Genomic DNA, 576,716 nt, shown 5'->3' on the forward strand with positions numbered 1-576,716 from the left:
GATGCCTGAGCACCTATCATCCCAGGAGCATTACGATCTCATGGGCACCACAATCCCATGCCCCAGGCATCCATCATGCCATGATCCCAGGGGCACCATGCCCACGGACTGCAGGGGCATCATCACCCCATGCCCAGGAGTGTGGTGCTCCCCACATGCCTTGTGCCCCACAGCCACCCTGGCCACGGGCTGGATGTGGCTGGGAGGAGGACTTTTAGGAAAAACCTCCCTGACATGCCAAGGTGAGAGGGCCATGGTGGGACACAGGGTGCAGAGCAGTTCCCCAGCATGGCAGGCACTGGGGCACAGCTCCAGGGTGGCCACAGCAGCACCGCTGTGCAGGTGCCCTCGTGGCACAGCAATGGTGGGTGCCCTCGTGGCACAGCAATGGTGGGTGCCCCCTCATCAGTGCCTCCCATGAGGTGGGTGCCCCGGGAGTGGGTGGGAAGACACCTCACCCATGCAGGAGCACAGGGGTGCTGCCAACCTGGGGCATGGCCCCCTCAAAGACACAGCCCCAGCCAGGGAAAAAATACAATTAGGTTTTAATGAGTGATTTGAGCAGCCAAGAGGCTGGAAACTCCGTGGGAGCCCTGGGAAGGCCAGGCCACCCCACAGCACCCACTGGGGCTGAGCCTGGGGCCCCACAGCACTCATCCACGGTGGGACTGAACCCCAGACCCCAGACTCATCACTGTGGGGCTGAGCCCCACACCACCCAGCCAGCGCAGGACTGAGCCCCCAGCATCCTGTGGCGTGGGACCAATCCTGGGGAGCAGCCAGCAGGGTCTGGGTGCGAGCCATGGGAGAGCACTCCACGGCACCCAGCTGCCTCCCAGCACCCATCCCATAGGGAGGGTGCCCCATAGCATCCAGCTGCATGCTGTATCCCTCCTCGGGGGAGTGTTCTATGGTGTATGGGGGTCTGGGAGCCCCCGTGGTGCAGAGAATCCCATCAGCACACAGAGGTGTCTTCATCCTCCTCTTCCTTCTCTTCTTTCTCATTATCTTTATCCTCATCCTCACTATCAGGCAGCTGCCCCGGGGGAGCAGGGGGAAAGGGGGGACCCCAGTCCAGGTTGATGTAGGTGACAGCCAGGTTGACATAGTGCTCACTGTCCAGCGTGGCCAGGACACGCTCCAGCTCACTCACCAGCCCGGTGAAGGACGGTCTGTCCTCGGGCGCTGGCGCCCAGCAGCTCAGCATCACCCATACCTGCACCGACACCCCAGTCAGCGCTGGCAGCCCCCCGGGACAACCCCCTGCCACCCTGCCCACCCCCAGCTCCACTCACAGGGTGTCGGGGCAGTGGGAGGGCTGTGGCAGGCGTCTCCCCCGCAGCAGGTAGTGGGCCATGTCGTAGGGGTCCACCCCGGCGTATGGCGATGCCCCACGCGTCAGCAGCTCCCACATGAGCACCCCGAAGGACCACTGCCGAGCAGAGAGCTGCCGTGGGCACACAGGTAGGATGGGGATGGGGGACGGGGAGGGGGGTCATGCCTACCACATCAGACTTTGTGGTGAATTTTTGCGTCTGGAGGCTCTCCAGTGCCATCCACTTGACGGGCAGCTTGGCGTGGCGGTGCTGCTGGATGCTGTAGTAGTCCTTGCCAAACACGTCCCGTGCCAGCCCAAAGTCAGCCACCTTCACCGTGAGTGTCTCATCCAGCCTATGGGACACCAGGTTGAGGTGGGGACTCCTGGGCACCCCCAGACCCACGCAGTGACCCTGTGGCAGAGGTCTGGAGGGCACAGCCACACTTACATGCAGTTCCTAGCTGCCAGGTCCCGATGCACAAACTTTTTCTGGGCCAGGTACTCCATACCCAGAGCCACCTGCAGCCCGAAGCCGACAAGCTCCTTCACTGTGGGGCTCTGTGAGATGGGAGCAGTGAGCAAGGAGACCTTGGGACCCATCACCCCCCACCCTCCGGAGTACCCCCTACCCGCTCCTGGGTGCGGATGAACTGGCGCAGGTCCCCATGGCGCATGTAGGGCAGGACGACAAGGGGCAGCCCATGGCGGGGCAGGCACACCCCCAGCAGCGAGAGCACCTGGGGGTGGTGGAAGCTCTTCATGAGGATGCCCTCGCGCAGGAACTCCTCCACCTCCTCCAGGTCTGTGATGCCTGCGGAGAGCTGAGCTGTGGGCATTCTGCTGCCGTGCCGTGGGAGCACCCATGGGAGGGGGAGCTACTCACGGTGCAGGGACTTGACAGCGCAGTGGAGGTCCCCCAGCAGTGGATCCGTGTAGGTGCCGTGGTAGACGCTACCAAAGTGCCCTGCAGGGACAGGCGGCGCAAAGCTGGCACCACACACATTGGGCAGGTGATGCCATGGCCAAATCGGGGTGCAGAGTCACCTTTGCCGATGACCTGGTGGCGGTGAGTGACAAGCCGCTCTTCAGGGATGAGGATGTCCTTCACTTCCTCCAGCAGCTCCGGCCGCAGATCCTCCAGGCAGCAGGATGTGGCCCTGAGCAGGGGCATGGGGGATCCGCCGCCCGCGGCACTGCCATTGGCACCGGCACTGATGACTCGTGTGCGGGGCCCCACGGGGCCAGGAGTGCCTGCTGTGTTCAGCACTGCCGGGACAGGCAAAGGCGGGGTGAGGGCTGGCAGCACCCAGCACCCTGCCACCCACCAGTGACACCCACTTACCCAGCACCTCTCTGTAGTCGACGCCGGGACGCTGGGTGGTGACAGGGGGGTCTCTGCGGCCGGGCTGTGCCAGCAGCTCCAGGTTCTCCGTACCTGCAGGCAGCAGTGGGGGTAGGGGTAGCGTGGCAGGGGTCTGGGGGTTATCACAGTGCCTGGTGAGCACGGCACTCACCCCGCCTCTTCCTCCAGCGCCAGTGGAACAGCACAGCAGCCAGGATGCAGCAGACCAGGAAGGTGATGCCAGTGCCCAGGGCCAGGCTGGCGGCAAGGTCCAGCGAGGTGGGGGGGGACAGCACCCAGCCCAGCGCCTCACAGGCTCCGTTCACACAGATCTGGAGGAGCAGGGGCTCAGCAGGGATGGGATGGGGGGACTGGGGTGGGTGGTTGCCCACCTGGGGGGTTCCTACCTCCACGGGGGCCCCAGTGGGGGGCAGGTGCAGCTCGCGGGGCAGGCGGCACGTCACCTCGTTCTTCAGGACATTGGGGTGGCAGTCCCGGCCCCCCACCGTCATGGTGATGTTCATGCAGGTGGCCACGGCATCCAGCCCCAATTGCTGCCCGGACAGAGCACCGTGAACTCGGGGGTTGTAGCAGTGGGACCCCCTACTCTGGCTCACCCCACTGCCCCACGTACGTGCACCTTGATCTCATCATCGCCGGGCTTGAGGCGGAGGCGCCCGCCCTCCTGCTCTTTCAAGGGGAAGACCTTGGGCCGGGAGTAGTAGCGGACACGGAACAGCCAGCGGCCATCGGCGCCATCCAGCAGCACGCTCAGGTTCCCCAGCACCACCTCCACCTTGCTCTCGAAGGGGAAGGCTGGGCTGTGGCACAGCAGTCGCTCTGGTGCCAGCGGGTCCTCACACTCCTGTGGGCAAGGAGATGCTGAGCACCGACACGGAAGAGTGCCCAGGAGATTGGGGTGGGGTGGGCAGGGCCGGGGGGTGATGGCCTCACACCCCGGTGCTTACTGTGGCTTGGGTAACCACACCACCGGCTTCAAAGCGGATCTTGGCGCGATACACAGAGTCCAGGTGGGCGCCGATAATGGTGAGCAGCGAGCCCCTACGGTGGGCAGGGATCAGGTTCCCTGGGGTGCACGTGGTCCCCAGGGTGCCTGCAATTCCCAGCACATCATCCAGCCCAGCCAGGGCAGTGGGAGGCCAGGGCTGTCCCCTCACCCAGGGGAGCGAAGCCCACTCACTCACTCATAGCTGCAGCTGGGGACGATGGCGGATACAGTGGGGTCAGGGCGGTACTGGAAGGGCACGGGGGCCGGGAACTCCTCCCCGTCGATCCACAGGGCTACCCAGGCTGCGCCCAGGCCACTAGCAGCGGGAGCCGTGCATTGGATTGTCCCATTGCCCTGCCTGGAGACACAGCAGCCGTGGCTGGGGGGACAGCAGGACAGCAGGGGTTCCCCGTGGCCGTCCCGTGCTGGGGACCCTGCTGTGCCATGCTGAGGGCAAGGCAGGGGCGTACCTGGGCTGCCCAGTCAGGGCACAGTTGGAGCCATTGACCATCACCTGCCAGCTGCTCCCCGCCGAGAGGTGGCTGCCATGGAGTGAGAGGTGGGTGCCACCCCTCTGGGGGCCAAATGGGGGGTGCAGGGCACTGACGCGGGGCTCCTGAGCAGAGATGGGGTCAGAGGGGTGGGTGAGTGAGCCAAACCCCCCCGACCCTGCCAGGGGCCCTGCCAGTGTGGAACCATACCACGAAGACGAAGCCGCCGAGGGTGGAGGAGCCGTAGACCCGGAAGCCAAAGTGTCTTGTAGGTTCCTTCACAGTGAGCACCACGTTGGCCGGGCCCCCCACTGCTGCTGTCCCTGTCGGCTCCAGCTCGCACACCAGCACATCCACGAACTCCTTGCGGCGCGAGGTGGGCAGGGGTCTGCAGGACAGTGAAGGGGGATCAGCCCCAGGCTGGGGGGCAGCCCCAGACCCCTCTCTGCTGCTGGTCCCTCCCGGCACCGCTGCACACCTGTAGCTCTCGCTCTCCTCCGGCAGCACGGTGCAGCCTCTCTGTCCCACTGCCACCTGGTAGGCACGGGGGGGCTGTGGCTGGGATCAGGGTCCGAGCGGGAGCGGAACGTCATTCCACAGAGTGTCACCCGTGTCCGACCCCACAGCGAGGCACTCCGGGGATGGAACTGTGGGAGAGGCACCTGTGTCACCCCAAGCCCCCAAAGTCCAGTGATGGTTGCCAAGTCCAGAAATCCCCTTCTCTGAGGGACACAACACCCATCCCAAGAACGGGGTCCCACCACATGCCACCCCATTTGCTATGTCCCTCCCTATCCAAGAGCTTGGGAGGTGTGAGGAGCGGGGGACGGCAGCGCAGACCTACGTCGGTGAGGACGGGTGGGCAGCTGTCCTGGACCCAGGGGCCGGCGCACTCGTGGCGGCGCCTGCACCCATCCCCACACCAGCCACAGCCCATGAAGCGCTCGGCCCGCAGGCAGCGCTGGCACGTGGAGAAGTGGCGGCAGCCAGGGCCAGTGACGTTCAGGAGCCACACCTGGGGATGGAGAGCGGAGATGAGGGAGGCACATGGAGCTCCATGCTCGCCCTATGCCCCTCAGACCCCCCACTCACCTTGGTGCCAGCAGTGAAGAACAGCGAGTGGCTTTCCAGCTCCATGGCACCTCGCACTGGCCCTGGCTCTCCCAGGGAGAAGTTGGACAAGGTCAGGAGGTAGGAGCTGGAGCGCTGGAGCACCATCTGCAGCAGGGCAGAGCAGGGGGCTGAGCAAACCCCCCAGCCTGCCAGGACCTGCCACCCCACCTGACCCCCCATCCCACCTGGAAAACACGTCCTTCTGCTGTGCCCAGGTGGGCCACAGTGACATTTCCCATGGCGGTGACGAAGATGGAGGTGAGGAGGACATCTGTCAGCTGCCCGTTGAACAGGTCCACTTTGTGGGAGGCAGCGGGGATGAGGGTGGGCTGATCCCAGCAGCTGGTGTTGACCACCGGTGCTGAGAGGTTTACCTGTGGCCAAACATGGGGTGGGTGACTTGAAGCTGGCCCTGGCACCCTGACTCCCACACCCTCACAGGTAGGCACCCACTTGAGCTGTGAGATATTTTGGGGCAGCACCGGATTGCTTAAGTTCCCCTCCAGGCTGAGAAAATTCTGGGGAAAAAACCACATGGGCAGGCCCTCCCGCAGTCCCCACGTGGCGTCAGATCCTGCCCTCCCCTCCCACCCCATCTGGATATAGTTATTCGTGCTGGCACCACAGGATGCACATTCCAACCCCAGTCCTCCCTGACCCCTGGAGCTAGGCGAGGGGCTGGGGTTGAAGAGGGACACCAGGAGCCATGGAGTCCCCACTGGACGCCCCCAGTGCACAGGGCTGGGGTCCCCTCTGGGTTTCCCCTGCTGCAGTGTGAGTCAGCAGCAGTGAGCTGTCTGCTCCGTGCAGGAAAAGGAGGGGATTTGGCTGCACCTTGCCCTGCGCCTGGCTGAGAACACCAAAATTCGTGTCATTTGCTGCAACGAGGGGGCCCTGCCGGGGTGCCCACCCATCTGCATCCTGGCCGTGCCGGGGCTTGTACCTGGGACGCGGTGTTCCTGCCCCGCGGCTGCGGCAGACGAGGAACCCCAGTGACTAATTGCACTTCCGCCTGCGGTTTATTTGCCCGGAGAAGGCGGTGGCCGGGCCTGGGGGACACGGCAGGAGCAGCCAGCACCTCACACATGCAGTCTGCAAAGCACCCAGGCCCTGTGGCTTTCCCACCCCCCACACGTAAACAAGCTGGAGAGGGTGGCTGGGGTCCAGGGACAGTCACCACGGGGGGCCGGAGTCGAGGCTCCCGGGGAAGCCATAGCAGGAGAAGAATTGGCCCAATGTAGGACATGCGGCAGTGTGCCCGTGTGCCGGCACATGTGCCAGTGAGGTGGGGGGCTCAACAGGATCCCCGCCCGCACCCGGCATCCTCGGGTGCATCAGCAGCCCCTGCAGTAGGTGGTGGGTGGCTGCTGGGCTGACTCACACCTGGGTGGTGATGCTGCTCTCCCCCTGCCCTACCCCACCCCACCATCCATCCCGCTCTACCAGTGTTTCCCAGCATCCTGAACCCACTTTCCCACATCCCAGCCAGCCCCCAGGGTCGCCGGGCCGGTTCGGCACAGGGTGGAGCACTCACATTGTGTGGGCAATACTCCAGCGGCTGGAAGAAACTGAGCCCCCGCAGCAGTGGCTGGTGCCCGGTGCCGCAGCACTTCTCCATTCCCTCCTCCATGGCCTGATTGAGGAGACGGAGGGGGAAGGCGCAGACGGCTGAGTTCTCCCGTGGCACTCGGCTCTCTGGCCAGCTCTCAGCAAAGGCACCGAAGAGCACCGTGTCGGTGTTGTTGATGCCGAGGTCGCGGGCCAGGCGTGCACCAGGGCGGGCAGCATGGGCTGCCTGCAGCACATTGTAGGCGATGTCCCTCTCAGCATCCTCCTCGCTGCTGCGTCGGCGTCGGCGCTTGGACTCAAAGCGGCAGTCGAGGACGAGCTCGCGGTAGCGGCGGAGGTCGCGCTCGTGGGTGCTGAGCCGTGCCAGGCGCGTGTGGTACACTGTCGATCCCGGCCGTTCCGGCTGCACCATCAGGAAGTAGACGTGGTCCCCGTCGGCAAAGGAGTGCACGTAGTGGATGGTGTAGTTGTTGCGGTATTGTGGCAGCACCGTCAGCCACTGGAAGTCATTTGAAAAGCCATCCAAGGTGCCCTTCAGCCGTCGGATGGACACTGACTGTGGGCTGTACCGTGCCGCCACACTGCTGTTGATGGTGGAGCCGAGGTAGAAGAAGGAGGCGTAGGAGGTGGCCACCACAGTGGCACTGGTCCCCAGTGGGCTGACCACACAGTCAGGACAGAACGCAGGGCTGTTGCCCATGGCTGAGTACAGGCAGCGCGTGGCTGTGATGGCCACCTTACCGTCCTGCACCTCCAGCTGGTGCTGATAGCACAGCCCATGCTGTGCCGTGCCACAGCTGTACAGCCACGGCTCCAGCGGGTCCAGCAGCAACAGGACATTGTCTGTGTCCTCAGGGCCATCTGTGGTGGCTGGGCACAGGTGACAGATCTCACACTTGGCACTGCCCACTGGGCCGGTGATAAGGACAGAGAGCAGGTGCAGCTCGGGGCTGACCAACAGGATGCGGTTGCGGACGGCCACAAAGACAGTGACCGGGCTGTTTGAGTCGGTGAAGACAGCAACATTCTGGATGGGGCTGCCAGCATCGAGGCTGGGCAGTGTGTAGGGGATGGAGAAGTTCCTGGTGGAGCTGTAAGGGATGCGGGGGCACTGCCAGGTGCTGGCACCCAGCGGGGCCAGGGCGAGCAGCAGCCAGAGGCACACACAGCACAACAGGCCCATGCTGTGCAGTGCCACTGGTGTAAGGTTATCGATGATGCTCAGCACCCAGCAGGCTCAGAACATATGGAGGATGGGCCACCATTACATCTGCCAAAAATAAAAAAGGAAGGGTTTTACCCATTTCTTTTAGGTGAGGACCCTGGGGACAGTCACAGCCGGGTGTCAGCTGGGGGTGCCAGGGTTCCCGGGGGCCAGGTGATGATGGGTACTGCCGAGGGAGGATCAGTCACACCAAACCTCTTCCGAAATACCATGAGTAGGAGGTGATGCCAAGTTGCCTGTGGCAGAAGGACAAATCCTGCCTTCTGCCACCTACAGACGCTGCCTGTCACCCTGGGGCATCTCTGCCCTGCAATGACCTCTTCCGGGGACTGGGATAGGGACCCTGCCAGCCCCCGGGACAGCAACGGGGACTGGGAATCCCTGCGGGACTAGGACAAGGCCCCGGCCAGCCTCCCCGGACTTGGACCCCGAACTACCCCCGGCCTTCATCCCCGACCCCGCCGCAGCTCACCGGGTCCGGGGTCTCCACTGGGTCCGGCTGCCCGCCCCCATCAGTCCAGTCCGGTCCGGTCTGGTCCGATCCGAGCGGTGTCGGGCGGCGGGGCGCTCACCTGGGCGCTGCCGTGCCGTGCCGTGCCGTGCCCGGACAGGGCGGAGCGGAGCGGGGCCGGGACAGAGCGGGCGAGGCGGGACGGGACAGGGCGGAACGGGGTGGGCGGGTCCTCCCCGCGCCTCCCGGGGCTCCCGAGGGCCGGCACCGGCACACGCAGCCCGGGGGGACGGGGGTGCTTGGGGAACACGGAGATCGGGGTACCCGGAGGGTCGCTGGGCACCCTCGGGGACAGGCACGGCTGGGCACGGTGCCCAAGAGGCGCACGGGTGGGAGTCGGGGCCGCTGATCGGGACACGGATGCAGGGCTGGCACAGTGCCTCGGGTGCCCGCTGCAGGTCCGGATGGCCGTCGGGGGATCCCCGTGGCTGGGAGGTGGCTGCCAACAGCATCCCTGGGTGCGAGTGGGGTCCTGCATGTTGGTACCCCTTGGCCCCTCTGCCGCAGCCCACAGCCCCGCTGCCGTAGGGGCGGCTGACACCCCGACACATGGAATCGGAATTGCCGCTTCCCAAAGTTCCCGCGCCGGCACCGCGTTTGCTGCTCGCTTCCAGGCCTACAGGGGTGCGGCAGGCTCAGCACAGGCTCAGCACGGGAGTTCCCAGCTGGGAGAAAGGAGCAGAGCTGGGGCAGCCACAGCTTTGCGAGGGCAGCTGTGAGGGTTATTTCTGTTGTGCCCGTTGTGTGTCTCATGTCCCTTTCCTCCCTGGCTGCCCGCAGTGGCAGGAGGTGCCAGCACCTCTGGGAGGGACTGCTGTTCGTAGGGATGCGGGAAGATCCTTTACATCCCGATCCACACATGGATTTGCCCTCCCAGTGCCCTGCTGCCCTCGGACGCTGGGGCCGTGGATCCCAGCTTTGCACATGGACTTTTCCTCCAGGTGAGCAGGGCGCTGGGGACTTTGGTCCCAGGAGAGGCTGAGCCTGGCGAAAATGCCCTGCGCCTGCCGCCTGGCCAGCCCCGGCCCTCCCAAGCTCCCGCCCCGTGTTGTGCAAGGCCCGGCAGTTCCGCTGGCCCCGGGCCTTACCCAACAGCCCCTTCCTCTGGCTGCGCCTCTGCTCGGTTTCGACATGAGCTGGCCGTGGCCAGCTCAGCCCGGGGATTTTGCCGCTCCCAGTCTTCAGCCAGCGCCTCCTCCTGCCAGCACAACCCCGGCGGCCTCGCATCACTCCCTGGCAGCTTTCCTGGCTCCCAGCAGATTCCCGGGGCTGGACTGCACCGTACAGAGACTTGGAACAAACTTCCCCTCCAGCCTGGTCATCCCCCCACTCCAGTGGACATACAGGAACGCGACAAGACTGAACTTAGGGTCCAGATAATGTTTATGAGCAAAGACAAGCGATTACACTCTGGCAGGAGCATAAATACAGGAGCAGATCTCTGTGCTAGCCCTGCCGGATCCTTCCCAGCTCCCTCTGTGCCGGGGTGCCACCCTGATGGCTCTGCCCCTCCTCCAACACCTATTCCAGCACTACTCAGCCAGCCCCAAAACATGAAGTTGGGCTGTTCACGGGTGTTTAGCCCCACACCAGTGCCTGGGGCGGTCAGGGAGGTGCAGAAAACTCAGTGTAGCTGGTTTGAGGGGCTGGGTTTGGGGGACAGGTGCTCCCGTGCCAAAGGGAAAATCCTCCATGGGCTGGGGAGCACCACGGCCTTATACCAGGGGCATCTCCAAGGAGATGTGCTCGAGCTGCCCCTTTAGGGTCCCCTACCCACAGCCAGAACCATGAGCCCACAAGCATCCTGGTGAAGACCTTGGCACCTTGGCTCTCTGGGGCTGCTCTGTGTCCCTGTGGTGAGGTGAGCAGGACCCTGCTGTCCCAGCTGGGGCAGGCTGACCCATCCTGCCTGCCAGCGTCCCCAGGGACAGACATCCTTTTCACAGCCACAGTGGGAAGGGTCCAAGCTCATACAGATGCCAAGGGGGCAAACCTGCTCTGGGACTGCAGAGGCTCCCCGGCACTTGGGGGGTCCAGCTTCCCCAGGGCAGGGACAGGAGCAGTGTGTGCCCCAGGCCAGCCCTGTCCCCTGCCTGGGCGGTGTCACCCGCCATCTGTGGGCACAGCAACATAGGGGTCCCCTCAGTGCTGCCACATCTCCCCTGGGGACCCCCACCCTTGGCACAGCCACAGGATGTCAGAGAGGGGAGGTGCCAGGCACAGGGAGCAGGACCCAAGGGCTCTGCTCCCCTCCAGTAACCTGGGCTACTGGCACCCCCACTCCAGGACCCCCACAACAAGGGATGGAGCTGGGGACTGCAGAGGAAGAGAAGCCCCCCAGCTGGGGCACTGCCTGCAGCTGAGACAAAGTCCTGCTCATCCCCTTCCTTTTCCCTGTGCACCCCATCTCTAACACCCAGGTTGGACAGTCCCACGGGTGGGGTTTCCCTGTGCTCTGGGGTCCCTCCATGCCCTCTCCCCTGGACACATGGCCCGGGAATCCCTGGGAATGGGCTCCCCAGCACAGTGGGGGCTCTCCCAGCTGGCTCCATGCCCTGGGTGATGCCCATCAGTATGTCTGGGGTGTGAGGATGAAGAGTCGGTCTTCCTCCTTGCGGATCCACTTCATGAGCTTGTTGACAGCATTGATGGCGCCAGCCTTGGTCCCCAGGGGACTGTAGCATACGTAGAGCTCAAAGGCATTGGTTACCTGTGAGAAGGAACAGGACACATGCTGGCAACAGGACTGTGCCCTACTTGGGGCTGGCACTCCATCTTCCCCCCATGGGCTACCAGGAATGGGCACAGGGGTTCCAGTGCAGGGACATGAAGTGGCAGTGGGGTACCCTAAATGGGTGGCATCTAGTTTGCTCAGAAGTGGGAGAACCAAACCCTGGGGTTTGCCCCCAGAGTGGGTTTTCTCCACAGCACTAAGTTCATGACAGCACAAGGCACAGCTCTTGGTGCTGGAATTCACCAGCTCCCACTGCTACCCCTGCCTGTCCCTCCCTCACACAGGGGGAGGCTCACCCCCCAAAGGATCATGCACAGGCTGGGGTCCTCCCCTGGGGACCACGGAGCTGGTGCTGTGTAGCGTCACCACCCTCTTTCCCCACCACACAGGACCAGAGAAGACAGGCTCACCAAACCCCCAACGGCCTTACCCATGCCAGGAGGTTCTCGCGGGGGCCTGTGAAGTAGATGTTCTTCAGGGGCCGTGAAGAGTTGTGGGCCCGACTGTGCAGGTACTGGTAAAGCCCCAAAAGCCTCTCCTTCTCCTCCTCCTGCACGTAGGGAGCCTCAATCTCGGGGCTGCAGGAACACAGCACCCCGTTAAACCCCTGGAGAAGGGGCTTGGCCCATACCACATGCCACGGCCTTGGCCCAGTGGTTCCCTGGGGCCTCACCTGGTGAAGAGCCCGGAGCTCTTGGACTTGTAGATGAAGTGCCGGAGGTCGGGGATGCCCACCTGGGCGACGCTGTAGAAGGGCGTGCGCAGGGCCTCCTGCAGAGCGTGGTGCACCCCCCGCCGCCGCAGGCGCTCCTGGAAGCGCCGTTTGCAGTCAGACACGGTGAAGAAGTCCTCACGGTCAGTGGAGACCAGCAGCAGGCACAGGTCCATCTCCTGCTCCAGGTAGGAGATGTGGGCGTGGAAGAAACCGCTGGAGTTGAACTTAGGGAGGCAAATGGGAGTCCAGGCTTCACCCTCCCGGAAGGAGGAAGAAGAACTGATGAGGTTGAAGAGCAGATGGAGGTCAATGGGGTGAAGGAACTGATCCTTCTTCCTCACGAGAGACACCAGCTGGTTCCCAGAGAGCAGAATGGAGAAGACCAGGCTCTTGGCCTTGGCCTGCTGCAGGCTGCTGCTGACAGCGTCCCGGACACTGGCGGCCAGGGGCAGGCAGCGCACGGCGCCCATCAGGAAGCTGGGGTCGTGGGCCATGAGGTCCAGCAGGTTGTCGGTGATGCGCTCGGAGCCAGCCAGCAGCCGGCGCAGGTCATAGTTCTGCTTCTGCTGGAAGATGTGGTTGAGCTGGGTCCAGGTGAGCAGGCTCAGGATCTGGTAGTAGATGTAAAGCAGCTCGTGGGCAATCTCCTGCTCTGACTGCCGGGTGCGTGCCACTGCCACCAGCACCAGCGGGCTCCTCCGCACGAAGACCACCTTGTAGCCATCTGCTTGGGGGGGAGTCCCCGGGGGGCCGGGGACAGACCTGTGAGCCTGGCTCCCCGGGGCTACAGCCAGGCTGCAGCCTCTCCCCCCAGCGACCCATCTGCCCCTGGGGACAGCTAACATCGCCCATGGTGGCAGGTGCATGGATGGGCAGGCTGTGACCCCCCCATCCCACTCCCCCCCCAGGGCAGTACCTGCATGGATGGACCGGATGGCGTTTTTCTCAGCCTCTAGGAAGGACACCAGGGCCATCATGACGCCCATGGTGCTGGACAGGGCCTCCTCAGAGCCGTAGCGGGAGTACACGGGCTTGCCCGCCTCGCTCAGCACGAAGACGTGCTTCCGGTGCATGCGCCAGGCATCCATGGTCATGTCCTCCTCCTCCTTCCCCGACAGCACCGAGTCACGGCGGGTGGTCTGCGGGGACGGCTCCAGCTTCCCCTCCTTGCCTGGCCTCATCTCCTCCTCCAGGTCGAGGGCCATGCCCGTGAGCTGTGTGCTCAGCTCGCTGAAGTCCTTGCTGATCTGCTCCATGCTGCTCTGCTCAGCTGGCTCCCCCCGCCTCCTCTCCGGGCTCCGCGCTGCGGCCACCCCGTCCTCGGGACTGGTCAGGTCCTCGTAGGAGCGGGTGTGCACGAACATGGGCTCCCTCCTGGCCCGCCCCTGGGAACAACGAGCCATGCAGCATCTGTCCACGTGTCCCCCACGCTGGCAGAAGGATGTAAAGGGGACCTGCCTCCTCTCCCCATCCCACAGCACCCCACGGGTGCAAGTCCTGCTGGTGGGGAGTCATCAGTGGGCCCGTCTCCCCCTGCCCACAGGGTTGTGGAGGTCCCACCCCACATGAGGAGCTGCTCTTCTCCCCCTTGGTGAGCTGTGCTCCATACCTGGCTCTGTGCCCTGTGCCAGCCCTGGTGTGGGGCTCTCGGACCGCTCCGCGTGCTGCCCATCTCCTGGTGCCAGGGACCCATTGGGCACTTCCCAGCTTTTCTTCTTGTGGACATCTGCAGCCATTCCTCGGGGCAGGACCTGTGTGTGACCCACAGTGTCACCCCTGCGTCCCCTCACTTTCGAAGTGGGCCCTGAAATGCTCTGTTCTCCAGCGGGGCCAGGCCAGCACCCGCAGCCCAATCCCGCTGGCTCAGCAGGCAGCACAGAGCCCTGGTGAGACGTCAGGAAAGCCGCTCTAATCCAGCAGGATTTCCTCTCTCACGCAGCCCCAGCTCTTTCCAGTCCCCTGGCCCCAGCACTTTTCATCCAGGCTTGGCCCCGATTTCCCCCGTGAAAGCTGCTCAGACTCCCTGTGCCACATCCCAGCAGCAAAAGGGGGAAGGGACACGGCCCTGGATGGAGCTTGTCCCACACACCTGAGATCCCAGAGGCCTCGTGTTTGCAAAGGGAGGGGTTTATTGCCCTCCTTTGCCTGGGTTAGGTGGCTGCCATGGGACGAGGCTGCTGACACTCCTCCTGAGCTGGCACAGATGGCGTCACCCCGGGAGCTGGCTGCCCTCTCCAGCAGAGGCCATGCCTCCAGCCTGCTCCTTCCTCCCTTCCCTGGGGGAAAACCAGCCCAAAAGAGAGCACAAACAAAAACAACAGGAGGCAGGCTGGCTGGCTAGGAGCTTGTGCCTCTGAACCCAGTTGCTAGGGAAGCTCATGGAGCCCGGGCTCTGCCCCATGCCCTGGGACACCTTCTGCTCCCAAACCCAATCCCAACTAACACCGCATCTGGGGGAGCCAGACCCGCCCCCTCAAAGTCCTGTGACAGCCCTGAAGAGTACCAGGCAGTGGATCAGGGCCCTGTCCTTACCTGGGGGAGCTCACGGAGCCCCCCCCCCAAACCTGTGACAACTCTGGAGGGTGTTGGGGAACTGCTCAAAGCTCCGTCCTCCCCTGGGGGAGCCAGATCCTCCCCCTGCAAAATCCTGTGACAGCTCTGGAGAGTACTGGGGAACAGGTAAGGGCTCTGTCCTTATCTGGGGGAGCCTGTGACAGCCCTAGACAATGCCGGGGAGCTGACTGGGATCCAGTCCTCAGCTGGGTGAACCAGACACCCACCAAAATCCTGTGACAGCCCTGGAGGGTGCCGGGGAGTGGATCAGGGCCCCGTCCTCACCTTTCCTCCCCACCCTGCTGACCATCCCGTAGGCGAGGTTCACCCCAGGACCCCCACCCCGGTCCAGCACGGACCCCCCCGGACCCTTCCCCCTTCAGCGCTGAGTGTCACCGCTCCTGCAGCCCCGACACGACCCAGGCCCGAGACCCCCACTAAGGACAACGCGCAGGGACCCACCTCCGCGGCTTCTCCCGGGGCCGCCCTGCAGCCCCCTGGGGACGGCCTAGGCGGGTCGGAGGAGGGCTCGGAGCCGGCGGCGGGCGGTCACCTCCCGCCCTACCCCCGGTCCCGGCCCCGACCGCAGGGACACCCCCGCCATCGCGGCGACCCGCCGCGGGGCATCATGGGAGTTGTAGGCGGTACGCTCCGGGAGGAAATCATGGAGTTGTAGTCTGTGAGCCTCGATGCCACGGCCGAGGGGGGCGGCAGGGACGGGGCGATAGAGACTACAATTCCCACCACCCCCTGCGTGCCCGCGAGGAGGAGGGAGCCGGAAGTTCCGGGTTCTCGCCGTGGCGGCTCTGGGGCCTGTGCGAGGCGGGAGCGGCGGAGCAGGAGGAGGAAGAGGAGGAGGAGGTGATGGGGGTCTCCCGGGAGATAAAGGGGATCATTTGGGATAAAGGGCATCTCGCTCAGTGGAGTGGGAGGGGCGAGGAGTGTTCTGAGGGGCTCCGGGGATGGGCTTGTCCGGGGTGAGGCGGGGAGGCTGCGGAGTCCATGAGGATGGGGGGGAGGTGTCTGTTTTGGGGTCACCCGTGGTGCGGGAGTAGAGTGAGGCTGCGGTCGGCCCCGCTGCGGGACGTGAGACAGCAGGTCCTGGTGCTGTGGGCCCTCAGCTGTGGGCTCGGTGTCTTCATCAGGACCCCACGCCCCAGTGGGATGTGGGTTGTGGGGTTGGGAAGCTCGGCCCTTGGATCAGGATACGATATCCCACATGGGATATGCCACGTGTATCATTGTCAGCAGTTGTGGTGTTTACTGGGTGTCTCGATGTTGTTCTGAGGCCCTGATCAAGATTAGGGCCTTTTTTGCACCAGGTCATATGTGTGTCCATCTCGAAATGCTTGTGGTTGTAAAACGGATGGACCAAAGTGAGCTGGATTCCTGCTGGGATGCAGAGGGATCTGATGGGAGCTGTGTGTTAGCGGATGTAATCCCAAGTGAGGGGCTAAATGGGATTTTGGGCTGTAAGTAAAGGCTTAGGTGGAGGCAGGATGTGGTCTGGCTCTGGTGGAGCCAGGTAAGGCAGTGCTCAGGAACGGCTGGGAGTGATGACAGTGACCTCCCGTGCTCTGCTTTTTAAAACAATTGGCTCCGCAAGAGGCTGGTGTTGCTGCTGCTGTGTGGTGTGACTTTCAGAAATGCTGCTGAAGGTGGAATCCACTTTCCTATCCCAGCAGGGTGTTGATGGTGTGAGTCTTTCCCAACACTCCCTGGTTGGGAATGCACCTGTGAAGTCCTTTGAGACAAGCAAGGTCAGGACAGTAATGGGGCGGGGTGTGTGTTAGAAATTCACCTAATTGTCTCTAATACATGTGTTTAGAAGCATCATACAGATGAAAAGCACACACATCCCCTTTTTTTTAATTAAAATCTTCCAGCCTGATACCCATGAGAGCCAAAATGGTTCCCTCTCCCTTCACTTTCACATGCCAGTGACATGCTTTTGATATTTCTTCTGAATTAGGCATCTCCAACTTTAACATTGGATATAATTGGCTTTCTTGGCTACTTGCAGTTACTGTAGCTTGGGGAAGTGTTTTCTCTTGTATATCCTGCAGTACTTGAGTTTCACAGAGGCCTTTTCCTTCTTCAGCCTTACAAAACCTTTACTGGGTACAGAAAGTTGTTCCACAGCAAACTGCTTCCTCTGTTCTCATGTGTAGTTCTGTGTTTGATTTCCTTGTGCTCTATAAATACCATGTCTTGGCAAAATCTGTTTGGAGAGAAGCTGTGAATATCAGAGTATTTTTCTGAAAATAGCACCCAGTCTGTCACCAATTACCCTTCTCTCCCCCATATTTGGAAAAAAGGTGTGAAGTTGGGTGTAAATTGGTGAGGAGATGCTCAAGGGCTGTGCTGGCATTTCCCGCTCTGCCCCTTGACAGATGTCTTTATTTAGTCCTGAAGAAGACCAGTTGCTTAGTCTGGCTCAGCTGCACAATTCCCATGATTAAAGCCATTATTTTACCATAGCAGGATATAAATTGGAATAAGAGATCCAAGAATTTGCTGTCAGGCTTGGCACGTGCAGTTTGGGAAGTTGAGTCAGGAGCCTCCCCAGAGTTGTCTGGGGAAGCACTGGGGAGGGCAGAGGCATGGTCCTGAGGAAGTCCTTGGGTGTAATTGCCAGGGAGCATTTGGAGCTCCACCAGTCTCTCCTGGGAGGACTGTGTGACCAGCAGTTGTTGGAGGAACTGAAACCACAACAGAGCTTCCCCTAGTTGTGCCTTCTGTATCCTCAGTGGAGCTGAGGTTTTGCCACCAGGAAGCAGAGCCAGCTGGGATAGGAGTAGGGAAAGATGATGCATATCTGCCCTCCCGAATGTGCAGGGTAATTGTAACAGCTCATTATTGTCCTAAAGAGCTGTCAGTCCGGGCTCTGCGAGTGACTGGACTGTTTCCATCTCCTCAAACACTTGGTTGTGACCAGAGTATGACAAAACTAATGGATGCACAGTTCCAAGCATGCAGGAGGATTTTTGCCATGATTTGCTGTTGGCCTGGGGTGTCTTTGGCAAACTGCCTCACTCCCACTGACCTGTCTCCCAGCATTTACCTGTGAGGTGGGAGCTGAGCTGGCAGCTACCTGCCCGTGGCAGAAGGGTGAATCCTCACGGTGTCTCATCACGGTGTGCTTTTTTTGGAGCAGTTGTAGCAGGGTGTACCTTCAGGAGATCTTGGCGTCAGTGGAAGCCAGGCTAAGATCCTTCTGTCCCTGTCCTGCAGTTTGCTGTCACCTTGGTTTGTGGGGCTGTGTGGTAAAGAGTATCACTGAAGTGACCTCGTTTAAATATAACTCCCTTCTGAGGGTCATCCGTGGTGCAGACCCAGTAAAGCACAAGCTGGCACAACTTACACCTGGTGCTTTGCCAGAGGCAGAGGCAGGAAGCAAATCAGGCTGAGTGGGGGCTGTCGGAGCCAGTGTTGCTTCCTGTGTCATTGAACCATGACCTCACGCTCTTGGAGGTTGCGCATGGCTCAGCGGATCTGCGCCGGGCCTGGTAGCTGTCCAGTGGTATTTTTTTCCCAGTTTGATAATTTGAATATTATGTCTAAACAGTTCCCAGCTGGCAAGGGATTTTATTTTGGTGTTGGTAAGGTTGTTGATTTTAGGAGAGCTGGAGTGGGGGAGGGAAATCAAGAAGGGAAGAGCAAGAAATGCCAGGTCTGCGGGCTGAAAAAGATCACGGATGAAAGGATTGGCTGACAACAGGAACCATCTCCCTTTGCCTGCCCTCGCTGTGAAGGGGGTGTGATCTTGGTTCTCTTAGATTCGCCTTCCAGAAAGATGGAGGAAATCCTTGGGACCAGGGCGGTTATTTATCAAGAGCCATGTAAAATGTGAGCAGACTGGTACTCTCGGGCTTGAGTGGCCAAGTGAATGAACCTGTTTGGTTTGGAAGTGACATTGGAGTGGATGGATTAGCAGTGGTTGCACAGGTTGCCTTCCTCAGCTTCTACATACTTGGTTTCTGAGTGTGCCAGAACCTGCTGTCCCTGGCTCCCACCTGAGCCTTCCCTGGCGGGTGGTGGACCCTGGCAAGAGCATGGACTCTCTCTTGGCACGGCAGCTCCCTCAGCTCCTTGGCACAGACAGCTGCCAGCAGCAGCATCTAGAATTGCTCCCTGGTGTGAGGTCTGTCATAACCTGCTCTGCTGACCTGCCTCCGGTATGGCAGTGCTGACCTTTGGAAGGGAGAACAAACAGGACTTTGTGTGCCTTTCCTTGACGAGAGCTGCTCCAATCAGGCCTGGCAGTGACTGTACTGTCCTCTGTCCCCTGAACCACTGGAGTTAAATAATCCCTCTTCGGAACAGCATGTGAGCCCCAGGTCTCCCAGCCTTGGTCTGGTGACATGGCAGCCCTCCTGCACCACTGCAGCTGGATTGGCCAGGGGAGGTTTGAGGCCATCAGGTTGTCATCTCCCTCAAGTTTTCTCCATGCTCTGCTGCAGCCTTTTTTTCTCTTTTTCTTTTTTTCTCTTTTTTTTTTTTTTGGCAAGACGGAAGTACTTCCTATTTCAAGTCCTGGCTTTGGTTATCGCCAGGAAATCCTCACCTTCTCCGCTGGTGGGAGGAAGTGGATGAAATTTTAGATTTCTGTTGAGGCAAGTGTTACTTGCGTCACTTCGCTTGATGAGGGCAGCGTTGGAGAACAGTGCCTGTCATGATTTATTGGCAAAACCTCCTCTGTTATCTACATACTTCTGAGGGCAGGGTATCCATGGTAGACCAAGAGTGGTGATCGTTTCCTTGAACGGCAAAGAGCTTTTGGCAAAAATAGTTTGGATTAAGCATTAATTGCAAACTGTTGTTCAGCAGCGGTCCTTGTTGTTTATAGATGGCGGCGTTCTCACATTTCTGGCTGCACCCTGAATAGTGTCAGACAGCACAGTATGTTGGAAAGCTCTATGTTAATCAAAGCAGATATCAAATTGTTTGCCCACCACATTGACAGTTTGATTTCAGGAGTCATTTGACGCTTAAAAATTTGAACGTGGAGAAATTCAACACTTGAGTTCATTCATGCCTGAGTGTGGTCTTGTTTATCTGTGGATCCTAATCAGATGTTACACATACCCCTTCTAACCAGCAATGTTCTTCCCCTGTCATATGTGTTCTTTGTGGCTTATCATCATGTTACTTATTCAACAGGTTGTGGTATCTGGGTGTTGTTAGAGTGAATTAACCATTTCTGGAAGCCTACCAGACAAGATCAAAATGTGGGGAGACCATCGACAAGGCAACAGAATGGGGTCTTTTCGGTAAGCACTTAAATGTACAGTTTGTTTCAGGAACTATTAAGTACAATAAGCCATGGGAACTCTCTGTTCGCTGTTTTGGTAGAAGTTGTGAGGTCTCTATGGACCTAGTTGTGATTGCCAAAGGACAGGCAAGTTCATTGATGGTTTTTGCATTTCTTTGAAGTTTTTTATCTAATTTTTAAGCAACAGCTGCTTTTAATATTTCTAGTCATTCTCCACACCACCTTTTCTAGTGATACTTAGTTTAGCTGTTGTGAGCTAAGGTGAGTGCCATATGGCTTTTGGTGTTATTTGCTGTTAACACCTGTAAGAGAAAAAAATGAGTTCAGAAATACTGGCACATTCATTGCACACATGATTTTATGAAAATTTTGAGAGTTTAATTCTTTCCATGAGGTTAATAAGTCCATATATCATAAAATCACAGAATGGTTTGATTGGAAGGGACCTTAAAGACTGTCTTTAAGACCATCCCAACCCCCTGCTATGGGCAGGGACACCTTCCACTATCCCAGGTTGCTCCAAGCCCCATCCAACCTGGCCTTGAACCCTTCCAGAGACGGGGCATCCACACCTTCTCTAGGCAACCTGTACCAGGGCCTCACCATCCTCACAGGGAAGAATTTATTCCTGATATCTAATCTAAACCCACTCTCTTTCAGTCTAAACCAATTTCCCATTGTCCTACCACTACTTGCACTTCCAAAAAGTCTATATCCCCATACACTCCTTCATAAGACATTTTTGAATGTCACTGCAACTGTTGTAAAGATTAATGTGCAGCTGACCTGCACAGCACAATATTTTTATTAATTTGTGTTCCTCTGGTTGTTACTGGGACCTGTGTTTTCAAGAGAGCTCTGGGTATAAAAATGAAGCCACCAAAATCTAGAATTTTCCTTTGTTGTGCATAGTTCTTTCGTCCTTTGCTCATGTGTGCACCTCAGTTCCTTGAAAATCAGCGTGATAAAGGTACTGTTCATGGCATACCTTAGGTTTCTGCCATAAGAATACTTCAAATAATTGTCTACTGTAGTGTGTTGAGAAAGCTGATGAAAATCAGTATCCTCCAGAACATGTAGTAACAGTGTTGATGAGAGTGATTGTGTTTTGTGATGATATCAGTAGTGCTGTTGTTATGATTTTTAAGTGGGTTTTATTGGCATCATTCTTTAGTGTATTGGGTGGGGAATGCTGACCTTGATCCAAATTTTAATTGGTATTTTACGTGGTGGTGAAATGGACCGTGTACCTTAGGAAATCTGTGTATGCTTTGATTAATCTTGGTGAGTGATTCTTTAGTGAAACTCAGAGTACAACATGACTTGCTAAGGAAATGTCCACTGCTTTGGGTAGCATTTGGTGTTATTTTAAAATGTGCTGATACTGTATTATTCTGTTTTTTAAAAAATGTATTGGAGCCTTGCTTAGATGAAAAATCAGATTGTTCCATCTCAAAAAAAAAAAAAAAAAGCCCCATTGGATTTTGAAAAACTGCCTTAAGAGGAAACTTCTTCCTGCGTGTTTTTATGGAGATATTGGGAGAGCTCACAGCCTTAGTCTTGTGAACTTGGTGTAAGACAGTCTGGAGGCACGAGCACAGGGATATCTTGGATGTTGATTGTTGGCATAGTCCTGTGAGGCACCCTCAGTGTCTGAACTGATGAACTGATGGCTTTCAGAATTTGCCAGTTTGGACTCCAGCACAAGGAAGCATAAATGAGTCTTTGTAGCATGTTAATAAAGAATAAAGCCTGTTTGGTACCCTCTGCTTTCACGTGCCTCAGGATGATGTGTTAAGTTAGCTGTTTCCGTACTGCCCGGAGAGGTTAAGCTCCTGGGTTCCTCACAGGCATGTGCTGGTGATGCTAATGAACCAACACACCAGCTGCTGGCACCTCAGACAGCTGCAGAGCTGTGTGCAGTGCAGGACTATGTGGATTGCTACCATCATTAACCCATTAATATTGCAGGTATTCCCTGTTGAGTGCTTCTGGAAATTGTGCTGAAATGGGAGCACCCAAGTTTACTTTCTCACATCTGTCGTATGCTGCCTCATCTTAAACTGCCAAACATCAATATCTTCTGCGGATCTTAGACTGTTACACAGCTCTATAAAAGTTTAGAGAAGAATGTGCTGCTGTGTAGATTTCAGACTCTTAAGCACGTTATGAATAATACTGTCTTTATTTCTACAGTGGGAGCCAAGAAGACAGGTTTGCTCCCGGGTGGAACAGGGAATATCCTCCTTCCCTTGATAGTCTTGGTCAAGAAAGACACTCTGGCAACTTCTCTGGCAGAAAATCACTTCCTTTTGATATCCAGGCACTCTCAGGCCTCCTCAATCCTCAGTTTGCCAACAGAGAGGAACCTTCTTTCAGCTATGGAGCTAGAGATGGACCACGTAGTGACTTCAGAGGTGGGGAGGGGCACCATGATTTCAGGGGCAGGGATTTCCCACCATCTGACTTCCAGGGCAGAGATGAGTCTCAGATGGATTTCAGAGGCAGGGAGCCACCCCCTTCTGAGTACAGGGGCAGGGATATGTACTCTGGAGACTTCCGGGAGAGAGAAGGGCCCCCTATGGACTTCAGGGGTGGGGATGTTCCTTCAGGGGACTTCAGGAACAGGGACACGTTCCGCATGAGCTACAGGGATAGGGAAGCACATAATATGGATTACAGGGCCAGGGACGAACCTCCATCAGACTTCAGGGGAAGGGGGTCTTATGATTTAGACTTCCGAGGTCGAGATGGGCCTCATTCAGACTTTAGGGCAAGAGACATGTCTGAGTTAGACTACAGGGGCAGAGAACATTCCTATTCAGACTTCAGAAATAGGGATGTACCTGATATGGACTTCAGGGGTGTGGGCACCTCTGATCTGGACTTCAGAAACAGGAATGCACCATCATCAGACTTCAGAAATAGGCACAGGTCCCGATCTGATCAGGATTTTAGGAGCAGAGACGTGGCTCCTCCCATGGACTTTTCAGATAGGGAAATGCCTCCCGTGGATCAAAGCCTTGTAGATTTTAGGCACAATCAATCTACTGTACCTTTAGCAGAAAGAGAGGGCTCTGGCTTAAGCACCAGCAAAAGAGATGAGTCTGCACTTAGTCTAGACAGAACTCCCTTTGGTAGCCAAAAAGGAGAATTTCAACACTCGGAAGCACCAGCCGGAGAAGAGCAATCCCTGGGACTGGGTCTTGAAGATGACACTTCGCACAATTTCCAAAATAGCCGCGGACCTCTTCCTACTCTTCAGGACCAAGAGGAGCAACCTCAGACCTTTGCTAACAAGCAGCAACAGCAGCAGCTTTCTGGGGGGGAGCAGCAAAGATCCGATTCTGATCTTGGGTTAAAGGGTGAAGGTGACCTGGATTTCCTTGGGAGGCAAGATACAGACTACCGGAACATGGAATATTGTGATGTGGATCACCGGCTGCCAGGGCATCAGATGTTTGATTATGAACATGGCAAGTCCTTTTCAGAAGGAAAACCCAGCAAAGATTCTAGGCCCTATAAGAGCCTTCAGGTAGGTGGTTTTGTCAATTGATGTTTCTGTTAAATGTGTGTTGGCCAAAGAATGGAAGGAGTTGGGAAGGAGTCTTCATCCATATCCCATCACTTCAGTTCTATTCTAATTCACCATCTTTCTCTGAGATTGTTCTCTGCTCCAGGTTATTTAATGGGCACCCTTTCTATCTCAGAAACACTTCTCAGGAGAAGTGCAGTTCAGAAAGTGAGAGTTGCTAAATATGTAGAATCAGATTTGGTTCAGAAAGTCCCCAAGCTGAAAATGGCCAGACAGAGGGTGTTGGGGAGAGTGGTTACAGATAAACTTATTTTGTTATTTTCCCTTGGATATTGCTTATGAGCAGTATCAGAGAGAAGCTGCTGGCTTGGGTGGGCCTGTGTACAACTGTTCTCGTACATACTTTGTTTTCCTTCAGGGTTATCTTGGAAATCTGAAGGTAGTGGTAACTACTGAGTTAATAACTGCTATTGAATTTGAGTAACTACTATTGAATTGGAATCAATTGTGCTGGAAAACAGAGAGATATGATTTGCCCATTTTATTTTCCTGGAGCTAGATCTTACTGTACAGGTCAGTGAGCATGTGAAGAGCTACTCCAGAGCTCCCTGAATCTCAAACAGGGGTTAAAGCTTTGAGTCAGGCATCTTATGGGCCTTTGCCTTTGAATTTTCTCCTGGTTTATTTTGCTACTGCTTGTGTATCTTGTGAGCCAGCATCTCTCATTTGTAAAACCATCTTGATTGTGTGAACTCAAGGACCAAGATTACCGGACCTGCCCCAAGTATGTGAAGCCAAGCAAGCTCATTCGACTAGGAGGAGTGCCTGAAACTGCCACAAAGGATGATGTAAGTGGGATGTTTCTCATCCAGAAACTTCTGTTGAGGGTTTCTAAAGTACCACTTTTAGGTCTGGTTAATGTATATCAGATGGTCTGTCATTTCCCCAGGGGAAAATCCAGATTTAGAAGTCACTGCAATGTTACCTGTTATCTGATTATTCTGGGATTTTGGGGGTTCTAGAAGTGATGAGTTTTTCTGCAGTTGCATGTGGGGTGTTGATAGCTAGAAGCCTTGACTCCAGGCTCTGTGACATGCCTTACTTCATCACCGCTTTATATATACCAAATATTGTTACTACTATTTTGGGCTCAGAAGACATGTAGTGTCTAAGTGAACTTGTTTGTTCTTAGTTACTTGAAATTGCTTAAATGAGGTCTTACAAAGATGGAAAAGATGTCTGCTGTTCCTGCTGGTTTTAGTAAAAAAACATAAAATGATCTAGGCTACAAGGTAAAAGTAGCTCTGTTTCCTAAAGCTTCTACTACGAATTAGGACTTTAGTTTGGGGTTTTTTTGTTTGTTTGGTGACAGTTCCAGGCATGAGAATCCCTACATGCAGCAGTTTTTGCTAGGGTTAGCTGCAGTGATCAGCTTCTGAGGCTTGATATAGGAGAACACACAGCAGGAACTTTGTCCTTCAGAGGATGGTAAGACTCAGAACAGTTGCCCTTGTACTTTGATTTTCTTAAAGGCAGTAGGACATCTTTGACCTTAAGTAAGGATCTGAGTTGAACTGTCTGGCTGAAACCAGTGTAATAAACCTTTGAACAGTTGAATTGTGGTGTAAATGGTGCTCAGTTCTTCAAACAAAACCCAAAAATACTTCTCAAAACCTGGTAACAATTCTCAGGTACTGCTGGAACTTAATTAGGAAAGTGTGTCAGTTTGTAACGGGCTTAACCTAGAAAGAATAGAACTCTTGGAGAGATGGAAATGTACATTGGCAAGTACCTTGGGTTTGGAGATTTGATTTTGGAGATGAAGTGGATCTCATTTTTCCTGTAGATCCTCAATGCTTTCCGAGGGCCTGATGGGACACCTGTGAAGGACCTGCGACTGAAAGATTACAGCTCAGGTGAGAATGCTTCTCCAGTGCTTCTAGTTTCAAGGTGACAACAGGGTATTTTTTACACCAATATCCTCTTGAGCAATTTGCTTAAAGTCTTACATGCACTAATTGCAGTTATTTTTTAATGAAAATGCCCTCTGAGTTTTGTAGTTTGTCCTCTTGTCCTCAAAACTGATGGCTATACTCACTGCTGCTTCAGAGGTAAAGCATGTGTCCAGCTGCCTCAGGAGAGGTGTAGGAGCAGCAGGAAGAGCACTAAGGCTGTTCTAATAGCTATCAGGAGTAAAGCCATGGGACAGCAGGTTAATTCCTCCATAGTTTTTTTTTAACTATTACTAAATCTTGTTTCTGAGGTGGTCTTACTGTGGAACAAATGCTGCACAAATAGTGTCCTCAGGAAACCTGTTCCATCCTAACATTTCTCCTTCAGTAACCTGAAACTGGTACCCTGCTTAGGTATGAAGACAGGTTAAAAAAAAAAGACAAAGTAAGTTTTATAAGCAAATATCCAAATACTGGTCTGGATTCTCTTCCTCATTCAAAGAATAAAGTTCTGCTGTACTTCTGATCAGTGTGTATAGGATTCTGAAGAAAGAAATATTTTACAAGGCTGCTTTGTGAGAAAGTTGTACTGGAACAAAGATGTGCGATGGTAGGAAGGGTGAGTCCTGGGGATTGGTTTGGATAATACTGGTAGGAAATACCTGGAAACTGGTATTCTATTTTAATTTTTTTTTTAAACCTAGGAGAGCAGAGGCTTCTACATTCATCAGTGCTTTTTCTTAATTTCCAGTATGGGTTGTATGTGAAGCAGCTGGACTTCTTGGTGTCAATACATTATATAAAGGCTTCCAATGTGTTTAGTAACTGGGGAGAGAAACTGGGGCAGTGGGGTATTTCTCAAGTATATTTTTGTTTCTGGAAGCCGTCAAAGGAGATTTCACAACCTTCTCAGGAACCTTTGAACTAAAGAACATCCCTGTGTCACATTATCTGGCCCAACAAACAGGGCTTAAGGGGCACAGTTAGTCTTTCTTGCTTCCTTTCCTCTTTTCTAAGTGTAGTTCAGCATGGCTGTCGTCACTCCCACAGCGCTGACTGCAACACAGTAATTGCAACATGCTGCTTTCTTGCCTGTGCTGGTGAGATTTGTCAGTTGTTGTGAGTTTTTTTCCTTCTGAAACACGTCACTTCAGTAATAAATCAACTTGAACTGGAAATTTCTTCGTAAGTCTCTTCCCATGTGTGTTATTAGGACTTACTGTCCTCATTAGAGAACTGCTGTTTCTTCCTTCCCATTCCCTTTTTCAAAGGCTGCTCAGGATGAGACTCAGGATGAGTGTCTGAAGTTATGTGCAGAAGCTCCGGTATCTGCAGGTGGTCACATGTGATGTGAGGGTTGCAGTTTTCTGCTGTCTCTCCAAAAGCTGCATTCTGTTTCAGGCTGTCTCTTCAGCTGCAAAGTTGGATTTTTAAAAAGTTTTTCTGGCAATTGTGGGGAGGCAAAGAATGAAGTTAAAATTAGCTCATGTTTTATGAGCTGTGTAAAGCTGTTGTTTAACCCTGTCCAGTCAACATCAGTCATTTAAGCGGTGTAGCTTTGTTCTAGGTTATGTGGAGGCTCCAAAGTCTTTGTTTTGCATTATGTCCTAAGGCTGCATTTAAACAGCTCTCTGATCCTTCTTGCACAAGATGGATATGTCTAGGACAATAAAAGCTTCCTGAATTGTGAATACTTCTTTTAGAAATTGGGTAACTAGGAGCTGTAGTAAAATTAATCCAGCTTTTCACATTAGCTCCTCCTAGAGAAGTGTATAGAATTGAATTAATATTAACTTCTGAAAAGCTAAACCTCTTTGAAACTAGAGGCCAGTCAAGGGCTAAATGATGCTTTTGTGGTGGGGTTTGTATGTAAATATCCACAAGAATTAAAAGCAAACCTTTTGGGTTACTGATGTCTCTGGGATACACCTGCACTGCTGTACTGGCTTGGTGGGACGATGGCAGCCTGGCTCAGAGGAGCATGTGCTAAGCTAGTCTGAGTGGGTTGTATATTTTTGAGTGCTGTCCAGAAATGTTAAAAATAACATTAATCATGAGTATGCATGTTGAGTGTGTTTGAGAGAAGAATGCCTGCAGCTGTGGGGGGAACAATAACAGCCGTAACAAATAACACACAATTAACTCAAAATAAGTGAGGTTTCTCAAAAAGATAACGCTTATCATAAAGCTTATCTCAGCAGCTTCAATGTAATGATTCCACTGTATGATCTTTCACAAGACTCTTTCTAGTTTGGGGAAAAATATGTGGTTGATTTTTCTTGGAAAAAGCAGCTCAATTTCTTTATAAAGCCCCTTTTTTTTACATACTGTGTATGTGCGAAGGAAAGTCTATTTTCACTGAAGGCTGTGCTGAGAATGGAACACTGTTCTTAATATACCTGGTGTGATTTTGGTATGCATTCAAGCTGTTGATTCTTTAGATTATTTTGTCTCTGAAGCCCACAAACTGAAATGGTGGCTAGATTTTAAACAAGGCAGTGAAAGGAGAGACCTTAAGAAGTGGCATAGTAATTCTATTTAAATCAAAGAGGCAGATATTTACAATGATAAAATGTCAAAGTCAGACTTTATAGTATTACCCTAAAAGACATTAACTTATAATTTCCGTCAGTTAGATTTTTGAGCCGATGCCTGTATGTTCAGACTGAAAGTGCCAAATCCATTTTTGGGGGGAAGAGGGCTTCTTCCAGTGTGATGCGTAAGCCTTGGCAGAAATAACTGTATTAAATCTTTCAGCTTGCCTTCTCAAGCGTGTTTGGTCATGTCTGTCCAATTAACCTTTGCAAAGAACAAACCTTGAGGTGACCGTGGAGCCTTCTCAAAGACCATCAGCTGCTTTGGTGTGCAGTATGTCCTGGAGCCTTGTGTGGAGAGGCAGCGCATGGATGTCCTGCTGATCCCGTAGATGCTTGCGGTGATGACTTGTCAGCAGCTCTCTGGGAAGGGGTTGTGAGCTCCCCTATCTCATCTGAAGGTGCTTATGTCTTCTTATTGGGCTCAGGGCTTTCATGTGGCTTTATACTGTGGTGTCCCCTCTGTGGAGGTGTTAGTGCAGTGTGTGACAGCACCAGCTGCTCATGGCGTGGGGTCTGTCCTCCTGTTACTGTCTGTGCTCCTGCCTCGGTGCTGACTGCCAGGGACTTGAAGCTGATGCCTTTTGACCTTTGAGGAGTCTAACATGAACACACCTTGCCCTCGTTTTGATTTTGATCATATTTTAAACTTACCTCCTGCCTGATTCTCATCAGGCTTTATTGCTACTTCCCTGACTAATGTCAGACATAAGCCTGAGATCTCATCTTGAGGGTCTGATATGCACAGAACATTGGCTGAGCCACACGTGTGCCCTGGAGAAGGAAGCACGTGGAGACAGCCTTATGTTAAAGGGCTGCTTATCTTAAAAGACACTGCAGTGGTGTCCAAAGTAATGAGTGAAAGCACGGAGCACACTCTGAGCCTTCTGTTCAGATTGTTCTTCTGGATGCGGCGTGCAGCGGAACAAGCTTGGAACATGTGTTTTCCAACCAGGATTCCTGTTAGTGTTGGTACCAGCAGCTGTGAAAGCTGTTCAGGGAAAGTAAGCCTGAGAAATGGCTGGCAGCCCATGAGACTTATCTAGTTCATTCCATAAGCCCATCTGGGGAACTGAGAGGAATTTTTGCTGGGCTGGGAGAGCCTGATGGAGAATGGACACTCTCACTGGGGTGGAAAGCAGCATGGCAGGGAGGAGCTCTGGAGGGACCAGGTGAGCTGGATTCCAGTCAGCAGGAGCAGTGAGATCTACCCCAGCCCCTTTATGTGCTCTCTAAATTAGTGCAGCACTTCAGAAACTGTGAGATTTGGGTTTTTTAACCCTATTCTGACCCTTCCAAATACTCACTTTTGAACCCTGGGTGGGGATGTGGGAACACAATATGGCACCCCTGAGGAGCAAAGCACCCATGGAACTGGAATGCCTGGGGCAGGTAGAAGCTTCCTGAACAGCAGTAATGCTTGGGCCAGAGCAGTGTCCACATGGATACAGGGGACTGATGCTAAAGGACAGGCTTCTTCCTGTGGTGGAGGAACACCCAAGAAATGTAGTGCCACCTAAAAACATGAGCTGCTTTATGGCAGCTGCCTGCTCCATTTTAAAAAGCTTTTGTTTTAGCAAGTGTTATTGCCACGAAGTGTTTTTTATTGCTTGCTCAGCCACCTTCTTGCCCTAGCATTCATGTTCTGTTTAATTTCTCCAGACCAGCCCATTATGTGGTGCTTGGAGCTGCTCCCCTTATGCCTCCCTGTGTTAAACTTAAAATTGCCTTGGCCGAGTCATACAAGAAACTGGATTATCTTGCTTGTTCTCTCTAAGCTCTGCCGCATTGGTGCCCTGTTAAATATTAATAAGCCCCTTAGATAAATCTTTAAAAGGTGCTGCTTTTTTTTCCCCCTCCAAGCGCAGTCTATCTTGTATATCACAACAGTGAATCATTGGTTTCAGGAATATATCAGGAAGCCTCTGGAATTCTAAATCGTATTTTTCAGTGTTATATGTTGCTAAAACTCATAATCTAAGGGTCCAGAAGTTTCCAGCTCATGATGGAAAAATTGGTGCTGGTTTTTTTTGGTTGGTTTTTTTTTTTTTTAATTGGTGCACCTCTCCACAGTAGGGGTAAGTTCTCCATTTTCCATGGCTGGAGTGCATTCCAAGGCAGTGAGATCTCCTTTCCCTTGAGGCGGATGTGGCTGTGCATTTGTCAGGCCCACATATAACAGGGTTTTATCTTCCTTCCTGTGGGTGGTGTTTGGGTAGGGCTGCTCTTGGAGGCCAGAAAAGCTGGCAAGATGCTGCTCCTGCCACAGGTGCCATCATGCTGCAGCTCCCAGCCTTAGGTAGGACTGGAGGGGTGAGCTGCTCCTCTGCAGGGGTAGAGAGTGTTTCTGGAACTGTGCCAAACAGAAACCATTTTGTTTCCTTTCTGGAGTGATGCAGTCCCCTTGGGGAAACCTCTCTGAAGGGTGGATTTGTGGCCAGCTAGTGGTTTCCCCATACAGAGGGCTTGGCACCAACCCGCTGGAGTAAGATGAGGACTAGGTCCCACAAGAACTTAGATTCTTGGGTTTGGTACAAAGAGCACACTGTGGGTTGCTGTGGGATGTCTCTAGCACATGCTGTGGTGCAGAGGGCATCTGGCCTGTTGTGCTAATTATACGGAGGACAGCTTGGCTCACCATCAAGGCTGGTGCTGATGCACAATAGGACGAATAATCTCCTGTTGCTGTGCTTAGTGCTCTGCACAGTGAAGGTTGTGTGGCCCACTCTGCTGCATCAGCCATGACTCAGGCATGCACACCTCAGACACTTGCTAAGAGCTGAGGTGACTGTCCCTGAGCTCATGAGATGCTGTAGCACACGAGGAGTTTCCCCTTGAGGTGTGGTCAGATCCTCCTGTCATCAGCAGAGTTCTGCAGACTGCTGGGCTCACCTGCCAGGACTTGTGGAAATATCTTCAGCACTGATCTGCCTGAACCAATTGATTCTAGTTTGTAGCCAGAATACCCTGCCAAGAACCAAAAAATACACTTAGCTGGAATTAGTCCATGGCATCAACAGCAGTCCTTGCCACTTTTCCCAGCTGTGTGGGCAGTAGGCTTTTAGCTTGCCTTGCTTGGTTTCAGGGCACTGGTGCATTGTTTCTTGGAAGCAAAAGGTGTTCTTGCTCCTCTTTCCTCATTTGTGATGTGGTGGCTTAGGAAATAGGAAGTACAAATCTGGCCTAAGTCAGTGTTTGTGGTAGTGATCAACCTTGGTTCAGGGTTATAAGCCTATTCCGAAAAGGCAATGAACACATCTATCCATAAAACATGCTCACAGCCTTTTTGACATGCAGAATCCATTTTTACAAAGATGCTCATTCCTTTTGCATCTCTGGAGCAAAACTTCATGGCTCTGCACAGTGTACTGACACTACCTTGATTGCCTTGTGCTAAGATGACAAGTCATATATCCTGGAGACCAGGTTCACGTTATCAGCATTTTAAAACCAACTTCCTGGATGGAACACCTTCCCAGGTATGCAGCTTACAGTCCTCTCTCATGGAGTTCAGTGAAATCTCCAGCCTTCCTCAGATTCCAGGTTTCTGTACAAACATAATGCTGCGATACTTTGTCTTTAATAAAACTACAGTGTGTACAATCTTAGCATTGGGGTTTTTTCTCTCCTCTCCTTTGTGCTGGTGTATAAACTATCCTCCTTTATGAATGTTGGACAGCCGTTTGGGGCTCTGACTGTAGTAGTTCCTGTAGTTTATGGAGCTGCCAGTGTCTGCCTTTGAGGGTGTCTCAGGCAGGTCCTTTCTGTGTCTTGTTCTCCAGGATGGAGGGAGGAGGATGGACTGTAGTGCTGTATCTTTCAGAGTACAGCTCTGTTTCATTTCCTGTGGTTTCAGTGCTGTTCTCTGTCATGAATGAGTGTGTAAGAGTGTACTTCTTTACACAGAGGGACAGCAGGAAGTGACAGGCCTTTTCCCAGCAGCAGGTGGGGCTTGTAAATGCTCAGCCTTTGAAAGGAATTGGGGATATGGCTTGTTGCAGATTGTCCTGTTTATTCTAGTACAGCTCTTCAGCTTTAGTAGCTCTGAAGACCAATTTATCTGTGCAGTAAAGAGATCTGACAAATTTATGGATGCTCAGAATCTACCAGCTGGTATTGAGAGAGCTCATGATTTTGGCTTCTGTGGTAGCATAGATAGATTGCCGCCGTCTCTGCCATACTGTGGGGGTGCCCTCCAGCTTTTCAGACTGGTTGGACTTTCCTCTGCCCACCATAGAAGGCACTACTCTGGTGCCCATCCTCACTGCAAAGGCAGTGCCTGCTGGGTAAGCACAGGTACAGCCACTCCTGAGCATGTCCAGGAGCTCCTGTTTTCTTGGAAGCTTTGAGCCTCCTAATAGTAGTCCAGTGTAATAGCACAGAGATCCAGAGAAAGCCCTGTGTTCTCCAGCATTTTCTTGTGATGAGGTATTCACTGTGGCATGGATGACCTACATCCACATCTTTCCTTGGAGGAAACAGGCAAATCTTGTGCATGGAGTCATGGGCACATTGCCAAAATCTCCCACTCATGAGGTAGATCTTCCTTTCAACCACGGAATGGCAGATTCTCTGAGAACAGGGTGCACAATCCCTGTCTCCATTACCTGAGCTCCACAAAGGTCAGTGTGTGAGACTGCAGATTCCTTCAGGGATATAGAAATTCTTCATAATCCATACTACATGCTGTAGTTGCCCTTGGAGCAACAGAACTTTCTTCTCTAGCATGGGTGAAGCTCTGTGGAGGATTTCCTCAGCTGCACCCTGCTCTGCCAAGTGTAGTGTCCTTTGGTGAGCTGTTACATGGAGTTACTTTAATGGGAGACCATCTTCTTCCCATCGCAGAGGAGAGGGAATATCTTTGTATTGCACCAGAGCAGCCAGGGGTTTGTCACAGTTGTTTTTGCAGAGGCAGGTGATGGTTCTCCATGGACATGAGGTGACCTAATGCCTTAAGCTTGCTGGGGTTGTGCAGGAGCACGACTGACTGCACGCTCATTCCTAGAATCAAGAAGCTGAATCGCCTCTTGGATTGGATGCCTTTGTCATGTTGCCATCCTTTCTTCTTTCCAAAACTATCTTTGCTTTGGCACAGACAGGGCTGCTGTCACTACAGGATTTTTTCGTTTGGTCTTCTAAAACTCTAGAGATATTTTTTTGTCTTCACACTGCTTACAGCCCCTCTGAGAACAACATTATGGTTTTCCTTTATTTAGATCTTTGATATAACAAACTATGGTGCAGTAACACATTACTATGTGTCAGTTGTTCAGAAGAAACTGTGTCTGTATAGAGACAGGACTTATTTTAAATCCCAAGTCTTTGATCTCTATATCTGAAGCCAAAGAACAGTAATTTTAAGGCAGGCTTTCAGGATTTTTAGCCAAACTATTGCATGCTAGCAGGGACCCTCCATTTGCTGTCAAAACTCGCTTTGCTAAAACATGTCTTTTTCAGAGGCAGAATGTTCCTTATTCCAATGCTTGCAGAGCAGCTTCCTGGAGCTCTAAATGTGTCCTTACTCCTAAGTATTAAGAGTTTGTGCCATTTTCAATGCAGAAGACAGCCGAGCATGCTTTGGGAGCATCCGTAAAGGATTGTGTATACATAGAAGCACTTAAGGGAAAGCAGAAGTCCTCTGAAATCTATGTGCATGCTGTCCTTGCGTTCTGATTTCATCCGTCGTACACAGCCTGTGGTACTGTAGGCTTGCACAGCTGAAAGGAAGTAGCTAAATAAGGTACAAGAGTCCTTTTGCACAGTTGACCTAAAACATGGGGGGAGATGAGGACATGCATGTTTTATGGCTGTGCTAGGGCCAAAATCTGGGCGAGTTCAAGTGTTCCTGTTGGAAAGATCATTTGGACAGTGTAGCTGTGCTGCAGCATGCTCAGAGGTTGTGTGGGGAAAATACCACACAAAGATTTCTTTCCTTTTTGACAGAGTCTATGTTGATCATATATACTTCTGCAAATCATTACTCCATTCTAATTTCTTGTGGATCCTGGAAGTGTAGTATTGTACTAATCAGTAGGTGAAGATACCAGGATTTATATCTTCATGTGAAACCTTGCATGTGAAGTTAGGCCTCTTTGAGTCAAAAAACACCATGCTGTTCTTCAGCAGTGGTTTTGCTTTGCTGGTTTGATTGCTTTGGTTTTACTGCTATGACCTGAAGAATACCAGAGAGTGTCCTGAGAGCTTTCACTTACAGGGGAGCACTGCCTATGGAACCAGTTCTTGCCATTAGGTGCCTGGCCCTATCCCTCCATCAAAATCCCAATTCCTGCCTCTGGTAACAGCACCTAAATTGTTGGCGTTGTGACAGGCAGACTGTGTGAAGGTTTCGGAAACAAAAATATCCAAGTCAGCAGCTGCCACACAGAGCTGGACCAGCCCTATGGAGGAGGCAGGGAAGAGGCACAATGGTTGGTGGCAGGAGCCTCTGTAGTTGCTCCCCCTTAAGAACCAGCCTTGAGCCACTTGGTTTTGTTTCAAGTGGTGTTCTCTGGGTAATGTGATTATTGCAGATGGTGAAAAAATCAGCTGCTGTTGTGTTTTGAAGGTGTGGTGCCACTGTTCCACAGGCTTCCATTTCAGTCACCTCCCTGCCATGGTGTAAAATGGAAGGATGCTGTGGAGGAGCTGGGGGCAGGGGGGCAGAGCAGGGGTGGTGTGCCGCCCAAGGCTGATGTTACTCCGTAGTTCTCACATCCTGAGCGTGCTTGTCAGATCCATGCAAAGCTCTGGATCTGGGGGAGGGGAAAAGTGTCAAGCCCCCACACATCTTAAGCAGTGGTTTTCAGCAAGTGGCTCCAGGCTGCTCTCTTCCTGCATCACTACTTTGGTGCTGTCTGTTCAAGGACAGCTTGTAGTGAATTCCAGAACGCTGCGTCCCTCTGTGAGCCGACCACAAGAGCTGAATGTCTGGCCTGGAGCTGCATTTTGGCAGGATATGGGGCCATGGTTATTGTTTTTGTACATGTTATTGCTGCTATGTTTATGAGTTCGGTGGGGGAGAGCAGAGGTGGGGAAAGTGCAGAAGGAGAAATGTGCTGGGCTTCCCCTTAACTGTCTCCATGTAATGCTTGGAATGGTCTTCTGGCGTATATTCCTCCGAGCGTCTGAGTTTTCGTATCTCCATATAACATTCAGCCTTGTGCTCTCAGTTGTGTCATGCTGGATTAAATCCATGTCTAAACTACTCATTCCCTTCATGAGGACTGGGATGTAAACGTCCTCTTATTGCAGAGCAAATAGAATGAAAACTTCTGCAATCTTGCTTTGTGTCTCTCACGAGATCTCTTACACATGAAAGTAAGATAGGGCTCTGATCTTGCCTTGCTGATTACAGCAGCTTTCAAAAATCCTCTCTGAAGGGGAATCAGGAGCCTTATGGGCTGACAAATATCATTCATGCAGCCCTTTTCTAAACAGAAGGGAAAGAAGTGACTCGAGAGTTCTGGATTTGAGTAAGGCTTTAAAATGTACCACGTGAGGCTGCACACTGTGCATGGAGTAGCAGAGGTGTCTGCCCGGAATGCAGAGCAGTCTCCCAGCAAGGGGCAGCACTGCTTCTGGAGAGCAGCTGCCTTCTGCAGAGAGGAGTTCTCCTTCATTTTCAAAATGTGATCCGGTGTGGCTGTGCTGCAGAGCAGAATGGATGCTATGGGAACAGCTGGATCAGTTTGGTTCTGTCAATCCCGCCAGCTGAAACCACACCTCTCATTCCGGGTGCCCACTTGATGTAAGAGTGTCAAGTGGCTTTAGCTGCCTTCCACCACAGATGTTGTGCTGCTGGACTGCATCTTCCACTGAGCTGAAAAGCACACAGATTGATAAATTTCCCTTTAGCATAATTATGTTGACTAAAATAATATGGGAAAGGGGAATAAATTCCTCTGTGAGGTGGAAGAGGGCTAGATTCAAATTGGAGTCTTGTTATTAAAGGCAAAGGTGCAAAGTCAGGATTGTGTTGTTAGAACAGCGTGCAAAGAGCTTCCAGAATAATTAAAAAAAAAAAGATAAAGAAAATCAGTAGGGTTTGATGGTGAAATAGTTTTGTGTGGTCCTGTCTTTGATGTGGTAAACTACCAAAATGGTAAAGTGACAGAGAAGGAAAAACTAGAGAGTGCAGCAAATGTTCTTAGGCATTGGCTTGAGGGAGATGGGAGCTGTTTTCCAGAAGGCTGGAATGACTTGCCTGAGGGAAGCATGCATGCAGTTACCTTCCTGTGGAAGGTGAGGGGCTGAAGCAGTAGGAGCCAGATGCATGTACCTGGTTTGAAGATACCAGAGCTGAGATGTGCATCTTTAGTAGGAGGGAAGACGAGCTCTTCACCAGGACAGCTAGGTGCCTAAAATGGCACAAATCACGTGCAGACCAGCTTTCCTCTCACTCCAAACCAGCCTAAAGGGCAGCAGGAGGAGGGAGCCAAGCCCTCTCACTTCTTGTGCCCATGTAGGAGCACCTCAGCCCATGATCATCTGGAAAGTACTGTTTTGGAGTGTGGTGGCCTTGATGTGTGAAGAGTGAGGCTGTGACTTTAGGTTGTTCCTCAGCGCTCCAGTTCTTGGATATAGTTTCACCATCAGGGATGGATCTTGAGTTGGTCTTAGATTCTGTAGTGTTCACTCTGCACTTTGGGACATAATATTTCAGTGCAGGTGACTGGAGTACAGTTAAATCAGTGGGTCCATTCTGCCGTGACTGAGATGACAGCTTTCCGAGGAGAGAGAGGAGTAAAGGCTCTCTAGTTTCTTGGATCTAAACTTAAAAGCTTCCACACCCTCTTGTTATGTGTGCAATGACATCTATACCAAAATGAGAAAGTTGGAGTTCTCATTCCTGCTCAGCTGTACTTTTTCATAATGCAAGGGATTGGACTTCAAAAAGTAAGCAGGTGTTGAAAGAAAAATAGCAAAGGCAAAGGAATTGCGTTAGTTCTTTCTGAAATATTGCCCAATTAAAATGCTGGCTATTCGTGTAAAATACATCTGCAGCAAGGTACTTGGAAATGATTTATCAACACTTACTTTAGAGAGTGCTGCCTCCAAGGTAGCACAAAATGTGAAACTGGCAATGGAAAGTCACCATGACTTAAAAAAAAGCAAACAGCAAACCAATTATTTCTTGCCCTAAGAAAGAGTGTGACTGTCACTGGGTTGTGTAAGGGAAAGTGGGAACACTGTACTATTAACATTCATGGTAAACTGCACAGTTAATCATCATCCAGCTAGTCCCTGGTTTCTTTCTTTTTCATTCTGAAGTAGAGGGGTGGTGGTTAGAGGGCTTGTCATTGGAGGGAAAGGGAAATTGAATATTTAATGTGGCTTTCTTTATGACAAGGCACTAACATGACTCCCGTCTGTATTTAAATGCTGTCCCCAGGTTACGACTATGGCTATGTCTGCGTGGAGTTTTCACTCTTGGAAGAGGCCATCGGATGCATGGAAGCCAACCAGGTTGCTTTACAATTCGGTCAATGCTGCTAGAAGATTTTTAATTTTTTTTTTTGGTGGGGTGGTGGAAAGCCAATGAGGTTTTTGTGAAGGAAGAGCTGTTCTTGCATAATACACAACACTACGGTTTAAATGTTGCTGTTACCAGAGTCTTGTATCAGGCTTAGAAATGCCAGTGGGAAAGAGCTGCTGGACACCAAGTGGTCTGCCCTCCTCCCTGGTGTGTGTCAGCACACTGGCTGGAGTCAGAGGCTGGTGGCTGACAGACTCCTAATGCAGGTTTTGACCCTGCTGTTTTTGTACTCACTGAAATGCAGTCGGGAAGAGCTGTGCTGGCAGTAAATGCTTCCCCCGGCTGTTCGTGCACACACATGCACATGTGACTGTAGGTGCGTACCCTCGTGTGCAGCTCTGAGTCAACTGTGACTGGAGTGCTCCACTTTGCCATATGCCTTACGTGTGGGAGAGATGCTTAATTATGCATCTCCCCCATATCTATCCTGTCCTTTGGCAACCCGGAGCTGCAGACACAAGGACTACCCTATGTACAGTTGAGCCTGGTAAACCTGAACATTTCCAGCCCTTAAAGGACAAAATGACTGAAATCCTCAGTAACTATTCAAGAGGGGCCTTTTTTCTGAGCTGGTATTTGAAGCTAGAGCTGTTGTCCACGATACAAGAGCAAGATGCATAAAATTTGTTACATAAAACATAGATTCCCATCTCACACTGCCCTCCTTGTGCCTCGGAACCACAAGTGATGGATCCCTCAACAGAGCCAACTAAACGACTGATCCCTCTTCCTTCACCATATCCCTTAAGTCTCCTCTTTGCTGCTTTCTGCCTCCTAATTTGCCTGAGTAAGAATCCATATCAATTATCATAAGCCTTTTTACCTGAATCCTGGGTCTTGCTGTCATGGGAGGAGAGTTATGAGTCAGATTCAGAGCTGTGCATCTGCAAAAATGTACTTACAGTTAATGAGTCTTCACAGCTGGGGTTTCAAAGGTCCCACTAAGCGCTCGCATTTGCCTCTATTTTCAGTTACAGAGGTATTGCAACTTACAAAAATGTTTTACAGAAATAATTCTGTTGCTGGGAAAGAGCCTGGCACATTCCCACCGAGGTGGTGTAGAGGAGCAGAGAGAGAGAAGGCTCCAGAATTAATTATTACTTTTACCATCAGTGACAACTTTTATTTCCCCTTCAGTGTTTCTACAATTCCCAATTTATTTTGTTGTCATTGGGGAATCTATAATTATAGATGACACTCCTTTTAACCAAATGCCTCTCCATATTCTCTCACATGAAATAACGTCTTCCTACGCAAGAGCAATTTCCAAGTATCTGGGAATTTTGGAATCCCTCTGGTTCTGATTGTTGATGCCTGCTCTGCCCTTTCTCCCATTTGGAGTATATAGAATTGGGCAGGTGTTTTGACTTGATCAGGTTTGGTCCAGTGCTACAGCAGAGAGCCTGTAGGCACCAATCCTTAAACTGAATTGAGTGCCTGCAGGTGCCCAGTAAATCACTGCACACACATGCATGGGAAGAAGCTCTGGCTGGTGTTCCACTGCTGCTTACACTGACCTCCCCAGCAGCCCTTACAGCAGCCATTCAGGCTGGGGAATGTTTTCCTGTGGCTCCCTTCCAAAACTCAGGCAGGGTGCTGCCAGAGCCCTCCTAGCGACAGGAGTTGACGTCCCAGCCATGCACACCTGGCATGTGCTAAAAACAGACAGGGTATGAAAGTCTTGCAGTTTTCTTCCTGCTATACCTGGCTCTGTGTGTGTGCAGAGGAAAGCTGGAAGATGGAGTACTTGGAAGGGATCATCTCCCAAGCCTCCATATGCCTATCTTCATCATACTTTAGTAGACCTACAGTAGTTAGTAACTAATGAAGTTAGAAATGTGGGGTTTGGGATGACCCAAGCTATATGCATTTGGTCAGGAGAGCTGTAACTTCTGGATTGCCCCATATAGATTAATTTGTCTAATCTGCTTTTGATTGAACATGAAAAAGACCCCTTCTAATTACCTAAATAAAAAAACCTAACAAGATTTGTACCTGACATACTGCAAGGGAAATAGGTGACTTTTAAATTCTCAGTAAGAGACAAATAGAGATCTTCAGAAAGGGAGTTACGAATTGTCCCTAGAGAACAGATATTTCACTTCAATGAATTCCAGGGCAGAGTTGCAAGATCATCTCCTTAGACTGAGAGTCTGCATTTTTGCAAGCTGCAAAACCAAAAACCTGTGTTAGCTAAGACACAGATTCTTTGATAGTTCAGTTATTTTCAGAAGGTTATCAACTGTCCCTGTCAAATTCAGTCACTTGTGAGAACATAAATAGCAAGTGACATGCTGGTCCCTCACTAGTCAACCTGCCTCTTTCTCAGGCATCTGCAGGCTGGGAATAAATAGCTTGTGCAAAACCAGCATTTTTGATGCTGCTTAATGCCTGTTGAACTGCCCCTGCCTGAAGAACAATTTGCTACATCCCTATATTGTATAATTCTGATATTGTGAAATCCCTTTCTTTTACTTGACACACACCAGCACCCACTTAAGATCATTGCCAGATTTGCAAACTACAGATTTACCAGGTTCAACTCCCTCCATTCAGGAAATCTTAGCATGTGTATGTGACTGCTGAGATTTGAGGGGGCTTTTCTGTTACATATATTGTGATAAGGGAACACCCATCTTCTGTGTTGCCCTAATTTTGCAGGAGCATTTTATTCCATATGTATTAACTGCCACAGCTAAAGTAATGACAACAAGCCCCTTAATAATTGCTTTGACTTGTTAATTGTTGCATTGGCAACTTACTCTAGTGCCAAGGTCCCACCTAATATGCATGAAAGGTGCTGGGTCTCTTTTATTCCCAGTGTGGAGGTGCTGGGCACAGGGCTGGGTGAGTGAGGTGCCAGGTGCTGGCTCTCCCACTGGCTTTGGGGGGCTCTGCCCCGGCAGGGCAGATGAGCTGTGGATTTGTTGTGCAGAGCCTGGGTCCAGCCCTTGTAGCAGCCTCATGGTTGGTGATGCTCCTGGTGGCCTTTTGTTTCACAGTGGCTGTCACTTAAGTTGTGTGAGACCTCTTTTCTGTCTGTGAGGAGCTGCTTTTCTGTTGGGGAGAAAGTTATTTTGAATGGAAAGCGGGGGTTCTGTCTGCTAAGTCACATGATTTCTCCTAAATAATTTTTCCCTTCTTTATTCTCATTTTTGAAAGGGTGTGGTGTGGCATTCGGTGTTTCTTTGGCGTAGCCCCTGGTGTAGTAGTGTTCCTGTCTGAGGGCACCAGGTTGGCTTCTTGGAAGAAACTTTGGGAATACATCCCATGGCTGCTCTTCTCTGTAGGCATGGGATCTTTTTGCATTCCTCCTTCATGTGTAGAAGAGAACAGACATAACAAGCATGTTACTTGGTGTGAGAAAATCAGGTGGGAAATGAAGTACCCTTTGTGTACTGTTGTGTGTCATAAAGGCAGGAGGAGGAGAAATGGAGGGAGCCTGTCTCTGCTGCTTGCATATTTTACTGTTTTCACTGAGATGGAGCTGGTTGTTATACATATGGAAGCAAGAGGGGTTTTTTAAGCTCAGGAGCAAATGGTTTGTCTCAACTGACTCTGTAGTATTGTCGGCAAATCCTCTTAGGCCTCAAACTTAGCAACAGTGGCTGCATGAATATTTCCTAGCTTTTGTTGCTAGTAACTAACAACTTTGTAATCCTTTCCTCCTGTTTCTTAAGAAAGAGGACAAGAGGAGAGCTATAACATGAACTTGTAGGAATTCATACACTGTAAATTAGTGTGCAGGTCTCCAGGCGTGTGCTGGAGTGGTTGTTCAAGACCTGCTCTTATGCCTTCCTGCACTGAGACCAGCACATGTCAGAGCAGTTTCCCTGCAGTGCTGTCCCTGTTCAGCTTGCTGAGCACAGCAATATCTCCATTCCCTGCTTGTTTTTTACTGGAGAGGGTAAGAGGGATTCCTACTGGATTTTGTGGGTGCTCACTTGAGCATGTCCCACTCCTGTACAACTAGAAACATCAACTGTGTGTTTCTCCAGCTCTGAGCCCATTCCCCTGTATCCATTCACTGCAGTGCCTTTCTGTATTCTGTGTGAACAGAGCTTCTGGTGCAGATCAGATTTCACAGGCTTTTCACTGTAGCTGTTGGTGTTAAAATCCACAAGATGCTGTGACAAGCAAGCAAAGCTTAGGACTTTCTGTCCTGAAAACATTTGCAGTAACAAGCCACAACTCTGTGTAGCTTCCTAATTAAATAGAGAAGGAACATGTGGTTATCCTGAGAATGGAACTTCTCCTGTGACCTGTAGCCTTGGAGTATTTATTGAAGCCTCTGATGCAAGGAGTGTGTTACAATTTTTAAGAGAAAATGTGTGTCCAAGCATCAAAAATAATTGCTTTCCTTTTGGTAGAATGTGCCTAATTGTGGAGTCTGGCATTTTTTTTTCTAGAATCTGGCAGATTCCCCCTATAATGGAAGATGACACCTGCCTCAAATGCATTTTCATGGGCTGTCTGGTATCCATCATTTATTCACTTGACAATGTTACTCCATCTCTTTAGCTTTAACCTGCAGTTGAGGGTGGTGGCAGCATGTCCACAAATACACTGAAATCCATTTGTGTGTTAGGCTAAGGGTGCTGGAGATGGCCAGCTTTTTTTGATCTGTCCTTCTTGGATTCATAGCTGACATTACCTTTGCTTCTCTTGTTGCATATTGGATTTTGCTCAGGTTGTATCATTAGCACACCTCTTTTTTCCCCTGCTCTCCCTCACCCCCATGAGGCCTGTCCTGCTTTTGACTGTGTGGATTTCTAGAATCAGCTTTTGGAGTCTTCCACTTGGAGTGAGGGAAAGGCTTGTATACCTAGGCAGTTTCTTCTGTAAACATCCTAATGGTTTGGGAAACATGCACATTGTGGAGGAATTTTTATGAGCCACCTGACATATGGAAAGTTCTCTCCGCAGGCTAGTGGATGAGTGGATTTCCAGGCAGCAGAGCTGATTTGGGTTTTTTTTGTGTCTGATTCAGTGTGTGACCTTGTCACGAGCTCACCCTGTTCTTACATCACAGAGGCTTGACATGTTGAGTCAATAATTTTTTCATTCCCTTGTGTGTCTCACTAATCACTGCATCATACCGGCATTTAACTGGAGTTGTAAGCTTTTGAGATTAGTATGGAAGCCTGCAGTGGGAAGCTCCTAGAGCTGGGCAGACATTTGCCTGTGAAGAAGCAGTTACATCTGCCTGCAGTGACCTGTGACAGGGCTGGGTGCGTGGGTGTACATGTGTGTATCCTGCAGTGAAGCTGTAATAAATGCACTGCCTGTTTGGCTTAATCTCTGCATGCTGCAGAGACCTTCCATGTGCAGAGAAAGGTGGCTTTTGTTGTAAAACGTAACTGCCAAAAAGTACTGAAAATATTTCTCTGGACCTTTTTCTCTTCTGTCTTCTCAACATCTTGTGTCATCTCAGCTCTCCAAGCCGTGTGAATCCTCTTAGTCCCTCTTCCTTTGGCACAGAAGGTTGTAAGAGATCTTCTGCCAGAGACTTCACACACTCTTTCTTTCAGCCAATAGTAGCTTCCCATCAATGTGTTTTCTCCAGCCCTACCCAGATAAAAAAACTACAACCTCCTTCTTGGCAGCTCTGTCCTGCCTTGCCTCAAGAAGCAAATCATGCTACCCAATGTGTTTTAAAATAAGTTCACTTTTCACTAGAAGAGTTGTGAAGCTGCATCTTCTTGCTCTACTTGTGTGATTCCCAGCTTGCCATGTCCTTCCACTTCCCTGCTCGTATTCCAAAATCCTGTCCTCCTTTTTCCTTCAGCCTCACCTTACCCATGTGGTGGGGACTGTATGTGTTTGCTGCTGCTGAGCTGCTGCTCTGGAATGGGATTGTCCCAGCGGACAGCTTCTGGGTGAGCTGCCTGGAGCATGCAGCACATGCTTAAGTGGAACTTCTGCAATATCTCTGGTTGCTGCTGGGGATGTGTGGCCCAGCAGGGTTATCTCAGGACTCAAATATTGCTGTATATTACAGAATTATCTATTCTGTGTGCTGAGGTTGGCTTGGGCTGCTGTATAAATAGGTTGTTTCACATAAAGCATCACTCCCTACCCTCCTCTAAAATGAAACTGCTCTCCCTCTGGCCCCTGCATTTCTGTTCTGGTGATGAGTTTGTTGGAATTTTTTGCCCATTGACATTTACAAATCTGTGTGATGATGTAACTCTGAAATAACCATTTTTTCCTATAGATTATAAACGCCTTGTTAACCAAATTGTTCTGTGTTGGGTTAGATGTTCTGTTTACAATGCCAGGAGCTGGAGGGAATAATTGTGATTTCCTGAAATTTGTTTAAATAACTTAATTTGTGAGTGAGTGACAAGTTAGGTGTCCAGTCCTCTCTGATTGGCCATGTGATGTGATCTATCAGTACTGGTGGTGCTGCATCACTCACAGCTGCTGGGCAGGAAAAGGTTGGATACTCCCTGCACTGGTGGCTCAAAGTGAGGAACCACCATGGGACAGCTGGACCTTTGGTCATACCCGGCACTGATGTTGTAAAAATGGGGGTACTTGAAAACTTCCTGCTTGTGCATGCAAAGTGCAGTGTGTACCATGGATAAGTCTGCTTCTACCCCTTCCATACGGCTAAAGTTGTGTTCTAGAGGACTCATTGGCAGAGCATTCCCTAAGAAATAGCTTTGGTTTGGTCATTTTCAATACGCAAAGCATTTTCCTGAGTGAGAGGCATCTGGAACACTCATCCTTTGAATTCATTTCTAGGTGAGATCTTGCCTTGAGCTAGGAAAGATTTGAAGTAATCTTTGGATGCATGGGCAGGATACAGATGGCACCCTGTCTCTGTAGCTGTCAGGTCCTCTCCTCCTAATGTGTTAATGGAATAATTGTGTGCCAGTGGGGAAATCTTACTCATAGATGCTACACATAGGTGCAGTTTCACCTTAAAGAACAATGGTTTACTGCTGGCTGCTCTTTCTCACAGACTGTATGTTTTTTATAGGGTTTGCATTCATCATTAGTTGATTTTCTGTGAAGATCTGTAGAAACTCTAAATATATCCCTGTGTAACCATTTGGAAGGTATGTATCTTGTAGCCTCAAAGTGCTTCAAAGGAACATGGTAAATCAGGTGCAGGATAGATTGTGTGGTGCTGCAGTTGATAGATTGTGTATATGGTCTGAAGGAGATTTTTGGATTAGGATGTAAAATCCCTTGATCAAGCTCCTATATGAAAGTAGTAGGACTGATGCCACTAATTTGCTTTGATGCTTTTGAAGTCATCCTCTAAGTAAGCTGGTGACTAACCAAACTGTGGCTGCACTCTCCGAAATTCCCTCTGGACTCTTAGAAGTGGACGGTGCTGATGATACGACTGGAGTGTCTTAAGGGAGATGGGCAGGCAGTGAGGGGGAAATGTCTGGACCGGTTCACTTTACATGAATCAGGACATCTCAGTGAATGAACCACAACTTTTCATTTCCAGAGTGAGACCATTTTCTGTCATGGTTTTGCCATAATAGTTTGCACAAGACCCGCCACTGAGAACGAGATGACATAAATTGTTGGGCTGAGTCCAAGGAGTCCTCAGCCCGATTCAGCAATGTCGAGGGGAACACCAGATATGTTTTACAAGCATATGAGCCAAATTATAATGCTAGGACTCCATCTGGACTGTTTTGATAAGTGGGAGCACACCAAAATGTTGCAATTTTCACTTGATGAGTCGTCGTTGTGAGCTTCAGCCTCAGAACTGTTCGTTCATGCTTTTGTGCTATCCTAGCAGTGATTGCTTTTCCGTTACTTGATGCACTGTTGGTGTTGGATTGCTGGAACAGGAACGTAAAAGGTTGACTCTAAAGGTGGAAAAAAATGTCAAACTGCACACTCCCTGGTGTTAAGGAGGAAGGCAGAAGCACTGTTTCCTTCTCTTCAAAGAGATGGTCTGCCTACCCTTCTGTAGAAATTATGTATGTTTTTTGTGTATCTGTGGTTTTGACAGTGAGAGAGAGCTGGAATTCCCTTCAGATGTGGATTTTAGTCTGTTTTCTTCCCAGCTGAGTTTGTATTGAACCTTTTCAATTTAAATAACGGAAGTTTGGCTACCTGGAATTGGGGTTCATTCAAAAGGAGTACATTGAATTTTGCTGTTTTCTGCTCGGGTTGTGAGACTCGCACGAGTGAAATATCAAATTCAGATTCAAGTTTGAAGATGCAAGATCAAAGCTCTGGCAGTCAGCAACTTTTATTTGTGAATTTCTGTTTCCATTTGACTGTAACTGGGTTGTTAATGTTCTTGTCTAGAAATGAAATTATTACAGTGGAAAATGGGGGCGGCACGCCTAAGTGGGCTATTGTGTCATTATCCATCAATCACAGGCAACAAGGAAACAGGTATTTAACACAGGAGGACACAGAGTTATTATCCACCCCGTTCCCCTGCAAGCCACAGGGCACTTTCTAGGCTCTTATTAAAGCTTTAATACCTATGGAGAGCACGAGAAACACTGTGTGCTACGGGATCAGGAGCTTTGCTGTCATTCTGCATCTGTGCAGGACCAGGAAACACATGAGGTGGAAGAGCACTGAGAGTGCTGGCAGGCAAATCCCTCTGCACTGCTGAGGAAAGGCACCAGCTTCCCCAGTCCTCTCCCATTAGGGGGGGAATTTCTTCTTCCATCGTATTGGGGAACATGTGAAATGGACAGCCACTCGCATGTCCTCGATACCACTGTGTGACCAACTTCCTGAATCCTGGCTACAGTTGCTCCCAGAAGAGGGCTGTGTGGGAAAATCTTGAAGCTGTTTTGTGCAAGGAGACACAGGAGGGAGGTGGAAAGTTCTTCCTGGCTTCTGCAGAACAAAAGCTGTCAGATGTAAAGGAGCATTCTGCCTGAAGGTTTATTTTGTGGTGCTGTTGCACCATGTGTATGTGTTGACAGCTACCAGATGTTGCATCCAAGTGTCTTCCTGCATCTCCATGGCTTCAGGCCGCCTATAAGTTCAGTTACTTATGCCTTCCACAGAATGAACAAACAGCTTCTGAAGGACAGGGGTCTAAAATAAAGTCTGTCATGTAAGGAATTACATTTTTAATGAGGGTCAAAGCTGTAAAGCTGTAAACATGAGATTTAAGTATTTAAAACTCTGAAACTGACTTTAGAACAAGAGAATGAAAGTAATTTTCTCCTGTTTTCATAGACAACAGGGGAAATCTTAGTTTTTTTGTGATGTACAGTCCATGTCTAACCAGGAAATTAGCAATATTCAGATGGGCTTCATGAACCAGATTTGAGCCAGGATGGCATTTAAAGCCCAAGCAAACATTTGATGTACTTTTCCATCAAGGATCTCAGGAGCAGAGTTAACAGAGAACGTAATTTTAAGTCTTAAGAATTCCAAGCTGTATTTTCATACACTTAATACCAGGTTGAGAAGTCTCACTAAGAAGCTTTCTCATGGTCCAAAGCTGTACATTAATGATATGATGACTAAGGTATTTTACTGTTTATAGCCTTAAATTTTTGAAAGCCTGATTGATTCTTCCCAAGCTGTGATATCACTGGAGAGGAGTGCTGAGGTGGTGTGGATTTTTTTTTTCCCCTGACAAGCTGTTGTTCTGTGCCTGGTTCGTGTGGGACCAGTGCGTGTCTGCTGTCACTGCTGCCTTCTCTGTCCATTCCATTAACTCAGCTCATCTCTTTTTCTTCCTTCCAGTGTGTACTGGGCCCATCACTAAAAGTAAGAAGTGAATTCCAGAAAGTTTCACACACACCTTCTAATGACAGGCAAATGATTGATCCATCTGGTTCTAAGAGGAGCAGCTGAAAGCATCACCTCTCTGGTGCTCCAGTGCTTGCTGCAGAGAGGTGAGCAGCACACAGGGAGCTGCAGGCAGTACCTGTGCCTGGCTGCCCTCAGTCTGCACAGGCCAGTCTCTGTCCTGAGCCACCAGGTATTAAATCCCGAGGTATTAAAGTCCCACAGGGGGTTCCAGTGACAATATCTGAGCCACCCCCTACTGTGCAGCTTATCTGACAGTTTAAAGAGATACCTGTGCATGCTGTTTCCCCTTCCCAATCCCTTAGGAATTTAGCCATGCTGAGGCACTTCTGACACAACAGGGATCTGTGTTCTTTTCCTTCCTTGGTATCAGGGTTATCAGAGGAACTGCTGTCCTGCACACTCACCTCTCTGGCTCTACTCTCCCAAAGAGCTGAGATCAGCCACCAGAGCCTCGGCGCCTGGAGAGTCTACTTCTGCATCCTGACAAGGCACTGAATTCCTTTCTTCAGCAGTTCTGGGAACTGACCAGGAAGGAAAGATCTGAATTTACCTCTGTTGTGCAGTGCAGTTGCCTGAATGAACCTTTTAAACCTCAGTGCCTTGTCAAAGAGGAGGTTCTGGGTCCCACAGGGAGCTGTGACACCCACTAGTGTTACATTGCACCCAAGCCAGGCTGGCAGGGAAAAATCATTTCCCTCCAAAGGAAAGAAACCCTCCAAAGGAAGGAAACCCTCCAAAGGGCTTGGGTAACTGTTCTCATGCTGTGCCAGGTTTCTTGGCAAATACTGACCCAAGAGCTTGAAGCAGCTGTTTTCCAAATCAGCTCCTAAGAAGACCTCTCAGGAGGCAGCACCTGCTCAGACACAGAAATCCGTACAGGTGACAGCCTGAAGGTGGGCCAGGTGCCTTCTGGTTCTGTCCAGGTGGGACCATTAAGGATCTGGATATAGCTTTTGGACAGGCCACCTCAAGGTCACAGTGATGTGCTGGGAATCATCATTGGGATGACACAGGTTAAGTGTTGCACTGCTGGTGGCAAAGGGCAGGGCTTTTATCCTGTGGGAGTGAGTATCAGACACCCACTTTTGTCATTTACTGGGAATTTAGGGATCTTGAGAAATGATGTCTCTAAGGGCAAAACCCTCTTCTCGTCAGAGGTGCTTCCTCTTCCCAGGGTTTTTGGGTCTTTTGCTTTCAGCAGAGAGACTGTCCTGCAGGGAGCTTGCCTGAGCATTGGCTACAGAGAAGGTGCTGCCAGGGCAGGCTCCGAGTGCCGGAGAAGGGAGTTTGGAGGCGTGTCTGGAGGAGCCTCTGGACCATACCCTTCTCTATTACAGTTGGTGTGTTTTTAGCAAACAGTTGCTGCTGCACAGAACACCCTGAGTCCTGTTCACTATGCAGGTGTTGGAATTGGTGTGTAATCCCATAGGGACATGCTCCAGTGAAAGAACATGTGCTTGTTCGTGGGCATGGGTCTTTAAATGCATAATTAAATTGCTTGAATTTTCCAGCAATAAATTTATCCCTTTGAGGCAGAGCTTTGCAGCCTAACTTTTTTTCCAACGTGATTTTGCACTGGGATTTAGGGTTTTGATATTTGTGCTTCAAACCCATGATTAAGGTGCTGGGTGTTTCCTCATTGTTTCCCAGCTTCCTTATGGCCATTACTAATGGTAAAGTATCCCTGAGGGAGGTGCACAGGAAGGTCCTGGACTGGATTAGTGCATTGTGCTAATGTGCTTAAGTTTTATATTGTTTAACAGTGAGGTGGGATGAGATGACCTTTGAGGAAAAAGGTGGCCATGTTAAAAAAAAAAAAAAGTGAAAAATATTTCCAGGCAGTAGAGCAGCATTTTGGAGAGAGAAAGGGAAGCCCCTGTGTTGGGAGAGAGGGGAGTCTGTGAAGCAGCTGTTACTCAAACGTTGTCCGTGCAGTAGCCCGTGATAAGACAAGGAATATTGATGAGGCAGAGCCATGCGGACCCTTCCCTAGAGCCATCTATGAATCATGATACTCAATATGCTAAATATTTAAATATTCTTAAGTTTTGATAGTTTAAATATATTTTTCCAATAGAGGATTCAACCTGATTGATACTTTTCTGAGCATGAAAGCAAGTGTTTGACTTAGAATCATTTAGGTTGGAAAAGGCCTTTAAGATCAAGTCCAACTGTTAAAGAAACTCAAAGGCATGGCTTCCTCCACTTAGCCTGTTATATGGTCTTAACCATCCACGCTTCTCTTTAGCTGTGGAGTGGAAGCCAGTAACACCAGAGCACAGAACTTGTCCCTACTTGAGCTGTTGTCCCCAGATCCTCACTGTCTGGACTCTAGAAATCTTCTTCTGACTCCTTCATGCTGTAAAGGAAGGGCTTTCATTTTAAAATTTCCACCTTTTTCCCAGTGATCCTATAAGCTGATCTGCAGAGGTGCCCTCTTCAGAGGAGTGAGGGAAGCTAGAGGTCAGCATTAGCCAGGCAGGGATGCATTAGGGCCTTGAGTGGCAGGTGAAAGTCCACTTGGCTTCACTGGATCAAAGAAAACTTTCAGATGTGTTGCAATCTCCTTAAAGGGTGAAATGCAAAAGCTATTAATATCACCTACTGCCCAAAGCTGGCCCCTGAGCATGTGAGGTCCTGAGCACATTGTGTGTTTTCCCAAGCTGTGGCACATCACTGTTACTCTTCCTTGAGCTGTAATAGGGAGCTTGCCTGTGCCCACCGTTTTGGTGCTCTCAGAGCAAATGCTGTGTTTAAAAGATAAACACTTTGAGAGTCCTAACTTGGAACTGAATTGGAGTTCAAAATTCAGGCATTAAAATGTAGAGAGCTGGCATAGTCTGAAAAGCAATTTCTGTGTGTATTTGCGAAAAGGATATCAGTGGGGGGAGGTGAGCTGTAGAAAGATACTGGGACTTGCTTAAAAGGAGTATGGCTGGTATCCAGGGAATTTAGAAATCGTAGGAAGAAAACTGGAGGTGTCTGTGGAAATAAGGTACTTAAAGGATGCAGACTGGCACCTTCTGCTAAAGGACAAATGGCCTGGATAACCAGGCAGGAAGAGAGGCCTGAGGAGGGAGCAAATAGATAAGGAAGCTTGTGGCACGGTGGATGGTCCCAGTGCTAGTGGGTAATGGGTTTTGAAAAAAAAAAAAAAGAGTTTGAAAAAGAGGTACTGGGAGTTATCTGGGATAAAGTAATCCTTATATAGCATCCTAATCTGTTACATTTAGCTACTGAATCTTTAGGACTCTCTCAGTTATCCTCCTAATGCCTCAATTCTGTGTTAGTGCCAGTTTTGTTTAACATGCCCATCAGTGGTGTGCCTGAAGCAGTGTTCTGTCAGCTCAGGATGGATGGTGACAGCTTTGGGCTCTCAGTCTCAGGCCTCCGCTGACCTTGAAGACCAGGAACCCTGAGCATGCCATGCTGGTTAGCCTTGGATCGCTGTTGAAACAAATGCCTTGCTGCTAAATGCTTCAAGGTGATGCCACATGCTCTTCAGCTCCAGAGTGTCTCTAATGCCCAAGAGCCAAATATCCTGCTCTTTGGGTGACCACTAACACAATGTTTATGTTGTCAGTTGTTATCTCAGTGTTAGTATTGATGGAAATCTGCAATAATAGTACACAGCAACGTTGTTTGGATCCATTTGGTGATATAACAGTTCCACCACTTTTCAAACCATCCTTTTCCCCTGTATATCTTGAGTCTTTTGCCTTGGCTGTCAGCCACTCAGCAGCAGAGTGCTGGATGCACTTGCTAGATCAGGCCAATAAAAAGAAATCCCTGAGCTGTAACTGGTTTGAGAACTCGAGAAAGAGGCTGAGAGCCTTGGGGGAAATCCCACCTCATGAGGAATTTGCTTGTAGTTACTCTTGCTGTAGGAAATGCCAGATTGCTGCAGTACCCTGCAGCAGCCTGGATTGCTCTTGTTTCTTCAGCTCCATGTCACGCTCCATTTTCTAACTGTTTAATTACAGATGGATTGTGGTTTGTGGGTTCACAGCTTTTCTCATCTGCTTTTTGTCAGAGGTAAGCAGATGTACTGCCTGTTGCTCTGTACAGTTGAGTCCCTTGTACAGCAGCTGCTGATGAGTTCGGAGATAAAATCTTCAGCATATGGAAAACAGGGGATGAGAAGCCAGTTTCTGTGGCTGAGATGATCTTGTTCTGAAATATATCCAGCTGGTCTCTTATCCTCCCAGGTGTTGGCTCTCTGCTTTGTCTCAGGAAGGTGCTGCCTCCTCAATTTCACGGGCAGCTGGAGATAGTTAGGGAGACCTTTGGTGTTTGACCCCACCTGTCTGCCTAATTTGGAGGTGAGTCCTGTAAGAGAGAGACCCCTGTGCTCTCCCTGCCAGCTCCCACCCAGCCTCTGCATGGTGCATGCCAGTGGAATAGGATGCTATTACATAACTTGCATTGTGTGGCAGTTGGGGGTTGTTAAATCTGCATTTCTAATCCATACTCAAATAGGAGCAGAACTTGAAAACATTCTGATTTGTAGTTCCAATTAGATAACCCGGCTTGTGCTGTCAGTCTCTTGTCTCCTGTGCTGTGCCACCCAGTGCATTTGGAGGCCAGGGCTGGAATATACCCTGAGGGTGGTAAGAGCTTTTTATTCTGGGAAGTGCTGCTGGGACCAGGGGCACCCACTGCATTCCCAGACTGCCTGCTGGGGTAGTGTCTGAGCATTCCCAAGGCAATAAACACTTGTCATTAATCATTTTAAATGACTTTTAAATGATGGATGTATACTGATTTTTGGATAGCCATCCTAATTATAGTAAATATGCATAAGAAGGCTGAATTAACATCATGTAAACGAGGTTAATGCTGGTATTTTAATGTGACTGCTTTGCTGTGCTGCCCAAAAGTGTTATTTTGTCATAATCTTCATATGCAGTTTTTTATCTGTTTATAAATGGTATTTTCAGTTAATTTTTTATCATGTTGAACCATATCAGTCTTCCAACTTGGTTGTTACTCAGTAAGAAGGATACCTGAACCTTTCAGTTCATGGCACAGATATTTTCCATTTAATCAGACCATGAACAATATAAGGAAATAATTAGCTGAAGTGGTGTTTGATCTGTGCATGAGCCAGCTGTTAAAGGAGGTCTGAAGATGGTTCACTTGTGGTGGAGGCACCTCCTGCACTGCCTCAGGGTTGTAGCCAAGAAGAAAAGTTTGACTTATTATTTCTTGTGGGTTTGGATGCTTGGTAGCTGAGCCTTGGTTCTGTTCCAAAACTGATGTGCGCCGCCCCAGGTGTGTCATCTCTAAAGGTGACACTGACAATTGCAGTTCCACTAAGTCAGGCACTCATGGTGTTCCTTGTGACTAGGGATGGTGGCATCCTGGATGGATGGCTGCTGCCATCACCCTGGAAGAGCTGGAGCACATTCCTCCACAGCAATCCATGGTGATGTTGGTTGCTGCATCCACATCTCCGTGCGGTTTCAGAGTCCCTGCGGTAGCTGCCAAAGCATGACCTGTGGGGTGAAATACCTGGAGAGCTGTCAGCTCATTGTTTGGAGGCTCCAAAGTGAGATTTTACTGAAGGTTTTAGTGTTTGGACAGATTCAGTTAAAGCAGAAGTCTGGTTTGATTTGAGGGAGTGGCCGTGTTCCGAGAGCTCTCCCTCCACATTTCCAGTTTTCTAGGTCACTCTTGGATGCTCTAATTTTTTTTCAGGGAAACAGTTAGCAAAAGCTTTGACACTGATGATTTGTATTCTGTCATCTCAGTCTTGAGAGCAAAGAGATACTTTTTTGGCAAGTTCTCCCCCTCCTCAACCCCCAGTCATCATCATTAAAAGGCTGTCAACAAGCATGAAAAATCCTAGCGTGCCAACTGTAAATGCTAATTGACAGACAAGCAGCTGAAGCGGTGGCTTGTGCAGTGCCTGACCTGCAGCAGGCTGTCTCCTGGCCCTGGCAGTAGCTCCATAGGTTCCCTAGGAAGTGGGATCAGAGTGCTCAGTGCTCACATACCTGCAGAGCCAGGCTGGGCTCTGTGCAGAGCAGTGCTATTCCAAACACGGTAAACTAGAGGTGAGCTAAGCCCAGCCTCATGAGTGAGTGTGACGTGTCCTAGGAGTGTGGTCTGGCTTTTTTCTTGCAGGTAGGCCTACCTTCCTGGTATTCTTTAATACTTCTCTGGGGACAAAAAGCTTGGAAAATGCTTTAGTAAAACTAGCTTTGTTGCTGAAGCCATATGCCCTGCTGACACAGTCTCCAAAGTGCTGTCGGAAGGATTGCATCACCTGTGGATATCATGGCTAAGGGATTTTCTTCTTTTTCTTTCCCTCTGTAAAAACAACGTGTTCCTGTGGGGTTCTTCCCTGCTCAGTGGAGAGCTTTGAGATGGGGCTGCGCTGTGTGTGCTCTCTGCAAACAGGCTTTATGGGTTCCTGGCACAGCTCTCTAGGACCATCACATGGTAGGGTTGCTCCATGGATCATTCTGCTGACAGGAGTATTTACATACTTGGCCATAGGGCAGATTTTTCAGTAGCTGAAATGGCTGGGACTGAATTGTATCACTTAGATTAGAATCCAATGTTGCATCTCCAACGACCTCTAAGCAAAAAATCCATGTATGATTGTGCTTGAAAGGTATCAAACAGTAGCACAAATTACTCCTAACAGTAAAGTCCTGATGCTCTGTTTTGATGCATTTGGCAGTTCAGAAAACAGTAGAATCTGCTCATGCCCTTGGAAATCTGGGCATTTCCATGGCTGAGAGCTTGGTGTCCTAGTACTGCAAAGCTGTGCTGCCTTTTAAACCCTTCACTGGTGAGTCAACTCCTGTGTTTACTGCTAGTTATGAGGGGGAGGTTCCTGACTTGGAAGACCAGAGAGACATTTTTGTTTCACTCTGACTTAGAAAAAGCCAAGCTGCTCCAAAGTACAGGGTATTAAAAATACAGAGGAATTAACAGACATAGTGCAGGTTGGTGAAAAAGTCCAGGATAAAATGCCTGAATGTGGAAGAGATATGGTGCCAGACACTATATGTGGCATGCTTTAAGCTTACCCTTTTTCCCCCCCTAGCACTGTTCCCTGAAATTCTCAGAAAATCTTTGTGATTTCACCAAGATCTGCTCAACTGAAATCTGCTCAATTGGACTGAAATTTAGGGTATTACCCAAAAATTTTGCACAGTAAAGGAAGATCTAGGTGAAGAAGAGTAAGCAGAGACAGGCACTATAAGAAATAAAGGTTCTGAAAATATTTGCAATGGAATCTAGTAATAAAGTAGGAGAATGAGGAATTCAAAACTACTGAATCCTGACAATGTGTGTCCTGAGTGAAAGACTCATTTTTGGAGAGTTAAATGATGATTGCAACCTTGAAAATTACTTTATCGAGAAGAAATCAGTAAGAGAGAGCTTGCTGAAAAAGTGAGCAGGCAATCAGCAGGGTGTTAGGGAAATCAGGGAGTAATTATGCAAGTGACACTTTCTGCAGCCTCCGAAAATGGAATTTGCGGAAGGGACCAGCACCGCCAGCACAACATGCACTTAAATACCATTTTCCATAAAACCAAAAATAATCTTCAGGCTTTCTGGCAAGGTTTGTCCTCAATGGCTGGTAGAAGGCTGAAGCTCTGTGACGGATTGCCCTGCCAGAGGAGGTGTTCTCTAATCGAGTTTTTTTGTTTCCTGAGCTCGTAGGCAGAGCTGCAGCTGCCTGCTGAGGGGCTGCTGTTCCTGAGGACTTCCCTGGGCTCATGAGGATGTGCACCCTGCCTTCTCCTCCTGCCTCTGATCAGTGTGTCCTGAGGCACACGTGGGCATTTCTACCCTGCTCCTGGCACTGCCCATCTCTTGAGTGTGTGCTGAGATGTGATGGGTGCCCTGCTTGGGAGAGGGAGCACATCTGTCTTAGAGGGACCAATATTCGCAGTGGGACAGCCTTGACTTCCACTTCCCTTTCTCACTTGTGTTTCCCCACGTGCCTTAAAGAAGGTGCAAACCCGCTTGTAGACATGTGAAGTGGGCAATAATCCCTGCTGTGAATAGACCCTGAGCAGATTCTCTGAAGGTGCAGCAGGGTGCTCTGTGTGCACACACCAGCCTTCGGCAAGGTCCAGGAATGGCTTGGCTTTCTGTCAGGCAAAGGCAAATCCAAGTTGGAAAGCAGTGCTTGAGCAGCTGGGTGGCAGAAAGGAACCCCTCAAAGTGTTCAGCATAGGCCTGTTAGGAAAGGATGGCTTTGGTCCATAAAAGGGAGGATGTGAAGAGGGGAGGTGGTGGAACCCTGCTGTGTTCTTTCGTAGGAGTTAAAGGCTTGTTGTACTGCCACTCAGTGATTCCCTCCTATGAACTCTTCACTCCCACTTTACATATTCCCTAGCATCTCCCTCACGTTCTGCACAGCAGTTTATGCATGGATATATCATGACTTCTGAATAATAACTCTGGGAACTTGTTTTCTCATGTTCATGGTTTGCACTGGGGGTTTTTGGGTGATGAGGCTACTGGGTCAGAGTACCTGGGAAGCTTCTGACTCAGCAGAGGCCCCCAAAATAGGCTGGGACCATTTACAGGTCCCTGACATCTGTCTGTGCTATCAGGCAGCTGCTCTCCTGGGACTTGGGAGACCTGGGTCTGGGTCTCTTTATTGATACAGCATCTCAAATTGTGGTATTGGGCAATCCAGGCTGCCTGGTCTGGCAGTGCCTCCAGTGACAGGAGATGTTTCATGGCTATGTACATCTGTGACTCGGCCTGCCTGCGTCCTGCATGCCCAGGCATGGCCTGTTGTCCATGGCAGATGGGAGCCACCAGGAATCATCACTGCTCTGGGCAGGAGCTGGGGAACTTGTACCTACGACCCATTTTATCTGCATTTCAGCAGAGCTTGTGGGTGTGTTGGCACCTCTCCAAAGCATCACGTGTGGATCTGGAAGCAGTGTGTCTGTGGGCAGTGGAGCCCCTCAGGTGCTGCTGCTCAGGTGCTCAAGGCCAGCCTCAGCAAGGAAGGGCTGGCTGCAGAGCAGTGGCTCTGCTGGCTGCAGGGCCAGTGGCAGATTTCTGGTGTATTTCTCTGAAGAAAAGCCATGGTTCCATGACTGGCATGAAGACTAACCCAAGTATGAAAATTCTCTCACCGGAGAGGATTTTTCCACGCATTCCTCCTCAAGTAGCTGCCTTGAGGCCAGCCTGGTGGTGGCTGGTGTGAGGGAGTCTGTCCAGCTGCCCCTTGCCAGCACCTGGACTAAAGCAAGTTAAAGCAGTTTCCCACTCTAATTATTTGTCTCTGCTCTTCCTGGGATGTGGCAAGGCCTCTCCTGCCTGTCCCTCTGGAGCTGCCTAACACAGCCCTGCAGCCCCATGCTAGAGCAGGGCACAGGCTGTTTCCCTCCCACTTCCATGGCAAAGCTCCAGCTAACTGAACTGGGAGGCTTTCTCCCCCTTTCACCCTGTTTCACTTGCAAAAGCTTTAGGAACCAGAGCTTTCACCCCTTTCTTTGCCTCTGAGTAACCTGCGTGTGCTGGGCACGTTCGTCATTTCCCTCCTTGTCTCAACAGGGAACTCTTACGATCGGTGGCAAAGAAGTGACCCTTGAATACACTCCGTGCCCAGAGTTTTGGCGCTGCAAACGTGTAAGTATGTGCTCAGAGCTGTGTTGTGCTTCCCCTGCTGGCACTTGTGGCAGTGGCAGCTCAGAGGAGTCTTAGATATTTGCTCGGTGGCCAAAATCCCTCAGAGTAATACCTGCCCTGAAGCTCTTGCCTCTTCTAAACTGTGCTTTTGCCTACCTTGTTTTTGGTCCCACCTCTGAGTGCATGTTGCTCAGGTACAGGTAGCCAGATTTTTATGCACAGAGCAGCCTTGTCCCTGTGCAGTGATTCCTTTTTAACATGTGGGAAAAATAGTGTGTGGATCCTTTCTCCTTAAAAACCACAATGAGACAGTGATTCCGCCGACCGGAATGGAGCAGGCTTCACTCTGGTTCATGTGTGTAACCACCCCTCTGCCTCACACAGGAACCTGTGGTCTAGCTGTGGCTGTAGAAAGTGTAGCAGGAAAGGAAGCATGGAAATGGATCCAAGTCTACTGCATGCTGGAACTGGCTCATTTCTGGGAAGGCACAGTTGCCCAAGGGTCAGTTTGTTCCTGTGCCCTCCCCAAGGTTCTCCCAGAATGGGAATTTGCAGCTGCAGCAGGCTGGAGGTGATTGCTGGAGAAAGGACAGGATTGTTGCCTGCATTCCCACTGACTGCAGGCTGAGCGGTTGCAGCAGGACATGAAGGGATTGGTTCTAAGAGTCCCGCCTTGACCACTGGATCACCCTGGGCTACAGAGACCCTCATCCAGCTGACTGGATGCACTCAGCTGCAAGCAGAGCTGTTGCTCAGTGTCTCATCTCTGCTTGCAGCGCTCCAGAGATGGAGACGCAAGTTTCAGGCAGTGGTTTCAAACAGCTCTCAGTGCACTGAGGTGGCTGCACTGTATCTCCCCACTGTTGCTGTGTGTAGCCATGGCCTGAAGGAGCTTCCTTGTGCCCCAGAGCATTCACAAGGCTTCAGTTAATAGGAAAGAATTGTTATGAAACAAAAGCAATGCATTTACAGAGAGCTTAAGGAGGAGGTCAGGAATGCTGTGTTTGGAGAGAGCTGTGAAGACTGGGCACTTGGCTCTCCCCACGGTGGCTCTAGGTGGTACCATCCAAGGTACCACCCAAGCCTGTACAGCTCTGCCTCTTGGTTAGCAGACACCTCATCATTAACTCTGCAAATTACATCAGTTTCTACAGTTCAGCTCAGATAAGGACTTCATCACTGCTTGAGGGGTGAGTTCAGGTTAGAGATTGCCAAGGTAACTTTGGACCCTTTGAATCAACACTGTGCCTAGCAGGGAGCTTTTGATGCAGCATCTCTTGAGAGGGGGAAGAGTTACGTCTCAAGGACTAGAGAATAAATCTGTGCTCAGAAGTTGTGTGAAAGCCCTGTTCCCAAGGCAAACCCAGCTGAGAGTCATATGAGCATTTATCTGCAATTCCAGCCAAGGTCCCTGCTGCCATTACCCATCACTGTAACTTTTTCTTAGCTGCTACTTTCTGAAAGCACACTGCAGAGTCTGGAATTCTGTAGTAGGTTGTACCCACTGCCTTCAAAACACAACTTCCTCATGCTGTCCATCTTCCATTGCAGTGTAAGGTGTGTACTGTGGGCTACAGATCTTCCTGTTCCTATTGCAAGCTCCCAAGAGATGGTGAGTATATCTGGTCCACTGAGCTTGGTCGGTTAACAGTTTCATCTATCCTGACAAGTAAGTTTCTCTTCTGGCTTCCTGTGGCATCCCTTTTGCTGGACTAGCTGAGCACTGTGTAGGAGGATTGTTAGTTTTGCTTCACTTAAACCCTTTTTGCCTGTCCACACTAAAGCTATTACGTGCAATGCTGTCAGGCTCTCTGCTCTTGGGAGGCTTGCTGGAGAGGTGTCTTACTGCCCACAGCCTTCCCCTCCTATTCTCTGGCGTTGTCCTTCATCCACGGAGTTATGGTTGTGTGTCCTCTGGGACTGTGAGCTGGTACTGCTGGCCATAGGTGAGATGGTTTCACCTCAACCCACCTTCCTTGGGAGATGCAGCTGCATGTTTTTAGTGTCACTCAGAAACACTGATTTGCCTCACTTTTGATACTCTCAGAGTAGGATCACAGAATCATGGAATCATTAAAGTTGGGAAAGACCTCTGAGACTGAGTCCAGCCATTAACCTGTCATTGCCAAGCCCACCACTAAGCCATGTCTCTTAAGCACCACACCTACATGTTTTTTGAACATTTCCAGAAATGGTGATTCCACCACTTCCCAGGGCAGCCTGTTCCAATGCTTGATTGCCCTTTTGGTGAAGAAATTTTCCCTCGTATCTAACCTAAACCTCCCCTGGGGCAACTTGAGATCATTTCCATTCATCCTGTCTCTTGTTGCTTGGGAGAGGAGATTAGAGGTGAATCCAGGATTGGAATTGCTGAACTCACCTTGCTGGCTGTAAAAAATGCATGAGAGGAGTTCTCCAGGAGCTTCTCCTCACCCCACCAGCACCTCTGCTTTTTGAGGTGGGAGGGCACAAAAGCCAAAGCACACTTTCCTTGAGGAACTGATTTCTTTGGGATGATGGCTGTGCCAACCTTCACCATCCCTGGGTGCAGCACCCGGGGCCACAGTGCCACGAGTGAGTTCTCCACACTCCTCTGCCACTGCCTGTGCATTCCAGCCACTGTGTAAGCCTTGACTCAGTATTTTTGAGCAGACTTCTATGTACTGCCCTCCTGGCCTGGGCAGAAGAGCAATACATCAACTGTTGATGCACAGATCTCTATTTACTGAAGCACGGTCCCTGTTGTTGTGCTTTCTGTGCTCTGTGGCTCCTCCATCAGTGCTGTGAAGGCAAAATTCACACAGCTGGCCCAACACAGCTGTGGGTTGTAATGAAACTGCCCAGGAGCAAATTAAACAGAGCCTTTAAGCTGCTGTGAAGACAGATTGTGGTGAATGCTTCTTGCTGACATGCTTTTCTTGGGAAAAGGTGCAATAAGGTAACCTCTCTATGACTGGGTGAAGCAAAACAACTCTCTAGGCATTTACAGTGGTTCCTGCAGCTTTGTGACTGATGGGTGTGAAATGGACTTTAATGTGCCTCTCTTACAGGGAGCAGAGCAGGCCCAGAGTCCAGAGGTGGTGCTGAGGGAGAGGACACATCGGCTGAGCAGGAATTCAGTAAGAGAGTTGCCCTCCCCATCTCTGGGGTTGTGCTCGTGTCTTTGTGATTTGCACAGGCAGTTTTCACAGCTGCAGGTGCAAAGTGGTTTCATGTGCAAATTTTACATGAGGTTCTGTAGCCAAAACTCTGCATGCTACAAACTGCAGACAAATGAGTAAAAGCCTGTCCAAGGTGAGCTGTGCTGGCAGCCAAGCAAGGCACTGTGCAGCTTTCCCAACAGTTGTGTGCAAAAGCATCGTGTGTTCTGCCATGCCGCCCACTGCCCAAACAGAATGAGAGCAGGGACTTGCTCTCAGGGACATTAAAGAAGGAAGCTTCACTGTATCACGTCTTGCACCCTCATTTCCTTCTCTTTGTGGGAAGAGGCTTCAGCAGCAGGTGCAAGGCTGGTGGTATCTGCCTTTGCAGCCTCACAGATTTGGCTTCCCTTTGCAGCAGTGTTAGAAGCTCAGGTAGGGACCTCTTTTGCAGTGAAACCAGGCCGTTCAGAGGCCTTCAAGCACAGCAACTTGTTGGGGTTTATCTTCTCTGAATGGCATAGGTAGACTGGGGGGGGGAGGGGAAGGGTGTTCCCACATTGTTTCTGTGTCATCTGTGGTCAGTAGGCACCTGATAAAATCTGTGACTGTATTATGGATGTGTTTCACTCAGTGGTCAAGAGGGTCTGAACCCAGTTTTCCTCTAGCATAGAGACAGGGTGACAGTTACTAGTTGATATTGCTCAGTTGTGGATGATCAGGAGTGCATCATAGATAGTAAGGATATCACTGCCATATAGGTTATCCTGAGCATGGAAGGAGTGTTTCTAAATCCATCCCTGATTCTTGTTTGTTCAGGGAAGAGCCAATCCTATAAAGTGGCCAGAAAGCCTCTTGTCTTTGATGGGAAGTCTTGTAAAGGAGCCCAACACAAAACAAGGCAGTGGAAGGATAACAGTACCTGAACAAACCTTGTGTCTGCCAAGTGTTAAGACAGTGGATATGCAACAGGCAGTACAGGTTGGCCTTTTATAAGGAGCACTGCTGCAAGGGTCAGAAGATAGGAGAAGAAAAATACCTGCTGAAACATTCTTATGTGAAACCAGTCCATTTCTCCTCTAATAGCAGAGACAAAGCTTGAAACACCCGAGCAAGAATTGTCAGGTCAACCAGGATCTCCAAAGCAGCCTCTCCAGCCCTCAGTTCCTGCTCCACAGCAGGAATGTCAGCCTCAGGAGCAGGAGCCAAGGAAGAGAGATGAAGGGAGAGAGCGTCGGCCCTCACAGGAGAAGAGAAGGGACGTGGACCGGCACCAGGAGCCGCCCTCTCAGAGGGAAGCAGAGGAAGCCACGCCACCAGATGGTGGAGGCAGCAGAAGTGAGTGACACAAAGACCAGTTTTGGATTCCTCTCGCTTGCACTCCATGAGGCCATCTGCAGAAAGGGCAGCATTTCACTAAAACCTCTGGAGGCTATTTTCTGTGTTGTGCAAATCCATGGCATCAAGAAATGAAGGCCTGTCCAGCTCCAAGGGTGCTGACAAATTGTCTTTAGGAAAATTAATTCAGGCTTCTGGGTGGTGCAGTAAACTTAGCACAGCTTCAAAAGCCTCTTGGGCCAGCAGTTACCCTAGGCTGAGCTCTGAGAAGGGGCTATTTTCTACTATGTTTTCTGGGCAGGAAAGGTTAGCAACTGGAGGCAATACTCTGAGCATCTTGCAAAGTGGAAAGCAAAAAGCAATGGCTTTGAGACTCAACTGTGAGAAACTGTGCTCTTACTTTGAGCGGGTTTGGTAAAACTTGGTTATAAATTCTTTCTTTCGCTACTTTTTCTTCCCGGGCCACCTCCCTGATGGTGTTTCTCAGCAATTATGCTGAAGCGAATCACTCGGTTCACCCCACCTGAGGTGATTGTGAGGCTCCTGGCCCCGTACGTGCGTCTGTCCACGTCCAGCGTGCGCATCATGAAGAACAAGGCTGGGCGGATGGGGCAGACCTATGGCTTCATCGAGCTGGAATCCCATGCTGTAAGTAGTTTCCTGCTTTCACCTGCTCCCTCTGTTGGCATCTGAAATCTGTAGAAGTAGAGAAACCACAGGAATACAAGAAATCTCTGTACTTGTGAGGCTCCTGTGCTGGAGCAAGTCCTCTCCTCTGCTTATCTGACCAGGTACAGGAATTAGCTGGTACAGCTGTTGTTCTCTGGCTTTAGGAGTCCAAGATTGATTGTTGTTACAAGCTGTGACACTGATTTTCTCACCTCGGTGCATTTCTTTGTGGACACTCCTAAACTTGAACACTTCTTGCATAGATACTTTGTTTGCAGAGAACTTGAATTCAATGGTTTTTGTTTGTAGAATGCAAGAATCTCAATTAACAGACCATCCCACGTTGGAGGGTTCACATTTTCTGTGTCTGGGTGTCTCCCAGACTCCATAGCTGTGCTTTGAGGTTGGTCCAGAGGGTGTTCACCAAAACACTCTGGGGCAGCAGCAGCCATGGTGCTGCACTGTCTGGCAGCCCTAAGAGAATGCAGTCCCCAGCTGGCTGCTGAAATTGGTCATAGGACAAGCAAAGAACCTCACGTTGCATTTATCCCTTTTGTTGCATCCTAAATACCCTTCACTGACACTTAGACTAATATTAGGGTTGTGTTTCTTGTCCTGCTGAGCACAAGACATTCCTTCCAGGCAGACTGGATTTGGAAAATGTGCTGTTTCCTTCTCATGGAAAGTGACGTTCTTTTTCCTTTTACAGGAGGCGCTGAGGTTGCTAAAGATACTGCAGAACCTGGATCCCCCGATCTGCATTGATGGGCGTATATTGGAAGTGAATCTTGCTACAGGGAGGAGAAGGTACAAACAGATGAGGCAGGGGGGTTGTCCTTTATGTGATGTACGGTTGTTGTGTGCTCTGTGTTGTCAGAGCAGGTGCTTTAAAGTTTGGCATGGGAATTAGCACAGATGTTCCTACAACCAAAAAATGTGTTGGAGAAGTGAAGGCATTGAAGCTTGAAGAAGCTTCAGGGATTGAGCAGAATGGGATTAGTGATCATATTGCATCTTGTTGTCCGGCCATCAAATCCCATTCTGAGGGAATTAGTGGGTTCAGCTTTTTAAAAAACATGTGGAGAGATTCATCTTTGTAGACACAGCAGAGTGGACTCATATTTCTCACGGAGACAGTGGTTTGCCAAGTCTGTCTCCTGGGATGGACACAGTCCAGCATGTGGCCAGAAAAGATGGCCTTTCTGCCTGCTGATCATTTTGAATATACTGAGGTTAATATAAAACCGAATTAACATTATCTTGCAACCTTTTTCTCAATAGGAATGACTATGGGGAGCACGGTGACAATTCCTACTATGGCCCGGTAGGTCTGCACAGCTTCCCTGCCGGTTGCTGAAAGGGAGGTCACTGGGGGATCATGGGCCTGGCTGTGTTAGGCTTTTTCTCTTTGGGCTGCTGAAATACTGCAGAACTTGTTTCACCACGTTTGAAGATGGAGTGATAATGCTCAAATGTGCCCACTGCTGCTCTGCCCCTCACAATTTATCATGTGCATAGAAGTGCAAGTCAGTGCTGCTGGAGGGAGTTCTGGGCTGGGTTACTCGATACCACACTTTACAGAGTGATTTCACTGGTGACTGATCTCAGTTCCCAGAGTGAATGTCTGTAGTGCTTGTTACTAGACTACAGGACTCTCCCCATATACTGGGTGGGGTGAAGGCTTCCATATGGATTGCTATGAGCACCTCTCGTGGAAGCTGCAGAGATCTCGTGCTTCGTGACAGCATCCATTGCTCTCTGTAGATGAAAAGCTGTGTCTGCCTGTGCTCTATTTAGGGGGTGGCTAAATGAGCCCTTCTCCTAAACTTCAGGCCTGTGAGAGGGAGGAGAAGCAATATGATGTTTGTTGAAGAGTCTCTGATCTGTTTGTGTTGTTCACTTACTCCAGGGCAGAAGGGGCATGAGAGACAGGAGGGGTGGCGAATCACAGCAACGCACCAGAGCACAGTGTAAGTTAAACTCTGCTTCACTCCTACTGTGGAGACTTTTCTTCCTTAAAAGGGCACTGACATGTAGAAATCAGCCCAAAAATATTTTTAAAGGCTAAGAGTAGGTTTGTTTGCTACACCCACTTGTGAGTTCCTTTGCCAACTTTGTTTAGTCACATTTTCCTATCTGATGATGTGTTTCTCTCTATTCTCACTGTGTGAAACTACATGCAGATAAAGGAAACTTGGTGCCTATTTTTCCTTGTTGTGGAAAACTGATGGGATAAAATCAGCCTGGCAGTTACTAGAGGAGACAGAGGAAAATACACTTGATGCAGCAATGCCAGTAGCTGGAAGACCACTCCTGATTGTTTCACTAACTTATTCCTTACTGAGGTCTGTCAAAGGACACTTTGGAAATGAGGAATATTCCTGACATTATGGGCCTGCTACCCTTAAGGCCTTTGGCTTTTCCTGTAGAAATAGTTCACTCCCTTTTCTTCTCTGGAGCTTTCATGAGCCCATGGGGTGGAAGGGATGTGGGGAGTGTCATCACTTTAAACAGGATATTGTTTGAGAGAGAACAGCTTTTCCTTGTTCACAGGGGTGGGTGGATGTAGATACTCATTACCCCATCCTTGGGGAAATTACTGAGTTTCATGACCAAGTTTTGTGGTCTTGTGATCTCAGCACAGCCCCTGTAAATCTGTTTTGATGTGGACGTTTTGCCAGAGTTGTGAAAACTTACCACCCCTCTTACTCCTTAAAGAAAAGATGATGTAGGTCAAGTCAAGTCATACCTTTCTTGCCAGGAGAAAAAATTATTCTTTCCCACTCTTGGTCCTTTCACCAGTGTAATGTTTGTTCGTGCTTTTGTCTTGGTAAAAGGCAAGTTCTGCCTTTGGAAGCCTCTGGAGCTAACTCCTGTCTCTCTCTTCAGCACCATCAGATGTGTCCACATACATTTATGATCCTGACACTGGGAATTACTACGATCCCATAGCTGGGACATACTATGACCCCAGAACTCAGGTGAGTGTGTGGGAAGGAAGCTTTACATGCAATATGTTCTTACAAACTGCTCTTCTCTGGAGGGATTTTGCAGCCAGATCCTGAAGACAAGCCAGCATAGGGCAGCACAGAGGCAGCTTTGTGTCTCACACTCTGTTCTCTGACCTGTGTGAAAGGGATGCACGTTGCAAAATATCAACTTAATGAGAAGCTAGGAATCCATTAGCTGTGTGTTGAACCAGCCATAGCTGGCTCTGGCCTCTGAAGCACTGCCTTTGGAGGGTTTTTGGTCTGCTCTTCCTCGAGTGGATTTACAGGCAGAGCATTATTGCTAAATTTTGCTGTAGACATGTGATATGTGACTGTCTGTAATAAAAAATGAATAGCAGACCTCTGTTTTCATCTGTGGTCTCTTTGCTTCTCAATCCTAGCCAGCAATACTGTAAGGAAGCCAAAAAAGAGCCATCAGCAGAGAGTTTCTGGAACTATAATCTTGTTTACATGATGCTGGGGATGTCCATGCTGTGGGAGAGCAGGGCAGTGCACTGGTGACCTGGCTGTGGTCAGCTGTCTTCTGACTTTGCCCCAGCAAAGTTCTGAAGCCTTTGCTGTCTGCAGTCCCTTCTTACTGTGCTGGTCTCCCCAGCTCAGGAAGGACAAGAAGCCCAGTAAGAAGACTGCAGGGGTTGGGCTAAGCCTGCTCCAAATGCCTCTTTCAGAGAGAAGTCACAATAGACCGGGAAGCCTCCGAGCCCCCGACAGAGAGCAGAAGGCGGCGGCACGGGAGCCAAGAACGGACAAGTGACAGGAAGGAGCCACACAGCAGGGACAACAGGGACAGAAAGGACAAAGGGAAAAGTACTTCTGCTAAGGTAACACTCTCCAGGCATCAGAATGACCTGAGGCCAGGAGGCTGAGGGAAGAGAGGTTAGAAAATAGAGAGTAATTAGAGGATTCAAAAATGGAGGGATAGTGGGAGAAGACAAAGGGTCAGCAGCTAGGTAGGAACATGGTGGTTGTCCAGCCAGGTGGGAGTAAGTTCCTGAAATTTTTCTCTCCTGACATTAAATCCAGGGCTTTTCATCCCTTCCTTATAATGAAGGATTCAGTCACATCCAGGTAACTGAGACATGTTTCACTTGCACTGCTATTGTAATAGACAACAAAAAACTGGCAGAGGCATTTAAACACACTGAGTCAGATGATGATAGAGACTCAGCTCTCCCCTAACTGTGGTTTCTGCCCCCCCCAGTCCCAGGGCAGTGCCCTTCACTGCTGCTCCCAGTGAGCAAATCCTGTCTCCCCAGTGTGGGAGCTGCTGGTTGGGAGTAACTGCCCAGAGCGATGTTTGAGCACAGCCCAGGGCTGTGATACTGACAGGGCCTGAGGAATGCCAGGAGAGTTGGTAGAAGTGATTTAGCCACCAATGCAGAAACTTTATGTTCTTCTTTGCCTCTTGGTCTGAATATGCTCAGTGGCATGACCAGTCCTGGGCAACTGGGACTTGAGGGCTGTTAATTGTCCCTGAGGCTGGTAACAAGCCAGCCAAGGGGTCCCATCTGGTATGGAGGCTTTCAGGGACACTGACCTTGGAGAAACATGGTCCTGTCTGAATGGAGGGTAGAAGCATCTCCAGTAGAAATCATTCCATAATTTTTCCCACTTGCCTGTTTTCCATGGATGCTCAGAAGTGGCTTCCTGGCTGCTCTGTGTGCTCTCTGACCCCTGTGTTGCTGCTGGCCTAATGCACAGTCTTGGATTTTTCAGAATGAGCCTGGGGAGGAGAGATTCTTTACAGAAGATGTCTTCAAAAAGCCATTGCCTCCCTCTGTGAAGAAGGATGAGAGCACAGGCCTGGTAAGGTGTTACACTTGTCTTCCCTGGTCAAGTATGAGTAACTCATGAGCCACTAAATTGGAGCCTGTCCAAGGCTCCAGCCCAGTTCTCTGTAAAATGTGTGAAAGTGAAGCTTCACCCCAGCCTACTGTTTGTGCTGCTGAGCACACAGCTGAGTATCACAGGCTCATCCTGTCGCAGTGCTGACTGCAGTCTCTGGTGCCCTCTGTCCAGGATAAAGAAGATCCTGGGAACCCTGCCATGCTGGCTGAGCCTGGCCATATGTTGTGCCACAGTCACAGCAGAGAAAATTGGTGTTGTCTGGCAGTGAGGGTGGCTTTGTACCTGGTCTTCATGTCCTTTGTGCACACAGAGAGGTGCCTGGCCCTGCCCCAGCTCCCTCACTGACTGGGACCACTGTCAGCATCACAGTGCAGCAAAGAGTGAGAGTGGGGCGGGCTGAGACAGCATGTTGAGCTGCTGCAGCTGTCTCTAAAATCACAAGTATGGCTCCAGGAGAGCTCTGGATTCCACAGAATGGGAATGTCTCCCACCAAAACCACCGCCTCATTTCTGCCAACCACCTGGTTTCCTTGGAGACTTGTTGGAGTGCTTAGCTATTGTGTGCTCTGAGTCCATGCTAGGGCAGTCTCAACACTTGATCTCAACTGTTTCAGACTGAGACTGGAGAGGAGAAGTTCTCTGCAGAAGATGTCTTTAAAAAACCTTTACCTCCTTCTGTGAAAAAGGAAGAGAGTGCAGCCCCGGTAAGTATCTCCAAAGGATGGCATTTTGCCCTGTTTGAGCCTGGATACAGGACTAGGGAGGCTCAGCACAGCCTGGCTGCAATCGCGAGTGCCAGAGGTGCCAGAGATGTTTCTCATGCCAGAGGAGGGAGTGCTGGGGATGGAAGGCAGTTTGTTTTTTAAATCTGACCTTGTTTGTGGGCTTCTAGCATGGGGAAATTTGATACCTGCGTTTTAGCAGGATCTCACTCAACCAGTCCTAAGGCAGAAAACTCTTCCAGTCTGAGGAAAGCCAAATCTCACTGATCTCCATTTCTAGAGGAGGTGAGTGACAGCAGCTCGCTGCCAAACAGCCATGGCCTCTGGTGGCTTCTTGTGCTCAGGTGTGTGGCAGGTTGGAAAAGCCTGGCACCAAAGCATGGCCTGTCTAGAGAGCAGAAGGGCTTCCACCCTCTGACGTGAAGGGAAAGAAGCCAGCCAGCTCCTCTCTGTTCCCTGCCTGTGCTGCTGGGAAGCAACTCTCTGCCTCTTGGACTGGAACAGAGACAGGAGTCACAGGGAGATAGGTTGGGGAAGCAAAGCTGTGCTGGCCAGGCAGGCTTAATGCTACAAATTGTCACACTTTTCTCCACTTCCCTCAGCCCAAGGTGGTGAACCCTCTGATAGGACTTCTGGGAGAGTATGGAGGAGACAGCGACAATGAAGAGGAGGAGGAAGAGGAGGAGCAGTCCCAGGCTCAGTGGCTGCCGCCTCCCCCGCACCCACCGGCGCCGCGCGAGGAGCAGCCGCGGAAGGCCAAGGCCAGCGACGACAAACTGACTGACTGGAACAAGCTGGCCTGCCTTCTGTGCAGGAGGCAGTTCCCCAACAAGGAAGTGCTCATCAAGCACCAGCAGCTTTCCAACCTGCACAAGGTATGGGGAAGCTGGGGGCTGCCGTTGGCTCAACAGCTTTGTGAGCTGCAGGGAAAACGCAGTGGTTGGGTGGGAAGAGCTGTGCTGAGTTTGACACAGTAGCAGGCAAAGTTGCCTCAAAGCTCTGTTCAAAGCATTGTGTGAACTGCTTGTTCCTGCCATGGGAGTGCTGTAACATCAAGGTGTGACTTTGTAAGCTGTAGTGAGATAGCTAAGGCTTGGGCAGAGTGGGGTGCTGGCACACAGGAGCATGAGAGTGGTAAGAACTTGGCACGTGCTCTCCCATGTTCTGCGCTGCCTTTGAGCTCTTGCTTTTAGGAGAGCCAAGCTGCACGTGGGTTAAAATAGGACTGGTTGCCTTCCTTACTGCAGGGAGGAAGGGCTCCAGGCCTCTGTGGGGGAGCAGGTAGTCTGGGCTGCAGGAGAGGCTGCTGTGCCTGGTATAGTGCAGCCACAAGAGCATGCTGCTTTACCTGTGCTCCTTGTGGGTGGAGCAGATGACCCTGACAGCTTGTGTTCTCTGCTTGACACTGCCTTCTGTCTTCCTCCTTCCAGCAAAACCTAGAGATTCATATGAAGATTAAACGATCTGAGCAGGAACTGGCATATTTGGAGAAGAGAGAGCGTGAGGTGCGTCTGTGGTGGTGGGCAGGCAGCTGCTTGTGCTTCTGCACTGGGCGGGTGGTGGTCCCGGGCAGACCTCTACTTATGCACCAGGTATCACCAGGCATCCACTTAGGCACCAGGCATCAGATGCCTCCCAAAAGTGAACTGTGGGCTCACTCTGCACCAGGACCTGTAAGTAGTTCTGTGACTTCTAAGAGCAGATCTCATTCCTCACAGAAGGGTCTGAGTGTGGTTCTGTTGTCCTGCAAGCCAGCACTGGGCTCTGGGCTAAGTGGGACACAAATTTCCATCTAAAACTGCTGGGGTGTATGGGCTGCTGCTGCCTGGGCAGGGACAGGAGAACTGTCCATTGTTCGGAAGGTCACAGAGCTGCTCCTGGTGCTGTAGCTGGAAAGCTGCAACAACAGGTCTGGGTCAGCCCAACAGATGACATCTGAACAGAGCAAGTGGATTGTGGGATGTGAGTGTTCAGTATTTGTGAGTCCCCAGGACAGCCTTCCAGCTAGCTGAGGATCAGATGAGACCTGCATGCAGAGCAGTCTCCTGCAGTGTTGAATCCTTCATAGCTCCTGTACTTACTTTGTTCTTTCTGTTGTGAAGGGGAGGCATAAAGACAAAGGAAATGACCGGAGAGAGAAATTCCAGCAGATGGATTCACCAGAGAGGAAACGGCTCAGATATGACCGGGACTCAGAGAGGTAATGGCTGTTCTGGGTTAGGTCTCTTTGGGGATGCTGATGCTGGGATGGGATGTGTGCTGCTGGCAGACCAAGGCTGGGAATTGGCCAGGGGGGTAGATCTGCAAAGTAACAACCAGACAGACTGAGACAGAGTTCCTCAAAGTGTGAGCCTGTTGTACTGCAGGACATCTTGTAGAGGTCAGGAGAGGGCCGGGGTGGAAACAAGGGTCTGGGAAGAGCAGAGCAAAGCTGCCTGGTGCTGGAGGGGTGAGATGGGGGTCTGAGTGTGCCTGGCCAGACACAGAGAGTGGAATGCAGCCTGTTCCTATCCACCTCGTCCTTAAGGCACTTGCTGCCCTCCTGTCCTGGCATCTAGCCATTGAAAGAAAGAGCAAAGCTGTGTTTCATCTGTTCCCTGACTCAGAGGAACGCTGGGAGCTGTTTCCATCTCGTTCAGAGTAGGTGGAGGAAGAAAGTGCGTGCTGTGTGGAGTTCTCGACAGGCCTGCCTGCTGTGAGCTCGCGTGTTCAGTGGGCTGAGGAACGGCCAGGCGTGTGTTGAAGATAGAACTGGTTATGTGCCTGTTTTCTTCTGGCACAGCACCTCAGAAGGAGACCTTTCCTCTGTGTCTTGCAGTTTAAACATCCACATCTTCTCTTCCCTCTGTTTTCCTGGAATAGCTGTAGATAAACTAAAACTGTTTGTGTGCAGTGTCACCAGCAGCCAGAAAGTAGAAATTGTCTGAAGGAAGAGTCTTTTATGCTGAGATGTTTTCAAAACTGGGGCTTTTGGTTAGGTTAATGGTCTTGGATGAGTAATGAGGTGGGAGAAAGTGTGTCCCAATCAACACTGCATCTGTTGAGCTCCATGACCACAGCACTGGGAGAAAGGAAAGATCTAACAGAGCAGCCGGGATTAAACTTTGCTTTCTTGCTATTGCTAAGATTCTAATTAAGAAATACAAGCACAGAAGGCTCCTGGCTTGCTTATACTGTAAATATTTGGGAGTCTGAGCTCATTTCCTGTGCCCTGGTGTATTTCCCCCTGAGGTGGGACAAGAAATTTTGCAGTCAAAGGTGTGTGAGCCCTGCACACAGAATCTGACGTGGTGGTTTCCTTAGGCGGTGTGCTTCTGGCAAGAAACTTGGATATCCCTCATGAGAGGCTGAAATGTCAGTGAAGGTTCTATTAGCAGAACTAAAAATCCCTGGCATGTGTTTGAAGCATTGCAAGACTGGACAATTGATTCTGGCTCTTTTGCAGTGACTATGACCCAAGGCTTGACAGTAACAACAAAGGGAACCGAATGGTGCAGTCTCCGGGGTGGAAGAAAGGCTTTGGCCACAACCAGCAGGGCACAGCATCACCAGTGGAGGTGAGTCTTCCTGCCTTTCAAAGCACACCACTGTCCTGCAGCCCATAATGTTTCCCAGGAGAGCTGGAGGGAGTTCAGGTCAGGCTGCAAATCTCAGCACCCGCTTGATGGAATAATATGTGTGCACTGATGAACTTTGCAGGCTGGGAGGGGCTGCAAGTATGTTGGCTATAGAACAAGGTTAGAATTTATACGGATCTGGAGGTGTTGAAAATAGAGTAACAGTGAGCAGGAAGGGTGTGAGCATCTTGTTAGTACCTGCTCAAAGTCAGGCTGGGGTTTGAGCAGGTTTCCAGCTAGGTTCTCTGCAGCCATGTGAGCTGGGGAAAAAGGTGAACTTCCCCTGGAGAAGTGTGAGCGTAGCCAAAGCCGCAGGGCCCAAGATGCTCTTTATCTGCTCTGCTTAGCACTTGTGAGGCTCTGGCTGCCATTGCAGACTCTGGACATCAGAAGATAATACCAAGATACAGTACCTGACAAGGAGCAGAGGCCCATCGGCAAGGGATGTTGGGGTAGGCAGGGTCAGGTAGATCCTGCCTTCTGTGACAGGCTGGTCTCTCAGTGGACCTTAATTTACTGCAGAGGGTTTGTCAGAGAAGCAGCCTGGGCCAGGGGCTGCTCTGCCTTGCCCAGGGCCACGTGAGCAGGGCCATGCTCTGGTGGCAGGTTCGGGGCTGGCCAGGTGCTGTGGTGTCCATGCTCTGCTGAGGGACAGGCAGCTTGGAGCAGGGCTCACAGGGTGACATTCAGCCTGCAGTCAAGTAGATCATTAAAGCAAATATTTGAGGCTTCGTGACGCATGTTTGCTTGAGCCCACATACACGAGGCAAGAGTCCCTCTTCAGTGCAGACAGCAGGAACAGCCCCCAGCTGCTGCTCAGTCCTTGTGGTGAGGTCCCTCTGCCCATAAAACAGGCTTTGTCCGAGGGCCAGCTCCAGCACCACACCCTGGGAGGTCTGAGCTCCCGTGAGGGCTCCCCCTCTGCAGGGGGAGCTGATGGCAAAGCACAGCCCTCATACAGTTCATAGGCCAGAAGAGATGTGCTTGCCTTTCACTTCCAAGTCATGCTGGGCAAAGCCATGTGACCATGTCAACCCCACGCAGCTCTGATCTCTTGGCCCAACTGGTGAGATCTCTGGTATTCAGGTGGATTGGACTGAAGAGCCAGAGAAACTTCTAGCCTCAGGCCTGCCCTCCTGGGCTGGCTCCAGGCAGGTATTGCTGAATAATGCAGGTGCTGACTGAGAAAACCAGTCCTTGTAAACTGCTTGAAATTCCGAGCGAGGTACCAGTGCCCATGGGAGCTCTGTTGAGAGAACAGCTGAGCTTGTGCCAATGCAGACTAACAGCAAACAGCTCCCCTGGAGCCCAGCTCTCGTCAGAGCTTTCCCTTGCTCCGTTTCCATCCTGGCTCGCCTGCGGCTGCTGGTGCTGCCTCTTGGCTGCCCACTCCTCCACAGCTGATCCCTGGGGTTTGATTCCCACCGGGCATTTGCTGGCTGCTTTTGTTGCCCTCAAAGGGTCTGTAGTTTTTCCCAACCAGCTTTTGGAAGAACACAGAGCACTTGCTCTTCCTCTGCTCGTGGATCCACGTGGGAGCAGTCAGCAGTCCTGAAGCAGCCCAGGGAAGCTTTTTATTTATGGGAGGAGAAATCACTAATGTGAGCTGTGTCTGTTTGCAGGCAGAAAACAGGAGGAAGGGCCCTGGGCTGGGGGCCCCAGGGAAGCCCCCCAAGAGGCAGTCCAACGAGACCTACCGCGACGCCGTCCGGAGGGTCATGTTTGCCCGCTATAAGGAGCTTGAGTGAACAGTGGAGGAACCCCAGATCTGTTTCTCTCCATCTCTTTCTCTCTGTGTCATGTTCTTTTGAAGGTTTGGTCTTTTTTGTTTTGTTCTGTTTTTTGAATTGTTACAGGTTTTGCTGCTAGAATTTTTTTAATAAAACTGAAAATTTGACAGTGCTTGTCTTGTGGCTAAATTGGTGTGTTTTGAAAGCACGTAATGCTTTGAAAGATTTCCATTGTGTTTTGCTTTTTGCTGATGAGGTCCCTGGGACTTGCAGCTGTGTCAGTGGGACTGGAACAGGTTTGGTAGCTTGGAGACCCTGCCAGCAGTGCCACTGTCCTGCAGTGGTGTTCCGTGTCATCTCAGGGACAGATCCTCCTGGTGCCATGTACTCCTGGGTCAAGATGGGAGCTGGGAGCCAGGCATGCCCCCAAGGCCTGGGAGGCATTCAGAAGCAGGAGTGATCTGTGTGGGATTCATCCTGGCAGCTGATGAGGTCAATGGGGTTCAATTAATAGCAAGAGCTTAATGGCTAAAGGTGACCTTATTAGCACTGCGTGTTGTCTGGGCATTCCAGCCAGGGCAGAACATTCCACGTGGGGCAGGCTGGATCTGGCGGCAGTGTTGTGTGGGGACATAACCATGCTGGCCCAGGGTGTCAGGGGAACAGAGGAAAAGCCAAGTAGGTGCTGCTGGCCTGTTCTGGGGAGGTGTGGAGGCAGCTCCTGGTCAGGAATGTGTAGCAGGGGCAGTTTGACCAGAGCACAGGGAAGTTTGTGTGTGTGAGCACAGCAGGGCCCACGGGTGACAAGGCTGAGTGTGGCCTGCAGGGATAAGGATGATGCCAATGGCAGTGGCCAGTGGGAGCAGATCTCATGCCCAGTGAGGAGCTGGTACCTACCACCACCTTCCTGTTCACCTGGCAGAGAGCAGGGCCTGACACTGCTTTCAGATACCCCAAAGAAGGGAAAGCAGGAGATGTGGAAGCTGAAGACAGCAGAATTAGGAGGTGAAGAGCCACCTGCAAGAGCTGACAACTTCCAAAGGCAGCAGAACACCTGTCCACGCTGCATTTCCTTGTCTTCTGGCACAGGCAGTGCCAGAGGAGAGTGGAGGTACTCACAGCACTGTGGCCCCTGCTGCTGGGGGTGGTGGAGGTGGGCATGGTGCTGGTGAGTACATGGGGCTGAGTGCCTTCAGTCTTCCTGGGAGCCCCAGGCATGTAAGGGATGGATGGGGAAGGTGATGGGCTGCTGGGGATGAACTCCCACACACAGAGCAGTGGGGGTAGCACCAGGGCTGGCAGAACAAGCTGGTGCTGTCAAGTCTGGAAATTATCCATGCACAAAGGGGGAAGAAGTATGACTGTGATGGGGCATCCTTTTCAGGGAGGGAAGAGGGGAATCTGGGTGCAGATTTGTAGCTGCTGCCCAGGCTGTCCTGCACCTGGGTGTGCCAAAAATGAGCACCCACAGAGCATCATTCCCAAGACAACCAGAGGGAGCCTTTACAGCTGCCAAACGTAGGAACCCATTAGCTGATTTTATTAATTTGCTAAGTGGGTATGTGCATCTTAGTGAAAGCCTGTTAACGACTGGTAATACGTGATTAATTGGAAGATAATAAACCAGATAAATGTAAGAGCAGCTTCCCTTGGACAGATGGACCACATTAAATAATGTATGTTCCTTGGCTTAGTCGTGTGCTTGCTTGCCTCTAGCCGGTGATGTGCGTGTGTGAAAGGAGAGGCAACACAACACTTTCCTTGCAGGCCCATTGCCAGGGCTTAAGTCAGGAACAGAAGAGGAGCAGGAACAGACTGCTGTGGAAACAGGGGAAAAAATTAATTAAAAGTATCTACTTGCAGGATGTATCCACCTCCAATCAAGAGAAGTCCTTTTTCTGTCTGTGGTGGTAGATCTACCTCCCATTAGTTGTATTAATCATAGAAATACTTGGTGTGTTTGCTTCTACAATTTTGAGGATCGTAGTAAATGATTATGGGAAATCAGGAATACTGTTTGTGTTGTAAGAGGTCAGAGCAACACAGTGTTACTCCCAGGAGTGTGGGATTTCGGGGAACACCTGAACTGTAAGGGAGTATCCCAGTGCCAGCCCATGGAAAATAAAGGTATCCCCTGGATAGATACTGACTTAATTCCTTGAAATTCCACTTCCCCAAGGTAACCCAGTGTGAGCTCCTTGTATTCCCTTGAAGATGTGTGTGTATAGACTATACATACAAATCTCCATAGGCGTGGCATCTACCCACTCTGTGCATCTACAGGGGGATATCCAGGATTAGGGAACATGGAGCCCTCCTCTGGGGCTGGGTTGAGGTGACTGGAGCGAGGTTATTAACAGACTGGAACAGATAAGTAGAGTGAGAAGCTAAAAGCATTACAAAGAAGCACCAAGCTAGAAAACATCATATTCTCTTGGGAAAACAGCAGCGTAGTTGGTGATGCAGAAACCCCAGCTATTTGTCCTTGGTACAGTGGTTTTGATGTCTTTAATATTTTTTGAAGGATGGTGACCCAAAGCCATAGCTGAATTGCAGCTACCTTTATATCTTACAAGTATTTTGCTTTTATTTCAGAGATTACTCACCACTGTGCTACTGCTGTGGCTGTGTTCAGCACATTGCCTTGTGTGCCATCCTGTGGTGACGGGTATGGCTCAAGTTGCAATTTATTTTTATTTTTGGGAAGTCCTAATCAGAGAATCAGAACAACTCCCAGGGTGAATCCTGTGCTGGAGAAGTTGCTTGGTGTGCAGATGTTACACACAGGAGGAGGACTGGGGTGACCCATAAGCAGCACTAAGGTTGGGATGAATGGAACGGTGTGTACAAAAAGCCTGGGGAGAAAAAGCAGAACAAGGGCGTTAAAGGGATTATTTTATTTAAAAGGAGCAGGCAACAGGAGCCTTGGACTGAGTGGAACCAAAGAGGAGGTTAAATCCACCATTTAGAAGGTTGGAGGCACTGCTGCTTGGACCCCTGTCCAAGGGAGTGTCAATCTCTGAGCTCTATCAGTCACACAGGTTGGTATGCAGGAGGCTGCTTCAGACATCTGAGAGGTTCTGGAGCAAGAGCTGCTTTTTCCCCCCCTTTCCCAATGTAAAGCAAGTAGATAGCCTTAGATTTCCAATATTTACTCATATGAATATTGATATAGCAGTGACTCAGGCCGTTTTAAGTGAAATATATTTATGTAAAGAGCGGGAGCTGTGCTTTGTAAATAGAAAAAATGGTAAGTTGGGCTGAGAGAAGTGTTTGTAAAAGGGAAGAAGAGAGAGAACCCAGGGAATGTACTTCCCTCTGCAGCAGTGACCTGCCTCAGGGAGAGAAGGGCTGCTGGAAGGAGGATGAGGCTGGGGGTCGCCCCTCAGATGCCAGATGAATATGATGAACAATTTTGCTCATTTCATGTTTTTAGACTTGAGAAACAGGAGTTCAGTGTTCAGAGGAGGTTGTTGCTCAAATCACGCTCCCGATTTAATGTAGGTTCTCCATTTCCTTATTTATCCATATCCATACAAAGACCATTCTGTTCTTTGTTCCTGTACTGGGGACGTTACGCTTTCAAATGTCACCAAGTATAATCTTTGTGAAGCTGCACTTTAATGGACTTCCTTTTGGTAGCACAAAGGTTCAAAGGAAGATAAATGACACCATAGTCAGTGACACAGTGCCCGGAACAGCCAGGATAAGCACAGGCACAAGCCCTTGTCCAAGCTCCATGTGGATTTTTCTTGCCAGCACATTTTGAAGGGGTTGTGGTCTGGTCAAGCTGCTGCTGGTGGGTGTGTGGGTCTGTGTATGTGCTGCTCTGGCCTTTTGCAGCCTGGGGGAGGCCAGTCCTGTTAAAGTGCACCTCCTTCCCCGCGGAGCACTTGGGAGTGCTGCAAGGAAGCTGGGAATGCAAGCATTGCCCCCAGGGACAGAGTCCCCCATCCCACACAATGGAAGGATGGGCTGGTCCAGAAAAGGCAGAGGGCTGGGTAACAGCTTGGAGCTCACCCCTGGAGCTGCCCCAGCCATCACCCCACAGGCACTGCTGCTGCTGCAGACACCCGGTGAGCATCTCCCGCCCCCAGACATCCCTCTGCCCACCTACAGCAGGATTTCACACTGCCCCATGCTGGGCTCCATCCCCAGGGAAGGAGAGGATCAGCCTGAGGAGCTGGAGCACCTGTGTTGGGGTGGTTTGAACTCCCATTAAGGAGCGGCAGCAGGAGCAGGGTCACCCCAGCTTGTCACAGCAAGCTGGCAGCAAAGCTGCCTGTAACTCCTGTCCAAGGTCCATCCATGAGATGGGGCTGCCCACCTCAGCTTGAGGTCTGGCCAGGAGAGCAGGCTGGGCCTTCAGCACAGCTTGAGAGTGCTCACAGCACCGGCTTAGCCTTAAAAGGAGTCCCCAGTCCAGCGGGCAACAGATGGGTGGATGGGGGCTCACCTGAGGCCACTTAGTGTCCCCAGGGCCTTAGTAGGGTCTTAGGTAGCTCCCTTGGGTCCTTTTCTGGGGCATAGCCGAGGGGCTGGGAACCTCTCTTGCATGGACAGCAAAGTTCCCCCAAAGTCCTGTTGGGCCGTGCCTGATGCATTAATTTGGCTCTGGGGTGCACTTCTGAAATCAATCTCACGACTTCCCCCACTTTTGGATTGTGTCCTGGAGCAGCTCAGGAGAGGTCTGGCTTGGGCCAGTATTAACCAGATTCCTTTCAGATGAAACCAAACCCAATATGCTCCAGGAATGCACCTCATGCTCCCCAGCCACTGATGGGCGTTCAGGCTGCAGGATCAGCCCAGAGCCTGTCTGGAGCTAAAAAGCACCTTGTAAATCACAGAATCCTTTAGATTGGAAAAGACCTCTAAGATCACCGAGTCCAGCTGTTAACACTGCCAAGCCCACCACTAAACCATGTCCCCAAGTTCCACTTCTACATGATTTTTAAATCCCTTCAGGGATGGTGACGCCACTTCTGAGCAGCCTGTTCCAATGCCTGACAATCCTTTCAGTGAAGAAATTCTTCCTAATATCCCATCTAAACCTTCTCTGGCAAAACTTGAGGCCATTTCCTCTTGCTCTGTCCTTGTGTCCTGATTAAACCACAAAACACTTGTTTTGGGGGGGAAGAGCCTGAACCGCCCCCCCACCCGGCTCCACCCTCCTGTCAGGGAGTTGTAGAGAGCAATAAGGACTCCTTTTCTCCAGGCTGACCCCCCTCAGTTCCCCCAGCCCCTTCTCATCAGACTGTGCTCCCAACTCCATTGCCCTTCTCTGGACATTCTCCAGCACCTCAATGTCCTTCTTGTAATGAGGGGCCCAAAAGTGAACACAAGATTCGAGGGCAAATGTATAGTTAGTACATCAGGTCCTTGGATACCTGTGTCTGCCCCTGCTGCACCGACTTGTGCATTGGAGCCCAAATCCTCCCAGATTCCCCTTTCCATCACGTTTCACTCTGGAGTTGCCCGTGGACCAGAGCTTTCCTTCCTAACCCTGATGCCGTGAGCCTGTCCCATCCACGCCGCTGCTCTTTGCCTTCCCAATCCACAGCAGGAGCGCTGCATCCCGTGCGTTCCTACCGCCCTCCATGAGGTGGGCCTCGAGCCGCAGGGATGGAACTTCCCGGGAGAAGTCGAGTATTTCCCTGTGACTCCATGGAAGCCCGGCAGCTCCGGCCACACCGATCCCGCACCGCTAGATGGCAATTGCGGTGTGTGCATGGAGGGGACGGACCTGACGGAGGATTCCCGCAGCCGGGGCTGGGTATGAATGAGGGGCTGCCCACGGCTGTCCTCCCCACCTCCGGCTCCTCCTGCCGCCTCCAGCCTCCAGGTGCTCTGGGTTCACTGGGAGAAGAGGCTGGAGCCGCTGGACTGGCGGCAGGGTGGGCATCGCCGCTGGGATCGCTCTGGCCGGTGAGTAATGAGCAACGGGGTTAATTGTTCATGAGCTTGGGCAGCGCAGGCTGCTCCGGGCTGCCTTGGTTCTCTCCCCCTGAGAGCTGGCGGGAGTAGCATTCCCAGTGGGAGCAGCTCAGCCCGGGAAGCTGAGCCGGGGTTAATCAGTCGTGAGCTCGTCTGCTTTCACTGTCAGCTTCGTTCTGTTTTACAGCTTCGTGCAAAGTAGCTCCTGAGTGACTGGTCTTATCCCAGCCCCTGCAGAGAGAGCAGAGCTCACTCTCTTTGCCCTAGCATGCCATGAAAAGCTCTACTAATCTTTATAGAATGCTTTGGGTTGGAAGGCACCCTAAAGAACAACCCCCTGCCACCATCTTTTACGTTTGTGTTGTATCCATTAATGCTGTAACTTGGGTCCCAGAAGGTTTTGTCCTGTTTTTACTGTGGTAGAGCTGTTTCCAGAGCTGGCTTTTCTAGGGTTTCTCGGCTTCAATGCTCTGCCTTGCTGCTGAGGTTTAACAGCCCAAAACCCTACACTGGGCTAATTGTCACTAGCCCATGCTGGAGGCTTTGCCAGTGCTCAGAGATAACTTTGTCAGATTTCTCCCTCCTCACCAGATAAAAATCAATCATTTGTCTCCTAAACAATTGTGACATCCTTGATCTAAGGAGAAAAAAACCAGCCTCTCTGATCAGTGTCCTCTGCTTGGGCTTTATGAAATCTGTTGGGACAGGGAAATTGTGTTTCTTCAACCTCCCTCTGCAACGCCTCAGCTCTCGGAAACTCGGGTCAAATGATACAGCAGGCAGAAAAGAAACAGAGCCTGAGAAATGCTGGGTGCTCTCCAAAGGAGTCCCTTAACTAATGATCCTTCTGCTTGGAAGCATTACAGATCTTGGGTATGGATGGCTGGGAGTTGGGAGCCTTGCACCCCTGAGTGTCCTGAGAGGGATGGGGGGGTGTGTTTCAGTGTGAGGGGCTGATACTCAGGGTGAGGGAGGAAGGAGAAGGCTGAATGGCTGTTTATGTCCAGAAACAAGTAACAAAACATTTGAAGAACTTAAATTAAGACAGAGATGGTTATTTCTTTCTTTCTGTCCTTGAAATAAGACCACCCTTGGCATGAATCACGGCTCCTGAGTGTGTGGCAGCCCTAGAAGGCAGCCGGGCCATGGGATGCACTGCCTACAGGAAAGCAGCTCTGGTGAGCCTGCCTTTAGTTAAAGTTTATTGCCCTTAAAGAATCACTGCATTGATCCAGCTGCTGAGTACTCTCAGGAAAATTCTGCTAAACTGGAAACCAGCATTTTTATCTGCAGCTGTGTGCCCGAGGGAAGGGGGGAAAGTGCTGCAGGAGATCTGGTCCCAGCACCGCGGCCGCCCCGCACACATGCCGGCCACGCGCCCCATGCACGAGCCATGGGGAGCTTTCTCTTTGCCAAGTGGAGCGTGTCCCAGCTTTCTGCTGGCCACTCCTCGCTCAGCCTTCAAAGGGAGGGGGTCAGGCAGCCCTGATGGGTCACTGGCTTGACACGATGGGCTGCTGGAACAGATAGATTTCTCCTGCCGAGTTAACGGGATTGAAAACGACAGAGACACAAACACCCCGGTGATTAATGAGCCGGGGATGGGGAAGTCAATCTGAAAGCCAGGGCAGAGATATCAGCCCTATAAGAAATATGGGAAGAATTCATCCCTAATCTAATCTTGCTGAATTCCACAAGCGTGTAAGACAGGGATCATTTGGTGCAGTTCCTTAGGTTGAGAATTAAACAGGAAACCCCCAAGGATGTGAGATGTTCTTCCAAATACCATCGTGCCTGTGCATGGAGGCTGGAGACCAGCTGCCATGGTCTGAGCCATCTCATCTGGCTGGACAAGAGCTGATGCCCAGGCAGTGGTGCTGCCAGCAGCAGCATCCAGCAGCACCCAGCTCCAGGACAGGGAGCTGGAGCCAAGTCTGGGGTCCTTGGCACCTCTTGCTGCTGCCAATGATGTTCTTTGCCAAACCAAGCTTGAGCCGACAGGGCTGGCAGAGGTTCCAGATGGGGGTTCTGCTGCCTCACTCTCTGCCATGCTCCTGTGACACCCTCTCAGGGGCTGTTTACAGCAAGCATGGAGATTTATTGTAAATTTTGGCTCCCAGACTCTTGGAGATGCCTCCTCCTCCAAGTTTGGTCTATCCCCACTCTGGCTGGGATTACAGCGAGAGGTGGCTCAGAGAGCACAGGGCAGTTAGATCCTTACAGGCACTCGCTCACATGGTTACAAACCTGCAGAGACACAGAGATCAGTCAGCTGAGTCACCTCCTGGCCCGAGCAGGGCAGGCAGGAAAGGCTTTTGGATGGGGAATAGGGGGTCACACCCAGCCTCACCTGCCCATTTTGAGGAACCCCCCATTTGGAGGAGGTCAGATCAGGGGATCCTGCTCCCCTCTGCTTGGAGCAGGGAGCAAAGAGGGGAGTGGGAGCAGGGAGAGAGGATGAAAGCAGCCTTACCTGCCCTGGACAGGGTCTCCATCTTTGATCCTCTCTGGTCCTTGCAAGGCAGCTGACACCTCCCTGCTCCTGCCCTGCTCCCAGGAGCTGGCTGTACCTTCTCCAGTGCTTTTTGCCTGCGGAAATTGAAGCACAGGATGGTGAAATGACCCGTGTAAGTGACAGAGCTGGACTCACAGCACGGGGGACCTAATCATTTTGCCTCCCTAAAGATTAGATTATCCCAAATCACAGCCATAAACCCCCGGCATCTCCTTGCAGGTAGATGCCATGAATGACAGTGGTTCTGTGATACCCAGAAGGGAGCACTCTATACTCCTGGCAGAGATAAGCCTTCATTATTCCCAAGGTGGTCACTGTAGGATATTTGGGCTCTGCCACCTCCATGCTCAGCGATTCCATGTACCCCCTGATCTCCCCCTGGCTCTACCGTACCTGCAGGCATGCCATGCGTGTGCCCCAGACCAGCACAACCCCTCTCCACCATCAGCATGACACAGCATGGAGCACAATTTTTGCCAGCATCAGCCCCAGTTGACTTGGGAGTCTGCCCAGGATCTGGTTTCCCTGGAATGACACCGTTCACAAGCACTCAGCCATGTGGGGTTATTGTTCTGCTCTCATGTGCTGGCGAGCTGCCATTTATTGTGTGCAGGAACTCCTCTTCTGCTCCCACCATTGCGTCCAGGTTTATTTCCCCCTTTTCTAGGAGACCACTGATGTCAGCTAACTTGGCCTGAGATCTCTGTAGTGTGAAAAGGAAAACAAGGGCTTTCGGTTTCAATCTGTCCCTTGTCCTCTGAGAGGAGAAGTGGCCTTCCCACGGCGTGTGCTCCCACGCAGGCGGGCGGTGACACGGTGACAGCTCTGCCACCATGTGCCAGAGCCACATGCACGGAGCCAGGCTCAGTGCTGAGCTGCTCTGTGCTCTAGGAGGATGAGCTGCTCTTTGGGGGAAGATGAGACATAATCCCTGCCCTGCTATGCTTCCCATTTGGCCATGAACAGGTCACTTAATCCACCTGTGCCTCAGCTCCATGCTGGAGTAATGACAGCCACGGTGGCCTTCCACGGTGGAACCTTGTGCAGACGGGTACATGGGGGGCCAAGAGGGCTTCACATGAGGTAGGGCTTGGGCAGAAGGGCATGGGGCGTGGTGCTGTCTGCTTCTGACCCTCTGGAGATCCTGGCACAGGAGCCGTGCTGGGAGGGCGTACCCCCGCTTGTGTCCACGCTCTGGGCTGGCTTCTCCCTGCGATGGCCGGGCGGGGAGATGACTGAAAGCAGGGGGGCTGTGTGCTTTGGAGCATCCTGCTGCGGCTGCCCTGCTTCCCCCACACCATTGCTGTGACAGCTGCCCAGCGGCTGACCTGTCCCAGCCCCTCCCAGCCGCGCTGCACCTTCAGCCCCGTCTGGAGCCGACCTGGCGTCTCCTGGGAAGAGTGGCTGAGCAGCTGATGGGGTGAACGGCCCGGCGTCCCTCCCAGTGTCCCTGCTGGCCGCTGATCCTGGGAAATAGCCGGCACAGAAGCTGCAGCCGTGGTGCAGGCATGTCCCCTGGCCGCTGCCGAGCTGCCGGGGGGGATGGCAGGGGTCAGTCCCTTGGAGCCGGGCAGAGCCGTGTCCCTGGCTCCCGGAGCGTGGTGCTGTGCAGGGCTCCAAGGCTGGCGAGCCAGAGAGTTCACCCGGCAATCCAGGCTGTAATTCCCGAGGAGCACAGCCAAGAGGCTCTGAGAAGAAGCAGATAACAGCGCAGGCACCCTCCATCCTCATTAAAATACTTTCTCCGACGGAGCCCCCCACGCCTGCCCAGCCTGTTCCAATTAGCGCAGCGGCCAGCAGCGCCGGGAGCAGGGCTCCCGCTGATGAAAAGAAAACACTGCAGAGCTTTCAAGTGTCGGGGGAGGCGGGTGGCCCCAGCTGGGACAGCCAGTGGCCCCGGGAGTGCGACCAGCAGCCGTGTCGCTGGCTGGCAGTGGTGAAGCGGCTCATGAGCAGGGTTACTGAGCAGCAGAGCAGGTGCTTCATGGCCAGCTCCTACCTGGAGAAGTGGCAAAGCATAAAGCTCTCTGAGAGGTGCTGAGCATCCCTGTCCAATAGGTTTGGAGGTGGGAAGCGATAATCCCAACATGAATGAAGAAAATGAATGCTGCACATCGTGTGGGTTTGCTGTGGAAAGCCTTGGCAGCTTCAGGAAGCAATCAGTGCTGTCTTGGGAGTGCTGGGAAAGGCTGCAGCCTGCCCAGGGAACAGCAATGTTTTTCCCAGGGCTAGCTCTCCCTGGAGACACCCCTGGAGATGGAGCTGTCCCCCCCCAGGCCTTGGGTCTCTGCTGGGATTCTTCGCAGGGGTGTCACCAGGACCCCAATCAAACCCAATACCTCTTTTCCAGAGGCCACCAAAGGAGCAGCACTGGGTTCCAGCTGGTGAGCCAGGGCTGGCAAGCTCCGTGTTGGGAACCCTGGGTGCCACCCAGTCCTTCTCCCAGCAGAGGCTTTACAGCCAGTCCATGGCAAGGAGCACGGGCAAACCTGCCCCTTGCTGGAGTCCGTTCTGATTCCTGACCTTGGAGCCCCTGCCAGGTGTGTGATTCACCCAGGCTGAGCCTGGAAAATCTGAAGCCCAGAGAACAACTCCTGAGTAGGGCAGGGCTCCTGAGCCTCCCCAGGGCTGTGCTGAGTGTCAGGCCATGTGGCAGACAGGTGACAAGGCTGGGTTTCAGCACTGGAGTATAAATGGCTCTGAGGAATTCAGTGCTGCCTCTGGGGACCCCGAGGCTTTGGGGACCTGGCCTGGCAGCTCAGCCTCTTCTCTGCCTTATTTGGGTACTTTAACACAGCATTGAAACATGGCAAACTCCTTCCAAACGTGAAATGTCTCTTCTGAGGAGAGACTGCAGGAGTTGGGCCTGTTTAGTCTGGGGAAGAGAAGGCTGACAGGGAATCTCATTAATGCATATAAATATCTCAAAGCTGGGTGCCAAGAGGATGGTGCCAGACGCTCCTCAGTGGTGCTCAGCAACAGGATGAGGAGTAATGGCCATAAAGCAAAACACAAGAAGTTTCACCTCAACATGAGGAAGAACTTCTTTACATTGAGGGTAGCAGAGCACTGGAGCAGCAGCCCAGGGGGGTTGTGGAGTTTCCCTCTCTGGAGAAATTCCAAACCCACCTGGATGCATTCCTGTGTAACCTGGTCCAGATGACCCTGCCTTGGCAGGGGGGTGGACTGGATGATCTCCAGAAGTCTCTTCCAACCCCAACAATTCTGTCATTCTGTGAAAGAAATTTAAGCTTCTCAATTGCACTGGAAGGCAAATTGGGAATTCAGTATGCCAAGTCAGCCCAGAGTTTAATACACCAACTTAACCCACACTTGTCCCACCTCCACCTGGTCCATGGAGGAACCCAATTCTCTATGAATTTGCCACTTCTCGCTGATGTCCCAGAGTGGTTTGCTCACGACAGGAGCCCTGGGGTGGACAGCAGGACTGTGGCACTGCTCTGTTCTGGAATCTGCCTGTGCTCTGGCAGCATTTTAGGTGAGAGGAGACCTGCAAGGTGCAATTAATGCTGTGTCTCCATTCAGCTTTCTCTGCACATTGGACTTGCTGCCTCCCTGGTGCTGGATGCCCTTGGGGTAAATTAGGAGGAGGAACAGTGGATGTCCCGTTCAAGCAGCGCATTCAGGAACATCTGAAAGTCCTGCAAGGGCTGAAAGCAGGGGCTGATTCAGCCCTTCACTGTGCCTATCACTGTGCCCTGACACAAGCCCACTGCTGAGCCACCTTCCCTGCCAGATGCCCAAGAGCCAGGCCAGGTCAGGCATCACCTCTCAGTAGCAAGAGAAAGGGGCTGAGCCAACAGCCTCCCAAGAAAGGGATTAGCAGGATGTTAAGGGAAGCCAGCTCCTTATCCCTTCATAAACAGTTATTAATACCCTGGCCAGCCTCAGGCTTGGCAATTCCCCATTTGCTTCCAGAGGATGTGGTCCCCGCTGGAGCGTGCCTGAAGCTACTGTAACCTCAGGGGGACAAACACGGTTAGAGGAGATGCGGTGTTTGTGCTCTGAGGTGTCACCACAGGCAGCGAGGTCCCCCTGATAGTACCCAGACCCCAGGGCTGTCCCTGCCCCATTGCCGTTGTCACCCAGTACCCGTGAGCGAGGAGCCCCCCTGCCTGGTGGGGGTGACATCCCGAGGGTCTGCAGGGTGCCAGCAGCAGCTGGGCGCCTTCGTCCCCACCCGTGGTGCTTGGCACACTCCAGCAGTGCTGTCTGGCAAGGAAGGTTGGTCTGGGGCTAACTGCAGCCAGGGGACTTGAACCTCAGGAGGTGGCAGTGGGGAGGCTGCTGGGAGATGTCCTGGCCAGGCGGGATCCTGCTGGCCCCATGCTGTGTGACGGCAGAGACGCGGCTGAACCTGGAGCAGCCCAACAATCCCTTCATCCAACCCCACCGAAAGTCTGCTCCCCTCGATCTCTGCAGATCTGTGTGGGCACGTGTGACCTTGTGACTGAAGGGTTCACTGGGACCCTGATGCCTCACAGGGCACACCGTGGTGCCCCAATGCCACCCAAGCTCTGGCACCTGGTTTTGTGGTCCCAGCTCTGATGTCACGGAGCAGGACCGTCACGTCCTCCCACAAATCGCTCAGCACCACAGGCTCCCCCAAGGATTGGCCCTGCCCCAGCCTGGCAGCTCAGGGGGAAGGCAGGGAGGGCTCACCCTTGTGCCTTTGTCCTTCCACTGGAGAAAGTGGACAGCTGCCTCTCCCTGCAGCTGCCAGGGTATCCATCATCCCGCACGGGATGGAGAGGCACAACCACAGCCCTGGGCTGAGCAGGGAGGGTTCTGTTCCTGCGCGGGCAGGGAGGGGCCCGGCGGTGATTTAGGAAGAGGGACAGCTGCGGGCAGGGGCGCTGGCAGAGGCACAGGGCCAGCAGCTCCGGCTGTGCGCGCTCCCCTCACACGTGGCTCCACATTCCCACGGCACAGAGCATGTGGCAGCCGCCCAGCTGACCCGCAGATGTGTGCGCAGGATGGGCACCCGGGCTGAGTCCGCTGCACCTCCTGCCCTGGCTTTGCCACTCAGTTTCCTTGCCAGGGTGCGGCTCCTTTCTCGCAGCTCCCAAAGCGGCAGAGAGGGAACCACCCACACCAGGGCTTCTGCTGGGAGAGGCAGGACAGTCTCGGGAGCGGGGGGGCTCAGGTCTGGGAGCCAGGGCTTGGGTGCTTGGGAGCCTTGGGAAGCACCAGCCCCGTGGGGGGAGTCTCTCTGAGGCTCCCCCCTCTCACCGCGAGTTCTAGGCCAGCGCTTCTGTCCCCCAGTGGGGATGATTGCTATGGATGGATGCTGACAAGGGGTGCAGCGCCTCTCCTCCCCCCGCTCCTTTCCCTTGAGGTCCCCCAGCTGCTGGGGACCAGCCTCCTGCCCCTGGCCCTGCCAGCCCTGCCGTGTAACTGGAGAAGGCAGCAGGCTGTGAACGGCGCGTGGGGATTATCGGGGATACAATCGGGGCTGTGAAATGAGCGCAGCACATGGAAACACGGCCGCCGCTGTTCGTGCCGCGGGATCGCTGGGGAGCGGAGTTCAGCATGCTCTTCCCTCTCAGAGATAATCTACAGCTTGATAAACCCACTGCCAGGGCCCTTCCCCCTCTGAAATTTGGGCCGGTTTACGCTATTCATGGCATTGCAGCACAAAGGAGTTGTCAGGAGGAAATTGGTGCTTTCACGGATAAACGATTCCCTCCTGTACCCACGTCTCAAACAGAAGGGATTTGTCTTTTCTCTGGGCTGTTCACTTCCTGGGAAGGCTTTCTGGAGGGATTTTGTGTGACAGCCCAGAACCTCAGACCTGTTGGACTTCTGTTCTGTGGAGAACTCAATGCAACCTTACAGTAATTAAAGGGAGCTTATAAAAATGAGGGAGAGTGACTTTCTTCACAGCCAGATAGTGATAGGACAAGAGGAAAATGGTTTGAAGCCAAAATAGGAGAGATTTAGATTAGATATTAGGAAAAAATTCTTTACTGCGAGGGTGGTGAGGCCCTGGCACAGGTTGCCCAGAGGAGTGGTGGATGCCCCATCCCTGGAAGTGTTCACAGCCAGCTTGGATGGGCTCTGAGCAACCTGACCCAGTGGGTGGCATCCCTGCCCATGTCAGGGGAGGTTGGACCAAGATGATCTTTAAGGTCCCTTCCAACCCAAACCATTCTGTGATTCTGTCACTTCTGCAGGTCTCCAGTAGAACAGGAGGGAGGGAGGAAGGGCACAGGAAAACCTCTGGGACCAGGGCACCTGGTGGACTGCTGGCAGACTCAGCCCAACACCGTGGGGTCACCACCTGTGCCACTTATGCCTGGCGCTCCTGGTCACTGCCAGCCCTCCAAACAAAGGTTGCCATCCCCCAAGTCCTCTCCTGTGGGTCCTGTGGTGCCTGCAGTATGAAACGTTAACCCCTGCCTTCCCTTCTCTCGGCAGCCCGCCCTCATCAGCACTTCCCTCTCCAGACTGAGATGGAAATAGTTGCAGCTCTGGACAGTTGATTATTTAAAGCTGTCGGGAGTGTTTAATTTAACCCTGGATTCATCACTCCCAGCTTGTTTCCATCCACCAGGCACCCGAGCTCCCCCTCTCCGTGTAAACTCTGCCGAGCTCCTCACCTCCAGCAGATCTGTTTCCCTGCGTCCCCGCGCTGACTGGCACAGCAAGGGATGTCCCTGTGCCAGGGGCTGTGGGCACAGGTGGCTCAGGGGGCTGTGCTGGGATTTTACCTGGGTGCCAGGAGGTGGATCTGCCTCACCACTGCCTGGGCACGATGGGAGGGAGCCCCTCTATGCTCATGAAAGAACGGCACCCACGGGAAGTGTTTCTTTCTGGAGGTTATCCTGTGGCAGTTTTGTTCTTTCCTTGTCTGGTGCAAGACCTTTCAGCAAAACCCTCACTTTCCTGCTCCTGTGCCCAGCTCTGCCAGGGCTCTGGGATCCTCCTGGGCATGGCTGTGGCTCTTGCTGCAATCAGCTCTGCTTTTGGCATTCCCAGGGCAGGAGATGGAACGCTGGTATAGCCGAGCTGTACCCGGGAGCGCAGCCCCAGCCCCTGCACCAGGCATGTGAAGAATCCCTCAAGCTCACCATGTGTGAGCGTGTCCTGAGGCAGGAGCAGTGCCCTGCCTGCCATCCACAGAATCCCAGCCTGCCCTGGCATCCCCTGGGTCATGAAAGATCCCTCCAAGTCTGCCTCAGCCCAAAGTTAAGCCTCGCACAGACCCAGCTCCATTTATAGAAACCTTCAATTAGAGAACAGCATTTTCCCAAGTCCTCCAGCAACACAACACACTTTGGCAAAGGAAAAAAAAAATATCCCCGTCAAATCCCAGCCCCGTCCTTGTGATGACCCTTGGGACAGCAGTGCTCGCTCGGGGCACGGCTGTGAGCCCACAGGACAGCTCGGGGACAGCACTGCAGCTGCTGAGCAAGGGAAGAGCTGAGACGACTGGAGCAGCTCATCATTGCTGCCTGCTGGGGAGGTGTTTGTGGGAGCAAGGGCAGCACTGCCTGTGAATCCCCCTGTGGCTGATGGGTTCCTAACAGAGAACCTCCCCTCTCCACAATACAGAGCAATTTGAACCTGACTAAACCCATCATGGTTATGGGGTGGGTTTTTTCCCTTCCCTAGGCAATGGCTGACATGTTGAAAAGTGCCCAGGAAGGGCTGGCTGGGTTGAGAGAGCAGCCCCAAATTAAAGAGAGACAGAGAACTGCACAGCCACCACCCTGAGGTCACATCCATGTCCCAGCATGGGGCCAGGTCTCCTGGTACAGGGGAAGGACCTGGAGCAACAGCAGGTTGTGCTGACCAGAGCGAGACCCAGGCAGTAGAGAAGGCAGGGAAGGGGCAAGAAAGGAGCTGCACCCCAGCCCAAACACACTTTGCTGCTGGAAGGGAGAGAAAGCCCAACTCCACCAGCCTGAAACCTCCTCCCTAGGCAGAGCTGAGCATTCCTTCTTGTGCAAGGCAGTTTGAAAGACTTGCCTCCACCATCCCTCCCACATCCCTTCACTGGGATGGCAGGAATCCCCTGCTCCTTGTGCCAAGAGCCTCTGGCCAGGGATGAGCCAAAAAGCTCATTTAAAATCTTTCAGTCTTTGGACTGGAAGAACTTAATATGCAGGAAGAGGGGGAGTTAGAGCTGCCATGTAGGGACCAGGTTTTTTATGAAGTGGAGAAAAAGCATCTAAATAGCCTGGATTAACTGGTTAGAGCTGGCAGGGCAGCCCTGCTCCTGGCAGGAGCCATGGGAGCTGCTGGGCAAGGCTGTGAACCCCTGCACACCTCCAAAAGGGGCTATGTGTTAAAGAGCCCTTCCAATCCACAGCACATTGGAGCCAGCAGATGCTGGTGGCCTCAGAGAGCTCTGTGGTGACCAGGAATTTGCAGACATCCTGGCCAGGGATGTGTCATGCACACACAGAGCCACAGATGATATTGGGGGGATGACAGAAATGGCATTTATGGATGGTGCTCAAAACATGAATTCCCCTTTCAGTGAAAGGCATGAGATTTAACCCAAGCTGAGATCAGATGAATATTAGGGATCCTCCACCTGGCTCTGCCAAACATTGGGGTCTGAGCAGACACTGAGCAGAGGATGCCCAAGCTCTGACAGCCTGTTGGAGAGGGTACTACTGCCCTCATGTCAATCACCTTCAGGATGCCCAGATCCCAGTGCTCCCAGGTACCAGGTGCTGTGGGCATGCTGGCATCACCCCACACACCTCCCCTAGGCAGGCTGGAATAGCTGGCCTGTGAATTCCCTGGACAGGGAATGTGCTGGAGCTCCCGGGGGGTGGAAGGCAAGTGGGTGTCCCAGCCACAGCTGCCTTCCCAGTGCCCACACTGGTGCAGTGAGCACAGCTGCAGCCTTCCTCCTTCTCTGTTTGCAGCCGGCGTTGGAGGCAGCATCTTGGCGCTGGACCATGGTGCTATGAGGGCAAGGAGACCCTGCCCACTGCCCCGTGCCACCATGTGGGCTGCCCCTGGCCACTGGCTGCCCCCCACCACACTCCTGCTCTGCCTCCTCCTGCAGCAGCTGGGCAGCAGCACCGCATGGAAGCAGCACACCCCGCGCCTTCGCCTCGCCTACAAAGGTAAGGGGTTCCTCGGGATCTGCACCTTGCCTTGGAGGGCTGGGAGAGCACCCTGCAGGGAGCAAAGGGGTGGCCAGGGCTTGGGGAGACAGGCAGCTCCGTGGTTGTGGCCGTAACCTCTCCGCCCTCTGGGGCCTCAGGATGTTTCAGGGGTGCAGCTCCAAGCACAGTCCCTGAGGACGCTGCACCACTACTGCTGGCATCAGAAAAGGAGGTTGAACAGGGAATGCCCTGCCCTGATCCAGCAGAACACTGGGACTAGAGGGGATGTGTCCTTCAGCTCAGATGCACTCTGGACCTCTCTTGGTGTGTCCTGGACTGGGGCTGAACTGGGTACCCCTGGGGAATGTCCCCCACCTTCAGCTCACAGGGACACTGAGCCCCAGGACAGTCTCACCAGCCTCTTCCTCTGCCTCCCACCAGCACAGTCCCACCCCAGCTCAGCCCTTCCGCTTTTGCCCCTCCTCTTCTGCCAGGAGAGACTGATTCCCTGTGCAGATAATCTCCCTGCTGCACTTCTCCCTCCCTGCATCTGTCTGCTCTGTTTACATGATGAGTTCTTTAGGGGAGGCACAGTTTGCTCCTCTCAAGCCTGATGCAGAGGGGGAGAGCTTTGGTGACCTGAAGATGCAGCAAGAGCAGACTGACAGGTAGCACAACACACAACCCAGAGAAGTGTGGAAAGGGAGTACCTAGAGAAAGTCTACGTGGGAGTGACCTGAGCAGCTAGAGCAGAACCCTGCCAGCCTGGCAGCTTCTCACCCTGCCGTGAACCCGCAGCACGGATGTGGCCAATTGAGCTGCTTTCAGCTTCTCCTATGTGAAAACCAGCAAGCTGCTTTGGAGGATGGCAGCTCAGCACATCTCCAGTGCTGCCCTGGATGTGACCATCGGGAGGGCTGGACCCACTCCACACCTGAGAGAGGGCGGAGCAGCTTTCCCATGAGCGTGGCACTCCAGGCTCCAGGGCCATGCTCTAAGCCCACTCTGTCACCCTGAGAAGCTGCTCTCCAGGCAGGGACAACCAGCACAGTGAAAGATTTGTGTCTGGAGAGGGCTGGACTTCCCAGGGGTGCAGGATATCTGTGTGAGGAGATGGCCCTGCTGATAGCCCAGCTCAGAAACAGTGCAGGGTCGGCCTTTCCTTGGAGACAGAGGAGGCAGACGAGACTGCTGGGGCAGCTGGAGAGAAGAGGCTGCTGACTTCAAAGCCCCACAGTGTCCCGGGGCCAGGCACGCCAAAAGCCCTCAAGCCTTGGGCAGAGGCAGAAGAGGAAGCTCCCAGCATCAGGAGGGCTCAAGGACGGAGCGAACAATGGCAAAGGGATGTGACTCATGGACAGCACGGGGCAGGTTCAAGGACACAATGCCTTGAGAAGTTTAGGTTTAAAAACCCCTAGGAAAAAAAAAATAAATAAAAGGAGGCCTTTGAGAGTCCGTCCAGGGGATCCTCAGATCCCAGCATGGGGGTGGCAGGCAGAGCCCTCGGTGGGGCCGGGGGAGAAGACGTAAGCAGGGTCGAGAGAAGGAAATGACAGCAGCGAGGGCCGGGAGAGCACAGGAAGGATGGGGCACAGGGCACGGGGCCAGGAACAACAGCAGCGGCTCCCACCCTGCCGAGGAGTGAGGAGGAGGTTTATTATAGCACACGGGGGCAGCCTGGGCTCAGCTGGGTCAGGCTGGGTCAGCCCCAGCGCTGCTCGAGCTCAGCATCTCCTTCCCCAGGCTCTGCAGCAGTGAAACCACAGCACGCCTGCCAGCTCCTCCTGCGGGAATATCCCAGGAATTGGCGAACGGGTGCTCTGCCAGCCTTTGATCTGCAGCCAGCCCAGCCAGGCAGGACTCAGAGGCCACCACCGCACAGCAAGTGCTCCGGAGCACGGGGAGGTCATGGGGCTCTGGTTATCGTACCAAGGGCTGCCCTGGCACGTCCCTTATCAGCCAGCAGCAGTGAGGGGCCAGAGCCCGATTTAGCACCGAGCTTCCCCTGGGCTTCAGGGATCTCCTCTGTGGGCTGCTGTGCCTGGTGAGGGGGAAGGGAAGAGGGCAGCCCTCCGGCACAGCCGGGCTGTGACCCCAGGAAGCTTGGGGTCGCCCCGCATGGAGGATGCCGTGGCTGAGGGGCAGGCGGAGATGATGGATGGGACAAGGTGGTTACAGTGGTCCCGGCAATAAAGACAAACACCATGGCCTTGGGAGATAGTGAACACAAAGGAGAGGATGTTTCTCTGGGCTCAGCCTTAGGTTTGGCCATGGCACGGCTGCTGCAGAGTGCCCCTGGTTCCCTGCCTCCAGGGCCAGGTTTGGATCTAATGACCAGAAGGTGAGAAGAGGCTGGGTTTTGTGCAGCAAGTTCCTGGGTCTGGATCCCAGCACTCGACGTCCCCTTGGTGACGGAGCAGAGCCATGGGGTCAGGCTCAGCCCCTCCTCGTCATTAACCTGCCAGAGGGTGCCAGTGCAGGGCAGTGAGTCCTTCCAGGGTTCTCCTGAGGCAGGAGAATATACCTACTACCATACTACAATATACATACTACCAGAGACAGCAGAGAGGGCTCTTCCATCACCCTGCCTGACCTTGTCCTCTGACAGGCCTGGTGCAGGTCAGAGGGTGACCAGCAAGTGACATTCTCTAGGACAAGTCTTGTCCCCATTCCTCTTAATTACACCCGTGTACTGGATGGGCTTTGCCCTCCCACCCCAACCTCCCTCCCCAGCACCCTGCCTGACATTTCCCCTGGATCAGGCAGGTCCTGGGAGCATTGGCAGACACAAGGAGGGGGAATGATGCACCGCGCCCCGTTGGAGATCCAGCAGGGACAATGGCCAGCAGGCAGGGACAGGAATTCAGCTGTTAATCCCGTTCAGCCGGTGGGAAAAGGCTTGGAAGCCTTCTGCCCTGTATCTCTTGTACCCAGAGGAGAGCCCTTGGGCAGCCGAGGGAAGGCGGGGAGTGCAGTGGGGCTGTGCAATTTTCGTGGCAGCAGGACGAGAGCCGGGATCTCCCTCCTGCAGCTTGGAGCTGCTGCTGGCAGAGGAGGATTTGTGTCCGTGCCGTAACAGGAGCTCTGGCCCCGGAGCACGGGGAGATGGAAGCGCTAGCTGGGAGCCAGCCTGGCTGCTGGATCCAGTCAGGGCCCCGTGTGCTGCCTGTCCCAGCAGGGACCAGCGCACGTCAGTGGCGTCTCCAGCCCACAGGCACTGGCCTGGCTTCCCCTCTGCCCTGGAAAAGGGGTGGAAGGAAGTGAGACAACCTCCCGGGTCAGCCGGATCCCTTTGGATGGAGCTGTGTCTGTGCCCACGTCCACCCCACCTGCACTCGGGGCCGCACATCCGCCCACGCTCCCGTCCACTCTGCATCCACCTGGCCAGCACTGGCTTCCCTTGACCACCTCCTTCCCTGTGTTCCTGACACACTGCTTCACTCCATGTGATTTTGGACAGACTTTCAGCCTGGGTCTTACAGGTTTCCCTGGGTTTCCAGCCACATTCTACCTCCGTTCAGTCCCCATCCAGTGCAGCCCATCTCCATCTCCCCCTCCCAAGGCGCCACTTTTGCCCGTTACCCTGCACAACACCAAAGGCAGGAGCAGCCTTGCCAGAGTAGCCAGCCCTTCATCCCCAGCCACGTCCTGTCACTTTTGGACAGAGAAGGGATGTGTTACGATTTCGGGAAGCTCCAAGGACTGCCTCAATGCCGGTTTGCCCTGCCTTGATCCCTGGGAGCAGGGGCTGGGGGGTGGCAGCTGCTGCGGTCCCGTGTTGGTGCAGCCGCCGCTCTGGCAGCACTGGGGGATGCTTGCCCCACAGACAGCCCCCAAACCTGGCACTGCACATCACGGACCCATGCTGGCCCCAGGGATGTTGTTTCCGGAGTTTTAACCAAAAGACAACAGCTTATTGTCCTCCTCACACACCCACACGGCCACAAGTGTGCCAGAAGGGCCAGGCGAGCCGCCCCGGCTGCTGCATGGGAGGAGCCGCAGCCAGAACGGCAGCGCCTTTCCCACTGTGCTGCCTTGGCTCCCAAAGGAGTGCACTGGATCGATGGCACCCTTGCATCTTTCCCTGAGCCAGCCTAATGCTGGGTTTAGGCTGTGTCTCAGGACACAGAATGGGAAATGTGGAGTGCTGGGTTGGGGTGGCACAGCCAGGGACACAGCTGGGGACTTCCCTTACAAGGGTCTGTCCCAGTGCATTTGTCCACCTGCCTGACCCTGTGCGTGGGGTAAAGCCCAGCAGCTGCTTTGTGGACTCAGAGGCTTAGGAGTGAGGGCAGAGGGTGTCCAGAGCTGGTTGTGCTGGTTCTGTTTCCACATAGCCTTTCCTTGGAGGGATGCTTTGCCCCAGCAAACAACAAAAACCTTTTTTATGTAAACTCTCTTGATCTGGAGCCCAAGGGAAACATTACAGGAGCCTCAGCAAGCCAGTCACCTCTCTGCTCCATCCTCTGCCCACGGTTTCAGGGTGCAGAGGCTTTGGGGCTCCAGGAGTTCCTCTGGAAGGTGGGCTGGAAGCTGAGCACCCCAGGATACTGGGGCTGGACCCCTGTCCTGCCCTGTGTCCTGCAACCAGCCCAGGCAGGGCAAGGCCAGCACAGTTCTGCTCTCTGTAGGAGTGACTCTTTCCCTCAAGTAGGCATGTGGAGGAGGCTCCGTGATGAGCTCAGGGGCACCAAGGGAGGTGGGTTTTCCTTAGGCAGTGGCAGGAATGTTATGTACCCTTGGAGCAATGATAGGTGACCAGAGCTGTCCCAGAGAGGGAGGTGTGGGGCCTCTGGCTGCTGGCTGTGTCACTCACTCATGGATGGGTTTCTCTTTCTCCCACCTTTTTTTGTGCTCCTCAGACTTGCTGAAATCCAACAGCTCTCGCCTGCTGCTGGCCTCAGGGGATGGGATGGATTTCCAAGCCCTCTTGGTGGATGAAGACAGGGCCTGGCTGATGGTGGGAGCAAAAAACCATATATTCCTGCTCCACCTGGACCATCCCAGCAGTGAGCCTGAGAAGGTCAGTGCTGGGAGGAGGGTGGCCTTGGCCAGGCTGGCCTCTTCCTCCCTGGGAACCACTCCTTGTCCCAGCGCCAGGGCGTGGAGGTAGATGTGCCCTGGACTGGGCTGTTCTAACCTCACCAGGGACACATTTACACCAGGATGTCTTAATCAGTGGGGTCAGGCCATTGCTGGTGGAGCTGAGCCCTGCTGGGAAGGGCTGGCGCCAGAGGGACAGGGTGGCTTGGCCAGGAGAGGTGACCTGGGTGGACTGTGGGCAGTGCCCAGAGCCCTGCTGTCACACCTAGTCCCTGCTGCTGCCTCAAGAGCTCCAGCAGCGAGTCCACTAATGTCATCCCAAGACATCCTGCTGGCTGGGTGTACAGCCAGAGCCCAACAAAAGAAAATCCCATTAAGGCGCTGCAGCCTGGTGTTCCCACGGGCTGGGATCCAGGAGAGCCTGCCCACTGCCTGGGTGGGCCACGGCACGCCCAGGCTCTGTCCCCACACCAGGTTCACTCTGAGTTGATTTGGCAGGCTGCCACCCAGCCCTGGGACTCAGGGGGGTGTCAGAGCTGTGCCAGAGCAACCCCATATCCTCACAGTGCACCTGAGCCTGGCAGCGCCTGTTGGCTGAGTCTGTTCCCACTGGTGCCACAGGAGGCTGAGGGAAGCAGGGGCTGCATCCGTGGGATCTTTGTGTTTCAGATTTTCTGGCCAGCCCCCAGGGAGCAGGTCGAGCACTGCCAGCTGGCAGGGAAGAACGTGGAGGTAAGCAGGGCTGGCAGCCCCCACCAATCTCCTCTGGCAGCTCACCACAGATATTAAACAACCCCATCACCCTGAAAAGGAGCCTGGGGGTCTGCCTGGAATGGGGTTGTGGAGCCAGCCAGAGTCAGCCCAGCTGGCCAGCTGCCAGCACAGGGTCTGGCCAGGCTCCGCAGCCCCAGCAGTGACCACAGCTCGGCCCTGATGAACATCTCCCCTGCGCAGACAGAGTGTGCCAACTTCATCCGCCTCCTCCAGCCCTTCAACCAGAGCCACGTGTTTGCCTGCGGCACCGGCTCCTACCAGCCCGTCTGTGCCTTCATCCAGCTGGGAGCCAGGGGGAAGGTGAGGGACACCCTGGACAGATATACCCCTATGGCAGAGGGTGTCAAGAGACTCCTCTCCCTGGGAGCAGGCGGAGAGGGAGCCCCAGAGCCTGGGGAGTCAGCCTGGTGCAGTCCCTGGCATTCACATGGCAAGAGCAACTCTGACTTGGGAATGTCAGGGGATGGGACCAGGTTCTGGCACCCCCTCGAGGAACCCACTCATCACAGACACACCAGCCACCTTCCCACTCTTCCCCCAAATTCCAGCTTGCTCCCAGACTCCCCCTGGGCTGACATCTCCCCCTTGGCTCTGGCAGGGTGCAGGGGCTCCCCGCATGCAGTTGGTGACGCACTCCTTGGAATCAGGGCGAGGACGGTGCCCGTACAGTCCCCACGAACCCTTCACGGGACTCCTCGTCGGTAAGAGCGAGTGAGGAGCAGAGGGGATGCTTGGAGGGGGAGTGCTGAGAATAATCTGTGCTGGGAGGTGCTGCTTCTCACCCACTCACCCCTGACCCTGCAGATGGGGAGCTGTATTCAGGCACCTCCAGCGACTTCATGGGCAGCAGCGCTGCCTTCTTCCGGACCTGGGTGCATGGGGCCGAGCAGAGCTACATCCGCACGGAGCAGAACCAGGACCACTGGCTGCACGGTAGGAGCAGGGTGACCTGTAGGGCGTGGGGGCCTATTCGTCCTACTGGGGAGAGGCTGGGCACAGCACTGGGGACAGAGCTCTGCTCTGGGCCCTCTCTCTTCTGCGGGGGGAAGCACTGATGAAACCCCTTGTGGGACCCATGCTCCACAGCCTGAGCACTGGAATGGTGTTCTGCCTCCTGGGTAGCCAGGTCTCCATGGGCCCTGTGTCCCCTCAGCGCCTCACACTGCTCCCAAGAGCAGTTCAGGGCAGTACCACAGGGTGGGATCAGGACACAGGACCACTTTGTGCTGCTCCTTCCCCCTGCAGAGCCTGCATTTGTTGGTGCCTACGCCATCCCCGATACCTACAACCCCCACGATGACAAAGTCTACATTTTCTTCCGTGAGACGGCCATGGAAGCTGGCCAGTGGGAGCGGCGGCACATCCATGCCAGGGTGGCCAGGGTCTGCAAGGTCAGTCGCCAAGGCCAGCACTGTGTGGCCAGTTGTCCTACGAGATGGGCTTTTACTGCTCTGGACCAAGGAGCATCCCAAGCAGAGGAATGTGAGGGTGTCACTGCACACCTACCACAGGGCAGAAGGCTCAGGGCTGGGGGTGTCCCTCTGTGGGAATGAGGAGGGCACAGCAGTGGGGGAGACTCAGAGAGGCTGGATTGATCCTGGCTCTTGGTGCCTGGCAGAACGATGTTGGAGGGAAGCACAGCCTCATCAACCGCTGGAGCACGTTCCTGAAGGCCCGCCTGGTGTGCTCCATCCCCGGGCCTCAGGGCACTGAGACCCACTTCGACCAGCTGGGTGAGTGCACAGCCCTGGCAATGCACAACCCGTGAGCAATGCAGCTCCACCACGGCTGCTCCCTCCAGCACACCCCCAGGATGCCCACCTGCATCCTCTGGACTGGTGTTCCAGCTCTGGGGTGCCTCACCTCCGCCCCTCTCTTTGCAGAGGATGTTTTCCTCCTGCACACCCGGGACCCCCAGAACCCCCTTGTCTTTGGGCTCTTCACGGTCTCCAGGTGAGCAGGACCCTCAGCAGCCCCTCTGTGGGACACTCCAGACCCCCGGCCCCTACCAGTGCTGCTCCACAGGGAGCTCTGCAAGGAGAAGGGCAGGACCAGCACCCAGCTGGCTGAGGAAGGGCCACCAGTATTTTCCTGCATTCCCTGCTGCTGGTTCACCTCCCCATTGTCAAACCACAGTTTTGGCATCGGCACAGCCAGTGATCCCCCCCGGCCGGACTGGCTGTGCCACAGGGATTCCTGTCACCCCGGCGTGCTGTGCATGACTCCGGGGCTGACAGGGGACAGCGTTGGCTCAGGGGGGTGTGGGTGTGCATACACCTGATCCCCGTGGAGCAGCAGGGACACTGAGAGCCCTGTGCTTCCCGGCAGTGGTGTCTTCAGTGGCTCTGCCGTCTGCATCTACTCCATGGCTGCCGTGAGAGCTGCCTTCAGCGGCCCCTTTGCACACAAGGAGGGATTCGACTACCGCTGGGTAGAATACAAGGGTCGTGTCCCCTACCCCCGCCCCGGCACGGTAAGGGAATGGGGAGCAGCTGGAGGGGTAGTGGGACGGACTGGCCTGGCCCTAATGCAGCCCCTGTGTCGCACAGTGCCCCAGCGAGACGTACGACCCCCTCCTGCAGTCCACCAAGGACTTCCCCGACGAGGTGATCAGCTTCATGCGCGGCCATCAGCTGATGTGGGAGCCCGTGTACCCGCAGGGCCGGCAGCCCGTGCTGGTCCGGGCCAATGTGCCGTACCGGCTGCGGCGGCTGCTGGTGCACCGGCTGGACGCGGAGAGCCGCCACTACGACGTGCTCTTCCTCGGCACAGGTGGGAGCTCACCCCGGCTCTGGGGACGCTGCCACCACGGCGCAGCTTGTGCGGCACTCTGGTGCTGGAGCCCGGGGGGCTCCCAACCCTGACAGCTCCTCCTCCCGCTGCCTTCACAGATGAGGGCAAAGTCCTGAAGGTGGCACTGGCCGGCGGGGTGAGCCGTAGCCCCGAAGTGATCAGCCTGGAGGAGGTCAGCGTCACTAAGGTACAGGCAGCCAGGGTGGCACCACGGGGGCTGAGGCGCCATGGTTGGATCACACGGGTTGCCTCCCGTGGCCGTGGCACCCTCCCCGCAGGCTCTGCAGGAAATCACTGACCGCTCTCAGGGAGGTTCTCACCTCACTGCTGGGGGCTCCCATCTGCTCTGGGCAGCAGGAAATGCTACGAGCACCGAGGGAAGCCAGTGGGACTGAAGCCAAGTCATCTTCCAGCTCCCCATCCAGTCCATGAGGGGGCATGTGGTGGCCTATTGGAGCCCTCACTAAAATGGGAGGGCTGAGTCCATGTTTGAAAACGGAACTGCTGGGCAGAGCTGTCCTGGGCTGCCCACGCCAAGCACAGTCAGCCCAGGCTCCTTGCATGGAGCAGATGGAGCTGTGACCAGGGATCTGGCCCAGGGTCCTGGCATCCTGCCACCGCTGGGGACACAATCCCACTGGCAGGCTGGGGCACCCAGGAGGGACTGACATGACTGCAGCACCCTCTTGTTTCCCCTCCAGGTGCCTTCTCCCATCCTAGACATGAAGTTATCACCAAAGCGGGTGAGTGTCCCCTCTGCTTCTCCCTAAAGCAGCCAAGGGAGAGAGGGCAACTGGTCCTAGCTACTCTGCCGGGTCCCTTGGCCCCAGGGGGTGCACATTTAGGGAATGGGATCCTGCCAGGGCATTAAGGGGTTGGCAGGCTCAGTCTCGCACTCCTGCTGTCCCCCAGTGCCCCTACCCCAACGGGGGGCAGGGGCTCTGTTCCCTGCCAGGCCTGGTCTCCAGCCGTGGGTGCTGACTGCCATTGTCCCGCTTACCCGAGCAGCAGGAGCTGTTCGTGAGCAGCACCCACGGGCTGCTCCAGCTCTCCCTGTACCGCTGCGAGCTCTACGGCAAAACCTGCACCGACTGCTGCCTGGCCAGGGATCCCTACTGCACCTGGGACAGCAAGACCTGCGCCCCACACCTGCTCACCGAGAAGAGGTGAGTGTGTGCCCTCGCCAGCCCTGAATCCCCCTGCAAAGTGATGCTGTTCGGAGCAGGGAAGGGCAAGCGCCAGCCCTGGAGCTTTATGCATCAGCCAGACCCCTACTGCCACTCTGCCTGCCTGTTCCCCACCCTTTCCTGGTCTCCCTTCCAGGCTGCATTGCCGCGGAGGAGTCCCACAGCCTGAGGTGGGACAGCCACAGCTCTCTCTGCTCTCCCACAGGCGTGCCCGCTGCCAGGACGTGCTGAAGGCTGACCCGCTCAGCCAGTGCCAGGACACGGCAGAGGGTGAGCTCCAGCCCCGGCGGGGGCAGCCAGCTGTGCCCAGGGAGCGCCATGCCCCGGCGGGCAGGCGGCACCGCGCTGGGAAACCGGTGCCCCCACCGCGGGCTGGCTGCTCCGTGCTGCCCTCCCTCCCTCCTGCCACACAGCCCCACACGGGGTACTCACCCCTTGCTCTGCACAGGGACTGCTGCGGTGGAGAAGGTGGTTTTTGGGGTGGAGAAGAACTCGACCTTCCTCGAGTGCCTGGCGCACTCCCCGCAGACCACGATCCGGTGGCTGGTGCGGCGCGGCGAGGAGACAGCCCCGAGCGAGGTACGGGGACAGGGCAGCGGGGACGGGGAGCAGGGGTGGCTCCATCCCCAAGGACTGACCCACGGGCTCTGCCTTTGCCCCAGGTCAGGAACAACGCACATTTCTTGGTGCTGGAGCAAGGGCTGCTGATCCGCCAGCTGGCGAGGGAGGACATGGGCACCTACGAGTGCCAGGCGGTGGAGCGCTCCTTGTCGCGGCCCCTCACCCGATACAGCCTCCGCGTCATCAGGCACGAGGCCATGGAGCTGCCACCGTATAAACGGAGCAAGGGAGCTGAGCTGGGAGGGGCCCACCAGAGCCCTCGGCCCCGGATCGACCTGCACCCAGGCTCCAAGGGCTTCCCGCGGGCCCTGGGGGCACCGGGCACCAGCCTGGACGCCTACTGCAATGCCCTGCGGCTGCAGGAGCGGGAGCGGCAGCGGCAGCGAGCCTGGCACAAGTGGCAGCACCAGTCCCCGGACAGCAAGAACGGCCGGGTGCGGAGGCACCCGCAGCGCCTGTGAGGGGCAGAGGGAGCCCACAGCTCCCTTCCCGGTCTCTCCAGGGCCCTTCTCGCACGTCGGCACCAGCCCCGGGACACCTCTCGCCTTCCCGTGCAGAACCGCCTCGCTGTTACTACCTCAACCCCCGCCAGCCCCGCGGCCTCTCCGCGCCCCACGGGGCACAGGGGACAGGGCACGCAGCCCGCGCCGGCTCTCCGAGACTCAAAGCTATTTACCTGCAGAATATTTATTTCCCTTGTTTTCCCCCGGCCCTTACTGACGATCAGCAGCAGCAATAATAAGCACAGAGGACAGGGAGGAGCAAGAGCCAGCTGTCCCAATGGTTCCCTGACTCCTGCAGCACCCAGCCCGGGCAGGGCCAGCCGTGTGATGCCTCCCTCCGCTCTGGAGGCGGCAGGATGCTCACCTGGGTGGCTGCCGAGGTCTGGATGGAGCCCAGGTGCTGCTGGAAGCAGCAGGACGCAGCTGCTGGCTGAGCCTGGGCTCCAGGTGTGCAGAGAAGCTCATGCCCAGCCCAGCTCCAACCCAAACCAGCTTCAAACCACACCACTTTCTTTTTTAATTTTGACATTTATTTTACTGAGGAGAAAAAAAAAAAAAAAAAAAAAGGAGGAGCAACAGGCAGTTATACCAACTTACAATTTATTATTTTTTTAAAAAATGACATGAAACACAAGTAAAAATAAATACATCATATAAACAACAAATTGTTCAAAGTCTCTGTTCTGGGAGATCAGGCGAGCACATCCCATTCGACAGAGAGAAGAGGGAAGCACATGATCATGCGTGGGGCCAACCGACCGAGCCGCCCTGCTAGCAATACTCCTCTTTCCAACCACAACAAGACAGGCCACAAACTAAGGCGGTAGTAAAAAAAGAAAAGAAAAAGGAAAAAAAAAAAAGAAAAAGAAACCCAAACCAACAGAAAACCCCAAATGAGACTCAGTGATGGATTCCTTCAGGCTCCCATGGATCTGCCAGACTCCAGCTCCGAGCTGGGTACCACGAAGCAGCTGAGGCAGCGGTGGTGGTCCGGGAGGTGGCAGAGGTTGTTCTCCCTCACTCGCCCCATCCTCCCTTCACAGAGAGTGCTTGCTCTGAGGTGCAAGGAGCCATCCCCTCACTGTAATCTAGCTGGACTATGATCCCTGTTCAACCTCTGCCCCCCCACCCCAGCCCTCCCCCACCCCTGGTCCTTCCAAGACTGGATCAACAAAATTTATTGCAGAGTGGCGAGAAATACCAGCTGGGAAGGTATTTGCTGTACTCGTCCCTGTTGGCCTGGAAGCCACTCCCAAGCAAGCAGCAATTCTCGCACATTCAGCCTCTTGAATTTGTTGCCCAGAGAAGTTGTGGATGCCCCATCCCTGGAAGTGTCCAAGATCAGGCTGGACAGGGCTTGGAGCAACTTAGTCTAGTGGAAGGTGTCCCTCCCCATGGCAGGGGGGCTGGAACAAGACAGTCTTTAAGGTCCCTTCCAACCCAAATCGTTCTATGATTCACTGACATCATAAAGTCAAAATACACATCATTTCTAGTGAAGACCCCATGGAAATCCCACCCTTTGCTTGTCAGAATATTTGCTTTCTCCAAGTAGCTGCATTCAACCCCCCCCACCCTCCCAGATACTCCAGCAGGACAACATCCAGCAGATCCTGCCCAGCTTGGGTCAGGCTGGGCTGTGTTGCCCCCACCCTGCAGCTCCCCAGGAAGCCCAAAGAGCTGCATCAGCAGTGGGGCCAACAAGCCCACCAAGCCCAGGGCACAGAGCAGCCGCAGCCCCCCATGCCCATGGCACTGTCCCACAGTGGTACCCAGACTTCACTTGACTGTACCCAGGAGTGGAAACCTCCCACCAAAGGCAAGGGCCGAGGGCTGGGTGCCAGCATGGAGGGCAGCTGACCATTCCCGAGGCCCCCACAGATCTGCCCTGGCCTTGGGCTGTGCTCGGAAATCTTCCTTACTGTCCAAAACCCTCTGCAGAGAGTCCTGCACTGCTGTCCTCAGTGTCACCCACAGCCCCTCTGAGAACCAGCAGCTGCTTCCCATCAGGTCATTTGGAGACAGAAATTCAGCAGCAAAAAAAAAATTTAACTCGTGCAGGGAAAGCCCCTGTTCCAGGCTCAGGAAAACCAAGAGAGGACCCTCTGCAGCAGAATCACATGCTGGAGACGAGAAACCTCTAGGGAGAGCAGATGTGGGAGAAGAGCAGGCCCCATGGGACGAGAGTTTTAGGGCTTGGAGAGTTCCCCCCCCCCTGGGGATGACCCACACCCCCTCGTGGCTTCTGTGGGGCAGAGGAAATCCTTCCCATGGCACCATGGGAGAGCAGGTGCCTCCGGCTGCCTTGGAGCAGCCCCAGCCACTGCCAGCTCCCATGGGAGCCCTGTGGTCAGGGCATCGCGGCCATCTCCGTGACCACCTCTCAGCCAAGGCTCTGCCAGGGCCCATCCCCTCACTAAGGGGGTGCCCAGGGCTGGTGGATGGGGCAGAGCTGGGGCTGGGGCTGTACTTGGGCACTTGCTGGGCAGGGCCCCTGTGCTGCAGCTGCCCAGGGCCGATGTTTGCCAGCAGCGGGTCATGCACAGAGCAGCCGCACCACAGGAGGCTGCCAAGGGGTCTCCAAATCATGGCCACACAGGAGCCAGAAGAGCCCTCACACCCCACCCTGGTGCTGGGTTAACAGCCAGCCCAGGGCACATTCTGCACTCTGTGGCAGCAGAATGCCAGTCACCCTCAGCTCCTACAGCCACAGGGAACCACTGGAGAACATCAGGTGGCAGTGCAGGGATGTGCCAGGGCCTGCTCTGGAAGCCCTGGGCGCTCTCCTGGAGAGGCAAGGAGCAGAGAGGTGTGCAGTCACCAGTACCACATCCAGACCACGGTGCTGACTGCCCCCAGCCACATCTTCACACCTTGTCCCAGCACAGGCCCCTTTCAGAGATGACGTGGGAGGGTCCCTTGGATGAACCCACTACCCTGACCCCCACAGGAAGGGCTGGGGCAGCCACAGGGCTCTGGGGGCTCTGCTCATGTTCCCACCTCCCACATGCGCCCGCAGGTCTCAACATTTGCTACTCTCGACAAGGAAAGCCCTTGCCCAGGTCCATTCCCCAAATCCACGGGAAAACTGACAGCCTCACAGGGATGCAACGGACATCTGGGCAAGCTGGTCATACAATCAGTGTCACAGGGTAGTGCATGAGGTGGACACACAGAGCACAGGAGGGCATGACTCACAGATGCAGCACTGTCAAGTCTTTGGAGAAACTTGCATGAACACCATCAGTTAATTTGCTTTGTTACTTTTGTGGGGGGGTTTGATTTTTATTTCCATGGTGCATCCAAAGACAAGTTGTCCAGCAGTTTGCTCAGAACCCCTCGGTTTTCAACTCCTAGGATATGTTAAAGAAGAAAGCACTATTTTAATGTTTGTTTTTTTTAAAAAAATAATTAAAATAATTTGCATAGCTAAACTGTTGATCTAAGGCTTCTATGAATGGTGTGGTTATGTTTGACAGACAATGTCCATTAAACAGAGAAAGACACTAGGAAAGCCCCGTAACATTTTTTATTATGTTTCCGTAACACACGCGTGCACACACACCCCTCTCTCTCTCAGGAAGGGAGGTCCCCATCTTCCAGCACCCCTTTGGTGGAGGATGTCAGGACATCCTACCCTTTCCTACATCTAGTTGGTCCCAGCAAACACCAGTGACTGCAGCTTCCATGGCCTAGGGGTCCCCTACAGCCTACCACCAGCTTCAGGGACATCCAACGCAGGCAAGCACAGCTCCTGCATGGTGACACCCAAATGTGACACGGAGGTTCCTGGGTTTCAAGTGTCCATCCTAGCGCGTTCACACACGCAGTCACATGCTCCAAGTCCAGCTGCACCTGGGTATCCCAGCCTCTCCCTAGGAGCCCTGGCCCTGAGGAGCTGCCAGGGTGCTCACTGGCAGGGCCAGGACCAGGCTCTGCACGTGTGGGGCCGAGCAGGGGGGGGCCACTCCCTGTGTGGGGAAAGGCACTTCCCCAGCAAGAGCTCTGCTTTCCCAGCTCCACACACCTCACAGCTCTCCTTCTCACTGGGAATGAGCACAGGAGGCTTCCACATGTGCTCCTCCACCTGCCCCATGACAAAAGGATTCCATCCTCCCTCCAGCTGCTCAGCACTCAGAGCAGCTCCTGCTCTGGCAGAATGCCCTGATAGGGCACATCCAGTCGGTGCCACCCAGGTCAGCCACAGGCCACCTCCACAGTTGGCCCTGCTCCTAGGCTAGGCTTTGGTCAACCGTCTGCTTCTCCCCACACAGACAACCCAACAAGCGACCACTGCATGATGGAGGCCAGCTTTTTATTTTTTTTAATATGGAAATTAATTTAAAAGTAGAAAGAAAGACTCCCCCAGACAATAAATATTATGCCTTCATGAAATAAATTAATGTAGAGATTCTGTGCAGGGGGAAGTCCCTCCAGTCACAGATTCAACAGCAACTGGCACTGGTCCAGTGTCCCCTCCCAACCTTCTCCACTGCCTGGTGCTGTTCAGAAGCAGCAGCGAGCCCACCCACCCCTGGATCTGGTGGGCCACAGCAGGGTGAGACGTGGCCTTCACACAGCCTGGCAGGAGACAGGGAAGTCACCAGAATTCCCCTCTGATGGCCACCAAGACACTGCTCCACGCATCTGGCCTGGCACACAGAGGTGGCATCAGACCCACAGGGCCAACCTACCTTGGACGGGACCCTCCAGAAGGGCCTGGGGGAGCCCCCCACCAGAGCCCTGGCACAGGAGCCTGCCTAGAGCCCTCACACTAGTCTCATGTGAATTTGAAGAGGGTGACAAATTGTGGGGTATTTTCTTTTTTTTATCTTTTTTTTTTTTTTGTTTCTTTCATGTCAAGGTATATTAACTTTTAGTTTTGTCTTTTTTTGACATCAATCCCCTCCCTCCCTGCCCCAACATACACAATGTAGAAGCCTCCCCATTCCCTCCCCATTAAAAACACTTTGTCCCCAAGCTCTGGTGGAGTCACCCCTGGCCCACCCTTCTCGCAGTGGGAGAAGTTCACAGATAAGGCAGTTCATGTGAGAGGAGCTTGGCCCTGCCAGCGGTCAAGCCCGCGCCTCCAGGCCTGAGAAGGGCAGTGACTCACAACACCAAGCCTCCACGGCCAGACAAGACAGAGAACAGAGACAGACAAGACAGAGCATGGGGGGAGGCACTCCTACAGTTTGCATTGCTGCTTCCCTCCTCCCCTGGCTCTTGCTCCCCCGGCTCTCACAGGTCCACTCTATCCCTCTCCCATCTCCCAGCCCCTAATACAATTCTTATCCTTGACAGCTAAAAAACAACAAAACAAAACGAAAAGAACAAAACCACCCCCACGCCACACCCTTTGCATCCTCTCCACCCACTGCCGTGGCCCAGAGGGAAAATCCTGACTCCCAAAAAGGTCCTGCAACTTTTGCCTCCTGGCAGAGCTGAGACCGAGCAGGAGCTGGGCCTTTTTATTTCCCTGTGATCTCTATGACATCGTCGTCTTTGTCCTCATCATTAGAGCTGCATCCCACCTCTGGGACCTCCTGGGGTTCAAACTGAGGCACCTGGGACCGAAGGAGACCCCCAGCCGGGTAGCCCGAGTGAGGGGACATGTAGCCAGGGTAGGCAGATGCCATGCTCCTGGGAAGGCTGCTAGGCAAGACGGGGGCTGGGAAAGGAGCGAACATCCTGGGCTCGGGCAGGAGTGACTGCGTGAAGGGAAGCGAGTAATTGGGCAGCACCCCTGTCAGAGAAGGGTTTAGCATGAATGAGGGGACGCTGGCGGTGGCTGAGGTAGCAGCAGAAGAGCTGGCGGTGCCGGCTGTCAGCAGAGGGTCAGTAGTCACAGGGAACACCAGATGAGGGTCTGGGAGTAAATTGGGCAGCTGGTAATAAGAGGAGCCAGTGCCCATGTACAAGGAGTTTCCTGGCTGGGAGGCAAATGGATGGGTTAGGTTGTGGTTTAAAGAGACAGGAGGCATGGTGAACCCACCAGAGACGGGGTACCCGTGTTCGTACGGCTGCACGGACGATGGCAACTGGCGCTTCTTCTGCTGCCTCCGGGATTGCTCCTCCGGAGCCGACGGCGACGTTGACTTGCGCTTGTTGCCCCGTAAGTCCAACACCGGGTGGGCATCGCCGTGCTGGCTGGTGGCTGGCAGGGCCGAGGACACGGAGGGAGCCATGCAGTGAACCCCCACGCGCTGCTCGGCTCCTCGGGCGGTGGCTCCGGGCGCGTTGTCCGTGCGGGCGGCGTGGCCCTGCGCCGCGTTGGTGCTGGGAGAGCTGTGGCGGGACTCGCGCGCGGCCGCCGCCTCCGCGTACTGCTGCAGCTCACTGATGATCTCGGGGCTGTCGGGGGAGATGGGCCGAGTGAGCTCCTCGGCGCTGGGGAGCTGTGGGGATGAGGCACTGTGTCTGCCATTGCTTGTGGACTCCAGGGAAGAGCTCTGGGAGCCTGCAAACAAGGAGATGGGGCAGGTGAGAAAGATGACCTCAGAGAAAAACCTGTGGGCCAAGAGGCAACAGTGGAAAGGAAGGTGGGAATATCTCGGGGAGATGGCGGGGTCAGCTCTAAACACAGACATGATGGAATACACCAGGGAATACTGCCGCATACCCTCCAGTAGGAAAGCACATGTGCAAGCCCCACACAGCACCCACAGGCCCCTACCTGAGGCAGCTGTCCGACGGTCTTCATTGCCCTTTGGCTTCCCAGTGGTCCGTATGGCAAAAATCCGACCGTCACTGGTCCGGATATACGTCCCTGGAACACAAGCAGGACAACTTTATTCAACAACTTCATTACTATTCCAGTCTCAGCTCAGGACCTGAATCTGTGAGCCTGCAAGGCTCCTTGGGCAAGAACAATACAGCAGCACTACACAGGCCCAGCCCAGATCCTGTAGGGAGATTAGTGTGGAGCTTCTACCCCCTTCTTCACCCTTCATTTTCACCCTTTCAGCTTTCCTGGACCGGAGATCACCCCCTCCCAGTGTGCTGCCAGTGGGAAATGTGGAACTTCACATTTGGAACAGTTTGCTCTGGGAGAACCAGGGAATGTTTGGCTGCCTCAGGACTTGCAGTGAGTATTGTGAGAAGGAAGAACTGAGCCACGAAGTTCAACAGCTCCTCTCAGGGACAGGAGCAGCCACAGCTGCAACAGCCCTGCAGCATCAGCACACCCAGAGCATGGGCAGCAACAGAGTCACTGCAAACTTTAGACCTCGTCCCCTTCTTGTTTCTTTTTTCTCAAAGGACTGATTCATGGCTTTACATAATTTTCTTTCCTAATTAGCACTGGCTAGGACCCTATCCACAAATCTTAGCAGGACAGAATTACCTTTTGTCCCTCGGATGATGTGGATGCTCTCACCAGCACTGATTCTTGCCTGTACATCAGTGGATGTGTTTGTACCCGGAATCACAATATCTGGCAGTGGGGAAAGAAACAGAATAGTGCCTGTTAATCTACCCACCAGCCACAGCCAGGAGAGAGCAGGTGCACCACCAACCCCTTTTTTTGCAGTGCAGTTGTCTCTCCTATGTGCTGTGCTATAAGCAAGCCCTGGATTTATTTCTACACAGCACAGGAAGGCAGCAGAGGCTGCCAAGGAAGGCTACCAAGGAAGCAAAAGCCAAGCTGTCCTGGCACAGCATCTCCAGGATCACCAGTGACAGTACTGCAGGTCCTATCAGGGAAAGTTCACTCCCAGCAATCTGCCAGGTCCATGACTCTTGCATACCTGCAGGGAAAGTCCTCCAGGCACAGGGGAACCACTCAAATGCAGAGAGATAGTATCTTTGGCTCTGATGCCCATCTGCCCACAGCCCATGTGGGCATCAACAACTCACCCTGATCCTCAGTTCACCATGGGCATCCTCAATTTACCATGGGCATCACAACCCAACCCACTGTGAGCAGCACCAACTCACCCGTGGTGGTAACAATCTTCTGCACAAAGACACCAGCTCGCTGTAGATAGTTGATGGGAAAGTTGACAGCAGGGTTGGAAGTTGAGGTTGATCCTGCACTGCCCATGGGGACATGCCGGGGCATCATTGGAATGGGGGTGGACTGAACTGGGCGGACGCTTGCCACCGGTTTGTCCTCACCCTTGAGGGCTGGTCGCCTAGTGAGAGAGGAGGGAGGAGAGTGCAGCACCCGCCCCACAGGGATAAGCATCCTCTGCCTGCTCATTTCATGTCTACAGCCTGGGGAGAAGGGAAGGGGCAGGTGCTCACCAGTTCCTCTGGCTAAAGGCAGGGATGCTTGTCAGACTCTGGTCACTGGCTGGGTAATACTGTGCGTAGGACGGCCGGGTGTAGGGGACGGATGCTCGCTTTTCCTCCTCATAGCTCTTCTTGGCTGCTTTTTTCTCTGCCTTGGTCAGCTTGTGCTCCTTCCGGTCGATCAGCAGTGACTCGTGCTGAAAAGGCTCCTGCAACCCCACAGCACCGCGGTTCTGGCACCCACAGACCGCAAGAGGGAACCAGCACACCCCGAACGGCAGCCACCCGCTCCCTGCGGCAGCCTTTCTCCTTCCCAGGCTGGCAGAGCTGGCCACGGCAAAGCACGTGTGGGGGACAACACTGTGGATGTGACCAAGGCTCATCTTGAAGGGTGACAGTCAGCTAATGCCATCACCTGCCCAGCCAAGGCCATCACTGAGCATGAGCACACAGCAAAACCGAGGAGCTTTGGCCAGGCCAAGAGCACAAGCACTGAGCCTGCCACGATGTCACACAGCCCCCAGAACCCCACAGCACCTAGCACAGGCCCACTCTGCAGCATCACCCCACAAGTGATACTCCTGACAGCACAGGCCAGTGCTGCCTGTCCCAGCTTTAGTTTAAAGTCACCCCAGGAAAAGAGCTGGTAGCAAGCTGGGATATTCCACTGCCACCTTTGCACCCAGCACCAAGTTGAAGAAAGGGATGCCTGACAACCTTCCCCCAAACCTGTACAGGACAGAGGTGTTTCTAAATGAGTGGAAGATATCACAGGGAAGGGCAAGGATCTTTGGGTCATCTCTAGAGAATTTTCTGCCTATTCCCACCAGCACCCAGGTGCATCCTTCTTGCCACCATGGCCCCATCTCACTGCCAGACTCCTCCAGGCCCATTCCTGCCTGTGCAGTGCCAGCAAGGAAGCAGGCTGGTCTTACCTTGGTGATGAGGTGAGGATACTTGAGACAGGCTAATTGTAGAACAGACTCCTTCATCTTGCTCGGATTGAGGGAGAGCTGAGCAGGGTCAGATTCTTCTTCCACAAAATGCAGCAGGTTCTCCACCTCCCGTCGAGTGAAGTTCAGCACTGGGTTCAGATCATCCACCACCCGATCTGGAAAAGAGATGAATGGAGTGAGCAGAGAAGGGAAGAGATCAGTGCTGCCTGCCTGCTGCCCTTCCTACACTTCTGTCCTAACACAGCTCCCTCCTTGCAATCTACACAATCCTCAGAAGTATTCGGTAAATGTCAGGGCAAGGAGAAAAATCATCATGTTCAGAGCCGAGCCTGTTTGACCAAGTCACGCTGACAAGTGCCTGTGCTCCAGACTGCTCAGCAAAGCTGTGTAGGTCACCAAGCTCCTGGCAAACAGGAACACAAAACTAATTGTGGCTAGTGTCCCACCTCATGTAACAAGGCTGTAAACATACATGTCCTGGGACAGAACTGCAGCCACATCAGCATGTGTTCTCCCACAAATCCCACCAAAAAGGCTCAAATTAATAACTATGTATTAAAGTGGAAAGCTCAGAAAAGCAGCCACATTCCCTCCCTCTCAAGAGCCTGAATGTTTTCCTTGAATATTCCCTCTGGCACACAGGTCAAATGGGAGCACATGGAGAAAACATCTCTATCCAGGACTCTCCTGGGAGCCAAGCCAGCTGCCAGGGGACTCCACCTCGAGTGCACAACAGCAAACTGAGCTGATCACGCTGGACTGCTGCCTCTGGAGTTGGGTTTTGAGCAAAGAAGGACACAGAGCTCTCTTTGGGTCACCACAACCCTCAGCTGCACATTCTATGAGAGCAGCTTGACAACTGGCACAAACCACCATGAAAGATACTTTCGGTACAAAGGCAGGTCAGAACCACAGTGAATTGATTATTCTTGGCATCTAAGCAAGCCCTATAAGTCAAAGGTATCAATATACGTTTTAATTTAGCTATTTTCCCTCTCTCACTGCAGGAAAAACGGAGACACAGAGCTATTTATGGAGTAACACCCAGTTTAAATGAGCAATACCCAGGCAGAGGGGAACAAAGGATGAGCACCCCCCAAGTCTCCAGTCTGTTGCAGCAGCCAGAAGAGGAGCAGAGAAAGTAAATGGCACAGCAATGGATTGGGACCACAACCTTGTTGCAGGATGCTGGCTCTACCACCATGAAATTCTTACAGAATCCCACGTCAATGCTAACTCAAACATCAAACATAGCCCTGAGACAGTGCCTATCACCTCTCTGTCTGGTTTTCAACCTTAAAAAAAGCAGTTACAAATCCCACAGAAACAGGACTTACAGGAGCTAAGAGGAGTGAAAGCTGAGAGTGGAACATTGTGTTCATCCACACTTACCTGACATGCCCTGCTTGGAGATCTGACGGTCATAGATCTTCTTCTCCAGGGTATAATCAGAAACCAGTCTGTAGATGTGGCATGGCTTCTTCTGCCCGTAGCGGTACACGCGGCACACGGCCTGGGCGTCGTGGCACGGGTTCCAGGAAGCATCAAACACCACCACTCTGTTTGCTCCAATGAGGTTGACACCCAAACACCCAGCACTGGAAAATTAAGGCAAATTTCAAACTGCTGCCATGGCCAATTTCCAAAACTTCTACGTAGGGGACAATCATCACAGCCAAGAGTCCATAAAGGGTCTATGGAAAATTTCCTCCAGTCAAACTTTAAACCCAAGTTTGGTTTTCAAGACTGTCAGGCTTGAGGTCTAAGGTTGCAGAGGCCTAAGGCTGAAATCCTACATCCCTAGGGAACTCAGAAGCAGATGGCATTATCATACCATGGAGAGTATATTACAAAGGAAGTTAAGAACTGAAAACTGACATGCATCCAGAACACAGTACGAGTCCTCCCACGTGCCCTTCTGCTCCAGCCAACTCACCGTGTGGATAAAAGGAAGAGCCAAACAGAGGTGTTGCTGGGATCATTAAACTGGTTAATCAGCCGTTCTCTTTCCGAGGCAGAGGTGCTGCCATCCAGTCCTGAGAAGGAAATTAAAGATACATTTAAAAGCTCTGTATGTTTGGGGGATTTCTATCAGAACAAACCCACTTTCCAAACACTGATCTTTGAAACTGGTTCCAAACCAGTTCTGGATCTTTTCAAGTCATGTTCTGCAGGATCTCAACTGGACCACTCTGTACCTGTAATATGCCCAGCCAGGCAGGTGCAATGCAGCCAGCCAGGTTGGGACTTGTTCAATTGAAAGATCAAGTAAAACATTACTCAAGCTTGTCAGTGCCAGGCCTGGGAGCACTACAACACATTTAGCCCATTAAGGCTCAGCTTTAGGCAAGATGGATAGCAAGCAGGAACAACAGGAACAAAGGCCTCGTGTATGCAGGAAGCTCCAGGAACCAAGAGAAAGCAAAATTGTAAAGCCTTTGGCAAACCCCCAGAAACTGAGCACAGAGAGCACTGGTGTAGAGGAGTGCAGGGAGTGTCATGTCTCTGTTCCTGGGCAGCAGCTTGCTTCTGGCAGCTCTGCAAAAATCAGGAACACCATATCCACCACTCTTCTCAGTCCTGGCCTGTAAAGTAGCCACATATACTTTACAACCCATACCAGAAAAAGATTTAAAGCTGGGGAAGAAGGGAGAGGAATTCACAGCCTTGAGCAAGTGAAAGCATTCCACAGTGATTCTGATTTTGGAAGCAAGATCTAGCAAATAGCCAACAGGAAGCAAAAAGTATTTTTTGCAACTTTAAAAAAGCAGTAGTGTGTAAGTGAGGTGTCAAAGATGTCTAACATCTTCTAAGTAAGATGTCAAAAGAGGATTTGGAAATTACTGGCTAGCTGCCATCCAACTGACATTGTCTTCCAAAACAACTGAAGTAAGAACAGTCTGAAAGAGGTTCATCAGAAGAATGCTTCAGCAGAGCATTTTCACACCCAAAGACAACTAAAAGGAGATGGTGGGCGACTTTCAGGAATTAGTCCTTCACAGGATCAAACAGTGTCACAACAAAAGAGAGGAGGCTGCACTCACTGTAGTAGTTGATGTTTCGGACCCAGTTATGAACTCCTCCATCTGAGCCTGGAGGACTCGGCATCGGTCTCTTTGCCAAAAACTCTTCAATGACAGATAAGGTGGACAAGCTCTGGCTGCAAAACCAAGATCTCTGTTCAGGAAAAAGCCCCCCAGCAGCAAAAGTGGAATATCAGAACCTTTCCCCAACCATGACAGAGCTGATGGTTACAAACCCTGTTTGTGCAGCACACTCCTCACTAGTAAATGTGACAGTGGCAGAAGTATAAAATCCATGGATGAAAATCAACATTAATACAAGAAAGGAGAGAAGGGGAACTGCCACACCATTCACCCTGTGTAACAACCTGCTAGTACCAGGGGGGATCCAACTGCTCCAGTATTTAATGACTGTAGGATCAGCTGTTGATACTCTGCTTACCTGAAGACCAAGATCTTGTCTCCAAGCTTCACACTTTCCTCAATTAGGTGGAAAAGTAGCACCATCTTGGGTGAGTTCTCCAGGACTCCCGTCTGGTAGTCACACAAGATGTCTTTGGCCTACCGAGAAACGGGAGACTATTACAGGTGGAGTTGCTCATTCCCTGTTTAGTTCAACAACCCTGTCTCAAGGTGAGAGAAATAAATCATGGCAATGAGGTTATTTACATCCAGTTGTTTGAGGTGACAATGTTATTCTCAACTACTGCTGCTACCTCCCATTCCGAAAGCTCCAAATGACAAACTTCTTTGATGAGTATCCTCTTAACCTGTCATGACTCTTATCTCAAGAGCTTTGCTCCATCCTTCTAGATTTACCACCATCTTATTTAGATCGAACTTCATCCTAACACCTTTATTTAGAATAGCAAAGTCCACGGCCTTTTTGGTCAGATGAGAGCAATGGCATAAGAGTGCTGCCTGCACTTCTACCTCATGAGAGTCACAAACCCCTCCTAGCACCATGCTTTTCAAGATGCTCTGTGGTAAAGAGAACATAAGAGAAACCCACAACTCAAACAGAAGAGTCTTCTCTTTGCTCTGCTTCAGAAAACTGTCCAGCCTTTCAGACTCTCCAAATCAAGAGTTCTCCAGCAGTGACACTCACCCACTCATAAGTAACGACCTGATTTGCTCTCTCCTGAAAAGGGTTGAAGCCAACACTCTGGAGGAACTTGCTATTAGTCGCTTCTCCAACTGGTGATGCCAAAGTATTACTCTCTGTTTTGACTTTAATTCCCTGAGGCTGGCAGCGGGAATTAGTACTTGCTGTGCTAAGGTCATCCACATCCAAATCCTGCTCATTTGCCAGATTCTCCTTTTGCAGAGCTTCATACAACACATCTGGATGGTTCCAGATCTGAAGGGATAAAGAAAGAAAGTGGTTAGACCTGCACTAGTCTGCTGCTTGCCAATGATTGTGACCTGAAAGCCCCCATAGCTATTCAAAAGAAGGAACTAATATTTCTTCTGGCTCTCATATCTTTTGAAGTGCCCAATTCTTTCCTTGAGAACAAACCAGGAGGTCACTGTGCACCCCACACAGCACAAAAGCAGAGGAAGCTGCCTGTTTGCACTACAGCAGGTAAAGTTATGCAGTTTAAGATACCAGCCCAGACTGTTTCAGCTGACGGCAGCAGGTTTCTTGCACAGTTTGAAAGAGACATTTAACATCCCTGCAGTCCAGTTCTGGCAGCAAAGATAACAATACTGTTGAACCACTGCAGAGCACTCTGGGGAGAGATGATGTCCCCGGCCTTCTTTCACCTCCTCTTCTGACTTACATTCCCCTTTCCCCAACATATTAGAACACTTCTTTGCATCTTCTGCTAAAACCTACCTTACAACAGACACAGAAAGCTTTGAGTGGGTTCAGTCCCAGCCAGCCACTGTTGCCTGCATCTCGGAACCGGTTCATGAACTCCGTGTAAAGGGCCCGCTGGATCTTGGACAGACGTACCAGAATGACATGTTCTTCCTTAGATGGGAGCTGAACCTTCAGCACGTTGTGGCCTCGCCTGTGGAGGAAATAAAAACAGTGAGATAAATACAGGGAAGGGAATTTCCCAATATGAACTCCCTGTGGCTGCCTGTAGGGTAAGATTTGAGTTCTTGCCCACCCGGCTGCAGGGAGAAGGACTTCTAAATTGCATGTTTCTCTAATGCATGTCACTTCTGAGATACTCTTCCTGCAGCCAAATACCAATTGTAAACACAATTACAAAGACCTCAAACATTACAATCTTCTAGCACAGGTCACAGAGTTAAGAGGGTGATGAAAGTCCTGTTTTCCATGGTAGCTGAAAAATAGAAAAAAGGCGTAAAGTCTATTTTCAGCTCTGCCAATGATTAAGACACTTCAGACCATCATCTTAGAATCCTCATCTGAGAAAAAAATGCTGGTTTGTTTCCAGAGTGGTGGAGTCACTGTCATTTTTCTTAACATTTTCATGAAACAGTTTCAGATCCTTGGATAAGAATGTCACAAAGCGCACAACCAAATTGGCTATTAAGCCATCAAAATAAACCTGAGGTCACTCTGGGGCAGTTAGACGTATAGTTCTCTAATATCAGAGTCTGTGGTACCAAAGCAAACCAACTTTAGTGTGGTCAGCAGGGCCAGGGCAGTGACCCTCCCCCTGTACTCAGCACTGGTGAGGCCCTGCCTTGAATCCTGGGTTCAGTTTTGGGCCCCTCACTACAAGACAGTGAGGTGCTGGAGCATGTCCAGATTCAGGCAATGGAGCTGGGGAAGGGTCTGGAGCACAAGTCTGATGAGAAACAGCTGAGGGGGCTCAGCCTGGAGGAAAGGAGGCTTTGGGGGGACTTCTCTCTCTCCACAACTACCTAAAAGTAGGTTATACCCACGTAGGGGACAATCTCTTCTCCCCCAGGTAACAGTAGTAAGACAAGAGGAAATGGCCTCATATTATGCCGGGGCAGTCTAGATTGGATATTAGAAAAAATTTCTTCATGGAATGGGTAGTCAGACATTGGAACAGATAGTTCAGGAAAGTGGTGGAGTCACGAACCCTGGAGGGATTTAAAAGACTCGTAGATGTGGCACTTGGGGACAAGGTTTAGTGGTGGCTCTGCTGGGTTAACGGTTGGAATTGATGATCTTACAGGGCTTTTCCAACCTAAATGACTCCACGATTCAATAAGGCAGCCAGATTTAGTTGTAGTACATAAACACAGCCAACAAGCCAAGTAACTTGGGATGAAGGAGCTGTTTGCATGGCCTACACCCCTGAGAACTCCCTGTGGACTCACCGCTGCACGAAGCCCTCCAGCAGGCTGTGCAGGACGTGGCTGCGGTACCGCATCAGCCGCACGTCCTGGGGGGTGCTGTCAATGCACTGCCCGTTCAGGATGGGCCGCTCAAACATGTTACTGAACTCCTGCCGCGAGCCCAGGAAGTCAGGCCGCACAAAGTCCACCATGCACCAGTACTCGATGAGGTTGTTCTGCAGCGGGTACCCAGTCAGCACCACCCGCCGGCGCGAGCGGATGTTCTTGAGCGCCTGGGAAGTGCTGGCATGGCAGTTCTTTATCCGGTGTCCTTCGTCACAAATAACCACATCTGGGCCGGGGCGAGACAAAGCCTTCTCAATCCCTGAGGACAAAGGAACATTACGTTTTAGTTAGAGATGGATAAGACAAAGTTCTGATTTTATAAGGTCACCAGCTTCATAAAAGAGGGGTAGTTCTGAAAGACAAAAAAGCAGTATCTATGGGTGCAGAGAGCAAGGCTGATGCAGGAGATAACATATGACTAGACACTAGTTCTGATTTAGCAAAATGTGGTAATGAGCAAACATGACTGCTCCTTGATTTCTGCTCAATGACCTGCATTGCATCAAGTTGGGTGTCTTGCATCAAATCAGAGGGGCAAATCTCACACTGACAAATCCCACAGTTCAGTGTACTGAATTCCACACTTGCAGCTCTTTCAAGAAACTAAAGACTCAGACAAAGCACAACAACCTTCTCCTTCCAAAGACACAATCCTGCCCAGCAAAGTTTGATCATGTTAAAAGCAAGTTACAGGTTGTTTCCTTGTGCTGCCACAGCTGACAGCCAGCTGACAGCAGAGTCACACTCTCCCTCGAGGGCTGACTTCCCACCTTTCAGAAGCTCCTGCTGCCGGTCTTCCTCATCCAAGTCAATAATGACAGGGCCAGTTTGTTTCTTTGTTCTCTTCTTCCTGCCAGTGGCAAAGGACTTCTTCAGTGAGAGGAGACGGTACATCTCGTATCCCATCAGCAGCACACCACCTTCTGTCACCCAGTCATTCACCACCTTTGCACGTGCAGCTGTCGTCCTACAAAACAACCAAATAAACTGTAAGCTTTACTCCAGTTTCAGGTTGAATCACTGGATTGGAGTCTGTTGAGAAAAAAGACCAATGCATTAATTAAAGCACTTTTCTCACATCAAACCAGATGGAGGGATACAATTAAATTTCTTTGGGAAACAAACTGATACAGAGGGGAAGAAAAGCCTTTTATGGGCCATGGATAGCAGTGTTGAGACTGACAAATCCTTACAGGAACTGAGGTGTAGAAGTCTGTCATGCACACAAGCATATCAAACTCAAAGAGCTCCCTTTTTATAGAGCTGTTGAGTCTGCCTCTGCAAAAACCATTTTCAGAATGAGCTGCCAGTGCACATGGTTTTAATCTTCGGTTGTTTATCCCCTGTTGTCTCCTCCAATGCTCCTGTCCCTCAGGCTTCCTTCCCTTCCAGCCTGCTCAGAACTGGTTCAGATGAAGACACTGTCTTTGCTCAGTCCACCACAGTACATCAGATCCTGGCCACATGGCTGGAGTGACATCAGCAGATTCACATATATCCCACCCTGAAGGTGAAGACCTCAACAGGTAGGTGTATGAATAGAGCCAATGAACTGAGAATTCCCCAGGACCACTGCACTGCCCTCATCCATGCAAGGAAAATGATCCAGAGAGAAGCAGAGGTCCCTGAGCCAAGAGCTCAGAAAAGCTTTTACTGTCACCTACTTGTGTTCATCATTCAGGATGTGGACTTTGAAGGTGCGGGGCTGGACCTCTTTGGAGTTATAATCAGCAGGAAGGCTTTCAGGTGCTGGGAGCCACATGTTGAACTCTGCTAGCCAGTTTTGGAGCGTATTCACCTGAAAAAATTAGCCACAGAAGGATTTAAACTTGATTGAGTTACTTAGGATTTTTAAGAGCAAAAATGAGATTAGGGAGTGACATCCAGTGTGCTCAGACGGAAGCAGCAGCTCACAACATGTAAATTCAGGAACAAAGGGAATGATAGAGAGGGAAGAGCAGCAAGGATGTGATAAAACTTGATGTATGATGGGACACTAATCAACCTTCTCTATGCAAAGAAAGAAGCAGTGCAAGGAAGCCCCTCAGCCAGCCCTTCACATGGCTACTTACAGGTACAATGGCAAGAACAGTCTTTGCCTCCGTGTGCCGAAAAAGTACATCCAAGAAAGAGATGACCTGTATGGTCTTTCCCAGGCCCATGCTATGTGCTAAAATACACCCAAACCCACTGCTGGTTTTAAATCTCTCCAAGGACTCGACCAAGTTGTCATATAGGAATCGGATCCCACCAATCTAGGCAGAAAAGTGAAAAAGGTATTAGAACGGTGGGAGGAAAGAAAAGCCCAAGATGGGTATGTATTTACAGAGTGGCAAGTACATGAGGACCATGAAAATATAAAGAGGATGTTTCAAGTTCACTAAAGTACTCTAATCTTGGGAAGGCTCAGAAACTCAGTATTTTCAGATGCTCACAGAATTTCTTGAGAACATATCATCAAAATTAATTTGTAGCCAGAGAATATGAATTGGGGTTGATTAGTTTGTTTATAGATATAATCTTATTTTTTAAAAGTTCATCTAAATATACCAAAGGTTTGATTATAACAATAGCCCAAGTTATACAGAGCCTTGGCCTTCCTCTAATTCAGCCTTATCATTTGACTGTCCACAACAGCCAGCACCACAACCAGACTGGTCACATGGCTCACCAAAGAAGTTCTGCTGAGATTCCCATGCAGGCTTGCCTGAATTAAGTGCATTTTTGAGGCTAACAAAGCCTACCTGATGAGGTTTTACTGCATGTGCAAGCTGGGGAGCCAGGAAAATGTCCTCCTCATTTGGTGGATGATTGATGTTGACGATGACTTGCCCCAGAGCATCTGACTGATTTAAGGCATCATTCACATGAGAGCCACTGCTCTCTTCACTGCCATCGTCCTCCCCTTCATTGCCAGAGTCACTGCTGTCCACAATTTGGAAGGCATCATCCTCTCCTGAGCTCAGCTCAATCACTTCTGTAAAGTAACCAAAACAGGAGAGAATAAGGACAAAGTTAACTTGACGTCAGGGTTTATCACGAATGGAAAAAAACTATCAGGAAATAAGGCTACCCCCAGCTTTTGCAATTCCAACTGGCCTAATCACGTATCCTGAACAAGCAGGCACACATCAGGCCTCTCAGACCAGCATATGAAAGCATCGGCTTCCCTGGCTTCCAAATGTTTCAGGGAACATTAGTCTGGGCTGATCCAAAGAGAACATGAGACAGTTTCTGAGTGTTTTACATTCTCCTCCATATGGTCTCTTAATTCCCAAACCCAGACATGAATTTTATCTACTGATGCAATGCCTAAGGATCACCAAGGAGTCAGGTTAGATCCATTTGGGACAAGGAACACAAAACCCACTTTCAGCTGCATATCTGAATACTTAGATGCTCCTTTTACACACAGCAAATGATGCCACATCTCCTGTAAGCATTCTTCAGCAACGCACTGAGCAAAGTTCAGTGCATTTATAAAGCAGAAATAAACACGAGTTCACAAGAAGGCCTGACAGACCATTTTATAGGTGTCATTTTAGGACTCACAGGTCAGAACTGCCCATATAACTGGAAACCAATAGGCCTACAAAAATCTGAAGTGATTCACCACTGGAGCATCTGACCAGATGAAAACAGACTTGTGGCTGAATAAACAGCATATTGTGAGAAGAGCAGGCTGAGGCAATTGGTCCCTTACCATCTTTAATGCTGTTTTTTCCTTTAGTATCATCTTCACTGCCACTGCTGGTACTATCAAGGCAGATCACTTCCTCAGCCAGGACCTGAGGGGGGAGCTGGGTCGCCTCTGCTGTTCTGAAAACGATGTCCTCTACAAACATAAATTACAAACAGTAAGTAATTCATAATAATGGAGCAGGAGACAAAACTGTTCAAAACCCAGACAGTATTTCCTTCCACTTAGCTCCAATAACTTAGTCCTGGAATTTTCCATAACAGACTCTCACTGTCTACAATACTGCTATGACTCAGCTTCCTGGGTCACACTCTCCTCCTTTCTCAGTATGCTGAAACAAAAGCCCATTGCTGATGGCACCCTCTGTTTCATGCCCTGACTGGGGCACACTGACCATACAACATGCTAAAGCCCTTTGTTTCTCTCTTTTTTGGCCTCAGTAAAAGCTGTGTTTCACCCAGCAGAGAAAGTACCAACTGCTGAAGGGATGATAACTGCCCTTTGTTAATAGGGACACTGTAATCATTACATCCCACACATCATAAACAACTTTTGGTGATCAAGAGCGTTTGTTTGTATGTTTCTAGTGCTGCCATGTGGGGAGAGAGGCTAATGGGGCCAAACAGCACCACTGCACTGACACAGCAAGCAATGATGTTCTTCTGGGGCTGAACCCACTCTGCAACAGTTAAAGTGTTTTAAACAGCTCTGATTCCTTCTCCCACATGTAGAAGTGTTTTTAACTCTTGCATATAAGGGAGAATATATATTTCCTTAAGAGGCAAGGCCAACTCAAGAACTCCTTACCCCTAACACAACATCCAGCTGCACTTCTCTCCCTTTGCACCTTTTGAAGCTGTGCTATAAACTAAATCACCAAAATGATCCAGGTTAGGAAACAATGTAAGATGATATATTCACCCAAAGACATGAGTGATGCTTAACCATTTATACTGCCTGCAACTCACTGCTTGCTGAAACATGCAAGGAAGGCCAAGGTTATATCACCAACATATGTGCACCCAGTCTATTGTTCCAGTATCCCCTGTACCAGACCATTCCCAGGACAAACAGGATCTGGCATTTCTGCCAAGCCTGTTGGTTTAAGCTCCCATACCAGCTGGAAAGATGAGACCTCTGTTTCAGCATCCCCCTACACACACTTAATGTGTCAAAATATCTTCAACAAACATTACCTGGCACCTTTCACCAAGCAACTTGTATCTTGACACAAAACAAGTTCCAAAGTGGAACTGCCCACACTGAACCTACAAGTGGTTTGGAACTGCTGTTCCAAGAGTTTACACTTGAAAGTCCAAGGACAGCATAGAATCACAGAATTTTTGGGGTTGGAAAGACCCTTCAATGGTCATCTAGTCCAACCGTTCTGCACTGAGCAGACACATCTTCAACTACATCTGGTTGCTCAAAGCCCAGTCCATCCTGACCTTGAATGTTTCCAGGGGTGGGGCACTTACGACATCTCTGCACCAACTGTGCCAGTGTTTCACCACCCTCATTGTAAAGCATTTCTTCCTTGTATCTAGCCTGAATCTACCTTCCTTTAGGTCAAAACCATTACCCCTTGTCCTGTCATGGACAAGCACGGCACTACCTTCCTCATTCAGCTTCTATCCTTAAAACTCTTGCTTTGACTGGCATCTCCCAGTGCTTACCAGGAAGAAACTCCAAGGGTACAGTTGGTATAGAGGCTGGATAATCCTTCCGCTGCTGCTCAAGCCGTTTCCTTCTCTCCAACTCTTCCTGCTGGGCTGCCTTTGTCACGGCTTCCAGTTGGTCCTCACGCAACAGCTTTCTGAACACAGGAGCAAATATGGCTTGGTTACAACTCAATTTCTTCCGGAAATGTGAATGGCTGCAAAGATGACTGACAAGCTCCAGGTATTCTGTCAGCCACACAAAGTAGGAACACCATCCTCCAAAATATATGGGCAAATTCTACAGCTATTTCAACACTGCGCTTCCCAACTACAGGTAACACTACTATCAGTCAAGGAAAAGACAAAAGTTTGACAGAAGCAAAGTAATGAAAGGAGGATAAATATAAGTGGGTAAGGACATACTTAAACTAGGTTACCAGAGACTAGTTCTTCTACCTAAAAGGATGTTTTTTATTGATATGCAGTTTATAAACACAAAATGCACAAAATCATGCAAATAAGATACATGGGAAGAAAATGCATCAATTCCTCCACAAAAAGTCATCACCCTGATTCTCTTCTGACAGCATTTTCAGGAGCTAGGATCTCTAATGGTTTTAACAATTGTTTCAAGGCATTCTGTCAAAGCACCTCCCCTTTACAGGTAATTTTATTTACTTCCAGAAGTTGCTTTTCCCCTGCTTCAGTGTCACATGTCCAGTCCTGGAAATGAAGGTGCTTTTGCCAGAGGAGTGGTGCAGTACAAGCAGTGGTAAAATCCAGCTTCTTCAAACTAGCCTTTAAAACCACCCAAGCCCACACTTCAGGGACATCTCACTCATCCTAATGAAGTCTCATTTTCCAAGGTCTATTCAATGCTTCTTCCTTCAGGCTTTAAGAAAATCAATCTGCACAAGCTTAAATACGAACCAAAGACCACCAGCACAGGGCATGAGAGCCACTTGCTGCCACACGAGTTCCTGCTCCATTAGTTCTCCTCTGAGCTTAGAAAACTCTCTTGAGCAAAATTTCCTAGTGATTTACCACCTCACAACCTGTCCCAGAATATGCAGTGAATTACACAATCAAACAACTACTGCTCTATAAAATCCAGGTGAAACTGACTTCCAACATTTCAGTCACCAGTCATAGCATCAGCACTCCTGCCAACAAGTACCCAGGACAGTATAGGAAAGGACTGCATTTTAGGCTGTTTGCAATAGGATTCACCTCGGCAAATATCTGATATTTACTTAATGGTAGTACTGTTTTTCATTTACATCTCTCAAAAAACAGCACCAATTACACAATTTTTGCAATACATTCCATAACCAAATATTCACTCTTCTGAAATACCAAACAAGTCTGCACCCACATGCAGCACTTCAGTCTGAGATCACTCTACTCCCACTGGTGAAATCCTAAGGTTTTGGAAAAGAAAAACCATCTGGTTTGCCAGCAGTGGCACAACGTAGCTCAGAAGTAAAGTGCAGAGATTCTGTTTTCATCACCATATGTGACCCAAGCTCTTTCTGTCCTGCTGCTGCTGCTCACCTTATGTTCCTCCGCATGTGAGACGGTTTCTGAGCCCTCTTCTTTTTGGTGTCCTCAGAGGCCAGGCTCTTGTGCTGGTTCTGCAAGAGTTGCTCTGCCCGCTCGCTCTGAGATGAGGTAGTTGAAGTCGAGCGCTGCCATTCTCCATCCTCCGCGTGCTCCGCATGGTCACCGCTGAACACGGCTTCCTGGGGTTGGTCTGCAAGGGGAAGAACATGACATGGCAACAGCTGTGCCAGGCTGGCAGCTGGCTTTTCCATGAGCATTCAGCAGGATTTGAGCCAAATGGGAACCGACAAGCCCTACTCTCACTCATTTGCAAGCATGTCACTCTGAGGGTCAAAACTGGGGTCCTTATTGACAGTCAAAGAGAGTTAAAAAGTTCTACAGTGAAGGGTCTGTCCCCAGTGAAAGCCAAGACTAACACCCCTCAACACAGCCCAGAAGTGTCCTGACAAGAAAACAAGATAAAATTATTTAGGTCCATGTGGAGCACTTGCTATCCCAAGAGTCTGTTTTCCTATGGGGGCCTGAGGAGCTCTGATTAAAACAAGGAACTTGAATCTCTTTGCTTCACATCATTCAAGCAGGGCAGAAATTTCCCTGTATATGACACCTGTAACCATCTCCCAAGTCAACAGAACACAGCATGTAAAAGGTTATCTGGTTCAAACACTGGGTCATGGCTCAGCAGGCAGCTCAGTGGTTTTAGTACCAGGCTTCACTCTCATGGTTTAAATGGTAACCTCCAACAAGTTTTTTTTCGAACAAAACATAAGTGCAATACCCTTTCTACATTATAAATCACACACACTCCTTTTTCTCTTAATTCTCCTACTTTCAGACTTCCAAGTTGTGCCTGATTCCACTCTTAAAGCACAATGTGAAATGACACCTTGTTCTGTGTGACACTTCGCTCTTCAACAGGCTGCCAGTGACCAAGATAATACTTCCAGAGCAAAGAAAGGAAACGTTTCTGTTCAAAAGCTTCCCTTGAAACAATCTGCTTCTGACAAGCATTGTAATAGCTTCTTTGAAGCATCTTGTCCCCTTGTGTCAGGCAAAGAGATACCCTGAACCTCATCCTGTAATCAGCTTTCTTGCTTACATTGTGTATCCGAGCTAATGACTGAACTGAAATGACACTTAAACTTTGAAAGAAAGAAGACATCAGCACAGAAGAATGTGGCAGATGAAGTAATACAGAACCAACAAGCATCACATTGTGACTCTGAGGGATCTGGAGACAGAGACCATTCCTTCTCAAAATGCTGGGAGCTTAAATGAAGGATGCTTCAGTACAGCACATTGCACCTGCAGCTGTCACATTCATATGCCCATTAAATTAACCTTATCTCCAGTATCACATCTTAAAATTGAGATGACAAGAAGTAGATTCACACCTTGTTCAAAAGCACCAACTTTGCAAACTTCCTCTCCAGACATCCCACCAGACCCACCCCAGCATTTGCTCCAAGTCTATGTCAGAACACATTTAGTACTTCAGAGCTCAGCCCACCATGGACCAGTACCAGCAGAGCAGCTCAAACATTTCTCTGAGTATCTGTCTCTGCAAGCCCTACACATACTGGAAAACCAGGTATCCACAGCTTATGGGATGAAATAGATCTCGTGATGAATGCAAGGAGACTTATGCATATGAAGATAAACGCAAAGGGGTTCACTGCTACAAGCACAGCAGTTCTCCTACCACAGCCAAGGTCTTGGAGCCCTGTCCTCCCACCATGCCTCTTTAGACTTACAAGCTCAGATATCAAGCATCAGATCACTTGCAGACAGAGAGCTGTGCTGGGAATAAACCCGGTTTCTCAGGCTTCCCAGACAACAACTCTGCTATTTGAGCTACAGACACATTTTAGTCACATTTTAGTCACCTGCAATTCAGCACTGTTTCCTTCCCCCCGCCCCTCTCGACTCCTGGTTATATAACTAGATCAAAAGATTGGATGAAATAGGGCAAAGGGAAGCAGGGAGGCTGCACACGTGATCACATGCTCCGGGATGAGTCATTAAACCGGAGACAAACACTGCCATGGTTACACTGCTGCCATCTCACCCTGGGCCCGGAGGACCTTGACAAGGCACCAGAGAGCACAAAGTCATGCCTGTTGGGAAGAGGAAGCGCTTCCTTCCCCACACTCCAGCAGTTGCCCAGGTCACCTCCTCCAGCAGCCACCCTGCCACCTACCTTGTGCCAGGCAAGGGTGTCTTCAGGACAAAGGCGATAATAACAAAACCTAAAGGCTCAGGAGCCCAAATTATTATGCCTCCTCTGTGTTTTCATATACGTTGTGCAATCCCTATGCAGACTCATTCCATTTCTGCATTTTACCTTTTCTTTCCTCTTAATGATATGTAACAGAAGCTCTGGTGAAACCTACACACAGCTGGATCAGATAGGGTTTTTAAAATATAATTCTCATCTGAGCAGGAGCCTGAAGCCCAAAATTTGATGATAAATTTGGTCCTGCATTGAGTACAAGCCCTCATCCACCACAGCCATGTCTGCTCAGGCTGGTGTTTGTCCTGCCAATACAAGTTCTGAGGTGAGGAACACAATCTGTGCCTCAGCCCACATTCCTGACACATATGCATCAAGAGAGCTCTTCCATGCTAGTGACAGCTCCAAACATCTCACTGATTCAGCTGCAGTGGGATTCAGGGGACAGCCGGCTTCCCGAGGCTGCTCCCATCCTTGCCACCACCACAAATAAAGCTTTTCACAAAGTTTAACTAACATGATAAAATCACAAGCCTAACCCTGCAACAGCTCCCACCACACCTGTGGCATGAGCTGGCAGTTACAAGCAGGAATTATTTTTGTTGCTGCTTTGTATTAAACTCCTGATTATGTGCACAGCCTAAATCTAACCCAGATGAAAAGCAAGGCTCTCCACTGCAGTTGTGTGGCTGCTCTCCAGCACAGTGAGCTCCAAGCTGTGTACCTGGGACCCACACTGGGACAGAAACATATTAAGAAACAATAACTAAACACACAAACACCTATTTTGTATAAGAACAAAGGTCAGATCTTTGGGTTGGAGGGAGTGTGGGAACAGCCTCGTTGAATAGGTCCCATAAGGTAATCAATGGAATAATCCTGCCCCAATTTTGCCAAACCTACACCTACAACAGAAATGTAATTACAGTTTTGTAACAGGAGCTCAACACGCTACTCTGACATGGTTATACAAGTAGCTTTTTACACAACACAAAAATTCATCAGCCACCTTTGCACGTTCACAACCGTCTGATCACGCTGGAGCTGCTGTACGCTCTAGGAAGACCTGGGCTACCTCCTTGAGGAGAGCATTGCCACAGCCTGGGGGTGACAAATCAGCACACCCCTGCACAGCAAGATGAGCCACATCAGAAAAAGCAGGCCCAAGTCTGCCCAGCAGAAGACAGCCATGGGTCAGACGTGGTTGTTGGCAAGGATGTAAATCTACCCCAAGGTTACCCACTGTGGGCACCAAGAATCACCCGGTTCACACCAGCTTCATTCCATGTTTTGCACTGTCCTCACCACATCCACAAATAGGATCTCCCAAGGGAAGTGGTGGTAGCATCAATGCAGCTGCTCCTTCAGGTGGGTTATAGCTCTCTGTCTGAGAAATTCCCAAACAGTTCCCAGTAGCTCTTGGTTATGGACACCTGCACGCACCCAGGCAGTCTGCCCTGCAAGGTACCCTGAATGCCAAGAGGGGCATGACTATCCTTTCTCGAGAATTCAGAGGTGTGAAATGCACCTGCATTCTCAAAACCCAACAGACCTGGTTATAGCATGGCTCTGATTTGTGCTGCAGGCCAGAGATTGCCAGTTTTCTTTGCTCAATAAGCAGCAGCAACCACCACCCCCAGAAAAACATACAAATAGAGGGAGGTGTTTGGTTTCTTGACCAACACTAGCACGCCACAGTATTACAGTTTAGAAATCTCTGTAAGAGAGTTGTGACTGCTGTGTGTAACTCTGCTTCAGATGCTCCCTATGTGGTGTGACTGCCAGAGCTGTCCCTAAACACTGCACACAGCTGTGACTCATGATGTGTAATACAGCAAAAGATTTGTCCCACAGTCAGGCACTTCCCATTGCAGCCAAGCTTATAAAACTCACCTCATCACCTCCTTCTCAAACTTCCCTTAAAACAGCACAGGATTCAGCCTGAAGAATATTCTCTAGCATCATCAATTCAGCAGTGAATTGCTCTCGACACAGCCTGCTCTGCAAAATGGCTCAGGTTGCTGCAAAGTGTCACGAAGCTGCAGGGTGTTTTGAGGTGTGACACAGTCTTCTGACACCAAGGTAAGTGAAAAACAGTGTTATAGCCAATCTCCATGCTCCAAGGAAGACCTCAGTAAGTCCAAGTGTCTGTGCATCCACAGTTTGGCTCTAGCAACAGTCAGCATTCCTAGGAGTACGGAAATTCCTATTCAGAAGAAGATCTGAGGGTCTCCGACCTGAGGTTGCTGCATAAGAAGATCCAAGAGACCCCTCAGTGGACAAACTACCGTGTAAGTTGGTAACTTCCTTGCCCACTCAGTTACTAGCCAGCTAACAGGGCTAGCTAGAGGTATACCTCCTCCTGGGAGAGCAGTTTCACTGCCAGGGTAACTCCAGTGACTCCAGGAAAGACATAGAACTGAAAACCAGACACTTGTTTATTTCTAAAATCATTTCACTACAGAAACTCGGGATACCAAATAGGACAATTTTGCTGAGTCTTTAGGCATTATTTCCTACCCTAAGGACAGGGATGTGCATGCATGGTGAGGAAGGTAGCTGCATGCAGAGCAGCGAGCAGTTAATTCTTACTTTGGGGAGCTTTCTTTTGTCTTGCACAAAGAACAAAGAGCAGTTAAATACTACTGCAGGCCTTCTGGGAACTTCTATGCAGTTTGTGGGCAAAAGCCTGTCAGAGACTAGCTAATACTAGCTAGCGCTACTACAGCCAGTACCGAGCTGTCAAAGCAGGAATGGGAGGAGCACTGAGGGATGGCACAAGGAAGTCTAATTGCACAGCTCCAGCTGCAAACTCAGTCCCTGACACACTGAACTACAACTGTGCCAAAGGCTGGAGGAGTGACTCTGCAGAGCAAGCCTGACTGCAAAGGCTCTGACAGCCTGGAAGATGCTCTCTGGGGTTATGTGATGTTTCCCCAGTGCACTGGGTGTAGGTGATGCCAGAGTGCAACTGTACCTGGCTCCCGAAGAACAGCAGCTCTCTAACTGCAGCACAGCAATCAACCTGGAGGCTGGCAACAGCCAGAGTGTTCTGGCTCATCCTGTACTCAGCTGTGTAATATAAATGAAATATTTTCAAAATGTTCTTTGTATGCAACTGGTGCAGCTGTTGCATGGATGCCATGCAAGAAGGGAAAAGTGGTTGTCTGCACAGAGCACCTCTCACAGAGGTGGCATTGTGTGTAAACACTTGAGCACCACAAGGCTGGGCTGGAGGCAGGAAATTCCTTATGAAACCCCTCAAGTACAGTGTAGGTGAAAGTAAGGGGGAAGCTCAGACTCCCTTCCTCCAGGCTTTACCTGTTGCAACACCCAGGAGAGGCACAAAGCCGGCACACATCGACACCCGGTTGCTTCCATCCGAAGCACTGGGAAAGTCACCTCAGAGGGGGTCGGAGCGGGACAGAGCAGGACGCAGCCCCTCCGGGAACTCGGGGCTCTCCGCCGCACCCACTGGCAGGGCAGTTAATTAGCAACAAGACTTTGTTCTCCTCGGAAAATAATCGGGTTCAGTCTTCGACGGCAGGACGCCCCTCCCAGCCACCAGAGCTTAACAAAGCCCTAATTATGTAAGTATTATATAACCCGGCACACCTGCCCCCCCGCGCCGGCCGCGCCACCCGCGCCCGGCCGCGCCGCCCCCGGCACGGCGGACCCCGCGCCCGGCCGCCCCTCGGGCCTCTCCGGTCACCAGCAGCTGCCACCGCTGCCAGCACGACAGCCGGGACCAGCCTTTTGTCCGCTTGTCCACATAGGAGCACGGCTGCGGGAGCTCCCGGGCCAGGCGCTGCGCCCTGGCCAAGCGGGCAGCCACGCCGTGAGCCGCGGGCCCTGCAGCCCCCGGCCCGGCTGTCCCCGCCTGGCTCCAGCGGAACGCAGCCCGCTGACCACAGCAGTGACCGACTCCCGGCGCTGCTCTCGCCCCAGCTCTGCTGCCAGCCGCGATGCCTGGTGTCCTGCTGAGTCACAGCCACGGTACTGCCAGGCACAAAGGCGTCTTTCGGGCTGAGCCTGCTCAGTCCCGGAGCTCGCCTGCTCCCAGGGGAAGCTTCCCTCACCTGTCAAAAAGCACGTACATCATCACTCCCGTTGCTGATTTATCTAGGAGTTAACCACCCCAGGTCTGTCGTTCATACCTGTCACTGTAACCAGACAAAGAGTCTGTCATGTTGGTATAACAAAGAGCGCTGCTTGAAGTCTGAGTAACATGTTTTTCATTTCTCTAAGTATCAGTAAAGCAATCACTCGCTGTGGGTTCAAGACACCTCTGTGAAATCTGCAGACTGCTGGTGAGGGATGGCAGGCTGCCTCTGTCTCTGGTGCAGGACCAGAGGACGGAGGGAAGAGATGAGCTCTGAAGAAAAAGCCACCAGCACTGACTCTATGGGCCCGAGCATGAGGAGGGAGCCAGAGCAGGAGCACACACAAGTCAAACCCGTCTCCAGACTCCTTTGGCAAGAAGAAAGCCCAAGTCAATGGAAAACTTTAAAAGATAAATTACAAGGCAACACCGCCCTTCTTTTATCCTTCAGACATCTTTCAGCATATCAGTTGCTGATGAGGTTATGCTGCAGAATAAAACTCCTTTCCTGGCCTGAAGGGATCCTTCAGGAACAAAAGGCAGCAGAATTGAAGGGCAGGAGCAAGGAATATACCACCCAGAAACCAAAGGGAAAGGAAGCAGCCCAGAAGTGCCTGGAGGCAAACTGGAATATCAAACAGCCAACTTTGGTGACAGGCGATATATCTGCTAACCCTGGGATTATGCAAGCAGAACCAGGCCCCAAATACCCAAGAGATCTTGTTCTGGCTGGGCCTCAATGCTGTGGACGCTGAGACCCGGGTTACATAAACACCAAAGAGCACTTATATAACTATTGTATGGCACAGGCTCGCAGCCACTGGCACCCCATTGCCACCGGAGTGTGGCAGGTACCTGCTCCAGCACCCAGCCCCTCCAGGACCTCCTCCCACCCCTGCACAAGCCGCTGAATGCTGCCCAGGTGAGGTGCCCGTCAGGTCATCCTTCCTCTCGCAGGCACCACACGCTCATGGTTACTCTGGAGCACGGGGCAATCTTGTATCCATTTCCAGCTCCACTATGCTCAAAAGAGGTTTGTGAAATTTCAAAGCAAACATTTGCATAGTGCTTTGAGACGGCAACACCTGGAGAGATACAGAACGCTGCTACCTGCCATCCCTCTTCTAGATATGTAATCAAAACTCGTTTCCCCGACTAAAGTCCTCAAATCTAAACTGTTCCCTCCTGCCATGCCCCCTCTCTTGCACAGACACTGTGGGTATTAGTGAAGACAGGAAAACAAAGCCAGGAAAGGCATCCGCTAAGGTAGCAAGGGAAGCAGGGATCGGTCACATTTGTCCTTTAGCCAGGGGTGTGCAAGAGCAATGAGTTACATAAAGCTCCTGCTCTGGAGTCAGGAAGTGTTTCAGGCTGAGTGCTGGGAAGTTTTCAACAAGCTGTGCGCAGGAGGGAACTGAAACCTCCCCTTTCTGGTTATCCCAGTTAACTAGTAACCCAGAATAGAGTTTTGTCAACCAGATTACGAAAATTACCATGGGGATCTAAACCACAAGTAACCGGATTTAACCTTATTTACTTTCATAACAGTTCAAAGCTTTTTTTAAAAAGAGAAATATGATCTAGTTTATTGAGGTGGCTAAATATTGATTTAGGTAACAAAGATAAATTTCCCCTTTCCAACTTCAGAAAATAGATGCATACGGGGCCTTGACATGTCCCCAGCACAGTGGGGTAGCTGGCTGCTACCATGACTCTTCTAGAGATAAATTTCAGGGACTAAGAAAAGAGCGAGTAGGGGAGCAAGCATTCTGCATTATGCAATGATTACATAAGCATTAATTTACACTAGGTAGCTGGGAGTTGTAGCTTTATACCAGCATACCCTCAGAGCAATGAGAAACAATAAAGAAGGGATTATTGCTGCCACACACATCCAAGGCCACCAAAATGGCAAACAAACAACAAGCACCAGCCGAACTTTAATCTCTGCCTCAAGCTCTCACCACAGTTTTGCTCAGGACCTGTTAACAAGGACAGGGAGAAGACAGGTGACACTCACTCCTAACTTAAAAGAGCAGCATGGGAAATAATCCCAGCATAAAGCATCCTTCAGCATCTGAGTCCTCCTTTGTTGTTGCTCCTGATGGCAGTGGTATAAGAGAAGAGTGATTACAAATTATAATAGTGTCATTTGTACTCTAGTTAGTGTCAAAGGAGTTCATGGGCACAACGAGCTCCTCACAGTAACCTGTGAAACACCCTCCTGTCCATCTTGCAGAGGAGGAAACTAAAGCAAAGCAATCAGGTAGGCATCAGTGCTGAGTAACTCAAGTTGTTGGCTCCCTGTCCTACACTTTAACCAACAATTCTCTTTCTTCTCCTTAAATGTAATTTCTTACTTGAAAAAAACAAAACACAGTTGTGGATTTTTTTTAGAATTGTAACAAAGCATAGAACTTCAGCTGCATCCCCTTTTTCTGCCTCAGTCTCTAAAGTAATTTCAGAGGAATTTTTAAGGACTCTGTTTAATGAGGGAGGCATCACTTGGGAGAAAAATTCAAATTGTTGAGTTTGAGCCTGTGTGCCACCGCATTCCACTGGCACTTCTCCCATCAACTGCAGCCAGAAAAGTGACCGAGAGCACTGGAGAAAGTTACTAAGACCAGGATGAAACACCGTCACTAAAAGAACAATCTGTTTCTAGTTTTCCTTTCCAAAATATTGGTGCTGCTAAAGGAGTTTGACAAAAGGCTGCAAAGCTGTTTGTGGCAATCAGACTCACACAAATTGAAGCCACAATGTCACAAGGACCACCCCCCCCCCCCAATCCAAAATATACAACACCTCAAAAGATAAGCACATTATAGCCTGGAAAAGAAACAGGCACCTGTTCCTTCATAAGGTTGCTAAAATGACAATTACCTCTATGGTAAAAAAAGAAATATATGTGTGTATCAGGAGGAAACAGGGATCTTTACATAAAAGACATTTTTCTCGCAGGACAACAGGGCAATAGGTAGTGTGATGCAACAAACCTTGATTTACTAGCTGGTGGGTGCTACCATAAAAATAATTAAAATCTGCTCTAACTTTCCAGAAACACTTTTAAAGTAACAAAAAGGTATCACAGCACTGCATATACAGGTGCTTGCTACTTTCAAGACCCTAAAGAAGTGTTCAGGCACCTGGAGTGAGGAAAAGCCATATAAACCAGAGAGAAAAAGAAACATTTCTCAGTGGTTAAACACAAAAGAAGGGAAGAACATGATGTGTAAGTTCTGCCCAGATTCACTCAGTGACCTTGTGCAGTTTATCACCTCTCTGGGGACAGGAAGGTTGTGCAGAAGCGTGATGGAGACGCTCCTGGATCCACTAGCCAGAGCACAACCTCATTAGATCAGTTCAAAAAGCTTCCTGAAAGAGAGATAATTATCTGCTGGTAGAGACTTTGGTAGAGACTGTGACAAACCTTGCCCCAGACTTTACAACTTGACGAGTACAAGGAGGAGTTAATTTGCACTTCTGCTCTCTTACTTTCGTACAAATACCTTTCCGCCCAAAATTTTTGAAAGGCCTCTAACCTTGCATTCTCCCTCCATTTATGACCTACAGTCTCATTTCCAAAAGCATCTTTCCCTCCCTGTCTTCTCTTTTTATACCTATTATCTAGACTAAGTTACATAAGCCCCTTGTATCATCACCCAGATTCCTCATTTATCCAAACTAATTTTCTATTGTAATTCCTTTTTTTTCCTCAGTTCACACTCTCCCAGAATTAGCTTCTTTGTCCTGCCACCACAACCCGAGAAATAAGATGGATTTTTTTTTCTAGAACCTCCCCCCCCTTCCCACTAATGGGTAACAAATATTGCATGGCTTATTTCTGTAAAAACTCCTCATGACAACCACACTGCACTGCACTTCAGTAATAAACCAGGAATCCAGAGCTGCAACTCCTGGGGATGATTTTTGATCAGTCTATTAGGTTCATAGCATGACTTTGGAGGTATTTGCCATGAACAAGGTTCAAGAACTTTGGCATCCCAAAGTACCTCACCTCAAAGTAAGAAGTTAAATTATAAATTTAGAAAGTTCTTCAAATCTGAACAAGGTTTTTTCTCCAATACACAACATTCTCCCACCAGCAAACAAACTAAGTGGCAGCTATCCCCAAGCTGTAAACTCCTGTTAGGATTTCACAAGCATCTTCCATTTGATAGGGGGGGAAAAGGGCCAAGTAGCTTTTAGTCTCTTAGACACTAATTAGGGCATCTGGAGCAAGCACCAACAGCTCTGCCTGGTGCCCAGATTGTTGCCCAGTCAGCAAGTCACCAAATATTTCACTGACAGAAGAAACTCTTGAAACTGTTATCAAGTAGGATGTTGCAGGGAAAGTATACACACAAAGGTGAAGGGGGTGGGGGAGAGGACAGTGCACATAAAACAATACTGCTATTAACAACTGCCTCCTCTCTTGCAAAAATAACTTCTGCAGCATTAGAACACAACAGCAGCAGAAACAATAACATCCAGACCCAGAATGTCACATCACCAAAGACTTCAGAATTATAGCCACAAAGAAAGAGTGAGCTTCCTTCTCATGTCCCCTCCATCGGGCCAACAGACACTGCAAGACTCTGAAATCTCAATCTCTTCCATCCCTGCCTGGTAGGGAGCACATTAAAACCTGAGACCCACAGAAGAGCCTTGGTTCCTGATGTCTTTTATTAGCCACTGAGTGGGGTGCTCCAGCACGGGAGGCGGGGGGGAAATTAATGTCCTGTAGCAGGAAAGCAAGAAGAAAAAGAAAACAAAGGGGAAAAAAAAGAAGAAAAATCAATCCACAAAAACCCCCACCTGTGTCCTACCTGGAAACTGCTGAGACTCATCCAAGAGTAGCATGCTGCTCAGTGCACCGAGGCGAGCCCTCTGCCCGCACACTTGTTCAACGTGGCCGCACGCTCTCAACTCTTCTGCTATTCTTGTCTCAGGGTCTTCAGGACAAAAGTTTCCAGTCACTCCCAACAACTCCTTATCTCTGCCCACAGCCCAGCGAGCACTAAATCCACTCGCACTGGCTGTTCAGTTCGCAGGCGGGAAAAGACTCCTGATAAAACAGTCCAGGGTACAGGCAGGAAAACCTGCACTTAAAGTTTCTGAAAATAACTTTGGTAAATAGCTCCTAGTGCTCAAATCCACCCAGCTGGTGTGACGGGAGTCAGTACGTATATATCCTCCCTGCACCCAGCTGAGACGGACCAGGGTCACTGTTATATAACTACTTAAATATGCCTCGTGTTCAGCCTAAATAAAAATTGTCACTATCTCCTCCCCTGTTTGGAGAGTCAAACAACACAGCCCTGCCCGAGGTAGCTGCTGCTCCACTGGGGACCGATGCCTGGAGCTGTGCTGCCGGGATGGTTTGGCTTCCATACACGCTCCTGATCAGCGGGAGCAACCTCAGTTATGCCTGGGAAAAGAGTTTTAGAAGAGAGAAGAGGAGCAGGGAGGCTGAGTGGGTGTGTAGGGGGGAGGTCTCTCTCCTCTGGAGCAGCAGAGCTGCACGCCGTACGGATCAGATCCCATTCACTCAGCCTGTGATCCAGTTCAACTAGTGGCAGAGACCAAGACTGAGAATAAAATAAAAATCCTTACATAACCGTTCAGGCTCTGCTGGGGCCCCGCGCAAGGGGAATCCCAACAGACAACAGGACGTTCAGAGCAGGGGACACACAGGACCGTAACTCTGCTTCCAAGTTTCAGAGCACATAAGGAAGAGTGGGTGGGAATGAGATGCAAAAAGGAGTACAGCCTTTCTGGCTTTGGAAACAATTGTGATTTTATGAGCTATTTGCATGATGCCTGCTAATTTGCAAGAAACCTGGACAACTGAGACTGAAACTTGAGCAACTGCATGGAGCTGGTAACCTGTTTGCACAGTAACAGGTAAAAGAGCATCCTGTTTGCCTGGTTAAAGCGGTAGCTTGTAGACCACTGTAAGTTTCCCAGTTTTTAGGAAAGAGCTTGTCAGAATTTGTGGAGTGGGAGATTACTTTAAGTGAACCTTTGTTCCGATCATGCGTCTGCACCAGGACAGGCACAGGAGAGAATAAATAAGTACAGAACAAGTCCTTTAAAGCTGTGGTTGAACCCCTAAAGGCTATCCATCCTGCCTAACCTTCTTCAGTGTAACAGAGATTTTATCCATGCCCAATTCCCTTCACAGGAATATCTAATGCCAGTAATAAACAGCAAACCTGGACTGAGAGACACGTAATGAAATTAGCTTGCTGGTAGTGAGCATTTGTCCATGTAACAAAGTCAGCTGTTTATTGAAACAACTGGTGAGGGAGTGCTGGGAAAGCCAGGACGTGCACAAGAAACCCAAAGCAGGCTGTGTCCCAACAGCCTGGCACAGACCTGCAGGACTCCAGGACAGTGAGCTGCACTCACAGCACCAAAGGCTGATCTAAAGATCTGCAAGCACAACCAGGGCAGAGCCCAGCTCCCCTTTGTGTGACTCCAGTCATTTTTATTAGACCTTTCATTTGAGAGGGTAGCAGGGCACTGCAAATGCTTAGTGCCATCAAAACATCCTCAGTACTTCAGGGTACATCACAACTTTGAAATAAACCCAAGATGCTTTTTCATAATTAAAGCTATATAAATTTTACCAGAGAAAATATGAACTGTATTACAATTAAGACACTCAGTAACAAGACAGCCTTTCACCCATGTCACAGATTCAAACAGCCTGGCTAGTACACAATGTTTATCAAGGGGGGAAAAGAGGGACAAATATATTAAAGAAGTGCATAGCCAAGGATCTTGCAACAGGCCTTATAAGGGCTTTGTAGGGTTGGAATAAATAAGCAAACATGACCTCAGCATCTGACCTAACAGCTTTATGAAACTGGAAAGCAAGACTTAAAAACAAGTACTGGGTAAATGCAACTGTGTGTTTACAAAGCTTGCAGTGCTGGTTTTGGCTGGGAGAGAGTTAATTTTCTTCACAGCAGCTAGTATGGGGCTATGCTTTGGATTTGTGTTGGAAATAGTGTTGATAATAGAGGTGGTTTTGTTATTGGTGAACAAGGCTACTAACACAGTCAAGGCCTTTTCTGCTTCTGACACTGCTCCACCAGTGAGGAGGCTGGGGGTGCACAAGGAGTTAGGAGGGGACATAGCTGGGACAGCTGACCCCACCTGATTCAGGAGATATCCCAGACCACATGGTGTCATGCCCAGTGCACAGAGCTGGGGAAAGGAGGAGAAGGAAAGGGGGGGATGTCCAGAGTGATGGTGTTTGTCTTCCAAAGTCACTGTTACTGTGATGGAGCCCTGCTTTCCTGGGCATGGCTGACACCTGCCTGCCCATGGGAAGGAGTTGATGGATTCCTTGTTCTGCTTTGCTGTTAAACTATCTTTATCTCAACCCATGAGTTTTGTCACTTTTACCCTTCCAAATCTCTCCTCCATTCCACTGGGGGATAGTGAGTGGCTGTGTGGGGCTGAGCTGCCAGCTGGGATTAAACCACAACACATCCATATTACAGCTTTCAAGCATGAGAAAAATGGAAGTTCAATACACTGGGGGAAACAGGCAACCTACACCTGTCCTTCCGCACACAGCAATAAAAAGGGAATTTCCTTCTTCACCTTAATGTGCAAAATGGAAAAGAAATTTTTCTAGCTCTTCTACTCACTGCTGGTGAGGCCACCACTGCTAGCCAGGATAAATACATATTCACACAGCCAAGAATTAGATCTGCCTGAAACAGTCAGTTTATAAAATGATCACCTCATGGAAGGTAATCTTGTTACAGATAAATCCATCTACTGAAAAGCTTTTCCATGAGGCCAGTCTTACCAGTAAGGAACAATGTTCTCCCTCCCCTACAAGGTCTGAAATCTTACCCAGCTGTCACACCTCACCTTCCTCATCTCAAACCACAAGCTCTTTGCAATTGCACAAACTGTGCTATACATCACAAGAGGCTTCCCAAAAAGCTTTTGTCACCTGAGAGGTTCCCTTGCTAACAGCTTAGGAGATTACCTGTTAAAAAACCAAACAACACTATAGAACTTGTATTTTCATAGAATATGAAGATAAAGGTCCTTCAGAACTTGATTTTGACTGACAAGTCTTTTCAGTAGCAATGTCAGCATCCCTGAACATTGCAAATTCACAAGCATTAAAACTCATACCTAAACTTGTCTATACAGACAAGAAATTTGACTGTAAAATGTTTCAGGACACTAGTTCCTGTGTATAGCAAATAATATTATCAAACTGAAGTCAGTTAAACGAAATAAATTTCAACAAAACATCCCAAAAACATGCATTCACTTCATGGTAGAGTAACTCCTTCCCCACACCCATGCCTGTTGTCCACCTTGAACCTGGTTCTCTCAACCCCCTGCTCCGCAGGCTGAGCAGCTCCATGACTCCACAACCCTGACCTGATCCAAGCCCACTGAGGACAGCATCAGAGAGAAGCACTGGCTCTGTGATGTGTCACCCAGCTCTTGGTCCCTGCAAGCTGGGGTGGTTCCCTGCTCTCCAGGTTGTTCATCCTCACCAGCACCCCATAAAGCAGAGGAGACCTTCCTTGCCTATCCTCAACTGCTCCCCGCTGGCTGCGCAGTCCCTTCCCCACCCCACAGCTTTCTCCCAGCCATGCTCCACATCCACCAGCTCCTTCTGCACACCCCACTGACCTCCACTGTACAGGGAAGCTGCCTACTAACCCAAATTGTTTGTAAGTAATTGAATGTGAACTAGCCTTGACAGCCACATTTCACTCTTGATTAGCACCTGCTAGTAGCACACACACATATCATTAAGGCCCCTTTCCCTGTCCTAGTTTCCATGTTGTTTTAGCAACACGGAAAACACACAAGAATACCAGGTTTGAGTTGGACATGGTCTAAGGTGTTGTTTATCCACCTAAAATAGTTCAGACAGAATCATACTTGGACTCCACAACACTCTGTGTTGGCAACTGAGTATTGCTGGGCTTTGAGAATCATTTGCTTTTTAAACAAACATTGCACGGCAAATAAAAATTCTTTTTGATACGATCTAAACCAACCATGGAAAACCAGAGGAGTTTTTCCATTTACTTTAGTGAGTTTTAGACTGAACCATAAGGCATAAAATTTGGTAAATCTGTTTCTTCTCATTTTATTTTTATTCATATAAATCTTGGTGTGTTTTCTTTCCCAAACTCATCTAAATCATAAGTGGAGGGAGTTGGGAAGTTGTACATAATGTAACAAATATCTAATTGCATAAAATACAGGAAGTGACACAATGCAGTGCCTCTTGCAAATGCTTTTCAGACTGGCACTGTGGCAAAACATATTGGTTGAGATTCCAAGGCTTTCAGAGGTTGTTTAAATGTACCAAAGAAAACAAGCTGTTGCTAGACAAGATGTAATGATTTAAAGTTGAAGAATTTATACCATAGATATTTATCATCATTTTAATAAAAATTAAATCCATTGAGTTACAATCCCAGTTATATTCAAGAAACTGATTCCTCATCTCTATAACTTGCTACATTTCTGCTGCTGTAGATGACACAACGTATTTGTGCACCACTGAAGAGTTTTTGGTACAACTTTAATTTCATTCCATTCATTTTCAGCTATGTGCAAATTTGACATAAATCACAAGCTGAGTACACAAAAGTACCATTTAAAAATTGCTTCTAACAGTTCAATTATTTAAATACTTTACATAGATGAAGATTACCTGCAGATGTTTTAATTGCAAAATTTGTTTTGTCAGAGATTTAAACTAGAAGTTTCTGTTCACCTAGCCCAAAAAGATTTTATCTTGTAGCTTTCTCCTGTCTCATTCCTATTTGCATATTTGCAAGTGAAAATAAAGTCTTCTGACTCCTACTTAGAATTTTTTTGAGACTGAGTCAGTGAACTGATTTTGAAGAAAATGTGAACAAGACATTTTAAACATCTGCAGTACAAAATACTCTTAATAAAAAAAATACTTTGATCCAAACAATGAACCAGACACCTCTGAAAATTCAGTGTTGCAGTTTCTTTAAAGCCTAAGCAAGAAGTTAAAAAGATCAATAAAGGAAATAACTGTGATGTGATAGTGTGTTTTAAAATCTGAAGAATACTAATTTAAACAGTTCCTCACCTCCTTCCACACTTTTATTATTTACTATTATACTTGTACAACATATAGCTACATGTACATTTTATGTAACCAGTCATTAAAACCAGCACAATACCACATAAATTAGGGGAAAATGAAATTAAGGACCCCTTGCATGTTTTAAACTCAGATTAAAATCAAAGAAGTGTTTCACCTAGTACATTTGAACATAAAAAAGGTGCTGCCTAAAATGCAAACCAGAGGATTTTCACTTCGGCATCTTCACACTCATCAGGTGAACTTGGCAAAGTGACTTTGCCACTCCTTACCTGTTCAAGAGGGAAAATAGCACATTACAAATCTGCTAATTAGTTTCCATGTGATTTCATCACCGTTTCAGAAGATGCAGATGAGGCAATATAGTATCTATTAGCAATGACCAGGCATGGTACAAAGCTGACAATTGGAAACGTACGTGGAGAAAAAGGCACCAAACAGGACAGAGGAGCAAGTGGGACTGTCCTTTGTTAGAGATTCTCTGGCTGCTTTATGAAAAGAAAAAAGCAAGTTCTTGGCCAATAAAGCACAACCTCTATATCCTGCAAAGCTTATCAGAAAAGCAGGAAGACAACTTGGAGCAATTCTTTGTTCAGTTAATAACTGCTCACTCACTGACCCTGCTCCCCACACCTTCATGCTACTCTCACATCTGTGACAGCTTTAAGAGAAGAGATAAAAGAGGCAAAAAAACATTTGAAAAACTCCATATACATATATATAGAAAATGCAGAGTTATGGACGTGGGCTGCTCTTGAACTGCATAGAAAGATTTCTATTTTGTATTCCATCATACGCAATAGATCAAAGGGAAGGAGGGAGAAAAGAGGGGGGAAAAGCGTAGCTGGTTATAACACCACATCATTTCACGAGATCTGCCAGTCCCTGCGCCCAATTGGCGGCTCTGAAGGAAGCAGAGCTCTGGCGTCATCACCTCCTTTTAAAGAAGTAAAGCAAGTCATTACTCCAGGTTATATAACAGTCAGACTATGCCAGACTTTGTGCCACCCTCTCAAAAAGGAAGCCGCTGACAGAGAGCCTGGGAGGCGGGCAGGGGAATCACCGACGCTTTCTTTCGGAGCTTCCCCCTGCTCGGGATAAGCCAAGGAGATCGGGAAGAGTCCTCGCGTTCGGACAGAGCAGGCAGCCGGAGAAAGGCTCAGCGGCTGACCTGCAGCGTCGGCAGTCCGTAATCCCCTGCGCAGGGGGCTGGGGGACAGCGCTCCTCAGGATCTCATCCTTCCTTCCCACAGCAGCCCTCAGGCCACACCTCACCCTGCTGAGAATAACCCAGTTCACAGGGTTAGTTAGAATGCTGGAATCAGTCAATAAAGCCCCCGAACCTCATGCACCACTCCTCCCACGCTCCTCCCTATTCCTCACAGATTTATGGGCACACAGCCTGTAGGCAAGGGACCTCTACTATCCTCCCACCACCGAAACTGCCCCAGCACAACAAAATGCCCAGCTAGGCAATCTGCAGCTTTGGAATCGGTAGAAGGGGAGACAACAAAGCATCCAGCACTGGCTGTTCCCAGCAAAGCACCCAAGAGGATTTTTCTTTAACATCACAACTCAGTGAGTCCAGTAAATCCAGTTCAAGGAAGTTGGGTGCCACAGGGTCTGCACAATGTGCTGGGGACACGGACCCTTGCTGGCTGGGCAGGGCCAAGCCCCTCAGACTGCACACACAAACACCATTTTGCTCTGACACACACACACACACTGTGCTCCTAGGAAACTGCCAGGATAAATACAACAGGTAAAATCTGCAGCCTTCTGTAATGAAGCAAAGTTCCCAGAGAAATCAGTGGGGCTCTTGCCTAAATGAGAGGCAAACCTCCTTTGCAATTTCAATGTAACCCTTCTGTATTACTCAGTAACCAGGTCTGCTAAAACTGCAAATGCTACCAATCCCGTCTCTTTCCACCTTTGATACTAACTGCATCTTTGGTATTTTATTCAGCTGGATTGTGGAAACACAGATGCCAGACAGCTCCTAATTTTCTGGGTCCCAACCCAAGTCTCGAACATAAGGTTTGTGGACGCAGGGAGCGCATGCTGAACAGACATAAAGCTCTTATCACTTCCAGGAACTGAGAAAACAACAAAACCCCCTCAACTTCTTATAGTACATCACCTGAGAAATGCATCCACTATCTGCAACTGGATGCACATTTTACCGAGTTACCCACAACCATCTGAGGCTGAGCCCCACACTCTGCACCTATATGATAAAGTACATTTAAACACTCTGATCCATCAGAATCATTTTCTAATGTAATGAAGTTTCCTATGACAATTTGATTAAGTTTAAACACATGTCAATAGGCAGGATATTAGTTTACAAGTAAATTCTTTTACAGGTAGTGATTGTTTTAGTACTTCTATGACACTACATAGGCCATCCTCTTTGCAGGAAATTATTGGCTTGGAAAACAGTCTACATAAAGTTACCACAAGCACGAAAACCTACCTGGCTTTTAAAGAGCATCAAAGTGCACAGTGGTACATGGAAGTTCAGGTTTGGCTCTTAACTAAGACCAGAATTTTTGCATAGGCAACAAACCTAGACTTGAGCAGAGGTTTGCTTCCCTCAGGACACGCCCTTCCAGCTTCCTTGGAAATAGTACCGGTGGGCTCTAGAGGGAGCTGCATCCAGCCACAAGTAACCAAAATAAAAGGATCGACATAAGGAAGTTCATCGAGAAGGAAAAAGTGAGATGATGTCAATCATCACTCTTCCCTTTTCCCAAGAAATCCACCTTGTGCACTGCAAACATCCACTTGTAGATTAAACTGCAGGATTATCACTTATGGGGACTCACCACTCCGGCCTTTCAACCAACAAAAAGAGCCTGCTCTCCAAGCCAAGCTTACTCAGATGGGCTTGTGCCTCTCCTCAGCCCCAGCACCTGCCCCTAGCTAAACAAGGACAGGACATGAAAGCACGTGTCACTAGCCTGAGGGAGGAAGCACGCAGCAACCAAGTCCACTGTGCCACATACTGCAGCAGATGGAAGCAGGGTTCCTCAAAGAGCAGTTATGTTCTCTGAGGCTGCCTCGACCTTGGGATGCCCATCTGCCCTTGGTGCCACCTGGAGACACAGCTGTGAAAGGCTGCTTTTTAAAAGGAGTGAAGAGATTAAAGCAGTAAGTACATAATTGCTCCTCCTCTTCTTAAGGAATAAATTTAATTTTCTAGTAGATAGGAAGGACAACTTAAAACCAGTGTTCCCTAAAAGAAAATGCTGTGCAGTCTGGTCAAAAGTAGAAGGCAATAGGTCTCAGGTTGTTGGGACAAATCTCCATTTACCAACACAAGCAGGATCATTCATTTCAAGTAAAAAGTGGAGGGAAATTACTTTCTAACAGCAGTTCCTTTTTTTCTTCTCCTTTTTATCTCCAGCAGGACGGGCTTTTCTAAATCTGGATATAAAATTATATAGAATAGGCTACCATTTAGCAAGATAGGAGACTGTCTCCATACTCTGCCTCTCTCTCAGTTTCATACAGGTGAGTATAACATGACCTAATTTATAAGAAAAACTACAGACAAAAAGGAAAAACTCATGTATTTGAGCAGGAGGAGCCTGCAAAATGAACAGATTTATACCAAGGACTTTCCTCTCTTCCCCTGTAAGGACAGAAAGTTGCTTTGTTCCCAACCACACGCATCCAGCTGGGGACTCCCACACACCCCAGTTTTGTTTTGTTCGAACACTTTGTTGGAGAGAAGAAAAGATAGAATGATTTGGGGTGGGAAGCACATGAACAACGCCATCTCCAAAATGAGCAGCATATCTCTGTACCTCAAGGATGCATTCCTGTATCATTCAAAGAAACATTAACCCACACTTCTACATGACTTTAAAAACAGACTTCCAAATAATTTCAGCTTTAATAACTCCAGGTGCTAATGAACTTTCTAGTAAGTATGGTGTTAACTACTCATTTTTTCCATCAGATTAGACAAAGAAATTGTCCAGGCAGCGACAAATCGATTTTGCTTTCAATGTAATTGCCCCCCACAATGACCCACAAAGGAGCATTATATTAAACAAAATCCACTCCTGCTATAATTTCATGCCAACATTTTTTTCCCCTCAACAACCAAGTGAAAACTGTAGGAAAAGCTGATCACGCTGGACCCCTTTAAATGAGCAGGCTTTCCTCTACTGAGGGTTCAAGGGAAGCAAAGATTTTTTCAAGCTTGGATCAGCACTGGCTGCCATCTAAAGTCAAAAACTCCTGCCTTGGTATAATGAGAAACTCAAAACTGTGAGTACCAAGTGGCAGCTCAAGTTCAAGAGGAAAGCAGCTACTGAATTGCACTTTATAAAAGTGTTTCACGCATATACTCAAAGGCAAGAAAACAAGCAACTTGCCATCACTATTAATAGCAGAATTACAGCAGTATGTATGAATAAGAGAGAATTAATTCCAGAGACATCAATCAGAATAATCCAGAGACATTCTGAAAGTGGTAAAACATAACTGTACAGTGGGATTCATTCAAACACTCAACAGCTTTCCTCGGGAAAGCTCTGAGGTATGAATGGTCCGTGTATTTGAAATGATCTGTAAAATCCATATTGGAGGTTTGTTTCCTCTTTGCTCAAATTAGCTTTTATTCCTATGGAGTCCTACACAGCCCTGAGCAACAACCAGGATCAGAGAGTAAGTGCAGGACTTGAAACAGTCCTTTATCTCTACAGTCATCAGTACATCACATTTCTAGTGAAAAAGATTTAGGGAGCTAACGAAAAAAGTTCTTAGCAGTCACGCATTGCTATCACAAAATCAAACATGATAAAACAGGTGCTGCAACCCACAAGTGATGAGAAAACAGATGAAGTGGGCAGGGATGACAAGGCTGGAAAAGCAGTGGCAGCCTCTGGCTAGGATTGAAGTGTGCTGCTGGGAGGGGTGTGCAAGGCTGGCAGCCCAGGAAGGGGCTGTGTCACGGTAGGTATGTTCTGGAAGGAGCATTCTAGAAAAAAAAAAAAAACCAAACTAAAGCTGTAAGAGCTCCTACACATGATGCTAAGGTTCATTAACTGACCACCACTGAAGAAATGGATAGAGGATGTAAGCCATGAGGTTATTACCTTTCACTCACTCAGAAATATTCAGAAAACTAGCTTTTCATGCTCTGTTGTTTCCTTGAGGGCAGGGGGCAAAGGTTGAAGAGCTGCTTTCAGCAAGACTGAAAGTCTATACCTTTCAGTCCTTACCTACAGTTTGAACTGTATTCAAGTTCAAACTAAACTCCAGACCACCTATACTAAATGCAAACAAAACTGAGCAGAAATGAGAAAAATGTACCAAAACTGAAGATAGCACTCAAGCACCAGAACGTAAAAAGAACTCCTAGAAAATTATGGAACTGAAACTACGCATGAGGATTAACTCAACACACAATGTGTATCAGAAAGACAAAAACAGGTTAAACATGCAAAACACAAGTCACTGCTAAGTCTGAGATGATACTATCCACCACCACCAAGTGTGGATAACATTACATTAACACTGGAAAGTTCTTGAGTCACCATCAGGACATGGAAATCCTAAACAAAGCCACTATTTTGCAAGCAAACTGTAAAAATGTTAGTTTTGTAATTGATATAATCACTATTATTTAAAAACATAATCAGTTTCGGTTTGGAGAAAATGTTTATGCGGCCTGTCATCCTTCCAAGGAAATAGCTGTGAAAGATTAATAATCATCTAAAGCTTGTAGTTCTAGAAATATGCAAGAGCCCATCCACAAGGGAAAGATCCCCCCAGGATCTCCAGTGGGATCAGAACAACCACAATACCAGGAGGGGAGGAGAACAGCACAGCTGGGAATAGGGAGAACAAAGTTTTAACAGAAATTATTAAAATTAAGCTTTTTAAAAGCTTCATAATATAAACATTAGAGCACTGCATCCCTTCTTATGAATAAAACTGTCTGTTCCCAATATGGTATTTATGAATGAGGTTAATCTACAAAGAGACAGGACTACAAACATCAGATGGGCAAAATAAAACAAACCTCTTAATTCTGAATTTCATAGGCTGAAGAGCCAGAGACTGGTTTATATTAGATCTAAGGTGATACAGATGCCAAATGACATTTTGGAGCTAGTGTGTAGCTGTAAGAAGATATCAGGAAAAGCAGACTGGACACCTCCACAGAAGATAATAATTATACATCTAAGCACCCAGAAAGCATTCTGATATTGTGGCAGACAGAATTAAAGCTAAACAATTTGAAACCTCAGAGGCAATCTAGCTTTGCTCAGCTCGTGGAAGGGAGTTTTCCCTTGCACCTAATGAACAACCATAAAAATACTTCATGTTAGTTTTATGTAAATTGTCTTTTTACTGTTCCTCATTATTTTCTACATTTGTTAAAATTTATTTTTAATTAGTCACTACAAAAATATAAAACATAAACACGTTTCTAGTGTTTTAACATGAAAATAAACAGCTGTCGTTAGCAGTTCACAATGTTCTGTATACCTACACTGATCTTGTTTGCTTTGGAAAGAATAATCCTGACAAACAACTCTGAGTATTCACTCACAATAATACAGATGTTGATGATAAAGTACATAGGTCTCTGATAAAATAACCATGAGGCATGACCCACTTGGACATGACATACAGACACTCCCTTCTGTTAATAGAAGTCTGGCAACCACGTCACACTTCCTACTGCTCCACTGGCCGCAGGGTCCTGTGAACAAAGCGACATCCTCATCACCAGTCTCTGAGACAGAGTAATCTGTGACCTTGTAACTCTTTTCTGTACTGGGATTGGGAATTCCTTTGTTTCTTACCTGAACTAACACTTCCATTTCTGCTACTTTCTCATTAGAAACATTTTCTCATTATCATGTGAATAATAAAAAAAAAAGAGGAATACAATTTGTTTGTGTAAACATTTTTATGAAAGCATTTAAAATCAAAACAGTATCTTCAAGTAGCACATGGCTGAAAGAATATAAGAACAAAACAAACAACACTTAAGGACAACAATTTACTTTGAAGCCAAAAATTCTTTAGTAACTAGAAGAGGGAAGTATCTGTTTTTAACACACATTCTATGCTAAGAAAAGGAAGATTATTCTCTGTAGGTTTAGGTAGGTGTATTCAGATACCTGCATAGCCTTCGAAGTTATTAAAAATTGCAATTTTAAAGGAAGCAGATAGAGCACCCCTTTAGGCTCTGGCTACAGTTTTGTGATACAAAGAGTTTGATGGCAAATTCAGCATGGGCAATTCCCACCTGAGCTCTGCATTCCTGTCTATGTGCCCTAGAACATCAGCCCATCTGCTGGACCAACAAACATTTCTACGATTATGCCATGACCCAGAACAGTTACCTAATAACACTCAAACGTAACCTGCACAGCACAGGCCCACAAACACCTGTATTGGCCCTGACCTGAATTGTTCCTCTCCTGAAGAGGAGAGCTGGGCAGGTGGAACTAAGTGAGGATAGAAGGTGACAACTTTGTCAGCACTTCCATCTTTCATCTTGTCAAACAAACAAAGGAGAACCCAACCTGTATGTTGGCAGAAAAGAACATTTTCCAGCTGTTAAAGATTATTGTGAATGAGCAATAATTGTCCATAGCATCCATCAAATTGTTCATGTATGGGGCAAGTCAATGATGTAAATATATTTATTTTCACCACATCCTTTAAATAATACAAGTAATTGTAAATTGACTTATTTACTTCTTTATATAATTGCTTCCCCAAAATTTGAAGCTATTTTAAAAATTCTATCCTCCTTACCATTTATGCTTGTGGCTTGTTTTCATGATGGAAATTTTTTCTGTCCAGGAGACCATATTTAACATATATTAAATCCCTGTTTAGGCTAAGCAGCCACATAAGCACTTCTCCCTACCCAGAGCTGGATAAATCCTAACCCTTACACAATCTCCCAAGGGGTTACAGCCAGTTCTGTATATTCCCAACCCCATTCACTCACCACTTTCATCAAGTAAGTCCTCCTCGTCATCCCCATCATTGTCCTCCTCCATCGCCTCCTCCTCATCTTCCTCCTCCTCCTCTTCCATATCCTCCTGCTCCAAGTCCGGGTCCAGGTCCGGATCACTCCCTGAGATTGACTCGTCTGACATGATTCCCAGTGGTGCTCCTTGTGCATTACCTGCTCATGTTCTACCGTGAGGCAGCCCTGAAAGGACACAAAAGAGCTATGTGAGCCCAGCAAATCCCAACCTTTGAGCCTCAAGGCTCAACATCATAGCAGGACTGCTGCACATAACAAACCAAATCAGCCTTTTAAATAACAGACTTAGATATCAGACAAAGCACAAAATCCTGTGTAGAAAACAAATGCCATAAGAAATGGATCATAATGATACAGGCCCAACATTGAAGAATCTCCATCTCTTCATTGGTATCCTTGACATGCACACAGCAGGAAGATTCCTGGAATCAATGCCTGATTATTCAGAGATGCAAAAATTAATAAATTATGTGAACAATTTCAGAACACTATCATCCAAACATGAAGCATACAAAAAAGGATCAGTGTCAGCATCCCCTCTGGATATGTGTTAGCCTGATCCCTGCAAACACCATCACAGTGTGCAGACATGGATCAGAGACAGAAACCCCCTCCCGCTTCAGTTGTACCACTGCAAATTCACCCAGCTCCTCATCACAGCCTGGCTGAACTCTCTGATCCAGCCACACACCAAAAACCAGTGTTACCTTCATAATTCAGGCAGAAGACCACAAAGATCCAGTTTCTAGAAGTTGAACTCCCTTTGTAAAACAGGGCAAGAAGAAAAGTAAATACAAAGGAAGAATGGAGCAGACAAAATTTGCATTTCCTTTCTCTCAAGGACAAGAACTGGGGCTGGCTGTGCATAACTTCTCTGCTACACCACTCCAGTGCAACACAGCAGAAATTGTGGTAGAACACAAAAATAAAGCCTGAAGAGAGGACCAGGGCAATCTCAAAGACACAAGTTTATCTGTTCAGATCATGCACTGGCACTCCTGGACAGTGATGGGTGAGCACTCCTCTTCCATACACACAGAATGATCCTAAAGGAGCTGTGTATGATGGATGAAAAGAAACACAACCAAGAAAGGAAAATAAAGAAGGCATTTTGATCTTAAGGAACATAAGCAAAGGATGTATTCAAAGATCAAGCTGCAGAAGAATTACTACCCACACATTCTTCAGAAAGCTTTAAAGAAAGATGAAGGAAACATTTTCTCATCACTCACTTCCCACTGCCCCCTACTTATACCACATTTCCACTGTAAACTATAAAATATCTGAGAACTAATCAGACACTTTAAAACAACAACAACAAAAAGACTAAACCCCAAACTTCTAAGCAAATAAGGCAGTTCAAATATCTATAAACACTTTAAATTTCATTTCATTTAACACTTAAATTTCATTTTCAGCTGTGTTTCAGAAGTTACCAGATTAACTCAGAAACCTGAAGGTTGAAGACAACTCAACACCCCTGTAGCAGGGCTGAAAAATCTAACTGTTGAGTATGCTGAATTATTCCAGCTGAAGTCATCAGCTTCTGCTCTGCCCCTCTCAGCTCCTCAGTAACATTGAAGAGTGTCAGAAAGAAAGTAAACACAGGGAAGATAATCTCTTTGCAGAGATTGGCTTTGGAACAGGAAGCCTTTCAGCACTCGGTCCCAGGAGCACTTTACCACCAGGAAGAGACAACTGAAGTCCTTACACTACTACACACGTCACACAAAATTACTTGGCTTAGTCAAGCAGATGGTAGAAAAGGCCAAAATCCGAATTAGCTCAAGTGGAACTGTGCCAATTTACACAAGCCAAAGATATTAATTCAGCTTCTGTGGTCGGCTGGTAGGCAGGTACAAGCCCAGTTGCTGTCAGGCTGCTGCAATACAGTGACCTCCAGCATCCCTTGTTTTCTGATGGCTGGTGACTTCAGTCAAGGGCTGCAGACACAAAGCCATCTATTATCAGAAGTTTTTCCTAACAAATGTTGTGCTAAAGTCTATGTGTATTTCAAAACAGTGACTTATTTTTTCTTTTACATAGAAAGAATGTTCCCTTCCAGCTGATATTCAGCCCTAATGAAAACAAACACATTCAAACTTGTAACTTGCAAAGCTGCACATTGCCTTACATTTCAGGAGGAGATGGTTAATAGGGTCACCTTCGTGGGTCACCTGGGATTTCAAGGGGATTTATTTATTCCCATGTTGTCCATACTGTGCTATAAACCACCTTGAAACCATATCCACAGAAGCATATTTTAAAATTTCTAAGTTTTACTATCCCAGCAAACTGACCATGACCAAAACAAAACCAAACCAACCAACCAAAGAAACACAAACACGGCTAATACGGCAGGAATGAACTCATCTACAAACAGAAAAAGCAGAAGTGCTGTAATGTCACTAAATGCTCCGGGTCAAAGAATGACACGTTACAGCTTCTCCCATCAGTATCCTCCTGTGTGTCATCCTCTCATGTTCCATCATTTGTCCCAGAACCTTAAAGAACAAAAAAACCAAATCAAAACACTCTCTGAAAATTGTTTAAAGGAAAGGATATGAGTCTCTGTATTTCCATAGATAAAATCAAACCTAGTGGAGAGCAGCTCTCCCTCAGACTGGAGCACAAAAGGGCTCGAATCGAAGCTTTATTTTTGTTTAGCAGTGAGTACACGTTCTGTATAAGCCAACTCCTGACACCTGCTCGGCAGCCCCGGCCATATGCAGGAGAGTTGAACAGCAGCTTTTGAAAAGACTTAATTAAATCTTGCAGAGCTGGGTGAAACAAAGATGGTTAACTCCTCTGTGCCTATTGTCGTGCTGCCGTTTATCTCGGTGCCTTCCCTCCCTCGAGCTGCGCTCGCTGCCGCTGCCCGAGCCGGGTCTCGGGAGGGTTCCCACCCTGCCTGGTGGCAGCGGGAGCAGGCAGCAGGTACACGGTGCCCAGAGCCTGCCCTCGTTTTCTCACACCGATCTGACCCAGTTCAGAGCCTCCCACCAAGGGGAATTACACAACAGGGCCAGATTGTGGCTGCCGCTACTGTTTTATGGCTGAGTTATTCCAACCTGCCCCGTCTCCTGCCTTTGCACACGCAGGCACACTGTGCTCAGTGTTTAATCGCTGGAGGAAGGGCACTTTGCGAGTGATAAACTGATTACCTGCCACCGGACTCTTCCCAGTTCTGCACTGGATCGGCCATGAGCTGCCCCCGAGTGGGATGTGTGCCTGAGGAGGGTTTCAGCTCCAAGAAATGCAAATCAAACCCTCTGCACCACCCGTACAGCAGATAGCCAGACAGCCTTCCAGCACTGTGCCTCAACAGAGGTGAGGCTGCTGAGAAACCGGGGTGGGATATTAGGGAGAAACACTCGGAAAAATTCCTCTTGCTTACTCAGGGAGGAGAAAAGAGCTGTCATGTTTATCCTACCCAGAAGTTAAACCCTGCAATCAACTGCACATCAAATTAACATCCAAGACAGCCTCTCTCATGTATTATGTCCCGTCTTTCAACAAAGATAAAAATAGTTCTCAAGTTTTTTGGGCTTTGCTTTTTTAAGGTAGAACACTTCAGATAGTAAGTAAATGCCATGTGCTGATGACTGCCTCCTCCTCAGCCTGCACAGAAATGAGGCCCACTTCTAGATGAGGAAACCTTGAGAATTTGGACACATTTCTGTCATCCTCTTTTTTTTTTTCACTCTGCAAAGCTTTAAAATCACTTCTTACATATAAAGTTGAGAGAGAAATGTGAAAGCAGTTTTTCTCCTTCTACATAATAGTTGTTCACTACAGGGTCATGTATGCCACGAGCCAAACTCTTAGGTGAAACAGCAATCATCAGGGGATGTGGGGACTTAGGGCATTTCTGTACATCACTTTCATCAGAGGATCCACTAGCACTGTAAATACTAAACCATTATTTAATTAACTATTACAAATACCATCGAGTAAAAAGCAAGGGTGCAAGACAAGGCAGAATGGAGCCCTTCCTCACTTGAGGAGGAGGAGCAGGGTTCCCCCCTGTACCTATAAAAAGCCACAAAAGCCAAAGTTACTTTACAGAAGCTCTTGGCCCACTACAACACAAGGGATTTAGGCACAGGACATGCTCATTCCCGAGTACACAACCATCCCATACAAATCCCTTCAGAAAGGGCAGGTTTAACACTAATGCTGCTCCAGTGCTGAACAGTAAAGAGGATTCCATCACCTCCCCAACCTCCAGCCAAGGCCAATATCTGGGACTCATCAAGATTTGTCCCTTAAAGCCTGTTTTGTAACCAAGACTTCACACTGGCCATTGTGGTGCCTGGCCATAGAAACAGGATCAAGCACACCAGCAAATCACAAGAGGATTTGCACAGACAGTTTAATAAAACCAGGTATTTCTAAGACTGTACTGCATAACGCTCTTCAGTCTCTGTTAGACAGTCATGTTATATGGTAATAATAATTTCCTTTTATGTTTTTATTTTTTGTTTGGCAGCAAAATAATAAAATGGTTGGTTGGGGCCATAAGATTCCTCTTAATACGCTCAGCTCACACACAAACACTCCAAACTGGATGTGTATGAAGGTAACTGCTGGTTCCTCAGGGTAAATCTCATCTGCTTGTTAGATCACTACTAGCACCATTTTTGTACCTCATAGGCAGCCTTCAGTAACAGAACATTACTATAAAGCACACAGCTACATCAGTAAAGGAGTCATGAGCTTAAGCTTCTCTATGACAAAAAGTCTTGTAACAGTTTGCAAGTGATAACTTGCAATGTTATTGCAAAATAACCATACTACTTCTCTGTTCAATTTAACAATCTAGTAAGAAATAAACCTGAGATCAGTGGTTTTGAATAGTTTGATTCTAACAAACACTAGAATTTCTCTAATTTACATTATGCAACATATTAACACCTCTATTAAATTATCATGTAAAAAATGGTGGCGGGGGGAATCACCTAAAAGGATAAATATTTTTTCAAAAAGGAGCCACCAGTTTTACTACACTAGTCCAGCAGACTCCTATATGCTTTAAACAAAGCAAAGAAGTGTTTACTGAAAACCCAACAGGAACTTATTCCCCCCACAAAATTGCATTTAAAGCCATCCTTAATTGATAACTTCGTGATTTAAATCCCTTCTTCTTTTGCAGCCCGAGACTATCGAGACTCCAGCTATGCAGTTTCTCTGCTGTGACTCACAGCTAACTGGTGGCCACATGCTGCTGGCTGGGAAGGAAGAAACCAATTCTCCTCCTTTATTTCATCTTGCTCAAATCACAGATTAAGTGGCATTGATCCCCTCTAAGTGATGTGTTCTCCACAGGAATATTAAACTGAAGGAAAAAGAAGCAGCCTGTAAAATCATAAATTGGGGAGCATCTGCTTGTCCTGGATCACTCTTCTGAGGAAGGCAAGCGTGCTTCTCCCCATTCCACATAAATACTGGACAATGGATCTAGCCTTCACCCACACTGGATGTATTAAGGAGCCCACTGTGATTTCTGGGGAACAGGAACTGAGACAAAAAAATAACAGACAGCTTTTAAAAACACATCCATATATCAGTTTTGAGAGAGTTGCAGGACCTGCTCTTTTATTCTCTCCAGGCTAACAATCTCCCTCCTAAAAGGCACCACAGAACTAAAACCAGCCTGAAACTGGTTGTTCCCTGACAAAATAAACAACAAAAGCTGCTGCAAGAAAGAGTGGGAGAAATGAAAAAAACCCAAAAAACCCCCAAAACCCCCTAAAATCTACCCATAAAGAAAGAAAAGGGAGAGCTAATCCTTCCCCTCTGCTGACATGACAGTGCTGGCACTGAGAATGTGACAGTGAACATTACATAAGGCCTGGCTCCCACTGCGATCCGAACAAAAAGAGCCAGCGTGAGTCAATGGCAGCATCTGCAGCTCCTTACACAACCTGAGCATCCATCACCTGCTGCGGGAGCCGACCGCCAGCCACGGGGACCTGTCCTGCAGCTCGGGAGGGATGTGGGAACACCCTACTGCCGGCAGGGGCAACGTTTTGTAACCCTCAGAGAAAACCTGAACTCTCCATAAGATGCCAGTGCTCCCTTCCCTACAGACTTTGTGAGGTTTTTCACCTCTGGACACAGCCAGCAGAAATGGGCAAATGTTTTTGCGTTTGTATTTATGTACATATATATAGATATGTATATAATTATTTGCCTAATGACTGATGCATTGCTTTTAAAAGCAATTTTGTTTAATTGTATTAAAGCAGAAACTGACTTCCTGTAAGTCAACTCTTTCCTTTCAAATACTCAAAATGTCCTCACCAGTGAACCACCACAGAAGAGCAGTTTGTTTTGTACTGCATAAAAGTTCAGGCTACCTGAGGTAAGAAGCATGTGATCAGCACGGCTTCCAGTAATTACTGACGTTCATCTGGATTAACACCATCACAAAATAACAAAATTTTTCTCTTACTTCACAGAATCTCCATCTGGTTTTAGCTGTCTGTCAGCTTCTATCTAAATGGCACTTGCATTACCTGCTAAAGGAAACTCTCCTTCCCTGATCACTGTTTCTTTCAAAGCAAACAGCATTTCAATATAAAAGCCACTTTTGAGTGTTTTTACATGTTTTGCCCATGCGGCTGCAGCTATAGAGAAAACAACCAAGACCTGTGTGGGGAGTAAAACCCTGAGAAAATATTTCAAATGATGGGGAAAACTCAGTAGTAGGGCACAGAGTGTCAGGATTCCAAATTATATCCAATACATTTTATATAGCAGATTAATTTGGGAAAGACTTGCCTACCTTGCATTAATGATTACCATTCTCAAATTCCAAAAGATAGGTTTGAAAAGTCAGCTCATGGGAGAGGTGTGCCAAGCTTTCTCTTTGTGAACACCCAAACTATGTCAAGATGTGAGTCAATTCCCAAGCAGGGAGGATACAGATAACTGGAAGATCCCTCTAGAGTTTAAGCTCTTGTCATACATAGGTGCCAGAGAAGAAGTTATGTAATAAATCAAGACTAAATTACATAAACAGAAGCAGTGGAACAGAGAGAAGCGAAAAGGCACGGAGCTATTCCCCTCTCAAGGAAAGATCAGTCACTGTCACTCTTTGAAGACAAGCTGTGCCTTTGGTCATTGAGATATGCTAACATTATGGCTTACCTCCTTGAAGGGTATCCCTCAGACACAGACTGGCACAGCTCATAAACAATGTTTTTAGCTTTCAGGATGAGGAAAACTGCAAGTTTTCCAAATGTTAAAAGGCCTAATTCTATCCCATTTTCTCAGTATCACGACATCTGCACGCTCTTCTCTCTTTGCCTCCCAGAGAAGTACATTTCCTTACAGGGGAATGATTCACTGCCTTCAGCTGTGTCCCTGCTCAGGAAATGAGCTTTCCCATCAGCAGCAGTCCAGGGCAGCCCACCATGCCCTGTGAGACAGATGCCAGTCACATTGCACACTGGCATCACCAGACCACAAAGTAAACACAACTCTGCTTTGGGTCATGGGTCTGCATTTCAGTACTAAGAATCACAGAGGTCTGGGAGCTTGGTTTTGATGCCTCATCCTTCTCCCTCTTCAAAACTGGACTTAAAATCTGAGGTTCAGGTTTATGTAGTTTGCAGAAAAAGGAAGAATTCCACAAGGGTTTGTTCCTCTTTATTACCTACCCCACCTCCAGGGGACGATTACACCAGGGATGAGGAAGTATTACTTATGCCACCTACAGTTTACCAAAGAAACTTGAACAAGAGCAAAAACAAGAAAGAGGAAAACCAAAAAATCTTGAAGTAGGAGGAAATGGAAATAAATAGTTTTGAACTCATGTGATATGAGGATGACAATTAGCATATGTTAGACCCAATTTTCTGCCATGCAATCAGACATTAAGCTAATTTTTATTGGATTCCAGAGTAGATTAAAAATCCATTAAAGGATTAAAAACTGTCATAAACTTCTTTCAGAGTCATTCCCTCCAAAAGTCATTCCTTCCCTGCAACACTGCAGAGTGCTGGAAAAACTTAAACATTAAGCGCCACTTTTCTGCTAGTTTTGAGAACAAAGTCAGCAAAACCTGTTGATCTTTGCCTTTCCCACTAAACAGGTCAAAATGAAACACTCACACTGATCCTTATCTATCCTGCACAAATACATCTGTTTTGATAACACTTAACATTGACACTACAGGCAGCTCACAAGGAAAGCAACTGAATGAAAGAGCCTCCTGTGGTTCTGTCCTTAATAATGGAAGCGCCACTTTCGTTGTGTTTTGCCAGTTGAAAACTTCCCAATGGTTTGGACAGACCTGAAAGGGAAAATAATGCAGCTTACTGCCTCTCCCCATAGAGCACAAATAACCCAACACACTGTTGAGGGATTCGTTTGCATATACACAAAATATCACCCCAGTGGAGATAATAAATATTATTTCACGAAAGAAACAGAGCTATGAGTCTCATGATGTGCATATTACATGTTTAGCTTATAAAATTGTGAGTATACGACTCTACATACTGGAGTTTACTTCCAAAAGAGCTTTAAAAGCAGCACAATGCAAGTTGGGCTAAGGAGATACACAAATATTAGCAGGAAGATAATATATCCTGAGGGACACCATGCCCTTTCGGTAAACGTATCCAACTGTCCTGTCCCAACTTATGCCAAACATACCAGCCAACACAAGCATATCCAGTGTTAAGCCAGGAAGGAGCAATTGAAAAGGGACATATTAACAAATTACTGTAAAATACCGTACGACAAATAAGCACCACAACAGTCATCTAGAGAAGTAGCTGCTGGCTACCAAACACAGCTCTTTTAGAGTAAAAATGTCACTACTTCCCAAGTGTATAAATTCACTTAACTTTTGTTAATGCTAGCAATGTCTTTTGCAGTACTTGTTCTTACCAAACACACAATACTGTACATTCATACCCACACAGAATCCAAAATGTTACATTTCCCAGATTCAGAAGCAGAATGACAAAGAGCACTCGGCCATGATCTTCAAACAACCCACAACCTTTTGGGTATTCTTTCTCTCAAAGTTAAGAGCAAGTCTCAGTCAAGTGCTTTCCCCAAATGACCACTTTTTCTATCAAAGCTCATTTAGTGTTTGCAAATACTGCCTGACTGGCAGCCGTGCCCAGTGAGCAAGAACAGAGGGAACAGCAGGAAAGTCAGGTCTTCTTGTGTCGTCTTGACTTGTTACAATCCCAAGTGAAGGCAACCATATGTTGTAACAAGTCAACATCCCTACACTCAGATGCTGTTATCTCCCCAAATAAAACAAGAATGGAATTTCCTGCCTCACCACTATTTTTTCTCCCCTCCTTTTCAATTATTAGTTAGATTATTGAATTATTAGTCTTGAATCATAGAACTGTTTGGGTTGGAAAAGAGCTCTAAGATCATAGAGTCCAACCATTAACCCAGCACTAACCCGTGTCTCCAGGTGCCACATTGATGCATCTTCTAAATCCCTCTAGGCTCATGAACTTCACCACTTCCCTGAACAGCCTGTTCCGATGCTTGACAACCCTTTCAACGAAGAAATCTTGCCTAACATCCAATCTAAACCTCCCTAGCACAACTTGAGACCATTTTCTCTTGTCCTGTTGCTTGTTCCTTAAGAGACCAACCCCCACCTGGCTACAACCTCCTTTCAGGGAGTTGCACAGGGCAATAAGGTCCCCCCTGAGCCTCCTTTTCTCCACGCTGAGCCCACCCTGCTCCCTCAGCTCCTCCTCATCTGACTTGTGCTCCAGACCCCTTCCCAGCTCCGTTCCCTTCTCTGGAGAAGCTCCAGCATCTCAATGTTTTTCTTGTCGTGAGGAGTCCAAAACTCAACCCAGGATTTGAGGTGCCTCGCCAGTGCCCAGCACAGGGGACAGTCACTGCCCTGGTCCTGCTGGTCACACCAGTGCTGGTACAAGCCAGGTGCCATTGACCTCCTTGGCCACCTGGGCACACCTGGGCTCACATTCAGCCACTGTTGAACAGCACCCCAGGTCCTTTCCTGCCAGGCAGCTTTTCAGACACCACTACAGCCCCAACCTGTAGTGCTGCAGGGGGTTGTTGTGCCCTTCCTGCCCTCCAGGAGATCAACACTCCTGCCCAAACTGGTGTTACCTGCAAACTTGCTGAGAGTGTTCTTGATCCTCTCATCCAGGTCATTGACAAAGATACTAAATAGGAGTGGACCCAATACCAAACTCTGGGGAACCCCACTAGTGCCCAGCTGGATGTGGCACCATTCTCCACCACTCTGGGCTTGGCCATTTTTTTTGCCCAGTCACTTAACTGAAACTGCTCATTTATTTAATTACAGGAATTCTTGATTATCATTGATTTGGGCTGAAATAAGAAATTTATGTAGTAACTACAACTCTTATTTTGATGGGAGATTTTGGGTACAGTTAATAGCATTCTTTAACAGAGAAAACTAATTACATTGCACTTCCAAAGGAGATTTACTGGCAATGCTGTAAAATCTCAATCAACTTCATTCATAGTTATCCCCTTGTTAGGAATGAAGGAGGCAAATGATAAAAGTTAAAGACTTTCTCATCACAATAAAAGGATAGATATTCACAAAGAGGTTCTACACTAGCAGAGAGGCCAAGTATCTCATTCTGTTAAAATAAGCATTTCCCTGACCAGAAGTATTGATTTAATTGAAATATAAGATCTCCTCTCTTGCTTTTTGTGAGTGCTATGGTAAGTACAGGAGGAAGGAAAAGGCACCTTTAAGCTATTTTTTTTAAGGAAGAAATTGAAAAAAAAAACAAACCCCAAACAACCCAACCAAAAACATTTTCCTACAGAGTCTGCATGACTAAGCAGATCACCCACTTCTCCAGTGTTCTCTACTCATTATCTGGGTCTTACTTCCCTCAGGCAGTTAACTATTGCCATTCTAAAATAAACAAATTCAGATCACACACCTGAACTACTCCCACATTCATTGGAGAACAGGATGTGAAGTTACAGTTGACAAAGTTAAAAATGCTGGCTAGGGTAAATCTTACTATGCATTGTCCAGAATTAAGAGCTCCCCCCCACCAAAAAAAAAAAAAACAGCTTCCCCAGGAAATTCTTCTCCAGAGATAACAGGACCACATCCCAAGACTGAGGGAAAAATCAGAAAAAAAAAATCTCTTCTGGGATAACAGCTTTTCTCCAAATACCTGATCTCAAAAGCACTTTTTCAATTCCAAATCTTCTCTATTCCATGCAACAGGTCACCTCGACACCCAGTTTTCAAGGCAACTGTTGCTCCCTATTTAGAGCCTGTGTTACGCTTTGTATACTAAGAACAAAAAGGCACTGGTCTTGTGAGGTTTATTTCTTGGTCCCATTTCCTCAATTCCTTGACACCTACGGACAAGGAACTTAAAATCCAACTGATGTCACCCCTCCTACAACAACTCCTCGATTTAAGAAAATATTCTTTTTTCCTGCTATCTCCTCCACCCCAACGTCCCCTATAAAAACAAGCTGGTTTTTCTTACTTCCTATGCCCGGAAGTTTGTGTTTGGCTGCTGAGGTGCATTCCATAACCCTGGCTTTTTTTTTAAGGAATATACAGCTCTTGCACTACTTTGGGAAAGGAGAAGCCACAGCCAGATGCCTTTTCACACAAGTGTTAAGTGGCAATGCTGCAAGAGTAATCGAGCCTCTGGACAGTTACATTACACTGGGAATGTTGTTCCTTTTGCTTCCGTCGGTGAGTGATGCAAATAATAAATGCAAAGACTGAATAAAAGAGTGCACTAAACAGAAGATGGCAACCAAACCCTGATGCTAAACCCACCAATTAGAGAGACAGAGACGTGCCTTGACACTGACAGACAGTTTTCAGATTTCAGAGGCACCACAACGGTAATCACCATTCGGCCTTGATTAAGTTACCCATTTTCCCTCTTGCTGACTGCAGCCTCCCAGGCCTCGGACACATTTTCTGCAGCAGCTGCTCTTTTCCCAACTCACACACTGCTCCCACACCGTGCCAGCACAACCCTCTGCATGGCTGGACAGCAAACTGATTCAGCTGAAAACCTACCTGGAAGCAAAATTCAGTTCCTAAATGTGATTTACCACAAAGCTGCATGAACAGCTGTGTGGGCACAAAGGGAAAAACCAGTGAGAGGGTGAAAACATGCAGCCCTGGGTATGGGCTCACCAAGCTGGAGTCACTGTCACCAAGGCCATGCTCTAAGCAGCCAGATACTTACTGCTCCAGTGCAGGGGCCAGACAGCATTTCTATTTGAGAAAATGAGATGGTCCTCGTAACAAAGCTTCCTTGCCTTCAACGCTCCAGCCCAAAGGATGATGCATGTAGCCAAGGCGAGATAATTTTCTCAACTGTTTCTTTCTTTGAATAGTCATGGCATCACTGTGTGGTTTATGTAAACTGTTTCTGAACTTCATTTTGCTGGACTTTTTCAACTGAAAAAAACAATGCAACTGCCACTCAAAGGGCAGAAGTATCGTAATTTATATCATGCAATCAGACACCCTTGCTGTGCATCTCTCTCTCCCCACAGCAAATACTTTTAAACTGCCCAGAGCTCAAAGCAAAATACACCTCCTCATGTAAGTCCTTAGCATGTAACATCTTTAGCGAGAGCCTCTGTGAACAGGTCCTTGCAATTACACACAGGCACTAGAAAAGGCAGGATAAGGCTCTGTTTTAGGGAACAGGAAGATAAGCTGTCCCGACCCTGAGAAACTGCTAACCAGCACTGACAGAATCTTCTCTGGGTCAGGGCATGTTGCCTTCTAAACGCACTCAGAGGGACTTGTTAAAAGAACACCTTTATGGGGTGACAAAGGGAAGTGATGCAATCTGTACCATGAGAACAAATGGGTAATTTCTTTAACCTCATGAGGAGGAATTTACTTTGGCCATGATGACCTTGCCTGAGATCAAGGGCTGATTTTTAGTACTTGAATAAGAGAATCACTTTCTTTAGTTCTCTGCCTTTCTTTGTTTTCGTGTTGTATCTTATTATGTCTGGGATAAGTAGATATTCCTGGGCTGTATTCCTGAACACAGACCTTTCCCCAAGAGCCACTGTGGGGCTTTGGCTATAAATACATACCGGTGTATGTAGCCTCTCATGCACATCCCGTGTTTGCCTTGTGTTCGTTTCACTCAACACTTGAACTTCACCCAAACTGCTCAAGGAGGCATAAACACCCTTGGCACAAGGTCCTAAAAGTCCTCTCTCATCCTTTCTTCTCACAAGAATGAAACTGCCACTCCACAGACCACTGCTCTTGGTCTCGATTTTCTGACCCAGGCCACAGGTAAATTTTTCACATTTTATAACTCATACTAAATAATGTCACAGCCAAGCAAAGATATAAGTGAGAAGAGACAGGTCCCCTCAGCAACCATGACAAAGATACCTGTCTGGTATAGGATATAGGAGGAGCTCCAGCACATTAAGATTAAACAAAATAGAAAAAACTGAAATCCTTATCTCCCAAGTTCTACCATCTCCTCCAATCCCCAGAATCTTATACAGACTCCCAGACAATTAACTCTCTTCACCTTCAATCTTCCCTGCCATAAAGCAACTGCAAAGAGAAGCCAGCAGATCACTGGGGAGGAGGGGGGGAAGGCAAAGAAACTGTTCACTTATAACCACTTCTGTCTCTCGTCACTGCCTTCTCTTTGTCAGCAAAATGGGTCAGACCAGATAACAGAAAGGAGAGCAAGAGATGCAGAGGAGACACACCCCCTCCAAGCTGCAAGAAAATTCAAAGATAAACAACTTCCCTCAACAGAAGTATTTACCTCTAAGTCTTCCTGTACAGGTCAGCGCAGGAGTGCAAAAAAAGAAAACAAGACTTTGCTGAAATAACAAAGTAAGTATTAGAGGAGAAAAGGTAACACTTGGCTGGAAAACGCTCCAAGGAGGTAACTTCTTTCAGCAAGACAACCTCTTTCAGTGATAAAAGAAGTCACTTGTTATAGTGCTGACCCTTCCCCAAAACCAGAGATCCTGAACAGACAGCTTACATGTGATGCTTGCTGGAAACACCCTTTCTGCACAAGGGCTGTCAGTGTAGGTGCTCATTCCCTGCCAAAGTCGAGGGGTGCGTGGGGAAAGGCCATCCAGGACAATCTGCCAGGAGCAGATCATCCAGCTCCTGCATTTCCCACAGCCCTTCCTCCAACACATGACTGGGCACGTACCCATCCTGTGATGGGGAAAAGATCAGGATGTCTGGAAAGGTGCCTACCACGCACAAGCTGCTGTCACAGCCAGACTAGTTCCCATTGTACTTCCAGAAGGGCTTAGGAAAACATCCCGAACCAATTGTGCACTGAGAACCTACAGACAACCAATAATCTCCCTAATGGCCAAGGCAGGAGAGGACCCACAGGTTTTTCCTCTCTACATCCTTCACTGCTTTGGCAGACAGAACACAACAGAAACCATTCCTCTGGTGGACAAGGGACACACTGATTTCATACTGGCAGAGGCACACAAGACACAACATCTTTTTGCATTCACACTCAGAGCTACCTCTGCCAGCAAGAGCACATGCAATTTCTTCCCCCAATGAAAAAGCAATTTCTACAGAATGTAAAAACTACTCACTACTGGAGTAAACTTCTTAAGAGCACATTATCAGATTTTTTTGAGAAAAAACACTGCGGAAGATATTTCAACCTGTTCAGGAAATGAAATAGCCATCCCTGTCCTTCCCCATACAGACCCTTCCTCTCCCCATCAACAGAAGTCACAGTGCTTCCCAAATAAAGAGATCACAAATATTTGATTTCATTTAAGTACATGGTCCATACAAGCACATTTATTCCCTCGAGAGAAAATGTACACTTAATAGATTTAAAGGAGTGCTATAAGAGGACAACTACCACCACCAGACCCTTTGACTGACTCTAGCACGGGCAGGAAAAGTCTGAACATGACTGGGTGAGACCTCTTTGGCAAGTGCCAATGCCTCTGCACTTGTATGGTAGTAGGTACACTTGTACATTTACAGTGCATTTCCTCACCCATATCTTTCAAATTAAACTTCTCCTGACTTGATGACTTCGAGAGATGGAGACATCCTAATTTTCCTTAATACTTACAAGCATCTTCCTAATGTCTTCAGTGGTTGATCACATTCACTGTTAACAATCTGTGCCTTTTTCCTAATTTGAAATAATCTTTTTAACTTCCAGGCACTGGCTGCTATTGTATCTTTTCCCACTAAATTAAAGAGCCCTTTGGTACACAGCCCATTCTGCCCAAAGAAAATTGAGAAACTTTTAAATACCTTGCAATAAGCTAACCCGATTGAGCAGTTCAAGAAAAAGTTTTATAATGAGCACTTTAATCACTTAAATAACATTGAACACTACATCTTTCTTGCCTTTGAACATCTCTTTAAAAACACCAACATTAAACCTTGTCAAAATACTCTGCAACTGATTTCACCTCTCTGCCTTTATTCAGTATTTCCTGTTATTATGAATGTACATTAGTATTTTAAAAATTAATTCGCTTATTTTAAGCTCTGAGGACTCACATACTGCCATATATCTGCTCTGCTCCTGCCATCCTTTCCAAGGTCACTGGTTTCTGGAAGCACAATTCTGTATTCTAAACCTACAGCCTCCAGTCTTTCCCATAACATGCATAACGTGCTCCAGCTCTATAAAAACATTTGGCCATATTAAACCCAGTTACCCAAACAATTCAGAGGACACTGTACAGCTGCTGCTCCTTCTTCATGCATCACCACTCAGGCACAACCTTTACATAATCCACAAATTTGAACAGCTCTAATTTCATGTTTTCTTCCAGGCCACTGACAAAAATACTACAAAGCTCTGGACCTACTATAAATCCCTGAAAAAATCCTCCATTCATATTCTATTTTCCACATCTACTGTTTTTAATCCAGGTGTTGACTCACAGATCATACATGAAACTGTATCTGCTGAACAAGAGTCGCTTTTCAACAACACCCTCATTGACTGAAGCAGTCATGGGAATACAATTACCACACAAATCCCATTTGTAAGTATGTGTTTGATACAAGAGATTTAATTAGAATTTTTTGATCTTCCAGAGCACTGCTACTCCCCAGCCACGTAACAGAGTCTCTTTTGCTTCACTAATTTTGAGTAAATCCCACCAGCAGCCCTCCTCAATCAATTCCTTTTTGAGCAACATTCCATTTCCCACATTGACTCAGCAGGCAGTGTGAGCACCTGTGCTCCACTATCCACTTCCAGGCTTTGACAGGTCCACAGATTTTGTTTGGTTGGGGGTTTGGTTGGTTGTTGTAGCAACAAACAGCTAGAGCAATTCACATAAGATTGATACACTTTAACAACCTATTTATTCTGGATTCAACTACTCCAAATATAATAAAGCACACTTCATTGACGCTGATGTTCTGGGTGAGACTTGAGAAACTAGAGAAAATCTTTGGTGAATTATCATGTCTCTAAAATGTCGTTTCCACAGTTCTGTTGGGCTAGAAAAGTTTTCTTCACAAGAATTTTAGATTAAAAACTTTCATTGTGAAGAGAAGAAAGTACAAGTCAAAATAATGTTACTTCCACTGTGTTTCAATTACTTCCCATCCTATGCTTGCCCTACAAACGCTTTATACCTGACCAGCCACGTTCTGCACTTTCCGTTGGTCAATTTTGCCTTTGTATAGCTCCACTTCTTTGTTAATTAGATCAAGCTGGCTTGCCACAGAGAACACCAGAGTAAAGTTTTCTGCCAAATCACTAGAAAACCTCTTTAATTATTTTTATAAGTTTAGTGCCTCTCTTATATAAAGGCATGTTGTTTTGCACTTGACTCGACCAAAGTCCTCCTGGTTCAGTGTCAGTTTCAATGTATTTGTAACCCAAGAAAGCATGTGCACACGTTGAGTTTTTCCACCTCTGGTTTTCTACTTATATGCCATCAGAGGTCCACGAGCATAGAAACTGTTACAGTAGCAGAAATTTTGTTAATACACTTAATTCTTACCTAGCTCCTACCAGTACCACTGTGTGTGCATGTGTGGAGGAGGAGGAGGAGGAAAGAGTAACTCAAGTCATATCAGCAAGAAACTGGTTCATCTCAACTCTCCTCTTTCAAATAGGTGTCCAAGAAGCAAATGGTAACTGCACTTTGCAGCTCAGAAATTCCTCTCAGGATTTAGGGCAGTAGTAGAGGGCACTGTTTGCATGGTTTGAATGCTGTACTCTGTGTTTATACTACAAGCCACACTGATTGCATCTAACAGATTTCTTCAGCCTGGTTTTGAAGCAACTGACTAACAATCTTCCCCTAAAGATTTCTGCATCTTTGAATGAGATCTTCAGTCACAAAGTTATTCAGCACTTTTCCCCAGCACAGGATCAATACTTCCTCCAGACAAGAGCATAGCAGCCTTTACATCTTTTCCGATGCTTGAATAACTGACTGTCACTAATACCAAACTTGGATCATTCTTCCTTTCTTTGTTTGTGCATTTCAACTTGTGGATACACTCTCAGAACAGCAGCTTTGGGACAAGCTGAGGGGCCACCCCAGAGGGCTTCAAATCACTGCTCCTACTTGCAGGTTTTAGAGCATGCTGAAAATGCTGCTATTAGGTCTGAGTGGTGTAACATTTCAAGTGAGTCACAGATACCTTTGAAATGCCACAAGATTTTTGGAGGTGTCAGACTGACCCCAAATCCAGCATTACCACTGAGTAAGAACAAGATTTCAATTACAGCTGCTCTGAGATTGCAATAGCCCTGAATCAGCCTTGCTCACAGGACTGCACAGAAATTCTGCTATTCCACATCAGGCATAAATTGAGTCAATGGTACATCTGACCTTTAAGAATTTCTGAAAGCTTATTTTCTATACCTTGAGATATTTTTCAAAGTAACAAATCTTATTGATATTTTTATGCAGTTTTATACCTACATGAATGAAAGCAATATATACTTTTTCACCTTTTTTTTTTCCCCTCAAAACTTGTTTCAACTTCAGATATACCAATTTTGTCTGCAAACGTGCAGTTGGCATTTGCTGGTTATCACATACAAAATACTGATCAATAACTTAGTATTGTTTAGAATTACATGCCACTAGCAAGCTGGTTTAAAAAAGGATGACTTAAAATAAACCAAATAACACCATCATATTCTCAGAAACTCAACCAGCTTCTAAAGGCGCCTGTTCAACAAATTTTACCTTCTCATGGCTACCTGTAATTCCGCCTTCTTTCTTCTCCCAGTCTATAATGACACTTGATTTCATCAGCTAATTCTGTCCCCTTCTCAAACAACAAATGGTTATTATTTTACCATTCCCCTTCAATACTGTTTCTTAGTAAGCATAAAGCCCTAAAAATTAAATGTGAGGTTTCTAAAAGTTAACAAGAAATGAAATTTTCATTCATTGTTTCAAATTACCTAAATATCAGATTCTACACAAGTCTTCTTTTGTGCAGGTGAAAGTACTTAATAAGCACTGATTTGGGGAGCAAGGGAAATGCCAGCTCTCTATAAATTCTTTTATTTTTACATAGCTAAAATGTTGCTTAAACACAACAAATTTCTGTCTTGAGATGAGCATTCTCTGAAACAAGTTCAGCTGTAATCAACTCAACAATCAGGTAAATATAATGCAGAAATTATTTTGGGTAAGCAGAAAACATGTCTCAAAACGATATCTGTACCAAGGATCTAGGAACAGCAAGCAGTACTTAACCTCTGCAGGACTAAGTTCTCAATAATTAGGTTTAAAATAAGAGACTTTGTTAGCAGAGAATATTTATCCCACAGGGTATTGTCTCCCAAAAACTTCTAAACCCCTGATGGAAACAAGTTCAAAGAAATTGCAGGAACATTGTTGCATGGCAACTAACAGCATTCTCAAAAACATTGTACCCTACTGTTTCATTCAACTCACACCCATAAACAACCACATTTGAAAGCACACTTTCTACATTGTTACATTCTGGGTTTGATCAAAGCAGATTCAACTCAATCTCCAGGGAAAAGTCTGCCACTCCCTTCCTAGCACAGTAACTTAATACATCTCAAAGAAGCGTTTGAAACAACAAAATTTTGAGAAACAAAGTGAAGGCAATCCAACAGGCAGACCTGTCTGCTGGGAAACACAACCAGTGAGGGTGTGACAGCAGAAGAGTTTGGAAAGGCCAGGGAGCCCAGAGTCACACTAGTGACAACTGGAATATGTGGGAAATGATGGAAAAACTACTGTTCAGTGCTGCAGGTGATGTGATCTGACACGTGTGTGTACCTACACATGTATATGTGTGCATATGAATGAGGCTCTTTGCAGAGCTGTGTGGCAGGAGGGTGAAAGACATTGGTGGTGAGCATGTGTGTACAAATACACCCCTGCACTCAGAAACACAGCACATGGCGACAGCACTGGGCTGTACCAGCAGCAGCACAGCCACCCTGGTCCAGGGAAACCGTGGCTCCCTGGCACTCGGCACTTTTCAGAGCCACTGGAAACACCACGGGCAGTTTTGGGCATCCCCAGTACTTGACAGGCACTGATAAAGCAGAGTGGGTTCAGTGGAGGGCTACCGAGGTGCTCAGAGGGGCACAGCTGTGTGAAGAGAGGCTGTGGGAGATGGGGAGGTCCAGATTGGAGAAGAAAAGGCTTTGGGGAGGTGACAGCAGATCTCCTGGACCTACACAGAGGTCTGTGCACAGAGGCACAAAGCAGGACATCAGACACAAACTGCAATGGTGCAGGTGTGACCCGACCTAGAGAAAAGGTCCTTTCTGGTGAGGACAACCAAGCACTGGAACAAGGACACAGCGACTGACAAACCTTTGTCTTTGGAGGGCTTAAGACCTGAATGAACAAAGTCCTTGTCTGACCTTGGTGTAGATCCCACTTTGAGCAGCAGGTTGGACTAGATACCTCCTGAGGCCCTTTCCATTCTGAATTATTCCACAATGTCAACTTGGATCCCAGAGAAAACCACAATGTCCTGTTACAATTTTCTATGCCAGGTTATACCTTTCAAATCTTCACTAAAATGCAACCACTATTGAGAGGAGACAAAACCCATGCTGTTTGGTTCATCTCCTCACAAGAGCACAGGATGTTCCCACCCAGGATCTGCAATAGTCTTGAGTATCAAATCAGAAATTCCAAGAGATTTGAGAGGTGCAGAAGTTCCCAATTACCTGAGCGCAGTACGAGTGGAACACAGTGCCTAAACATTCAGAGCTTTTTTGGGAGAAGGTGGTGTTTACTCTGAGGCAGTGTCAACCCAGAAAACGTCACACATCCACAACAGCTCTTCCTTAAAGTAGCAACTGTATATTTCTTGAAAAGCTCATGTTCAGCACCTACCCTCAAGGAACAACCCCTATATTCTGATGCTGTAAGGTCACACAGTAAGAAGCTGCGTTGTTCTCTCTGTATATTCAGGGTGTACAGCTCCACACCTGGGAAAAGAAGCCTCGCTTAGCAAACCAAGGCCATGCCAGCTCCCACCAGGAGCACCTGCAGTGGTCTAAGCAGACTGTTTTGTTTTTCTTCTTCTGCTGGGTGCTGCTGCCCCTAGAGCAGAGCTACTTAAACAAAGGCTGTTTATTCTAAATTAATTGATTCTGCATTGAAGCACACAGAGACCACTCACAAGGCCCATTATTCCAAGTCAGGGAGGGGAGCTACCACCTTCAACCAGGCAGCAGAACATCTTGAACCAACACAGAAGTTTCTGCAGTGATTTCCTATAGGCTCAGTGATTACTCACCAAGCATGATGTTTGCATAACCATACAAAGGACAACCAACGTTAACAAAGTTATAAAGACAAGCAAACGTAACCATCTTATTAACATTAAAAAAAAAAAAAAGGAAAAAAGAACATTTATCTCCTTTTACTGTTTGGGTTTGTTGGTTTGGGTTTTTTTTAACCAAAATTCCCCCACCTGCACATAGACTGGAGGGTTGTAGTAATAACTTTTTAAAGCACCAGTTCTGCAGCAATCGACAAAGAGACAGGAGGGGATTTCAATGGAGTTTAAGAGGCTCTACGAAACGTGAGCACCAAACCATCCAGTCACCCACTAACTATTCCTCATAGAAAGCAACTTAAAAAGCCGCGAGACAGGATCAGGAGAGGAGAGGTAACAGGATCAACAGCACCAGCTCAGCACACCGAGCCTTCCCCATCCAAAGCTCACCAACAAGTCTCACACAGACATTAAATTATGACTTTGCATGTCTGTTTACCAGTCCCATAGACCATGTTTACCAGTACCACAGATCATTGCTGCTCGGCCACAGCGGAGTGTGACAGCCGCTGGGCCCGGGCACGGCCGGGCTCCGCCAGGCCCTTCCGTCTCAGCACCGCGCTGCCAGCACGGGCGGACCCCCGGGAGCCACGGCACCCCACTGGGGACACGCGCACCCCCCGGCGCCCCCACAAGCAGAACCTCGCTCCGGCCCCGAAGCTCGGCCAGGCCAGCCCCGGGCCGGCCGCCCCGCTCCCGGTGGCGGGTGCAGTCCCAGCCCCGGGCCCAGCCCCGCAGCCCCCGGCTCCTCGCCCCGCACCGGGACCCGCCCCCCGGGCGGCCCGGCAGCACCGCCCCTCCGCCCTCCCACCCCCGCAACGCTCCCGGCCCCTCGGACCGCGGGGGCCGCTCCCCCGCCGCCCCCACTCGGCGCCCACCGCGGGCCGGGCGAGCGCCCCGCGCCGCTCCGCGCACACCCCCGGCGGGGCGGGCGGGCCTCCACCGGCGCGCCCCTGCCCGGCCCGCTCCCATTGTGGCGGCGGCCCCGCAGCGCTGCGCTCTCACCTGGGCGGCGGGCGGGGGCTGCGGCCCGGCGGCCCCGGGAGCTACGGCCGCCCCGGGAGCTCCGGGAGCTGCGGCCGCCCCGCCGCCTCCTCCCGCCTCCGCCGCTCCTCGGGCTCCGCCGCCGCTCGGGGCCGCCCCCCGTCGCAGCGCCCGCCTCGTCCCCCGGGCAGCAACAGGCGCCTCCGCCGCGAAGGTTCCGCAGGGCGCAGAAAGGTTCCCCCCGGCCCCGCGGGGCGCCGCGGCCCGAGGGGTCCCGGGGCTGGAGCGGGATGAGGCGGGATGCGGGGCCCGGCCTGCTTCTGCCCGTGCCATCGGCTGTGAGGAGAGCGACTGCGAGGGGCAACCTCCCACTGCCCGCGGAAAGCTGCTAATTAGCCACAGGGACCCGTGGTCATTAAGGCTGAGTAGCCTCGGGGGCCTCTCTTCCAGCCGCCCTCAAGGCAGGGACAATAAGAAGCTTAGCTCTGGGCCTTGTCCCATCAGGTTAAATCCCTCCACATGCATAAAAATCCATCAGGCTCTGAGCCCCTGCTCTAGCGCTGGGCTCTTCACACTTTTTTCTCGTACCCAGTGACACAGGACCTGTTTATGTTCACGACTGCTGTTCCCTGTTCTCCTGCCACGAACCTGGCTCTGCTGCCTCCGTACCCTGCCCACAGGGACCGGGCAACCATCACTGAGTCCACCGAAACTCTTCTCCAGCTCGACATTTCAACTTCCCTCAGGCTGTTAAACTCCAACCTTTCTGCAGCCTCCCCAGGGTTCTTTAAAATTCAAGATCTCACAAACCAGGGGTATCCAGAAGTGCAGGCATCATTTCAGATGAGAGTGCTGAGAAAAAAGTGAGCTCATTGCTCACCTCCACGAGCTGGCCGTAGTCCCACAGGCACAGAGTCCACCATGTCCATCGCCTCTGTCACTACCAGGACACTCTGCTGACACCACACCGAGATGTGCAGCCTCACAGCAGCCCAAGTTCCATGTTTTCATCTGTAACTGGGAAGAAAAAGAGCAAGGCCAGCAAAGAAAGTGCCTACCTGGTTCCCCAGGCTGGTACTCAAATATCCAGAGCAAGAAAAATACAAGTGGGAGACTGGTGTCAGGTCTGGATATGTACTAGAAGCCTGAGCATCATCAGTGCAACTCAACTGTGAGTATTTCAGCGGCCTCCTGGGTTTCAGGGAAGCCAGAGTTGATCCAAAATTAAAAGGCCATAGTACCACAGAGCCACCTCACAAACAGTGTGCCCCAGGGGTCTTGGCAAAGGCATGAGGGACCATAGTAAGCTTTTACCCTCCTCCCCTAGACACATCCAAATCCTCTAGAGGACCTTCTACTGTTAAACCTGATGTGAAAGTCCAGATTTTCCTTCCCTGCCTCATCCTGTCACACAGGGGAGACCTTCAGAGAGAGGGATGGTGGGAGAGGCCTCAAAAGCAATGGAACAAATCTGAGTTAAAGCAGGCAGAACACCCCCAGCAGAGCAGCGAGGAGTCCTTATGGGCTCTTATACTGTATGACAACATTATAACATACTATGCTTCAGGCATTTGCCCCACAGCAACATGGACAAGCACAGCCCAGCTACGGGTGGCTGCTTCACAGGCCACTCCTCTGAGCACTCCAGCAGCTAAGCACCTCCTCCTTATTTCTATAACGTTAGCTAAAACAGAAAGCCTAGAAGATTATTCTTGGTTTCTATAAATGTATAGCCACTATCTTTCACAGCCAATGAACCTTTGCAGTCAGACACCCACGTTGTCTGGCAGACATGTTGGGCTGGGTCTGCACAGGGGAGCTGCCTGCACAGTCCCACTGCAGCGCTCGTCCCTTCACAGAGCTCCACATCTCCCACGCTTCCCCAGCAGGCAGCTCATGGTGCAGCCTCAGGGCACCCACAGATGCCACAACCAAAAACATTCAGTCCAAGCAGCAAGCGTGGGTTATGACTGCTGGTTTGCAACACTGAGGCTGGAGTTACACCATCCAGAGAGAGCTGAGGTAGCAAACTCAGCTGTTATTTCTCAAGGAAGTACCCTCAAATCCCACCACACACATGAGTTCTGGCTCCTTTTAAGCAGGTACCAGCTGTCCTTTACCATCTCTGGTGGAGGATTAGTTTGTAGCAGTGACTCCTCCCAGAATAAGCAAATAAAGAAATGGTCTGAAATCTTCCAGGTGGGATCAGTGGTTGCCCCACAACCTGAGTGGAGCAGCCACCTACACAACCCCCCAAACGCTTTCACAGCCTTTCACACATCAGCCATCAACAGAAGCGCTTTACAACCAGCTAACACAGTTCCTCAGCTCAGTGGCTGGTTGCTCACCACAGCATGTGACCTCTGCCCTTCCCTCACGTCCTTTGCCTCAGCTGAATCTGACTGAGCACCTGCAGTCGGTTTTGCTCTGAGCTGGGCAGGCACCCAGCATTGGGAAATTCCTGTAGCTGGATGTTGGGAGGCACCAAAGCAAAGGGACGTGGAGCACTCCTCCTGCTTTGCCAGGCTCCTGCTCTAGCCTGCAGCAGTTATTTCAGTCTCAGAGTTGACACTTAACTTTTTCAAACCCAATCAGGGCATGGACCCACGGGGAGACCCATAAGATCTGAAGAGAAGTTGATTTTGACCTGCAGATCAGTATGTGGGGATGGAATATGTGGGCAGCAACAGAACATTCCTCACCAGGGTCCCAGGCTTTCTCCAACACCCCACTGCACCAGGTCTCCTTTGGAGACCCCTACACCTCCAAGGAACAGCAGAACCACACCTCTAGGGATAAATAAAGCTGACTGATAGATGCCCTACAACTGGATCCTAAAAGAGCAAGGCAGACATTATTTTAATACAGGAAAGGCCATCAGATTTCGAAGCAACAGCTTCAACTTCTAACTCTTTAAATGCTCATATCATTTGCAGTCTGAATGGGGTTCTTGGGCAGTATCAGTTACATGGATTAGGAGCTGTAGAGGACATAAGTACAATTCTTCTTCCTGAGGTTTTTACAGCTTAATGGACAGGAAGCATTGTTGATGAGCCTCCAGCTTCTTACACTATGACCAGAATCTCCCCATCTTCCCTTTGTGCTTTTTTTCTGTCCTAGAATCACTCTCAATTAACAGTACAAAAATAAAACCGATGTCATCCATCTCTCCTAAGCTGCACATGCATTATTCATCAACATGCCCTAATTGATTCTCTCATAACCATGAGTACTTCTGCACTTGGCTGTGTTCTTCTTGTCCAGCAGAGCACAATTTATGAAGTTTTATTCTGCTTGGAAAAGGCACTTTCAAAGTAGTCCCTTCCATGGTGTTTCTGATCAGAGTATCAAGTTTGATCTCAATGCATAGAGACTTCAGTCCTGAGTTTTGTGCCCAGATAAAAGTGTAAATCAAGTAACTCTGGTGCACTGATGCTCAGTTTCCTGACTGGGAGGTCAGTACTGTTCTGGATACTCTGGGCCTTCTTCCCTATAGCAGGATCTATAAAAGAGGTGGAAGGAAAGATGTGAAAAGGACTCCACACCCCTGATTAAATGCTTTGAAATGTGTAATCTACAAAACACGTAGGGAGCCAAAATGTCCTTGCAACCGCTTTCCATGGAAGTTATAGGAGCATCTCCTAAACTACTCCACCACAGGACAAGGCTCTATGAAGGCTCCCTCTAGAGCAAGAGAAAAATACATATCCCATTTACATGAGGATAACTCAGCTTTGCCTTCAGTGCCCTGACACTAAAATACCTCCAGATTCTTTCATCCTAAGGTTTGACCAAGATTTCTGGGAATTGAAAGCCTGTGACAGAATGCTTGGAAACAGCACATACCATCAAGGTACAGTCCAGAGGCTCAGTCAGATGAACTGGTCTGAATTTCACTCTGCAACCCAAACTGTCCCTGTTCAGATGGAGAACTCAGGGCTGTAGTGTCCCTAATGCCCTAACCAGCCTCACCTGGGACTGCTACTCACAAAACCAAGCCCCGCCCATTAGCACAGGGGCTCAATTTAAACCCAACTCTGGCAACTTACTCTTGGTCTATGTCTGCTTTGTTTTGCTGGGCTTGGTTTGTAGACTTTTTTTTCCCTGCCTTAACTTTCACTCTGCCCTATTACCCTAAGCTTGTCCGATGACCTGGAGTCTTGGTGATGCTGGTTGCTGTCCCTCAGCCTGCCTGGCTTTTCTGATTCTGGTCTTGTGGTGCAAGCACTGTTGGGGGAGACCCCTGCCCTGCTGGTGCTGGGATCCCCTTGGCTCCTGGTTTCTTGTTCCTTTAAAGAACAGCAGGTATTTGCTATTGATGGAGAAGTGAGGGATTATTCAGCCTCTGCTCTTCTCCCCATGGTTAAACCTGTTAACTTCCACCCTCAGACTGTGTGTTGATGAAGACCCAGGGGCTTTATCAGGGACAGGGAGAAAGGCTATGGATTGCTTCAAACAGTGTGATTTTTCTGTTTTGCTCATTTCACAACTGTGTTCTAATTGATTACCCTAAAACTTCTCCTTACACATGAGGGTAGTACAAAAAGGAGGGGGTTTTAGGAGATGAGAGGGATATGTGCAATTAAATGACTAATAATAAAAGGCTTTTTGGTTTTGGGTAGATATGCCACAGACATAAGGACTATGAGTGGATTATCAAGGTTTGGGAATAGAATTTAGTGCACTTTTCATGTGAATGCTGATAAGACCTACATTTGTTCCGTCAATCTGTAGACTCATCCAGGATTTATTATTAATCTGCAGCCATAAAACAAGGTAGAGAACTTTTTTCTTTGCTTTTCAATATGCTTTCTACTTTTTCATTCTTCGTGTGGGAGCTAATCTTTTGTTTATTAGAACAGTTGTAATCACTGCAAATTCTTTAAGCAGCCCATATGTAGGGGTTGGTGTTGATTTCACTTTTCACTTATTAGCAGTAATGCTTCTTTTTAGTATCATAATCCTGAAACAATGTACCACGTGAGACTCCCTGGTCATGCACATGATTGTTCAGGCAATGAGTGTTACCAGGAGCTGCTCCTTTCCCTACACTCCACTGGTCTCCAGGGTTGGCTCCCACCTGGAGCCCTGCAGGCATTGCCCACTATCCACCACGCAGAGCCAGTTGTTCTAGAGGGGTGTAATCATACTAATGGCAAAAACTGGTGTGCTTGAAAGCCACAATTCATTATGCCATTCATCCCAGCATCTCTTGTCTTTGGGAGGGGTTCTTCACAGCAGCTATTCCTGCTTCTTCACTCAGTGGGAATACACTGGTGTAATTCAGGGCTCTCTGCAGCCTGCCCTCCTGCAGTGGGTGGTATCTGAGTCTTGAAATAGGCAAACATCATTGTAGTTTGCTTTCCTCCATGATAGGTGAATTCACTCATTTGAAAAGCAGTCCCTGAACAACAACTGTTTAAACTACATTAAACAACTTCTCTTTCATTGACTCTTCTGGCTTTACAATTGTTTCTGAGGTTTAGGAGCTCGAGGATGTGTTTCAAAAGCACATTTTCATTCCTGCAAGGCTCAATCTCTGGGGCATGACTTAACTAGGTAATTTTGATGGTGGATGTATTTAAGTAGGGAAATTATGGAACTGTATGTATGAAGGAGGTAATTTGGGGCTGCCTGTATGAATAAAATGTCCTGATACATAAAATGGGAAGCACCATTAACATGTGATTTCTTCACCTGGATGGCTGGAGCCATGGTGAATGACCTTCCTTGCTAAAATGCAGCAAGATCTGCTAGGTAGGCCAATGCAGGAGGGAGGGGAGGACAATGCAATCAATAGGCTGGGCAATTATTTTTGGAAACTTACTGTTTACAGATCAGAATAGCAGTTAAGGTGACAACATACCTGTTGTAAGAGTTTGGAAACTGTACTGGGTTCCCTTTCAGGCACTACCAAAGGGTTATGAAACACCAAATGGTTCTTTTTATAGTGCAGGGACATGTGTTCAGCATGTGGGGAAACAAGACTCAGATCCTTCCCTTCTTCCAGTTTCTGGAGGAGGAAGCAGCCCCTGGGATTCCCCTCATCACCCTGTGTGGTGACCCAGCACAGGACCCCAAATATACCCTTTCTGACTTGCAGCTGCACTGTGCTTCCTCCTTGCCCCTCTCCACCCACATTATGGCCCTGGTGAGAATAAATGTGGGAAGTAAATTAAGCCATACAATTTATGTTCCTGTCTGCACCCTGGCCTAGACCACATAAAGGATGGTCTGAAAAAGATTAATTTGCTGAAGTTAATTGGCATTAGGAGAGGCAAGGTATCAGTAACAACTTTATTTTATTTCCAAGCATCTAAAATAACTATACAAAAAAAGCGCAAATTAATCAGCAAAGTGTCCTCACTGCAGCCAAGCTGCTCACACCCATGGAGAGGGGTTGTTACAGGCGGCTGAGCCTGCAAACCCTGCATAGCAACCAGAATAATGTGAAGTATTAGGGCAAAATTAAAGAAAAAACACAAAAGAAGAGACAGAAGAAGGCAGAGAATGATGGGACTGTAGAGGCAGAGGGTCAGAAATCAGCCAAGCAATAGGAATGAAGTTTACCCAGACAAGTTTGCCTGTATAAGTGTCCCTGCCACCAACTTCCACAGCCCTGGTGTGCTTTCCATGGAGTCACAAATGGACAGGACATGGACACAGGGCTGCAGCAGATGACAGCCGTGCTTGCTCCTTTGCACAGCCTCGTGCTCCACAGGAGTGAAGAGCAGTGGGCAGAGCAGGTTTTTCCACTGATAGAGACTCCTGCAAGACCAGCAGCCAGAGGAGGTGTTTTGGCACATCTGCTGGTAGATGAGCTGGAGACAGGGACTCCGGCTCTTGGGATGCCTCGATGTTATCAGATCTGTGCACCTTTCAGGGCTTCGCAGGAGAATTGCAGAGCTCTTCAGCTGTTTCAGGCTGGAGATAATTCCACAGCACACAAGCTTGTTTTTCTTAGTCATCTTTCATTTTCTTAGTCATTTTCAGCTAGTCCACACCCTGGATTTAAAATTGCTTGTGTACAGACTGGGTGCAGAGCTGAGCAGGAATGGATTGCTCCCAGCTGGTGTCTGCGTGGGAAGGAGACTGCTGAATTCCCAGGAGATGTTTAGGACACAAGTACTCCCAGCAATTTCCCAGCATCAAGTGATTGGAGATGGGACGAGAGGCATGGAGCAGAACTAGCAGACCTGGATGCTGTGACCGTGGCTGAAGCACAGGGTGAAGTCAAAGAGTCCTTCCAGAATAAAACAGCTCAGGGATGTGGATGCTGCATCTGACACTTACATGGGGAAGACGGGAGCTACGGCCCTCCCTCCAGCAAACCCTCCTCAGCCAGTGCTGAATCCCTCCTGGGGATTATTCCTAACTGAGCAAACTGCCCTGCCCCAGACACCGTTTCCTTAGGAAGGAAGATACAAGCTCTGGAATTTGATAGTGTCTGCAGGGTGACACATTCTCCTATGTGCACAGGATAAGGGGTACAACTCCACCAACTACAAAATGTATGTGTCACCAAAGTCTTGGCAAAGGTTCATCCAGAGAGGACCGAGAGAGAAAAGCAGCATCAGGAATTGGAGCAAAAACTTTTCCTTGTAAGTGTGGGGAGTCTCTGCAACCAGTCCAGCAAAACAAAAGGTTTTGTGAACCTGCCTAGCTCTCCTTTCCCATTTTCCAAGGCTCTTGGGAGAGTAATGCTGATCAAGTCCAGGCAAAGAGGGAACTAGTTCAGAAGAGCGGGAGCCGTGAGACCTCAGCACTCCCTTTTCCCTTTGTGAAAGGGAGAGATGGGGAGTTGCATGGTTGGACCTGGAAATGCTGCTCTAAAGCAAACACTGAGTATTCACCATCTGGATGGTGGGTAACCGCAGCTCGCTTGGAAAACTTTCCACAGTAGACAATGTTGTTTCCTGCAGCTCTCCCTTGGGGATCCATCTTCCAGGAGATTCTCTCCTCACTCATGGTAGTTTTCTGTAGCCCAGGAGAAGGCAACAGTGGTTAACAGTAAGTAGCGGGAGGAGGCTGTGTCTCAATGAGCTCATCTGGCCTGATGCACCTGTCTGGTACAAAACAGGCTGGGAATAATCTCAGCCAGCCTGCTGGGAGAGGCTGGGATGAAGAGAATTCAAAATGTCTATGGTGAAATCTTGCCTTTATTATCCTAGTCACTAACATCCCACATATTTCAAGGAGACCAGCATTTTACTCCCACGATCCAAAGACAAAGCAAAATAAATCTTGGTACTCTCAGCCACAGTGCAAAACTCTGATTTCTAGAAAATAGCATCCTAGCCTTGAGGAGTGGCTAAACATGCCTCCTTCTTCCTTCCAGGCTTAAAGCTTTGTATCCCTATTGCTAAAATCTCCTGTGAGTTCTGCTGTTGAAACAGCCTGTAAAAGCCATAAATATCTCTCATTATGTCCTCCCATCTTTTTAACTTCTCTTTGGGCTAAAGCATTGTTTTCCTCCCAGACTACACTGAAGAGTGCTGCCCAGGTACTGCATTAAATGTAATGAAATTATGATAAGCACACAAATGTTACATTAAACACAAACATAGACTGTGAAATAAGGTAATACAGGGAAAAATCCTGTTGATCCTATCCAGTTGTAGTGGTGATTTGGTATGCCCAAAAACTGAAAATGATCCTTTTTCTCTGGAGAAGACTTGATGAAAAAAGATGCAAGATACAGAAATCTCAGAAAAAAAAAAAATTCTTCAGTGGTGCATGCCAAAATGATCCCTCCAGAATGTCCCTATTTCATAAGTAGTTGCTTTTTCTTGCAATTTAGCCATCCTATTGCAGCAGGTAGAGACACGTTGTTGCAAATGCACCATGAAATATGGTGAAACAAGTGCACTGCCAGGCTGGGAATGGTATCCACTTTTTTGTAACTGCTCACTGAGAAAAATTGGTATTTTGATAGTTTGTTGTTCCTTTGTGTCCAGAAGTGGTAAAAATGTGTCTTTCTCAGAAACCTCGTCCACTATAGGTCGGGTGTGTGTTACACATATGCCTGGTGTTCAACCTGAATGGAAATGCAGAGCTTTGCATCACCCATTTATTGTCATTTGCAGCCATTACTGTGCATCTGAGCTGCCCTTAACCCCAGCCCTGGAAGCGAAGAGGACATTCAGATAATTCTGTAGTTATCATTTATCAATGCTGGTTTTAGAATAAGGATAAGGATCCAGCACTTATCTACATCCCAAAAGGAATAGACTACTATATGAAATACCCTGCACTCCTATAAATGCAACTAAATGTTCACAAACAAGGTTCCCTGGAGAATAAAGCCCATGAGTATGCCCCTGCAGTTGCTAACACTGCCTGCTGTTCCCTGGGAGGCAGTGGGATTTTTCTCCTTTGTGGGTTGGCACCCAATTTGATTCCTAAAAATTCAGTGCTTTTCCCTTTCCCTTCTGCCATATTGTCAGGTGCTTCTGATTTATTTGTGCAAAGAAAATTTATGAAGCTTCATTCTTGCTATATTCCCTCTCCACTAAGGATATGAAGCTCCTGGAAGGAAGAAAAGACACTGTTATCTACATGAGGGAACAAGTGGAAGAGGGAAGGGAAGAGCCCTGAGCTGGTGCTGCTGTCTTAATGTGGCACTTTGAGTTCAGCAGCAGAACCAGAACTTTATTAAGTCACCACGATGTCAGGGATCTGGGTCTGCACCAGTAACATCATGCCCCAAGGCCCACCTGCATTCCTAGGTACCTGGGCTTGGAGGTGCTCAGTGTTTCAGGAAGCTGCCCTCAAATACCCCTGTCCCAGAATGTTTCTGGGGCTGCACAGGCTGTTCAGGGTCAGGGCAGCACAGACAGTGTTGCCAGAGGAAGTAATTTCTTCTGGGTGAAAAGACATAAACTATTTCATGGCAGAGGAAAACTTAGGGCAGACTCCCCCAGCTTTACAGCACCTCATTTCAGCTGGGGATTTCCCCATGTCAAATGCTTTTGGATGCTTTATGCTGCTAAGGGAGCTTCAGAGCTTCTTCCTAGGCGTGGCTGAATGTGAGAGCCAAGTGTTCAGACTTTACAGTGCTCCACGTCCCAGTGTTTGGGCAGTACCTGCAGTGGGGCCACACACGTGTGGCTGCTGGGAGTCAATATCTGTGGAGCTCCCAGAGCCATAAGCACCACCATGGACAAGCCAAAGATCAGGATTGCCTAATACAGGAGAAGCTACATATGACAAACACCACATAGCTGCTACTAAGACTCTTGGTGGAATCCCTCTGTGATGAAACAACTCATAACACAGAATTAACATGTTTGTACATGTGCCTGTCACCATTATAGCCCACTTTCATCATTTTGCTTGTTGCTTCCATGTGCATCAAAAATTGATACATAAATGCACTCGACCTAATTAACTCCTATAGGAGAAGTCATGAGGAGAGCAGATATATAACCTGCACTTAAGGCCTGATAAAAAGGAAAAAAAAACCAACAGAAACAAAACAAAACAAAACCTCCTCTTAAAAAGGCTAGTAGTCTTAAAATGTACTTTTCCCTGGTTCTGTTTGGTCTTCGTTTTTTAAAGCTGCTGTTGTTACAAATAATCCCTGAGATCCTTGTTGCTGGAAAACATAAGGAACAATTGTTTGTATTCCCAGTGTGTGTCTTGCAGGCATTTCACAGCATGCTGTGCATAGTCTTTTCTTGCTTCCTTCTGTATGAAGAGCTTTCTTTGCTGGTTGTTTCCTATAGTAACAAATCAGATAAAAAAAAGGAAAACCCTTGTTAAACCACAAAAGCTAGCAAGGGATTTTGTTTAGTGCCTGAAATGAGCTTTTAACACTCCCAGTTAGAGAAATGAGTTTAGTCAGGAAATGATGTCTTGTTGCCATGATGCCACTTTCTGTGTACTAACTGTCCCCTGCATTTCCCATGTTCTCCCTTGTATACTCTCCGTGCATGGTTTATCAGTGCACTCCACTCTCTCCAAAGCTCTTTCCTTTCACAGCTTCATACCCCTGGATAGCTCATATATCACAGGACACATCAACAACCCCACTTTTCAGTAATTTGGGAGAAAGGAGAGGTATGAAAATCTGCTTGAAGTTGCTGGGTGTGTGTGAGAAGCTGAACACAAAGACCGCCGTAGCAGCAGTGCAGCAGCATGGTCAGAATTTGGGGCCATGCTGCTGGAAAGCAAGAGGTGTCTGTCAGTGTATACTTCATGCAACATTGATCACTTTGTACTATTTAACTTTTTTGTTGACTTTCAGCCTGCAAACGCAGATGTGCTGTCACTCAGATGCTCAGCTAGGCAGAGTTATGTGCTCTTGGCATCACACCGAGTGTCTGAATGGAGCGTTTTGGCACCAGCCTGTTTGGAAGAGAGCTGTTTGCCTGCTCATGTTCTCATTAGTATCTGAGCTGATGAACGACATTCTTCTGCATTTCCATGTTCCTAGATATAGATCTGGCTTCTCTCTTCAGTCTGGGCTAAATGCTCAGGGGGAGCTGGCTGAGGAGCCTGTGTCTGCACTGCTGAATCCAGGCAAACACTGGGAGACTGGGGAGCAGCCTGCCTGATGGCAAGTCCTGCAGATCCTGTGAGTGTCGGGAAGAGTTAGTGTAGCTTGCCATGGTACAGTCCTTGATACTTTCAAGAGTGAACTGCTTCTACTGATCTATCCCAGTAAGACAATACACAATGGCAGCTCAGCTGCTGCCAGGATGTTTGTCTCTCCCCGGCCCCTCATAAATACCTTAGCTGGTTTTAGTTTGTGTTGCTGTTTTAGCTCCAGCCCAGAGAAAAGCCTGCCCCAGAAGTGTTGCTATCACTCTCCTGTCACTCTTCCCTCTCCCCACAAACAACCACCATTGAACTCCTTATGCAGTAGGTGCCATCAACCTGCAGTCACTGTTCCCCACTCTGTCTTTTTATCTTAGTGAGAAACTTCTCTTTGAGCTTTGCTTGGCCTTTTCTGCTGGAAAGAATCCCCAAATGCTCTCTCCACACACAAGAGCAGGCACAACTCTCAGAAAAGGCCGCAACTGCATTCCCTGGATCAGCACCCACCTCTGCTGCCCTCCACGCATTTCCTCTTTGCACTCCATCCATGAGCAGGCCTCCCCTGCCTCTTCCACTGTCACTCAGAAACAGCAAAGCAGCACAGGCAGAATTTGATTGAATGAACACATTTTGCCGTCCCTGTTACATTTGATATCTCTCTCCAGTTGTTGGGTGTTTTTGCTCTCTGTGTGTGAGCACACAGATGGCTCCTCTAAGCACCTCGGTCCCGGATGATTGCTTGTTAATTTTTGCTTTGGGCTATTTTGAGCTTTTTCCTCTCCTCCCAGGAGGACGCTGGTGTGGTGTGATGATGCCGGTGTGCCACCTAGTGATTGAACTACTCCCTTGTCGCGCATCATTTATCGGGGCACTCAGTGCGCGTATTTCGGCCCCATTTGCCCATGGTCACCTGGATCGCAGGTAACCTGTGGCAATGCCTGCAGCCCCTTTGCTCTGCTCAGTCTGTCCATGCGGAGGGGATCCCACTGAACTGCTTTTCCCTGCTTACTTCACTTTGTACTTTTTTTCTTCCTTTGTACTTCTTTCTACTGTATTATCTGCAGTCTCTCTGACGTGGGCAGGAAATGGGAAATCATTTGAGGCGTGCTGGCTGCCAGCTTGGAGGTCACCCACGGCCATCATCTAACCCATCAGGCAATATTTTTGCGCAACGTGAAAATTTAGCGGTAGATACATGTCAATCTAGACTCTGGAGGAGTCTAGACAGTGTTTAAAGCCCTTTAGGCATGAGGGGTATCATTGCAGATATTTAACCACTTCTGAACTATTCGGGCAAATCCAGGCTGGGAGAGCAATACATGGTCCTAAGGCTGGAGCTGAGGTCTTTTTGTAGGGCTTTGTGCCTGCTGCCCACTCCCCAGATTCCCAGAGGCACGCAGGAGAGTGGAAGGGAGGAAGGCACTTGGCAGAGAAGTGCAGCACAGCCGGCTGACCTCCTCTGCTTCCCTGGCAAACGCGCTCTGTTCCCAGGTGCAACTCCCCAGACGTCTGACCTCCCGCCCGGTTCCTGCAGTCCCCCGGGGCATGGGCGTTGCAAAGAAACACTCATCAGTTTACAAGCAGCTGAGCAGCGCAGGTTCAGACCCTCCCAAAGGTTCAGGTGCCGGCATTGTACCTGTCCCTGGATGCTGCTGGGAACTCCTGCTGGGTGCATTTGCAGCTGCAGTGTGACACAGAGTGCTGGGAAGGGACTGAACTCTATTCACTCACTACTCACCTGCTATGAGTCATGCAGCAAAATTATGCTGCAGAGGCTGGTACTGCTCGGTCAGTAACCTCTGTCACAGCTGCCCTTCAATAGGAGCTCAACTGCAGGGAGAAACAGGGTGACAAGCAAACTGAGTCCCACAAGAGGATGGGGCAATTAATGAAAGGTTGAGTGTAGGAAGTCCACAAACTTTATCACTGTAGATCTGTGTTGCAGATCAAGGTGAGCAATTAACACTTCTCAAAGCCCCAAGAATCCTTCCTCTCCTCGTAGGGCAGCTGTGGTGAGGAGGCTCTGAATGTTGTGAGCTTTCTGATAATGACCTTTTTCTCATTCTCAGAGCAAAGGTCTATTCAGGCAGAAGGTGAAGCTGCTGCCTGGAGCCCGGGTCTGTGGCTCTCTGCCTTTGTCAGCAGCTGTGAAAGATGAAGCATCGCAGACACATGCTTCCACCCCTAGCTGTACTCAAGGCATCCTTTAGAAACACAGTTTATGTGTTCCTGGCTTCTCCTACCAGTGCTGTTCCTCCTCTGATCCCACAACTAACTGTCCTCCAGTCTAGAAGTTTATGAGGGCCCCATGAAATGGCTTTATCTTCTCCTGGTAAACCACAGTATTGAGAGGTGATCTGGGATGTGACAGCAATAGAGAAGTGGTTACTTGTTTCAAGGAACCTCCAACCGTGATTCAGCCATAAACCCTTATTACTATCAGCTGACCATCCTGTGGAATATGTTGTTCTTCTGGCTGGGGAGCCCATGGAGGTGAACATGCAGAGATAACCTTCCCTTCCTTGCACACTACAGGCCTCTCTCTCAGCTACAAGATCCCACAGGGCGAGTGGTGCCAGCTCACTGCTGGCCTCTTGTTTTTATTGCACTGCAATCCACGGCCATATTTTGCATTTGTTTTGTGGGTTTTTTTCTTCGATTGCATCATTCAGGTGAAGTGTTGTTGTGAGGGTGGGGGCTTACTCACTAAATCCAGTGCTGCAGGATTCTCACTGTTGCACTCATTATGCTGGAGTTAATCAAGATTGACAGTCAAACGTTGTAAGTGTGGTAGCAGAATCTCTACCTGTGCAAACACTGCCTGGGGCAGGGATTTATGCAGTTGCAGTACAAGAAAGTGGATTAATGTGGACACTGTGGGGCATCTTAGATAGAAATGGTGCTTGTGAAGCTTTTCCTTGAGAGGGAGGACTCTCTTTCCCTTTATTTACTTATTTTTTATTCATATTTATTCTTCTACGAGAAAAGCTTCTGCCAGTACCTGGGCAATTACTAGAGCACAGCAGCACGAACTGGGATTTCATTGCTTCCATGCTGTCTTGTTCCCAACAGGTGAGCCAGTAGGACTCTCACCTGCCCTGTGGGAAACAAGAATGTTAGAGTGAATCCTTCCCAAATATCTCCAGGGTCTGGAAATGCAGGAGCTGGAGGCCTGAGAATTTTGGACTGAGCTTGTAGAGGAGGCTGTGGCAGAGCCAGAGAGAGGCTGTAGCTGTGCCCTGTGCCAGCAGCGTGCCAGGCTCTGGCAATGAGCAGCAGGCTCCAAGCCTCCTCACCTGTTCAAGTGAACTGGGAACTGAACACCACTTTCCCTGAGAAGAGACCCTGTCTCCAGTGCACCATAGATATGGCAGGAACTGGAAACCTTAATTTTTCTCTCAGCCCTTTGAACTTGGGGATGAGGGGTGGGAATGCTCACCTCTGCAACTCCTCCTGAACAGCCCATGGCTGCCTCGAGGCTCCCAGATGCCTTGCAGGGGGAGAAGAAGGTGCAGCTGTGGACGTGATGATCTTCCCTGGGTAATAATGCTGCAGGCAGGTCTGTTTCTTTTGATGCTCCAACCAGCCATGAGGGCCTGGCTGAGGAGTGTACTTTTCCAGATCTTCCTTGTCCTCAGAAATGGTAACTTTGCTGAGACCACGTGGATCTTCTCCATGTGTAACTTGATACACCAGGGACCGTACAGAATAACAGTTCATTACCACTGTAAAAGCACACAGGAGTAGGAATATTCCCACTGTGGAACCAACAGACAAAGAAAAACAATCCCAGAGGAACAGAAGACTTTGCATGTGGAAGGCACACAGGGATGGGGCTATGCAGTGCTGAAGGGTTTCTTTCCACACAGACTCTCATCGCATGCAGGTGCATAACTTCTCCTAGAAGGACAGCGGGAAGGACTGGCGAGTGGATGAGCTCTCCAGAGCTCATCATGAGCACCTGTAGGAAGGGTGGGAACGTGGGAAGAGGAGTTTTCCTGAGACACCCAGCGGAGCCTGAGTCTCCTCTTCCTCCTTTGTCGTGGCTCGGAGCAGAGGTGGAGGTGGGTGTTCAGTTCTGCTGCGGGGTTTAGCTACAGCTGCCAAAATCAGCCCTCATTTAAGTGTGAAGGAGCAGGACGTTGTTCCTGTGTTGGAGATAAGGAGAGGAATAACTCAGGAGTAGGAGCCGGCGTGCTCGGCATCCGAGCTCTCCTGCAAGCTGCCCTCCTTCTGAAACACCTCGCTGTCCAGCTGTTGTTCACCTAACAGGTGAACAACACAGTGAACAACCTTCAGCCTTGAGAAAGGAAGGGCAGCCGCAGCTGGTGATGGTCCCGCCGTGGGACTGGAGGGCGGATGGCGGCGTGCCCAGAAACATGCTGCTATCGGGGCGGACTCGCGGGTATCGGGGCCAGCAGCTGCTGCTCGGCGGCTCCTCCGTGCAACACCGTGCCGCGGACCAACAGCCTCGCCCCTCTCCCTGGAGAACGCCACGTAGAGCGCCGACCCCTCCGCCCAGACCCGCCGCGCTGGGCAATGGCGGCGCGACCCAGGAACTACAGTTCCCAGCACTCCCCGCGGCAGCAGCGTCCGGGAGAGCGCATGCGCCCCGCGCGAACTCCCTTTCCCGGCAGGCCGACCGAGCGCGTGGCCCCCGCCCCGCTCCCTCACGGCCGTGAGGCGCGTGCCGTGACGCAGCGCGGTGACGCAAAAAAGTGTGCGCCCTCCACAGCGATCGCGGCCGCCGCGGGGTGCGCGGGGCCGGCAGCAGGGGCCGGGGGCGGCGGCGGCACCGCGGGGCAGCGTGCAGGTAACGGGGGCTGGGGCGGGCGGGACGCGCCGCCGCCGCTTCCCCGGAGCCTCGCCGGGCCGGGCCGGTTGGCGGCCGCGGCCTCCGCGCCGGGCAGGGGTAGCGGCGCGGGGTGGGGGGGCGCCTCAGGGGCGCGGGGTCGGCGGCGGGTCCGCCCCCGCGCTAGGGGGCGCCTTCAGGGCGGGGGGCCCGGCGGCCCGGGCCCGGCCTGTCCTGTCCCCCCCGGCCCGTCCCGTCCCCCCCGGCGGCACCGGGCCTGCGCCGCCGCGCCCGGCCCGCCCCCTCCGCCGGGCTCTTCCTCCTGCGCTGGGCCCGCTCGGTCGGGAGGCTCTCTGGTTCTTCGCGTTCCCTACTCTGGTCTCTGCCGACCTTTAAACGTTGGGGCCACCCGTGCGTCCCGCCGAGCCGGGCGGTGCGGGACCCCGGGGGAGCTGTCATCGGCCGCCCCCGCCCCCGGGAGGTGCGGCCCGCGTGTTTCCCCTTCCAGCCGCGCGAAGGAGGAATTGGTGTTGAAACGGAGCGGTTTTTTTTTTTTTTTTTACCCCTTATTTTGTAGACAGCAGAAGTTTGTTCCTGTTTTTTGGGCTTCTCCTGCCAGATCAGAACGTAGTTACAAGTTTGTTTTGTAAAAGGAGAAATTCCTGGAGACTGAATAACCTTGTGGTTTTCTCTGTCCTTAAAATGCCTTAATTAAAAAGAACAAAAACAAAACAAAAAGCTACCCAAAAAAACCACCGAGTTTTTAAATAAATACTTAAAAGCAACATTAGGGATGTGTTCAATATAACAGCCTATTTGGAGCTCTGTTAAACCGGGAAGTTGAACAAATGAAGGCTTCCCTCAGTGTAGGACACCATACCACGTTTTTGTGCTCCAGAGATTGTGAGGCTTTTGTTCCTTGGTCGTATATTATTTCCACAAGTGAACTTCGGTGTTGACAGTTTGTGGTACTTTAACTTCCACGTGGTTATTTCAGGCTCAACAGGTTTAGACAAATAGCTGTCAGGTGCCTCATCTCTTTAAAGGATATTTGTGAGGAGAGGGAGAATTTTATTTTTTTCCTAAAGTAAGGAATTTTTTTGTATTTAAGCATAAGTATGAAAGAACCTACAGATGTACTGCTCAGCTTTGCTGGGCATTTAACTAGATTCCAACTTGCTAGTGGTGTTACATTAGTCTTCTCCTCTACTTTGTGTCCTCAGGCATACTTAGAATCATGTTTGGGAGCAGTGTAAAACTTGACTATTTAAGTTGGCCCAAAGTGCAGTTATTAGAATTTGAGTTGCCCCTGTGAATGTGGAATTACAAATCCTCTTGTAATTTTTGTCTGTTAATCTAATGTGTACATTAATTTAAATGTGCAATCCTCCTACAAAGTTGATTAAAATTGTGGTTTTCAGGAGATTTTTTTTTTTTTTTTGCTTGAGGTATGATTTTTGGTTTTATTATGTGGATCTTTCATTTTCCATTTAAATTGCTAAGTTAGGCCTTTTGCCTTCATTTCCCAAATAACCAAACTGTTGGTCTTCAGATTTTACAAGTATATTTATATTCACTAGGAGGTTTCATGCTTTAAAATGTTTATCTGTGGAAAGTCAGTGTGTCCAGAACCTCCTAATCTTTTCCCTGAGCACAGCATCAGTAAGGGAATGACCTGTAGTGGTGTTGCAGTTAATGTGAGGCTCCAATGCGTTGATGGACAGAAGGGTGGAGCTGAACTGCTCCAACTGTTCCAGGCACTGAATCAAGGTTTGTGGTCAGAGGTCACTAGAATTTTATTTCCTCGATGTTCAGAGGTGTCTCACTAAGGTGACTCAAGCACTAAAGTGTCCGAGGTTTCAAAAACATGTGAGTACCTTGAGGAATCTGTGTCCCAATACTCTTTGGGTTTCCCTTTGCTGTCAAATTCTTACATCTAAGCTCAGAAGAGTAAAATGCCCATGAAATCTTTGCTGTGATACAAGAATACCCAGGTAGTGTTTAATATTAAAGCAATATCATGTGCACCAACCACGGTGTGCTGAAACAGGCACATGTGGGTTTTCAGTGGCAGTGGCCACCATGGTAGTTAACTCTGCAAATATTTGTCTTTCAAAGTCAAATCCTTTGAGTAAGTGCTTTATGTTTTGTTGATACGAGTTCTATTGGTTGTAAATATATTTTGGTAATAGTGCTGTTTGGGAAAAAAAATCCCATTCCATATCTTATTAGATGTTCAAACTGAAATCTGTAGTGTGCCATGATTTTTGAAACTTATTAAGAGAAAAAAAGTTACACCCCCCTGCCCCCCTGGGAATTTAAATCTGATTGTTTCTGCTGGTTCTTGGAGAGCAGTTTAGGATGGAATTTGTTTGGCAACTTGTCCAAGGGAGGTAGTGAAAGAGCTGTTCTCCCAGGTTTCCTCTCCATTAGGCCAGGTGTGTTGCTGACAGTTGCAGGTTAGTTTGTATCATTTATGTTCTTGTCTTCTCTGCAGAGCTCTTCACTTTGGTTTAAGATGGAATTCTTGAAAAAGTGAGCACAGTAGGAGTTTCTGTGGTGCCATCTAAAATAGCTGTATTTGTTTGAATAGACTGGGAGGGATAAGCCTGTAGAAGAGATGAGATGCCTTGGCGAGACATTCACTGTCGTTGCAGTGTCCCGATAGAAAGGGTGGCATTTCTATGTTACAACTTCATTTCAGGGAAACAGCTCTCTCTCAGCACCAGTTATTTAGATCAATAATGTACTTTTTTGAGGCAATACTCCAGGTTTTCCGGATAGCTGGGATTTTTCCGTTTTTGCTTGGTTTTGGTATAGCACAGGGTGTCCCAGAGGGATTGTGAGCAGTTCCTGTGGCCTTCCTGACTGGAACTTTGTTGACCTGTTGCAGGTATTGCTGGACCTTTCCTATTTTCCAGCAGGAACAGTGTAAGGGTTGTTAGAGGAAGTAAATGGTTCTCCAGATTGCAGGAGAGCCTGCACAGGCCTTGTACAAGCTCTGAGGTCACAGGGCCCTTTTTTCTGTATCCCTTGAGTACAGAATGAAGGTGGGGATGTCTGAAATGGTTGAACGTGGATTCTGTTACAGCACTTGTGTTCTGAAATCCAGAGTGGATTTGTCTGAATGTTTTTCTGTGATATTTAAAAGCTCTGAAGTGCTGCTGGCAAGTGGTGTTCAGTTAATGAAAAAGGAAATGGAGCTTTATGAGCTTGGAGTAGTTTTTCTTTTTGAAGGTGTTTTGGGAGTGTGTGTGTGTGTACAATCTCATTATGTTTTTGCCTGCATCTAGGTAGTGTTTCTTCCTAAGCAATTTATGCATTTGCATTGAATTTCCTGATGTAGTTCTGAGATGAATGAATGAATAATGAATGCCCTAGATAAAATCATAATTACTTGTGATTTAGAAAACTTCATTTTTCTTCATGCTTAGGTAGTTTTTTGTTAGCATATGCCCACTTCATACAGTACTTGCCAAAATGGTGTTCTTGGAGTCACAGGTTTTTTATCTTTTTGTAGTCTTTGGGGGATGACTTTTGTGCAGTTTCTGCCAGTTTAATCTTCAGCCAGTGATCTTAACTTCATCCTTCCCATTTAACTAACCAGTCACAGTACATTAAATTCAGAAGCACCTATGAGACCAGAGGTAGAACTGTAGGATTGTTCATCCATTCCCTGAGTGAGGAAAAGTTTTAAACCAGTTGGAGGTGTCCACCACACAGTTAAATTATGATGATGTTTTTCAGAGACAACTTGGGTTATAAATGCATATGTAATCTATGCTATGGCTGCCTTTAGAGTCTGTCATTTGACTGACTCCTGAGCATGTATTTCAGGAGTTGATGTATATGTCACTGTCTTAAATGCTTCTGTATTTAACCATGGTTTGAAAACTTCTTTCTCTGGGTCAGTTATGACAAATGGGTATTTAATCTCCTGGTAGATGGATATTGGCTGTGTTATGGCTAATGAAATGCTGAAAATCTTTGTTTTTGGATGTGAAGAAATCTGTTTTGCTTTGTGTACCTCCCTCACCTCCAATACAAAGTCAATTTATAAATTAGGTTTGGGTATTCCTTTCTCCAGAAGTTACAACTCTTCACAGCAATCACAGTCTGTCAGATTGGAAACTAGGGGCACAGCAGTATTTTGAGATAGATTTTGTTCTGGTTTAGGCTGTTAATATTTCTCGTAGGTTTTTATCAGATTGACAAAAGCTGACACCTGGAAATTTAAAGGCTTAAACAGAACCTACAGTGATAGTTCTCTTCATTAAATGGTACTTCAACAAGTCACTCAGTACTGTAGGAGTTCCTCACTTTTGAGGATGGGAAGATAAATCTTCTGTCAGCTGCTGTCATGCAAGTAAAGGCTGATAGATCTGAAGTAATTGCTCCAGTGCTCCCTCCTGTGATCATCCTTCCTTCCTACTGGAGCTACTGGCTGTTCTTGGAAACCCTGAACCAAGTGGTGCCTGTCTCTTTCCCAGCCACGGCTGTCCTGGGGCTGCTCCCACTGCCTGCAGTGCTGGGGCTGCTGCCTCTGCTCCTCGGCACTCTGTACCCGAGGAGTTTGTTGGCACTGCCACTGCTGGCTGCAGGGCATTAAACTGGGATAACAACACTGATCAGAGTCTTGCTGCCCTGGCTGGGTTGGTTCTTGAGTAAATCACCACAAAGGGTAACTCAGGTCTGTTAATGGAGTTGAGGTAGAGCTTTTAAAAGGCTCAGCAGTGAACACAGCTGTGGTGAGCTGTACATTCCAACCAGCCTGGTCAGGGCTAGGGAGCACCAGTCAGGACGTGTGTTCAGAGGTGCACGTGTTCTTTAGTCTGCAGGCAAAGGACCAGAAAGAAACTTTCACCTTTGAAAGCACTGTTCTGTCACTTTATCTTCTCACTCCTTGTTGCTGAGTATTATTTGCCTCTTTCAAATGACTTGTAATATTTGATTTAGAGTATTTCAATGAATATAGTGAAAGAGTGGGATTTCTTGCTCATTTTTATGCCCTTTTTTTCCTGGTTGTTACCTCATCCTTAGGCTAAGCCATGACTTCAGGATCTGGGCATGTGGACTCCAAGGCTGAGCTCACTACTTTGCTTGAGCAATGGGAGAAAGAACATGGCAGTGGGCAAGACATGGTCCCTATTCTCACCAGGTAAGATTTATTAAGCAAATTCATAAAGCTGAATATCTGAAGTTACATGACCACAGCTTTTACCATGTTTTTTCTTGAGGTATTTACATTCCTGATAACCTGTAATTAATTTTCTTGGTCTGGAAATCGAACTGTTAGTGTGGTATTTAAATACAAACTTTTAGTAAGAAATTTATATCACAAAGACATCTTACACAAACTGTCTCTAAAGCATGAATTTAATTCTCTGAAGTAATAGAAGTCAGGAGCATTAAATGCTTGACATCACTTTGGTATCTTCACCTGAAGCTTGTAAAACATTCATCAAGATGGGAAGCAAGGTGTGAGGGGTTTGAGATTGCAGTGACATTGATCAGATTAAATGAAAGGATGAGGGTAGGATGAGTAGGAGGAACTATATTGAGAAGATATTATTGAAGCTCATAGGGCATGTTTAAAGTGAAGTTTTAAAACCTGACTGATTTCTTTTTTAAGCTGTGTGATGATTGACTGGCATTGTATTGTGAGAAAGATATTCCCTGGACCAATAAGTTCTTTGGAGTGGTGTAGGTAACACCATTAATTATAAGACAATATCTAATACAAGAGAAAGATATGAATTATCAGTTGCATTTGTGGTTTCCCAAGCCAGGCTTCATTTGGGTAGACTGACATTGCTCCTGCTTTAAGAGATTTGCAGAAATTCCCCCAATTCCTCACAGCTCTGCTGGCAGACCCATGGCCTGCCTCGTGCGTGCAGGACTCAACTGCTCTGCAGTTCAGGAGCAATCCAGGTGTCTCTTCTGCCTTGTTGGGTCAGACAAGTCAGTGCACGGAGCTGGAGCTGGCACTGGGTGGAAGTAACAGGAATCTGGTGGAGCTTCTTTGCTTAGGTCTGTGCTGTGCCTCACCCACTGGGCGCAACTTTTTGCTGTTCTTACTGCATTTTAAAAATAGCAGCACAGAAGAGGGAGATAAGCAACAGAAAGCCAACCCTAAACACTTGAAAATTAGTGGGTCTCTTGAAAATCATGAGACGGGTGTTGGGATATCTTTGTGTATTGTCTGAAGGAAACATATGAGCTATTTCAACTCTTTTTCTTGTAGGCATAACCAGAAATTTACTGTATTCTAAGAAATTTAAAGACATTTGAATGGAACATGTATTTTCTTGTGCTTATAGCAGTCTGGCACTTCTTGGTCCCGCTCAGTTCCTGGAGCTGCTTACATTATTTATGCCCAGACAGGTCTGATAACTGTTGATTCTCAAGGTTTCTGTGCAGCAGGCAGAGTGGTTATGAATGGTGAAGGCTTGGGTATTTTTGCTTTAGTGGAGATAGTATAGATTTATTTAAGGTAGGTAGCAAGGGGATCTACTGGCTTTGGCAGAAATTGGATTTATAGTGCTTTAGTTATCAAAGAAAGATGTGCTTCTGTTTGCAGGAGAGAGTTTTAGCTATTTAGATATTTGGAATTTGCTGGTAGAGATGCTCCCCAGGAATCCTCACCAACTGGAGCTTGCATTGGCCAATGACCTGAGGCAGAGCAATGCCCTTGCATATTGCTCTAGTCTTAGGGCAGAGGGAGCTGTGGCCATACTTGTTGGTGAGGGATATTTCTCTGCTTCCTTCTGCCTTATGAGCTAAATGGAAGAAAACTTCCCTGTGTGGATGAGGATCTGTTAAATGTCATGCTGAGGCAGCACAGGTGAGAGTGCAGTAACAGGACAAGGACAGCAACAGTAACAGCACCAGTTACAGACCACAGCTGAATTGTCACTTCCAAAAAGCTGGTTTTCCGGATTTATAAACACTTGAGTGTTAGAAGGTATGAACTGAAGAAATTGCTTGGAAAGCCTGTTAGTAAACAACAAATATTTACTATACATGGTTTTAAAAATACTGTAAATTGAAATGATCCTGCAATAAGTGTTACTTCATAGCCTGGATGGAAGTCATGTTCAACCAATCAGGCAAATCCTGGGAGTCAGATCCTTCATTGCATTCCAGGAGCCCCTTTCATCAAGGGAATAAATCAGCAGTTTGCCATCATAACTTCATCTCCACAAACCAACCGTATTGTGGTGTGGGATCCTAGAGCATGTTACGCTGTTGCAATCTGCTGTAAAGGCTCAAGTTAGTCATTAATGCCAAGTGATGACACACAGCAGGATTAGGATGGCTTTGTTATGCCATCTAGATTGCTGGGAGCCTTGCAAAGCTGACATACTTTTCTGTACACCCCTGTCCCTTCCTTCCCCACTCCCTGAGTGAGCTCAGTTTGTGGCAAGTGAAAATGAGGATCTGACTAACTTTGCAAAGACAATTGTAAAGAGAAAAAAAATTAGTAAAAGTAAATGGCTCCGTGTAAATCCTACATCTTGTCTGCAAACTTGGAAGTGGCTGCAGAACCAGTATAATGCCAAGTGAACGAAGGAAATCTTGAAACCTGAATAAAAGTTCTGTGGTTTTGTGAATTGTGTTTTGTTACAGCACTGTGTACCAAGTGCCTATGTTAGAAGGCAGGAATGAGCTTTGGTAGTTATTTGACTCTCCTGTTTCTTCAACTGAGAATAGACAAAGCTGCTGATCTAGATAGATTCATCCAAGCTAAGTCACAAACCACCTTTGTATGTGTTAGTTAAAAGAAGGGTATTGTAAGCAAGCTTGATTTTTCTTTTTTTTTTCCTTTTTGAAAATCAATTTCAAAGAGGCAGTGCTTTGTTTTTTTTTTTTTTGTATTTTAATCAAACAATTGTGAATAATTGTCTCAAAACCCTCCATAATTAGTGATTCACGTTCGTCTTTCATTGAGCTTGTGATAATGTTGTTGTCCCTGAAAGCACTGGGAGCTGGCTCGCTGTTTGGCTGCCTACCCAGACAGGATGCACTGGCCAGAGTGTTGTGCTCACTTTCCATGCTGCTTGTCTGTCCTTTCTGGCACGTCACCAAAATGCTAATTATCACCTCAAAAGACCTGACAAGGCGAGGGTGCTGCTTCCCAGCTCTCCATTTGTCTGAGTTTTCTGTCAGCAGACACCCCTCAAGCTATTAGTTCTCATGGAAGAAAATGAGGAGCTGGCAGTGGAGTATTTAAGTAACTTGCTTTTGCCAGAATTTCTTGAGAGCTCAAGCTGTGCCACCTATTATTAACAAGGGACACAATTTGCATCCCTTCACAATCAGGCTTATAAAAGTAAATATTGGAACCCCACAGGATCAACAGTTTGTTGAAAGATAATTGTCAGATCAAAGGCAAGCAGGAAAGTTCTCTGCTCATTCCCAATGAGCTAATTTGCTCTTCTTAGAATCTGGCAGGCATCGTCCTCTGTCACACTGGCAAGTCCGGGTAGTTCACAGAGGCAGGACTAAGTGCATTTTTGCCTCTAATCATGCCTGGGAACACTGGGATATTTTCTGGAAAGTAACAGGAACAGAGTAGAAGTCAGCAGTGTTCTGTAAGGGAAATCCTCTGTGAAAGACAAATATTTTTCCAGGGATTTCTGCAGCCTTCCAGCAGTTTTCCCTCCCCTATGATAAACTCTGCCTAGATAACTACTCTAAGGTATTAAGATGTTGTTTTAAAATGCTGTGCTGCACATAAGTGCTGCCTTCCACTCTGGACCTCCATAGAGGGGAAGGAACCCTGCTTTGTACCAAGGAAATGAGATTTAATTTGTTAATGTTTTTTCAATTTAATTGAGTGCTCTTTATTTCACCTCAAACTGCATATATTTCTCCTGTAACACTACATGGAGAAGGACAGTGGATGACTATAGAATTGTTTATTGCTTGACCATGGGATAGTTTTTCCTCTTCTTGATTTTGGATAAATAAAAATAATAATTAATTCTCTTACTGCTCATTCTAAACAAATTAGAGCATAGGATTTCTTGTGTCTACTGAGGCTGCTTCTCAGCTTAAGGGAAGGCATAGCTCCAAAACAGCTCAATTTTGTTTTTCTGATAGAGAGGAGCATTTAATGTATTTTGGAGGTCTATGTACAGGGAGCTGGCTGAGTTTCTCCTTGTCTTATCTGTGGTGGTAGTTGACACGTGGTAGAAAGTTGGTGATAATTGAGTAGAGGTTACACAGCACTTAATAGAAGTATTTAATATTTATTAAATGCTTATATTTAATTATACAACATGGTTGAAATTTAATGTGCAAAATAACAAAAGACTGTGAGGCAGTTTGAACAGCTGCCCCTGCACAGACTGAACAGGGAGAAGAATTAAGTCACCTGTTCAGGACTTGCTCTGCTGCAAAAGAAAGATACTGTGGTGGTGAGAGGTACTACTCAAGCCCTTTAATTACTCTAGTTGTCTACACTGTGTGTTGTAGAACACCACAAGGAGTCTAACATGAGTAAATAAAAGGTGTTGGCCCTTCAGAGTGTCATGTTTGTGCATCTCTGGGGTGTTGCTATGGGTTCAGTGAATTTTGGAGCTAAAAATGAGATGATAGTAGAGGCCAGTCTTTTCTCTCCCTCCTGTTGTGGACAGGCAGAAATCCTCTGGTGGCACTGAACACTGGGTGAAAGCTGATGGGCTGGTTTGGAGTGCTCTGACAGATCTGTGAGTGTGAGGAGCTGTGCTCCATGAGTGTGGATTCCGCTCACTTTGTGTTGTCCCTCTGCAGAATGTCCGAGCTGATTGAGAAGGAGACTGAAGAGTACCGCAAAGGGGACCCGGACCCGTTTGATGACCGACACCCAGGTAAGGTGTCCTGAGTGGTTTTGGCAGCACCAGCTGTGTCCCAGTGCCTAACCTGGTAGCTCATATTCAAAAATAAAGAGCTTTTAGCCTGAATGTGCTGGCTGCTCATCAAGGTCTGACACTGCTTTTGCACTGGGAAGCTGTGCTCTGTAGTGCTGACTCTAGAGCATCCCAGAGTCAATTTGAAGGTACCACTTCAACAGTAATGTTGGCATCTTGAGGTAGGAAGATAAGTGTTTTCCTGTTTGTCCCACAGGTCGGGCAGACCCAGAGTGCATGCTTGGTCACTTACTGAGGATACTCTTCAAGAATGATGATTTCATGAATGCGGTAGGTTTGCTCTGAGAACTTTCTCTGTCAATTCCTCACACCACCTTATTGCTTTTATTTCCTCTGTGCTGGTTGACCCTGGTACTTGTTTAATTTTAATTTTAGTGGTGTCAGAATTCTCTTTTCCATAACAGTGGTTTTTAAGATGGGTTAAGAGCAACTCATTTGCCACTGTAAAAGTGACTCAAGTAAGGGGCTATTGGAATGTGTGTAGCAACAATTGAATTAGTTGTTGTCAAGGTTTATTGGTCTCTTTAAAGAAAATGTAGCTCCTCTACTACAAGTCCAAAAGCATAATTTCTTTCTGTAATGGAAATGAATACCACTAATTCCAGTGCCTTGTTTTTGAATGCTTGGAACTTCTGGGCTGCCTGTAGGAGCAGAAGAGTGTGTCAGCTCTAGAAGACTCAGGCAGAGAATCAGGAGGCAAGAGTCTGCCTTTCCACTTGCATTGCTAACCTCTAACATGACTTAATAGCTAGAATTTTGTTACCTTTGTATCCCTGCAAACACCTGTATCAGTACAGTATTGCTGGAAGGATTCTGACAGATTGCTTGCATGTCTCTCTCTGTCTTAAACTGCAAGTGATAAGTAAATACAGGTACAATTAAAAATGTCCAATTTCTTATGGTCATTTTTTTAGTTATCTTTTCATGTTTGCACTGTTACTGTTACAGTTTTTTGAGACATTTGTCTTTACCAGTCAGTTAAAGATAGATATTTAGTCAGCAAACAGCAAGTCAGAGACTCTCTGCTTTTCTGAGAAGTAATTTCAACTTCTGAGGCACTGAGGGAGCAGGCTAAAGTCTGGCCATGTTGAGACCCAGGGCTTAGACTGGCATTCCTTACTTTATTGTTTTGCTGCTGTGGGAGCTGTAAGGTTTTCACTGCTCTGGGTTTGGTCAGAGTTGAATTTCAAACCAGTGCTGTTCCTGATCTTCTCCAGCTAGTGAATGCTTATGTGATGACAAGCAGAGAACCTCCACTAAACACTGCTGCCTGCAGACTTCTTCTGGACATCATGCCGGGACTGGAAACAGCTGTTGTCTTTCAGGAAAAGGTATCACCTGTACTAAAGCTTGGGTTTTAAACTTGCTTTGTTTTGTACTCCAACAAGACTTCCCAAAGGAGAAACCAGTAAAAAGCCATATTGAAATCTTGTCTCTGAGAGCCCATCTGTTCAGTCTTACTAATGGTTTGGGGCTTTTGCTCTTGGCTTGTTCAGTTAATCAAATCTTGGGTATTTCATAGCTTTTTAAAGTGTGAAGACTGATTCAAACAGAGGAGCTGGAACTTAATGTAATGTTTTGGGAAATGTTATAATTTGAATTGTTACTTTATAGGCCTGTGAATGGAGCAGGCTGTATAGAACATGGAGGACTTGCCCAGTAATCCTCAGCTCCAGCAGAGCGATAGCTTTACCTAGAGCTAAGTGATAAGCAAGTCGTACTTTAACTAAGCAGTCTAAAATCCACATGCTTTGTGGGGCTTATCTGGAACTGTGATGGACAGCTGAATCAGGCTTCTGTATGTTTACAAGTGAGTTGTTCTGAAGGAGTGCACACAGAGTGGAAAGTGAGGACAAAGTGAATTTCACTCAAGGCACAGTTTCCTCATCTGTAAGACTTGATGTTTTTCTCAAGTTTGGAAATGAGGTAGTCCTTTATATAAAAGTTCTAAATTAATTTCTCTACTATTGGAAATATGCATATGAATTCTAAAGCATGATTAAAAAAAAGAATAATGTGCTCCCTTTGTAGAAGATTTAATTTAATTTGAGCTCTTTGTGGTCTGTCCCAAAGCTGCGGCTGGGAAGCATTGATCAAAAAAAAATGTAAAACGAAAACAATAGTTCCCCATTTGAGCAGAATATGACTATTTCCAGAGGCCAAAGTTCTCTGTAAATTGAAATGAAGTTGAGTTTTGCACATAAGGACTTTTTTCCTCTTGACTGGAGAATATCTAGAGCTCTGTTCGAGCACTTAGGGCTCCTGTACATAGGAGGCTTTTGGAAGGTGCTGTTCCTGTCACAAAGAGGCCCTCTAGCGACCAAGGGATTTCTCATCTCATCAGTTAGAATTTTTTTTCATTGCATAAGAGCATTGAAATAGTAATGCAATTGTCTTTAAATATATAACAGGCAACTCTAAAGATCTGTAAGCTGGGAGTTCCCATTTAAATGTGTCTATTCATTATTACTTTTCATTGATCTCTTATTGTATTGTAGAATTCAAATTATGTGCAAGATTTGTCATGATAATGATGGGTGGTTGCTGATTTTTCCAAATCCAGTGGCAGTTTAGGGAAAACAAATTGATCTTTCATTCTAAACCATTGTCTTTGCAATTGACTGTTTTAAATTTAGCCACATTCCGTTCTACTTGATGTAAGTTCAACACAGCTTCTTTGAAGTTTGCTAAATTGCTGGAGACTTTTATTAGTGAAACTGACTGGAGCTTTGGGGTAGTTTGTTTGGACTAATTCATACCTGTAGTGTTTTGCTGCTTCCTAGGAAGTACCTTAACTGCCCCCTTTTTGCAGGTGTACAAATCCAAATATCTAATGCTTGGGCATAGTTTCATGCAGCTTAAAGTTTTGGATTTTTTTTTTTTTAAATTTTTTTTTTTTTTTTTTTTTTTTTTTTTTTTTTTTTTTTTTTGTTCTGGGTATTTTTATTCATTACATGCTTGGTAGGAAATACAGCCTGGTCATTACTAGAGATAAGAGAGAATTCGTCCCAACAGGTGCTTTCACTGGGACTGAGAAGTTACAGATAAAATGTAACTGTTGGAACTGGGTTCTTGCTTTCTCCCTTCTAGGAAGGCATAGTTGAAAATCTCTTTAAGTGGGCACGCGAGGCTGATCAGCCACTAAGGACATACGCAACGGGACTGTTGGGAGGAGCTATGGAAAACCAGGACATTGCTGCAAATTACAGGGATGAGAACTCACAATTGGTAATGATCTCTCAATCACTTTCCCTTTGTGGAGTAGTTACCTCTTTTTAGTTTTTATTTATGGGGAGCTCACATTCATGGGTTAATGAGTCTTACAGTGGTTGTAATACTGTCTGTAAGAGTCATGGTTTCCATCCTTTCCTGACTGAGTTGGAGCATGCAGCCTGCTTATTCTGTTAACAGCAGTTGTATTCTAAATGCCAATGGAAACCTAAGAAGTCAAATACTTTACTTTTTAATGAGACTCATATTCATACCTTCCTTAAAGAAGAATTTTCAGAAGCTTTACATCTGTAACTATTGCACGTTGTGATTTGCCCACCAGACAGAGGTTTTAAAATGAAAGGTAAGTCAACATGGAGACAACTATGATGAAATTGTGATGACTTGTCTTCTAAACATTAAAAGTAAAAGCATGACCTTTGGTTTTGTGGAACTGCAATTTACCAAAACTGCTGCTTCCAAAGGGAATGTTGCCTTTATTTCAGGCTGGGCAGAGATGGTGGAAGGATGCTGCAAGCTGGTATGTGGTTCTGTTAGCACCAATATAGCTCATCTGTTCCTAAAGGCTTTCCAGCCACTTCCTTCTCACAGGAGACATGGTGCTGATATTTTAGAATGAAAGTAGCTGTAGCAAAATGGATTTGAGTTCTCTCACTCACTTTGAAATTATTTCTCTGGGCAAATGTACACCACAGCATACTCATGTAATACTTTATGCTGTTGAGTGGGTTATATGATGATAACAAAAAATATGGCTGAGGTGAGTTGCATGATCAAAGCAAGGAATGTGTTCTCATGAGTGCTGCTTTTCTGAAACAGGTGGCTCTGGTGCTTCGTCGGCTACGAGAGTTGCAGGTCACTGAAATGACCACAAAACAGGAAAACAAGCGCCCCAGTCCTCGGAAAGTGCCATCAGATCCTCTGTTGCCCCTTGATGAAGAGGCTGTGGATATGGATTATGGGGAGATGACAGTAGATGGAGAGCAAGAGGAAGTTTCTGGTGATATGGAGATCTCCTTTCATCTTGATTCAAGTCATAAGACCAGTAGCAGAGTAAACTCTGCTACAAAGCTAGATGATGGGGGACTGAGAAAACACAAATCAGGGAAACAGCACGAAAGAGACGGCTTCCGGAAGGCCAAGCAGAAGCTGGGCTTCTCCACCTCGGAACCAGAGCGGATGTTTGTTGAACTGTCCAACAGCAGCTGGTCAGAAATGTCCCCGTGGGTGATTGGCACTAATTACACTCTTTACCCCTTGACTCCTGCCATAGAGCAGAGGCTGATTCTTCAGTACCTGACTCCCTTGGGGGAGTACCAAGAGGTGAGCATATGAAGGTGGGAGGAAGCACTCTGTGCTCTAATTCTCCATACAAAGCTGAGTGGCATTGTGGGGGAAAATTGGCAGAACTGTTATATCACACTCTGATATCTCCTGTCATGATTAAGATTGGTAACTTTTCCTGAGTTGTTGATGACTTTTAAATTGATGAAGTCATTAGTTTGAATATTACTTGGTGGGTAATACTCAAACCTGAACCTAGCAGATGTGTGGTCTGGTAGTTGGAGCATGGCCTTGGGGATTTTGTCCCATGTTCCTGTTGAATTTGGTGCTTGCTTACATGACACTTTGTTTGAAATGCAGACATTTTTCCTGTTTCCTATGGGGGATATGATAGATTCCTGCAAGTTAAAGTCTGAGGAAATAACTTGAAATTGTAAATGAAGTGGTTTGTGTAACCTCTGTGGTAGTTTTGAGAAGTGGTAGGGCCCATGTTATGCAGATGCTTTTGAAAACTGATATTACTTAAATGGACAAAATAACGTGGCTGTGTCAGATTTACCAAAGTGTGTTTCCATTTTTCTTTTTTTTTCTTTTTTTTCTTTTTTTTCTTTTTTTCCTTTTTTTTTTTTTTTTTGTGGTTTACTTTTATTTGTAACAGAACAAAGCAACACAGTTTTGCTTTGTGATCGATGTTGTGTGTGCACATGTGTGCCTTGCTTCTGTGAGAGCCAGAGAAACCATTACCCCCTAACACCCTGCATGCTGACTGGATTGCTTCATATGCCAGCAATGATAGGCTATAAAAATAGGAATTACTAGCATGAAGGTGTTACAAAGAACAATGCAAAGGGTTTTGGTTTGTTGCCCTGCTCTCCTGTTTTTTCTGTTCAGTTGTTGGGTAGTTGTCTTTGCACAGATGGAAGGTGGAGCCTCTCTCCGGGGTGGTATCTGTGTGGACTTCCATAGCCGCACTTGAAGGACAGTCTTAAGATTTCCGTGTGGCAGCTGCCATGCACCTTGCTGCAGTCAGCAGATGTATTACAAGAGGTCTGTTAACCTTTATTGCTTCCTATGGATGGAGCTGGTTACCACTGACCTCTCATAACAGGTATCTGCTAATAGGGGAAAACTGGGGGTTTGAGAGAGTATAAACCGAAAGAGACCTTGTAATTCTCATGAAACATTCAGCTAGTGTCCCGTTTTTGTTTTTCTCAGCTGCTACCCATCTTTATGCAACTGGGATCAAGGGAGTTGATGATGTACTACATTGATTTGAAGCGAACCAACGATGTGCTGCTCACTTTTGAAGCCCTTAAGGTAAATTACTTTCATAATACATAAAATATACCATAAACATTGTAGAAACATTGAATATATGCTTGCTGTGTGTCAAAGGCAAGTGCTTATCTTCTTTAGGCCTGTGTCTGGGATTGGAGTTGGCTTTCACTCAACTTGAATGCATTGCAATTTTGTTTTTTTTAAGTGTCAGGCACTTAAAATGAAAAAACAGTAAAGGAAGGAGGGAATAAAAAGATGTTAATTGTTCAGGAAGAGCCATTAAGTTCACCTTTCATCTGCCTATTTGAAGATGATAAAAATTCCTTTTTCTGTTAAATGGTTGTATTCCTGCTGCCCTTAGATAGCATCCCCGAGTTATTCCACTGCCTGCCATCTCAAAGGACAATTGAGAGGGGTAAGGAGCATAAACATCTTACTCCCAGAAGCCTCAGCATGACATTGCTGAGCTCAGTGGTTGAAATACTAATTTTGTGTGGGTCATCTTTAAGGTTACCTCCCCAAGGTAAAAAGCCACACAAAATAACCTTATTCAAGCCAAACCTGCAGTGCAGCAGCACAAGCTAAACTTTTCTGTGCGTTCTTTCCGTCCTTCACTTCATTTTGAAGGAGCAATGTTCCTATCGAAGCTGTAGGTTACTTCACTTGGGGGTAGAGTGGGGTTTACAGTGGTTCTTACTGTTTCCTCTTAAAGTGTAGGTGATACAGACAAGCAGTGTGCAGTACACTTCAGTGCAGCTGCAGGCTTCCCTTTAATTGCCTTTACACTTCATTTTGTAAAATTCCTTGTGTCAGCAATATGTCATAATCGAAATATGAATGGAAATTTAAATAATCATCAGTGATAATAGAAAGTGAGTGAATTTGATGACAATAGAAAGACCTTAAGGTGGCCTGTTGGATAATTTCTGAGTTGCTCTGCTTTTCTTGTATTTCTTTCACAAGATGTGTAAAAAAGTGGTAGTGCCTCTTTTGCTTTTGTCATTGGGATAAATGCTACATTCTGGATTAAATGTGATGGGAGGAGGAAATGAGGTGGACAAAGCACAGAGCACTTGCTTTTTCTGCTCTCTGTTTTTCTGTGGGATGGGGATGGAATTGATGACAGTTTGAAGAATCCCAGTCTAATCTGCTTTTATCCTTCCTTAGCATTTGGCATCATTGCTGCTGCACAACAAGTTTGCAACAGAGTTTGTTGCTCATGGAGGAGTGCAAAAGTTGCTGGAGATTCCTCGTCCTTCCATGGCAGCAACAGGAGTGTCCATGTGTTTGTATTACTTGTCGTACAATCAAGATGCAATGGAGAGGGTAAGAGTCCTTCTTGTACTGTAACTGCAGTGATTCCCATCATTTCTTAGTGTTCCTACCTGTGTTCAAACAGTGAATAAACATCTAAGCTTAAAAGCAAATTTATATGGATGACTGATATATGCAGAGGCATTAGGAGGTATATGAATAATAGTGTATTGTTCTAAGGTGTGTATGTGAATAACAGTGTATTGTTTCAAGGGTGTGGATTTCAGTTCCTAGGGAATTAACTGAAGACCTTGTCAGCATTGTCTCAATACTTTAATCACCCTTTTCATTCTATTCTTCCCTCTTTCTCTCAAAAAATCCAAACAAAAACCTCCTTCATTCTCATTTGCCTTTCTTTTCCTGTCTGTTCCAATGGACTCCTCCACCTGAGGTTTTTCTCCATGCATGGTTCCAGATATTCTGCCAGATGTTATCCCAGTATGTACAGATACCAGGTAGAGCAGGTGTCTGTGGTACATTTTGGATTTCAGAGGAAGCCAGCTTCAAGGTAGTCCATGCCAAGCCTCCGGTCTGAAGCTGGTAGCACTGTATTCTGTGAGTACATCCAACACCAGCAGAGAAAAGATGGATAGCTCTGCTAACTTGGCACACAGCAGCTGGTGCCAGCACTTCAGCTCTGTGCTGTTGCTCTTGGCGCTGACCCTGGCAGAGGGTTCCCAGTTCCTGCTCAGTAGAAGTTAACAGGCATATGCAAAGGTGCAGTTCTAAGCTCATGGTCTGCACGTCTCAGAGGCATGGTCTGAGAACAGGAAAAGACCAGCTCAGTTGTCTGTTTCCAAAGAAGAGTCAGGCTTTACACTTGCATTTGATGATCCTTGCAATTCCCCTAGGTTTCAGTGCTGCCAGAGTTTGCTAGAACCTCAACATAGCATGTGGTACTGTTACACTGAGCAGAATTTTTATTTCTTCAGTGAAAACCTGTCTGCCTCTAGCATAGCATTCTTTGGATTTGTGGAAGTGGTACAGAGAAGGACTCTCTGGAATTGTGCTACACTAAGACTGCTGTGTTCATTGTGCTTTGCTCTGGGAATGGACCAATTTCTAGTCCTACATTACCAAATCATACCCTTTATTAGTCTTAACAGCAGCTTTTTTTTACTGGTTTGGAAATGGGACTTTTTGTTTCATGTCTCAGATATCCCAAGTCAAGCTGGGAATAACTGATACTTGTCCTCTGCTTCTCAAAGAGTCTTCATTCTCCTTGGAATTCTTTTCAGCAATCTCTTTGAAGTCCTCCTCAAGAACGTTCTTTTGCTTTCTAGGTGTGCATGCACCCCCATAATGTGCTTTCAGATGTAGTGAACTATACCTTGTGGCTGATGGAGTGCTCCCACGCCTCGGGCTGCTGCCATGCCACCATGTTCTTCTCCATTTGCTTCTCCTTCCGTGCTGTCCTGGAGCTCTTTGACAGGCACGATGGGCTGCGACGTCTGGTTAACCTGGTAAGGGCTGTGGCTTTAAGCAGGGAACAGGGGTTTAGTGTCAGGTTTTGCACCCTGTAAGTGCAACTGTGGAGTTTTGTTCTTTTGTTTAGTTTTGCTCGGGGTTTTTCCTCCTCAATTCCCAAGAGATGGAGAGGTGGGTTGAGTTTTCTAAGCAACACTTGCATGCATCCTTTTATCTTTATTATTTTTATTTTTATTATTACGATTATTGTCTAGAGACTTGCTACCCTTTGGGAGCTTTTTGGTGCAAGTCCTGCGTTAAGCAATACTCATTCAGACAGTTGTGGCTTAGTGGTAGTCAAAATGTTTCTTACCACTCCACATACACTTGCACCCTTTTGGATGTGGATAAATGCAGCCTTGTTCCAGGAGGGGAATAGCTGTGTGCGTGCTGCAGTAACCACGGTAGCTTCTGGGCACAAGTGACACTGCTCATGTACAAAAGCTGCAATGTCTGCAGGGTGTTGCTGTGCACTCCTGCAGCTTGGCTGTGTCTGACTCAGGGACATCAATGCTGCAGGGTGCTAGCACAATGTATGATGCTGTATTATGCCTAATAGTACTCGGCACAACACTGCCTCCAGACCTACACTGATGTGACTTCTGCATTTGTGTCTTTATAGATAGTGGAGGAGAGGGCATGGTTCCATTTAGGCTATTTACCCATGCAGAGACCCTTTTCTGTTCTGCTCTGACCCTTTTGTCAGCTCTCAGTGTGCTTCTATGTTGTGTACAGCAAAGGCAGTGTCTTTGGGTTTGGTACGAGAGCAGCTGAGAGGTGTAGGTGCTTTTTTCCTGGAGACTGGGCTGATGAAACTTCTTTTTCCACACCCAACCTCTTTCTGAAGATAAGCACTCTGGAGATCTTAAACCTGGAAGACCAAGGAGCCCTCCTGAGTGATGATGAGATCTTTGCCAGTCGCCAGACAGGGAAGCACACCTGCATGGCACTGCGTCGGTACTTTGAGGCTCACCTTGCCATCAAACTGGAGCAGGTGAAGCAGTCGCTGCAGCGCACTGAGGGCGGCATCCTGGTCCATCCACAGCCCCCCTACAAGGTGAGGAGCACATTGCAAGCTTTTCACATGGTGGTTCCATTTCTCAGTTGAATCCAAGCTGCAGACATATGTAGATACCCTTCGAAGCCAGTGCAATAACTAGGCAGGCTGCAATTATTTTTTTTGTACTTTTTTCCTGTTGTGTGGAATGGAACTGCAGTAGGAAAATACAGAGGAGCCCTTGAGGTTTGTCTGAATTACATTTGATTAAGGCTCCTGCTCATGTGCTGTGGTTCCCTTTCCATCTCTCAAAAACTCAAAGGCAAGTTGTTTTTGATACTTGCGGGGTTTTCTATGCTGTGAATCTCTGAAAGGACAAAATCTGTATGTGTATAGAGGTGCATAGTGTTGAAAAACTTGGAAATAAGTTTGATTTGATAATAACTGAAATGTCTTTTGGACACCACTGGTTTTAGAAATTACCTGTGATATCCAGATAGATAATAATCCATAGTCTTGGCCATGATTTTTTTTCCTGATTTCTCCCTGCAAAGCTGGTTTGTTGGTTGTTTTGGTTTTGTTTGTTTGTTGGAGTTTTTTTAAACTGGAATTTATGGCTGCTTGTTTTGAAAGAGCACATTCACCTGTGGTTTCTGATTTAATTTATGATGTTTTTCTAGAGGAACTGAAATAAGAAAATATAAGGGTGCAGAAATCACTTGTTTTCCATAAATAAAGAAATGTATATAAGCTGTTGTTTTCTCATGTAATTAAAAAATATTGAAAGGCAAACTTGCTAGGATTTTCTTTTTTTTATTCAGTATGTTTTGTAGTCAAAACTTAGAAACTGTAATTGAATATTTTTAGCAACCTTTTTAATATTTTAGCACAAGTGTATATTGAATGATGGTGTAGTAACTACTAGATTAGTAGCTTAAAAGCAGAGTAGAATTTTAATTTAATGTAACTTTTCCTCTTAAATTGGCTTAAGCTTTCTAAGACTGTAAAGAAACTTAAAGGATATTTTCCTTAAGCTTATTATTGTATATTGTAGTGACAGTTGCTGTATTCTTTTATAACTGGGGAATAAACCAGAAAGTAAGTACTTAATCTGCAAGACAGTGGTAGTCTAATCTTGCAGATGCAGTTTTCAGTTAAATCCCAGCAGTGGGGGATTTGATGTGTAAGTTTGTAACCCTTTTGATCTAATGGTGTCCCTTTTCTTGCAGGCCTGCTCCTATACTCATGAGCAGATTGTAGAGATGATGGAGTTTCTGATTGAGTACGGTCCAGCACAGCTCTACTGGGAGCCAGCAGAGGTTTTTCTCAAATTGTCTTGTGTCCAGCTCATGCTTCAACTCATTTCCATTGCCTGCAACTGGAAGACGTACTATGCAAGGTGAGCTGTTTGCTGTAGTGCTCTATTTGAGTGCAGCACTTGTGGCTCTTGGGCAGAACATTACATTTCCAGATTTTCTGCCCTGATAGTGTTTAAAACAGGCACATGCTGGTTAGTGCTGTTAGGGCCTGTGCTGGGGCCACACAGTGCTTATGGAAGTTAACTCTGGGGAAAGCAGTACTAAAATGTTGAGGTAGAGAGAGGGATATCAAGAAATTTCTGAGGAGCCAGAATGCCTCAGGCCTTTGATTACTATGACACTGATTTCTCAGAAAAGCTTCATCACAGGTCTGTGCCTCTTTCTATCTGTCTCAAAATTTGTTTACTTTTTTGTTAAGAGAGAGGCTAGAAAATGTTCCATGGAGAGGGGAAATCAAGACCTATCTTAATGCTGGAATGAGGTGGACCAGGGCTCCCTCCTCCTTATTTCTGCTGCCTACAGGAGCTCCTTGCTTAACTTAACTTGAAAGCCTTTGAAATCTGTTTTGCAGTTCCCTGCCTCCCTCCCTCTCAGGTTGCACTCTCCTGGGTAGTTTGTGTTCTCCTGTTTCTTTCCTTCTGCAGCTGTTTCCTAATTGCTACCTGGGTTAACTCCTACCTTTCCACACAGGTGACAGATCTCCTCTTCTTTGCATTGTTCTGCTCTCTCACCTCCTGTTGAACATCCCTTTTCACCTTCCACACACCTGTGTCTCTCTTAAACTGGAGCCTAAATTGGTATCTTTTGACTATCAGAGTTGTCTGGTTTGCTGCTAAATAGTTGCCCTTGACTTCAGAAGAACTTCCTAGTTAACTGGTGACAGAGTATTTGAGACAGCAGTGTTTCTAGATGTAGATTTAGATTAGATTTAGAAGCTTAATTTAGAATGCTTTCGATAGTAAGTCTTAACATTCTTATTTTTATAAATACAAAATTACAGTGCTTTTAGGAGCCTGTGGGATAAATGTTGGCAGACTGCAGGCAGTGGTGTGCATGTGAGCACTGCCTTCTGTGGAGACCAGCCCATTTCATTCTAAAATCAAAAGGCCCCATGCAGCAGGTGTGACTGATTTACTTCAATTTGTTGGAGTAGAGTAAATTGAATGCTATTTCATGTTATTGAAACAACTCTGTACATGCAATTCTAAGAAGTTCTTCTGTTGCTGTCTTCCAGGAATGACACAGTACGGTATGCTTTGGATGTACTGGCCATCCTGACTGTAGTTCCTAAAATCCAGTTGCAACTGGCAGAACCTGTGGATGTGTTAGATGAAGCTGGATCTACTGTTTCCACTGTGGGTAAGCTGAATACAGTCCTGATGACTTACACATTTATCAGGTGTCTTCTGCTACATGGGTTTTGGCTGGCTATTCCTCGCCTACAGTGAGACAAGGGTTAAAAGAATTCATGTACTCAGAGTTACTGTCAAGGATGCAAATAAATGGGAGAGTGCACTGTGGTTAAAATGGTGTCATGATTAGCATGATTAGGTTGGGTTACATGTTTAGAGGCAGGTCTTTCTCTTGCACTTGTTTTCAAGAGCTCATTAAATACAGGTAGAGGCAAATCTACTTTTATAATGGGATTATTAGGTTTCCTCAGTTTCCCAGAAATTTAGGTCTCCTGAGGATATGGCATTCGAGAGTATGGGAGAGGAACAATTATTGCTGTGTGAGATGCTGCAACTGGTTGCCTCCAGGTTCAGCATGTAAATGAGTGAGATGTGCCTGGATCAGATCCAAGGCTTCTGCTTTAACTGGAGCCTCACTTTTCTTTTTAAGAAAATGAAAATAAAGGGCAGGCAGGGTACTAGATATAGGCAAAAGACAATTTCTTTTGCACAAAGACTGTAGGCAAATACCAATTCTGTGAGGGTTTTGATCTTCTGAAGCAGAAACTAACAGGAATTCTGTGGGGGAAAAAAAGTAACCCTAAAATTTCTTTTTTGCTTGATTCCTTTTGGAAGTTGTTATATGATTACTTTGTTTTCAATGACTTGGTGTCTTGTATAGGAGAGTTGCTCTCTGCAGTAAGAATCAGAGCATATCTGTGCATCTTGCTCTGGTCTGGATACCTTAGATTTTTTTACTCCTGGGGTGTGCTTGATCTGAGAGATTGTATGACACTACCTACTGATGATGAAGTGGAGGAACAGCAGTGCAGGAAAACATTTTGCTAGGGAGGTAGAAGAATATGTCTTAGATTAGTTAGCAGAACTTCAGGAACTTCCAGAATTAAGGGAAATTTTCTTCAGATTTGTTGGACAACTCCCCTACTTGTCTGATCAACTTGTGTAAGATACATTTTGGAGTATTGAAGAAACTATTTATTTCCCTCACTAGGTATTAGTATCATCCTTGGAGTTGCTGAGGGTGAGTTTTTCATCCATGATGCTGAGATTCAGAAATCAGCCCTTCAGATCATCATCAATTGTGTGTGTGGCCCAGATAATCGGATCTCCAGCATCGGGAAATTCATCTCTGGAACTCCTCGTCGAAAGCTTCCTCAGGCCCCCAAGAGCAGTGAGCACACGTTAGCCAAGATGTGGAATGTGGTGCAGTCCAACAATGGCATCAAGGTGCTGCTGTCGTTGCTGTCTGTGAAGATGCCGATCACTGATGCAGATCAGATCCGGGCACTGGCTTGCAAAGCCCTGGTGGGGCTGTCGCGCAGTAGCACCGTCCGGCAGATTATCAGCAAGCTGCCCCTGTTCAGCAGCTGTCAGATCCAGCAGCTGATGAAGGAGCCGGTGCTGCAGGACAAGCGCAGCGAGCACGTGAAGTTCTGCAAATACGCTGCCGAGCTCATCGAGCGCGTCTCAGGGAAGCCCCTGCTCATCGGCACGGACGTCTCGCTGGCTCGGCTGCAGAAGGCGGATGTGGTGGCCCAGTCGAGGATCACATTTCCTGAGAAGGAGCTGCTGCTGCTGATCCGGAACCATCTCATCTCTAAGGGCCTCGGGGAAACTGCGTCTGTCCTTACAAAAGAGGCTGACCTGCCCATGACTGCAGCATCTCACTCCTCTGCCTTCACCCCTGTTGCGGCCGCTGCCTCTCCGGTGACTCTGCCTCGCACTCCTCGCATAGCTAATGGCATCTCAGCCCGTTTGAGTAGCCACACTGCTGTAGGTTCCACTGCCACCTCTGTCCATGCTCAGGCAAGGCCGTCTGCATCCCAAGGTCCACCTGCCCTTCCAGGCCCTTCTTATGCCAGCAACTCTCCTCTGATTGGCAGGATTAGCTTTGTCAGGGAGAGGCCGTCTCCCTGCAACGGCAGGAAAATCAGAGTGTTGCGACAAAAATCGGACCATGGCGCCTACAGCCAGAGCCCAGCTATCAAAAAGCAGCTGGACAGACACCTTCCTTCCCCACCCACGCTGGACAGTATAATCACAGAGTACCTTAGGGAGCAGCATGCCCGCTGCAAGAACCCTGTTGCCACCTGTCCCCCTTTCTCTCTCTTTACTCCCCACCAGTGTCCTGAGCCAAAACAGAGGCGCCAGGCGCCCACTAACTTTACCTCACGGCTGACCCGCAGGGCAGCCTTTCCGAAGTATGGAGGGGTGGATGGTGGCTGCTTTGATAGACACCTTATATTTAGCAGGTAAGGAAGAAACAATGTTGTGATCCCTCTCAGGATGTACCCTGTGCCAAAAAGCATTACCTGGATTCAGGCAGTGCAGTCCCACAGTGAAGTATCCTTGGAGACAAGAGAGTTTTCATTCACAGTGACAGTGAGAGATCCTTGAAAGGCTTTTTTGGTAGTTCTGTTTGTCTTGTCCTTAGTGCTGACCCTTAGTACCCAAAGCACACTTTATTTTCAGTAGCAACACTGACTAATGAAGCTGGTAGCTCTTTGTTCTCCTTTGGAAGGTGAGTATGTAGCACCAATTTTACATGAGAGTGTAGTATAGCCTTGAGGATGGTTGGCTGACAGATGCAGGACAGTGAAAACTGTATTTTGTTCTTGCAACTGAATCATCAGCACCACCAGTTGCCTCTTTATATGGCCTTTCCTGAGGTTAAACTGGAAGGTGATGTAAAGTTTATGAAAATAAAGATGACACATTCATGAAAGCATCTTCACAGTGAAAGCAGTGTCACCATGGGAAGCTGTGATGTCAGGAGGTTGTTTGGCTGATGTGACATCCTGTGCTAAGTGTTTCAGAACTGTTAGGAATTTTTTTGCTAGCTCTCTGTACTTACCCAGGTGTTGACATTACAGGTTTTCCATCAATCCAACTTTGAAGATGGAGTCCAAGTGCTTCAGCTTAATGATGTGCTTTAACAGAAGTACCACATAGTGGAAAACAGACCCTAAAGATTGCAAACACTGTTGTAATACTCGAGCACTAGTCTTCAGGTTGACACTTACCTTGCTCTAGAAGAAAGCTATAACTTGTACCTATGTAATATTTAAGGGCTGGATTTAATATCATCACACAGCATTTCAGTTTTGCTTCTCTCTTTTGGGTTACCCATGTATTTTTGCTTTCTCTAGGTTCCGTCCAATTTCTGTGTTCAGGGAAGCAAATGAAGATGAGAGTGGCTTTACCTGTTGCGCATTTTCTGCAAGAGAACGATTCTTAATGCTGGGTACTTGCACGGGGCAGTTGAAACTCTACAACGTGTTCAGTGGACAGGAGGAGGCCAGTTACAACTGCCATAACTCTGCCATCACGCACCTTGAGCCATCCAGGGTAAAGAATCACAGACATGTTCTGATTTTTAGGCCCTGGTATGTTTTGGGCCCATCTGGATATGTATATCTAAAATGTACCTACTGGCTGGCCTGCAGTGCCTGTCATTGAAGTACTTGTAATAGTTGCATAGTCTCACTCTTGTGAGTTCTACATTTAGGGGTTTTTTCTTCCAAGATAATATAGAAGATACACAGTGGCTATGTGTCTTCTTAAGAAATCAATATATATATCTGGAAGTAGAAGAATGCTTAAACTGGCTATTACACATTTATTTATGTGTGGGATCAGATATCAGAGTTCCTGTATCTTCCCTTTGCTGGAAAAAGAAACTTTTCAGGGGATGATTCTAGGAAGAAAGAAAAGATTTACAAGCAAAATGGACTCCATTCACAGGACATCAGAATTCAGCCATGAATGATCCTGATTTTATCTGCTGTTAACATCATAGATTAGGAATAACAATGGGAACAAAGCTTGTCTACCAAGGGCTCTTTGTTGTACAGAGTATTAGATACCTGGATTTTATCCCTATAGGAGTAGTATTAGGCACAAACGTGTGCTCTTTAGTTTCTAAATTGATCTTGTAAGTTAAAAGTGTACAGGTAAAATATTAACCTCTGTTTTCCCTGGTATTCTTTTCCCTTCCTCCACTCCAATCTGGAAATCCAGGATGGATCTTTATTGCTGACATCTGCTACGTGGAGCCAACCTCTGTCTGCATTGTGGGGAATGAAGTCTGTCTTTGATATGAAGTAGGTACACTCTGATTCAGCTGTGGGGTGTGCTGCAGCTGGAAGAACCATTTGATACAGGAGTAAACTCTGTAAAACAGAATAGCACAGATCTCACAATGTCTCTTGTGAAAAATAAAACGTGCTCCCTTTCTTATGTTGGTATATTCCCTATTTTATTTGGTACAGAGCAAATTCTAAATTCTACTTAAAGTCCTGTTTAGTGCAAGATAGATCAGTAAAGTCACTGTTACTCCTGAAGGCAAAGAAACATGTTTGTGTTTTTATTCTCATGTTTGTAAATTGTCTTGGCAATCTTTATGTAGCCAGTTCAGAATTCAACTAGCAAGGTGGTTTGCAGGATGAAATTGTTAGACCTGGACTGCAAACTCTTTAAAACCTATTTCAGTACTTACAATTGTTCCTTCCCATAAAAAAATGGGTGAAAAACTCCTCATTTTTAAAAGGTTTGTTGTTGTCTACTTCAGTTGTAAACAACTGTTTTGGTGTGATCTGCATGGGGTCAGCTAGAGGCCTTTTTTCAGAGGAAAGGTTTAACTTCCTCAGGCTGCACGTGTTTGAATTGTTCATGGTGCCATCAATTGCTGACTTCTCCAAAGAGTGTCATGTTTATGGCAGGCCCTGTTGGTGGCAGGTCTGAATTTGCTACTGCAGTATGTTATGGTCAGTGGCAAAGGAAAGCGTTTTCTACATCTTCTCTGTTGTTGAGACCTGTGCTGGAGTTGTTGGTGTTGTTTGGGTCACATAGAATCTGCAATTCCTTGACTTTTTTACTGTCTGTATCTGCAGGCATTCCTTCCCTGATGACCACTATGTGGAGTTCAGCAAGCACTCTCAGGACAGGGTCATTGGCACAAAGGGAGACATTGCACATGTAAGTACCAGGAAAGCTCCTGGCTGTGAAGCTCTGGCAGGAATATAATTCTCCATAGGATGTTTGTTAACTGATGTGAGTACTTTGATGCTCTGTGTAACTAATGAGCTTCAGAGGAAAGCTTTGAGAGTGTCAAATAACCTCTCCCTGTTCCTGAGGGTATAAACTTGACTATCTCAACCAGCTGTAGCACAAGTGTGGATATGTTGCCTCTGGGCGAGTATCCTGAGCAATTGTAGATTCTGCTTTGTTTTATTCATTTGAGGGAGATCATGCAGGGTGGTTTTTTTTCTTTTGAACTTGCTTTCTTAGTCTTACTTTTCAGTAATAGTAATAATAAGAAAGTTCCACTGTAAACAGTAGCTCAGTCAACAGCTGTGGGAAATGACCTATTACAAGTGTCCTTCTTTTGCCCTCCCCCCTGCATTTGCAGCTTACTTTTGGGTAATTTAACTTTAGCACTGTATCTTCAGAGAGTACTGTTGTAGTGCTTTGCATGAATACCTGCAAATTGGACAGACAAGGCTCAAGAGAGCTTCTGCTGCTTTGCAGGGCTAATTTGCGTTTGTTATAGGCCATGTCTCTCTTGAAAGAGAATTTGCATAAAAAATTTTCATGTAATACAAATTATTCAAATTATTTATAATTTCACATGTAACTCTGATTTGTTTAAGTAAACTCTCCATTCCTGCCCAGTTTTTAACTTGGATCTAGCCGAAAGTCAGATCACTTTGTGTCTTGTGTTTATCTGGTAAACAGATTTGTTTTCCAGTTCTTGAGAATATTTTCCTTTGTAAGTTTGAACAAGAGCTAGACTCTGAAAGATGTTACAGATCAGATTTATCTGAGGAGATGATCGTAAACCCTTTGTGATAGTTTGAAGCCGTTTTTATATTCCCAAAGTTTCATGTGCCAAAGCTCAAAGTTGCCTTTCTGTGTAAATGCCAGGAATTTTAACTCCTTTTCTATAGTTTCTGGCTTTATTCCCCTCACTTGTGTGCTTTGGAGTTTTAATGTTTGTAAATACCATCTGCTCTGAAAGCAGTTCCATTTCTGAAATAGTTTCTGGCTAAGTGGTACCTTGTGATTGCAGCTTTCCAGTCCATTCCTCATAGTGGGGTTATTTTATTTGGAACTCATCCTGATTGTAGTGAATTATGTCAGTGAACCTGCAGTAAGCCAAGCACTGGCCAAAACTTATTGTGAGGCTTGGTTCCAGCTGTGAAAAAACTATTAAAGGACTGCTAGGAAGGGTTATTTATGGAATGCTGTCACATGAAATGGAGAAGTGAAATGGGGAGTGGGGTGATTCTGTAAGCAGTCTAGAAAGGGGAACAGGGGGTGATTTTAGGCACAGGTATATTACAAATTGTGACTAATCTTTCTTTTTCTTTTTAATCTGAAAGATCTATGATATTCAGACTGGCAACAAGCTATTGACTCTGTTTAACCCAGATCTTGCCAACAACTACAAGAAGAACTGTGCCACTTTTAACCCCACTGATGACCTTGTCCTAAATGATGGTGTCCTCTGGGATGTCAGATCAGCACAAGCCATCCACAAGTTTGACAAATTCAACATGACTATCAGTGGTGTTTTCCATCCCAATGGGCTGGAGGTCATAGTCAACACTGAAATTGTATCCTTTGGCCACTGTGGTAACTGGTGCTGGGAGCTCAAGAATTGGTATGGATGAACAAGTAGCTGTTTGCAGAGTTGTATGAATGGTCTGCTGTGTTACATGTTACATGTGGTAGCAGGAGTTTCTCTCTGTGAATCAAGGAAGAGTAGGGACTGTTAGGTAGCTAATTTAAATCTAGATATTCTGCCTCTGATGTAGCCTAGAGAAAACACTTAATACAAAGAGAGAGCAAGAGAGACTTTCTTTTCTGATACACGCTCCATGGCTGAGCTCTCAGCTCTCTTCCCATGTCCTAACAAGATCAGCCTTGAAGGTGTACTGCAGTAACCTCTCATGACGGGGAATGCCATTTTGAGTAGGAGCTTTTTCATTTTGAACACATGAAATGGAATTGTAGTGGTAGAATCCAACCCTGCTTCCACCATATTTGCAAGAGAGTGGCAGTGAGGTTTCTTGAATGCAGGCAGTCAGTTCTTTGCCACTTCACTGAAAAGGAAATAGAAACTTTTAATTGTTTGTTGCTCCTTAGCCTGTGTTTTTTTCAGTGGGACCTCCGAACTTTCCATTTGTTACACACAGTACCTGCTCTGGATCAGTGTCGTGTGGTCTTCAACTATACTGGCACAGTGATGTATGGAGGTAGGACTTCTCCCCTTACATCCCTCTCGTGGGTCACCTCTTGTGAGATAAGTAGATGCTTGTTCAGTGAAATGGGAAGCTTCAGAGACTGTAACTCCAGGCCTTAGTGGCATGTGTGAACTGGATTTTTTCCAGGATGTTCATGCTACGTGTATTGCTGACAAAGACAGTTTTCTGTAACATCAGCAATATCACAACTAATTAGTGAGATTAAAAAGCAACCTGTTGTATAATGGCAGATCCAGTGATGCTTGAGAAAATAATTTTGTCCTCTGTATTAAGTTTTGATGATCTGTAGTATCAATAAAGGCATCTCTGGAAGAGTAGATATTAAATGGGTCTTGCCAAGCTATTAAATATAAAGAAAATTCATATCAGAGTCTAATTTGATCTGAAGCCGATTAATGGTAGTGACTAATGGAAGGCAGATTTGTGGAATAATCTTTTGTTGTTTCAGCTATGTTGCAGGCAGATGATGAGGATGACCTTCTGGAGGAGAGAATGAGAAGTCCCTTTGGCTCTTCTTTCAGGACATTTAATGCAACTGATTATAAACCTATAGGTAAGAGTAAGAGAGCAGCCAGTAGCTTTGTCTGGAGGTTTGAAGGTCTATTGAAAGTTTGTTTAGTAACATTCACTTCTCTTTGCATGTGTGAGAAAACAAACTGCTATATCAAAGCACAGGAGTTGGGTTTAACTCTGACATAATTTCAAGTATCATATCCCATTCAGTGTGTGACTGCCTTACTTGCTACTGTTCTGGCTTTATTTCCTTTCTTCTTCTCAAGTAAGGCATAATCTGAGACAGTAGGTCACTTGGCCAGGATGGCATTGCTCTCATTTCACATGGGGCTCTTTTTTTAGCTCATGGAGCTAAGCTAATTGCTGCTGTGGACGTAAACAAATGTGGCTTTTGCTGTTGAAGGGAGACATAGGTCACAGCTCAGTCCCTTTTTGTTGCCACCTATTCTGAAGGATGATCTGTTGTGTACTGTGCTTAGGGAAACCAATAAATGTATTAACAAGGGAGGAGGCACCATGCAGAGCAGGTTAAGAGCTTACATGGCTGTTTTTTACAATGATCTCCAATGTTTCTATTCTTTATTACAGGTTGAATTACCTACATTCATTTCACTTCTGTTTCAGCTGTTTTTTTTCTTGTCCCAAGATGGTATTATTTGCTTTTAGACACTTCTTTTTGAGTGAGCATTAAGTAACCTGCAGTTAACCACTGAGTTTGTTCTGTGATGTTTTCCAGCTACCATAGATGTAAAGAGGAATATCTTTGACTTGTGCACAGACAGCAAGGACTGCTATCTGGCTGTCATTGAGGTAAAGCAGCTAAAATAGACTCTGGTCTCTGTAGCTGTGGTTTGAATGCACTGCTTTTGTTGTTTCTTTTTTGGAGTTCCTGCTGTTAAATTTATGTCCTAAGTAGTGGTGGTGTTTTGATGGTGCTAAAGATGCTGTTAGCTTTTTATTCTGCACCCCCTGCAGTCTTGTTTTGCTGCCTCTCATTCCTTAAATTTCCAAACACATTTGCTTCTCTTCTTCAAACTCTCCCCACTTTAATATGTACAGAGGTTTTCCTTCTCATGAGCATAAGAGAAATGTGTTTTTTTCTTATTTATAGCAATGATTTCCTATTACTGCAAATTAAAATGTGCCCTGTACCAAATAACTGGGAAATGCAATCTTGTGGGGGCTTCCTGTAGAGCTTTACTGTGAATCACTCATATTGCTCCTTTTACACTTGTGTTCCTAGCAAAATCCCAGAAGCTAAGGATTTGAAGCAAAAATTACTGAGCAAAACTTCTAGTTTGTTAGGGATGCAGTTGTTTGCTCAATAATATGTTGTCAGAACCCAATTTCTTGAAGCCTGATTATGCACATGTAGTGACTAATCCTGTCAGCTTTATACTCTCTGAACCACTGATCCCTACAGACCACAAAAGCAAGTCAAGAATTTGTAGCAGGGCTAACTTCATGTTTAACTACTGAAGTTGCAGATGACAAGGGTTGTGAGACCAAGAAAATTTTCTTTTATAGGAGTCACTGGAAATGTTACTTCAGGGAACATGGCAGGTCTTGAAACCAAAGAGACTCATTTTTAGTGCTAATTGTACTGCTGCTGGTAAATGGGAGGGAAGGATTTTGCAAATGTTTATGTGATTGAGATCAGATGTAGCATTGAATATGACAGCTGAGCTCAATTCCTGGGGCTAACTTCTGTGTGGGCATCTCCCCTGCAGAACCAAGGCAGCATGGATGCCATGAACATGGACACGGTGTGCAGGCTCTATGAAGTGGGCCGGCAGCGGCTGGCAGAAGATGAGGAGGATGAAGAAGAAGATCAGGTGAGAAGCATAGCATTAACCTGGCTGTTCAAGAGTAGCTGTTAGCCCTCTACATGTGTTCATTTATTACCCAGAAAGTACAGAGGCCTCATTTGGCCTCACCTGATGTGAAATAGATCACTTTACTGTCAGTGTAAACTAAGACCGTGTGTGCAGAACCAGTGTGAACAGTAACTTTGTGTGCTGTAAACTAACACAGTCATTTATAGTTTATTTATTGATTTCCTTAAGTATTCAGTCTTGATCAGAAGCTTTGCTTTTTGTTCGGCTTTTTTTTTTTTTTTTAAAGTATTTCAACCCCCAGTATAGACAGTAGTGCTTGAGGCTTTCCTCTTTTCAATTCCAAGTCTCATATTTGGACATAATTTATCACCAACTTCTGAAAGAGGCACAGCTTGTGACTAATTCAGTGAAACTGCACAGTACTTCCACACAGCAAAAGGTTTAAAGAATTTTAAAGAGGGCTGTAGGTTTGCACTGGGATATGTTGGTTTTCCTTCTCAGCTGTTTGGCAACTTGACAAAAGAGCTCAGAGCTGCAGTAAGTGCCCCTCAGGGTGCAGCTGGTAGAATACACAGTAGCACAGAATGCTTACTACAGTAAAGTGAGAATTAAAATTCCGCAGAATCAGTTTGTAACTTTGTGGGTGTCAGGTGTTTTGGGGTTTTTTTTGGACAGGCAAAGACCTTATGCTTCAATTTCCTAAAGATTTTAAACACATTATTCTTTGCTCTTTGGTGTCTGCATTCTAGTAAATCATACATTTGTTTTTCCTGTGAGAAAAGCTGACTTCACCTTTTTCCAAAGAATGCTAGAAGGTCATAATTTGGTGGAGTTTTTTTCCCAGACTGTATGGAGAGAGCTGGATTTGTGCTACCCTTTCTATCTCTGAATCTTCCTGTTGCTAGGTTAAAACTTGTACTTTCTAGTTCAGAAGACTGGAGAGCAGATCTCAGGAAAGAGTAATTTTCTTTGCAATGAGTTGTTGTTGTTATTACCCTTTCCCTGTAATTCTGAAGGTAAAACAGTAGTACTCCTTTGGGTGGGAAGTGTGCTGTCCTGGCCACTGAGTGTGCTACAAGGTTGCAGCTGAAGTCTTGGTATTCTTTTGAAATCATTGGTCACTGTTTTTATCCCTGTGTTGGATGGATTAAAAGAATAGAATTTCTTGGGAAGCAATGGAAAGGGAGGAGAGATTATTGCTCCTTCCTTCCTTTCTACATCCCAACCATACAGTGCTTGCCTTGGGCAACATTTACTATTTCTGTCTCCACTTCCACTGGTTTTGTTCACTTTCAGTATATTTTAGTAAACTATTTCATATTTTCTTTATAGAATCTCCAAAAATAGTTTGTAGCAGAAATGAGTTTTGCATTGTACAATGATTAACTAGCAGCTGTCAGGGCACTGCTTTGCAAAATCACTGGTAAGTGTTGACTTAAGGGAGATCTGTGTTTGTGCAAGGCAGTCAATGGTTCCAGGCTGTAACACCAGGTACTCAGTAGAGATAAGGGATCTGCCATCCATCAGATGTGACTGGGGACACTTCCTGTCTTACAAATAGAGGTGGCCCCAGGCAGAATCTACGTGTGCTAAAAGCATTTCTGTGAAGCTGATGGAGTGTTCAAACAAAGCTGCTCCTGGATTGATTTGCAAGCTCAGAGTGACTAGTTGGTATTGCATAACTGCTGCTTTTTATGGTCTCCACTGCTGGGGTCTGTACCTGTTTCCTAAACAACAACTTCTAGGGATGGTTACAATCAAATTTCTTTAGTAAGAGAGATTTGGTTTTAATAGAAGCAGCACTTATGAACCCAAATTCAATTCAATGTACATATATCTAGCCAAACATAAATAACCCCCTTGCTTTCTGTCCCTACAGCTGTTCTATGCTTTTTCTTCAGGTTTGGTTTTGTCTTAGGTTTGCAAAAGACAGCTTTTGTCTCTAGAGACATCCAACATTGAGCTAGAATGAATAGAGGTTTTCCGAATAAAGACAAAATCCCTCTGGTACACTTGTCTGTTGAGACCAAGAAGAGGTTCCTTGATTGAAGGATTTTTGTTTGTATGCATATCCTCACACATGTGTAGGTGTTTAGTATTTGCCTCGTTAGTTTCTGTGATTTAGCTTTTGAAAAATTGGGTATAACATTTCAAACTTGTTGGAACTTCTCACAGATACTCTAAAACCTTTTCTAGCTGAAAGAGAGGGTGCTTTCTGATCTTCATGATTCATATGAATTAACATGAATTTGGCATCTTTTTCATCAAGGTTTTTAAGGCAGAAAGGAATCTCTTTGACCCCTGCCTCTCACACCTTGACTTGATGCATATGTGGATTTTTGTATCTGACCTACAAGGGCCCATGGGCACATTTTTTTGCCTGTACAGAAAGTAATGAGTACTCAAACAGAAGGGTGGCTGATGGGCAAGCCTTGCTCAGAAGTAATGTGATGCACAATAAAATTGCTTTTAAAGTTGTGTTAAGAGACAAGAACTGTGGAGAAAAATATCTGCCTGACTTTTTTTTTTTAACCTTGAATTTTGACACCTCATGATGTCAGTTCTGACAAATGTCAGCTGAAGGCTCCATGGCAGCTTTTTCAAAAAGCAAAGACTGACAGTCTTTAAAATGAACCTAGTAGGAATGTTTGGCCTATAGCTATCTTTCAGTTCCTTCTGTAATTTAAGAAACAAAACAACTATATTATTCCTCCTATCTCAATCCAAACCTTGCAAGATCAACTGATCTGCTACATAAATTGCCCTCAAATTAAATGATGGGCTGACTCAGTGGCTTGAGCATAGGATTTCTGCAGTGAATGTTTGTGGGTTTGTTTGAAATGCTCGAGGACATCACCAGTGAGGCTGGGTTCTTCCTTGCTGCTGTACCAGCCTTTCCAGTGAGATTCCTGGGAGGCTGCCTTTCCCTAGGTATGGCCACTAATCCAGAGTTGTCAAGCCTTGTTAAGCAGAACAAATGCTAATGAATGTTGATGGTCTGTACTTACTATGTACTGAGGGAAACTGAAGATGTAACATGCTTAGCAAGAGTCTGTTTGCAAGCTCTTTTTGTTGGGTGTTTTACTCCAAAAATAGCAGTGTTCTTGCCTTGAACTTTCATGAGTTTTGTGAATTATTTCACCACTGGGTGAGTATCCAAATGTGTCCATCAATAACCAGCAGTCTTACAAGTATTTGCAAAACACTGTTCAGCATAAAGGGAAATATGTAAGGGTTTTCTACTTTTCAGTCTGGCTGCAAGATCTTCCTGTTTTTCCTCCTGTGTTTGCCACTGTTCTGATACACTCCTTCAGTTAGATTTAGCAAAAAATAAGTTGGGTGTCTGAGCTACTGGTGCAGATCTTGGACCATCTTTTGGTTGTTAGCTTGCTTTATTCTTACTTATTTCTCTTTCTTGGCTGATTAGTATCCCCTGTTTCACTTGTTAATCTACTGTCTTCTGTAGTGAGGCAGACGAGGAATTTCAAAGGAAATGGCACATGGCAGCTGCTACGGGCTAGAAAAGGAGACTTCAGAAATATTATGTGCTCAGAAAAGCTGAAACCAAGGGAACACAGAGTAGACTCAAAACTGGGAAACTGAAGTCTGGATGAGGTGATCTTCTGAGTGGGTTTTAGGATTTTCAGTCTGTGCATTTTTACTTCCCTGTTTTAGCTTTTCTTTCCATATTAGTTGTTTAAGGGCTGTTTTTCTCTCTGTGGTACGTGTGGGTGATGTTGCATCTGTGAGGCTCAAGCAGTGTCCTCAGTTATTGTCATGTTCAGAGATTTATGGCTTCAGCAGCACATTGCTTCACCTAGCTGTCCCTGTCCTATAAAGTGTGTTCTACTTCTTTTGCCAGACCTGAAGAACTGTTAATTATCCTGCAGTGCTTCTGGGCTATCGAAATGGTTGATGGTAGGTGTGTAATTTGTCTTTTTGCATTGGTTTAGAAAATTCTAGGTGATGGGAAATAAACTTTGTTGATAAGGCATTAAAGACTTGAAAGACAACCACTATTCTAACGTATGGTTTAGCCAGGGTGGAGAATGTTTTCCTCAGCTTTCTATGTGGTCTTTGTGATCCCAGTTTCTACTTTTATTTTAGGATTGTCCCCCTGTCTGCCTGCAACAGTAATTCCAACAGTAATTCCACTGTACTTTATTGCTGTTGTTTGATATAGTTGGTTTGTTTTTTTCATGCAAATACTTACTTGCTGGGGAAAGACCCCACAAACCTTAATCCATATTGGCACAAATACTTGGGAATCATCAGACCATGGTGGTGCTTTGCCACTATAAGCTGACTAGAATGATTTATGTCATCAGGGACCCTTAAGGAAGGGTTTGTTTTGGGAGCTGTTCCTGTAATATTTGAAGATTCAAATCTTACTCAAGGATAAAATGGTTTACAGAATAATAGCTGTGAATGGGTATTTTCAGACAAATGTGTCAAATGATAATATGTGTTTATTGCACACCTTTGTAGGAATCTTTGAGCTTAGTTGCTGCTGGGGAGGCTGAGTAATGAGTGGTTTCTATCAGAGACCCTTTTATATAACAGACACATCTTTTGAACAGGCATCCTCCAAAACAGATATTTAAAAGAACAGTGCCTGTACTTCTTACCACATTTTTAGATAGTAGCAAATAACTGTGACTGCTTTAGCCTATTCTACTGTTTCAGAATCTATTTTCAGTAGCTTTCAGACAGTGCAAACAGAGGAAATTCTTGGAAAGAGATAAGTATTTGGAGTTTCCAGAAGGGCAGACTTAGTATTATGGAGTAAAACAGCTTCAGCAGAGATAAAAACATATTCTGCCTGTTCAGTGACATAAATCAAAGATGTCCTTCCTCTTGCCTAACACTTCTTTCTAGAATTGCCACAGTAGTTGGGATCCAAGAAAATAAAAGCTGCCTGAGCTGTGATGAGAAATGCCAGTCAGAGGCTTGAGAAAATAAAGGAACAAATTCTTGTCCATGGAGAGGGAGTTCATTTACCTGCCAAACCTTGAAATTCCTTTATGCGGTATTTTTCTTTGTCATGGAATTAAAGGAATGAATTTGTTTTTTTAAGTGAGAGTGTGAGATCAGTAAGAGAAAGGAAGAGAAGCATATTGAGAAATTGTACCTAATTCTGTACTCCTTACTTTACCTCTGAGCCCTGCAGCACAGGGAATATAATAACAGTCATCTTAAAACCCCTTTATCCCAAGCATTAAGGAAGGTACCAGCTGTGAAATGGTGGCTGGCACATGCCTCAGAGGACAGCGACTGGAGCTAGGCTGATTATCATCAGGTGCATACAGTTAGGTTGAAATGGAAACATTTCATAGGCAAAACCAGAATTTGCTCAAAAGAGCCCCACCTGAACCTCCTGATCCATGTGAGGCCCATTCCCTTAAAGCTTTTGTTTGTCTGTATCACGGGTGGTTTGTAATTCATCACAGGTAAGTAGTCATTGTTAGACAAGCTAAACCTACTTACACAGACTAAGAGATTAACTGCTTTTTATTTCTTCACTCCATGTTTTGCCTCTGTGACATTCTGTACGCTGTGTGCTGTTTCCTGTTTTAAATCTGCACATACCTACACCTGCATAGAAGCCTATGGTAAGATTCCTTGCTTGTTACATATAGTAACTTCTGCAGCTTCCCAGGCTTCTACATTTTTAGCTCTGTGACTAATGGCGATGAAGAAGTAGAAATTCTAACCCTGAAGTAGCCAAGAAGATAAAAGTAGGTGCAGCCCTGTAGTGTGAAGGAGATGAATACTTAGAATTAATTTAATGGTACATAACAGGAAGTGGGTTTGCCAGCTGAGGGGAAGGATGGACAGTAGGTAATCTAGGATGTGCAATTCCTTACATGCTTGACCAGGGAGTCTGTTGGCTGTATTTAAGCTTTTTCCACTACCCATTGTCCAGGAGTGTTAAGAAGTGGTTGGGGGGGGGGGTGGGGAGGAATTGGATAGAAACTCTTAAGTGACTGAAAACCAGACATTGTCACTCTTGGGGACTGCATAGCAAAGGCCCAGAAATGGTACACAGCAAGGAGTACCATTGTCAGAAGATGTGACAAGGGGACTGTCTGTGGAGAAAGATAAATTACTGGAACAAGGAGAGACTTACTCCTCTGGGTAAAACGTTCTTCAGTACACTTGTATTTGAACAATGATCATATGTCCTTTTTTATGAAAGCAAAGCCCCTTCCCAAGCTGGAAATAGGGAGTAATTAAAATAATACTGATAATCTGGAAGAGACCAGACAAATTCGCTGTAAGAGAAACTTGGGGAAGGAGGGTGAAGTAAACCGGTAGGCTGTTTCTTGCAAAAGCAAATAAATTAACCAAAATAATGAGGCTATGGGAAACATGAATTTCTTTAAAAAGAAAACAAGCCTAGATGAAATAAATAACTGCTAGAAGCAGATGTTACCAGCAGATAATTTGACTTAGGTAAAAGTAGCCAGAAGTGAATTAAATAGGAGCTGAAACATTTGAAATAGTGGGAAAAGCTTTTCTAACGTGGGATTAATTGTTCTGCAGATAGAGAAAAGATAGATGAAAATGAGAATAGTTAGAGTAATACCATCTAGCATGATTCAGACTGAGAGGTGCAACAGAGATTGTGTTTTCAGAGGGAGGAAGTGTTGCTGGAAAGCAGCTGGAGGTGAGAGGTGCTGATGGGAGGTGAGCAGGGCCTGGGAAAGGAGTTCATGGAGCAGTCCCAAGAAACTGGGCTGAACTGTTGATGTGCTGCCTGGTTTTGCACTGTGAATCAGCTCCTAGTAGAGGAAGGAAAAGTCAGTGAGGTGTGAGACAAACAGATAAAGCTTTTTGTAATAGCTGAAACCATGTCAAGCAAAAAAGCAGTGACCTGTAGATGTCAAAACTGAATCAGAATTTCCAACCCAAATATCAACAATTGGAAAAGACCTGTGGGGTCTTCCTTTGGCACCTAAATGCCAGCCTAGTGTAGATTTGAGAGATTGCGTAATCTGCAGTGGAGAAGTCTCAAATTCTGGTCACGTGGTTATAAAAAATTTTGGAATCAAGAAATGTAAGAAAGCTCTATAAAAGTGTCTTGAGAGTACTTAAAAGCAGGCTGGTCTATTTTTATATACTGCAGATCTGCAGTGCTGTAAGTCATACTTCCTGGAAGCACTTTGTACATACACTAATTTAATGTTAGAATACATTACAGAGATATGTTAAAATCAAAAAGTTAAAGTTCTGCTTAGCTAACGTGTATTTTGCATCAGTTTGAATAAGTGAAATACTGGGGTTTTCCTGAGCCTTTGAATGATTTTTGAGAGATGAACACCAGTATGTTAAATATCAATAAACTGTGCTACCCACAAAAGACAAATTTGTGAATTTTGTATGTGCAAGATGATTGGTAAAGGAGAATGGTAAGAAATTCTATGATGATGATGAAAGCTTATGTAGTGTGTGCCAACAAGCATGAAAGAACAATGTGACAGAAAACACATAATGCTTGAACAAGTGCAAAGGGTATGTATTAAGCTCTGAAAGGGCTGTAAAAACTGGCAAATGAAGAATTAGGTCAAGCAGTTTTTTTTGTTCCAGTGCAGCAACCCCAGTATCTGCCATTCCTTTAGGGGATGTTGTTTAGTTTTTTCCTTTGGGGGTAATAAATGATAAATTAATTGAACCGAATCTACTCTGCTTTCTGGAAGCAAACTGGTAGTGGAGTTAAGTTACCAGTAATTTGCTTTGAGATGATCTCAAGATAATCCTTTGCTATGTAATCAACTTTTCATATTCTGTAAGTTTATGTTCAGGTTTTCTTGTACTATTACATCTCTGTAAATCTTCCTGTATGCAGGTGTGTTAGAAAGCTGATGGGAATCACTTTTGCCCTCTTAAACATCCTTAAAGCATTTCCAGGGCCATGGACTGTGTATTGATGCTGTTTATATGTTACTGTGTAAGTGAATTAGTGAATTTGGGTGAGTTAATGAGTGTTGAGAAATAATGCACATTTAAATAAAATGTCCCATTTTGGAGTCTGATGTTAGAAGAACAGATAGTTCCTCTAAAATATGTAACTGATGATTCCATATGTTACTGACTTACATGCTTAAGACTTCTTGAGTTAAACTAATACAATCCTTTGTATAGATGGTCTTTTTCAGCCTAAACTAGCCTTTATTAGTTGAATCAAATTAGCTAGAGTCAAACAATTTGCAAGTTATACTGGGGCCTGTCCTTGTGTGGATGTCCTATCCTGTAGATAGCTGTTCCACATGAAAGTTGGAGCCTCCCTCTTTGCTGTCCCCTAATAATTTTAACTGGGTTTTGTTTGTTTGCTTGAAATTGTCACCTTTGTTCATTGCCTTATTTTTGCAGCCTTTTTGCTTTAACTAGACTGAAATACTCTGTCAGTATTTTTGCAGAGAGTGAGACCAGGAAACCATTTTGTGTATGAAACAGAGTGGATGTTTCCTAGATGAAAATTCCTTTACTGTAATCATGACCCTGTGTTTTTGATGAGCAGAAAGACTTGGCCATCCAGACATGTCAATACCTCAATGTCAGCTGTTACGTAGTGACATTGTGTGTGCTGGGGATGAAGAGGGGTGACACTGGTGCAGTATTGGGAGCATAACACAGAAACCCCTTAGTATTCATACTCATTAATTAATAAAATTAATATGTATCTCTGTAATATCTAATTACAGATTTGAGTCTCACTAAGGGTCAGTGAGTACTCAAAACTGTTCTGCTCTTGGCATCTATCAAGGTAGAACTCCCTTAAATTAATCGAAAGTTTAGGTATCTACAACTAATTAATATACCTGAATCACAGTGTAGCTAAAGTGGAGAGCAGTGTGACATCCTTAGTTCAAGAGCTGGACTCCACCATGGCCCTCTGAGAACTACCTGCTCTATTTAAAAAGGAGCAGGCAATAGATTTCCCACCCCCTGCCCTCCTTCACAGCCTCAGATTGAGGTTGTTTGTAATTTTCCATGAATTCCATGAGAATATGGGGGTTCAGTGTGGCTGCATTGCAATCATCGTGCACCTTGCTGCAGTACAGGGCACACACAAATACCAGACCAGGAGTCAGAGTGATGATAGGGAGGTAGAACCTTTTACAGAGAGAAGGTTATGAGATGGTCAGTTTGGGATTCTGTAGTCCTACCCTTGTGCCTTCTGCAGAGGGAACTGGTAGCTGTGAAGTGACTTCTCTTGGAGAGGGAAGAGAATATTCTCTAAGGAAGCAGAGGAGGAATATGAATACTCTATGAACAGTTCAAGTTCTGATCCAAGCTTTTACAGAGAACATTCCAGTTAGAAGAATATCTTTAGGCATCTAAAGGAGTTAGTCACAGCTGAAACAATTCCTTGATATTAAGTCCTATGGTGTGTGCTGGTCCATGGGTTCTATGGATGAGTTTACTCCAATGAGGAAGATGAGCACAGGTGCCTCCTTGTTTTGCATGGATATGCATGCTGGTTCTTTTTTCCAGCAGCACCTTTGTCACTGCCCAAAGTGAGCCATTGATGAGTAGGCAGGGGCTTGGTTTCCCGGGTTTTTCCTACACAAACTTGGATATGGTTTGGAATAGCTGTCTTGTCTTCCCTTGTGACATGGCACAAGGATTTTTTTCCCCCCACTCTTACTCAGTGTGCTTGTTTGAGTCCCTGGGGAAGGTGCCATTTTCTACCTACGTAGGCATCCCTTACATGAGACAGTTGTGGTGTCTCATGAGGATTTATCCTGGGGCCTCATGAACAGCCTGGATATCACTTACATGTGGTGGTGTTAGACTGCAGCTGGCACTCCCTCACCCCTTCCTTAGCTGTGTGTCCCAGGGGTTGGGAGCAGAAGCTCCGGGTGCTTTGTTTGGAGAGCTGTTCCCAGGCTCTGTGTGAAGCCGTCTGCTCCAGCCGGGAATGCTGCGCTGGGCCTGCAGAGCTTGTGCTTGGCTTGGCTCACAAGCTGAGGCAGAATTTATTTGCCTGTAGCTTAGCAGAAACTTCACAGTGGCCAAGTTATGTTTGGGTTCTTTAAAACATGACATGGTACAGGTTTCCTCCTCACTGATGAAGATGCTCCTCTTGAGCCCTGCCACGTGTCACCCCTCCAGCTCTGTAAGGGTGTCACTGTGTGTGTCACACTCACATGCACACGTGACTTCTTGTAGCATAAGTTACACACTATTTTCTGTTTTACCAAGGACAGGTATAATTTTGATCTCATCTTACTGTTCTTAGGTGGTTTTTAAATGAATGTGGCCTGATTCGAATCACCAACTTCAGATTAAGTAATTTAAACTGTGAAAGTGGAAGCATTTCAGCTCTTGTTTGTATTTTCACAAATTATTTTTCCTTCACTGGTTGGTATAACTCTTCAAAGCTAATTTGCAGCTAAGTATACAATCTTTCTGTATAATTTGGCTCTTAGCCTTGTCAGCCAGAAGGGATTTTTAGCTCTATGCAACTACATTTCATTTCATCCTGTATTTGAAGGGTGATATTGGTATAAATGCCTTGCCTTGAGCTTGAATTAGAATGTTGATGAAACAGTAAATCAATTTCCAATAAATACATTACATATGAAACATTATCAAATTCAGTAGTTTTGACATTTTGAGTCCTTGTGGACTAGATATTTAGGAAAAGAATACTTTCAGAAATTCCACAGATGTAGAAACAAAGAAGAGACCTAACTAATTTCAGAATCCTTCAATTTTTACCGACATGGACTCTAAATGAATCTTGCAGACAACATACTTTTTTGCCAATGTCTACAGGTGTGTCTCTATCTCCACACTGAGAAACTTCGCTTAATTTTTCTAAGATTTTTGAATAAATTGATATCTCTTTTCTGCTTCAAAATTGTTTAGACAATGAAAAATGAAAATAAACTCTCCTGCCTTTTTGGTTTTTAATCAGCTTTTCAATTCTGACTAGAGTAATAAAATTTGAGACATTGGTCTCTCTGCAGATACTGCATTTAACAAAAATAAATACAAATTATTAAGGTAAAGCTTTTATACTCAATTGAGTATATTTTATAGAAAATTATACCGAGTATGGCACTGCAGTTTAAAACTGTGAACTGCAAGTAAGATACTTCCTCTCCCAGTATGTATACAATTATGTCTGTTTATCTGAGGACTCACTGACTCAAAGTAAAGTTGCAATTGCTTGAAATAAGCACAGGCTTTAATACAGGTTGGCTTTAATATTGTATTTCATATAAGCTCTTTCATAAAGGAAACTATGTAGCAAACCATTGCTTTTATACTGTAATCTGCATTTAATAACACGGCACTTCTGGTCAGCAGTGAAGACTTGGCTGCCTTTTGCAAGTGAAGAAACAATACCATTTACTCAGGCATTTCGTCTTTATTTCTCTTGCCTGTGACAGATGTTGGATTTGTGTGGGTGTGGTGGTTTTTTATAGCACTGACTGAAGAAAAAGTAGGTTGGGGAGATGACAGTAAAGGACTTTCCTCTGTCCCTTTAGATCTGAAAATGCAGCAGTCTAAACAGCTCAGTGGGAGTGTGGTGAGCTTGAGGACCAAAGGAACCCTTGAAGTGGGTTGTTAGATATCTATCTTAATTGCTTCCTAATTTTGCAGAATGTGTCTCCTCCCAAAACAAAGGGGCAATTAGGACTGAAAGAGTTGAGAGCATTCTGTTAGAGAAGCAGGCAGTGACTGAGATGTGCAGGGGATTGAAGCCTTTCTTTCAGTCCTGGAACACCCTGGAGCTTGGCTTGTGATGGCAGTTTGTCTGGAAGAAGGGTAGAACTGTTATAGCTCCTTCCCACTCAGTCTTATCCACTACACACAGATTGCTGGATTTTGTCTGTACAATGAGGAATTCAGTTGCTTTACTGAATGCAAATTCTTATGGTTTAATAGAGAAGGATCTTGATCCACAGGTAAATATCAAAGATGAGACTTCTGAGCTGCCTTGAACAGTCCTGTCATCTGAAGCTGAGTGATTCAGGGATTGGCCTTGGCTGAAAGTATCCTTCCCTACATTTTACACCTCATCCAAATGGGAATGACAGAGACTGAAGGTGCATGTGGCTTGATGTCAAGTGGAGGTTTTGGTCCTGCTGAAACTAAAGCAGTTTGCACAAGACTAGCAACAAAGCCATGGATTAACAGGTCTTACTGCATGTCCTTCTCAAGGGTGCTTTGTGTTGGTGGCCAGTCCCGGAGAGGAGCTTGAGCCAATGGTACCTGTTTGCAGCAGCATTTTGCAGTTAAGACTTTGCAGACCTGCAGGTGATCTGGCATGTGTGATGCTCTGAAGCTGTGGAGAGAGTGCTTAGATGGGTGATGGGAGAGTGTTTATGTTTGGTGGCTGGATATGGGGAGAAGTGAAAACTATAGGTTTTCTTTAATTACTCTTGTTCCATTTTACATGTATCTTAATGTCTGCAATGGACTGTTTTTGCTGTCCTTATAGGAGGAAGAGGAGCAAGAGGAAGAAGATGATGATGAAGATGATGATGACACAGATGACCTTGATGAACTAGACACGGACCAGCTGCTGGAGGCTGAGCTGGAGGAGGATGAGAACAACGAGAATGCTGGTGAGGATGGAGAAAATGACTTTTCTCCCTCCGATGATGAGGAGATTGCCAACCTCCTGGAAGAGGGAGATGAGGGTGAAGATGAAGATTCTGATGCTGATGAGGAAGTTGAGCTGATTCTTGGAGATAGTAAGTGTGTGCCCACCTCGGTGACCTTATCCGCTGCTTAAGGTCCTGACAAAGAGGCAGCATCTAAATTTCCCCTGAAATGACTTAACTGACTTGTCCCTTGTTAGTATGAGTCACAGACCATCATCATGCTTGTTCACCTGTGGCTTCTCTCAGTAATCTGCTGGTAAAAGCAGCTCTTACGTGAGAGAACAACTGTGCATTCTGGAAAAGGAGGTATCTCCTTTCTTCAAGTGCTCCCAGGTGTGTGTGTGTGTGTGTGAGAACTCCATGTGAAGAAGCTTTGTCTGATGGCTTGCCTGTCCTGCCTTTCAAGGGGACACAGGTTTAACTGTTACCTCACCTGTCCTCTCTGCCTCATGTGAGCCTGTAAGGACAGAGAAGCATTTTTGATCCTTGGTGCTGTTCTTTCTCTTTTGCAATTGCTTAAAGTGCAAAGCTAACATGGCATTTCTGACTTCACTTCCTTTATTAGACTATTCTGAAGCTAACATAACTTTTGGAATATAATTTAAATTGTTCTCTTTTGCTGGCATTCCACAAATACAGTGATTTGAAAATATAAAGTGTGTGTATGAGTGTATAAGAAAGAAAGGTCTGAACTTTTTATGTAGCAATAAAATTTGGAAAAATGCTTCACAAGAAAGAAGGTGAGTAGGATAGCATCAGACTTGGGATTTGTGACACCAGATTCTGTTCCCTTTTTTGCAGCACAATTTTTGAGTATGTGTAGCCAAACCATTTAGTTATTTTTAATTTTCAAGCTGTAAAAATGGACGTAATATAGTTACCTTAAGTTAAGGGGTTGGTAAGGATGAGTAATTACGGTGTGCAAGGTGTTTGAAGTCCTGCAGTGATGGGAGATTGGTTCCCATCTCAGCTCTCATATCAGGCTTCCCTGCCAGTGTGCTGGAGGATGAAGCATGGCAGGCCCCACGTTGGCAGTGATGTGGCTGGCAGACTCATCCATGTCTTCTGTGGAAATGTAGCTCAGTCATTTTTAAGGACGTGGCCACATTAGGTTGCCAGAGTTATTCTCTGAGGTCACTCTGCTGTTGTCTAGAGGGAAATAGGTTTATACTGTAGAGCCATAAAGGGTATTTGCACAGCTCAGTCATTAATAGCATATTGCAGTGTGACATTTTGGGATTACAGGGAACCTCTGTGTCCTAGTAGTGGGCAGGATCTTCGTGACACAACTCCACTTGTTTTTCCTTGGGGAATGCAGGGCCAGAAGCTCTTCAGAGAGCACCTGGGGTGCTGTACCTTGAATTGTCCAAGGGGCAGAATGGCCAGGATGTTCAGGCCATTTCAATAACTCTTCCTGGAACAAACGAGGTGCTACTTGACAGGCGTTTCAGGCGTGCTCTGCAGAACACTGTGTTATGAAGCAGCCACATCTGTACATCATTTATGGATAGAGCCACTTGAGCAGAACTTAGATCTGGTATGGCTGTGGAGCTGCAGGCAGCCCATCCCATGGCTGTTAGGTTGCTTAGCAGCAATTTCAGGAACTCAGAGCAGGGAGTGCAGCTCTGCTGGGCTGATGCATGCATGGTCCTTGATGGTTTTGATGAGTGGGGTTCTATGGCAGCTGCTCTGTGATTTCATCTGACTTCTTTCTGTTTCCCCACCCCCCAGCAAAGGACAATTAAAATTTTCCTCTGCTTATGCTTGTTCCAGAATTAAAAGTTGTAGGGGCACTGCCAGCATAGCAAGGACCGATCTGAGGCATGGGGTGCATTTAGAGTGTTCCCTACTGCAGATTCTTGCTGTATTGTGGGTGAACCTCCATAACATACAGTGAGTGTTTTCAAAGCAAAATAATTCAGAGAACAGTTGAAACAGGAGTGAGTGGCATTGGTTGCTATGTGTTCCTTTTTAAAAATAATCCATGGAGAACCTTTAAAGTATGAATTTGTCTTCCTCCTCCTTTGTTACCACCTTGGGGGCATTAGATCTGTTTGTCAAAGCAGTTAATGCATTGTGCAGGTCTTTCAAGAGCTTTTTCCTGGGCGGGCTGAGTGTAATTTTTGAAATGCACATATGGCATAGGATGGAAGAAATACATGGGATTCTCACCAGCAGCATGGCTGACTCTGGATTCTGATTCCTCTTCTGTAATCCAAAATGGCAACTTCCAGGCAGGTCTGTGCAAACTAACTATGCCAAACAGTTAACTGCAGTCAGGTTTACTTGCAGACATAGAGCTCAGAACTGGAAGGTTATGTGGTGAACTGGGGAATAGTGAGGAGATCCTTTCTCAGAGCTTTTCTCTGGGGTTAAAAAAAACCCACCCAACAAAAACCCCCCAAAACTCCAACTTTCTCAGCTTCTCTTCTCCAGAGTTTCTGGATTGGTATCTTGCTTGTGCTTCTTTCCCTCTTACTGTGTAAGTGTAGCTGCTGCAGCAGTGGCTGGTGTTCCAGCAACCCAATGTGGCTGTGGCTGTTCTGGGAGCACTGATGACCCCTCAGCTTAGGCTCAGTCCGATGGATGGTGAGATGGAGCATCCCTTGCTGATCACAGTGGAAAGGCAGCTGGCTGATCTTCAGGGAGGAGGGTTGGGGGAAAGGGTTTGTGCCCTGTTTGCTTGCCTGTGATTTTTTTTCCCCCTAAGGATAGCATCTGAGAAGGGGTGAACCCTCCAGAAGGTCTTTCTTACCTTAACAGGCATTTTAGAGATCCACATTACTGAGATGGCTAAGTGGAAGTCTTGGTGTCTTTTTTTTTTTTTTTCTTTTTAACTATTTTTAACACCCAGTTATCTGCTGCATCCAATGAATTCGCATAAGAAAAAGAACCAACACCACCTCTAAGGTAAGGCAGGAGCCCTCTTGCTGCCAGAGCTGCTACTGCTTCCTTCTTGCACAACTGAGGGAGGAGAGATCTTATGTTTTAAGATAAAAAGCGTGTGTGTATGCGTGTGTGACTGCTTCTGGTAAATCCCCTCATGTCTTTATTCTGCACCACAATGAAGAAAACCAGGAAAAGCACAAATTACAGGTCACCTTTAGTAAGTGACCTGTAGTTAAATTCATTACAGAAACCTTTGAGTTACTAGAGGAAGGTTCTGGTTGTGAATGCGTGGATTGCTTCCACCTTAGTGGGGTGCAACTCACTGCATGAGGAATTACCCTGTGCACATCATGCAGGGGCCAGGCTGGTGGCACTGTCCAGCTGTGAGGAACGACTGCCACATCTGTCCAGCCCCTGGCATGAAGAGTTGTTGCCCTTTGTGTGCAGGAAGTTGTGCAGGCAGCTCTCTGCTGGTGTCCTCCCCACCTTGTCAGGGGAAAAACCTGCCAGCTCATAGAAACTGCACTTGCTAAGCTGCTCTCCTTGAGCCGCTGTTTTAAGCAGGGAAAGAAAGCTCTGGTGCAGATTTCCTGGCTGCTTTTGAGTGGTTTGGAGCACTGATGGTGCTGCCAGGGGTGACCATCTCCTGTGCCTGGGCAAGTGCCTCTGCTGCAAACCAAACATAACCCTCGTGTCTCCTTTGCAGCCGATAGCTCCGATAACTCCGACCTGGAGGACGACATCATCCTGTCCCTGAATGAGTGAGGAGCGGCTGCGGGCGGGGTGTGGGCAGGAGACGACGCTCCCTTCCCAGCAGAAGACCAGAGACCAAATTGGAAACCGACTCTGAGCACCCCAGCCCTACTTATCCTGGGAAAGCCTGAGGATCTCCTGCCGATCCGCTGTGTTGGTTTGAGTCAGTTTGAGGCTCGGGGCTAAGTCTCAATAAAGAGACCTGGGGTTAGGCCTCATTTCTCTCTGCCTTTTTTTTTTTTTTTTATTTTTTATTTTAGGCTGAGATGACTCTTCAAGGAAACTTCTGAAGATATTTCACAATATATTTTCTTTGTATAAAGTTCTTTCCTAAAGAACAGAAATAGTTTTATAAAAAAAAAAAAAAAGAAAAAAAAAAAGGCAAGTGTTCTAGTAAAGAGGGGAGACCTTTGTATTCCTGTAGTACCTTGTTACCATGGGGTAGGTTTGGGGAGAAAAATTGTTTAAAATTAAAAGAAATTAAAATTTATGCAACTACTAAGTGAAATAAGAGGATCATGGTTTCTAATATTGTTGAGGAGTGAGAATATTTTTATTTTAAATATGATTTTATTTTTAAAAAAGAAGAACTACAGGTGTTATACCTGCTAATGCACCAGTGTGTTCCAGATGCTTTTGTCCTCCAGGGAAGAGCCCCTGGGGTGTTTGCTAATGTAGATTTGCGCTGTGATACCAGCTGTAGTGGGAGGCTGAAATCCTGGGTGGGCCTAGTCAGAGCCTGGTGTTCCTGAAGACATGGGAATCTGGGATTGAAGTTTGAGCCCTTTTTCTCCCTCCTGCCCTTTGTGGTTCAAGTTTTTTAATCTTTCTTTCTCTTTTTTTTTTTTCTTTTCCCTCTTGCCCTCTGTGTGGAAACTGCAAATTGAAGGCCTTTTTCTTTAATGTAAAGTGTATTTATTAAAAAATTAAATACAAGTCCTGTCTGTGTGTATGGCTGTGAATTGTAGCCATGCAAAAGCAGTGCTCCATGTGCCTGCAGGGCTTGGCTGAGAGCAGCCAGGTGTAGCTGGAACCTGGCTGCAGTAAGGAAGGGCAAAGGAAACAGGGGTTTGGGAGCTCAGCCTGGCCATGGCACAGCAGCTGTGAGTTCCAGTTCTGATCCCTTGGGTTGCCTGACAGCCTGGAATTCTCAGTGGCAGCCTCACCACTGTGTGGGAGCTGGATGATGCCACTGGGCTGTGGTTGTGTGGGGAGGTGCTCTGGAGCGTCCACTGCAGTTCAGGCAGGGAATTCCCCATCTCCCAGGGTGTGCCAGGAGCTGGGAGCAGCACTGGCTTCCTCTTGTGGTTTGGCATTGCCCAAGCTGCCCTGTGGCTGTTGGGGCAGAGGGCAAATCCTGCTGAGGCATGAGAGGAGGCCCTGCCCCTCAGAACAGGAGGAAGAGATGGCAGTGGAGTGTTTTACTTCACGGTGCAGCACCCAGCTGTGCAGCTTGGGCCTGTGCTCAGAGCTGGCACGTGAGGGTGCTCTCTGCTTGCCTGGACAAGGCCACGACTGTGCTGTTTATTCCCAGGTGTTCAGATAACATCCACTCACCCTTTAAACCTTTCTCTGTTTTGGCCCTTTTCAGAATAGGGTGTGAGGCAGAACAGGGAACTGGAGACTTCTCACTCCTTGACACTCCAACCAGTTTTCCACCAAGAACTGCTCGTTTCCACTAAGGCTCAAGGTCTTACTGCTTGAAGAGGAAGGATTTCCTTTTTAACTGAAAGAAGGGATAGCTTTTTTCCCCTCCAGCATTGCATGTACTTAATGCACTTACCCAGGGCTGCTTGTTAATAATTAAAAAGAAAGGTTCTGCTGCAACTTAAAATGGATAATTGTACCCTACAGAGTCGATAAAGATGAGCAAGTTGTGATTATTACAGCATTTAAGACCAGCAATTGGAGAGCAGCATTCTGATTAAATGAGGGGATTGAAAATCGGATATGCCACCCAACAGCTGTGGAAGTAGCCCCTGCCTTACCAGAAACCATCCTACCCAACTTCACCATAGAAAAATGTGCAGCTCAGGAGGAGGAAAAAAAGAAAAGCATGTACTCAGCTACTGCTTCCAGGGAGAGGCAGTGCCAGCCGTCCATATATTGTTCTGGCATTATATCCCAGCTGTAACTGGCTGCATCTGCTGCTGATTTGGGCCTGGCTGTTTTGGAGAAATTTACCACCTAGTTTTGTGAGACAGAACCAAAACACCTGGGATGGCACTCCTGTGTATGCATTTGACTTGAACCTGAAGTGCTGTAAGTATATGAGCCATCCCTCCACTCCCACACCTGCCCTAACTCCACTGAACAGAGCCAAAGGGAGTGGGTTTGGGCCTTACCCTGTGGGGAAGGAGGCAGGGCCTGCAGGTTACACCCCCCCCCCCCCCAAAAAACTGCTGAAGCAGCCCCCCAGCCCCTATCCCGAGCAGACCTGGCCTCTGAAGGTAAATACACGCCTGGGGAAGCTGCCTGCAGCCCATGCTACTGCCTTAGTTCTGGGGGTCTCACTGAAGAGTGCTGGGGAACAGGTGACTGCACCAACTTGGGTGCAAAGTGGGGTTCAGAACTGGGGACTAGCAGGGATCATTTTGTTTTTGTCAGGCCATAATTCTGCAGCTGCTTGGGAGGGGGAGAATTCTCAGCATTTGGAAAATCACCTGCCACCCTGGCATCATGATTTAATCTATTTAAAAGCATGTTGCTTGGAAAGAATCCTATAATCTTCTGGAATACTCCCAGCACGTGGCTGATGTGGTGCCATACAGTATTTCTTCTATGCAGCAGTTACAGACCCTGGCTTAGGGGGGAAGGAGATTTAAATGTCCTGCCAGCTGGCTAAGACCTACTCCTCCCTCTGCATCAGAGGGGAGCAGGGAGGATGTTGTTTCCTCCCACAATGTGAGCAGATGAGCCCAGCACAGCCTGTGCCCTCTTGTCAGCGTGGTCCTCACTGCTCTGGGACCTGAGTAACTGCTTGGCCCATTTGGTGCACTGCAGCACCCTTCCATGGAACACAGCCTGTGGAATGCCCTGCCAGCACCCTGGGAGGGAGCAGCACATCCCTGCAGGGCTGGGGTTAAAAAATCTCCCACAGGCCAGGGCTGGGAGAGCAAGGTACAAAGCCAAGTGTAGCTAAGGGCAGTGACTGAGGCTCCTCAGCACGGGTTAGAGCGCATCCAGGGCTAGTCCTCATCCGTTTCAGTAGGAAAGACAGCCAGCAACTGCTGTTAAAGAGGCTTTGTAAGACAGAATGTTTGCTGAATGGGTGCTTAGAATAAAAGATGGGGTAGCTCAGTCTAAGCACTAACACTCTCAGACCAGCCCATCCACCATGACACACTCTGTTCCCCCTCTGAGTTTCAGATCACCCCAAGGAGCCAGACACCATTACCCTGCCATGATCACCTTACTGCCCCATTGTACTGGGCTGAAAGGCACCATCCTCCAAAAAACAACCCCCCAGCACTGCCTTACCCAGCACCTTCCAGCATGACCGAGGGGCTCAAGCCTCCCACCCCCCCCTTCTACTCCCCAGAACTGCTGTCCGTCCCAGTTTAAGGCCCAAGGCTTTGATGCTGTAAGATCCAGATGCAGATTTATTTTGCTATAACTGCCAACCCTTTTTCAGGCCTGTTTCTCTTGGAATCAGCCTGGATACATGTGTGAAGGGATGGGATGGTGGACACGAGTCCAGGATGGGGCCTTTGGCCTTGGCACAGTCTGTTAAAGCCATGGTGTGGCTCCCTTGCCTGCTGGGGATCAGGGAAAGCTCAGGTCATTGTGGCAGAGGGATGCTGCTCCTTCTCTCCCAGGTGTCTTTCCCGTAACTCTCCAACTTCTCCTTTACACCTGTTAATTTTGGTAGGAGGGAGATTTGTTGGTCTCACATGCTCACAACCATCAGCCACCTCTCTGGGAACAGAAATCCCATCATTCAACTCTTTGTCTTCTAAACAACCCTCACTATTATTTACTTATTTCACCAGGAAACTGGGAGATGGGGGATTTTGGGCCGTTCCTTGGCTTCGCCAGCAAACAGTCACGGCTTTTATAATTTACTCATTTTTTTTCCTTCCCCTTTCTAGCACTCACACACCATAACACACACAAGGCCATGCCCCAGCACCACGAGCTGCAGCTCCATGCCGTGCCAGCTAAGCAGGCACTTGTACTGGCACCACCTCACCGCCTCAGTGTGCCCGGACACCTCCTAGGCAGGATAACTCCCACAGAAGGCTCTAATTGCTCTAGGACCGGCCACGAGGGGTATTTAATAGCACTTGGTTCGGGTAACACTGAACCGTTACAATTATTGACATTTGGCACTGTCGGGGACTCGGTCTCGAGGGTGGAGTCGGTGTCCCTATAACCGTGTGAAACCGCGGCAGCCCAGTGCCACCAGTACAGCCTGGCTGCTTCGGGCGCTGGAGTTTGCCCCTCTGCTCCCACAGCACACTCCCAGAGCCCTGCTGTTCCCAGTGGAGCAGCCAGCTCCCCTCTCTGACCCCTGCCTGCCCTGCATGGACAACACCCTCCACAGCCTCGGAGCTGCACTCGGGTGCTTAAGGACAGAATAATTTTCTGGGATACGGAAGATGCATCAAGTGAAATGCAACCCCCCAACCCCATAAAACCAACCCACACTTGTTGATATTAATAATGTCCCTACAGCTGCAGGTTAAAAAGTGAAAAATAAAAGCAGCATTAGACTGAGTTATGCTCCCTGCTAAGTGGGTTGTGACACCAATCATACCTGAGAGCTGTTTTAGAAGGGCGTTTGGCAGCCCTCAGCAAGTTGCTGGGTCACAGAGATTGGTGCAAGATAAGTCTGGTTCTCCCACTCTGGTTCTCCCAATTTGTTCACTTGCTTACCATAAGAACAACAAAAAACCACCTGCAAATCTAAAGAAACTTTAAAATGTAACATTTTTAATCCCACACAATTTTCTGTAAGTCTCCTAAAATCTACAGGCATAATTTTAAAAAATAAAAATATCCCCAAACAGAACAGTGTGGATTTTAACTCCACCTTGGACTCATTACCACATCCTTATGGTGCTGAGCACTCAGGGGGTCTGGCCTCCCAACCAACCCCCTCATACCACAGACAGCAAGGGTGATGGATCCAGCCCATTTTAGAGCTCAGATTTGGATCTCCAGTGGTTCCTCTGTTACAGGTTACCTATGGTAACATAACACATTCTCAGCCAGCCAGGTGCATTTCTCTCTTTTTTTTAAGCCTGCAAACAAATCTTAACTTTAGGGGAAAAAAAATTTGCCATTTATCTTTCAATAAAGGATTCCAGGTAGTACAACATGATTGACTGCAAATGGGCACCTTCAGCTCACCAAACACCTTCATGCCCCTGGCTTGTCCACATCTAATATGGGCCCAAAAGGGTTCCCCCTTAAATCACATTTTTTTCTTCTGCTTGTTTTTCCTTTCATAAAAATTGGGAATGTCAACTTTTATGACTGAGACATGTGCCAGGTGCTCTCAAACCTCACAAACTGGAATACAGGGTCCACTCCTTAGCAGCAAACCTTTTGCCAAGTATCAACTAATTTTTTGGTGTGTATGAAAAACACTTTTATTCTTGATCAGGATTTGCTTCCTTGGCAGGCTGGCTTCCTGCAAAGCTTCTATCCTCAAATAGAGACTCAACAGCAAAGCATCCAGACTCAAATTTACGAAATAAAAAGCAAACAGGACAAAAAAAAAAAAATACAGACCCAACCTTTCAGTCTCTGATACAGCATAAAGAACCCCCCTTCCCCTCCACCTTGAAGACACATATAAAGATGAAGGAGGTGCTCAAGGCTGGGATCTGAGAAACTGAACTGGGCTGGGGCCTCACTTGGCCTGGCTGCTCCTGCAGCACAGGGAACTCACCCTTCCTGGCCATAAGAACTCGGATACCGCACAAGTTTAGAAATCCATCAGTGAACAAGGCTTTACTGACAACTTTCATACAGTTAAAAAATAAAAATACAGAACAACAGCGGACAGTGTCACATATTAAAAACGAATAAAATGGGCTCTATTTAAAATTTTAATAGATATTATAGGTATTAAAATTAATTAGAAACTAAAAATCTTACCACTTTGGTCAAGGTGTTTTGAGCCTCGACCAAAATGATCAGCCTTAAAAACAACTGGGCTGTGTGACACACAAAGAAAACATGGAATTTGAAAAGACAGTGTGGGCTAGGCAGTGTCTTTGACTATAACTATCACCATATGTTCTTCTTCTAACTTCCCCAATGTCCTTAGTGCTGACTGGAGGTACTGCTGAGAGAACTCGCAAGGAGGGAACGCGTAAAGCATGCCTGTGCTGTCCCTGCCCTTTGCCCCTCCCACGGGCAGGCTGATAACCCCAGCAGCCTGCTTCTGTTTCAAGTAGGAGACCAGATTCCTGAGAAGCCGTCGCTGCAAGCCAGGCTCTACCACAGGGAAGGTCCCCTCGGCCCCTGCCCCTGCCGGGGCGGACTGGGTGGCCAGGAGCACGGCGTAGCCGTTGGGGCTGCCTTGTTTGATGCGCCGGGTGACTTCATCCAGCTTGGGCTGGTCCAGCCGAAGTCTCTGAGCGATTTTGAGCTGTGTCAACTTCCCGCCAGATGAATGGTCTTTGAGGAGTCCGTTGATGACACCGAGGTCTCCCTCCAGGATGTGCATAGAGGTGGGGAAGCAGCTGTTTTTTAGCACAAGAAGCCCATTCCAAGCAAGTTGCAGTGTCTGAGCATATTCTGATAAATTCTTTAGCTTTTTGGTCTCAGATTTTGGCTCCTCGTGAGTTTTTGATTCCGATTCACCAGTTCGATGATTGCGTTCGCTGTCCCTTTTTTTGGGCTGGGGAGTGTCGGCTGGCTCACGATGGGGTTTCTCCTCGGCCGCGTGACGATTGTTCTGGAGGGAGTTACTCTGCTCTTTCTCGGCTCCGGGGTCTGTAGTGTGATTCTCCTTGCGAGCCCTGTCAGGGCTGCGGTCTAGAGCTGGCCCACTGGCCTTTGTCCTGCTTCTGTCCTCGTAAGGCGAGTGAGTAGTCCTTCCGCGGTCGCTGGAAAGACTCCGGCGTTTCCGCCTCTCTTCCCACGGTTTGGGCACACTGCGGTCACCGTCGCTGCCCCAGCGCTCCCCGCTCCGGCTGCGCACGGACCGGCTGTAGCTCTCCAGGTTGTTCCTGCGTTCAGCATTTTTGGCAGGGCTGGCCCAGTCTGCCTCCACAAAGCTCCTGTCTCTGTCCGAGTACAGGAGGTGCGGAGGAGTCCTATCCCGCACCCTCAAGTCTTGCTCCAGGCTCCGGTGCCGGCTGTACCCGTCAGCCAGCAGCTCGTAGTGCACGGGGAGCGGTGCGGGCTGGTACTGCTGCGGGTATCTCGTCTCTTCTGCTTTGGCAAAATCCACTCGGAGCCTCCTCTCCGGTCCGCCCAAGGGAAAGCCCCTCATCTGCGCGCAGGCGGCCTGGGCAGCGTCCAGGCTCTCGTACTGGATGTAAGCGAAGCTGTCGCCCTTCACGTAGTCAATAGTCCTGATGCTGCCAAAGCGGTCGAACTCCCTGGCCAGGGCAGCCAGGGAAGTGCTGGGGCCAAGGCCCCCCACCCACAGCCGGGTGGTGGGGTTGGCTTTCCCGTAGCCGATTTTGATGGGGTTCCTGCCCACAACGCGGCCTGACATGGCCACCTTGGCCCGGTGTGCCATGTCCAAGTTCTGGAACTTGAGGAAGGCGTAGGCACCGCCCTGGCCGCGTGCGGGGCGCTTGATCACCACCTCCTCGATGATACCGTACTTCTCGAAGGCACGCCTCAGCTCCACCTCCGACACGTTGTGGTCCAGGTTGCCGATGAAGAGGTTGCGGGTGGCTCTCTGGTCATCCTCCGGCATCAGGTCTTCTTCGGCCACGATGGGGTAACTGTACGGGCGGCCGCGCTCGTCGTACAGCCCGTAGTAATCCAGGGCCCGCTCCCGCTCCCGGGAGAGCCCGATAGCGGCCGCTTCCAGAGCGAAGGCGGCGGCGGCAGCGTGGCGGGGCCGTGGCTCCCGCAGCAAGGGGCTGGTGACCGGCGACAGCGAGCGCTGCTTGTATTGGTAGGCGCTGTGCAGGGGCGGCAGGTACCCCAGCGGCTCCGGGGAGGGCGCGGGGGGCGGCGTACGGCTGCGCCGGCCCCCGCGCAAGTACACGGGCTCCACCTTGAGCGGCCGGTCGTAGAGGAGCAGCTGCCGGGCCCGGGCGTGCCGGCGGGCGTCGCGGGCATCCCCGGGGTGTCGGAAGTTCACGTATGCGACGCGGCCGAGCTCGGGCGTGTGGGAGAGCTTGACACTGATGTCCCCGGCGCCCCCGCCCGCGAAGCGCTGGAAGAGGCGGAACAGTCCGTCCTCCAGCAGCTGGTCGGGCAGGGCCGCGCTCAGCCCGCTCACCAGCAGCGTCTTGTACTCGCAGGAGCCGGGCGGCTCCCCGGCCAGCCCGGCCGAGCCCCCGAGCGGCGCCAGCAGCAGCGAGGGCGCGGCGCCCGGCGGCGGCCCGGCCAGCAGCAGCGACGGGGCCACCACGGCGCCCGGCAGCGCCTTGGCCTTGGGCACGCCGAGCGCCCGGGACGAGGAAGAGGAGGAGGACGAGGGGGCGGCCTGGCTGCCGCCGCGGGCGCCCGAGGCCGAGCCGCTCCCCGCCGGGCGGTGGTTGGAGTCGCCGCCGCCGCCGGCGCGCTCATCGCCGCGGTGGCTGCGGGAGCTGGAGCCGCCTCCGCCGCCGCTGCTGCTGGTGGTGGTGCCGCCGCCGCCTCCGCCGCCGCCGCCGGGCGTGGACTTGTCCCGGCTGCTGCGGGAGGCGCCCGAGCTGCGGTGCGGGCCGCGCCGGCTGCTGCTCTCGCGGTCGCGGTCGCGGGGCCGCTTGGCGGCGGCGGCCGCGCGTCCGCCCGCGGCCCCCGGCGGGCTCGAGTCGCGGTCGCTGCCGCGCTTCATCGCGCCGGGCCCGCGGCTCAGGAGGCGCCTCCGGCGGCCGCCGCCATCTTGGACAAAAGGGAGCGAAGGCGGCTCCGGCCGCCGCGCCGCGCGGGCCCTACGTCATCGCCCCGCGCGCGCCGCGCCGCAAGCCGGCGTCACGGGGCCGTGACGTCACGCAACACTTCCCGCCGCCCGCGCGCGACAGCGGAGCGGCCAATCAGGGCGGGCGGCGAAGCCCCGCCCCCCCGGCGGGCTGAGGGAGCGCGCACGGTGCCGGTCCGCGGATGGAGCGAGGGCGGGAAGGACGGGGGAATGTCGGGCCCCGGCAGGTGCGGGGTGTGGCGGGGGGGTGTGGGTCCCGTAATCACGTCACACGGCACGGCTCCGCCCGGTACACACCGGCGAACTTTAATGAAAGTCCCGTACAAAGCGCGGGGCCGGGATCGCCCCACAGAGCCTCGAGGTCGCCCCTCACAGTCCCCTTGCAGCCCCGGTCTCGCCCCTCAGAGCCCCGGCATCGCCCCAGGGTCGCCCCGGTCTCGGCCCTCAGAGGTCTGCCCGGGCGCCGGCCGCCCTCGGCGCGTACTTGGGCATCAGTTCGTGGATCCTGCGGATGAAGTCGGACTTCTCGGCACAGCCCTTGCACACCTCGCCCCAATCATCCAGGATCCGCCGCAGCTCCTTGACACGCAGCTTGCGCAGGTCGGCGGTGCTTAGGTCGATCTGCTTGTCTGCGGGGAGAGCAGAGCTGCGCTCAGACACACCAGGTGGGCGAGGAAGCCAAAACCCAAGAGGGAGAGAGGTGCCGGGGGTGGAAGGAACGTCTAAGTAAGGTTTTGGACAGCGATAAGGCTCTTAATGCTAAAAACTACTGGAAGACAGAAAGCTTGGTTGCAGTTTAGATGCAGGAGTTCCACAATAGCCCTGAAAGACCCTTATTGTACGACCAGCAACACTTCTCTTCCACTGGATAAAAGAAATGTAGCAGAGTGATTTCAAGGGAAAGATAAGAAAGTGACAACAACAAAAAGCTTTTCAGGAAGCAACATGGCCTTAGTAGGAGAAATGAGAAGTATAAAGACCCGCAATCCAAGGGGTGTCTCCAGGGGATGTAAGGGCAGTGACAAGGGAAAGCAGAAGGAGGCATTTCTATGCCTGTTTTTTGTATTAAGTCTTTTCAGGTAGAGGAGTCATCTAGGAACATGAGAGTTCAAGGAAGGTGATGAGAAACAGAGTGTGGAATGCTCTGAGGAGAGACTAGAGGAGGTGAGAAAGCATCATTTATCACCCTGCTGCTGGGAACAGGAGAGCAGCTGGGACTGCAGAGCTCAGCCAAGGGCCTGAGCCCCAGGCTGTACCACACACCCTCCCAAACACGACATTCCAAACAGCAATGTGAGCGCAGCAGTGCTGCTACACCTGGGAGTTAGTTATTCCAGGGCTGATCAGAGTCCCTGCAGAAGCCAAGAAGGGTTAGCAGCCAACAGTCTTACCTAAGCATCTCCATAAAACTCTCTAGGATGTTCATGGAGAGCAACCCAAGTTGTGCAACCTAACTACGCTACAGAACTCAGGATTGAGTAGTTGTAGGATGTTGCTTCACCCCCAGTCATCCACACCCCAGCAAATCATGGGCATTTCCTCTTGTGCAGGCAACTCACCGTATTTTAGTTCACAGATCTGACTGTCTTTCTTCTTTAGCTTCTCACAGATCTTTTCCACAGGGATGTGGTGACTCATGGGCTTTGATACCTCGTTAATGATTTTGGTGGCTGCATCACTTGTGGCCCCAATGTAATAGCACTAGAGAGAAGAAAAGAGTGAAGTGGGGATGCATGGAAAAAAAGCTTCTAAAAGCAGAGTTTTCCATCCCTGTCCTCATCTGGTTTTGCAGCTGGATGTTTACTGTTACAGAACCTCCCCAAGGGACTGCTAGAGCCAGGCAAAAGGAGCCTAACTGAGCCCAGGATAGTGAGCAGGTGTTTTCCATTGCATTGATTTTACAGCTGCTGAGGCTGGTGGTCTCATTTCTTAACTTCATAAAAACTGAACAGGATTAGGACTAAAGTCTTCTTCATTCAAAGAAACTCTCTGGAGTGTTCCCCCTCTGCATGTCAGATGGTATTTCTGTAGCTCTCTTCCTTGGGGCTCTTCATTCACAAATTGCCTCTGGTTTTATTTAGGGCAAATTGGTTTTCCTTTAGTTTTCATCTAAACAGCCAAAGAGTATAAATATTTTAACAGCTTATACAGCACCCCAAATACCACTTAAGGGACAGGGAAGCCCTACAGCAAACAGAAGCTCTGTAATCTCCAGTGCTTCAGTAACAGTGAGACACAGGGCCAGCCAGTCCAATCACTGTTGACAGGATGGTGTTTTTTTACCTTTTTTTTTTTAAGGTGAAGAGGTTGAACTCCTCAAGTCCTCTCTTATAAAAAATACAGGACGAACTGTGGCCACAGAGCCAGGAGAAACAGCCCCTGCTGGGAAGCCATATCATACAAACTCAGAAGCCACAGTTTCCCCTCATTTGCAGGAGGCAAATATTACTGAATCCCCCTACTTACCAAGCGGTTCTCTTTGCCCTTTGCTTCTTTGCAGGATTTCAAGAGCTCCTTTTCAATACTGGAAGGTGTGAATTCAATGTCGTTGTCCTTTAGACTCTGGTAGAACCTTCCCAGGAATGTGACACACACTGGAAGGGAAGATGGACGGAGTCATCAGCCAGAGCAGTAATCTCATGGCAGCTCTTAAAGGACACTTGTAGGGAAATGGAATAGGGGGTTTGGATAACAGAACTTTCCTGAATCTGCATTAGCAGCCAATGACTTCACCCATGTTTCAAAAAGTCATTCAGAGCATAATACATGAATCAACAACACACCCTGGTACTTTCGGTGGGTTTGTGACAATCTGAGAAATGAGATCCATGAAGTGTCCAGGGGCCTCTGTGCACTGTCCTGAGTGAGCACAGGATTGTACGATGGATTCAAACCCAGGCCCATGCAAAAATGTAAATTTAAATTTGTCTTGCTGCTTTGGGAAGCAATTTATAAGAACATGGGTGTTCAAACCCAGTGCTGATAGAAAACCAACTCTGTACATAATCCTCTGAGGCTCCCTGTGTGCTGACTTCAGTAACAGGGTATCACTGATTACCAGGCTGCTCCAGCTGAAATTACTTCCAAGAGAAAGAAATGTGATCCCATGCTATGTCCACATGGCACCTTTCTCTTTTCATTTCCACAAGCTTCTGATGCCGTTTCGGATGGAAAGAGGGAAGAGTCTTAGACATAAAACCACTCCCACAAGTGCAGCTGCAGTTGAGAGGACAGATCCAAGTTCCTGCCTGTGGGAAGGGCTGCACAACTTGGTCACCACTCCTTCCCTTGGCAGCAGTCGCTCTGCACGTGCTCCAAAGCGCAGCAGCCCCGTGTATGGCTGGGAAGGAGGGCAGACAGCCTGCGGGATGACTGAGGAACACCCCGAGTGTCAGATTTTGGTCGTCCTGCTGCTCACAACTCATCTGTGGACATCAGCATCACCTGGACCGAGCACTCTGCAGCCCCACCAATTCCTGCTCAGCAGCTGGGGATTCTCATACCTTCCTGTGCAAGACAAGTGCCAGGAACCATTCTGCCTCTAGGGAACAGGTGAGTTATGCCTTTTATGGGATTTGTTTACCCCAGCAGGAAGGGACTGGCAAATATTATTGTCATTAGCAACTTGTGTTCAACTCAGAACACAATGCATGGCACAGTGATTGGGCAGGACAGGAAATGGAGTATGGCCATCACAGAACTGAGCAGAAACTTTATATTAAAACTAGAACTAATTATAAGATGGGCCATTTTGGAAAACATTTTTTGTATGCATACAGCACCCTTATTTACCTCCCACCAAGCTGTCCCCAGTCACAGACACACTGATGTCCACTGTAAGCTGTCATGGAAGTGAAAACCTTGGGAAGAAAAATCTTGCTGCAGGCAGTGACACTGATGGCCGTAGTAGGATAGAAACAAGTTCCAGTCTCGTGCTGGGACAGCAGCTGGAAGTTTTGATTTATTCAGTTCCCTCCCCTCATTCTGTCTTACTGTAGAGAAAGGATATTAGTATCCCAAACTCCCAACCAGCTACTAGAGCCCCACCTCAAGTTCCTCTTGCTTCACTTGGGGAATCTGTTCAGTTCGCTGCACAAGAGCAGCTTAATTTGCTGTACAGCTCAACAGGTTCCACCCCCGAGGCGTTTGTATTTCCGTGGTACACAAAGGGCCCGACTTGATTTGGATCAGCTGCTCACGGCTCCCGGCTGTGCGCACTGAGAGGACTCCGAGCACTCCGTGAACGTAAATACTGTGATGACTAACGGGGAAGTCCCGGCGAGGTCCGGATGAGTAACCTCACTCGCGTTCTCCTGCTCCCTTTGCCCTGGTCACCGTCACCCGGCCGGGACAGCCGGCGGGAAGCCCTGCCCCGCCAGTGCCGAGATGCGACAGTGCTGATCTCCCGGCCTGGAGACGGTCCGGTGTCCCGGAGTCGTCGCTCCTCTTTCCCGTTGGTACTCTACCGCTGACCCCGTGGAGAGGGACCGGCAACTTCCCGACAGAGTGCAAGACCCTCGGAAGGGAGATCCCGTCCCGGGAGCGGGGCACGGCTGGAAGCCCCGCCCCACCTGCCCCACGGGCTGCCCGGCGCACCGCCCCGGCACCGGACACCCCCGAGCACCGCCCCGGCACCGGCCGTCTGCGATCGGTGCCCGGCCCGGCCCGCCCGCACTTGGCCAGACTTGGGAGACTTTTCCTGCCGCTGGAGGCAGCGCTCCCGCCGGCCCGGCCCAGCCCCGGCGGCCGGGCTGTCACTCGGGGCTGTCACAGCCCCAAGGCTGCTCCGCGTCCCGGCCCCACAGACCGGCGGACGGGCCAGACAGCGGGAGACGGCGGCGAGGAGCGGCCTCCCCCCGCCGTGCCCGCGGGCCGGGCCCGTCCGCACTCACCCTCGCAGTCCCCGTCGCGCAGCGCTCGGCCACCGGCCGGCAGCAGGAGCAGGGCCAGCGCCGCGCAAAGCCCGTGGGCCGCCCGCATCCCGCCTCGCCCGGCAGCGCCCGCCGCACCGGCACCAGCGGCACCACCGCCCCGCGCCGGCTGCCCCCGCCGCCGCCGCCGCCCCATTGGCCCGCTCCCCGCCCGGCCGCCACGCTCTCCGCTCCCATTGGCCGCGCCGCCACCGCCACGGGAGAGTTGGCGGCCGCTGATTGGCGGGAGGCGGCGGAACGCCGGCGCGCGCCGCGGGTCCCCGCCCCCCTTCGCTGCCATCTTTGTTAAGGGAAGGGCGCTCGCGCGCGCTCCCTGACGTCGTCGCGGGCGCCATCTTGGAAAGGGGCAGATCCTCACACCTCTGGGCGGGCGGGGCCGCCCTGGGCCCGGGCTCCGCCCCCCACCCCTCTCCCGGCTGTGGCGGGGCGGTGTGCGGCAGCGCGAGGTGAGGCTGAGGGGTCGCTCCAGACCTCCGGGTATCGTGGAGTCGGTGGGGTTGTGTTTGGGTGCCCCGGAGGTCGGCGGGGCAGAGGAGCCGCCTGGGCCTGTGGGATGTGTGTCCCGTGAGGGGTGGGAGTGGCAGGGACGGGCTCAGTGCCAGCACGGGCGCCGCCCGTCACCGGTGGCTCTGGGTACAGCGTGTGAGGTACAAGGACTGGATACTTTGAGGTGGGACAGCTGAGAGGTCAAAATAGCAACTTGTGTACACTTATTTCTGGCTTCTTGGGTGGGTGTTTTTGCAGAAAGAATTTGTTTGTTTGTTTGTTTAATTCCAACTTAATATTCTAGTTGCTCGGCCTATCACGTTTTGTTCAGGGACATGGGGGGATTCTTGGGGTTCTGTGCCAGGGCCAGGAGTTGGACTTTGGTGATCCTTGTGGGGCTTTTCCAACTCAGAATATTTTATGATTCTGTTCCAAAAGCCCTCACAGTTTGTGCTGTTAACTGCCTTCAACAATCCCCAACACTGTGAGTTTATAACTGAAATCCCCTTGAAGTTGGGAGAGGAGCACACATCTGCCCGTAGCTCCTTGTGCAGCTTTACATATAACTTTAGCATATCCTGGGATATCATTCCAGCGAAAGAAGGGAGAGGCAAAGTCACACAGCCCTGTACTGCAGCAGGGGAGCCTCCATGTAGCTCGGTGGGCTCTCTTGCACAGGCAGGCTCTTGAGGCAGCCTGGTGGGGCAGTGCCTAATCAGAATTTTCTTGCAGGTCATCAGGTGCAAGTGATAAGCCTGACGAGGTGACACAGTCAGTGTGGGTAGGAGGAGCACCTGATTCAGTAAAGGTCGCAGCAGGTGAGCAGTAATTAGGACACTAATTGCCAGAGTACATTATGTGTTTATTAGGAGAGGTGGTTTTGCACATTTCTAGAGCTTGTTATCTCTATGTGTTTATTAAGATCGGTACTAATATTATTAAGTCAGTCCGTCATGATTCCCAGAATTACTCAGTATCAGAGTATTTTATGAAGATTATTGACTTTTCTAAGCTTACGTTGATTGCCCACTAAAGTCACTTAGCTGTGCAGAGAAGTGGTGGCTTAAAGTGGCCTTGTTTCTTATCAGGATAGTGGTCAAAGGAACTGTGACATGAAGTGCCTTCTTAATTAGTTGGAAATAGGGCTTAAACTTAGAATTGGGAGAATTTAGGAGGGTCACGATAAGGACAGAGTTTACCTACCAAAATAGTGCAGTTATGAAACATGTTCAAACAGAGCAGGAATTTTATACATTTTTATGGAACTGGAGAGGAGTGATTTTATTTGGTTTTGGATTGGGAAGTGAGCCCCTGTATTTCAATATGGGATCCTCAAATGGGTCTGAGGAAGAACTCCTATTGATTTTTTTTCCTTCTTTTTATTTATAGCTTATGTTTTAGCAGCTAGAATGGATTCCTCACATTTTAGTTTGTGCTTCTTTCTGATCCATGGTGAGGTTTTGGGGGCTCTGTTCGTTCCACCCTCTAGGCTCTGTCTCTCTGGAGCATTAGGGATTTGTCCTGTCTGAGACCTGGGTGATGGACAGCTTGTGCTGGTCCTTACTGTTGTTTCTTCCTAATATCCAGTCTAACCCTGGTCTTTGTCAGTGTGAAGCCACTCCCTCATGTTCTGTCACTCCAGGGCCTTGTCCAAAGTCCCTCTCCCGATCTCTTGGACCCCCTTTAGGCACTGGAGGTGCTCTAAGGTCTGCCTGGAGCCTTCTCTGCTCTGGGCTAGTCAGCCAATTGAGTGGGCAGGAGAGTTAATTTGGCTTGGTGGATCTGTGGGGATTGGAGTTGTTGGGAAGTGAAGGTCAATAGAGGACGTTCCTGGCTGCTGTGGGGGCTGGAGCTGTGCTGGCTCTGCCGTCTGAGAACACAAATCTCTTACAGCAGTGGGGGGGATGAGGGGGCTCAGCCTCAGGTGTTGGGCTGCGAGGACAAAGAAGTGGGTTCTGTCAGGGGGGAGGGGAAACAGTTTGGGAAAATGTAATGCAGTACTGCTATGAATGAATGCTGAATAGAAGATGAAGTGTAATAGATCTACTACTCCAAATTTGGGTTTAATTTATGTGGGATTGACAGTAAAGCCCATCAAAATGGAAAAGTGGTGTGTGAACCTTCTTTTAAGATGCCTGAGCTCGGAGCTCTGCCTTGTGAACTGTCTGGGTCTCTGTATCCATGGCTTGTTAAGAATCATCTACAAATGGAGGCATATTTATGCATAGGCTGTAGAAGGCTGAATCTTTTATCAGCCAGGTTAGAGTCATTTCTAGAGGTTTAATTTCTCCTCTTATCAGCTTTGCAATGAAATTCATACTGAGTCGGACAGGTCGTATATTGAAACTGTGCTGAACTTTTCTTATTTAGATAAGGAGAGGTATTTGGACATGGGATTTAGATTTCAATCTGACTAGTGTCAGCTTAAATAAAGTATTGGACTTGCACTGAAAAAAATTGTTCTGTTGCCTTTAACAGAAACTAGAGTATTTTTTTAACTCTTGTTTAAAGCTGAGGGCTTCACACATCTTTAGTTGCGCCAAAATACAGTTTTTATTTCTTGTGCTTGGTTAATAAATAGTTTTTATCTGAATAAAAAATATTTACTTAACTAAGATTTAATAAGCTGGCTTAGGAACAGTCTCAAAGGGTCTGACTGACGATAGGGTAGAGGGTCTGGAACATAAGTCCTAGGAGGAGTGGCTGAGAGTACCAGGATGTTTAGGCTGGAGGTCTTAACAGAGTCTACAGCTACCTGAAAGCCAGGTAGCCACGTGTGGGTTGGCCTCTTCTCCCAGGGAACAAGCTACAGGAGAAGAGCAAATGGCCTCAAGTTGTGCCAGGGGAGGTTCAGGTTGGATATTAGGAAAAAATTCTTTACTGAAAGGATGGTTAAGCACTGGAAGAGGTTTGCCCAGGGAAATGGTGGAGTCACCATCCCTGGAAATGTTCAAAAACCAAGTGGACATAGCACTTCAAAATATGGTTTAGAGGGCATAGTGGTATTTAGTTGAAGGTTGGACTTGGTGATCTTGGAGGTCTTTTCCAACCTGAATGATTCCATGATTCTGTTCTATGACTGACACAGTCTTCTTCAGGCATCAGGTGAACATTTTAGCTAAGTCACACTTGGATATTTTAGAGGCACTGAACTACCAAGTTACATTTTCTCTTCTCAGTATTTTTATGTGGTGTGTGCAAAGGTTGCCTTGGCAGTCCATGTACATCCTGGAGATGAAGAGTCAGACTTGCTGCTAAATGTCTGTTAAGACAGGTTTCAGAAAGTTTTCTTGTTGGTTTGTCAAGACATGAAATGAGTTATTTTGCCTCCTGTACAATGACTGGGTTTATTAGTGGTAATGGAAGAAAATTTGAGATTAGGAGCATGTAGAAGTCACCATCTGAATTCCCAAATCCTGTGTTCCTACACATCTTAACTACTATTCTTTCACATGTATTCTGTTAAAACGATTGGTATTTAAGTACTATTGCAATAAAAGAGCAGCAATCTTTTAGGCAGTGAGATAGTGGTGGTTTAACCTCAGCTGATAACTAAGTGGCACACAGCCACTCCACAGATGTCCTAGAGGAGAGCTAATCCCATTCCCTTTGTCTCTGAAAGTATTGCCCCAAAAATGTGCCTGGCCTGGGGCTGTTGCAGGTGCCATGTCCATCTACCTGACCAGACCAGGAGGGGGATGTGCCTGCTGCTTGCTTCAAGAAGTTATTAAATAACACACTGTCAGCTAAAAGAGTAACATGGAAGCTGTTCCCTCACACACGAAGTCCTTTTGGTTGCCCCCCCATTTTTCTCATCCACACAAAGGTGGGAAGTGAGGGCTGTTCCTTGTCTCTTGTGAAGGTTTGGAGAGCCTGAGGACAGCCCTGCCTCGAGGACAGCAATGACCATACAGCTGTACTGTTTTAATATCAGGTATTAATCTTTAATTCCACATCACAGCAGTCGAGTGAATGGGTAAGGGAAAGGAACCCAAAACAAACGGCAGATATTTACATCTAAAATTCACACCACTTATTTGTTGGTTCTGGAAACATGCTATCACAATATATACAATGAAGTACCTTCAGGACACTTGTACAAATTAATTTTTTCCTTTTGAATTTGATTTCCATTATAGATAAGATAGCTGTTTTCATTTTATTTTAAACATGAATACACAAAAGAGAAGTGGTTAGAGGTTTTTGCCTTTTTTTTTTTTTTAAATAAGCACAGAATGCCAGAGGTTAAAAACACATTTACAGGGCAGAATACCAGTCAGACATCACAATCTATACATTTTTTGCTCAATTTCCTGTACAAATACACAGCATTCAAATGAGGGTATTTACAAAGAAGCATGATCAGAGGAAATTTTAAATATCACATAATTTGTTTCCCAAAGGCTCTTGCTCTCTCCAGCCTCCCCAGTTTTGGCTGATACTCCCACAGAAGGGATATGCAATATCCCTTACCTAAGAAAGGGTAAGTAAGCTAAAAACCAAACAGAGGAAAAGACAAAAAAGGATCTGAGTCTTGCATACAGCAATAAAACCAACCCAACTATTGGAAAAAAAAAAAAGTAGGATTCAGAGAACTTGTGTTAATTGCTTTTCTTCTACCACTGTAGCTCCTTCTCAATTTTGTTTCAGATGGGGCAGCAGGTACACTGACGATGGAGAGATTTATAGCAGAATTCCACCAATTTTTCTCAAGAATGCACATGCTATTTTGTTATGCAAAGAAAACCCAATGAAGGCAAGTACACTGAAGTTTGAATTAGAGTTAGGTATAGAATGTCAAGGTCCTGTTCAAAACATCCTGTTGCTGTGGTTTATACAAGGAATCTTCAAATCCTGTTGGGCAAGTGCAACAACTGCTGTTGCTTCCACCTACTCCAGGACTGAGCTTGACGTTGGAGTTGTACTATGCTAAAAGACACCTCACACCCTACAGAGAAATAGTAGTTCCAGGCAATATTAGTTCCAAGATTCACAAAATCTTAATAACAGTCTTTCTATCTTCTGCCCCCTTTAAGGCAAACACTGAAAAGGGAGACAGAATACTTGGTAGATATCAGAACAATAACAGAAATTTAACTCCAGAGAGGCTTTAATTTGGTAAATTCAGCAATTTATTCCACCCTTCTTTATGTGGACCTGCCATAAATTAGGTATTTGTATACATCACCTGATTGATCTTCAAACCCTTCCAAATACATAGGAATGCCAGACTCCCCAGCTGGACTCACCACTGTTGTGCCAGGTCTCTAATCAGAGCAGGATGATGCATTTTCAGAGACTGATTAGAGCTCTGGTGGGCAGGTTTTCCAGCTGCCTGGGACTCAGTCCCATGGTAATTGCATTCTTAGTTCTGCAAAGTTTTATTTGCAAGACCTGCTGGTTTTTCACATTAAGAAAGCTCGGTAAGTCACTACATTTACTACTTTAGTCTTGCTGCCAGGAAAAAAAAGGAAACCAGGGCAAGGGAGATGGAATTAAAACTTAGTTCTTCTAAGAACTTCACTGGAAGAGTCTCAGTGGGATTGGAGGATAGCATATGTGAAAACATTTCACCCTTTTCTAAGGAATTACCTTGACTTACCTTTACTGAAAACATCAGTTGTTTTCATACATTTGTTCTATACCAGAGATCCACCTTTGGTTTGTTAACATTTATGACTGTCCTAGCATTGGAAAACTCTCCTTCCTGCTAAAGATGAAACATCCACTATGGGCCAGATTTTAGTATCATTGTTTAAATTGTGAAGGATATAATGATTACAAGCAGCCTGTGTTAGTAACAAAATAGAGGAAGCAAGAGAGACTTTGTTCCAGCCAAATAGGCCATTTAAGAAACAAATCCTTAACTGAGTAGTTTTGCATGGGCTAGAGCTTGAGAAAGAAAACAAATCCTCTTGACGTCCCCTTCATACAACTGCTGAGTCCAGACTTTTTACAGGCAGACCATCTTTAGCCAGTTCAGAAGCCATGTACTCTGCCCAGTCACTGCATTTAGAGGTAGTGCTAAAGGTGACCTGTAAAATATTTAAAATAATCCTTTTTTGCTTCTTTATGCTGTTTTTTAGCAGGAGAAACTGAGCAGTTTAGCAAGAATTCAAGATGCCAGTTCACTGCTGTTCTTGTTTCTGGCACTAATTTATATGGTGGAGGTCCTATTTGAATGTGCTTCAGATTTTTCAGTGGTAGGAAAAGAGGGAGGGCTGTTTCCATCCTATGGAGTGTGCTTTGCAGTCTGCAGGTAGAGGGTTATAAGGAAGGCTAAAATGTGTGTGGATGTGGTAAGGGAAAGGAAGGTGGCTTGTTCATCTAAAAACATTAAATACTTGATACTATCTTGATTGAAAGTTTCTTGAAAAGTATGAAAACAGGAATAAAAGGTTTCTTAGAGCCAAGATCTTTTCTTTGTAAAGAACAATACTATCCCTGAATTTTTTTTTTTCCTGAACTGTGCAAGTACTGATTAAAAGGCATGTTTTGTTTCATAGACTTTTACTGTCTTCAGCTCTGCACAGTTCTGGTTTGTGTGGTGTGGCTTGGTGTTCCCCCAATGTTCTTCAGCCCTTTCTGGAGCTTATCAATAAAAAAAAACATGTGATGGGGAAAGGCTGTATTGCTGCCTGAGGAGAAAAGGAAAAAGAAACGAACCTTACAGAAGAGAGAAACAGCAGCTCTTACTATACATTCTAAAGAAGCAAAAGAGGAAACAAACACTTGCTCTTTACAGGTTGCCTTTAAGGTCCCTGACTCTGGGGTGTACACTTGATACCGGGCATTGCTCGAGCCCTGGTGTTTTCTGTCTGCTCTGAGAGACGGGAGATTCTTTCTGCACACCAGCTGCAGTGAGTTGTTGGGAGGGACTGAGGATATTGAGTTAACAGGGAATGAATCTCAGCTCCTGGGTGATGGAAGTTGGTGAGAATTATGATGTTCAGCCCTGAGGCAAGGATTGTTGGATATGATGCATTTAAGCCACCTTTTCTTTACTGGCTGGGTCATCAACCAGCCTGTGGCATGAGAAACTCAATTTGGTTGGTTTTGTTTTAATCTGGAATAGAAATGCTGGTGTCAACAGCCTGCCCAAAGCTGGGCATGGGAAAGGCCTACAATGAGGTGATAGCTCCAGTAGCTACCAACCTCCTCTCATTCTGTAGCACAGATGAATAACACGATTCCCATGAGAAAGCAGGTTGGCTTAGCCAGTGAAAGCAAAATTTAAGAAATGAAACAGTACATAAAAAACAAAGGAGGCAGAGTTTGTTGGAAATGATATCTTGGAGATCAGTGCATCAGCACTGGTTAGATTGCCTCAGCACCTATGAACCAATGCAGGGAGATCACTGCACAGATATGTACAATCCTGCTCTCAAAAGAGCCAATTTCTTCTTAGAATTGCCATCTTTCCACTGCCTGCAGCTCATGCACCTTCCAGCCTGACAGTTCATAGAATCCCTGATTTCAGCAATGAGCTTTCAATTCTGTACAGCAAAGAAATATGTCCCTAGTGCAACTGCTTCTACTCATGTGCGTCTCAGAACTGGGAGGAAAGCAGGTCCAAAATCAACTTGCCACATTCCCCCCCTTTTCCCCCTCCACTTAAAATTGTATTTTTCAGCTTCTGCAAGTCTCTATGGCTCGTATGCCGTATGATGTGGTTAAGAAACTGCAGAAGGAATAAACTGTCCACTGCACAGAAAGTTAAAAAACATAACGGAAAGGTGTAAAAAGAAATTAAAAAGGAAAGCAGCAACCTGCCATGCTGGCCCAATTGCTTTTGTGGGCTTCAGACATAACCTTGCGGCAGTAGAAAATCGGTTTGCTGTTCTCCGAGTCCTGCTCTCTCTCTCTGTCATATCCAGACCTGGAATGCCAATGCCAGCTGTGTACCAGGAGCTGTCCCTACTGCTCACTGATGCCGTGCTCCCATGCCACCCTGGCCTGCTCTTCCTTTCCACCACTCACTGGTTGGGACACTTTACGATGCAACGGGCGGTGTTTGTCATCATCTTCAATTATCATCCCCTCCTCGTTCTCCATGTTTGGCAGCCGGGAGTGGTAAGGTTTGGGGGGTAAAGCAGGAGGGTCCATGGTGTCCTGAGGAATGACTCCAGATGGAGCAGAGTGGCTTCGGCATGGCTGGGATTTGAGCGACTCCAGGACATCAGGCTCAGAGAGACTGTACCTGACAGGGAGGTAGGGTGTCTCTAGATCTTCATCAGTGTTCCAAGCCTGGCTGGGCACAGAATCCATGGTGTCTGTGCGAGGAGGTGGTTCAGAAGAATGTCCAAAATTGCTCTCGCTCAAGGAAGAGACACCACTGCTGGCACTGCCGGATAAAGTGGAGTTACTGCCATCTAGACCAGACTGTGGACTGGTGGGCGATGCAGGGATAGGATGAAGAGGAGACTGTTTGGAGAGAAACAAAACCAGGTTAAAATTGACAAAGGAGGCAATGCTGCGTCTTGTGTGTTGATCCCCATTTCAGCTTTTGACAGTGTTGTTAACAACGGTGCTGTTCCATTTGTGTTCAAAATGTCAAGGATTATTGGTTTACATGTATGGAAGTACCACTTGTGGGCAGACAAGTGCACTCAACAACACCAGAGCTGTTAGAGAAACAGTAGCTGGGGTGATGATCAGGGTGCTGAAATCACAGCATATGGTACAAAACAGGAAAAGGGAAGGACCTACAACCCATAAGTTATTTCTATAGCGTTCAGCTGTGGAATAGGTTAAGAGCTTTCAGTGGGTTTTCTCATGTGGAAGTTACTACTAGCATGTTAAAAATAGCGTTTCTGTATTCAGAAGCTGCTTGATGGGAGCAGAGAAGGAGGGATTCCTTTCAGGAGCCCATTGTTGTCCTACATCCCTCTCTGCTCTCCTGCCATTACCTTGCGCAACGTTCGTGCGGGCAGTGCCGGAGGAGCATCACTGAGCTGGTGGTGGAAGGCATCAAAGTGCAGTGAGTAGTGTCCTGGAATGAGACAAGGGTCAGAAATGCAGACTTGTGCTGCTTCATTGCAGCCCCAGAGCTGAGTTTAGATCTGTAATGCCAGATAACAGCTCCAAATGCTCCAGCCTAGGCTGCCTGTGTGATGAATACTGCGGAGTGCATCTGTCACACACAGGCTGCTAAGGAGAAATTAAGTGCAGAGAGAGATTTTTCACTGCTCCAGTATCAAGGATCTCATGGCAAGGCAACAGGCTCTTAAACAATGAACATTTGAAGTTTCATTTAATGGCTTTGTAAGCTTAAATTACTGCTGAAGTTGGTCATTGGTAAGAAGCCAGGTCAAGCTTCAGCACTCTCACACTAAATTCTAGTCCCAGAGTACACACAAGTCGACACTGCTTAAGGACTGCATGAGTTTGAAGATTTGGGGAAAAAAAAAATTGAAGACCTCGCAGACCAGGAAAGACTATGGGGTTTTTGTTTATGGTTGTTTTTACAGGATGGGGGGAAAGGTAAAGTCAGCTTTTAGGTGGTCTGGATTTGTGTGTGTATGTGACTGCAGGCATTTGCAGCAGGCCTGCTGGGCATGTCCTTACCATGGGGCAGGCTTCGGGGAGGCACTGGTGGGGCCAGGATGTTCCCAGCATGGGCAGACAGGAATGGCAGGGCCTCTCGGCTTCCGCTGTCCAGGCTCCAGCTACTGGGTGCTGCTGGCACAGCTGAAGGATTGAAACAGATGTAACTCGGGTAACAGGACAGGGAGTCTGTGGGGCCAGCACCAGCTTTCCAGCGGGCTCTTCAGCAGCAGAGAGACAGATTCCCGGGACTCAGTGAATGGCAGGATTGAAAGCACAGAAAGGAACCGACTAGGCTACAGTGTGTTTAGAGATGCTTTGTTAAGGAAGTGTTAGGTGATCACAGGGTTAGTCTGCCCAGCTCCCCTCCATCCCTGGGCTCATTTCTAGCAAAGCTGAAGAGGAGTAGGACTCCGGCAGGTTTTTTTGCAAATCAGTGTGGAGGTAAAAATGAAATCCCACCAGTGGAATGGTGGCTGGATCTCAGGTGTGAGCTGTCCTGCTTGGTGGGGAGTGGTGACAACGGAACATGGCAAAACCCTCTGGAAACTGGACGGCCTGTGGCTGCACTACAGGCTCAGTGAGGACTGAATAAAGGACATGACGGAAATTATACCTCAGTCTGTTGCAAAAGAAATTACTTCAGAGCTCCAATTTACTAAGCTACAGAGTTGATCAAGAACTTTGATCTCATTTAAAGGCAACAGTTTGGCCTCCTTGTATTACAAAGTCTCCTGAAGAGATCAAGTCTTTGTGAATCAGGAAGTATAGAGAGAGCAATACTTGCTGCATTTAACAGAGAGTGAATATGATCTTTGTGGACTTGGTTTTTCATAGAAATAAAAGCTGCTTCTTGACATGAACATGAACCTTTTTAAAGATCTTGAGAATTCTGTCACCCTTGAACATTATTAAAATGCACCTTTCTTTCCAAACATGACTTGATTTATTCTGAGAAGAGATATACAATAATTGGATTTACTTAAAAACAAATAAGCAACTGCAATTTCTTCAGAAAAGAAAGGAAAAAAAAAGTAATTAATTGAGCCTGTCAAAGAAAACCGAGATAAAAATAGCTTTTTCCATCTTCAGTTTGTAAAATGGAAGCCTGGAGAAATAAACATGGAGTTTGACATCTGAAGAGGATTTCTCCTTAATTAAAATGCCTGCAGCCATTTTTGGTGCATTTCTTTCTAAAATGACTTTGAAAAGTTTCTCTATTTTTTTTTTTTGTCTCCCTAGTTCATGAGTTGGCTTGAGCACAGGCTCCCCAAGGCCTAAAATTCCCTATAGTAAAAAAGATCACAAAGTAACAGCTTCGTAAGACAGAACAAACCCCATAAAATATAAAAGTAAATGGTTTTTTTAGAGACTCTCAGCCTGAGAATCTGAGAAAGGCATGTGAAGAAGACACTAAGAATCTTGACAGAGAACAGGTTCAAACCAAATATAATGTGGCTCCAGATTAATTTTCCCTGTACACAGGCCAGACTGCTCTAATTTGCACTACTGCAGTTGATGTCAAAGGGCTAAAACAGAGGGACAAGATGCACAGCAGTGCCAGCCTTGCTTATGTCTCCTGCCATATTCCAGCATCAAGTGAAAAGGACAGAAAACCTGATTTGCTTGGGCTGTAAAACTATTGTGCTTGTTGTTTGTTTTTAACACCGAGATGTAGAATGAGAATGTGAAGAAGAACACATGGTACCCCAGTGAAAAATCCATTTATGCTTTCTCAGTATTCCCTCATTCACAGCCTTTTGAGTATTTAGGAGTGCTGGAAGAAGGTCAGATGATTTTGAAGAGTGGCTGCTGCCTGTTAAAACCAGTGTTTTAGACAAAATGCTTCAGGGAAGAACCTAAGCAGGGAGCTCCCAGTGCTCTGACTTAGCCCATGTCTCTCTCTGTGACTATTCAGTGGCTCGGTGGCCAAGTTTAATTAGCGGGGAAGCAGCATTTGTACCATTCTGCTCCAGGCAACTGATGTCACCACTGTCACTGGGAATTACCGAGCGGAACTTCTGACACAGCGAGGAGGGGGTGGGGGAGGTCAGGGCCCTGAGTGCTAAAATCCAAGGCAGATGGCATCCTGACTTCAAAGAATGGTGAGGGTTCCGGGCCTGCCAAGAGTACCTGTAACTGCATTTTTGCCACCAGCCAGGCACAAGAGCTGGATTCCTGCCTCACTATCCCAACCGAACATCACCTGTGTCTTTTGTGGGTTCTCTGGGATTGTGTCTTTGATCTCTTGGCACTGAATACCACACTCCTGCATAATATCACCCACAAATACAAATTAAAATATTTTTCCTAGATGGACAGCAAATATTTATCTACCTTCCTTTTCCAGATCTTCCTCCTATCCAGTACAAAGATCTCACCATCTCTGTCGTATGTTTGGTTCAAACTAACGTGGCTAGGCTGGAGCTCTTAATCCCTCACCCCCTAGTCTTAACTCTCTTGTCATCACTCATTATTATCATCAAGTCATCATTCTGCCATTTATTCAGAACTGGATGTTGGCGTTTGGTTTCAATCTGGACCGCTCATGCTGAAGTAGGGGATTCTGATTTATTAGAAATTCTAAAATAAAATTTGGATTTTTTTTTTAAAGGTACAGTTTAGTTCTCGCACAGTTTCTGAAACAAAAAGATAGATAAACATCTGAGTGTATGATGTAGGTCAGACTAGAGAGTTGCAGTGGTCTTTCCTGGCCTTAAAAATCTTTTAAGATACCTTTTTTTCCCAGACATACATGACTGTTGCTTGCTTAGGCAGCCTCCTTGTCTCAGATTTTTGATTCAGGAATTTTGCACTCTTCCGCTTTTTTAGAATGCTGCCTTTCAGATAATTTTTGAGCCCATCGCTTTGTCCATGGCACCTCTTTCACAAGATGCTCTTTTTCTCTTACACCAAATAAGTTCTTTCTCCTCTTTCAGGCTTTTTTTTTCCCCTGCGGGGACTCAGCCTGTTTTTTTCCAAAGCAGTGAGTTAAAAAAGCATATATTCCTAATGATAAACAAATACAAAACTACCTCAGAGAGGGATTACAAGGAATGTTTGTATTTTGATCAATAAATGTGTATTAAAACCCAGTATATCTCATTAATAAAAAATATGGTCCAAGTCTTGGGCTCTTCTTAGATAACTTCTCATTTGCTGCTTTGCAAGTTTGCTTGACAAAGGCTGCAGGAACTGTTTCAATAACAAAATGCTAAACTTAGAAAGCATTCTGAAATAGAGTGGTTTGTGCAAGCCCACCCTTCTGTGAAGGCTCTACAATGACGGTATGTTGGCAGAAGGCCCAGTTAATTAAATTGTTAATTAGAAAAGTGTGAGAGAAATGCACTCGCCCAGGAAATGTAGAAGCCCATTCATTACTTGCTGTAGCATGACCAGAGGAATAATATTTTAGCAAGCATGCATGCTGAACAGGAAAAGGAGTACCTTTCTCAGCCACAGACAGGTTGGGATCACTGCAAGGTTTACATGGTCCAATCATTTGCTGGATCAAGGCGCGCTGGAAATTTGGAGGCTAAGGCAGAAGAAAGTCAGCAAAGAGGAGTTAAAAAAAAAAGTTACAGACCAGCTGGGGCAACATGGGGACTTTCTGTTCCTTTTTATAAGCAAAGAAGTTTCTAAACTAAAGATGCCCTGGGAATCTTAGCCTGTGCCTACATTGGCAGGTACTGCAGTGCAATGTGAGTGGATCTCTAGGGTGTAACAGTGCTGAGGGCCCACAATTCCTGCTTTCTGGAGGAGTTATTTCAGACTAGCTCTAGCCTGGCCTTGTGCCCATTATCAGCTGGAATGCATCGTTTGCCCTCTGAAGCTTATCTATGGTTTTGTTGAATCGTTGACTTTGCATGCTTTGAGACAGCTCTCCCATGCAAACTGAAGTGTGGTAAGTGGGCATGATCAGGAGATTTCCTTCAAAAGTGCAGGCCAGGGCAAGATTTAAATGCTTACATGTAGGCACACTTTTCAATTTGTCCAGAGAAACTAGGGCACAGAATTTTTGGAGACCCTGTATATTATTTCAGCCTCTCACCATTTTTGATACCTCTGGAAATCACCATGAAGTTATTTAGAATCAACTTGGAGGCTAGACTGCAGGGTGGATGGCCATGGGTCTAAATAAATTAAGAAAATGGTGTGACTACTTGCAATGGACCAGGGCTCACAGGATAGAGTTGGGAAGTGAGTCCATTTTCACAGGACATATCTATCTGCCTTTTTAATAGTCACTACAATTTGTATCACTCAGCTGCCACAGTGGGTGCCTCCAGGGGTGGATTAATAGGAAAAGTTCTGTGTCACCTCTGAAAACACAATCCTAAGTTGCTGTGCTTTCCAAAAATAAAAAAGAAAGCTTTAAGGTGGTCAAAACCAGCAAAAATACAGCCACAGTTTCAGGTAGCTGAACTGACACAGAAGAAATTAGAGCTGCTACCTGTCCATTTTCCATGATAGCTGCGGGATACATGGCACTGCTTGGTCGGTCCCGGTGGGCTGGCAGCAACATCATCATCTCCCGAGAGTGGCGGTACTTATCTGGTAGAGAGGGAGAGCCTGTAAACAAGTGAGAAAAATCACGTACACGGGACAAACAACAGCCATGTCTCTGCATGCCCAGGGATCTCAGTCCTCCTGTGCACTTGGCTCGGACACATGAGCTCACAGGACCCAAGGAAACATGGTGCCGAGCCCACTAAGCAGCTGACTGTTGGGGGGATGCATAGCACGAGGATGGAGTCAGAACTGGCTTGTTGTATACAACTAAGGATGTACCACGTAGGGTGTGTAACATGTATGTGTCCCTAGTTGTATGTTGCAAAGTGCTTCCTTTTAAACAAAAAAAAGTGGCCGTGTGGAATCAGTTGTGGCAGTGCCTAATGCTCCATTGCCCCATAAAGTATTGCAGAGTTACAAAAATGCCATAAAATTGTGCATTTTAGGACTGAATGTGGGATAAAGGCATAAAAGTTTGAGATACACCATTCAGTTAAAGCAGAAATCTGTGGGAAAATACTTCATTCCTTGGTTCTGGATAGAGATAAGTGTTGCCATTTAATTGGTGCTATCTTGGTCAGCTTCCTCTGTTAAACCAAACCCAATAAGAGACAGCATTTTCTATAAATGTGAGAGGCACTTTGCTTACAATGCTTCTGTAATGATGATTATTACTGTGTTGCTATACTGAGCCCTTTGATGACACCAGACGTTTAGCAATGCTTAGAGTTTTATAGTAGGAATAATAAGCTTGATTTATCTATTAGTTATCTGTATAGTTGTCATTTGAGATACTGGGGTATTTCATGTAACAGCTTCCTGGCAGGTGGAATTACTTGGGACTCATGTCCTTCAGGATGAGTGCCACATAACAATACGCCTTCTGATATGCAACAGCTGACAATGGATTTGCCAGAGGAATGATCCCCATTAGCGACTTCCTAAAGTCTGACACTACTGATACACGCAACCCTTGGGATGCACAATATTAGGCAGGAATTGATGTTGTGAAGCTGCTGAAGTGAGCTGTAATTTGCACTGATTGTTTGATTGCGTCACAAACACGCACTGAACAGATGGCAGCACACAGCGCATTACAGAGCCATGCTGGCTTTTGGGGAATACATGCCCCCTTTGGCAAACTTCCACAACCACACACATTACCTGGACAGCACTCCAACATATGAGCAAAGGCATTGGTGCTGGCTGATGCAGCTTTTACCCCAGCAAAAGCAAACATGCAGTTTTGGGGACTAATATTCAGCACACAGTGGAAGGAACAATGTGTCCAGCAGAATGCAGGATAAAGTCCTACAATTGCAACAATTCCATTAAGGGGGGCAGATGCCAGATTAATCTACACCCCCACTCTGACATGAACAGTGGCAGAGTATCTGCATTCTAGTCCCGAACTCATTTTCTCCCCAGACACAGAACAGAAACATAATTAGACGACATTATTTGCTCTTATGTACAACATCAGCTTGGCGAACACAGTATTAACGCTTTGTGCTGAGTCTTATCCTCACAGGTCACAGATAGTCCCGTTCTGCAGGACAAATGGAAAGATGCTGAACTTTTAGGTGTGCCCAGAACTACAGCACAGCACAACCTACACTGTAAACTTTTCCCTTTTTATTTATCTTGTCATCCTTGCCTTGTTCTTTTATGTCAAAGATGCAAACCACCTCTACGTGCTGTCAGTTTATATGGGATTACAGCTTCAAAAGACCTTGCACTGCAGGACCTGAAAAATCCCACATATGCTGGCAGAGTGTAGTTTAAAAAACAGCTCTGCTGTTTGGCGCCCTAAATTTGTCATTAACTATAGCTATAAAAATGGTAACAGATTATGCCAAGTGTCCAATCTGCAAACAAAATTATGTATGGCTGCTTTGGACAGATAGAGAGCACAGTAACCACGGCTCCTTTTCGGGACTGGCAAAACTTTAAAAACAAAGTCAAAAAAAGCTTTTAAAGCTTCCAGAGCAGCCAGTGGCCATAATAAAATGCTGCAGCATGTACCAGGACTTACTCCTTTTAGCATGTAGCTTGGTGCACTTGGTGTGTGCAGCACTGTAGGTATTTGCTATTGAGAAAGGAAAACCTGTGCTAAAGCCAGAGGTAGTTTTGCTTTTTTAATTATAAATATGTTAATCCACTTGTGACAAGTATTAATTTTAAGGAATGTAACTGAACACTAATGTAAACTTCAAACTCATTGAATCTCTTCTCCTGATTCATAATTTTTATTACCGTTATGAAAACTTTGCTCCTGCGCAAAATGGTAACTTTTTTGATTTAAAAAGGAAGTTTTAAAGTAAGTATATGGATTCTTGCAAAGTGCTGAGTAAGACACCAGGACTTATTTTCTACACCTTAATGAGGGGCAGTGTTGAGGATGCTTTTAGAGGCCAGTCAAATGTCAAGTGGGAATTGCTTTTTGACTGCTTTGGAGGAGTCCCAACTGTATTTTAAATTAAATTACTCACAAACCCTAACTCACTCCTAGCTCTTTCCAGGCCTTTTTGAGTTGCAGTTTCTTGCTTTCTGAACCCTGGTATAATCTTTTAACTCCAGTAAAGTTCAGCAGTGCCTCATGAGCCACCTCAAATGAAGCCAAACTGAACAGAATGTCTTACTGACCTTTTACACAACAACAGTGGTGCTTCCCTGATAGGGAAGAACCTACACAAGGGTCAAGCCAGGTGAAAAACTGAGAGATGTATACTTGTAATAATGAGTAACTACTAATGTCTTTGTTGTTAGCACAGATTTAGCAAATTCTTGCAGTATTCTGATTTCAGTTCTATTTAAGACTTCTGCTGTAACTTGTATATATTATAACTAGTGTAAATTTTGATGCCTTAATCTGCAGTTCAGTGATAAAATCAAATCATTGATCAACTTTCCTGATGACTATCCTTTAAAAATTCTTTTTAGATCAATAGCTTTGTTATTTTCTTTGGACAAGCCAAATAATCACCTGTGTTGCTATTTTAAAGGTCCATAAAAGGGTAACTTTTTGGAAGTGGAGAACAATTTAAACTCCTGCTGGATTCTTAATACAAAAGGCCATGGCTTCCTTTGGTCGCTGATGGAACTAATTTGTGTTATAAAGATACCCATCTCCTCAGGACAGGACTCTGCAGTAAAACAGAGAAGATGATCTAAGTACCTGCATTACATTTGAATAAATGAGAGAAGCATTTAAAAATCAGGCTAAACCCTAGAAATCCTACCCAATCATGCTCACGTTAAAGCCACAGGTGACAAAGATGTTAAGTTGATAAATTTAGGTGGCCTTTATGAAATTAATTGTTGGCCTTTGTCCACTTCCCATCTGACAAGTGTTCAGCTGCAGCATCGTGACTCTTGTAGCTTTGTTGGCAGTCTCAGCAGAAAGGCCAAGGGTTGGATGGGTCATGGAGACTGAACTATCCTCTCACCTCTAGAGGTGGTCCCTCCAGGACAGAGATGAGGCACATGGGTGGGGGCAGCGTGGGGGAACTTGCACGGCTGCCGCCCATGCTGTATCTGCTCTGTGGGTAAATAGAGGGCTTCAGCCTCCAGTGGTGTCAATCCAGCACCTTTCACCAGCGCTAAATTAAAAAGAATATAAATAAATACCAAAAAAAGGAGAAAAAAAAAAAAAGGATAGAGGTGCATTGGCAGAGCTGCACATGTCATGTCTGTGAAGTACCTTGCTCCAGCCAGTGATAACTGGTCTCATTTTCACAAGCATCAAATTCACCCAGTTAAAAAACAAAACAAAAGGAAAAACCACCAAGGTGAAGAACACAGCTGCATTAGCACAGTGGAATTTAAGTGTAAGGGCTTTTTCTCATTAGGAACAGCTCCATTCCCAACAGCAGTGTTGTAATAACCAGAACAGTGACTGGCACACTGGGAAACACAGATTGCATCTGGGACCTTACTAGAAGTGAAATCCCATGAGTGGGTAATGTCTGAATGCTGTGCTCACCTAATTTAAAAGTGAACAGAACAGCAGAGAAGAAATGTTGTATCACAGGGTATAGAAATATTTTTCAAACTCATTATTTCTCTTACTGTTTCCCATTTGAAATCTGTCTGGGTCCCATCCCTGGGAGGTGCTGTTGGCTCACCCAGCAGCCCAGACCCTTTGGAGCATTCATCACGTTGGTTTCTAAGCAACAGTGAATAATACCGTAAAGAGGGAAGCTGGTGATGCTGTGCAGTCACCAGGCTCAGAAAGACTGTCACAGCCTGTCACAGCCTGTCACTGTGAGCCTGTCACTGGACTTCTAAAGTGGAAAACAGCGTGAAACGGTACAAGCACCAAACCTTTCAGATCCCCCAGAAGACTCCCATGCCAGCTGAGGCACATCCACTTAGGGACATCTTCCTGACATGATAACCCTCTCCTCAGTTCCATCTTCCCTTGCCTGTTATGCCAGTTTCACCTGATTACTGTTTGTCATTATTTTCCTTCCAGCCCATGGTAATTAGTGCAGCTATTTGCCTTTATTTGAAGATGTTCACGTCTCACCTTCCTACTCCATCTGATCCCTCAATTAAATCACTTTGCTGCAGCTGTGTCATAACAACAGTCAGTCAATTAGGATTTTACTGGCAGATTGAGCAAAAAAGCCCCAAGACGGCTTGAGGAAAGGGCTCTTCTCCATATTCCCTGTCCATCAGGAGACACAGAATTCCCCTATATGGAAAAAGGGGTAAGATTTAAATATCAGCCTCTATCTCTGACTATATCCTGGACACCTTCTTCAGATGCCTGTGAAAAGAGGTGTAGAACCTGCAACTGAGAATCCAAAATGAGAGGAAAAAACCTAAAACCTTGAAGAGAAGTTGTGAAAGTCAGGAGATCACATGGAGTGGTTTTGCTTCAGCTGGGGAAGAAAATGATTAGCAATACCAAGATCAGCTACTGTAACACAAAGGCAATATGAGTACCCCCAGAGTCTGCTTTTATATTTTTCCTTTCTTCAAGAATTTCCCAGCAGGGGAGACCTTCTTTATCTCCAGTATTTAAAATTTGTATCTTTCAGTATTCATCCTGTACATCTACTTTTGTATACATATGTTTCTGCTAAACTGCCTCAAGTTCTTTTTTGTCATAATTTCTTTAAACTTGTAAAATGATTTCTTTGCCTTTGTCTTCATGATCTCTCTTTTAAGTACTATACCGAGGACTATTCTTGTTTTCCTCTAGACTGCCTGCCACAATTTTGTGGCAGAACAATGGAAATCATTATGAAATTCAACTGCCTGAAACCAGCACGTATTAGAGATACATTCCAAATACTGATGAAAAAATGCTTAAATGGAGAATTAAACCATTTGTAAAGAAGAAGTATTGAAGAGGCATTTACATCTCCAAAGGAGAAAGTGTTACATGTCAGTGTAGGTGGTGTTTCACCCATAAGTCAGCAAGGTTGCCAGGTTTAGGGAACACCTGCAGGTGCCCCCCCATCAGGGCCTGTCCATGCTTACCTCTAGCGCTGGAAGGGGCAGAGTTAATCATCTGGGATGGTGCCGAGTGAGTGGAGCTCAGGCTGGAGGTGGAAGGACTAGCCTGGGACGAGGATAAAACAGAGACATTGGTGACTGAGCCTTGGTACCTGGGCTTTGGGTAAAAAAGCTGCAGGAGGCAGAGAAACCATCCAGAGAGACCCAAGCAGATCAGTGCCTTAGGGATTTACCTGTCTTGGATGAGCCAGGGCAGCCTCCGCCCAGCTTCAGTGCAGGCCACTGTTAACCTGCACTCAGGACTGTGGGACTTGTTTCACTTCCCCAAACCAAGAGCAACACTAACTGCATGTGTTCCACGGGGCAGGTAAACAACATGGGACAAAAATCTCACTTTCTGAAAGCAGCAGGGTGACCTTGGACTGCACTATCACAGTCACTGTACAAACACAGGAGATTTCTTCCCAAAGTTAAATCTAGTGAGTTACTGTCATCTTTCTTGAACAATGTTAGATTCTACCTATTCAGTTCTTTGAAAAGAATTTCACAGACGGATGTGGCAGCTGAAGTGTACTGCTCCTAAGCATAACCCTCTGGAACACGCTCCGTGCTGTTCCCAACAACCACTCCTGGCTGTGCTGGAGCTGTACCTGCATGTGGTACATATCCTCAGCAGTCTCCCCCACAGAACTGTCTGTCAGGATAACCAGGTTTCCTGTTTCACTGGAGGTGTGGGACGACAGAGAGGATGAGGAGTGTCGGACTGAACCAAGCAAATTCAGTGGGCTGGAAAAAAACAGACAGAGCAAGGGTATAATTGAACCTGTTTGTGAAGCCTGATTTTTTTCCAAACTAGTAAGTACCTGCAGTTACCTGCTGCTTTAGGTCACCTCTAGATGTCAAATGCTTTTGAAAAATCAGGCCAAATAGGCTCAAACAAATACATAAATGTGAGTAAAAATGGAAGAAGTGACAAGAAGATTTCAGGTAAAACAGAATAGTGCATAGGATGTCGAGTTTCAGAACCCCAGCCCAGGGTAGCGTCACATCATGACCTTGGGTGCATATTTGTTTTGTTTATAACAGAACACATTGAAACCACTCTCATTTTTAATGCTAAGATGAGTGGGAGCAGCTTAAAAAAAAACATTCCAAAGGAATCCAAGCACAAGACACACAGGTCAAAATCCAGTTTTCCTTATGGCATGCATTGGCCCTCAGCATTACAGCTGAAGGCAATTTTGAGGCTGACAATAAAATAATACAGCCCAGCTGGTGTGCAGGCTGCACCCTGATCTCCCTCAGGGAATGAACTTTTCTTTGTCACTCTGAACCATACACACAAATACATTGTACACTATAAAATTTCCCCAGTTTGTCCTAAAAACTACAAAAGCCTTTACAAAGGGAGGAATTTTGAGGAAAAAAAATGTTATCACCCAGACACTGTTTGTCAACTGCTAAGCCATGGGAGCAGTATAAGCTACTCAGTTTTAATAGCATAAAGAATGTCACCATCCTGGATTCATGGACCAACTTTCTACAGCTTTTCATGCCAGGCTTTAAAACCAGCTAAACTATAGCGACCCAATAAGAAAAATAAACACAGAAGAGCAATTAGCATTTTCAAATTAGCAGTGTTGGCTGGATACCAAAAACACTCTTTTGTCCTTATAATCAAAATTTTTATCCTCTGCCATTATCTCAGATTTAATACATGGGCATTCAATTTGAAAAAGCACCCACAGGGTCATTTTTTGATGTTCTGATCAAAACACCTTGGCAGCCTTTCTTGTATTTGGCTTCTGATTTGGTTAGAATTATAAAAATAACGATGTTAACAATTTTGATCCTTCAAAATGGGTACATATTGAGTTGGGTTCTAAAACAAGCCATACAACTTTCCGTTTATGGTAGATAAGAACCCAGTTATTTGCTGTTGGAGTAACAGAAGTAGGAGAGGTTGGGACCTCCAAAGTCAGATTGAGTGTGGAGAACTGAGTGGCAGGTTTGTGTTTCTGCCTCTACAGTAAGTAAAGTGATGGAGTCACACCTGGAGGTGTTCAGTTATTTGCTGCGAGTTGGATTTCTCAACTTTCTTATTCCAGTTCTCCAACTTCAATAATTAGCACTGAATGAAGACAAAAGGCATTTCTACCTAAACTCATGCTGCCCTCCTGCAGTACTGTTAAGCTCTCCCTTAGATCCTTGAACCTTGGTGGAACATTGTGCAGAGACCCTGGATCTTTGGGAAGAAGAGGGGGTACCTGTGTCGATGCACCAGCTTTATGCTCTCTGGGCTCATGGGGCCGTGTGACACCAGCACATTGCTGCGGGGGGTGCTGGAGCCAGAACAGGCTGGGCTCAGCTTATCCAAACCAGGTAACTCCTGCAGAGCAAACACACTTCAGCTAAGTCAGTCATGGAAAACTGCAAGTTTTCTTCATATCATGCTACTTCCAATTACGGCAGTTCTTTTGAAAAGCTCAACATCCAATACCTCCTGTTAATCTTCCGCTGTCTTACGTAATTTTCTGCTATGTGAGACAGCAACTGAAAATTAAGCTTCACAATTGCCCTGTGATACAACAAAGAACGTACAAATACTAACAATTCTTGTTGAAAGGCCAAGTTAACATATTTTATACGACTGCCTTCTTGCACAAAAATCAAGAATTCCTTTGGTAATTTGGCAGTCCAGTAGGTTCAATCAATGCTGTATCAGCTCAGTTCTTTTGTGAACCTTACTGCAATTGACAGATGTTTAATCATATAATTCAAAAATGGGAAGAGTGAGTATTGGCTTACGTGATACAGGCTGGATCGCATCATCTGGAACTGATCTATCAGTTTCTTATGCAGGGGACGCATTTCAGGGTGTACAAATTTCTCATGGACTGCCAGACCCACTCCTAGGACATGTACCTGTGGAAAAAAAAAATGCAACATCAGAAACCCAAATAAATTGTGTCTAAGAGAGAATAGAAGCCTGTCCTGCAGTTCTGGCAATGTGCAAGGAATATGCCACTGTCCATTACAAGCCTGCTGGTAATTAAGCAAGCCTTGGAGTCCTGGCAAGTTCATACTACTCCAGCAAGTACTTAAGTGTGAGACAAGTACATTTGTGTCATGTTGCATTGCTTTTCTTATGAGATAACTGTAAAAAATACCAGCTAGATTGTCTCTGCAGAATGAACAGCATTATGCCCTCACACAGATAATGCCCTGTGACAAAGAAACACCTCTTCCTAGTGCCAGGGACAGGGTCTGAGCTGCCAACAGAGACTTCTAAGAGGAGTTTCTGATAATTGAGCTGAACAGCAGCAGTGTGGCACATGCAGTCACTCCTCCTGTTCCTCATTAGTTACTTCTAAAGGTCACTTTTTCAAAGGTCAAACATATAATATTAATGATTGAATGAAATTATGTAAGATCTCAGATAAAAGAAAATAGCAATGATAGGAGGCTTAAGATATATGTAATTCCCTACATGATCCAAAGTCCGTACAAACAATAAGTATTTAATCTTCAAACATCTGAGGATTGAAGGGAGATAAGCATTATTTTACAGATGGGGAATCTGAAATGCAGTTCAGTGATTTGTTGAAGAAAGAGACCTAGTAGCTCTAGTCAGATTTGGGCACATTGTTTAATGGGGTGTATCTTGCCAAACTTTCAGTTAAGAGGGATGTGATTATCTGATTTTATTCCCATCAAAACATCCCACAGCTTTATCTACCAAGATATTTCATGGAGACACTATGGAAAAATGAAACTGCAGATAATATAAATAGGCATTAAGTTTTCATATGTGGCTCTGCCACTTTAATCTCAAGCCTGACCTGTCCTGCCTCTGATTATCTTTGAAATTTGCTGGGAAGACATAATTCAAAATGCCAAAAATGAATGGCAGGCTTGAAACGCAGCAAGATGTCTGTTGGATAATAAATGGAGAAAACAAAATTAATGTACTTTCAGCTGAGCTTCACCTCACATCCCATAAGGTGAATGACTTGTCATAATCTCCTTGCCTGCCTCCCTCTTTTTTGTTTGAATGTATTTAGGTCTCCTGTACCAAAAATCTTTGCTTCTTAATGAATCAGATGGATCCGATGTTTATATTGACTGCTGATGAATCCAGACAATGTAGCAATGTTCTTCTGCACCTGAAAAATAGTACCTGTTCCTGCATGAGTTCCTTGAGCTGGGTGATCTTCTCTGCGTCTCCGGGGTGCTTTGTTATATAATCCTTGTCAAAAAAGGCCTGCAGGAAAAGGGAAAAAAAAAAAGTGCCTTTTGCTTACTGGAAGGTATTTAATCATAACTTGGAGTCAAGAGATGAGAGGAGAAGGTCCAAAAATCTTAGAAAAACTAAGTATGTTAAGATAAAAGCAGAGAATTTAATTTTACTGTTTTTTAGCACTCTGGGATGCAGAGAAAATGATCTTGGCAGCTGAAACGATTCTGTTGAATCATGACTCTGACCAAGTTTCCCCCTGTGACAGTGATAAGCAATACCTCTAAGCCTTGTATCTTCCAGTTATTTGAATTTTATAGTTTCCTTCACATAACTGCCTAAAGCTAAAGGAATTTAGTGAGTAAATTGGCAACTAATGTAAAGCCTGGAGAGCGTTCTCTCCATGGCTCCATTGGGAAGACACGTCCCACACCCCTGAACCACTGCTGCCATTTTTCAGTATTTTACCCTAAACCTACCTTTTGCCATGCTCAGTTTAAGTAACAGCTTGCCAGAGATTATGCTAGATAACATATTGTATTTAAGATCATTTTAGTTCTACAGCGAGTCTGAAATTAGCCCATCAGCAAAGATAATGGTTCAATAGCATGAATTAGTGTCTTTTCCTGATTCCAGACCCAATCAGTCAGTTACCACCAGTCCCACAGCCTCTATTGCAAAATGAATTTATAATATAAGCAGTACAAAAAAAGCTGCTTCACCGTTTTACCTGCCAGATGAGGATTTCCAGGTAGGCCAAGTGTCATCTTTGAGAAACCCCACTGTCACCTGCACCTACTTCCATGTGAGATGACAGCTCCACCCCTGGAGCCTCCTTGTGTGTGGCTATGGAAGCACTGATGCAGAATAACCAAGTAGGGGATGTAACCCCATCTTTAGATAATGTACATGAGAATTTCTTATCTTATTAAGCCATACTGTCATTGAAACAGAAATGCAAATAAAACTGAGGAAGGGTGATACTCAATGGGAAGCAGAGCCCAGCTCACCTCCTGGTACCGTGCAATTCCCCCGTTAACAGCCGCATCAATCACTCCGTTCAGACACATGCTGAGAAGATTAATGTTGCCATGCATTTGTTTATGCTGGTACTGGCTTATCAGTGTCCTCAGCTCCTGGTTTTTGTTCTCAACCACTTGAATGGCATTTTCCAAAGGACTTACTTCAACCTCAAAGGCAATAAAATATACTTTAATTCCATGGACACTTCACTGAGATTTATTATCTTCCTTGTAATAAAATGATACTCCAGGATTGTTCAGTGAGCTCCCTTCACTTTTACTGCTTTGTAGAAAATTAGCTACATTAAACTCCACTGTTGGCAGTACTGGGTTTCAGGTCACTCAGTTGCAATAATAGATGTCTTTCTATACACTGAAGACATGGCAGCAATTCAAGTATTCCATCCTTTTGGCACTGTCTCCATTATATTATTACCTCATATAATTCCCCTGATTACATTCAGCAATTATTTAGATGAAGTGGTAGAAAAAGGATGTATTTAATCCTTGGTAAACACCATTTTAAACGGCAAGATTTCAGCCCAACAAGTTTTAAGCTGCATATCCTATGTCCTCAGTAACTCGTCATTTCAACCCCCAATTACAGGAACTATGAATGTTACCAGTTCTCTTCTCTCCACTTCAAACCAACGAGAGATCCCAGGCAGACTGTGAGTCAGGGTCAGAGTGGTACGTTCAATCCACAAGCTCTGCAAGGAGTAATTGAGGCTGTGAGGAACACAGTGAATCACAACCACATCATCTCTACTCTTACTACAGGTACGAAGAGAGTGAAGTTCAGAAAAGAATCCATTAACCTCCTGAGCATTAATTCCGTAGAAGGTCTTTCTGAAAGTCACTTAAACAACAAACCAGGAATTCAGTGTGCTTGAAACACATTGAACACATTGAATTTCTATTAATTTTTAAAACTTGACCACCAATTGTGTCATGGGACCCAAAAAGACATTGTAGACCTATGTGTCAGTACTAAAAACAAAAAAAAAGTCCAGCCAAACAAGAAAACCCTGTCCTTGCTTCCAAATGCATTTCTCCTGGCATTAAAGTAACTCACCTTTAAACTGGACAATGCTTTAATCAGGTCAGGACTCAACAGTATTCAATCAGCCTATGGACTTAACCTGTTAGTTGAGTTACTGTGGTATCTTTGGCTATCAAACCAGGATTACCTGAAAGGCTCTATCAGCATAAAATAACAAGACAGTATTCCCCTTGAAGAGATTAACACTCAAACACTGCTTATTTGCTACTTCTACCTTAAATTCGTTCTCCTTGTCCTTGGGGCCCTTGTGGAAGGGTCTGTCGTAGCGGAACTTCCGGATGTTGTTGACGCGGTAAAAGCTCTTGATGCGATCAGGGACACGGTCCATTTGCAGCACGTCTATATTGTCTGGGATGGGAGTCACTGCATAGATCTGTAAATCTGGTAATTCTGCAGTCAAAGAAAGCTTTACCCATGTGTTAGGAAAGACAGGTAGGAAACAGCAACCCATGGCAGGAGGCTCCACTTACTGACACTGTCCTTATGGTTCAAGTCCCACACAGTATCCTTGCTGTGCTCCCAGAAGCCAGGGAGTGCGGGTTCCATGACTAAGCTCTCCAAAGTCCCTGCAGTCCCCTCAAATGTGATGTGGTTCAGTCCTTAAATGCACTGAGCATTGTACTGGTTGTACCAAATCCCAGTACAGGTGACTAATGAGAAGAATGAGATTCAAAGCCTTGGGTATAAAAGGGTTCAGCAGTTTTAAAGAAAGGGAAACTGCAAAAAAGTAACATACTGATGTAAAAAAAAATAAGCAGAATGGAAAATAGTGCTTTGGAACTAGTATCTGTTCCCAACAAAATACTGGCCAAGAGAAGGTATCAGGAATACTCTTAAGGACACAAACTGTGCGTGATGCCAGTGCTGTTGGTAAAGCATTAAAACATGAATGCGACAGAGCACAGCCCTTTCCCTTCTACATGGAACGTGACCTGCATTACTCCCTGACTAAAAAGTGACTGCTCTCTCTAACACCACATCCCACAATGAACCAACCACTGTCTGCTGCAGCGTCTGGTTTTGTCCATATCCAGCTCTACCTCTGTGCTCTGCCCCAGCTCCAGGGAGAGTTTGCCCTTTCACAAAAGGATACACTGGGCATCACACTGCAATATGGAGTCATCGGGGTGGTTTGGGTGCTGCATTGCGATGGCTTGGGGGAACTCGCTCAGCATCCTCTGCTGGAAGGCTTCCAGCCTCTCATAGTCGTGGCCCCGACACACATACTCTTTGTTCTGCAAGAAGGACAAGCATAAATTAGGGTCCTTAAAAATAAGTTAAATTCTATTGACTTTTATCTCACTTTAAATGTTACTTCAAAACCAAAGATAAATGACAGTGGCAATATGCTAATGTGAGAGTAAAATGTGCATTTAACACAGTAGATTTATTTTATTGCTTCCTTTTTCTTCACAATGTATTTCATGAAGAACTGATGAATGAGGAGACTATTCCACTGATCTCTGAACAGCAAAATGCCTCTGATTCAGGCACACCCAACACTCAGTCTTTGTGGTACTTTCTTACCTGCTTTTCAGAAAAGGCACTATTTTTAATTGGACTATACTGAAACATATCAACTAAAACTTAAGTCACCAGCTTGGCTGTTCTATGCTGGGAAAGCTGCCGTCAAATGTAATTTACACCAGATGGATAAAAGTCCTGAGCATCTCATAGAGCAGAGGGAGATACATGTTTATCATTTTATCAGTTCTCCTTAGAAGTTGCAACAAACTGTTCACAAAAATCACTGCTTAATCACTGCTGTATTATCACAGCCATACAACCCAGCCCTGATCATGCTGAACAATACATGCTCAGGAACTCCCCTGTCTATAGTACAGTAATACAGAAAAGCTTTACCAAGAATTCTCAGTGGCCACTTAACAAATTCCCCTTCGGCCCTAAAAGCACTTTCCTCTTGATGAAGGAAATTTCATTTCTGCTAATAATGGAAAGCTGCATTTAGATATGACTCTTGAGGCATTAAACCATGTGTGCAGAGTTGTTGGATGCTTTTTGAGCAATTTCTAACTCTGAACAGCATGATACAAGATTTCTAAAGTCCTCAGTGTCATGATGATTGTATTCCAGTGTCTTAACCCTCACAAACCACGATTTTTATCAGTGTTAGTATCTCCTGGTGCAAGATCAATCAAGGCAGGCAAATTCTCTAATTCTGGTAGTTTAAACTCTCATACACACAATAACTAGAACAACAGGGAGGTTTTTCACCCCTATAAAACAATTAAAAAATCTAACAAACAAGAACAGCCCTTTATTTCTTGCATTTAGAAGCTGCAGTGTATTCAAGAATGTGCTTTTAATTGCTCTAGAAAAGGGATGTGGCCAAGCAGTTCTCGATCTTGTAGCAAAATCAAAGGGAAAGTAGCAAAACCAGATCATAAAACACAGCTAAGGAGTTCAGTTATCTTTGGCTTTGCATTTCAACTTTCTGGAAAGGATCTCATGTTCTCGCTGTGGCATGTGTCACTTTGTATGCATCAGTCACAGCAACCAATGGACTGGGAGAAGAATCACATGATGAATCTTGACAGTTCAGTCTGTAATGCTCAAACTTTGCAGCTACTATTAAATTTGGAGTGAGCCCATGTTTGAAGGTGAATCTCTTCATGACACTGACTGCTTTCTCTGTTTTAGCTTTTGATTGCAGCAATCTAGAAAACTGTAAGCCTATAAATAAAGTTATTGTGATTTTAAAAATAATGCCCTGAAAACACCTCAAAGCTAAATTTAATAAGACTTTCCAGACAGATGCCAACACAAGATCTCAAAATATGCCTTGTCACGCCTTACTTGAACTTCTGGTAGATGGAAGATATGGACAGTTTTAATTTAAATTTATTTATGTAGGAAGGCTAGAAATAGATGCAGAATTCACAGAAACATGAACAATGACTCTTCTAGACAAAGGGTCTTTAAAAATCAAAGATGTAGAAAGAAGTGATTATTTTCTGTCTTAAGCTATACAGCAATAGAAAAATACATGAGAAAAGGGCTTGGAGTTACTTGATCACTTTAAATCACTCCCGTATCCATTTGAAGATTTTAAATCCATGTAAATCTTTTTCTTCTTTAGAATAGCTGCTTCCAATCTCTTTACAGTGTGATCCATGCTGATGTGACTGCTAATGGGCTTAGTCCGTGCTCCACAATGTGTGTGCTGTATGGATCATTAGGCAGAGAAAGGAGGAGGATGACTTTTAATGAGATTGCTACATTAGTAATCTGCTATCAGAAGTACTGCTACCAAATATAATTGCAGAATTAACAAGGATTATAATTATGTACACTCGTGTTCGCTGGTAATGTCTCCAGCCAAGGATCCATGTTGTTACAGCACTTTGCAAAGACTCAGGGCTGAGCATGGGAAGCTCAAGCAGTGTTGAACACATTGGCCATGGAGGATCCCAGGTAAAGTGAGCATCCACAAGACAAAAACATGTCACTGACAGTAGTTCAGATGTTAGGAACGCTCATGTGCCATAATGACTTTGTTGTCACTCGCTGAAACATTTGTTGTTAGATATAAAAAAAGGAACTGTCAGTTTTCTCTGAAGATCTTCATGAAAGGGCAGCTCCTGGCTCACACTGTAGCACCTGTCCTTTCCTTGGATTCCTCTGCAGGGGTGTTCTACACACCCCTTCAGACTGCTGCATTCTAAATTCTATGAGGAGCAGCTGAGGGAGGAGGGGCTCAGACTGGAGAAAAGGAGACTCAGGGGGACCTTCTGACCCTCTACGACGCCCTGACAGGAAGTGGTAGCCAGGTGGGGACTGGGCTCTGCTCCCAGGGAACAAGGGACAGGAGGAGAGGAAACAGCCTCAAGCTGCACCAGGGGAACCCGTTCAGGCTGGACATCAAAAGAATTTCTTCATGGAAGAGGCTGTCAGGCATTGGAAGGGGCTGCCCAGGGGAGTGATGTAGTCACCATCCCTGGAGGTGTTCAAGATGTGGCACTTGGTGCCATGGTCTGGTTGACAAGGTGGTGATTGGTGAAAGGTTGGACTCTATGATCTTGGAGATCTTCTCCAGCCTAAATGATTCTGTGATTCTCTGATTCTGGCACTATTCACCTCCAAATAACATGAAGCCACCACTCTTTATCCACTGGTATTTCTTCTCCTTGGCTAATTTCAACTTACCTTTATTACCCCTGCCTGTGTTTCCATTAAAAGCCTGTAATTAAACCCCAATGTTGAAATCCTTGTTAAAAAAAACAACAAACAACTTCATAATCAGAGGGAAGCTTTCAAAATGGTGTGGCTTTGTGTGGCTTCATCCTGTGTACCTCGATTGGTGCCACCTCTTGTCAAACCATTCCTTCAAAGAGAACACAAACCGTGCACCTCCAGTCCTTGAAAGCTTCCAGTTACCTTGTCCTGTCACATTCGATGGCATCTGCCATCAATTTGCAGGCAGCTCTTGGAGCAGTTGTCAGATTATATTCCTTCCCTGCTCTAAACTAGCAACAAGACATTGTATAAACAAATACCCATTTAAAGTCTGATTCCTCATTAGGAAAAGAAGAAAATTTCACTTTTTAAATGGATTGGTACACCAGCAGACAATGAGCTCCAAGTGAGGACATGGCCAAAGAAGCTGTTTGGCTTTTTGTTGAAGAGAGGAAATTTTCACTTGCACTTAGCATAAGAGTCATCAGGCTGGGATTAGAATTCTGTCAAGTGAGACTTTTTTGAAGTGTGATAATTTGAGATGATGAAAATTAGTTGTAATGACCCAACATTGCTGCAATACAGCATTTTGCTTAATATAGAGGCAATTTGTGCTGCATCTGCAGATCACCAAAAATTCACAGCAGCGTGAGTCAAATTTCTGATCTCTGTTCCCAAGAACATTCCCAGTGGACTGCATCCTTCAGTTCAGCCAGAAAACTGTTTTTATTTGTGTAGGCGTAAAAAAATATGCTGAATGCTAGACATCGAATCTCCAAAACAAAAATACAAAGCCTTAACAGCTTCTCTGAGCCTGGTCACTTTGTCACATTCTGTATAAGTTTGGCTTACCCGCAGGAAAAATGGGAATTTTCGACCATAAAAACCAACTCTGAAAAACTCCGGTTCTAAGCGCTGCTGTTCCATGATATTGTCATAATAGGTAGCTTCCATTTTCTGTGGAGGAAAGAGATAGCTGCTATCAGACCCTTAAAGCTGCACTTAAAACATTAACATCTCAAGACTCATTAAAATATCACCTTACTCTTTTACCCCCACAATTTTTTATGAAAAGACCAAAATTATGTTAAAGATAAAAATTATTAATTAAACCAGTTGACGTGGTGGAACAGACTAGAATATCACCATACTCATTTTACATTTTGGGAGATGACATATGAATTTTTCCTGGTTTAGCTTATTTTAAATTAAACAGGTCTTGCATGTAATTTTCTTTGCATTGCAGAATTAATAGCAAAGCTGAGATTAAGATCCATATTGCCTGGCTCACAGTGTCCTATTCTCTCCTACAGATCAAAATCCATACCACTGCCTGGAAAATTACATCTAATTGGGTTTGCCTTAATTGAGTTGAGGGGCATGAAAAAGGATAAAACGAAATTAAATCTTGTACAGCTCTCTGCACCAGAAGATTTAACATGGAAGAAAAAGGCAGTGGAAAAGAGGAAAAGGACTTTTCTCTAGTTCCAATAACTAGTTTTGTGGCTCAGTTGAAAGGCTCACACGAATTTCACCGTAGCAAGAAGACAGCTCTTGAAGGAGAAAAACCAGTTTGACACCACTGCTTCCATGCAGAGAACCCTAACTTGCAATATTGCATCCTGGTTTGTGCTCAGTTCCCACACACATTAACTCCTTTTCTAGAAAGGAGAAGGGCCCAAAGTCATTGCAAGAAGCATCAAGGAATGTGGTGGTGATGTGAATGGCAGAGAGTGCACAGCCAAGCTGGTCATGTGCTCTCTTTGGAGCCACTTTGGAGAAAACAGGTTCTTCAGAAGTGCAGTTTATCAGACCTTGTCAGACAGGTGTCTTCAGATAAAAATAAACTGGACTTTTTAAAAAGATAATTTAAACCACTGTGTTTATCCATGCAGTATAAATCTCAAATTTGGATACATGTATGCTACCCCAGGGGACAGGTGGAGATGAACTATTTTCATATTCAGAAAGTTTTTAAATAACAACAGGATCTTCAGCTTTTTCTGATTAACACATGATGCTGCAAATGTGCCCTGATTTCATCATGTTTGGTTGTACCAGAGGACCAGATCCTTGTAAACTGATAAGAATGCCATAAACATTTGCCTTCTTCATTCTTTCTCTCTTGTTCATCTTATCTCACTGAGGCACAAGCTGTCCTTGATTCTTTTAGAATTAAAATGAAATATGTATTAAAAAAGATAGTATTTTATGCAAGAATATATGTAAATATGCAATAGCAAGCCCAGCTCCTGTGTGTGCGTGCTGTCTCCATATACTCACGGGATTTTACTGCTACCAGACTTTGGAATTATTTCAGTGGACCTACAAAGTCATCAATATGAATCAATGGCAAGGAGTCACTGTGACTGCATGGAGCTCTAAAAGGAATGTGGTTGTTTTCTAAATTCAGAATGCACTGACAGGAGAGCAAAGTGCTCTGGGGAATGATATAAGAGACTGCAAGAAGCGAAGGTGCTGCCACTTACCCGGATCCAGCTGAGGCTCTGGTAATCATAGAGACTCTCGTACTGGATGGCCAGTTCTCGGCACAGCGGGATGCCGAACTCCCAGCTCTGCGGGGCCAAAGCAAATCACACTCACAGCAAACACAATGCTACTACTGCCAGTTCAGCTGAGAGGAATATGGAAACTCAGTTCGGGGAATTCATTTGGTATGAAATGGCAGAGATTAGATGTGAAAATGCAATGCGATGAAACCATTTCCATTAAATAGCAGATCAGTTCCTTCTAAAAGATGGGAACAGAAGCATATGTTCCGTGGAAATTACACACACATACTGCTTGTTCTGACAGTTCATTTATGAGACTGCGAACTTATCTGGAGAAAGATAATAAAACTAACAATTTTTCTTCTTGCTAGACACCCCTTCAACCCACCCCCAACAGCTCCTTTGCTTCCTGCACTAGAACTCCTTGGAGTACAGAGTTAGGGCTTGGCTCCCCAGCAAAGCACTCCCCTTCCCAGGCTGTTCCTTCCCACTGAAAGCACAAACTCTCAGGCAGTGGGAACACTGCAACACACAGACAAAACATCCTCAGAACTGACCTGCATTACTGCAGTAAGTCAATATCCATATTCAAAAAGCCACACTCATTTCTTAAGCTCCCAATCCCACACAATAAATCTCTCCTAGCACACCATACACATCATCCGTGAGATCAGGAGGGAGAGACCCACTTTGGGCACACCCACACAGAGAAAGACTCTCCTGTTACCTCAAGGGGCTTTTTAGAGAGCTTGTTTTACACTGAAATCTCCTCTTCCATCACCTTTTACCTGCACAGAGTGGAAGCCTTTTTGGGGAGTGGCTGTTTCTTACCATGCTTATGGTAAAGGATTTAGAACACCAAGGTCTCAGTTGAACCTTTACTGAGGATTAATTTTTATTACGCATTACTGGGCTAATTTGCCAGTTGTTTTACTTGGGACCCTGCTGTAGTGAAAACAAAATTAACGTGTGAGTTAGACTATCACCTTAAGTTTTAAGAATATTAATAGCAATATTGTAAATTACTGGTAAGTCATTAACAGCAATTATGTAAAATACTAGCTCTTAATATGGAAACAGTTTTTCTGGCTACATGTACCTTCACATAAAAAAGTGAATCTCTGGATTGATTTAATGTATGAGGTACTTTACAGTGTTTCCCTTTAGTACTTTACAGTGTTTCCCTTTAGGCCCACATTTGTAGTGTCTGTTCTATCATCCTTACTGCAACTCTTTAGCTTCAGTTAATTACAAAAACTTCAGTAAAAACTTGCTAAATAAAAAATTGTATCAGAATCAATTTGGATATTCTAATAGTATTTGTAGTTTGGGAGAACGGGAGGCCTGAGATTTATTTAGATCAAAACAATAGATACAAAAGAAAGGAACTGAAAGACCAGTTTCTTGACTGCTCTGAATATTACTGAGGTATCTGTGATCTCGAATTAACAGGATTTTTGCCATGGGTTGTCAAAGCCCATGACACACAAATGGATGCACTGAACTGGGATCAACAATAGTCAGTTAAGTGTTTGTATTTGCAAACTCAAACACCACTGCATTTTTTATAGGTTGCAGCATTCTTCACAGAGATACTAGATACAGATTTTCAGTCCTCAGCTGATCTATGTTCACTTGAAAGGATGGAAAAGAAAAGTCTCTTCTAAAAAATCTGGCCAGGAATAAATGGCTTTTTTTCCACAGAGGGTTTGAGCAGTCTTACTTCCAAATGGGATGCTGTGACTAAAGCCTACCTAACTCTCTAATCTGTGTTCTGGACAGAAGCAGAAAGCTCGCTGGCTGTTTTCCCTCCAGGTGATCTGAGGGATGTAACCTTTTCATGCTCCTTTTCTGATGTCAATTAAATTAACAACATGTAACCACATCTGATTTCTCTTTATACCACCTCTTCTACATGTACCTTGATACCATTCCTGTCATCCTAACTCAGGCTCTTTCTTTGTTTCAGTTTCCACACCAAGAAATTCCACTGTGCTACCTGAGTATTCTGCGGATACAAGTCGAGCTAGAGAAGTGAAGAAAAACAATACACAGGTAACTCCCTAAAGAGAAAGGGGTTTGTAGATACTTGAAAGGAAAAGGAATGAATGGATATCCAAGCCACTGGAGCTTCAGTTTTAAAATCTGTGATGTTAATGAGCAACATCTTCACAGTGTAGATATTTAATATGCAATTCCATGGAACATGCAAGCGTCACTTCCCTCTTCAAATAACTTCCTTATGTCTCCAGTGGTAATTTCCCTCATTAGTGCTTTCTGTTCTGCTGACCTCTGATGTGTTTGCATGTTGTGTATTACTTGAAAGCCACATTCATAGGACATTTATTGCAGCGTTCTCCTATGGCACCAGCAACTCCCAGCTGACTGCACAGAAGGGGGCACAGGTAGAGACAATCAACCCTTCTGAATGCCAGCCGTTATTTACTTACATCTCGATGTGCAGATTTCTTTTGGAAATGATTCCCATGAGGGTACACAAGAGAAATGATTTCGAGTGTTGGGTATGGAGCACATGATCAAAAATGAAGTGCTTTGGAAACACTGCTCTGGGTCTCTGTGCCCCCTTGGCTGGCACTAAGGACAACAGACCCTGCAGTGCCATGGTGGGAGCTGGTCAGAATTGTCAGTTAATAAATTAAGCAGTGAACTGGACAGAAAAGGGTTGTGTAGTTTTTGAGCTATTGCTGTGCAGAAACATGATCAGTCAGGTTCAAACCGTTCCATTCACAGATGTCTTTTACTAGAGAACTTTTGAGTTTTAACAGACAAAATCGTAACTGCGGATTAAAAATATCTTCATTTTAAGTTATGTACTTGCACACGCTGCCAGCTGAGCCATAAACCAATTCACAGCCTGGCAGAAATCAGCTGGAAGGGGCACATGACCAGTGAAGGCTAAAAAGGCTTTGGAACACCACGTTCTTTCCCAGCACAGGGCTGCTGCTGACGCTGCTGAGGGTGGGAGTCACTCAGTTCTGCACCCACTGCAGCACCCCAGGCCTGCCATGGGCTGTGCCACTGGCGTATCACAAGACACTCTTGTGGCCAGTTTTCCTCCCACTCCTGTGCTGAGAAAATTTTCCTATTAACAAATGCAGAATTTTTCCACCCTTTACACTCTGCCTTGACACCCTCACTTGGTGGAAGGGCCAGGAGCAGCCTGAGAAATGGAACTGGAAGGACAACAACAAACCCCACTCTGCAGGACCTGAGGAGGGGCCATCTCAGGATAGTGCAGAAAGCAGCTGTCAGACACAAGTAGAGGGAAGCAGGTTTCTTCCATTCCCTGAGCTGCTCCCTGTCGCACAGCAAGAGTGCCGAAAAGGAGGATTTGGCTTCTCAGTATCTTTCACTTCCACAGTCTGAGTGGCACACACACTGCTTAAGTGGATTATTTAATCATTCAGCTACCATTTGTAATAAAGGAGGATTAAAACACAAATCAAGTAACTCCAAAAACATCCAGTGGGGAGAAAACCTCAAGAGGTTAACACTTTATATAATCTTTTAGGAGTTTTATAGCCTAATTACATCAGTCAATTTTTACTCTCCTTCACTGTGTATATGGATTCCCTGTTTTTGTCAAAAATAAATGCTCACTTGTTTTCCATAGGGTCTCTGTCATCTTTGTCTACTCAGACAGTACAGTACTGCAGTATTTGCACAAGCCAGTAATTTATTTTTAAGTGCAGTCTGAAAACCCCTGAAAATTTCTGAAATGAGAGAACCATATGCAGTGTTGTCACAAAAGAGCAACTCTGGCAGACACACAAAAAAAAAATCTTAATCACTTCCTCATAAATGGACTGTTTCTTCCTTCACACAGGAATCTGACTTTTCCAGGTTCTGTAGAGAATGTTTCTGCCATATGCAACTCCCTATTACCAGGACTAGGAAAGAATTATCTGCAGTGGCAGTCCCATATGAACCAACTCACATCACAGGCAAAATGAACCCCGAGGCACGCATACAGATGTTATCTCCCAAGAACATGAGCTGTAGGAATTTTCCTACAAAAGGGAAAAATTCGAAAATACTCTTAACAGGTGACGTCACTTTTAAGTTTCACCTCTGAAATGTTCCCAAAACACCATGACACAAGGGACTAAAACATCTAGCTCTGCAGTAATTGAAAAAAAAAATATAATTAACTGTAGGAAACCCATACTCAATATATGAAATTGAAATGGATTGATTTTCTTCTTGTGCAGTGGATGGAACTGCACTTTAATTGAAAATCGCTTTAAAATAAGTGACACTGAAAGGACTTAAATCTTTTTCAATAAAGAGACTTTGCCTGCTATTTCATTGTGTAGGTTAAGCACAAAACAAGTCCTCAAGTGAGTCATAGCACAGCAGTTTACATAGATGGCTACCAAATGCAATCCCACCCCCCAAAAGCTGAGGAACCGGCATTCTACCATCAGCTGATCCAGTGCTTGGTTTAAAGGTTTAAAAATGTTTTGGTGTTTGTCCTGTTGGCCTCCCTAACCCGTTCCAAATGCCATACATAATGAAATACCTTTTCTCATCTGTTTTTTTGTCCAGAGAGCCAATTTGTCATGTTATAAACCCTTTTGATACAAATTTACTTCCAGACTACTACACTGAGATAATGGCTTGCAAGCCCTAAGTCAGTCAGGAAAAGGGAAGGAAGCTGCTGGAAGAGAGAAGAAGTTGGCATACCTTCCCTTTGTTGAAGTAATGGATAATCTTACGGCACAGACCTTCCTTACGTTGCCACTCTGACTGAGATGGGTAATGCAGGAACTCTCTCAGAGGTCTGTCCTCCCACTGGAGCAACTCACAGTACAAAAGCAAAGTGAATGCAGCCTCTGTAGGAAAGGCAGTTATGGAACACTGAATCAATGACAGCAAATCAACACAGCCAATACTGAAAGGTCACAGACCTGCTTCTGAAACAGTCTGTGATTTCTGATTTATGGTTTGAGAAAAAAACCTCGAGTCTTAGAAGACCATTAAATTATTCAATTACTTAAAATAGCAGCACATGATTTTTAGGTACAAATCTGTCAAGTTTCTTTTTACCAGCTACTTGATTTAAATTCACAGTCCCATGTTCAGATCTGTAACTAGATTTGGGGCACGGCTGTAAACAGAGCTTGGACAACACAGCATTAGAGTCCATACACGTTCCAGTGTTCCCTCAGGACTGCAATGCAAGGAAATATGACAAGTGATAATATAATGGTGGTTTTGCTAATCTTCCTCTAAATTTCATTCTGCTGTTGTGATATTTTTTTTTTGATCCATCTTCTTCAAAGAACACTTTAATGTAAAATTTGGAGTGTAATGCAATAATCATATGGTCCTGCAGGCAAAACCAGACAGTATTTAACTTGAGGGAAGAAGCTGGGCCTCAGCTTCTTGCCTTCCCAACTGCCATAACTGATTCATGCAAATTTTTTCCAAAAGAATGAACCAGATATTATATAACATTGGGAGAGTTAAAAAATGTCACAAGGATTTCAAGCAGACTGTGGGGAATGTCTCCCTCACCTGTGTAGTTCTCAGCCTGCAGGTGCATGTCACACAGCTTGTGGATATAGCGGATGTACATCTCCTCCTTGTTAATCTCAGATTTGTAGAAATTCTGTGAAAGAAAAACCAGAGTTGTTACTCTTGGGACTCTCCCTTCAAGCACTCAGTAGCATCTGTGCATGTGCAAAGTTATTGAAAAGAGAACACATTCTTATTGGGGAAGAAAAGTAATAATTCTTTTCATATTCACACTGATCTAACCCACTCATTTTATCATGGCATGATTTTTTTTCAAAATGAAGGTAGTCAAAAGCTGAAAGAAGAGGTGGGAGAGGTTGTAGAACCTCTGTCACAGGGATACACAGAACTCAGCTGGACACAGCCCTGAGGAGCCTGACCTACCTGGCCCTGATTTCAGCAGCAAGTCGGACCAGAGCCTCCAGAGGATCCCCACAATCCTCATCCTTCTCTTCCAGTGCTTGGATTCTGAAGCTACAGTTGCCTGACACAGATTCCTATCCCAGCCTTTCCCATCCCAGTTTCTACAACATTGCACAGTATCACAAAGAGATAAAGGAAACATCTTTACCATAAGGTTAACAGTGCAGCCGATTTTCTTGTTTTCTGTTTCATCTCCTTTCATACAGTCCCTAAGAAAGCAGAGCAATGTTGAAACAAACATCTGCAAAAACAGTCCTTTTAAAATAAATCTGAAGTTATCGTATCTTCCAGAGTTTCCCTGGATGACAAACAACAGATAATCATATACTTCATTTAATAAAGTTCCTCTAAGAAAACTTTCCATATTACAGCTTAAATGATGTGAGAACTGAGTGTCCCCTTACACATTTGCATCTGAGAACAAACACCTGAAATGACTGTTCCTTCATTTATTACAAGAACCTGAATAAAAATCAGACAACAGTGGTCAAAAATAATCTGAATGCAAGATCTACTATAAAAGTAAAAAACTCCTATTTATCCAGATGTAAACATTTAGTCCTAGTCAAAGGGTTGGCTTCCATAAATGCAGCTCTGCAGTGTGGTGTGGCACACTGAAAGGTACAACCTGAGGGATTTAGACTAGATTTCTAACTTTTGTATAGGTAAGTTAAATCACAAAATTTATCTTTAGTTTCTGGAATATTTTAGACATCATTTCTATTCAAACAGTACAAAGGATTAAATTTTTAAAGCAGTGACACAGCAAACTTATCTTGAGAACTACTACAGCTTCCAACTGGCAGTTGGTCTCTAAAAGAGATGCCTGTGTATTTCCAAATTCCAGTGCCACATTCCAGTTCCCTGTTCTGTTCTGGGAATGACAAATCTGCTGCAGATTGAAAATCAATTAAAAAACTGGTATGTGTTTCTCAATTAAGCATGGAAATGTGTATCTGTGTGTCAAAGCTGCCTTGCTGGCAGCTGTTTATCATTAAAAAACAAAAACCCAAAACCACATGACACCCCCCACCTTGCCCCCCCACCAAAAGACCCCCAAGCAGCTCCCCTGCATTCCCTTTAAATGTGTCTCCAGTACCTGGTTGTGCACAGTAGTTGTAGAGCAGTTGTTGCCAGGAAAAAACCAAGAGATTGGATCAAGGTGGTAGGGATAACAAAAAGAACAAACTAAAAAGCACAGAAAAGGATTTGGGACTGCAGAACACCCAGGCTAGTCAGAGGGTTTCACCTCTAATGAGCAGAAGCAGAAGAAAAACCTATTTGAACTCTTGTCAGTACGCTAAAGATAGAAATATCTGGGGCAGTTCTATATAGGTTCAAATTGTCTATTATTAAAAAAAACCCCTCTGAGTGTGTGTGTATATATAAATCTAAAGTTAAAATATTTCCTTCTAACTAAGTCAAAGCTCAGCTGCATTGACACAACAGTCCTGCAAACTTCAGTTCAAAACTATACCAAGGCTGCCTAATTTATAGTGAAATCTTGCCCATGGGCCACCAGCTGATGTGTCAGAGTTCCCAGATGGAAGTTCTCCAGCTCTGCATGAGGCATTCAGCATGCCTTGGTTCAGTGTGGCTTTGGGGATCACTCTTGCATTGAGCATCTATTTTGCTAAATTAGGTGAGATCATTTCAGTGATAGAAGGAATTAATGTTTTAGCAACCCAAATAAACCTTAGTACAAAACTATCAGGAATGAGCACACAAGAATGAGAATAAGGGCTCTGGAGATGAGGATTTGGGATGTTTGGCTCAGAACCCAGCAGTGATGAATTAGTCTTTCATGTATGCAGCTTGATAGTCAATAAAAATATTCCCTGTAGGAATTTGGTACCATGTCTTTCCAGACTTCTTATGCTTAGAACATGTTATTGCTGGTGCCAGATACCTGTAGTCGAGCAGACGCTCCATGAGACGAGTGACCGATGTGACAAAGGAGATTCCAGTCTCCCGCCAAGTTTCCTGCTCAATCTTCTCCAGCAAACTGGAGATGGAAAGACAGCAGGTGAGGCTTCCAGGGAAATGGTACAGTGCATGCAGACTGATACAGACAGCTTGGTTTCTCCCTCATAAAACAAATTCCAGAAGAATTACTATCTTACCTGGGATAAGGCCCAAAGAGTTGGGTTCTACTCCAGGCAGCATGAAGCAAAGACAAGGAAATTACAGAACTGACAGGAGAAGGGAAAATATCCTCACATTGCCATTTAACAGATATGAAAAAAACCAACACTCATGGCAGTACTTGATTCCCACATTACTACCTGTAGCTTAAATACTGCTAGCAGCAGTCAGAAACTGAAAAGGAGTCCAAACCTACTGCAAGTATTTCTTCTTTGCTCATCCCTCCAAAAACTTTCATCTCTAACCAGCAACCAAGGAACCCTGAATCACAATGTAGTTAAACTGGAAATAAAAGCAGTCTGCTCCTGCCTAGCATAGACAATACAGTGAGCACCCATCTCACACAGTGAAGGAAGAGAGAAGGCTGGAATGAGAACAATAAACATTGTGTTTAAAAAGTGAAGAAAGAAAGCAAATTTACATGCCAGTTTCCTGAAACTGGATTTCCAGTCAAAGAACTTGCCACTTCTGGGAAAGAAATTCTTTTGGGCGTCACATCCTCTGAAGAAGCAAACTCTTCAGTACTGGGATGATTCACAGCTGAGGGAGCCAATTCCCTTTTCAGCAGTAGAGTTGAGACAGTAGAATTCAGGGTCAACTGTTTTTTTCACACAGCATTTACTAATTTATGGAATTTTTTCCTCAAGTTGTTTCCTCATATTGTTCTCAGACAAGTCAGTGGCACATATAAACTAAATGGTTGCTGGCATTCCAGGCTGTGTTTCTTGGTAATACATCCAATCACTATCATCTAAAAATGAGTAAAAAGCTACAACCCTTGAATTCTTAACATTTCAGGTAACAAATGTCTTCAACTGGGGCAAAGGCACACTATTCCTCCTGCCAGGCGAATTATAAAAAGAATAGATATTTCCTTTCCTTTATCCCTGAAACAGACTTACATATCTGTACACATAAGATCCAAGACTTCCCAAGGCTGAATATACACAAATCCAAAGTGAATACATTTCCATACTTCCTGAGGATAAGCACATGGGATGGGCAGGCTTATCTAGCTTGAAATGAATGAATGTGCAATTGCAAATTCAGAAATAGAATTATTGGCCCCAGCAAAACAAAGGTTTATGGCTCAAACAGCCGGTGTGCTATTAGGGGCCATGTAAAATTGTCTGGAATATATGGCTAAAATTCTGGTAATGATCCCTCTGGCTCACTGGACTATTAAAAAATTTGGGTTAAGGGCTCTGGACTGTCAGGAGTTCAAAATAATTCCTTTTGAAATAAACTAGAAACACTCGAAATGAAATTTGGGGACAGATCAGTAATCAAAGGTAGTGAAGTGTAAAGTCAGACATGAAATCCTCAAGTTTATCCTTCTGAGTATGATTGTTGGTGTGAAGGGAAGTGGAAATACAGTGTCCCAATGGACTCTGGAGGAAGCAACTGGCAACTGTTGAGCCAACCAAAACATGGCCTTCAAAAATAGGAGGAAACAAAGGAAAATGCTGAGGAAAATCTCCTTTGCTCTAACATAGCCTGACTCTGTAGACAGTGCACTGTGTCTCTCAACAATCTCACTCACTGTTATCAAAAGAGAGGGGCCCTGGCTCCTCCAGCAAATGAATTTTTGATAGGAGGATGATAACCTGTGCAGCCCTTTATGAGGTGTCACAGAGAGAAGACAAAGAAGAATTTAGGTCTCTCTATTATTTTCAGCATTACTTCGCTGAGCCATTCCATGGAAACCTGCCAGGAAGCCCTTTCCTGCCCTCCCCAAAGATCTGTGGCTGTACAGATCAGTGCCCAGACTCTTGCAATGGCCCTGCACAACACAAGGAGCATGAACTGGCAAAGCTTACAGCAGGCTGAAGAGTTCCCTGTAGTTCTCATCACCTTTTCCTTCGGACACCAGGCTGTCCAGCTTGTCAATCAACTCAGCTTCCACCTGCAGGAAGAAGCAACCAAATCCATCACTCAGAAACACTTCCAATGAACCAGTACATCAGGTAAACTGGATCCCGAACTACAACAGAATATCCAGCACCACTGCTGTGCTGTGGTGATTCTGCTGGTGGGTAATTGGTTTGCAATCACCCAGACATCATTATATTGGAAGATTATTTGTTCATTAAACCCCCCTTTTTAAGCTTCTCTGTGATTATATGACACTTCTGCTTTTTCTTTCACTTATGTAAAACGCCACACCAGCATCATTATGTTCCTCTTACAAAGATTTTTAATACTTATTAATTCCCACCCTAAATATCAAATGTGATATCAGATATTCTGATAAAATTGATTCAAGTGCAGAAATCAACATATGTAACATTAAACAAAACAATTTCGTGTAGTCTGAAATCTTGCAGAAAACACGGTTTCACTACTAGTGAAGACAGAGGCTTCTAAAGGCTGAAACTATTTGCAGAAATATGGCTTACTTTTATTTAAATACAAGCATAGTTTGAGCTTCTCTATGTTTTTCAGCTGCCAAATTGCAAAGGAGGAAAGGATGGGAAGGAAAAGCAAATCAGCCAGTAGCACACAAATGGACTTGGTGCTCTTGCTGCTGAAATCATTAAAGGGAGACCTGATTTCATTCCTGAATCAGACTGTATTGTTATCCAGCCTTGCTGAAAAAACAACCTTGTTAAAACATGAACTACTGAAGAGAATTAAAAAGCGCTTGAATGAATTTTCAGGGGTTTTATATTTTCTGACAAACAACTGAATATTCAAAAGGTGAAGAGAAGCTCACAGTTAAGGAAACCCTCCCCCTTTGTTTGTGATCTACAGTGACAACAGAAATCCGTAATGCCTGTGTCCAGCTACCCAGCATTATACTGGAAAGCAAATAACTCCCTGGTCCCAGCAGAAAATGTTAATGAGGTTTATTATCTCTTGTGGTATTTAACTGTATATTTCATTCTCACTAATACAGATGATTATTTTGTCTTTGACCTCAGAAAGTTACAATATATGCTTCATAAAACAGTGTGGAGATTTGCTCGTAATTTAAGAAATATTCTTGGAGCTGTAGTTTAGAATACATTAGTGAGTATAAAAATTAAATGAAGATTATGAAGAGTGCATCTTGATACAGAAAATATAAATAGGCCCAGAAACTCAAAGGTGACTGTAAGTGCTTATTACTGTAAATTCCAGAGAAAGACTGTTCTATTGTTACGCTAAAACAGGTGGAAAGAGGACTATGATCAAAATGCTATTGCAATAATAATAATAGTAAATAATAACAATCATAGTGATCACGGGAGCTGAAGAGGAAGAAAAACAAGCTCCTGATAATACTTTTCCACACAGCCTTTAATAGATCAGGTTATGGGAAAGGTCTGCTATTCTCCTGGAATGATAGATTAGATCTGGCATTTTAATGACTCTGCAAATAATTAATCACATGAATTATGATAATTTAATGGTGATTTACTCCTTCAGAGCACTTCTCTGCAGACACTTGCCCTCAGTATTGCTCCAGCACAATGACAATGAAACACTCATCCGAGGACCCAGTCTAAACCCATCCTTCATTAGCAATGCTCTGCACTTCAGGGATCTGGTTTGCAGTGGAAAATCTAAGCAATTCTCTGACCACGACTGGGAAACAGATTGATGAAGATTTCTCTCCCTGATTTGCAATCACAGCTCACAGCAGGTGGAAACTGCAGAGCTCTTGTTGGACTTAACCCTTCCAGGAGAGCTGTTGCAATTTCTGAAAATAAAAACAGCTACAAAGTCTGCTTCAAGGCATGGTAGAATGATTTAATGATACAGTACCACTTCCTAGCTGCAAATTGAAGACAGAGAAGCAGAGAGCAAATCACAAATACCGGCTAAATCTTTACATCCCCAGTTTTGGTTCTCAGTCTGACCCATTTAATAGCTGACTAATAATCTAAGTGAAACCAGTGGGAGCAGTGACAGCCCAGCACTTACAAAATTCTCTTCCCTGTCTGTGATGTGCTGAGCACATCCCTCCTCTTCCCCGTTTCTGGGAAATGCAGCTTGCACTGGTTAAACAATCTTGGGGGTCTTGTGATAGTTCTGTGAAGTAGGTCTCAAATTTTCTATTTTATGTATATTTACATGACATCTTCACAGTCAGAAACAGATCAACATCAGCTTCCAGCTGGACACTGCAGACAGCCAGAGCAGGAAAAGGAAAGCTTGGGAAGTGCCCTCACCTGTTTGAAGTTGCCATTCTTTCTCTGCTCCCAGTCCATCATGTCATGGAAGATTGGGATCATGATATTCCGGACTTCTGGTTGTGGAACAAGTGTAACACCCAGAAAGGGGCCAATCATTCCCGGAATAAAGTGAATCTTGTGCTCACCTGTACAACACAAACCAACTGTAATTAAATAAAAGCCTCTGCTATCTGTCACTGAGAAAATAGGGAACCCTTGCAATAATGGCATGTACAGAGTAGTAGGCATGAGCATTATCAAAGCAAACATTCTTTTCCTGGAAGGAATGAAAAATCAGTATTTGCTTTACACCATGTCTTGCAAAGTCTCTAAGAGCATTTTTAAGTTCACTGTGAAAGCCTTCAGCAAAAATTGTCAGTGCATTTTACTTGCAAAGGAATTCAAACTGTCAAAAGTAACTGAACTAAAACATACTAACTGGGGGAAAAGAGGCCAGGGTACGTACTTCTAATTTCTGAGGATTTTGAAAGGGCTGGTGAGAACAGTGGTAGTTAGTAGAACACATTTAGATTTTAAAGAACTAAAGAGCTCCTGGTCCTCAGTGCTGCCTCAATTTCCTAACTGCCCTTGACTGGGATTAAATGGATCTGCTCCAGGAGGGACTGGAGGCACTGTGCTGACAATCTCTCCTGAGCCACGTTACTGCACTGTTGCAGAGAGAAACTCAACAAAGCCTGATTTGGAACAGCATCCAGGGATAAATATCTGCATCTACACATCTAAAACTGGCTTCTCACTTCTCAGTTGAGTTTGTCCAGCATCATTTTCTGGGTATTGGATCTCTTCTATCTTGGAGTGCCTTCTGTTCTCCACACAGATCATTTGAACTGTGACCAGTTCTGGCTGTATCATTTTAGTTGTGCAAGACAGACCAGGCTTATTCAGTTTTCTTGCTTTTGTAGTGCTCCTGACTGTTGTCTGAACTTTGTCCAACTTGTCTTGGGTTTATGTTTTTTTGTGTTTTGTTGTTTCTTTTAGCTGTAGAAAGCAGGACTGGGCAAACTAATCTAGAATCAAGTGAACTTATGAAAAACACTGTGACAGTAATATGGTCCCTCTCTCTTACTCCAGATTCTCACGTATTTTCTCAAAGATTACAAAATCTCCTTTACTCATGGCATTTTACAGGTAGCTCCCCTTCAGCTGATTATCAGCATGGTACATTTGTAGTCTTTGGTTTCTTGAACAGCCCTCCTACCTATATTCCTACACATAAAATGTTTGTATTTGGCTTTGTGAATATTTTGCAGCCACATTATCAAGTTATCTAATCTGACTTGTGCCACTCCTTTGCTCTCTTCGTGATTCACCCCTTCTCATATCCTTGTATTTGTGATCTCTATCAGCAAACATTTTGTTATTTTCCTCTAGAATACAGTGCAAAAGAGTTTTGGTGGGAGAAGAGAACTCTTCAGAGAAACAAAGGATTCTGTGATGCCACAAAACATTAAAAAAAATTTAAAAATCTGACAGAAACGGGGGGTTCCTTTGGCTTTGGTTGTCAGGTGAGAGAGGGAGAGACTTACCCAGGTTCTGCCACATGCTGAAGAGCTCATAGGCCATCATCACTCTCATATCGCCGTACCTGAGAGAGAACAGAGACACAGCTGCCCAGGGAACAAAAACTGGGAAGGCAGTGAAAAAATAATCAAATTGTTTAAAAAAAAAATCAATTCACATTTATGTTAATGTAAGAATGTCGAACAACTTGACCAATCCCTGAATGTGGAATTGGGAGATCTACTTATTAATTTCCCAGGAATTTCCACATCCCAGGTTTCATGATAAATCACAGAGACTTATGGTAGGAAAAAAAGTCTCTTTTTTGGGGCGGGAACCCAACGAAACATGTCCTTACTTATCTAGAATCTTCTTCCTCTTAGGTGGTGTGGCATTTTCTAGCTGGAGACTCGGCTGGTTTATGAACAAAACTGCCAGGCTGAAATAAGAGTTCCACACCTGTGACAAGGGAAGGAATTTTACAGCATTACACTCCAAGAGTAAGTTTTAAAGAGTGGAGAAAGACACAGACTCCTTTTCGTAATCAAGGCATAAATTCATCAGTGTCTCTTACTATGGAGATACAAATTAACTCTTAAGGATAACAAGTGGGTTATTTAAACCTTGACAGCAACTGAAACCCCACAAAAGCAGTGCCACTGGGTTTTCCTGTTTGCACCAGAGCACAAGACTGAATAAACCTGGTGACTTCAGCAAACTTTTAAATTGTTTTTCTATAGGCTAAACAGATTTTATCTGTCAAGAATCCCCAGAGATCACCTTATACATGAATGAGAACCCTATAATTTGATCTGTTTTCCCAAAGAGATGAGTTTTTTCCCAACTTGGTGTGTGCACATGTCCCTAGATGCATGTCTGGCAGCTTTTCCTTATTAACACTGAACTTGCTGCCCATCTCCAACTACATGAGACACAGGGACAACGCTCCATAATCCTCCAGGATTTATGTCAGCAGCCAGAGGGACCTCTGGGAGAGGGAGATTGTGAATTCCCCAACTTCAGGAAAAGCATTGCCTGAGTTTACATTGCATTATCCATCATTCTGCAAGACAGCATGCTCCATTAGCCCCATGCTTATGGAATTACTTGTTTCCTTTATGAGAGACTCAATTTTCCTGATTTGATCTCACACTGTATCTGTTCTACTTCCCATCAATTCCTCAGCAGATTCCATTCCTGTCCTTTATCAGTTAGGTCATCTTCCTGACAGACACTCTAATAAATGCTGCAAATATCATCAGCTAAAGCAGAGGGCAGCTCCTGTTCCTTTGTTACTGCTGGTTTGAAAAGATGTCAGAACATTTTCTGAATCAATTCTTACTTTAAAATCGAAGTCTGTTTCCGTGAAATTCTTATGCAGGGCAGAAGACAAGTACTGAACTGTTGTAACTATGATACTGCAGCCAAAAACAAAGAGAAGAAAACAAAGAGAACATTTGAATCTGGAATAAAACATATTACAGTGGTTGGTGGTACTGGTTTTACTGTGGGTACAGAGATGAGCATTCTTTGTGTAATCACTGTGATATTTACACAGAAACCACCGTTCTAAGTTTTAATGTACAGTTTGTACTAATTGATACAAGATTATGAACCTTCACTATTATTGTAACTTTTAGCATTTAAAATCACGTCTGTTTTGCATGGCTGGGCCATATGACCTCCAGTGAAATGGAACAATATACTCCTTTTCCTCCTGTTTTAAACAGAAAGATTTTTTCCCCCAGAGAAGAGTAACTCAAAAAGTTGGGGCTGTTCTTGTTCTTGACTATACAATGGTCCTTAATCTCACCTCATTCAACTCAAGATTTTTGCGAGTTATTTTGCCAATTTTTGATTTTCGTGTTAGTTTTTGTTGGTGGCTGAATACACCTTAGTGAAAGGCAATCAAGGCATGTGATAAATTGAGAATTAATAATTGGCATGTAGATAAAGCAACAATAGTACGAAAAGAAGAGCACATCTCTGATTCACATGCAAGCAGTACTCCAGCAGCACTGCTAAATGTAACTGTCAGTCTAAAGGTTTGTGGCAAAATGATGCCCAAGGGAACAGGTAACCTGCAGCATCTGAGGGAGCTACTGTTTCAGGTGGATTTCTTTTTCTTACAGAACTTCATTGAATCTTTACGCTTGAATTACTGAAATCCACTTCTTTCACTTCTCATTAGCAGGGTGGACTCGCAGAGCATTCAGCTCAGCTGAGCAGGCAGCCTTTAGGAGCATTTCCATGGAGTTTCCTCAGAGTGGGAACTCTCCAGCTGTCAGTCAGTCAGTGGGAATTCCACAGCTAGTTTAGCTAAGGAAGCTAGTGAATAATTCCAGCCACCCTGTGTTCAACACTGCTGCCAATCCAAAGAGCACAGTACTTAACCCAGCAGAAGCAAGAAACTGAGATAAAATGGAGCATTAAAATGGTAGATGGCAACTGAACTGAGAAAGAACTCTTAATGTAATGCTTTGGTGTCATGGCTGGGGTCTGCTCCCACTGTTCCCAGATACCTGAGTGCCTCTCCCTAAGGAGGGATGTTTATGGGAAAAGACGGATGTTCAATGCAGGGATTCCCTGGCAAGGGTGGGAGAGGCCCGTTAACACCCCTGGGAGTGGGGAGCTGGGCCTTGCCCTGTGTGCTGGAGCTGCTGGGCCACTTGGCCCCTCACCCTCAGGGCAGCTCCTTCAGCTCTGCTTTTAACTCCTGACTCAGAGTACTGGTGGGGTTTAACAGACCCACGAACACACAGGTTTGGTCTGGAGTGTTACAGCAACATCAGAATGAGGATGAGCACTCCAGGATTCCTGTCTTGATCCTCACATCTCAGTCTGAGGAAAAACCCGAGGAAAAACCCAAGCCCCAGGCTTTAACTGCCGCAGAATGACAACACTTTACACCTGCTTCTCTACTTACTTGCTGGTGAGCAACCTCATCACCATCCAGTCTCGAGGAAAGACACTCATCTTCATCAGGTTCCGAAACACACAGAAAATCTTCAGGAGGAACTCCTGTCACACAGGGAAAAGAAATGAAAAATCAGCAGCAGTTGCAGGTGAATCTATTTTCTTGATCGTAAGAAAGACAATTAAGCTAAGTGTGCTCTACTTGAGCTTTGTGTTGCAAGGCCATTCACCTGGAAACATGGAAGCAACATACACTGGAATATGGCTCTGTTCCTTTTGTTTGCCTCTAATATAGAACTTGAAGCTTCTTTAAAATCTTCACTTCTACAGGGAGATGAAAATCTTCCCTATGTGCATAATTGTATATGACTTCTCATATTATCACCCAGAGTTCCAGTGTCAATTTGCAGCTATTTTCAAATATACTGGACTCATAATCACCTTCTTATGTACTCATTTTATTCATTTATCTGTCTAAATTTCTTTGGACTTACGTCACAATTTGAGAACTAACCACACCCCCAAGCCCAATGAAACTCCTACATACACTTTCTAAAATAGTAACAGAAAACCCCATTTCTGGCAACTAGAGCAGCAAAGAGCTCTTAGACACATTCAGCTGAATCTTTGCTCTCCAAAAAAAAATCCCCAAACCTGAAGACATTTCTGGCTTTTGACTACCTGCACCTCCATGTCTACAGAACAACAGGAAGGATCAAACATAACAAGTTGTTGGCCTTGCAAACTATGATTTTATTGTTTTGTTTTCCTTCCACACAAAACCAAAATAGCAGAGAAAGTGGCAGAGCAGGGTTTCTTCAAAACCATCCTACCATTATGCCTTAATGGGGGGGTGGGGGGGAGGAGGGGTGTGTGTGATTAATATCTTGGTGTAACTGAGCTCAGAGTAAAGCATTAGAAGCTCCTTGACTTTTGGCCTCATTTTGCCCTAAGTGTAACAGTGATAAGTGAATAAAATGCCTTTCCATGCCAGAAAAAGTATTGGAAATATTATTATGGCCATATTTGATGGGGAAAAAAAAAGTAATATATAAAATCTTCAGCCTTTGTGATACTCTTGGAACATATACTGAGATTATAGAGATACAACAGTTCTTATGGGCATAAAGACAAATTTCAGTTCAATGACCTTTCCACAAGTCTGACACAAGAACTGTAGTTTAGATGGCTTTTAAAATATCTATTAAAATTTATTATGAATTAATTTACCAAATCATTTTCCTGTGAGCAATTTGAAAGTTACCAGAAAGGCAGCAATTTCAGATAACTATCAACCTGAGATACACTGAACCCTGCAACCTAAAGATAAGAATTTTATCATTGCAAATTCATCTCCCTGATTTATTCAGCTTCTCTGTATGCACACAAAATATTTAAAAGCTGAAAGTCTATCCAGAAAGGACTTCTCACTGCTTCTCCATTTCATTTGTGAAGGTAACAGAAGTTCCTGCCACATTACATTGTTCTTATTGTGCTTATTTTATTGAGTGCCATGCTAAACAAAATCATTTTATATAAAAACTTGTCTTTATTTATAGGATTATTCTGCCTTTCAAACAGGCTGTTGTCAGATACTCCTCTTCCCTATGGAAGTTGAGGTAAGAAGTTCTGCTGGTGTGAGATGTGTGATGTGCCATTTCAAAATGTCAGAGGTCTGCGCCCCTCACCAACCCCTGCTGTTCACGGAGAGTCATAATTTAAGCTGATGTTCACGAAGAAGCAGGCAGCAACTGGAGTGGTAAGGTTACAGCTTTCCAAAAAAAGATTTCATCTGCTAGAGACATTTGTATCCCCCAAAAGGCTTGAAATTCTCTTCTGGCATAAAATCAATACCCTTTGTAAGAAAGCTCCAGTGCATACTGAACATCTAGCAAAATGCTGTACAACAACTGACTTCACATTCACGGGATTAAAAAATGCCCTGTTCCTCTGCTTGTGTTTAATAAGTAACAATTATGATATCCTTTATGTCCAACAACATCTATCCTGGGACTTTATTTGCTGTTATAATTTGGTGCCCTGTAGCCTTAAATGGTTTTTTGCAACACTACACCAACGATTATAAAAGTGAAAGGAAGGTCCCTAAAGAGAGTGCCAGTGGATGGGAATGATTAACAGGGCAAGTGATGCTCGAGGGATTCCCCTCTGCTCTCCCATTCTGAGGGAATCACCCTACAAACACCACACCCTTTGGTACCTTCAGCTCATCCTTGCTTTGGAAGTTGTCCAGTAAGTGCTGGAAGTGAGTGTCTGACATCTGACGAAGCAAAGATAAAAGGCAGGAGACATATTCTCCCTGTTGACCAAATGAGAAACTCTTTCATTGAGACAATCTGAAATTTCATAGATACAAAGCTTAACCTGGGGGAAGGTATAAAGGGAGGGGTCTGAAATGGCCCCAATGCCTGTGAGGGGACAGCTGACATGCACAGAGATTGAAAGTACTGCAGGTTAACAGTTCCTGAGTTACTGTTAATACAGGGATACACCTCCAGGAGGCTCCTCCACAGATGCCAGTTTTAAAGGTCTTTTTGATAATCAAAGTTGTAGTCTAATCAAAAATCATTTAAAATTATTAATACAGACATTAACAAATCACCCTCCAAGCATGCAGGTTTTGACAATAACTTTTCAGGTACTTAATATACAGTGTCTGTCAGAGGTGTGACTGCAGCTCATGCCAACAGACCAGCAATTATTTGAACTGATTGACTCAGACCAGTAAAGCAGTGACAGTTTGGGATCAGGCTGGGCTACAGAAGGTGTCTGGAAGCTTGTAAATATATGGCTTATTAGTGTTCACCAAGTTCTGTGCTGTCAAAGCTCCAGTACTGACAGGACTGCAGTCAGATTTCCTGAGCACAGTCTGAGTAAGCCTACATGAGCTACAATTACATTTCTGTAATTCTGCAAAGCAGATGCACCCTAACCAGTTACCACAGCATCCCAAAGTGTTTTCCAAAGAGGAACTCCCCCATTTTACAAATCTGAAAGCAAAGCACAGAGAAGTTAAGCAATCTGTCCAAGAGAACAAGGTGGTGCCAAGAACAAACATCAGGACTGGGTCTGTTGATTGCCAGTCCCTTGCACAACACTATTTTTTTCTACAACAAAGAGCAACTAATTTGGAAAATACACAAATCTAAGCCATATCTAATAAGAATCCATATATCACTGTGCTGTGAAATGTAAACTGAGGAGCAAATATAAGGGACCGTGCCTTCCATTTTACTGTTTTTGTAATTGGCTCAAGCATCTACCCAGGAGCTTTGACACAGGTTGTTCCAATAAAGTTTCCAGGGCTGAACTTCACTAGGAAGAAAGATGTGCTCTTTTGTGTGGGCTGGCATGTGGTAAACAGCAGTAAGTCAAATGGCAGCAGTAAAAGGAAACTGAGATATTACTGGACATTTGCAAGCCAGTGCCTTTCTTGTCCTGTATCAAAGAACATCTTGTTATCTGAGCTAACAAGGAAAGGTCCAACCTTCTCTCCTGTGTGAGAAGTGCACCTTAGTGCACATCTGCCCCCAGCAGCACTGCTGAGGTTTCAGCCATTTGCTAAAAAAACAAGTCTAAAAAAAGGACATTCTGAACAGCAGCTTAACATTCTACATTGTGCAAAAGCTGCATTAGAGACTCTGACAAACAAAAATAGACTAAAATAGGCTAGAATAGAAAAGGGCACAAATCCAGGAAAGAAGAAGGCTGAACAGCAACATTCTATTCTTTTTCTTCTCTTCCACTGCATGTCAAAAATTTTTTCCCTGTGGCTAATGCTGGCAGCCTGGGTAAAGTGGTGGCTTCTCCCACCAAGCTCAACAGCTCACTTGACTTATGATCTGTTAATTTCTTTTGAAAAAGTATGCTGTGTTTCATTTGCATGAAATAATCAATGACCTGGGACAGAAGCTCTCCAGGGTGTTTAGCAAAGGGATTTAACCACAGAGCACTGTGATATCCTCAGTTTTGGGGATCACAGCCTAGTACTCATATAGCCCTTGGTGACACCACCTTAGGGGTGAAGCTCCAGGCAGCTGCCCAGTACCTCAAGTTTTAAGCAGTAACTCTCAATCACAGCTGCAAAGACAAACAAGAAAATAATCCAGCAATCCACTAAAGGCTCCTGAGCTCCACTGCTTCCTGCCGCCCTCACTAGTGCAGGGAGGAGGGAATGGGTTCGTGGCTTATTAAGGGAAAGAGACAAAGCCCTGGGCATTCATGCAGCAGAGATGATGATGAGGTGCCAGTGGTGGTGAGGGACTGAACCAGAGGTTAGAGAAGCAGGAAATAGAAACTGATTGTTAGTTACTAACAGTGATTTCTGCTGTGCACTGCGGGCAGCGCTGCCCTCTTACCGCCTCCTGAGACTGCGATTTACTCATGATTGTGAGCAGAGTTTGTAACAGCACGTCCAGGAGGCTCTCCACCATCATCTCAACCTCCTCCACGACATCTCCCTCCTACAGCAAGTGGTGAGCAAACAAACAGTTAGAAACTGGAGAAATGGAACTGGTAAAGACAGTTCTGCTGAGTCAGCCATACCACAGGCTTGCTGGGATAGAGAGCTCCATAACAGGTTCAAAGAAGTACAGTCAAATTCCTCATTGGTACCAGATCCTGTTGTTCTGTCAGAGTGTGTGTGTGTTACCTTGACAGTCTCTGATGGAAACATTCAGGGTCACAGCCGTAAAGGTTAGTCTATAATCAAAGCTCTAGAACACAACAGGAGCAGATTATGTTCAGGAACCTTTACTCCATGGCAGTATGATTTTAGCTTATTTCCATGATACCTTTCATCTCATTCCTTTCACACAGAACCGTGACTTGTAATTGGAAATACACATTGGTATGAATTATATTTAGCACTGCAAGCTTCCTACTTTAGTCAGGTGGGGAAACTTCACCACCCCCTCTTTGCAAGCATTGCTTTAAATGATGTAGTTACCATTTGAGATCAGGGTATTATGACCATCAAAGCTGGGTGTTGAAACTCAGCAGCAATTTCCAGAAGTAAGTGGGATTCCATTGATTGGATAATTTTAGAGTATTCTTTTAATGTGAACCACAAAGTGCTAGTTACTGTCTTTTGCAGAACTATGAGTCCTTGAGCTGTGTAGAACTTTTAAACTCCTGTGACATCTAAGTTCCGGGCTTGCATGAAGAAAATGAAACAGTGTCAAAGCTGGCGAAGGCATATGCATTTCCCCCCTCCTAACAGCAATAACACTGTAATCAGGATGCTCTGAGTCACACACACAGAGCCAGACCCTCATTTCAGATGTTCTCCTGCTGACAGCACAATTTTGTTTTTAAAAGGTTCTTTGAAAAACCTATAATAACCTATAAAAATCTCTCACTCTTCATTTTACTACATCAGTGGTGCAAATAAAAAAATTAAAATCAAGCAGCAAATTTACCAAAGAACTGGTCTTGATTATGGAGAAGATACTACTGAGGATCCCAGAGCAGATAAGCAGCTCCTTCTGCTGTCGTAGGTGAAGGTGAATGTGGTGAAGGACTACAGGCAGCAGGATGCGCCGGGACTCTGAATCAAGGAAAATAATTTCAAATTTAAGGAAAGAAAATATTTACAAACAATTGCAATGGATGGTTTCAAAAAAACTCTGTGGTGTTATCATTCTCACCTTGTACTGAGTACAGTAATTTAAGTGCACTAAGTTGAGGTCCTCACTACAGGAAAGAGAAACCCAGTGGTGCTTTCTATCTTCCACTGTTACCTTCATAACTTCTTTCATTCAGACCTTTATGTAGGAAATACACTCACAATCTTCACCCATTTTCCACTGAATTCTTAAAGGTATTTTTAATTCTGATTTTTAAAGTATATTTAAGCAATAATAGAAGTATATTTAAGTAAAATTTTAAGAATTAAAGAATTACTAAAGTGTTGAGCTAAAGAAATACTGAAGTTATAATGTAAAGATTAAAGACACTTCAAAGGAATGTGGTGGGTTTCTCACATGACTAACCGCTCTGTTTCTCAGGCATAAGCTGGCTGGAAAGGAGGTTTTCTTTCTGTGCATGGTAAGACAATGCAAAGTGTGACATGAGATTTGGCAGTTTTAATAACTGACTTGATTTTTTAATGTATGTTTATCAACCTTTAGTAACTACAATTTATCTAAGATGGATTAATAAACATTTCCTACCATAGGGACACTTGTATTTGTGTCAAACAGAGTTAGCTGAGTTACAGAAAATTCTGAGTTGGGACACACAAGGATCATGGAGTCCAACTCTGAAGTGAAAGCCCTTGTGAAAACAGGGATCAAACCCACAATGTTGGCGTTATTAGCACCCTGCTCCAACCAACTGAGCTAATGAATACATTTATTAACAGTGCTGCCAAGAGAAATAATTATCAACATTATTAGCATTCAGCAGGGAATTATTTGCAAAAAAGCCATTGCAAAAGAACCCAAGATGTTGCTACCCTCAGTGAGCAGCAGGCCTGAGCCCTGGGGCCCAGCTCACCCGAGAAGGAGAAGAGGCGGCTGTCGACCGTGCGGGCGATGGACTGGAGCTTCACCACATCCATGGACTGGCCGATGTGCACCGTGCTGGGCATGCTGCCCAGCGTGCCCCGCACGAACTCTGCCACCTCCTGCACCGTGAACATCTGCAGCAGCTCGTCGAAGATGGCGGGGAACGAGTTCAGCAGGGCGGCCTGCGGACACAGGACGGGGCTCAGCACCTGCAATTCCTGACCTGCAGCTCAGTGCAGTGAGGTGGGAACAGCAGGAATACTGAATGAAGGGCCTGCACAAAGCTACTATGGACTGTGCTATGGCTGGTGCTCATGGTTTGTGGTACCTGGAGCTCAGAGGGAACAAGCCACACGCAGGATAGGGAAATCAAGTGCTGCTGCAATAGTAAATCTTAGGATAAGTTGCACACATAGATACAGCTTCAAAAAACTGCTTATAAAACAGAAAAAAAATGGAGATATCAGAGAACAGAAAACAGTCCCTTTTTGTTGATTTACTTTTTTCAGTTAATACACTACTGATTAGAGAGTTCTATGCCAATTGTTTGTACTAAGCAACTACCTAAGACAGTTAAAACTCTTCAGAAAATATTCTGAAGTGAGGAACCTGCTGACAGACCCTTAACCAGCTCTGCCATGTGACATTCCAGGATTTCTGCAGCAGGGGTGGGGTGTGAGTCCATGTGAAAGAGGCATCACATCATGCGAGTGTGCATGTGATCCTTGCAGTAACAGATATTTCCAGTAAGCTGGAGCTAGCCTTGAAAGTGCTTCTTAAAGTGCAGCAACAAAAAACTCTGCATGTCTTATTTCCTATTTTTCAATTAATTTCTTCACAAGACTAGAAAATTCCATGCATTACCCTATGCTCAAGTTCTGCACACTTGGTGTGCTATCAAACAACTGCCACCACCTCTAATGTTTTAAAATTTTCTCTCCCTCTACATCCTAGTCAAGCTCCATGCCTGCTTCCTCATTATAACTACTTAAATTCCTAGATGGTTGCTTTCTTGAACCAGCCTCACCTTCACTCTTCCCTTCCTGCCATTTCCACCTCCCTTCCCTGAACCTCTCCACACAAACCCCAGTGATTTCCTGCACAAGTTCAGATCTACCACTTCACTGCAGATCTCTGTTCAGCTTTGCTGTTCCAGAGTCTCACCACTATCAGTATTTCCTTTTCCTGAGATTTTTTTGTTTTCTCATTGCATAACCATTTCTGTATCTCTTCCATACTGACATGACTCTCCTAATCCATATAATCCCAGCCTCCTTTTTTGCCAAGTCTTTTTTCCTTCAAGAGTGAAGTCTATTTAATAGTATTTGAGCAAAATCTAAGTTATTTTTACAACTAACATCGTAGAGCTCATTAAATTACTCTGAATATAAATTTACCTCCTTCTTCTTCCACTCGTTCGCTCACAAAATCTAATTTTGTTACAATCAACTCAGATTACACAAACCCCCACACGGCCTCCTGGGTGTTGTCACCTATTTGTTCCTCCATACCTACAATGTACTAACAAAATAAATATGTATAAATCATTTCAATATCTCCTGGTACTCTTGGAAGGCAGAAACAGCCACAAATCCAGCCACTGTCTTTATCTTTGGGATAATGCAAGTGAAATTACAATATTGGCCCGACAAATCCTTACAGGAGTTTAGGAAAACTTTCTGTTACTTATAAAGCAGAAGGATTTCCTTGTAGCCCATAGCAATCCAAGGGAAGGCATGGGATCTCTTCAGGAAGATTTGGAGCTGTCCTGAGGCGACATCATTTCAACAGTTCCTTGAAGGGTCCATTATTGCACAACACTCTAAAATATGCTGGAACATTACTCATGTCAAACTAATTGCCTGGGAGGAAGGAAATCAGCTTTACTCATTGCTGGAAAGAGCTGAGATACTGAGACCTCTCAAATATCCTGGAGAAGAGGACAAATGTGAGGGAAGTTAGGTTTGCCAGGGCCTCAAGCATTTCTGTGCATATTTAACAATTGTCCAGATTTCCAGAACTAATAATCAAATAAGAAACAAATGCTTGGCTCCCCTGAACTATTTGACTTACATAATCTTGTGTACACCCTCAGTACTGTCTTTTTGGTGTGTGGATGCCATAAACTGCTCCATTAATAACCAAAATATTCCACATCTCCAAGTTTTAAAGTACCAGCCACTTAAACTCTAGTTTATATGCAGGAAAAGAGTGTTTGGGGTAGGGAAAAGAGATTAACTGGGAACATCCACAGTGAAACACTTGAGCAGTCCTGGGGATCATTACTTACAGAATTAAATGTCGGCCTTGTTGTGCCCCCACATTTTTGTGGGGCACCTGTCCCGGCTCCGCTCGCCTGCCCTCCAGGCTGGGAGGCCTATGGGGCAATGGGATCAGGGGGCAACATAGTGGCAAGGGGGAAACAAAAAGTAAACTTTTCAAAGATTCAACAAGGACAGGCTTTACAAATTACAAAAGTCCAAAGTAAGAAATACCATAGTGAGAGAAAGGAGAAAAAAATTAAAAAGAGAAACAAAGAGAAAAAAAAAAAATCCCCCCCTCCTCAAAGTGATTCTCCCTCTGTATTTGGGACCAACACAACTGGAAAACATTCATAAGATGCTGTTTCCATTCACCATCACTTTGTCTGCAAAATTCTGTGCGCTGATTTCACTTGTTCCTGGCTCATCTTATTATACCCACTAATGGGTGATTAAATAAAACATTAGAGCAGCTGTTCTCAAAATCTTCCAGAGCAGCTCCTTAAGAAAGAGATCATTCCACTGGCAGCTTCCTGAACCAGCAGAGTCACTGCTTGGCTGCAACGTTCACAGCAGCTGCCTCTTGGTAAAATACAGCAGGTGTTCCAAACATCTGTAATTCTGCATTAGTGATTACAAACCACCTTCACGTTACCAGGGAGCTCTGGGTGCTGCATTCTGACATTCCCTGAGCAGAGGCACAACACAGCATGTTTGACATTTAAAACTTAAATGCAGGAGTATGTACTGGAGTACAGTGGTCTTTAAAACTGAACCCAAAATTCAGCAGCATCCTTACTCACTTCGAGCATTGTCTTCAGCCCACATGGAATCTTCATGAAGTCCCCTGGGCTACATTCAAAATGATGCATTAAATATGAGTATGGGCATCACAACATGTTTGTGGTCAGGCTGCACGTGATTCTGACTGGAATTTTAGCACATGCTGGAGTTAAGTTTATATGAGTGCAAATACATCAGCTGAACTTCTCACTGTGATGCTGCTGTGACTGTGAGTATTGATTTGAAGTACTATAATGAAGGATTTTGAAATTCTTGAGGCCAACCATAAGACATAGGAGTGAGAGAGACTTGAAAACGCAGTTCACTTCTGCAAAAATTGTATTCTCATGTGAGAGGTCACTTCCCCCTAGCGAGCCCCCAGTCCAGCTCACCTGTGCAAAGCTACTGTCTACCATTAATGGATGTCTCATTTTCCAGCAGTTTGTTAGGGGGCAGAACTCCACTGACCTGCATTTAACCCCCATGTGCCCACACCTCCTACCCCTGCAGAACAGCTGCCTCGTGGTTTGCCAGTGGGAGTGTAGGAAATAGCAAACCTGTGTGAAGATGAGAGTCTCAGAGCTCCTGCTGTCCAAGCTGAGCACAAATCTGATGGACTGGAAAAGCTCCTGGATGCTGGAGCGGAACTGCTCCTCCTCCATTCCACAAGTAGCTCTGGAGTAAAGGATCCGAGATTGGACAATGAACTTGAAAAGATATTCCAAGGCCTTAAGGAGCAGGAGAAGAAGGAGATCAAGACAGAGAAAAAGAGAGAAAGAAAAATAAAGGAGCTGTAAAGAGAACCAGGAAAGACTCTACATGCATAATAACTAAATTCTTGAGCTTTAGAAAGGAGAATGAAAAACAGGTTTTATAAGTTACATAATTCAGTTGGGGAAGAGCTACTCTTAGGCAAATACCCATTCTCAACCAATAGTCTTTGTTACTTGCATGTCCCACTAACAGAAAAAGTAAGCATTTACATCAGAGAGACAAATCGGAGTTACATAATTTGAGGAAAATTTTGGTCAAGGTAAGAAACTTCTGGTTTTCTCATGACTTGGCACAATGACTGAAGTGTCTGAAGCAGCTGTTCTGTTTTCTTTCAAAATTTTGTAAATGGCATTATTTAGAACTGCATTTATTTGGCAGCAGTGACCATGAAGAAAACACATTGTTCTGAGCAGCTGTAACAAGTCACCACCCTATCAACAGTGACACTTCACACACCTCCTTGATACTGGCTGTGCACAACTGTCAGCACCAGAATGCACCAAATATCAGGGACATCACACTTCACTCCTTCCCTTAGTGCTTAACAGGATTCACCAGCGAAGCAGGATTAAGGGAAGACATAATGCACAGTTTGATGATATCCTCAAAACCCAGCACAGGAAAACAACAGGCTGGAGATACAGCAATCATAGGCTGTACAGAAACCTAAGAGATATTTCACTCCATCCCATGGAAAGTATTCTTGTCTCACTTCAATGCTGGGAAACTGGAAGTTAATTCAAATACAAATTTTGTTATCAAGAGATATTTTTGCACCCATAAGAGCCCCTCACTGAACCACCACACAGTATGCACAAGTATGCAATGCTATGTTGTAAGTTTTAGAATGCCACAGCTTTATGGATATAGAATGTGAAATTCCTCATAAAGCTATCATGGATTTCAACATGCCATTGACTCTTACAGCCTCTTTTCCCCCCAGAAATTATGGCAACTTTGGTAATTCACCAGTTATTATTTATACTTCTGTACTAAACCATTTGGTGAAGCTTCCTTACACCAAAGAACTTCATCAGGAAATAACAGCTGCGTTCCTGCCTCATTTCCAGACGAAGGCCAGTTGGTTCCCAGTCAGCTCTCCAAGGCTGGCATCCCTGTGCTAACACCAAACCCAGCACATGCAGTGCTGGTATGAGCTGTTTTAGGGGTTCAGTACATACAACCATAATTCTCATCTGAAAGCTCATAGCTTCAATGTGAGGATTACGTTTTGCAGTGAATCAGAGCATTTATGTGTGAGCCTCCATAATTCCCTGTGGAAGGTGAGATAGCAGAGCTCAAAACACTACACTTCCTTAGCACAGACAATGAGCCCACACATGCAGTGAACCAGAGAGTTCCCTGTGTTTGCACACATGGCTGGGATGATAAAAACACAAACCAAGTCTTGGTAGCACACGTCAGAAGCTGGACTAACTTTGGCTCTTGCTACCTATGGCATCACAAAAATGATGTGCATTTGTGCCTAAGGACATAGAAGTGCTCTGAGATAAAATCCCAGCCTTCGATGATGTTCGGCAGGACATAAAAAATCAGTGCCCAGTTAAAGGACATCCCTTACAAACATGGTCTGTGTGCATGTTCACGTAACAGGTGAACACCTCTGCCCTGTGACCAGCAGCACAAAGACTCAGGGAAAACCTCCTGAGGGAGAAAAGCCCTTGCTGTTGGTTCCCTGATCTAGGCAAAACCCACCTATGGTTCTACTACTGGAAGATAACTGAAGCTGGAAGGGCATTTCCTAGACACACTTCCTATGGTTTTTATTTCCTCAGGGACAACAAAAGTGGCTGTGGAGGCATTCATGGACACTTGGTTACAGAGGTCCCCTGGGAGGCACAGGCAGCTGTTCCTGGATGCAGCTTTTGTGGAGCTTGGTATAGGGCACAATAAAGGAGCACGATGCTGTGTTCTAGGTAGAGATGTCCTTTCAGCTACAGCTCCTCCAAGTTGCATAGGAGATTTTGAGAATTAAAAGCAGTCTTGAGGGAGATAAGAAATTTTAGAAATCCTCTAGGACTCTGTTTGCTAATTCCAGGGTTGGAAATCAGAATCCTGTGAGACAGCTGCATGTCCATCATGAATGTACATGAGCAGCCAGGAGCCATAAGAGTGCAGAGTATTCCAGCAGCAGCTTTAGGGCACTACACTGAACAGCTAATTCAGGGAAAAAGAGATACAGAGCTATCCTGTTTTCTCAGTCAGAGAACTTCTAATGCAAGGAGTGTGGTGAACACATCAAAGACCACAGAAATCCCCAACAGTAGAATCTTGTACTACTAATGACACATTAGCATTGATAATGGCTTTGGTACAAACTTGCTCCAAATGCCTGAAATAAAATCTGGAAACAAAGAAGGAAATCAATCACTGCTGTAATGGGAGAAGATAAAGACCTGAATTTGGGCCTGCAAGAGATACCTGCAAAGGCAACTTGTCTGAATAAGATGTGACAGCAGTGTGGGTGGCAGAGGATGCGCTGTCAGGTCTGCACAAACTCTGGTGGCAATTTTAATTCCTGTGCTTGGAAAGGCTTGGGCTGTCAGGTCTGCAAACTGACCTCCCTCCCAGAGGGAACAGCCATGTTCCAGGCCAGCACTTGAGAGCCCCAGTAAGCAAAGAGCTGCCTTGGAGCCAGAGACAGAACGTACCATATTCACAAATTGCCTTCACTAACCCCAGCTGCTGAAAGACATTCCAGCATTCCTGTTGTTGCTATTCCCAAACAGGACTGCTATGAGGTTCAGCAAATGCAGATCACATAGGGACAATATCCTACATCTCTATTTGCTGCACTGCATAAAGCACTAATGAGCAGTTTGAGAGGCAAGAAAACCTCCTCGAAGTCATTCCACCTAGAGATCTTCCTCTCATCTCATAACTTTAATAGCTTTCTTTGCAATTAAAAAAAAAAAAAAAAGGAAGGATAAGGATAGAAAAAAAAAATGAGTAAGTTGCTAATTTCTTGAAAAGGCATCTTTGCCCTATTTTTACCATTCCACATGAATCTGTCATTGAAAATTACAAAAAAGATGTTTCTAAGCATGTAAATATCTACAAAGACAAAGCAAGCACTGGTGTAATACCCTTGTATGATCTGAATCCTAGCAGGAGCTCTGGAAAGTGAGAGGATGGCATTGGCAGTGTCCTTCACCTGGGAGAGGCTTCACCTCTTTGTACTGACAAGTGACAAAACCCAAGTGCTGATCACTGCCAGTGCTTCCAGTTCTCCAAGTGCCCAGACTCAGGTGTTGGGACAGCAGCCCCCTTGGAGGCAGAAGGTGCAGGTGGGCATTCACTCAAAGAAAAACATCTTCCTGCAAATGCTGGCATCTTGTATTCATGCACTTGACACACTGACTTCCTGGTGTACCATTACAATGGTGAATTTATTTTCTGATTTCTTTGTAATAGCACCAAAACATTCCTGGTGTTTCTCACAGCTGTGCCTCCCTGGGACCTCGTGCTCCCATTACAGAACCGTAGGTCAGCTCCTGTGATACTTCAGAGGATTTCCATCCAGTTAAACACTCATTTATCTGCTGCTTAAAATACTCCAGAACTTCAACCCATGGCACAATGGAGCTGTGTCACAGCCAGAAATGAAGAGCAAAACTTTGATCCACAGCACCTGTGCCTGATACATTCAAAACTACTGCTGCTTGGAGGGCAAGGTGTAGCCTACATCAATGGAGTATTTATGCACTGGCCATAGATGTAAGTCCCACTTAAGTTCTCCACAGGGTTGCAAATGGGCTTAAGGGGACATAATTCTTTCAATTTTTTCTGCACAAGAGTGAACCTCCCCCTAAAAATAAAATTGTAGCTATATGTATATATATAAAAAATCTGGTTAAACAATTACAAGAAGGTAGTGCCACACTACCCTTGATTCCATTTACAGCTTCCCCAGCCCTTCTGTGGTCCCAGAGGAACAGACACCAGTGCTTCCACTGGATACCTACTCTCATTGCCTCCTGGATGTGGTCCTGGCGCACGAGCTCGGCCGAGCGGTCCATGTACCACTTCAGACACCGGATCAGCTCCCTGAGGGAACAGACAGTGAAAAGGAATCTTCAGCACCAGTTCTGACAGTCATCAAACATTTTGATTTTAGGGAGAGATCTCTAAACCAGTCTCATTTCACTTTATTTCAGTGGTCAGTTACAGCTGTCCTTAATACTGAATTTACATAGTATTTACATTCATTTAAGTTTCAAAACCAGCAAATAATTTCTTCTCTGTAATTGACTTGGACCATGAGGAACACTAAGAGAACATAAAAAAGATGTTATTAGAGAGATAGCTTTGATAAAGGCATGGTTCTAAGACCAAAATATACTTTTGTTTTAATAAGAAATCCCAGCTCTCATCTCAGTAAGCAGCTTTTAGAAACTGAGATCACAAAGAAAATACTTGCATCTGTTTTTGCTAAGTACATGATACCATCTGGACTAACTTACAAAGGTGTATTAAACCCGTGTTTTGTTTCAGACAGCAGACTACCAAAAAACATTTGTTTTGTCTGAAAGAGGTGCTAATTAACAAAAAGCAGAACACTTTTTTACCCTCTGAACACAACTATGCCTTCTAGTGTTGGATATTATCTATGGGTTTTTACCTGCCATTGGTAGAGTATTTTTTGTATTTTAATTACACAAAAATGTGAATTGCTTAAAAGAATAAAAAGAAATTATTAGCTATTTTTAATAGTTTACTGTGGCCAAAGATAGAAAATATACTCAAAGATAGAATATGCTCAAATATACAAAAGCAATGGTCTAAAAGAAAGAAAAAATGACACCCCCTGAAGGGTAACTGCTACTGCTTTCAAAAAGTCTGTTGCATTCTTTAATGCAAGACTCTTTTGAGGAGTAGAAAATAAAGCAGAATCTTCAAAGTGACAGCAAAATTTAAATTTCTGATCTACTGAAATTAAATTGTAACCAAATAGAACATCTTATATGAATACCTGTCTGCTTTGGAAAAGGCAATTACAACTAGTTCTCTAAGCTTTCACACAAGTCATGTATCCCAACATCCTTAAGACAAGGAATGCATATGCTCTTGGTAGCTCATTAGTACAGATTGATAATAAGCTGTTGCTGAGTGTCTCTTCAGCTAAAAAAAAAAAAAAGATTTTCCAGTCCAGAAGTGCAAGAGAAATGCCCAATGTGGCCACGCTCAGCCACTGGTGACATTCGGCAGCTTTTCCCTACAGCTGTGCTGGAAAACTCCCGTGTGAGTAGCTCTACTTTTGGGGACTCTTGCTACCAGGAAGGTTGTGATCCTGATGGTGCCACCATTCCCAAGCTTGGTGATGCCACCTCTCAAGGGGAGGGACACAAGACCTACTTGTAAGCCAGAGCTCCTGCAAAGTGCTTCTGGATGTAGGTGTCCATCACGGGGCGGAAGTGGAAGTACTTGCTGTCACGGAGCAGGTTGATGATGAACACCTGGGGACATGGGAAAGGGAACCCAATCTCAAGGAATTGCACATTGCTGCCAAGTGTGTACAAACAAGTTACCCAAGGTAAGAAGCATTCAAATACATGAGCTGCTTTAAACAGTCACAGTTGTGTTACCAGGTATTACTGTTTGCTTCTCCAGCATGAGAGCAAATGCTGCTGCCCTGGATGTGCTGAGGTCAGCCTGCCCTCCTCACCCAAGATCATTACAGAAAACATGGCTGGATCCAGCTGAGTATTTCATATTTGATGGAAGCACAATACTAGCAACACGATCATAAGAAACTTAAAACTCACTGAGTGTGAGATAAATAACAATCCAGCAGCTTACCAGAGACTGAAAGACCAACAGACCATACTTCTCTGTGTTGTCATCCAAAACTACAAACAACGTGTCCAGAATATCTTGTAGGAACTAAAATGACATGAACAAAGAATTTCAACTTAAATTGTATTCAAATGGTTATTTCTCCCCTGCTTTAATTAGTTCATACATGTTAATATCTTTGTGAAACACTTGCCAAGGACAAATCACTTCAGGTTCACCCATATGATGTGACAGATTTTAATTTGTTTTTACTAAGAAAAATGTTTCTCTTCGCAAGGAATATTTTCAAACAAAAATGACAGAAAAACAAAAAAAAAGAAATATATACTATATGCCTGATTTGTAATTTTGACTGAGTGTTCCTCTCACTTTAAGCTGACTGGAAGTGCTGCTGGACACCAGTGGCAGAACAACTCGCTCTCACTCTCAAATCACTGGAGTCTCAGGTACTATGCCACATCAAATCTGAGGCTGGGCAGTACATTAAATTATGTTTAATATTGAAACTTTTGTTATATGACAGAAAGTAAAGCTTTTCTAACAAGCATTAATTGGGGCAAGTTACATGTTGCCAATTGCTTCTTTCACCCTTAACTCCACAGCTTGTAGAGCACTGACAGTTCAGTGATTTTCCTTCTGAAAGCACAGTCTCCAAAGGGATGAGTGTGAGGGAGAATGCTGGAGATCGTTAACTGCACATTCTCTCATGATTTTTTAATCTCTTCTACTTAAATTTCTGATGTGGACAATAAGAAATAAATTACAACAATTTATGAAGTCCCTGAAATGATAAAACATCTTTCTTTTCTGAATTATTACATTCTGTTCTTCGTATACCAGTGCCAAACAACAGCTGATTTATGGGGAGAATCAGTTACTTCCCCCCGTGAAATAATTCAATCCATAGCTTTTTTTTTCTCTCTATAAAAAACAGATACTTGTACTGGCCTACAAACAAAGTGTACAAAACATGACATTCTTGAAGAATTCCTATATAAGTATTTTTGTGCTCCCCTGTTACTGAGTTATCACAAAGAGTAACGTTCCAGGTATGGCAACACTCAAATGATTTACAGTGAAGTGGCTTTAGTGATAAACTACTTATTAAGTGATGGGATTTGTCTTCAGTTTCTTCTCCTTGGTTGATTGTGTTAGAAATCAGCTTTTGCTTCCAGATTTATAGAAATAAATCCTAGGGAGAGTTCCCAGCACACCTAAGGTTATCAGAGGCATATCTGGAATGCACTTTTTTTTGCTGAGACCACAAGTATTCAAATGCAGTTGGAAGTTCCTGGGATCTAAGGAAGGTCAGGCCACACAGAGATTGTCATGTAGAGCAACAGTGGTTACAAAACCTGGTGAAATGATGAGCTGGCAGATAGAAAACTGGTGCACTGCTGGCTGGATGCACCAGAGAGCCCCTGCCAGTGGCTGTGTCTGCACCAGCAGCTGTGTGGGACTGCAGACTGGAACTACTGGTGCTGAGGACCCAGCACATGTGGCTGAGGGAATTTGACTAAGGATTAGCTCTGCTTTGATCCCACAGACTGACTGTGCACTAATTTCTCAAGTGTATCTTCCCATCCAGTTTCACATCATAATAAAATCCCAATGCACACAGGGTGGAAGTTCACAGTGTGAATCAAAAGGGACAGTAAGAGGGAGCATTCAGAAATGCCCTGCAGGCCTGAACTCACTGTCTGTCACAGATACATGAATACCTACTGTTATTTCATGTAGTACCTTAACAATCTCCTCGCCACTGACATGTCTCAGTCTTCCCAGAATATCCATCACTCGATCTGGGTAAGCCTTCCATTTGAGCAGGGCAAGCAGATCCACTGCAGAGAGAGGGAGGAAGAGCTAGAACCACACACAGAGGGAAGAATGGCAACCCCAGACCCACCAGAGATTCATCATGTTGCACTCCACCTCTTGTTGCAGTCCACGCTTCTTGGGAAATTATATATATATATATATATATATATGTATATATATATATATATATACACACACACACATATTTATATATAAATATCATGGAAAACAAGAAGGACAATATGGAGTGAGTCAATCCTGCTAATGGAGAAAGGAATGGAGGAATGGTAAAGTGCTTTAAAAAGCACTGTGTGACTTGACACTGCACTGTGGACAATCCACTCCTGTCTGCTTGTGCTTTAGGGACGTTGCTGGTAAAAAATCTTATTTACTTAGCAACTCTGTAAAAGCCAAACAAAACAAACTTTAGATTGTGCAGAAGTGCTAACAGTGAATTTTTTTCCTCTCTTTCCTAATTCCTGCTTCCTTGGGCAGTTCTGAGGGATCAGCAACTCACCATTCTGGGTCAGTTTGGTAGAAGAGAGCTGTGTGGAGACTGAGAAGGTCTCTTTGGTGCTGCGCTGGAAGATGAGGCTGGAGGGGATGTTGGGGCAGCCGTTGTAATCCTCCTTGCAGCAGGGCAGCCCCAGGTACAGCGCGTGGTTGTTGAATGTGCTGTTCTCATCACACTGCAGGGACAGCACAAGGGACACAGTTGTACCTTGCCCATCTCATCACATGCCCACAGCCTGTCAGCAGTTGCCCAGCAGTGCTTGTGTTGGGATTTTTGTGGGTGCACACCAACGCTTCTAAGGAAAAGCTGTGCTTTGGGGCCTGGACATGCCCAGAGCAGACCCAGCTCTACAGAGTGGTCTCCAGCCACTGCCTCCTTAGAACTCACTAGTTCTCCCAGCTGTAAACTAAGTGCTGCTGCCTGAAAATTGTACTGAACAAATAAACCCAGGTGAATCAGCAGGAAGGAAAAACCCCAAAGCCCAAATCTCTTGCTGCAGGGCTGCCAAGCTGTGGCCCTGCAGCATGAGGCATTTGAGTCCAGCACAATGTCATCTTACAAAGGCACAGAGCAGTGCCTTAGGCTGGCAGAAGTGCTGAATGCTCAGGAACACCAGCATGTTTGAAGTCAAAATGGATGGTATTAACAGCAGATAAATCATCGTCAGCTGGATGGAAAAGGTGAACTGCACCTAGAATAGAAGGGCTCTATCCAAACCATGTGATTTTGAATGTATAAAATTTTGAAACTACTATTAATCTGTTCTCACACACTTCTAATAAGGGGGGAAAAGGATAATGTAATGACCATTACTCATTTAAGTAATTGCGTAGAGATGAGCAGTGAAAAGTCTGCAGAGAACTGGTACCTTATAAACATAAAGCTCATGGATATCATCCGACAAGGTCGTGCCATCATCTCTCATCAGTGGGGTGAATGCAAAACCAAAGAGCTTCTTTTCTCCCTTGTCTTTTGCTGCAGCAAGAGATAGAAAGAAGGAATTGTCTTTGTATGTACCCTGTCTGTCAATATATACAAGATTACTCACCAACTTCTCCACATGCCTAAAAGAAAACAAGCAGCTTACAGAACAAACAACTTTTCTAATTCTAATTTCTTTTTTCTAATTCTGTGTAAAGGACTGACAAGCTTCAAATCAAACAGAGACATGCCAAACAGCAAAATCTAAACTGTTTATCCTCCAAAGAAAACATTCTACAGAAAAACTCAACAAAAGAACAGCAGGGACAAACATCTACAAAGTGCTTTGCCCTGCACTGATCGTTCACCATGTTTTTAGTGCCCTGTGTGATAAATTCAGCAAAAGGCTGCTTAGCAATGCCCCTTCACTGTATTTCAGGCTGGTCTCTCATTCCTGCTTTCCACCCAGTGACAGCCTCATCCAGATTTAAACTGGCAGTAGAAGGAGCTGGGGCCTTTTGGAATTGCCCTGGGCAGGGGGGGCACTCACTGGAGCAGTGGCGGAACTCGAAGCGCAGGTGGGAGCCCCGGAACCTGTCGATGGGGATGGGCAGCTTGATGATCTCCCCCCAGCGAGGGCTGTTGTTGTGGTACAGCACAAAGGAGTGGTAGGCGCTCCTGCTCGGCTCCCCGGAGCCCAGGCTGATGCAGTCCTGCCACAAAAGAAAACAATCCAGCATTAAAGGCATCACATCACCACCCATGAGTCATTTTATTACCCAGTGATAACCTTTATATAATTCGTGGCTTTCTGTAGACATAAAAGAAGAGTCAGAAGCAGGAATTCAGACACAATGAAATGTGGAATTCTTTAGGAGATCTTCAGACTGTGTTTTGGGTCAAAGGGTGAACTAGGAGACCTGTGATACCAGGTGAATCCCAGTATCTTAAGTTATTATTTAAGCTAAGTTTTCCATCAAGCACTGAGTCGACACAATAAGCACCTAAGTCCAAATATATAAAATTGAGTCCAAAAAACAGGACACAGTAGAACCATCACTTGTAATATTAGCCTTCTCTGAAAAGATCCTTTAACCAGATTTCTGCTCCAGTATCTCAGTTGAGAAATGGTAACTGATCTTTCCAAGCTCTTTACAAATGTTCATCTTTCAAAACTACAACCACCCAGCCTCACCAAGTATCCCAAAAAATTCTGATCAAGTTACTTCCTCAGTGGTAAGCAAAGAATTTGTATATAATACTCATCACCTAAAAACATAATTGGATCTAAGTTTCTGCCTTCAGATATAACAAACTCAGATCTTGTCCAATATATGTATTCACAAAAGACAGATGAAGAAAAATATGAACTGGTATTGTTTACAAAATAAAAAAATCCTTAGAATACAAGTGAAGGAAAATAGGATAAATATTGAAGTCCTGAAATAAGGACAGTAAAAGCTCCTTTGTGATGAAGACATGCAGCAGGAAGCACGTTTTTTATATATCAGCACTAACCCAGCCTCTAGACCCAGCACTTAGAAAGAGATCCAGAAGATACAACATCTCATAAAACCAAGCAGAAAAAAAGACAGCTTGGAGATTCTTCACTTTTAGCATCTCCAAGGATAATGAATCCAGGAAGAACCAGAAGCTAAGCAGACCCAGACCACAATGTATAATATAAATTCTGATGTAGAAACCCTCCAGGGAACAGTATGATGAGAAGCACTGGTCATTTCCCCGAGGCATCTCTAAATTCTAGCCCTAGAAAATACTAGAATATTGATTTTTTAAATCTGTAATCATCTGATTACCCAGTCAAGAATATCCCATTAACCAGTCACAGTTAGTTCAACCTCTGTCAATAATTTGCTGCCTTTGAGAAAGTAAAGAATTTGTGAAGGAGCCCAAAAGGGAAGAAAAGCTCTCTGGAATTCTAGGATTCAGTGCAAGGACAGCCTACCAGGACAGAGACTCACTGCAAAGGCTCTGATCCAAACTGAGTGACTGAAGGCTGAACTCATACAACTCAGTCCTCTCAAATAATCCTCAGCAACCACATGGGATGAGCCACAACCCCACATTTTTTAATACAGCAACAAGAATTAAGTGTTGCAGATAACAACAGGTTCGTAGAGAGCAGTGCCAGTATTGCAACCCAGAACACCTCTAAGAGCCCAGTTCTATTTTGTTGCAAGGGTAACTGGTTGGGCTTCAACACAGCAATTCCAAAACCTCATTCTGCACTAGGCTCTTAGGAAAAAACAAAACAGTATTTCTATTTCCTCTGCAAGGTACAGTAAAAATTCAAATTTTAATGTGAGCTTTTTTTGTCCCCTCAAGAAGCCACCTGGCAAATGGCCAATCTTTGAATGCAGTTTCACAGTATGAACTTCAAATAAATGAATAGTCTCTCTTTCTGGTTGTTAACTTAGTTCCCATGCAGTTATACTACCCTCTATAGTCTGAGGAGGGCAGACTGGTAAATCTTTAATTCTGAATTGTGATCTGCAAAATACAAACATCAAACTAATCTCCAGACACCTGGTGACCCTGAGACCCAAATATGCAGGGGAATTAGAGGGCAGAGGCAGGGAAGGGAAGCTAAACTAGAAAAACTACCAGGAAATATCCATTGTTAAAGGTGTGCCTTGCAATTCATGGGTTATTGCTGCTACTGGAACAGAAAGAAGAAAGAAGTGAGAAATGTGTCAAGGGATTTTTTTTTTTTAATTGTTCAGACTATATTGAAAGATACTAACAATTGAGTAAGACCATTTTGAAAATGAAATTCTCATTTTCATTTTGAACAGCACTACATTCTGGAGGTAATTTCACTTCTTTCAATAGGACTATTTCTGGATCAAGATCCACTCAGCAGCAATGAGGAGCTGAGAAAATTCTCATTAATGCTGTGCATGGTTCTGCTAAAGGCTTCACAAAGGCACAATTTAGATTTGGATTGTGCTGCTGGTTGGGAAAAGTTTAGGGATTTTACTCTAATACCAGATGAAAACTCTGGCCATTTCCCCTTGTCTTGTGTAACTCTGCACCCACTGTCTCTGTTGGCAGCTCTGCTGCAGAAAGGCCATGGGGCAGGAATAGTGGAGGGGTATTCCACCCAGGAACAGCAGTGCTCCAGGGTCTATAGCTGAACTCTCAGTGTTCTGCCCACATTCACAGGCATCATGAAACACCAGGAACCAAAGATCTCCTTGACACAAACCAAGTGTCTTTGCTGCTTTGGCTGCAACCATACAGAGGAGCAATACCATAAAAGCTGGGATAGAGTGTTTCTTTTAAGTATGTGGCTTAAATTTAAAAACACCACAAAGATCCTTTATGAATAAAGTCTCTCCTTTATGGCAAATCCTAGAATGGTTTGGGTTGGAAAGGACTTTAAAGTTCATCTTATTCCAACCCCCTGCCAGGGGCAGGGGCACCTTCCACCAGACCAGGTCACTCAGAGTTCCATCCAACCTGACCTTGAGCACTTCCACGGATGGGGCAGACACAACTTCTCAGGACAATCTGTTCACCTGATTTTTCTTTCTAATTGGACTGACCCTTTACAGTGTTTGTGCCATGCCCATCCCACTCTTCGTGTAAAGCCCTAGTGTACTTTACAATAGTAGTAACAGGCAAAGACAAGAAAAACCAACCTCATCTCTGTGAATGACCATTCCAACCAAGATCACTGAACTTAAGACTGATAATGTCTAGAAATTATCTGGCTTTTGTATGTAATCATTGGGCCCCGTTATGGTATAACTGGCCACCATTATGTACGTTAGCATTTGAAGATGCTGATACTGCAGTTTGAGGGACCTCTCTTGGTTCTCAGCAGACTCTGTGAAACCAGCTGATGATTAAAAATTTGCCACTCCGTTTGAAAAGCTTAGGCAGTTGAACAGAAAAAGACTCTGATCTTCCTGCAGCAGCTCTGAGCATAAATGAGTTCCTTACAAGAAATACACTTTACTTTTAATGAAACCACAAGCAGTTGTACTAATAAAAGTTCTCCTTTCAATTAAAACCAGAAGATTGTGGCAATGTGTTTGATACACAAACACTTTTAGGTGTTTAGACTCTCCCCAGTAATGGTTACAAAGCCCATTTTATTGCAGTGGAGGTAAAAGAAAAGGTAGGGGGGAGCTATTTCTGATAAGTGCTCATGCTGAAATACTTCCTGTTTACTTCTCTATATTCACAACCTCCCACCCACCTCCTTCTCTTCAATAAAACTGAAAGAACAAAGGAGGTAAAACAGGAAACATAAACAATCCCCATCCCCAGCTGGAATGGAGCCAACCCAGGGTGAAATTTTATTCAAAGTTATTTTCCAGAACTACATTCAGTACTGTAACGCAACAACTCAGATTCAGAAGTCCCCCTTGGAATTGCATTTCATCATGTTGTATGACACACATTATTTAATTTTTGATATGCCATATACTCCTCAGTTCTGATTACAGTTACTCTAAATTCTTTTACTTTAGCCACTGACATCACATTTGGAAATCACACAGGCTCTTCAGTTTATGAGTATTTCTCCAAGTCTTCTATCCACATATAAGGGAAGTGCTCCAAATCCTTACAAATTTATAACTGACCATAATACAGAGCTTACAGACTTCACAATAAAAAAAAAAAAAAAGAGAGAGAGAGAGCCAGTTTGATTTTAGCTCTTCCCTTGCATCAGACTCTGGAACAAGAGGATGTGTCCCTGGAGGCAGCACCTGGGGCTCTCAGGGAAAGGAGCACTTACCTTCAGGATTTCTCCATCGGCATAGAGCACATACATGGTCACCTCGATGTTCTTCTGCACACTTTTGCCACCCCTTTCGAAGTCCCCCTTCTCCAGGGTCAGGTACAGGTCATTCCGGATGTCACCTGCGGGGACAGAGCGGAGCCACAGCCTTAAACTCCACAGGGACACCGGGGCCGTCCCAGTTCCATTCTGCAAATCATTTTCTGTGTTCTGCAAGACGATGGCTGATGCCCAAATCATTCCAAGCAGCAAGTTAATTGTTAATAAGGATGAACAGTTTAATATCAGTGCATCAAATCAGACCATTGTTAGTAATGCCTTTAATAATGTGAACTCAGGATCAATACTGGCTTTAATTGTGTAAGTGGGGAAGGGAAAAACCCTCTTACTCCTATACTTTGCCTTGCTAGCTGAGCTGGAAGTGTCAGGCTAAGCCTGACAAAACATCCTTAGCTTCAGACTTCCTATTTCCAATATATTTTAAGAAAAATAAGTATTTTTGTGACGATCAGTATAACATTATGTTCAGTTAGCCCTTCAAGGATTTTCTGTATTTTCATAATTTCCTTTTATCATAACAATAAAATATAAGCAGCCTTTTTGGGAAACTGGTCACAATTCAGTTCAGCTGGATTAAGAAGGAATTATAAATGTAGTTTTTGCTAGATTTCTGGCTGGCCTCTGGTAACCATATGCATGGCTATATGAAAGCAGGCAGTGTGGACACTTGCCAGCTTCTCACTACGTCATTTTCAGGAGCTTTCAGACCAAATGACTATATTCAGAAACAGAAATGCTTGTGTCTCAGCATCTTGTTATCCTGAATTTCACAGACTGTAGCTCACTTGGTTTGGTTTTATTTTAGAATCTGATTTGGGAAACTGCTTTCAAAACTAAAGTGGTCAATTCTAATGCCTACACCAAAAGGACAGCAGGTAACACCTATTTTTCTGTAAGATTTAGTTACTATCACCATTTTATGATGGTTCACACTTAACACTTTTTTTAATCTACTTGCCAGAAAGGCAAACGTACTAAAGGGCAATATATAAAAATACCCCAAAAATTAAAATAAAAATTTAAACCCTTTCAAGGCAAGTATTTTGTTAATCAGCCTCAAGACACTAAATAACGAAGTAATGGAATGGTTATCCAGCAAAGCAGAGACTCCTTCAATGTCTGACTTCTTCCACTTGGAGAAGCTGATGCAGTTAAATCTGTGTATTAATCAGAAGCACAATGAAATAAGGCAGCATTTGCTTTCAGGCATTGAGGGACATCCTTTTGTGCCCCTCAAAGCAGCACTTCACATTCTTCCTCAAGTCTATAACCCCACAGAACTTGTTCCTTAATCAACTGTAGGGACAAACAATAGAAGCTTTCAGTCCTGCCTTTACTTTCAGTTTTATTTCTGGAGATAAGTACAACGCTTTCAGCATGGAAAATCCAGCTCTGTGGCTGCCAGTCATGTGAATGGGAATCTGTGTGCAGAATGTGCTGCTTTTGCCATGAGCCTCCCTCTCCTGCAGGTTCAGTGCTGGGAACGCCTCCCAGCCAGAGGCTGAGCTGCCAGGGGTCATTAAAGAGAAAAGATGACAGCAAGAGCCTGGTGAAAGACCCCGGATATTCGATCTGGTTTTGCTCATCAAAGCACAGCCATCAAATGCAACAATCCACGGGCCACAATAAGAGAAAATTATCTTGGGGTTCCAAACCAAGCTGAGTTACCTCTATCCTGATTATAGGGACAGCAAGGAAATAAAAAACTCATCGCAAAATATGGTTTAAGTTAGGCCTTTTGTTTTGAAAATCCTCCTGCTTAACAGACTCCATCCCTTTTTCTCAGTGGTTTGCACCATTAGGAAAAAAGTTTCAATTTGTATGCTGTAGATCTTAACAGAAATTAATAGTATTCACTATAATTAGCATTTTGGAGCTCCCTGTTTATGACCTCTTTTCTGGAAGGCAGCCTGGCTACACAAAGTCTAATGTCAGATAGCAAATCATTTTCCAGCCTAAATTAAAGGCAGCATTTGATTATATATAGCATCTTATCTTCTATTAAGCTTAACAGGAGGGATATTACTCCACTAATTAAAAAAAAATGCCTTTGGGGTGGGGCGTAGAAGGATCTTAAAACCAGTGGATTTGCACAAAAATTAAGGGAAAAGATGGGAAAAAGTATTACAGTGAAGTATAACAGTGCATCTTCTCTTGTAAAAACAGTCTGTGGGATCTTAAAAAAATAGAAAAAGTCACTACATACAGTAAAAATAGGAAGTAAATCTGACAAAGACAAAAAGCATCTAACCATCAGGTATGGTGATTATTTTGGTGACAATCACCTTCCTAAAATGAGCAATCTCCTTTTCCCAACATATCACTTGACCTGAGGCCTCATAAGCCTTTTTTTTTTCCTCCATTTGCTTGTGGTTTTGAGGGATTTGAGCTCTGATACCCCAGTGGGCTGCAGAGAACCCAGTGCAAATGCTTGAGCACAGAGCAGTTTATTGCAATCTCTGCTCTGAGTGTGCAGGGCCAGAGGAACACTCAGCCCCAGGCAGGGGCAGCTGGCAGTGGCTCCACCACAGGAGCATCAGCAGGACCAGGAGTGGCCTGGTCAGCTCCAGCCTGCACTGACAGTGACGTGCCAAGGCAGGAATCTGGGCACACAAGGCTTTGCCCACATTGATTCCATCAGAAAGAGAGAAAAAATGAACTTGTTTAAGGCATCAGACCGTTCATGCAAATGACTGCACAAACAGCCCTGTGCTTGTGACAGCAAATCCTGCATTTTGGGGCAAAACCAGGCTGGTACCTCAGCTTGGACCACAGAGGCCTCAGGCCTTCCCAAACAGCAGCACAGAGCAAAAAACTGGGCCAAAAAACATGGCCTCCCATCAGAACAGGAATAAAAAGTGCTACAAGGCCAGTGGGCCATGGGTATTTATAGAGCAAAGCCTGCTGATGTCACTTTAAGCTGAGGTCTCTGTGCTGGATGGCTGTCAGGGATGAACTGAACACTCCACAAGAGGTTACAGAATGGTATTTGTTTCAAAGCCCATCTCTCTACAATCGTTTTCCAGTTAAAAACAAAAGTAAACTTCTTTATAGCATTATCCATGCACTTTTTATATACATGGTTACTGACATTAATTCTGTATCAAATGCCTTGAAAGACAGTATTTTCCACAATAATATAAAAGAAATCATTTTCTGATGTGTTATGGCGCTCTTCCTTTATCAACTCCCTTCACCTTTATTGGGGTTTTGTTTTGTTTGTCAGTTCTAACCTATTTACAAAGCCTAATGTCCAATGTACAGTTGTTTAAATTATAAATCAAGTATAGCTTGGGGAGGTTCACTTGTATTGAAAGGAAATCCTTTCTCATACCACCTGAAACTATTTTAATAGTAATGGGGGCAAAAAGGAGTGGTGGTGAAGGCTACATGAGCCAAATATTGATTTTGCATTTGCAGTATAAAGGAATGTACTGGAAGACTTCCAAATAGTTATTTATATTTTCCAGACTTAACAACCTGAAGCAGCCCAACAGCCACTCCTTGTCTGGTCTGCAGCAGAAGAAATGGGAGTTTATCCTGACAGGGTGTGTAGAATTTCCACTGGAAGACTGACCAGTTACTTGTACTGCAAAGTAGTAACAATTTACAGGAACTCTCTGCATGCAATCAAACACTTTTTATTCAGGGATCCTAAATATTTTGGACTCCGAGGACAGGAACAGTCCCTGTTTTGTGCAGGAGAATACTGTATCAAAAAAGGGGACATAATTCACAGAAGTTTCTACAGGAGAAAGACACAAATTTCTGATAACTCAATTCTAACAACTTTTTTTTCCTGAGCTGTCAATGTTTTGGGACTCTGTGGACATGTAATATATCCCTGTTGTAAGCTGGAGCAAAGTGGCAGCTCCCAGCAGTCTGCACATGTAGGTGCAGTTTCAACTAACTTAGTAAAATAGCTCTTTATCCAGAGAATATTGGAGTTTTTAAGATGAAAGTTTAGTCTTACAATTTAGGCAGCCAAGGGAAAAAAAAAATCTAAATATTAGTGTCTATGCTTAACAAATTGCTGAGCTGGTCCTATTCACTTAGGGCCCCACACTGTGATGCACTGTCTGCTGGACTCTCTAACACCCCTGGGTTTGGCATCTCTTCAAAAATAGTGGCATTTCACAGAAGAGTGAATGGGCAAGAAAGATAATCAGAGCATCTTCACAATGGCTTCTGAAGAAAACCCAAACCCGTGCATTTATGTCCCATCTATCAATGAACAACCAGAGCCAATCAGCACCACCCCCTGACCTGAGCCAAGTTACAGCAGCTCAAACTGAGAACTTGGGCCAGCACAGAAAGGCTTTGAAGCAAAGTATAAAATGTAGAGGATTTCTATTCACGTGCAGTGTTATCACAGGTTCTGGCTGTACTCGTCCAAGCTCTTTGCAGGGGAACTGCTCTGTTTCCTGGCTGAGACTCACATTATCCCAGACATTCCCTCTCTGGATGGCTCTTCCCTGGAAGCTGCTGCTTTGGAGGGGGGCCCAGTGATGAGACCCTGATCTCAAACAGCAAAACTCCACCCTCACCTGGAGCTGCAGCTGCCTCCCCGTGCAAACACACAGCTCCCTGGGAAGGGCAGGGACTTCAGCACAGCTGAGGCTGAGAGAAGCAGCTTTGTGCTCATCACATCGCTCTTCCAAACCAAGGGGACATGAACAAACTGGCCTTGGCTCAGGGGGAAGGGTCTCCAGCACCCCTGTCCTGCTTCCTGGCTGCCCCTCGGGACTTGTTCCCAATCGAATCCTCCCACTGTGTCATTGTCCCTGGCTTTAACAGTGACATCCCCTCTGACAGCCCTGTGAAGCCCCTCTATATTCCCACTGCATTCCTGGCACTGTGCCCCACTCTGGGGATCACATTCCACCCATTTCAGCAGCTCACTTCTCTGTCCCCTCACCAGCCAGGCAGCAGGCTTTTTTTAAGGCCTAATTCTTGAAATAGTTACAGTGAGCAACTATTAACATCACTGTGAGCAATATTACAGCAGCAAGGGGAAACAAAGCTTTTATCTGCTGCCTGTATGGCAAATTAAATTAGCTTTTTTTTTTTCTCTAAAGAGAACATTATGCAAGTTTAACTCCGTGTGCTTCTCCAGCTTTCACTGAGGAGAACACAATTATTTCAAAGAAAAGGGACAAGCAATACTTATTATGTTATTTGCTACCCATTGTTTGGCTTCTATGTATAGAAAAGAATTTATACAATGCCCTTTTTAAATGCAGTGATTTCCCTGGAATAGTTGCCTTTCGGTAGTAGGAAGTTGTTTTTTAATGCTTTTTCTCTCCTCTAACTTTCCATTTCCACAAGTTTATTTATGACAATAATACTTTTATTCTCCCTGTAGACACTTTTCGGTGATAATTATGACATAATTATGTCTTTTGGTCTCGTTAACACTCTTGCCATGAACATTCTGAGAATGGCTGATGGATTTTACCACGTTCTTTCCTTAATGTATTTTTGCCATGACTTTGTGCTCACTGACTGAACAGATGCTGAGATGTTTCTCTCCTGTTTCTCACTGATTGACCTGTCACAGTTACTAAATTTGCCTGAAACCCTGTGGTATGAAGATAAACAAAGTCTCCACCTCCCTGTTACCAAAGTTTCCCTGTGATGTTATGATTCACTGTCTTTACCAATCCCAACATTCCATGGAAGATATGAAAATGGGAAAAAAGCAAGCAAAAAGCAGACATTACACAGAAAAGCAGAAACTTACACCCAACAATCTTCATCTCTGCATCAGAAACAAAGGGGAGAGAATAAAGGGAAAGGAACAGGAGAGAAGCCAGGAAATTAAGACAAGGAGAGAGAAAAAAGAGAAAGAAACATCACTCACAAGTCGGAGATGAAGCATGCACTTTTCATCAGAGGATCAAAGGAAAAGACAGAATACTTATCAGCACATGGGGAAGGGGAGGGATGTCCTTGGGGGACTGACAAACGCCAAGCCTATGCAACAGATTTCTGCCCAGCAAGTCCTGCACAAAGCCCAGCTGCAATCCCCAAGGAGCAGCACAGGCCTCACTGCTCCCAGCTCTGGGAAAGGTAAAATTGGCAGGATCAGATGCATGGCCTTAAACTCAGGAGCAATTTAGAAAAGGAATAAAAGAAAAAAAAACAAACCAGCAAACCACAAATGAACAAAACTCCACTATAACTTCTTTAGGAGGCTGGTTTGACTGAATCCCTTCTGATTTTGCCAAAAAAAGATAACTGAAGTCTTTATGATGCTCTTGTCAGGATCACAACACAGTAGGAAACAAAGAACATTTTATCTTCACAAAAGGCAGGAAGCATTGTTTTGTAGAATATTAAGTTTGTTCTCCATAACCATGCAAGGTACAAGCCCCTGAAGACCAGTTTCACTTTGTTTCTTAATGATGACCAGCTACCACTGATGTTGCTCATATCTGAGGGACAGAGAAAGAGGGCTTGATACAGGGAGCTAATGCTACAGTTTAGAAAACAAAACGGGGTAGGAAAACTGTAATGAGACACAGCTACAGAATTTTAATAGTTAAGATGCATACATGTGAAAGGATTTCCTGTTTAAAAAAAAAAAACATTCAAACCTATGACCAAAAAAATTAAGTTGAAATGCTGGAGCTATTTACTTTTCAACAAACAGACTTCTTGGTTCAGCAGAATGATCACTGCTTATTTTAACAGTACCAGCTGATGTAGCCTTTATTAATTTATTCATAAAAACCATTTTTAAACCACACTGCCTTGAAAAATCTGTATCCACTTGCAAAATACAAGTCCTGAACTTCCTATGTGGTTTTCTGGAAGAAGAAACCCTGTGTTTAATGACAAACAGTTCTGAAGCAAAGCAAGGAAGAGGTAGTTTGACAAAGACTATTAAAGCAGCAGACATGGTTGAGAACTGCTAATGTGCATGACAGGCTTCAGTCTTTGGTTGGGGGTTTTTTGTTTCTTTTTTTTGTCATGTGTGTCCCCAGTGAATTATTTTTCAACTTTAGACAATACTCATAAAGCTAAGCAAGAATGTTTGATCCTGGCTGTAGCAACATAAGCACCAAGTCAATTGACAGATATTCCCTGTTCATGTAGCTGGGCTAATCCACCTGGAAAGGTCACACAACCCAAATGTTTTATCCTGGATGTCAGGCAAACTCCAACCCCAGTTGGATCTGTTGTTGTACACAACAACAGGCAAATATCTGCTATCACTTGAGTATGTCAAACATACTCTGATTTCCAAAAAAACCCTGATTAGTAATTAGAGTGAACACTGTTCGCTGCACCAGTGGAGTTCCACTACATTTCAATCTCCTCATCTTCCAGAGATTTCATTATTCTGGAGAATGCCCACGACAGTGAAAGCCTTTGTTTAGAGCCCCATTCATGACTATTCCTCTCTTCACAGCTCCTCTCTACTCTGGCAACGTCCTCATTTATAATTACAATGAAAGTTCCTTCACACTTCCTCAACTGCTTTTCTTTTCTTACCTGGTGTTTACAGACAGGTACAAACTGCCTTCCCTCACAATAGAAGCATTATTCTCATAATGCCTAAAGCTTTGTATCTAAACTCTCTATATGAAAACCTCTTGTAGCACACCTGGAATCAAGGAGAAGTTCTGTGCTCAGATCCTCTAGAGAGGCAGGAAGCATTTAACAGCAGAATGGTGATATTTTCACACATTTGTTTCTATCAATCAGCATTTTGAGCAGATATATATATGTGTGTGTGTGTGTGTATATGTATATGAGTCCAATTCCAAACAGTCTATCATCTTAAAACCCCAGTGTTTTCTCCAAGAACTGTGGTTCTCACAAAGAAAATCTGGAAATTTGAATTAGCTGTAACGAACAGAGAATTTTAAAAGCTTAGGGCAGGAGTACGTTTTGTATGAACACTGCTGATCTGTTTGCTCAAGCCCTAGCCCAAAGCCTTGCCCGAGCAGCAAATTCAGGAACACACTGTGCACTTTGCAGAGAGGGCCAGGGCCTGGAAAACAAAGTTCCTCAGGGGAACACTGAGGACACGAAGCTGTTCTTCAGCTTCAGTGGCCTGAAGCACCTGAGGCACAGCTCTATCCACAGAAATGGAGGATCAAGCAGTTCTTGCAGGAGAATTAATTCCCTTACACAGGTGTGTAAATGTGACACATCCAGCTGTGATCTCAATTACAGCAGATCACCTTGCAGCTGCTGTGTTTGTACATCAATCTGCAATAATTCATCTTTTCCCTCTTTGATTGCTTTGGGTTATGCCTGGAACTGCTATAAGGTCACTAAGAACCAACATTTGTAATTGGCTTTATAGCCCACATCCTCTGCTGCTCTGTTACCACCATTTTCAAGTTCATTAGTAAATAAACACATGTTGTTCAAAATCCTTTGACTTTAGTTTCTAGAAATGCTTCCCACCTACTCCCTATTTTATTGTCGTTTCTGAAGAGCTTCCATAACAAGGCTACAACAACTTCTGGTACTGATGTCTCACTGCAGCCTTTTGAGTAACAAAATCTGACGCTTTTCCCATTATGCTTTCACCAAATTTCCCATGTCTGTAAAGTCATCCTTGGGCTTGCTTATCATAGCAATGAAGTAATAGTTGAAATGCTACTAATTAGCAAACCCATTTCTCACCACACTGCAGAACTCAAGGCAGTGTAACATCAGGTTTTATGGGGTTGCATGACTGGCCACATTCTGGGTTCTTCTCTAAGTGAATTCTTGGCCGTGCTGGATCTGCCAAGCCAAGAAGCATCTCCAGCTGCTGCTCCAGAGGTGAGGAGCAGAGGAAGCACAGCAGTGCTGCAGCCGAGACATTGCACAGACCAGCTGCTCCATGAGGCCAGAGGGAAAATCTGACCAGATCTTCACCTTCTCTACTTCTCATTACAAAAGGATCACATGCACTCAGAAACATCAAGGTTGCAAAGTATAAGCTCTTTTCTTCCAGGATTTGGATTGCTGGGAAGAAGGAATTTCATGCATTTAAAAATCTCTATGCTGAGTGTACAAGAGGGATATTAACTGGCAGGGGTTGTGGAGACTATCAGAACAATCTTTCCAGATCCCCTTCTATCCATGTGATTTTAACACCTTCTATCACTAGAATGTCTGTTGCTGACCATGTTTTAGCATTTGCCTACCGAAATCTGGCATTCACTGATAAATAAGACAACCCTGTTACGAGTCTCACTCAAGTAAAGTCCCCATCCCAGCTGCACTTGAGTGGTAGAGTACAAGACAGAATGACCAGTATTTTCAGCTTGGAGCTGCTGTGTTTACCTGGCATTATAACATCAGGAAATCCCAACTTCCTGGTGACAGAAACGCCTCTGTTAAAGATCATGGGGTTCTCCCTTCGGATCTGCTCCATGTCACCACGAAGAAGCTGAAGAGATATTATAAGTCCTGGAAAAAAACCAAAGAAGTTCATTGTTTCTGCCCTAAAAATCAGATTCTGTGTGTACAAAGTGTGCAGGTAAACTAATGTATTGCTCCACAGTTAATTTAATACAATATATAAACACAGCTCTTTTCTCCCTTGGAGTACTTGAAAATTAAAATGGAAGAAACAAAACTGTTATAAGGGATCAGTTAAGAGCACAAAATTATATTACGATACAAGTCTTAACAATCAGAATATTTAATTTTGCAGACATGTCTCAGGCTACAGAAAGTACTTCCATTACTTCTGTTCCTCACATGCAGCAGGTTACAACACATGTATGAGCAATGCCACCTCTGTCTGAGGGACCATCAACCACAGAAAGCTCTGGAACATCTCTCAAGTGCCTTTAATCCTGCTTAATACCATGGAAAAACTTAAATCTCAAAGTGTATCTGTTCCACTCATTTCTTTAACTGCTTCATGGAAGGATGTTGATTTTAATGAAATTCCCAGGAGTTCCTCAAGATGTTTCAGGAGTGCCAACTGGCCAAACTGACTTCAGCAACCACCTCTGTTGTTCGGTGTATCATCTGAACAGCTGGACTAGGAATAATTACACACTTAATCTCAGTCCAGCTGTTTTCTCTAGTTGCTTTTAATTTACAACATAGGAGAGTGCATTGGTAAAATTACGAAGTCCAGCATTACCGTACCAAAAAATGGCAGCATTGAGCTCAGGCATTCAAGCCCAGTCTCACCTGTGGAGCACACACTACCAGCTCCAAGTATCCATGAGAATTACCTGCACAGAGCAATTTTCCACATTCTTTATCCCCTTCAGTGTCACTTGGTCAAGAGTTCCTTATGTCCTCTCTGTCCACTGCCCAGAACAGCACACACCAAACCAAACCCTGCCTTGGATGAACAGTTTTGCACGAGCCATCCAAAGTCCTACTCTTTCCTAAGCTCAATATCTGGGCTTTGTGACCAATATTTAGTCACCATTAGTTACCAGGGGAACGAAACCAGGAGTATCATGTACCTCCTACCCACTTCCTGCCTTCTCCCCTTGAAATAATTTTCAAGCCTGTTGTTTGGCTTCAGCCGAATTTGGCAAATAAGCGGATATCCAGATTACATGAGGATTGTATAAATTTAATGAATACTGGCAGTTGGGATGAAAAAATTGAGCAAAAAGCCTTAAAATGAAGAAAAAGGGAGGCAAACCAGCCAGCTGGACAGTCAGCATGTATATACTCAAAAGCTGCCAAAACATGGACTTGCAACTGCCCAGCTGAGTAGGCAGGAGAGCACTGCAGGGAAAACACAGGCTTTGAAACCATGGAAAAAATTCAAACTCTTTGAATACCATGTACAAGGGTGTCCGTGTGTCCAGAAGGTTTCACAGCACACAAGAGACACATGTTCATTAGGAATCAGTCTTGACTATTTTTGTCACTTACAGGAAAACTTGTTCATTTTATATCCTTGTCTGCTATTAAAAACAAACGAATGAAAATAAATTTTAAAAATTCCAGGGTCAAAGGACTGGAGCAGATTTGGAAGTTCAGACATGTTGCCCAAGTTTTCAAAGTTGTAAACAATTTAGGAAGATCTTTTAATGATGACTAGTGAATAACTTTAACAGGAGGAGCAGCATGGAATGAAACCAGCTTTATACACAGTAGAATTCCAAACCTGCAAAATGTTTCATTTTCTTATTGTTGTGCTTAATCTCTTCTATGGGAGTGTGCACTGCATATTCCACTACAGCATCTCAATATGCAAATAAGTGAAATTAAGACAAATTCAGTATTTGGACATCACCATGATTCAGACACTTGGTAATGAATGCAGAACTGGCTGTAATGAAGCTGAACTGTATCCTATCAGCTGCTTCATTTGGAGTAGGAGAGCAGTGATATCTCTGAATTAGCAACTACAGACATCATTACATGAGGTAAACAGATAAGACAGGATTTATTTTCCCTATTTATCTGTCATTAGCTACGAAACGAAAACCTCACATCTCAGTGAATTTCTCTGCTACAAATAATCAGCAGTTTCCTAAAGGAGATGTTCAGCTGTTGTTCTGACAAACAAGCACAAGGAAATATTTACCATAGTTGGAGCTGGGGGCTGTGTATTTGGTGCTGGACTTGCGGATGATATTTTCATGGATCTGGCACCATTCGTTTTCATTGTTACACCTAAAATAGAAGAACACTAATTCAAGTTAAATGCTTTCTCGTCTTGGAACACGAGAGTCAACTTTGCTGTAGAGATAATACGAAAGCTTGTACAGGGTTTGGATGAATGAGAGAAATCCCATGTAACTTATTTTTAAAGTGGAAGGGAACAAAATATTTCCTAATAGTTATGTCCTTTCAATGGACACTTTGGAGCTGGTGGTGACTCTTCTGTCACCAAAGCCATCTTTCCACTTTTCAGATTATGACAGAATGAAGAAAGCTCTGGACACTCTGTCTGAATTCTGTGCATGTAGAAAATGAGTGCTACATTTCTGTCCAGGATCCAAAGCACAACATGCAGGAATTGCAGTGCCACTGGGACAGGAGCCAAGGAAACCAGCTCCACGTTCTGAGTCCACAGGCTACTGTCCCATAGGATGGGAGAGACCTCAGACTGGGGAGAGAAAGGCAAACAACTGAAGTGACCCTCTTTATCCAGCTTTTACATGAAAGATGAGCCATATAATCTTCTCTCGTGAAAAAAACAGCACCTTTACTACAAACAGTGCTATTGGTTAAAAAAGAAAGGAAAAGCAGTGTGTTGATCAAGTCTAACTGCATTTTAAATTCAACTGTGCTTTATTTAAATCACAACAGCAAGATTCAATGATTCCCCATGAAGTCAGCAATTTTTAACTCAGCAGCAATTGTGAATCTCATTTCTCCTGAAAAGCAATTGAATTAAACAATTTAATTAAACCTCTGTCCTATTGACTCTTAAAGGTTAAAATAAAAAGCTAATACTCTAAGCTTTCAGCTCCTGGGAGTTTTAAGAAATAAGTCACTTTGTAAAACTTCTCCAAGGATATTACCATTTTTTCCCTTTTTTGCTTCCCCCCAAGAGCACAACATGCCAGCACAACCAGGGTTAGAAACACACCAGCTCCTGTGAAGACAGTGGGGATGTTTTGGTTTGCTGCCTTATGTAACTGAAGAACAGCATGGCAGAAGGAATTCAGGCTCTCTACAAGTAGTAGCTGGTAATTTCCTGCAGCTTCAGTATTGCAAAACCATGTGCTGCCAAGATTAATGAGGTAAGCCCCAAAGCCTGCGATGGCACAATTACTGACTCCCCCAAATGTTCTTAGAACAGCAAAAGGAACAGAGACAACTTGGACCAAATGAAATAGAAAACGTCTGTGTCCTTAAACATCTCACTTGCTCTACTGCCCACCTCCTGTAAGTACTATACCCCTTCTGGGAGGAGACACCAGTTACCCACACAGTCACACAAGGCAGATCAGCACACAAATGACCTTGCACAACTTCCCAGGATGGTAAATTGACTGTATTTGTGCTCTCCAAAACAATCCCTCAAAACCAAAACACAACAGAGCTAAGGCACTAATGGACAGTACAAACCCCCTGCCAGTAATTGTGGTGTTCTGTGCTGGTTTAGCTTACTCATCAAGAAAAAATAAAAATTATCTTCACATTGTCAACACATTAAAAGTAATTTATCCTACTCCAAATAAGATTCTCCTAAAAGTAGAGAGAGAACCTAAAGCAGAGATTCTATACCATCCTCCATCCTCACAGACACAAACAAATGTCTAAACTGTGGTGATTTTTAGTTGCTGTACAAGCCTCTGGAGTACAAGTTAAAATAGATTTCAGCCTCCAACAACTTATGCCTGCCAATTAACCTGGAACAAAGTTATCCCAAAATCAGCTGTAAAGGCAGCTTAAAGCCAGTTTTGTACCAAGTGCCAGTGGAAGCTGCACTTTGCATTTCCTGAGCACCAGGAAGGAGGATCTTCTCCCAACTTTGACAGGCTGGCCTGGAAACATTTGCTTGGAATGTGTCTTACTGTGCTCACATTTTACTTGTCCAAATACGTATATAAAGGAATCTATTTCTCCTTTAAATAACAATTTTCTCCTGAGCCATCCATCACCTTTGAGGCTGGCTGGTTGTGCAGCAAATGCACATTTGGAATGTTTTCCACCCCACAGCAGCCCCCGGAGTCAGCAGCTGGGGACAGCAATGGGATGTGAGCTCTTGTCCAGCTGGGCAAATAGCAACAATGGAATAGCAAAAGGGAAAGGCATTCAGGCATTAACAGGTAAGCATTTTAAGATTTAGGGCTGGAGAAAGAGGAAAAAAAGGATTGAAAGAAAACAGTACAAAAAAAAAGAAACAGAAAAAAGCAAATATGGAAGAGAAATGCATGAAGTTTTCAGGAGAATGGTAAGACGGACACAAAGAATAACATGTTTAATGAGCAAAAAATTTCACTAAAGATAAAATTAATACAAAATATTAAATCAAGTGATTTCAGAAAAAAGGGACTGAGAATTTAATTTCCATCTCACTTTTAAATTATTTTACATATATATTAAAAAGAATTATAAAAGCAAACCTTTATGCTTTTACATAATGAGCTTATAACTACAGCTATGGTACTATATCCTCTTAGGGAGATTTTAACATGACTGTGGGATTAACAAAGAGGAAAATCTCAATTGTGAGAAAAAAATTTTTTCAGACATAAATCTTTAACAATAATAAGGCAAGCTGAAGAAGACTGGTGAAGTAAATTGATTTTTTTCCCCCTCCCATAAGCATTCTCTTGTGGATTCAGCAGAAGTCTCCCTTGACAGACCATGTATTTGTTTCAGCTTTTGTTAGGTTTTCAGTCTCTCAAATTTTTTTCAGCTTCTCCCTGTGAAAAGGCTTTTCTGGCTGCCTCATTTGTGGCAGCTGTAAGCTTTAGCCACAGAGTGTATAAAAGGAATGCTTTTTACTGCTCTGTGAAAAATACAAATACACCTCTCTCCTTATTTCATCTTTATGATGTTTTGGAGATGGCCATTTTAACAGTAATCCAAATGAGAGCAGCAGGTAAGAAAATCAGTTCAGGGCTGTTTAAGCACTCATATTCAATTTTAAACTTACAAAGGACAAAACCCTGTCATTTCAATTGTAGCCTAGGAACAAGAAAAGGCAGGTTAGCTAAAGGAATGTGCAAAGAGAAGATGCAAGAGAGAAACCTGTGAAAACTCTGTCATAAAAGACCAACAGCTATCAAAGCTGCAAAGGGGATAAGCTGGTGCCCTTCAGATATATCCATGTTCCCTCCTGAATATTTCTGCTGCAGGTTTACACAGAACACTCCAAACAGCAGCAACATGAAAGAATAATGTACAAGCCTTATAACAGCCCAAGAGAGTGATAATAGTATAAAGAATTACAAGCATCTGATTACAGAGCTGAATTCAGCCAGGGGCTCTCCCTGCCCACGTGAGGAGTGACTGGTGCAAATCTGCTGAGGAATTTGGACAAAACCTGGGTGCTATGAAGGGAATCCATGTAAACAAAACACTGCAGATTAGCAGGAAGAAAAGGGAAGCTCTGTATCCTGTTATTTTTATTTCAGCTTTGTACCAAGGCTTTGGGTTGCTCTAACAGGCTGCGTGACTCCACTTGTCACTGACAAAGTCCAGTGTTTCAACAAGTTTTTTCTGTTCTATTTTTCAGAAGCTAAAGAGGCATTAAATGGGCAACAAAACAGAAATATGATAATCAGAATGTTCCATTCCTGTAAACATTCAAAATGTTGCAGTTGCAATACATTAACACCATATCTACAAAGCCAATAGAACTATATAACTAAAACCCACTGGTCTGAGATAAGCTGAAACTGAATGTGACAAAAGGCCAAGATTAGCCAGATTCTACTGACAGAAAGAAGAAAGATGACCATTTTCTTCCCTATAATTTGACATTTTTGCTACAATTTTCATAACTTTTGGCAAAGGAAGAATGAAAGAGCTGACTCTGAGAGACTTTTGTTTGGGCTTAAAAGATTTCTAATGTATGAAGAGACATCCAAGAATCTTCAGTGAACAGTAAAAGACATTTTTTCACATAGCTTCCCTTGAAGGTCACATTTTCTGCTGCTGAATGCACTTCTCAAAGAATAACAAAGTTCTGTAACCCACCAAATTATCTTATTACTCTCAACAGTGGCCACAGACCACAAAGCAGTGTCAGCTGTGTCTCAGTCCATCTGCAAAACAGATCTTGCCACTATTTATCCTCACTGACAAGGGATTTAAATATTCCCTGCAGTCTCCAGACAGTTTGTCTGTGGCCTCTTTATTACAACTGTGAGACCACATTTCATAATAAGAATTTGTTAGTTTGAAGTTCAAAATCACAAATAACTGAAGACAGATTCCTGCTCAAAAAATGTTGATTTGTTTTGAGAATTTTGGTCACACACTGTTGAATTAGTTGTTCTCTACTTCTTTTGTTGGTTACCATGAGTGGTAAGAAAGAGCAGATGAGTTATTATTCCCTTCATCAGATGAAATACAGTACATTCCTCTGGGTTTGAGCTCAGCAGATTTTAAATAATTCACACAAATAAAAGAGCAGCTTTGCAAGTCACACAGATTTGGGCAATATTCAATAACCTCTGAAGCATTTCACACACCTAAAACATCTGTGGATAATATTCATTAGTTTCTATGAGCTGCTGGAATAATAAAGAAGCAAAAAACTTCCTTCTAGGAGTTACTCACGTGTAAACTTTGAGAACAAAGTCCTTCTCTTCCTTGATTTCCGAGATGGACTGGAGCACGTCCATGATGCTGAGCACTGCACAGCCGTAGGGGCGGCGATAGTGTAAATGGGGGGGCCCTTTCTTGGAGTCATTGAGCAGCATGCGACCTAAAGAGAAGGAAATTTCAAACATCAGGGATGGATGGGCAGCCACATCCTGCCTGCTGTGTTCATCACCCCTCTGAGAACACACACCCAGGCCACTTTCAGCTCCTGGCTGCAGGCTGACACTCCTGCCCTGGCTCTGGAGGAGCTGCAGCTGGTTTTCCCCCAGCCCCACGTGCTGGGCTGTGCAGGGAGATGCTGAGAACAGCCCAGGGATGTGAGCAGGGCTGGCACAGCACCAGGACTACCTCTGCAACATCCCCCTCTCCAGGAGCCTGGGGGGGCAGGGCTGGGAGGGGACACAGCCAGGAGAGCTGATCCACACTGGCCAGAGGGATGTCCCGCAGCACATGACATCTGCTCAGCAACACAAGGGGAAGGAGGAGAGGGGGACATTTGTCACTATGAGGTTTGGCTCTATACAGCCTGGCTTCCTGGGAAGTGGCTGGACATTGATGGCTGACTGAAAGTAGAGAGAATGAATCTTTTGCTTTCCTTTGCTTCTGCACATGGCCTTTGCTTTATCAGACTGCCTTTATCTTCACCCATTAATTTCCTTCCATCTTATTTCTGCCCCCAGCCCCATCCTGCTGAGGAGGGGAGTGACAGAGCAGCTTGGAGGGCCTCTGGTGTTCACCTGGGCTCAACCCACCACAGCTTTTCACTCTTAAACTTTTCAAACCCAGAGGTCCATCTGAACCTACACCTCAGCCAAAAACAGTCAAGGGCGAAGTGAACAGCATCATGTCTGGCCAGCTTTGATTTGCAGCTCCATGACACATATTTGCATCCAGCTGGGCTGACTACAAATCATCTGTGGAATAAGCCAAGAGTATGGCTTGTACTCAGCAGTCTGACCCACACAGAGATTCATTGTGCTCCTTCCTTAGAGTGCCCTGTTTGTACAAATTTTCATTTTATTCAGCTGCTTTAAGGGAATGTATTATATATTGTATATAATATATATAATATCATATATTGGTTGTTGGATGGATCCTTCTTGGAGCACAGGAAGGAGAATTCTGAGGTACAAATCTGCTCAGTGATTGACTTCCTATTACTGAGGCAGTTTTTAAATAGAGCAAAAAATGCCAAGGCCAGAAAAATCACTGTGATAATCTAAGTGAACTTGTAACATTACATATAATAATTTGTCCAACACTTCTTGCATCAAGGTTAACACAGCATCTTTCTACAAGCTTCATTTATCACCTCAAGTGATAACAGCAATTCTGACGTGTGGGCTCTCATGACACGGTGAAGTCAGATAATGAAAACCCGACCTCTCTGACACAGCTGTGGCTCTGAAGGCACATTGCCATTCCCAGGACAACACACAAAGCTCTCTTTAGAGTTGCTGTACTTCAGAAAAGGTGTCTGTGGCTGGTAATGGGTGTTAGCAGTGACTGAGCTGGCAACAGCTTAAAAACCCTTTCCTCGCAAATACTGCCCGGCCATTCTTCAGCCACCTGAAAACCTGGAACACATGAATGGCACTGCACTACTCACTTGTTTACAATAATGGAGCTGAGGAAACTGTCTCTGCTACTCCTACTGCACATTGTTAGCATTTTGGGCATAATATTTAAAATTAACACAGGTAAAATATGTGTCTGCACCACAGACTCCTACAGCAGCAACCAGATCTTGATATATACTTGTCTAACAGCCTCTGATTTACTCAATGTGGATGGTCAGACATGCTGCCCTGTAACCCAGCTATAATCACCAGTAAAAAGATCTCATTTGAAGTTTTTAAACATTAAACAAGAAGACTTCTTAGTTTGTCCCTCTCCCCGAAATGTGGTGTTTAATCAAAAATTCTGTTTCAGACTCAGAAAAACAAAATCTCTGTTAAACAGTCATCTGTAACTTTCTAACACTTAGCTCCATATGGTCTGAATGTCAATCACTTTATGACTGAGTTTTCTAAATGTATAAATCATTTTAAAGCAGCTAATTAAAACACACATTTAAAAATACTCGAAGAGCACTGTTTATTACATATATTTCAAGCACTAAATCATACTGTACCTATTCGGATTACATGGGCAACTATGTACAAATCCCTCTTCATGTCCTTGCTGCTGAGATCCTGCAAGATTGGAAAAAATAGAGACATTCCAACATAAGTGCCTGCAGCTATAAACGTGGATGAAAACTCTGAAATCCCATGTTACAGAAAAGCAGGTCAAGCCTTTTAAAAATGAGCTTCAAGAAAAACCAAACAACAGGACAACCTACAGAAGAGCAAAAGGGAAGCCGAAGTTAATGAAGACAAGTAAGTGTTATTGACTCCGATGCAACTTCAAAAATAAAGTTAATAAATAAATTAAGAAAATAATAATAATTTAAAAATTAAAAAAAATAAGAAAATACATATAGGACACTTTTCAATAAGTCATTATGGCAGCATTTTGCATTCATATGTCAGAAGCCACCTTCATTGCAATTTCCTTGGCATATTGTAGATTTCACTGATAACTTCATAAACAAACATCAACTTTGAGACATTCCTCCTGCATTTTTATTTTTTTAGTTACAAGAAAGGTCTAAGAAACATTTCTTCCTAAAAACCAGTTTTGCCTATGCCACTCACCTCCCAGACAAGATTTTAAACAGGCACTGTGTACTGGGAGAATATTCATCCCTGTTTTAGACTGATGCAAAAAGGATCCTCGTGCTCTACAGCAACAGCTGCTGCCTCTTTCTCTACTAAGTGCTGTCATCTCACTGTCAGGTACTACTTTACACAAAAATTAACTGGAACAATCTCTGATTCAGATAAAATCTCGTGGTTTTCTTTAAAAAGCTCCTCAACTACGTGGTATTATAACCACTGTAAAAGGAAATAATGCTATTTTTACATAAAGCGGGGAGGAAATTTAAGCTGTGGACATCTAAGATCTGTCATTCCTAATCTGAACCAATTTAGAATTTAAAACTGCATTTTGCTGAAAGCTAAAACATGAACCTTAAATCACACAGGGACTTTCTTTCACATGTGACTTGAGAACCCATATCTCAACCAGTGAGATTATAATGGCAATGCAACTCCAGATTACGGTGCCATGCAGCGCAATAAAAGCTGGCACAGTGACTCAGAACTAGGCATAAAGGGAATTTATCCTAAGGAGAAGTTTCAATCCCCTCCCTATTGTGTTATACTGCTAAATTACAGCAGGCAAGTAACAAATTCATGGCTGTGCCTCCTTGCTCTCTAAAAGCAGCACTGCATTTCCCAGGGCAGCATATGCAGGGAGCTGCAGAACCACTGTTTGGGATGCTGCTAACCAGCAGATCGTGTCCCTCCAGAGCCAAAAAATTAAGCTACATAAATCATCTTTAGCATTTCCTCCTCAGGCTCGATTCTGCTGCTGCACCAAGAAGGGAACACACTTTCTAGGCTTTCTTCATCACCCAGCATACCAGTGTAACATATGGTAGCCTTTATCTTGCATGTCTTGGAGACATGAAGTTCCACACTAAAACTGATTTGACATAGTTTTAATCTCAGTAGTGCCTGACAAGGCATTTCAAAAATCAAAAAACCTTGGAGGTAATACTTAGTGCTCTAGAGAGCAATAGATTCCTGAAAATATCTGTGCTTTGACAGGGGGAATTTTATTACACCATCAGATTACCAGTTCTTAATTAACAGCAATTTAAAGAACTATTTTTTCAAAGGGCAGCTGTCAAAACATCAGAAAATGGCAGGGCATGAACATATTGATGGGTTCACACTTTAGTCACTTTTCCAATTTCACAAAAAAATTTACTGTGTCACAGGCAAAAGACAAAAAATGTGGGCCCAGATGGCCTTGTATTTCAATTTGTACAGCACAGGCTTTTTACAAGGCAAGAAATTCGTATTATGACATGGACCAAACAATCAAAAGCCCCAACCCCTGCCAGGAAGTTTTCAGAGAATTCCTCTGCAGAGAATCCATGCGCTTGTCCTAGGACCAGGAGAGGACAAACTACATTTACTGGTTATTCTTAGGACTGCATCCACAGGGTGGGTATTTCCCACATCCTTCTGAGTTTCCTAAATGATACTGACTGATACGCAACAAAATTTCATTATAATTCTAACTGAATGGCTTTTTAGAAAATCACCCCTAAATTTTACCCCCAGTATTGGGTATGGGAAGAGAGTTACTCTACAATAATGGTTAGTTCTTTACAATGCTGGTTTCTACAAAGGCCGCTTGTGTGTTAAAAAACCCAAACACCATCACAACCACCCCCAAACCACTGGAATCAAGGGTACCTGTCTGCCACTAATTAGTCATTAATTCAGCTGCCAACCTGACAGGCCACAGAGAATACAGTGTTTAACAAAAATAACAACTTTATACAGTGTAGTTACATTTTAATTCAGACCCAGGAACATTTCTAAGGTGTGCACAGGCTGAGGTTTGCTTGAGCGAGCTTTGATGTCCAGAGCAAGCAATTTCTCACCTTTGCTATGATATGACAGCAGATGTAAAACCAAAACCTGGGTAATTTTGGTATCTTACACAAGGAGACAGCTGAACCCTTAGAAGTAACAGAGATAGCAGGAAAAGACAGGGATCCCTTGAATTATCTAACATACGGGCTGCTTGCCTTGGGGAAAATGAGTTTTAGAAAGATATTGCGGTGTGGTGAGGGAGGGCAAGGAAATAAATAAATAGATTTAAAGTCAAGATGAACACAAGCTTGGGAAGAGACCTGAAAATCACAGAATTACCTTATCTTAGAAGCATTTCATAATTAAGAAATTATGATAAGATAGAACCACTGCAGATAAAATGGTTATTGAAAAAAGCAATTATTTGTTGCTCTTCTACTACACACTTTGGAAAGTCCTTTGAACACATTGATGAAAAATCCTGTATTAGAAGCGTGAGATTTTTTTCACAGATAATTTTTCCAATTATAATTCCTGCTATGTAGAGTATACATTAATTTTAATTCCTGTTATGTAGAGTGCACATTCCAGCAGATGAGTGAGAGAGTCTAAGCACCTCCACCAGCCTGTGATGGAGTCTGAGCACCTTGGAGAGCTGAGACTGCAGCAGCTTTGGTATTTTTGCATAGTGATGAGAAAGGGAGCTCAGGAGGTATCTCTGGTCAGGATTGGGGCTGCAGTGGCACATGTCTACAATCCCAGGGCTGGCTGCTCCTGGACTACAGAGGCCCTCCTTGGAATACGCAGCAGGTCTCTCCTGGAACTGTTATGGCCTTGGCTGTAGTTTATCATTATTTTTTAAAGGGTGTAGAGGCTGGTTTGCAGATCACCAGAGCAAAAGTGTTTCACACTGTTCACCACACAGAGAGAAACAGGACAGTTGTTCCATGACCCCAAGTCATGTGGCATCAGTGAGGATGGGGAAGTTGGATCCCAAAATGATCTTTTCCAAAATGATAAACCTCAGAGGCCAGAAAGTGCCAAAGTTGATACAAAGCAATCTGTGCTGCCTTTTGGGAATATTTCTTAGGGCAGCTCCTAATGCTGCACTCCTGCCTTTCACCTGACTCAGACACCACTGCTGAACCTTAACCCCTGCCCACCTTCTCTCAGCAGGGCCAGACTCTGGGTTGGAGTTACCCTCTGTGGGGTGATGCTGCCACCTCTGCTGATGTTTAATCAGCTGGCAGCACTTCACTGATGGTACCAGAACTGCTACTGATGTCAGCATCCAGGTCAGTGCTACTTTTGGACTGCCCTGCATCTCCTAGATCCAGATGGAGACAAAACTGAGCAATCCTACACCTGGCTGGATATATTCTGATCCCTAAGAGGAGGAATTCTGCTGCCTTCTTAAGAGAGAGAAGGGAACAGTGCTGGGGACCATGCCTGGTTCAGTGTCCAGCCCTGTCTGACCTCAGAGGGTGTCACTGCCAGAACCAAAGCTCTGCCATCTTTTTTTTCACGGAAGGTAAAAATACTTCTGTCACAGAGCTTCCAGCATGTGCACTAACTAAAGGTGAGTCACGATGGAAGGTGTTTATCACACTTGGGATCTGAGATTCCTTACAGTTATTCTGCAAGGAGCTGTTAAGTTTCAGCATCTCTAGATTTTTATATTCTTTCTGAGGACAAACAGCAAAAAAAATCATGGTCTGACACTTGATTCTGAAGGAATTTTAAACGGAACTTAAGACCAGCACAGAAGGGATTTCTGACAAGGGCATGTAGGGACAGGACAAGGGATAACACTTGTCTGATTTTCATTCAGAAAAAAGTGCCTTGTCTTATGTTCAGGCCATAACAGCCTTTTCCTACACTCTAAGAGCACAGCACATCCAATGAAAAAATTCAAAATTTCACACTATATGCAGGAACAAAATGCACTTAAAAGGAAGTACTTCAGAATATTCACTTAGCCATAAAAATAATTTAGAAGTACGTTCACTTCCTATGTTAACATTTAATCAAAACCATAACAAAACCTAAAAGTCATTTCTGTTCTACTGATTATATTGGAGAGGAAGAACTGAGTTTCCTTCCCCTCAGGAAACCTCCAATCCCACTCCTGTGAGGGGAGAAGAAAGGGAACAGACACGTACTGTGAAAAGTGCACACATTCGATCAATCTTCTCTGGATTCCTGGGGCCTCCGTTCTTGTTTAACCTCACCATGAACCTCTCACTGAAAAACAAACAATGTTAAAAAAAAACAATGAGCTTTTCCTGTACATACTTCAACAGAAGAATACAGGTAGGTTTTGGTTTTATTTAAGAAAAATGCAGTGGTTGCTATAATTCCGAAGTATATGCAACAATATTCACTGGTATATACAAAATTAAATGGAATAGCACAGATTTTTAATAGTAAGTAGTCTGCATGTGAAAACATTGTGTTGATGCATATTCATGATGCAATAACATTAAAATAATGTGAATATAAGAAGCACAGAATCTGTACACATTACAACTCCTCCAGGCACAGGCTAAGGCAAACTTGCTGAGGGGTACACTGCCTTTGGTAAAACTGGTTCATTAAAATCCACTCAAAACTAAAAGTTACAAGAATACCAATTAAGCCATCTCCTTCAACATAGAGCAGCATTTATAGAAACAAGAAACTAATTCAAATACATTAAGATTCAACTGATATAACTCTTACCAATCAAATCAAGCAGCTCTTTGATGAGTAAAACCAGCACGTTTAGCCAGACTGCAAAATGAACAATCCTCACAATGCATGGTAAGACATGGACATTCGTATTATTTCTTAAGACAGAGAATTTATGTGTAGAAGCAAGTTTGATGAGCAATTTTTTCCCTAGTGTGCAACAGCCCCCTGAGTATTGACCAGAGTTTTCTTCCTAGATTTTCATAGAAATAAAGTTAGAGCACATCATTAAATTTTCCATTAAATCACAGATCCTTTCAATCCTATCCAGTAGAACTGCATCAACTCCAGTAGCCTTCCTTTGATACATTTGCCAGCATATTATCCACTGTTGGCCTGAAAAAAATGAAAGCACAGTGTCCACACTACCTCCTTTGGCAGCTTGCTCCAAAGGCCACTCATCCCTGCTGCTAAAGCACATGGACCACGGGCAGCTTGGAAATGCCTGATTTCAGTGCATTTTGTCACCCTTCTGTGCTAAAGAGCCTTTTAGAGAAGCTCATTCCTTGCAGGGCAGGCATAGCAGTGATATCCCCACACACAAATAAGCAATTTAACACTGTTAAAAAATCCAAGAAAAAGTGCTGGAATCGTTTTGTAGAACATACCCACGGTGCAATTTCTCAACAGCATTTCATGACCGGTTCTAAAGCTGTAAGATTGTAAGAGTCTGGTACTGAGACCAGCTCCACCATAAATACACACACATCTGTGGGCTCCACACAGGTGAAGCCAAGTCCCTACTCATGGTAACTATGATTTATCAGACATCACCTCTCTTGGCCCTTCCACACAGCTTTGTGCTGTGAGTTCATGGGACCTGTTCATTATAAATAATGATATATTTTCAGAATTATTACTTTTGTTGAAATGGTCTTTAATTCTTGAGCATGACCCATACCTATCTCATTATACAGCTCTGCAGGATAATTTATGTAAGTTAATGATGCTCAGCAACCCAGATCATCCTCTCTGGCTGTTTCACTCTCCCTGTCACTCACTATTACTCCGAACTCCATGTATCCCACAACCCCATTCAGTTATAATTTTAATTAATTTGCCACCAGTGTTATAACCTCAGAGACTGCTGAAATGCCACAAAGAAATCTGTAAGAAACAGGTATTTGATGATTCTTTTGAGATGTCAGTAAGTTAAGAACATTTTACCAAATGCTTTAATGATATGCTATAATCCATTCTTTCAGTAAGAATTTTGTGATGTTAAGTGAAGAGCAGGACAACACCAGAACTTCAGAACATTGCACTGACAGTCACATTACAACAACAATATCACATCTTCATAGCTACCTCTATCCACCTAATACATAAATCAATGTTCTCTATTGTATATTAAATTTCCAATAAGATGTAGTCTTGAACTTTCAAAGCAGGTTTTTTTTAGGTTTTAATTATTATTTCAGTTCTAATGAGCATTTCATTTTCATACAGGAGCTGAATGCAATCCTGCGTGCCACAAAATCCTGTGCAGGCTGTCCCTTGGACAATGGCAGGGAAGCCACTGCCAAGTCTTTGAGCTGAGCTCTCTGTATGTATTTCATTCATTAACAAAAGCTGTATTGCTTAGTCTGCTTTTAAAGCACCCGAAGAGGGATATTCTGGGATACCACTTGCTGTCTCTTGCAAGGTTTTCCTCCATTAATAAGTGGAAATCTTTTAAAATTTGCAATTCATCTTCTCCTTGTTAGAGCCATGGAGAAAATCTGGTTCCTGTCCCCCTATTCCAGTGCTTTTCAAGAAATGAAGCAGCCACCACCTCTCTCACCTGCCTGTTGATCACCTGTTCCCTTATTCCAGCATCACTGCAGTAACAACCTTTACATTCCTTCCTTTCATTTCCAGTCCTCCCTCGAGTCCTCTTGAGCTTTTACAAATAAATAATTAAGGGGACTTTGAATCAACTGCAGCATTTGAGACCTGTGGATCAGGAAGAGGCATTTGGCCGAAGGAGATCCACAGACAGGACCAGGAGAAGGCAACAGTGCCAAGAGGCCACCCCAAAGGGCCAAGCCACCTCCAGTTCTCCTTCCTTTCCTTGCACATCAGCTCTCCTAAACTTCTGGGTTTGTTTCTCATCTCCAGCACTCTTCTAATTTTTGATATTAGTACTGATCAAGAACAGTTTACTATTGTTCTACTATTCTGTTATTACTCTACTACGGTCTGACCGGTGCTGACACTGTCAGTATTCCTGGAATGGTCCCTGGAATGGGACTGGAACCTTTTTACACTGGTGACCCACATGTACTAGTTAGTCAGCTGCTTCCCATTTTACAACTACAAATTTATTTCTATGTCAAAGCAAATCTAGAAGAATAACCCTGTTTCCAATGACCTGAAAATCCACTGCCTTCATCTATCATTGCAGCTCAGTTTTTAGACAAAAATACACACATTTAGGGTCAAGAAACTTAATGGGAATTCAGTAACTTAATTTCTTCTTTTAAGAGCTATGTCCTTGGAAGAAGTTCAGTCTCCAGTGCATCTTTTCCTCAAGCTTGTCTTCTGCACAAGGACAAGAGCATGCACAGAATCTATACAACATTAAGTCCAGTTTAGTAAGACTGAAATATCAAATCTGAATAAATTCCATGTGGAAATTAATTTAAAAACCCAGTAGTTGTAACTGCCAAATGAGCGGTGCAAATGAAGCATGGGGAGGTACTGAGATGCAATCTGACTGCTTGATCCTACTACTGTCCAAAACCAAAAAACCCACAAAGCACCCACAACCAAAACCAACAACTCAATAAAAGTTTTCAGCTACTCTGAATATACACCAAAATCAGTTCTTTTGCATAAAATTGGAGATAAATGCATCAAAACAGAGAAAAGAATTAATATTTTACCCTGCTGAGCTCAGACCCAAGACGTGCCACACCAGAAGCAGTATCTTAAACAAAAGTTTATTTATTCCTTTTGCTCCTATATGCTATAAGCAATCTCCAATTATTCTAATTGCAGCATCTCCTCCTGTGCTAATTCACATCATAGTGAAACCACCTCTTGTGCAGCACTGAGCCCGGGTTTACAATCACTCTCATGATTAGTAATTGCTACAACTACTCAAATATAAGAACCACTGCTCTGACAAGCAAAGTCAAACAGCTTCTTGTTCATTCACTTGCAAAGGAGAAAAAATGAAAGGAGTGTAGTGTCTCACTTCTTGGCTTCCCCAAACTGACTGAAAAGCATGACCATACTGAACTCTGCAAAAAGGAAGGAAGCCATCAATGGTTTGGGATGTTACATTTTCAGCATGAAAAAGGGGGAAAACAGGGACAAAATTTACTGTTGGGTGAGCAGGAGTGGCACTATGCCCACAGGGAGTTTTTGTTGTTGAGGTTTGTTCACGATGTTCTTTGCATAACATGTGGAGATGACAACAAAAGGAAGGGCCTGGCAAAGAGCTTGGGGTGGCCTGGTGAGCCCCTTGTATTCATTCATGGGCACGTTTCATTACTGGGCGTGTTTCAAGGCAAAAATCCTGACTGGGCATCCATTTGGGAATGTAGGCACAGCATTAATAGATGCATAATGCCAAAGCTGTGGAGGTCTGCAGAGAGGCTGCAGATCAATTTTCTGTTGGAATTGGAAACTGGTGATAAAGAACACGGACTGAAAAAATTAATTCTTTAATAAAGTATAGGAGATTGGTTTTCTGAAGCAGGAACAGCAGCACATTCGGGCTTCAATCTCCTTAGGCAGAAACCTCACATCTTGTACCCTTCCCTTGCCTTAAATAATGGTCCAGCAGCTATTTCTCCCAGAAACAAAACCTCCTTCACCCTCTCCATTCCAATGTGCCACCAAAAGGGAAAAGGTACAAATGCTCCCTAATTTTTCTTATTTTCTGCAGTGCTTATTTCCAGAGAAAACTGGGGGAACACTGAACAAAGAAGTGCACAGGGAAAAGGGTCACATGGTAGTGGAAAAGATCACATAAGAACTCATATTTTAGGCTTTGATCTTCTCTTGGTGTCTCCCCAGGTTTCTTTCTGACACTTTTGGTATTACATAAAACCTCACCTGCATGTAAAATACAAACTCAGGAACAAAAATCTGAAAATGCTGCCACAGAAGCCAGAAGTTTTCAGGAATAAGCTACAAACACTTGCCTAGCCAGGACAGTTCACCTCCTTTCAGTCCTACTGGTTAAAAAATAAACGATAAGCATGATACTATTTAATTTCTACCCCCTACCCCTCCCCAGAAAATCTCTAGTCCCTTCTTTAATGAATGCTAACATGCCTGACAATAATTCTAGAGTAACATTTGAGCTGGCATATGAGTATCATAAACATTTGAAGATGCTACTGTAAAAGCACCATATTTTGCCCCTGATAAATCTCAAGAACAAACTTGGGATAAGCTGGTCACTCTCTATGGCAACTAAACCTTGCCAACATTTGCCTTCAAAATATCCCAGTCTTGCTCTGCACACCACATTTTGGGCAGCTTACTTCATCAGTGCCATCAAATACTGCATTCTTCCTACCCCTGTGTGTACAAGCTCTACAAGGACAATATGTTAACCAGATGAATGGAATTATGTTAGGAGTTACTGGTATAGGATCAAAGCATTTTCTTAAAGCTGCAAAAAACGGAGCTTGGTTCAAAACATTAATTAAGTTAGGAGAGAAACACCATGAAAGAGATCCCTGGGGTTTGGTGGGAGTGGGAAGGGGAGAGAAAACTGAAACTACAGTCTCTAAACCTTACAGTTTGGACAAGCTAATATTTGCATGGATTAACTTGGGAAGCTGCTCCTTTATCAGAGAGGAAGTCCATTGACCAGCACAGCAGAAGTTTTAAAGCCCCAGGGCGGCAGCATTAGCCAGTTTTCCAGAAAGCAATTACTGCTCTCCACCATCCTATTTGGAAGCTGAGAGAAAACCAGGCTCTACTGTCCTGGCTTTCCATTTGTGCTGCATCGTGCAACACAGTTAATGATAAGGAGATGAGGCTTCTCATATTTGCCTGCACAACTTCACACAAGAAAAAAATAGACTTCTATTTTCATTCCATTGGCCAAATTTGTCCAAATCTCTCTTGAGTTTGTCAACTGCAAGAACATTACCATGGTCAGTGATTGAAACGGTCACTCCAGGACAGCACTGCAGCCTGATACTTTCGACAACACCCTGTAGGAACTTTCTAAAAAGAAAACAAGCCTTACTTCAGGCCTTCTGAACTTTATTTCATGAGCATGGTCTCACGTTCATGAAGAAAGCACACATCTGTATCAACATTTTAGTAATTTCCCATTGTCAAAAATAACAGGTTTTTCTCTTGAAAGGTGATTTAAACAGTAGGAGTATCTTCTGTAAAAACTTTTTCAAGTTTATTTTCTGTTCATTATGATTATCTTTCAGAATTGCTAATTTTTGCTCATCCTCTTGGGAAAAAATCTAGGTCCTTACAGCTGCTGTAAGACTGACCTGATAACAAGATCTCCCAGAGCTCCACAGTATGAGTCTTCAATCTCAGTGTGAGTGCGACAGGAAGCCAGAGCATATGTACAGAATGGTCCTGTGTCTGTGAAGAACTCAATTCCCACTCCCAGTGTAAAGCAAGAGCATCTCCCAGATGCCAGCAGTGTTTGAGCAATCCATCACTGACAGCGGTCACTGCCGAGCCCCGGAGACAGGAGCATCACCTCTGGTGAACTTCAAGTTTGCTCACTGTCTCAACAGCGACTCATGGACTATTTAAAAATCTTCCTTTTCAGGCGAGTGCTCACCGAGTGTGTTTGGTTTTTCCCCCTTTTCTTTTGTTGGGGGAGGCAGGAGACTTGCTTTCCCGAGCTGTCTTATCCAGCAGCTCTGCAATAACCTTGCTTTCACAAACAAGTGAAGCAAAGTACACTGCTTTGGTTTATGGAGTGTATTTTATAAAGACATCTTAGAGAAAAGAACACCAAATCTGTGAGGGAAATGAATCTGGCCCTGAGAAAACGGCTCCAAGCAACACAGTTTGCTTCCCAGCAAATTCAGGCTTAATGCTCATGAATTATTAAATTACCACATTGGCGAGAAGCCCCGGGGGAGGATTACAGAGCTTACAGTAAGACTGTTACTGCAAACACTGGGTTTCCATGGAAACAGAAAATAGTGAAAATAACTACCTGTCATTTCTCTTGCCACATTCAAGGGAAAACCACCACAATGTTAAAGTGTTATTGAGGCTTGCAGGAGAAAGGGAGCTAAGCACCAATTACTTTCTCCTTGGCTTCTCGTGACTCTGCCACACTTGAACATTTGACACCGTCATGAGGATTTTTTTGTTATTTCCATCATAAAAGGTACATATTTACGTTCCTCAAAGGAATCTTGTCAATTAGAAAAGGTTTCTATTTCTAAAAAAAAAAAAAACCCAAAAGAGAGACTTTAGTCATCTAGTGTGCTTCCCCAGTAACAGAGATTTTAACTAATGGAAAGCAAGGCAGACTGACCCTGCCAGGTGGCAGGTGAGGAAAGCTTTGCAGGGAAGAATTCTAATTTTGCATTACAGGTATTTTGTAGAATAAGGATTTTATCACCATCTCTACCCTAGGAGAAGCTAATGGTTCTGAGGTCTGATACAGCAGCTGTCACATTTAATTCTTGCTCCACAAGAGCTTTGCACATGACAATTTCTGCCAGGAACACAGAATTGGGTTTTCAGGGGGAATTTTACCACAGAAAGAGCTCAAATGTAATAAGAGGATTCCTTATACTGGGCCTTCCCACAGACAGAAAAATACTTGGAAGTGCTTTCTCTGAGCTCACATATTTTAACAATGCAGATTTGTCCCCTGCCCCTCAAGTGAGCAGAATCTCTTCCAGCTGTGTGTGTTCATGACACATTGTCATTCGTCCTGAGCAGGAAAAGGAAAGAAGTTCCAATGCCTGCAACTAATTGATTTCTTCCTGTTAATAACTAAAAAAAAATCAAAATAACCCTGCAGAAAACACTATATCCCTGCCTATTTGCACATCATATTTGATCCCCAACAGAAAAAACCCCCACTTGTGGGGGAAGGAGGGTAGTGGTGGTGAGAGACACAAAATAAGATGGATATCTGTAAAAGCTCCTGCTTTGGAATAGCTACATATTAATATTTCCATAGGAACCATGACAAATAGTAATTTTATAGGAAAGAATTAACATCTCTAATAATACCACTTACATCTCTTCCAGAACTTTCATATACAAAACCAGACAGTAGGCAGTTTCTTTTGCATATACTATTAACAAGAGAGGGGATAAATAGGAAAACCAAGCAAATGCAGATTCTAGAGAAAGATCCAGGGAATGAAAGTCAGCTGAAGCAACCAATAGAGAAAATGAAAATGCATCACTCCTCCTGTGCCCTTTTCTAAAAACCTACCCACCAAAAACCTTATAAAATACTCCACAGGTTTCATCTCCAGTGATGATGAAACCTCTAATTTTCAGAAGCTCTATATTCTATCAGAAAGGCTCTTTGTCCCAGCTGTGTGCAGCACACTTCAGAGACACAAAGATTTTCCATGGTCACTGCAGCAACCAGAACAAGGCCATTGCTGTGGGCAGCAATATTCCTTAATGTTTGGTTAGCTTTTGAGGAAGTTCACCCTGAGCAGGATGAAAAGTTCATGCTATAACCATTACTATTGCTATCAATTAACTATTGCACAAAACTCAGAAAAATACTTTCCTTGAAATACTAAAGCCACACCAAACTTAAATACAGGAGGAGCTGATGGAAGATTAGCTATCCCAACAGATCAGGTTGCTAAAAGAGAGGTAAAAATTCGAAGATGGTTTTTTTTTCATGAATAAGCAGAAGAAAAAACTCATTAGGTGGTAAGGTTAATCCCTAGGAAAGTTCTCTGAATATTAAAGAAATAATTCTCAGTGATACAAAGTTATTCTTTCCCAGCAGACAAATCATTATACTGACAGTGAACGAGATACCTTTTCTATTTGAAAATATCTATGCTATTAAAAACATAACAAAAGGAAAATTTAGCATATATTGCACAATAAAAGTAAAATATAATTTTCTACTTCCTTACATAGCAACTGGCAATAAAGGAACATGATAATATTTTAAAGCAATTAACTGGGGATAAATGCCCACACATTGTCCCAGCACTCCCAGAGCCATTACTTGAGAGAGAAACAATACACAAAAAGGATCTTCAGGTCAGTCCCAAATCCTGGGAGAGAATTCAGTCCGGCTGGTTTGACACAGTTTTTACTGTGGATCCTTCCACATTAATTAACAATTTCTCTTTCAGCTATTCAACTTCAACCGTACTTATCTACCCTTTTTCTGACCTTATTAATGCCAGTCATACTCATTTTTTTATTTCCCCCTCTCTCCACTCCCAGCTGCCAAACCTCCCTCTGCCCAAGGACAATCTGATGTCTAGAATGTGCACAAGTTCTACAGCCCCGGTTTGGGGCAGGTAGGGCTGCTCTGGACAGGTGTTTCTACATTAAGGATGCTGATCCTGCATATCAGAGCTCTGAGAGGACTCAAACCCCTTCTTGGACAGGCTTGTGGGAAATTTGCCATTGCATTTTCAGAAGCTGGCTCAGTGTTTGAAATGGAAGCTCCTGACAGTGGTAATTGTCTGCATTATGAAGTGCTACAGGAAAATTATTCAAGATGGCATGTTTAAGTACAATGTAATTTTAGCTACACTGTTCCTGCTAACATTTTTTAGCAGCTGATATACATTCCTATTGACAGTTTAAAAGTCAAAAAAACATGACTAAATGATGATGAGACCCATGGAGCTAATGGCCATCATCAAATACAAACACAGCTGAAGGATTCCTGCCAAATTTGTTAAGGTAACCTTCATCAGCTTGGTGTAGATTTGTATTCTGACGTCTGAATCGGGAATACTGCGTCACAGACACTCCTGCTACAGAAAGAGTGAAAATCAAATCCCCTACAAATTCATCATTTCTAAATCCAGTGTTTCAAACTGGTGCATTTCATTCCACTCTACCTAAACACTGTCACAAACATTTTCTTTTTACACCCTCCCCCTGACACTCAAGTGCAGTATCATGACTTCTACAGGACCAGGTTGTACAGGTGAGTAGCAACTTGAGAAAACTCTTCTAACACTCACACACTGGTTAAACCAAACCCAGTTTGGTCGTGCCCCAGAAGTTAACTTGTTTAGAAGGACAAGGGGACACTTAAATTGAGAACGGTATTCTCTAATATTTTTACCCCTTTAGTATCTTAAACTATTTACACATTCGTCTGCTGATTTTTATCACAGAAAATAATTTGGTTAGAAAGTATCCCAAGATCCAGAGATTAGTTACAAATAGGAAATCACTATTTCCATTACCTCTGCAGTCACCACCAAACCCCACTGCAGAGCAGTACTAAGAGCCAAACATTGCCACTGAACATTTTTTGACTCAACCTTGAAAAATAGGGGCAGATGATTTTATGTCAGATGACTTTCGAGCAGCTGAATCCAACTATCCTGATGGAGACCCAGAGTGTTTTTCAGCCCATAATTATGTTTCCAAACCATGTTTCTCTCCTGAGAACTGCTTTGTCAATGGTGCTAAATCCTTAAGATAAGACTTGGGACAGACTGTACTGCTCACATTTTCCCCATCATCCACCCACAAACTGAGAAGATTTCCACAAAAAACATCTTTCTGTATCACCTATTAGCAAGAGCTTTAAAGAGCAAGCTTATGTTTTTTCTCATTTTGGCTACTCCTTTTAAATTTTAACACTGAAATAGATGTTTTCCAATCTAAGTCCCAGCCTTGTGTTGCAGTGGTTAGAATCCTGTCTCACCCCAAAGACATGGCAGATATTTAAAACAGACACCACAGAGAACATCTGGTCTCTCGACAAAAGGTTGGAACACTTTCTGTGTGAGAAATGCCCACATGGACTTCCTCAGCCACTGCCATCAACACCACCACAGGCACTCAGCACATCTTCCAAACCCCCCAGTCACGAGGAGGTCGTTGCTATAATGGGAATGGCAAAGGCTCAGTAAGTAGGAGGAGGCAGGTGGAGGAGTTTCCAGCAGAAATATGCACAACACCATTTTTCATGCATAATTACTGCTTAGGCCCCCAGATCTTCAAATTCAATCACATCAGAGTTTCTCTTTTGTTCTATTCACTCTCCATAATTAAGGATATTTCTAGATGACAACGAAATTTTAAATCCCAGCAGTGTGTAAAATAGGGTAACTGGTTGAAGATGCAGGCAGAATGAAAAACATTCACATGTTTAAACATAAACTTTATAAAGAAAAAATACGACAGAAATTTATTTATCCTTTTCCATACTCAGAAGTCTGAGAGAATTGGGATTGTTCAGCCTGGAAAAGAGAAGGCTTCCAGTACCTGAAGGAAGTCCACAAGAGAGATGGAGAGAGACTGTTTACAAGGGCTGGAGTGATAGGACAAGAGGGAATGGCTTCACATGGAGAGTGGGTTTAGATGAGATCCCAGGAAAAAATTCTGGGAGGGTAGGGAGGCCCTGGCACAGGGTGTCCAGAGAAGCTGTGGCTGCCCCATCTCTGGAAGCGTCCAAGGCCAGGTTGGACGGGACTTGGAGCAACCTGGGACAGTGGAAGGTGTCCCTGCCCATGGCAGAGAGTGGAATGAGATGGCCTTTAAGGGCCCTTCCAACTCAAACCATTCTGGGATTCTATGACAGTGGACTTTTCAAGCTTATTTTCAGAAAAAAACCTGCTATCATACTTTTGAATGTGTAATTTTTCTAAGTTATGCATAATTCCATGCATTTCCTAGAAAAATAGAGTTCTTATATAGGTATCTAAACCTCACTGCTTTTACTGAATTAAGTATATTTTCACCCATCAAAATCATGCTAAAAAATGTAAAGAGATTTAAATATATCTCTTTTTTTTTTTCCACCTTTCAGCATAAATAACACTCTGGATCACTTTGTCTACCAGTTTCCAGCTCCTTTAGAGCAGTTTCGTCCAGCCTGTATCTCTATTATATCAAGTTTAATACTTCTCTTCTGTTGAGGCAGGAGGTGCATTCCCGTATAACAGAACAAAATTAGTTGGCTCTGATGTGATTTGTGCTTGACAAATCTGTGTAGACTTTTACTTACCATCTTGTTAGCTTCTTAGTGCTAACAAGTAGTTTATTTGTTCCACGACTTTTCACATTTGTCATCAGATTGTAGCTGACCTTCTTAGGGAGATTGAGGCAAAACAGCCATTAAATACTCCAGCTATCTTGGAAACATCTGCTCATGGCTTAATGTCCCCTTTAATCTTTTCAGTTATTTCTTGATTTTGTAAAAAAAAAAAATTTTTTGCTGCTAAAGCATTATAGAATTATTCTTTTTTTTTTTTTTTTTCCCCTTGATGCCTTTTGCTAGTTGTATTTTTTGTACGAGTTTCTGTCTCTTCCTATCCCTGTTTGTGCAATTTCATTCGTCTGCCCTTTTTTATACTGCCTTCCAGACTCCATTTCACCACAGGATATGATACAGACTTTCTGTTGTTCTCGTATCATTGTTCTTTCCTTCATACTGAAACAATTTGCTTTTGTGGTCTTCAACAGTATCATTAAGAAACAGACAACTCTCAAATTTCTTTTCTCCATATCAGTTTACCCATCTCTGTTTGATCTTTATTCACCCCTTCCTTACTGAGTTCACCATCTTTACAGTAAGATTTTCTTTCCTGCCTTTTTGATGTTACCCTCAACTTGGTCATTCCATGATCACTCATCCCAAGGTGTCTCACAATGGGGTATAATCATTGGCTAGAATCCAAACTGGATCAATTACCACATCATTTTCCAGTAACTTCCACGTAGCAAACAAACTAAGCTATTAAAGATGAATCACAAAGATTTTGTTGCTAGACTAGTGGCTTTTGTATGCAAGAAAAAAAATATCCCAAATACTTTAAAAAAGACAAATAAACTTTGATCCCTTTTCATCTGAGCCTTCAAGTTCTATTTACTTACAAGTATTACTCTTTATATTTCTGTCAGATTAAAAATGAAGTAACTTTTTCCTTGTGTTTACCTCCAGGTCTGATGCCTCTGATGGCAGTGTTGTTATTCCTGCCATCCATAGCTCCTCCCTGTCATCCTTTGTCTGCTCCTCCTTTGCTGACAACCATTAAACACAGCAACATTTCTGTATTCAGAACCTGGGAACCACCTCCAACTGTATTTCAGCTGCTGCTCCAACCTTCTGATTGCTAATCCACACCTGGTGCATGTTGTTACTTCAGCCCTTGAAAAACACTGCAACTTTCACCCATTCCTCACTTAACCTCCCTGGGAAATAACTCTTGGCACCAGCAGGTTCAGGGAGGTTTGTAATCCAGCACATGTCCAAGGCAGTAATGCTGAAAGCCACTCAGCCTCCAGCACGCACTGCTTGGGTAAGAAATTTATCAACCTCCAAGCCATTTCAGAAGTCAATTTGTCCCTTTCATTTAGAGTGCAGCGTGCAGAAGCCTTGCTTAGGTTTTTTACCTTAATGTACTATTTCCCGAGAGGAAGGGAAATGCTTTAAAGTAGATATAAAAACATCATTCTAAATTTGTAGCTATGTGTTTGTCTGTTTTTTGGTTTCTTCTCCAAAACAGAGCTCAGCCTCATTACACATTTCTTCCCCAGCACTCTCTGGCATGTAAGAAAATGTAAAAATTATGCTGTTTTCACTACAGCCGACCACTGAGGCTTAATGCAAAGAGCTAAGTAATAACAACTGTTTGCACAAAAAAGCATTACTATATATATTTAAATTTGCCTGAATCACTCTTTGTGCTTTTTCTCATTATAACTATTATTTTCTTGACCTTATTTTCATCACTGACAAAACCCTTTCCTTAAGGCTCTCCACTCAGTGTTTACATACAAACTGCAGCCCAAGACAATTCATCTCCTTTCAAAGCAACTTCTGCTGGCAGCAGCTCGTCTGCCTGTCCCTTCCTCTTCCTGGCACCTTTTCTCATCTAAATTATTTAATATTTTACTGCTTCGCAGTAGGAGCTAGTTGTGCACATTTTTTTGGCTTCATTTTCCATTTTCACCTTTCCCTCTTAACAGTTATTTTCTGGTAATTCTCTCAAGAGAGGAATCATAGGCACATCCTCCTAAACTACATCAGCTGGAGTGTCCACAGAGCTGCAAAGGTGGGAAGGGTCTGGAGGTGAAGCCAAAGGGGGAGTGGCTGAGGGCACTTGGTTTGTTCAGCCTGGAGGAGACTGAGGGGAGACCTCACTGGAGCCTTCAGCATCCTCCCAATGGGCAGCAGAGGGGAGGGTACCAACCTCTGCTCTCTGTGACCAGGGACAGCAGGGAATTTCTGGAGCTGTGTCAGGGGAGGTTTAAGCTGGATATCAGGAAATACCATCAAGTCATCAAAGCTTTCTAATATAGACCAATTTTTAGTGGGATGTACTGTGAAGAGAAACAAAACTGTTATCACTCTACTCTGAACTTTCTTGGATGAACATTATTCACATAACTATGTTCTTCTGAGGAAAGAACATTCTGTGGCTCTTCCCTCACTTTAAAACAAGTCTAAATCTAATTGCTGAAAATTAGGAGAGTTTTGACTATGGCAGCAAGTGACTGTCAGGACATGCTTTTACCAAAACTCAGAACACTCCACAAACATGCTGTTCTTCAGATCAGACCAAGCTGCATTTGCTAAACTTCCAAGACATAAAATAAATGCTCTTCTATATACTCTGATGTTTTCAAAACATATGCTTGTAAAAGAAAAAGCCCATCTCATGTTTGCTAACACTGGTACCAATTAGTTCAGTGTACTGAGAGCACAGACAAAGGAATACATGTGAGTAGTTGATGTTGAGAGCAATACAGTGATGAGAACGAGCTATTTTGTGACAGGCCTGGAAGGCAGTGAGTGGAGAAGAGTTAAAGAGGCACACAGCAGTCCCTTCTCAAACCAGCCCCATAGCCTGGCCCTGTCATTATTTGTGTTTCTTAACCAACAGCCCGAAGGAGGAAGCTACGAGACACTAAGAGCTTCAGTAATGTCTGGAGGCAAAGTCAGAAAACTAAAACATTCAACCATTCTGTGCCTTCAACTAATTCACTAAATTTCCTATGCTAGACCAGCATTTCTGATATTCCCACATAAGGACTGCAGGGCCAGCCACTTATGATTTATCAGCTCTGTCCTTCTAGCTGGGCCACAAGAACACCCCACGTGTTTTTCTCCAATATATTTGCTCTGTTCACAGCTCTTTTCCTAGGAAGCTTTTCAGCTATTTGACACCTTCCTACCTGATCTGTTTGCCTTCCCGGACATCGTACAAAGAAAAAAAGACATCTGTGTCCTCTCCAATGGTGTTGTAGGTGAAGCTCTTCAGGCTGAGGAAGAAGTGATGAGGCACTGGCATCCGACAGGCTTCCCCGTGCCGCTGACGGATCGTATCCACCTGATTCAAAGCAGGGAAAACCATAGGCAGCTCTTCACAAATAAAGGACACGTGACCAACTTGATCATTTTAACTGAGAGGTTGCCTCTCCTCTCTCCGTCAAGTAAAAGCCTAATCTCAAATATATTCTGCCTCAGAGATAGGTGCTAGATTAAGTTTTCTTCCTCTATTTTTAACACTTCTAATTTGAATAGATTGATGAAACTGTGATAACCAAGTAGATACAAAACAAATGGTTTATGCATTGGAAATCTGATTTTATCAAGTAAACCAAGTCAATCCTATTTCTCAAATTTTGCCTTGATCCTGGTACTGAAAATGAATTATAAAATAGTACTGGGGTGGTTCCTGATGATTTCCATTTAAAGCAGATGGACTTCAAAGCATTTTTAATAACATTTGTTACATTATTACTTTCCAGCAGCTGCAATTCATTTATAGAGGTCACTTACATGGCCAGTAGTACAAGGGCAGTGACTGTCCCCCTGTACTGGGCACTGGTAAGGCCACACCTCAAATCCTGGGGTTTGGGCCCCTTACTCCAAGGAAGACACTGAGGTGATGGAGCTTCTCCAGAGAAGGGAACGGAGCTGGGAAGGGGTCTGGAGCACAAGTCAGATGAGGAGGAGCTGAGGGAGCTGGGAGGGCTCAGCCTGCAGAAAAGGAGGCTCAGGGGGGACCTTATTGCCCTGTGCAACTCCCTGAAAGGAGGCTGTAGCCAGGTGGGGGTTGGTCTCTTCGCTCAAGGAACAAGCAAAAGGACAAGAGAAAAACAGTCTCAAGTTGTGCTAGGGAGGTTTAGATTAGATATTAGGGAAAAATTCTTCACAGAAAGGGCTGCCAAGCACTGGAACAGGCTGTTCAGGGAAGTGGTGGAGTCACCATCCTTGGAGGGATTTAAAAGTTGTGTAGATGTAGTGCTCAGGGACAGTTTAGTGATGGGCTTGGCATTGCTGGGGGAACATTTGGACCTAAACTTAAGGGTGTTTTTCACTCAAAAACAATCCATGACTTACAACCAGGCTTAACAGGCCAGTTTGTCCTGCAGGTAGAAAACCACTTAATAAGGGTTGATAACATGAGCAACCAACCAAGCCAAATAGTTGAAAGGTTTACATTTTGACTCAACATATCAAGACATATTTAAAGCAGTGAATGCTGGGGTGGCCAAAGAAAAAAGAGTGTAAGTAAATGTATGCTTTCAGTTTTTACAGCCCTTTACATGCACTCACTCTGATCTTAAACAGAAAGCATGAACATCCTAAGTTCCCTATGCTCATGTCCTCTGAATGCATAGACAGGTACATTCTAACCAAGAAAATCTGAACATTTTCAGACGTACAATTCAGATTTGTACTGGTTTAAAAGGAATTTTGTTCTGGATTTTAAATAGAATCCAAAGAAATCCTCATTCCTTAAAGACAGGTACCTGTGGAAGCACAGATCTCTGTAAAGATCAAAGCCAGATTCCATGACCAGGACTGGATTATATTAGTACAGAAAGGATGTGTGAAACAGAAGCCACTAAGCCACGTGTTAGCAGGTAGAGAGGAGTCACCCAGGCAGAGTGAGGCTTTTGATCTCACTACACAAGTTGATCTTTTAAGAACAACAGTTATGAGCTCAGAGACCTAAATGGAATTTGAAGGACCTTAGTGACTTAAATACTTGGGAATCTTCTGAGGAAGTGTTCTATGGGTAAGGACTTACCCAATAATCTCCATCACACCTTTACCTACATTACCATAAACTTAAAGACAAGAAAAAATTCAAATGTGGATGGTATTTACCTGTGATGTGCTCTGCTGGACACTGTGTCTACTTGACAAATGCTGTGGAGATATAAAATAGCAAAATTTAAACCTTTTTGAAAGTAAGAAATATTTCCATTATATTTATGTAGCATTAGAACAGTAATTCTAAAATATGACTTTCAAAATGATTATCAACTTTTCATGGCCTTTTTTTCACAGTGTATCATCACTCACAAGACCACTTGCTTTCCTAAAGGCTTTTCTCAGCTAACTTGGTGCTTTACCTAACTACTTGAATTTACAGGGGGTATTTACCTTAGCTTTTAAAGTAAACGGCTGTCAGGAGTTAGACAGAATTTCAAAAAGAAATGTTATTATAGTGTTGGAAAATTTCATTATTCTGTATAATCTCTATCTTCTCTCACTAAACGGGAAGATACCTCACCACTAACCATCATCTCCTGGTATATTGTTTGTGAGAAGGTGCATTTGTTAAAAAACACAGGCATATAGAAAGAAAGGTGGATTTTAGATGTTGTTTAAACTTTTTGCTCTAATAAGAAAATGAAATCCTGAAAAATGGTTAAAGACTCTTCTACAATTTCAGCTGCCCAACACCTGTAAAGAAGCATCAGTGTAAAGAGCTACATGTCTAAAAATTCAGAGGATGATGCTGTATTTAAAGCCTTTTATGCTAGATGTTATAATCAGAAAATGGACTGCAAGACTCACTGAAGCCATTTAATCTCCAAACAGAGATTTAAATACTAATCTAAATTGAAAAGGTTTCAGAGAGCTTTAAAAAAAATCATTAATGATTCTACCATGCCTTTCCCTGCATATCATCTTAATATTAGCATTTTAAACAGAAATATTTACACTGACACTACCACACACTAATAAATACTTTCTTCATTCGCCCCATCTCTCTCCTATTACAAACCCAACATCTTATTCTGACCAAACATTTACACTCTGTATCAGAATTAGCAGATCTGTTGACAAACACAAAGCTTCAAAGGAGGTGAAAGTAAAAGATTGTCCACAAAATGTATGTGGCAATATTCTTCTCAATCTATGACACTGTCTTTCACACAGAACACAAATAAGATTTTTTTACCACAAAAGGAGAGAGACTCTTCATAATGAGAATAAAGCAAGGAGATATTGGGGTACTGAGGAAGCTGGCAGAAGTGCTCACTGAGCCCCTTTCAATCCCTCACCAGCTGTTCTGGTTAACTGGGGAGGTCCCAGTCAAACATGAGCCAGCAGCGGGCCCAGCTAACCAAGGACGCCCCTGTATTTGACACTGGTGATGGCACATCTCAAATCCTGTGTTCAGTTTTGGGCCCCTCACTGCTGGGTTGGCTATTAGGGAAAATTTTGTCACCCAAAGCGTTGTCAAGCATTGCAACAGGCTGCCCAGGGCCGTAGTGGAGTCCCCACCCCTGGAGGGATTTAAAAGAAGTGTAGCTGTGCCACTTGGAGACGGGGGTCGGTGGGGGCCTTGGCAGTTCTGGGGGAATGGTTGAGCTCAAGGATCTTAAAGGTGTCCTCCAACCTAAACAATTCTATGAATTCTAAATGGCATATTTTGACATCTGTTTACATTCACAGTTATAAAAATGCCCTCTTTCACACTCTCAGTAGAAAAAGAGTGCTCTAGTGCTCCACTGTTCATCTGAATATTGCACCATCTTCTGAATGTTAAAAGCCTTTAAGTTGGCTGAGTTGTCTATTTAATCTTTTTGTCACCTGCAACCACTCAGAATCATCTGGCACAGAAAAGACCAGTTATTTAAGCTACTCAAGGTATCCTGACTTCTTTTGATTAAATTAATCTCTAAATCCAAGTAAGAAAGTGAGAGAGACACCCAAGCAACACAAATATGAGAGGTGGTCTGAAGAGATCCCTCAGCAAACACTGCTGCTTACAGAGTGTACACTGAGGTAAACCTATAACAATAAGTGGTAAAAATCTCAGGTTTTAATTTTTTCCACTATCAGAAGATAAGATTTTACTAACTCTCTGCTTTTATGCTTCAGGACCACATTGTAACAATACAATCACTGACTGAGTTAATTTTACGCGCCCTTGCCTCTGGCCAGGCAAAGTGCCCAGAGGGTATGTGCCATTTTTGGGTACTTGGATGGGAGGGTGACTGAAAATAGCCAACATGGATTTATCAGGGGTACATTATGCTGGATCAAGTGATTCCCCTGAGGTAAAATAACCAAATCAGTAGATGAGGGAAAATCAGTGGCTGTTGTTTCTCCTCTGCTCAGCAAGGCCCTCAGCACAGTCTCCCACAGCATTCCTGTACCCAAGCTGTAAAGTTACACCTGCATGGGTAGACTAAACTATTTTGTCAAAAAACCCCACAAACAGTAGGATTTTCAGGCTCCAAAGGTAGTGGTTAATGGTGTAGATTCTTCAGGGGTCTGTCCTGCGACCTATGAAGCCTTAAATTCCCAGATGATCCTAAACTGGGGGCAGCAGACTGGCAGGGTCCCACTAACGCAAGCCAAACGTAAGTCAGGGGAGCACTCTGGCAGCAGGGACATTTAACAATGTACTGTTTCTGTTATTAGGAATGGAGCCAGTAGACTGAGAATAACATTTATTCCTTTTTCCTTAGCACTCAGTAAACTACAGCTGAAACACTGCATTCAGCAAAGGACAGCGAAGCAGCCCAAGGTGCTTGAGGAGGATGGAGGGAATGCAGCATTTTGAGTCTGGAGAAGAAAAGGTTTGTAGGTGACCTGTGGCAGCCTTCCTGTAACCATGAAGTTCCCAGCACAAAGACACAGCCAGGCTCTCCACAGAGCTGCACAGCAGCTTGGTCAAAATACTGTGGTCATCAATTACAACACTGGATATGCCAATGTTCCAACAAGGAAAAATATAACTCCATCAGGGCAGCCAAGCATTAGAACAGGGATCCAATCCTTTCCCTCGAAGAATTTCGACATCCAATTGGACAAAACTCTTTGTAGCCTGGTCTGAGCTCAGTATTGACCTTGCATTGGGAGTAGGAAGTTTGCCTAGACCTCTCTGAGGGCCCTTCCAACCTGAAAAGCCTTTCAAGGTGATATAAAAATCAGGACTGTTAAGAAATTATCCATCTTCCTTCTAAAAAACAAAAAAAAAAATCAGTTTTACCTTTATTCTTCCCAAAAGATAGTTGTCTGTAAAGGTTGTGCACACTTTAACAAATACAACATTCAGTATAGCTGTTCTCAAAGGTGTTTCGTGATGCTTCAACTGATTCCTTGCTATTGAAATCTAGGCCTATTGATTCTTTTCCTATCCATCATTAGGATGAAAAGATTAATTAATTCAGCTTGTGATTGCACTATAACCTCAAATCTCCTCTACAAAACCACCTAAGCTTGCAGTGTCCCAATCTGTACTTCTGAGGTAACAATTGATTGCAGCAGTTAAAACCTTACATTTCTGATTCTCCCTGGTATACTACACTTTTCATATAATTTCTTCAGTTTCTCTATATTATTTGGAATTCTGATCCTTCCCTCCACTGAAAGAATCAGAAATACCATTTCCAACTTTGTGGATTTTGTATATTTAGTAAGCAGACTCCCTATTTCAGCATCTAGTCCTTAATTAAACTTGAAGCACTACAAAATGGAGGATGACCTCAAGAAATTCAGCAAATTCATCCCTCCTCCTATTTAATCAAATTATTGACAACCATTCTCCTTTTCTTTTTTTTCTTGAGTATGGGTTTTTTAATTAGCTCTGTGTTTATTTTACAGTAATTTCATCTAGAACTACTGACCTTTGGAGAATTTAAATTAAGAAAAAAAGTTTAAAACCTTTATTTAAATCTAAATACGGCATCAGCTGCTTCTCCTCTATCCACTATACATATCTGTGTTCTGGAAATACATTGAAACTTTTTAAAATTACTTATTCTGGACAAGTTCACACTCACTCATGTCCTTGCTGCAAGTAATTATTATTTTCTTTTATTATTATTATTATTTTTCAGCATTTTTTACAGGGAGAGAACAATTACTAGCTCCTCCTCCATCACCCATTTTTAAGGTGTGAAGTTTGCTTGCCCTTTGCTGGTATTCTGGAACCTTACCCACCTTCCCAATGATTATCACTAACACATCTGATGTGGCTTCTCTAGAGATCCCAGCTGGAATGTACACAGTTCTAAATCCCCTGGAACTAAAAAGTTCTTGATAAAGTTAACATCTTACCAGAGTTTAGTGGGGCAAGAAGGATATTAAATGCCACATTATTTTCTTGCATCATGTGCCAGTTGGTTTACTCCAGTATAAAAACTTTTCTTTAGCTTCCCAGTACCATCAGGTTATTTATATAAAACTGTTTCTTGATACAATTGACCACATTTGCTTGTTAAACTTGAATTTGTGCATTGCCCAATTTTTCTATTTGCCCATTTGTGCTATTCTATTATACTTCTCTATAAAATTCGGTTCTTGTAAACTTGCTCTTGGTAACCTCAATGTCCCTTTCACTCTAACGCCTGGAGGAAAAGAAGAATTCCTAACTTATCCAACTTGGCCTGTTAGTGAGCATCTTTGGTTTTGTTCTTAATTTACTGAAAGAGCTATCAATTCTCCTTACCTTCTTCTTCCCATCAAACCTCTTTCTCATGGTATCTTATCTACCAATATCAGTTTTCAGTGTTGTTCTTCCTCATTCCTTTCCTAGCAATGCCTGGTAAGTGAATCCCATCATTCCCAAGTCAGTCTTAAACTGCTTTCTGCCTTAATATTCTCATCTGACCTCTTACTGGGGTTTAGAACCCAACATACACAAACCTGTTCTCTGTCAATCTGCTTTGTTAAACAGAGAACAACCAAGAAAATCACAACAAAGATTTCGTGATCTTCCTGTCCAGCTTGTGTCCAGCTGTTTTCCTTATCTAGTAGAGTTCTGGGTAACTGAACTATTTTCTTGACTATTCCTCCTTACCAATCACATTTACCATCGGAATAAAGAATAAACAGTTATGAGGTGCATTAATGGCAGCATTAATTTGAAACTATTTGTTTAGGAACTCTATTTTTTTTTTAATATGAACTCTGGTGAACTCACGGCATTTCTCTCACACAGCTGGAAGAAATGCCTAAGCTGCAGCAGTTACACAGTCAACAGCTGTGCCTTTCATGCACCTCCTGAACTTGTCCTGAAGACACACACCCACTTCAATAACTTTATAGAAAAGCTAAGCCTAATTCATCACCAGCTTTGAACACTTCTGATTTGCGAAATGACTTCAGACGTTTGTAACTTGTAACCCTTTCCACTAAAATGTGCCATCCAAGTCTTCCTGACATTCTGCAGGACTTTGTGTTCCTAAACGACAACTTCAATCCAGTGGCAACTCCAGCACTGAGCTCTGTGGCAGAATTCTGAGAACATATTTTCCCACCATTCAAAAGTAATATGTATTTTTTGAAAGTGTTCTGTCATATTGGTTAAAGTCACAAACATTGTCATAGGGAAAGGGCAACTTGCTTTCCTTCAGGAGCAAAGCAACAACTCCTGACAAATACTGTGCATCCTGCAGCCACTGGCATTTAGCTTCAGAATGAGTAACGTGGAGAAGCAGGATGAGCACGGCCTCAGAGCACAACAGTTCTGCCAAACAGATGAATTCAGCATCACCCAGCAGTCATGGATACACTTAGCATGAAACATGAGAGCTGAAAAAGAGGCTCAAATTTAACAACTTACAATTTATCAAGAAGAGCAGTGCTAAGTCTAATGACTAAGTAAAAAATGCTTGAATCTGTTGTCGCAGAGAGAAAAGTCTGATGTGCTACCTCACCCATTGCTCTGCTAATGAGTGTTTTCTATGTTACATTTAACATCCTACAATCCTGAAAATACAAGAAAGCAATTTGGCTCTCACAACTATTCCTGCAAGATTATTCTACAATGTAAAACCCATTGCTCATTTGAGAATCCATGAAGTATTTCATCACAAGTAAGGAGGATTCTCTCCCTGAGTTTTTGTTAAATAATACCAATGATCCCCCAACCATATTAAAAATAACCCTAAAACAACCTAAGTCACCAACATACCCTTCCCTCATTTTTTACTAAATTCAAGTTTAAAAAAGTAACAGGTTTTCAGCTGCTTTGGTTCCTGAAATTGCCTTCTGACTGTGAAGAGATGTGATTAGACAGCACTGTCCTCTTGCATCTACAGACGCCGGCAGCAGTGAAGTGTGAAGTGAGTAATGGTGTGTCCTGAGCCCAGCCCAGAACGGAGCAGCACAGGCACAGGACTAAGGGGTGACACAATTAGGCTGCTCTGGCAATAAATATTGCCTACTTGCAGTATTCCAAGAATTCAGAGTAAAAAAATGTGCAGAATAAACCTCAGAGTAATAAACCAATCCTTAGTTAGCAACTAATCTCACACTCTGAGTCTTCACTGATTGAATTTGGTAGCGAGTTATTTCCATGCTGTACTGAAGGAAAACTCTGCTATACTGGCACCAAACTCTCCTCAGACCATGGAAAATCAGGAACAAACTTTAAAAATTAGCTCTATAGACTGGTGTACTTTCATATTTCTTATGCAACACTTTTTATTTCTTTCCATGAAATCCACTGTTATATGGTGCAAATAATCCAAACCAGCAACAGCACCCAGCCTGTTTACAAAACATGCCTTTGGTTTAAGGAAAAGGTATATCTTGCACACCAAAACCCATCCCCAAGCCATGGACCTCTCTGCTGCTAATCTGAAATAGCTGAAAGTCAAAACTGTTTTAAAATAGGAAATTAAAAGCTTCCTAGAAGTGAGTGACACTGTAACAGCATTACGTAGAAAACACTCTATTTTCTTTGGAAGATATTAAGTGAAGAAGTTGTATAAAATAATTGCTGAGGGGTTTTTATTTGGGTTGTTTGGGGCTTTCTTTTTTGGATAAAACAGCCTCTGAGGAAGGGTTTTCATTCACTTTCCTGAATTTTACATGCTGCTTACCTGCTGAACATTACATGCTGTTTCTCCCTCTACAGTTACATCACAACACAACCAAAATTATCTGTATTAGTCCTACTAACAGAGAATCCAAACACAATTAAGTTGTAACATGCATCAGTGACTTTACAGTTCGTTAATGGCACAATTCACATTTCCAAAACAACTTCAACTTCATTAGGTACCAACAGGACTGTACAAGTGACTAATCATGACAGAATTTGGAACTCACTCCAGTGAAGGGATTATACTACTTTACCTGAAAATCCAAATATTTTTATTCAAATGCACATCATGTTTTTAAGGAGCACTGACATAAAACAGGGATGGTCTTAATGCTCAAGGATTAATTTTGCTTAAATTAACTTACGCACTGGTCTCCCTCCTCTCTGCCCTTTTTTAGTGAGCTCAAAAAGTCTTTGTAGCAGGGCAAAGATGTTTATTATCTATGCAACCACTAAACCCAGACTTTTCACTTAGGTATTCTTCATCTGCAGATCTGCTGAAAGAATCAAATAGTGGCTCTCATGGACTTTCTGGGCTCACAGAACCTTCCAAGAGTAACACTGTGTTAGTTTATTAATTGAATTGAAAATGTATCAAAGCATGCCACTGCTTAGGGTACTCAGGCTACCAGAGACACAGCGCTGGTGGTCAGGGTGCAAATGAAGAAGACATTTAGATTACAACACCATTTTAAACAAGAAAACATGGAAGAGTAAAGAATAAAAACATTTTCTCTTCTTTCCCTCCCACAGTGAAAACTCAGAGCAATCTTCCACAGAATTTCTTACCATTTTATAGAGGTCTGAAACACTGATCTGATCTGAATCCACAACCTCAAAGTCCTTCCGAGGAACTAAGTCAAGGCCCAAATGTCTGGAAGAGAAGGAAGGAGCAGTGTCAGGGTGGTACATGAAGGTTCACCAGCACCTCCTGCATGTGCCTCCTCCATGGCAGGGACATGGAAATAGTCAACTATTCCAGTCTGACTGCAATTGTTAACCATTAAACATGTAACCCTTCTAAAGAAAATTTAATGCAAATATCAAAAAATCCCTCTACAAACTTGTTACTTTTTGTTCCCTGACTTCAGTGGAGCTCTGGCAATTAATGCAGGGGAAGCTTTTGGCCAGAATGTTGGTGCAGTACCCCAAAAAAGTTAATTTTGTACATGGAAATGTAGCAGGTAAAGACAGTTCGTACTCAGGTTTCTGCTGCAGTATTTGAGTAAGATCCTCCACTACATAATGAAAAAGTTCCATTAATAGCCCTGTTCAAACGTGCCAACAGATCCTGAGCCTTGGGAAGCTGCTTTGATATTCCTGGTGTTCATAAAACTTCACCCCCAACTTTATTACTGTGGAAACATAGTATTTTTTTAAATAACAAACAATAACTGCAATAACAATAATCTTAATCTCTATTTGTAACACACACAAAATATTTTTAATCATTCTGAACAGAATTAATATTTTGGTTCAAATCAAATACATAAACTGATAAAAAAAGAATACCAATGCAAAGATGACTGGTTAAAGAATTCAGCTGTAAAGAAGGCAGTGCAGGTCATGGCTTCACATGAGTAGCAGACAGGATAAGATACTCTTCATCCAGACAAATAAATGACAACTGTTAATGATTAATTAATAACTGTAGACTGCAGAACATGACAACCTTAAAAGTGACAAAACTCAAGTTTTGCTCCATAGATCTTCAGTTTCTGAGGCAGAGAGAGTTCTGAGCATTACAATAAAAAGGTACACTAAACACACATTAGGAGTAAATTTGAAAAAAAACCAACACATGAATTAACTATTTTCCTGCTTCTGCCTTATGTAACTTTGATACTTCACTTCTAGACATTTTCTATTGAAATTCTTGATAGTCTTAAAAAAAAAAAAAACAACAACTTCAGAAGAGGTGCCCTCACCAACTACCTTGGCACTCCTTTTGTAATGAACTATAAAAGAAAAGCAAAAGTCAATTTAATTTTGTAATCAGAGAGGGAAACATTCTGCACAGACTTGTTCCTGATGGCAAATGAAAAATTTTATTGAGAAAAACCTCTCTGGTACTGCAGAGTAATTGTGTGGAGCAATAACAGAAGGCTCCAGGCAATCCAGTGTCTCTTTCTGAGCAATTGGCTTAAAACAACAGCCAGGGAGAAGCAGCTCACCAGGAGGAAGCTCAGCTACCTTTGCTCACCACGGTGCTTTTAAACGTTACCCAGAAGTTTCCAAACTCCGTAATTCTTTTTTGAAACTCAGCCTAATCAGGTTTTCCTTCTTTATTTATATCCCTAAGCCATCACACCTCAAAAATATAGCTCAGCCCTGTTCACTTGTCCTGGCAGCACTGTATGGTCACTGAAACATCCTACTGAGAAACTGGAATTTCCAGTTTCTCAGTTCTTTGCTAAAATCAATTATCTTTTCAGTGGAAAAAAGGGAACAGCTTTCCTTCTTCAATGCAGTTTCATGTCAAATACCAAATTCTAAGTTCTAATGCCACATTGTGAAAGTGATGGTTTCACACTTTGTTTTGATTAAACCTATCAAACACAAGTTATCTGTGGCCCAGGACCAGTATCTGAAAACTGCAGCTGCAAAAATGAAAATGACTATCTATTTACCAAATGAAAGAGATTAAAATAAGGCCACACTAGGTAATCCTTACCTGCAGCTGCCAGCTGAGCCTCCTTATCACACAAAGTCAAAAAATATAATACCAAAAAAAGGTAAAATCAGTAAGAGATCACTGCAAAGGTTTTTTTTAAAAAATGTTAATGCTCATCAAATTCATGTACCTAAACAACCTCCAAAATACCCTGTCATTCACGTGTGTGCACACTCCCACCCCTGAAGTACATTGATAAAGGAGGGATTTCCCCTCAGCACACAGATATTGAACAACTTATTCCCCACTAACATTATCAAAGCCACTTGTGTGTGCACTGCAGTTCCAGGGCAGTCACAGAGCTCTGTTAAAGTTGCCCAGGAACACCTGGCCAAGCCAATCCCAGCCTGACAAGGTTCTGTTCACATCATTTCAGCTCTCTGGAGAGCTGGGGTGAAGCAGTGCCTGCACTCATTACTCAGAACGTGACAAGTGTATTATCTTCTGCTTAATAACGTTCAACACAACTGCAGCAGCATCCCTGTGAAACTTATCTAATACCCTATTTTTAGTTAAATCCCTTAACACCGTGGATTTTCAGCCCAGAAGATTCTCATTCTCTAATACTATGTTAATCCTGCACAACACTTGCTCCCAGCAAATAAGGGTGTCTTGGCTGGAGCACAAACATGCAGCCATTTACTGGTGGAAGGTGGAAGTTCAGGTTTGTACACTCAATTTGTATCAATAATTTTTTTGCCTGTGAAGGACTGACAACATAATGTTTGAGATGGCAATGACAGTCAGTGGCCCACTTTCCCTCTCAATTATCAAACACTGGGGGAATAGAAGAGCCCCAGCTGCCAGGCAGTATTTCTCCAAAACAGAGCATGCAAAAAATTACATAATGTGCTGGTTTGTTTATTTGACAGTTCCTGTCTGCACAATACTTTCTTTTACAAGCAAATTCTTGTGCTCTTTTATTCTGCCTTCACACTGAACTGCCCTTCAAAATTATTTCCCAAGTATACCTACAAAATATCACCAAGCCTATCAATTACCTCTTGACTGCATCTGTTTGGGATACCTCCAGCTGGCATTTAGGCATTCTTCCTCTTCTACATAAAGGTCTTCACAATTTTCCTTTCTTTGGGGGAAAATAATTTTTAAAATCCACCACCTAAAATCTCTAGATAATTTTCTCTCAAGTAATATGAAATCCAGCCAATTGACAAAAATACAGGGTTTTTTAATACTGAAAGGGATGAACACACAACTCAAGGTTAACTAGGCTTCTAGAAAAAAACAGCTTGGTTTTAATGGTAATTTTGAAGAATATTCCTAATTTCTAGTATGTCCATATATTTACAATACAAACAGCACAGCATTTAGAATCTGTAAAACCACAAGTCAGGATAACTCTTCCTAGAAGAGCCTTGCAGAAATATTTCATTTTACTTTAAAAAAAACCCCAAAAAACTCTCAGATGCAAACTCAATCTTGAAGAACAAATTGGGAGAGCTCATCACATCTCTGGAGGGTGCACGATCTCATCTCCTTTGCTCCAAAAATGTCCACTTTCCCTCAACCTTTTCATCTTTAATTCTACAGGCATCAATTTTTCTTGTATTCCTTCTCTCAGTATATCAAAGCCTCATTCAATATCATTCGTATTTCTCTTACACAAATAAAGATGGTGAAGGGAAAGAAAATGATCCTAGCAGTGATTCACATAAACTACATACAGACTTTAAAACAGACTTTGATGAAAATACAATACAGAAATCCATGGAAAATCAAATACATGAAAAAAACATGTTTGTCAAAATGAGACTCTAATAATACAACCTGATACTTTTCTTTGATGGAATTAAGTTATTTTATGTTAAAAACTGCAGGGGCTGCCATCTATACAGAAATTAATAAAGTACTGATGTAATGCTACACAGGAAATTATTTCTTAAAATGAAGATGATGAGATGAAGGTAAAGAATCTTAGGATAAAAGGGAATTGTAGCAAATACTTCGGAGCATGGCAGTATCAGGCTACAGAGAAAGGTTTTTCAGCTTTTCCTCAAAGATCGACATTCAGGAAAGTTTCTTAGACCTTTAACCCCAACTCAATCATTACTCCAAGCCTATTCAGGAAAGATGCTGTACATTTAGACAGAAATGGCAGCTGCTCTTCCTGCAACCTTCTTAAAGGCATTTCTTTATGGTTAAGTTGGTCTCTCCCATTTTGATCTCCTTTGATACAATGCCAACTACTGCAATAAAACTGCCTTTAATTCTCAAAACAGGTATCATCTGTACTTTTAATTCATATATCCACATGCATTTTACCAACTTTAAGCTAATTGTTGCAACACTACCAAAAAGTCATTCTAATTCCTTTTATGTCAAGAAAATATGACAAGAGGGTAGATCACTCCAAGCCCCAAAATAATCTAATAGTGTGAGCACTGAAATGTAGGGCTTTTTGAAATTTAAGACTGTGCTGACTTCACTGGATCACAAAATTCCCCTCCACAGTTATGGATGTCAGTAGTTAGCAGGTACTAACATTGCAACTGCTACTGGCTTTCCAACTGCAATTGTGAGGTAGGAGAAAAACCATGACTTTAAACGTGTGTTACATTTTCTTTGCATGACAGTGTGAAAGATTTATTGCTAATATTTTCCCTTTGTTTTTCATTTTAAACACTCATTTGTACCTCTTGGCTACCTGTGGATCTTTCTGTGTAGAATTTATGGCAACTATTTGGAATATTTCTTTTAATGCAATGATTTTAATAACATTTTATGGGGAAAAGGAATAACCTTTGACTAAAAAGTAATACAAAGCCTACAAACTCATCTTGTTTATGGCTTTTATCTGTCAAAAATATGAAGGTATTGGTGGCTCCCCCTCTTTACTCTGTTTCTGACCCTAAACACAGAGTATCTATACCACATTTATAGGGAAGGAAGTGTCTTCCCTAAGTATGAAAGGAAACCTGGATGCTTTCTGGTAATCTGACAGGTGCTACATTAATCTGAAAGAATCATCCTGGAGATCAGGTGAAATGACCTCTGATTTTCAAGCTGAATTACTTTGAAGAAAGCTTTATCTGCCTTTCTGGCACACAAGGTATTGCACATACTGCTGCAATTAGCTTTTGGCACTGAAGCAGAAGCAGAGGATTCACATTTCAAATAGAAGATCTGTCAGGCAGATTCCTTCATCTGTTTTTGATGCAAAAGTCTCTACAATGAAACAGCTTTTCATCAGCAAAAAAAGTTGCATTCTGGTTTCTCATTCTAAGCAATAGTAAAAGTTGAAAAACTTATCCATTCATGTAGAAGCAGAAACCTAAACAAAAATTCTAAAATCAAGTATCTATTTTACTTGAAACATGACAGAAAATGAGATGAAGAACTGAAGAGTCCACTTCATAACATGATTTAAATGAGATGATAAATAGCAGATTTCAGCTTTATAACATTTATAACAACTTTTTGCTTGTTATTTACAGACCATTGGACACTTCCAATAGCATTTCAGACTTCCACATATTAATATTATGGCCAATTGTATCAGAGTGAAACATTTTTAGAAAGCAGAAGTATTTGCAGCATTCTGTATAAAACGCAGCAAGATATGCAGGAAAGAAAGCAGTAGATGAGATTTCGGTTGTGCAAAAATACACAGAGAGATGCTTAAAAGTGCAAGTCTAAAACCAGCAAGATGCTCATCTGAAAGTAGCAAATTCTGATTGGGAAACACAAAATCCTCTGCAGCAGCAGTATCAGCCCTGCATGTGAGCAAACCCAAGCTACCTGGGGGTAACTGGAACAAGGAACAAAGCACGAATGAATGAACAAAAGGATGAGTCCAGGATCTTTTTTTGTACAGGGGAGAAAGAATGTGTAAGCAACAGAAAATGGAATTGCTACAGGAAGGGGCAATCAGTATTGTGTTACAAGAATGATTAGCAACAATACAGAGGGTTAGCAGCAATAATAAGTAAAACGGTATTCCCACATTTTAATAGACCAAACTACAGAGCAAAACTTAATATTTACAGTAGGCACACAAAACGAAGCAAATAAAAGGTCTGAAAACAGTCTAAATGACTTCTTTCACAAAAGAAGAAACCTGCAGCTATTCATCCAAGGAGTTTATCTGTCCCTTGATTTCCACCAGCTCCCACCACAACACAAGGGATGAAGACTGAGCCACTGCCAGTGTATTTAAGGGAAAAATTATACCAGTTTAACAAAGAAAAAAAAATCCCTAACTGGTGGTGACAAGAAGTGTGAGTTTCATGTTTGCACCACTCCTTCCCAAAGAATACAATTCATTAATGATCAAGGTCAGGACAAAAGTAGCCTCTCACTAAATAAGCAAGCATGCTACATATCAGACGTGTGAGATGACCTGTTTCCTGAAAGCTACTTGGCCATGGAAGATCTCCTGTTAAACTGGACTGTCTTGAGTAATTACAGCCCTGCTCAAACTGCAGGTACTCAGTCTTCTCAGACATCATTAATGCACATTAATAACAAGGTTTTTCATTTATTTTATTTGCAAATCTCAAGTATGACAAAACAAGCAATTAACACTATCATAATACTTGAGAAAGGGCAGTACTATGTGAATATGTATATGAAAATTGTTAGTGTTTTTAGCAGATTAACACAGCTGGTCGTAAGTTTTGTGATAAAACTCAGAGAGGGTGGATAGAAGAAAGTGGCAGAACTCTTCCAAAATTCTGTGGAAAAGTGTGTTGTTGCAGAAATACCCTCCAAGTCCCAGATATTTAGATTCAAATACTGTATGTATTTCTGGTATCATGCACCTCTTTCTCTAGGGAGTTCAATACCTGTAGTAAGAAGCAAAGAAATTTTTTTTCTCCTAAATAGGCAACCTGAGTAGATGAATATAATGCTGAATATATTTACTGATTTCACTGATGCTTCTCCATAATTGTCATGCATTAGATTTACCTTTATAGTTTTAATTACATTCCTATTTAATGGTTTTACATCAAAAATGGTCTATAGCCACCTCACAGAACAACCTATTCTCTTCACTGCTGCACTGCTGTCTGCTCTCCTCATCTTTTTTTCCTCACAGCATTTTTGCAGCTTCCTGTTGCTAATTTGATCCATAAACTCTGAGCAAAACCAGGCAGGCGTAATGCTCAAAAACAGTCTCTTGGTTCCCATTTACTCTACTGGGAATAAGAATGGAAAATATCTGTAATTCCGCACTGCAGAGCAAAGACTTGATGCAATCTATTGGTCTATGTCCTTCAGAGCTTTCTTTTAACAAGAGAGACATGAAGTGCAGCAAGGGGGCTGCTAAACCTTCATCAGGGCGTTCAGGTATGTCCCTCACAGGGGGTTTTGATGTAGGTGACTAAGGAACAGAATCAAACAAACATAGCTTAATGAAAAACATTGGATTTTCTCCTTAGCTGTCAACTTACAGGACTCCTCCCCACTCCCACATGCTCATTAGCATTAATCCCACTCCAGTGGAAAAGCAGTTGCTGTTTGTCTGAGAGTGTCACATGTGTGTCATGCACAACTTACCTGCCTGATCCACATCTCAGGACACACAAGTCTGGCCAAGGGCTGTTTTTTGTCTAATAGCAATTTATTACCATTTCTGTGTGAATGAATTGCAGTTGTCTTTGGCTTTAAAAGAACCTCTCCACAAAATCACCATGGAACTGACCAAGGAGAGCCTAAACCCCTGAGGAGCGTCATGATACAAAGTCTAAATATCACAGCCTCAGCTCCAGTGTTCCTGCTAACTGTGAGATTCTCTACTTTTTGCACCAACCATTAAAATACTTCTTCAATGGAAGAAAAATGTGCTTTAAGTACCTCTGAACATATCCTCTCAGGCCTAATATTCTCTAGGTTGGTACCAAGTAAGTAAAGTGACCTAATCCTTTTATAAGTGAGGGGAGCCCTAGGAAACGGCTACTGGTAAACAGCTCATTCCACAGCGAGAGCAAAACTCACTGCAGAAGGCAATAAATTCACTGTAAAAAGTTATACTTGATTTTCAAATAATCCCAAGTTCTCCCTGTGCACAAATGCTATTGGAAAGAAAATGATGTGTTGGGTTTTTTTGTTAATAAAAGTTACTTCAGAAGAATTAGAAGAAACAGTACCCAGTACTTACTCATTGCCCCAGTCCAGCCTCACTGTGAGGTGTCTCTTGACCTCTCGCACCTGATCCTGTGTCAGGTGCCCCGAGAGCAGCTGCCTGCGGAGGTCAATGAGCTCATTCATCACATGCCGCAGTTTGTAGAAAAGATCTACCTTATGTTTCTGTAAAGGCACACATTTTTGGGAGCAGGGGGGAGGAGAGAGAGAGAAAAAGAAAGAGGCAGGGAGGGAAAACAGCAGGGGAAAGAAAGAGAGGGGGGGAAAATAAGTTTGGAAAGACAAAGAATGTGAGAAAGAGAGAGAGAAAGAGAGAGATTAATAAGTTACCAAATTTTCATTTAATTACCCTAGAGGAACATCAATCCAGTTTTTATGAGCCTTAAAATATTTACATCAAAAAGTAGTGCAATTCATACTAAATAACTTCTTATTCCTAAGGTTTAGGCTCAATCTGCTAAGAGGCCCATTTTCTGATGATACCTAATGCTAAATAAGAGGATTCATTAGGCACAGCAGGAATCGTTTACTCCAATCATATAGTAAATGTAAAGTTCTAGATTTAAAGCAATGGAGAGGTGAAAAAGCTTGCTTTCTGTCAGCAGCTAATTGAATGGCTCTGAGCAGTCAGCAACAATGAGCCACCACAACAGAAAAGCATTTTTAAATTATTTGTGATATTCCAGTTACCAAAATTTAGCCTGGTATGAGGGGTGTGTATGAAAATTCATTATCTAGCACTCTAAAAAGGACTAAAGACATTAACAATAAAATCCACCAGGAAAACTACTTTGAAAGAGAAAAATTACCGTCAATAATATAAACCCCCCACACCACCACCATCAGTAAAGATAAATACACAGAAAATCCCCCCCAAAAAACTTACACATCTAACACTTGCATCCTTTCCAGAAGACCTGGTAGTACTCCATTATGGAAAAAAACCTCTTCTCCAAAACCAAACACCCCCAAACCAGACAAGTGGAAATACTTTTTTCCCCCGAGGAAGTAACTATTTGTGAGTTCCCAAAAAGGAAAGTTTAAGGCCAACAACCAAGGCCACCCATACCAGAAGATACCATAAGGATGTGTGTCCAAACTACTCCACTCTGTACTGGGTCAGGATTGTGTGTCAAAGGGGCTCCTGTCCACACAGTCGGTCTCCAATACTGCATAAAACAACTAAGGGAGATCCCAAGTAGGAAAACAAGATCTCCTGTTGCAGCTGGATGCTGGTTTTTTTAACAACTGAGCTCCATTCCCACCACTTTGCAAAGCTTGAAATGTTGGAATCTCACTTGGGAAAACACTGAGTAGATGGACTTACACAGAGACTTCATCAGCTGGCACTGCCTTGATCACATCTCTGCTTGCACATGAGTGGGTTATAAAAGCCCTCTAAATGAAGACACCTGCATTTACCAAGACTACATCTGAGAGAGGAGCATCCACAAAGAGAAGCATAAGTCTTTTCTGTTGCAACACATTATCAGAACAAGTGTTTTTCACTTGTTTACCAAAAATAGCTGAGATGAAAAAAGAAATTCCACCTACTTGAGTTTGTTTTCCTATAAGACCACTAGATTTGCATGACTTAGGAAAACAGACATCAATGCAATCCATTTTGATAAGTATTTTTTTAATTTCCCTGAACCTGATTACACATCTGTTTTGCTGAAGCAGGTTAAGCACAGATGGCATCATCAGTTGTTCCTATCAAAAAATTTTGAGACTAAAAGATGCACAATCTTTCAACTCTGCCTCAACACCGGTTCTGGTCCTGCTTTAAAGAAAGAAAATCCGACATCAGACCTAACAGAAAGACATAAATTTCTGGGGCTGAAAATATTTATGCAAGGAAGATAATCATGCACAGCTGATAAGAATGAAATTACTCGATTTTGTTTAGGTTTTATTACTAAACGTTGTCACAAGTACATCCTATATAAGCTGACAATGACAGTAGGTATGGGAAATGTCCATTTTTATATGCTATTTATGTGAAAAAGAAAAGGTTGTTAAAACACAAGATGAAAACTGTTGAGTTTGGTAATAACAAAAAAGCAAATTAAGTATATCTAAATAATAAAACAGTTGGGAATTAAATTATCATGAGAATCAGGTCCCAAACCATCATATTCAGACTTCCCAAATAAACCTGCCAAGAGAGCCACTTACTCCTGTAATGATGGTTCACGGTTATCCAAGCATTCAGATCCAGAACTCTGTGCTGGTTAAATTACAGTATGTTCTGTGGTTATGTTCAAACAGTCATTTTTTACAGAAGTATCAGAAGTATGTATTTAAATACAAATAAAGGAGATTATAGAGACAAGTGTTTCACCTGCTCTAAACTGAATGCACAAGTACTGAGAGAGAGCTAAACACAGGGTGTCCTTCCAGAAAATCCAAGGCCCATGGCAAGGAAAGGAGGAAGAGAAAGTGGGAAGCCAGCAGAGCTGTGGCTGTGATCTTGGGAAAAATGTTATGAAGAACCATAGATGCAAGATCCATGATACTGAAGGAATACACTCATGAGAGAGAAAGGAGAGCTAGAACAGAGCTGGAAGTGGCTTAATTCCAGGCTTGCAAGCAGAAGGGATTTTGAAGCAGTCGAAAACCAGTTTATAATATCCCTCCTCACACTACACAAGCCCAGGGACTAATGAGCTTCATTTGGGAGAGAAGGAAGGAAGGAAGGAGATGCTCACATTTTAATGACTTCTCTCTTTCAATATTTAAAAAAAACCTTCAAAATTCAACACCAAGCTAAGCTAATCAGGATTCCTACCCCTGTGTAAAGAAAACTGTAAAACAGATAACCCCAGACACCACATTTACAGAAAAAAAATCCTCCTCAGTATTAAAACCCTTCAGTTTTAGTAAGAGTAGCATCATAAACAAACCTGAAACTTTATCATGCTGTTAGTAGTTAAATAAAAGATATGCAAGTCAGTTTGATGTGTAAGCATTCATTCTATTCAATTCACAGTAAATTTTCATACAACCTCTAACCCCTCATTTTTCAGCTGGCTTTATCACAAGCTCCCAAGCAAGGAGCACTTTATCAGTCCATCTAGAATGATCTGCTGTGTGCATTTATAAACATATTTGGCAAATCTGGAATACAAAAGTAAGTATTTTTGCAGAACTTTTATCCTATTAATTAAAATGAGTCACAGACAAAGAACCTGAATGGGCTTAATGAATTGGGACTCTCCTCACATGCAGCACAAGTCCTCTAACACGTCTTGTTGCCTCCTTTTACTATCCCCAGACACAAAAACATTTGCTGTATTTCTTTGATCTGTTATAACTAACAAGTCACGCTAATCAATCTTTGGATAATCTTCAGATGTGCAGCTATGCATCAAAAAGTGGAATTCTGGCAGTACATTTTTTTCTTTTAATGACTCCATATTAACTCTGTGGAGTTCAAAAGCCAAAAGATGGGTTTGGTGTGGAGCTTCCCTCACCTGGCCCCTCTCTCAATCCCTCTCTCCAACAGGCCAGGCAGGGGAGGAAATGACAATATTTGTGGATTGGAATAAAGACAGAGAGCCTGCTCACCAACAGCCATCCCAGCAAAAGAGACCTCCCTTGGGGGAATTTACTTATTGTCAATTAAAATAGAGTTGGGTGGTGAGATCCAAAGACACAAAAAACTCTTGTCCTCAACCACCCTCTTCCCAAGCCCAACATTTTTTCCCTTTACTCCCAACTCCTCCATCCTTCACAGAATCACTTCCTCCCCACACTGGCAGGAGAATGGAGGGGTCAGTCCATGGCAGCTCCTCCTCACACTTTTCCCCTGTGCCAGGGTGGGTTCTGCCCATGTGGATCCCAGTGTGGATCCCTGCTCCATCACCAGTTCACCTCCCCCTGCTCAGCTCCAGTGTCTGTGGGGCTGTTTCTCCACTTTCCCCCTCATCTCCCTGCCCCAAAGCTGCTGCCAGAGGCCCCCCACAGCTGGGCTGAGCCCTGTGGAAGAAGCTGGAATTGGCCTCTTCCCTCAGCACCATCCCCAGAGCCAACACCTGGCACAGGGGCTCGGGGTCCTGACCAGCCCACCGGGGCCATAAACCCAACACACCCGAGCACAACACAGGCCCTGCTTCCGTGCAATTCCCTCAGGCTGCCTCTGTCATCTCTAAATAAATGCCACATAATAGGAAAATACATAACAGACTGGTGCATTACAGAAGATGACCTATTTATAATCATTTTGTTACCATGACTTCATTTACCACCACTGTAAAGTCAGGATTTTGTCTCTCTCAAGAGCAGTCCCTTAAGACATTTCCTATAAAACTGCCTTAGGCTGTAATGAGGGAGAAGGGCACAAAAAATTATTTTCCTTATAAAAGCAAGTGAGTAGCTTTTCCCAGGTTCCTTATTATGGATTTTGGTATCTACATTAGATATTAAAGCCTGCAAGCACCATCAGTACATGAAAGGAAATACTCAAATTAGAAACAACACAAAAATCCTGCCTTTCTTCCCAGTTTTGTCTGGATTTTTTAAATTAAGCAAATTATATTAAAACTCTGCTGGAATTTAAAGATCTGTGCAATATTTATAGTTTAGTCTAACTCAAAATCTGTAATATTACCATGCAAACCTTAAACATCACCCATCAAATTAGAGAGTATTCATCAAGTGCCTGTTGATGAATAAAGGTCAGACTATAGGTCAATACAAAGATGTCTCAAAAACAAGGAAACAAACTGAAGAGCAAAAAATTTGTGTGGGAGATGTGGATGGTACAGAGGTGTCCTGACTGGCACCCACAGAAAAAGCAATTTGAGAACACAATTAATACTTGCACATATTCATCAGTTCTCCATATGTGCCTAGACAGCTGGTCCTCTTGGATTACAGAGCTAAAATGGACTGCAAAAACAGTTAAAAAATACAGACAACAAAAAAGGGAAAATAACATCAAGCAAGAATAAAGTTAACAAATTATAACTTCTCCTAAGTAAAACTACAAAGTCCATTTATCAAGGGTTGAGGTACCATCCTGGGGTTTTCACAAGAGGCTGGGTTTGAGCTCGTCCCTCTCTCACAGGGCACCATTGAACACCCAGAGAGTCATTGGATCATAGAAATGTTAAGGCTGGAAAAGACCTCTGAGATCATCAAGTCCAATAAACAACATTAGTCTTTCAAATCAAGTAACAGACTGAGAAAGGCATCTCTGTTTAGGTTTATTTTCATTCTTCTATCCTGAAAATCTCTATTTATTAGTTCTCAATTTATTCATAAGTATGCATTATCACGAATTGTATTTATTTTGTCTTATGAATATTCATAGCTTTTAGTTTCACACAGAAATTATTTACTCCAATAAAAATCTATTTAAATTGATTCTCTACTGTATTCACAGAGGGCATTTCAATTTACAGTGTGTAATAAAGCACAGTAAATCAGAGTGACAGAAAAAGTAAGCTCTTCAGACTTTTGCCATTTAAAACGAGTAAAGTAGCCTAAAATACTGACATGTGACAAGGGAGGAACTTAAGCAGTAAAAAGAATGATGTAACATCAATAAAGAAAGCAAAAGCAGAGAAAAAACAACAAAACAAAGCCTGGACAAGATAAGCAGAGATGTTGCTACAAGCTTTTCCTTTATATTAGATTAAATAACATGCCTGAATTACCATTTCTCATACTTCAGGAGTACAGTCATTTTTTTCTAGATATATTATGTCCTTATGCTTCTTCCAAAGAGCTCAAAAGCTGAAAGACATATTGAATTTACATCAGTAACTTCACAAAAAGGTTCCTTGCACTCTTGGCAACAATCCAAGGAGAAACCAACAATTCTGCCTTACCCTGAGCTGCAAAATAAAACGAAATTCTCAAAAGAATGAAGCCTGGAATATGAAGGCCTAAATCACAGAGAAGCTGATTGGATACAGGCACCTCACACTAGCAGTGGATATGCAAACTTCTCACCTGTCCTTATTCCCCCTGTTTCTCCTACATGTACTAGAAATTTCATTTGTGCAGCGCTTGTGCTGACCTCCCCCTCTCCTGAGGAGCATTAATATGCTTTACCAGAAACCCTTGTGCAGCAAAGCAACAACTGGATTGCCTCCAAAATAATTTCAGAACTCCACTGGATTGGATTGCACATTAAAAAAAAAATTAAATGCATTCAAATTCTTTATGATAAACAGAAAACAATTGTTTGTTCTGCTCCAAAACCAAAATGGTGTATTTAAATCAAAGCTATCTGCCAACACATCCAAAAACCTGGTGATATCTTCTATTTGTTGCAAACCAAGCCTTTCACAGCTTTAAACCCCATGCAGAGGGAACCCAGGTAGCACTGCAGCAATAGCAGCACTTCGGGTACAACAGGACACAGGAGGAGAAGTCCTCACAATGTTAGCAAAGCTCTTTTGCCTTGAAAAAGGCTCTTCTCTTTTCTCAGACCTCTTGTGAAGGACAGTGGGTAATATTTAAATCTGTTGTCACGATGCTCTCCATTTAACAAATCAACCCATCTCAGTTCAGAGCTCTCCACAGAATATTATGAAGAAAAATGTTTTCACAAAGGGATAGTCCCAATCTACTGCCTTCTTCAAGAAGAGAAGCTTTCCCTTATTTGTTTCTATCACCTCACAGACCTTAACTGTTTAACCCACACTAAAGTGCAATTCAGAGTCTATTTTATTTATAATAACTCAGTACAGTACAAACAACTTCTCCACTCTAAACATCAGTTATGCCACACATGTAAATAGCTCTGAGTACAAGTTATTACACTCCCTGGCAGTCAAGATGTGCATCTTGACTCTCATATCTCTTCCTTATTTACAGCTTCAGATGCCTGGGCTGTCTAATACAGCAACTTGGGACAAGTACAAGATGACAACATTTAACAGTTACAGAAACAAGTTAAAACAAATCTGAGACACTTCTGGTGTCTGACTTTCTGCTATCAGTATTCATATGCTGTTGCTACTCTTAGGCATCATCATCATCAGGAAATGTACTTTGGCCAGCATGAGACAGGTATTCTGGGGCTGAATTAGTGTTGCTTAGCTTTTCTGGTTAACAGAAAAAAATAGGATGCTAAGAAGGGAGATTGGTCTTTTCCAGGAAAAATTTTAAGGGGCTCTGTGGGATAATTACTGTGAGAAGAGGAAAAATTTGGTTCAAGAAATACCCTAAAGTAGCCCTCTGTCTTGAGCCCATCCCCATCCTGGCTGCCAGTGCTGACAGCTGAGGGCTGGAGAAAAACCTGCCTAACGAGATTGTGGCACAGCCTGCAGCTTACCATTGCTTTGTTGAGATTGAATTGAGTTCCTAAATCTTTAGGAGCAACAGCAATATTAACCTCATTTCCTAATATCATCATAAACTTTAACAAAGCTTAAGGAAATGGAATTGAAGGGGATAAACTTAGAGGTTTAATTCTTCATTTCTATAATACTGTAAAACAAGTGACACTAACACCCCTTTTCAATCCATATTACATTTATTGAAGTCAGTTCCAAATCCTTTGGATATTAAACGTACTTATTTGTTTTTACGTTGTAAGAACATCTTGTTCTAGATGTTCTTAAATGTAAGAATGTACAATTTAGGATAAATTTCCATTCCGAGGAGAAAGAGATAGGCATGCAAGGCTTCTGCTATTTAATTAAGGATGATTCCCCCCAGTTTTGAATGCCTCCATCATGACACAGACATGTTAGGGCACAACATATGAAGGCATATATTTTGCTTTATCATATTTCTTTAGAAGTATTACTAACAAGACCAGGTAAGTTAGCCCTCTGAAAGACAACACACCAAGGAAAGAGGCTTATTTTTCCCATTTTTTTCAGGTTGTGATTCTGCTTTTTGTCCTGCTCCCTCTCCTCAGGATCCTGAGCTCTCCCATCTCAAGGGCACTACTGCTAAGGATGCCTTTGACCTTCACATCCCCAACCTGCCCTCCCCTGTTTGTAAATACGAGGTCCCAGCAGGGAAGGAGCTTTAATAAGCAGAACTAGAATCGGTGCCAAATGTTCCCTGCTCTCATCACCACCTTCCATTTTTCTCGTAGACTTGTGTCCCCTATTTACATTAAAACCACAGCCATAATGGCCCTTTCCTTTCCAAAATACATTTGCTGAATCATGTGGGATCTTCCAGAGGGAAAACTGATGGTCTTGAAAAACAGCAAGTGTATTTCTTTCCCCTCGGAAGTTCTGGTCCCACAAAGCTTGGAATATTGGTAAATCCAGCTGGAAGAGGAGCACCTCCAACCTCCTGCTGGAATCTCTGTCCCAGCCATCCGAAACGCCTCCTGCTGGAAGCACTGGGAATGCCAGCAGACCCCACTAATCCTGATGGACTGGAAAAGGGAAAGCTGTGTGGCCTTTACGTGATAAAGATCTAAACCCAGAGGACTTGAGGACGATGCTGCATTTGATACTAACTGGTGCTATTTACCTGTAAGACAAGCAACAAATGAAAATATTCTGCTCTAAAAGAAACTGAAGCAGTATTGGGTAAGTGTGGAAGCCTCTATATTCCATACTTTCAGAAGACTTTTTACTATCATTTAAATGCAAAAGAAATGAAGGCATTCAGAAGAAAGCTTCCTACCCGTAACTAAATGGTTACATTCTTTTGCAAATACAACATATCTCTCCACAAAAATCAGTATTTTAAGGTTATTTTCTGCATGACAGAGAATTATATTACCTTTCACATCAGTTTTAAAGTAGAGTTAAAAGCTTTTGTTTACACTTTGAATAAACATGATATATTTATTGAAGTGGTATTGATAAATTATTAACATTCATACTAATTGATAATAGTCATGCTAAGTTAGAACTTGCATGATAAATATCTTTGGAGAAATTCAAACTGATTACAGTATATTACAAGTTCTGTCAGATAAATAGTTTCCCCTTAGCAGTGCCTTACTCTGCCAAATTCTCAAGCTGAAAAATATTTTCTCCCTAAAGCATTTCCATTGCATTTAAATCAAACATCTGCTCTTCCAATGCTATTTACATTCTTAACAGGGAACTTCACATCCAGTGGGGTTCAAGGATATAACCTGATACTTTCACCCTTTTGCCAGCTCCTCTCACACAGTGTCCCACAAGGCACAAAATTAATATTCTCCTTCACACATTGGAGGGCTCTAGAAGGAGCATTACTGCTTTGGACCTGAGAAACACAGCAGTTTTTTAGAGGGAAAAAAAGCTCAGAAGAAGTCCCAGAGTCTGTAGGACTGGGTCACTACGAGTCATCTTGAACATCTCTAACAATTCTTTGTCTCTGTCAGGATCCCTGTAGGTCACGCAACACAACTTCATTATGTTAGAGAAGACTTTGCCAAAAGCCAGTTTAAAGTAGCATTAGGGGCACTTAAAACACTAAGAAAGAAAACCACAAGCAAAATACACAGCATTATTCCCACAAAATATAGAACACAGACCATTATTTGCAAACCGGTTTGATTAGCGCATTTTGTAATTAATGATCCTGGGCATGGTGCCACCATTTGTCCTCCAACAGTTCTGTGAATCCCTAAAGAAAATTACTGACTGGATTTCAGTAGTTTTCCAACTAAACTGTCTAATGGAGATTCAAAACATCTCAACTATGCTTCTCACAGACAGGTTGCAGTAATCTTCACTCCTCTAAAAGAGACAATTTCAGCTTCAAAGGAACAGCTCTAAGTAAAAAAGTCTGTGGGTTTGCAAAATCCAAGACCACTGCCCAGCAGAGTAAAATCCTTTACAAAAGGAATGGTAGCACATTTACCCAGCAATTTAAATAGAGATTGATCCATTTCTACTACTCCACACAGATATTTAGCACAACTCCAAACCTTCCTGGAAGCCCAAATTTGTCTATATAAAATAAATATATAAAATAACAACTTGGCAGAGTTCAGAAAACAACATAACTGTTTTCTAAGAATAAGACCAAGATGCAGTGAAATTATGTATATCTTACTTGTAAGCTCAGGATTCTTTGGAAGGGAAGCTGATCACCCAAATTATCTTCTAACTCAAAAAATCTACAGATTTCAAAGTTTTCTGTGTCTGTTGTGCATTACAATGCAGTTATTTCTGTTCAAACACCAAATACAAAACAAAACTGAGGATATGAAAATCAGAATTCCCTTACATGTGAGAATTTTTTCATTACTGAAGTAATGATTCTTTATGGCTCTTTCAGCTATTTCAGTATATGCAAACTCCTGTTGATTTATCAATGGTTTTAACAGCAATGCTCAATGGTGGCTCAGACACATTTTATGCCTCCCACCATTATTACAAAAAAATAAAGGTAAATAAATGCAGGAGCCCCAGCTCTTGTTTCTGCAAACCCTCTCTGATGCTCCTAATTTGGAGCATGACAGGAGGAGAAATGAAGTGCAGAATAAAGGGATACACACACTTGAACCAGCAGCTGTTACCAGTGACTAAATAGCTGTCCTCTCCCTTGCTCAAGTCTGGATGTTGGTGCTTACACATGATGAACAAAAGGTTTTTAAAGAGGAAGCTCCAAAGAATATCAGTTGTGGCAATGATCAGCACCACTTGCCTGGAGCCTCGATCTCAGAGGGGTCACGGACACAAAACTTGTGAGAATTGGGATATTTGGGAACCCAGTTCAAACATTTCTGAACACTGCAGGCTGTGGTGTCTGTGCTCAGGTGCAGAGATCCCGATGTTTTAGGGATGATGGCTCCAGAGAACAAATAACAAATGGAATTGCACCGTATGATCTACTCAGATACTCCATGACAAGACAGTTTGGGTTCCAGAAATACTGTTAGGAAGAGCCAGATCCATCAAAGTAAGATTTATATGAACAAGTAATTTCTTCTGCAGCTCCACATATGGCCTCAGGAAAAATACTGGGAAAATAATAACTGATTCAAATGCAAGCTAAGCTACTTCACCCCATGAAAGAACATGTGAAGCTGAGGAGCTTTAAGCACTGCCACTGAGCTGATAGCCATCCCATAATACAGCAGGACTGAAAACAATTTAGCAGTTAAACAAAAAGCACAAAAAAGAAAAGCAGAATGCAGCAAATACGATGTAAATTATAAATAAAGCCTGTTTTTAAATATTTGCTTTCACTCATTCTGTAAAATATTCAAGTTTTTGGTAAATAAAAAAAATAGTTCAAAGATGAAAGGCAGAAATACAAACAACAAGCTAAGAGAAAACAGGTAAAACTCCCAGTATAAAGAATTAATTCCAACCTCTTCAATTTAAAAATATTTGTTCCATGTATGTGACAAAACCAGTGCAAATATTTGTAAAGGACCAGTGGCTGGCAGCTGTTAAAACTTTAGATTTTAAACAAAGATCCCAACAACACCAGAACAAAAACATGTTTTTCAACTCTGGGCATCTCATTATTCTAAAAAACAATATCAAAGCATTCCTGTTAGTGTGGAAGTGCAGGTAGTTCCTGAGCTTTACTCCATCTATTTTAAATAGGGTCACCTTCTAAGGTGGAAGCTGGGTGTTTTCACCAGGGCTTAGGATGCTCCACAGACTAAAGCCAAATGGAAAGGAAGCAAAAGATCACTGCACAGGAAGAATGGTTAAAAGCTCCAGTTAATAAATGACAGCCAAGCAGTGTCAGCAGCATTATTTGCTGCCCAGCACGGCTGGCAGAGCAGTGCCCTCCAGGACACAGCTGATTCCCAAGTGCTAAACCTGCCTGTAAGGCAAAGGAACCGGCTCCTGACTCATGCTGACACCTTTACCAGGCAACTGAACCATTTCTGGTGATCTCCCACTCAAAGATATCCAAAATATCTGCTGTTCCCTACAGTGTTTGAAACGTAAGACAGCAAAAAAAAAAAAAAAAAAAGGTATTGAATGTCAATCTTTTCCACAGTTTCTATATAAATAGCCAAAAAGCATGTCCTCACCAAGGAGATCAGTCATCAAAAACCACAAAGAATGTGTTTAAAGGGGTACAAGAATTAGCACATCATCTCAAAGGCATCACTAGACAAAGACTCCTAAACAACCATTAGACTTTTGCATACAATTCTCTTGCCTGAAAGAATATAAAACACATCCATACAGCACATCCACTACCTCATAGCATGGTTTTTTGTATTTTAGTAATGCTGGTTTTCAACACAGCTGGTCCTGACTAAACAGATTTAAAGATTCATCCATTCCAAGACTATAAAGGATTATTGTGATTATCTAGTCTGACTTCCTGCAGGGCACATGCCATAGAAACCTGCTCACAGATTGCTGCAACATACTTCCTCTAGGATAATGGGGCAACAAATCATTTAAAATACAATCCAGCCTTGTTTTAAAGATATCAGTAATAAAGAAACAACTGCTTTCCTTGATTAATTTATTGCTAATCACCCTAATTATTAAAAAGGGCCTGCAATTCTATTCCAGATTTGCATGGCTTTGCTTTGTCAATACTGGGCTTTGTCCTATTTTTTTTTCCTTTGAGAGAACTGACAGATTGTTGACAGATTACCTCAATTATCAATCATCTACCTGCAACTCTCCTCCACGTACCCATTTATAAGTCACAATAGGCTGACTCCTCACTCAACTTCTGCAGTTTGTCTGAGCAAATGTGCAAAGTAATTTTTTCACTCTGTCAGGCTTCTGCTGGAACATTATTCTCACTTTTATTTATTTAATTATCTCTCTATTTTTATGTATTATACATCAAGAAGATGTGGATAAACAGGCAATTCTTTCAAGCAATAGTGAAACTATCCAGAAAACATGATATTTTTTAAAGGTTGGATTTGACTCTGACTTCTTAGTCTAGAAATGACAAGAATTACAAAAATAATTTAAATCAAAAACTTGCAGGAAAGAGAAATGGAATGATCTCTTACCCTTGTTCATCCAAATAGGATAAGGATTAACAAGCAGGGGGAAAGACTGAGCACAGCCTTCAGACAAAAACTGTTAACACATATGGGCCAAAAAAATACTGAATTTTCGAGAGGCTGCAAAATATCCACTGCTGCAGATATTTTTTTTTTTTTTAACAGGCAACACCAGCACATGTTGAAAATGCCATAGCTGGACATTAACTTGGTGTAAAGGACTCAGATGGATGAGATTGCCTGGAGATCCACTCCAGGTTCCCCCTCCTAGGACTCCTTCCCATCGTGGATCACCTTGGAATCTTTCTGGCTGTTCCCCATCTATTCTGAAGAGGACACGGCAGAATCAGTAGCAGCTGCCCAGCAATCACCTCATTAATTTATAAAGAGAATTTTTCATTTATTCTCCCCCTCTGCCTCTCCAGATGCCCCCCTGCCTAGAAAGGCAAGACTTCTTATCCTCTTAGCTGTCAAAACCAAGGAAGAGGCTGATGTTGGATTGGTTTGCCACAACAATGTTTCATCATGTTAAGTGTCACTGCACCTCAGGACACAAACACCATCTGTGGGTCCTTTCTATATTTGGATGTATTGGAGCCGATGCTGATTAAATGAGCCAAGTATCTGACAGAAACCACACAATTTCTGAGCTAATCATTGTTTAACTTCCTATTTCTGCATCATCAGCAACTTCTGTGTGACTGCACTGATTTTTTCTGATTCCTATTAATAAGACTAGTGAATAACAGACTAGAACACATTCCTGCAGGTCCTATTACAAGCAGCAGCACTGAATAAAAATTCTCCGTTTTCAACTGCTTTGTTATCAATTAATCTGTTTTTAAACCACTTAGTAAGTGCTAGATTTAATTCTACACTGTTAATTTCTTTAATCATAGTGTCAAGGGAGGGTTAATTAATAGCATCAGATACTGGAAATTCCAACTACATAAAAGGAAAATGTTTTTCCCTTGTGGGTGGTCAAAATCTAGAACAGATTTTTTCTAAGAGATGTTGTGGGTTCCTCACAAATATTCAAAACTCAGCTGGACAAGATCCTCAACAACCTGCTCTAATAGGGTCTGCTTTGAGGAGGAGATAGTACTGTAGACCTTCAGAAGTTCCTTCCAATCTATCCAGTTCTGTGATTCTGTGCATGTAAAACTGAAGACACAGCTGTAAAACTTCCTGTGAGCCAGGAGAACATTCTTCACCTACTTCTATCTGATTTTTAAAGCTGAAACGCCATGATGGAGATAACAAGCACAACAATAATCAAGTTCCACAATAGAAGAGCCTGCAGTTACAAAAACAGTAACTCTGCCATTAGACTATTACCAATAATATAAAAACTCTTTTTCTTGGTACCACTCAGTTATGACATTGAAACTTAACACTGTGGCAGCACAGCCCATTTAATCCACCAGAAATTCCTGTCTGAATTGCCTTCTGCTTCACAATATGGATGAAGTCGCACTGTAATCCTTCCTATGGCAGGAGCTAAAAAAATCACATTTCTTCCCTCTATACAGCCACTTATATCCAAGAAAATTCATTTTTTGGTTAGACTGAGTTCAAACTGGTAAAGAGGTTCAACATAATAGGGCAGTGGGGTAGAAGAAATCAGGAAAGGAAAGGTGATGGCTTAGATTATTCAATCCATCCGAAGGTCCTGCCCTAGCCAACTTGAGGACCTCTAGCAAAAGATGCTCCATAAGGCACAGCTCTCTCATTTCCTCTAATAAAATGGAGGAGCTCTGATAGAAAATGGTGCCACTCACTGCACAGTGATGTTCTCAAAAAAGCAGCTGAGATAGTACCAGTGTTTGCATCAGAAAGTGTAAATGTATGAATGTTAAACACGAAGTATAAATGTTTCAGCTTATTGTCCACGTGTAAGAGAATTCTAGCTTTTTTTTTTTTTTTGCAAAGCCTGTCAGCTACCTAGATATGCATTTCCCAGATCTACTGACAAAAAAATCCCCTTGGAAAATAGTAGTGGAATGTGTTAGAGGTGTTAAAAAATTGTATCTTAAAACAGGGTATGGCTTTCCTAGGATAAATAAAACTGACAACTAGAAAAGATTTATTTTAGATTGCTTCACACAAGAGAATTCTTTTTAAAAAAGGAAAGTACACAATGTCTGTCTTTCCTCTTTCTGCAACTATTTAAATGCCACCATTCTGTTCTTTATCTAACACAGCAATGCAGTGGCTTCAAGAGAAATATCAAATCACAATTATGTTCCTTCCAGAATACTATGCTGTTAACAGAATAACTGTTAAACAGAACCCTTTCATTTAGCTGTGTTTCTAATGTGGATTTACATGATGACAGCACCAGTATCGCAGTGAGAGCTGACAAGCCTGGCAATTATTGTCAGATCCGAGACAGAACACTCACCAGCTACTTCAGAGTATGACACCAAAATCCAACAACAAGCCTAAGTGGCTCATTAAAATCATCCTCCTGACTCTAAACTTGTCAGTGATGCTGTTAGTTCCCCAAAAACAAACTGCCATTCTGTTTCTGTTCTGTGACACAAAGACCAGACAAAAACTGGCAGAAAACTTATTGTTTGGTTTGTATCTTCTTAGCACTCAATTGGTCACAATATTTTCCTCTTTTGAAAGGCAACTGGATATCCCCATTTCCCTATCCCTTCTGCCTCTTTGGGCAATAACTGCAACATCACATCACTCCCTGTCAGCTAAATGAATTGTCCTGTCAATTTTTTAACTGCAGGAAAAATTAAGTCAACATTTATTCTATTGTCCTCTTTTATAACAGTTAAAGTAACAATTAAACTACAACAACCAAGTTATTTAGGAAAGCAAGAAGTACACAGCAAAATTCAGGAAATAAAAGAAAACCTACAAAGTTTCATCAAAATAAAGACTGGGATTGTCTGGGAAGTGCCTGACAGGGAACCAGGGAAAGAGAGATGAAAAGTTAATGAGAAGCTCAGATTGAGAGCCTGAAAAGAAATGAGACAAAAAGGGACAGATGATGGGAAAGAGTCAGATGGAAGAAATGGGGTAGCTGAGCTCACCATATAGAAGTACAAATTAAAGTTTCCCAATATTTAGGGCGGGGTTTTTGTCTGTTGAACATCTGAGCCCACTGAATAATTGATATCAGTTTTGACAGACTCGGGGCTGGTCCTCAGAGCACAGTGCTGAGCCAGCCTGAACTGAGCTGCCACCCTGCACAGGGCTTTGAGAGCTCCACAAAGGTGACAGGGTTTGATGTCTTCGAAAAAAGCACATCTTATGTAATAGGCACCTCCCTATTCAAAGTGACAGGTTAGTTTCTTTTTTTTCAAATTATATTTTGGAAATATAAAGATATACTACATCTCTCTAAGGAACCAGCACGTTCCATAGCTTCCAAGATCTAAAGTTCCCATCACCACACACCTTTAAATGAAATTAAAATACTAATAATACCTATATACAATAGAGTTGTTTGGTTGTTACAAAAAACCCCAAACCTGCACAGTGAGTAAAATCTTATTTTCCTCTTCCCTCTCTTCCATTCTAACAACTATTCCATAATTAACATTTTTATTTATAGTAATTTCATTAACTCTACCATGAAAACCTGCCACACACCTGTTTCTTTACAACTTCCTTTTCATTAGTGAACACACAGTCAGAAAGATTAAAAAGAAACCTTTGCTGCTGCTCTTTCCCTGTTTACCCAGAAAATAACTTTCTTTTAGTATTATGACCCACTATGCCATACTACATTTTAGAAGTTCATTAAATCCCATCTAAGCAGCTTTCCAAGCATGTCCCTGTAATGAGAAAATAACAAGTCCATTTGACAGTACCAGTAAAGGCACTCACAAGCATTAGGCACTCAATGGGTAGAATCTCACCTGCAGAGAAACTGCAGTAGAAGGTAACTGGCCACAAGTACTTCAAATTAAACTTGAGCTATTCAGGTCAAAACAAAAATTCTGATACCAGAAATGTTACTACTTTATTCCTTGAAAGTGGTAACTCTGTGCTTCTCTGTGCACTCTGCCCAGCCTGCCTGGTCACATACAGGAGAGTTTATTAATTATTATCTCAAGTTCTGAGACTATTGAGAAAAAACACAGAGAAAGGCACAGATGGATTCCCAAAGAAAATTACTGCCTTCAAACCTTTACTGGCCTACCCTAAAAAATTATTGAGTGCTCTAAGTAATAGATGTGGAAATGTAGCAACACAAGGATCACTTCTAGGACTTTAACACCTGTTTATGCATCTATACACAATAAAGTGAGCTTAAGTTAATTCCCAAAGGAAACTTGGAAGAATTATTCTTAAATTAAAGAAACACTTCCAGTAATATCACAATCCTGAACCTGTATCTTTGACAAGCATCATTGGGAGGGCACTGAGCACCAGATTAAACTGAAGGGAAGCTCAGACTCCTGGCCAGCTGCCAAGTGACCACCCAGGCCCATGAGGCTGCTCCGTGCCCACCCCACTGGTGCTTCCGGAGGGGTGGGGTGGGAAAGTCACAGGGCAGGAGGGGACAGCAGGGGACAAACCTCCTCTCAGCAGCAGGGCCACTTTACAGCAGTGTGGAGAGTCCAGAGGGGCATTAAATAAGTGTCCCTTTGCTTGTGACAGGATGCAGGCTCAGCTCCATTCCTGAATGCCTCTTGCACAGACTACAGAACAGGCATTCACAAAACCCCCATCAACTCTAAGGATGTATCAGAAAGAATAAACTGAAATCTGCTCCATCAACCACAATTTAATTTAGATCAAACAGCCAATGCTTGAACAGCAAAGGACATAAAAGACACCACTGTTTGCCCTGCTCTGTAAAGGGCTTTGAACTCAGACTTCTGCCGCTTTACTGAAACAAACACACACTTCAGATAACGAACTCAGGGCTCAGCATCTCCCAGATTTATGAGAAGCTCTTTCAGCTCAGGGATATTGCAAAACTCACACCCAGCTCAGCAAAACACAGTGAAAAGAAAGAATTAATATAGTTATATTAGTCCTAGGAAGCCCTGTGCCAAGCCACTCAAGCACACAATCTTAACTGCTGTGGGTAAGACTTTGACCAAGGAGTAGACCTTAAACACCATTTTCATAAGCAATTAAATTTCTTTGGACCTAAAGCTATTACTTCCCACTCATCCCTACAGTGGGGGGGGGGGGGGGGGGGGTTCCTGGATTTCCTGGGTCTCTGCAGCTGCCTGTGCAACACCCCAAAGCCCCTCCCAGCCACAGCCCTAGGGAGATGCAGGGTTTCACTGGGCAGTGCTCGGGCACCTTCTGCCCTCACTGTGCCCTTGGCAGCAGCAGGAGTTGATGTTGCAGCAACACAAACTACAGACCACATCCACAGGAAGCCACTGATACAAAGAGCTACACGCATATTATCAGAAAATAATATAATCCTACACATGATTTATGTTCTCCATTATTCCAGTGACAGTTTTTTCTGTAATATGTATTGGATCTCATCTACACACTCTGGGTCTTGACCTATTAGTGGCAGTGAGCACTGGCAATAAAAAGAAATGAGTATTTGTTTTAGAAACTGTTGGGGTGCCCTAAATACATTTAATTCTTCATGTCACCTGATAGATTTTTTTTTTCCCCCTCAAAGGCAGTCTGTTACTTTCAGGAATAAGTATGCAGTCAGAGAGTACCTTTCTCACTAACAGTGCAGTGATAGCAGTGACAGCAACTAAAGACTTTGAAATCAAACTTGGCAATCAGTATTGTTTTTATACTTAATCAACTTTTATGACTGAACCCAAAGCACAGGTATCTATGACCAACCAGCAAGCACAAGGCTCTACTCTAAATTTAAAATTAAACAAAACCACCTATGAAATTAACAGGAAGATGAACACAAAAATATGTGAGAAGCTGAGTTCCAGTACTCTCACAGAAATCTCTCCCAATTTCTTAATTTTTCTTTCTTTGTATTCCTTCTATTTTAAGCAATCCCTACGTGTAAAACACAGCATGATTAACTTCTATTAAACAATAAAACTTTAGGAAACAGACAGAAGAATTTCTGAAAGGAGAACACATTTCTCCAAAGGCCATTAATCACTATTAGCTTAAAAATAACGTTAACAACAACCAGTTAAGAAATTATGTGAGCAGTTTCCAAAGATACAATTTATATTAATTTTCCCCTTTTTCATTCCAACAGTCACAAAAAAAACCTGTGTTACGAGAAATCTGCTGAAAAAGAAAGTCAAGAACTCCAGAAAATGTGGATAAACAACAACTGAAATTAGCCTTGCCTCCTCTGTCTGTGCTTTACAGTAGTTTTTGATTGCATGACCACATCCAGAACCTCTATTTCCACTGACCCAGGAACAGCCATACAGATTTTCATTACCATTTGTGGCTCAATGTACAGTTCTTAGGGCTTAGTTCACTAAAAATTATTCAAACCTTACCATAAAGGTAGATATTTCCCATTCCTAATATTTCTACATAACACTGAGCATCCAAGTGCTTCAAACCTACAATATTTCTATGGAAACATATGCAAGACTAGAGATGCATTACCTTGGTTTTACAGAGAGAATGAAGTACAAAACTGTGCACTAATTCTGTGTGGCTAAGTTGGGACATCATAATATCAGCAGGGAAGCTGGAAGGCCACAACCCTCTCTGAGGGGAGCACTACAATCCCTTCTTCTGAAGAGTGGCTCTCCCTCTTTCTGGAAGTCCCACTCAGTTCACTGGAGAGCACTGGGACGTGCAAGGAATGGGGTTTACAACCTCATTACCATAAGGTGACCACAAACCTAAGGGTCTTATCAGAACCCTTAGGGATAAAGTAGACTGCACTGGGAACACTGGCATTTCCCTGGTTCTTGGATGTTTGCCTTTGCCACCCTGCTTCTACCTCTTGAACAGCTCTAATTTACCAATTATCCCTACATTACATCCCGTCATGTGGTTGGAAGTTGAAATAAGAAAGAAGAAACAGGTCTTTAATAATCTTAAATATTTTCATTTCACCTTAATACCTCATGTAAAATTAAGTGTCTATCCATTTACCAGGTTTACTACTGAGTTTTTAAATTAAGATGCATTTTTATTCCTGTTTATCAACCATTGCCTCCTCTCCAGCCAAATGCAACAATGCATAGTAATCAGATTTGGCAGCCCAAGTGCTGGCTGTCCACTGCTGCAGCCACAGTGTTTGTTCTCTGTCACTCCAGTCACAAGGATTTAGTCCACTTGTGCTACACTGATCCGTATAAAACTGATTTTTCTACTCCTCCCACCTGAAACTTTCTGCTACCCACTCCTCTTAGAAAACAAATATAGTTTTGTTACATGTATATATTTACAAATAATTATTAATCATTGCAATTGTTATATGCTAGTTGCCTTTTTCTCTCTCTGTCTTAAGGATAGAAACAACAGAAAGTGACATAAATCAGGGTAAGACTGAAGGACACTTCTTGATACCACATGGATCACAGTGCCATCCAGGCTGCCAAAAGGACAGATGTTCTTTGCTTTTCTACTGAAAAACAATTTCTGTTTTCTATGAAATTAAATCCAAACTGTCTTTTTACTTCCAATAAATACCCACTAGGGATGATCAGTCTTTTCCCTTGTAAGCTCTATCCATGCACAGCATCTTGCTCACTCCAAAAGGCCAGATTGCCAGTCCCCCTAGCCCTTTTCCCCTCCTCTTAATTTTCTGCTCTTTAAAAACCAAACCAAAGTGGTGGGTTTTCTCAAAATACATCTTTGAAATACTAAACTCAAACCACACTACTACTTGCCTCTATTTCAAATGCAATTCTGTAACATCACCATACTTGGACCAGCTCAGGTGAATCTCTCCAGTACAAATGAAGAAACTCTCAAACTTCTGTTCAGTTTTCTGATTAAAACCTTCTTCCCTTGACTTGATGTAATTCAGTGTTCAGTGTATTTACAGTGCAAAAGAAACTGAAATCATCTGCAGGTCAGCCACTGGTTTCCCCTGAGTAAATTCTGTTTCCTTGTTGGTTTTCCCAGCTGGTCTTAAACCAGCATTCAGTAAAATCAAATTCCCATGTTTCAATATCACACAAGCACTTTACATGTGTACTGTAACACTGTTTGCAGCATGCACACTGGCTACTGCTCTAAGAAGCAAGAACTCTTTGTTAACTACAAACCAGCTAATACTTGAAAAATTGAATCTCAAAAACCCCCTCCAAATCCCCACACCATTTGCTATGAATGTCAGTATCAGTAACACAACTACTCTGTGTTATTTACCAAAATAAAAGAGCATACTATAACCTTCAGTATCAATGACTAAATAACATTTCCCTACAAAGCAAGAGATTATAAAATACCCTACATGTCATTTGTCACAGGAGGACTTGCAAAGGACACCACAAGGTGACTTACATTTAATTCTGTCTTTACTTTTTAAATCTATTAAAATCTATCCATCTCCATGGTAACTCAAAACATATATTCCTCCCACACAGTTTGATTGACGGTTTGCGGTTTTTGTTTTATAGTTAACCTTTTGTTTGTTTGAAAATACATAAAAACTGTCTAGTTGATCCTAATAGTATTAAATGATACCATAAATCTGTATGTGGCAGTAAATGAAAGGTACTGCATGTATGGCTCCTTGTTATACTGACATTTAAACCCAATAAACTGCCATAAAATCCTGTGGTCTTCAAAGCAAAGTAAATTTCAAATCATTTATCATATTTTTTCAGATTTTAATGGTGTAAGACTTGCTTACAAACTAATCTCATTTTACTCTCCTAAAAACGTACACGTACTTTTAATTCCTTAAAGCTCAGAGTCTTCCACAAATCACTATGAGAGACTGACTATATAAAATTTATTAAAATTAAGGAAGGAAAAAGTAATAATTGCAGGAACTTGTTATAACCTTAAAATATGAAGCACTTGAACTGAACTTCAGCAAGTTAGTGCTAAGGGGAGAAGTACTGAAATGGATTGCACTTTATAGCAGGAACCTAATAAATATTAAGTGTAATTTCTACAGGAGTCCTGCTCTTCCAAGGAAGAGATGTAGAGAGAGGTCATGACATCCACTAGAGACCTCCAAGAAACCATAGCTAAATAAATTGATGCAAATTCAAGTCTCGATTTGACAAAGCATGAGAAGGGCTTCTACTCAACTTTCCAACACACCTAAGCAGCATAAAAGTCTCTGATTTTAACTACAAAACCTTCTAATTGTCTAAGATAATGAGCAGATATAAATCACACTGTGACACTTTTACATGGAGGTCTTTATTCCGGTCCCCACAATTCAAGAAAGATGGGACAGACTGGAGCAGGTCCAGGGGAAGGGAGCAAAGATGACCCAAGGGCTGGAGATCCTGCCCTGTGAGGAAAGACAAAAACAGCTGGGTCATTTCTCCCTGTGAGGAAAGACAAAAACAGCTGGGTCATTTCTCCCTGTGAATCTCCTCCCAGTACTGCAGTAGCAGCACAGCCTCCCGAAGAGGACGGAGGCCCTCTGTCCACAAGGAGACACGGGGAAAAGACTAAGGGGCAGTGGGTACAAGTTGCACCCGGAGAGTTTTCATCCCAACCTAAGAAAGAAATGCCTGACAGTAAGAACAACCGTTCACTGGATTAGGACAGGGTGCCACTTCATCTCACATAGGATCCTTTTCTGACAAAAGGTTGGGCCAGATAATATTTCAAGGTCACTTCCAACCTGGGACATTCCATGATTTATCTCCAGCTTCCCCCTCCATGAGTAAACACACTGAATAATAAAAATATCCACCTTCAGCATACAATGCTGAAGTGTTCATCGTTCTGCATTCTCCAAATCATTCTGCACTCGCCCATCACAACCCAATCAAGAAAAATCTTCAAGTATTTTCTAGTAATCAAATAACAAATCTGCTAAAAGCCCCAGATTCAGTTGCTAAGCAATGAGATGATTTCTCAGTGCACTGTTCCCTCTGAGGAACTGAAGAACTAGAGCCCCTGGAAGTGGAAATATTTACTCTTAGTTTCCTTGATAAGCTGTGCAGCATTTAATGAGACTGTCAGCTGCCCCAACCTCCTATCTGAATTCCTGGTCACTCCAAGAAGATTCACCCTTCACTCCAAACACAGAAAGATATAAAAATATCCATAACACTGCTGAACACTATGATCCAGAGTCCTGTCTTCTAAACTGGTAACTCTGAGTTCCTCTGTTAGTGTCAACTGAGGCCAGACAAGCTGTTCAGATTCTTTTAAAATGTCTCTTTCACAAACCTGAACAATCACCCTAAAGGAATTTTCTATTTGCAGGTAACCTTGAAAACGACATGAAAATGACAAAGAGGAAAGAAGGCCATGTATACAAGCAATACTGTTTCTGTACCTCTGTCTTTGTACAAATACCTCATCTTTCCAGGAGTTTGCTAGCTCAGAATTTAAGAATGTATTTAATATGCTCAGCCTCAACTTGAAGAAATTCTGTTCGTTGAAGGGAGACCTTCTGATGCAGATCTCAGATGCAGCACATCCATTTTAGGTCATGTCACATTTTTTTCTGTCTACATATTTCAGAAAATCCACCAGCAATTCCATGTTTTATCAGATTTGGAGCAAAGCACATCTCACTGAATAAAAATGTCTCACAGAACACTCCCCATAAGAGTAAACTACCTTAGTGATTCAGTGAATGGCATTTTTCAAGATGAGTTTTAACTAGTGCATCAATTTTAAGGACACCCAAAACCACCCAAATCACACAGCTGCAATTGCACCAAGTCCTGCTACCCACTCTGTTCCTTAATAGGATCCCTCAGGAAATTTAGAAGGAGCCAATGGGAAATTGGTTTCATGCTGAGCTGGCAAAAATTCCATCTATTCCCAACACCATTAGGTCTTACTCCTGAAACTAGACAAGTCACCCCACACATCCCCCGCTCCCCTTTGCATAAAAGTAGAAAATTAACATTATTGATCTGACCAAATTCTAAATTGGGCAATTATGTTTGGTCTCTCCACAGTCATCTGCTCTCTCAACAGAAATAGTCCTCGCATCACATCTTAGACTCTGAGGAATTTTTTTTACAGTTAAAATAGCTACTGTGCACCAACAGTGAGTTTCAGTGATCTCCTTAGCTGACTTAACAACTCACAGGAGTCTTGTTTGACCTAATTAACAAAAGCTTACAGAGAACTTGCAGATCCTTTATTTAGAAGAAGTATAAAAATAACAAATCTTATCAACACATACAGGGTAAGAGAGAAAGTTAACAACCTCACTGGTATCATTTTGCTGTCTCAACAGAAGTCAGTACAGTGGTGTGGACAACTATCCAAGAGCAGCACACACCCATTTCACTGGAACAAATGCAATTTTGCATCTTTATTCACCTCTGTGCCTAAACAAGTCTCCCCAAGGTTTGTTCTTGCTTTGCTCTCTCTTCCTTGTCCCTTTGGAGTAGGCACAAGAATAGGCTCAGCTGCTTATAGTGGTACATTAATAATCTCACTTTTCCTTTCTCCTCCACTCCAAATTAAGTACAGGACTGGGGAAGGGAATCACTGGCATATTTTGCTTATTGCCTTTGCAATACTGGGAAACAGTAAGTAAAACCCTCTTCTAAATTTCTTAGGCTTCCACAAAGGACATAGTTGTGCTCAAATGAATCTAAAGAATAACATAGTATTAGAGGCAGGCAAAACAACACCACAAGATACTGGGTCTGTGCACCTACTGACAGTACTCAAACACACAGATGTGTCTACACACAGACTCACAAACACACACACACATCTGGCCAGCTGTGGTTATCAGTAACCCTACCCACATTATCAGCAACTCCAGTGGCTACATAGCCACAGATTTTAAGCACTGAGATCCACACTCACACTGTGAACTCCCTCCTAATATTTTTTACAGTGGCAGTGAAAGTAGGAAAACCCAAACCAAGTAGGTCAAATAGAACAGTGGCTTTTTTTGCCAGAAAGTAGCTCCAAAATCTCATTGTTTCAGTGCTCATCTTAGAAGCCTGGATACAGGATATAGCCTGGATACAGACAGATCAGAAGGCAAAGAACTCTTTCTATTTTCCAGTGTCATGACACTGGATTATCTGCACACAGATTACATATTCAAACGGGAATATGTGCTCTTTCCACAGAATCACGGAGTGGTTTGGGTTGGAAGGGACCTTAAAGATCATCCAGTGCCACCCCCTGCCACATCTTTCCCTGTCCCAGGCTGCTCCAAGCCCCATCCAACCTGGCCTTGGACATTCCCAGGGATGGGGAAGCCACAGCTTCTCTGGGAAACCTGTGCCAGGGCCTCACCACCCTCACAGTACAATTCTTCTGTCCTGTACCTAGTGTGAATCTCCCCTCTTTTCATTTAAAACCATTACCCCTTGTCCTACCATTATGGGCCCTGCTAAAAAGTCTGTCCCCAGAACCATAAAAGTCATGTCATCTTTACTCCTTTATTAAATAATAAATATTTAAGTTCTCTTCCTGATTACTCAATTATTTAAAAAAAAGATTAAAGTAGGCATAGAATTATTAACAAGGTTATTATCATTATTGCTAAATATCCCACCCAATATAAATAACTGATTCTCATAGCTTCCATCCCAGTATTATTTATATCACTTTCCAATTGGAGAAAAACCCCTGGCATTTTCAAAAACCTTGCTGTTTAGTCAGCATTTAAAGAGTTATATGATCAGAATCCAACTACTCAGTGCATAATTTGTTACCACAGTAAAGCAAAGAACACAAAGAACTCAGAGCATAATTTGTTATCACAGTAGAGCAAAGAACGTATCATACATCTTTCTATTTCAAATTCATTTCAGGCACAGCCCTTTCTCTGTGAACTCATTATGGACAAATGCCATTTCCTCCTCAGACTAACACTTGGCTTTCACCTTGATAGCAAATATTACAAGAATATCGCAGCCCTCTGTAATGCAATGATCTCAGGCTAATCTTTCTATTAATATATATTTCTCAGACATCTAAACTAAAATTGCTGCACAACTCCTGTAACTCAAACCCATTCAGGTTCCCCATGCACAGTTTATTCCCAGTACTAGCATGGACTGTCTGTGGTCAGAAGGAAACGAGGAAGATTCCCAATATTTTACACCAACTAATTTTCTTCAACTGTCTCAGAGCCATGCTTTACTTCACCCTTCCATTTCTCACTGTTCTCCTCCCTCCAATTTTCTGTCAGCAAAGCTTTCTTATCTTGGAACAACATAACATCCCTCTCCAGGCAGTGTTTTAATCACTGCAGGCTTCCTGGGTATTACATCCCAGCTCCTATTGTTTAACTGAGAGCCAAATACAAACCTTACAATGTACCTCAGCAATACTACTGAGGTAATTGCTGGGAATTTTTAATTGAATCGAACTTGGTCTTTCAAACCATAATCCAGGTAGGGAGTTCACCAAAAAGCATGAGATGAACATTTGAGCCTATTTGGAGGTGTTCAGAGAGGCTGCCCACGTTGTTTGGCAGCGGTCCCAGGGCAGCCCAACTGACCAGTGAGGGGCCCTTTGCAGGCACTGACCTACTCAGAGTGTCTGTGCAACAACCAGCACTTGAATTTCCCCTATAGCAAGAAACTCTTCTACAAAGCTGACTAGGCACAGCAGCATGATAAATAACATTAATTACATTTCTTAGATGATTCTTATTACAGTTTGGGAATAATAAAATTTCTGCTGGTGCTGATCCAACAACAAGCAAGGATTTCCATTTAGTCTGTCAATATATTTTAAGATATGTCCTTACATAACTTCCAGCCTGAACACCAAGGATAAAAATCTCATCCCAGCTCTGCCACAAGCACCTTGGTGCATTTCCTCAGGCTTCCAATGTACAGTCCACAGATGGGACAAATGTCTGTTACCCATTTAACAGTGGTGTAAACAGCTCATCTGTCAGAAAGGCTGTGGTACTGTATCAGTGGCCTGAAGAGAAGAAATCACTGAAGGTGCTCAAACATTGGCAGCTTGGCCCAGGAAAGCTGGGGAGTCTCCATTCAGAAGGAACTCAAAACCTGGCTGGTGCAGTCCTGTCAGCCTGGTCTTGCTGACCCTACTTGAGAAAGCAGTTATGATCTCAAGAAATCCCTTCAAATCTAAACAACTCTGTGATTGTTTCTATATTAGAATTTTTAATTTTTTTAGTTTTGGGGGGAAAAAACCCCACAACACAAAACAATGTATTTTCTACTCAGAAGCTCTGCCAATTTCTTTGTCAGGGAGCAGATGCCTCCTTCCAAAGTTCTATGAGAACAGCAAATTCTTTCCCCTGTTATTTAAAATACAATAATGTTTTGTGCAATGTGATAAGAAATATAATGAGCTACAGTAGAAAGCAGTCCCAGAAAGAAAAATCACTAAATGAAAGTTTATAGCTAGAGCTTTCTCTCTCCTTTCCCTCAAGGAACTGGTGTTAACAGTAAAAGAGAAATACTTTAGTAGAAAGGAAGTTTCACTCATTTGTAGGTAAAATGATTCCCCTTTTTCCAATTTAATACCATTGCCAATATTACTGTTGTCATCTTCAGCTGACACTGGGGAGAGGGGGAGAAAAAAAAATCTTACAGGAAGAGAACAGAAAAGATCACTTTATTTCCATACACCAGAGAGGTAAGTAGGTGCAATGGAAAAAGGAGGAGTATTAGGTGGAAAGAGTGTATAAAACACGGTCTGTACCACGTTCCCTGCCCCTCCTCCATTAGATCAGATGCTCCTTTCCAAGAAAACGCCTCCAGGGACACATGACCACATAGAAGAACTGGGACCAACAGAAGTAAAACTAATTTCAGAAGAGTTGCTTGCTTTTTGAAGGAAGTACAGAACACAGGTGGTTAATGCTGGAGATGCACTAGACTCAATCCACTGCATCTTTCCTGGGTTTGTTTCCTAGATATGTAACTGCTGCTACTGCAGGTTTAAATGAGGAAACAAAGCTGCTGCAGCTCTATGTAGAGGTTTTCTCTAAAGGAAGGAGAGAAAGGAAATGCAGGCTTAGACCATCTACTGTTCTTGATCCTAATCCTACAGTTAAGGCTTGCAATTACTAAGCTAAAAAAGAGAAAATAAAAACCAGGAAAAAATACCTTCAAATGTTCAAGTTTTTTATCTGCTGTGTCATGGGCTTTGGCTATTAAAATGTAAGAAAAGAAGAGGGATGAAAGCAGAAGTAGGAGACATTATGTGGCAGCAACAGAAAATTATATATATAAAAAAAAGTATATAAAACTCGATACACTTATCCTAGTGTTTATTTCTAATTTATGAAGGAACAACTGTACAAAACTTCCCATAGTTTGAGTTCTTCTCCTTTCAGACTCTAGACACTAAAACTAGAACTTACAAACTGTGCTGAATAATTCTTTGAAGTCTTTGATGGGACTTACAGAAGTCTTCTATTATTTCTTACATATTTAATAGCACTTTAAAATTGTTGCCCTTTTTTTATAACTGTGAAGCTTTCAGATCTGAAGGTAGAATTTCAGAACTGCTGAAATTTCCAATGTAGCCCATGTGACTCTCACATGATCCATGATTCTGCAGTTAGGGAACCCCCATTAAATACAAGGAATCCAAAAATTCTGGTATTGATTCTGATGGGTTTTGAATGGACAAAGGCAGGCAACATTTCTCCCAGTGTATCTGAGATGTGCAGGGACAGGAGCACTGCTCTTACCACATACAGCTGTTTCCAGAGCACGGCCCATTCCTGCAGCGTCGCTGTGACTTCAGTCACCACAGAATCTTCAAGAGGAACAACTGTTTCGTATTGCCTACAGAAAAAGAGGGGGGAAAATTAGGAAATGTACCCTGGGAAAGGCAGAAAAAGAAATGTGACAGCACAGTAATTTGTAAATTTCTAGAACTTGATTTTGTTCACCATAAGAAGAATATCTTAAGAGGATCATTTCGTCTGTTGTAAGACTGAAGCAACTCCAGAGTCATAGCAATGGTTCCTCCATTATATTCCACAAATTAAGCTTATGTGAAGCATTTCCTTGCTACCTGTTCAAAATATATAATTTCATTCTAATCAAGGTCAATGAAAAGTTTTCATTACTACAGCATGTTAAAGAAAGTAGGTAAAATAATAGCAATAATGATAACCTTTGCCTGTATCAAAACTACCTAAAATACCTGCTACCTACTAATCTGTCCTATCCAGAAGGCTTTTTCAACATAGCAGATGAAATCTGAGGGACTATCCTCCAATTCAAAGAATAAGACTTGTTCCTTTATGGCAAAGATTTTCCAAAACCATTAAAGGAGAACCACAAGAGTGGTTTGGTCGGGAAGGAACTTCAAAGCTCATTGCATTGCACCCCCTGCCATGGGCAGGGACATCTTCCACTACACCAGGTTGTTCCAAACCCCATCCAACCTGGCCTTGGACACTCCCAGGGATGGGGCAGCCACAGCTTCTCTGGGCAAACTGTGTCAAGGTTTCACTACCCACAGCATAACATATGTCTTCCTTAAATCTAAACCCATCACCCCTTGTCTGATTCCTACAGACCCTGCCAAAAGGTCTGTCCCCATCATCTTACAAGCCCCCTTTAGATACTGAAAGGCTAAACCAGGTCTGTCCAGAGCTTTCTCTCCTCTCCAGGCTGAGCAACCCCACCTCTCCCAGCCTGTCCTCACATGGGAGATGTTCCAGCCCTGAGTCCCTGTATGTCCCTAGGGATGTGTGGGGAGGGCAGGGGGCAGGGAGCCGGTGGCTGTGTGGTGTTCAGCTCCCTGCCAGGTTAAACACATGCTCTGTTATTTCACAAGTGTTTATAATGGCACTTGGAATATATTCTGAAACAGAGAATTTTTAAGCACAGCATGAAATAACCATGACCCTCTGGTTCAGAACTGCATTACATTCTGTTGTATCAATTGGTATGTGAGCCTTGCTACTTTTAAACAGTGTATCAGCTTTCCTAATAAGTACCTGAACTGGTTCCCCTTCACAAACTCTAAACATCAAGTAGTAATTAACTACACATCCCAGGGAACGTTCCTTCCCCTAAGGAAGTGGATAACATTAGGAGTGGTTATCCTGTGCAATATATATCATTTTATTACACCCCAAAATTATGAAGCATTAGTATTACAGCTGCCCTTACAACCTTTACTGAGGCCCTTTGGGAGCAAATATAAAATTCAAGACTATCAGAAGTCACCTGTTTTTCACTAAGTGCCATTTAATAAGTTTTATCTTCCACATTTAATTTGTTGCCTCAGGTCACTGTCTGAAACACTGCACTTATAAATCTCCCCACAACAGCCTTTATCTCGAATATGCAAGTAAAAGCAGCAGTGAAAACACGAGATATTGATTTCAGGACTCTCAGTCAATCTCACAGGAAACTTTGCAGGTTCCAGAGCCCCCACTCAGTAACTTCTCTGCCATGACATTGCCACCAGTGTTGTTATTCACATGAACTGAAATAAACCCACTGCCAGCAACAGATGAGCTGCAAACAAAGATGGAGAAAGGCAGAAGTTTTCAGCAGTGCACTTCAGTCACTCTTTGGGTGAGGTGGGAAGGGTTGGATCCTTTTGAAAAGGCTCAAGATAACACAGCTACCTGCCAGCTATGACTCTGAAAATCTGTAGATAAATGAGATGGGCTGTCTACTGACTGGTGTTTCCATAACAAACAGGAAAATATAGGATTTTGCGAGTGAGAGAACATGCAGAAATGGAAGAATATAAGTAGAGTTCTTTAGATACCTCTGAAGTTACAATTTTATGAGCCAAAGCAAACAAAAGTAACCATCAGACCTGATTCTTGCTATATTAAAAACAAACAATTTTGCAGAATTACATGTACTTTTCACACCCTCATACACAAAAAAAGATACAATGAACTAAAACGTCTCTAAGTTTCAATAATTACTTCTTTGTTTCCCTTCTAAACAAGAAGCACTGTAGCTTCTTAGAAAGAAGGAAAAATACTCACCCTCTGTTACTGACAATTGCCTTCTTCAAGTGAATATAATTTGCAGGAAAAATCCCCTGCAAGAGAAAAAATTCTGCACGTTAGAAAAATACATTTGCAGTTTTTAGCATTGGTAACCTAAGCCACAATAAATAACTGCCAATATATCTATTAAAAAACCCCCAAACAACCACTGTGTCAAAGCTGCCAGTCCAAACTCAACATTCTAGTTAGTAACAATTGACTGGTTTAGTCTGTCTTAGACCAGGACGCCGCACTGGACCAAAGCTCCACTGGGAGGATCAGAAAAGTGGCTCTTTTACAGTTTGCAGCACAGCACCAGCAGCTCCCAGAGCAGGCCTGTGTCGGGATGCTGCATTAGGGGTGACACAGAGGTTTAAAACCACAAATTATACAAAAATAAAAGCCCACCATCAACTTTGCATTGAGCCCCCATGGACAGAAGTGTTCTATTACTTGCATACCCTGGAGCTATCAGTTTTCCTCCCTCTTTCCAAGGAAAAGCTGTCCAAATCCACTTGGGATACCTCTGGTTATCTGCCTTTTGCTGTTCCCATGGGGGCTGGACTCTGACCTTGCCTGTGCCAGTGTGCTCTTGTGTGTTGAGACTTGGGGAAAAGAGGTAATTTAATCCAACCTTTTCCTAGTGTCCTACATTCTCTGTAAAGCACACAGCCCTGAATCCTCACAGCAAAGTCTGTCAGTGTGTAAGAACAGCAATCTGCACTTCAGTGGGAAACACGGGAGCAGCACTGGAAATCTTTGGATTAAAAACCACCTGGCAGCCTCTGACAAAAATGTCAGCAATCAAGTGTGGGCTTTCAATTTTTGAGCTTTAAAACCATGCAATTTAGGAAGAAAAATTTGGGGGGGGGGGGAGGGTGGCATTTGAAAGGAATAGTAAAGAGGGTGCCAAATGCTAAGGAAAATTCCTTCTTGTTCATAGGCAAGACTAAAATTATAGAAGGAAAAAAGCTGAATCTAAAAGGAATGGCTTCATCAGGAAAACAGTAAATGTGCTAGCTTTCAACAACATGAAAATCCAGAAGAGGAAGAAATGCTACTTCAGTTTCTTGTTTGGTTCATTTCCAGTTGATGCTGCTTATTTCTGGTATCTAAGAAACCAGGGAAGGTTTGAAGGGCTCTCCTATTGAAACTGAACATATACACAAGCAGAGGCACCAACACACACAATGACTGCAGACATTTCATTAAAAGAGTATTATTGTCATTACAATGTAATACAGGTAATATTACATTCCATAGTACAGGTAAACATGAGGGATCTGGTACTCTTCTCTCTTTAAATACAAGTAATATCTAAACCAACAGATAATGAAGTGAAGCTCATATAGAAGCACCTATTGGCATGTTTAGATACCAACAGTTACAAAAACTTAGATGCACTCACAAAAACAAACATATCAGAACAGTCAAAAAAGTTCTCCAAGAGCAAAAATGATGGAAAAAAATGGAAAACGACCAAATACAAAGGTTAAACGGTAAAAATCTGACCCTCCCCAACATTTGACAAAACCCTCTTTCAACAGACTTTTTTGAAAGTTGTCTTAGATTAATAATTGAACTTATTAAATGTGTTCTTAAAAAATGCTGCATTAAAGCAATGCAGTATCACCCACCTATGCTTTTCTTAGGGGAGTAGGGTGGAGAGGATCAAACTGGATGAGATTTATAAATATTGAAAAAATTACACGTTACATGTCAGGAAGGTTTCTGATCCTTTGAGCGATTAATGAGTATCACTCAATTTTAAAAGAAATCCAATCCTCCCACAGGAAAGAAGTTAGAGAAGGAAAATGAAAAGTTTACTGGGTTGCAACAGCAAAATAGATTTAATCTCCCATTAGATTAACAAATGTATTCACGCTTACCTTGACACTGGGCTTCTTAATGGAAACACCTCTGTACCAACCTGAAACCAGATAAAACACATTATAATTATTTGTGGCACTGCAGTCCTTACACAGAAACAAACTGACTACAGCCACGCAGTTACTGAGATAATGTAAAAAACCAGCTGTGCCTCACACAGATCAAATGTTTAAAAGAGTTTTTGTTAGGATTTTTTTATTATTTTTATTTTGCTCTGCAATGATGACAAACACTTAACAACCTGGAATGCTCTTGTTTCTTCCCACCAGGAATAAAAGCAGATTAGCTAGTTCCTGTACTAATAATCAGTAGTCACTGTGGCAAAGACACAATCAGCACTCAGGGAGGACTCTGCACTGAACACTTCTCTTCCAGGCTGGCACATGAGTCTTGTTGCAGTGTTTATCTTGACAAGATCTCCAGACTTCAGAAACCTGTAAAAGCCATGACCATACATTTCTAATGTGCTTTAAACAAACAGAAATTCTTTGCATGTGTCTGGTCTTACGTATGTCTGGGTAGAGAACAGGATTTAGGATCTAATTTACAAACCCCATTATTATTCTTGTATCCCCCATCAGGAAACAGCTCCAGACAGGACAATAAATGAGGAGTAAAACACAAAGCTGCTAAAGCTGCAAGTTAAACAGAAGAACCCAGTTCCTGCTGCCTTCCACAGGTGACAGCAATGTCACTGCAGGATTCAGCCAGGAATAAAGAGGATGAAAACCTCATCCAGCTGAAGAGTGGAAAAGGAGCACACTCTGGAGCTGGGCCTGGAACAGCCCCAGGAGCACAGGGGCTTGGTGGGTTCTCGGGAGGGGGCCTGACCATCCCAAATTCCTGGGCAAACTTGGCCAGGCCCAGCTCCAACCCCAGTTCAGCCTTCAAGTGTCATTACCAACTGCAGCCAGTGCCAGACAGGCGCAGCCCACGCCCGCCAAAAGCCAACGCTTCCACTAAATCCACTTCCCATAAAAAGTCCTCCCATTTCCCCAGCAACTTCCTGCTTGCTGGTTTTTCCCCTCCCTTATTCAAAATCAGCAAAACCTGCTAGTAACTGGCTATGGAGAATAGAGAAGAACAGAACCAAGTAACTGGGTATTTTGTCTCTCTTAGAAAAAGGACTTCAGATTTGGCTGAATTACGACAAGAGTCTCATTGAGAGGATCAGATGTGGGGAAGAAGGCCTTGAATTTGTTTTAAAGACAGCCTGATAGTCTTGAATTTTTATTTTGTTTTACAAAGGGAATCTAAGTCAATATGAAATAAAATAACTGATGAATTCAGGACAATTGCAAACCTTAGTATAGAAAAAATTAAAACCCATCTTCATTACACAAATTTCTCATGAAGATAGGACATAACACAAAGATTTGTTTTCCTATGAAATCACTGATTATATTAAAAAAAATATTGTTCTGAATACATTTTAGTTGATCAAACTTCAGAGCAATCATATTAATATAAATATACATGCACAAACAACACATACAGACCTTTAACATGAGTGTTTTCTAGAACTCCGCACAACTGTGCCCACACCTGCTTTTGAGCAACAGATGCTGCATATTTTTAAGGTCACAGAAAAAAATAAATGCGTTTATCCTGTGATTCACTGTTACTAATATTAAATACAGTCTGTACCTCAGAAATAACCAGACATTTAAGCTCTAAGACAAACAGAATGACAAACTTCTTGGGAAATGGGGAAAAGAGTGGTTTTATCCAAGTTTGTGAAGAGACCTGTAAAAGAACAAAACCCAGTAAAGGGTGTGGCCATTAATAATTTAGATCTGCAGGGTAGAGTAAATGAAACATTTCCAAAAACCTACCTCATTTCTGAGGTTTTTGTTCTTCATTCCAAAACAAATTTTCAAAGCTTACAAGCTCTGTGTTTACAGAGTTGTGAAAAACAGGCAGGGAAGGACCCTGAGAAATCACCCAGCTCATCCAAGCCACATGTCTAAATCTCTCCTCATATTTAGTCTGCTTTAAACAGCATCCAGTCATTTATTACCAGGGTTGAATAACTGCACTCCTTGTCTGTGGAAAATGATCCATACATCTGTGAAACCTAGATTCCAAGGTATTTCTCACCAAATTCCAAGGAAACTCTATTTCTGTTACTCCATGCAGACCAGTTTGAAAATGGTGGTGTTGCACAGGCACCTTTTTAGAAGAAATTTCTTCCACAGATCAACATTGGCCAACAAAACTGCATGTAACACGCGAAATTTTGGTATCATACTTGGAAATCCAGCATATTTATGTCAAGTGGAGATGAAATCCTCACTGGACAACCTATTTCAGTGGCTCAGACAACATACATGCACTTTATAACCTTTCTTTGATGCTATTTGAATTATTGATGTTTTTCTTTTGGACATTATGGAAAACATTTTGTTGACTTGCCTCTTGTAGTTTCCTTCATATATTTGAAAAGTGGTTACATTTCCCTTTAATCCTATAAATTGTGCCCTCCAGACCTTAGTTTTTCTTTTATCTTTTTTTATTGTGGTATAATTTTTTTAAAGTCACCCTCTCTATATTTTGAGTTTCCTCCAACTCATGCAAGCAAGAGACACTCAAAGAGCTCAGCAGAACCTGAAAGCCCTACACTGTAAAATGTACAACCCATTCTGTATCACAAAGTAAAAGCTATGAGAAAAGGTACAATGCCTTTTTTTTTAAAGGCACAGTTAGAAAATTGCATCTGCATTACATTATTCCCTAGAATGAGCTAAACTGGCATTCTGGAATTAGTCTTAAACACATTAATATTGATGTAATTATTCACCTTAAAGAGAATCTGTTTTGGAGGATCTAATGACAATAGCCATCAAATCCAGGCAGGTGCTTCAGCTAATTGGGATCCCAACAAGTGCTCCCTGGTCAGACACAACACTGACCAACACGTTTAGGTGTCACTATAGCAAATAATAACTGTTCATATTTCAGAGTTACAGTTTGCATTTAGTGACATACGGTCTTTAGAGGGTACTGACTTCACAGAAATGGTGAAGAAGATGTGATTTAAAATCAAGAAGCAGAAAAACGCAGCTACGAAGTGACAAGAATTCTGTGAATAAATTAATGTGAAACAATGATCATGCCTGCAATGAAGTTGGGAGGGGACATAGCTGGGACGGCAGGCCTGAATCAAAGGGATATTCCACACCATACACATCATTTGCTATAAGAAAACTAAAAATTAGTCTATCAGAAGTGCCATTCTACAATTATCTGTACCTATGGAAATCTACAGTGGGGGAAACTTGATGCCACATTAGAGAATCTGCGAACTGTTGGATAAAGACTGAAAACCCATCTTTCCAAAAGTATGTCACACTCAGGAGTCCCAGCAATAGTGCAGCCCTAGTTAAACTGCAAAAGCAACTCTGGGGCAGTCCTGCACATCTCAATCTCTTCACTTCAGTGACTAGAAGAGCTACCAATGATTTTTGTTGATCTTTACTTGAAAGTGTCTTGAACAAAACAGGCTACGGTTTCTAAGAGCCCTCTCATAACCTTTTTCAGATTTCCACTTAATCCGCAAGAGGTCTGTCACATGGAAAAAGCTCACCCCTTTAGAGGACTCAGTAACAGAGAAGCAAAAGGGTCCTAATTGAAAGATACTGATCTATTTTACAGAAAAATAAAGTTCTAGTATCAGTGTTAAATAAAGACTCATGAGCTGCAGACTGTAGAAAAAAATAAATTCTGCTTATAATTTCTTGACAAACAAAATTCTGAAAATAAACTACATAAGTATTTATGGTAAATCCTAAAACTAAAGTTTGTTCTTAAATAAAGTACCGCCAGTAGAATCTGCTACAGGAACTCGAGCATTCTTTGTCCTACAAAAATAAGTGTACTTGGCAGAAATGTGAGTAACCCTCAAACCTGAAGCAAAGCTGTTTTTTACATATACAAGTCAATAAACAATTGCTTTTACCTTGTAATCTGCATGTGAACTGCTGTGAAGAGCTAAAGGCACCCAAAGCAACCCAGGAGAGGGAGAGGAGCAGTGCTCAGCAAAAGCTTCCCGATGCCAAGAGCGCTCTGTCCTGGGCTCGCTGCTCCGCGCATGCCAGGCAGGAGGAGCAGCAGATAAATGCCTGCACCACGTCAGGGAGCAGCCTTGGGCCAGCAGAGCCACAGGAATATGCTGATAATGCTGCCAGGGATGCCATGACAAAGGCAAAGAGAGACGGGATGTGTTGCATCGTGACATCAGCCAGAGGGCTGTCAAGAAGCCACTCCTGTGCTCTGAAAGATGACTTTCAATAAGCGGACAGGATCCACCTCAGCAGAGGTGTGGGTCCAAGAGGCTTCCCTTCCATGGGCACATTCCACAAAAGGCAAAGAGGGAAAAAAGAGGATGAAAAGGCGGGAAAAAGCAAACAGGAAAAGGGGTATCTCACTGGAGACATCTTCCTCAGGCCAAACACAAATTGCTGGGACAGAGTCACTTTGGCCCAGGCAGCCACAGGACAGCTCCCGACTCACATGGGAGGAAACCTGCAGGGCTCCCACAGCACTGACAGCCTGGAGTGGGATTCCTCCCTCAACTGTATGGCACAGCTTGGCAGCATGGCAAAGGCATCACTTCTCAAGCACATTGAATTCATCAAGAATTTAAAAAAAACCCTAACTGCAAGTTATATCTGCTCCTTAAGTGTCCCCAATACCAGAAACACTTGTTTTGACCATGCCATCACTGCTAGAACAACAGAGGGAAACTTTAAACATATTTTCTGCATGGTTTAAGAACACAATTATTAATGTACACACATGAAAACCATGTAGATAAATACTTGTGTGGATAGGAGAATTTGCATGGGTAAGATAATATTCTTTTAACTGGTGCTTCAGGCATCAGCCTGTTTCCATTCTTCAGTGAATATACAAAATTCTCAAGGTAATAATTACAGTTACTGAAGTTAAAGCATTTTTAATCTAAGGAAAATTGCCCTCCAGCAATAAAAACAAATGGACAAAACAGACATTTTAAATTTACTCTGAATGGCACTAGTTACTGACAGCTACTGCCTGTGGCAGGGCAATAGCCACGTGACTTGAAAGACAGGGTGTTCCTTAGAATGCACAGTCCAAATGTATATTTCAAACCAGGAGTGTGCTCATGCTTTGCCACTTGACAAAAGAAAATTCCATCCTTCAGCATTTCCAAGTGCCACACTAACATCATACCCCTCCCGCTCCTCAAGGCATGGCAGGCAGAGCAGAGAACTCCACTTGGTGTTTCAGTGCTCCCTTGGTGCCAAGATCACAAGTGGAAGGGCTCAGAGAGGGGAACAGAGAAGGGGGAAAGCTGTGAACGACAAGCACAGGTCCAACTGGTGTCTTGATGAACATTTCTAACCTTCGAGTGAAACCAGTCAATGATCTGAGAACCCTTTGTGCAAGCAGTAACTACAAAACCACTCTGGTAACACCTCATGCTGTACAGATGGTGTGTCTTTGATGGAAACACGGGTGGAGCCTTTGGTAGCTGCAGAGGAAAGGCACATACCAAGTCCATGGTTTGATTTACTGGGATAGTGGGCAGAGGGAGGCCTTTGTCAGACTCAGGGTTAAAAAACAGTGATTTAGGTATTTGTGAGGCACAGAAATTTGAGGAAATCCAAGAATTCCAATCTCAAGCATGTGAACAAGATCCAAATTAACAAAGACAACTGTATTTCACTGCATTTCATTTAAAAAATGCATAGACAACCACAATATTTTTTAATGTATTATCAATTGGTATTTATATTTATTAACCTTAGAGACCAATACGTGTATGTGTGTGTGTATGCACGCACCTACATTTGTTTCTTTACTCTACAAATATCTATAAAACTTAGCTGCAGTGATACCCAAAATCTTCAAATAGGAAATTCCCTCCTCTTTCACTCAATTGCTCTAAAAGCAGGGACTGCCTCTTACACCAGTCACTACAGAAGAGCACTTGCTCTTTTGTAATACAAATACAGCTATTCAGTAAGTTATTATGATTAAAAATAAGCACATTCAGAAGTATAGCTACTCTTTGAATCTTTGTCAGCCTTGAATTCTCCAGCAAGTCTCTGTAATCATAGTTCACATTACTAGAAGTTTTTGTGTATGTGAATCTTTTCAACCCAGACAGCAAAATCCCTGCTGCAGACAATTATGCATAAACTATTCAAGAAGTGAAGCTGAAACAGCGATGGCTCTTCTGTGACTCTCACACCAGTGACCCTTATTTTGTGTGGGTTAACATTATTTTATCCGGTCTGTCTGCACAAAAGAATCCCCAGCAAATAACGCAGAAGTAGAGGACCCTGTTAAACAACCACTTAGACAAGAATGCTTAAAAAGCAACTGCTTTTTTTCCCCCCTTTTAAGAACCTACTTTGCACATTTAGTGTGCTTTTTTGCATAATTCACACATGCAAGAGCTGCAGCACAGACCATCTGAATATTCAGATGAGTTTCATAGTGTGGAGTTCCAGATGTTAGTATCAAAATTAATGTATCTTTTTATACACAAAGTCCGTGGTAAAGGCACCCCAACCAAAATGACAGGATAGAGGGCTTAAAAAACAAAACCAAAGAATTCTGTACAAACCTTCTTCCATCCAGGTAAACCTTGTCTGAGGAATTCCTTTCTCAGCAATTTGAAGGCTGGCATGAATTGCTTTTGAGGAATCATCCTCAAAACTACCAGCAAAGGAAATATTCAAAGCCTAATTATTATAACACTGTACAGACAAGTTGGATTATCCCTTTGCTTTTCCATAAACAACCTGCTCCTTGGTGATCGTTTTATTTCCCAGTTTTGAAAATTTCCCAGAAATGGTTGGAAAATACCATGACTGCTTTCAACAATATACAGTGTTTAATTACCTTAGAGTTATCCCATCCTAAGCACAGGGATACTTTTCTCCTGAGCTTGCACCATGTTCTAATTCACAAGACCTGGTAAAATAATTACAGTCTGCCCTCAGTGTGTGAGCACAGCTTAGCCCATCACACCACTTGTGGTTTTTAAAAAAGCATGGGATTGTTTACAGCAAGCTTCTTTGTGGGTAATTTTCCCCATTGCACTGCAAAGCTCTCATTCAACAGAAAATTTTTACAAATGTAGGTGAAGAAGCTACTACGTTACTAGAAACATTAGCATAGAAAAGGTGACTTTTTTGTGATGAGTTAAGTCAGTGGGAAAACAAACACCTGAATACAAGAAAAAGCATCAAGAGCAAAAGCCAGTTCTAGGCATGAGGGAGGCAAAGCAGAGTCTGCTGACAAGCACACAGAAGGTCTGGGGAGCAACATTAACACTGGAGATGAAAAACGACTTTAAGCTGAACAAATAAAAAAACCACATCCACAACTTTGTGGAATGTTAATTTGGAATTCAAATTCATGGATCTGGGTTTTGAATTTGTTTAACACTTCAGGATAAAGGTTACATTATTCCACCTCAGAATATAGTGAAACATGTTCTCATACTGTATCTTGTCAACCTACTTCTCACCAGACATGTTTTACAACACTTGCTTGAACATTAGGATAAGAATAATTCTCCTTTTACATACAAGTTCAATCACTCTTCATGTGAATAAAGCAGAGCATTAGGACATTTAATTTATTCACACACAGACATCTCCAGCCACATACGAACTATAAAATTTACAATGGCATTTTGCTTTAGGTACAAAAACACACATCAAGATAAATGCAAAACAATCTCTCCTAAACCCATTTTTTCTAGTATTGCTAATCTATTTAATAATTAATACTTTAGACCTATTCAGATGTTTCTGAGTAATAAAACTGATACACTTAACAGAAATGCATAACAGTAACACTGAGAAAATACAGTAAAAAAAAAAAGATACTGGTTTATCCTTTACATGATGAAATTTCAGTGTAAGACCTAGTTACAATACAACAATCAGGTCAGGGTTCAAGATTTTCTGGACAGATGGTTAACTTCAAACACACTGACCCCCTATCAGACTGGATTAGTGCCAAGAGCACTCAGCCTTTCCTACATAAAGTGGGTCAGAATAGGTTTTATTCAAGTGCTTTGATTTGATGCATCATGATTTCCAAAGAACTTACTATTAAAATATGCTAGATTAAGATAATTGTATATTCTTACATAGAAAATGGGGTTCCTTCTTGGACATCACACTTACCTTCACATTTCTCCAGGATCTGGACAGTTTCACCTAGTTCCAGGACCAAGCCTTGCGGAACAGTTCCTCGGAAGCTGCATATCACTGGAGGGTGGGGAAAAAGAGAGAGAGACATATGAGGCTTGGATCTTTGTGTGAATTTTCTTCTAAGCATAGCCCTTTAGCTCACTCCCTGCATAAAAATAGCTCTTACATATCTGCCCAGAAAACCTGTCAGCCAACTTTTCCTGATCAGAGATCTTTATTCCGGCCCTCATCAGAAATTAAGCTCAACAACAACATAAAAGCTGAGCTTTTTAAAAGATTTTTAAATTAAGCAAGGCTTGTAATCACTTTAATCAGAAACCTCTGATTCATATTGCATACAAAGATTTCCTTGTCTCGCAATTCTTACTCAACTCCACAACCCATCAATGGAACAGGCTGCCCAAACTGCAGAGATTACAACAGGAACTCAACTCCAGGAATTACTTCTCTCCAAGTTGAAACTATTTCAAATACCATCTGTGCAACTAATACACTGCAAAAAACCTGTAATACCATACATTATGAAAGAATACATAAGAATCTGTACTTTTGATAAGCACTAACTAATATGATACACATCTTGCTTTTCCAGGTATCTTTAGTTTTCATTAACCAGGGAAAATAAGAATCCATCTTCATATTTCAGAAAATATTAATATAATAAATAAAAATACTAAATGAAACTCGATTTTAAAAATAAATTTTAAAAATATCACAGTGTCTAATGATCTGTTCTTCAGCTATATTGATGAAAATACAACAGGGACATGGACATAGGTAGTTCAAACATGGCATGTCAGAACAAAGGGTGAATTGCAGGTAAGGTCCACCCTGCCCCCAGTCCCAGCATTTAAAAACTCCCCAGGCACAGATTTAATGCAATCACTCCAGTACCTTGTTCCAGGTAAACACACACTCAGGAGAGCCCTACACAGCCCGGAGCACTATAAGTGGAATTCCACGAGTTGAAATAGTGACCTCCAGTGGGCACCATCCTTTTCTCCAATTTAAGAGAACACTCCCCTTGGAATGCAAACACTCCAGCTGTGGTCAAGATGTTCCCACGTGATAGAGGCACATTTCACACAATATTCTGAGTTGGAAGGGACCCACCAGGATCATCGGGCCCAACGCAAGTGAATGGCCCATACAGGGATCAAACCCATGACCCTGGAGTTATCAGCACCATGCTCCAACTGAGTTCATCTCCTCCCTAAATACATTTCCATGTCAAAGCCACGAGTCCCTTAGGATTGCACAATAAGCAGACAGGCTGAAGTCCAGGGAAAAACACCATGAACTCAAGACTCTCACCTGCACTATGTACCACGAGGTAGGTCTCTTGAACCTCGAATTTCCAAGAAATAATAAGAAAAGCATAGCCAAAACTTCCACCAGAACAAACCTGCATTTTAACCCTATACACAGACTTCATAATGGGCAAGAAGGAACAAACTACACACACCAGGCAAACACTCACACAGATGTGGCCAATACAAGAAAGAGTGAAAAAAAATAAAAAGGGAACCAAATGGCATCAAACCTTTGCACCTCCACTGCGAGACTCAATGCAGGGTTTAATCACAAGAGTTAAGAACTCAGAATTTCATCGACAACCCTAAACTGCTCTCTCAGCTCTTAAGGCCCAGCAGAAGTCACCGTCAGTTAAATGAGGCTTTAAATTCCTGTTTACATCAGAGGCAGGAGAAACACAACAACTGGCTCCAGACTGGAATAATGCAGACAGCATAATCCAACAAAAACTATGCTCATCAGCATTCTGGATTCATTCTCCACCCATGAAGAAATCATAAATATGGATTTCAACCAAAGAAAAACTACTTAAAGCCTCTCCCAAAGTGCAGGAACACTGACAACTGAAATGATGAACTGGCAGGACATAATCAAAAACCTCCAATGGCTTTTCCTTTTTTGTTTTTTTCCTGTTTATTTTGCCCCTTCACTATTTTAGATAGCTGGATCCTTTAAATATAGAAAATGTTTTCTCGTTTCTAATTGGCAATTTTACCAGAACAAGAAAATATCAGTTGATTTGCAAAATACTGCAAAATCCTGTATTAAAATGTGATTTTTTTGTTCAAACCAACAAACCCACTAAAAAATTCACGTATGTCTCAAAAAAGGGGAATTTCAAACACCTTGGATAAGAAGCTACCTTTGAAAACACCAGAAAACAAAATGGAGAAGTGTTAATACAGTAATAAGATATTCATTTATGAGAGCAATTTTAGATACATTATTAATTTTAAGAATTTATATAGGCATGATAATATTAAAAGCCAGTTTCCAGACCTTTTTCATCTTTTCTGAACATGCCGTGGATATCACGACAGAGACACCAGTCATGGGACATGTGGGTGCTGGTGGTTGTAGACAATAGAAAAGAAATAACGGAGAGAAAAACAACTCAACTGGTCTTACTCAACCAAGCCCAACAAGAAACAGCTAACACTGCATTAGATGCTCTGAATTAGCAAACAGCAGCTGACTTCCTATGACAATTATTTACTGTATTAAAACTACTGAATCAAGGATGCAGCTGAGAAAGAAGTTGCAAGTTCTTTGGCCATCACATACCTGCTTATTCTGTAATAATACAGGCGAGTTTGCAATAAAAGCTAAAGGAGAGGTACCAGGAAGAGACAGAACTGGGTTTTTTTCAATTGCTGATAGAATAATTTTTTAAAACATGGTCAGGAGTAGTGACTTCAATATATTTAGTCTTATAGGGAGTAATTCTGATAGATCTGTTAGTTTACAGATGCAAACTGTCCACTTTTAAAAGGATTCTACTGGTCACACAAAGAACATCTGATACAAGGACTCTACAATATGTAATCGGCTCTTTAGAATTCAGAGCACTCTATTAATAAGATAGACAAAGCTCTTCTCTTAGGTCTACTTCACTCAAAAAAAGAATAAATAAGCAGAAATCACAAAACAGAAATGAACTGATTCCATCAGCTCTAGGTACAATCTTGATGATCATACTCAATTAGAAAATTAGTTCTCATACAAAAGTAACACCCCCTTCATTCTCAATACAACAGTATGGAATCCAATTCCTTTTGCAAATCATCAGTGAATTATGTGAGTCTCTTCTGTTTGACAATTTTTATAATCAACCCATAGGATCGGTGAATAGCAATATAGATTTTATCAAAATAGTGGAAGCCAAATCTCAAGAGTAAATGATTTTCCAGCCATGCTAAATTGAAGTCAGGAAAAATCAAATAATCCAAATAAATTGACCCAATAGACCAAACTGTCTCGCTAAACTGTTAACAAGAACAAAGTTTAACATTTCTGAACTAAAAAAGACTGGTAAAAATAACTCCTGATTATGACAGAATCACAGAAATTTAAGGCTACTTTATAGTCTGATTTATTATTCCAAAGGTTACTTACAAAAAGTTATGGATGTTACTCATTCTTTAAGCTAAAAATACATTATGCAAGACAACCTTATTTATAAAGGCCCTTTTAGATACACAGATCTTCTTAGCAGTATTATTTGAAAAATATGATCACAAATATAAATGAGAAATACAGAGTAATTTAACTATTCTGAAGAAAATAATTTACAGAGAGGACTCTGAAAACTCATTTCTGTCCTTTCCACAGAGAATTTTTTTACCCTAAATGATCATCTACAAACTGTCCATCAATCTGTAAGTCGCCATCATTTCTTACAAGATTCATGTCCTCAGTCACCAGAATACGCAAATAACACATCATCAAAACAGGCATAAAGCAAAGCTTTTACCCACCAGTTAACAGATCTGACTGATCCCTCCTGGACTCCAGGACACACTGCTGAAATATTTAACATCCATTTTCAAATATTAAGCCCCTCGCCATGATTCAGATCTATAAGAAGGTGGCAGTTCCCCTCCCAAAGTCATTTCAGCCAGCAGTTAAAGCCAACATTCTGCCAAAGAGGAAAGCTTTGAAAAAGCACCACATGCCATGTGATTCAGGAATTATCTCCAAGACAGAAGTCCCTTATCTGTGGTACTTAAACTGGACCACAACGAGAAAAATCCTTCCCCCTTCCCCTCTGAAATTTACCAGTAAGAAAGGCACAAACCAATTCACACAGGCAGTGACTCTCACGCTGTATCAGAAAATATGAAGGAATTGTGGGGTACAACATAGAAGAACAGATGGCATTGGAATACCAGTTTCAAAAGTCAAAGATCCAAGGGAGGACAGATTTTTCCTTGCCCATGGATATGGCCTGATGCAGTATAATATAAGCAGCTGCATTGCAAGTTACCAGCAGTAAGAGAAACTGTACCAAAAGATAAACAGGACATGTTAAGCCAATGCATCTTTAAACAGGTTTGATTCCTCCTGTGTTCCACCTAAAGCAGCTCCTTGCTATGTGAACAGAGAAGATCCAATTGACACAATTCAAGAGGTTTTACAAACTATGTTCTCAAACAGCCCCTGTCAATAGCTCTTGAAGAAACTGCTCTTGGCTGTGATAAAGTGGGAAGGTGTTTGGACAGATAAGCAATCAACAAAGTGATGTGAAATAAAAGAGCCATTTCCCTTAGTGAGGACAGATTGATCAGCAAGCTCTGAAGGGACCTCTGTTGGAGTCTTGTCTTTTCAAGTATTCCTAAATGATCCAAAAAAGCTCATCATTCAGAGAAGCCACAAAGTTTATGAGGCCACTCAGGCTATTCAGAGTAATAAAGAGTTACAGATGGACCCAAGCTCCACAAGCAGAACTGGCAGATGAGCAGTGTTTAGTTCACCTGCGTGGTGTTTCATGAGGGATGAATAATCCTCACCTCACATACAAAATCATCATCTCCTCCCTTGCTAGTGCCACACTCAGTGGAACCCTGGAATGTCAGAGTTCTTACCATAAACTCAGTGCTCAGCTACTGTCAGGGGCCACCCCACATCACACACAATATTGTCTTGAGCAAAAAGGGAAGACATCATGACCCACAGTACTGCATAAAATTCCCAATGAACTCCACGTGCCAGTTTTCCCCTTTGTCAAAAGCCAACCCTTTGCCAGAAAGGATTGAACAGCATAAGGAAAGGTAGAAAGAAGTGAGAGAGGACATAGCAAGGATTGAATAAGGGCTTTTATATGATTGATTGTTAACCAAGATGAGACTCCTGTACCAGGAAGGCTGAAATGGTGGAGAGGGGATAACTGACAGAAGGTGCACAGGAAACTATTGCTATTCACCCCTTCCAGTTCAAAAAGCACAGCAGTGTCAAATGAAGCAGCAGAGTTCAGGACTTTAATAAAGTAGTTTTCCACACAGTGCATAAACTGTGAAACTTCTCACAAGATACTGTGGGTGACAGAAATTAAATGATCACTCAAGTTCCAAAGCCAACAGGACAAATAATGGATGTGTCCCACTCTCGGCTCTGCAAGGCCCTGTCCCAGGAAGCTCTGGAGCCTGGGGAAAGTTCCACCCCTGAGTGCAGCCACCTGCTGCGGGCACGGCCGGGCAGGACACCGGGGATGGGATGGGGCTGGAATGCTGGGAACTCCCTCACCTGTTATCAAGGAGTCACCACCTGAGCTTCTGCTGTCCTGTCCTATCGACTGGTTGGGGACCTCATCTGAACACCAGCATGGCAAAAAGGAGAACACAACTCAGAGAAATGCTGAATCAGATTTCACCTGTGTCATTGTTACTTTCTGCTGCCAACCACAGAGGTGGTTTCATTTTTGCTGTGATATAATATTTAAATAATTTAAAACGTATCTTCATCTTATAATTCTTTCCAATTCAGGTTCCTGTGTCCCAGCTTCCCCACCCAGTCTCACCTGAGCTGCAATGCTGACACAGATTATTTTTCTTCTCAAATGGTTGCCAATGTCCTGATAATCACAGTGACAGAAATGTGTCACATTTGTCACATGAACAGTGGGAAAACCCAGGACAACAACAGGGAAATGCCAGAGAACTACCCAGCCCAATACATCCAGCTGCTCACTCCCTTGAAACATCTTTTTTTTTTTATCATTTACACAAAGTTATCCAATGAACTGACATGCCTTCTCATGTACTTTCTTATTTTTTAATCTATTTCTACACATTTCAATTAAGCCTACAGAAATATTTTGATCTTGCATAATGTTCTATTTACACTACATAATATCAGTTCAGCTCATGAGTAATTTGTTTATTTTCATAAAGGAACAGAGCCCTTCCCCTCCCCACTGTCCAAGATGTATCAATGAAAATCAGAAGATTTAAATGAGGGCTGAGAAACAAAATCAGTTTAAGAGTTTTTCCATGTTTACATTGTTTCTTCTTCCTTCTCCAAATCTAAACTACGTCTCTTAATAATTAATTGGACTTGTAGAAATTATTTATTTCTCAGGTTTTCACAACCACAGTAGAAATCATTGCTACTAGAACAGATCCAATATGCTAAACCACATTTTGATTTTTCTTTATCATAAGATATTGGTGAGGCCATGATTTAATGGACTGTATGAATTAATTTGGGGGCAAAAACTGTAATTTTGTGAATTTTCAATATATCTCCATTTACAAAAGACAGATCTTCTTGGACTTTGTGACAGGTTTTTTCCAGTTCTCAACTCACTGTTAATATTATCTGTCTTATTAAAATTCTGGTAGCTTGCAATATTTTTAGATGACACTTGCAGAACAAGTGTTTCAGGTTAAAGTATGTAATTTAATTTTTATAAAAGCTCTGTACAACACTCAGCTTGCAGTTATTCAGTTATGCACTGACCATCCCTCAGTACATCTTCAACTGAACCCATTTCAGAAGGAATGGCAGGAACAACACACAGGAGAGAAACAGCTGCAGTTGTGTTGCTCCATACCCAAAATACCTTGACAATGTATAATTACACCAAGCAGACACTGAATTGTGTTCTGTGCTACAAACGTCAAAGTTCTCAAGTTCTCTGATGGTGTAATTTATGCTTTATTACACATAACCATGTTTTAAACTCACACCTCTATCACACCAGCTAAGAATTTGGAGTATGTGTTTACTTAGGGTAAACACAAACTCTGAAGTTTCACAGTCCTTATACAGCATTCTGTATTCAACTACTACTCATTATCACCAGTTAACATGGGACACAAGTCAATCCCTGAGCTTAATATTGACTTAGATTGATTAGTATTAAAGATTGAATTAAAATTTAGATCAATATTAAATGATCTAATATTTAAGAAAATAATGTAATTACTCCAAAGTGATAAACTAATACTATGATGAGCATATATCTTTCCCTAAAATAATTTTTCATATTAATCCAGCTATTAAAAGTGTCTAGTATGACACAATATATGCTAGTTTTAAGAGCTGAATTAGATAAACTTTATTTTCTTCCCTGTAATACCCAGATGATAACAAAGGCTCCATGTAACCCAAGAGTCAGCAGATGAGACCAAAGATGGCTCTAAAACCAATATCTTTTCCCTAACAGAGGCTAAAACAAGGAGGGAAAGGAAGGGTATTAGAACAGGGCAACAATGTGGCTTCCCCCAACCTGAGACATCTGTGGACTGGGTCTTTCTAAACAAAAGTTTTTATTAGTATTAATTTTATATATGTATTTAGTAGCATTTTCTATACATTTTCTTCTATGAAGCCACCCGAATGTTGTAGAAGCACAACAACTTTTAACAGCCCCATCAGCCCAGAACTCCGCACGTGACTCTTCCATCACGCAGAAAAGGGGGTTCACTCGTTCGGCTCCTGCGTCACCAATGCTCCCAGGAATTGTATGAAATGCGCAAACAATTTATTTTTTCTTCCACTCCACAGTATTTGTGGTTTGAGAATTTTCTAAACTACCTTTGCTTAATAATGTATTTTCCAAGAAAGGCAGATGCGGATTCTTTGCGTTTAGGGACGGCAGAGGGAACAGTCTCCAGGCCAGGGCAGGATGACTGGGCAGGAAAACCAGCACTGATACAAATTATCCCACAGAGGACAAGAGAGAGGCGAGATTCAGCTTTACCTTTTTGTGAGGCAACTGTGTTGCACAATCACGCCTACGGGCGGCACTGAATTAATACTTCCCAAACCTCCCTGTACCTTCCAGTCTGAGCCTCTCTCAGAACAACAAACCTTTTCCCAGCAAAAAGGAGCCGTTCTTGAAAACAGAAAATTATGGGTTTAATAATTTAAAAGAACAAGATGCAGTTTATGATAAAAAAAAACCCCTTCACATTTTTATAAAAAATTAATCATATTGGTCTTTAATTTTGTTATTTTGTGGAACTGCTTGATTAAACCTGGCAGCTTCATAGATTGCACAGTTAGCGTCTGATAATATTTGACAAGGGAGCAGAACCATGAGGCAATGAAAAGAAAAACATTTCCATTTTATCCTACAAATACCTACAATAATGTTTTCACCTTCACAATACACCTTCCAAATAGTTAAATGATTAATTGTGGGTAAGGGTTTCAATTATTTTCCAGAAATGAATCTGAAACTTGCAGATTTATTTGCAACTCCAGGCCTCATTCAGCAAGTATGTCCATAAAGAATACAGGGAGCAGACCCCAGTTCCAGCACTTCCAAAACATTCTGGTGTTTAAGAAAGATGACAATATGAATAATTTCAGTATAGAAGAGAGGGTATATCCAATTACAGCTTAAAAACCCAAATAAAACACGAAGTTTTTGCAGAAGGGGCATTTCTTGCAGAGTGCACTGGTACACACGACACAGAACAGGGCTCTAATCCGATTGGAATTGCCAGGCACTAATGTAATACACACACACACACAAAAAAGATTATCAAAAGCTGATTAAAAGCCATCCAAACATTACAATCGAAGAGTAGGGATTAAACAAAAGACACGATTTAGACGAGGCCTAAAATTTTTTTGACCTTATTAATGGTCTTTATGAACTTTTATGCCAAATCTTGAAGAAAAATGTACTTCAGAACTGAAAGCAAGGCATTACACTTTGGGTTCTGTTTACTGCCAAAATTACAGTACAATTAAGTGAAGGTATTTCAGGCTGCTCGGGGAGCAGTGGCAGTTGCTAGGCAGCATCTGCTCCTGTCAGAGATGCTTCTTTCTTTGTGCAGTACAGAACCTCAGCCAGGAATACTGCCACCAATGGATTATTCCAAGGCAGCTTACTGCCATCACATGGCATCTGCAAAGTGCTCACCCGCTGCCTAGCAACACCGCCTCTTTCTACTGAGTCATACCAGCACCAGGAAAATATTCCTGCAAAAAAAGAAACAGATGCCTGAGAAGAAAGGTGATCATTCAGTAGCAGAGCAAAGGATTGCAAGCATCCTTCCCCTGCCCTCCAAGATAAAAATAGAGATTGGGCTCAAAAATCACGAGCTGTTTAAAATAGTTTTGCACATCCTGGTGGCAGGAGGTGGGAGAGAAGAAACGGACTAAAAACCCACAGTGTTGTCCACTGCCTCTGCTGTGTTAAGGAACTGGTCTTGAACGTCCAGCTTTGCAAGGATCTATCCTGTTACTTCATCCTCTTCCTGTAAATCTATCCCATCAGTTCATTCGAGTCCCTCACCCATACATCATTCCCTCTATGCAGGAAGCAAATGCAGCAGGTTTTTCTCTCTCTTTTAAATAGAGGCAAAGGCTGCTTCAGTTTCTGAAACCTTCTCCCTCTTTCCAATACCCAACTGCAAAGAGGAGAACACTGACCCCTCTCTGCCCAGAGAGGTGAGGAGCTGTTCTGCACTGCTGCGTTCCACAGGCTGCAAACAGGAGTCTGTTGAACACTTTACTGTTCAACACCAGGAAGCAAAGGAAGAAACCAGTCAAGTTTTGACTCTCCTGGAGGGTGGAGATTGCACCACCTCTCCAGGCATCCTGCTCCAGGGCTTTCCCACATGCACTGTGGGAATCACTATCCCTGATTGGACTTTGCCCCCACGACTCCTCCTTTCACCCTGCAACTCTGAGAAGCGCCTGGCTATGTCTTCTCTGTAACATCCTAGAAAGCAGCTATCCATGAGCCAACCTTCCCGGTGTTCCTCTTCCCAGGCTGTACCACCCTGGATCTCACAGATCCTCCTCTCTCCTCATGTGTTCCCACCTTCTCAGCTCACCCCTTGTACTGTGAGATGCAGCCCCGGGGTGACTAAAGGAGGAAAGATCATTTCCATCACCACCCTGGTGCCCAGGATCACAGCCTGGGACGTGGCTGCCTACAGGAGAACACCACTGGCTCATGTTCACACATGCAAATCCCCACAGTACCTTCCATCTTGTCCCATTTCACACAGACTACAGCGTGAGACTTTCAGACCTCCCGCCTACCTGTTAAATAAGTTCTTAACACATTAAAACTACCTTGGCATTTATGGTCACTTCGAACATTTCCAGTGAGCAGCAGGAAGGGAAGAACAGGGCACGTTTATAAAAGTGTATCTACCAGCATACAGCTCCTGCATTTTAGCTGAAAACTCTATTTTAGCCTATACTGGCTGCCACTCAAGAACTTTTTGTGCTGAAGACAGCTATGAAACCTATCAATCCACCCATAAGAACTTTGACTTTTTTGGTTTGCTACTGAAATACAAAAAAGAAAAAAAGTACTTGACTGACAAAACCAAAGATGCTTTCTTTTCATGATTTTTAACACTTCCAATCTTGACTGAAGCAAATGTACATTATTTAATGCTATCAACATCATCTGAGACATTGGGGAAATCCTTCTTTTCTCTTTTTGTGTCCTCCACACAGGTTTATTTCATTATTATTATTATTATTAATATTTATTTTGTTATTATTTATTTATATTTATTAAACTTTTTTTCCCCCGTTAAAAGGAGAATATGGTCTTCTGCCAGAAATATAGTCACTCCAGAAGTGGGGGAAAAAAAACTAAAACCAACCCAACAAGAATCAGCAGCTGCAGTTTGGGGTCTTGCTGTGGTGATGAAAGAGAGAGAAGCCTATTTTCTACCTCCTCTGCCCCAGAATCAAAAGAGAAGCTGTTTCTGCAAGACCAGTGCTTGAAACACAATCTTCCTTGGCATAAACCCCTTGGACCAGAGAGATCACTTATCAGTGAAAAAAGAAAAACAAAGAAATCCCCCCAGCAGAGGGACTTTGGTCCTAATTCTGCTCAGATTAGCGTGCTGGGAAGGGCTGAGCCAGAGCAAGAGGGGGGACGATGGAAGGATGGAAGGATGGAAGGATGGACAGCTGCAGATCTCCCTGCAATGCCAGGGAGCTCCCCCAGCAGGCACGGGCTGTTCCCATTGGATGCTCTGCACACACAGCAGGGCCAAGCACAGCAGCCACTTTCCAGCCCCAGGACAGCTCTTCCCACTCTAACAAGTCCCTGCTGGAGGAATGGCCTCGCAGTATCAGCTTTAAACAGAGGCACAGGCATGGAGAGGATTCCCCTCATCTCTCATCACGCCAGGCGAGGCCCACAGGTAGTGTCCAGCTCCATTTTGTACAGCAACAGCAGATGTCAGGGCAAGATTATTTCACAAAAATGTTGATCCTGCTCTAACAGGTCCAGCAGAACTACACTGTTGTCTCTTTGATTTATCAAAATTCAAGTCACCAACCATTTGGATCATGAGCATTTAGAGAGAAACATAACACAAAGATGCACCAAAGTTCAAACTACAGTTTTCAATAACCTTTTTTTCCAGTAGTTCATAAATTTTTGGATTATTTGTCCCACTCTGGCTGACATTTTCTCACCTGAGCCTACACTCTCTGTCCATGTAATAGAGGCACACATACACAAAACAGTGCCTAGGTGAAGTGGGCAGCTTTCTGTAGACACTTCCACAGGCATTTTTCTCCACAAAGGAAGAGATGGGTGAAACAAACACCTCCTCCTATCCCCCTCATCCAGACTCAGTTACTGGAAACAGACATTGCTCCATACAGGGAGTACCCAGCACTGTCTGAGATACTCTCCTATGAAAGGCTCTCTGCTCCCTTCACCACTTGTTTGGGCAGCCCACCCAGCACCCACCCCAGCAAGGCAAAGGCCCGTGTGCACTGACACCCAAAGAGGCCTCTCAAAAGTTATACATTGCTTTCAACTGCCTTCTATTTAACAGTTCTGGGTTTCTCTGACATGGATACAAGACTTCCTTTATCAGGTTAGAAGACTAAAAGTGCAGGTACACATAAACACCTCGTTCATTAACACTTTGAGAGGGAAGAGTGGCCCTGCTGCTCAAAAACAGAGTCACAAGAGGTTTTCAGAACAGTATGGCACCTACCAAAGCACTCTGTGCTACACTCGGGCACACTGGGTAGCTCAGGGACTTCTATTCAACAGAAAGAAAATAAAATAATTCACCACTCCATCAACTGCCTACTGCCAACACTAAAAGCATTTAGTGCCTAAGCTTCCTTGCACTGAAATAAAAATAAAGGTTTCTCTGGATGCTTCAGAGAACAACAGCTTACCTCTGAAAGCACAAAGACCTGCTTTTAATCACCAAGAGTTAGCTGGCACCACTTGTCATAAGCTTTTCTTAAGGCTTAATATCCAGAAAGACTCAAGAAAAGAAAAAGTAGGTAAAAGCTGAAGAGAGATGGAGGGAAGTCTTATCCTTGGAATAAGTAATCACCTCACAACTGTACTGGAAAGCACTCAGCCTGCTCAAAGCCTCAGTTCCCTGCCTTCCTAATATATTCCCTAAGTTTGGGCTAAGGACATATTGTTTGAACAAACAATAAAACATGTCTAAGAAGAAGGAATTAACAGCCAAAAAACCTTTAGAGATGCTTTCAGGATCTCAAAAGACAGCATAAAGTTCATTTTGATGTGGAAAAACTTGAACAGGGGGTTGATTTTAACATCAGTCACTTGAGTGAGTTATTTCATGTTTGCCTTGAGGTTCAGTGAGCAGACAGATTTTGAAACAGAACAAAGTGAGAAACTGAGTGATATTAAGGTTGATTCATAACTTAAAAACAATCAGTGGAAAGACCATTGTCACTCACAACTGGGTTTGGACCAAGATCCCACTGAAGGCTTCCTTTGGCCTCTTCCTCAGTGCACAGCACAGCTGAGAGATGAACACAACGAACTTAATAACCACACAAATTAAAAAAAATTTTCTCTGGAGCAGGAGGAAAAAGTTGCATCAGGCTCTTCAAGGACTAAATAATTTTCCACAGACTTCCCATTCTTTGGTAAGTGTTTTCACACCCACTTCTGAACAGTGCTCCCATTTCTCAAGAGAACAAATCTATGGAACGCATATGGCCACCAACAACACCAGTTGTTGGACCCATCAGGCAATTACAGATCTTCTGTATTAGAACCATTTCGAAATAACTGTTTAATGTGTTAATCAGAAATGCCTGTCTATCTACAGGTCACTGTGCATATGAACACAGAAAACTTACTCATTCCCAATTACCCCCCCTTTGTGGGTTTTGAAATGTCAGCAAATACACGGTAGAGAATTTTATAATTACAAGTTCTGGTAAGAGTTCTTATATGTTTCCCGATGTCTACATTGGAGTCTGACTTGTTAAGGGCAGAGCTGCTGCAAAAAAGGCTTTGCAAGGGTAGTGAGACTCAAGTCCAGCTGAGCTGTGCCACTGACTGTACCCTAAGAAAGTTGCTTTCAGAGGTTTAATAAAAAGTCACCCTTCCTCTCTTCCTACATAAAACTGCAAACCACAACCTGCACCATCATCCCATACTCACACACCAACTTCCTATTTCTTAAATTGTTCAAAAGAGAAATTACTTTAAATTTCTTCACTGATTTCATTCTGAACAATCTCCCTTCCTGTCCTACAAGCTTGACAATGAATTTCAACCCAAAGCATACAAATAAGAAACACCTGATAGAACCTGATTAACCATCTTTTTTTTCAGCAGGTCAGAACCTTTTTATCTGCACTAGTATGCACAGAAATTCCAGTTTTAAGTTCTTTTTTCCCCACCCAGACCTATTTCCATTAAATATGCAGGAAAAGTTGTCCAAGACTGCCAACTCACATCATAAAATGTCTCTTGTTACTGGATGTATTGTTAGGTGAGGACAGAAAGTCTGAACACCAAAATATTTCCACCCTTAGAAAATCATTCTAAAAACAAAATCCCTTCTGCAATAGGGATAAGGTCAGGAAGGAACTGCTTTTGCCCCTACCCTATTGGCAGTGGCTGAAGTTCTGCAGGTCTTAACTGAACACCCAACACAGCACAACAACAAATAAATGGAGAAAATTGTTCTAAAACCCATCAAATCATCCAAAGTTAAACCCCACATTGCACTGCTATCACTTCTTGCTCCAGGATCACACCCACATTCCCATACAAACCATGCAAACATACACATCTCACTCCTTGCCTTGGTGAGCAATTTGCTTCTTAACTTCATTCCTCCTGTATTTAGAAAGTTTTGGCTAATTTGTACTGCAGATGCATTTGTGGACAACTGGTATTTAGACAATCTCAAAGTAGTGATATCTTACAGGTTAATTCTCATCCAGCTCTGCAAACCAGCTCTTCATGAGAGCCAGTCTAACCACAATGTCTTTAGCTTAGTCTTTTCTAGGACAGATGAGCCAAAATATATTAATCTTTTCCCACAAAACAGTACATTTAACCTCCAAGTTCTATCAGCACCAGCAGAATTCTAGATTTACCCTAGACTGGAGCTGAAGCTGCCCACCATGTTTAATGACACTTTACTAAACTCTCCTCTCTATACTGATAGTATCCCATCAGATGCATCTTGGGAGCTGCTCTTTTCCAGAGACATTTCAAGGTGTGATTCATTTCCCATCCAGTTAAATAACACATATACATTTCCTTTACAATCCCTGACTGACAAATTCCTTTGCTCATTCTTAAAGCCTACAGGTAAAAAAAAAAAAAAAAAAAGGCCCTTAGGAGCACATACTGAATAGAAATGACTCCAATCCCTGGATCATCCCGTTTTCCTGACTAATGACCAAGTCCCCAGGTACCAGCAGCACTTCCCAAAGCAGTGCAGCACAGGAGGTTTGAAAGTGCATCCCTCCACGTAGCTTTGGTTCCAAGACAGATCACTGAAGAATATCCTTAGTCACCTCTCTCCTGTTGCCAGACATTACATCTCCTGGCACTGGGGCACAGGAGAGAAAATGAAATATAACCTATGTCCCTAACACAGCACCTGATGCAAGGATTGATATTGCTTCCCAAATTAACAATGGACATTTTCCTAATTTGGGAGAGGGACTTTCCTCTACCTCTCTGAAACTTCTCATTTTTAAACCTGTAACAAACCACTCCAGTGACCTAGTGAAACCACACTCACTGCCCCCTGTATGAACAGGTGAGGCAGGGTCTTATGCCAAGAGCCTTGGGGAGGGAAGACTTATCTAAGTTCTGTAGTCCTGTTCTTCCAAGCATAAATATGAACTGGAAGTGTGCAAGACAAGGTTTAGTGACGGGGGGGATCAAGATACTGATCAAAAAGCTGCAGTACAAAACCGTAACTAGGACATTGTGATGTTCCACCCCTTCTCAGCAAGAACAAGGGAAAGTTTAGTTGTGTTTGTGCTTATGGATTTCTTTTTCATTGTTACCAATTAAGAGGTGAAAATAAAGATTTAAAAATGCATTTTTAAATAAAACAACAGATTTTAACACTAATTCTTTGAACAAACTAAGAACAGATGCTGTTGATGTAGGCAGGTTCTCCTTCTCCTCTGTGACTTAATACATACATATTTAATATGGTCAGCCATACAAAATACAGCAGCAACTACGTTAAAAAAAGCCCAACAAAACAACAAAAAAACTTTCCTGAGAGCCACCTAAATGTGCTCCTTGCACAAAAACAAAACAGCAAAAACTGACAGCCTGATGAAATAATCAGCTCTCACACAATTGCCAAATGTTATTCACTAAAGAGTTCTATTTAACTTTTTTTAATACAGTATTATTTAATACTTGCTTTTCAAGACTAAAGTAACTAATTAGATCACTTTAATAAATATTTTCTTAAGACACAGAGACTGCTTTAAAAATACTAAAACGCTAGAGGGCTAGAGAGAGAGTTATCGTCAATAATCAGTTCAGAATTCTTATTAATTATGTTCATAACTGGCCATCTTAAGCACCTGTGCAAGAACTGTCTGCTTTGCTTCAGCGAGTCTCAAGTTTTAAAAGTAGAGTTAGGATTAGAGGCACTGAATATAAGTATTTCTAAATAGAGAGGAATTACTCACAACAGCTACCAGGTAGTTGCTATAGCAGCTGAGAAATAAAATCAAGGTTGTCAGGAAAGTGTTTAATTTATTTAGAAATATCCTGAGCAATCTTTTAATATCTTTGCTGCAGATGGATGCAATGATTTGTATGAGAACTGGGCAATACAATGCTGTTCTACAACTGCCAGCGTGGAAAACTTCTTTTAATTGCAGATAGGCACAGAGAACTTCAGAACTGCCCAAAAGGCACCGACGTTCCCATCAGGAAACTGAACGTTCTCCTGCAGCCAAGAGCCTGTGGCTGCAAAGGAATATCTGCTGAGGGGCTCCAGCAAGCACAGAAGAAATGCCTTTGTCTGATACTCCCTAGAAGCCAACACAGAACACAAAGCCCTTCCGTAGCCACATGTTGGGGGGGAATGTGGTGTCTGTCTGAAGGAACAGCCTCTATGAATTATCACCTCTGTGCCAGCTGCCCAGGTAAGGCAACAGAGCACAACTTACTTTAAACAAAGAGAACAGCATCAGAATGAAGTACTTTATGTAGCACTGTCCCTTTCCTTGGTACACAAGAATAGGTATATCCAGGGCCTGGATGCCCAAACATTCCTTTCTATTCCACCAGAAACCTCTTTGTGGTATTCCAGTTGCAGAAATAACTGATTTTTCTCCCACCCAGCTTACATCAATTGGGACAAGAAGTTTATTGCCTTAATCCAAAGGCAAATCTTAAAACTTTGTCTGCAAAACTTTAACAGGAGCACAGAGAAAACACACTCTTTTTTTGGACAGAGACTGCTCTAACTGAACCCAAACTACTAAAGCCCAAAGGCATAAGCTCAGAACAGTGACTCATGCCAAGAAGATTATTTTTGCACATATTACTTGTGGAATCAGGATAATTTACACTGCTATTTTGTCCCCTTTTTTTTTGTCAGTGCACCTCCCTGCAGCAAACCCTCAGGTCTACACTTTCTGCAGACTATTTGCTTCGAAATGCACAAAAATGACCCCTCCAGCCAGCAATGACAGATCTACTTTTGAAAAACTGATATGCCACTCCTCACTTGTAGTAACTAAACTCCAGATATAAGCAGCATTTTTCACCTATTTTCCTTCTCTGGAGGATTATCAACAAATTTCAATTACAGGAAAAGTAATTAAAGCTACTCAAGAATAAAAAAAGCTTGCCTAGAGATCACCCAAACTTGCACAACTGAGCCATTACCTCAGCCCTACCTACAGGTGTGTTGTCTGCAAAAGGAAAATCCCCATCCTTAGAGGAATATTCTCCAGCCCAGGGAACACTCATTGAAATAACACTTGTTTTCATTCACTGCTCTCTTTTCCACATGCCTCTTCCAGACTTGTTTACAACCTGAATGGAGATTTCCCAGCTTTTCTTTTCAAACATCTGCGTAAAAAAAATTAGTTCACCCATTTTTTGGATCAAGGTAAAACAAGTATTTTCCTATTTGAGCACACAGGCCAAACACAAACACAGCACTGAATGTCAAACCCTGCAACACGGCAAAGAAAAAAAACTACATAAACAGAAGAAAAACAACAAGATTTGAAAGACACACAATTATTTTCTCAAGCATCTATTACAATTATAGCAGTAAGTTTGGTCCTAGGGTAACAGAGGTGGCATTTCACCAGCAGATAAGGTATAAACTAAAGTACAGCATCAACTACATTGAAAAACCCCAACAAAACAACTTCATACTCCTGGAGCATCCAGCTGAGATGTAACAGGGCTTGTTAACTTTAAATACTCCCAATGACCAACAGACACGGCAACAGGATTGGAAGAAATGACTTCCAGGTGTTATTTTCTGCCACTTGTTCATATTACCCTACACTTACAGGTTCTCATCTGATGCTGCATTTGATTTTTTTACACAAAAGTGATTTACTTCATTTCTCTTTCCTTCCTCTCTTCACTGTGAAGATATGTGAGCTGTACTAAGCAAAATATTTGACTCACAAGATGAAAAATTAACAAGAAGTGGTTTATTATTATTATTAACAGAAAGCTTTTTAACAAAGAGGCATTAAGGCTTCTAATTGCTCACGAGTTAATTGCCAAGATCCCACTTTAACAGTCCCGGTTAACAGATCATGTAGCAAATTTGTTGATATTTAAAAAAATATTTGTACAAATCAATCATCACTACACACTGTGGAACTTAAAAATCAATAGATAACTAAAAATTTAATGAGGCGTTTAGGTAACTAATCAGGGCAGCAGTAGTGGCTTTTATTATTATAAAACAAGACAACAGTTTAAAAAAAATTAAATCGAAATGAGCAAAAGCGAAGTATAAGAAATCCTGTATCTTCCATTTCATTAGATGTAACATTTCTGCTCTTAACAGGGATCTACACGCTAAAATAACAAACCAAAGCCGCCAACGGTGATGCCTCAGATTAGAGCAACCACGATGCCAGACGACTGTAAAATCTGATTTACCAAAACAACGAACAATCAGCGCAGTCCGCACGCACAGAGGCCCCGGGGCCGGCCCTCCGCAGCCCCCGGCCCGGCAACCTCGGCCGCCCCCTCGTCCCCCGCGGCCGGGCAGGTGCAGCACCGACGCCCCCTAAAGACACCGCGGCGCCGCCGGCCCCTTCCCAACTCCATCCACACATCGCCTCGCTCCGCAGATGGAAACGCAGGGAAAAGGGAACCGCGCGCTTAAGTAGATTAAGGGCTCAGCGACTCGTTTTCTGATTATTTGTGCGATCCCGACCCCAGCGCGGGCCCCCGAACTCCGCTTGTCGCTCGCTTCGCCGCGGCGGCGCTCGGGAAATAACGCGAACAAGCACACGCAGAGCGCATCCAGCGGTGCGGGCAGGGCAGGGGAGGCACGGCCGGGCAGCCCCCACAGCCCCGCGGGCAGCGTTGTCCCCATCCCGCCCCCGGCTCCACCTGAGGGGCAGCGCCGCGACCACCGCCGGCCCCGGGGGAGGGGAACAGCCGCCCCCCCACACGCACAGCACAGCCCCCGGGGTCCGGCGGGGAGAGGAGGGGGTGCGCGGGGCGGGGGAGGGATGCGGCAGCACCTACCCACGCCGTATTTCTCCTCCTCGGTGGGACTCCACATGCTGCTGGATGGCTCGGCCGCGGCCGCCGGTCCCCGGGCAGAGAGCGGCGGGCGGGCGGGCGCCGCTCATCGAGCGGGGGCGGCTTCTCCTCCCCCCGCGCTCAGCGGGGGCGCCGCGCCGGCAGCCCCCGCCCCACGCTCCGGCCGGGGCTGCGGGCAGGGGCCGCTTCGCCGCTGCCGGGGGGCGGGGGGAGGTCGCCCCCGCCCGCCCGAGAAGCACCGGCCGCCGCGCCGCTCCCCTCCGCGGCCGCTCGCCGCCGGCCCGGCGCCTCTCTTCGCGTGGCCCTGCGGGCTCCGGCCCTGCCGACGCGGCAGCCACACGGAGCTCAGCGGCCCCGGGCCCCCTCCTCGTCGTTCTTCTTCTCCGCCTCCTCCCGAGCCGCCGCTCCCGCCGCCACCGCCGCCTGAAGGACTCGGGGCTGCCGCGCCCCCCCGCGCCGGCGGACCTGGCGCGCACGCGCGGCTCGCGCCGCCTCCCCCCCCCCCCCCCCCCCCCCCCCCCCAGCCCCGCGCGGCCGCACGAGGCGCGCGCGGGCGCGAGGCGCGGGGGCGGCGGCGGCGCGTGGCCTTTGAGGGGGGAAGGGGAGCGGCCGGTCCCGGGGCATCCTCCCGGCCCCGTCCGCATCGCATCCCCGTCCCCATCGCACCTGCCGGCCCGAGCGGCTCCCGGCAGGTCGGCCCGCAGTGCAGCACCGAGCGTGGCCGTGTTTGTCAGCAGCGGGGCCAGCCCGACCCCCGGCCGCCGCCGCGGGCTGCCCGTGACACACCCCGGCCTGTGCCCGCCATTGCCCCGAGCTCGCCCGGCCGAGCTCAGCTGCCCCTGGCAGCGCTAACCCCAGCCACCACCAGCGCTGAGATCAAAATTTGGCTCTGTGATTTAAATTTCTTGTTATTATTAATCTCCAGAGCTTCTAAAGAGCTGGCAAAATTCGCAGTTTCCACGATGAACACATATCCATAACGGGAACCACACTTTAGATTTCATCTCTAAGTTCAGCTTTCACTTCCTTCTATAAAAACTGAATTTGAATTATTCACAGCAAAGGAAAAGCTGAAATAAGTTATACAAAAGTTCTCCTGCAACAGAAATTTTGCTCACTGCAGTATTCCGACGGACCAGCGCCCTTGCCCCAGTAGAGCCTCCCGGAAGCTTAGGGAAGAAAACACTTTTTATACAGCCTTTTCAGAAACCTTTGTAAACAGATTACTCCATGTGAAGTCCTAGGATTGCACTAAACTTTTAAACAATATAACTTCAGATGTACCCAACACTTTTAATAGAATATCTGTTCTCTGATTATGTAATAAAACAGAATGAAAGTCATCAATTTGCACTACAGAACTTGGGTTGCTGTGGAAACCTTCATTATTTATTTCTTTAACACGTGCAACTACTGTTTCCCCACCGAGCAGGTTTCTGTTTGGGTTTTGGTTTGGTTTTGGGATGTCGGGTTTTGTTTTCCTGTGTGGAGTGCAAACAGCAAGTGGCCAAGAACTAAGTGTGCTTGTACATTATTCATTTAGAAAAACCAACTTATTCTATCCTACCTTAATTCATATTCACATTTAGGCATTTGTATTTACAATAGCTCCATTCCTTCCCTTCCTGAGGCACTCCCACAGCATGCAGAAATAGCTTTTTGAAGGGACAAAGCATGACAAAGTCATTGAGTTGCATCTGTTGGAGATAGGCTGCTCCAGGGTTTGAAAAACTAGTTTTGGTTTTTTATCTCTGTATATGTCAATAATAAATATGTTTTCATCTCTTCCTAGTACTTTGGGAGCAGAAAACCTCTGCAGTGACAGGAACTGGTTAATTCTTCCAGGTTCTTTATCCCACAGTCTCAGCCCTTCAAGGATTCTTCTTGCTGCCAAGCTGACCAGTACTTAAACTGATACTTTTCTTGCTTAAGAAAAAACACAGCAGACTTTTTTTCCGAACTACAACCATGTCTAAGTTGACTCGTCCTTTAAAGTAAACTCGGAATGAAGGTGAACTTGGGAAGGCAAGTGAGAACCCTCTAAGGTTAAATAAAAACTGAGGAGGACACCAAAATAGCTGGACAGAATGGGACCTGCAAGGACCCAATAGCATACAGAAAGCACTTTAAATAAAGGCCATCAGTATGTCCTGATCATGGACATATGAATGGCAGCATTAACAGGGACACTCACACTGATGGCACATTACCTGTATTTGAAATACAACACACATTATTGCATGTTTATTCCTGACACTTTTCTGCACTGCTGCTGGTGATACCTATTTTCAGAGAGAGTCAGTAGATGGCCATATGACCCACACGTCTTCAGAAAGAAAAAAAGTCAATGTACTTAACTGTAGAGTCAGTGGAATGCAAGTTTTCGTAAGTTAAAAGTTACCAAATACATTTACACCTGTTCCTCTGATCTCTGCATTCACCCGTTTAATGAGGCTCCTATCACCTCCACAGAAATACTGATTGCTTCAGTAAATACTGTTTGCTTAAGTGTAGCAAGGAAGAAACATCTTCACACAGAGGCAGAGCCACAAATCTCCCAGGCACCAAGCTGGAATTCAGGATTACCCACGTGCAAAGGAGAGACCAAAGCAAACAGCGACTGCTGCAGAACAACTGTTTCTGCTGTCTCTTCTCTCTCTTAACAGAGCTCACTCCTGCCAGCTTCAATACTCATACTACTGTGGAAAGCATAGGAAAAGCAGAGAAGTACTGTAGCAAGCAGAAACAAGAAATTCTCAGGGTTAAATGCCCCAGGGTTTTCTTTTTTTCCTGGAGCTGTTTTTGTTTTCCCTTATAAAGTTTGCACATTGAAAAAACACCACAAAACTGGAATCCAAAGCTGACTTCTAGTTAAGGTTTTGTTAAGAAGTTTTTAAAATTGACATCAGCAATCAAACTAACTTTTAAAATCTGATATAAATGTCAGAGCTCCTACAAGAAGAGCTTCTGTTGGTGGGTGTCATGGATCCCAAAAATGAATGATTTTCAGAGAGGAGGGCCTCCCCTTGCAGAAGTCTTTGAGGTACTGTTCTGTCACTAAATTCCTGTGTTGCACTATATTGAAATAAAGGCAAATACAAGCTTCGAGACCTTATTTAAATGAACAAGTCAAGTCAGCAGAAAAGCACTAATCCCTGAATAACGCTGTCTAAAGTTACTTAATGTCCACTGCGTTCAGGAGCTGTTATGTCAGAGGTATTGTGAGTTGCTTATGGTTCTGTTACTGCAAACACAGTTGTCCTTATCCAAACAGAACAGGCAGCAATGTTTAACACTGTGTTAATTAAAATACATTAGAGAGTTCATCCTATATCGTCCCGTCTTGCCATAATATAGATGTGATCTGAAAGACAGCTGGCTTGGGATTGGAGAGATTTGACACAGTTTCTTTCTCTTAAATAGATCAAGGGAACTGCACAATCCTTTCAAATGCTCTGCAAGGGACAATGGAAGGTCAGAGTGCAGAAAGCAGAGAGATTCTTACACCTCCCTGCAAGTAGGTTTTTCTCAGTTATCCCAGCCTTAAGGTACCACAGAACATACCACCCTCCTCCCCTCTTTTTCAGGTAAGTGCAGCCCCACACTTTACCCTTTCTCCCCATTCTCAGGCCTATAGTTGCTGGTAACTTCCATTATTACTTCAAGCCTCTGTTTCAGTAAGATGGCCCAGGACCCCTGCCATCAGAAAAAAAAAATCAGGGATGAATTTCAAGTCCCTGTGACAGACAATTTGATTAAATTCCCTCCTTTTCTACACTTGAGGTTCTGACTTTTTATGTTTGTTTCTTTAAAATTCGTATTCTTCCCCTGTTGTTAAGATGAATTAAGCCACTGAACAACTTGACTTTCCCACTAAATTATAAATTCCTCACCCTGCAGGGAGAAACAGAGATGCAAAGCAAATCCACTCTATGGTCATCTGTGATGACCTCACAGATCCTTTGAAGTACCAAGTGTTTCTACTTTATGCCTCAAAATAGGGATTCATGTGTCCCAAGAACTGAGCTATTCTTCCTTTGATGAAGTCATCCCCTGAAACTTTTAAGCAGGAGGTCTCCATTTTTGATTTACAGACCCAAATTCTATTTTTTGTCCTATTGCACAGGGCCATCTCACGGATTTCTTCCTTATGAGGGATCAAACCAGCAAATCAGGAATATAAACACAGCAAATGACAGAATTTCTCTCCAAGACATCACAGTTTGTGCCCCACAACTTCACACACCTAATTACTGTTTAATTGAGATGATTTCTGATTAGTGCTCAGGACTGAGGAGGATGTTAAAGTCCATTATCTTAAGACTCTTTGCAAATTTTTAATTCAGAATGAGTTCCTTAGAAACAAATCTGCTCCCAGCCTTCAACATTTCTTGGAGTGGCAGGAAAAGAAAGTAGACCTCCATACAGCAGCATCATTCCCAGCTTGCTGCTGTCACTCCAGCATTTATTCCTCACAGAGCACCTGAAGTAGGAGCTCATGACCAACAGCAACCAGCACATGTTTAACTTCATTGTGTGAGATGCAGCAAACAGAACTTTCTGGTAATCCTGGGAACATCTCAATTACAATAGTTCTGGTGTTCCATTCCGGAATTTTTCTTTCCTGCAAAATGGAAGTCAGCATAAAATATTCCAGTTCTTCCCCTATTTCTGGTGCCGTCTTCCTCAGAGCAAAGGTAATCTAAAGTCATTGGAGGCAGAAAAAGAGGTGTTTTCACATCTTTTCAGAACATTAGACATGTGGGGTTAAGCATCCCCTAATAGAACCCTGCATAAGAATGTCCACTAAAACAAATTTACGTAACAGGTAAAACATACTGTTAAAAGTTACTTTCACTCTATTTGTAACATTGCTTGAAAACAAATTATAAAACCAGAAAAGACCAGGACTTGCAGAAGGACAAGTATAGATCAGTGTGGTTGTGCCAGTGTGTACATTTGTATGTTGCTTGCGTAGAAGATATCTGAATTAAATCAGGAGAATAATACTGAATTTTTTTTTCAGCATGAAAGTAGAGAATGGACTGACTAATGCTTTAATACCGATATGTCAAGCACAACTACCAAAAATTTACAGTGCAGGTGGTAATTATTTAGTCAGATGGACCTTCATATAAAAAATATCACAGATCACGCCGAACAAATGTTTTCCTGGTACTAAAGAAACAGGGTATTTTGCCTTTCAATTAGTAAAAAAAGGGGAAAAGATTAATTTAAAACTTCTTGTTCCATGAATAATTAAAAAATTTGAGGAAAATACTATTACAGCTTCATTCTCACTTATCCTTAATGCTCTCACTACAGCAAATTACCTATTAAAAGAGTGAGAAATCATAGAACGTTAATTAGCACTGTTGTGACAAATTTATACCTTTTCCTATTAATTTCTTTTAATGTTCAGGATATAAGAAACCCTATCACAAGTAATAATTAACTCCTATCTTATTTTGTGAAATGGGAGTTCAGAGGCATTTGTGAACTCTCCTTGTGAGTATGTTTTTTCTGGTCTTTTTTTCTTTTTTTTTTTTTTTTTCCATTTCTGACCTTATGCATGTCTTATAATTTATGTATTTATTGCTGTGAAAGAGATCTCTTTCATGCTAAGAAATTTATACTATTGAAAGACAACATCAGAGAAGTGCTTTCATCACTCATAGAAATGAGCATGTTGCTATTCCAGAGGCTGATTAACTGAGCTATCACACAATCAATTCTCAGCCAAATCTCTACAGGGGAGAGCAGGGTTTGGTGGGGGATTTTTAAGTGCTCTCTCTGATGTTATGGCTGTGTTTCAGGGACAACAGAACCTTGGTTCGTACACAACATCCAACACACCTCCAGGGAACGAGGGCTGAGCATTCCGGAGTTCTGCACAGTTATTTGCTCGCCCTGTGCTGTGTGAAAAAGAAAAGTGACTGAGGTGTCCAGCGCGGCCGGGCTGAAGGGCAGGGCAGGAATCCCGCGTCCTTCCCGTGCTGTGCCGTCCCAGAGCTCCGCTCTGCCCCACGGCAGCCCCGCAGCCCCACGGCCTCTCCAGCCCGGGGCCGCCGCTTTAAGGCGCCTCTGCCGTGCCCCGCTCGGCGCGGCCCCGCCGCTCCCGGCTCCCCGCCCGCTGTCCCTGGTGCTGGAGCCGCTGCCGGCCGGGCCCCGCTGGCCGCGGAGCTCGGAGCCTTCCCCCGGCACCAGAGATCCTCCGGCCGAGCTCCCTCAGCGCTCCCGGCAGGGCGTGAGGAGCCTCCTGTTCCCGCACCTCGGCATCTTCCAGGGAGCGCCAGCCCTGCCAGCCCCGGGCACAGCGAGCAGCCTCGGCTCTGGCCAGTCCCTGTGCAGGGAATACGTTGTTATCTGGAGATAAAACCGGCATTAACATAAACAATTGGAAAAACTGGAATTTAGAACTACTGAGATGGATAATTTGAAGTCATGCTGGACCTATCTGGGTTCACCCCATTTTTCCTTATGGGAATGCTGGAGCACACAGTGTAGCATCTGTGGGCACACTTCTCCAGCTCAGCTAATGAGTACAGAAAGACACAGTCCTGGCAAGGTGCTCAATACCCAAGGAACACTGTTTAACATTTCCTCCTATTTTACTGCCCATCCTAATCACATATTTATATTTGAAAAGTAAACATCCTATGTGTTTATCTGTAGAATTATTTTGATTACTTTTAGCTAGATAAATTCAGAATTGTATATATGTACAGTCAAAACAGTGCATTTTAATAGTAAAATAAATAGTGTGTTTTTACAGTATATAAATGTTACAAATCTTTAAAAAATTTAATTTTGTTAAGATGAGGACAATTGAATTGTCATTAGTTTGACAGAGAGCCAAATCAGGTTTCTAACTCTTCATTTCATGTGCCCAGAGTGACAAGTAGTTGACAGTTAAGTGTTCATATAAGCTTCATATTCCAAAATTAATTTGAAATATATCCTTGTGAAAGGCATCACTGTATTCCTATGTTTAAGAAATACATTCTATATGTGTTCCCAGCATGCCAAAACCACTTCAGTCTTCTATAAAGCAGACTTGAAATTTTGTGTCATGCATGTCTCAATACAACATATCCAAAAACACATGTGTCACTTAGGTTAACTGGGGAGGAAATCTGACAGAAATTTATTTTAAGAGCTTTGACCTATGTAATGAAACCAAATCTTCTTGAGCAGAATAAAAGAAAGCAGAATATTTTGTTACCTGACACAGCAGAACAATGAGTCAATTGTAGCAATTCTGCAGACTGGCATGTCCCTGAGTAAAAAGGATGAAGTTACTGTAAATCCATCCAAATACTCACATCCAGTTCTGGGAGTGAATCAGCACAAAGTGACCAGCAGCTGATTCATCTAAATAACAAAAGCCCAAACACCTCAGCTCTCTCCACACATAATTAATCAATAATCACACCAATTCACTCTCCTGCCATAATGTACAGCAGCCCAACTGGCCAAGAGCTCTTAAATACACCCAAGTGGTGTCTTCTACTAAGAAACAGAGGAGTGACACCCACACATCTTCTCAATGGTGTTGAATATTCCCTTTTGCTTAACACTGTTCCTGGCACTTCAGCAATACAATAAGTACAGTTGTGAGAGATGCCCACCGTGCAAAAAGGACACGGATTCAGGTTCCCCCCAGCCCAGTGCCCAGTTCAGGGAACAGCCCCCAGGTACAGCCCAGCAGTAAAGATGCTGTCTGACTGCTGAAGACACACAAACAGCTCATCCCTGTGAGGCACCTTCCTGAAAATCAGGAAGGAATGTCCTGATGTCTTGAAGTGACTGAATCAGGTGATTGAATCAGTCAGCAGGAGCATAAGCCTAAATTAGACAGGTGGTATCCACATGGGGAAAAATTGCCATCTAAGATCGCTTTGTGTAAGGGCAAAGAATGTGTCCTTAGTCTCCTGTAAAGCTGTGCAATCAAATTGTAATTCTTTTATGTTCTGTTAACATACTAAACAAATAGCAACACAAATCAACATAGCTGCCAGGAGCAGGGTTGCAGAGCTCTCCCCAGAAGCCCTCCCAGAAAACAGCCCCTCTGAGGACAGGCCACTGAAAGAGGGAAGCACACCCACGCTGTAAAGCACTCAATGATGGGCACAAGATCTCACACACAGGGGGGAAAAAAAACAGGAGAGGAGTTTAAAATGGTCACTTACAGACCAGCTATGACTCAGGTACTGTTTCAGCCACAAAAAAAGGAAGTTTGCAGATGTTATTAAATCCATTAATTCCTTCAAAGGGAAGGAAAGGCCTGGAGAAGAGTCTGCAAAAGCTATTTTTTACAGATACACTTTTACCTACAACAGAGTAAAGGATGGATTCAGTTAGAAATATATTTTTTATGTATGATTCATAAATTATCCATCATCAGGTGGAAGATCACTGGGGTTTGGACTGACTATGGCCACTGCAACTGTCCTCCAGAGAGTGAACAACCATACATATTTATTTAGTAGTACTAAACCCAGAAACCAATATAGAAATAACATGCCTGGCAAGGAAAGTGCAAACATAGACTGCAAACAGATCTCTCCACTAATTAAACCTGCTCAGATTATGAAGATAAAATTTAGACAATTTTTAATAATTCATTTTTTCTCCCTGTTGGTAACAGAGAAGGGTCTCCAAGAGTTTACACTCAGCATACACTGCTACAAATGTGCTACTGTTTAGAAGAGCACAAATTCTGATGCAACTTTTACCTTTTCCTATTAACATGAAATCTTTTGGCCTCTGGTGCACCTCTCATTCAGTTCAAAGTGCTGGTTTGTTCTCAGGGTGCTTGGCCATGTCAGCCTGAGCTGAAGCAGGACAGCTGCTCCCTGTCACCTTCCAGACTCAGCACATAGTTAAGATTTCAAGCTGCTGTCTGGAGGAGCTGAGGGCAGGATTTCCAGAATCCAGGTAATCTTCCATTAATACTAATTCCATTGCAACCTGGTAAAATCTGCTCTTCACCCACTAAAAGAAATTCACTGTTCCTTGTGAGTTAGTTTGGAATTGGTATAATTGTTGCAGTTTGCAAACTGCTTGTTCCACCACAAATAATGAAGAAGTATAAGTACCTTTTATTAGATCAACTCAAGTAGCTTTGAGGGAAAAAAATGGACATAGTTTTGGGTGCAAAAGCCACTGAAGAAATAATGTTATTAAAATCACTACCAATGCACATAAACAGGCAAAGGCTGGAATTTATTACACAAATATAACATTTTATAGTTGGAATTATGCAATACAGCTTTTCCCTGAAGAGTGAAAAAGATATAACTAATAAAATGAAAAATACATAATATATAGCAAGATGATGTAAGTGAAATATATTACAGCTGTGTGTGAGATTGCTGTCTGAATAGCTAATAATTAACCTGCGTGTCTAATGCATCATTTAAAAGAACCTGATGAAAACATCTAAGGAAAATGATAATGAAAAGTGATAAAAATAAATTACTGAAATAAAGTGCAGAAATACAGATCTACTTGTGTTATGAAACAAAGAGACAATAGAAATGTGAGCAGCATGGACAAAACAGAATTTGTCTGAGATGAAATAATTTTGGGGAATGATGAGCAAACAAATGAGTTTACTCAAAATTTTCAAGAGCATTCTAATACTGGATTTAATGAGAAAGCTTTTCAATTTTATTGCTTCTAGAAATTGTGTCAGAATAGGAATTAAATCTCTGGACAGAGAGGGGAAAACAAATGTTCCTGTTGCTGGTAGCATTCACACTCTCATTAGTGTGAGAGCTGCCACATTTCTTTCCAAAACATTTAGCCAGTTCTCATGGAGTGATACCACAGTGATACCATTGGGATTTTGATTTGCAACAAAGGCATGACAAGAAGAGCTGACCAAACAACCTTGGAGCAAATGCACGTAAGATGATTCAATTTAAATTAAACAGAATGGTGAACAAACATTGGGCTCAATCTTGACTTTAGAAGAACCTTTGAGTAACTATGGTAACTGTTTACTGAAAATAATTGGACTGAAAAACTTTTGAAATTGAACATGAAGGTTTAGAATATATTTAATTTCTAAATAGATTACTATTTCTAAAATGTGAATACCAAACAAAGAGATTTCAGTAAAACTGGGCTCCAAAGGCATAACCACCCCAAAGGAGGTTAATAGTGCAAATGAAAATCCTAAAAGGGCTTTTAAAAAGTATGAATTGGAGAGGGACAGGTACAACTTAAAACTGTAACATGTGAAGAGAGAAAGTCAGAAATTCCAGAAATCAATCTGAACTATATCAAGAAAATAACAATAAAATACAAAGATTTTTCAGACCTGTTTTTTTTTTTTTTTAAGGCAAAAAGTAGGAGAACATTACAAGGAAAATGAGACAAAGCTTAAAAGTAATGTAGAAAATAAAATCCCCTTACTTTTCAGTTTTCTGTAGGGTGTGTGGCAGGTTCATGTCCTGAATGGCAAATTAACACCATTTGGTGTCCATGTGAAAAGATTCATGGGGACGAGGCAAAGATTAAAGAGTTCACCAGCACCTAACTGGGAACAGCCACTCTATGGCTCTGAATGCTAAAATATCTCGATACCTTAGTGCCCTGTTCTGAAATCAGAAATTTGTAATATATTTCACCTTCAAATTCCAGTCTTAAAATGAGACAGATTCAATACTCACATTTAAAAAGAAGAACAAGTGATCCAGGCAACAACCAAGTTGTTGAAAATGATCAGAAGACACAGTTGCTGGTAGATCATTACCAGTCCAAAGTCCAATAAAAAGATCTTGTTTTGCAGTATAAACTCTGCCTTGTATTAGGTTGCTACTGTAATAAAATAAATATTTTATTCAGAGCATTTCCGCCTATATTTTTACTAAATACATTTACCACCATTTTCTTTTGGAGGGAGGAATAATTATATCTCATGGAACCATGATAAAAGCAGACAAGAAGTAGTATAATCTGCCCTTTTGCTGCTGTAACCAGACAGAGATTAGATGCAGGAGCCAAAACATGCACCCAGAATGGACATTAAGGAGCTTGTGTGGGAGCTGACTTGTTCTTCCCAAACATAGAACATGACTGATGCAAACAATACTCTCTTATGAACACTTCTGGAGAAATTTAGCACAATACTACAAAATAATTCTGAAGCCAATAAACTGTCTTCTGATTATAGCCAGGAGCAGTTGTGAGTTTTTCTTAATATTACAAATATTATACTAGAAGTGATCCTATAAAATGAGAGTGAATTACAAGAAACCTGTACACAGTGAGGTTGCTTACAAAGACAGACAGGGTGAGCTACCTGAAACTAAGAAGTCCCATTTTTCTGTTTTATTCTAAAGACATGTTTTTGGGAATTGCAGCCACTTGATTCAGAGGGCAATCAAGGCTATGTGATTCACTCAAGCAAGCTAAAAAATAGTGATGGATCCTACACAGGGAACTTTGCATTCCGAAGCTGTGAGACATCTGATAAACACCAGGAAATTATTCCCACCAATTTAGACCTTTACAATCCACAGATGTCTAATTTCTCTAGGATTATTTGTTGAAATATTTAAAAAAATTATATTTACAACAAATATGAATCATAGGAGGCTTCCCACTAAATGTCATCTAAATGTGTTAGCCAAAGTGCTCTTGGGACAGAAGCATTGTAACGCTGAAAAACATAATGGTAATTGTCATTGCTAAAATCCCATTGGTGTGTGTCCTGGGCATTACTGATCTAATAATGATTAATACAACACTCTGGAGATTTCACTGCTGTTACCACCAGCAGCTCAGTCCAGATAACTCAAATGAAGCAATCAGAGCCTGATCAGCTCCATAACTGAGCACCACAAACCTCACACTGTTCTAAGCCTCAGCAAGAGCGACACAGAGCTCAGATGGATTCAGATGAAAAGGAAACAAATCCCTCTAACTGATTTGCATGAACCTAATCCCACTGCAAAGTTTTGCAGCCCTCTCATGTTGTAACATACTGTGCCAAGTTCTGATATCCACCCTTCCCCATAAAGAAAACAGAAAAGATTCAGGAAAAAGAGCCAAAGAATATACTTTGAGATCTGGGGATCAAAACCCAAATGCCTAATAGAGAGATTTAAAGAGATCAATCTCTTTAGCTCTGTCGAAGAGAAGTGGAAGGTCTGCTATCATGTCTAGAAGCGCATACACAAGGAATTTTCTGATTGCTCTTCAAGTCTAGCAAGGGCATTATAAGGCTCAAGGCTGATGAACTGTTCAGACTGGAATAGCTGCAGTTTGTTAATCATGGGACTAAGCCAGCACAATTTATCAGAAGATGTAAAAGATTCCTTATTGCTTCAGCCTTTTACTCTAGGGTGGCTGTCACTGGGAGAAACATCCATTAGCTCAGCATGAAGGGCAGTCCTGAGGTAATTCTTAGGTGCCATTTCGGACACATTTTTCAAGGGAGGTCACTGTTACTACTTTCTATAGAACAAATTATTAAGTAGGTGATCCTAACAAAAATTTATTTTAGTTATTGAAAATAAAAATGTATTTATATGGACATACTAGCACATACAGGTATTATTTTAAAATTACATCACTAGAGCTTACATATGAGGTTTTCTATCAATAAGTGTTATGTTATGAAACAGACATTTCCAAAAATTAAAAAACAGTTTTGCATCCTTTTCCATAACGAATTCCATAAAGAATTTGTGCATGAGTCAAAGGAGAGAAGCCTTATCATATATTGCCTGAAACAGCGTAACGATGAAAAGATCACCACAAAACATGGCTGCTTTGGCAGCATTTTCACAGCCCGGAAAAAAATGGTTTAGCTCTTAGGATCCTGTCACTTCTCTTATTTTTGTTCAAAACTTCCTTCAAGGCTTAATAAACCAAAAGATGCTACAGACATGACAGCTCTCACTGGGATATCACTCGGTCTCAGTGGGCAGTACCATCTACACTTGGTATCAAAGGGAGACCTACAGCTTTAGCTGTTCATTAAGAAATGCAGCTGGTTGAATCTGCCCAGAGATTTGGAATGGCTCAATAAATCCCAGAAATGATGGCTTAGCAAAGAGGGTGTCAGTAAGATGGTCAATACTGACCACTGGAATTCACAGGTACTGGCACTTTTTAAAATATACAAATCGAATGCTATCTACTTGATATTATTTATATTTGTTTTGTTATCTGGCTATCCACAAGCTTGCTCTTTCCTCTCTGACTGCCATCAGTCCCCAGTGTCCTCAAGCTTCTCTTTGCTTAGAGAAAAGGACTTCTAACACTATAATTTCTAACAACTTTTCTAACCACGTACAGCTCTTGAATCATACAAGCCTTGAGTCAATTACCAAGTGGCTCTGACTCAGATGTTCAGAATTTTTCCAATAAGATCATGACTTTGTGGACTTTCAATATAAAAATGACTTTGAGATGCTAAAAGCAATCATGGTATTTTGCCACTTGCACACTGGTTCCAAAGGGATATTCACAAACAGACCAAGGGGGTCTCTGTGGACCAGATCCCATGGAAAACATGGAAAATGCTCCATTTTGAGCAGCCAGTTCTGTGTCTTCTCAGTGTTGGCCTTCTGAAACATGCCAGGTATATTTCTACTTGCTGTGCACAACATTTGGATTATGCCTTGCTTTTCTGATGATTCACCGGGTCAGCTCATGCAGTTAATGTTCTAAGGGATTTTTTTTCAGATTAGGCTGAACCTGCAACAGTTTTATCATGTCAGCAGCCTCTACCAATTACTTACAGTGCTAAACATTTGCTGTAGCAAAGGCCTTGATTAAAATGCTAAAGGGAAATGTTTCACCTCAGGGATTTGGAGCACCAAGTTCACTTTTGCATGAGACTTTTCAATACACGACTCCATGAACTCAGCTGCCTGTGGAAAAGAATTGCTTGTGCTTGTCAGTGCCCTGGAGTGAAAGGAGCTCAGATGCAGAGGATTCAATCTGGGTCGATGAATCTTGCATTTTCTGACAGTAGTTATATGGAGGAAGGTAGCCAAGATGTGTAGGGAAGCAGCAGCTTTGGGAAGTACCTGTGGTTCCAATGTACCCCATCCTTCCTCAGGGGTCTTTCCAGTTGAGTGTGAGTCTCGTGATTCCTGGGAGCTGTAACTTGAGAGAGACTTCAGCTTGGGCACACACTACAAAGTCAGACTGCAAACAGCTCTTGGGCCTCTTCCATCCATGCCCTGTATTCCAGGTCCTCAGATGCAGTGACTGATCTCAGCCAAGCCGGAGGAGCACGACCCTCACTCGGCTCAGCTGGAACAGCTGCCAAGAGCCTCAGTTCCTGAGCACGCAGCAGGAACAGAAATGGGGAAGAGGGCAGACAGTAACGAGCTGAGCTTTTTGCCTCTCTGATCCTGCTCCTCCAATGAACTCCTCAAACTGGGGCAAGCAGGAACCTCTCAGACCACAGCTCTCCTTTCTGTTCAAGACTCACACCTCCATCACCTCAGTGTTCCTGCACTGAGAAGTGAGACAGCAGAACACCGGCACAGAAAAACCCTTGGTGCTGAGGACACAGACTCTGCCATGTGTGTCACTTTGTCAGTTCCTGGTCCACACCAGAGCTTAACCATTCTCCAGCTGCTGAATGGACATCCATAGGTGTTCCTGGAGTGCATATTGTAGTTCAGTTTTTAACCAGAAGGAATTGAATCTGTGTGCTCTGAGACACCACTCAGTGATGTGAGGCAAAGTGCAGTAAATGGGAAGGACTGAGAGATTTACTTCAAAGTTGCATCAAAGGTGGATGCACTCTGTGGTAAAACTGCATTTCAAGCTTTATAATGAATGTTATCTCATGGTAGACCCTGAGATTTAAAAAAAAAAAAAAATCAAATAAAAATCAGAGAACACTGTTTTGGAAAAAAATGTGAAGCAGCTCAAACTTTCTTAATTTAGTGTAGAGAATTGGGCTTTGCTTTGAAGGCAACTTGACAGGTATTAAACAACTGACATGAACCACCACACAGAAAGGTACTTTTACCACAGTTAAGAGTCTGCTAGAAAAGCCTGCCTGTCTCAAAGACTGAACACATTCCCCTGTGCTCTGGGCCAAAATCAAGAATCAGTGAAATAGGATGAGGTTGCTTCTGTATCCTCCTTAGATTGCAAAGCCACAAGGTATGGCATAGATAGAAGGAGATTCAGCTGTCCTAGGAGCAGATCTAATAATAATTGAGTAGGGCATTTATCACAGAAAACAGAATGATAAAATAGTAATTTAGTTCCAAATCAGGTTAGAGATAAAAATATCAAGCTAATTGGCTTGCCAGGCAATACTGAGTGGGAGGATCCTACAGGATTTCTGGAGCCTTGGTTCCCAGTGACTCTGTTGCTTGACAGAGTAAAGCTGGTTTATGTGAAAAATGTCCTTCAAGAACCTCATAGAAAGGAACAGATACAATGAAATTCCTCAAGGAAATAAATCACAGCTTTACTACTACCAGGACAATCACTCACATGGCTAAAAAGGAGTGCAGTTTATTTAGGGATGACTGTGTTGCCAGACTAGCCAATAACAGGAGAAACTGCAGTCTGAAGTTCCTATGAAAAGCCAATTTTCAGGGGCTGTGGTTCATCGCTTTCAATTTTACCCCTGCTGTGAAAACTGATGTTAAAAAAATTATATCAAATTCTGAACTTGTATAATTGCATTTCAAATGACATACACAAGTACAGAGTTGACCAGCAAAATGGTCTGATACTTAACCTCAACAGCTTTAAAGAAGCCTATTTTTTGTAATTTAATCTCAAAATTTGTTTCAAAGGCAATTTCTATGTTTCTCTCGTTGTTCCAATTCTAGCTTTGCCATTGCTGGTGATCCACATTAGCAAGACATGACCCCAACAGAGACTTTCAGAAAGTACTCACTTCAGAGCTATCTAGAGACTTGCTACATATTCCAAAGGGACTCCTCATCCCCCGACTTTGAGAGAACTTGAGGAAATAAACTCCTGGAATTGTCTGCATGGCTCCACACCAGCAGCTACAGCCAAGTTTTCCCAAATGCTTCACTACCCTGCGGAATCCCACTATGAGACAGGAGTGCTGATGGTGTTTGCACAGCAAACAAGCTTTGCAGGAAACCTGGGCTGGGACTCCAGAAACCTGATCAAACCAGGGAAGAGTGCTCAGAACTGAGGCATAACTGTGCTGTTACCTGAGGCTGCTGTAAGAACTAATTTAATTAAATGGCAATAGCAGTGCATAAAGGAGATGTGAATCACATTTTAGGGATTATCTAAATGGGAACTTAAATAATTGCGGTTTATATTGAGATGGGAAGACAAAAATGTGAATTATACTAATTTAGGTACAGTACTGAGTTAGGCCTGATTATACAAGTTTTAGAGATAAAAAGACTTTTAAGGTGCAGCTTTAAGTAATGCCTAAATCGCATTTAAAGTCTAGGGAATTATATGAATATATAGCTGTTTAAACATTTTGTCCTTAACTTTGTAATTCAGATCAGATTATCTGAAATATTTAATAAATGTATTTTAACAGTACACTAAATATACAGCATATACTTGAGGTCCCTGAAGTAGATGAAAGTACCATAAGGAATACATTTATTTGAGCCACAGAGGTTGCTGCTGCCACCCAGGAGAAAGAGACACCAGTGTGGAGCTATAATTAGAGGCAGTGTGATGGCAGAGGGATGTGGGGAAAGGACAAGATGCAAGATACAGAGAGTTCTCCTGAGGTGTCAAAAAGTCTCACTATAGCTCAGGAAACAGGGTGGGAAGGGAACACATAGAGCTATTATGATATAAAGTTTAGCTGCAGAGAACTCAAGGGATAAAACCAGATGAGATTCTACTGAGAGCTCATGACAGGAGTCCCCAATGAGCCAGAGCAATCCATCCCTGTGTGCTTGGGTTTTTGTATATGGGGAGAAGAAAAAAGATAATCTATGGTTTCATTGATGTGCACAAACCCAGAGTCCAGTCACACACACACAGGGGTGTTTTGAAACTTTCAGAAGAAACAGAAAAAGTTTTGAAAAAAGATTTTTCAGCACCACACCTAAAGAGCACTGTTAAAATTCCACATAACTATGAAAAAAGATTGGAACAAAGCAGTCTTATTCCATCACTATCAATGTGGATAAGAAGCAGGACTGCACTATTTCTCTCCTTTGACTTCCCTTCTAAGAGCTGTGGTCAGAGGCTTTACTGATTGTGTGTGACCAACAGCTCCTTGGAATAGCAGCCACCATGCCATTCAAATTCCAAATGTAAGATTAACATGCTGCTGCAATAGAAAGCAAGCTAAAACATGTCATTAGTGGCCTTTCACTGATGTAATTTAATCAATTTGCAGCTTCAGAAGGAATGAATATAATCCCAGGGACATTGCCAGAAAGCCTGAGCTATGTACAGTGTTTGGAAACAAAAGGTCCATCATCTTTCCCTAGTTATGTGCTAATGCTTTGATTTCCGAGCTGAGGATTAAAACTCCCTAAATTTCCCCAGGTAACCACACTCTGAGTGCTCCATGTTGATTTGCTAACACTGAGTAAAACTCACTGATAGTTTTTTCTCTAATTTGGAAACTCCTCTAAGACTACAATCACTTCAGCCACTTTGCACTAGAACTGCTCTTAAGTGACTCCAGGTCCTAGAGATGGGCTCTGCTCAGCTGCCTGAGCTCCTGGCCCTGTGCAAATGTGAGGAACTGCAGGAAGAACAGCACAGCTCACAGATCTGCTTCTGAAAGGAATCATCTGCAGGTCCTGCAGGGCCAGCTGTACTGCCAAAAGGTGCAGAGAAAAGGACCCGAGGGTCTCGTGGTGTGTGAGCTCCAGAGAGCTCAGAGGGTTCCAGACCCCAAAGTCAGTGTGTGCAGACCGGCCCAGGCACTCTCAGCTGCTCTGGTTTATAGACAGGGGCCACACAAACTCCAAAAGCTCCCTTTGCAAGAGGCAGCACAGCACTGAATCAGATGCACATACAACAAGGAGCTTGATCCAAGAAGTTTCACGAAACTCTATGAGCACAGCCACAGCACGTAACCAAGGACCCAAGGTCTACAACCCTGGAAAATTTCCAAGGTATTTCCAAGCATGTCGGCTCTTTCTGTTCCTTCCTCACCCCACTGATCTGCTGAGAGAGAACAGAAGCACATCACAGTCAGCATCCTTCAGTGTGCATTTGCCTGTATTCCTGATAAATACACTTTTTAAAGTTTCGCTCTGTGCATACTGGCAAAAAACCCCCAACCATTCAAAGAAGAAAGAGGCAAAAAGAAAATGGAAAAAAAACCCCTATAAACTGTCTTCCTTGGGGTTGGACTAGATGATCTCCAAAAGTCCTTTCCAGCCCTAACAATTTATCTTTTAATGACTTAAGTTCTTATTCACACATCTTCAATCTCCTGTCCTGAAAGATCATTTCCATAGAGAAATATGTAAAAATATAATTGCATTTCTAAACTAGACTTCTTCAGCATACCCAATTCTTATTTTTCCAACGTCTCAGCACATTTCCTGCAAGTCATATCCTTCACACAGCAGCAACACACACATTTTTGGTGTAAATCTGTTTAGCTCCATACAAATAATTACTAGCAGAGGATCTGGCCTAATACATTCAGTAGATAAATTGTCTTCTACCAAACTACAGTGTCTTCAAAGCTATAATTTATCTGCACATTCTACAGAACAAGATAAGAGTCTCAGGAGACATTTTTATCACATCCCCAACCCTTCCACTCCCCCCCAAAAAAGAAAAAAAGGACATAAACATCCAAACTTCCCTTTCTGTACAGAATATTAAAAACTTACTGAAGACTTCATGTGGCATATGGGGGATAACATTCTGCTTTGTTGCAGAACTGAAGGCATGAAAAGCGGGACAAAAATGGAAGATCAGAATTTTAGAATTGTTAGAAAAGTACATGATTTTTTTGCTCAGAAGACTATGTATAGGAAAAAGCTTCTGGAAATCACACATGGGAAATAATTAATCCGCCCTGAATAAACAGATGAAACTTCTGTCTTTCACCAGATATTCCTGAATTTTTCTCAAAGCAGTATTTCTCCTCCTGCCATTTTTGTGTTCTGTGACAACAGTTTTGAATACAAACCAGTCTGTTCATTAAGGCAATTTAAATATAGATAAAAATCTTATCACTGGCAGTATCTGCTAAGTACAGCCACCTGCCTGCAGTGAAATCTTCCTGCATGCCATACCTACAATCATTCCCAGTAATTTGCCCAGCTTCTCTTTCTTACCCAAAAATAAACCAAAAATATGAGCATCCACCTCCTGCACTGCTGCCCCTGCCCCAAAGCCACGCTTCCTCATATCCTTGGAAGTGCCCCACTTGGAATCTGCAGCCAGTGGGTTTCTGAGGCTGCACACGTTGTCAAGAGAGACGATGAAACACAGATCAGCATGCATGGCATTCACAACAAAGTTCTGCTAGGTTACCTTGTGATGATGGATTGGAAAGTTAAAAACAGGATTATTCAACTAAAATGAGAATTTGCAGTGACAGAAACATAACATGCACTTTCCTGTTAAGGAAAAATCTGGGACTTGGATCAGCACGAGAACAGAAGGAGAAGAGGCACAGCACAGCTAAACCAAAATGGTGCCAGCAGCACGTCCTCAGACACAAACACGACTGAGGGAGATGACGACAGCTTGGTAGCCAGAACTGTGAAAGATATTACACACAACCCTACCCTAGTAATGGGGAAAGAAAAGTTTCAGGGTTTCTAATTCCCTGTAACAGAAACCCTTACATGCAAAATTCAGGTAACAAAATGAAAATGATAAAGAACTGCTGTGCAGTTTGGAATGTCCCACAGCTACAGCAGGAACGTGAGGAGAAATTCCTGCCACTCCCAAAAGAGCTACAAGAGCTTAAAAATTTATCCAAACGTGACAAAAGGGAGAAAATACTTGAACTTGTGCATTCCTTTCAGCATTGAACCGCCTCTCCAGTGTTGTCCTAGTTTCCAGCTCCATGGTGAATGGGAGAGGCAGCAGGTTCACACCTGCCAAGGACCATTGGAAGCAGTCAGTCCCAGTTATCAGGTCTGGGTGTGAGATCAGAGGCAGGTACAGCTCCTCTGGCTGCTGAAATAAATACAGGGACTCACCTGCAAACAACTGCAAGAATCACTGATATTTCTGCCTAACCAAACCAAGGCACTTGGGCCTCTGCCCTAGAAATGAGCTTGAAGACACAGACACAGCTCCAGGTCTGCAGCTGTTTCCAGGATTTTTTTAACTGAGAAGAACAGAAGATCTTTATGGCACTAGTCAAAGGCTTACTCTGAAACTGCTTCAAGCACTGGCACAGACAGACATTTTCTAAACATATACTACTGGAGAGAAATGCTTCCATAGCACCATATGGATTGGTATGATATATAGATATATATATATGTATTTTTTGCTATTGCCTTGTAAACTACAATGAATTAGAGCAAGCTTAATCACCTTCAGTGACAACTTCTGCATTAAAAGCAAGTGTTAAGCTTGTCTTTAGCCAAAGAGAGGGAATTTTTTTTTTTTGGGTAAAATTCTGCCCAAGGCTCGTAAATGAAATCAGGGAATGATGTTTAGGAATATGTTTGTTTGGTTAGATGAATTCAGCATTCATCAATTAATTGTTTATAGATTATATATTTCCCCCCAAGTAGACAAGAATCTTTAGATATAGCTATCCTTGAGGTTTCATCACTTTTTGATACAGACCATATGGTTATATTGGGTCTAAGTCTCATTCTTGGCATATAAGAATGAAAATGTTGCAGCTCCTAAAGAAAAAAGGGAAAGCAAAAATTTAGGGGAGACAGAAGGACAGGGTCCTAAGTATCTTTCAGAAGAATTACAGTTTTAGAGAAGAATTATCAACTCTAAATAATAAGCTCTTTCACTGCCAAACCTCTTTTACGTCCTAGCCTCAAGGAACAGCTTTTTATTCAAAACAAACAAATCCAAAACTTCTCTTAGCAAAGCAAACAGCCAGAAACCCAGGAGGCTCTGCTTTTGTACCTCTTCCTAACCAGAAAGAGGGAAGAGGAACTGGGAGGAGACACAAAGCAACATCCCTGCTTCCAAAAGGCTGCTGAATCATGTGACAGGCAGCCAGCTCTTCATTTTTATCTGTTTTGTCCTGTCACATGTGAATGCAGCAAGAACATCATATGGTACTAAGATCAATATTGCTGGTATATTTTCATCTCCCCCAAAGCAACATATTTTCCACAGTTTTTATTTCAAGTTCGAGTGAATTACAGTTATTCCTGTAAGTTATCATCATTCTAATGGCACGATCTGGCACTGCTGCTGCAGGAGCTGGGGGATATTATGGACTATTTCACTTTGTTAGCTGAGGAAATCCATTTAGACTTTTATGCTGAGTAGTGAAATACTAACACAAGGAGACATTTAAACAGTACAAGAAAAACACCTCTGTTTTCACTTTCACAGACACTAAACAGGGTTTATTTCCTTCTAGGACTCACTGAAGGTTCTGCTATAAATGTGCTAAAGCAGAAGAATACTATTCACTAAAACTGTTCTGACACCTGACATCCAGAGATGCAGTTTTTAGTTAGTTGTAATTTTGCCAAACTTGACTCATTTAGTCTGATCATTTTGATGCTGAATATCACCTGCAGGGTAATTTGTTTCCTTCCTTTGCAGACAGATGGTTTAGGTGATTGTAACAACAAAGCCAGAGAATGGAAAATTGTTTTGCTAATATACAAAATAAGTTCAGGCAACTTTTGAAAAGCAACCAGCTCAATTTTCACCAAACTTTCAGTGCTAGGCAATGGCCATGCTGCTACTGAAATCCACATTCCAAATCCATCCACTTCCCAACTCCATCTTATCCTGAAGCTCTCAGGCTGCTCTGCTTAAAAGAAGCCAATGACCACCTTGGCATACCTTTAGAGAGCAGTCTCAAGAGAACTGCAGAACACCAGACAAGCCTTCAGTGGGCTCCAAAGGAATAAGTTAAAATCCTCTCCTGTTTTAGAAGAATACACAGACTCCAGAGCAAATATAAAGGAATGCTCTCACAGTCAAAATGGCTCAAAACTTGAGTAACAGCTCTTACCTGCATCAATTTTTATGCATAAAAGCTTTGCATAAAACAGAAGACTGGTCACTCAAGTTAATCCAGTAGTCTTTATGGATAAAAAAATACCTCTATTGCACTTTTCTGCAGTAATATTTTCATTTATTTTTGATAGAATAAATGAATTTCCCATTTGAGGAAGCCTTCTTTGTTTACTCCATATTTTAAGAAAAGCCAAACAAAATAATCCTGCAGGTATTCTTTACTCTTTCTTTATGTTATTATTGTATTTCCTTCACAATAAAATTCAAGTCCAATCAAGTTCCACCTGGGAAAGAGCAAAAAGCATGAGCTCCTCTGGAGCCTTGTCAAAGGAAGGGAGGTCCCAAGCAGCCATCCAGGGACAGGGCTGGAAGGTGCCACTGGAGCCAGGTGGAAGGTGTTCACTCACAAGAGGGACAGGGAAGTTTGCCCTGCTCAGCTGCTGACTGTGCAGAGCCAGTGCCAGGGGGCTGGAGAAGAACCCCTTCCCCAAGGCAGAGCGAGGGCAGACGGGGTGATGGGGTGGAGCTGCAGTGAGATCCCTCAAGGAAGACAGAACTGGCAATTAAACATCAAACCAGGCCATTTTCCCAGGCCAGCAAGATTCTCAGATATGCTTACCAAAAGGGAAGAACTCATACAAAACAGGCCTTCAAGTATTTGTATTTTAAACCCCTGGAGTCAGAATTTAAGGAGAGAACAATTGTGCAGAGGGGAGCCAAAGTTTCGTTAATATTCAAAAGGATCTTTTATGTCACATCACACCCACATAACGGCCATTAGGGATGGCAGAAGGGTTAAATACACCTCTCTGAAACAAAGGGGAAACGTCACTGCTGGAGCCTCTTGCCTGGTGCTGGATCCACTTTATTCTGAAAATAGCATGTGGTAACTGGCAGCACTTGCCAGCACAGCTAAATTAGTCAGAAAAGCTGTCAGGGAGGTGGGAAATCTCCAAGTCTCTTTGCGTGCTCCAGGGCTTGTTTCACCGTGGCACAATTACAAATACACAGCTGTAGGATCTGCTGTGCTGCTGGCTCTGAAAACAATAGTTCAGGGTCTACCTTCTTTATGAATTTGGCAATTAATGCTGACAGGAGCTGCACACACACACTGAGGAAAACACAGACTCAGTTTCCTCCCAGGTAAAAGAACTTCATACAGAAGGCCCATGCTTAAGGATAGAATAAGTTCTTCAGACATGCAGGTTTCAGAGTTACTAAAGCTGGCTGATTCTTTGAAGCCACTGCTCTTCTTCATTGCTGAGTAATAGTAACAACTTTGTTATTGCATAACAGACAATCCATAGATTAATATATAGACAAATATAAACCTTTATAGAATATTCACATGAATATTCACATGAAGGATGGGTAATTACAGCAGAGATGCCCATTATGCTGCCTGAGGTCCTGTCAGTTCTCACAGAGGTGACCATGTCAGACCAATCTGTCATAGACAGAAATTCAAAGATCAAGACTCAAGCAATGGTAAAAGGGATTCTGCAGATGAAAATTGGGAGGTTTGATCTAAGCTGGCCCTTTGAAAGCTTTAATCACATATGCATAGTCTCTTTGTACATAAATTATATTGCATATTCTTTCCATATCTTTTGCATAAAAAGTAAAAAGAGTTTGTGCATTGAGACCTGCTGGTTCCTGGATTTCTATTTAGCAAGGGGTCTGAGGAAACTCTTAGAAGAGAAAAAAGGTGAACACAGGAAATAACTGCAATGACAAGAACATGTGCATGGAAAAAACATGATGAGATCATTAGACACCTTTAAGAAATTAGATACTGATTAATTACTAATCATGGGTGTTGTTCTCACCACCTCTGTCAGAAGCCTGGTGGTGTAACATTACCAGCAGTAACCACTTACACATCCTGTTCTTTGCATTTCTGGAATTAAATCTTTCCTGATTCACCCTGAGGATTTTGCTCTCTGGGAACAGACCAGATAGGCTCCAGGAGATCTTGAAGTCATGGGAATAGTTCCTAAAGCTAATGAGACTTATGAAATGCAAAGGTTGTATGAAGGCAAAATGTATCCCAAATGACCAATGAGCAATTCTGGAGGCTCCAGATACTCCTTTCTTCCCTTCACTGGCCATCCAGGAGCAACAGATGAAATACCTGAGGCATTGCTATGGCCAGGCTGAGTAGTCCAAGCTTTACTGAACCCAACTAAGCCTCCAATGCCTGATTGCAGGTAACAAAAGGAAAGAAGTCAAAGTTGCCATAAGGCAATCCAAACCAACCTTTCCTATCAGGGTTACCAGTTCCTGTTTGAGAAGGTTTGATACCCAACAAATTCATGTTGAGGGACTCCTGCTTTATGCCTATCAATAGCTCGATCCTTAGACTTCAGACTGAGCAGTGCTTGGGGCACCTGACCTCGATGCATCTGCTTCTTATGCACCCTTCAGGTTAGATGGTGTCTTATAAAATGAGACTAAAATATTCTAAAATGAGCTTTACACTTTGTCTTCATTACTGGTGGATTAATTTCTAGATACACTCACTTGAATTATTTTGTTGTTTCAGTCTAAACTGAATCAGTTTAGTTACCGCATTTTTCATCTTTGAGCAACTTAATTTATTCTTATTCTGTTTTCAATAAAAACTATTAAAAGCATGGAAAAATTACATTTCCTAGATTATATGATGGGCTATGAACACATTGGCATAGACAACCTCAGATAAGAAATCTCTAAGGCACTTGGCTTTGCTTATAATGTAAAATTTATTTATATCTAAAGGGAGCTATGACCTGAATGCCACAGTCCGTGCCTGTGAAAAATAGACAATGTAGAATCAGATGAGAAATAATGGAATGATGAAAATGGAGAAGGGACCTGTATAAAAACTGTAAGATGGGGTTAAAAAAAAAAAAAAGGCTAAAAACCTTACAAGTGTTCTGAATGGGAAAATGCTGTGCATGAAGATGATGAAGATGATCACTACTGGTGTTCCTCAGCTTTGCATCTGGGACTGTGTTTATTTAGTATTTTAATTAATAGTGTTGGTTCGAAAAGTAGGGGAGCACTTGTGGGAGTTCCTTATGACTGAGGGAGGCATAGCATAATCTGAGGCTACACTATATACAGGAGTTTTATTTGTGGAGGATCTTCTTTAAGAGAATAAATAAGAAGGATAAAAATTTATTAATACACAGCTACTTGTAATAAAATAAAAAGGTTACTATGAGCCTTACCTTTACCTGTGGCCAGTGACAGAGGAAAAACCCTTCTCTTTATTAGGAAATCTGAAGCTGATCCCAAGTCCTCTGTGTACCGTGGTCAGGACATGGCAGTGCACAGCTGGGGAGAGAAAAGTCAGGAGGAGGCAGAGAAGTATTGACCACTGGGAACTCAGCTCCTCCAGAACTCTGGGAGTGGGGTTTTATAAGGAATAATTTCCTCACTAATGCCAGTTTGAGGGACCACTATAACAAGATGAGGAATTGAAAGCATGTCTTTTTTAAGGAGAGTGGAACAGTCAGCTTGTCTAAACAAAGGTGAAGAAGAGAATTATTATCTGTTTTTAACTCTTTAAAAGGACAAATACTCAGACAAGTGAGGAGGAAAGGCTGAAACATCTGCATCACAAATCAATGGCCAGAAACTGGCTGAAGTAAAATGAAATATGGAATAAGATTCTGTTACAGCCCTCCAAGAAGAGCTTCAGGGGCAACTTAGATTTCTGAGAGTAAGCCTAATCCACCTGCCAAAAGGATTTATACAGATATGATTGTTCATGATAGGAATGGCTTAGACTCTTGACCCATGCAGTGCCTCTGCTCTTTATTTCCTTGGAGCTTTAACAGAAAGTGGATTTCCTCAGGGCTGGCTTGGTATCACTGTGTGTTATCAGACAGAAGACAATGTGCTACTTCAAATCTGATGACACATGGCTAGAATTTCAATTATACACTGCCATTTTAGAGGGCTCTTAAACTCCTTTCAAAAGTCAGGCTGCAGTTTTTTAAAATGGATTTGAGGGAGATTTGTCAGAAGAGGAATATTTAAAATGACTGACTACTCAGAATTCTTTAATTTTAATCCTAAGATTAATTGAATACCAGTTAGTTGGCAAGCCCAGTGCAGAATTTCTGGCATTCTGGTTTCCCCTCAAGCAGTGGTTAGCAAGGTTACATTCTAGCTCATTAGATTCACTAACAGTTTTATGCAAACACAGTATTGGTCATGGTGTCTTCCTAATAGAAGACATTGAGCTGATAAACATCAATTCTCCTTACAGGTGAATATTTCAGATGGCAAACCCTCCAGGGTTCTTCAGATAAAAGCTGTGTAAAATGTGATATGTCATAAAGATTAGTCCAGCTTGATTTGGGGTGCAAAGGAGGAGCTGTGTGCCACTTGCATTTTCCCTGGTGGATCAAGTCATCTCTCTGCATTTTGGTGTCAAGGATCTTACAAGGTTACAAGTCCTCAATAATTAATCAAATTAGTTGAAAAGTTGACTTTTCATGGCAACTGTAAGAAAAATAAATGGCGTGCATCCTCTGAAAGAAAGGAATTTATGGAAGAGAATTGCACTTGCTAAACTCTTGTTGTTATAGATGTCTGTGCTTGAAAACTGCCCAGAGTAAGCAAACCTTTCTGCTGTACAACCCTCAGCAGGGAACATTAATGGGCAACAAAAACCCAAACAAACAAAGCCACTTTATCTGCAGCTTAGGAACTTCACTGGTGGTGTAAATTCACATTCATTCAGATAATAAAACAATTTCATGGGGAGAAAAAGAAGTCATGTGATTACCAAAGTCATTACAAAGATAAAAACATGTTTTTGAGCTTGAAAAACACAATTTCAGATGGAGGTTTTGGAAATAATAAAAAGTCTACTTGTCCAAAATTCAGAGCCTCCTAAGCACGAAAACAATGAAATTGCCTTTCTGTGTTCTTATTGAAACAGAGAAACAAACACAAAAAAAGCAAACACCCAAACTCCATTTAAATCTGAAGTTATGAAAACAATGAACAGGCAATTTTAGTCAGTTTTCCCATCAAGAGAATGAACCACAAAAACAGATTTTTCTTGAAACACTACTCCTATCTTCTGTCTTTTCATTTTGTTCCACCCACAACCTCTTGATGATTTGAGAACTCATCCAAATCCTACAAAATCACAAAACAGGCAGTTTGAAGGGAAAACGCTGATGTAACACACCTTCTCAGAACAAGAGAGTGAGTCCTGATAAATAAACACATGGAAAAGAGAAAGTGTTTTTAACCTGCACCACATTAGATAATATGTCACTCAAGTGAGATGTGAATAAGAAGATAATATTTTTATTAATACCAGAGCTTACAGAACTACCTCTGTCATGTCTCAGTATAAATTAGCTTTGCAGTAAAATATTGCATTTAAATATATTTTTAGACAATTGCAAAACCTCACACCTCACTGTGTGATGTAAAATGCAGCCCTAATTTAATTCCTGCAGAAATAATTTACTGATTTGACTCTACCAGCAGGAGAGATGCTGATAAAACTACTCAGTGGGCTGGACCCAGGTGAGGAGAGCTCTGTACAACTTTCTGCACAATTCACCCAAAAAAGTCAGGCTCCTAAAAGCAGGTGTGACAACAGAGAATATGGACAGTGATGCAACACTTCAGCCAACCAACAGTAGAGACTGAGGAGCTTTCCTTAAAAATCAAATCACCCCTGGTCTAACACAACCACTTGCAAAGACATTTCAAACCTGGGATGTCTGGCTTAAGGATAAATCTGCACTGCACAGAGGCCCACAGAGCGAAGAGCTGAGTTAGTGCTGGAACTGGAAACAGCCAAGGGTTGCACAAACACTAATCAGCTTTACTGGTGGAAAAGTGGTTATGGATTTTATCCCTCTAAGAAAGCAACCAAATATCACCAGCCCTGCAGTGAAACTCAAATATTACATGGATGGCCTCTCCATCACTCTGTGAAGTTTTTCTCCCTCTTATTCATTCTCTTCAGCCTCCTTGATTTTTTTTTTTTCCCTAGCCACTGGCAAATTTGTAATCTCATGGCAAGAGCACTTCCTTGGTAAAGGAGTGACAAAGGTTTGAAGTTCATGGAGCCCATAAGAGACAAGGAACCAAGATCTCTCACTGCCATGTGGGGCACTGACCACCACTGCTCTCCCTCTCACCTTTGATCCCTCTTCAGGCTGATCCTAATGGTGCCTCAGTGTGTGTCCCACTGAGGTCAGGTACTTCAGAGGCCAAAGACCCCTGAGTTTATCAATCCCAAAGGGAGACCAATATGTACCAGGGCACTGGGCAATTATTTTGAATTTTATGAAGTCCTCTCAGGAAGTGAGAGGTCAACACATAATTACAATCCCCTTGCCCTACTGCTGTCCTTTTGTAAGCAGTGGTTTCCCAGGAACGCAGGAAAGTGTCTGGTTTTTATATGCATTGACATTCTGAACATGCCATACACAAAACCACGGGATCAGTAAAAACTGTATTTTAGAATAAGTTATACAGCTTGCTTTTCCCAGCTTCCAAAAAGGAAACAGCAGTTTACAGAGGAAGCACTCTCTTGTGTTCACATTAACTTTCTGAAGCTGTACTATGCAATGTTCTTGCATTAGAACTCAAAGAATACTCAATGTCGTCTTCTAAAAATCCATGGAATTTGGGCAGATTTCATGGGAGATTCAGGTTCACTTTAGGAAAGAAACACAGGTACAATTTACACATTGTAGAGTGCAAAACCACATTCAGATATGCCACAGGAAGTGCCCAAAGAATCCAACTTACCAATTAAAAGGTAGTTCTGGAAGAAGGAACAAAAGATTCCTTCCCCCTGCTCCTAAGAAGCCCTTGAAGCCAATTCTGCCCTGTGCAACATCACCTTGCTCAGAGCAGCAAGCCAGGTCCAGGTTCCAGCTAAATGAGCTCAGCCAGAGCAAAGGGAAGAGCTGCTATTTCCAGTGGTCAGGAACCAAGCGCCCTGTGAGTACTTCTCAGTTCCTTAATTGACAGAGCTTCCGTTTCTCCCTGAGTGTGCACATACCTTCACCAACACTCTCCTGCACACTGCTTACAGAAATACCTTACAATGCAAATACAACTCTGAATTTCGATCTACAATAGCCTGAAACTGTTCCTTTAGCAGTGTCATTAGCCCTTAACTCCCTGGAAATCCCCAGATCACAAACTGGTAACTGCTCTGAGTCAGGAAATGTGGTCTCTGTCTCCAGAAACCACAGGCTGGAGACCTGGGGACTGAGATGGATTACAAATAATTCCCTTCTTCCTCACAGAGCCCTTCCATTTACCCATTAATTTTAACAGTGAACAGTTGCTTTGTTGCTGGACTAACTTGCACAGAACTCTTCAACTGGCCACTATATTAATCTTTTAGTATGCTCTGAACAGAAGGTTAAGTGCAAATAATATCTATAAACTTACTATCACAGAAAGGATTTTCTTACCTAAAACATTGGGTATAAACAGAATACACACAAACAAGATGGGTTCTTGTTCCATTTTTCTGATGTCTTCCAGTGGTTTTCACTGCACTTTAAAAGCTGGATTTGGTTCTACCACTCTCTCACATCAGGGGACCCTGGACTTTCAATTCCCACAGATCTTGTCTCAATTGCAATTCCTTTTTTAAATCATCCCACTGTGCTCCCTGGGATGATTAAGAGTTGAGACCCATCGGTTCTAGCTGCAAAGCTGTAGGGTCAGCTTTACATTCATACACCAATTTTCATCCTTTTTTGCCTTACAGTAGGACAGATAGAATATGGGGTACATAATACTTGCGGTTTTTTCTTGCCAAGTGGATTTCAGTTAATAACACAGAATTTGGACCATAAAATGTCTTTAAGAGTTTTCCCTCTCCAATTCACAGGAAGGGAACTGTCTGCCTAATGTAGAAAAAAACAGATAAATTTCAATCATATTTGAAATTTTTTTCTCTTTTTATGCTACTTAACTGGAAGAGACCTTATACTTTTCTCCAGGAACTATTTTGGAGAAACTGAGTTTCATCTGGAACCTCTATTTTAAATTTGTGAAATTGCAATGAAACCAACATGAATAAAGGAAATTCTGAATGCCTCAAAACCTTCCTTTCCCTTACATAAGGCAGAAACACTTTTAAGACTTCATGAGAAAACGACACCAGAAGGGACCTCTTTAACCATAATCCTAATTTCTAATGGGGAAGAAAGGATGAACAGACACAACATTACCAGCTGATTTCAGTAGGTATAGAATTGTTTGTTTTTAAGTTAAAATGTTACCTGTTGAAGTTTAAAAAAAAAAAAATATCCAAACCCTGCTTGTGAAAACTCCACGTGGAGCAGAGTGGGCAGAGAAGGGTCTGGAGATCTGTCAGCAGCCACAGGACTGAACTCTGAGCTGAAGCCCTGCCTAAGGGGGGTTTTAGCCCTTAGGATGCTGTTTCCAGAGCCCCGGCAGCAGGGCCAGGAAAAGGGGCAGCGCTGCAGGGTCCAAGCTCATCCCGAGCAGCACCGGCAGCTGCAGGAATGGCCCTGGCTGAGGGCAGCGTCCTCACTAAGCCGAGCTCCTGGGAAGGCTCAGGCGCTGGGTAAGAATCGCGGCGGTGTCCAGCTCCAGCCATTTCCCAACATTTGCACGGAATGTTGTCCCTGCCACAAAGAGGGATCTCCCTGCGCTGAGTCAGCGCTCCCAGAGCAGCCCTGTGCTCGGTGTGTAAAGCATTGGCAAAGGTCCTGCTCTGAGGTGCTGCTTGCCGAATGAAGGCAGAAGGGATTTCTGCAGGGAGGAAAGAGAACGCGGGTCAGAGAAATAAAGATGAGAAGGCAGCAAAGAAAGAGGAAAGAGACACTTGAAACACAAAATGGAAGGTTAGGAACAGATTTCTAATCCTGGTCTGCTCACCAAACTTCCCCCAAGGAAAATCACTTAATTCTTCCAATTTCATTTGTCTCATTGGTGCATGATTTGCACTCTGCAAACAACTTACTGCTCCTCAAACTACTCTGAAGCTAAAAGAGGCTGATTAATAAAGATGAGACTCAGTTATGCTGATGGAGGACAGAAGGGAGCAAGAGAAGAGAAATTTAGAAGAATAATTAGAATAACATGGAAAGGATTTTTGGCTGATTTGAGTTATGGTGCAGCAATAAGAGAAAAGCTGAATCAAATGGATTCAGAAAAATGTATCAAGAAGATCCTTCCAGCCCAAGCTGTCTACACAAGACTGACCACGGAGAGGTTTGTAGGTAACCTACTGGTGACCTTTGAGTCTTTGTCATTCATGATAAAGGGTTACTTTCCTAATCCTAATTCATTTTCAAGCACAGCAGATTAACAAGAAGGGATCACTATCAAGCTGAATAATCTCCTAGCTCTAAATAATCACTGAAAGAGGAGCAGAAAAGGAACCATAATCATTTCCTTTTAATACTGTGGATGAGAAGTATGCAGAAAGCTAACACAGAAAGGTGCTAGCATGCTGTATTTTCATAACAATTGGGGGTTTTTATCCTAAAATGAACCCAGTCAAATTAAAAAAGTAATCTTATTTATTTCACCCTACCGTGTTACCCATATACAGAATTATGCAAGATAAGGGGAAAATTATTGGTTGTCTATCTAGCAAGTTAAATCAGATTAAAATACTGTATGAATTTTAAGCAGAACTGTTCCTACACATACTTCTTTCAGGGGAATTTAATTTACTTAGAGAGAATTAAGCTAAAAGAACCAGACTTGCTGAGTTCTCATTAGTGGGGTCCCCAAATTCAGCTATGCTATGCTAATTCTCAAATTTTCTTGGGCCCGAGAAGTCACTTTCCTTTGCTGAGCATCAAACACAGGACACTCACGTGCTGTGGCTGCCCCTACAGCTCAAAACTCAGTTCCTGCCAGCTCTCATATGCTTACAGCAAGAATTCAAGTCTCCAATTTTTTTATGTGTACATAGGCGTGCACACAGACACACAAACACACAGTTTCCTGAATTTAAATGAGAAAAATGCAACACAATCTATACTCCTAAATTCTCAGAGAATTAAAATATAAACGATAAAACAGAATGGGAAACTTGGCAATTTTACCTTATGTCGGAGGAAGTTAAAAAGTAAGAGATGTTGAGAGGATCAATATTGCCCACATTACAGAAAGAAACACCTGAAATGTGTGAAAAACAAAAATATGCTGGCCAATATCCAAATCAATGCACCTGTTGGCAACAGGCATCGTCTCTCAGTCTAACACCAGGAGCCTGTTTGCTCAAATCCCATCAGGTGCCCCTCATTATTGCCTGGCCTTTTTAAAAAAAAAATCTTGTTTTGTTTTTAAGAAATAGTGCAAGTTCTAGAGAATTTAGAGGACTTGGGATCTTATTTTTCCGTTGCTCGCAGCATAACTCATTAATCAGCCCAGGTTTTCCTTCCTGTGAGCAGGAACACAATCTACCAGAGTGGAACACAACACTCCTTTTGATTCATTGGTTAGACAAGGTGGGGAGAGAGGAACTGGCAACCCCTCCTGTTTCTAGGTGATGCTGTAAGATCACTGCTCAGGGTTCCTAAGCACATGGATAAATCTTCCCCCTGACACAGTGGGGAAAGAGTGAACCGGGCATGGAGGAGCCTCCCAACTTCACCTGTCAACAAGACAAACTCAGCAAACCTTGTTTGCTCCCTCAGATTTATTAGATATTATTTACAAGATTTGTGTGCTGTTACTGCCTGTCCTGTGATGTTTTATACTCATCTGGTCACTGCACTGCCTGTAACACAGAACTCCAGCCCAGGAGCCAGCCAGGGGAGAAAAGCCATTCTAATCAGGGAAAACAACAGAGCCATGATGGACTCAGGGATTTTAAGCTGTGGTGTAAGAACTAACTTTAAAATATTCTTTCCATGAGTAATTTTACCCCCAAATCAAAGGAAACTAAAACAAAATGAAAACCACAATAAATAAAATCTCCAAAAAAAGGTCATTTTGAGCTTGAATACAACTCTAACACCACCAAAGCATGTGTGTGAATCAAGAGAAGTGACTGTGACAGGAGCTTCTCCTTGCAGGTAGCAGTGAGTTGTTCTCACCATCACCATTGACATGCACCTGGTGCTTCCTCACAGGGCTCTGCTGCTGTGTCACTGTGCTCCCATCTCCCTCCACCTCCAGCATGTCCCTAATCCATTACCCAAGGAACATGGATCTCTCTCTGTCTCTCCCCAGCAATGCCAGTCTGCTGCTGCATGTGTCACCCACAACAGGATCTGCTGTGTTCGAGGTGAGAGCTCCCTGCCAGCAACTGCTCTGCACAACTTGCCAGAGATATCCCTGAAGTGTTGGCTGGGTTTGTTGTGCTACCAAGGTCAGTACTCAACACAGACTTCTTTATTGTTCCTGATGCACACCATGGAAATGCATTACCTATAGGTGAACTAAAGTCACAGTGGTACTTTAGCCAAGTGACCATCTAGACACTCACTTTAGGATTAATTCAAATCTCCCCTCCTTTTTTTGCTTTCCTTCCAATATCTGAAGAAGGTACCTTGTCCAACTTCTGCGATCTCTTTCTTTTAAGATTGATTTATGGTAGCAATTTTCTCCCATCTGCATATCCATGCAACTTGGGGGCCCTGCAGCAGAGTATAAACTCATTCTAAAAATAAGGTGGCCTTGCAAAAACCTGAAGCCATAACAGAACAGCCCTGGTGAGCCATGAGCACATCACACACAGCACAACAGGGACCCTGTGGCACACAGCAGCCCTAAACTATTCTAGGCACAGTTTTATCTTTAGCAAGCAGATAAAAAGATGACTCTTGGTTTTTCAATCCCCAAAGAATGAAAAGAAATTCACCTTGGATTAGGGTAGGGACCATGTATGAAAAGAGACCAACAACAGATTTCCCTATGGGAGTAATTTTTCTCATGAACTTATTCTGATATTTCTGTGGGTTCCTGGAAACTCCAATTAATGATTCGTGACTGCTTTCAACATTTGCAGTGTTAACTTACTGGATCAGAACCAAGGATTTACAGCTTCCTTTTGGGAAATCAGAAAAAAAGATCACCCACCAGAATCTACATGGAGGCCTTAAGGGTTTTGTATTTTGTGTCGGTTTTGGGGCATGTTCTGCGTAAGTAACAAAAAATTATCCAGATAAACTTTTAACTAACTTACCAAATATGTAGGTACTGATAATAAAGTGAACAGAAAAGTGCTAATCTAAAAGCTACTAATACCATTTACTTCTTAAAGGGAACTGGACTGCAAACTCCATGTCTAGGTCTGCCTATGGATAAAGGGATGGAAGTGCATTCCCTACCACAGCTGTCACCCTCCCACAAGGGAGTTATAAATGCCAGTGTAGAGAGCTCCTGACACAGGTCCTGGATGCCACAACTACAGATGCCAAGGCTGGATGTGGAGTTCAGACATATTTTACACCAGGAATGAGTTTGAAGGGTCTTATGAAAGTCTCAGGTAGGGCTGATACAGACAGAAGGAAGCTGTTTGCAACAGCTCTGCCTTACAGCCAGGCAAAGGACATCTCACTGATGCTGCCGAGTCTGCTTCTTGCACAAGTACTAAGTTCACATGGTTTAACTTGCTTTTTAAATTTATTTTTAATCCAGGAAAAATGTTCCTGGACTTTGGCATTACAGGGAACTGAGGAAACCCTTCTCAAGGCTCTGGATCTGTTAGCACAGCATGCACAAGCTGATTATTTTTAAGAACTCCAGGAATAAACACCGTTTAAAAATTCCCTATTCTCAGAAAGTTCATCAGGATAGTATTAAGTTCATGATTAGACATGGCAGAGGTTAAGAAAGCATCTGCCATGAAAGGGATGCAAAGCCTGGAAGAATTTGGTTTGGTTTTAATGCACTGTGTATGGTTACCAGCTAACAAAGAGTACAAAATTCAGCTATGTGCAGAAAAGCTGCACTAGAGAGCCTGAGAGGAGATGACCTTGGAAAAGTTGTGCTGGCCAGACTATTTTAACACTGAGGAATGGTGATTTTACCTTTTGCCATCTCCATGCAGAACTCTCAGTGAACTTCTGAGGGAAGGCAAACTGCTGCAAATATCACAGCTGTGTTCCCACTGTACCTCTTCCCTCTTTCCTTAAACCTCAATCTAAACATAGAATCAGATTCATTAGGTTGGAAAAGACCTTTAAGACCACCAAGTCCAACTGTAAATCTAACACTGCCAAGGCCACACTAAACCCTGTCTGACAGTTGTGTCTTGCTCCACCCACACTGATGCCTGAGATGCTGTGAACCTCAGGGCAAAGGAAGTCATTCCTGAAACAAGGATCTGGCCATTGCATCCTGGTGAAATCCACAGGGACAGAGGAAAGGATTAATACTGTCTGCCTTGCTAAGCTTGAATACGGAATAATTTATTCAGCTTTCAGTCCAGATCAGTCTCTGCTAGTACTTCCCATACTTTAAAGTAATAATTTTTAAAAGTGTTAGAAAATACTCCTTAAAAAAAAAAAGGGAAGAAAAATAAAAGGCTGATAATTGCAACAACTCTGGTAGCTTGCTTTCTCTGCAGCTAAACCAGAGAACTTCTGTAACTTTCCTTCCTGCATACCTAGGACACAGCCTTTGATTGCTCATGCAAAAAGCTGGCTTATGCTTATTGGAACACTCTGATGATCTGGTAAGTCAAGTATTTATACAAATAAAAATTCTATGCAAGGCAAGGGATACCTAGAGAACCACTTTGGGCTTCTGCCATCATCTCTGTGGGCACAGAAAATCACACTATTAGATTTTAATTATTAGATACTGACATTCACTTGGCTCCAGATACATTCTTTTGTTATTTAGTGTCAGTTTAAATTTTATGATGAAGGCAGAACTTGGATCAAGTGAAATGTAGAAATGATCTGAATCAGAACATCATTCTGGGCAGGCACCAAAGATAACCAGCTTGGGTCTGTTATCACCTGAGATGATCCCATTTGCAAATCTGTAGGGTCATGGTCTCTGGATCCCTCAAGTTTCCTTCCTTCCTGCTTCTTTTTATTCATTTTAAATTACTCCTCCAAATTTTCCTTTTCGATCATCTGAGAAAGCCAATCCTTCTGGGTGTGCTCATCCCTTCCCAGCCCTCTGGCCTCCAAGGAACAACAAAACACTTCAGTGCTGCCCTGAGAAGGGAAAAAGTGCAGGCAGGACCCAAAAACCTGTAATCCAGCAACAGGCTCTGTGTGGGAACTGCAAAGAAAACACGGAGCCAGGGAGCACTTTCCTTCCATCTCCAAGAAGGAAGTGATACCAGTTGCTTCTCTTTGCAAAAGCAGTGAATGAATTTCCATTTCTGATGGACTCTGGGCTGTCAGCCACATCCTGCTCCCTGGGGAAGGAGGTGACACTGCTCTGTTGCTCAGAGAAACAGGGGACCTGACCTTACCCTGCCTGCTTGAGAGTGAACCTCAACTGCTCCCTCTCACTGCAGTTTATAAACTGTGCTCTTGAGTCCTGTACTGACCTGAATACTGCAAAATGTTTGGTTTACAAACATATCAAGGGAAAACTGCTTTTGCCCTTGCCCTACATTTCCCTTTCTCTTCCCAGTTTAGTACCTCTAACATATTTCCCTTGCCCAAACTATGGAAACTTGTTTTTCACATAATGTATTTTAGTCATTTGTTGGAGTTCGTAGGTGAGAGGACTCCATATTCACTGTTTGGGTGATCAGCACTGAATTAAATTATTTATATTAAATAGAAATTTTACAATTAAAAAAAATTAAAATGCTCATGTTTTGATTAATGTTTGTAATGCTGTTTCTCAAAAAATAAAAATTCAGCCTGTTAAGGAAAACTTTTCTTGTTACAGCTTATAATGCATAAAATAGAGACTCACCTCTTCTGACATTAATTTTCATTCTGCTGCCTTTTTGTTCCATCAGACTATTCCCTCTGCACACCTGCTCTCTATCTCCATTTGTCTGATTAATTATCCTCACTTCTTCTCTACAGGCTTTGACAAGTTCCTCTTCCTTCTCCAGCCTCATCCCCATTTTTCACCTTGCGTGGCTTAAATCTCCACCCTAAAAATACTGGCTCCTCTCAAAATGAAAAAACACAGAAACAACCAACAAACTGTTTTAAATAAACAATAAATAGCAGAACATCTTAGCTATAAACCAATTTTTGGAGAATTTATAAATCAAGCAGTTTTCAGAGTAGGAGCTGGTGGAGGGGTTTAGGTTTCCATGTGATATGTACTACCATGGAGAAAAAGCCAGAACCAAAGAGGTCTTTAGGACAGCATTTCACACATCATTTCCCTTAGATGACAAGGACTCTGAACTGATAATAATTTCTAATATGAATGCTGAGCAGCATTTTCTGTATTTGAAAGTATCACATAGGTGCATCTCAGTTTATTTTTTCCAACATCAGAATTGCCTGGTAGTATGTGCTACAAATTAATTTTTCTCAGAATTCTACAATTACTATTCCTCTCTTGTCCTGCTTTCAGTTTGTTGAACCTTGCCGAAAAATTGTGCTGTTAAACTAAGAGATAGCTGTGCTTCGTTGCTCACACAGCTTTTAATATGGAAAATTTCAGGTTTTTATTAGTAAATAACTCAAAAGCAGATATATCACCTTCACAAGGATGGGTCTGAGTGTTCCTTGGGAAGCTGTAAGAGAGAGGCCTGAGATAGCTGGGTGTTCCAACTGCATCTGTGATACCTGGTTTTGTGTTTGGTTTCCTTCTCTGCTCAAAATTCATGTAACCTTTCCAAGTCTTTCAGCTCCAAATTCTCCAAGGACAGTGAGTCCTTAAGTATCTTTGAAATCAGAGCAGTCTCACTATTCTCCTTTCCCCCTTTTGTGAGACTGGTACAGGTTTGAGCATCACCATGGGGTGGGACTTTAGAATCAGAGAGGGGGTGAGTGGCAGCACGGAGGCAGAGCCAGAATGGCTCAGTTGTGTTGTGTCCCTCACCCGTGTGAGGAACGCTGTGGGACATCACACACACTGTCCCTCCTCTTGGTCAGAGGGGAACATGGTAGGAGAAAAGGCCAAGTTGCACAGAAGCATTTACAAGCAACTGCAGAGCCTCACGTTCTCACCAGCCTTTTCTTTCAGGCAGATCTAAACCACTCTGCACATTTTAGATGCCCATTTGATTCTTTTGCCCTGAGGTTTTGGCTGTGATTCATTCTTTATATTTAACAAAGAGAATCAGATCACATATGTAAGGTGAGTTGTGGGTGTCCTGACAGAAGGATTTGGCCTTCTATGTCCCACCTCCAGATATTTCTATTCCTTTTTTCTCTTTTTTCCCCTCCAAGCATGTTATTACTGTCCATGAGTCATTTCATTAATCTGGGGAGAAGGCCAGAAAACAAGTGAATAAACACCCTGCTTCACAACCTTCTGCTGCACTGTTTACTTCTCTGCTAATGAATGAACAGCTGAAAAACAGAGTTATCCTAACTGGGGACATTCAGAGGGACATTATCTGCTCTTTGTCAGTGGCTGGTGCCTGGCTCAGCTAGCAACTACACTGCAGGATCAGAGGATGATCTCTGCCTGCTCCTCCCTGTAACTCTCACACAGTGAGTGCAATGACTGTAAATCATAGAGCAGTCACAGAACAGTTTGGGTTGGAAGGGACCTTAGTCCCAGAAAAGAGTGGAAAGGAACATACATGCAAGTCAAAAAGAAGAGCACAGGAATCTTTTACCTTTCCTATTAAAAATAATTATTAAAAAAAGGTGTGAGAAACACAAACAGCTGTGATGCCAGACACAGGGGCCTGCCTGCAGCAGCACAAGGTCAGATCTCATATGAACCAGGCTGGAACTCAGCCCATGCTCTGAGTCCTGCAGTTGGCTCTGTGCACATGGACAGGGCTCTCCATTTATCATAGATATGGCTGGCAGCCACCTGAAATGTCCTGCTCCCCCTCCAGAGCTGTCAGAGCGATCCTATCTCCAGTGAAGACAGAAGATCAAGGACTAAATGAGAAACAAATTAGAGTAGCCTCAGTTTTGCCCTCTCAATTGCAGGAACTCAAGGTCTGTCTGCCATCATGGAAGCCTGGGTTTGACAGTGCCTTGCAGTCCTGCAGCTGCAGGTACAGATGAACTGATGCTCACTGCAGCCCACGCTCCATCCCCGCTCATTTGGGATTCCCAGAATCAACGAGCCTCCCTCAAAAGCATAGACAGAGATAAACCTGAGGACCATTATTTCAAAGACTGTAAGGTGTTTAATAAGTCCCTTTCAAGGATAGGAATGTGGCACAGTTCCTTCATAAAACAAGTATTCGATGCCCAGAAATGGCACTCTAAGTAACATACCGATTACTACGAATTATTTTCAAAATAAGGCATAAAGCTAAGTTTGTTTGTGCACTTTACATATTCTTTCCCCTTCGTTGTTACATGTGCTTGAGATTTTGGAATTTAGTCTAACATTTCTATCTCTGCACTTTGATGCACAGTTGAACATACCCTGCTCTGATCCACTTTCAAAGAGAATCCATTAATTTTTATATCAAGGAGGGTGATGTTCAACCCCTCAGCTAAACACACAGCCCAACAGAACATGAAATTCAACATTTGGCCATTCCCTGACGACTTCTTTTTCTGCTCCCACTGCATATCAGGACAGCACCTTGTATATGACTCCTCATGTGAGAGGTGTATTTCCATTTTTGTGACATTGGTCACATGTGAGGTTTTGTCCCAATTGTACACAGAGGAACCTGCCTAAAATATTTTCCTGGCCTGTGACATTGCCACAGCATATTGAGTTGTGTCACCTGGACTTCTCAAGACTTCCAAAAACAGACAGTGAGCCTCCAAACCTGTCTGAGACAGCATGCTGGCAGCTTTGTGGCTGGCAGCATTTGAGATCAAGAGTCACTATTTCATCACACTCCTTGATACCTTGTGACACACAAACCAACACAAAGCTGGCATTCAGCAAGTCAAACAGCCTTTCCCTAACTCTCTGTAAGACTATTTCAACAGAACATAGTTTTCTTATAATCCAATTGCTGCAGAAAAAACCAGAAGGAACCCTAAGTATGACACAGAAGTGCTCATGATCTGCCAGGCAGCTTTCCACAACACTGAAGTTTCCTACAGAGCCAAGGTGCAGATACTGAGCAACATTTACAGACCCACAATTCCCTGTCCTGACAGGCTTCACCCGCACATGCAGAACACCACAGGCAATTCTAGCCAGGGCTCTTCCCCTCTGCTGCTCTCTTCCTCTTCTTCTTTGGAATAAGCAATGTCCAGTGGCAGAGGGGAAAGAGAAAACAGAGACATGGAACCACACAACATTCACTGGCAGTGAGAACCTTACCTGCCTGATGCTGTGGGAAAGGACAAAAGGGAACTTGACAAAATTTTTGGAGGCTTTGTGCCAGAGTACCTATTTCTATGTACATAAATATATATTTGTACTTCTGAACTAAAAGCATTCGGACCACAAAACTTGAAATACTCCTGTGTGTACTTTACTTTAGGATATATAACTTCAGAGATGAAAGCAACACAAAAATCACTCTTGACACGGACATCATCATCATCCAAACAGAAAATTAGCATGGCTTTTTTTTTTTTTTTTAATCAATTAGGCAGGATGGTATTTCTGATTAATAGAAATTTGAATTAAATTTCTCCTTTCATGTATGCAGCAGTTAATTCTAATCAAGCAAGCTCAAGGTCTTCCGTTGCCTGGATAGTACTAATTAGATTCTTCCACATTATTAGTTCGTCATATGCATCCATACATGGCATACAAATATCAACCTTCTTTTTAACAAATATGAACTTTCCTTTCAAATTCCCACTGGAAGTAATTTTCCAGAGGTGGCAACAACATCTGCTCCAAAGGAAAATACAACATCTCACAAATCCCACAAAAAAAGTATCAGGCTTAAAAGAAATTGCTTTGAAATTAATTTACTTGATACAGAACACGACCACCATGAAGGTTTCACACAGATAAAAGCAGCACTTCGTATTGGACTGTGGTTATGGGAAGAAGGTTTGATGTGTGGAAGATACTATAAACCAAGCAATATTATTAAAGGAATGGCTGATGATTGCAGAGTTCCTGTTGGCCAGGCACATCATTGTCCAACAGGAGCTGATGGAAGCTCCAAGGAACAGCACCAGATGCCTTGTGCCACAGGCATGCACCTTCTGAGCTAATCACTGCTTACTAAATGGTTGTTCCAGGATCCTCAAGGAAGAGCTTAAAAACTGACTTTGTGCAGGAATGACAAATCATTGGAGAAAACATCTGACAGCTCTCCTGAGTGCCAGCCAAGGTTAGAGCTGGATGCAGAGAATCTATTACGAAACAAGGAGGCAGACCGAGCTGAGTCACTTTAAATCAGGAAATTCAATTCCTTCCTACTCCTCAGATTTAAAATATCCTACAGCATAAAGCTTCTATAGGATTTTTTTTTTATGTTTAGGGAGGAAACTGAAATACTGCAGTCAAGTCTCTCGAAAGGAAGTACTTACGACTTCCAAGGAGTATAAAATACATCAAACTACTGAAAGCAAGGAGGAGAAGAAAATTAAAGGATTTAAAAGGAAGATAACCAGACCACCTCATTTTACTCTTTGTAGCTGGGTGCATTTCTTTGCAGAGACCTTCTCTTTTCCTCAGAGGGGTGTTTTTCCTTCTATTAGCCATTGCTTGGAACTTTCCTCCTTACCATTTTACAATGAAGTTTTTTGCTTCCTGCCAGGTAGTGGGATTCCTTGAAATTCTTCCAATACTTTACACCACAAGGAGTTCATAAATAAAAGAAGAAGTGGTACAACTGCAGTTGAGCCAAGAAAAGAGAAAAAACCTTGCATCATGTAATGGTAGCCTTGGGACAACTAATTAGATTTTTATTCAAGACAAAAGTCAAACATGCAGTGGTAAAGTGCAAATGCAGAATTCCAAAAGCAAAAATGAAAGTTAACTTCACCTTACAAGATTTCTGCAAGCAGCTCAGTCAGGCGACCTTAGGAGAGCAGAAGTTAATCTGCAAAGCTTATTTATTCAGTTATTAGTTGCTCTAAAAAAAAAAAAAGGGCGCTATTCATTTGGTTCACTAACAGCATTTACTCAAAAGTTTCATTTATAAACATCAAGCTTATCCTTGCTTTAGATTAACTCAGAAAAAAACCCTGGAGTCTGTATTGCAGATCTATCTTTAGGAAAACATAATTATTTCTGAATCCAGGAACTGCTCTGGGTTGGAGCAGCAGCTAATATCCTAACCAGAATTTCCTTGATCATTACTCAAGCAGTAGCATTTTTACTTAAAAAAACCCCTTAGTCCTCCTCCCCCACCAGTATTTCTCTTCTAACACATTCCATTCTAATTTTAGTCTTTTGAGAAGTTTCTTTTCCAGATCAACCCACTCTTTTTCACATTTAAATAATTTTCAGTTTTTAAAAGAGCTCAGTTTTAGCAGGTGTTTCAGTAGCTAAGCAATAAGAAGTCTCTTGGGAACATCTTCCATGTTTCCCAAATGGACTAGCCTGGAAGTTTGGGGAGAATGTATTAGGCAAAATGACCATGCTGTTCAAGAGTTTCCTTCCAGCTTTGAAATGTAGAGAAAGAGATGCAGTCCCCAAAAGAAGTGTTTGTGCTCCCTGTTAACAAATGAAGAAACAGCTGCTACACCGGCAGTACCAGGACAGACCCTGGAGGCAGGAAAATTCAGCAGATACACTCAGAAGCCTAACATGGAAGAAAACAATGCAGCTCTCCTTTTTGGCATTATCCAGCTTCACTGTAGCCCCAGGACCAAAAATGCTCAGTGGTTTGCAACCATGGCCCCAGTGAGTGCATTTCCCTGGCTCACAGTGGGAAAGCACCAGCACGGTGTCAAAGCAGCAGAGATTTCTCCAGTGCCTTGGGCCTGCAGCCCCCACACAGCTAAAACATGTTTGTTATGAGCAGCTCTGGGAGCTGAACTAAAGGTCAAGATACCCCTCCACAGATAAAAGAGAGCCTGGTCCTTTCTGTCATCTCCAGCTCTTTTAAAGACACCTTTTTCCTCTTTTGGCTCCTGGAAACTAAAACCACTGCGGTACCTTTCAGCAACTGCTTCTTTTTGTGGTCCCAAATAGCAGGAGGAAACCCAGTGACAGCGATGCCTCTGTGCCTTCATGTAGTTAGAGCAGACCTGTGAGACTTTGGCATCTGGCAGATTCATGAGGCAGGAAATTTTGAAATAAATGTAATGCTAAGCATCATTTACAGATTTACCAGAATAGATGTTCATCTACAGTCACAGGGTTATCTTCCACATTTCCCTAGAGTGCAGCAACATCCTCCTTCTGCAGTGCTAAAAAAGAGTTGAATGTATCTTTCTATGTCTGTACAGAGGTAGCACTTGCAGTAAAAAAGTAAGTTCAAATAGAATACAACAGCAGACATTTCTGATCTTATTCTTCAGCATGACATATCATCCCCCATTTCTGCTCCCTTTGCTCCATTAAATTCCTCTAACCACACAAACTGAAAAAAAAAATTCCTATTTTAAAGCTGGACTTAATTCTCAAAAAGAAGTTTCTTACCTGGTGTAAAGATTTCAGGGATGCATTTCTTCAGCAAATGTTATTACCTAGGCTTGCTCTAACCTCAATTTTCCACGTGAGATACATTTAAGTATGGAGCTGAAGACTGGCCTGTTAGCTTGCAAGAATTTTTAACAAGATTTTTGTTTTGAGATTTTGAGTATGTGTTCTCTGTCTCCTTCATTGTCTTCATCCTTTTTAGGCTCTCTGAAAGAGAATTAACTATGTCCATTCCCAGCTATGCCAGCTCCACTACTGAGAACAGCTGGGTGAAAAGGGGAAATACTGGAACCTAGGAAAAAGAAAATTCTGGTATTTCCACAATAACGCTCCCCAAAACATTTACTCTTAGAAAAAAAGGGAGTTCTCCTGCATGTGAAGTCATTCCCTGCTCGCCTTCCCTCCCTTCCTCCCTGAGGTTTGTTAGCTGAGCTGGCTCCATCCTTAGGCTGAGCAGAACTCATCAGAGCAGTTGAGCACACATTAACACCTCCTCCCCACCTGGACCACAGGTTTAAAACAGTACATGTGGGCATGATTCCCTGCAAGTAATTAAAACCTTTGGCTCTCTCCTCCTCACTAAACCTTCCTCTTCTCAAAAGCACCTTTGTCTAAACATGGGCCAAATAAAGTGTGAATTGAAAAGAGGACAGGGAAATTAGATCAAACTGAGTATGTAGCATTCTCATTATCCCTCATGTCAGACAAGCCAGAAGCACTTACGTAATTGGGCCTCCAGACTCAAGGCAGTGAAGTGTTAAGACAGAAAAGCAATCCCAGGACTGCATGCTGGGTTTTGACAAATAGAAAACCACAGAATTAGGCCAAGAGCTTATCATTAATGTGCGTTTTTAATTGTATCATGTCGAAGCCAGGTTCACCATGTGGCACGTGATCAAAGAGGTAAGAAAGTGTGTAGTGCAAAAGCTGGGAAAGAGAGGGAGGGAATTTCCTGCATGCCTGGGCACACATTTGTGTGTGGATCAGAGCAAGAGCACTGGTGAGAGCACATGAACCACGTGTGTGAGGAGCACAGTGCAGAGAAACACAAGGGGAGGCAGCAGCCCATGAGCAATTGCTGTGAAAAGGGATGGGGGTGGGGAATTGTGCACAGTCCTTTTTCAGCTTCTGCTGTAAAAAATAAATAGACCTTTTAATCTGTGTTCTCCTTGAAGCCTTCTCTATTGACCATTCATTTCTTCTTTCCCTTCCCAGCTCTTTACCTCCTCTATATGGCTGATGAATATGCAAATGCATAATCAGGTCTGTAATAGCCTATCCTTTCTAAAAACAGGCTATAAATTTGGATCCTGAGCAGCAAGTTCCAAAAAGCCTATTGTATGACATGTCTGAGGGTAAAGGCAAGACCCAAACACCACCACCAGCTCACCAGAGCTCTTTATAACATGTGTGAATGCAGGGAGGAAGAGGGTCCTACCCAGAGCTGAGCCAGCAGCCAGAGGGGCAACACCTTCTGCAGAGCCACAGGCCCAGAGCAAGGCCTGCAATGCTGCAGGGTTTAGGGAGCTGATGGCAGGTTGGTTTTGAGGAGCTGATGGCAGGTTCATATTTGGGGAGCTCTCCTGTGGGGCAGGTGGTGCGGCGGGGCTGGGCAGAGCCAAGTCCATCGAACATTCTGTACATCCCTACATCTCCATGGAGCATACAGACCCTGCTGGGGGAATGCCTGCACCCCAAACCTGCTCCCTGGCAGCCCCTCCCAGCTCCGGGTGACAGAGACCCAGATAAAACACGAGCTGTTCTGCTCCACTGGGCTGCAGAAGGCAGCGGTGCCCGGAGCAGGGCAGTAGTTTGAGGCTCCAAACATCACAGGGCAGCTGCTTCTCAGCTCCCAAGGAGTCTCCTCCTTCCCTCTGGACAACAAACACAAACCCTTCTGCCCAATACTTGCATACACTTCCATGTCTGCCATTTTGAGGCCCTCCTCTGGTTCCTGCAGGGCTTTACAGTGCTCCTGGGTGCTGTCGCTGTAGGGTAGAAGGCAAGAACTGTTAGTCCAAGTTTAATGTCTCTGCTGCACAGAGACAAAGCTGAAGGTGCTGTGCCAGGTGCCTCAGTTCCAGCTTCTGACCTGCAGTAAAGACTGGAACCCCACAGGAAGGAATCAGGCCCAGGTGTGTTCTACAGCTCCCTATGGAAAACTACCCAGGAACAGACATCTTTGCACTCCAGGCTGAACTGACAAACCAGGAGGCACCAGGTGGCAACTGGGAGCTCCTGCTCAAACCTTGGCCAAGGCAGAGGCAAAAAGTTGAGTTGCAACAGTTTCAGTGGCACTGTCCCCAAAGCAGCCAGGACATCTCATTATACACAGCTTGCCTTGAGAACATCCATCACCCTGATGGGGCACAGAGATGCAATGGCAGCAATAATGTACACACCTCCCTCAAGAAAATTGGATAAATGGACAGAAACTTGGACCTGGCTCTAATTCCAACTGTTGCACCCTGAACACATCACAACTCTTCATTTGTAGTATTCATTTACAGGTAGTGAATAATATTTGCATAATTCATTGGAGTAAAATGGCAAAACAAATACATACAGAACATGCTACAATCACAGGTACCTGAAACATGAAATAATTTAAAAATACAACTTTACAGAGATTGATATTTAAAACCAAAACCTTGTGATCTAACAAAATGTTCAGAGTTGGGCAGCCTTGGGATGTGTACATCATGGAACACTTTCCTTCTCCCCTCTCCTGTCACCTTCAACACAGATGTATCTTGCAAAGCAATGCAAACTCTGCAACAACTCAACAAAAACAGGGATGACAGGAGGAAGGAATGTTAAAAACTGATTTTAATAAATCATGTTACAAAACTCTACGACCAGTTCACAGAGGAGAATTGAGGTCTCATTCAACACTCTGAAGATGGGAACTGGGCTCCCCAGATGAGGTCCAAAGCCTCGAGCTGAGATTTGCTGTGTGTCACTCTCATCTGACAATTCAGATCCACTCTGGAGCCCTGTTTTCCTTTTTGTCTTTTTACATTCTCCCAAGCCTATTAACACACCAGTACTCTGTGTGCCTACCACAAAGTTGTATTTGTCTGCATCACTAGAAGCACATCATTTTCATCCCAGACTCTGATAACACTTTCACAAATATTTGCTTCACCTAAACTAAAAAAAAACAAAGCCAAAGCCCAAAATACAGTGAGAGAAAATATTCTGATCACAAAATAAAACATACCAGCAAACCTAAGGCCAGGTTCCCATGAAATAAGAAGAATTAAAATAGGAAAACAACAATGGGTGGATGTACCTAAAAGTAATCTTCCTTAAGTGGTGAAAATCTTTGGATCCTGAAATGCCACCACATCACCATAAAGAGAGTAGCATCCTCCCCCCTCCTGACCCCAGGAAACAAACCAACCCCAACATCCCACAATTTGCTGTGATCAGCACATCTTAGGCACAGGATCTGGAGATAATTACCAGAAGGGATGCTGGCAGACACCAGGGTCCATTCACAGAACATGCATTTGCCACTTCTTCCCGAATTTCAGAAGTCTCTCTTCTAAAGCAGTCCCTTGCATGTCCAGCTGCATGCCCTGGAGGTTGTGGATCCAAGGGAACAGCAATGTTCTCTGCAGGATACTTTAAACTACTTAAATCCTTACTGAAACTCTTCACATCAAAGTATCAGTTAAACTGAAAACATTACAAAAGAGGGGTCTGACAGTGGCAGAGACACAACATAGTGGCTACAGTTCAGAAAACTTACATGTTATCAAATGTGAATCCATGACAAACTCAAATCTTTACATGAGACTACATGAAGACTTTATGAAAATGGAAATGTATGGATGCTTTTTCCTGTAACAAGAATAACTGTTTACAGTTTAGGTGATATTCTGTAACTATAGGAGGTAAGTTTGGAAATACAGACTATTAGCAATTCTACTAAACTACGAAAACACTCTTAGCAGAACACTTGGCACTTTTCTATTCCCCAGTTTAAAACAGCAGCAGAAGTTACTCTTGTAGATGGCTGTTAAAGCCTCAGTGCATTAGTATGCTGAGACTGCCTCCTGTTCTCTCCTCTTGTCCTACGCACTTAAAGCCAAACCAAAAACCTGTAACATTTCTGGCGTTACTGTACCTTCCCTTGCAATATGCAACAGAATCCTGTCAGATCCATTAGTCTTTAAAAGCAAAGCCCTGATTCAAGTTATCAAAACGTTATCACACTGTTCCCTCTTTGCAGGATAGCATCTTCACGATCTCATTTGTGTCTTTGTGGAGTGGACCGAGGTGATCATATGATTTTAAATTGCTCTGTTTAACTTTTACCCTCCACCCACAGGTCCTTGGCTTCTGCCCTCACTGGTTGTTGCAGCCCGGGGCCGCAGAGGAGGCGCCCGCCTGCTTCTGCTTCTTGCGGCGTTTGTTCAGGAGGCGGTTGTTGGACGTTTTCAAGTCTTTGATTTTCACCTGATCATAGTCCACCCTCATGGTAGCCAGAGCACTGGTCATCTCCTCCTGAAAGCGAGCAAGCAATGGATTGAAGGCCCTGAGGCAGTAAGAGCACAGCCACCCCACACTACAGCCTGGAGAGGAAGGGACACAAGGAACCCTCTGTCACCCCCCCAGGCAGCAAGAGCTGAGCCCTTTCTGTGGCACTGCACCAGGACCAAAGGCTTCCTCCTACCAGGGGCTCAGCCAGCAGGAACTGTTCACACAGCATTTCACACGGGAGCACACAGGACCACGCTCTGCTGGCTTAAACTCCACCGTGTCCCGATGCCCAGCGCTTCTCCCTGGCTGGCTCTGCGCCTCCACACAAAGATCTTTAAAAGTATGTGCTTCAAATTCACACACCTTCTTAGTTTGAATTAATGCTTAAGTACAGGCACATTTTAAACTCTTTAATAAGGTTGTAAAAAAAAAATCTGTTAAAGTAAATGAATGTCTAAGCATTTGGTTCAGGAAAGGAAAAACAATTCAATATCATGGGAATGTCGGTAGCTCGAGGGAATACCTCTGGGACCTATACAAAAGCACAAGCGTAAGAAATTCTCAGAAACATGGTAAAAAAGGCAGCTAAGTGAAAATAACTGCTTGATCTCTCACTCAGAAGGCAAATGTTGCCTAGGTCCCAGAAAATGTTACCATTACATAGCTCAACAGCTGAGACTACACATCAGTGATTTAAATAAAATCAGTAATCAATAAAATACACTACAGGAATGTTGCAATTGTCAAAATGCTAAAAATTTTAAGTGCGGAAAATTCGGCCTTAATTGTAAAAGCACGCCAACCTGTTAAAGGCCAGCAGGAAAGAGCTAAGACTTTCAGTGTGCCCTACAGTTTCACTTTGCAGGAGGCATTCAGCAGTCATCAGTACAAACAGTAGGTGAGGCACCTGCTTAGATTAAGGAACAGACAATTTTTTTTTCTCTCTTATTCCCCCCACCAAATGTCCTAACAAGACAAGACTAAGGTTATTCAGTGTTGTTCCACAATTCAAGAGCACTGAAGAAAACCAGAATGCAGCTCAGCCCTCCCACCTGTCCCCCTACATTTTCATCACATTCTTCACTGTAATGAAGTTCAAACTGCCTCAGCACTGTCCTTCTCCTCCCTGGGTACCCACAGTGGCTCAGCAGGAGCATCATTAATGCCTTTGATCATAAACACCATCTTTGTTGACAGCTGGTGCAGCTGTAAGGCTGCCAGATAAAGCTCAAATAGCATTCCTTCTTTTTTTAAACAGTTATCATATACTCTACTGTTCTAACCAAGACTGTTTATGCCTCCCTTGTTTGACATGATTGTATTCAAAATAGCCACAGTATCCAAGGAAATGCACATCGCCAGAGGAGGCAGCACATTTCATCTCCTATCAGACTTTACTTAAAGAAATGTGAACTTGGATTGACTCACTTTAACTTCATCCCAGTGGTCTTTATCCTCTTGCAGGACCCGTGCAGTGTGAAGAGGAGTTGGTGGCACTGACATTGATCTCTGTGAAAAGAGAAAAATACCAAAAGAAGTTCTGAAAAGCAACACTTGGGAAGTGACTTCTTGCTCTTCTATGTGTATGAAGGGCATAAAAGTTCATCTAACGTCCTCCAACGACCCTCATTATTCCTGATTCCAATCGCTCCACAAACGAACTCGTGTGTGTGTGGTAGAAAAGGACTACAGTCCCCACACAACAGTGTCTTGAAAGAACAAAAGGAAACAGAAATCAGTGCTGAGCTTCTTTCACTCTGCTCCCTTCCAGTCCAACCTAAACTTTCAGGTATGTTTTAGATTTTAACTGTAATTTCACTATTCATTAGTCAATCTCTTGAAGTGGTTAATTTGACCTTCATCTCCTAGGATTTGTTGTAGGAGACATTTTCCTGTATGTATGCATTAACTGAGATTACCACTTCATCGGACTAAGTGAGCCCCAAAGAGGAAATGACACAATTCTTCTCAGCAAGGCACAGCTCAGAAGGCAGTGCATCCACATGAAACTGGGATCTATGCTCACCTGCCATGAAAGATCAGGAGATACTTCACATTAGAATAAGGGACAATTTCTAAAGTGTGAAGCACAGCTCCCTGGCTAAACTCAACAAGAATCATGGCAATTCTTGCTAGTCCATAACCCAAACTATAATTTCATTTGGATACTCTATTTTCTTTATGCTTTCTACCCAAACTTGCTGTCTGCTGCTGTAGCATCCTATAGCTGCATGTCAACAATGCCTGAGGAGATCTCTGTACATCCCTGTAAAACAAACCCTACACTGGAAGCAGTGCTTATGCTCCCCCGAGCTCAGAACAACAGTGCAGCAGTCACAGAAGCAAAGCAGAAATCCTGACTCCTGCATCCTCTGGAAAAGGACCCAAGCTGGCCAGGGTACAGTTTTATCAAACACAGCTGGGACAAGAGAAATGGAAAACAAGCAGACTGGCTTCAGCGATGTCCCTGTCCCTGTGGAAGGTGCTCTCCTTTCTGCTGTGAGCTGTTGCTTGTTAAAAAAAAATCTTATACACAAGGAACTAGAGGATTCTGTGCTCCACCTAAACTGACAATTTTTGCCTAGTTCACAGTAGAATACTTCTGCCATCTATCTCATTTAAAAAAAGAGGGGAAAGGTAAAAAAAAGAGACACAAGCACCCTCCTCTGCTGCTTGTGCAACTCCCCAGACATGTTTCTACTTTGGGATTTAGGAAAAGGGAGAACACACACATTCATTGTATCGGTCTTTCCCTCTCCCTCCCTCTGCCCCCTGTGAGCAATAGGTTCAGCAGAAAAGAAAGCCAACCTGCAGCTTTCTTCCAGGAAGGGTATGAGAGCAGGGCTCTGGTGCAGCAGAGTCTGCAGACCTTGTCTCTAATCTCCTCCTCATTAATTGGCTCTTTGCATATTCCAAGTACCAAGCGTCGCTGTAGGTGGCAGCTTCCTTAGCTATTAGGCACTCACTCCATGAAATTCCTCACCTGCTGACTTCTGAAACACCTTCTTGGGGCTTCAAACACTTAAATCTGGAGGTATTTATTCTGAGCAGTGATTACACTTTTATTTGGTTAAAAAGGACTCCGAAACATTGTCTGGGGTCTGTTCTACAGTCTTTACAACCTCAGTTTCTCAGCTTTCACCACTCTGAATGACAACACCTTTCTACTTCATCAGGATGCCCTACAGATACATTTCATTTGATTCCAAGGGCTTTCAGATCCTGCAGCAGGCATTGGAGGAATGGGGACTATCAGCCACACCTCTGCTTCTGCCCTGTCGTCTGAGGATCAGCATAGACACACTAACACCAGGGGAACAAAGGGCATTCTACAGCAGAAGTGATTCTGCTCCTAGCTGATGATTTTTTGGGCAGCAAGAACAAGACTGGTATCTTTTTAGACACATCTTTTTTATGTGAGAAGCATAACCTACTATTTTGAGGGACACCTACAGAGCAGAGATGGTATCATGAAACTCAGTCTTGTAACTTCTGGGATTCATGTCTCTCATTTGAAATAGTCTGTATTGTATTAACACAAGTACTTTTTTCTTTTTTACCCCCAAAAAATTTTCTAAGGAAAAGTAAATTCAACCAAGTCATACAATGAAACCTGAACTGGGACCATTAATAGCTCTGTGTACCACCCTACCAGGGCAATAAGAGACCCTTGCTCCTCCCCCATGCATTTCCAAACTCTGCCAAGGATGAGAATTCCCACTGAGCACAGGAACGTGTTCACACTAACATAGCTATGCACAATGGTGCCTGAGACCACTAATAATAGCTCTTCAAATCCTGCACCGATGAAGTAAGCACATAGAGTTTATTTTTGTATTTTTAAAGAGAGTAACACATGCATATGCTGCAGAGTCAACAGTGACTGCCTGCTCACAGAACACAGAGACATCTTGGGCTGTTGCTTCCAAGGACATGACTGTGGGTGTCTCCCCTTGTGTGTCCTCTGGTAACACCAGGAGCAATTGTGGCTTTATGGGCAGGTGACCCTCTGTGGAGGGCACAGGAGGTTAATTAAGGGAGCAGCAGTAATAACCATCCTCCTCTTGCTGTGCTGTGTGGAGCTACACCTAAGTTCTGCATGTAAGAATCAATTCATGGTGTAAAAAGAGATATAAGACTCACATTAATCCAAGGGTGATTCATGAACTGAGAGACTGTCATCCTCTCTGTTGGGTCAGTCTTCAGTAAATGCCGAATGAGTTGTTTGGCTGAAAAACAGAACCAACAGGGCACGGTGTAGCCTAGGACTGCATTCCCAAATAACCTTGGGAACACAAGGACCTGCTGAATGAAGAAACACAATTTTTCAGAACTGAAAACATCTCCCTGTTGCTGTGACCATGTTAAGAAACCATGTACAGTGGGGCAGGTCACTGTGTTTAGAGGGGCATCCAAACAAACAAAACATCCAAAACAAGAGGCAAGAAGAAAAGGCCTGGGGATTCCAGCTATGCTCTCTGCATCACCACATCAACTGCTTTGAGAGCAACAGCTGGAGGAAAAGAGAAGCACAGGAACAGAAAGCTGCTAAGCTGCCTGCCTCATTATGAGCATTATGAGCTGAATGAATACATAAGCTGATGTTTTGAGAAACGATGGAAGACAACAAATAGCACAGGCTGTGGAATAAAGGGACAATGAACTTTGACAACTGAGAGGCCACTAAAAAGACAAAAAAAATCAAATAAATGGATTACACAAACAGGCTTTGCAGCAGCTTTCTGTGAACATGGGATCTGCCAAAGCAAGAGCACTAATAAGTAAGATACGAGATGGCAAGAGTCTAGACAAGAGTTTCATTAATGTGGGTGGATAGACTGGAAATACTGCATCCAAAGAAGTTATTCAGAGGGACTTACACAAAACTTCCTTGGGAAACCTAGAAAAAGTTCTAAATAAGAATTCTCTTTTAGGAACATCACATGCAAGATGACTAAATGCTTGTAAGAAGTTGCCAGAGGTACAAGTTTAGTTTGTTGAGAGAGGCTGCAAAGGACAAGAACAGCACCAAGCAGGGAAAAAAGCAGCAGCCTGCTGAAGGTGCCCCATCAGCCTGAAGAACACCCACAAATGAGATGTTCTTAACAGGAGCAAAGGTAGAGGCTCCCTATCTCCATCCATGCAAGCATACAGAAACCCTACACACAGTCCAAGTACATGTTCTCTCATTGAGCTCCTCTAGCACGTTTTTAACTGCTGGAATATGAACAAGACCCAAAGCAGAGGAAATATTTAGCCAGAAACCCATGACTAAAACATCTCCCTCAACAATGTTCAGCAGGCTGTGCTGCACACAGAGCCACAAGATCCAGTGAGGGGTGAAGATGCCCCAGAGCACAACAGGATCCAAGGATAATTGTTACTGCTAAACAGCAGATAAAAACAGGACACAGCAATGTAAAGGGCTTGTACGGAAAACCAGGTAAGCCCAGACATTACTGACCCTTCTCTTTAATATGACAGACAGGTGAGACTTCCAGCTTATGAGACTGTCAGGATAAGAGGAAATCAAAAATACCCACTTTCAGGACACTGATTTGAGCCCAGCAGCTTTTGATCAATGATTTATAGACAAGAAATTGTTGACCTCAATTGAAGTGGTGGCTGGCAAATTCCCACACCCCAAAAAGCTAGCACGAAAACTTGCCATCCTTGCTGGCTGGATCTCCAAGGAGGGCAAAGACTGAATGAGTTCTTAAAACAGTTTGCCTTTCTTCCAGCTCAGCCTGCATTGGAGCTGTCCTGGCTGTCTCCTTTCTAAGGATCAGAATTTTCTGTTTCCAGAGGGTTTAATCTCAGCATTCACTAGCACTAGCTGGATTTTCAAAGAAGGTTTTCAGTAGTCATTTACTTTTTGTAGCACTGAGGTTGCTGGCTGGTATCTGAGTTCCCAGTTGTTCTCTGTATCACCTAACAAAAAATTGATTTAAATTGTAAAAGAAAGGGAAAGAAAAGCTCAGACAGATTTTTAGAAATAGTCTCTTTGTAAGCACTGCAGCACTGCACACAACCATGCCCACACTCATCAGCACCAGGAAGCATTTTTACCTTCCTCTGATACTTCAGCCCACTCTGGATTGGGAAATCCGTATTGCCCCATCCGAATTCTTCTCTTCATCCCTGGAGAAATGGCTTGACCAGTGTTTGAGTAGAATGGAGGGAACCCACACAGGCTGTAAGAGTGGACAAAGGAATTTTCATAACTAGGAAAGTCCTCCTACCTCTTAAAAAGTTTTATTCAAGCTCATATTCTACTGCAGGCTGCACAATCCCAGTGCACAACTACTTGTGAGTGCAGATTTAACAAGCTGTGTTCTCTTTCTGTTCACCAGGTTTCTTCCCAGATACTTACAGAATATATGTGATGACACCCAATGACCACATGTCACATGATTTGTCATACTTCTCAGGACCAAGGACTTCTGGGGCTGGGGAAGATTAAAACCACAAATTAACAGAGTACCAGATATTCCTCTTCATCTCCATCACCTTGTCAGTAGCAGCACCCTTCAATAACAGGTATCAGAGGCATTAAAAAAATGCAACTCACTGCAGGAACTGGGTAGCATTTTCAACTGACAAGTTCCTAAAAGCATCTAAAGTAGCTTTAAAAAGGAGGAACAGAGCTGGAAAGATGCCCTACTCCTCACCTTGGTGTCTCTCTGCTCAAGAGAGTACTAAGATTAACAAAAAGCAGAAGGAGCTACAGCTAAATGCGTGCAGGGAGACACTGCACTCAAAGAGGCAGGAGCATATGTTCCAGCAATCAGAATAGAAAGGCCCTACTGGAGCTGTGATAAAATTTTGAATGATACCTAGGTGGTATGTTTAGCTCCTGCAGCTACAGGGCACTGTACTTTTCTTTGGCCTCCAGAGCACTATATTTTTTCCACTAAGTAACAAAATTAGACAAAGATACATTTAGAGGGGATTTTTTTTTGTCCCCTGGGGCAGGTAAACCGGCAGGGAGCTTGATTTTGTAAGGAAAATGATTCTTTAAACATATGAGCAATCATGCTGGTTTATAAAAAGGTGTTGAGAAGGAAAATGTCAGCTTGTTTATACACAAATATAAAGGCATAAAAACATACGTGTGTAAACTCCTTAACATTTTATCACCAAACCCAGCTTACAAAAATATAGAAGGAGGCATGAGAAAAAGAGTATTGCTAATGTGGTTATCTGCTGCCAGTGAATAACAGTACCTTTCAATACAGAAAACTAGACAAGCTTTAATCAGAGAAGTAATTTTTGAACAAATTAAGTCCTTTTTCCAGCAAAGAAATTCCAAGCACGGACTGCCCCAGGGATACCATATGATGAACGACTATTAACTCAAGACTAAAACGAGTGCATAAAGGATAGACTGCTGTGGTATTCAGTACACAGTGCTTCAACTTTGGACAAAATGAAGGAAAAACTCTGCTGCAATTAAGTCACGTTGGTTCTTTATTATTAATTCCTCAATCTGCCAGCTTAACAAGTTTTATAGCTGAGGCAATACTCTTCTCTCTTATTGCATTAGTTTAAGCTAAGGAAAGTTTTGCAAGGAAACACCCAAATATCATGAAGCTCAATTCAAATTATGGCTCATACTGCATCATTCAGAGGAAACATCAGGATTACTTCAAGTGTAATCAGAAGAAATTCTCTCTCTCTCCTTGCAAACCCTCATTTATATCTCCTGTGAAGGCTGTTTCCTCAGACAGAAAGCAGGAGCAGTGAACTGTACTGGAACCAGACTAGGTTTGGGCTGGATCCCAGTTTAAATCCTGCAGGCTAACACTTCACATTACAGCCCCAATAGAAGATTTCCCACTGCTGTAAGGGAATGAATGACTGAAATACAAAAGAAATGTGCCTTGGATAACTCACCCACATAATAAGGAGTGTAACAGGGGGTCTGCAGTGCATTTACAGTGGTTTCTTTGGCAAAGCCGAAGTCCGTGAGTTTGAGCACAGTATCTTTGTCTTTAGATGTGTAAAGCAGGTTTTCAGGCTGGAAGGCCACCAAAAGAGGATAAAGAGGACAATGAAGAGATGTCTCTAATGAGCTGACAGGTCAAACCCACCACCAACATTTAGGTCTTCTTACTTCTATCACATCCCCTCCAAACACACAGAAAATTTCCTCCCACCATGCAGCATTTTTCCTCAGACTAAGTATCAACATCCTTCTTAGCAAGGTATCTGGGAGAGCAAACCACAAGATCCCATCCAATGGGTAACCAGTCTGGCTTCTTGAACCTCTCCCAGTTCTCTGCACTTCCTGGGACTGATCCGTGTGATGACAGCAGCTGATCTGACACCACATCGTGCCTAAAGCAACCGAGGGGTAGGACAAGGGAAATCTTCAGCCAAAGCCTCCATGAGCAACTGACACAACTCCATCAAAATTAAATGATGTAGACACAGTCCTGTTGCTGCTTTTCCCTCCTCTGTCTCCTGAAGCCAGAGTCAATTCCACTCCAGCTCCACACTCCATAGAGGCAGAAGTGGCACAGAGGGAAGTACAAGCTCTTGTGTCCAAGATCAGGGACAACAGGGTATTTCCATTATCTACAACTAGATCCAGCTCCTTTCCCAGTTTACCCCCTGGTGACACCATGATGCGTCAGTTCTCCCTCCAGCTAAACACACAGAAACATCTGTAGAAAATCCATCAGCTCAGAGCTGTGGAATGAATCTGCTCCCTCAGCCTATCATTACATGTCCTGCTCTCCAGCACATTCCATCCCATGCCGTGGCCCTGCACTGGAAATGCCGGGGGTGCAGCGAGCTTGGTTTTGCTTGTGCTGTGCACTTCACAGCATGAACACAAAATACAACACTACAAGCTCTGTCAAACCTCTGCAACAAGATAGGGGTTCAAACTTTACCTCATTAAACACTGGCAGCAACTGAGATCTCCCTATTTTCCCAAATATTCACACACTTACTGAAGTGGGTTAGATGCATGAAATTGGTATTATTCCTCCCAAAAGTGTCTCCTTTTTCTGAAGAAGGTTTTGCTGTTTGGGGGTTCTGTGGGGGTTTTTTTTTGTTCTTTTTTTTTTTTAATGCAAGCATGATGCTGAAAACAACTAATAACTGGCAAAGACTGTACATAGAGGCATCTAGTATAACTTCACTTGGAGCAGTGTTATTTTCTTGCTAATTAATGGATTGCAAGTGGGCAGTACCTCTTTAACTACGCATCTATCATGAGATTTTTCTGCATTCCATACACAACTGGAAGGCATTAGCACACATGAATATTCCAACCTTGGACTAGTTGCAAACTAGCGAGCAAATCCTTTCTCGCACCGGCAGAGGAACAGGAACACTCTGATTGCACTCCCAGTTCTGTTAAAATCACTGCTGCCCAGGTTTTTTCCTGCCATGAGTTCTATTCCCCTGCCCACACACCTTGGAGCCTCACCTTGACATCTCTGTGTGCGATGTTCATGGAGTGCAGGTACTGGATGGCTGTCCCAATGTCTCTCATTATTTCAGCGGCCTCTATAAATACAATTTTAGAGAAAGGTCACATTAATATTCCCACTGTAACTCAGGGACAGGCTTGGGAATGCTTATGGCTTACAAACAGCTTGCTAGAACACAGGGCAAGCATCAAGACTGGAGAAACCCTAAAATTAGCCCTAACAGCTGTGTTTTGGGTTCGCAGGCACCAAGCCCCCGACTGCCCGGCTGCTCAGCCCTCCTCCTGAGCAGGCACTGCAGCCCAACAGCTCAGACTCCTCGGGAGCTTGGAAATTCGTGCTTTAATTTGCTCACCAAAAAAAGCAGCAAGAGCAGAGCAGGTACACAAGCAGCAACTGTTAAGAAAGGAGCTCCAACCAGAATATATCTGTAATTGTCCAGGACATGTCCTTGGTTGTTTGAGACAGAAATTTAACTTTCAGTTTCTAGTTCAGGGATAGGAGGAGGATCTAACAGATTTTCTAAAAATAGAGCAACATAACAATATAGTAATTTTAGGATAGGTCACATCTTAATTCTTCACTGTCTTTAGAAGTTTTTCATCGGGAGGAACAAAATCAACAGTTCTGTTCAGCAAAGCCCAAACTACCACCTCTGAAATAGTATGTTTCAAAAACTTAACAGAGCCCCAGTGGGAAATTCTACTGGTGGAGAGCTGCCTTGCAACAGCAGTGCTCTGGGAGTCTGGAAGGGTTCAGTTACACAGGGAGGGGTTTCAGAGCAAGGAGGAATGACATTCCCATATGAGCATTATATCACATCTCCACTGACAGGGAAACAATAGAAACTTCAACCTGATCCTCTGGGTTCTGCATAGGCAGAACTTGTACTGTAACCTGGAATCCATTTTCACATGGCTTGAGATTGAAACTATACAATCTCAGACAAGGACAATCAGAATGCAGTAACATTCCTATTCTTTGGGGAAAACCTTGCACAGCCTCCTCCTTCCTAATCCTAATGGGAAGCTGTGGCTATCTAAACAGGCAGTGAACCTGGGGAATCCAGTGGCACAGGGCTCATTTATCTCAGGAAACAATGAAGGTGGTTTTTTGTTTAACACTCCCAGGTGATTTCTGCGTAAGTATTTATAATGTTATACAATGCCATATAATGTAGAAAAATAATGTTTTTAGTAGAGTGCAGTCACTAATGTTCACGGAACCAGTTTTCTCCCTGGAATTCGTATTTTAGAGAAGAACAAATAAAGTTTCTAAAAATGCTCATTTTCCCTGCACAAGTCTCTTATAGGACTAAAAATGATTCACCCTGGGCTAGGAAACGCAGAAGAAGAAAACAGACTGGCCTCTACACCAGACCTGCAAAATAAGTCACAGTAATTTACAAGCTCATGTGTTTATTTTTCTGCTTCTAAACACTTTTTTCAGGCCAAGAGTTGCAAACACTAACACCTTACAAACATTAATGGTTTTACTCTGAGCAGAAATAAGCTCATCTGCTGTGAGGGGGCAGGGAGAACTGTGGTCAAGCAGACCTGTGGTTCTCTGTCAATAATAAATAGCAAAGACAACAAAAAGGGCAAGACTAGTCCAGTGCAAACTCTGCCTGTCTCATGGCAGGGCTTTACACTTGCTCAGTCCCTCCTATAGACAAGCAGGTTTGTTTGCATTGTGGCTAATGACACTTCCTTTCAAGTAGTGCTTTAAAACCCTTGGATAGGAGATGTTCCATCAGATGTGATTTGCTCATTACACTCACGACCCAACAGTGTGGCTGTGCAGTGATGCTGCTTGAGGGACAGCCAAAGAGAGATCGCAGCAGGAGCTACACTGATCATGTCAGAGGTGGTCTGGCACGAGACCAGGGATCAGAGGAACAGACACTCTCGTGGTACAGAAATGAAGAAGCTGAGCAGATTTGTATAAAGATTTTTCTCTAAACCTTCCACATTTTGCCTGAACTTGGCCAGTTCTCATAATTCCTGGTTCTCAGGAACTTTTCAAAATCACTCTTAACACACAGTGGGAGAAATAACAATAACAACAACAACCATAAATGAAATCAGAGAAAAACTCCTAAAAGGAAACTAAGCCAGGGAACTGAGAAATGGAGAAGAAAGAAAAAATCTTTCACGAACTTTAAAATTAAACTTGCAATATTTCACCTCTCTCAGTGAAAGCTTGGTCTCCTCTCTCCTGGATCCTGCTGAACAGCTCTCCTCCCTCCATGCTGAAACAAAGAACACAAAAACCCCCACCTTGTATTAGCAGAAAGGACAAAATTAACACCTGACTGTGCATCATATAATCTCACAGAACCACGGCAGGAACAAATAAAGATTACAGGCTGCCTCCTATGCCAATGCTCCCTAAACATCACACTCACTTGCATCAATGCAAAAAGCCACTCTGGTATGGCATAAACAGAAAACAAAATAAGACCAGAGAGTTTTGATGCTTTCTGTTTAATGTACCCTGTCACAGGGAGCATGACACACAACACTGGGAAGTCAGATATGCTGGCACTGGGAGGCTGACAATAATCTTGTTTCATGTGAGGGGTGCAGAGGAAGAAAAAGAAAGAAGCAAAGACACCTAAAAGAATTAATTGTCCTCAGTGAAGAGGACAATAACTGTGGTATTGCAGACCAGGGAGAGAATAGGGAAAGTTAGAGTCAAAATAGTTACAAGACAGATCACGTTGGATCATTGGATTTACATCTGAAGTTGGAAGCCGATCACAACCAAAGCAGAATGCATTTGTAAAGATGCATCTTTCAAGAGTGTATTAATCAGTCAACACTTTAATGAGGACAATTGCTATGGAGCACAATGCAAATTTGTTTTCTGGTTAAGGTTCCTCATTCTTCCATCACATAGGATGGCTGGAATAGCTGCACACTTCCTTACCAGTTCCATAAAGGGAACAAAAGATTTCCTGTGCAAACCAAAATCCTGCTGCTGAGAAATCCCCCAACTGCCACCTAAGCCAACACATTCTCCCACTCCCTTCATCCCTCCAAAGGCAGTGCCTGGTGAGGGGCTGCTGCTGGTCCCTACCATTCCATGACGATGAGCAGGCATCTCTTTCCATGATGGATATTCTCATAGACATCCAGGACATGGACAATGTGAGGACATCCCGAGGCTCGCCAGTGATACTCGACCTCCTGACGGGCTTTGGGGTTGTCGTACAGGAGCTGTGGAGAAAAAGGAGAGAGCAAAGTCAGCGAGGCACCATCATCCTGCTATGAACTGGCACCAATATGCACTGGGGCTCAAAGATGAGCTCCAGATGAGAAAACCTTCTCCAGTCAAAGGATGAGAATCCATCACAACACATTCACCTTCTCTGGGCTGTCCAACTTGTTAGATTGAGGAATACAGAAACAATTGGTCCCTTGGAACTGGAAGGGCCTTGAGTGACAGTAAGGAGAGATTTTGAATCAGAGATGGAGACAGATCTATCTTACCCACTTCCGGATGGGAAACAGCAAATTTTTCTTACTTGTTTGCAATACTTTTAAACAGAGAATCCCCCTGCTAAGGACAATAACCCTCCCACCTCCCCCCAGCTGCTGGGAGAAGAGACTTCCAGGTGGGTGCAGTGCAAATCCCTGAAGAAGTTCAGGGAGATTTGAAACAATGAGGACTTTCACAGTGACTCTGAACGCGCTGTTTAAATACTACACATATTTCTGACCTCACCAGAGTACGAGAGGGACCTTTAGCTATCTAGATGCTTGAACTTTTTTCTGTCACATGTAAGGCCAGTTCATTTTAAAGGCACTGATCTCTAGAAGGGCAGTAAGAGCTCATCCTTCCTGATCCTGCAACCTCGTGCACAAGAAGTGTGTCCCTTCCTGTCTGAAGCACTGCTCTGTACCCGACACCACAACTGAGCTTTTGTGCAGTAGGGGCACATTGCTGAATCGTGCCTGTTCCTCTGCCTCGTCTCTCCAGACACCACTAACACTTTGTGACAGAGCCTCCCTTTACTGCACATTTATACAGCTCCTGCACAATACAGCTGTGATCTGAGTTTGATACTTTATGCCCTATGGTAATAATCATGGTGATGATGGAGCAGCAACAAAACTGATCCTATATAAAGCATTGTTAAATGTAGTGAAACAGAATAAAAAACAAGCAAAAACCAATCACCTCTGATATATTTGTGTTAGAAATGGCTCACAACAACTGTGGGGGAACTGTTAGCAGACAGGCAAATAAACAGTATTGTTGCTGCACTATTAGGCCTTAACCTGAAGCTCTTTCCACTCATGTATGCTGTCAGGTCCCAGTGAAAGCACAACTGCATGATAATTGCTGAAAACAAGAATTAACATGTAACCAACCTGTCATTAGGGACCTATGAATCAGAACAGGAAACTGAAATTGTTTCCATCCGATAGTCAAGCCACGAATGGTGTCACAGGCACCTTCAATACAAGCAAACACATTTTTTAAAAGTCACAGGAAGTAAGACACAAATTCTGTTTTCTTTATTGACTTCAATACAATTTACATCACTGGGAATAAAGGCTTACACCTCTTTGCTGCTTCAACATCCCTTTCAGCAGGGCAGACACAGTAACACAGCAGGAAAGGTCTGTAGCACTTCGTACAATGCTGGGGAAGTGCTCAGGAACGACTGGAGAAAAGGTAAATGGCTTCTCTTCCAGGCTGAGAACAGGAAAAGGGTGACAACTCCTCTGCTGAGTGCACATTTTTGTTTTTCTGTGAAGCACAGGGAGTCTGCAGGAGGGGCCAAGTGGGCTCAGGAGGGCAGCTCTGTGGCTCTGTAGCTGAATGTGCAGGAGCCCCACACTGTGACCACCCTGGGCCCCTCAGCCGGGCTCCAAAGCTCGCACACGGCACCAGATTTTCAGCAGAGCAAGGAGCTGCAGGAGCTTTCTGGCCAAGTTCATTGCCCTTGCAGCCAACCTACTTCTGCACGGCTGTCATTCTGCACCCAGAGCACACCCCTTTGAGATCACTATCCGCCTCTTCCTTCCTGCTCCCGCCTGGCTATGGCCTCATTTCCAACACAAATAGCTTCCTAGAGAAAGAGATGGCTCCAACTTGGACAAAGAGCCCACTAGTGAGTCCAAGTGCGGTTGCTTTACTTCTTTCAGCTGTCAGCCCATTCAGTAGCCTTTCCTTCACAGCCACTTGTGTTCTAGCTCAGTAGGACTGTCCATCAGCATTTTCCCCTCTGCCCTTCTGAGTTTGGCTTGAGGTCTCTTCAAAAGTTCAATTACATGTGCCACAATAAAGCCCAAACACCCTCAGGACTAACCAGGCCTTACAGTGTTTATTGCTTGGATATTACTGGATTAATGCCACTTCTGAGCAGGACACTTCAAAAAGCTTCTCCTCTATTCTCTGCTACTGATCAGACATTCCCATTCTCTATATTAATGTAACTACACTATCATCTGTGTCTCTTCTGCTTGCACAGTGCACACAGAGATGCTGTTTTTCATGTTTGTACCAAGTGCTTATGAAAATTGTTTCAGAGAATTGAATTCTCACTCTGAAGAGCTTTTACAAGGCATTTTGATGCATACAAGGATGCTGCAGTTTCTTTTTTCCATCCTTCAAGTAAGTTTTGTACACTCCTTCGTGCCAAGATTGAATGTACTCATGTCAAGATGACACCTGGAGGAGCAGAGAAAAGGAAATTCAAAAATAAAGAGCAGCTACACATACCAAGTAACATCTGATATACCAACCGTTAACCTTTGGATTTCTCCTTCTGAACTTCAAAAATAAAATAAATCTTCTCTTTATGTCTAAAACTGGAAGGCAGAACTGTACCTTTTAAGACATTTTAGAGACACAGACACTCGTAAAATGTAAGCCAGGCAGGGCTGAAAGCACCAATTTCTGCAAAATTTAAGTGATTATTTAGAAACACAGACTAAAATTTTAGACTTGTGGCTAAATATCACAAACTTGCAAAGAATCTAAATTGACATTTTGCCATCTTCCTGAGCCCAAAGAGCAAATGTGCTTCTATTGCTGCAATAGCTTTGATAAGACTTCAACCAGGTTCCCTGATACTGTACAGAAGTGCAGAGGCAGTTGTGAACAAACCCAGAATTTCAGATCAGTTTTCCAGTGCTGCTGGTTTGAGGGAGGAGCAGCTTTGGGAACAGGAGCCCCCAGTCACTCCCCTAAAGTTCCCTCGAGGTTCAGCTGAGTCACAATAGGCTGTGGGCAGGATCATGAACCAGCCCAATTTCAAAACCACACAAACCCCAAGAGACGTGCTCCATCTCCCAGTTTCTCATGAGACCAGATGGCACAAAGCACAGCAGCCTTTGCACAACTATGAGGGGATGCCCATGTGTGTGGTCAGAGAACACAGTTTGCTGCTCAGTACAAAACTGGAGTATTGCTGGAGCTCAGCATCACTGAACCACTGCCTAAAAGCAGCAGATGAAAAAGGGAGGTCACCAAAAACAGGGGTGATGGATGGAAGGCAAGAAAGTACAGGATGTGATTCACACAACTCTCAATATCTGAAAAAGCTGAAGAGGGAAAAGAGCAGCACAGTGGGAGTGCTCAGCCTGTTCCTGAGGAACAACAGGGCAGATGCCAGCAGACACTCCAGGATGTGCTGCCAGTTCAGGACCTGGGCAGAGCAGGGAGTCCTGAACTCTTATTCTGGGGCATTGGCCTAGCTTGGGTTGGGGAGCACCTGCCAAACAAATTCTGAACTGCAGCTTGGAAGGGTGGCTCTGTGGAATTTCTCCCTGTGCAGAATTTCTTGATGGAAAGAAAAAAGAAAAAAAAAAAAAAAAAAAAAAAAGGCTAAAAAGTGACTCAGTATCTTCTAATAGCTTTTCCATTGATTCAGTGTGGTGTACACAGGGAAGGACAGCAGGAGCCCTCATACCTTAATGGTCTGATCTATACAGGAAATAACCTCAGGACTCCAGGGAGTGGCAAGTGATCTTCTGGACTCTGAAACTGTAACAACTGAGAGAGAAGATATCCATGGGCATGGGTAGGCAACAGGCTGAGGACAAGAAACAACCACTTCTCAGTGACTTTAATATGCACTGCCAGATTACACAGATTCCTGTCAGACCTGCTATCTGCTCCCTACATAGGAGATTAAGACCTCCACATATGCTTCTTTATTTATTTTAAACTTCAGCAGTTCTTCCTAGTTCCAAACAGGTGCTGTGCTTGGATTAGAGGTGTTACAAGCTCAGTTCTCATCTACTCCATGTGCTACAATAAAGCAGCATCTGACACTGCAACCATCTCCTTCTTCTATGCACCAGTTCCAGAATCTGAACTCTCCTTCCCTAGGCAATCAGTTTTATAATCTCTACGCTATCTTCCTTACAGGAAGGCTTCCCATTATTAAAGCAGAAATGGAACCTGCAGAAACTTTCAGTCCTAGGGGTCCTTAGCATGCAATATTGACAGATAGGCACTTATATCTAGCTTATTTATGTTTCCAGCTGGGAAATAAAAGGTGTAAGGGGCTAAATGTGGGCCTTTTTGCTTTCTTTCCTCTTTGTGTGTGGCTGTTACAAAAATGCTGAATCCTACAAATAAGCCTTGGGAACTGAATTCACGCTGATGCACAGAACCTGACACCACTTGCAGCAGAGCAGTTCTTCCAGTCGCTCTTTATTCAAGAGGGGTTGATGGCAAAAGAGGCTTGGATAAGGTTTCTTTCATCCCCTCCCTCCCCTATGCTACTAAAAGAAAAGGGGAAAAAAAAAAAACAAACCAAAAAAGATCTTATGGCTTTGGACATTTTGTCCTTTATTACATCCTGATTATTTCCACTACATCTATTAATTCAATGTTAACAATCTTTATCTGTTTCCAGGTCTCTTCATGAAGGATAAAGCCGTCCTTTGTGTTAGAACACTCAAGGAATTGAAATGATCAAGGTTTCCTTCCTCAGGCATCAGCACTGCCCGTCAGTCGAGCTGCAGCACCAACCATGTGTGTGCCTGCAATGGCAGTCCAGCGAGTGGGGAATCCACTCCTGCAAATCTCCAAGAAAGCACTGATTTTATTCTTTAAAATGAAAACTATACAACATACTTCTGCTTGAATTATTTAGTACTGAAGCAGCAGTCTACAGCTAAGGGATAAACCAGGGCAGGCACAGGTAGAGGGTCATCTGTAAACCTTCCACTTTTCTGCTGTTATTTTAAATGCAGCTTAGGCTGTTCAAAATTAAACCTGCTCAGAGGCTTCATTGAAACAAACTGTCATCCCAATTCCTGCAGAGCTGTCCAAGCTGCAACACAGCTGGCATTCCCTGGCCCCTCCATGGGGGCTCAGACAGACAGCCAGTCCCAAAGGTGGGCTTCTCCAAGCTAATAATAGGAACAAGTCAAGTAGCACAATTTTCCAACACTCCTGCCTGTGGTATTGAATCCTTTTGCTCACCCTACTGAGTGTCAGGGTTGTACTGCCTGCACCGAAGGGACCCTTCTCTATCCACCTCTTCCCTCCACTCTTTCCAGTCTCTACTCAGCTAATCCCTGGGAATGGCAGAAGCTACAGCAGATCATTGGGACCTTGCCAGCACAAGTGAATGTGCAAAGGACTCAGAGAGGATTCCTTGCACGTGGAGTCAGAGCCATGCTGAAACCAGCTCCCTGCTGACACACACGGCTTCAAATTCCTTCAGCACGTATTTTAAAGGGAAAACAGGAGAAAAGAGTAGAATAGGCAAAGATAAAAAGAACAGGTTAACAGAGAGATGGGGTTTTTTTCTCAAAGTCTGAGCACTGAATGTACAGCAAATCTGCTGAAGAACTTTGCTTCTCCCGCTTCTCCATCCCTAGAGAGCACACACCACATAAAGATTATTTTGCTCCAAGCCTCTCCCCTTGCAGTGAATCAACCAGGTCTCTCAAAAATAACTTTGGTGTGGTTTCTGAATTTTATTTATTGTAGCAATACTCGAGTCACCACCAGGCACTCACCATGACTCTACAACCTGAGGTAAATAAATGAGACATAGCACTATTAATGCTCTAATTACACATGCAACTAGCCATTCACTCTGCAAAGGTCAGCTGTCTTTGCTCATAAATGTTAGTGGAGATACAGGGAATGCAACTGAAATGGCAAAACTGAGGGCCAGGATACATTTCAAAGGTATCCCCTTGCACACGTGAGGTTGGCATAAAAGTAAGTACAAAAAGGAGCCAAAATGCCCACAAAGAAAAGTGACTTTCTGGATACTCTGATAATCTTACACGAATGTATTTGAACTGCAGTGCCAAACACAAGCAACTGTACATTCAATACCATGGGGTGTATGTAGATTGAAATAAAAAGCATGCTATGTGAACCATAATATTACTTTGTATTTTAATACTGTGCTTGTTCTGTGTGGATGAGAAAATAATTCCTACTGGCACTGTTAAGATTCCAGCTATTCTCAGTTGTGACAGGCTACAAACCAGCTGCATGTGGCTTCTGTTGTATTCAAAACACTGCAAATGGATTTTAAAAGAAAAATAAATCACCAACAGCTACTAACATGCTGCTACTAGACAAGAACATCCTCAAACACTTGTTTATACTAAAAGAAATCAGCTGCTCTCTCTACCTTCTCCTGATGACAATTTCTACCACAAAATGCTGTTTAGCCAGCACTGACAACTGCATTCAACACCTGCAGTCAATATTCAGCAGCTGGGGAGACCTGCTGTAAAGCCCTTTCCAAAAGCCAGACATGCTAATCTGTGATTAAAATAAAATAATCTCTAGCTCTGCCACTATTTTTACTCTTCCTAAGTTCCCAAATTGATTAAAACGAAATCTAAAATCCCAGCTGAAAATTATGACACTTCTTACCTTGTAATTTCACTCAAGTGTCTGATCCGAGGTTTGCCTTTAAAAGGGGAAAGAAAGAGAAAAAAAGAAAAAAAACCCCTCAACACAAACTTCACTCCTGACAGCCATGAGTTCATAAATTCTGGGAACAAGGAGTCAGCTGACTTAGCTTCAGTAATTTATACAACTCAATCCTTGGCTGAGCAAAATGAATGCACCTTGCTTGTGAAACTTTGCTGTGTAAGAAAATTCCAGCAGTACAAAATACAGTGGCACTTCCTCGTATCTTCAGCCAATCAAACTTTCCCTCTGCTTTGACTTTAGCTACTAACAGAACACTAAAATAAATTCAAGACTACAATCTTGATCTTCTAGGTGTCCAAGATCCTTACGCTTTGAAACAAAGCAAATAAAGGATCACTTAAAACTTTGAGATGTACACTATGGCCAGGAGTTTTGATACCTGCCAGAGTGAAATCTCCCACAATGAGGACACATCTTTCCTGTCCAGAGTCAGAGTTGTCTTGGGGCCAGTCTGAAACTGAGACACAGTTTTCCACAAGAACTATGGCCATCCTAAAAAGCTCTTTGTATTTTCTGAAGTGCCAGTTGTATTTCCTTACCTTCGACGTTCTTCTGTGCAATGTGATGCAGCAACACCTCTGGAATACACAGCAGCACTTTTCATGACCAGGAAATGGGCTGGAATGTGGTTCTGCCAGGATGTGACCCTCTCACACACTTCCCAGTACTGACAGACACAGTTCCTAAGTTCCATTTTAACTGCCCCTAATCCTCCCTCCTCCCAATATATTATACCATGCCATTTTTCTTATATTTTGTTATATTTTTGTCTTACACCTCTGTTTTTCTTTAATAAAACCAGAACTCCTCAATAGCATACCTAACTAGTAGTAACATTCTACACATTTTCCACAGAAAGAAAGGGAAAGAGCAAATATAGATATTATTCCGAGTGCTCTAATGCCCATTTCAGTGGTAACTGCCATGAAAATCACCTGTACTGCTGTGTGGGACAGCAGAACAATGATATCAACATTAGCAAGCCATGGCACAGCTTTGCTGGAGCAGGATGTGGCAGAAGGCACCGAGAAGATCTAAGTCCAATGTTCTCTTTTCCCAGCCTTCACACCAATCAGCAGTATGGAAATTAACACAGATGTGATAATACTGAGCAAGGTAGAAGAAGAAATTAGGAACATGTTTAATCTCATTAACCACAGATAACAGTAGCTCTGAGAGAAACCCAAGCTGTCCCCCAGCCTTTCTCTGTATTTTTTGCATGTGTGACTACAGTCAAGAAGATTAAATCACCCAAGAACTCCCAGGAAGGCTTTGACAGAGGCTCTTCAGGGTGCCTGCTGGACTCCTGCTGTAGCCATTTGCCATGTGTCTGTCTTTTCACCCTTCTCTGCCCCCCAGCCCCATTTTTGGACAGTTGACACCTTAATGAGCTTCCCCTCATACCTGCAGCTCTGTTCTCCTCCACATCCCCACCATTTGGCACAGAAATTCAGAACGAAGATACTGTCCTGTCATACCACTGCCCACACACCTGAACTCCCTTTTAGCTGACTTCCCATCCCTTTCCACATGAATTTCAGGTTGCCATCCATGCATGCAAAGCTTGGCAATATGCCACCCCAGGCCAGCTCTTTCTCAAACAGAGCTGTTCTTCCTTGACATCTCCTTCCTCTACACCCACATTTGTGCATTCTGTCGAACGACCAAGCAGTGTCTCTCTCCTGCTGCATCGTCTGTTTTAAGTATTCCTAAATCATCCAAGAACCCAGAAATAAACAAAGAACTCTCAAATCTTCCTTCTCCCATTCCATGGGGCTCATCTACTTCATTTAAGCACTACCTTAGGGGGAAACTGGCTAAATCCCTGATGACAGTGGCACTGACAGCAACTCTACCTCATGTCTCTCACAGCAGAGATACTGAGATTTGACCCAGTTCTTGGGAATTTGACTGAAGTGACTCTGGCCAGTGAAACATCAAACATTCAATCCTAAAAGCTGTCACCTGTGGCCACCTGACTTGTCTGCAATAAAACAAAGCCCTAAAGCCTTCAGCAAGGCCATCTGTAAGATTTCTCTAGTGCTTCAAATCACTGCTATGTGTTTTCACATTCATGTCTGTGCAAGCTCTGCTGTCGGCATCGTCAAGCAAAGATCTGTATCTAAGTCACAACTCAGTAGATAGCTCTGGGGATGGAAGCTTAATAGTCCTCCAGGCATAAAGATCCCTGGAACTGCTTACTGTGTACAGCAATAACATGATAAAGAATAGTGTGACTGTGAACAGAAACAAAACTATGCGGCACTCAGCAGAGCTAGAAATGCAAAAGAAGCCATGAAGAGAAAAAGTAGATTGTTCTCCCAAGACTTCTTGTCCTTATTTCATCTGAATATATGTTCTAAAGCTAACTAACCCATTACACAGGAAAGGCAAGGAAAGAAAAGAAAAATACTCTGGGGGGAGGGGAATTCAACAGATGGAATCAACACAGGCAAGTGACACTGCAGTAGAACTGTTATTTATGTTACAATTCTCATTGATGGCTTTTGCTGGGTGCACTGGCTCAGCCGCCCCGGGTTACAGCTCTGCTTTACCACAATGGCAGCAGAATCCAGCAACCAGATGCACAACCCTCCTCTCAAGCCCCACAGCACACCCCTGGAGCAGCTAATGCCTTGCAGAACTCATTACTTGATTAAGTGCTCTTTAATATCCACAACGATGGAAAACACTTCTTAGAATGCAGCTGGGATCTGCCAGTTCATACACAGCCAGACACTCCTTTACACTTCCTTTCAGAAACCTTAAATGCCCTACCAGCCACCTTTAATGAAGATCCCCTCACCAAGTAAATGCTCCATCCTTCTAACCCACAGCCTCCTGACCACATCTCCTCTTCTTCATCCAAACCTGGCATCTGCCCAGCCCATCCAGGCTCCCACACCCTGCCTGTCCGAGCACCCGAGCCCTGGAGACTCTCCTGCAACAGCTGAGAACTCCTGTTCCTGGTGAGTCACAGCTCCCAGCTATTCCAGGCAAGCAGACTTTATTTCCCCAGTGATCCTGAGGGCAGGGAACATCTTTCCATTTTGCTGCCCACTTTATTTCAGTTTTTAGCCACCTTGCCTCACTCTAAAGATTTTCCCTATACCAGGATATGCTGTGGAGTGAGAGGTGTGAGCAGAGGGCTCCTTCCCCCAACATCCATGTTCCATTTCTTTGACAGAGGTTAGAGAGGAATGGTTCTCATTCCCTGCAACCAGCTGACAGGAAGCAGTCAGGCACCACAAAGGTAAAACAGAGCAGCTTAAATGGAAGGGTGTATTTTTGCCAAAATCAAGAGCATTTCCTTCACATTCCTGAATAATTTCCTCTCTCCCCCTGCCTTGTGTTGGCTGCCTCATGACTGTACATGAAAAAGGAAGAGGAGGAGGATCTCAGGAATATTTGGAAGTCTGATGTTTTGATGTCTCGTCTAAAGTAACACCATGCTGAGAGGACTGCACAGGGGTCAGGAAAAAGAGATGTAGCAAAAGCACTGATTAAAAACAAAAATCATTCCAGGAATTAGATCCTTTTCATCTTTCCAAGCTGAAGCATATCAGTTTCCCTTTCTTAAGGCACTGTCCTTCCCCTCCTCTCCCTGCAGTAGTAGCTGCCTGTGGTACACTGCAATGTTGGCTCACTTCCACAAGTCAGCATGTCTGAGAGAGAGTCTGGCTTGAGGCAGGGGGAGGAGGGAGTGAGAAAGCTGGGGCAACAGAAAAGGGACTCAGAAGCCACCTGCCTGCTTCCAACTAACATCAGTACTCTGGAAACAGCTGCCCCATGAGCGTGTTCCTGACTCCTGAGGTGATAATTTCACAGAACCAATGTGTGTTCATCCAGTCTCATTCTCCTGGATGTGGCACGCCAAGGAAACAGCAAAACATTCCTGCACTAAAGCCATGTTAACAGGGAAACAGATTGTCCGAGAGTGCAGCTGCTGGTCCCTCCACAGAGCTGCTCCAGCACTTCACGGCAGGCAGTGGCAAGGGGAGAAGGCATTCAGCCATGATGCTCTTCCCTCCGGTTGGGAAGACAGATCCCCAGCTGGAGACTGGAAAGGTAATGGGAATTTACAGATTTTGAACATCCTGCCACACCCCAGAAGATCTGGATGACACCTGCTTAATATGTAGGATTTTGTCCAAGACCTGTCAAGTGGTGGAAATTTAAACATCCATGGGCTAATCCTTCTCCCATCACCAAAAAAGCTTTATGTTTATTTATATATGGCCATATAACACTTTCCCAAGCAGGGGCTGCTTTGAAGACCTTTAGAAACCTCTCTTGATCTGTCTTCACCTTTTCATAACCAAGGGAGGGGATTATTTGTTTGTAAATTCCCAGACACACATTTGACCCTCCTGCCCCCCATTAGTCACTAATGGAAGTTAAAAGGGCTGCTCACAACCAGCAGGAGACCAGCTCTGAAGAGCATCCCAGCAACCCTGCCACCCCAGGCTTCTCCACTCCCAGTGCTCTGTTTTGGGCGAGGGAGGAGAATCCCTGAAGGTCCAGGAGAAGAACATCAAGACAGTGACACATTGTTCTCATCACACAACTATGCAGGACGAGCTCAACCAGGTCAGCAAATGCGATCCCTTTCAAAACACCTGGTAATACTAAATGATGATACTAACTCTTGCAGGATCTGGAGACATTTTTCAAACCTTAACGCATTAAACCTCAAAACTCCTGAAGTCTCAGTTTCTTCTTAGCAGTGACTATGCTAAACTAAGAGGCTGTGATATTTTGAACACGGGAGGGGGGGTGCTCTGCCAGAATTCATAATTATCTATCACTATCTGTATTTCCAACTGCAAGATTAGAACTATTTTAGTCAAAACTAGAAGTTTCCACATGCAAATATACAGCAGATTGGTAGAAAAGCATTCATAGGTCTTGGACAGAACCACCATGGAAAAGTACCAAGAGACCCAGGATTTCCAGATCAAATAACCAACAACCAAATTCCTATTAAGTCTGGCTGCAGAAATCTACCTCCAGATCCTTGCTCTGCCTGAATTAGATGAGGGTCTTCCACTTCACTACCTGAGTCCTTCCAGCTCTTATAGAGAACTGTTTGCATGCCTACAGTGTGCAGTATCTCCCAGTTTTCACCCCTGAAACACGAGCTGGCAAAATAGGGACATAGCCCTGAATTCCTCAGAGCCCAGCTGAGGGGGAACCACTGTCTGTTTTGGGAAGGGTATGGCTATTCTCACTTCTTGTGAGGAATTTTAAAAGCTCCTGGGTGTTTCTAAGTGTGGGGAATACAAATTGTTGTATTGGATAAAGCTTTCATGCAGTCACAATACCATTTCCTGCTCAGTTTTAAAAGAGGTATTTCCAAAACCAATTATCACCCAACAAAAGAAAAGGTGAGTCTTAGCAAGAAAACCTCCTCAGGGATACACGGATTCATTACAGGGTGAGGGGAATTCAGAAAAGAGCCTGAAAAAGGAAGACACCCCTAAGGCAAGTTTCATGAGAGTGGCAGAACCAGAGAGCTGCACCCAGACTCTCAGGGGATGCCAGGTCAGAGCTGCATTCACTTTCTAGATTATACAGTGCCACAGCAAGAACTACTGGAAAAACACTGCTGCTATTTCCCAAAGGACTGTTACAGCAATACCTGTTTCACTCACGTATCCTGGGGAACCTTCCATGAAAAGACCACGAGAACGTGAGATGTGGAATGTGAAAGTGAAGCCTCTCCATAACTCTGTAACATGCTTACTGAGGCAATTTCTAATAAAGGGTAATCCAGCCTCTGAATCAGAAAGAAAAATTATCTTGCCTGTTGAGAAAGATGGAATAAGATTTGGCTGCAGGAATAGGACTGAAGTCTGGATGCTTAACTCAAATGACTAAGTGACTATTTTTCATGACCCAAATTCTGGCTACCCTAGAATAGCACCAAACCTACAAACCAAAAAAATAATGTTATAAGGAATAAAGTTTAATATTCAAATTAAGCAATTATTTAGAGAAACTATAAATGAAACAGAAACCAATCCAAGAATGTGAATCAAATGAAGTGAGCCACAGAGCCTGCCATCCTCCTTTCGACAGGTCTGGAAACTTTAAATTTAACATTTACCACAACCCCACCTCCTCCTCTGCCCATAAAAGGCCTGGCTGCAACTTTCAAAGCTGCACAGTGCCCATGTCTTTGGAAACTTGTAAATAAATTCTCCCCACCTTTGAGCTCTGTTCAACTCTGCAGGCCTTGGCCTTGAATCCCTGGCTGTTTTGCAATGTGTGCAATAACTTTGTTCTCCTGGATACAGCCATACAGTTGCCTTACATACCTTGCAAAAGGTACAAAGCCAAACAGATATCTGACAGAAGAAAAAGACAGAAAGATATTTAAATCCCAGTGCTCTCTAGCACTTTAAAGGTGAAATTTAAAGGTTGCATTCTGCAAAGATACCGTCAAATGTAAAGATTACAGATTTATAAATAGTCTGTAGTGCTGTACATTCTTGCAATATTTCTCAGTCCAGATTTCATCTAGGCCACATCTGATAACATTATCATCTCTGACTATGTAAACCTTCCAAAACACATTTGCTCTTGCCTGTCCTAAAATCCAGGGCACCCAGTCAATAGTCACATTCCTCATTCTATCTTTCCCACCTCCTCTTTGTCTGTTAATGCTGTTGCCATAGATTTTATTATCAATAATCTATTGATATTCAGTGTGGATTTATTATTTACTGTACCTCTTGCTCAGACATCTTGTTTCCAAGTTTTTATGATTTGGGCAAAGTTAGTATAGAATTTACTGTGGTAGCCCTACCAATTCAACCCATGAAAGAGAGCAGGCATCACATACACAATCCCATGCCCTCCTCCCTCTGTCCCAGCCCTGGAGCCTCCCATCTCTCCTGCAGTACCCCAAAAAAGGATCCTTTTCATTGCTCAGAGCTGCCGGTTCCAAAACTCAAGCAGTGTTTAATTTTTTCAGATGCATTAATATTCTTTTATCTAGTTGAGCTGTTAATGCCAGGCCAATAAAAATTAGAAAGGAAAACCCAGCTTATACAGTTTATTTTCCCACCAGGGCCATTTGCAGTGTGCACACACAGAAGCACCTGTAAAAGAAGCTTTGGCAGCTCAAAACCCTAAAGTTTTGATCCAGTCTAGGGAAATGAGGTAACTTTTGTAAAGAAAAATGAAGAAATAAAAACTGAATCATCTTCTTTGCATGTTCATGACTAAAAAATAAATCATTTAGCAGCAAAGCAGACAAGGCCCAGGTTGCAGGTTTTACTGGAAAGGCTTCAGAGAAACAAGGGAAGAACAGTGAGGAGTTATCAGAAGTGACTGATGGCAGCATCAGCAATAACCTGAGCAACACTGACGTCCTGAGCAGCGTTCCTTTTGGGCTGTTGTGTGACACACTCTCTCTGTGTGGCATTGACTCCAAGGTTCCTGCAGCTCATGGCCCTGGGATTGCCTGTAAGATTTCACCATGGATTTTTCTGACAGAATAATTTATTTACATACATGCAACCCATGGACGGCTTTGGCTTGGTCAAGAGCCTAAGCTGGAGACTGGACCGAGGAATCTCAGATCCTTTTCTTGGTCACAGACTTCTTTTGGGACAAAACCTATTTCTGGATGTCACTTCCTCATGTTCTACTGCAGTGGGGTGCTCTGGCATAAATTATTTAGCAATCTTCAACAGAGATGACAGAAACTGTAATAAATCCTAATAATATAAATTCTGTGCGCACAGCAGAACTGAGCAATTCCATCAGTTCTGCTCTTTCTAGAAATTGTTTTCTCTGAACCATTTAATACCCTTTCAATAAATACATAATAAATAAAATGTTGCAGAAAAAAAAGAACCACTAGTTTACCTTCTACTTGCTAACAACAGGCCTTTGTGATAATTACCAAAAATACAGGTTTTATAATATGATTAAAATTGCCCTTCTAACATAAGTGAACTTCAGGATTAAGGTGCTTGAGTAACCTGAATATTGCTCCCTTTGTATGTATTAAGCACAATATTATTACACTATTCCCCCCTCTTTAACTTTATCCTTACAGGAGAGTACAACCTGAACCCAGTCAGGAGGCAAGCTGGGGTGCAGAGTGACAGGAACTGCCATCTGGAGCCTCTCCCATCTCCTCTGCATTTTACACAGATAGTGGAAAGTGCAGTATAAGAAAGAAGCGTCTTGTGGTTTAACCACAGCTGAATGCTACTCTCAGAAATCCGGATTCTCCTCTTGTTCTTCCTGGTGTCTCATGCAATGCTCAGGAAGTCAGCTGAGCCACACAGGTAGTCTCTAACTGCCTATTCCTCATTTCCCAGAGCATGGACTGTGGCCTGATTTGCCAAAGTCCTGGGCACTCCCAGCTGGGGCACAGCTTGGATCTAAAAAGCTTGATTGAGTTCAAGTGCAATCTGTAACAGTGGGGGGAACCAAAACCAAGCCACCCTCATCTGAGATATTTCATATGCAGCTCACAAAATTCAGAGGAATTTCACAACTTTAACCTATTCATCTTCTCCACATACACAGAGACAATGCAAACATATCTTAAAGCCATGTTGTGAAAATAACAGTGTTCCAGCCATTAGAGTGAAAACTCCTCAAAGCACAACCAGAGGAAATGAACAAAACAAACCCAAAACCTGTTTTCAGCGCAGATCTAAGCTAACCTGAAATAAAGAAACCCTTACACTGAACAATGATGATGAAACCAGCTATTGAAATCAATCACTTGCCACTCTAATATTTTTGTCTGTGTGCTGAAAAATCCTTAAGTGAGATAGAAAATACAGAGTGCAAGACAGTCAGAAGTACAAACACAGCATGGATCCTGACATCTCCTACATCTGAATGCTCAGTTTACCAACACAAAACTGCTGTTTATGAGGGAGCTTTGTGCATGTGAGAGCAGACTGATCACTACAGATTTGGAACTTGGCTGAACTTGGGATGATTTTAAGGGTGACAGGGCAAGACACGCCTGGAACAAAATTCGCCCCTCAATAAACCTCAAATCCAAGTAACAGGCAAATCACTGGACCCTAAATTTGTGTTTTACGTAGCCAAAACAACTTTTTCCTCTGGTCTTATTACTAGAAAAGGTTGAAAAATTTCTGCCCAAACAACTCTTGCAAAACTATTTCAGTTCAGCACAGGAAAAACCACCCTTCAAATCTGTCAGAATACTAAAATGCATGAGGCCATGCAGACCAAGGCAATCCCACCAGGAAGCAAAGTGCTTGGTCCAGCCCAATTCTGCCTCTTTCCAGAGGCACAATGGAGCTCCCTGGAAAGAGCACTCACAGCATTGACCTCACAATAGCATCATTTTCCATTTTTTACATGAGATTTATCACATTAGTCACAGATCTGATGTCTTCACCAAGATAAACCACTCTCTCAACTTACAGATATTTTGCCTGAGCAAGGACAATGACTTTGGTGGTTCTTTTTGTTTCTTTCCACAATGAACTCTGATACTGCCCTAGAGGCTAATTACATCAGGAAAGTAATCAGTATTCTGAGATGCCTTTTCCTGATGCTGTCTTCAAACCACATCTATTCAGCTTTCATCACCGCTCTCCCTTCAAACACCCCTTATCCAGAACGATCTGCTCTTGGAACAATTCAGATGCTTGATGTTTCCTTGATAGGCAGTATCTGTCACTTGATGCTGAGATTCGAAGGCTGCAAAGGCAGTTCCATCCACACATTAAGTGGTTCCAGCACTACTGTAGCAAATCAGATCAACCCTGATGCACCAAATTTAACTGAGGGTCTCTATAGAAAGTTCTTTAACTTCTTTAATGCCACTGTGCTGTCAGTTATTAATCCCCAGAAGGGATAAATTCAAGCATCAGCCTGCATTAGGCTCAATATTTTACTTCTGCCTATTTCTCTCATCTTCTGGAGAAGTCCATGTCTTCCACTTTGTTTTGATTTTGTAACACTGTATTGATGACCTTACTGTTATTAATCTGTACCTCATACTTCTGCTTGAAAATCATTTACAAAAACAGAGGAATCGATGACTTAATACAACCCTCAGCATCTTTTACTGCAAATTCTTCATTTGCTTTGCTCAAATACAGCCTAATTTTTCTGGTGTAGTAAAGAACCAAAGACTTGAATAAAAGACTTGCTACCTTTATTAATGCCTGATTGATCCAATGATCAAAACTAGGAATTATCTTCATTTCAGCATTATATGACACAAAATTGTGCCACTACACTGCCTTTAAAAAAATATGTAATTTTCTACCACTCTGATTTTGTTTTATTTTAACTAAAATCATAAAATCAATAATTCTTAGACTCATTTATCTGATTGCTCTCTTCTTTCAGTAAGGGTCATTAACTCCACATCTTTCAGCCTCACTATACTTATTAGTTGGTTTACTTTCCTCAGTTCTACTGGGGTATACCAAATCATTTGTGTACCTTACCTTTTTTGTCTTACAAAGTCTACAGGTAAGTAATTTCCTGCCTCTTTTTCTCCCATTTCAAGCTATCAATAAAATAGATGAAATTAGAAGATACTTATTTCACACTTCCTGACTTGTGGAGTAAGGAATAATACATTATATTTTAAGTAGAGAATTTTAAATAAATGTAATCAAACTACAGAAGTCCGAGACTATTGGGCCAATTCTATGGCTTTTGTAATACTCATGTCTCTTGCTCCAGCAGAGAGACCCCAATTCAACTACAATGTCAGGGAAGAGGAAGCCATTTGCTGCCATAGTCAAAACTCTCCTAGTTTTCAGCAAATTAGATTTAGATTTGTTTTAAAGTGAGGGAAGAGCCACAGAATGTTCTTTCCTCTCTTCGGAAGAAAGTTCAGAGTAGAGTGATAACAGTTTTGTTTCTCTTCACAGTACATCCCACTAAAAATTGGTCTATATTAGAAAGCTTTGATGACTTGATGGTATTTCCTGATATCCAGCTTAAACCTCCCCTGACACAGCTCCAGAAATTCCCTGCTGTCCCTGGTCACAGAGAGCAGAGATTGGTACCCTCCCCTCTGCTGCCCATTGGGAGGATGCTGAAGGCTCCAGTGAGGTCTCCCCTCAGTCTCCTCCAGGCTGAACAAACCAAGTGCCCTCAGCTGCTCCTCATAAGGCTTCCCCTCATGAGGAACACTCACACTGAGAAACTGAGTTGGGCACATCCTCATCATCTCTGGGGTCATCATCCAGATCATCCTGATCAACTCGGCTGCTCTCAGCTTTGTACCTTGATCACCTCAGCAGAGGAGCCATTTGGGAGGTTGTACAGTAGATACCATCCTGCAAGAATGACCTGAGTGGAGAGCACGTGCATTTCGAGAACAGAAATCATCCCAGAATACTCCTTGTCCTCGTGTAATCAAAGCCTGTCCTTTGCATGGAGTCATTGTGGGGCACTAATTGTGCTGGACAGCAGCTCCATAGGCAGCAGCCACTGCCCAGAGCAGCACAACTCACAGCCCAGCCTGCAGGAAACAGCACAGGGAACACTTCCCACTGCTCCCCCAGCCTTTTAACACTGCATGGAACAGTAACAACTGCGTGTAGAAAGTACTTTGGCCAAACAGCAGAAATACTAAATGTGCCTCACAGCTCCTCCAAGTCTTCCATGGGAGCATCCAAACAAAGTACCAAGGTAAACTTTGGCATATTCTGCTGAGTAAAAGCCTCGTATATCCAAATTTTTCTACTCACATGTTTGGCAAATTTTAAGATGTAAAATATAATCCTGTGTGGATAGACAGGGAAATGTAAATGTTGAAGATGGAACACAGACCTCATTGGGACAAGTGTTAAATGAGAGAACCTCGGATTACTGGAGGGTCAGAGGCACAAAGACAGCACAGTCACACTGAGCAGCAGCAGCAGCATCTGCTTTGGGACTTCTCTTTCCTATATCCTTGATTTACAGAATGTACGGACGCCAGAGTATTCCCAAAAATGGCAATGCTTCCTGACTTCTACTTTCACAGTCAGTGAGCAAACAAATAGAGCTTCAAAACTGAGCTCCCAATTCAAGCCACACTCCAACAGGCTTTTCAGGAAAAAGGCAGAAAACTCATCCTACAAGTTTGGTTTTGTTGTATATTTGCAGTTACTAACAAGCCTCTAGTGGGCTACAGTTCCCAGTAATTAATGCTTATTTGTTCCCTTTTCTCTCAATAATACAAATTTTGGCTCTCATGCTCTTACACACAGATATATAAACATGAAAAAAAGGGCAAACCAATGTATTTTATTTTGAGCTAACAAGCTCCATGATTTCAGAAAACAAGAAACACGCAAATAATATACCAGAGCTTATGTTTCTATATAACTAATAAAAATAAAACGAGGGGAAAAGACCTCACTAAATGGGGAGTGGGAAGCATATCAACTGTAAAGATAAAGCAGAGATAATACAGTTCTACCTTGCCTCAGAAAACGTTTGTGCAAATTTTTGTTTTATTTTTAAAGCAATTTTACTTTTTGTCTTCTTTGGTGCCTTATTTAAAAAAATACATACTGAAAACACCAAATTCACTAGTTGGGGAAAAAAATAGCAACAAATTTAATCATACTTCAGAAGTACAGTTTCTATTTATTGAATGCTAAGTGAATTTGAGATTTTAAAAAAGGGAAAAAATGGGAAGAGTGATGTCTCACAGATTACTTTGCCCTCATATAATTTTTAGTTAAAAAATTGAAGTTTTGGGGTGGAAGCAAAAGTTGACATTTACTGACATTTAGTAGTTAAAATGTAATCCTTCCAGAGAATGAATAGCAGAAAAAGGTGGGGGTGGAAGAGAAGGAAATCAACTTCTGCTCTGATTACACAGAAGATAAAAATTAAAAAGCGTGAAACAAACTCAATGAAAGCACTAAACCATGAGTATTTGCAGATGAAGTTCTTCCAAACAAGGAGGATGTCAGAGGTCCCAGGAATGCTGATTTTGAGCTCCCTAGAAATACCCCCTACAACACAAGCAGTCAACTCTGGACCATTAATGGCCATCAGTCACACCAAAGTGGGAAGAGATCATTGCTCCTGATGTCTCAGTGGCAGTAATCAGTGACCAATACACGCTGACAGCTCACAACATGCACAGGATTCTATTCGTCTGGTTAGGGAAGTGCTTTATAAATGTAATTAACCCATTTTCTAAAAGTAAATAGAAAATTAGAAAATCCCCACAATCCCCAAGTTTTGAAGCAGGGCCACTGACTGCTCTGTGCAGATACAAAGCACCAGTCAAGATTTCTGTATTATCATGCAACAAAATGTGCACAGGAATCTAAAGATTGCTACAATCCACAGGTAGAAGGTATTTTGATGAATAATTTGCAGATTTAGATTAAATATGGTATGAAAGCGTAAATTATCTCATTAAAGTTAATTTATTTTTTAATTAAAGTTTAAGTATCATTTGAAGGCTTGAACAGACACTCAGTGCAGTGTAATTTCTCAGTAGGGTCCCTGCATTAGAAAAGTTGTTCCTCCTATGAAGTTAAAAAGTTGAAACTGAGGGAGTTCTATCCTGGTGAGCTCTTTTTTGCAAAAAACCCCAAACCTGGTAGACTTGGGAGCTCAGAAGGATACTGATCTTCAGAGAAGGTGAGGAGTCCTTAGTAATAAGAAGCAACATAAACCAGAACCTTAATTTATATTAATAATATTAAGAGTGTTAATCTCAGCCAAAGAGCATTTAATGCTCTTGTGCACATAAAGGGGGAATGACAAGCAGTAGTCTCCTGGTAATCCCCTACGCAGCAGGAAACCAAGGGAAGATGGGACACATTAATGTTATTAGTTTTTTATATAAAACAGAGCAATGCTCCTTGGTGATGAAGGTGGTGTGTTGTGTACACGAGAAGTTGGTGACCAGTGGTAATATTAACAACACCTCCCTCTACCAAGCCACCCCTATTTTAACTTGCTCAAATGCAGATCAGAAGATCAGGTTTAAAAGACAGAAACTTCCCTTTTGGTCTGCCCAGTCAGAGCATCCTCAAGAAGCAGAAATAAATAAATATCTGGAACTTGCATGACTGAATCAGAAAACAGTTGTTGGGCACACGGTACAAACACAGCACACTGAGTGGCCTCAAGTGTTTGAGCTTAAAAGGTTCACATAAACAAAACCAGAGAACACTCTCCTCATGAGCTTTGATGCTTGGGATAGATAGGAACGAAGACATGGGAGAAGCTCCACGCTGAGCAGTATCATGGATGCTTTCCCACGCTATCCACAGAGGTTTTTGTCACACAGCCCTTTCTCACACTGACTGTTCAGGCTCAAAGCTCAAACCATTCTCCTCCTCCACAACTGCCCTCCAGTGAAACCTGCTCCCTTCTTGTAGGATGGAGGAAAAATCCTGCTTTGGTTTTAAACCCAAGCTGTCCTACACAGTTATTACCTCATATTGCCAAAAATGAAGACTACCACAAACAGCAAGAACCATTTAACAATAAATTACTTTTGCTGTGTTGGATGTTTTATTGAGCCAACACTTGTGAGAACTTTTTTCCTTATTTTCCCTGGCAGACTTGGCTTTTGTGCACAAACACAACACAGCATTCACCCTCCCTCACACCTCCACAACTGATTCAGACAGCAGAGAGGTGGGGAAGGCTCAGAACTAATTGCTCTTGTATAAAGTGTTTTATCACTAATGTATACTGGTGTTTTCTCCTCCTCCCAAGTGCAGCAAGAGGTCAGTTTTTTGCAGATCTTGCGTGACTTGTCCCACTGTTCAACAGTAACAGACACAGAGGCCCAGCCCAAGCAAAGGCAGTCAAGACAGCCAGACACCCATCACAACAGAGACACCCTAGCAAGCAGGGTTTCTGAAATCCAGATGGAAATGAAAGTCACTCTCACACTCCCTCTGCCTTCAAGAGGCCTTTTGCAACAGCATCTCAGCACCAGGAAGAAGTTACTACAAGGCTAAGAGGCTGGAGAAAAATTCTACTTGATACCAATCCCCCGGAACTGGGACTGTTTCTAAATTAATTGACCTTTCCCCATGCAACCACTCTCTCTTTGGCAGTCTGCTTCCCTGCACTCGGGTGCCAGCAATCTTGGGAGATGCTACTTTGTAGGTTTTCAAACATTAAAAAAAAAAATCAACTGAAAGCCCTCCCAACTAAACATGATAAATCTGGAAAACCACCTAATTCCAGTACAGAAGGCAGCTATGCAGATATTTTGCCCTTTGTGAGCATGATTTATGCACCACAAACTCTGATGCAGAGCTAGAGACTTAAGAAAGTGAGTGAAATAAAGAGTAAGAATACAACCAGCTACCAAAGAGGTTTGCAATTCTATTCCAAGTTCCAGATACAAAGCTTAGCCTTTAAAAGTCAACAGCAGACTTCCAGAAATTGAATTTCTTCATACCTGCATTGGAGTGCATGATTTCATCATATATTTAAGCCATTAAGTATTAACTACCCAAGCCTCTAAAGTTTCAGCTTCTGGTTTTAACTGTCTTTAGCAGTTGAGTTTTACCTTAATTCATATTAAAGGTGAAAATGAGGAGCAGAATGTGCCTGAAAAGAAGTTTCAATGACATTACAACTGTTTGTATTTCCACATAAAGTGCCTTCCTGCCCTGCCCTTCATAAGAGCGGGAAAAAAAAAAAAGTCTAAATATGAAGAGCTGTTGCAAAAAAACCCTATTTCACCTTATGTTTACACCCAAGTTTAGACAAGTACAACTTGCCTAGGAAGACACACCCTTACATGAAACTATTGTGCAAGGGATGGACATTACCCAGAGGCACAGCCACCAGCAGAGCTGAGGCCAAAGCTCCACTTCCCTCTCCTTAGACAGGAAGATATTTTACCCCTGCAGCAGCAGTACACTTAACACAAGAGAAACAACAATATGCCTTCTGAAGCTCAAAGTTTCATTATTTATCCTGACAGTTTTGTATTTATCAGTTGTAACAACAGGATCTAGAACCAAATTTGTACAGTATATTGAAACCCCAGGGGGTTTCTTCACATTTGAAATGCTCAGAGAAGCTCTGTTTTCTTTCAAGATCTTCACAGCATCACAACCTCTCAGCTCCTGGGGCAATGAATTTCACAGGTCAACTGTGTTTTAGAAAATCGTTTTAAATAATGCAATTTTCCAAGGTCAATAGCAGCGAGGCTTAGTTCCCACCCTAAGGAAATGGGTGCCTTGGAAAACCCAACTGAGCAGGTTTAATTGGAGCAGGTTTCACATTACTGGGCAAGGTGAAAGGACTGACAATTTTTTGTGTTATCATTCACAGGCAGACATTGAACATGGGTCAGAAAGAATAGTGCTCTGCTCCCCTTTATCACAAACTTACTGCTACAGGGTTTGTATGTATGCAAAAGCCCTATTTTGTCCACAGAAAAACTCTTTAAAAAGCAGAGGACACAGCAGTGCCCTTAGAACAGAGAGAGGGCTTGAAAGAACAGGAAGCTTCAAAGCATCAAGGAACCATCAAGCCCCATCTACCTCCCAAGTGTCAAATTTTGACTGTAAATTGATTGGAAAGGGAAGAGTAGAACAAAATGAAAGGCTTTTACTCTTCACGAAGACAATGGGGACGTTGTGCTGTAGCGTGGCTGCAGCAAGGCCGGTACCGTGGCACAGCAGCTGAGCCAGAAAATGCGGCCCCCTCCCCTCCCTACCTTGGAGCTCTGACATCTTTGGTGCTAACAACTCGTTGCTGTGGAAACCAGACTGCTTCTGACAAAGCCACATTGACTAAAAGCAACATGTGGGAAAATGGAGTAAGGCCCTGAGAGAAATTAATCCTTTACACGAAAAATAAATACAATTTTGGTTAAAAATTAAGCAAGTAAAGGAGAGTATTTCTCAGTGTTGGAACAACAGGCCAGGAGAACACTGCCAAATGCCAGGCCTCGTGGCACTGCAAATGGATTTTAAGGACACTTCATCCCTGAAATATATGGTAGATTCAGGGCTAAGGAGTACACACAGGAGTCCAGCACAGAACACAGGTGAGTGTGCTGCTCTCTATCCATTTTGTAACTGCTCTCCTTTGAAAACAAAATTACACCCAGCCCCACCCCACAGTACAACAGAAGCTAAGGGTGGTACAAATCAGCACTGCAGGGCTTTCGCAAGGCCCAGACTGACTCACACCTGGGCAAAACACTCACCCAGCCAAAACCTCAGCACACAACAAAGTCCTAGCCATGGAGATCATGAGTGCTCCACACCCTGCCATTCCCAAAAAGTTTATGTATCTCAGAAATGCCATCCAAAAAACCCATAAACAGTCAATTTTTTTCTGATTTCTCCCCTTACAAAGGGCTTAATAAATCTGTCCTCAGCCCTTGTTGACTCAGATCCCAGGAGCTGCTTTAGGGTCTGTTACTTGGAATGCCAGCATCCCTAGGAGAGTATTCAAGAAAAAAAAATCCTGGGAAAAAGCCCATGGAGAAGAGCCAGAGTTTGAACTGGCAAGACTTAAGATCTGTGCACAGTGCAACTTTAATAAGACTGGCTCCTTATCCAGATCATCTGAAATTACTCATAAGGATGGCACACTCAGGGTGGTTTGTTTGGTTTTTGGGGTTTTAAAAAAAAAAAAAAAAAAAAAAATCAGCAAGCCAACTTCTCTGGAGGAAAACTTAATTTTTACACAAATTTAATATTTGGGCTTTCTCTTAATACAGGCCATGAAAGCTCCAGTGCAAAATGCCAGGTGTCACAAAGATTCAGGAACTCGGAGGCCACTCGTGATTTACATGCTGAGCAAGAATCCTTTCCCCCTTCACTCCCGAGGTATTAAAATGCTGCAGCGTTACAGCTTAATCTCATTTACAGAGCTTTGAATCATCTTAAGTACTTAGGAAGTCTGTGTAAAATACCACAATCCCTGCAGTTTATACACCCTAATCCAGACAGACTACACCACCAGCTTTCACTGCTGCTGATTGGAAAGATGTTCTCACGGTTTTCCAATTAATTAAACAGGTCATCTACTCTCCAACTCCAGCACTGGCCACATCCCTGCCACTTCCCTTCCCATCGATGTCGCTGTGCCACACGGACTTCAAACAACTCTGCAGGACGCAAAGACACAAAAGACAGCTCTGCAGACAGCTGGACTGCTGCTAACAGAATATTGCACACCATCCCAAAGTTTGCTGTTCTAAAGACACAATTATCATGGAAAACCTCCAAAACAGGGAAATGTATTCAGGTCATATGTGAAATGGGAACTTCTTCAGGGTCAAGCAAACAGCAACTGCAAAAAACTTTAGGGATGCAAAATGCCGCATGATGGTGTAAATAAATCAACGATTGTATCTTTTTTTAAAGAAAAAGATAAATCACTGTGTACAGTGAAGGGATTAAAGCAGAACAGTCTTCACAGGAAAGATATCAATCCATTAACTTTCTCAAATTCACATTGACTCTTGCTCCCAATAATGGTGACACCTTCCTTCTCTATGCTTCCTGTGAACTTATCACAGCATGAACATAATCTGTTTTCAGCTGAAACTGAGCTGGCACAAACGACAACAAGAAGCCATTTATTCTCAGGCCAGGCCACTCTTACACAGGGTGCTACCACAGTCAGAGAAAAATACACTAAGGAAAAAGGGATGTGTGTGAGCTGTGACATTCAGGCGTGCACCTGATTCTTCCCAAACGTGATCAGTTTTTTTCCAATCTGGACATCTCTCTACATGATATTACCATAAGTAAATGCAGCTGAAGTACACTCGTGTTGTAAATTAAGTTTAAAATTCTTGCATATTTGCTCCTTTGTACTTAAGCTGATTTGCAAAATCCAGTTACCTGTAACGAGACTCCCACTAGCAGAAATCAGCGAGGTTTTCCTTTGGTTAAATGGCACAGGAGGATTTATACTCTAAAGGGAGGAGGGAGAGACATAGAGAAGAGCCTTCTAGTCCGAGGAGGGTGTCAGGCGGCCAGTGGCGTCTGACCGAGGCACACACGCGCGCTGCTTTCAGCACCCTCCCCACAGCTGCCCTAAGACACTTATCTGTAACACTATCAGGTCTTTCAGCTTGGCAAAACGGGGAACACGCCTTGATCTTCCCCAGCTTTGTTGCCACTCAAGTCAGGGTATAACTTGTGCCAGCTTGCTGAGACACTGGGGGAGAACGCAGAAGGTGCAAAGTAGCATCAATGCAGTTTTGCTTTTTCAAGATGACTTAATGGTTTACAGCATTTGGCTTTCTGTTTCTGCTTTTTAGGCTTAATGAACTGCCATTCAAAAAAGTAAAAATTTATTACATATGGTTTCATTATTTCAGACCAAGCCCATCTTTTTATTTTTTAAACTATTTACTGTATTTCAAATAAAGAGCACACCAGTCAAGAATGTCAGATCTTCAAAGTAAATTGATAAGTCCTCATTTTTCAAGAATTAACTAGTCCAACTGACACTCTGAAAGGTGCCAGTCTGGCCCCAATAAGTACAAAGCACTCAAAGACTCTGGTCTTGAATGACTCACTGGTTTAAAAACAATTCTTGTAGCAGTAGAAACGACCCACTTTTTAATCGACTGGAAGTTATTTTAGGTATTTTATGCATATTTACGTAATAGTCACCAAGATTAGCACTGAAGGATAAAATTCAAGGACCAGTCTGATGCTATCCATATTTTAGGTACTCCTCCGTAGACAGGGCTGCCACTTACCTAGAACTCTTCTGAACTCATATTCATTCTATGCTGTATCCAGTTTTGATCTACAACACGGCTCCCAGACTTTGTTACTCAGACTTAAGCTGTGTTACTGACACTGAACTTACTGCAGCATGAGCTAAACCAGCATAAACAGGCTGCAGGAAACATGGTAGGTAAGAGGGGACTACAGAATACTTCACTAGAAAGTGTTAGTTTCCTCCAGAAACACACAATCATTCCAGAAGAGCTGCTTCACCCTGGATAAAACCTAACCAACTATTACACTTGGTTCCCCAAATTCTCATCACAGTTCTAAGCTTAGCACACCATTATTCTTCCTTATGCCAAAAATGTCGAAATGTTTCATTCCTAATCTGGCATAATTCTCTTCTAAAAATGCAATCTGCAGCATCTAAGGAGATTGTTACCATTTCCTATTCTACAGGCAATCATCAGCCTAAAATAACCTTCACTTTCACAGTGTGCAGTGCTTTCTCCACTGCTGCATCATTTTCCTTGGTCATCATCTTACTTCATGCAGCAAGAAGGGTATTTTACAAGCACCAGCTATTTAGATAACTTGCAAAACAAATACTTTGGACTGTACAGTCTCCTGTTTGTGAGCAATCATGACCTGGCTTCAGGGTAAACTAACTGAAAACAGACTGTCCCACTATTAGCTTTTGCCATGCAGAATTATTTAATGTAATCAGAAACATTAAAATTGAGCGAGAGGCAGAAACATAGCTCAAGACTAAATGGAACTGAGGCAGAATGCCTTTGCCCACAGCAACTCACCTATGGAAGGCAGAACAACATTCTCTAGATAGTCTTATGTGTGGGTCCCAAGAATCACTTCAGGAAGGACTTTTTTTGCAAAATTTGTTTCTCTATTACCTGTTTTCTTTCCTTGTGAGAAGAAAGTTATGCTAATACTGTTATGCGTAACAGCAGAGACTCCTACTCTACAATTATCATTTCTATCATTCACTAAACATTCTTTAAACCTAAAAGGCAAAGAGGGTGTTCAATTTTGTTTGCTTTTTGCTTTATTTAACATTTGGGCTAAGCCTATTTGTCTTCAAATCAGCAAGTTACAGTCACTTTTCTGCTGGCACTCAGCAGCACAACACATTTTCCATGAGGCACGGGATGGCTTAACTCACTATTTATTCTAGAGGATAAGGTCTATGTGTAGATGTGGCACTTGGAGACATGGTTCAGTGGTGGACTTGGCAGTGCTGGCTTAACGGTTGGACTTGATGATCTTTAAGGTCTTTTCCAACCTGAACAATTCCATGAAGTAGCAGGTCCATTCATACACTCCACCTTAACCTGGAAGTGTCAGGTGGCTGGAGGCACCTGCAGTATACGGGGAATGTGTCCAGTGCTTAGGGGAGAAGCATTTTACCTCTGCTACTCAGGAGTTACTCATCCTAAAAGTACCAATGCACCCATAACCAATGGACTTGGCTTTCCTGAAGTTCCAAAGGTCTTTGTTTTGTGCCTATGCCTGAACTGTCCTTCCTTTCCTTCTGGAAAGAAGCACCATCTGTTTACTGAAGATTAACATGTAACACTGTTTTTACATCCTGAAACATCCACCAAAATCCTGAAGCTGCAGGTGCAAAGAAGCCCCAATACCCTGCAGAAGACTCTCTACCTCTCTGCTCTCTCTATTCTTATTATTTCTTAATCCCAGCTCTGAGCCCTTCCTACCATTTTCCACAAAAATAAAGGAGATCATCAAATACATTGAAGTATTACTTTGACACCACTTAGCAGGAATTTGTGCCAAAAAGGAAATGAGGGAGAAGAAAAGAAAGAACAAGGAGCTGTGGGTTGGGGGTTTTTTTAATGGAAGACAAGTCCCAGGAGTTCACATTTATCCTCACAGGTAACCAGCTATTTTGGTCTCCTCTCTCTAAAAACAGTGAGGAGTGCAAACACCAGCAGAGAACACTTGGGCTGATGTCAGGGTTAAAGAAGTGGAGGTTAAATTTGCCTTAAAGCTCCAAAAGGTAAAGTGAACGGAAGGGGGCAGGCTGGCAGAGAGGAGATAAAAATAGAAGTGACTAGACTTCACTTGACAGCTATTTCTGGATCAACTATGGAAAGAGATCTGAGAAGGTCTTCTATTTGTAAGGGAGACAGAGACCAAAACATAGTTGCCTTCTAGAAGGCCACAGTCCTGCACAGCAGTTTTGTTTATGCTTCTACTTTTCTAAATCCCCATGTTCTCACTATTTGGAAACAGTGCTGTTCAGCCAAAATGTCATTATGTGTCTAAGTGAGAAACCAGATGAGATTTTCTGGAGTAGGACAGCAATGCGTGTGGCATTTCAATTTAACAGAAACAAAGCTGACAGCACATTGTAAAACTGGGCAGCAAATCACAATGCCAAGCAGAGTAAACTAAGCTACACAGTATTTTAGGAAAATAACCAAAGCCCTGCAGTATTTTCAAAAGGATGTATTGTGTTTTCCCACTCTAAAATGATTAGTGAAATTCTAACCAGTTCCAATTATGGATGTAGACTAACAGCAACAACAGGGACCTCCCAATTACAGCATGGAGTGCTTGACTGACATATGGCTCTGGGGATGAATATTTTTGCCTGTTCAAGCCCTTTCCTCTTGAGTACCTCTGTTAAAATTCCTTCCATTGAGTAATTTCTATCCAGATCCTGGCAGTGCTGGCTCTGTTCCCATTTAAAAGAAAACCTGCAGGCAGAAAGCAGTGCCATCTGCCCAGTCAGGAGCTGCTTTAATGGGCAAGTTTGATGTGAAGGGGAACAGCCTATTACACTTTATCTTCAGCAGCAGGAGTGATGTTCTTCCTTTCCCAGGAGCAGGTTACAGCAAGCACTCTCATGCCTGAAGTATTTGTCCACAAATATACATAAATCTCAATGAATATGTGCAAGCAACCTCCAGAAAAAAATCCATCCAGCATGCCTTTTTTTTCACATTCAACTTGCAGTTCAGTCTTCCATTTCTCTTTACCTGTCATACCAGTTGGGTTTGTTCTGTGACAGCTTCATCAGCCTCCACTTTCTATTCCTGTAAGTGAATGATAACCCTGCCATCACACCTGAGAAGAATGAGCAGTGGCAAGGCCCTGTTGTCCTGACACAGAGAATTCTGCTCTGAAGCTGTTTCTGAATATTTTTTCCCAAGTTTCTTGTCCCTTTTATGTAACTGCTTTGACTGGATGATTTGCTCTGAAGTGTCATCTGGAGCAGGTTTGGGACTTGTGTGGCCCAGTTCAGGTTCCACAAGAAACAAAGAAAAAACTTCTTCTGAATATTTTCATCCTTGCAAATATCTTCAGGGCTGGGAAAAGATCTTTCTATTCTTGCCAATTAACCAAGCAGTTTTTATCCCTCCTTGTTGGGTAATCTTCTCACTAGCCCATCTTTGCAGAGAGCAGCGGATTCTCTCTGGGCTGCTGGCAGTTTTACTTAATTGCATGTTTAACTTTTTATTCAGCACTTAAACCCATAACAATGAGAAATACACACATGCAAGCAGCAAACTATTACCTGCCATTCATACTCCCTAGAGAACTCATAAACATCTTAATATTGCTGCCATACTTCTGTCCCTTTCAGAAGAAAAGTGCACACATTCCACAGTTGGAAGGGAAAGGGGATGACAAACACATGTACAGGGTAAGCTCAGTGATGTATCAGCCACTGCTGACCTGTAATGACTGGGGAAGTGGAACTTTGGTCCTTAACTTATACTAAAAGTTCTGGAAAAAATCAGCCAACTCAATCAGTGCTAAACAGAAACAGGTATTAGAGACTCCACCATAGGTTCCTCCAACCCATCAAGCAGAAGACATTCTGTCAGGGCACAGCAGTTTCCATTCTCTTCCCCTCTCCCCATCTCTGAGGGCTAAAATAAAAAAAATATTTTCCACATGCTAATATCCATTGGAATCTATTTCCTACTTCATTCCAAAGCTACCAAATTTGCTCTGGAACATACTTGTTGCTACTGGATTGTCCTCTGGGATGGCAGCTTCTGATTTAAAATGCTTCCAGCCTTTCTGACTACAAAACCTTTGAAGTATGAATGATCTCTAACCAGCAACAAAGCCATGAACTCTTCAGAAACAGCAGATCAGCTTCAGCATTAACTATTATCCTTTATCACAGTATGCTAAGTTTAGAAATTAATGCTACTAGCACTCCAGAAGGACCTGATTAATGGATCACCTCAGAGTTGCAAAAACTTGACACTCCCCATGGCAGGTGCAAAACCCCAGTACCTGCAGTCTGATGTCAAAACCTCCAGTTTCCCCATGATAAACTTCTGTGAGTCAGCTACGTGGAGCTAATACAAAAGAGTGTGATAAAGTACACGAGAGTGTTGGAAACACGTGAATTAATCAGCAAATTATTGTATTGTAAGCTTTTCTAGTTCCTCTATTAAATTTTTTTTTAATACCCAAAGCTGCCAGGTATTTCCAGGCTTCTCTACCAAAATGCAAAAGCTTTGGTGGGGACAGCAGTTTTGTTTGGTAGAGACCATCTCCAGGCCTTGGCAGCCCTACAGGTGACCAGTAGCAGATCCACCCTGATCCCAATACACATGCAGTGTGTTTAAGAAAAAGAAGGATACCTGAGAGCCTCCTTGACCCATCAGATTAACATCAGCAAGGCATCTGTAACATCCTTAAGTAATTCTCATGGCAATTACTTCAGCTGGTTCTTGTTCTCTCCTACTGAACCACCTGGCTCTCATTTAGGCTGCTTTTTTTCCCCCCTAACAATGTGGTTTAAGAGCATCAGGGAAATTTTCAAGTTTAAAAGCTGTAGAACAAAAGGCAAGTAAGCTTTATGTTCTCTAATGAACGCTTATTGCTCCATTTATTTAAGTGGTACTTATCACCATAAATATCTACTAAACTCACTTGCCCTACTGGTGTAATCAGTGCTTTCACAGGAAACATCCTTTGGTAAACGGATTGCAAAAATAAAGTAGGAAAATAAATGAACAACTAGAAATGTTTCTTAAGAAAAGTCTTCAAACAGAGGAAAGACTGAAGATCAATGAACATTTAAATATTTCACAGCTTAGGCCTATTCTTTGCACAAGATCCAAAATAGTTTCCTTCATGAGTATTGCATAATATGTTCATTCAAAATCTAGCAAGTTTTCTCCCAGAACACACCAAGACACGGTTCTCTCCCCCACTTTTTTGTCTTTTAAATATGAACACGAGAATTTCACAGCTGATAACGTTATTCTGGAAACTACACAGAATATTCTGGAAAAGGCTCAAGTTGAGACTCCAGTGTTGCAATAGCAAACGTTTCCACATATTCAGATTCTTCACCTCTTTGTGAAAGGTAAGCAACAGAAAAAGTAGCTTTTACAGCGTTCTGGGAGCAAACTCTGGCCTCCGAACCATAAATAAGGAAAAAAAGACAAAACACACATACCTTCAAAGCACATTTCTGGCCTGTCTCCTTGTTGAAACACTCCAGTACTTTGCCATTGATTCCTAGCCCTAGCACACGTTTGGAGAGTTTGTAGTCATCTGTAACTGCATGTTTTTTTATCTCTAGTTTGACATGGGCTGTTCCCCCAGGCAAGGATTTCACACTGCTCTTGCTCTCCACATGACTCTCTGCCTGGGATTGCTGTTCACCTTCACTTTGTTCCATATCAGGGAAGAGCCTGGGATGACAGAGATACCCGACAGATTCCTGTGGGGTATCCTCAGCAGAGTCCCTTCTCTTAAGCAATCAAACCCAGTGCTTCAAACAGTCCATTTGATCGCCATTGAGTCCTGAGTAAAAATGTAAATAAGTGTTAGTAATTGATGTCAACTAACTGTTGTCCCACCTCACTGCTTTTCTCTTGTTTTTAACAAGACGACCAGGCGCTAGAGAGAACAGAAGTGGAGGGTCACCTCAGGAAAGCACACTTTGCCTTTACAGACCAGTCACCCCAGTTCCAAGACACAGCTCTCAGTCTGCAGGTATAAATCACTGCTTTTACTGTAACAAAAAGTAACTGAGTAACTGCTGAGTCTTGGAATAACCCACTACAGCTAAGCTCTGTAAAATAGAACAGAGCTTCAAGCTTATAAACCCGCATCAACCACTTGTTGCCTCAATGTTTTATGTAGAAATCCTCACGATGGTCCCCTGCCTCATCCCGACACTCCCGAATTACGCAAGAGAACCAGGAATACCTGGACTGAACCCCAGAACGGCACTGCCTGGGTAGGCACCGAACCCTGGGGCAGTGCTTTAATTGCCTGGGTCCACAGGAGAGGGGCAGGGACCACCAAACCACCCAAAAACTGGAGTCCGTGGAGATGCCATGGCGTGGCTCCCAAAGCCGAGCGGGTCCCGCTGGGGACTTGAGGGGGATCCCCGGGGCGGGTCCCGGCGCCAGCAGCCCCGTTACCACGAGCAGAAGGGCCGCTCGCTCAGCCCCCCGCGCTGAGGCGGCGGCGGAGGGCGGGAAAGCTCTGAGGCGAAGCCGGGAGAGCGGGGGGTGTCGGCGGCGGGAGCCGGGCGGAGGCAGCTCCACGCCGGGGCTCGATTACCTGCCTGTGGCGGCGCGGCCCCAGCCGAGGCTTCCCGGAGCGGCTCGGGGAAGGCGGGCTCTGCCTGGGTCCGCCCCGCCGCCCCGGGCAGGTGCGCGCCGCCTTCCCGCCCCGAGCCGCGCCGGGCTGCCGGCGGCGGGACCGGCCCGAGCCCCCGACAACCGGCGGGGACTGGGCCGGGCCCGAGCGGGGAGCGGGAGCTGCCTCGTGTTCAGGTTCCACTGTTCGGGTTCCCCTGAACAACCCTGGTGGGGAACAACCCCCGCGGTGATTTTAAGGTGATTTAGGACGGTGACTTTAAGGACGATATTAATTTATCGGGGTAAACGGCCCTGATAGAGGGGGCAAATAAGGCTTCAGTGGCGGCAGCTCCGGGCTGGTACCGCAGCGCGCCCGCGCGGTGGCACCGCCGGCCCTTCCCCCGGTGCCTCCTCTGGGAAGAACCGCCACGTTCGCTCCAAGCCCTGCGTTAAACAGGCTGTTGCAATGAGACTCGACAGCGGGCAATGAGCCTTCAGGCGCTTGGCTACCGAAAGGGTGCTCTCACTATATGCAGTCACTAAACACGACCAAAGACGCGGCCAGTGTTTCCCGGCACTTTCGGATGCACAGTCAGGATACTAAAAGTGATGGTTCCCACAGCAACTGTCGCTCATCCCTGGTGCACAGAGTGTGGTTCCAGGGATGTGAAATGCTGAGCTTTTTTCCCTACATGTGAAGATGAGTCATGCATTGAAATGGAGCTGTATTCGTATCACTGGAAGGAGCTTAAAGTTCACATGCTTTACAAGTTAAAAATACATTTGTCATTTTACGTAACATAATGGCATCTGGAGTTCTAGCGGTTAGGAAAATAATTAAAAGGGCTAATGAGCCTTTTCTCCAGGGAATAAAAAGTAGTTCAACTTAGCAGGATGCAGATCCGCAGTACATCACCATGTGATGTGACGCTACAGCTATTCTGCCTCAGGTTTCCCTTCCAGGCTTTCAGCAGTTCAGCTGCTGGAGGGCCTGGTTCCCTGATTCAGTTCACCTATTCTGGGCTAATCAAATCCCTGAGGAAAACAGCTATTTCCAACTTTTTCAGGTTTAGCTGCCAGCCTTCTTAATCTTTGCATCACCTCCCACTGTGGTAGTCTGAGAGAATGTATATGTAACTCTGAGCTCCCAGGTTGCAAAACTTCAATAACATGGTTCTCCAGTCACCAGCTTGCTCTGATTTTCCTTCCCATGGCTTCTGCCTGTGTTTGCTGATCTGTTCGTCCTGGATGGTAATTTCTTTCTCTTTGCAACAAGTAACTATTAGTCCTCTTCTCAGTACTCAGTCACTGGGAGCCAGACCCTTCAGAAAACTTCTAGATCTCTCCGCTCTCTTCTGCATTTTTTGATTTGAAAAACATACCTGCTCACATCCATCTGTAGCTCCCATTACTGGCCCCACTTTGGATCTTTCCATGTAACTCTCACCCAAAAGCCTATGGCTGCCCAAAGCAAGTAGGAGTTACACTGACTAGCTCATTGAAGCTGGTAGAAAGGCAATTTATGACTCTATTCTAGGAAATATTAAACGTTGCAAAAATTCCAAGCAGCTGTCTACATAAGGGGTTGCTATTTTTTACAGTGTGTCAGAAGTAAGGAATTTCATTAAGAAACTGACTCTAACTATTACAAGAATGAGTTTCTAAAAAAACAAGCTGTGCATGGAAAGCAAGGAGGAAAGATGAGGGAATAAGACAGGATGTGTGAAATCAGTTGGTTCTACATGTGTCAGTTATGAGCAGTCTCCTGATGAAAAGAGTTAAACTGGGAGCATACAAAACACATTTTTCAAGTCACTGGGTATCTCACTGGATGAAAAGCTTGTTTGGGTTCACCACCTGATACTGCCTGGACATGCTCTTGGCAAAGTTCATCATTTTACCAGTAGCCAGTAATAAGTTTAAACAGGGCAAACACCTTAAAAACCCAGTGTGAATCATTGTTAATAAGGCCTTACATCAACCCTCTGCTAATTTCAACCACCATAAACTCCTAAAAAGCCTTTCTAGCACCAGCCCAAGTATCAGACAGCCTCACTCTACACAAGGATGGCCCCAAAATTAAAAACAGCTCCTGAAGCTTCTCTTTGTGCTCGTGGCAGGTGGAGGCTCCATTAGCATCCTCTGGAGATGCTGATGGGGAATACACTGACAGGCTCACTGCAGTTTGTTAAGCCGGGGGACATTTTTCATTCAAACAGATATTTTTATTTATTCATTGATGTTTGCTTTTTGAAGTTAAAAAAACCCCCAAAACAGTACTATTACAGGCTAAAAGCCCACTACAGCAAAAGTTCTTTCATCTTCACAAAAATCCCTAAAACTGTAAATTAAACATTAATCCTATTTTTACCAAAGTCCCCAACAGCAACAACACAAAACAACTTAAATTTCAAAAGAGAATTTGGTAGCTCAGCTGTGCCTACTTTGTCTCAAAAAAACAGCTTATAGGAGAAAACAGCAAATATTAAGGCCCTGTTCTTTCAATAAGCTTTGGAGCAGCAGCCCCTTTCCTCTAACCAGTGTCTTCACCTGGTGAAGCTTCTTATTTTAGCCAGCACACAGTTTGGATATGTTCTCCCTGGTTTTATCATGTCTTAGATATCACAGATACCTGCTTTACAGACAGACAGCACCACTCTGTTTAAACAGAGAAGGTTAATTTTGGCTATTCCACTGGGTATTTTCGCTGCCTCTTTGCCATGCTCTAGCAATTCAATAACTGGGATCAAAGCCATTTCAGACTTTCAAATGTCTCATTTCTTAATAAAACCGAAATGAAATAACTGAGTTTGCTGTCATCTGGAGAGCTAGGAAAGCTGATGTCATCAAATGTTCTCTGAGGGATGCCATATCTTGAGGAGTGATACCTGAATGCTACAGGGACCTCAGTTTCCTTATACACAATATATAAAATATATATATACAATATATACAAAATATTTATGATTTGCTTGGAGGTCAGCCCTTTGATAGCAATGTCTCATGGAAATCCCATCAGCTATGATAAAGAGATTATCAGCTGAAAACTAGTCACTTGTTTTTCTGAAACTTTGCTTCCTCTGAGTAACAGCTCTCTTTTTTCCTGCTGTTATGAGAAATCCATGCTATTATATAGATGTCACCAAAGAGAAAATCCTCTGTACTGTTAGGTTGAAGTGAGGACACGGCTTTGTCTGGTTGGGAGGTTGCAACAACCTTATTAAATCCCCCAGGAAGTTCTTCAGAAACTGCATCTATGATATTAGAAGACAGAAAGGGCAGCTCTACAGAGTAATATTTTGATATGAAGGAGAACAAAAGCAGCCTCTTGTAGGATCTTTACTTTAGTCTGTCATGTACACAGTGGTCTGAAACACAAACTATATGCATGTTTTTCTGCCTGTCTTTTGGCTCTGCTCTGGAGGTGTCTGTCTCGGATTTATCAAAAAGCATGAAAAAAACCAAACTCAAAAAGCTCATCAGCAAACAGCCTAGCTCTTTTCTCTCCCGGCTGACACAAAACCAGGTTTATAAAGCTCTTTCACAGGCAATGATCTTTACTGATGCTTTGTTGCTAGAACAACATCTCTTCAATTCTCAACACCCTCTGTCCTAACCTGGGATTATAACATGGTTTCCAGGAGGAATTTAAATTCTGGCTATGAAGCAGCTTCTAGTTAAGGAAAGCGAAGTCTCACGAACACCACTCTCACCATCTGGAGAGCCTGTCCTAGTACCTGAGTTTGTTCCTCAAGATTAATTCCTCCATGTTAGCACATAGTAGGTATTTTCCTATAGAAATACAGATGAGGATAGAAACGCTGCTTTTTTATGCCTGGCCTCAGACACCCTATTACAGGTACCTTGTCTTGGTCATTGAGAAGGTTTGGGGAGGCTCCATCCATGTTCCTCCACAGCTTATTGATGGGGGAGTCAGAGAGACACCAGTTGGGCATTTCCATTTCAGCAGAGAGGGAAAAAAAGATAAATTTTTTCACAGAAGAATCATAAATCAAAAGCAAAAAAACCCCTTCTATTCTGTCTACAGGAGATGGTGCTTCATTTTATGCTGCAGTGGAGCAGAAGAAATTAATCTCTTTCACTGAAACATCCTGCAACTAATGGGTATGACAGCATTGCCTGGTAGTCCTGGGGTGGCCTTCCAGGCCACTCAGAAATACAATTTTCGCAGAGACACAGCATCCAAATCAAGCAGCAAAACCCCTAAGAGACACCGCACTGCCATCACCTTCTAGGTCACCACATGCCACAAGCCTTGGGACAACAAATATGCTGAGTTCCTTACAATAACCCAGGGCGTTTTTCACAGCTTGAAATAAAACCCATTTCTTTCTGCACATCCTACTTCTCATAAAGCCAGCTCAGATGTCTCCGTATCCATGGCACAACTCACCCACACCCTAGAGACTCCTCCATTGTTCCTCACGAGGCTCGGAAATCAAAACCAAAACAGTAAGTTCACCACCTGTTGTTGGTTACAGAAATTGGTGTGTCCTGCTCGAATAACGAGCTGGCCCCTCTAAACAAGGAACAGCTGCTTGTTATTGGTAACGCTGGGTCAGTGCGATTCCTTACAGCACAGCTCAGGGTAAGGGCCAAAGTAACCAAAGGGGTGACTTTCAGTCTTTCAACCTATTGGTGAAGGTAAATCCAGTCCCCAGGCACACAGACCCCTCTCGGAAGTTACGATTCTGGATGTCACTTTTCATTTACACCAACTCTACAAGATCACAGGAATGTCCAACTGCACAGCGGAAGCCGCGTGGCACCCGCAGCGGGAAGGGACTCTGGCCACCGGTCTTCCCAAGCACACATTTAGCAGCAGATGGTGCTGTTGTGTCGGTGAACTTTCCGGAGGGACTAACCGCCTCATAATTTCTGGATTTTCTTCCCTGACTTTACTGCGAGCTTTGAGCTTTCTTTCATACCTTTCATAACTAAAGCCTAGCACTCAATGATATCACTCAACACTATTTCTTGCTACTGCCTCTGTAATGTTCTAATTCTTCAAGACAGAACTCTGGAGAGCCGTTTATATGAATATAAACTGGGTTTAAACAACTCCTTTGTGTGAATGGCAGCAATTTATATTGACTGTGCAAGGCCTGGGACACCAGCACATCGGGCACACTGTGCTGTTCCCTCTTGGGGCATTGTCGTGTGCCCGAGGAGTGCCAATGACCAGCACAACGTTCATGTAGAATGATGAAGCACTGCTAAGTGCTCCTGACTTCAAACCGATCAGTGACTTTGTAGATAAAACAGCCCAGGCATTAGCCCGGATATGTTTTTGAGGTGGTCCCCTAAAGAAGTTTCCAATGCAAATGCAAGCTCCTTTCATTGATGCTCACACGCATTAGCTACTTCGAGTCAATGCTCATCTCTCCGGGTCGGGTAGGACCCGTGAGCAGAGCGGCTCGGGTCTGGTCACTGCGGCTGGAAACCACGGCAGGAGAGCGGGACATGCACTGGGAGCAGCCGCTGCCGCTCACAGCGCAGAGCTGCCGGCGCAGACCCCGCTTCTGCGGGGGATGTTTCCTCTGCACAGTTCTGAGCGTGGCTTCCCTGCGCCGGAGGTACAAATGGCTGCTCGGCCCCCAGCACAGCGTCTGCACAAAAAGCCTCCTCCAGGCGAGGATCACTAGATGGAGCCCAATTCTAAGTGAAAAAAAAGATGCAGACATATCCTCACTGCCGGAGCCAGGCTGCAGCGCTCCTGCCGGCACACCAAGCTGGGATCTCAGCGTCCCCTCCGAGGCTGACGACGAGTTAAATACCTTCTGAATGTGCAGGTTCACTGTGGTTTGCAGGAGACAAGAGCTGCTCCCACCTCTCTGGCCTAGATCTGTTCAAATCCATCGTGCTGCTCTATCACCGACAGAAGGTTTAAACAACCTCGGATTTAGATGTGAAGGGGCACAGGCACGCAGGTGTCCCCTGCAACCCTGAGCCAGGACTACAACGGGGCCTCCGAATGGTCGTCTGAATGTTGTGCTTGCTGTGCCACGGGAAAGGTGAAAATTGAAATTCCTCTGCCAGCCACTCGCCTTCCCTGTGAATTTACACATATTCAGATAAAGCGTGAGCTGAAGTCTGTCTTAGGCTCAGAAGCAAACTGAGCTTCTGAGGTCAAGGAGTGCCTGCAGGCTGACATTCCCATCCCCTTTAGATGGCCCTCAGAGTACTCAGATGGATGGGATACTCGGGATACTTAGATGGCCCTCAGCACATCTCTCTTCGCATAGCTGGGTATTATTAGCAGCACTCATTACTGCACTGCCCCTGATTCAGGACAGAAAACGGATGGAAGTGTGCAGGAGGCTGAGCAGCTGCCAAATGAAACTGCAGGGAGTGAAAAGGCTGAGTCAGGAGCCGAACACAGCCTGCCTGCTCTCAGACTCATGCCCACGGGAACACCCTTCTAACCTCACCCTTATCAGCATCCTGCCTTCCCCTCTGCTCCCGGCCCCCTCCACTTCTGAATGGCACAATGATTACTAATATTTTTAAGTATTCAATCGACTCCAATGGAGGTGGCAGACAGACCACTCTCATTCTTTCCTATCTCTGACAAGTGAAGAGGTGGCAATTCGTGTCAGGAAAAGACAAAAGCTTTTGTTATAAAGTGTTCAAAAATAAAAGGTTCAATAACCCTAAAAGGAACTGAAATATTTCTTCCTGGATTGCCAAATTTTAACTTGACAATGATCTATATATAAATGCAGGACAAAACGGTGGTGGCGGAGGCTTTTCCAGGAGACGGCTGAGCTGATACCTGATTCTCAAGGGACTCCCAGGTGACCAAGACAACCCCTTTAACACAACCTATGCAACGTGCCAGCCACACAGTCGCTGCCCAGAGTAGCAGACCCTACAGCACATCCTACTCCCCAGGTTTCACTGGAAATTGCCCCATTCCCTGTTTGCCCCTCCGGCCCCACGGCCTGGCCCCTCCCCGAGCACCCGCTGCACCGGTGCTCAAGCGACCCGGAGAGGCGCCGCCAGCCCGGGGAGGATGCTAAACTGCCGGGGAAGGGAAGCATAAAATGACACCGCGAAACTACAAATGCTTAAAAATAAACAGGAGGAAAATGGCACATAACTGCGAGTAAATCAAAGGGAGCCGTGCACAAGCCCGGGCAGGAGGCGGTGGGCGCTGCCGGCCCCGCCCCGGGCGGGCCCCGCGCATGCGGCGGCGGCGCCCATTGGCAGCGCCGGGCGCGCCGGCCCCGCGTTCCTGGAAAGTTCTTGGAAATGGATCAAAGGCGTTTCCGCGAACACGCGCGGCGGCGGCGGCCCCGCACGGCTCCGCTCCCCTCCCTCCCTCTCTCTCTCTCTCTCTCTCTCCCTCTCCCCCCCCCCCCCCCCCGCCTGCCCGCCCACCCGCCCGCCGGGAGGGCTCCGCTCGCCTTCCCTCCCTCTCTCCCCCGGCCATGGCAGCATGGACGTGGCCGTGCTGGACACAGCTATTTATACCTTCTCTCTTTTTTCCCCCCTCCTCCCCTCGTGGCTGATATAGGAAGAGTGATGCGAACACAATACGATTCCAGGAATCCCTCACTTCCTGGAACAGATTAAAAGGGACACACAAAAGATTACTAAGGAGGTTTGCTTTTTTTTTTTTCCTTCCACGGAGCTTCACTTCTCCGTAGCCAGCGCTGAGACAGGTCGCTGCTCCGGCTCTTCCTGCAGCACTCGGGGAGATTTTATTTATTGGTACCTATTTATTACTATTTCAGAGTGCTCTGAAGGAAGATTAGTTCCTCTTTAAATACATGTAATTTCCTTCTTCTCTGGTTATTTTTTTAAACTTTTTTTTTGCTGCTGTTTTCTGAAAAGCAGAACAAGAATACATTATTTTTTCTAAAGCACTGAGAGCGCACGCTTTTTCTTGGCCAAAGTTGCTGAAGTCTTTGTCGGACAGCTCGTGTTCTGCTTGGCTTTTCCTGTGTCTGAAACAACCTGCAGAAGGGGTTTGCTGGGACTCGCCAGCCTTCTCTCACCGTGAACCCCAACTAGAGGCTCAACTCGCTGCTTCGGGGAAGCAAAGAAAGCAAGAAGAGGAGAAATCATTTCCCACCTTCTTGAAGACTTAATGCTTTTCCCTTGGTCCGGGAGTGACATGATCCTCTGTGTTCAGGGGTAAGATGCTTTGCAGCCTTCTGTGAAAAGCTGTGCTTTGATAATTGTAATTAGGAAGGTTCTCTGGGACAGTTTTTCAGCTCGTGTGTGTTGCCATGTGTGACTGTAATGGAATGGGAATGACTTCGGCTGGCCGAGTGCTGAGTTCTGTGTGGCTGTCCTATGTGTCTGTGTTTTAGATTCCAAGGCCAAAATCATGTAACTATAAAGTATTCCTGATTTCCATGCTTTCTATTGCTGAAACACTACATGGTATTCAAAGTTTTTGAGAGAGTAAAAACAACTTGGAGTGTGTTGTTCAGTGTGGGGGATGCAGTGCCAGTGTGGACACCAACCCAACACCATAGGTGCTCTCTAAAGTCCTGTTGGAAACGAACTGCTTACAGGGAAAAACTTCCCTGGAGGTTAGGTGCTTTGGTCTATTTCTAAGAAGATATTCATGCTAAAATAATTTCAATTTTGTGTAAGCTTAAGTGTATGTACACATACACAGCATTCTGTAGAGAGCCACAGGGGGCACATGGATAGTTCCCCAGCTGCATTCAGGAGAACAGGTGACATCCAAGTGCCTTCTCTGGTATCAGTACTGATGTGTTGGCACTTCAGTGTCCCTGTGACCAGCTCAGTTCATCAACTAAGGAATACCTGGTGTGCAGGAATCTCCTGCTATTTTTACACATGCTGCATGCTTGGAAATTGTGAGCATTTGTTTCAGTCTGAGCCATCACGTCAGTATTTCCTATTGCTCTGGTGTACGGTGGATTTTCCTCAGAGGAAAATCTTCCTTGTCTGCTTGCAATGACCGAAGCACAGGGATTTTTCTGCCATTTTCCCCCCAGAATCTGTTCCACAGACACGGAGAGCTCGTGCTTACCACTAATTTCCTACTACACAAGGGGGCTTGTTTTCACTCTTATTTTCAGTCTGCAGCTGTAGTTCCTATAGCCACGGTGAAGGGAATTCAGTTTTCAGCTTGGCCTTTGGGAAACCCGTATCTGAAGCTTTTCTCCAGGGTCAACATACCAGAGCTCCTGCTTCCCTTACTCACCAAGAACTTGTTATGGAGCCAGATATGTAGATGTTTTTCTTTTAATGTCTATTTTGAAGACTATTTATTGCTCCATTTTCATTATCCTCTAGGATTTCATGTATCCTGGACTCCATACTCTCTGTCCTATTCAGACCAAGCTCCCACTGGAGTGTTGGGATGTGGCTGAAGGGAGAGCAGCTCCACACTTTTTCTTGTAGTGTTTATGCTGTGTTGTGAAGTTTAACTTATCCAGCACAGTAACTACAAAGCCAACACTAAATGCTGTCAAGACATATCTGATTCTCCTGAACTTTCTTGCCATTCCAAGGCTTTTTGAAACACTAACTGCCAAAGCACAGGGAAGTTCATTTGCTGTTTCTCGAGAGTGCACCCAGACTCCCAGCTAGACATGCCAAGTTTCATATGGTTGTTTGCTTCCTCCTCACAGCTGTTGTACAAACACTTTGCTCTACTCAGTCCTGATTCTCCACATCTTTCCTCTACTTTCCTTTTCTTTCTTTCTTTTGCAAATCCTTTCTTTGCCCCACCAAAGCATTGAATTTTTCATGTCAGCAAATCTTTTTCAGCCTCTCTTTATCCCAGAAAACTCTTCTTAACCCTCTTGCAAATGTTTTTGCATTAAAAGTTGTAGTGTGCCATTACTTGCTGATCCCTCTGCTCTCCCTTTCCTGTGCTTCTCTGTTTGCTTGCAGCAGCAGCTCTTCTTTCTTCAACCTGTGTACAGTTGTTTAAGACACCAGCACCTCCCAGTCTGTCAAAATTTTGAATCCTTCTCCTCTCTTCCACCATGTTCCTTTGAGCCTACAGATGCACTGGGAGGTTTGTAGGGGCATAAGGCTGGTGTATAGAAGGAAAATAGGAAATGTGTGAGCCCGGCCCTTCTCTGGCTTTGGTGGAAGGATCCTCACACTGCCTGCACGGGGTCTGGGCTCCTCCAGCCTCATGTGGCACAAAGTGTAAGGCAGCAGAGCATGAGTACAGTGGGAAACCTCATCTCAAGCACATGGGCTCTGTAAAAGAAACCTACTGACAAATTTACATAGTTGATGTGGGTTTTGGAGGACCGAACTGTGAGCTGGTACAGCCCTTGAAAGTAAAACTTTCCTCCTGATTTATGGCAGACATTTCCCTGTGTATCTTTGCTACTCTCCCTTCCTTCCCCGTCTCTCAGCCAATTCCTAATTTCCTCTCTGAAGTTGGTATATAAAAAGAAAAGAAGTTCCATGCTGTGAAAAATTTTCTTGATGTTCCAAACCTTTCTGGAAGGGTAGGCCAGAAAATTTTTCCAGCAGAAAATAAGTTCAGAGACATTTGGCACTTGGACTGCAGTATTCGAGTTCCAGGGAGTGAATGGTGCAGGACTGATCTTCCTTACTATCAGCCACAGTCATTTTCAGCTCAGGGAACAGTTGGTATAAGGGAGACACTGCTCTGCCAGCAGGCCTGGAACACCCTCTTTGCACAGCACTAATTGTTAATTAGGTTCAGCACAGGGAAAGATCAGAATCACAGAACATTCTGAGTTGAAAGGGACCCACAAGGATGATTGAGTCTAACTCTGAATGACCCATATGAGGATCAAATCCATGACCTTGGTGTTATTTGCACCATTCTCCAAGCAGCTGAGCTGGTTTATGGTCCTCATTGTGCAAAAAGGGGGGGTAATGGAGAATCGGGAATCTCCCCAAGGAGACAGGTAGCTGGGCATTTGTGAAGACCATGACATTAAGAGGGAGACATCCAAAAATCTTGAAAAATGCAGCCCTCAAAACCTATAAATGTATCTCAAGGAGGATTTAAAAGAGAACTTGGAGCTTTCCCAGCAATGATCTCTGGGTATAAAAATGTATCCAGATGCACAGTTCTGTCAAAGCCCCTGAAAATGCAGGTCCTGCGACCAAGGGTCCCTGGTGAGGACAAGGGCCAGCCATCACTTTTATTCAGCCTGGCTTCCTACCATTAATAGAAATTAAGAAACATAGATTAGATGCCATGAAAGCCAAGCAGCTATCCTGCTTCTGAAATGTGATTTGCCACATCGAAAAAGAGAGAATGTTCTTTCCTAAATACCAACAGAATAGCAGGGGGTTTCCTATGTATTGCAAGGGCAAGAAACCTCTCTCTGTAGATTTCAATTTACCAGTGGTTTTACAAAACTTTACTCCAAACCTCCACATTTTGTTTAGAAATGCAGAGCTGTGGAACTGATCATGGCTCTCACTTAAAAGGTGTGAAGGTGATCTCAGGTTCTCTCTAATGTACTTTCCTCCCACATCCCTTCTTCTTGTTCTCTGGACTTGAGTCTCAGTAGTTTGAGGTGGTGGAGTGCAGCTATGATCAGGTGCAGATCAGTTTACAGCACATTTATTTATGTACCTGAAGTGTCCCTGTTCACATAGAGCACAGGGAAGGAGGCAGATCCGAAGGGAAGCTCTTATGACTTCAGTCTCCTGCTTCTCTTCAGTGATGTGGGGAGGTAGCTGCACCCTGTGCCATCACCGTCAGCTCCAGCAGTGCTATGGCAGTGTCACACTGAGGACTGAGTGTATTTCTCTCAGCCATCTTTTCTTTAAAGTGTCTGAAAGAACATCTGAGGTGTGTTGGGGATGATGGGGGGATGTAACACAGGACATGCAGCAGGACAGGGGACACAGAGGCAAAGAGCCTACACACACTGGGACAGACACTAATTTTTGCTCAGGAGCTCGCCCGGGAATGAAGGCTTCCCTGGCCTCTGGCATCCATCCTCCCCTGGAGCTCTGCTTTCTTTTAGGAATCTCCATGCTGCAGAGGAGGAGCACCCATGACCCATGAGAGCTCCAGGCTCTGTGAAAATGCATTTAGATGCTGAGTAGCTACACCACTTTAGGCCACAGGGGAATACATGTTCTAGCAGTGTGGCCATGGCAGAGCCTCCTCCTGCTGCAGTCCTGCAGAGATTACAGCCACACTGACTTCTCCATCGAGCTGTTGAACGGTGGGGTGGGTGTAGTGCACAGGCTTGGCTAAAACAAGAATTCCCATTGTCCTCCTACACGATCGGCTCACTCTGAGTTCTGACAGATTCATTTAGGATCAGGTCATCCTTGAGCAGAAAGTGGGTAGGACAAAACCCAAGCTATTCCCAGTTCTGCTTCTAATTATATTGCAGTAAATGACAATCCCACTGGCAGAAACAGAAATGCTCTAACATTGTAATCATGTAAATGAAGCTGTAATGCTGCTATAAACCTTACTGTCCCTGAAACTATGTATTAAAAGGCAACATCTAAAAATATCAGATAAAATTTTCCTAAATGGCAAGACGGACAACCTTTTATAAGGCCAAAGGGGCCGACTCGCTCCCTGTTTCTAAGGGCTCATCTTTAGCTGTGTTCCTCCCTCCTCCCTTGCCTCTCTCAGAAACAATTGTGCTAAGGATCTGTTTGTAAAACATAACACGTTGTAGTACAATGTAGCATGCACTGAACAGACTCTGCAACTGATCTCAAGGCAAGGAGAAATAGCAGAGTGTGCCTTTCATTTCAGACCTCATCCTTTGCTGGCGGAGGAAAAGATCAGGAGACTGTCACTCAGGGGCATTGAGGAATTGTCAGAGCCCATCATGCAACCTCTCCCAGTTATGGCTTTCCAGGAGGAGTCTGCGCCTGCCCTTGCAGCTCCAGTTCCAGATAGCAACCCACCTCAGACACGGGACCCTGAAGAAGACCTTCTTTGCATTGCAAAAACCTTCTCCTACCTGCGAGAATCTGGTAAGACTCAATTGCAAAGTCACAGGGGCAGAAGGGTGCAGGGACGCAACTCCACAACCTGAAGAATCTCCTGATCCCACTTCAGATAGGAACCTGCTTCTGTCACAGCCACGTCTGACTCTTGTGCACACACCAAGTGTATCTGCAGTCTCTACAAACTTATACTATGAACTAATTTATTGCTTTATCTTTTGTAACTGAATTGGGAGAAGGAATTGCAAAAAGCAAATTGATTTTTCTCTGTAAACTGCAGCTGCTGCAGCAGCTGCCAGCCTCATCCCAAGCCCCAGCACAGCAATGACAAGCATAGGCAGGAAACCCTTAGAACTTGGTCTTAATTTCTGAAGCTCTTGCCAACTCTGGCTCTGGTTGCTTCCCAGGCCCTGAATGTGGTTGTCTTCAAGGCTTCCCTAAATATACTGCCAGTCCTGTAATATGTTCTTTGCTTAACAAATTCTTTCTCGGATGTTTTTCCAGGTTGGTACTGGGGTTCCATCACCGCCAGTGAGGCCAAGCAGCATCTGCAAAAGATGCCCGAGGGCACCTTCCTGGTGCGGGACAGCACCCACCCCAGCTACCTGTTCACACTGTCCGTCAAGACAAACCGAGGGCCCACCAACGTGCGTATCGAATACACTGACAGCAGGTTCCGCCTGGACTCCAACTACCTGTCCAAACCTCGCATCCTGGCCTTCCCCGATGTGGTCAGTCTTATCCAGCACTATGTCACGTCCTGCACAACGGAAAGCAAGACCGAGGCTCCTTACCCGCCTCCGTCTCCTCTACCTCCCCTGCAGAAAGAGATGGCAGCAGCCGCAGTACACTTGAAGCTGATCCGGCCGCTGGGCCGCAAGGACAGCATTCCCAGCCTGCAGCACCTGTGCCGCCTGCGCATCAACAAGTGCACGGCCGATGTGGAGCAGCTGCCCCTGCCCCGGCGCATGGGGGACTACCTGAAGCAATATCCTTTCCAGCTCTGAGGCGTGGCCGTTCTCGCTCAGGCACAGACGACAGAGAGACACAACCACGAGAACTTTGTGTCTCCATCCCGCTAAAGGTGGGCACAGTGACAACCTGATTATCAGCAGAGACTGCATCCATCTTTCCTCTCCCCTTCTCTTCACATCCATTCCAGCCCCAGGGAGGAGTGGGTTGCTTCAGTGAGCAGCGGGGCACCAGCTGAGCTCTGACCCTTGGGCCGTGCCGGCAGTGGCTGTGAGAAGCTCTGTGGGCATGGCCACACTACTTGAACGTCAGAGTTGCTGTGACACCGGACATGTTAACGTTGTTATTTTTGCTATTTATTTCCATGGCAGTTTCTCTCTTCATGGTATTTTTAAAGCACCTTTTACTTTATTGTTGTTTTGTTTCTTTTGTGGAATTAGAGATCGCATAAAGGCTCCCAGCGAACTGGCAGCCAAAGCTCTGTGGGAATTTGGATTCACATCCAAACAGCTTCTGTTTGAGCCTGTCCCTGTGACAGGTTACAGGAATCAACATCCAAGCTCTCCCAGGCTTCTGGGGTACGTGAGACTCAGATGACTGTATCTAGACCCACCTCTACAGAGGTAAAGACTATTTGATTTTTCTTCCTTAGCTACAGAGGGTATCACAACCTCAGAGCACAGTAGGAGCTCCCAGAGATGTGTGCTGCATCACACGTTGTGGACAGGAGACTTCTTTGAGGAAGCTCTTCTTCCTTGAGAGCTCTAACCAGAGATCTGGATAGTGAGGTTGGGCCAGGGAGCACTCATCCCGTTCTTTTCCCATCTTCTCCATCTCCAAAGGAAGTTTGTGATGCATCATTTAGAAACAAGTAATTCGAAACCAAATTTTCTCAGATGCAGGCAGAAGGATTTGGTTTCAGAGCACCCCGTGTTTGGCTTGTATTTTCAAAGTGCTGTTTCCTGACCTTGCCCTTCCCTGAGACACAGGGCAAGACCAGGCTGTCCTTGAGCAGTGGCTCAGAGACAGCTCTGCTGGGCTGCACCAGTGACACGCACAGCTTCAGGATATTTATTTATTTATTTCTGGGGGTAACACTTGGAGGCACCTCAGCAGAACGAGCTGTCCTTCCTCCCTGCTCACACAGTGCCAGACTGCCGCGTGCTCTGCTCCTGCCAGCATTAGTCACCGGCCACATGGCTTCTGCCAGCTCCAGCCTGGAGCACACACTGGAAACCACAACCCAACATTTCTGTTTGCCAAGGGCCAGACCTCTCCTCTCCCCTGCTCTGCCTTGTGTGTTTGTTATCCATAATTAGGCTTTTGGCTCTGGGTTTCCTTCTCATGCCCCATCCCCTTCACCCCCTGCAGATGAGGCACAATGGCTCTTCCCCTGCTCTTTTACAGACACGAGGGACAAACAGCAGATGGGATCTGCCCCAAACCAGCACAGACAAGTTGCCCCTTCCTGTGCATTTGCTGAATCCCATCACCTTCCCAGCCTTGCCATCAAGTGAGAGTAGAGGAGGGAACAAACCAGATCTACAGAAATTACCATTTGGGTTATTTCGCCCCTAAGACCCCCTAACTTGTTCTAGCATGAATGAACATTAAGGATTCCTTGTTCATCCCTCCCTGGGACTCTCTCTAAGGCTCTGTAAATCAGAGTGGACAAACCCCCAGCTATAGTGTTGGAAGAGTGTTGGAAGAGAAGATGGAAAAGGATGAGATGGTGACCCAGGAGACAAGCTCAAAAAATGGGTTTCTTCCACCCTATCTTAAAGCTGCCAAAAGGGACAAGATGGCCTGATGTGCTTAGTCGGTGTCCTTTTTTTTTTTCTCTCCACATTTATACAAGTTTGTGCTGTTGCAAGCTTTGTTTTTGATACTTTGATGGTTGACAGTGTGCATGTGTGATGTCAGGTTTGCTTTTTGGTATATCCTTCCCCTTTGCCCCCTATGGCAGCAACCATGGGAAGGTACTGAATGAGAATGGAAATTTAGAAGGCAAAAAGGAAACTTTTTTTTTAATAATATAAATGATAAACCACTGAAAAGGCTTCCTTTTATCCAAACACCTCTATCTGCCTGAGGACACTGGGAACAAGGAAACCACGGCTCTCCAAGGAGCAGCAGTGATCTCAGGAAGCCCACACAGCTCAGCCACAGGCCTGGTAACTACAGCTTGGGAAAAATCAGTTGGAGAAGTGTACAGCAGGAAAGGGCAGGTTGTTCAGCTCTCTGAAACTTGCCTCCTACTTGATCTGTTCTTTGTTGGGGGTGATGGGGAGGTCAAGCTGTGGGTTTGACTCACTGACCCACAAGAGCCCAGGAGCTTGTGGTTGACCCCAGGCTGAAGGCTGTGAGCTCCCACGGGCAGGGACCAGCTCTGTTCTGTGTTTGTTCTGCATTTAGCACAGTAGGGATCTCTAGGTGCTACTGCAATACAACAAATAAACAATACAGTTACTCCAAAAAGTCAGTTTCTTCTATCTTGAGACAGTTTGTTAAAAATCGTTTGACGCTGGATTTTAAATAAACATTTTAAATATACTTTAAAGCCACTCAATGTAAAAGTCTTTGGTAAAGTCCAAATGGATGAATTCATTTTCTATTTAGAGAAATCCTCCCCAAGAACACAGGGTAAACTCTTGACCATTCTTTTCAAACAAGACAAAAAGCCCTTTAACAAAAAAATGGCCCTTCAGATACTGGGAGAATTTACACCAAAATCCTCCTCAGTGTGGGCCTGGTTTCTACTGCACACAGATGAGCAGTGGCAGATCCCAAGTCCCAAGCTAATAAGGACTGAAGGAACATTTTTCAGTAATGTGGAAGAACACAGGAATGATTCTTGTATTGTTTCTGTATGCCACAGAAAACCAATAAAATGCAGGGGAAAGAAGACAGAACATAAATGGGCAGATGATGCTTAGGGTGGGAAATCCAGGGCAGATCCATTTTCCCCTTTTCTGGTGCCATTGGGCCACAGTGTCCCCATACCTGTGGTCTGGCCCTGCAGCCTTTCCCCCCACATCACCTGAGACACCAGACAGCAGGTGGGGAAACCATGGGGAGTGGATCTGCCCTATGATGTCAGAGGGAGACAGAGGACACCCCATCTGTCCAGAAACACAGGGAACACACTGAGCCAATGCCACTACTGGGAGGTGACTGCACTGTGGCCCCTCCGTGCTCCTCTTCAAGGAGAGATGCCCAAGACATGTCCCTCCATCCTGCCCAAAGCAAGCATAACGTGCTCCCAACCACTGGGCAATGGAAAACATGCTCAGAAAAAAACTCTTCCCAACAAACTGAACTAGCTCCTCTCCCATCCTTCTCCCTCTGTGAATCCATTGGCTTCAAAGTTCAAAATACTGCTTTGAAGTACTCCTGAAGCAATGCTGTGCTTCCTGTGCCAGCCATGGAGCTGGCATTCCCTAGCAAATATTGTTTCCACAATCTCATCAACCTGAGTCCATGGGTAGATTTCCATTGCACACCAACCAGGAAATATTGGCAATGCCATAATCCGTTCCACATCAAGTTGTTAAACAAAAACAATCACATCCCTCTTGGTTTAACAGAAAATAATGGAAAGAGAACTACACAGGGTAGAAGCAAAACACAAAGTAAGTGGAAACCCAAAAACAAAAGGAAGGAAAAGCTGCATCCATCTTTAAAAAGAAATTTGCAAAATCTGGGGAAAAAAAGAATGCAGCATTTCTGACACATTATTGAGTGATTTCTTAATTTCTTAGCTGGGCTAAACTCTTCCTCTGAGTACACATAGGAAACCCTGCTGTTCCCTTTCCACAGGCTAAAGGTGGAGATGATTGGCATGAGCCAGGCTGGTCCAGAGCTACAGTCACACACAGTTTTACTGCATTGCCTGTTACCTTAACAACTCCCACTCCTGCACCTTCAGCACACATTTTGTCAAAGAAAACAGGATCATGCTCTGAAAACTCCTGTGCCAAACCTCTGTGCAGACTGAACTGAGTTGAGTTCCACATCTCTGGAACCAGGAGCATTTGTGGCAATACAGACTGGCCTTTATCAGCACCCAAGTACAGCTGCAACTCCTCTCCCAGTGGCACCTGTATGGCTTGTAGAGCCAATGCACTTGGATTTTCTCTTGGTTTAGTTTCTGTCTACAGAAACATGGGTGTGGAGCCCTCACGGAGTCTGAAAAGCAGACTGATAGGATTGGGAGTAGAAATCCCAGTCCATAAGTGAAACCACACTCCCGTGGCCCACTGCCACAGCAGAACTCCCCTGCAGTTTGTCAGGCACATATGGTATAATTTTCTGTCTTAAATCATCAGCCTTTTGAAAAAGCAACACATGCAAGCATAAAACAACCCATTTACATGCACATATCCCTATCCTTTCTAACTTACTGAAATCTTAGTCCTTTCCCCACATCCTTTCAAGTGCCCAACGTCCCTCAGTCCAAGCCAGGGAAACCAGCACCAAATCAAGTGAATCAGCAGAGTGTATTTAATTCTCTTAGGACAGACACGGTCAGGTATTTCCAGTTATTGACCTATTACATGTCATTTCTAGTCAAAATTCCATTGTCAGTCTTACCTGCTATCTATGATATTAAGGGAATTAAACCCAAAATTAACTGGACACTGTATGTGTGGCTCTTCTGCCAAACGTGTTCTCATGTTCAAATCTGTCAGAAGCCAAATATCACAGCCCTCTCCTATCTCTCCCTAATGGCTGCTGAGACCCTTGCAATCCCAATGGAATTGCAGTATCCTCTTCCCCAGCCCAGACATCATCAGCAGTCCAAAGGTCTGGAGCAGAGGGTAAAGCAATACCCAGTGAAGATGTGCCAGAACAACTTTGGATGCCAAGTAACATCCTCCAGCTCCCTCAGTTCTGAGCAGCATTGTCACAGCATTCACATCACATTGTCAGTGACCCCCACCCATCGTTCACAGGGGAAATGGCAGAAAAACCCATCAGTCTGGGCAGCTCCTTACGAAACAAGCCAGTCAGAGATAAAAATAAGGTATTACTTAGAGATCTGTCCTGTCTTTGGGCAGAAACATTCATCCTCTGGTCACAGCAAGCTAGCTTTGAATGTGGAAGAAGGAGTCTGAGGGAAGGCGGTGCTGCCAGCATTGCCCAACAGCGAGGAGGCCCCACTGCTGCTCAAGAGCGTTGATAACACGTTCAGACTCAGACATGTCTGCTCTCTGCCCACACCCAGGCTGCCTCTGTGGGTTTTTTATAGTGCTGGGTGCCAGAGCCCAGGGAACAGGAACACGTGGAGGCATGGCTTTATCTGGAGGCTAACGCTGCCTTGAATGAACCTCGTGTTGATCTCCCACTGCTGCTTCCCATGAAACACAACCATCCTGTGGTTCTTGCTGCTCACTGCACAAACAAGTGCAGCAAGTGGCCCTCGGGAGCAGGCACAACCCTGCAGCACCCATCTGACATCTGTTATCACCTCTGCTACGCAGCAAAAAACAAGCTCAGGGGAAAATGACAAAGTGGCCCTAGCAATAAAATTATAGAGTCTTTCAGTGTTCAATTATGTGGACTAAGGAGTCTACACAAACACACTCTTCCAAACTTTAGCAAGAACTAGTAATTTCTTCTATTTGAAAAATAATATATTGTTCAGAAGAAAAGGCTATTAGTAGGCAACATGTTGACCAGAGAGAAGAAAAGTAATTTTAAGGGTTTCACTGTAAGCCTGGGCATTAAAATTCAAAAGAAAACTATGGAAAGTAAAATACAGTTTGGGCTTCACATAATAACAATCTTAACATAACAATTCAGAGTGTTTTTTTGGATTTTGAAAGGGCAGGGAAAACAACAAAGCTTCAGAACTCCAGCTAATATTCACTACAGATGAGAACAAAAAAGGAAGTTTTACTGCAAACCACTGCTGGCTTAGCCCTTCAATTCCCATGTGAGCAGTTGTGGCAGTGGTCACAGCTGGAGACAGGCTGTTGGCCCATCGGTCCCCCCATTGCAAAATCATAATTTGATTAATTTAAATATAGAAAAGAACAGACCTGGGGGAAGCAGCCTGGCCCAGCAGAGGAAAGGGTTCAGTCAGAGCTGCTCCAGCCTGACATACCAACCTAGATCTGCAGAGAAGGGTTTCCTTTCAGGAACAAGAACTACCTTCCCCCTTTTGCTCCTCTTCCTCAGACCTCACTGGCAGGGCTTTCCCCTCAATGCCATTACTTCCTAAATGCTGAGTAAATGCACTTTGCAGCAGCTCAGATTTGAGTTGCAAAAACCGAATACAATGTTAGTTTTTGTCAAAATAAATATTTTAACACTCTATCTAGCCGGGAAAGGCATTTGTTTTAATGTCCCCCCATGGTACTACAGTGATAATAAGAGCTTGAAATAATACTGGTTACTGCAGCATTAGATTGCCCAAACAGATCATCAGAGACTTGGTATTTCTCAAAAACCTGATATAAATATGCCAGATGGAAGGGCAAAGGAAGAGCTGGTCAACCAAGACTCAGTGGCAGAGCTCAGCCAGGACTGGAGTTCCTTGGACTCTGGCCTGGCCAGTAACTCCATCATGTGACTGCCTTGGTCTGGAAGATATGCTGCAACTTTTCCAACTGTGACTCTTGGAGAAACGCTGCCCTTGCTGGAAGAGCTCTGCCATGGAAACCTGTAAAACCCACCGAGCCAAATCCAGGTTCCTTTCCCATGGAGTGGGATGGGAATTCATTTACTTCAGGGCTGAATTTGGTCCACTTCATATTCCTAGTTTTACAGACAAGAATTTTATCCCTGGTGAAATTCTGACACGAATTTGTCTTCAAGGGAAATTGTAACACTGAAGTCCTGCTGATTTAACACAAAAACCCCCTTCCCTCACACACTGTCCCCAGCATGCACAAACCCAGCACTGAGGTTTTTCTTTTAAAAGCAGAAGGAAAGCCCATGGTGCAGTTTACAATTAAGTTCTGGCTTTCTTGAATTCACCTACAAATACTCCAGTGGGAACATGTGCGATGCCACTTCGCGATGTAAACATCAGCCCGTGGAAAACTGAGCGGCCAAGCTTGGATTGATCTCAGCAAACTCGTTTCACCTTGGCTAGGACAGAACTTTCTGTGATGACAACTCCTAAAAACAACAGATCTGGGTTCTATCTGGTACAAAGAGATAGTAAGACCCACTGCTCATCTCCTGGGACACCCTTCCCTGCCAGCTGTCCCTCGCTGCCTGTTCCTTGTGGGCTCACTCAGCGCAAAGGAGCAGAGATTTAATAGCTGATCAGAGACTGCAGAGTCTTTAATGTCAGGGCTGTTTCCTCCCTAGAACAGCAATATGGTTTGAAATCTAGCTTACAGAGGGCAGAGCCATGTTTATACTTGTCAGAAGTTACCCAATTTGGCAAGGATTCTTCCCATCATGCAAGTGTCATCACAGTCATTGCCAAATGCTGCAGAGTTCAAAACTCTACCTCCAAGCCTGGAAATGTAATGAAGAAATATGTTGCCCAGTGCACATGCTATATGTTTGCACTTGTCTGAAAGTGCTCAGCACTAATAAAAGGTGTTGTTATGATTAAAACATAAATCTGAAATAGCCTAAAGCATGACCTAGTGTTATTTATTAACATTATTTCCAGGGAACTTTTTGGGAAATCTCTGTAACTTTTTGAAAATACCTCACTCTCTTCCTTGGTTTTGGAATACTCCTTACATTCTTTTAAGACTCTTTGTAATTCACCCCTTTTTAGTTCTGTTCCCTCCAGTCCTGTGCTATGAAAATCATCTTGGCTGAGAGGCACTGGGCAGCATTTTGGGAAGAACAGGGACAAAACAGCACTGCAAGGCTGGGGATGGATCAGCAGGGGCAGAACAATCCTGGTATGGGCTGACATGGAGACTCCATATGACTTTTCTTTCCAAGAATACGGGAGATTGAAGCCTTCTCTGTGCATGCAGAACCTTTTGTTGCTGATGAAAGCCTTTGGAGCAGGGTTAGTGTGACCTGCCAGGCAGCTGACTCAGGGCTATCCACAAACAGCCATTCCAAGCCAGAGTGTGCAGGTGTTGTAACGCCCTCCATGCCCCAGGATACTGAAAACCAGCTGGGAGCAAGTTTGCCATGGAGCTTGGTGCAGAAGGAATGCATCGTGTTAGACAGGGAACAGCAGCACTCTCCACTCCCACTGCAGAACCCTCCAATGACACAAACCAGACTGGTCTCCCACTCCTATGGTCCCCACTACTCCTTCCACTCATCTCTCTTCATGCACAGCAGTTTCCATCTGACACAGTCATGCACTCCAGGCTGATACAACCTTCTAGCTTGGCGCTGGGTTAAGGGAGGCATTTCCCTGTGCCTTGCCAACCCATGGCAGGCGGGGAGGAGGCCTGATCCACACCCGCCCTGGTGTGAGTCCCTCCTGTTCCAAGTGCCACGTGAAGAAGGCACCTGAAGGCAGGTATTACATCCCTTAGCTCTCTCCTGCCTGGCTGTATAGCACAGCCTGAAAGAGGAAACTTCACTACATAAGCCAGAACAAGTCAGGCACACAGCTAAAAACAAAATAACTTGTGCCAGTGTCAAGTGACAGTGTGACACTGACTGGTGCAGTAAGTGAAGATGTCACGTGCTGGCTTCTGCTGTTTCCTAACATAGAAGTGCATTGGCATTAACAGAAAATATGCATTGATCATCACGTTGGTATTAGTGCTTATACAAACCATCATTCCAAAGGGATGGTTCAGCACAGCTACTGGAAGTGGAAATACTCCACCCATCTTGGATGGGAAGAGAGGTGGGTTCAGAAAAGTCCACTCCATAACACAACCTGACAACCCCATTGCATATTATCAATCCACACCTACTTGACTAATAAACAATAAAAATAATATATTATCCTGCTTAAGCTTCTCTACCCAGTTTGTAGGAGGCAACAAGCAGGATTTTGGATGTTTATTTTGCAGTTTATTTTTTGTAATTTTTTGTATTTTTGGCCTGTTATTACTCAAATAATCACCTCCTTTGTCTCAGCTCTTCTTAGAGGAGTTAGCTGATGGAAGAACAACACTCCTGTCAAATAACTTCTTAAACCAAGGACAATCTTTGTCCTGTGAGTCAAAAGAAACATTCTCTTCTTATGCTTAAGTGAAATAGGAAACCGTCAAAGAAGCTGGTTTTTCACTCTTCCCATTCCCCACCAGCAGCATTCCTCTTCAGCCTATTACTTAGCTGAGTTAAAACCCCAAAGGCTTACAGGAAATACTGTATATCCTATAGTAATTGCTATAACTAGCACCATCAATTCTTACTGGAGCAGAAACAGAAAGCTCTCAAAATTCCCAGTTATTGACAAAACAAACGACCTAATGCAAAGGGAACATGTTACAGGCACTGGTGATTCCAGGTAGCCCTGGATCTCACAGAACAGCCCAACAAACACCGGGTGACGCAGCCAGCTGAGGTCACACTCCTCATGGGGTTTACCTTTCCCAGCTCCAGAGATATAAATATTCCCAGTACTTGGCTGTTCCAGGGTGTTTGCTTTCCAAGACGGGCATTTCAAATGATGATGTCACAGGAATCAAAGTATAAAGGAATTATTTTTTTACCCTTTCCCTCAAGCCTTCCTAAGGCTGATAAAATCAGTGCAGCAGTGCTTGTTTGGAGGCAGCTGATGATTAATGCCTACAAAAGGAAGCACTTCAAGTTCTGTCAGGGAAACACAGACTTTTCACGTCTCTTTTGCCTTGCAGAGATTGCTTTTTGATGCAAAGGGAAATAAGTCAAATGAGATTTATATGTTCTGCTGCCAACAAAAGGAAGAGGGGAAAGCCCAGGCCCTTCAGCCTCTCTGCCATTAGGTATTCATTCCAGCTGGAATTACTGCCAAAGAAAGAGCCCAACTCATTACTGTGGAAGACACCCCAAAACTCCACCTGTGTGAAGAATGCCAGTGAGCAAAGATGGTTCACACAGACTCTCTTCAGCTTCACCTCCAGCCCCAGTTTTAAACCTTGGGACCAGTATATATGCCAAGATGACTACATTAAAGATCAACACAAAATGTGTTCTGAAGTCCTGCCCCATGGGCACAAACCTCTTAACTTGACCCTTATCCTGAAAGAACCATGGCTGGGATACCTTCCAACAGCAACAAGGAAAAGGAGGGTGGTACAAGAATACAAGCAAACCTGTGAACAGTTAAAGCAATGAGTATCACTACAGCAAAATGTCAGACACTGACAATCTGCACTGAAAAGTCTCTGGATTTTTTTTATTTTTTGGTTGTTTAGATCTATGAACCTCAGCAACACTTACTTTCTTCTTTTTCTCCTCCTTTCCCACTTGAACTATGTGCATGTTCAGGGAACATAAGGAAAACTGTCAAATGGAGGAAATTTCATCTTTGGTTCCTCTTTCTGCTTTGCAGAGAGATGCTGGACCTTTGTGTGTCCTCCCCATGACCTCCAGCGGGGAAGCAGGAACAAAAAGGCTGAGGACACAAGGACTCAGTGTACATCTCCTGCATGGTACTTGACAGAAGTGCCTGAATGGGTGGAGTTTTCATGGTATTGCTCATTTCTGCTCCCTGTGCTGGTGATCTTCCACATCATCAGAAAATACCTGAGTGATTCAAAATTATCAGTGGTGACCAGCCTGACTTTGAGACACACAAAGGCAACCACGGGTTCAGCAGCTGAGGACAAACTGGGATGTTAAAGGCACTTCCAATCCTACACAGTTACCAAGTAACAATTTAACTTCTGTTTTCAAAGGACAGCTGTCCCTGCCAAAAGTGGGTCATTTCTTCTACATCAAAGTCAAAGCAGACCGACCGTAGCTGCGTTCACTCAAACCAGTTATTCTGCCTATACCAGGCACCTCCTACTGCTGTCTTACACTAAAAGGAATCCAGTGCACCTTGTCAAAAATCCTTTGAACCACCCAAGAACAGAGCTGGAATCATTCCTTTATCCCCAGGGATGACACAGGGCTACATGAACACCTCATGTTTGGTCAGTGGATTTACAGATGGTAGGGACCAAACTGAGCTCAAGTCCCCCAGGCTGCCTCCTCTGAACCAGAACCTCATTGGCGCCCGGCTGGCGACGCCGCAGCGGGAACGGCCTTTACAGACAGTGGGCAAAGTGCCCGGTGCCAGAACAAGCAGGGCTCGACCCAGGCCTGAAGAGTCTCACCCAGGGCAGCTTCCAAACGAGCCCGACAGCAATCCCAGAGAAATGCTTATGGCAGCACGCTAAGGGGTTGGTTCTCCGCGCTGCCGCCTCCGCTGAGCTCAGCCTCACATCAGCAACCTTGACACAAAGCAAGTCAGGCCCAAAGTTACTCTGTGCAAAGGTGACTCTTGCCCTTGCAATGCTGCCTCAAATCTGAGCAAGAGCAATTTGTAAGTGACCCAGCCTCCCTTCTTCCCTGCACTGCCAGGGGAGACAAGTGCAGCAGAGGGGTAGGACCATAAAGGAAAGCACCAGTGGCTTCCCTTGTCCCTAGGGCAGTCAATGCCACATTTCTTGATCCTGGCTTTATATGCTCGGGAGGCAAAGTTGTCCTGTGTTCTCACCATACAAAGTCTTCCCTTGGTCCTTTCCCTCTCAAACTGCGAACTCTCTGGCTTGACCTCTGATGCCAGAGCTCGCACCCTGGGCTCTGTTGCTCTTGCACAAAGCCCAGTGCTGTGCTCAGCACTGCCCAGCTGCCTCCCCACCATGGTGGAGGCAGCTCTGCTGACCAAGGAATCGCTGCTGCTCCGTGGGAGCTCACCCTGATGGAGCAGGAGCAGTGCAGCACTGGAGTACCTGAACAGGTCTGACTCCTCACTAATAAGCTAATAAGCTTTTCATGGTAAGTTGGATTCTGTTACTAATTACATCTAGCTACGCCCTTCTCGTGACAAACACCTCTTCCACCCTGTGTTTACTTGACAGAAGATAGTTAAGAGGATTTGCCTGGAAAGGAACCAATTACAAACCAGCATTTCCTCATGCTGTCTTCATACAATGTATCTGATTAGTTTCACTTCCCCATGCTGTTAAATGTCAAGTCCTTTATATATAAATATATATAAAAATATGTATATAAATATATACACGCAGATATACATATTCTTAGTTTTTTTGAATCTCCAGTGCAGACCAAAGGAGCTTGGAAAAATAAATTTTTAATTGTATTCAACCCCTCTGCTTGGAAAAGTACTTTTTGCTTCTTCCCTATGGTGCACTTATAACTTTGTAATGTATGAAGAATTCCTCCCATATTTTGGAAAATGTGGTGCAGCTCCCAGCTAAGTCACCCAAGTGTGTAGGAAAGGGCAGGTCACAACCACTCTATGCAGCAGTGGCTGCAGACAGCCTAACAAAAGGCTTTGATGTGGGAATGGAGGAGCCAGTGGGGGTAGGAAAGAAAAGCAGAGTCTTTTCTGACCTTTCACCAGCCAAGAAGCAGGGTTGTATTTGCTGCTGGTTGAGCAGGATCCATCCATTCATCAAGTGTGACATCAACAGCAGTATCTCTTTCTTCTACTAAAACTCTGAAGGGCCACCTGTGCAGGGAAGAAATCTTTAAATCTTAGTGCCAGTGGCACCTGAAGTCTGAGATGAGGCTCACCCCACATTACAGGAGTAAGAATCAATCCCGAGTGGATAACTTCTCAGAGCAAGAGTCTGTCCTGCTGAGAGCCCAGCAGAACCTGCAGGAGGGTCACATAACCCTGCACCTCAGAGCACCCCAGATCCCCCATGTTCTGGTCTGTTTAAGACACAAGGTAATTAAGTCATTTCAGTGAGCTACAGAAAATCGACCTCTCGGAAGACACTGAGCCCACAAAGCACAAGCACTTTAAATCCAGGCACTGCCTTAGTTCACTCTGACTTCCTGACACAGACAAGCTCCTGAGCTCAGGGCAGCTGAAGCCATAGGCTCCAAAGGTTTGCAGTCCTCAGGAATGCTCTCATGCAAAGCAGCATTTTCCAACATGGCAAGTTGAGTCTGACAGCACCAAGGCAGCAGCACCTTCCCGTGCCTGCTCACACCTCAGGCTGCACCACAGGACACTGCACACAAAGCAAACTGGGGTAGGGAGAAACTTCCAGATCCTTCCACTGCTGTCTTATTTCCAGACTGTGGCACAGGCAGATTTTTCATTTAATGTTAACTCCCTTAGGCCTCTGCCATAAGGACTGAGGTGGTATTTTTCCCTTCTTCCCTGGTTGCCCCCAAGTGCTAGGCAACAGATATTTGGTCCAGATATCTGAAGAAGATAAAAGTGATAAAAGAAGATACAAGTGATTCTGTAAATACCAAAACATCTGCAGGATGACTGATCCAAAAAGATCAGTCCAGGCCCTATCACCAACCCAGCCCAGAAGTACAAGAGAGGAAAAAGGTTAAATCACAGCTATGAAATTTGCAATTTTTGTTTGTTCCTTTAAAAGCAGAAACAGTGCAAATAATATAGTGGAAGGTGAAGGAAAACATCATCCAAATGGGAATATGATGTAGAATTACAAATCTATAGTGTAAGGAAGAAGCAGACAAATTTATCTACTGAGCCTTTAGGTCTCTGGAGATGAGAAGGATACTGACGGCACCCACAGGGTGCCCTGGGGCACAGAACCACAAAAGGATGGCCCGATGTCTTTACTGCGCAGGATGCTGCAGTAACACCCTATGATGTGATTGAAGCTGTGTGCAACACTGTCACTCCCTCCCTTTCCCTGTCAGGCTGCAGAAAGGAAACTAAATGAGCTCTTAAAGCCATCCAGCCCCAGGCAGCCCTTCCCCCATCAGGTTTCTGTGGAAAGCCCATTGCTCCCTGGGGTCATTTCCATTGCGCTTCAGCTCTTCCAGGAACTGAGCCATGCTGACAGCAGTCCCTCCTCTGCCACACGCCCAATCAGCGCACCGAGGGAGGGATTTCTATGGAGGGTAATTGAACAGCTTAATCGCGAAGGAAAAAAAACAAAACCCAAAATCCACTGCTTTGCTCTATGAGCAAATTCTATGAAACACAGAAAACACAGAAAGGAAGATGGATCTGCTGGAAATGTTGCCAAGGGAAGCACACAAAGCTGAAAATGAACTCTCTCTGGAGTGTGGAAGGAACATAAGACCCACATCTGGCCTGCACCTTACACTGACAAGGGGGTCTCATTTTGGGAAGCAATGCCTAGAAAAGAGGTAAGATGAAAGCCTCACGCACACCTTTAGTGAGGGCTGTGGGGCAAAAATCCACTCAGAATTCACCCTGTGACAGGAATTGCTGCTCACTGTGCAAAGCCATCCCCAGTGATGACACAATGAAGTGGGGGAAGTAAGGCCAAGGACACCGAGCACACAGCCTTTATTTGTGGAGCTCCAGTGGTGTGTGCTCTCCTGCTCTGGGCTGCAGGAGCAGATGGCTCTGAGCTGTGGCACTGCAGCACCAGTGGGTCTGCGTGCCAAACTGGGGGGAGCAAATCATGCAAACACCCCCCATTTGCATCCTGGCAGCTTTAGGGACTCAGTGTTTCCAGCTGTCGGGTCAGGGAGGGCTGTGCCAGCAGGGCATCAGCCCCTGCATTGCCTTTTACTGTTACTACAGATGGTTTGTACAGCCTTTGAGCTGCTTAAACATCCCCTTGGGACTGAGAAGCATCGATAAAGGCAACTGCTAATGCCTTATTCCAGGAAATTGTGTTGTTTCTCAACATTTCACCTGCCTCTGCTCCCTTCAACCTTCTCCAAGACAGTCTCGTGCAACAGGACAATAAACTAACAAACGAGAAGGCAAAATAAGAGGGAGAGAGACACAGTCTCAGGAGGGCATTAGTAGTCTGGCACTACATCACGTTGCAGCCATATGGTGCTGTGAATACCTCTGGAAGCTTCCTATCCACTGCTGAGCAAGAAATCTGCACAGGCCTTCCCCAATCCCCACCCAGGAGCCAGTTCACAGGGAAAACCCTCTTCCAAGGACGTTCAGTTTCAGGTTGAATAGATGTCTCCCCTGGCTAACGAGGCAGGGATTCTCATGCCTTCTGCACCTTCTTTAGGACACCACAAAGAGACCAGGACAGTCTTTAAAAATGACACTGTAGCTCTTCCCACTTCTCTCCAGCTGCTCCACACTCTTTGCTGTGCCAGCCCTGCCGTCAGCCGGCAGTTCCATGGAGTCCAGCAAGTGGGATTTTCCACTGCAACTCTTGCCATGACAACGTGGCACAGAGAACACCCCAGAGGAGGAAGGGCAAAAGCTGCCTTACTCTAGGAGACAAAACAGCCCACGGCACAACCCAGTTAGCCAAAGGGCCATGGACAGCCAGTCCAAGCTGCAGGGGACACAGCCATGCCCAATTTCCCAATCCCAGGCATTGCTCATAACTCACAAGGAAATTTGCTCAGGCAGGAACTACCTCTGCATTTAATATCTGAAAGAAAGGGGGTTCTCTTACAGGACAAAGGAAGTATTATAGCAATAAATGTGTGTGTTTAGGGAGGGGAAGGATCTGTTTGCTTTAGGATTCCAGTTTCCCATACGAAAAGCAAGCTGAGCATCTTCCTTATCCTTCAGATTAGGTAACAAATTCATAAAGAGTTAACTCCTTGACAGCTCCTTTGAGGAATCATTGCACAGCTTGTTTGAAAGCGAGCAGCCAGAAAAGTTGAGACTTGTTTCACCCTTTGCAGATGCACATAACAAACGAGTTACATGCAAACTTCAAAGCAAACCTTTGCTAGAAGGAAAGTCAATAGAAAATGCAACAATGGATGGATCAAAAGTCCCTCAAGACTACACAAACAAACAAGATAATTGCTCTACTTCTCTTCCGCTGATCTACAACAGCAGCAAGAAGTTTCTGTCATCAAATCACCCTTCTTTCTTGGCAGTCAGCAACAGCTGAAATGCAGGGTCTATCCACATAAGCAGCAGCTGAGAACTGAGAGAATAATGACATGGGGTACCTGCAACAGTTGCAGAAAGGGAAAAGGAGAGAAGAAAGCAATCTCTTCCCCCCCCCCCCCCCCCCCCCCCCCATCTTCATACAGAATTTTCTCCTCAGCTTCATCCTGTCTCTTTGCTGCAGCAAAGCAACAAGTCACAAACCCAAAGGAGTCCTGTGCACTTTAAACACATGCCTGCATCCAAAAGGAGAATTTTTGGTGAACAAAGGAAAAATGTAAACATCAAAGAAAAGCTACTTCTACTGTTTTAGCTACATTCAGGCTCAGTGGAGATGCTCTGAAAGACCTGGGAATAATGCCCTTAGACCAGAGCATCTACAAACAAAACAAATATAAACCTGGAGACTCCCAAGTTCTGGTGAACACCCCACTGTGCCCTCCTTCCACGTACCCCTGATGGCAAGGGGTCTCTGCCCACCTCCCTGCTGAGCACATGAAGTTGTTAGAGGGACATTATCCTAGAACAGCACTGCAACTCTTTTGTTATCTTTCTAGGAAAGAGCTAAGCCTTTTGATCTCCTACCAAAAACTGAAAAGCAAATTAAATGTTAATAAAACCTTAATAAAGAGCTACTCTTCTGCATTTTAATTAGTTGTTCATAGAAACCAAACACATATAATAGACTAAGAAAATGAAAGGGAACAAGGAAGTTGCTATGGCTTTGATGAAACAGCATAATCCTGTGAATGCATTAAGGTCTTTTACATGAAGAGCAGGAACAGCTGCCTCCCCCACAAACACATATGCTTCTTACCAAGCCCAGGGCATATGTGAGCTGAAAAGATTTTGTTAGCTCTCATTTTATTAAAGTTTCTCCACAGTGGAAAAATACAGAGGAAATAAGAAAGAATGAAGAGCAGGAAAGACTCAAAAGCAGTATCAGAAAGTCTGATCAAACATTAGAAGCAGAATCCCAATAAATACATGGGGAGAAAGAGGTTTGGGGGCTGACTGGTACCAGAGAAAGGCATTAAATGTGAAAGTAAAGAAACAATCTGCCCTAAAGTCTAGGGAAAAGCTGATGACATTAAACAAACAGCCCCAGAGGACAGCACACTTGCTAGCTGGAGCACAATGTGACAGAGCTGTGGTTGTCAGCTCAAGTGAAAAAAGAGCAGCAAAATTCAGGGTCAGAGTTGGAACAGAGTTCACAGATCTTCTCAAAGCTTACGACTAGACTGGAAATAGTGTGCAAAATGGTAACATCCAAATGAAATTCACAGCACTGATTATGTCAAGGCCTAGGGAACTCGTCTGGTCTGGCTAGAAGGCCAGAAAATGTGACTTCTTCCCCTTCTGTCTTGGAGCAACTCATGGTAGGTTAGCCCACCTCTCCCAGGAGAGCAACCCCCTCCACATGTGCTCTACCCAAAAACTGAGAAAGCAGGCACTGTCTGCAGCACTGCTACAGTGACTGAGAAAAGTACCTTGAAAGCCAGTATCCAACTTACACACTTCCTCAATTCCCTGCTATTTTGAAGTCAACCCAGAGCAACTCAATAACTGCATATAAAAGTTGTGTTTAAAGCCAAGTGCTGTGAGAAATTCACTCCTCCCAGGCTGCCAGCAACATGCGAAATAATTCTAACTGGGCAGTAAGAATAACATTAATTTGTCAGTGTCATGCTGAGTATTTTCCTTAGAAGCTCTGCAGGGCTTGGGAGAAAAGTTCCCATCACCTTCTGCTTTGGAATGAAGGAACATGCAGCAGAGGCCTAAACCCAGGACAGGAAAAGGACTGATGAGTTGTGGCACTGGGAAGCACAAAGTGTGGGACAGCAGCACTAGGCAGTGCTACCCAATCTGTCTTGCTTCACTTATACAAGGTCATGTGGTTGTGGGAGGTTTCAGGGTCCCAAAATCTCTGTCTGAGCTCCTGGCACGCTCTTTGACTCCTACCATGGAAATGATGACTGATGGTGGGAAATTTCGACCTTTTAACTCCATATCCCTTTTCTAAATTCCTGTGGTCACTACTGCTGTCTCTTATGTAGCAAATTCCTTCTCTCGATCCCTCGAGAAGCCAAACAACATTCTATAGTAAAGAGCTGAGTGGGGCATAAATCTCCAGCCCCTCCAGTCTCTGGTAATCTTCCCAGTCCCGTGGCCTGACTCCAAACTTTTGCCCCCGGCCACGGGGGAGCCCCAGGTCACTGGACGAGCTCTTTTGCCATGCTTGGAATGGCAGCGAGAATTCCCTGAAGCGTCCCGCAGGGCCCGGGGCCGCGGTTCCCGGAACTGGCGGCTGCTGACTCGGGCCGAGCTATTCCTAGAACCGCTGGGGCAGCGCTCCCCCCGGGAATGGGGGACCGGGGGGGCCAGGGCATGGCAGCGGGGGAAGGATGGCAGCAAAGAGGCCACACTGCACGGACCCTTCAGCTCTCCAGACATTCCCCTCTCCTTCTTCATGTCAGTCCCAGAAGGATTGTTTTGAGCTTCTCAGTGCTGGCGGTGTGGGATGAGCCCAGCTGCAGCCTGTCTGCACTGGCAGCAGCAGCTCCCACCTCTCTCCCAGCTCCCCTGCCCGGCGCTGCCTTCCCTGCTCCTGCCATATCCCAGCTTTGGTTTCAGTAATTCCAGCCCCTGCAACTGAAAACGACTCTGTCGAAGGCAGCAGCCACACCTGGATATCACACTGAAAATCCTTTCCAGCGTCTGCACACACTATACCAGGAAACATCAGCAATAATAAAGATCACCAAGATGGAAATCTGCCATACAACAGCAAGATTTAAACTAGGCTGAGCCTAACACAGGCAATCCAGGCTGGGCACGATCTCCAGTACCATTATGGCAGTTGTGCACAAGGACCACACACCAGGGTGGTCCTGTGCCCTCATTTTATAGAGCACCTTTTCTACCTCAGGCTTTTTCAGGAGCTACCTCAGCTCCTAACTCTGCTCCAAGCAGCTGTGTGCACAGCCCAGCACACACCTAGCTATAAAATTTATTTCTAGATAAATAGATGTCTACAGCATGAGCCAGACATAGCTGGGACCAAGTTCTTAGCTAATCCCATGCAATTTCTCTGGCTCAAGAAAACTGCGCCAAGCCGATGGAGAAAGAGCCTGGCCACAGTCTGGGTTCCCCCAGCACAGCATTTAGCTGCAGACAGCTTTAGGGTTTACAGAAGGAAGCTCTCTGAGCACCTGGCTGACAAGTAACAGCCAGAAAAACCCAGAATGTGGTGGATGAAAATCAGGAGCTGAAGGAAAGTAAATAAACTAAATGGATTTCCCTGCTGCTGACAGCACATACTTTTCCTTCAATCATCTGCATTGCCATGAAAGGTGATGATATTGCTCCATTTACAGAGCTTTTCCTGGCCTGTCCCTAAGGCTACAATGCTGTGTGTTTATTTGGTTTTTCATAAAGTCAAGGAAGCATATTTGGGTAAAACAGAAAGTTTACTCTGGACTTTTACCTTTGTGATCTTAAACCAAGTGTGACAACTGCAATGAAAAATATTTACAGCTGTCTACACATATTGGGTGGGGGGGCTTTTGGAAGAAAGAGGGCTTTCAATCCCACATCCTTCTCAACAGCTTCCTTAAATATTATTTATTACACACAAGAGGAAAAAGAAAAAAATGTCAAGATTTAGACTGTACAATGATCCCAGAAAACACTGCTGATCTTTTCAAGCCATGAATCACAGTCAAGTGAGGCACTGGTCTGTGTGGAAGAATTCCAGCAATAAGCACTGTTGTTAGGGAGCAGGTACCTGGGTCCTCTGTGCTCACACACCAGTTTAAATGGGCAGGCAGGAGTTGCAGTAAGCGATGTGCAGTACTGCCTTCTCCATAGCATCCAAAGACACACTAGCTTGGCTTATCAGCTTACTTTCCTTGGAAACCTCAACAGGCTGGAACTTCATGTACTTGTGTACCTTGAGATGTGGTCTGTAAAATCAGACCATTAAGCACACACAGTGCTCAAAAGGCACCCTGGCCAACTCTTCACAGCCCCGTGGTCTCCGCGGTCTATCTGGTGACAGTCCTTTTCCTCCTTGCAGTAGCCAAGGAAACAGCCAGAAGTCAAGAGGATCATGAGCCTGACACTGATCCACAACTTGTTCTCACTTTTCCAGAAGGAGCAACTGCAAAGGAAACCATCCCTTGCTGCACAAGTAGAGAACAAACAGCAAAAATCCACATTCCTGAGACACTTCAAGAGGTCAGAACGTGCCAAATGCAGAAGGCCAGGAGCTCTTGCTGAAAACCCACCCACACTGACTCTGGACAAACCTGTGCTGGCTTTGACCCAGCAGCACGATGTGTACAGTGACCCCATGGGAATGCAGAGCCTGACTTCCCTCAGATCCAAGCCCTTCTGACACAGAAAGGGAAGAAAAAAACATGTGATAAAATACACACCAACATCACCAGAGGCACCATTAAGCTGTCTTAACCAGTGGTTTTCAAGCTGCAGCCCTTAGGACAAGGGGGTTTCCATGGATTATTGTTGCCATCCACAAAAGATGACTAACTAGAGGATGCCTACTGTCAGGAGAACTTTCTGGTGGCAAGTCTTGAGTTACTTATGTTGAACGTGCTGACAACCAGTCCCCTGGTGATGAGTGGCAAACAGTTTCCCCGAGTCTTTGAATGTTTTGGGTGAGAGCTGACAGGTGATGCTCCCCTTCCTCCACTCATACACTGAGTTATATTCACTCCTTCCTAATTTAGCTCCTCCTCTTAAATTCTAGGCAGCTTCCTTGGGTAGTCATCTCTAAAACTGAGACTACAATACAGGAGTTCCAGAAATGTGAAATAGGTTACAGATTCATCCCAGATACGTGAAAAGGTTAACCATGTTTGTAAGCCCCTCTGCACCAACATCATGTAAAGCAGAACCCCCTTTGCGAGTGGCAGAATGGCAGCATCAGATGAGCTGGGAAACAGCTTTAAGGAAAATTCTTTGGAGGTGGGAGTTGGGCCTCATCTGCTGTATGAGGAACCTAGGAGAAACCCACCTGTTAGGTATTAATGTATGGTGTATATGTACATGTAATAGACAGTTACATAGAAAATGTCTTAGATCTATTGAAGTTACAGCCGCTGTAACTCAAACTGCTATGAAGTTACAGACAACACAGCAACTTTAACTCTCACTCAGGCAGAGCACGTGAGGTGATTTTACTGATGTGGGAGAAAAAAAGGTGCAGGAAGCACTCCAAAAAATAAAAGCACCATCCTTTTTTCTTTCTATTTACAAAACCAGCCATTGTTTTGCCATACTCTTGACTCCAATTCTGCTAGCTAAGACAGTGAAATTTTGAATTCCAGAAAAACAATCCCATATCCAATTCCACCCTTCAAGCAATGTAAAACTGCACAAATTGAGTAAATAACCCTGCCTTTACATATTAACTTCTTAATACAGTGTGTAACATCACTGCTGCCAATTTGTACACACAGCATACTCAAGCCTGATAAATCATTGTCCTTAGTTCTTCCTCCACAACTTTGTGCTGCTGCTTTGTCTTGCCTTTGACAGGACCTTAGAGCTTCCACCTTTTCTCAGAGAACAACTCAAATCAGCTGAACGAGATGTTCCTTCTTTACTTCTTCATTTTGGATGTACTCTTTCTGAAGCCATCAAGACACAACTATAAATAATATTTACTCTTCAAGGTGGTGATTTAAGTTGCTCATCAATCCTACAGCATCAGACACCTGCCTTGTACCCCATGGGGTGGGAGTATAAGAAAGGAAGCATCTAGGAGAGAAGAGCTGTTCTCCACAGCAGCCCTCTCTCGTCCTTTTGGGCTCTCAGAGTTTAAGCACAACACCAACTCTAAGTCTGTCCAAACAGTGAAAGCCCATTTCTAAGAGAACTCCTTCAGCCAGCACTCAGGTAACTACTGAATTTTTCCAGCAAACCACTCGTGTCCCAGGCTCACCTCACAGGACTTTAATTCTATACACATCCCCAGCAGGTCTTTCTGCCCACATAGCATAAAATGTAGATTAATTCCCCACAGAGCTGGTTTCCAAACAGGGTTTGGATTGCCATGATCTGACTTTATCGATACTCAGAAATCCTCCACCTTTCATCTCCCAGCTACACCTATCATAGCTGGGCAGCCATGAGATTTATCACACCAGTTTATCACCCCTCTCCTGTGATGAACTGCAGTTCCCTGCTGGGGTTTCTGGAACCAAGACTTGGGCAAAAAACCTTGAAAGCCTGATCCAAGCAAATTGCATCAATGCTCAGTGAAGGCAGTGTGCCAGTGCTAATTACTTCACTGCCAATCAGTTTATCAGAAGCACCCAGCCAGTGTGCTCATCTTACCAGCCCTCTCCTGTGTCTCCAAGTACCCCACCTTTCCTTCCTCCCCTGCTGAAACATCTGGGCAGCACCTTCTCTTCTCACAGTGCACTTTATAGAGACAATGAGGGCTCTAAGGAACAGGCTGTAATTAAAATGCAGTGGAAAACAGAATGAGAAACCATGGTATAAGCATTAAGATGCTTTAGGTCCAGACTGGAGCATCATCTGTTGCTCAACATAGAAACATGGAGCTAGTGCCTATCTGGAAGGGTAGGAGGCAGCTGGAACAGTGCAGCGTTGGAGAGATGTATTCATTCTCTTCCCTTTCATAGGAAGGCTGAGGAAATTAAACCAGGTCCAAGAACTCTTTCTTCTCCATTAACACTCATCCATCACCACCTTTTCTGCAAGGCAGTCCCTCCCATCCTCCTTGCTGCAGTCACTTCAGCCAGCAGCCAGGCTCTTCCAGGAAATCAGGGAAGAGTCGAATCCCTCATGCCAACTACCCAATCAGACTGTGGGGCAAGAGATTGTAACAGGAAACTCACTGTTTAAAAAAGAAACTTTTCACTGTTTCTTGGGATCTGGCTTCTGTGTAGAATGACACACAAAGAAACTCTTACAACATACACAGTGAGGAATTCAGATTAGGGAAGTACAGAGAGAAGCGGAGACAGCTCTGACCCAAGCTTGACAACTTGCAGATCCTCAACAGGCTTGTGCTAGGAACTAGAAGGAAAAAACAACCTCTTAAATGTTCCTACTTGAGGAGCTGCTGAAAACTTGGTTTAAACTGTTGGGGGTTTTTTGACACAGACGATCTCCATGCCTGAATTTGAGGTGGGAGGAGGAAGCAAATGGCCGCCAACATAGCAAAGCAAGTCACGTCTCACCAGGGACAGTCCTGAGTAACTGATCCTGAATGGAAAAAATTAACTAATGTATTCTAAAGGGGTGACTTTAATTAAAAATATGTCAAAACCAGACAGACTCTTATGCCATTAATATCTCGTAGGCTTATTCTCAGTACTTCTCATCCATATGGTATGTGTACATAAAAAGAGGGGCAATGCACTTCTCTGAGCTTAAATCTTGGAAGGGTTAAACAAGAGCTGGAGAAAAAGTCTCTAATTCTATAGTCTGGGTAGCAGTTCTGCCTTGTGCAGCAGAGGGAATGCTTATTTACAGGTTGCTCCCTGCAGCCAACCTAAAGAACAAGTGATCAGGGAATACAGCTCACAGGACTCTGGCAAACTTGATTCGATTTATTGAGTGAAAACTTTCCAAAGCTGGTCATAAAATTCCCCTTCACCTCCCCCTGGATCATATGCAGCCAAATACAGCTACACCTGAGAGTGCCTTTGCCATCCTGTCCAGAGGCTGGGATTCAGCTCCTAAACTTTCAAAGGCCGCACAGTGTCCCCAAGGGCACAGGGGGCAAACACACACTGACCTGAGCTGCAGGGAAAGATGAATAAAACAGAAAATATGGAACAGTTTACTGTAGGTTTGATCTATGACTCAACAGTTTGTACAGTATGCCCAGGAAAGGCTGGCAACCTGAAACTAATGTAAAAATAGAGTGTTTTTTAGTAATTCCAGAGCCAATCAAACTCCTGTAACAAATCCACTGAACTTCGGGTTGTCACTGCGCTGTGTTGCAACATTTTGGAACTTCCCAGAACAAAGCTTTTACCCCTAGGACAGAGCCACTTGCACAAAGCAGAAACACCCACTGCTGTCCCACAGTGAATCCTGCACACACACACACACACAGAGCCACTGCTGTCCCACAGTGAATCCTGCACACACACACACACACAGCCACTGCTGTCCCACAGTGAATCCTGCACACACACACACACAGCCACTGCTGTCCCACAGTGAATCCTGCACACACACACAGAGCCACTGCTGTCCCACAGTGAATCCTGCACACACACACACACAGCCACTGCTGTCCCACAGTGAATCCTGCACACAAACACACACACACAGCCACTGCTGTCCCACAGTGAATCCTGCACACACACACACACACACAGCCACTGCTGTCCCACAGTGAATCCTGCACACACACACACACAGAGCCACTGCTGTCCCACAGTGAATCCTGCACACACACACACACAGAGCCACTGCTGTCCCACAGTGAACCCTGCACACACACACAGAGCCACTGCTGTCCCACAGTGAATCCTGCACACACACACAGAGCCACTGCTGTCCCACAGTGAATCCTGCACACACACACAGAGCCACTGCTGTCCCACAGTGAATCCTGCACACACACAGAGCCACTGCTGTCCCACAGTGAATCCTGCACACACACACACACAGAGCCACTGCTGTCCCACAGTGAACCCTGCACACACACACAGAGCCACTGCTGTCCCACAGTGAATCCTGCACACACACACACACAGAGCCAGTGCTGTCCCACAGTGAATCCTGCACACACACACACAGAGCCACTGCTGTCCCACAGTGAATCCTGCACACACACACACACACAGAGCCACTGCTGTCCCACAGTGAATCCTGCACACACACACACACAGAGCCACTGCTGTCCCACAGTGAACCCTGCACACACACACACACACACACAGAGCCACTGCTGTCCCACAGTGAACCCTGCACACACACACAGAGCCACTGCTGTCCCACAGTGAACCCTGCACACACACACAGAGCCAGTGCTGTCCCACAGTGAATCCTGCACACACACACACACACAGAGCCACTGCTGTCCCACAGTGAATCCTGCACACACACACACAGAGCCACTGCTGTCCCACAGTGAATCCTGCACACACACACAGAGCCAGTGCTGTCCCACAGTGAATCCTGCACACACACACACAGAGCCACTGCTGTCCCACAGTGAATCCTGCACACACACACACACACAGAGCCACTGCTGTCCCACAGTGAATCCTGCACACACACACACAGAGCCACTGCTGTCCCAAAGTGAATCCTGCACACACACACACAGAGCCACTGCTGTCCCACAGTGAATCCTGCACACACACACAGAGCCACTGCTGTCCCACAGTGAATCCTGCACACACACACACACAGCCACTGCTGTCCCACAGTGAATCCTGCACACACACAGAGCCACTGCTGTCCCAAAGTGAATCCTGCACACACACACACAGAGCCACTGCTGTCCCACAGTGAATCCTGCACACACACACACAGAGCCACTGCTGTCCCACAGTGAATCCTGCACACACACACACACACAGAGCCACTGCTGTCCCACAGTGAATCCTGCACACACACACACACACAGAGCCACTGCTGTCCCACAGTGAATCCTGCACACACACACACACACAGAGCCACTGCTGTCCCACAGTGAATCCTGCACACACACACACACACAGAGCCACTGCTGTCCCACAGTGAATCCTGCACACACACACACACACAGAGCCACTGCTGTCCCACAGTGAATCCTGCACACACACACACACACAGAGCCAGTGCTGTCCCACAGTGAATCCTGCACACACACACAGAGCCACTGCTGTCCCACAGTGAATCCTGCACACACACACACAGAGCCACTGCTGTCCCACAGTGAATCCTGCACACACACACACACACAGAGCCACTGCTGTCCCACAGTGAATCCTGCACACACACACACAGAGCCACTGCTGTCCCAAAGTGAATCCTGCACACACACACACAGAGCCACTGCTGTCCCACAGTGAATCCTGCACACACACACAGAGCCACTGCTGTCCCACAGTGAATCCTGCACACACACACACACAGCCACTGCTGTCCCACAGTGAATCCTGCACACACACAGAGCCAGTGCTGTCCCACAGTGAATCCTGCACACACACACACACACAGCCACTGCTGTCCCACAGTGAATCCTGCACACACACAGAGCCACTGCTGTCCCAAAGTGAATCCTGCACACACACACACAGCCACTGCTGTCCCACAGTGAATCCTGCACACACACACAGAGCCACTGCTGTCCCACAGTGAATCCTGCACACACACACAGAGCCACTGCTGTCCCACAGTGAATCCTGCACACACACAGAGCCACTGCTGTCCCACAGTGAATCCTGCACACACACACACACAGCCACTGCTGTCCCACAGTGAATCCTGCACACACACACAGAGCCACTGCTGTCCCACAGTGAATCCTGCACACACACACACACAGCCACTGCTGTCCCACAGTGAATCCTGCACACACACAGAGCCACTGCTGTCCCACAGCGAATCCTGCACACACACACACAGAGCCACTGCTGTCCCACAGTGAATCCTGCACACACACACACAGAGCCACTGCTGTCCCACAGTGAATCCTGCACACACACACAGAGCCACTGCTGTCCCACCGTGAATCCTGCACACACACACAGAGCCAGTGCTGTCCCACAGTGAATCCTGCACACACACACAGAGCCACTGCTGTCCCACAGTGAACCCTGCACACACACACAGAGCCACTGCTGTCCCACAGTGAATCCTGCACACACACACACACACAGAGCCACTGCTGTCCCACAGTGAATCCTGCACACACACAGAGCCACTGCTGTCCCAAAGTGAATACTGCACACACACACAGCCACTGCTGTCCCACAGTGAATCCTGCACACACACACACACACAGAGCCACTGCTGTCCCACAGTGAATCCTGCACACACACACAGAGCCACTGCTGTCCCACCGTGAATCCTGCACACACACACACACACAGAGCCACTGCTGTCCCACAGTGAATCCTGCACACACACACAGAGCCACTGCTGTCCCACAGTGAATCCTGCACACACAAACAGAGCCACTGCTGTCCCACAGTGAATCCTGCACACACACACACACACAGAGCCACTGCTGTCCCACAGTGAATCCTGCACACACACACACAGAGCCACTGCTGTCCCAAAGTGAACCCTGCACACACACACAGAGCCACTGCTGTCCCACAGTGAATCCTGCACACACACACAGAGCCAGTGCTCCTCAGTAGGCAGGAATGGTACTTGCTCGAGTATCTATCTCTACATGGGTGCGGCCACACACAAACAGAGCAACAACGTGTGCAGGTGTTCATTGAATTGTACCAGCAAAAGCTTCAGGAAGAGAAAGTTGCAGTCACGAACTCAGCAAAGCAAAGAAATAAAGCAAATATGCAGTATTTGTGAATCCCTCCTCAGGGAGAGGATCTGGAGAACAGGGAGTCTGCAGATTCAGTTTTTCCTGGGCTCTGATGACTTTGTGGTAGAGACAGGTGAAGTGAAACCTGAGTAGGGTAACTCTAGCCAGAGAGTGAGATAGAAATAAACAATATTATTCCTGGAAAGAAGGGATAGTAGCTGTCCCTCTGCCAAAGTGCACTCCAGTCCAGAGCCTATTAGCTGCAGATTCTTTTCTGGGCTCCACCTCCCAGTGTCAGGGCAACAGTCCCAGGTATTGACGTCAAAGCTGCCTTTTGTTTGCTGCACAGACTTTCCCCTTGTGCAGGTTTAGCAGACCGAGACACAGGAGCAGATGGGCAGAGAGCTCCATTCTGACCAGATATGCAAACTCAACACAAGCCTTCAAGGAAAGTCCCCTCCCCACATTACTAATGTCAACCATTCCAGTGAAAAAAACCCTGAAATAGTTCAGTATGTCTAATTTGTTTTACGTCTGAGCCGCCCTTTCGCTAACCTTTCGTTCGATTTGTGCCCTGGGTTTTATCAGCTGTGGTTTTATCTTGCATTATTTAGATTGCAAGTGCTGCCAAGCAAGGACTTTTACCATAAGTGTAAGACAAGGCTGTAGAACTACTTCCTTAGCTATCAGATGTATTAGGAGAAAACCTTACAGACATGGGGGATAAACTCCCAGTGTTCCAGGAGAGTGTTCAGGGATGTCAGAGGGGGAAGAAAGAATGAGACCAGGTTCTGTTACAAAATCCTTCCATCCCTCCAAACTTGGAACAGCTAGAGCCAAACTGGTTTTCCAAAGTTAGCAGAGGAGCCTCTCCCCCACTAATCATAGTGACCAGGACACACACAAACTATTCCTTGTCCTTTTCATCCACCTGACTCCCTGCCCCCAAAAACAAGCTACCCAGTGGGAGCATAGGGGAAAAGGGACCTGCAGGAGAACTTGCTGTGTTAGGTCAGGCTTTCCCTGCTAGAGAGGCCCTTTAAGATACACCTATAGCACTCACTGTAAGATGACACCATTCCTAATATAAATTTGACACTCTATTACAACCTATAGCTTTTTTTTTTAAAGGTCAATAAACAGGGGACAAAAAGAAAAGGAGCAGTCATATAATGCACACAGAAATGGGCACAGTAATCACCTGCTATGGATTTCCAAGAGGAGATGCCAGTCACCTCACATGCTCGCAGTTAAGATCTGACCACATCTCTGATCCCTCCTTTCGACAGCAATGAACCTGACATTGACTGAGATATTCCACAACACAGCTCTCCTATTCCCCTGCCACTGAGCTTCTCCAGACCATCCCCCTCCACCAAAAGCAGAGGCCAAAGCTCTTATTCCTGTTTTCCAAACACAGATGTGCTCATAGGCTCTCCTTGTTCCCCCTTCTGAAAGCTGGGAAACCTTTGGTATGTCTAGATCTTGTAAGACACTCCAGCTAGTACTTTGTGATTCTTGCAGGAGTACTGTTGCTGGCTTTGTACACCTGCAATTGAGGGGAAAACGACTATTATCCCTGGCTCAGGCACTGGGCCAGCACTGCTGGGATGCAGCATTCCTGGGCTATTAGTAGCTAAGAAGATGAGCAGCATATGCTCCTGCTAATGAACAAAAAAATGAAACAAAACCAAACCAGCAAAAAAACCCCAAAACAAACTTTCTATGATCTCTGCTGTCAGAACAACAGAAAATTCTATGCTCAACCCAGACCAAAGTGTTTCACCCCTTGTAAGGGGTTGTTTGGGGAGGCAGAATTCAAGTCCCTGGCATCTCAACAGAGTCTGGTTGTCCATATTGTCCTTCTGACCTGCACAGAAAGCCAAACTTCCCAAAGAACTAACCCACATCCAGTTCCCTGGGACAAACTCTTCACTGACTAGTGTGAGTAAATCTTCATTCAACAAGACGCATCCTGGGTAGGAGGAGGGAGTCCTGAGTGGAGCTTCACACAGTCACACTTCCCTCCCCTGTCAAGCTACAAGCACACAAACACAGGAACCGGGTGTCACATTTATTCTCTTTTCAGCTCCTTCCAGTGCTTTCAGAGAAGTCATCCTACACAGAATGGAAAGGCCTGCTCATTTCCACTTGCCCTCTACTAGCGGGGAGACACAAGCTGGAGGTCAGGAGGGTGACTTCCTACTACTGACACACACACAGGTGGTATTGGGGGCAGATGTCAGAAGTTCAGCAGCAGCTACAGCCTGACCCAGAGCACTGCAGGGCAATGCTACACCAAACCAGGCTCTGACTTTCTGTTAACGTGGGAAGGCAGGTCACAGTGAAGATAAGAAGCACTTTCAGAGCTCGTATGGCTCCTTTCTCTATCATAAAGGCTTGACAAAATTGAGCCCTGGGGATGACTGGCAACCTGAACTTATTCATGTCACAAAGTGCACTCTAGAACTAGGCTGGGATGCAGAGAGAGAATATTTCCAGGTACTGAAGAAGCAGCTATTTCAGTAACTCAGCAATCCCCTCGCACTCCACTGAAGGAGGTGAGCAAGCGCGCAAGGCTTATTCCAAGTGCTCTCCATGCAGGAGTCGGCTCTCAAGAACACAATGGAACGAATGCTCATAGCTGGAGTGTCAGGGTGGAACAGCTGCATGGGATGGTTATTGGCCTTCAGGCTGCTGATCTCTCACAGAGTCATATTTTCCAAGCTCACTACAAGGGCTGAGAATTTTCCAAGTCACTACAAGGGCTGAGAATCTGCTTAAAAAAATAAAAGTAAAAAGAAATCATATGCTAGACTATCTCATGATGAGAGAGACTTACAAACCCAGAGGCTTGAAGAAAAATGGCAACTACGCAGAGAGAATCCCCTGATGCTGGAGACTGAGAGCTGGCACCAGCCCAAACTAAGAGCCAGCAGCAAGGCAAGCCCACCATCATTGCTTAGAATATCTGGTTTTAGTAACCAACAGGCTTCTGGGCAGGATGTGTGCCACAGCAGCTCTGCCCACTCCCAGCTCCTACCCTTTCTCTCCACTCCAGACTCAGATGATGCAAGAATAAGCTGCCAGTCACAGGAGGATGATCCCTTGTGCATTTAATTTGCAGATATATGATGGGGTGTTTCCAAATTAAATAACAGAAACCAGCCATGTAACTGAAAGTGCTCAGCTACATCCCAGCTGTCTCAGGGAGCCA

The 576,716-nt window shown here is 44.7% G+C and overlaps 11 protein-coding genes and 3 long non-coding RNA genes across 33 annotated transcripts; 6 read left to right on the forward strand and 8 right to left on the reverse strand.

The window, feature by feature from the left end:
• Window positions 1-1,124: 1,124 nt before the first annotated feature.
• On the reverse strand, window positions 1,125-8,684 carry MST1R (macrophage stimulating 1 receptor). The gene is given in 22 exon segments (XM_039559271.1): window positions 1,125-1,216; window positions 1,296-1,432; window positions 1,506-1,671; window positions 1,767-1,876; window positions 1,948-2,129; window positions 2,202-2,282; window positions 2,363-2,584; window positions 2,661-2,753; window positions 2,833-2,992; window positions 3,068-3,214; window positions 3,295-3,525; window positions 3,629-3,722; window positions 3,866-4,027; window positions 4,140-4,285; window positions 4,371-4,548; window positions 4,639-4,708; window positions 4,711-4,807; window positions 5,005-5,175; window positions 5,253-5,378; window positions 5,459-5,647; window positions 6,808-8,112; window positions 8,540-8,684. Coding segments are annotated over 21 exon segments (3,990 nt in total). The 5' UTR covers window positions 8,026-8,112; window positions 8,540-8,684; the 3' UTR covers window positions 1,125-1,206.
• Window positions 8,685-9,943: 1,259 nt separating this feature from the next.
• On the reverse strand, window positions 9,944-13,763 carry MON1A (MON1 homolog A, secretory trafficking associated). The gene is given in 6 exon segments (XM_039559232.1): window positions 9,944-11,288; window positions 11,743-11,890; window positions 11,986-12,751; window positions 12,944-13,391; window positions 13,393-13,412; window positions 13,637-13,763. Coding segments are annotated over 6 exon segments (1,650 nt in total). The 3' UTR covers window positions 9,944-11,147.
• A 1,592-nt stretch (window positions 13,764-15,355) lies between these two features.
• Window positions 15,356-73,101, forward strand: RBM6 (RNA binding motif protein 6). 2 transcript variants are annotated; one of them, XM_010389916.4, is made up of 23 exons: window positions 15,356-15,441; window positions 19,744-19,853; window positions 22,052-23,390; window positions 24,149-24,238; window positions 25,237-25,306; window positions 37,328-37,401; window positions 56,786-56,860; window positions 58,412-58,472; window positions 59,911-59,979; window positions 61,087-61,338; window positions 61,826-61,986; window positions 62,717-62,814; window positions 63,289-63,331; window positions 63,917-63,977; window positions 64,897-64,988; window positions 65,687-65,839; window positions 66,735-66,824; window positions 67,481-67,570; window positions 68,191-68,463; window positions 69,019-69,093; window positions 69,691-69,788; window positions 71,034-71,145; window positions 72,828-73,101. In XM_010389916.4, the coding sequence occupies exons 2-23, from the start codon at window positions 19,810-19,812 to the stop codon at window positions 72,951-72,953; spliced, it is 3,546 nt and encodes a 1,181-aa protein (XP_010388218.2). In that variant the 5' UTR covers window positions 15,356-15,441; window positions 19,744-19,809; the 3' UTR covers window positions 72,954-73,101. The 2 variants fall into 2 exon arrangements, with proteins under 2 accessions (XP_010388218.2, XP_019135945.2); XM_019280400.3 differs by lacking the exon at window positions 15,356-15,441 and having other exon boundaries at window positions 19,769-19,853; window positions 21,827-23,390.
• Window positions 73,102-78,616: 5,515 nt separating this feature from the next.
• Window positions 78,617-102,274, forward strand: LOC104683429 (semaphorin-3D). 2 transcript variants are annotated; one of them, XM_039558641.1, is made up of 18 exons: window positions 78,617-78,860; window positions 90,291-90,494; window positions 95,339-95,499; window positions 96,189-96,251; window positions 96,474-96,593; window positions 96,892-96,994; window positions 97,098-97,226; window positions 97,539-97,684; window positions 97,912-98,026; window positions 98,177-98,246; window positions 98,622-98,766; window positions 98,843-99,065; window positions 99,185-99,273; window positions 99,788-99,829; window positions 100,095-100,252; window positions 100,410-100,543; window positions 100,722-100,852; window positions 100,936-102,274. In XM_039558641.1, exons 2-18 carry the CDS (start codon window positions 90,332-90,334, stop codon window positions 101,353-101,355), a joined length of 2,412 nt encoding a protein of 803 aa, XP_039414575.1. In that variant the 5' UTR covers window positions 78,617-78,860; window positions 90,291-90,331; the 3' UTR covers window positions 101,356-102,274. The 2 variants fall into 2 exon arrangements, with proteins under 2 accessions (XP_039414575.1, XP_039414576.1); XM_039558642.1 differs by having other exon boundaries at window positions 78,621-78,860; window positions 100,479-100,543.
• RAD54L2 (RAD54 like 2) lies at window positions 101,981-170,325 on the reverse strand. 4 transcript variants are annotated; one of them, XM_039558640.1, is made up of 23 exons: window positions 170,236-170,324; window positions 148,368-148,574; window positions 123,884-124,082; window positions 122,345-122,484; window positions 120,672-120,803; window positions 119,713-119,945; window positions 119,041-119,223; window positions 118,633-118,766; window positions 117,739-117,935; window positions 116,885-117,227; window positions 115,452-115,629; window positions 114,720-114,971; window positions 114,054-114,172; window positions 113,633-113,748; window positions 112,525-112,624; window positions 111,981-112,186; window positions 110,568-110,743; window positions 109,645-109,841; window positions 109,336-109,532; window positions 108,743-108,832; window positions 108,074-108,166; window positions 107,393-107,857; window positions 101,981-104,750 (listed from the first exon to the last, which is right to left on the reverse strand). In XM_039558640.1, the coding sequence occupies exons 2-23, from the start codon at window positions 148,516-148,518 to the stop codon at window positions 104,683-104,685; spliced, it is 3,969 nt and encodes a 1,322-aa protein (XP_039414574.1). In that variant the 5' UTR covers window positions 148,519-148,574; window positions 170,236-170,324; the 3' UTR covers window positions 101,981-104,682. The 4 variants fall into 4 exon arrangements, with proteins under 4 accessions (XP_039414574.1, XP_039414572.1, XP_019135935.2 ...); XM_039558638.1 differs by lacking the exon at window positions 101,981-104,750 and having other exon boundaries at window positions 106,323-107,857; window positions 170,236-170,325; XM_019280390.3 differs by lacking the exons at window positions 101,981-104,750; window positions 170,236-170,324 and having other exon boundaries at window positions 106,323-107,857; window positions 148,368-152,338.
• A 6,174-nt stretch (window positions 170,326-176,499) lies between these two features.
• LOC109143317 lies at window positions 176,500-186,313 on the reverse strand. Its single transcript, XR_002043381.3, has 2 exons — window positions 185,195-186,313; window positions 176,500-180,935 (listed from the first exon to the last, which is right to left on the reverse strand). It is a non-coding gene; the product is annotated as an uncharacterized LOC109143317 (long non-coding RNA).
• A 213-nt stretch (window positions 186,314-186,526) lies between these two features.
• Window positions 186,527-235,590, forward strand: DCAF1 (DDB1 and CUL4 associated factor 1). Of its 2 annotated transcripts, none has more exons than XR_005602959.1 (24): window positions 186,527-186,568; window positions 191,588-191,705; window positions 196,325-196,401; window positions 196,658-196,731; window positions 197,679-197,792; window positions 199,552-199,689; window positions 200,512-201,015; window positions 202,192-202,293; window positions 203,422-203,580; window positions 204,852-205,031; window positions 205,883-206,092; window positions 207,262-207,431; window positions 208,586-208,710; window positions 209,755-211,015; window positions 211,913-212,111; window positions 212,784-212,866; window positions 213,656-213,740; window positions 215,147-215,380; window positions 215,929-216,022; window positions 216,480-216,584; window positions 217,281-217,354; window positions 218,275-218,379; window positions 222,245-223,994; window positions 230,843-230,912. XR_005602959.1 is itself a non-coding variant. In XM_039558959.1 (24 exons), exons 2-24 carry the CDS (start codon window positions 191,596-191,598, stop codon window positions 234,660-234,662), a joined length of 4,518 nt encoding a protein of 1,505 aa, XP_039414893.1. In that variant the 5' UTR covers window positions 186,527-186,568; window positions 191,588-191,595; the 3' UTR covers window positions 234,663-235,590. The 2 variants fall into 2 exon arrangements, 1 of the variants encoding a protein (XP_039414893.1); XM_039558959.1 differs by lacking the exon at window positions 222,245-223,994 and adding an exon at window positions 234,604-235,590 and having other exon boundaries at window positions 230,843-231,098.
• A 4,994-nt stretch (window positions 235,591-240,584) lies between these two features.
• Window positions 240,585-243,627, reverse strand: RBM15B (RNA binding motif protein 15B). The gene has a single exon (XM_010389919.3). It carries the CDS (start codon window positions 243,610-243,612, stop codon window positions 240,865-240,867), a length of 2,748 nt encoding a protein of 915 aa, XP_010388221.2. The 5' UTR covers window positions 243,613-243,627; the 3' UTR covers window positions 240,585-240,864.
• Window positions 243,628-243,977: 350 nt separating this feature from the next.
• On the reverse strand, window positions 243,978-248,750 carry MANF (mesencephalic astrocyte derived neurotrophic factor). Its single transcript, XM_039559303.1, has 4 exons — window positions 248,589-248,750; window positions 246,163-246,290; window positions 245,256-245,397; window positions 243,978-244,325 (listed from the first exon to the last, which is right to left on the reverse strand). The coding sequence occupies exons 1-4, from the start codon at window positions 248,674-248,676 to the stop codon at window positions 244,141-244,143; spliced, it is 543 nt and encodes a 180-aa protein (XP_039415237.1). The 5' UTR covers window positions 248,677-248,750; the 3' UTR covers window positions 243,978-244,140.
• Window positions 248,751-248,796: 46 nt separating this feature from the next.
• Window positions 248,797-284,778, forward strand: LOC120410695. Of its 2 annotated transcripts, none has more exons than XR_005603007.1 (3): window positions 248,797-249,073; window positions 249,846-249,931; window positions 283,642-284,778. It is a non-coding gene; the product is annotated as an uncharacterized LOC120410695 (long non-coding RNA). The 2 variants fall into 2 exon arrangements; XR_005603008.1 differs by lacking the exon at window positions 248,797-249,073 and adding an exon at window positions 249,085-249,297.
• On the reverse strand, window positions 253,031-438,474 carry DOCK3 (dedicator of cytokinesis 3). 12 transcript variants are annotated; one of them, XM_039559294.1, is made up of 56 exons: window positions 438,327-438,474; window positions 419,024-419,107; window positions 410,831-410,871; window positions 408,939-408,994; window positions 406,662-406,758; window positions 378,098-378,246; window positions 370,092-370,176; window positions 362,333-362,374; window positions 360,388-360,542; window positions 345,513-345,594; window positions 340,989-341,049; window positions 338,810-338,957; window positions 334,149-334,237; window positions 331,922-332,047; window positions 322,565-322,689; window positions 318,344-318,506; window positions 317,741-317,847; window positions 316,876-317,047; window positions 316,284-316,381; window positions 314,544-314,627; window positions 314,100-314,200; window positions 312,710-312,791; window positions 308,507-308,677; window positions 307,196-307,282; window positions 304,895-305,087; window positions 303,817-303,944; window positions 302,755-302,859; window positions 300,597-300,695; window positions 298,389-298,483; window positions 296,805-296,880; window positions 295,821-295,921; window positions 295,489-295,547; window positions 293,939-294,087; window positions 291,602-291,687; window positions 289,760-289,786; window positions 289,546-289,641; window positions 287,785-287,845; window positions 287,214-287,307; window positions 286,380-286,528; window positions 281,649-281,735; window positions 280,012-280,116; window positions 276,056-276,197; window positions 275,177-275,343; window positions 274,523-274,609; window positions 273,888-274,067; window positions 272,821-272,904; window positions 271,449-271,565; window positions 270,908-271,029; window positions 269,291-269,426; window positions 268,665-268,746; window positions 266,621-266,773; window positions 263,113-263,231; window positions 262,107-262,194; window positions 258,681-258,803; window positions 258,023-258,105; window positions 253,031-257,537 (listed from the first exon to the last, which is right to left on the reverse strand). In XM_039559294.1, exons 1-56 carry the CDS (start codon window positions 438,361-438,363, stop codon window positions 257,031-257,033), a joined length of 6,342 nt encoding a protein of 2,113 aa, XP_039415228.1. In that variant the 5' UTR covers window positions 438,364-438,474; the 3' UTR covers window positions 253,031-257,030. The 12 variants fall into 12 exon arrangements, with proteins under 12 accessions (XP_039415228.1, XP_039415226.1, XP_039415225.1 ...); XM_039559292.1 differs by having other exon boundaries at window positions 263,113-263,213; window positions 302,713-302,859; XM_039559291.1 differs by having other exon boundaries at window positions 302,713-302,859.
• On the forward strand, window positions 295,575-302,860 carry LOC120410696. The gene is made up of 2 exons (XR_005603009.1): window positions 295,575-295,962; window positions 299,938-302,860. It is a non-coding gene; the product is annotated as an uncharacterized LOC120410696 (long non-coding RNA).
• Window positions 438,475-484,541: 46,067 nt separating the features above from the next.
• MAPKAPK3 (MAPK activated protein kinase 3) lies at window positions 484,542-532,248 on the reverse strand. Of its 2 annotated transcripts, none has more exons than XM_039559178.1 (11): window positions 532,174-532,248; window positions 531,056-531,405; window positions 499,058-499,197; window positions 498,163-498,227; window positions 495,976-496,055; window positions 494,430-494,553; window positions 492,907-492,982; window positions 492,603-492,727; window positions 490,677-490,762; window positions 487,962-488,042; window positions 484,542-486,557 (listed from the first exon to the last, which is right to left on the reverse strand). In XM_039559178.1, exons 2-11 carry the CDS (start codon window positions 531,278-531,280, stop codon window positions 486,399-486,401), a joined length of 1,161 nt encoding a protein of 386 aa, XP_039415112.1. In that variant the 5' UTR covers window positions 531,281-531,405; window positions 532,174-532,248; the 3' UTR covers window positions 484,542-486,398. The 2 variants fall into 2 exon arrangements, with proteins under 2 accessions (XP_039415112.1, XP_010388232.1); XM_010389930.4 differs by lacking the exon at window positions 532,174-532,248 and adding an exon at window positions 531,814-532,164.
• Window positions 532,249-539,592: 7,344 nt separating this feature from the next.
• On the forward strand, window positions 539,593-548,668 carry CISH (cytokine inducible SH2 containing protein). The gene is made up of 3 exons (XM_010389931.4): window positions 539,593-540,356; window positions 544,936-545,159; window positions 545,637-548,668. Exons 1-3 carry the CDS (start codon window positions 540,310-540,312, stop codon window positions 546,137-546,139), a joined length of 774 nt encoding a protein of 257 aa, XP_010388233.1. The 5' UTR covers window positions 539,593-540,309; the 3' UTR covers window positions 546,140-548,668.
• Window positions 548,669-576,716: the final 28,048 nt, after the last annotated feature.

This window comes from Corvus cornix, chromosome 12, assembly GCF_000738735.6.
Source record: "Corvus cornix cornix isolate S_Up_H32 chromosome 12, ASM73873v5, whole genome shotgun sequence".
NCBI classification, from domain to species: domain Eukaryota; kingdom Metazoa; phylum Chordata; class Aves; order Passeriformes; family Corvidae; genus Corvus; species Corvus cornix.

What these genes read in the sequence shown, in the direction of transcription:
- RBM6 (XM_010389916.4), top strand. Translation starts at nt 19,810, where the DNA reads ATGTGGGGAGACCATCGACAAGGCAACAGAATGGGGTCTTTTCG. An exon ending in GGAAAAGTACTTCTGCTAAG is followed by an intron (nt 65,840 to 66,734) that starts GTAACACTCTCC and finishes TGGATTTTTCAG; the next exon opens with AATGAGCCTGGGGAGGAGAG. An exon ending in AGCTTTCCAACCTGCACAAG is followed by an intron (nt 68,464 to 69,018) that starts GTATGGGGAAGC and finishes TCCTCCTTCCAG; the next exon opens with CAAAACCTAGAGATTCATAT.
- LOC104683429 (XM_039558641.1), top strand. Translation starts at nt 90,332, where the DNA reads ATGAGGGCAAGGAGACCCTGCCCACTGCCCCGTGCCACCATGTGGGCT. An exon ending in GGGTGGCCAGGGTCTGCAAG is followed by an intron (nt 97,685 to 97,911) that starts GTCAGTCGCCAA and finishes GGTGCCTGGCAG; the next exon opens with AACGATGTTGGAGGGAAGCA. An exon ending in AGGAGGTCAGCGTCACTAAG is followed by an intron (nt 99,274 to 99,787) that starts GTACAGGCAGCC and finishes TTTCCCCTCCAG; the next exon opens with GTGCCTTCTCCCATCCTAGA.
- RAD54L2 (XM_039558638.1), bottom strand. Translation starts at nt 148,518, where the DNA reads ATGTCAGACGAGTCAATCTCAGGGAGTGATCCGGACCTGGACCCGGAC. An exon ending in AAAAAACAGCATTAAAGATG is followed by an intron (nt 119,946 to 120,671) that starts GTAAGGGACCAA and finishes GTTACTTTACAG; the next exon opens with AAGTGATTGAGCTGAGCTCA. An exon ending in CTCCAAGCAGGGCATGTCAG is followed by an intron (nt 110,744 to 111,980) that starts GTAAGTGTGGAT and finishes TCTCTTTTCCAG; the next exon opens with ATCGGGTGGTGGATGATCTG.
- DCAF1 (XM_039558959.1), top strand. Translation starts at nt 191,596, where the DNA reads ATGACTTCAGGATCTGGGCATGTGGACTCCAAGGCTGAGCTCACTACT. An exon ending in ATCTACTGTTTCCACTGTGG is followed by an intron (nt 208,711 to 209,754) that starts GTAAGCTGAATA and finishes TTCCCTCACTAG; the next exon opens with GTATTAGTATCATCCTTGGA. An exon ending in TGGCACAGTGATGTATGGAG is followed by an intron (nt 216,023 to 216,479) that starts GTAGGACTTCTC and finishes TTGTTGTTTCAG; the next exon opens with CTATGTTGCAGGCAGATGAT.
- RBM15B (XM_010389919.3), bottom strand. Translation starts at nt 243,612, where the DNA reads ATGAAGCGCGGCAGCGACCGCGACTCGAGCCCGCCGGGGGCCGCGGGC.
- MANF (XM_039559303.1), bottom strand. Translation starts at nt 248,676, where the DNA reads ATGCGGGCGGCCCACGGGCTTTGCGCGGCGCTGGCCCTGCTCCTGCTG. An exon ending in GCGCGACGGGGACTGCGAGG is followed by an intron (nt 246,291 to 248,588) that starts GTGAGTGCGGAC and finishes CTTCCCTTCCAG; the next exon opens with TGTGTGTCACATTCCTGGGA. An exon ending in AGGGCAAAGAGAACCGCTTG is followed by an intron (nt 245,398 to 246,162) that starts GTAAGTAGGGGG and finishes TCTTCTCTCTAG; the next exon opens with TGCTATTACATTGGGGCCAC.
- DOCK3 (XM_039559291.1), bottom strand. Translation starts at nt 438,363, where the DNA reads ATGTGGAGTCCCACCGAGGAGGAGAAATACGGCGTGG. An exon ending in ATGAGGTTGCTCACCAGCAA is followed by an intron (nt 296,881 to 298,388) that starts GTAAGTAGAGAA and finishes TTTTGGCTGCAG; the next exon opens with TATCATAGTTACAACAGTTC. An exon ending in GCTGCACTGTTAACCTTATG is followed by an intron (nt 287,308 to 287,784) that starts GTAAAGATGTTT and finishes TTTCTTTCACAG; the next exon opens with AATTTCTACAAATCTGAGAT.
- MAPKAPK3 (XM_039559178.1), bottom strand. Translation starts at nt 531,280, where the DNA reads ATGGAACAAAGTGAAGGTGAACAGCAATCCCAGGCAGAGAGTCATGTG. An exon ending in TCGCACACAGAGATGTCAAG is followed by an intron (nt 494,554 to 495,975) that starts GTGAGGCTCCAA and finishes GTGGCCTTCCAG; the next exon opens with CCTGAAAACCTGCTTTACAC. An exon ending in TGAATCACCCTTGGATTAAT is followed by an intron (nt 488,043 to 490,676) that starts GTGAGTCTTATA and finishes CTCTTTTCACAG; the next exon opens with AGATCAATGTCAGTGCCACC.
- CISH (XM_010389931.4), top strand. Translation starts at nt 540,310, where the DNA reads ATGCTTTTCCCTTGGTCCGGGAGTGACATGATCCTCTGTGTTCAGGG. An exon ending in ATGATCCTCTGTGTTCAGGG is followed by an intron (nt 540,357 to 544,935) that starts GTAAGATGCTTT and finishes CTTTCATTTCAG; the next exon opens with ACCTCATCCTTTGCTGGCGG. An exon ending in CTCCTACCTGCGAGAATCTG is followed by an intron (nt 545,160 to 545,636) that starts GTAAGACTCAAT and finishes ATGTTTTTCCAG; the next exon opens with GTTGGTACTGGGGTTCCATC.